At 35.7% G+C, this 576,716-nt stretch overlaps 2 protein-coding genes, 1 long non-coding RNA gene and 2 other non-coding genes across 6 annotated transcripts; 3 read left to right on the top strand and 2 right to left on the bottom strand.

The window, feature by feature from the left end:
- Positions 1–82,861: 82,861 nt before the first annotated feature.
- Positions 82,862–85,903, top strand: LOC133804962 (uncharacterized). Of its 2 annotated transcripts, XR_009878724.1 has the most exons (4): positions 82,862–83,023; positions 83,106–83,184; positions 84,616–84,681; positions 85,743–85,903. It is a non-coding gene; the product is annotated as an uncharacterized LOC133804962 (long non-coding RNA). The 2 variants fall into 2 exon arrangements; XR_009878723.1 differs by lacking the exon at positions 84,616–84,681.
- A 289,184-nt stretch (positions 85,904–375,087) lies between these two features.
- On the bottom strand, positions 375,088–375,807 carry LOC133806340 (uncharacterized). The gene has a single exon (XM_062244455.1). It carries the CDS (start codon positions 375,805–375,807, stop codon positions 375,088–375,090), a length of 720 nt encoding a protein of 239 aa, XP_062100439.1.
- An 86,414-nt stretch (positions 375,808–462,221) lies between these two features.
- LOC133807632 (small nucleolar RNA R71) lies at positions 462,222–462,328 on the top strand. Its single transcript, XR_009879533.1, has one exon. It is a non-coding gene; the product is annotated as a small nucleolar RNA R71 (small nucleolar RNA).
- A 49,357-nt stretch (positions 462,329–511,685) lies between these two features.
- Positions 511,686–511,792, top strand: LOC133807694 (small nucleolar RNA R71). Its single transcript, XR_009879594.1, has one exon. It is a non-coding gene; the product is annotated as a small nucleolar RNA R71 (small nucleolar RNA).
- Positions 511,793–528,146: 16,354 nt separating this feature from the next.
- Positions 528,147–531,261, bottom strand: LOC133806339 (uncharacterized). Its single transcript, XM_062244454.1, has 8 exons — positions 530,942–531,261; positions 530,600–530,839; positions 530,287–530,467; positions 529,767–529,844; positions 529,265–529,532; positions 529,085–529,207; positions 528,518–528,895; positions 528,147–528,301 (listed from the first exon to the last, which is right to left on the bottom strand). The coding sequence occupies exons 1-8, from the start codon at positions 531,259–531,261 to the stop codon at positions 528,147–528,149; spliced, it is 1,743 nt and encodes a 580-aa protein (XP_062100438.1).
- Between the last annotated feature and the right edge of the window lie 45,455 nt (positions 531,262–576,716).

The raw sequence follows: 576,716 nt of genomic DNA, 5'->3' as shown, positions 1-576,716 counted from the left end.
TCTCGCACCCATGCATGCCTCTCCATGCACTCGAGGGTATCACACCCATGCATGCCTCGCCATGCACCTGAGGGTCTCGCACTACATTGGGCCTCGCACCCTCGCATGCATAACCATCAGGTACAAAGCACCCGTACGTGTACGGGTGTAGGATGTACGACCATGAGGATGACAGAAGCATGACCATGACATCTGTATGACATAAGTAGTGGAGGTACGGATTTGTACAGAGAGTGGAAGCACTACATGCATGCCTCTGACTAGGCACCAGGCCGACACCATGACCTTATGCCCCACCACAACCTATGTCACTATCGTGACTATGTACCTATGTACAATCTTGTCCCCAGGGACCAATGTATGAGGAGCATTAGAGCTCCATTATAAATAGATCATCACCCCTCCAGAAAGGGGGTTGGAAAATTGATTGTATGCTAAGGTTGTCAAGTAATATACAATTTCGAGTCCATTGTAGTTCTGCATATTTACTCTTTCAAGTTTTCTCCATCTTCTTCTAAGATACCTTTGGCAATACAGTCTTATTTTTCTAACCTTATATTGTTGATGATATTTCACCGTCAACAATAATGATATACTATTTTTTTTTTTGGGAGGGGGGGGGGGGGGGGGGGGACATTTGATGATAGTAGAGGATGGATACAATTTATAAACCAACTTTATATCGTTAATTAAAGTTATAAACATATAGATCAGTAGAATATCAGTAAAACGACCACCAAATATAATGTATTGACCAAAATTTATCATTAATAATGATGATTATTACATCTCCCAACTTTCATTTTCCCTTGACTAGATAAACAAATGGAAAGAAATACTAAAACAAAACCATATAAATTATACATATCAATGCTATTTTATATATTTTTACAGTTTTTCTGATACAACCCAGAATCAATATCAACAAACCGACCCAAATAAAAGCTTTAATTTTCAATGAAAAGAAGAACAAAAAATAGGTATGACAAACCCACGTTTAACAGAGAATGTGTTTTAATATGTAAATGTATATGGTTTTATAAAAAAAGTGATTTTTTTAATTAGTACTCTTCACGTTTTTCTATTTGGAAATTTATCAAAATCAAGTTATAATACTAATAATTATTGAACTTGTCTTCCGTATTCAAAATGAAGTATTTGAAAGTCAAAACCTATCATGCATCATGTCTTAACTTAAAGATAAATGCAATATATTTTTTTTTTAAATGATTGATATAGAAAAGGTACTCATCCACTTAATTTGACTTCTCACATTCATATCAAACACTGCAACAATATATAAAAGTTTTTCTTCAGTAATAACCATTTTTCAAAAAATGTAAAGAGCAATAAATGATACAAAGACTTCAAAAAGGAGACCTTGTCATCTTATAATATACCAAATTTACAATAAGTTCAAAATCATATGATGTAGCCTATCAACAATTCTAAATATAAAGATAACATCATTAAGATATCCAAAATAAATACGAATCCAACTGAAACCCTCTTCCACCTTCGACTTTCTCTATTCCAACCGAAAGCTCATTTAAGAGCACAACCTCAGAATATACATCAATACTTAGCAAACTTAAGAAAGAGAACAGCACAAAGGATCATCAAGATTATATTCGAAATTTTTTAAATCAAGCAAATATCTCACAAAAAAAAAAGTTTAATCTCAAGATTTAAATGATACTAGGATCATCCTCCCTAAAATACAAATCCAAATGAAAATCAAACTCAGAAGAACTAGCAAACCCAACAACCAAACAATAATTGGAGTGAGGGAGAGAGATATGTTACCCCACAACTTGAGAGCCACGTCAACCATTGACCCAATTATTCACTATGCCACTGTACCTGCAAGCAGCAACAAGCAGAGAGTGAGGGTTAGAAGGAGTGAGAGATTGAGGGAGAACAACAGAGATGGATACCTGCAACTCCACGCTGCCTAGCTAGGTTTGAAATGGAGCAGCCCGCCTAGCCTCCTTCTTCTTTTCTTTATGTGTGCTAAGAAAAAAATGAAGCCCTAAGCCCTAATCTGAAAAAATGATATTATTTGACACTTTTAAAGCTCAAAGCCTCTAAAGTTGAAGAGAAGGAGAGAAGATTAATGGAAGAGACATGTAGGAGAAAGAGAAAGAGTAATAGAGGAGTTAGAGAATGGCCGCTCCAATATATTGATTATACAATATTTAATTGAGATTTAAATATATATATATAATTGATCACCGAAATAAATGGAGGCATAAGTACACTTGCTTTGATTCTTTCTTCTAGTCAGGGGAATAGATACACATAGAGGGAGCAGGACGACGACAATCATGAGGATCTAGTGTGTTTAGCGGCATCAGCTTACTGAAGTGAGGAAGAGTGAGAGAGGGTGAGAGATTACGGTGTGCGCCTGAGGGTGAGAGCAAAATCAACCAAAGTGGTGAGCAATAGAGGTGGAGCTTTCGGAGTAGCTCTTGCAGCGGAAGTAAAGGGGAATCAGAAGAGGAAATAATGCCTTTGCCTTTTACATTTGCTAAAAAAAAGCTTTTACATTAATTGAGTGGGTTACCCAAAAGTACCCAGCCATTTTTCTTGTTTACCTCCATTTTAAAATTTACTTTACTGCTTTCTAATTTTTAGCTTACCTATTATAATACTTTTCCAATTAGCATATAATTATGTATTATAGAAAGAGGCAGTCCCTCCCATTTTCACTGATGCAGGTGCTTCTTGTTCTGTGCTTGCTCCTTTATCTAAGCCACATCAGTTTGCTATACGGAACCTAAGCGCCCTCATGGACCGAGCATCGCTTCTGGAGAAAACAACAACAACCTTTAATGGGATCAAGAATGAGGACCTGAACACCATTCTCATGAAGTCACTCTTAGACATTTAGAGTGCGAGTCCTTTACAGTTCCCTTATCGTCTATTTAGCTTGTGTTCTGACATTTATCTAACACTTGTATGTTCTTTGCAGGCATTGATGCTGGTCTCTCATGTCCATGATAGGTTTGTAGAGTGTACTTCTACATTCTCCAACCTTCGTTATGAGTTTGAAGCTATCCGCCAAGAGGTACTAGACCTTAGGCGCGTTCTTGGCTCTAGGGATGCTGACATTTCCTCAAAGGAAGAAGATATCAACACCCTCCGTAATACCGTGGAGCTCAAACAGAAGGAAATGACCAAGTTGACACTCAGGATAACCCAGATGGAGGGGGAACTTGCCGATCAGCTCCAACAATCTGAAGTTGAGAAAGAGAAGCTGATTGCCGACATGGAGCAATTGCGGAAGGATTCTTTTGTCGAGAAGAAGCAAGAGGTCAAAGCTGCTCGGGACAAGGCTCGAGAGGAGTATTCAGAGACAACCTTCTCTTGCTTCTACTTCATCTAGAAGTCCAACAAACATCTGAACTTGGATTTCCTTCCCGAGAAGACGCGAGCAAAGGAGCTTAGGAAGTGTTTGGCTCGTGAGGCTACTGAGGCTCAGGGTAGTCTTTCAGACGATACTCCTCGCCCTAGTTAGTCTTCTTGTTCCTTTGTTATGTTTTTCCTCTCATGCCATTGGTGGGGCACCTTGTACTTGACAGTTTTTACATATGACATTTTATGCCTTTATGGTTTTTTGTTATGAGTACTCAGTGTATTAATTGAAATTTTTTATTTCCAATGCTTACTAAGTATATCAACTCACAACCCTCATTGGTTCAGGTATCAGTGTACTTTGAACACATGTATTTTACGTGCCATACTAACCTTACTCCTTTACATTTTTCATGCTAACAACCATGGTAATGTGAGTAGTTTGATACTTTACCAAGTACCATGAACAAAACGGTCAGGTCGACCACCCCACGGGTGATAGGCCGACTACCCTATAGGGTTGATGGACTAGCCGACCACCCTATAAGGGACATGGCTAGGAAACTCCCTACCAATGCCTTTTTTGTTTTTGATTTTTGCACTTTCAGAAGATATGTTGAACAAATGTCCTAGAAAAACTTGAGCTTGCTTAGTACTTAAGGTCACCACTCATTGCTCTCGTGTATACCCCGATCTGTATGTACTATATGCCCCCAAGTGATCATGGGTTTAAAAGCCTTGGTCACTTGTTACTTGACCATGCCTTGCTTCGAGGGTTAGACACATAGTACTATCCCTTTTCAGCCAATGATGCAAGCAGAAAATGCTTGTCCCTCATTGGTAGTCAGGAGATGGTTTAATACTCATTAGTAATGATACTTTTACACAGATGAAGATTGTGTAGCAAGTGTCAATCACGATCTACGTAATTGCTCGTGTACTTGTTATAATGATTGTAGACAGAAATGTCTAAGTTCAACCAACTGGGTCTAGATGGGATAATCGAGCCTGTAACGAGTCTTAGATCAAATTATCAATTGGTCCCTCAAGGACTAGATTTGATTATGATCCAATAATGGCGACTGATCCTTGGACCAGCCTCTTCTTTTTTGATCGTATGGGCCGATAGGTTCCTTAAGAACCAGGATCGAACGTGATCAAATAAGTTGGCGACAAAGTCCTTGGACCACTCTCTCATTTGGATCTTATGGGTCGATAGGCTCCTCAAGAACCAAGATCGAACATGATCCATTAATTTGGCGACAAGGTCCTACGACCTATCTCTTTTGTTGATCGTATGGGTCGATAAGTTCCTATAGAACTAGGATCGAACATGATAAAATAGTTGGCGACAAGGTCCTTGGACCAGTCTCTCATTTGGATCTCATGGGTCGATAGGCTCCTCAAGAACCAAGATCGAACATGATTCATTAATTTGGCAACAAGGTCCTAGGACCTATCTCTTTTGTTGATCGTGTTGGGCGATAGGTTCCTCAAGAACCAGGATCGAACATGATCAAATAGTTCGATGACAAAGGTTCTCGGACCAGTCTCTTGTTTGGATTGTATGGGTCAATAGGCTCTTCAAGAAGCAAGATCAAACATTATCCATAATATTGGCAACAAGGTCCTCAGAACTGTCTCTCTTTTGGATCATATGGGTCGATAGGTCCCTCAAGGACCAGAATCGAACATGATCCGATGGAGCTGACAGGTCTAAAGGACAAGTCCTTCGTTGAAAGAAATATAAAGAATTAAGTGACACTTCAGAAATTAAATTCATTCATTCATTGAAGCACACTGGTTGTTACATTAATTATTCGAAAATAATCCTTTTGCCTCCTGCTCGGCTATGATTCTTTCTGCCAAGAATTCGACGGGAACAACATTTAAGGTGTCTGCGTCTTTGGCACTGGCAAGGTTGGCTAAGGCATCAGCATTAGCGTTCTGTTCTCTCGGGACTTGTATAATTGAGTATTTCTTGAACTTTGCCAACAAGTCCTTCACATTGTTCAGGTACTGCACCATCCGAAGTCCCTTGGATTGATACTCCCCCAGTACCTAGTACACCACTAGCTGGGAATCACTGAATATCTCCAGGGATTGTGCATGTACATCCTGAGTCAAGCATAATCCAACTAATAATGCCTCGTACTCAGCCTCGTTGTTTGAAGCATTGAATCCAAATCTGAGAGTACAATGGATTCGATGATTCTCCGAAGTGATCAATATGATTCCTGCGCCTAAGTTATGTTCATTGGATGCTCCATTAACATATAGCTTCCAGACAAGAGTATCTCCTTCCTTCTCAATATGTCCACTCTCCGATTAGGGTCTTCAAGGTTGGTGCCTTCGACTATGAAGTCTGCCAATGCTTGTCCTTTTATCACCGTCCTCGAATGATAAGTGATATCAAACTGTCCTTGTTCCACTGCCCACTTGAGTAATCGTCCAAAGGCCTTTGGTTTATGAAGAATTTGTCTCAGTGGTTGATCGATCACGACTCGGATAGAGTGAGCTTGGAAATATGGACGCAACTTTCGAGAGGTGAATACTAAACAATAGGCTAGTTTTTCAAGAGGGGGATACCTAGACTCCACACCTACTAGCCTTTTACTGATATAGTATACAGGGTGTTGTACCATGTTCTCTTCCTTTATCAAAGCTGCACTGATTGCATGCTCGGTGATTGCCAAATAGATGAAAAGTACTTCTCCATATATTGGTTTTGCTAGGATGGGAGGTGGGGTGAGGTGTTCCTTTAGGGCTTGGAAAGCCTCCTCACACTCCTCAGTCCATTGGATCTTCTTGCCACCCCTTAGTAAGTTAAAGAAAGAGACACACTTGTCCGTAGATTTTGATATGAACCTACTGAGGGCAGCCACTCTCCTGGCTAAGCTTTGCACTTCTTTGATTGTGGTAGGTGACTTCATGTCGATCAATGCTTTGATCTTCTCTGGGTTAGCCTCGATTCCACATGAATTTACTATGTATCTGAGAAATTTACCAGAACCAACTCCAAACGAGCACTTGAGAGGGTTTAACTTCATGCTATACTTTCTAAGTATTACAAAGCATTCCTCCAAGTCTTGAACATGCCCTCCAGCTTCTTTGGACTTGATCAACATGTCATCGACGTATACCTCCATATTTTTGCCGATCAAGTCTCGGAAGATGCCATTCACTAAACGCTGGTAGGTGGCTCCTGCGTTCTTCAAGCCGAATGGCATCACCTTATATCAGTACAATCCCTTGTCTATCCAGAAGATAGTATGTTCCTCGTCGGGAGGGTGCATACTTATTTGATTATACCTAGAATACACATCCATGAATGAGAGTATTTCACGTCCTACCATTGCATCGACCAGTTGGTCTATTCTGTGTAGTGGGAAGCAGTCTTTCGGGTAGGCCTTGTTCACATCTGTGAAGTCCATGCATGTTCTCCACTTCTCGTTCGGTTTTGGGACCAACATGGGGTTTGATACCCAATTAGGGTAGTAGGCCTCCCTTATAAAACTATTTTCCTTAAGCTGCTCGACCTCTTCCTTTAGGGATTGAGATCGGTTTTTGTCAAGCAGTCTCATTTTTTGTTGCACTGGTGGGTATTTCTTGCCTATATTGAGGACATGAATTATTACAGATGGAGAAATTCCAAGCATGTCCTTATGTGACCAGGCAAAGATGTCCTGGATTTTCTTAAAAAATTCCACCAATCGTGCTTTAATTTCCACCTTTATCTCCTTCCCGAATTTGATTACTTTAGTCGGGTCCTCCTCATCTAGTAGGACTTCATCAAGATCTTCGACTGGTCCTACCGCCGTGACGTCATCCTCAAAGCAAGGATCGATGTCGTTTCCCTCACTTTGGGAAACTTGCTATAATAAAAAATCTCGTTAAAAGGAGCCCTCGACTCTAGTAGAATGTTTCTTTCGACGTCAACTTCAATGTTGACATCCTCATCAGTTCCTTTACTTTCTTCGAAACAGGTTACTATCATGTTGTTCACGCAAGGTCCTTTCTTTGCCTTGACCAGTGGCGTATTATAGAATCCTCGTGCTTCCTTTTGGTTACCCTGTACGCATCCTTGCCCTGCGCTGGTGGGGAACTTCAAAGATAGATGCCAGATAGATACTGTTGCATGTAATGCCATCAGGAGGGGTCTCTCGAGTACTACATTGTAAGCCGATGAGAAATCTACCACCAGGAACTCTGTCATCACAGTCTCATGCCTGGGGGCAGTCCCCGCATTGAAGAGTAGTTTGATAGTTCCTGCTGGTGCTAGGCATTCTCTCGAGAACCCATATATCACTTGGGAACATGGTATCAGGTCCTTGACCGTGAACTTCATCTTCTCGAGGGATGATTTGTAGATAATCTCTACCATGCTTCCCGTATCCACCAAGCATCTCTTCACTCGAGCATTGGCGATTTGAATGGTAAGGACTAGAGGGTCATTGTGGGGGTACCTCACGTGTTTGGCATCATCCTCTGTAAAAGTGAGTGTTTCACTTTCATACTTTTGATATTTTGGAGACAACTTCTCGACCGCCATACACTGGGAAGACTCCCCTACCCCATGCTTGAGGGTCCTTGCATATCGCTCGCGAGCATTGTTACTGTTGCCTGCTATATGGGGCCCACCACATATGGTATCCAGTGTGAAGTCTACAGCCGCCGGCTCTAGTGGTGGTCTCCTCTGCCTTCAGAATTCTAGATTCCTGCTTGGGGTCTCGGACTTACCTCGGTACCTTGAGAGTTTTCCTGATCAGAGAAAAAACTCTATCTCATCCTTCAATTATTTGCACTAGTTTGTGTCGTGCCCATAATCATTATAGAAACGACAAAACTTATTCTTGTCCTTCTTTCCTTCTGAATGCAAGGGTGGTGGCTTTCGGTATGGTACATCCTGGTATGTTGCCAAGTAAATCTCAGCCATCGATGTGGTCAGGATGGTATAATTGGTGAACCTAGGCTGATAAGGTTAATGCTTAGCTTGTTTGTCGGCGGGTGCTGACTTAGCTTTCTTTTCTCCACCCTGCTCGGCCCCTGAGGTATTCCTCTTCTTACCGTTGCCCCCGCTGCCAACTTAAGGGTTTGTAGCATTTTTATCCGCCTTGACAATGATCGGATGGTTTATGCCTTTTTCTTCCTCCACGATAGCGTCATCTAGCTTCATGTATTTGTCAGCTCGGTCTAGGAACTCTTGCAAGGTGTTGATAGGGTTCCTGTGTATATTATCCCACAAGGGACTACCATAAATTATTCCTGCAGAGATGGCAACGAACTTCCCTTCATCTTCTACCATGGCCACTTGGTTTCCCTCTCTCATGAATCTATTAATGTAGTCTTTCAAGGATTCATCTTTCCCATGCTTGATGTCAGCTAACTGATTGGCATAAACCAGTTGAATCCGCCCGGCACTAAAGACTTTGTAGAATTCCTTCGTGAACTGCTCCCAGGAAGTGATGGATCTTGGTTTGAACTTCAAATACCATTCCTGAGCTGAGTCAGAGAGAGTGGTAGGGAATACCCTGAACCTATAATCATGCTCCACACCAAGTAATTCCATCCGATCCTCAAATTTCCCAATGTGTCGTATCGAGTCCTCCTTCCTAGTGTATGTAGGAAGTTTAGGGGTCTTGTATTTCGTTGGAGGTTGGCACCTTGGATCTTTGCACTGAAAGGACTCTTATTTCTATGAGCCAGCTCGATATCTGAACAACCATAACGAGTGCATCTATTTGAGCCTGTACTGCTGGTAGGACCGCTGCTTCAGGTGGGGAGGATATCCCTGGTACCCCATCCTGAGCATTGGTCCTCCTATTGATGACCTTACTCAAATCATGAGATTGTGCATCTTTCCCCAGCCTATCAAACATAGTATTTGTGTTATTCATCGGTTCTTTTCCCTTGCGAGACTGACGGTGTAGGGGTGGTAGGTCTGCCTTGCCCCTGTCGGTGCGACCCTGCCCCCGAGCTTCTCCTCCTACATGACTTTGAGACTTTGAGCGGCCATTTCCATTCCTGTCATGCCTTTCAGATGTTTGACCCTCATCTCCTGCGTTGTTTCGTCGATCCCCCTGGGAGGGGGCCTTTGGGTTGGTAATACTCCTACTACGAGATGGAGTGTTATTCTTCTTAGTCATGGAGGAGGCAGTCTTGGACTGTGCCTCTTCATCCTGTCTCTGGGAAAGTGGTTCTGATAGTGTCCTTGGGGTCCTACTCCACCCCTTGGACTCTTGTTACTGTTGTCTTGCATTCCTGCTGCTTTGGCTTGAGCCTCCCTCACCGCCTGAGCAGCAGCTTCAGTGTTAGCTCGGGCTAACTGGGTAGCCGCCTCCAGGGCCACAACGGCCTCCTAATGCTTCCGGTCAGCCTCCTGCTCCCTCTAGATCATCCTCTGGACCTGCTCATCGATCTCCCATCGTTGCCGTTCCATAGTCGCACTCTGAAGGGAAATTTCTATAGCAAAGGCCTCCTGCCTCGCCAGAAATTGCGCCATCTCCTCCTGGTGAACGTCCTGTGGATCTTCTACATCAGGTTGATCTCCTACCTCCACCTAAGGTTCGTTAACGGGATCTCTGGGATCCTGGGTGGTGGCATACCTGGGAGAAGTCTTCTTGGTCTGACCAGATTTTGGAGGCATCGTAAAAATGATGAAAGTGTGTTTCTGGATTTCGTACTCTCAATGAAAGCACCAAAATGTTGACCTGTGAAATTGGCCAACAGTCATATGTCCAGTCTATGACACCTTTTGAACGAAATAAATGAAACAAATGACAGAGTATGATTATCTTAAATAAACACGTAGGAATTTTATAGTGGTTCAACCTTGTTCATTCTGATGAATAGGAATAACCTAATCCTCTTCGTCTTTAGTATTGAATTACTCAACAATTACAAGCACGAACTGATGAGTTCACTCGCCACTCAAAATTTTCTCCCAAAATTCCAGAAAAAGAGAAAAAAAATCCTCTTTTATAAAGCCCTCGGCCCTTTATTTACAGTACCCAGGGGCTGCTTCATGACCAGTAATACTGGGATCATGGTTTGGCTCACGATTATCAGGTAGTGGAGATACGTCTCCACCTTCCCATGATTATGAGGTCGTGGGTCTTCCCACTGTCTTCTCAGGATCATGGTTGATAATGCACGATAGAAACCTCTAGGAAGACGTTAAGTCTCTGTTGGTATATGAGACTTAGGTGTTAGGCCCGACGCCCAAAGCTTGGATGCTGGACCTGTGACCTTTTGGGTTCTGGGCCTGTTCATCTTAGGGGTGCTAGGCCTACTGATCTCAGTTTGAATGAGAGTGATTATTTCTCAGTGAAGTGTACTTGGGGGTTTAGGTCGACCACCCCATGAAAGACCAGGACATTGAAAAGCTGAACGTAGAGGAGAGAACTCCCAAAAAAGCTCGAACAGAGGAAGAATCGATAACTTTGTCTGAGTTTGACGCTCAACATGTTCGATTCCCCCATTCTGATCCTTTGGTTGTGGACATCCAGATTGCCAATATGATGGTCAAGCAGGTGTTAGTAGATACAGGAACCTTAGTCAACATTCTGTATAAATCTTCATTGGAGAGAATGAAATTATCAGTGCAATATTTGGAACCATGTAACTCGACCATTTATGGTTTTTCTGGCGAAGGGCTCGCCCCAACTGGGTCTATCAGGCTTCCAGTCACAGCTGGAGCTGCGCTTTCATAGTAGTTGATTTTCCTTCTGCATATAATGCTATGATCGGAAGGCCTATTCTAGTCGACCTGTGAGCCCTGACCTTAGTCTGGCACTTGGTCATGAAGTTTCAAATCGACGCAGGAGTGAGATGTGTGTTGGGAAACCAGCGAGAAGCGCGGGAATGTTATAATTCCTCAATCACTAAGGTAAAAAGAGGTGGATCGAGGGGAAAAGACAAGAAAAGGTTGCTGTTGGAAAATAAAGTACAAGCCCAATTAGGTGAACATGTCACCAAATAGGGTGATGCCCTTGGACCCATGGAGGACCTCGAGGAGGTCCAACTACAAGAAGCATATCTGACTAGGGTTGTGAAAATCGGTGAAAACTTAGAGACAACAACAAAAAAGAAACTGGTGAAATTTTTGAAGGAGAACCAGGAGGTGTTTTCCTGGTCGCATAAGGATATGGTTGGGATAGACCCAGCGGTGATCAACCATGTCTTAAATATAAACAAAAACTTTCCACCTGTACAACAAAAAAGACTTCTCGATAAAGACAAATCAAAGGCCTTAAAAGATGAAGTCGAGAAGCTGAAGGATAATGAATTCATCAGGGTAGCATTTTATCCATCTCGGGTCTCTAATCCCGTACTGGTTCCCAAGACAAATGGAAAGTGGAGGACATGCTTGGATTTCACAGACCTTAATAAAGCCTGCCTGAAGGAATGTTTCCCACTTCCAAGGATCGACTAGTTGGTCGATGCTACATCAGGGCATGAAATTTTATCATCCATGGATGCATACTCTGGGTACAATCAATTCATTATGCATCCACCTGATGAGGATCACACTTGCTTTCGAACGGATACAAGACTTTACTATTACAAAGTAATGCCCTTTGGTTTGAAAAACACTGGTGCGACTTACCAGCGACTGGTCAACCATATGTTCAAAGAGCTGATCGGCGTTAGCATGGAGTATATGTCGATGACATGCTGGTTAAGTCAAAGAAATCCAAAGAACACATCGAGGACCTTAAAAAATGCTTCAATATCTTGAACAAATATTAGATGAAGCTGAACCCCCTCAAGTATTCCTTTGGCGTTGGATCAGGAAATTTTTTGGGATTCATAGTAAACTTGAGAGGAATCGAAGCTAATCCCGAAACTATTCAGGCCTTGATTGAGATGCAGTCTCCTACTAAGATTAAAGACGTTCAAAGCCTAATTGGGAGGATCACCGCCCTGAGTAGATTCATATCCAAGTCAATGGACAAGTATGTCCCATTTTTCAATCTAGTCAGGGGAAACAAAAAGTTTGAATGGACAGAAGAGTGCAAGCAGGCTTTTTAGGCGTTAAAGTCCCACATGTCACAACAACCAATCTTGTCCAAATAAGTTGAAAAAGAAACTTTTTTCATCTATTTGGCAGTCACATAGTATGCTGATAGTCCTATTTTGATCAGAGAAGAAGACAACGTTCGGAAAGCAGTATATTATGTGAGCAAGAGGTTAGTGGGAGCAGAATTACGTTATCCACCCATTGAAAAGTTAGCCTATTGTTTGGTTCTGGCCTCAAGGAAGCTGCGACCTTACTTTCAAGCTCACCCCATCGTGGTGCTCACCGACCAACCATTATAGCAAGTCTTACAGAAACCAAAAGTCATTGGTCGGTTGTTAAAATGGGCAGTCGAACTAGGGTAGTTCGACATTTCTTATTCTCCACGAGTAGCTGTGAAAGGGATCTAACAGACTTTGCCGCAGAATTCACTGGGATCCCAATTAGCGAACCGATGGAAGAAATGGAAAGTCAAAATCAAACTCCTTCCTGGAAGTTGTTCGGAGATGGCTCTTCCAACGAGCATAATGCAGGAGTAGGTTTGATCTTAATCACACCTGAAGGACATCAGTTCCATTTTGCAATCAGGTTTGAATTTACAACGTCAAACAATGAAGCCATGTACGAAGCCCTACTCGTAGGATTAAGACTAGCTAAGGACGTGGATATAAAGTTACTGGAAATATATAGCGATTCCTAGCTAGTAGTTAATTAGATTACGGGGGAATTTCAGGCTAGGGGTCTCAAGATGGTTTCTTATTTCAACAAAGCAAAGGACTTATTGGCACAATTCGGAAAGTATACTCTCCAACAAGTGCCTCACGATCAGAATTCGAATGTTGATGCCTTGGCCTAGTTAGCAAGCGCTAAAGATGCTGACACCTTGAGCATAGTGCCAGTTGAACACTTATCAGCAACAAACATTCAAGTAGAGGAATCTTCACTAGTGATTCAAGCGACAGACACATGGATGATGCCCATCATAAAATATCTCGAGCAGGGATTGCTACCTACAGATAGAAATAAGGAGAGGATGCTTCATAGATAGTCGACTTGATTTATTCTGGTTGACAAAATTTTGTATAGAAGAGGATACTCGATGCCTTTGTTGAGATGTGTTTCTAAGGAGAAAGCCAAAGAACTGATGCAAGAGGTCCACGAAGGCTTCTGTGGAGATCATGCTGGGGGGCAGAGTTTGTAGAAGAAGATCTTAAGGCAAGGATATTTCTGGCCTACCATGAATGAGTACTCAATGGAGTTCGTTTGAAAGTGTGACAAGTGTCAAAGATTCTCCAAGATACTGCGAGTAGCCCCAAATGAGCTCAAACAGATGCAAAGCCCATGGCCATTCGCAGTATGGGGGATTGATTTAATCTTGTCTTTACCTACAGGAAAAGGAAATGTTAAATATGCAGTAGTTGCTGTTGACTACTTTACAAAGTGGGCCAAAGCTGAACCACTAGCAACAATAACGACCAAGAAAGTTTTGGACATTGTTGTCAAAAACATCGTGTGTCGATATGGGTTGCCAAGGAAAATTGTCTCGGATAATGGCACACAATTTGACAGTGACCTTTTCATTGATTTCTGTGAGAGGCATGGGATTATAAAAAGTTTTTCATCACTAGCTCAATCGCAAGCAAATGGACAAGTTGAGCCTGTCAATAAGACTCTGAAGGACATATTGAAGAAAAGGCTCGAAGAAGAAAAGGGCGCATGGCCAGAGCAATTACCAGAAGTACTTTAGTCGTACAGAACATCCCATCGAACAACAACAGGCCATACTCCATTTTCCTTGGCTTATGGGTAATGAAGCCATGTTTCCTGTTGAGCTAAACCCACCATTACATAGAAGGCTGACATACGATCAAAGCGCTAATGATCAATTATTGATGGAGTCCTTGGATTTGGTCGATGAAAGGCAAAAGTAAGGTCATATAAGAATATAATTTGAGTAGCAGCTTACTAACAAAAGGTCGCTCGATATTTTAACTCTAAAGGACATGAAAGAAAGTTTAACGTGGGAGATTTGGTACTTAGAAGAGTTTTTCTCAATACTCGCGACCAAGCTGCCAGAGTGCTCGGACCAATCTAGGAAGGTCTGTATCAGATTGAAGAAATTCTTCAACCAGGCACATATAAACTTGCTCTCTTAAACGGAGATCTCATTCCTCACTATTGGAATAGAGAACACTTGCGCAAGTATTGTCAATAAACAGTTCTTTTTACATAACTGGCTTGTATTGATTTCACTTTTTACAGGTTGTTGAACAAAGGCTAGTCAATTATATGACTAGTCGCTTACAAGTGTAAGATCAATTTTTTATCACTCGTACAGACATGATTTTGTTAATTTATTACGAGAAATAAAAGGAACTGTGCACAACCAGCTATTCTTGCCAAATTATTGTATTTATTACAAGTATTTGCTCATTACGTGTGTTTTTCTTGCTATATTACCATTTTTTATTATGAGTACGCGAGCAGTTGATAACTCTTGAATAAAGAGTTATTTCATGTGCTTTTGAGCTTATAATTGTGGAAAAACTATTGGTGATGTTAGTTTATTTTTAGCTTATGTAGCTAACTTTGGTGTTTTTATGATCGTAGTTTAGTTTAGTTATTCTTGTAGATGGGTTGAAGATAATAGTTTCATGAATAGATATTTGTACAAAGAATGAACTAACATGTTAAACTATCTAAATTGAATTTTTGATGGCTGAATTATCAGGTTTTGCTGCAGCAAAGTAGATTTTACTGAAGCATTTTGATCAAGAAGTTTTTGGACACCTAGGAACACGTGGAAACACTACACCAAATACCCATTTCCATAACACATGAATATAATATTAATAAAAAAGTATTATGCTAGAGTACTTATATTGGGGCCACTTTATGAAAAAAGGCGATAATAATAAAACCATCCCCTCACTTAGCTTTTTTTTTTTTTCATTTCATTTAGGGCCAATTCATTTCCTTCAATTCCTTCTCCTTTTTCCTCATCATTCTCTCTCCTCTCTCTCTCGGATCTCTTTCTCCCACCAGACCTCTCTCCTTCACTCTTTCTCTCTCACCTTTGTCTTTGTGGAGACCGACCGCTACCTTCCCCTACACGCGCCGGCTAGGGATCTTCAGAGGCCGTCGAAGCTTCGACCACGCGGGCCTAAGCCCTCACACGACACCAGAGGCGAACGACGACACCGGAGGCTAGCTCTTCTTCTCCTCTTCCCTGTGTGCGGCCAAGCCTTCTTCTTCCCTGCATGAGACACTTGATTTTTCTCAAGTTAGGTCAGAATAGGATGCTGCGCTTCTAGAAGATGCTAGACAAGCTACCAAGTTAGGAGAAAAGATGAACAGAGAACAGGTATAACACACATAATGATATCATCATATATGGTTCTAGTTTCCAACTTTCTTTGACTCTGTGTTTGGTCCTTTTGACATTTTTTTTCTTGACAAAGTTGGTTTGTCTTGTTTTGTTTCAATATGGAGCTCTCAGAAGGAAAATTGGATTCCAGTGTGGCGGACCTCGAGAAAGAACCTTACCCTGTTTTGGACGAACTGGGTAGGAATGTAAGTTCACAAAGTCGTTGCATTCAGCCTCTCGAAGCCGTCGCAGCCCAACCTTGATTTTTTCCCTTGCAACTCCCATTGCTACCGTCGTCACCTCCCAATAAACCCTTAGTCGGACCTCATTCTCTCTATATCAGGTAATATATATATAAATATATATAGGTGTTTTTTAATTTATTTTCTATTAGTTTTTGGGTTTTCTTTGTAGTCCTTGCAGAGGACGGGTTTCAATGTCTTCAAGGACGGTTCACATGAGAAGTATTTGGGCTGGGCTATTGTACATATTGGTCAGCGACATGTTTATTAAATTGAACTGATTTTTCATTGAGATTAAATGACAATTGTTCTTTGAGATTATTAGAGAATGGGGTGAAGAGTACCCAAGAATTCCTAGATCGAGCAGACCGATACATCAAGCTCGAAGAGGCGATTGCTAACGAAGGGAAGTCGCCTGTAGGAGACAAGGGGCAAGAGGAAGATCGTGCCAAAGTGGCCAATGGGTCAGATAAACCCAACGGGAATGACAAAAACAACGAGAAAATGGTGGGAAAAGGGAAAACAACGAGCCATCGACGTCTGAGAATAAGAGCCCTAAGGGTAACAGATACGAGCCAAGATTCACCAATTACATGACCCTAGTCGAAAGTAGGGCGAAGGTGTACTCGGAAACCAGCACCAATGTCCCTTACAAGCGACCATCACCGATAAGGAAAGATATCTCCAAGAGAGATACAACCATGTTTTGTCATTTTCACAACGACTATGGGCATGACACCAATGAGTGCAACCAGCTGAAAGATGAAATTGAGTTCCTTATCAGACAAGGATACCTGAGGAGATATGTATGAACTACTGGAGGTTCTCAGCGAGAGGCTCAAGGATGCAACAAGCAGGCACCCATACGCCAACGCTCGCTCCCTTTACAACCAGCTCTTGTGGCAGGTACGTTGCTAGCCATCTATGGCGGTCCACACCAAGCAGGAGATAGTGGGAAGGCATGGGAGCGATATGCCTGAACCTTACGCCACGACCAAGACATTGAAATGCTGATTGTGGAGGAGTGAACTCCCAAGAAAGCTCGAATAGAGGGAGAACTAATAACTTTCTCTGAGCTTGACGCTCAGCACGTCCAGTTCCCTCATTCGGACCCTTTGGTCGTGGATGTCCAAATCGCCAATAAGATGGTTAAGCAGGTGTTAGTGAACACAGGGAGCTCGGTAAATATTTTGTACAAGTCTTTGCTGGAAAGGATGAAGTTGTCAATGAAGGATTTGGAGCCATGCAACCAAACCATTTATGGTTTTTCTGGAGAAGGGCTCGCGCCAACAGGGTCAATTAGGCTTTCGGTCACACCAGGAACTGCACCTGCGAATAGGACATTACTCACTACTTTTATAGTAGTTGATTGTACTTCTCCATATAATGTTGTGATTGGAAGGCCTATTCTAGTAGACCTGCGAGTTGTAACCTCGGTCTGGCACCTCGCCATGAAGTTTCCAACTGACGCATGGATAGGATGCGTGTTGGGAAACCAGAGAGAAGTGAGGGAATGCTACAATTCCTTGATTACTAAAGTGAAAAAAGGTGGATAGAGGGAAGGAACCGAAAAAAATGTTGCAATTGGCCAATAAGATACAAGCCCAATCAGGTGAGCACGTCACCAAATAGGGTGTTGTCCAAAGTGAGGATAGAGATTTAGATCCTTGCTTTGGGGATTATGAGGAACATGAAGGACCAGTTGAGGACCTCGAGGAGGTCCAACTTGATGATTCAGATCCAACCATGGTTTTGAAAGTCAGTAAAAACTTAGAGACAACATAAAAAAAAAATTGGTGGAATTTTTGAAGAAGAACTAGGAGGTCTTTGCCTGGTTGCACAAAGATATGGTTGGGATTGACCCAGCAGTTATCAGCCATGTCCTGAACATAGATAAAAGTTTCCCACCAGTACAATAGAAAAGAAGGCTGCTCGACAAAGATAGATCGAAAGATTTAAAAGAAGAAGTCGATAGGCTAAAGGAGAACGGGTTCATCAGGGTAGCGTTTTATCCATCATGGGTCTCTAATCCTGTACTGGTTCCCAAGACAAATGGCAAGTAGAGAACATGCATGGATTTTACAGACCTTAATAAAGCCTGCCCGAAGGATTGTTTCCCACTCCCAAGGATCGACCAGCTGGTCGATGCCACTTCAGGGCAGGAGATCCTATCATTCATGGATGTATATTCTGGGTACAATCAGATCAATATGCACCCACCTGATGAGGATCACACTAGCTTTTAGACCGATACAGGGCTTTACTGTTACAAAGTAATGACTTTCAGTTTGAAAAACACTAGTGCAACGTACCAACGATTAGTCAATCACATGTTCAAAGAGCTAATCGGTGTAAACATGGAAGTATATGTTTATGACATGCTGGTCAAGTCAAAGAAGGCAGAAGAACACATCAGGGAATTGCAAGAGTGCTTCAATGTCTTAAACAAATATCAGAGGAAGCTGAATCCCCTTAAGTGTTCCTTCGGAGTTGGATCAGGGAAATTCTTGGGATTTATAGTGAACTCACGAGGCATTGAAGCTAATCCCGAAAAGATCAAGGCCCTGATCGAGATGAAGTCGCCAACAAAGATAAAAGATGTTCAAAGTTTAACCAGGAGGATTTCCGCTTTAATTAGATTTATCTCCAAATCTACGGACAAGTGAGTTCCATTTTTTAATCTACTTAGGGGCAATAAAAAATTTGAGTGGATGGAAGAATGCGAGCACGCCTTCCAGGCTCTAAAATCTCATATGTCGCAGCCACCGATTTTATCTAAGCCTGTTGAAAAGGAAACTTTGCTCATCAATTTAGCAGTCACAGAATACGCTGCTAGTGCTGTCCTGGTAAGAGAGGGGGAACATGTGCAAAAAGTTGTGTATTATATAAGACAAAGGCTAATAGGCGCAAAACTGCGATATCTGCCCTTTGAGAAGTTAGCCTACTGCTTGATCTTAGCCTCTAGAAAGCTGCAACCATACTTCCAAGCTCACCCCATTGTGGTACTCACCGACCAGCCACTACGACAATTCCTGCAGAAACCAGAAGCCGCTGGTCGATTATTGAAATGGGCAATTGAACTTGGACAGTTCAATCTTTCTTACTTGCCATGAGCAGTAGTGAAGGGACAAGCTCTAGTAGATTTTGTTGCAGAATTTACTGGGCTCTAGGGCATTGCACCGACAGAAGAGCCTGAACCTCAAAGCCAAACTCCCTCTTGGAAGTTGTTTGTAGATGGCTCTTCTAACTAGCATAATGTTGGATTAGGTGTGATTTTAGTCACGCCTAAAGGACATCGATTCCACTGCGCAATCATATTTGACTTCACAGTGTCCAATAACGTAGCCGAGTATGAAGCTTTGCTCGCAGGATTAAGATTAGCCAAGGACATGAACATAAAGTTGCTTGAAATCTATAGTGACTCCCAGTTAGTGGTTAATCAAATTACTGGAGAATATCAAGCCCGAGGTCTAAAGATGGCTGCTTATTTGAACAAGGCAAGGGAGTTATTGGCACAATTAAAAAATTATACTCTTCAGCAAGTACCTCGCGACCAAAACTCAAACGTGGATGCTTTGGCCAAGTTAGAATGTGCAAAGGATGCTGACACATTAAATATAGTGCATGTTGAACATTTATCTTGGTTGATGGAGTTTTATACAGAAGGGGTAATCCAGGCAACAGATACGTGGATGGCACCTTTCATTGAGTACTTAGAACGTGGAGTATTACCATCGGATAGAAACAAAGCAAGAGCCCTCCAGAGGCAGTCGACTCGGTTTATCTTGGTCGATGGAGTTTTATACAGAAGGGGTACTCAATGCCACTCCTAAGGCGTGTTTCAAAGGAAAAGGCCAAAGAATTAATGCGAGAAGTCCATGAAGGTTTCTGCGGGGATCATGCTGGGGGCAAAGTTTATCCAAAATAATCCTAAGGCAAGGATACTTCAGGCCAACAATGAATGAAGACTCTGTGGATTTTGTTCGAAAGTGCGACAAGTGCCAAAGATTTTCCAAGATACCATGAGCAGCCCCTAATGAGCTAAAACAGATGCAAAGCCCGTGGCCATTCGCAATGTGGGGAATATACTTGATTGGGTCATTGCCCACGGGAAAAGGCAACGTCAAGTATGTTGTAGTTGTTTTTGACTACTTCACGAAGTGGGATGAAGCTGAGCCACCTACAACAATAACGACCAAGAAAGTTCTCGATTTTGTGGTCAAGAACATTGTGTGCGCTATGGGTTGCCAATGAAGATTGTTTCAGATAATGACACACAATTCGATAGTGATCTATTCATCGATTTTTGCGAAAGGCATGGGATTATCAATAGTTTTTCTTCAGTAGCTCATTCACAGACATACGGACAGGTTGAAGCTTGAAGGATACTCTGAAGAAAAGGCTTGAAGAAGCGAAGGGGGCATGGCCAAAACAGTTACCTGAAGTCTTTTGGTCGTATAGAACATCCCATCGAACAAAAACAAGGCATACTCCATTTTCCTTGGCCTATGGGTATGAAGCTATTTTGCTTAGTGAATAAGATCTGCCATCACACCGAAGGTTGGCATACGATCAAGACGTTAATAGTCAGTTATTGATGGAATCTCTGGATTTGGTAGATGAAAGGTGCGAACAATCTCAACTCCGAGTAGCAGCTTACCAACAAAAGGTCGCTCGGTATTTCAACTCTAAAGTACACGAAAGAAAATTTAATGTGGGAGATTTGGTACTTAGAAGAGATTTCCTCAACACCCGCGATCAAGCTGCTAGAGTGCTTGGACCTAACTAGGAAGGGCCATACCAAATTGAAGATGTCCTAAATCCAGGAACATATAAACTTGCTCTCTTAAATGGAGATCTCGTTCCTAGTTATTGGAATGGAGAACACCTGCGCAAGTATTATCAATAAACAGTTCTTTTTAAATTATTGTCTTGTATTAATTTCACTTTTTACAAGTTTATGAACAAGGGTTAGTCAATCATATGATTGATCACTTATAATTGTAAGATCAAATTTTTGATCACTCTTACAGACACGATTGTCCATTTATTATGATAATTAAAAGGAACTGTGCGCAGCCAGTTATTCTTGCCAATTATTGTATTTATTACAAGTATTTGCTCATTACGTGTGTTGTATTGCTCTATTGTCATTTCTATAAGTATTTATTCCAAGTAGTAATGTTCGAACAGGTCTTGGTCAAGGCAAGTGACCGAGGACCTTAAGCTCCTCAATCACTTGGGGGGCATATAAGGTACCGAGTAAGCAAAGCATATCAATAAGTATATGTAAACATACGAGCAAAATTAGGGAAAGCATGCTATGGTACTTAGAGTATTTTTCAAAATTTTGTTAAATCAAAACAGAGTGCTATGCTAAGTTCGGTCCTGCGAACAGATGTTATAATAAAGTGCAAATATTATAATGTCAAAAGTAAAATCCTTTTCACCGCGTTCAGTTTCTGCTCGAATGAAATTGTTAATTAAAAGAAAAAGCTGCCCGTGCAGCAAAAAAATAAATTGTCTTGACATCACGAACCGAGGTTCGTGTGTCCCAAGTTACAAATTAAAATAAATACAGGTAAAAATTAATGAGGCAGCAGGCGAATCTTGCTGAGGCTCTTGTGGTTGCTGGTCGACTGTGGCCCCAGCATCTTCATTGACGCCCTCAATACCTATTGCCAAAGATATCTTAGGGGATCCCTGAGCCCTCTCCTCCTCTTCCAGGCGAGCGACACACTTTGCCAGCTCAGCCTCCCTTATAGGGTCTAGTAGATATGTAAAGTCCACCTTGGGGTTGCTTTTCTAGAACATATAGAAGCACTGGAACGCTGCTCCCTCATACTTCTCCAGGTTGCGGGCATTGGTCTCCTCGAGGTCGGCAATCTCTTTTCGGCTGATTTCCAACTCCGCTTGAAGTTTGTTGGCTTCTTGGTAGTTTATCAGCAAGGCCTCCTTATACCTTTCCTTGGAGGCAATAATTTTGACCATGGAGTCCTCCTTCTTCTTCATTTCCTCCTCGAGCTTGGCGATCTTAGCCTCAGCTGCTCGCAACTCCTCAGCATGCTTGGCCTCGACCACCTTGTGCTGCTCGGCGAGCCTTCTCTCGACCGCCTTGATTTCTTTAGCATGCTTGGTGGCCATCTCCTCCGAGCGGCACCAACCGATACTCACGTTCAGAATCCCCTGTGATAAAAATAAATAAATAAATAAAAAAGCTATTAGTATCAATAAGAGAGATAAGTAATCAAACGACAATGAGAGCAGCGACTCACAGTGAGTAGTTTGTTCAGCGCGCGACTGAAGAGTTGGTCGACTAACATGGGGAGGGCATTGTTGAAGGATTCCAAACTACGTCAGTGTCTGGACAGTTTCTTTAGCCTGTCGCTGGCCGAAGTGCAGGCAGAGTTCAGGATAGCCTCAACCAGAGTTTTATCTAGCTGAGCAACAGGATTCTGGTTGGTTGGAGCTGGAGGGGTCTGGTCGGCGGGACCTGGAGGGGGAGTCAGAGGGGGGGGGGGGTCATCTCCTTTGAAGGAGTTGGTGCAAGATGGTCCTCCATCTACAGCCTTCTCCGGGCTGGCGCCGGTTCGATTTCTTCCTACTCGTAGGAGTTGTGGTAGTGGGGATTTTGTATAAATCGAATGCCTTCTCGGCAGGCATGTCTATAGAAAAGAAGCATGCGATCAATTAGGACAAGTTGTCATATAAAAAAGACAAGGAAATGGAGAGAGAAGAAATTACAAGTAAAATACCTGAGCTACAACTACTGGGCATTACATTATCTATTGTAATACTGCTACAATCATTCTCTGCCATGAAGAAGCTTGAATCTAAACTAGTCGCGTATTTAAAGTTGTCGTCCTCGTCAAATAAATGATCAGGAATGGGCAAACTGTCTAATAGTGAGAAGTCAGTACCGTTCTCATCTGAGGACTTAAGTATAGGCTCAAGGTGTTCATAAAGCTTCCGCTTGCCTTTTCCCTGTTAAGCATGGGCAGCAGGTGCTCATGGACTGCTGGAGGGTTCCCTGATGGTCACTCCCATAGTCCTCCTCCTCGGGGGTTGTGACACATCCTGGTGCTTCTTGGGAACTTCTCCCCCGGTAGCAATTCTCGCTGTCGATTCCCTCACATCCTGGTGAGGTGCAAGAAGGCCGACCAACCTTAGGTAATTCTTTGTGACCAGTTCTTTGACACTCTTTTCGATGTTTGTCATGCTGGCTAGGGCTGCTGCCCGTATGTCCATGTCTGGAGTAGGGACTGATTGATGCCATGGACCTCAACGACACTGAAGTTCTAAAATGTGTATAGGAAAGCTAAAAGAAACCAAACTACCAATAAGTAAATGACTTACCTCCTTTAGTGAAGGCTAGGTTGTGGGCGACCAGGTGTGGTGTTAAAAATTACTCCTAGAAGTACTTCCTCACATTGGACTTGTAGGTAGTGTCACTCAAGAAGGCGCAAGCAGATTCCTGGTGGTAGAAATGGATGAACCCCGTGTTGTCGTGGTTGGGGCTGGATTTGAGATCAAACAAATAATTGATCTCATGTGGCATAGGAATGGGCCACTTCTTGTGATTGTAAAGGATATAGAGAGCGGAAAGTACTCTATATCCATTTCGGGTGATATGAAAAGGAGTGACCTCGAAATAATTGGCCACCCCCCTTGAAAAATGGATGTAGAGGCAAGGTTGCCCCTGCCTTGATGTGATACCTCGACCAAGCGTTGAAGGCGCCCCCAGGCAGGTTTGCCCGCTGGTCGATCGAAGGCTTGATGAGGGTTATCCCAGGAAGGCTGTCCTTCTTGAGATAATTGGCTACCATCCTAGCTGTAATAATACTAGGAGGCGCCACGTACCATTCGACCACTGCTCAGAGGACATCACGAGGTTGGGCTTTGGTTTGAATGTCTAGCGGGGAAGTGTTTACAGGTTGAGGGGTGGTCGGAGGAGTTTTAGCCCGAGGAGCAGGCTGAGTATTAGAAGGCTTGGTTGTATTCTTTTTTCTTTGAGCGATGTACTTCACGCGACCCAGATTTGTTGGGCTGGTCGGTGGTCTGTTTGCGGGGTTGTGTTGAGAAAAGGGAATTTTTTAGAATTATAGCGACGGTTATTCTTGATCTTTGAGCAGTAGCGCGAGCACGTCATCGTCAATCGACCTCTCACCTCCCCACGGGTCGTGCATGAAAAGCTGCGAACAGAGAAGGGGAGATGAGAATCTACAACCAATAGACTAAAGAAGTGGAACTGTTGGGATAATGTTGCTCGTGTATAAAAGTTAGGCTTTTATACAACCAGCAGCATTCTAACATAAACACTAAATAATATGCGAACAATTTGGAAAATGGATTAAAAAGCAGAAATGAAAAGTTTTCTTTATTTCTGAGAAAGGGAGGGGAAAATCCAGTTTTTTCCGAGTGCCTAAAAGTCGAATTTTTACTTCGATTTTGCGCCCAAAATCAGTAATCCCAATTCCTAAGTCAATTCCTAAGCCTCGTTTAGTATTTTTTTCTTTATCCTGTCACATTAATACCTACTTGCCCGATTATCCCAATCTTTTTTTCAAGAACATTCGGGAACTCAGAATCCAAAACAAGTCAGAAAACTCAAAAGATAACTATTGCATGGCATCTCAGTGACAAAGAAGTTCACGAAACTTGCTTGAATAAAAAGTTGAAGTGGAGATACGAACATTGATTTGAGTGGCTAGACAGATACTCCATAGATCTCCAAAGTTGTTTGAATTTTCTAGGTATTTCGGCTTCGTTCTTCAGTTCGTGCTTCATTCTTCAGTATACTTGAGGAAAAAAGGGAGAGTAAAAAGTAAAAAGTGAAACTGAGGGGTTATTTATATTGGTCGAGGTGCAGTTAATAAGGTAATGATGGGGGATGATTTTTTGATGCATGGAAAAATGTGATAGCCGTCAAATTTCCTTTTGGGAAACTGCAATGACATGATTGGTTACCCTTACCGAAAAGGCACTGGCGGCTCTGACAGGTCACGCAAAGGGTTGATCGTTTAAGTTTACTATATGCTGGTCACAGTAAAATAAACTTGGGGGGAAAATGTTTACACAAAAACGGACTACCTAATGATGTGGCAGGATTGATCTACACGTGGGAAACACGTGGCAGTTTTGAGTGAGCATATCCTCCTCGACCCTCGACTAGGAGATCATTGGCTTATCAAGTATCATAATCATGGGCGACCAGCCTGGTCACATTTATTCAGTTATTTCCTTCAAATATGCAATCTTGTAATTACATATTAATTGTAATTTTCATTACTATTTAGATTCACATGTATTAAGTGTAATTAAGGCCCATTGGCCCATGTAAACCTCCTTGAGCCTATAAATAAGAATCATAGGGCTCAAGAGGGGGTACTTTTTGCTTTTCCAACATTTGGCTTGAGAACGCTTGAGCTAAGAGATTCTAAGGGAGAAAAAGAGTGTTGTTATCCATCACAATTGCATTTATCTGAGATCTAGTGAAACTCGTGAACCTTAGTTCATTGATCACTATTCTTGGAATACTACATCAATAAGAACACTAAGTGGACATAGGTTGTTACCATTCTATTGGGGCCGAACCACTATAAATTGTTTGTGTCATTTATCTTTTTGTCTGGAGTTCTTCTCATTTTCATCTTACTTTATAGCATTTATCTGACTCCGTGTCGTTCACCAATTCGAGGGTCAACAATATGTATAGACAGCTCTGGTACCAATTGTTGGTATTAAATGATCAAATCAAAGGTGTGCAATAGAATATATGGACCAATTTTAAAAAATATTAACATCAATCAGAATCATATACATATATAAACATTAAATCACATACAAAACAGATCAGGGATTACCTCTTGTAGCATATCAAGTGTCCTTGAATCTTTTTGTTTAAAATCAACAATCTTCTTACCCAGTAATCTGAAAGCTCACACCTTGATCTTCCAGACCAATCATCAAACACATAAGGACGTGTGTGGGCACGTAGGATTCAAAAGGTTGATTTATGTTACTCTCTATATGTACTCAACACATGAGATCTAGAGAGGTTTGACTGAGAGAAGAGGTTTAGAATAGTTTTAAGGTTTAGAGAAAACTATCGCTTTAGAGAGAGAGTCTGAATTTTTAATCTCATAAAAATAATTAAAAAGTTTGTTCTGAAAGTCACGTACTATCTGACTTATATAAAAATAATTTAATCTAATTAAATAATCCTTATTTTATTAAAAATAAAATTCAAATTAAAAATGATGTGATATTTATATTTAATTACTTACTTAAGTCATATTTAAAAAGAATAATTAAATAACTGATTAAACAATGTGTGTCGCCCAACCCTATTAGGGTTTTGTTGACACAGTTTTTCGACCACAGTGTATTAAGAAATAGAAAGGTAGATTAGTGCTTAATAAACTGTAATGAAAAATAAATGATTTCACTCAAGAACACATAAATTTTACGTGTTTCAGTGGTTAAAATACACCTACTCCACGAGTTAGTATTATTGTTGTTTCTCTCTCTATTTTGGCAGAGTTTTAGTATTACCGAATAATGGTCCCCTTTCCTGTCCAATATTCCTAGTATTTATAAGGGAATTTCATGGACAGGTTTGGGTAACCACATGAATCAATCACGCATTTACATAATTATTACATTTAATACAAATAATTCTCATTTATATTGGGATATGATCTGATCACAATGTAAATGTACTCCTAATATCTGGGATATTAAATATGACAGCTTGGTCATAAATATACGCATAAAGGGATCTCGAGTCTCTGGGGATTTGCAAATATGCAATATACTAGAACAAGCACGAGCTGGATATCCCCTCCAAGCTCGTGCTTCAACAACTGTTTTAATATTCTGAGCTCGCGCTTCACAGCCTTCGTGTCTGTAGCTCGGGTTAAACCTAGGATACCTAACACCACGCGTGACCACATGAAACTGGAGTTGCCCACATGGATAATAAGAAAATATCGTTCCCTTGGTTATTTCTCCGTATATTTATTTGTCAGCTGTGCCCGAGCTGAGTGAACGAACTCAGGCTGAAATTAGGGTACAACAGGTTTCTTTAATTTTCTCATTTGTTTGTTTAATTTTTTTAATATATATCCCAACATATATATCAGTTAATTCTAAATTAACTTTATCTTAAATTATCAGTTTTAAATTAAATAAATTTCATATTCTAAATAAGATATTTATTATTCTCTCTCTATATTAATCCATACAAGATTAATATTAATTTTAACCTATAGTTTTTCAAAATAAAAAACTATATAGTTAAATAATTAATTAATTCACAATTAATCAATTACCCATAATTATCACATAATTATTTCCTTGCCCTGGAAAATTAATTCATTTGCAATTTAGTCCTTCTCTCTACAAATCTTTCTTTTGACATCCTTACCCTTGACACTGTAGGACAGAGGTGATCTGAGGAATATGAATCTATATACAAAGCTCCAATAAACCATATTATTAATCAAACTCTTTAATCTAAGAATATTATTTATTAATTCCATGATTACTCCACTATAAATATCAAATTGCACTTTAAGTATTTATAGAATTATATTTACAGAGTTTTCTCTTATAGTCCATTGATATAATCAATACATGTAGTCATGTCCTCCATTATTGATACGTTAATTAGAACTAGTCAAAATTACCATTTTACCCTTCTAATTACCTCTTGATCCTTAAGTACCATTAATTAACTAGCGAATAATTAATCTATAATCTAATTATAGATTTGAGCTCCATAACTATTAAGTTCCAGAATTAACACTCAATGGAACTAATATTCGATCTGTTAGGAAAACTTGGATTCCCATATTGTAATTCATGTTCCCATCCATCCATGATATTGAATCTCCAAAACAAAAGTCATTAGCCTCATTATTCTAAGAGACCTTAACGAGTGAATCAAAAGATCCAATAAACGCTAATAGGAGTTCATGAATACTTAGGATTTAGACTGATCTACAAATGATCATCTATTATGATAAGAATTAAATCTTTATGTCAAACAACAAGTTTATAAAGATAATTAATTATCATAATTCATGTCATATATAATCTCTATTATATACAACACCTTTACTAAGATGTCTATCCACATTAGTAATTCGAATCTAGATTACTCGCATCTTATAAGCTTAGCAAGTCGTACTAGTAACCATTCATTAAAGATTCCATATTTTAATATGTTACTGACTATTTTATTCATTATATATGCTCTTAATTCTCTCGTATTAATATAAGATCATATTCTCGTAAATAAATAGGGAATTTTCTTGATATTATCATATAATTAATTCATACAATAATTATAACATTCACATATAATAAAATGGTACTTTTATTTAAAACCAATAAAATGTTTTTACATGCTTTTAGGAAATTAATCCTAACAACCATCTTGTAGGACCAAAAACGATATAATGTAAGGCCAAAATTTGCAACTTTCAGAGTTTTTTCTGGGTTGTGAGGTTGAATGGATAGTAATTTAGGCCAAAAGTTTAAAGGTGTCAGGTCTGAAACTAGGTGGCTCAAGGGACACAATTCTCAGGTGGTTTTTGCATTAAAACTGCCTTTTAAAATCATTACTCTAATACATGATGTTCGAGGTGACAGTACTTCCCGAGATTAGGGTGCGTGAATTAGGAGCACGCGTGGATACACGTGTTACAGTTTTATATACGTTTTCAGCCCGTAGAAGCTTTTGTTCGATTACTGAAGCTTGAAACTAGGTTACATCCCTAGGTCAGATGGTTAACGTTACTTTATGCCATTTACGTATGAAAAGGGACAGGTCAATTCCACAGTTTACCACCTTTCATTCGAAAATTTTCCGATCTTTTATCTTCCGTGTTTTCAAATCTCCTTCCTTCTCAGAGAAATGAAAAACCTCAAAGCCCTTTGTTCCAAAATCTTATAGAGACCCAACTGTTCAGCTGCCCAGGAGTGAGTCTTCCAATCCTTACAGAAATACACCTCCTCTATTGACGATCATATTGTAAGTCCTATCACTTCTCATGGGCTCTTTCTTTATAGATTTCTGCATTTTATTTACCATGCTCTTTCATGCTTCGATGTAGTTAATATTAGGGTGTCTTCTTGATTTTTGGCACATAGGTTTCAACTTTAGGTTTATATAGAAGGTTTGGAACCTTTCATAAAATTATGATATTCACGACATAGGATATTTTCTGGGTAGATTTGGGTAACCTTTGGAAACTTTAGAAAATACGCATTCGGTATATAGAAGATGAAAGGTTAGGGTTCAAAAATCAGATTGCTTAGGAACACGACTTCTTGGGTGGTTTTTCTCTAAACCGCCCCTCGAGGACAGTAGTGGCCGGATTTTCTGACACACGGATCCCTGAATGCCAGGGGTCTGTTGGGAAACCTAGGCGTGTAGCGTAGGTAGCGCATGGAATCATGCAATGGGCTGAGATCAACTCAGCTCAGGCTTTAAAAACACCATTTCCCTTTGTGCTTCCTTGCCTTTACCTTTACAAAATATTAGGTTGCCTACTAAGTGACTCGTCGTACTTGTTCGCTAGGTGATCTAATGGCACCCAATAAGAGCGTACCCAAGAAGAGTGCAACCAGCTCCTCGTCTCGAAAAACCAACAAAGGAAAAGGGATCACCTCCGAATCTCCTATTCCTCACTTCGGCCCCATGGTGGAGAAGGAGGTCGTAGTTGGTCCTAATGTGTTCTTCGTAGTAGAGACAATTGTCTCCAAGATCACGACCCAAGGAAGGGTGGTCAACAATATAATGTTATCACATAACATCGAGGTCAGGTCCAGGGTCCTCATATCCCGACCTCCGTATGAAGGGGAAAGGAGTTGCGTGCCTCTCCAAGATGACTTCGCAGCCTGAAGCGATGAGCATTTGAAGGCGGGGGCCTTCCTTCCTCTGGACCAGTACTTCGCCGACTTCCTCAACTATGTGAAGTTGGTGCTGTTTCAACTTCCCCAGAACTCATACCGACTATTGGCGAGGTTGAAGTATCTCTTTCTAAAGCACGAGTGGGAGGTCCCCACTCTAGCAGACATCCTTTATTTTTTCTGCCTTAAGGCCAGCCCGGAACAACCATGGCAAGGTGATGGGTTCTATTACTTGACCTGATTCCCAAACTCGCCCTCGGTCATCGAGCTCCCCAGCCATCCCAACGACTATAAAGATCAATTCTTTATGTCGAATGGGTTCTGCAACTGTGAACACCGATACTACAACCGTCCTTGTAAGTCTCATTTCCTTTCTTAGCTCGTGAAATCATTCTATTTGTATCTAGATCTACTTCTCGTGCATATACTAATTGAGTAGTATTTTTGTGCAGCCATATTCGTGAGGACGGAAAAATCTGTGACCCTCGATGGTCTATATGATACACTATCTTGGCTTCCACCTAGTGAGAAAGACTACTGCCAGCTCGTGACCGACGACATGATGCTGCCATGCAAGCTAACCGCTGAAGGCCAGACTCTGGCATTGAGAACAACATGAGCTATCCTCTCGGTGGTACGCGAGCTCCCGCCTACCCATGAAGGGGATACCGAGGCCGCTGAAGGTGAGGAGCAAGAAGAAGACAAAGTACCTCTCGTGCGGAAGAGGATGGCTCCAGAGGCTGCTCAGGACCCTGAGTTAGAGTGAACTTCATCGGGGGCAGCAGTCGGCCCCTCCGGTCAAGGTAATTCATACCCCTATAGGGATTTAGATAGGGATGTCACTGACCTCAGGTTAGTTAGGTTTAATCCAAACTAGCTCGTCCATCTCCTCCCTAAATATCCAGACCGTAATATAACCCTGCTCCAGTGTGTGGACCACTTAGTGTTACGCCATGACATGGGCTACCCTAAAGGCACCATTGTCGTAGAAAATACCCTATCTTTTAGGTCGGGCTTTTTTGAAGAGTATGGGATCAATCTTAGGTTGTGGCCCTCTCTACTCCAGGGTACCCTTGCCCCTCGACTCAAGCAGTATGTAGCGGAGTCCAACCCCAAGATAGAACCTGAGCCTAAACCTCCCCTGATTCAGGAGATTGTAGACTTAAGTTCCCCATCCCCCCAAGTGGTCCTGAGGCCAGAGGTCATGATAATAGACTCCCCCAGCCTGGAGGGTAGGACTTTTTTATTATAATGTATATGTATGCACATTTTATGTAAACTGATGACTTTCCTTCTTTCCAGGCGAAGAAATGGCACAACCAGGAGTTCCCGATATCTACACGATTTTCCAGGTGGGAAAAACTAGCTCGGGGCCTGTCATGAAGAAACCCCAAATCACATTTATATTGCGTGGTTGACTTTACAAGGATTCAGGGGCGTCAGGCCTCTGATGCACTACAAGCTTAAGGTGGTGCTAGCTTGTGGCTCTCATCATGTCGACACAATGGCTCCAAGGAATAGCTAAATGATTAAGTAGGTCGGGCTGGTTAAATTAGGGGATGGTAACAAACAGCTCTGGATGGACGGTTAACACGTGGCAGATTGAGTTAGGCCCTTTTCTAGCTCGCTGAAGTGTTTGGATATTCAGGGCGTACATTTGCCCCCCAAGCCCCTCCTCATTACTTATGACGTCACCTCTGATCTTCACAGCGGGGTCTTTTAAACTTCCCTTTCGACTCTTCATGTCCTGCCCACTACATTGGTACCGGACACGTGGAACGCTGTGGTTGGCATCTGTTCGAATTTCGAGAATTGCATTAAATGGCCTAGCCACCTTTCTGCCGTTGTTTCGCCTCCCGAGTTATAACCCTCATATCTCGTATTAATTTGATCGGACGATCCTTGCTTCCTCATGCCTCTTACGTATATATAAGGTGGGAAATCTTCAGTACTAGTCACTCTTCACTTGAATCTTTTTCTTCTCATTTTCTGTTTTTGAGTTTCAGAAGTTCTTCTTCTTCCGGTCATAATCCCAAAGATCCCACGTTCTCTCCACAAGAGTATCTTAGAAGTCTAGATTTAAGGATTCAACCATGACTCCTACCCTTATGCTTTCTGCAACTTTCACTCAAAAAAATACACTGTAAGTTCCCTGTCCGTTTGCATGTTTTGATTTCCCTATTTCTTTGATAGGCAAATTTATTTCTTAGTCGTAAACAACAGGTTATTTCTGGCTAGTCTTTGGCGCGTAGGTTCCAATTCTAGGCATATTGATTACACTTAGAAACACGTCTAGGAATGTGATGTTCATAACTAGGGGACTTCTGGGTAACTTTCTGGGTTATTTGCTTGGTAAATTTAGGAAATGCCTATTTGGAATATGAAAGGTGATAGGTTTTTAGGGTGCAAAACCGGATAGCTTAGGGGTCACACTTCCTAGGTGGTGTTGCTCTCAAAACTTCCCTTCCAAGGCAAGCAATAATCTACCCCTCCTGACACAAAGATCCCTGAAGATTAGGGATCCATTGGAAACGTGGGCACGTGACTATTGCAACGCGTGGCTTCACACACCACGGGCTGAGATTACCTTAGCCCGTGTATGAAAATCGCTTCTTCTCGCGCTCTTTTTTTTTTCTTTTTAGGTCGCCTATTAAGCTTTGCCTCATTCTTGTTCGCTAGGCGATTCGATGGGACCCAGAAAGAACGTGTCCAAGAAAAGCACGGCCAATTTGTCATCCCTGCAGTCCAACAAAGGGAAGGAGATCGAGGTGGAGTCTCCCATCCCCCAATTTGGTCCCACAGTGGAGAAGGAGGTCGAGGTAGGACCTGACACTTTCTTTGTGGCGGAGAGGATAGCCTCGAAGATCACGACCTAAGGGAGGGTCAATAAGATTATGCTGTCCCATAACATCGAGATTGGGATTGGCGTTCTTGTTGCCCGACCTCCCTATGAGGGGGAGAGGAGCTACGTGTCGCTTGAGGAGGAATTCGTGGCCTGGAGTGACGAGCACATGAGGGCTGGGGCCTTCCTCTCCCTCGATCAATACTTCGCTGACTTCCTCAACTATGTGAAGCTGGCACCACTTCAACTCCCCCTGAACTCATACCGTCTGCTGGCTGGGCTGAGGTATCTTTTCCTGCAACAGATGTGGGAGGTCCCCACCCCTGCGGACATCCTTTACTTCTTCTGCCTCAAGGCTAGCCCGGATCAACGGGGACGAGGCGATGGGTTCTATTACCTGACCCGCTTCCCGAATTCTCCTCCAGTCATCGAGCTACCCAGCCATCCCAATGACTTCAAAGACCAATTCTTTATGTCGAATGGGTTTCGCAACTGTGAACATCATTATTTCAACCATCCTCGTAAGCTCTCTCTATTCTCAGATCATGAAATCACCATATTGTTTTATTTCTTTTCAGGCGTACAGACTTGAACATCATTGTGCAGCCATTTTTGCGAGGACGGCCAAATCAGTGACCCTTAGGGGTGAATACGATACTTTGGCAGGGCTTCCGTCAAGTGAGAAAGACTACCGCCAGCTCGTGTCTGATGAGATGATGTTGGCGTGTAAGTTAATTTATGCGGACCAGACTTTGGCAGGAGGACGCGGGCTAACCACCCAGTAGCTCGTGAGCTGGTGCCTATACCCGAGGGGGATGCCGCAGACGGTGACGGCGACGAGCAGGACGAAGAAGATGAGGTGCTTCTCGTGCGACAAAGGCGAGCTCCCGAGGCTGCTCGGGGCCTCGACGTGGACCAGGTTTAGTTGGGGGCAGTAACTGGCCCCTCCGGCCAAGGTAACCCATACCCATTTAGGGACCTAGACAGGGCTGTCGCAAACCTAAGGCTTGTTAGGTTTAACCCAAACCAGCTCGTACATCGTCATCGAGATGACCCACCCAAACCTTAACATAATCCTACTCTAGTGTGTAGATCAACTAGTGTTACACCATGATATGGGCCATCCTAGGGGCACCGTAGTAGTAGACAACACCTTGTCCTTTTGGTCAGCCTTCTTTGAGGAGTACGGGACCAAACTTAGGTCGTGGCCCTCCCTTCCGGAGGGTGTAGTTGCTCCAGGGCTTAGGCAATACGTAGAGGAGTCCAGTCCTGAGGCGGATCTGGACCCAGAGCCCCCTCTTATCCATGAAGTAATAAACTTAGACTCCCCTATAGAAGTTCCGAGGCCGGAGGTCGTGGCAATAGATTCCTCCTCTAGCTCGGAGGGTAGGACTTTTTCAATACACCTTTTGATCTCTCTTGTAATAAAATAACCTTACATGTATACTAACGTTCCTTTCTTTTTATTTCAGGCGAGGAGATGGCACAGCCCGGAGACAATGCCCTGCGATCCATCTTCCAGGGAGGAATCCTCCTTCCGGACCATCCGGGCCACTGGTCAAGAGACCCCGGCTGGCCAAGAAGACTCCTGTCTCTAGGACCACCTCCAAGTCTTCCGCCAAGGGGAGGAGCCAAGTCCCTGCAGCCACAGAGAACATGCCCCCTCCTCCCCCGCGACCTCTAGCCCCTACTCACGAATAGGAGGCTCAAGCTGGAACCCCTCCAGTCCCCCCTCCCATTGTGCGCATCCCGGTTAATGCCTAGGACCTGGAGAAAATCCCCGAGACCTACCGAGGGATGGTCTATGAGACCATGAGCTATACGGTGGAGCATTATTACAAGGCCACCCCGAGGGAGATCAAGGCGAGGAGCCCCGAGAATGTCATGGAGTCCACGCTGGGGATGAACCTCATGGTAAGTTTACTTAGTTAAATTTCGTTGTTTCTTCCCAGCACGTGCCTTACTATCTACGTCTTTGCAGGCAGCTTTGGCTCTACACCGCAGCATAGCTCGGTCCAGGGCTAGGATTGACGAGCTCAGGGTGAGCTCTAGACTGCTCAGGCCGCTCTCGCATCTGCCCAACAGCAAGAGCAAAGCACCAAGGTTGCCTTGACAGCTGCCAAAGAAAGAGAAAAGGCTGTACAGGCCGCCTTGGCCACTGCGAAGGCCGAGCTCAAGGAGGCCAAGGCTAAGCAGTTGGAGGCTGAGGTCGACACCGTTACAGAGAGAGCGACCTCCAGCTCCTCCATGGAGGCCATGCTCTACCATTGCTGGGCCTTCAACCAAGATGGCGACTTCTCCTTTCTAGCGCACGAGGTGTGGGAGCCATTCCTTGAGAAGTTCAAGGCCCATCTTCAACAGGAGCTGCCTTCTGATATTGGGGAGACTTCCGCTGCCGATGAGCAAGAGAATGAGGGGTGACCTCATTGGAGCGACCTGGGGGGGGGGGGGGGGGGGCTTAGTACTTTTGTATTTTTCTTTTTTTTTTCCCTGTAATAATCTACCACGAGGATTTTCCTCCATGAGACAATTGATTTCAGTTACCCTGAATTTTATTTCAATCTACTTTATTTATTATTACTCTTTTCTTTTATGTCTGGTAAAAGGTTAGTCCGTGTTAGCTTATTGACTGTTTTTCTTTGAGATTCCAAAGTATTGCAAGTCAATTCTAACCAACTTCTAAGTTTTAGGGACTGGTTGTGTCCAGGATATCAATTTAAAAACTTAGTTCGCGTTAGTATTATCGATACCTCGTGCTCTTAAGGAAAAACACTTGTTAATCAATTTAACTAACTTCTAAGTTTTAGGACCTGGTTGTGTCCAGGATATTATTTTAAAAAACTTAGTTCGTGTTACTTTTATCGACACCTCATGCTCATTAGGAAAAAAACTGGTTAATCAATTTAACTAACTTCTAAGTTATATAACCTGGTTGTGTCCAGGATATTAATTTAAAAACTTAGTTCGCGTTAGTTTTATTGACACCTCGTTCACTTTAGGAAAAACACTGGTTAACCAATTTAACTAACTTCTAAGTTTTAGGACCTGGCTGTGTCCAGGATATTAATTTAAAAACTTAGTTCGCGTTAGTTTTATTGACACCTTGTGCTCTTTGGAAAAACATTGGTTAATCAATTAAACTAACTTCTATGTTTTATGACATGGTTGTGTCCAGGATATTAATTTGAAAACTTAGTTGGCGTTAGTTTTATCGACACCTCGTGCTCTTTAGGAAAAACACTGGTTAATCAATTTAACTAACTTCTATGTTTTAGGACCTGGTTGTGTCCAGGATATTAATTAAAAAACTTCGTTTGCGTTAGTATTATTGACACCTCGTGCCCTTTAGGAAAAACACTGGTTAATCAATTTAACTAACTTCTAAGTTTTAGGACCTGGTTGTGTCCAGGATATTAATTTAAAAACTTAGTTCGTGTTAGTTTTTAACAACACCTCGTGCACTTTAGGAAAAACATTGGTTATTCAATTTTACTAACTTCTAAGTTTTAGGACCTGGTTGTGTCCAGGATATTAATTTAAAAACATAATTTGCGTTAGCTTTATCGACACCTCGTGCACTTTAGGAAAAACACGGGTTAATCAATTTAACTAACTTCTAAGTTTTAGGGCCTGGTTTTATCCAGGATATTAATTTAAAAAATTAGTTCGCGTTAGTCTTAGCGAAAACTCGTGCTCTTTAGGAAAAAATCAGGTTAATCAATTAAACAAACTTCTAAGTTATAGGACCTGGATGTGGCCAGGATATTAATTTAAAAATTTAGCCCGCGTTAGTTTTATCGACATCTCGTGCTCTTTAGGAAAAACACTGGTTAATCAATTTAACTGACTTCTAAGTTTTATGACCAAGTTGTGTTTAGGATATTAATTTAAAAACTTAGTTCGCGTTAGCTTTACTGAAACCTTGTGCTCCTTAGGAAAAACATTGGTTAATCAATTTAACTAACTTCTAAGTTTTATGACCTGGTTGTGTCCAGGATATTAATTTGAAAACTTAGTTCGCGTTAGTTTTATCGACACCTCGTGCTCTTTAGGAAAAACACTGGTTAATCAATTTAACTAACTTCTATGTTTTAGGACCTGGTAGTGTCCAGGATATTAATTTAAAAACTTCGTTTGCGTTAGTATTACTGACACCTCGTGCTCTTTAGGAAAAACACTGGTTAATCAATTTAACTAACTTCTAAGTTTTAGGACCTGGTTGTGTCAAGGATATTAATTTAAAAACTTAGTTCGTGTTAGTTTTTAACAACACCTCGTGCACTTTAGGAAAAACATTGGTTATTCAATTTTACTAACTTCTAAGTTTTAGGACCTGGTTGTGTCCAGGATATTAATTTAAAAACTTAGTTTGCGTTAGCTTTATCGACACCTCGTGCACTTTAGGAAAAACACGGGTTAATCAATTTAACTAACTTCTAAGTTTTAGGGCCTGGTTTTATCCAGGATATTAATTTAAAAAATTAGTTCGCGTTAGTCTTACCGAAAACTCGTGCTCTTTAGGAAAAAATCAGGTTAATCAATTTAACTAACTTCTAAGTTATAGGACCTGGATGTGGCCAGGATATTAATTTAAAAATTTAGCCCGCGTTAGTTTTATCGACATCTCGTGCTCTTTAGGAAAAACACTGGTTAATCAATTTAACTGACTTCTAAGTTTTATGACCTAGTTGTGTTTAGGATATTAATTTAAAAACTTAGTTCGCGTTAGTTTTACTGAAATCTTGTGCTCCTTAGGAAAACCATTGGTTAATCAATTTAACTAACTTCTAAGTTTTATGACCTGGTTGTGTCCAGGATATTAATTTGAAAACATAGTTCGCGTTAGTATTATCGACACCTCGTGCTCTTTAGGAAAAACACTGGTTAATCAATTTAACTAACTTCTAAGTTTTAGGACCTGGTTGTGTCCAGGATATTACTTTAAAAACTTGGTACGAGTTAGTTTTATCGACACCTCGCGCTCTTTAGGAAAAACACTAGTTAATCAATTTAACAAAATTCTAAGTTTTAGGACCTAGTTGTGTCCAGGATATTAATTTAAAAACTTAGTTCACGTTAGTTTTATCTACACCTCGTGCTCTTTAGGAAAAACACTGGTTAATCAATTTAATGAACTTCAAAGTTCTATGACCTGGTTGTGTCCAGGATATTAATTTAAAAACTTAGTTCGCGTTAGTATTATCGACACCTCGTGCTCTTGAGGAAAAACACTGGTTAATCAATTTAACTAACTTCAAACTTTTAGGACCTGGATGTGTCTAGGATATTAATTTAAAAGCATAGTTCGTGTTAGTTTTATCGACACCTCGTGCACTATGGGAAAAACACTCGTTAATAAATTTAACATACTTCTATGTTTTAGGACCTGGTTGTGTCCAGGATATTAATTTAAAAACTTAGATTGCGTTAGTTTTATCAACATCTCGTGCTCTTTTGGAAAAACAATGGTTAATCAATTTTACTAACTTCTAAGTTTTAGGACCTGGTTGTGTCCAGAATATTAATTTAAAAACTTAGTTTGTGTTAGTTTTTTTCGACACCTCTTACTCTTTAAGAAAAACATTGGTTAATCAATTTTACAAACTTCTATGTTTTAGGACCTAGTTGTTTCCAGGATATTAATTTAAAAACTTAGTTCGCGTTAGTTTTATCGACACCTCGTTCACTTTAGGAAAAACACGGGTTAATCAATTTAACTAACTTCTAAGTTTTAGGGCCTGGTTTTATCCAGGATATTAATTTAAAAAATTAGTTCGCGTTAGTCTTGCCGAAAACTCGTGCTCTTTAGGAAAAAATCAGGTTAATCAATTTAACTAACTTCTAAGTTATAGGACCCGGATGTGGCCAGGATATTAATTTAAAAATTTAGCCCGCGTTAGTTTTATCGACATCTCGTGCTCTTTAGGAAAAACACTGGTTAATCAATTTAACAGACTTCTAAGTTTTATGACCTAGTTGTGTTTAGGATATTAATTTAAAAACTTAGTTCGCGTTAGTTTTACTGAAATCTTGTGCTCCTTAGGAAAACCATTGGTTAATCAATTTAACTAACTTCTAAGTTTTATGACCTGGTTGTGTCCAGGATATTAATTTGAAAACTTAGTTCGCGTTAGTATTATCGACACCTCGTGCTCTTTAGGAAAAACACTGGTTAATCAATTTAACTAACTTCTAAGTTTTAGGACCTGGTTGTGTCCAAGATATTACTTTAAAAACTTGGTACGAGTTAGTTTTATCGACACCTCGCGCTCTTTAGGAAAAACACTAGTTAATCAATTTAACAAAATTCTAAGTTTTAGGACCTAGTTGTGTCCAGGATATTAATTTAAAAACTTAGTTCACGTTAGTTTTATCTACACCTCGTGCTCTTTAGGAAAAACACTGGTTAATCAATTTAATGAACTTCAAAGTTCTATAACCTGGTTGTGTCCAGGATATTAATTTAAAAACTTAGTTCGCGTTAGTATTATCGACACCTCGTGCTCTTGAGGAAAAACACTGGTTAATCAATTTAACTAACTTCAAACTTTTAGGACCTGGATGTGTCTAGGATATTAATTTAAAAGCATAGTTCGTGTTAGTTTTATCGACACCTCGTGCACTTTGGGAAAAACACTCGTTAATAAATTTAACATACTTCTATGTTTTAGGACCTGGTTGTGTCCAGGATATTAATTTAAAAACTTAGATTGCGTTAGTTTTATCAACACCTCGTGCTCTTTAGGAAAAACAATGGTTAATCAATTTTACTAACTTCTAAGTTTTAGGACCTGGTTGTGTCCAGAATATTAATTTAAAAACTTAGTTTGTGTTAGTTTTTTTCGACACCTCTTACTCTTTAGGAAAAACATTGGTTAATCAATTTTACAAACTTCTATGTTTTAGGACCTAGTTGTTTCCAGGATATTAATTTAAAAACTTAGTTCGCGTTAGTTTTATCGACACCTCGTTCACTTTAGGAAAAACACGGGTTAATCAATTTAACTAACATCTAAGTTTTAGGGCCTGGTTTTATCCAGGATCTTAATTTAAAAAATTAGTTCGCGTTAGTCTTACCGAAAACTCGTGCTCTTTAGGAAAAAATCAGGTTAATCAATTTAACTAACTTCTAAGTTATAGGACCTGGATGTGGCCAGGATATTAATTTAAAAATTTAGCCCGCGTTAGTTTTGTCGACATCTCGTGCTCTTTAGGAAAAACACTGGTTAATCAATTTAACTGACTTCTAAGTTTTATGACCTAGTTGTGTTTAGGATATTAATTTAAAAACTTAGTTCGCGTTAGTTTTACTGAAATCTTGTGCTCCTTCGGAAAACAATTGGTTAATCAATTTAACTAACTTCTAAGTTTAATGACCTGGTTGTGTCCAGGATATTAATTTGAAAACTTAGTTCGCGTTAGTATTATCGACACCTCGTGCTCTTTAGGAAAAACACTGGTTAATCAATTTAACTAACTTCTAAGTTTTAGGACCTGGTTGTGTCCAGGATATTACTTTAAAAACTTGGTACGAGTTAGTTTTATCAACACCTCGCGCTCTTTAGGAAAAACACTAGTTAATCAATTTAACTAAATTCTAAGTTTTAGGACCTAGTTGTGTCCAGGATATTAATTTGAAAACTTAGTTCACGTTAGTTTTATCTACACCTCGTGCTCTTTAGGAAAAACACTGGTTAATCAATTTAATGAACTTCAAAGTTCTATGACCTGGTTGTGTCCAGGATATTAATTTAAAAACTTAGTTCGCGTTAGTATTATCGACACCTCGTGCTCTTGAGGAAAAACACTGGTTAATCAATTTAACTAACTTCAAACTTTTAGGACCTGGATGTGTCTAGGATATTAATTTAAAAGCATAGTTCGTGTTAGTTTTATCGACACCTCGTGCACTTTGGGAAAAACACTGGTTAATAAATTTAACATACTTCTATGTTTTAGGACCTGGTTGTGTCCAGGATATTAATTTAAAAACTTAGATTGCGTTAGTTTTATCAACACCTCGTCCTCTTTAGGAAAAACAATGGTTAATCAATTTTACTAACTTCTAAGTTTTGGGACCTGGTTGTGTCCAGAATATTAATATAAAAACTTAGTTCGTGTTAGTTTTTTTCGACACCTCTTACTCTTTAGGAAAAACATTGGTTAATCAATTTTACAAACTTCTATGTTTTAGGACCTACTTGTTTCCAGGATATTAATTTAAAAACTTAGTTCGCGTTAGTTTTATCGACACCTCGTTCACTTTAGGAAAAACACGGGTTAATCAATTTAACTAACTTCTATGTTTTAGGGCCTGGTTTTATCCAGTATATAAATTTAAAAAATTAGTTCGCGTTAGTCTTATCGACAACCCGTGCTCTTTAGGAAAAAATCTCGATAATCAATTTATCTAACTTCTAAGTATTAGGACCTGGTTGTGTCTAGGATATTAATTTAAAAACTTAGCTCGCGTTAGTTTTATCGACCCCTCGTGCTCTATAGGAAAAACACTGATTAATCAATTTAACTCACTTCTATGTTTTAAAACCTAGTTGTGTCCAGGATTTTAATTTAAAAACTTAGTTCGCGTTAGTTTTAATGAATCCTTGTGCTCCTTAGGAAAAACATTGGTTAATCAATTTAACTAACTTCTAAGTTTTATGACCTGGTTGTGTCCAGGATATTAATTTGAAAACTTAGTTCGCGTTAGTATTATCGACACCTCGTGCTCTATAGGAAAAACACTGGTTAATCAATTTAACTAACTTCTAAGTTTTAGGACCTGGTTGTGTCCAGGATATTACTTTAAAAGCTTGGTACGCGTTAGTTTTATCGACACCTCGCGCTCTTTAGGAAAAACACTAGTTAATCAATTTAACTAAATTCTAAGTTTCAGGACCTAGTTGTGTCCAGGATATTAATTTAAAAACTTAGTTCACGTTAGTTTTATCTACACCTCGTGCTCTTTAGGAAAAACACTGGTTAATCAATTTAATGAACTTCAAAGTTCTATGACCTGGTTGTGTCCAGGATATTAATTTAAAAACTTAGTTCGCGTTAGTATTATCGACACCTCGTGCTCTTGAGGAAAAACACTAGTTAATCAATTTAACTAACTTCTAACTTTTACGACCTGGATGTGTCCAGGATATTAATTTAAAAACTTAGTTCGTGTTAGTTTTATCGACACCTCGTGCACTTTAGGAAAAACACTGGTTAACAAATTTAACATACTTCTAAGTTTTAGGACCTGGTTGTGTCAAGGATATTAATTTAAAAACTTAGTTCGTGTTAGTTTTTAACAACACCTCGTGCACTTTAGGAAAAACATTGGTTATTCAATTTTACTAACTTCTAACTTTTACGAACTGGTTGTGTCCAGGATATTAATTTACAAACTTAGTTTGTGTTTGCTTTATCGACACCACGTGCGTTTTAGGAAAAACACGGGTTAATCAATTTAACTAACTTCTAAGTTTTAGGGCCTGGTTTTATCCAGGATATTAATTTACAAAAATAGTTCGCGTTAGTCTTACCGAAAACTCGTGCTCTTTAGGAAAAAATCAGGTTAATCAATTTAACTAACTTCTAAGTTATAGGACCTGGATGTGGCCAGGATAATAATTTAAAAATTTTGCCCGCGTTAGTTTTATCGACATCTCGTGCTCTTTAGGAAAAACACTGGTTAATCAATTTAACTGACTTCTAAGTTTTATGACCTAGTTGTGTTTAGGATATTAATTTAAAAACTTAGTTCGCGTTAGTTTTACTGAAATCTTGTGCTCCTTAGGAAAAACATTGGTTAATCAATTTAACTAACTTCTAAGTTTTATGACCTGGTTGTGTCCAGGATATTAATTTGAAAACTTAGTTTGCGTTAGTATTATCGACACCTCGTGCTCTATAGGAAAAACACTGGTTAATCAATTTAACTAACTTCTATGTTTTAGGACCTGGTTGTGTCCAGGATATTACTTTAAAAGCTTGGTACGCGTTAGTTTTATCGACACCTCGCGCTCTTTAGGAAAAACACTAGTTAATCAATTTAACTAAATTCTAAGTTTTAGGACCTAGTTGTGTCCAGGATATTAATTTAAAAACTTAGTTCACGTTAGTTTTATCTACACCTCGTGCTCTTTAGGAAAAACATTGGTTAATCAATTTAACGAACTTCAAAGTTCTATGACCTGGTTGTGTCCAGGATATTAATTTAAAAACTTAGTTCGCGTTAGTATTATCGACACCTCGTGCTCTTGAGGAAAAACACTGGTTAATCAATTTAACTAACTTCAAACTTTTAGGACCTGGATGTGTCTAGGATATTAATTTAAAGGCATAGTTCGTGTTAGTTTTATCGACACCTCGTGCACTTTGGGAAAAACACTGGTTAATAAATTTAACATACTTCTATGTTTTAGGACCTGGTTGTGTCCAGGATATTAATTTAAAAACTTAGATTGCGTTAGTTTTATCAACACCTCGTGCTCTTTAGGAAAAACAATGGTTAATCAATTTAACTAACTTCTAAGTTTTAGGACCTGGTTGTGTCCAGAATTTTAATTTAAAAACTTAGTTCGTGTTAGTTTTTTTCGACACCTCTTACTCTTTAGGAAAAACATTGGTTAATCAATTTTACAAACTTCTATGTTTTAGGACCTACTTGTTTCCAGGATATTAATTTAAAAACTTAGTTCGCGTTAGTTTTATCGACACCTCGTTCACTTTAGGAAAAACACGGGTTAATCAATTTAACTAACTTCTATGTTTTAGGGCCTGGTTTTATCCAGCATATAAATTTAAAAAATTAGTTCGCGTTAGTCTTATCGACAACCCGTGCTCTTTAGGAAAAAATCTCGTTAATCAATTTAACTAACTTCTAAGTATTAGGACCTGGTTGTGTCTAGGATATTAATTTAAAAACTTAGCTCGCGTTAGTTTTATCGACACCTCGTGCTCTATAGGAAAAACACTGATTAATCAATTTAACTCACTTCTATGTTTTAGGACCTAGTTGTGTCCAGGATTTTAATTTAAAAACTTAGTTCGCGTTAGTTTTAATGAATCCTTGTGCTCCTTAGGAAAAACATTGGTTAATCAATTTAACTAACTTCTAAGTTTTATGACCTGGTTGTGTCCAGGATATTAATTTGAATACTTAGTTCGCGTTAGTATTATTGACTCCTCGTGCTCTTTAGGAAAAACACTGGTTAATCAATTTAACTAACTTCTAAGTTTTAGGACCTGGTTGTGTCCAGGATATTACTTTAAAAACTTAGTTCGCGTTAGTTTTATCGACACCTCGTGCCCTTTAAGAAATACACTGGTTAATCAATTTAACAAACTTCTATGTTTTAGGACCTGGTTGTGTCCATGATACTACTTTAAAAACTTAGTACGCGTTAGTTTTATCGACACTTCGTGCCCTTTAGGAAAAACACCAGTAAATCAATTTAACAAACTTCAATGTTTTATGACCTTGTTGTGTCCAGGATATTATTTTAAAAACTTAGTTCGCGTTAGTATTATCGACACCTCGTGCTCTTGAGGAAAAACACTAGTTAATCAATTTAACTAACTTCTAACTTTTACGACCTGGATGTGTCCAGGATATTAATTTAAAAACTTAGTTCGTGTTAGTTTTATCGACACCTCGTGCACTTTAGGAAAAACACTGGTTAATAAATTTAACATACTTCTAAGTTTTAGGACCTGGTTGTGTCAAGGATATTAATTTAAAAACTTAGTTCGTGTTAGTTTTTAACAACACCTCGTGCACTTTAGGAAAAACATTGGTTATTCAATTTTACTAACTTCTAACTTTTAGGACATGGTTGTGTCCAGGATATTAATTTAAAAACTTAGTTTGCGTTAGCTTTATCGACACCTCGTGCACTTTAGGAAAAACACGGGTTAATCAATTTAACTAACTTCTAAGTTTTAGGGCCTGGTTTTATCCAGGATATTAATTTAAAAAATTAGTTCGCGTTAGTCTTACCGAAAACTCGTGCTCTTTAGGAAAAAATCAGGTTAATCAATTTTACTAACTTCTAAATTATAGGACCTGGATGTTGCCAGGATATTAATTTAAAAATTTAGCCCGCGTTAGTTTTATCGACATCTCGTGCTCTTTAGGAAAAACACTGGTTAATCAATTTAACTGACTTCTAAGTTTTATGACCTAGTTGTGTTTAGGATATTAGTTTAAAAACTTAGTTCGCGTTAGTTTGACTGAAATCTTGTGCTCCTTAGGAAAAACATTGGTTAATCAATTTAACTAACTTCTAAGTTTTATGACCTGGTTGTGTCCAGGATATTAATTTGAAAACTTAGTTTGCGTTAGTATTATCGACACCTCGTGCTCTATAGGAAAAACACTGGTTAATCAATTTAACTAACTTCTATGTTTTAGGACCTGGTTGTGTCCAGGATATTACTTTAAAAGCTTGGTACGCGTTAGTTTTATCGACACCTCGCGCTCTTTAGGAAAAACACTAGTTAATCAATTTAACTAAATTCTAAGTTTTAGGACCTAGTTGTGTCCAGGATATTAATTTAAAAACTTAGTTCACGTTAGTTTTATCTACACCTCGTGCTCTTTAGGAAAAACACTGGTTAATCAATTTAACGAACTTCAAAGTTCTATGACCTGGTTGTGTCCAGGATATTAATTTAAAAACTTAGTTCGCGTTAGTATTATCGACACCTCGTGCTCTTGAGGAAAAACACTGGTTAATCAATTTAACTAACTTCAAACTTTTAGGACCTGGATGTGTCTAGGATATTAATTTAAAAGCATAGTTCGTGTTAGTTTTATCGACACCTCGTGCACTTTGGGAAAAACACTGGTTAATAAATTTAACATACTTCTATGTTTTAGGACCTGGTTGTGTCCAGGATATTAATTTAAAAACTTAGATTGCGTTAGTTTTATCAACACCTTGTGCTCTTTAGGAAAAACAATGGTTAATCAATTTAACTAACTTCTAAGTTTTAGGACCTGGTTGTGTCCAGAATATTAATTTAAAAACTTAGTTCGTGTTAGTTTTTTTCGACACCTCTTACTCTTTAGGAAAAACATTGGTTAATCAATCTTACAAACTTCTATGTTTTAGGAACTACTTGTTTCCAGGATATTAATTTAAAAACTTAGTTCGCGTTAGTTTTATCGACACCTCGTTCACTTTAGGAAAAACACGGGTTAATCAATTTAACTAACTTCTATGTTTTAGGGCCTGGTTTTATCCAGTATATAAATTTAAAAAATTAGTTCGCGTTAGTCTTATCGACAACCCGTGCTCTTTAGGAAAAAATCTCGTTAATCAATTTAACTAACTTCTAAGTATTAGGACCTGGTTGTGTCTAGGATATTAATTTAAAAACTTAGCTCGCGTTAGTTTTATCGACACCTCGTGCTCTATAGGAAAAACACTGATTAATCAATTTAACTCACTTCTATGTTTTAGGACCTAGTTGTGTCCAGGATTTTAATTTAAAAACTTAGTTCGCGTTAGTTTTAATGAATCCTTGTGCTCCTTAGGAAAAACATTGGTTAATCAATTTAACTAACTTCTAAGTTTTATGACCTGGTTGTGTCCAGGATATTAATTTGAATACTTAGTTCGCGTTAGTATTATTGACTCCTCGTGCTCTTTAGGAAAAACACTGGTTAATCAATTTAACTAACTTCTAAGTTTTAGGACCTGGTTGTGTCCAGGATATTACTTTAAAAACTTAGTTCGCGTTAGTTTTATCGACACCTCGTGCCCTTTAAGAAATACACTGGTTAATCAATTTAACAAACTTCTATGTTTTAGGACCTGGTTTTGTCCAGGATACTACTTTAAAAATTTAGTACGCGTTAGTTTTATCGACACCTCGTGCCCTTGAGGAAAAACACCAGTAAATCAATTTAACAAACTTCAATGTTTTATGACCTTGTTGTGTCCAGGATATTAATTTACAAACTTAGTTCGCGTTAGTATTATCGACACCTCGTGCTCTTGAGGAAAAACACTAGTTAATCAATTTAACTAACTTCTAACCTTTACGACCTGGATGTGTCCAGGATATTAATTTAAAAACTTAGTTCGTGTTAGTTTTATCGACACCTCGTGCACTTTAGGAAAAACACTGGTTAATAAATTTAACATACTTCTAAGTTTTAGGACCTGGTTGTGTCAAGGATATTAATTTTAAAACTTAGTTCGTGTTAGTTTTTAACAACACCTCGTGCACTTTAGGAAAAACATTGGTTATTCAATTTTACTAACTTCTAAGTTTTAGGACCTGGTTGTGTCCAGGATATTAATTTAAAAACTTAGTTTGCGTTAGCTTTATCGACACCTCGTGCACTTTAGGAAAAACACGGGTTAATCAATTTAACTAACTTCTAAGTTTTAAGGCCTGGTTTTATCCAGGATATTAATTTAAAAAATTAGTTCGCGTTAGTCTTACCGAAAACTCGTGCTCTTTAGGAAAAAATCAGGTTAATCAATTTAACTAACTTCTAAGTTATAGGACCTGGATGTGGCTCGGATATTAATTTAAAAATTTAGCCCGCGTTAGTTTTATCGACATCTCGTGCTCTTTAGGAAAAACACTGGTTAATCAATTTAACTGACTTCTAAGTTTTTTGACCTAGTTGTGTTTATGATATTAATTTAAAAACTTAGTTCGCGTTAGTTTTACTGAAATCTTGTGCTCCTTAGGAAAAACATTGGTTAATCAATTTAACTAACTTCTAAGTTTTATGACCTGGTTGTGTCCAGGATATTAATTTGAAAACTTAGTTCGCGTTAGTATTATCGACACCTCGTGCTCTTTAGGAAAAACATTGGTTAATCAATTTAACTAACTTCTAAGTTTTAGGACCTGGTTGTGTCCAGGATATTACTTTAAAAACTTGGTACGCGTTCGTTTTATCGACACCTCGCGCGCTTTAGGAAAAACACTAGTTAATCAATTTAACTAAATTCTAAGTTTTATGACCTAGTTGTGTCCAGGATATTAATTTAAAAACTTAGTTCACGTTAGTTTTATCTACACCTCGTGCTCTTTAGGAAAAACACTGGTTAATCAATTTATTGAACTTCAAAGTTCTAAGACCTGGTTGTGTCCAGGATATTAATTTAAAAACTTAGTTCGCGTTAGTATTATCGACACCTCGTGCTCTTGAGGAAAAACACTAGTTAATCAATTTAACTAACTTCTAACTTTTACGACCTGGATGTGTCCAGGATATTAATTTAAAAACTTAGTTCGTGTTAGTTTTATCGACACCTCGTGCACTTTAGGAAAAAATCTGGTTAATCAATTTAACTAACTTCTAAGTTTTAGGACCTGGTTATGTCTAGGATATTAATTTAAAAACTTAGTTCACGTTAGATTTATCGACACCTCGTGCTCTTTAGGAAAAACACTGGTAAATCAATTTAACAAACTACTAAGTTTTAGGACCTGGTTGTGACCAGGACATTACTTTAAAAACTTAGTACGTGTTAGTTTTATCGACACCTCGTGCTCTTTAGGAAAAACTCTAGTTAATCAATTTAACTAAATTCAAAGTTTTATTTCTTGGTTGTGTCCGGGAAATTAATTTAAAAACATAGTTTGCGTTAGTTCTATCGACACCTCGTGCCCTTTAGGAAAAACACTGTTTAATCAATTTAACTAACTTCTTAGTTTTAGGACCTAGTTGTGTCCAGGATATTAATTTAAAAACTTAGTTCGTGTTAGTTTTTTTCGACACCTCGTGCCCTTTAGGTAAAACACTGGTTAATCAATTTAACTAACTTCTAAGTTGTAGGATCTAGTTGTGTCCAGGATAATAATGTAAAAACCTAGTTCGTGTTAGTTTTTTTCGACACCTCGTGCTCTTTACGAAAAAGACTGGTTAATCAATTTAACTAACTTCTAAGTTTTAGGACTATGTTGTGTCGAGGATAATAATTTGAAAACTTAGTTCGCGTTAGTTTTATCGACACCTCGTGCTCTTTAGGAAAAACACTCGTTAATAAATTTAACTAAGATCTAAGTTTTAGGACCTGGTTGTGTCCAGTATATTAATTTAAAATCTTAGTTCGCGTTAGTTTTATCGACACCACGTGCTCTTGAGGAAAAACACTGGTTAATCAATTTTATAAACTTCTAAGTATTATGACCTGGATGTGTCCAGGATATTAATTTAAAAACTTAGTTCGTGTTAGTTTTATCGACACCTCGTGCACTTTAGAAAAACACTGGTTAATCAATTTAACTAACTTCTAAGTTTTAGGACCTGGTTGTGTCCAGGATATTACTTTAAAAACTTGGTACGCGTTAGTTTTATCGACACCTCGCGCTCTTTAGGAAAAACACTAGTTAATCAATTTAACTAAATTCTAAGTTTTAGGAGCTAGTTGTGTCCAGGATATTAATTTAAAAACTTCGTTCACGTTAGTTTTATCTACACCTCGTGCTCTTTAGGAAAAACACTGGTTAATCAATTTAATGAACTTCAAAGTTCTATGACCTGGTTGTGTCCAGGATATTAATTTAAAAACTTAGTTCGCGTTAGTATTATCGACACCTCGTTCTCTTGAGGAAAAACACTGGTTAATCAATTTAACTAACTTCAAATTTTTAGGACCTGGATGTGTCTAGGATATTAATTTGAAAACTTAGTTCGCGTTAGTTTTATCGACACCTCGTGCTCTTTAGGAAAAACACTCGTTAATAAATTTAACTAACATCTAAGTTTTAGGACCTGGTTGTGTCCAGTATATTAATTTAAAATCTTAGTTCGCGTTAGTTTTATCGACACCACGTGCTCTGGAGGAAAAACACTGGTTAATCAATTTAATAAACTTCTAAGTATTATGACCTGGATGTGTCCAGGATATTAATTTAAAAACTTAGTTCGTCTTAGTTTTATCGACACCTCGTGCACTTTAGGAAAAACACTGGTTAATCAATTTAACTAACTTCTAAGTTTTAGGACCTGGTTGTGTCCAGGATATTACTTTAAAAATTTGGTACGCGTTAGTTTTATCGACACCTCGCGCTCTTTAGGAAAAACACTAGTTAATCAATTTAACTAAATTCTAAGTTTTAGGACCTAGTTGTGTCCAGGATATTAATTTAAAAACTTAGTTCACGTTAGTTTTATCTACACCTCGTGCTCTTTAGGAAAAACACTGGTTAATCAATTTAATGAACTTCAAAGTTCTATGACCTGGTTGTGTCCAGGATATTAATTTAAAAACTTAGTTCGCGTTAGTATTATCGACACCTCGTGCTCTTGAGGAAAAACACTGGTTAATCAATTTAACTAACTTCAAATTTTTAGGACCTGGATGTGTCTAGGATATTAATTTGAAAACTTAGTTCGCGTTAGTTTTATCGACACCTCGTGCTCTTTAGGAAAAACACTCGTTAATAAATTTAACTAACATCTAAGTTTTAGGACCTGGTTGTGTCCAGTATATTAATTTAAAATCATAGTTCGCGTTAGTTTTATCGACACCACGTGCTCTTGAGGAAAAACACTGGTTAATCAATTTAATAAACTTCTAAGTATTATGACCTGGATGTGTCCAGGATATTAATTTAAAAACTTAGTTCATGTTAGTTTTATCGACACCTCGTGCACTTTAGGAAAAACACTGGTTAATCAATTTAACTAACTTCTAAGTTTTAGGACCTGGTTGTGTCCAGGATATTCCTTTAAAAACTTGGTACGCGTTAGTTTTATCGACACCTCGCGCTCTTTAGGAAAAACACTAGTAAATCAATTTAACTAAATTCTAAGTTTTAGGAACTAGTTGTGTCCAGGATATTAATTTAAAAACTTAGTTCACGTTAGTTTTATCTACACCTCGTGCTCTTTAGGAAAAACACTGGTTAATCAATTTAATGAACTTCAAAGTTCTATGACCTGGTTGTGTCCAGGATATTAATTTAAAAACTTAGGTCGCGTTAGTATTATCGACACCTCGTGCTCTTGAGGAAAAACACTGGTTAATCAATTTAACTAACTTCAAACTTTTAGGACCTGGATGTGTCTAGGATATTAATTTAATAGCATAGTTCGTGGTAGTTTTATCGACACCTCGTGCACTTTGGGAAAAACACTGGTTAATAAATTTAACATACTTCTATGTTTTAGGGCCTGGTTGTGTCCAGGATATTAATTTAAAAACTTAGATTGCGTTAGTTTTATCAACACCTCGTGCTCTTTAGGAAAAACAATGGTTAATCAATTTAACTAACTTCTAAGTTTTAGGACCTGGTTGTGTCCAGAATATTAATTTAAAAACTTAGTTCGTGTTAGTTTTTTTCGACACCTCTTACTCTTTAGGAAAAACATTGGTTAATCAATTTTACAAACTTCTATGTTTTAGGACCTAGTTGTTTCCAGGATATTAATTTAAAAACATAGTTTGCGTTAGTTCTATCGACACCTCGTGCCCTTTAGGAAAAACACTGTTTAATCAATTTAACTAACTACTTAGTTTTAGGACCTAGTTGTGTCCAGGATATTAATTTAAAAACTTAGTTCATGTTAGTTTTTTTCGACACCTCGTGCACTTTAGGTAAAACACTGGTTAATCAATTTAACTAACTTCTAAGTTTTAGGATTTAGTTGTGTCCAGGATAAAAATGTAAAAACCTAGTTCGTGTTAGTTTTTTTCGACACCTCGTGCTCTTTAGGAAAAAGACTGGTTAATCAATTTAACTAACTTCTAAGTTTTAGGACTATGTTGTGTCGAGGATATTAATTTGAAAACTTAGTTCGCGTTAGTTTTATCGACACCTCGTGCTCTTTAGGAAAAACACTCGTTAATAAATTTAACTAACATCTAAGTTTTAGGACCTGGTTGTGTCCAGTATATTAATTTAAAATCTTAGTTCGCGTTAGTGTTATCGACACCACGTGCTCTTGAGGAAAAACACTGGTTAATCAATTTAATAAACTTCTAAGTATTATGACCTGGATGTGTCCAGGATATTAATTTAAAAACTTAGTTCATGTTAGTTTTATCGACACCTCGTGCACTTTAGGAAAAACACTGGTTAATCAATTTAACTAACTTCTAAGTTTTAGGACCTGGTTGTGTCCAGGATATTACTTTAAAACCTTGGTACGCGTTAGTTTTATCGACACCTCGCGCTCTTTAGGAAAAACACTAGTTAATCAATTTAACTAAATTCTAAGTTTTAGGACCTAGTTGTGTCCAGGATATTAATTTAAAAACTTAGTTCACGTTAGTTTTATCTACACCTCGTGCCCTTTAGGAAAAACACTGGTTAATCAATTTAATGAACTTCAAAGTTCTATGACCTGGTTGTGTCCAGGATATTAATTTAAAAACTTAGTTCGCGTTAGTATTATCGACACCTCGTGCTCTTGTGGAAAAACACTGGTTAATCAATTTAACTAACTTCAAACTTTTAGGACCTGGATGTGTCTAGGATATTAATTTAAAAGCATAGTTCGTGTTAGTTTTATCGACACCTCGTGCACTTTGGGAAAAACACTGGTTAATAAATTTAACATACTTCTATGTTTTAGGACCTGGTTGTGTCCAGGATATTAATTTAAAAACTTAGATTGCGTTAGTTTTATCAACACCTCGTGCTCTTTAGGAAAAACAATGGTTAATCAATTTAACTAACTTCTATGTTTTAGGACTTGGTTGTGTCCAGAATATTAAATTAAAAACTTAGTTCGTGTTAGTTTTTTTCGACACCTCTTACTCTTTAGGAAAAACATTGGTTAATCAATTTTACAAACTTCTATGTTTTAGGACCTAGTTGTTTCCAGGATATTAATTTAAAAACATAGTTTGCGTTAGTTCTATCGACACCTCGTGCCCTTTAGGAAAAACACTGTTTAATCAATTAAACTAACTTCTTAGTTTTAGTCCCTAGTTGTGTCCAGGATATTAATTTAAAAACTTAGTTCGTGTTAGTTTTTTTCGACACCTCGTGCACTTTAGGTAAAACACTGGTTAATCAATTTAACTAACTTCTAAGTTTTAGGATCTAGTTGTGTCCAGGATAATAATGTAAAAACCTAGTTCGTGTTAGTTTTTTTCGACACCTCGTGCTCTTTAGGAAAAAGACTGGTTAATCAATTTAACTAACTTCTAAGTTTTAGGACTATGTTGTGTCGAGGATATTAATTTGAAAACTTAGTTCGCGTTAGTTTTATTGACACCTCGTGCTCTTTAGGAAAAACACTCGTTAATAAATTTAACTAACATCTAAGTTTTAGGACCTGGTTGTGTCCAGTATATTAATTTAAAATCTTAGTTCGCGTTAGTTTTATCGACACCACGTGCTCTTGAGGAAAAACACAGGTTAATCAATTTAATAAACTTCTAAGTATTATGACCTGGATGTGTCCAGGATATTAATTTGAAATCTTAGTTCGCGTTAGTAATATCGACACCTCGTGCACTTTAGGAAAAACACTGGTTAATCAATTTAATGAACTTCAAAGTTCTATGACCTGGTTGTGTCCAGGATATTAATTTAAAAACTTAGTTCGCGTTAGTATTATCGACACCTCGTGCTCTTGAGGAAAAACACTGGTTAATCAATTTAACTAACTTCAAACTTTTAGGACCTGGATGTGTCTAGGATATTAATTTAAAAGCATAGTTCGTGGTAGTTTTATCGACACCTCGTGCACTTTGGGAAAAACACTGGTTAATAAATTTAACATACTTCTATGTTTTAGGGCCTGGTTGTGTCCAGGATATTAATTTAAAAACTTAGATTGCGTTAGTTTTATCAACACCTCGTTCTCTTTAGGAAAAACAATGGTTAATCAATTTAACTAACTTCTAAGTTTTAGGACCTGGTTGTGTCCAGAATATTAATTTAAAAACTTAGTTCGTGTTAGTTTTTTTCGACACCTCTTACTCTTTAGGAAAAACATTGGTTAATCAATTTTACAAACTTCTATGTTTTAGGACCTAGTTGTTTCCAGGATATTAATTTAAAAACATAGTTTGCGTTAGTTCTATCGACACCTCGTGCCCTTTAGGAAAAACACTGTTTAATCAATTTAACTAACTTCTTAGTTTTAGGACCTAGTTGTGTCCAGGATATTAATTTAAAAAATAGTTCATGTTAGTTTTTTTCGACACCTCGTGCACTTTAGGTAAAACACTGGTTAATCAATTTAACTAACTTCTAAGTTTTAGGATTTAGTTGTGTCCAGGATAAAAATGTAAAAACCTAGTTCGTGTTAGTTTTTTTCGACACCTCGTGCTCTTTAGGAAAAAGACTGGTTAATCAATTTAACTAACTTCTAAGTTTTAGGACTATGTTGTGTCGAGGATATTAATTTGAAAACTTAGTTCGCGTTAGTATTATCGACACCTCGTGCTCTTTAGGAAAAACACTCGTTAATAAATTTAACTAACATCTAAGTTTTAGGACCTGGTTGTGTCCAGTATATTAATTTAAAATCTTAGTTCGCGTTAGTGTTATCGACACCACGTGCTCTTGAGGAAAAACACTGGTTAATCAATTTAATAAACTTCTAAGTATTATGACCTGGATGTGTCCAGGATATTAATTTAAAAACTTAGTTCATGTTAGTTTTATCGACACCTCGTGCACTTTAGGAAAAACACTGGTTAATCAATTTAACTAACTTCTAAGTTTTAGGACCTGGTTGTGTCCAGGATATTACTTTAAAACCTTGGTACGCGTTAGTTTTATCGACACCTCGCGCTCTTTAGGAAAAACACTAGTTAATCAATTTAACTAAATTCTAAGTTTTAGGACCTAGTTGTGTCCAGGATATTAATTTAAAAACTTAGTTCACGTTAGTTTTATCTACACCTCGTGCCCTTTAGGAAAAACACTGGTTAATCAATTTAATGAACTTCAAAGTTCTATGACCTGGTTGTGTCCAGGATATTAATTTAAAAACTTAGTTCGCGTTAGTATTATCGACACCTCGTGCTCTTGTGGAAAAACACTGGTTAATCAATTTAACTAACTTCAAACTTTTAGGACCTGGATGTGTCTAGGATATTAATTTAAAAGCATAGTTCGTGTTAGTTTTATCGACACCTCGTGCACTTTGGGAAAAACACTGGTTAATAAATTTAACATACTTCTATGTTTTAGGACCTGGTTGTGTCCAGGATATTAATTTAAAAACTTAGATTGCGTTAGTTTTATCAACACCTCGTGCTCTTTAGGAAAAACAATGGTTAATCAATTTAACTAACTTCTATGTTTTAGGACTTGGTTGTGTCCAGAATATTAAATTAAAAACTTAGTTCGTGTTAGTTTTTTTCGACACCTCTTACTCTTTAGGAAAAACATTGGTTAATCAATTTTACAAACTTCTATGTTTTAGGACCTAGTTGTTTCCAGGATATTAATTTAAAAACATAGTTTGCGTTAGTTCTATCGACACCTCGTGCCCTTTAGGAAAAACACTGTTTAATCAATTAAACTAACTTCTTAGTTTTAGTCCCTAGTTGTGTCCAGGATATTAATTTAAAAACTTAGTTCGTGTTAGTTTTTTTCGACACCTCGTGCACTTTAGGTAAAACACTGGTTAATCAATTTAACTAACTTCTAAGTTTTAGGATCTAGTTGTGTCCAGGATAATAATGTAAAAACCTAGTTCGTGTTAGTTTTTTTCGACACCTCGTGCTCTTTAGGAAAAAGACTGGTTAATCAATTTAACTAACTTCTAAGTTTTAGGACTATGTTGTGTCGAGGATATTAATTTGAAAACTTAGTTCGCGTTAGTTTTATTGACACCTCGTGCTCTTTAGGAAAAACACTCGTTAATAAATTTAACTAACATCTAAGTTTTAGGACCTGGTTGTGTCCAGTATATTAATTTAAAATCTTAGTTCGCGTTAGTTTTATCGACACCACGTGCTCTTGAGGAAAAACACTGGTTAATCAATTTAATAAACTTCTAAGTATTATGACCTGGATGTGTCCAGGATATTAATTTGAAATCTTAGTTCGCGTTAGTAATATCGACACCTCGTGCACTTTAGGAAAAACACTGGTTAATCAATTTAACTAACTTCTACGTTTTAGGACCTGGTTGTGTCCAGGATATTTATTTAAAAAATTAGTTCGCGTTAGTTTTAACGACACCTCGTGCTCTTTAGGAAAAACGCTGGTTAATCAATTTAACAAACTTCTATGTTTTAGGACTTGGTTGTGTCCAGGATATTAATTTAAAAACTTTTTTCGTGTTAGTATTTTTTGACACCTTGTGCACTTTAGGAAAAACAATGGTTAATCAATTTTACTAACTTCTAAGTTTTAGGACCAGGTTGTGTCCAGGATATTATTTTAAAAACTTAGTTTGCGATAGTTTTATCGACACCTTGTGCACTTTAGGAAAAACACGGGTTAATGAATTTAACTAAATTCTAAGTTTTAGGGCCTGGTTTTATCCAGGATATTAATTTAAAAAATTAGTTCGCGTTACTCCTATCGACAACCTGTGCTCTTTAGGAAAAAATCAGGTTAATCAATTTAACTAACTTCTAAGTTTTAGGACCTGGATGTGTCCAGGATATTAATTTAAAAGCTTACCTCGCGTTAGTTTTATCGACACCTCGTGCTCTTTAGGAAAAACACTGGTTAATCAATTTAACTCACTTCTAAGTTTAATGACCTAGTTGTGTCCAGGATTTTAATTTAAAAACTGAGTTCGCGTTAGTTTTACTGAATCCTTGTTCTCCTTAGGAAAAACATTGGTTAATCAATGTAACTAACTTCTAAGTTTTATGACCTGGTTGTGTCCAGGATATTAATTTGAAAACTTAGTTCGCGTTAGTATTATCGACACCTCGTGCTCTTTAGGAAAAACACTGGTTAATCAATTTAACTAACTTCTAAGTTTTAGGACTTGGTAGTGTCCAGGATATTTATTTAAAAACTTAGTTCGCGTTAGTTTTATCGACACCTCGTGCAATTTAAATAAAACACTGGTTAATCAATTTAACAAACTTCTATGTTTTAGACCTGGTTGTGTCCAGGATATTACTTTGAAAACTTAGTACGCGTTAGTTTTATCGACACCTCGTGCTCTTTAGGAAAAACACTAGTTAATCAATTTAACAAAATTCTAAGTTTTAGGACCTAGTAGTGTCCAGGATAATAATTTAAAAACTTAGTTCACGTTATTTTTATCAACACCTCGTGCTCTTTAGGAAAAACACTAGTTAATCAATTTAACAAACTTCAAAGTTTTATTTCCGGGTTGTGTCCAGGATATTAATTTAAAAAATTAGTTCGCGTTAGTATTATCGACACCTCGTGCTCTTGAGGAAAAACACTGGTTAATCAATTTAACTAACTTCTAACTTTTAGGACCTGGATGTGTCCAGGATATTAATTTAAAAACTTAGTTCGCGTTAGTTTTAACGACACCTCGTGCTCTTTAGGAAAAACACTGGTTAATCAATTTAACTAACTTCTAAGTTTTAGGACTTGGTAGTGTCCAGGATATTTATTTAAAAACTTAGTTCGCGTTAGTTTTATCGACACCTCGTGCAATTTAAATAAAACACTGGTTAATCAATTTAACAAACTTCTATGTTTTAGACCTGGTTGTGTCCAGGATATTACTTTGAAAACTTAGTACGCGTTAGTTTTATCGACACCTCGCGCTCTTTAGGAAAAACACTAGTTAATCAATTTAACAAAATTCTACGTTTTAGGACCTAGTAGTGTCCAGGATAATAATTTAAAAACTTAGTTCACGTTATTTTTATCAACACCTCGTGCTCTTTAGGAAAAACACTAGTTAATCAATTTAACAAACTTCAAAGTTTTATTTCCGGGTTGTGTCCAGGATATTAATTTAAAAAATTAGTTCGCGTTAGTATTATCGACACCTCGTGCTCTTGAGGAAAAACACTGGTTAATCAATTTAACTAACTTCTAACTTTTAGGACCTGGATGTGTCCAGGATATTAATTTAAAAACTTAGTTCGCGTTAGTTTTATCGACAACCCGTGCTCTGTAGGAAAAAATCTGGTTAATCAATTTAACTAACTTCTAAGTTTTAGGACCTGGTTGTGTCTAGGATATTAATTTAAAAACTTAGTTCGCGTTAGATTTATCGATACCTCGTGCTCTTTAGGAAAAACACTGGTTAATCAATTTAACAAACTACTAAGTTTTAAGACCTCGTTGTGACCAGGACATTTCTTTAAAAACTTAGTACGTGTTAGTTTTATCGACACCTCGTGCTCTTTAGGAAAAACTCTAGTTAATCAATTTAACTAAATTCTAAGTTTTATTTCCTGGTTGTGTCCGGGAAATTAATTTAAAAACATAGTTTGCGTTAGTTCTATCGACACCTCGTGCCCTTTAGGAAAAACACTGTTTAATCAATTTAACTAACTTCTAAGTTTTAGGACCTAGTAGTGTCCAGGATATTAATTTAAAAACTTAGTTCGTGTTAGTTTTTTTCGACACCTCGTGCACTTTAGGTAAAACACTGGTTAATCAATTTAACTAACTTCTAAGTTTTAGGATCTAGTTGTGTCCAGGATAATAATGTAAAAACCTAGTTCGTGTTAGTTTTTTTCGACACCTCGTGCTCTTTAGGAAAAAGACTGGTTAATCAATTTAACTAACTTCTAAGTTTTAGGACTATGTTGTGTCGAGGATATTAATTTGAAAACTTAGTTCGCGTTAGTTTTATTGACACCTCGTGCTCTTTAGGAAAAACACTCGTTAATAAATTTAACTAACATCTAAGTTTTAGGACCTGGTTGTGTCCAGTATATTAATTTAAAATCTTAGTTCGCGTTAGTTTTATCGACACCACGTGCTCTTGAGGAAAAACACTGGTTAATCAATTTAATAAACTTCTAAGTATTATGACCTGGATGTGTCCAGGATATTAATTTGAAATCTTAGTTCGCGTTAGTAATATCGACACCTCGTGCACTTTAGGAAAAACACTGGTTAATCAATTTAACTAACTTCTACGTTTTAGGACCTGGTTGTGTCCAGGATATTTATTTAAAAAATTAGTTCGCGTTAGTTTTAACGACACCTCGTGCTCTTTAGGAAAAACACTGGTTAATCAATTTAACAAACTTCTATGTTTTAGGACTTGGTTGTGTCCAGGATATTAATTTAAAAACTTTTTTCGTGTTAGTATTTTTTGACACCTCGTGCACTTTAGGAAAAACAATGGTTAATCAATTTTACTAACTTCTAAGTTTTAGGACCAGGTTGTGTCCAGGATATTATTTTAAAAACTTAGTTTGCGATAGTTTTATCGACACCTTGTGCACTTTAGGAAAAACACGGGTTAATGAATTTAACTAAATTCTATGTTTTAGGGCCTGGTTTTATCCAGGATATTAATTTAAAAAATTAGTTCGCGTTACTCCTATCGACAACCCGTGCTCTTTAGGAAAAAATCAGGTTAATCAATTTAACTAACTTCTAAGTTTTAGGACCTGGATGTGTCCAGGATATTAATTTAAAAGCTTACCTCGCGTTAGTTTTATCGACACCTCGTGCTCTTTAGGAAAAACACTGGTTAATCAATTTAACTCACTTCTAAGTTTAATGACCTAGTTGTGTCCAGGATTTTAATTTAAAAACTGAGTTCGCGTTAGTTTTACTGAATCCTTGTTCTCCTTAGGAAAAACATTGGTTAATCAATGTAACTAACTTCTAAGTTTTATGACCTGGTTGTGTCCAGGATATTAATTTGAAAACTTAGTTCGCGTTAGTATTATCGACACCTCGTGCTCTTTAGGAAAAACACTGGTTAATCAATTTAACTAACTTCTAAGTTTTAGGACTTGGTAGTGTCCAGGATATTTATTTAAAAACTTAGTTCGCGTTAGTTTTATCGACACCTCGTGCAATTTAAATAAAACACTGGTTAATCAATTTAACAAACTTCTATGTTTTAGACCTGGTTGTGTCCAGGATATTACTTTGAAAACTTAGTACGCGTTAGTTTTATCGACACCTCGCGCTCTTTAGGAAAAACACTAGTTAATCAATTTAACAAAATTCTAAGTTTTAGGACCTAGTAGTGTCCAGGATAATAATTTAAAAACTTAGTTCACGTTATTTTTATCAACACCTCGTGCTCTTTAGGAAAAACACTAGTTAATCAATTTAACAAACTTCAAAGTTTTATTTCCGGGTTGTGTCCAGGATATTAATTTAAAAAATTAGTTCGCGTTAGTATTATCGACACCTCGTGCTCTTGAGGAAAAACACTGGTTAATCAATTTAACTAACTTCTAACTTTTAGGACCTGGATGTGTCCAGGATATTAATTTAAAAACTTAGTTCGCGTTAGTTTTATCGACAACCCGTGCTCTGTAGGATAAAATCTGGTTAATCAATTTAACTAACTTCTAAGTTTTAGGACCTGGTTGTGTCTAGGATATTAATTTAAAAACTTAGTTCGCGTTAGATTTATCGATACCTCGTGCTCTTTAGGAAAAACACTGGTTAATCAATTTAACAAACTACTAAGTTTTAAGACCTCGTTGTGACCAGGACATTTCTTTAAAAACTTAGTACGTGTTAGTTTTATCGACACCTCGTGCTCTTTAGGAAAAACTCTAGTTAATCAATTTAACTAAATTCTAAGTTTTATTTCCTGGTTGTGTCCGGGAAATTAATTTAAAAACATAGTTTGCGTTAGTTCTATCGACACCTCGTGCCCTTTAGGAAAAACACTGTTTAATCAATTTAACTAACTTCTAAGTTTTAGGACCTAGTAGTGTCCAGGATATTAATTTAAAAACTTAGTTCGTGTTAGTTTTTTTCGACACCTCGTGCACTTTAGGTAAAACACTGGTTAATCAATTTAACTAACTTCCATGTTTTAGGACCTAGTTGTTTGCAGGATAATAATGTAAAAACCTAGTTCGTGTTAGTTTTTTTCGACACCTCGTGCTCTTTAGGAAAAAGACTGGTTAATCAATTTAACTAACTTCTAAGTTTTATGACTATGTTGTGTCCAGGATATGAATTTGAAAACTTAGTTCGCGTTAGTTTTATCGACACCACGTGCTCTTTAGGAAAAACACTGGTTAATCAATTTAATAAACTTCTTAGTATTATGACCTGGATGTGTCCAGGATATTAATTTGAAATCTTAGTTCGCGTTAGTATTATCGACACCTCGTGCTCTTTAGGAAATACACTGGTTAATCAATTTAACTAACTTCTAAGTTTTAGGACCTGGTTGTGTCCAGGATATTTATTTAATAAAATAGTTCGCGTTAGTTTTAACGACACCTCGTGCTCTTTAGGAAAAACACTGGTTAATGAACTTAACAAACTTCTATGATTTAGGACCTGGTTGTGTCCAGGATATTAATTTAAAAACTTTGTTCGTGTTAGTTTTTTTTGACACCTCGTGCACTTTAGCAAAAGCAATGTTTAATCAATTTTACTAACTTCTAAGTTTTAGGACCAGGTTGTGTCCAGGATATTATTTTAAAAACTTAGTTTGCGATAGTTTTATCGACACCTCGTGCACTTTAGGAAAAACACGGGTTAATGAATTTAACTAAATTCTAAGTTTTAGGGCCTGGTTTTATCCAGGATATTAATTTAAAAAATTAGATCGCGTTACTCCTATCGACAACCCGTGCTCTTTAGGAAAAAATCAGGTTAATCAATTTAACTAACTTCTAAGTTTTAGGACCTGGATGTGTCCAGGATATTAATTTAAAAACTTGTCTCGCGTTAGTTTTATCGACACCTCGTGCTCTTTAGGAAAAACACTGGTTAATCAATTTAACTCACTTCTAAGTTTTAGGACCTAGTTGTGTCCAGGATTTTAATTTAAAAACTGAGTTCGCGTTAGTTTTATTGAATCCTTGTTCTCCTTAGGAAAAACATTGGTTAATCAATGTAACTAACTTCTAAGTTTTATGACCTGGTTGTGTCCAGGATATTAATTTGAAAACTTAGTTCGCGTTAGTATTATCGACACCTGGTGCTCTTTAGGAAAAACACTGGTTAATCAATTTAGCTAACTTCTAAGTTTTAGGACTTGGTAGTGTCCAGGATATTTATTTAAAAACTTAGTTCGCGTTAGTTTTATCGACACCTCGTGCACTTTAAGAAAAACACTGGTTAATCAATTTAACAAACTTCTATGTTTTAGACCTGGTTGTGTCCAGGATATTACTTTAAAAAGTTAGTACGCGTTAGTTTTATCGACACCTCCCGCTCTTTAGGAAAAACACTAGTTAATAAATTTAACAAAATTCTAAGTTTTAGGACCTAGTTGTGTCCAGGATATTAATTTAAAAACTTAGTTCACGTTAGTTTTATCAACACCTCGTGCTCTTTAGGAAAAACACTGGTTAATCAATTTAACAAACTTCAAAGTATTATGACCGGGTTGTGTCCAGGATATTAATTTAAAAACTTAGTTCACGTTAGTATTATCGACACCCCGTGCTCTTGAGGAAAAACACTGGTTAATCAATTTAACTAACTTCTAACTTTTAGGACCTGGATGTGTCCAGGATATTAATTTAAAAACTTAGTTCGTGTTAGTATTATCGACACCTCGTGCACGTTAGGAAAAACACTGGTTAATAAATTTAACATACTTCAAAATTTTAGGACCTGGTTGTGTCTAGGATATTAATTTAAAAACTTAGATTGCGTTAGTTTTAACGACACCTCGTTCTCTTTAGGAAAGACAATGGTTAATCAATTTAACTAACTTCTTAGTTTTAGGACCTGGTTGTGGCCAGAATATTAATTTAAAAATTTAGTTCGTGTTAGTTTTTTTCGACACCTCTTGCTCTTTAGGAAAAACATTGGTTAATCTATTTTACTAACTTCTAAGTTTTAGTACCAAGTTATCTCCAGGATATTAATTTAAAAACTTAGTTCGTGTTAGTTTTATCGACACCTCGTGCACTTTAGGAAAAACACTGGTTAATCAATTTAACTAACTTGTAAGTTTTAGGACCTGGTTGTGTCCAGGATATTTATTTAAAAAATTAGTTCGCGTTAGTTTTAACAACACCTCGTGCTCTTTAGGAAAAACACTGGTTAATCAATTTAACAAACTTCTAAGTTTTAGGACCTGGTTGTGTCCAGGATATTAATTTAAAAACTTTTTCGTGTTAGTTTTTTTTGACACCTCGTGCACTATAGGAAAAACAATGGTTAATCAATTTTACTAACTTCTAAATTTTAGGACCAGGTTGTGTCCAGGATATTATTTTAAAAACTTAGTTTACAATAGTTTTATCGACACCTCGTGCACTTTAGGAAAAACACGGGTTGATGAATTTAACTAACTTCTATGTTTTAGGTCCTGGTTTTATCCAGGATACTAATTTAAAAAATTAGTTCGCGTTAATCCTATCAACAACCCGTGCACTTTAGGAAAAAATCAGGTTAATCAATTTAACTAACTTCTAACTTTTAGGACCTGGACGTGTCCAAGTTATTAATTTAAGAACTTAGTTCGTGTTAGTTTTATCGACACCTCGTGCACTTTAGGAAAAACACTGGTTTATAAATTTAACACACTTCTAAGTTTTAGGACCTGGTTGAGTCCAGTATATTAATTTAAAAACTTAGTTCGCGTTAGTTTTATCGACACCTCGTGCTCTTTAGGAAAAACACGGGTTAATGAATTTAACTAACTTCTATGTTTTAGGGCCTGGTTTTATCCAGGATATTAATTTAAAAAATTAGTTCGCGTTAATCCTATCAACAACCCGTGCTCTTTAGGAGAAAATCAGGTTAATCTATTTAACTAACTTCTAACTTTTAGGACCTGGACGTGTCCAAGTTATTAATTTAAGAACTTAGTTCGTGTTAGTTTTATCGACACCTCGTGCACTTTAGGAAAAACACTGGTTTATAAATTTAACAAACTTCTAAGTTTTAGGACCTGGTTGTGTCCAGTATATTAATTTAAAAACTTAGTTCGCGTTAGTTTTATCGACACCTCGTGCTCTTTAGGAAAAACACTGGTTAATCAATTTAACTAAGTTCTAAGTTTTATGACTTGGTTGTGTCCAGGATATTTATTTAAAAAATTAGTTCGCGTTAGTTTTAACGACACCTCGTGCTCTTTAGGAAAAACACTGGTTAATCAATTTAACAAACTTCTATGTCTTAGGACCTGGTTGTGTCCGGGATATTACTATAAAAACTAAGTACGCGGTTGTTTTATTGACACCTCGTGCTCTTTAGGACAAACACTACTTAATCAATTTAACTAAATTGTATGTTTTAGGACCTAGTAGTGTCCAGGATATTAATTTAAAAACTTAGATCACGTTAGTTTTATAGACACCTCGTGCTCTTTAGGAAAAACACTGGATAATCAGTTTAACAAACTTCAAAGTTCTAGGACCTGGTTGTGTCCAGGATATTAATTTGAAAACTTAGTTCGCGTTAGTATTATCGACACCTCGTGCTCTTTAGGAAAAACACTGGTTAATCAATTTAACTAACTTCTAAGTTTTAGGACCTGGTTGTGTCCAGGATATTTATTTAAAAACTTAGTTCGAGTTAGTTTTATCGACACCTCGTGCCCTTTAAGAAATACACTGGTTAATCAATTTAACAAACTTCTAAGTATTAGGACCAGGTTGTGTCCAGGATACTACTTTAAAAACGTAGTACGCGTTAGTTTTATCGACACCTCGTGCTCTTTAGGAAAAACACTAGTTAATCAATTTAACTAAATTCTATGTTTTAGGACCTAGTTGTGTCCAGTATATTAATTTAAAAACTTAGTTCGCGTTAGTATTATCGACACCTCGTGCTCTTGAGGAAAAACACTGGTTAATCAATTTAACTAACTTCTAAGTTTTAGGACCTGGATGTGTCCAGGATATTAATTTAAAAACTTAGTTCGCGTTAGATTTATCGATACCTCGTGCTCTTTAGGAAAAACACTGGTTAATCAATTTAACAAACTTCTAAGTTTTAAGACCTGGTTGTGACCAGGACATTACTTTAAAAACTTAGTACGTGTTAGTTTTATCGACACCTCGTGCTCTTTAGGAAAAACTCTAGTCCATCAATTTAACTAAATTCTAAGTTTTATTTCCTGGTTGTGTCAGGGAAATTAATTTAAAAACATAGTTTGCGTTAGTTCTATCGACACCTCGTGCCCTTTAGGAAACACACTGTTTAATCAATTTAACTAACTTCTAAGTTTTAGGACATAGTAGTGTCCAGGATATTAATTTAAAAACTTAGTTCGTGTTAGTTTTTTTCGACACCTCGTGCACTTTAGGTAAAACACTGGTTAATCAATTTAACTAACTTCCAAGTTTTAGGACCTAGTTGTGTCCAGGATAATAATGTAAAAACCTAGTTCGTGTTAGTTTTTTTCGACACCTCGTGCTCTTTAGGAAAAAGACTGGTTAATCAATTTAACTAACTTCTAAGTTTTATGACTACGTTGTGTCCAGGATATTAATTTGAAAACTGAGTTCGCGTTAGTTTTATCGACACCACGTGCTCTTGAGGAAAAACACTGGTTAATCAATTTAATAAACTTCTTAGTTTTATGACCTGGATGTGTCCAGGACATTAATTTGAAATCTTAGTTCGCGTTAGTAATATCGACACCTCGTGCACTTTTGGAAAAACACTGGTTAATCAATTTAACTAACTTCTACGTTTTAGGACCTGGTTGTGTCCAGGATATTTATTTAATAAATTAGTTCGCGTTAGTTTTAACGACACCTCGTGCTCTTTAGGAAAAACACTGGTTAATGAATTTAACAAACTTCTATGTTTGAGGACCTGGTTGTGTCCAGGATATTAATTTAAAAACTTAGTTCGCGTTAGTATTATCGACACCTCGTGCTCTTGAGGAAAAACACTGGTTAATCAATTTAACTAACTTCTAACTTTTAGGACCTGGATGTGTCCAGGATATTAATTTAAAAACTGAGTTCGCGTTAGTTTTATCGACAACCCGTGCTCTTTAGGAAAAAATCTGGTTAATCAATTTAACTAACTTCTAAGTTTTAGGACCTGGTTGTGTCTAGGATATTAATTTAAAAACTTAGTTCGCGTTAGATTTATCGATACCTCGTGCTCTTTAGGAAAAACACTGGTTAATCAATTTAACAAACTTCTAAGTTTTAAGACCTGGTTGTGACCAGGACATTACTTTAAAAACTTAGTACGTGTTAGTTATATCGACACCTCGTGCTCTTTAGGAAAAACTCTAGTCAATCAATTTAACTAAATTCTAAGTTTTATTTCCTGGTTGTGTCCGGGAAATTAATTTAAAAACATAGTTTGCGTTAGTTCTATCGACACCTCGTGCCCTTTAGGAAAAACACTGTTTAATCAATTTAACTAACTTCTAAGTTTTAGGACCTAGTAGGGTCCAGGATATTAATTTAAAAACTTAGTTCGTGTTAGTTTTTTTCGACACCTCGTGCACTTTAGGTAAAACACTGGTTAATCAATTTAACTAACTTCCAAGTATTAGGACCTAGTTGTGTCCAGGATAATAATGTAAAAACCTCGTTCGTGTTAGTTTTTTTCGACACCTCGTGCTCTCTAGGAAAAACACTGGTTAATCAATTTAACTAACTTCTAAGTTTTATGACTATGTTGTGTCCAGGATATTAATTTGAAAACTGAGTTCGCGTTAGTTTTATCGACACCACGTGCTCTTGAGGAAAAACACTGGTTAATCAATTTAATAAACTTCTTAGTATTATGACCTGGATGAGTCCAGGATATTAATTTGAAATCTTAGTTCGCGTTAGTATTATCGACACCTCTTGCTCTTTAGGAAAAACACTGGTTAATCAATTTAACTAACTTCTAAGTTTTAGGACCTGGTTGTGTCCAGGATATTTATTTAATAAATTAGTTCGCGTTACTTTTAACGACACCTCGTGCTCTTTAGGAAAAACACTGGTTAATCAACTTAACAAACTTCTATGTTTTAGGACCTGGTTGTGTCCAGGATATTAATTTAAAAACTTTGTTCGTGTTAGTTTTTTTCGACACCTCGTGCACTTTAGGTAAAACACTGGTTAATCAATTTAACTAACTTCCATGTTTTAGGACCTAGTTGTTTGCAGGATAATAATGTAAAAACCTAGTTCGTGTTAGTTTTTTTCGACACCTCGTGCTCTTTAGGAAAAAGACTGGTTAATCAATTTAACTAACTTCTAAGTTTTATGACTATGTTGTGTCCAGGATATGAATTTGAAAACTTAGTTCGCGTTAGTTTTATCGACACCACGTTCTCTTTAGGAAAAACACTGGTTAATCAATTTAATAAACTTCTTAGTATTATGACCTGGATGTGTCCAGGATATTAATTTGAAATCTTAGTTCGCGTTAGTATTATCGACACCTCGTGCTCTTTAGGAAATACACTGGTTAATCAATTTAACTAACTTCTAAGTTTTAGGACCTGGTTGTGTCCAGGATATTTATTTAATAAAATAGTTCGCGTTAGTTTTAACGACACCTCGTGCTCTTTAGGAAAAACACTGGTTAATGAACTTAACAAACTTCTATGATTTAGGACCTGGTTGTGTCCAGGATATTAATTTAAAAACTTTGTTCGTGTTAGTTTTTTTTGACACCTCGTGCACTTTAGCAAAAGCAATGATTAATCAATTTTACTAACTTCTAAGTTTTAGGACCAGGTTGTGTCCAGGATATTATTTTAAAAACTTTGTTTGCGATAGTTTTATCGACACCTCGTGCACTTTAGGAAAAACACGGGTTAATGAATTTAACTAAATTCTAAGTTTTAGGGCCTGGTTTTATCCAGGATATTAATTTAAAAAAATTAGATCGCGTTACTCCTATCGACAACCCGTGCTCTTTAGGAAAAAATCAGGTTAATCAATTTAACTAACTTCTAAGTTTTAGGACCTGGATGTGTCCAGGATATTAATTTAAAAACTTACCTCGCGTTAGTTTTATCGACACCTCGTGCTCTTTAGGAAAAACACTGGTTAATCAATTTAACTCACTTCTAAGTTTTAGGACCTAGTTGTGTCCAGGATTTTAATTTAAAAACTGAGTTCGCGTTAGTTTTATTGAATCCTTGTTCTCCTTAGGAAAAACATTGGTTAATCAATGTAACTAACTTCTAAGTTTTATGACCTGGTTGTGTCCAGGATATTAATTTGAAAACTTAGTTCGCGTTAGTATTATCGACACCTGGTGCTCTTTAGGAAAAACACTGGTTAATCAATTTAGCTAACTTCTAAGTTTTAGGACTTGGTAGTGTCCAGGATATTTATTTAAAAACTTAGTTCGTGTTAGTTTTATCGACACCTCGTGCACTTTAAGAAAAACACTGGTTAATCAATTTAACAAACTTCTATGTTTTAGACCTGGTTGTGTCCAGGATATTACTTTAAAAAGTTAGTACGCGTTAGTTTTATCGACACCTCCCGCTCTTTAGGAAAAACACTAGTTAATAAATTTAACAAAATTCTAAGTTGTAGGACCTAGTTGTGTCCAGGATATTAATTTAAAAACTTAGTTCACGTTAGTTTTATCAACACCTCGTGCTCTTTAGGAAACACACTGGTTAATCAATTTAACAAACTTCAAAGTATTATGACCGGGTTGTGTCCAGGATATTAATTTAAAAACTTAGTTCACGTTAGTATTATCGACACCCCGTGCTCTTGAGGAAAAACACTGGTTAATCAATTTAACTAACTTCTAACTTTTAGGACCTGGATGTGTCCAGGATATTAATTTAAAAACTTAGTTCGTGTTAGTATTATCGACACCTCGTGCACGTTAGGAAAAACACTGGTTAATAAATTTAACATACTTCAAAATTTTAGGACCTGGTTGTGTCTAGGATATTAATTTAAAAACTTAGATTGCGTTAGTTTTAACGACACCTCGTTCTCTTTAGGAAAGACAATGGTTAATCAATTTAACTAACTTCTTAGTTTTAGGACCTGGTTGTGGCCAGAATATTAATTTAAAAATTTAGTTCGTGTTAGTTTTTTTCGACACCTCTTGCTCTTTAGGAAAAACATTGGTTAATCTATTTTACTAACTTCTAAGTTTTAGGACCAAGTTATCTCCAGGATATTAATTTAAAAACTTAGTTCGTGTTAGTTTTATCGACACCTCGTGCACTTTAGGAAAAACACTGGTTAATCAATTTAACTAACTTGTAAGTTTTAGGACCTGGTTGTGTCCAGGATATTTATTTAAAAAATTAGTTCGCGTTAGTTTTAACAACACCTCGTTCTCTTTAGGAAAAACACTGGTTAATCAATTTAACAAACTTCTAAGTTTTAGGACCTGGTTGTGTCCAGGATATTAATTTAAAAACTTTTTCGTGTTAGTTTTTTTTGACACCTCGTGCACTTTAGGAAAAACAATGGTTAATCAATTTTACTAACTTCTAAATTTTAGGACCAGGTTGTGTCCAGGATATTATTTTAAAAACTTAGTTTACGATAGTTTTATCGACACCTCGTGCACTTTAGGAAAAACACGGGTTGATGAATTTAACTAACTTCTATGTTTTAGGTCCTGGTTTTATCCAGGATACTAATTTAAAAAATTAGTTCGCGTTAATCCTATCAACAACCCGTGCTCTTTAGGAAAAAATCAGGTTAATCAATTTAACTAACTTCTAACTTTTAGGACCTGGACGTGTCCAAATTATTAATTTAAGAACTTAGTTCGTGTTAGTTTTATCGACACCTCGTGCACTTTAGGAAAAACACTGGTTTATAAATTTAACACACTTGTAAGTTTTAGGACCTGGTTGTGTCCAGTATATTAATTTAAAAACTTAGTTCGCGTTAGTTTTATCGACACCTCGTGCTCTTTAGGAAAAACACGGGTTAATGAATTTAACTAACTTCTATGTTTTAGGGCCTGGTTTTATCCAGGATATTAATTTAAAAAATTAGTTCGCGTTAATCCTATCAACAACCCGTGCTCTTTAGGAGAAAATCAGGTTAATCTATTTAACTAACTTCTAACTTTTAGGACCTGGACGTGTCCAAGTTATTAATTTAAGAACTTAGTTCGTGTTAGTTTTATCGACACCTCGTGCACTTTAGGAAAAACACTGGTTTATAAATTTAACAAACTTCTAAGTTTTAGGACCTGGTTGTGTCCAGTATATTAATTTAAAAACTTAGTTCGCGTTAGTTTTATCGACACCTCGTGCTCTTTAGGAAAAACACTGGTTAATCAATTTAACTAACTTCTAAGTTTTATGACTTGGTTGTGTCCAGGATATTTATTTAAAAAATTAGTTCGCGTTAGTTTTAACGACACCTCGTGCTCTTTAGGAAAAACACTGGTTAATCAATTTAACAAACTTCTATGTCTTAGGACCTGGTTGTGTCCGGGATATTACTATAAAAACTAAGTACGCGGTAGTTTTATTGACACCTCGTGCTCTTTAGGACAAACACTACTTAATCAATTTAACTAAATTGTATGTTTTAGGACCTAGTAGTGTCCAGGATATTAATTTAAAAACTTAGATCACGTTAGTTTTATAGACACCTCGTGCTCTTTAGGAAAAACACTGGATAATCAGTTTAACAAACTTCAAAGTTCTAGGACCTGGTTGAGTCCAGGATATTAATTTGAAAACTTAGTTCGCGTTAGAATTATCGACACCTCGTGCTCTTTAGGAAAAACACTGGTTAATCAATTTAACTAACTTCTAAGTTTTAGGACCTGGTTGTGTCCAGGATATTTATTTAAAAACTTAGTTCGAGTTAGTTTTATCGACACCTCGTGCCCTTTAAGAAATACACTGGTTAATCAATTTAACAAACTTCTAAGTATTAGGACCAGGTTGTGTCCAGGATACTACATTAAAAACGTAGTACGCGTTAGTTTTATCGACACCTCGTGCTCTTTAGGAAAAACACTAGTTAATCAATTTAACTAAATTCTATGTTTTAGGACCTAGTTGTGTCCAGTATATTAATTTAAAAACTTAGTTCGCGTTAGTATTATCGACACCTCGTGCTCTTGTGGAAAAACACTGGTTAATCAATTTAACTAACTTCTAACTTTTAGGACCTGGATGTGTCCAGGATATTAATTTAAAAACTTAGTTCGCGTTAGATTTATCGATACCTCGTGCTCTTTAGGAAAAACACTGGTTAATCAATTTAACAAACTTCTAAGTTTTAAGACCTGGTTGTGACCAGGACATTACTTTAAAAACTTAGTACGTGTTAGTTTTATCGACACCTCGTGCTCTTTAGGAAAAACTCTAGTCCATCAATTTAACTAAATTCTAAGTTTTATTTCCTGGTTGTGTCAGGGAAATTAATTTAAAAACATAGTTTGCGTTAGTTCTATCGACACCTCGTGCCCTTTAGGAAACACACTGTTTAATCAATTTAACTAACTTCTAAGTTTTAGGACATAGTAGTGTCCAGGATATTAATTTAAAAACTTAGTTCGTGTTAGTTTTTTTCGACACCTCGTGCACTTTAGGTAAAACACTGGTTAATCAATTTTACTAACTTCCAAGTTTTAGGACCTAGTTGTGTCCAGGATAATAATGTAAAAACCTAGTTCGTGTTAGTTTTTTTCGACACCTCGTGCTCTTTAGGAAAAAGACTGGTTAATCAATTTAACTAACTTCTAAGTTTTATGACTACGTTGTGTCCAGGATATTAATTTGAAAACTGAGTTCGCGTTAGTTTTATCGACACCACGTGCTCTTGAGGAAAAACACTGGTTAATCAATTTAATAAACTTCTTAGTTTTATGACCTGGATGTGTCCAGGATATTAATTTGAAATCTTAGTTCGCGTTAGTAATATCGACACCTCGTGCACTTTAGGAAAAACACTGGTTAATCAATTTAACTAACTTCTACGTTTTAGGACCTGGTTGTGTCCAGGATATTTATTTAATAAATTAGTTCGCGTTAGTTTTAACGACACCTCGTGCTCTTTAGGAAAAACACTGGTTAATGAATTTAACAAACTTCTATGTTTGAGGACCTGGTTGTGTCCAGGATATTAATTTAAAAACTTAGTTCGCGTTAGTATTATCGACACCTCGTGCTCTTGAGGAAAAACACTGGTTAATCAATTTAACTAACTTCTAACTTTTAGGACCTGGATGTGTCCAGGATATTAATTTAAAAACTGAGTTCGCGTTAGTTTTATCGACAACCCGTGCTCTTTAGAAAAAAATCTGGTTAATCAATTTAACTAATTTCTAAGTTTTAGGACCTGGTTGTGTCTAGGATATTAATTTAAAAACTTAGTTCGCGTTAGATTTATCGATACCTCGTGCTCTTTAGGAAAAACACTGGTTAATCAATTTAACAAACTTCTAAGTTTTAAGACCTGGTTGTGACCAGGACATTACTTTAAAAACTTAGTACGTGTTAGTTATATCGACACCTCGTGCTCTTTAGGAAAAACTCTAGTCAATCAATTTAACTAAATTCTAAGTTTTATTTCCTGGTTGTGTCCGGGAAATTAATTTAAAAACATAGTTTGCGTTAGTTCTATCGACACCTCGTGCCCTTTAGGAAAAACACTGTTTAATCAATTTAACTAACTTCTAAGTTTTAGGACCTAGTAGGGTCCAGGATATTAATTTAAAAACTTAGTTCGTGTTAGTTTTTTTCGACACCTCGTGCACTTTAGGTAAAACACTGGTTAATCAATTTAACTAACTTCCAAGTATTAGGACCTAGTTGTGTCCAGGATAATAATGTAAAAACCTAGTTCGTGTTAGTTTTTTTCGACACCTCGTGCTCTCTAGGAAAAAGACTGGTTAATCAATTTAACTAACTTCTAAGTTTTATGACTATGTTGTGTCCAGGATATTAATTTGAAAACTGAGTTCGCGTTAGTTTTATCGACACCACGTGCTCTTGAGGAAAAACACTGGTTAATCAATTTAATAAACTTCTTAGTATTATGACCTGGATGAGTCCAGGATATTAATTTGAAATCTTAGTTCGCGTTAGTATTATCGACACCTCGTGCTCTTTAGGAAAAACACTGGTTAATCAATTTAACTAACTTCTAAGTTTTAGGACCTGGTTGTGTCCAGGATATTTATTTAATAAATTAGTTCGCGTTAGTTTTAACGACACCTCGTGCTCTTTAGGAAAAACACTGGTTAATCAACTTAACAAACTTCTATGTTTTAGGACCTGGTTGTGTCCAGGATATTAATTTAAAAACTTTGTTCGTGTTAGTTTTTTTTGACACCTCGTGCACTTTAGGAAAAGCAATGGTTAATCAATTTTACTAACTTCTAAGTTTTAGGACCAAGTTGTGTCCAGGATATTATTTTAAAACCTTAGTTTGCGATAGTTTTATCGACACCTCGTGCACTTTAGGAAAAACACGGGTGAATGAATTTAACTAAATTCTAAGTTTTAGGGCCTGGTTTTATCCAGGATATTAATTTAAAAAATTAGATCGCGTTAGTCCTATCGACAACCCGTGCTCTTTAGGAATAAATCAGGTTAATCAATTTAACTAACTTCTAAGTTTTAGGACCTGGATGTGTCCAGGATATTAATTTAAAAACTTACCTCGCTTTAGTTTTATCGACACCTCGTGCTCTTTAGGAAAAACACTGGTTAATCAATTTAACTCACTTCTAAGTTTTAGGACCTAGTTGTGTCCAGGATTTTAATTTTAAAAATGAGTTCGCGTTAGTTTTATTGAATCCTTGTTCTCCTTAGGAAAAACATTGGTTAATCAATGTAACTAACTTCTATGTTTTATGACCTGGTTGTGTCCAGGATATTAATTTGAAAACTTAGTTCGCGTTAGTATTATCGACACCTGGTGCTCTTTAGGAAAAACACTGGTTAATCAATTTAACTAACTTCTAAGTTTTAGGACTTGGTAGTGTCCAGGATATTTATTTAAAAACTTAGTTCGCGTTAGTTTTATCGACACCTCGTGCACTTTAAGAAAAACACTGGTTAATCAATTTAACAAACTTCTATGTTTTAGACCTGGTTGTGTCCAGGATATTACTTTAAAAAGTTAGTACGCGTTAGTTTTATCGACACCTCGCGCTCTTTAGGAAAAACACTAGTTAATCAATTTAACAAAATTCTAAGTTTTAGGCCCTAGTTGTGTCCAAGATATTAATTTAAAAACCTATTTCACGTTAGTTTTATCAACACCTCGTGCTCTTTAGGAAAAACACTGGTTAATCAATTTAACAAACTTCAAAGTTTTATGACCGGGTTGTGTCCAGGATATTAATTTAAAAACTTAGTTCACGTTAGTATTATCGACACCCCGTGCCCTTGAGGAAAAACACTGGTTAATCAATTTAACTAACTTCTAACTTTTAGGATCTGGATGTGTCCAGGATATTAATTTAAAAACTTAGTTCGTGTTAGTTTTATCGACACCTCGTGCACATTAGGAAAAACACTGGTTAATAAATTTAACATACTTCAAAATTTTAGGACCTGGTTGTGTCTAGGATATTAATTTAAAAACTTAGATTGCGTTAGTTTTAACGACACCTCGTTCTCTTTAGGAAAGACAATGGTTAATCAATTTAACTAACTTCTTAGTTTTAGGACCTGGTTGTGGCCAGAATATTAATTTAAAAACTTAGTTCGTGTTAGTTTTTTTCGACACCTCTTGCTATTTAGGAAAAACATTGGTTAATCTATTTTACTAACTTCTAAGTTTTAGGACCTAGTTATCTCCAGGATATTAATTTAAAAACTTAGTTCGTGTTAGTTTTATCGACACCTCGTGCACTTTAGGAAAAACACTGGTTAATCAATTTAACTAACTTGTAAGTTTTAGGACCTGGTTGTGTCCAGGATATTTATTTAAAAAATTAGTTCGCGTTAGTTTTAACAACACCTCGTGCTCTTTAGGAAAAACACTGGTTAATCAATTTAACAAACTTCTAAGTTTTTGGACCTGGTTGTGTCCAGGATATTAATTTAAAAACTTTTTCGTGTTAGTTTTTTTGACACCTCGTGGACTTTAGGAAAAACAATGGTTAATCAATTTTACTAACTTCTAAGTTTTAGGACCTGGTTGTGTCCAGGATATTAATTTAAATACTTAGTTTGCGTTTGTCTTATCGACACTTCGTGCACTTTAGGAAAAACACGGGTTAATGAATTTAACTAACTTCTATGTTTTAGGGCCTGGTTTTATCCAGGATATTAATTTAAAAAATTAGTTCGCGTTAATCCTATCAACAACCCGTGCTCTTTAGGAAAAAATCAGGTTAATCAATTTACCTAACTTCTAACTATTCGGACCTGGACGTGTCCAAGTTATTAATTTAAGAACTTAGTTCGTGTTAGTTTTATCGACACCTCGTGCACTTTAGGAAAAACAATGGTTTATCAATTTAACTAACTTCTATGTTTTAGGACCTGGTTGTGTCCAGGATATTTATATAAAAACTTAGTTCGAGTTAGTTTTATCGACACCTCGTGCCCTTTAAGAAATACACTGGTTAATCAATTTAACAAACTTCTAAGTATTAGGACCAGGTTGTGTCCAGGATACTACTTTAAAATCTTAGTACGCGTTAGTTTTATCGACACCTCGTGCTCTTTAGGAAAAACAATAGTTAATCAATTTAACTAAATTCTATGTTTTAGGACCTCGTTGTGTCCAGGATATTAATTTAAAAACTTAGTTCACGTTAGTTTTATCGACGCCTCGTGCTCTTTTGGAAAAACACTGGTTAATCAATTTAACAAACTTCAAAGTTTTATGACCGGGTTGTGTCCATGATATTAATTTAAAAACTTAGTTCGCGTTAGTATTATGGACACCTCGTGCTCTTGAGGAAAAACATTGGTTAATCAATTTAACTAACTTCTAACTTTTAGGACCTGGATGTGTCCAGGATATTAATTTAAAAACTTAGTTCGTGTTAGTTTTATCGACACCTCGTGCACGTTAGGAAAAACACTGGTTAATAAATTTAACATACTTCAAAATTTTAGGACCTGGTTGTGTCCAGGATATTAATTTAAAAACTTAGACTGCGTTAGTTTTAACGACACCTCGTGCTCTTTAGGAAACACAATGGTTAATCAATTTAACTAACTTCTAAGTTTTAGGAACTGGTTTTGTCCAGAATATTAATTTAAAAACTTAGTTCGTGTTAGTTTTTTTCGAAACCTCTTGCTCTTTAGGAAAAACATTGGTTAACCTATTTTACTAACTTCTAAGTTTTAGGACCTAGTTATCTCCAGGATATTAATTTAAAAACTTAGTTCGTGTTAGTTTTATCGACACCTCGTGCATTTTAGGAAAAACACTGGTTAATCAATTTAACTAACTTCTAAGTTTTAGGACCTGGTTGTGTCCAGGATATTTATTTAAAAAATTAGTTCGCGTTAGTTTTTACAACACCTCGTGCTCTTTAGGAAAAACACTGGTTAATCAATTTAACAAACTTCTAAGTTTTAGGACCTGGTTGTGGCCAGGATATTAATTAAAAACTTTGTTCGTGTTAGTTTTTTTTGACACCTCGTGCACTTTAGGAAAAACAATGGTTAATCAATTTTACTAACTTCTAAGTTTTGGGACCTGGTTGTGTCCAGGATATTAATTTAAAAACTTAGTTTGCGTTAGTCTTATCGACACCTCGTGCACGGGTTAATGAATTTAACTAACTTCTTTGTTTTAGGGCCTGGTTTTATCCAGGATATTAATTTAAAAAATTAGTTCGCGTTAATCCTATCGACAACCCGTGCTCTTTAGGAAAAAATCAGGTTAATCAATTTAACTAACTTCTAACTTTTAGGACCTGGTTGTGTCCAGTATATTAATTTAAAAACTTAGATTGCGTTAGTTTTAACGACACCTCGTGCTCTTTAGGAAACACAATGGTTAATCAATTTAACTAACTTCTAAGTTTTAGGACCTGGTTGTGTCTAGGATATTAATTTAAAAACTTAGTTCGCGTTAGATTTATCAACACCTCGTGCTCTATAGGAAAAACACTGGTTAATCTATTTAACAAACTTCTAAGTTTTAAGACCTGGTTGTGACCAGGACATTACTTTAAAAGCTTAGTACGTGTTAGTTTTATCGACACCTCGTGCTCTTTAGGAAAAACTCTAGTTAATCAATTTAACTAAATTCTAAGTTTTATTTCCTGGTTGTGTCCGGGAAATTAATTTAAAAACATAGTTTGCGTTAGTTCTATCGACACCTCGTGCCCTTTAGGAAAAACACTATTTAATCAATTTAACTAACTTCTAAGTTTTAGGACCTAGTTGTGTCCAGGATATTAATTTAAAAACTTAGTTCGTGTTAGTTTTTTTCGACACCTCGTGCAATTTAGGTAAAACATTGGTTAATCAATTTAACTAACTTCCAAGTTTTAGGACCTAGTTGTGTCCAGGATAATAATGTAAAAACCTAGTTCGTGTTAGTTTTTTTCGACACCTCGTGCTCTTTAGGAAAAAGACTGGTTAATCAATTTAACTAACTTCTAAGTTTTATGACTATGTTGTGTCCAGGATATTAATTTGAAAACTTAGTTCGCGTTAGTTTCATCGACACCACGTGCTCTTGAGGAAACACACTGGTTAAACAATTTAATAAAATTCTAAGTATTATGACCTGGATGTGTCCAGGATATTAATTTGAAATCTTAGTTCGCGTTAGTATTATCGACACCTCGTGCTCTTTAGGAAAAACACTGGTTAATCAATTTAACTAACTTCTAAGTTTTAGGACCTGGTTGTGTCCAGGATATTTATTTAAAAAATTAGTTCGCGTTAGTTTTAACGACACCTCGTGCTCTTTAGGAAAAACACTGGTTAATCAACTTAACAAACTTCTATTGTTTAGGACCTGGTTGTGTCCAGGATATTAATTTAAAAACTTTGTTCGTGTTAGTTTTTTTTGACACCTCGTGCACTTTAGGAAAAACAATGGTTAATCAATTTTACTAACTTCTAAGTTTTAGGACCAGGTTGTGTCCAGGATATTAATTTAAAAACTTAGTTTGCGATAGTTTTATCGAATCCTCGTGCACTTTAGGAAAAACACGGGTTAATGAATTTAACTAAATTCTAAGTTTTAGGGCCTGGTTTTTTCCAGGATATTAATTTAAAAAATTAGATCGCGTTAGTCCTATCGACAACCCGTGCTCTTTAGGAAAAAATCAGGTTAATCAATTAAACTAACTTCTAAGTTTTAGGACCTGGATGTGTCCAGGATATTAATTTAAAAACTTAGCTCGCGTTAGTTTTATCAACACCTCGTGCTCCTTAGGAAAAACACTGGTTAATCAATTTAACTCACTTCTAAGTTTTAGGACCTAGTTGTGTCCAGGATTTTAATTTAAAAACTGAGTTCGCGTTAGTTTTACTAAATCCTTGTTCTCCTTAGGAAAAACATTGGTTAATCAATGTAACTAACTTCTAAGTTTTATGACCTGGTTGTGTCCAGGATATTAATTTGAAAACTTAGTTCGCGTTAGTATTATCGACACCTCGTGCTCTTTCGGAAAAACACTGGTTAATCATTTTAACTAACTTCTAAGTTTTAGGACTTGGTAGTGTCCAGGATATTTATTTAAAAACTTAGTTCGCGTTAGTTTTATCGACACCTCGTGCACTTTAAGAAAAACACTGGTTCATCAATTTAACAAACTTCTATGTTTTAGACCTGGTTGTGTCCAGGATATTACTTTAAAAACTTAGTACGCGTTAGTTTTATCGACACCTTGCGCTCTTTAGGAAAAACACTAGTTAATCAATTGAACAAAATTCTAAGTTTTAGGACCTAGTTGTGTCCAGGATATTAATTTAAATACTTAGTTCGCGTTAGTATTATCGACACCTCGTGCTCTTGAGGAAAAACACTGGTTAATCAATTTAACTAACTTCTAACTTTTAGGACCTGGATGTGTCCAGGATATTAATTTAAAAACTTAGTTCGCGTTAGTTTTATCGACAACCCGTGCTCTTTAGGAAAAAATCTGGTTAATCAATTTAACTAACTTCTAAGTTTTAGGACCTGGTTGTGTCTAGGATATTAATTTAAAAACTTTGTTCGCGTTAGATTTATCGACACCTCGTGCTCTTTAGGAAAAACACTGGTTAATCAATTTAACAAACTTCTAAGTTTTAGGACCTGGTTGTGACCAGGACATTACTTTAAAAACTTAGTACGTGTTAGTTTTATCGACACCTCGTGCTCTTTAGGAAAAACTCTAGTTAATCAATTTAACTAAATTCTATGTTTTATTTCCTGGTTGTGTTCGGGAAATTAATTTAAAAACATAGTTTGCGTTAGTTCTATCGACACCTCGTGCCCTTTAGGAAAAACACTGTTTAATCAATTTAACTAACTTCTAAGTTTTAGGACCTAGTTGTGTCCAGGATATTAATTTAAAAACTTTGTTCGTGTTAGTTTTTTTCGACACCTCGTGCACTTTAGGTAAAACACTGGTTAATCAATTTAACTAACTTCCAAGTTTTAGGACCGGTTGTGTGCAAGTTTTCTGATGTATTTCCTGAAGATCGCCCAGGGATTCCACCAGACCGAGAGATTGTGTTTGAGATAGAGTTGATTCCGGGAACTGCGCCGATCTCAAAGACTCCTTACAGAATGGCACCAGCTGAACTCAAGGAGTTGCAGTCACAACTGCAAGAGTTACTGGACAAGAAGTTCATAAGGCCAAGCCATTCTCCATGGGGAGCCCCGATCTTATTCGTTAAGAAGAAAGACGGTACGATGAGAATGTGCATTGACTATCGGGAGTTGAATAAAGTGACGATCAAGAACCGATATCCATTACCGAGGATCGACGATCTTTTCGATCAACTACAAGGAGCGTCAGAATTTTCCAAAATAGACCTGCGATCAGGCTATCATCAGCTCAAGGTTAAGGAGACGGATATACCAAAGACGGCCTTCAGAACGCGCTACGGTCACTACGAGTTCTTAGTGATGTCCTTTGGACTAACCAATGCGCCTGCTGCATTCATGGATCTCATGAAACGAGTATTTCGCGAGTATTTGGATAAGTTTGTCGTCGTGTTCATTGACGATATTCTGATATACTCGAAAAGCCAGGAAGAGCATGCAACACATCTGGAACTGGTCCTCCAGTGTCTGCGAGATGAAAAGCTTTATGCTAAGTTTTCGAAGTGCGAATTCTGGCTAGAAAAAGTAAGTTTTCTGGGGCACATAGTGTCGGGAAATGGAATTTCAGTAGATCCCGCCAAGATAGAAGCTGTTAAGCAATGGAAACCTCCGAAAAATGCGCATGAGGTTAGAAGTTTTCTTGGGTTAGCGGGATACTACCGGCGATTTGTGGAAGGATTTTCCAAAATAGCTGCACCAATGACTGCCCTTACCCGCAAAAACATCAAATATGAATGGACTGACAAGTGTGAGGAGAGTTTTCAGGAGCTGAAAACAAGATTGACGACTGCCCCAGTGCTGACAATCCCCAATGGCACAGAGGGATATACTATTTATAGCGACGCCTCAGGCCGAGGGTTGGGAGCAGTGCTGATGCAGCACGGAAAAGTAATTTCTTATGCTTCTCGACAGCTAAAGAATTACGAGAAGAACTATCCCACTCATGACCTGGGGCTTGCAGCAGTGGTTTTCGCTCTAAAAATATGGAGGCACTACCTATACGGGATACAGTGCGACATATACACTGATCACAAAAGCCTGAAGTATTTCTTCACTCAGAAGGAATTGAATATGAGACAGCATTGATGGTTAGAACTATTTAACGACTATGACTGCGACATTATGTACCACCCGGGAAAAGCAAACAAGGTGGCAGATGCATTGAGTCGACAACCAGGTGCTTATGTGATGACAGTGAAGGAAATTTCGCCGCAGTTACAAGCCGACCTTGCTACCTTGGATTTAGAGATAGTAGTTGGTCAACTGGCTAATCTTTCAATCGAGCCTACCATTATGGAATCTATAAGAGGCGGGCAGTTAGTCGATCCTTGGGTTCAAGGATTGATGCACGAAGTGAGGAATGAGGGGCGACCAGGATTCCATATCTCCGAGGATGGAGTATTGGGGTTCAAGGGAAGAATATGTGTTCCTGATGATGACGAGATCAAGAAGCAAATCTTTTTCGAAGGACATAATGCTCCTTATGCGATGCATCCGGGTACCACACAAATGTACCAAGACTTGAAGAAGTACTTTTGGTGGCCTGGAATGAAAAAGGAGACGGCAGAATATGTGGCACACTGCTTGACTTGTCAGCAGACAAAGGCCGAGCATCAACGACCAGCCGGATTGTTACAACCCTTAGAAATTCCGGAATGGAAGTGGAAGATGGTCACTATGGACTTTGTCACAGGTCTACCAACCACTCCCAAGGGGCACGATGCCATCTGGGTTATCGTGGATAGGCTAACTAAGTCCGCTCATTTCTTGCCGATCAAGGTAACTTATGGCGCACATAAGTTAGCGGATATTTACATTGCAGAAATAATGAGACTGCATTGTGTACCCAACTCCATCGTATCAGATCGCGATGGGCGTTTTACCTCAACATTCTGGAATAGAATCCAAACGAGGTTGGGTACTAAACTGAAGTTTAGCACTTCTTTCCACCCGCAAACAGACGGTCAAAGTGAACGAACAATTCAGACACTGGAAGATATGCTAAGAGCCTGCGTGCTCGACTTTCAAGGGTCATGGAATGAGAAGCTTCCACTAATAGAGTTCGCTTACAATAATAGCTATCATGATTCCATCAAGATGGCTCCGTATGAGGCGTTGTATGGAAGGAAATGTCGATCACCGATTCATTGGCACGAGACTGGTGAAAGAAAGTATCTCGGATCGGATGAGGTTGATCAGATTACAGAGGACATCCGACGGATAAGGCAACGCTTGCAAACTTCGGTTGATCGACAACGCAAATATGCTGATAGACGCAGGAGACCCCTGGTGTTTGAGGTTGGCGATAATGTGCTGCTGAAGGTAGCTCCCCTACGAGGGGCTATGCAATTCGGGAAGAAAGGAAAGCTTAGCCCAAGGTTCGTTGGACCTTTCGAAATCATAGAGAGGATCGGGGAAGTAGCTTATCGTTTAGCACTTCCGCCCGCCCTGTCTAAGGTGCATGCCGTGTTTCATGTATCCTTATTGAGAAAATACATGCGTGATCCCTCGCATGTAATCAGCTATGAGCAGCTGAGCGTGGATCCTCAGCTCGTCTATGAGGAAAAACCGGTTATGATACTAGACCGAAAGGAAAAAGTGTTGAGGAACAAGACGGTGCCATTGGTAAAGGTGCAGTAGTGTAACCATGGCATTGAAGAGGCAACCTGGGAAACAGAAGACAAGATGAGGGAGCTGTATCCTCATTTGTTTTAAGTTTCGAGGACGAAACCTTTATAAATTGTAGGTATTGTAACGTCCTACATTTTCGGGTACCTTTAAACGACTCGGGTCGGTATTTTTCCCCCGGGTTAAGAATATTATTTTAAATAATATTATATTTTGTTTGTAAGTATTCCATGAGTTATTGCTAGCCAAAATATGAATTTTGTGATTTTAAAAGTCAAGATAAGACTTTCGGTCCTGGACCGACACAAAAACCCGGATCGGGTAAAAATCTCGGAAAATAAAATGAAAAATCATGCCAATTATATTTTAGGCATTAAATACATTCATAAAAGTTAAAGTTTGGTAAAAAATAATAAACCTAAAAGAAAATGGAAATTTTAGGACATTTTGTGTTAAATGCCTAATTTTACCGAAATGGGGAATTTTATTCCATGAATGGACCTTAGGTTAAATTTTATTATGTGATTAATTAAATTAAATGTGAGAGGCATTTAATTTAATTAATTAATGTTAAGTTTGGTGATTAAAACTTAATAAGAGTGAAAAAATGTGTCAAAAGTCAATTTGGACTTTTCTTCTTATAAACCTTTATTAACCTTTATAAAAAATAAAAAAAAAAAATAAAAAAATTAATGGTCACATATATGGAAAAGGGTGGCTGGCCATGTGCTATTTTAGAGTGGTGTGAACCCAATTTTATAAAATTCAAATTCCATTTAATTAAGAAGTCAAGTGGGCAAGTGGGTAGAAAATCACTCAAGTGTTTTGTGATATTTTGAAGAGTTGTGTGAGCCATTCTAACAACCAAATCCGACCACTCTCCCTCCCTCATTCACTCTCATCTGATTTTTGAAGACTCTCTCAAGTGTTCTCTCCATTTTCAACCCCAAGAACACCAAAGAAACTTGGAAGCTAAGTCTTGGTCTTGGAAGGGTTTTCCCTAAGGTAAAGTTTCATTAATCTAGACTTTTGTCAAGTTTTAATCATAGAGTTTCAAATAGCTAATTACCTATGTTGTTGGAGGAAGTTGGTTAGGGTTTTTGAAAGGTTTTGAAGGAGTCAAAGCTTATAGGAAGGTCCAAACCTTAAGCAAGAACACCAAAGAGGTAAAAAGTTTACTTTTGATGATTTTGTTGTAGGGTTTTTAGTTTTAAGCATTATTTTGTATATCTAATGCTTAGAGTTTCTTGTTGATGATGTAATAAGGTTATGGTAGTTGCTTAATAATTTTTATGATGCATGTGTATTGATTTTTGAAAATGGGAACCAAAACCCCCAAGGGTTTTGTAGGATACCCTAAAACAAAACATGTTTTGAGCTGTGACTTCCAAGGGGTCAAGCAGCCACTGTATATTGGTTTTGTAAAATTTAATTGTACTGTGATGTTGTTGAGATTGAGTACATAAAATTGAGCTTTTGAAACACAAAAAAATGTTTAGAAATGAGTAAGTTATGCTATTTCAAAGTTTAGGTAAAAAACTGTTTTTTCGTATTCTTATTTTCGGAACCAAGTTCGGACAGCCACTGTATAGGGAAAATGAACCCAGTTTTTTCTAAAATTTTGTGGACATATTTCTGGCATAACCTATTAGTCCACTGTAAAATTTGGTAAGAAAATATTGAACGGTTTGAAAGTTATAAACTGTCAAAGTTTAGAAAAAATAAGGACTTGAAAATAAGGTCATTTTTACCTCATTGTTGGAAAATGATTTCATCAATAAAAAATGCTCATTTTGGCCTAATATTTTACAAAGACCTAAATGGCATAACAAAAATGGAATTGGGAAATTTTCGTAACAATTGGGTAAGTAAATTTCAAGTTATGAACTAACGAAGTATGTAGTTAAAAATGTGAAAAATAGGTTTTTCACACTTAGTGTAAAAATGAGATTTTGGAACATAAGGTAAAAAGTAAAATTTTGTTTATTTCAAGATATAAATTGGTAAGTCTTGAAATCATATTTTCACTAAAATTACCCCTTTGAGTTTAAATGAATTATTTTTCTAGTAAGTAAAATTGATTAATTGCTTTTGGAAAAATTAATTAGTCAAGATGAGAATTTATAACGGTTTTCCTAATTAAGACAAATTAGGCAATTTTCTTAAAACGGTTTTTAGATATTAAAACCTTAAGAAAAATAAAAGGAAAATTTAAAGAGTTTATTTTCTTTAAAAATAATTAAGGAATTTATTTGTATTTTCTGGATATAATACCGGCTAAAATCTTACATATTTTAACCGACTAGTCGAAAGTGCGGGTTAATAGCGATACCTTGAAAGAATAAGATTTTTAGCGGATTGTGGGAAATACCATTGTGATACCCGAGCCTAGGTATCGAGACCTTAGGATAGGTCTCCCCGAGACTTAGGGTTTAGTCTCGAATATTTTGTATAACTTTCCTTAATAGGTTTAAAACCAAATAAGGATTGTAAATCCTTACAAATGACTTTTATTAAAATGACCAAACTGCCCAAAATAATAATAATGAATTATGAGTGCCATAATTAATCCGAGTATACTGTATGGATAACTACAGTATTTGCTAAGCGTAACTGGACTGAACGTTGGAGGGTGAAAACTTGCTGAGCGCTAAGGACTCCAAGTAAGTCAACTTATATTGTATGGCTGCAACATGAAATGATTATTGTCTTGTATGTTAGTATAGGGATACATGCATATTCATAGGCTGTCATAGAAAGTTGCTTAGAGACGTTAGTCTAGTGAGTGTTGATTTAGAAAATATGAACGGTAGAAGTCCGTCATATCCTAGACGGTTGATCCCCGTCACACTGCTTGATTTTATTTATGTCCGGTTCATTACCGAGACGAGTGGCCATGAGATGAGGATAAGCTGGTTAAACCTAGGGGCGCCAAGATAAATGGGACCTAGGGGCCCTCATGCTTACTTAATCATTGGACGGTTAGAATCCGAGCAAGTGCTCTGATAAGTTATTCCCGGATAGCAGCTGTGAATATTGGCCATTCCGTGAGAGTGCCTAGAGATACTAGGGGTTGCCAAGATAGAGTGAAGTTGAACACCCTAGGGGCAGCTGCTCACCAGCACCACTGATTAACATAGAAGTCTTCGTAAAATCGTGTAAATTGGATTACACTCTTGAATAAGTAGCGATGCCCTAGGTAACACGATAGTTACCCTTGATGAGAATATTTATTGGCTAGATCTTAGTGTGGGGACTCGGTTCTCTTTTACAGATTAGCAATTATGTTGGAGGGCGTGTTACGCATGAATTGTTGGAAATTGTCGAGCATTGGTCTCGAATTATGTTGTGATATAATATATCTGCTTGCTCTGGGATTTTCTGAGTGCAGGGATATAATTGTTGATAAGATATAGTTGTGATATAATATATCTGCTTGCTCTGGGATTTTCTGAGTGCAGGGATATAATTGTTGATAAGATATAGTTGTGATATAATATATCTGCTTGTTCTGGGATTTTTCTGAGTGCAGGATTTTTATCTAGTTACGAATTAATTTATCATTGGTTATCAGGCATGACCATAAGTTTGCCAGGACGCTTTAGCGTTCTTGAAATTGATTGTGTAGGGTCCGGATGGGTCCGAAACCCTAATTCTCTACATGCTTTGTTTGAAAGTTGATCTTACTAAGCGTTTTCGCTTACCTAGTTGTTTCATGTTGTAGGTAAGAGCAAGGGCAAGGCAGAGCAGTGAGCGCTGGAGTCTTCCTTGCAAATGTACATGTGGACCGACCTTTTGGGAAGCCTTTTTATTTTTGGAAATGTTGTGTAATTTTCCTAAACTAGGCTCTCTCTAATCTTTATAAAACATGTTTGTAACTAAATGTTAAGTATGGCCATCGACTTTTTAAAAAGTTTTTTTTTCTATGGGTTTTTGAGACATTTTGTTAAATGAAAACATTTATATTTCCGCATTATCGAGTCTTGAAAATCCGGGTCGTTACAGTGTTAGTTTTATCGACACCTCGTGCACGTTAGGAAAAACACTGGTTAATAAATTTAACATACTTCAAAATTTTAGGACCTGGTTGTGTCCAGGATATTAATTTAAAAACTTAGATTGCGTTAGTTTTAACGACACCTCGTGCTCTTTAGGAAAGACAATGGTTAATTAATTTAACTAACTTCTAAGTTTTAGGACCTGGTTGTGTCCAGAATATTAATTTAAAAACTTAGTTCGTGTTAGTTCCTTTCGACACCTATTGCTCTTTAGGAAAAACATTGGTTAATCTATTTTACTAACTTCTAAGTTTTAGGACCTAGTTATCTCCAGGATATTAATTTAAAAACTTAGTTCGTGTTAGTTTTATCGACACCTCGTGCACTTTAGGAAAAACACTGGTTAATCAATTTAACTAACTTCTAAGTTTTAGGACCTGGTTGTGTCCAGGATATTTATTTAAAAAATTAGTTCGCGTTAGTTTTAACAACACCTCGTGCTCTTTAGGAAAAACACTAATTAATCAATTTAACAAACTTCTAAGTTTTAGGACCTGGTTGTGTCCAGGATATTAATTTAAAAACTTTGTTCGTGTTAGTTTTTTTTGACACCTCGTGCACTTTAGGAAAAACAATGGTTAATCAATTTTACTAACTTCTATGTTTTAGGACCTGGTTGTGTCCAGGATATTAATTTAAAAACTTAGTTTGCGTTAGTCTTATCGACACCTCGTGCACTTTAGGAAAAACACGGGTTAATGAATTTAACTAACTTCTATGTTTTAGGGCCTGGTTTTATCCAGGATATTAATTTAAAAAATTAGTTCGCGTTAATCCTATCGACAACCCGTGCTCTTTAGGAAAAAATCAGGTTAATCAATTTAACTAACTTCTAACTTTTAGGACCTGGACGTGTCCAAGTTATTAATTTAAAAACTTAGTTCGTGTTAGTTTTATCGACACCTCGTGCACTTTAGGAAAAACACTGGTTTATAAATTTAACAAACTTCTAAGTTTTAGGACCTGGTTGTGTCCAGTATATTAATTTAAAAACTTAGTTCGCGTTAGTTTTATCGACACCTCGTGCTCTTTAGGAAAAACACTGGTTAATCAATTTAACTAACTTCTATGTTTTAGGACTTGGTTGTGTCCAGGATATTTATTTAAAAAATTAGTTCGCGTTAGTTTTAACGACACCTCGTGCTCTTTAGGAAAAACACTGGTTAATCAATTTAACAAACTTCTATGTTTTAGGACCTGGTTGTGTCCGGGATATTACTATAAAAACTAAGTACGCGGTAGTTTTATTGACACCTCGTGCTCTTTAGGACAAACACTACTTAATCAATTTATCTAAATTGTATGTTTTAGGACCTAGTAGTGTCCAGGATATTAATTTAAAAACTTAGATCACGTTAGTTTTATAGACACCTCGTGCTCTTTAGGAAAAACACTGGATAATCAATTTAACAAACTTCAAAGTTCTAGGACCTGGTTGTGTCCAGGATATTAATTTGAAAACTTAGTTCGCGTTAGTATTATCAATTTAGGACCTGGTTGTGTCCAGGATATTTATTTAAAAACTTAGTTCGAGTTAGTTTTATCGACACCTCGTGCCCTTTAAGAAATACACTGGTTAATCAATTTAACAAACTTCTAAGTATTAGGACCAGGTTGTGTCCAGGATACTACTTTAAAGACTTAGTACGCGTTAGTTTTATCGACACCTCGTGCTGTAACGCCCTGGATAGCCAAGACCGTTACACTGTGTGTTTATAAGGTGCCAGACTTGCTAATCAAGTTATTTAAGTAAAATCGTGTTACTGAAACAGTGGAGGAACTAGGGTTAAAAGTGTTTTGGTCTCAAAAGTTATATTTTCATTACTAGGCATTGTTTATTTACATGGGATCCCAAAAACGACAGTTTAAAAGCCATTTACAAAAGTTACAAAGTTTAAATACACTGACTGGCCATACTAAGGCAAAAACAAGCAGTTAGGTAGTCCTTGTCCTGGTCCACTCCTCGATCGTGGTGATCGAACAGCTAGTTATGTACATTTCACCTTGGAGCTCTCCACCTCGGGCTTGGTCCAGCCTGCCCTTGCCTTAACCTGCACCACGTAGCACCCGTGAGCCAAGGCCCAGCAAGAAAGCATGATAACATAGTAAGATCAGCAACACTTAGCAAATATTTCACAATGCTCAACCAAGAATTCAACATCTCATACATTTATCCAATCAGTAATAGCAGTTGTCATCCAGACAGTCAATCAACTATAATCATAGTGCAATATTCACGTTCATAACTAATAGATTGTCATACCCATCAAATAACATTCAGGGTTGGCGCCCTTAGTCGCACCCTCTAGTTGGCACACTGTCTTCGGCTCAATAGAGCCGCCCCCAGTGTAATACTCACTGACTCTGGCCAGCTTAACCAAGCTCATTGATAAACAAGCTGCCTCAGCTCCCAGTGGCTGAGCCGCGCCCCAGTGCGCAAATAATGATTCCGACACCCTTAGGCCGGTAATCGCATGTCCCATGGCGTAATAACACCATCTCACGACATGATAAACAAATATAGGGAACTCTTAGTCCCATCGTGTCCACATGATTATTCATATTCACATAATATTGCATACAAACATAGGGAACACTTAGTCCCAACCTAACCACATACTCAGGTGCAGCTTTCTTACCTTTCAATTTACTGGTTCCCGATGCCACGTAGCCACAAGCACGGTCCTCTACCCCGAGCCTCTCCAAAGTCCTAATCACAACACAAACATAATATTCTTTGTCATTAACCAATCCAAGACTACCTTCCCGGTACCTAACCCACACTCTCGGAACCCCCAAAACCTTAGAACAACACCCCGGAGACATCCCCCGAACCCCCGGAGCAAAGGCCAAAAATTGCAAAATATAACACCCTGAAATTTGCCTTGTGCCGCGGCACCACATTCCTTGTGCCGCGGCACCCAACACCAGAGACCCCTAGGCCGCGGCAAGCAAAAGCTGTGCCGCGGCACACCATCGCAGACCCAGATTTCTGGGTTTTCCTTCGCGTTTTTCCCGAGCCTAACTCACTCCAACTCACCCCAAACTCCATCCTAAGTCCCAAAATCAACTCTAAACCCTTAATAAACCTCACAACAACCCAAAAACATCATGCCCAAGCTCACTCACACCTTCAATCCTAAAATCCACTCTTGAATTTCACACTTAACAACTCAAACCAGAAAATTAAGAACAGCTTGAACTCAAACACAAACCACACTCCAAACTCCCTATACCTCAACAGAAACAAGCCTAATAATCACACAGAAACCTTACCTTGAGTGGTGAGTCCAACCTCCAGCTCTAAACCTCCTTCCCCCTTGATTTCCCAATTCTGAGTTCATACAAAACCAGTCACCAACTTGTTTCAATTCACACTTATCAACCAAAAATCAGACTTGAAACTTAGATATACCATAACCAAAATCTTACCTCTGAGTATTCTTGGTCTAAGCTTGCTTGACAACTTCAATCACTCCTTAATTCTCCTTCCAAGAGCTAAATTCAGCTTCTCCCTTCCATCTTAGTTTTGCTCCTCTAGGTCTCCAACATTCAGCATAAAGCCCCTTTCTCCAAGTGTTATACGTATTGTATTTTCCTTCAGCTCTTACTCATCTATTCCCTGCCAAAAGACTAATTTAACCCTCCATTTATATCCTTTACTAACTAGACCTCAAGGGCATACCTGTCCTTTCATCACCTTTGCAATTCTACCACTTTCCCATAAAACCTGTTACTCTCTATGGTTACTAACAGTTACGCAGGTTACCAAATCACCAGTTACCATTATCTAGTTTTCTAGGACCGTCCCGGCACGTGCATCACATTTGTATCACAGCACCCACACAGTACAATTCACATATCATAATTATCACATAATATAATTCACATATCATGTAGCATGCTTAAAATCATAATCATCACACATAATTCTCTTCATGCCCTCCCGGCACACTAATCAAAGCCCTTAAGCCTTATTAGTGAATTTGGGTCGTTACACGTGCTCTTTAGGAAAAACACTAGTTAATCAATTTAACTAAATTCTATGTTTTAGGACCTAGTTGTGTCCAGGATATTAATTTAAAAACTTAGTTTACGTTAGTTTTATCGACACCTCGTGCTCTTTAGGAAAAACACTGGTTAATCAATTTAACAAAATTCAAAGTTTTATGAACTGGTTGTGTCCAGGATATTAATTTAAAAACTTAGTTCGCGTTAGTATTATCGACACCTCGTGCTCTTGAGGAAAAACACTGGTTAATCAATTTAACTAACTTCTAACTATTAGGATCTGGATGTGTCCGAGATATTAATTCAAAAACTTAGTTCATGTTAGTTTTATCGACACCTCGTGCACTTTAGGAAAGACAATGGTTAATCAATTTAACTCATTACTAAGTTTTATTACCTAGTTGTGTCCAGGATTATAATTTAAAAACTTAGTTCGCGTTAGTTTTACTGAAACCTTGTGCTCGTTAGGAAAGACATTGGTTAATCAATTTAACTAACTTCTATGTTTTAGGACCTGTTTGTGTCCAGGATATTTATTTCAAAACTTAGTTCGAGTTAGTTTTATCGACACCTCGTCCCCTTTAAGAAATACACTGGTTAATCAGTTTAACAAACTTCTAAGTATTAGGACCAGGTTGTGTCCAGGATACTACTTTAAAAAATTTGAACGCGTTAGTTTTATCGACACCTCGTGCTCTTTAGGAAAAACACTAGTTAATCAATTTAACAAAATTCTATGTTTTAGGACCTAGTTGTGTCCGAGATATTAATTTAAAACTTAGTTCACGTTAGTTTTATCGACACCTCGTGCTCTTTAGGAAAAACACTGGTTAATCAATTTAACAAACTTCAAAGTTTTATGACCGGGTTGTGTCCAGGATATTAATTTAAAAACTTAGTTCGTGTTAGTTTTATCGACACCTCGTGCACTTTAGGAAAAACACTGGTTTATAAATTTAACAAACTTCTAAGTTTTAGGACCTGGTTGTGTCCAGTATATTAATTTAAAAACTTAGTTCGCGTTAGTTTTATCGACACCTCGTGCTCTTTAGGAAAAACACTGGTTAATCAATTTAACTAACTTCTATGTTTTAGGACTTGGTTGTGTCCAGGATATTTATTTAAAAAATTAGTTCGCGTTAGTTTTAACGACACCTCGTGCTCTTTAGGAAAAACACTGGTTAATCAATTTAACAAACTTCTATGTTTTAGGACCTGGTTGTGTCCGGGATATTACTATAAAAACTAAGTACGCGGTAGTTTTATTGACACCTCGTGCTCTTTAGGACAAACACTACTTAATCAATTTATCTAAATTGTATGTTTTAGGACCTAGTAGTGTCCAGGATATTAATTTAAAAACTTAGATCACGTTAGTTTTATAGACACCTCGTGCTCTTTAGGAAAAACACTGGATAATCAATTTAACAAACTTCAAAGTTCTAGGACCTGGTTGTGTCCAGGATATTAATTTGAAAACTTAGTTCGCGTTAGTATTATCGACACCTCGTGCTCTTTAGGAAAAACACTGGTTAATCAATTTAACTAACTTCTAAGTTTTAGGACCTGGTTGTGTCCAGGATATTTATTTAAAAACTTAGTTCGAGTTAGTTTTATCGACACCTCGTGCCCTTTAAGAAATACACTGGTTAATCAATTTAACAAACTTCTAAGTATTAGGACCAGGTTGTGTCCAGGATACTACTTTAAAAACTTAGTACGCGTTAGTTTTATCGACACCTCGTGCTCTTTAGGAAAAACACTAGTTAATCAATTTAACTAAATTCTATGTTTTAGGACCTAGTTGTGTCCAGGATATTAATTTAAAAACTTAGTTCACGTTAGTTTTATCGACACCTCGTGCTCTTTAGGAAAAACACTGGTTAATCAATTTAACAAAATTCAATGTTTTATGAACTGGTTGTGTCCAGGATATTAATTTAAAAACTTAGTTCGCGTTAGTATTATCGACACCTCGTGCTCTTGAGGAAAAACACTGGTTAATCAATTTAACTAACTTCTAACTATTAGGATCTGGATGTGTCCGAGATATTAATTCAAAAACTTAGTTCATGTTAGTTTTATCGACACCTCGTGCACTTTAGGAAAAACAATGGTTAATCAATTTAACTCATTACTAAGTTTTATTACCTAGTTGTGTCCAGGATTATAATTTAAAAACTTAGTTCGCGTTAGTTTTACTGAAACCTTGTGCTCGTTAGGAAAGACATTGGTTAATCAATTTAACTAACTTCTATGTTTTAGGACCTGTTTGTGTCCAGGATATTTATTTCAAAACTTAGTTCGAGTTAGTTTTATCGACACCTCGTCCCCTTTAAGAAATACACTGGTTAATCAGTTTAACAAACTTCTAAGTATTAGGACCAGGTTGTGTCCAGGATACTACTTTAAAAAATTTGAACGCGTTAGTTTTATCGACACCTCGTGCTCTTTAGGAAAAACCCTAGTTAATCAATTTAACAAAATTCTATGTTTTAGGACCTAGTTGTGTCCGAGATATTAATTTAAAACTTAGTTCACGTTAGTTTTATCGACACCTCGTGCTCTCTAGGAAAAACACTGGTTAATCAATTTAACAAACTTCAAAGTTTTATGACCGGATTGTGTCCAGGATATTAATTTAAAAACTTAGTTCATGTTAGTTTTATCGACACCTCGTGCACATTAGGAAAAACCCTGGTTAATAAACTTAACATACTTCAAAATTTTAGGACCTGGTTGTGTCCAGGATATTAATTTAAAAACTTAGATTGCGTTAGTTTTAACGACACCTCGTGCTCTTTAGGAAAGACAATGGTTAATCAATTTTACTAACTTCTATGTTTTAGGACCTGGTTGTGTCCAGAATATTAATTTAAAAACTTAGTTCGTGTTAGTTTTTTTTCGACACCTCTTGCTCTTTAGGAAAAACATTGGTTAATCTATTTTACTAACTTCTAAGTTTTAGGACCTAGTTATCTCCAGGATATTAATTTAAAATCTTAGTTCGTGTTAGTTTTATCGACACCTCGTGCACTTTAGGAAAAACACTGGTAAATCAATTTAACTAACTTCTAAGTTTTAGGACCTGGTTGTGTCCAGGATATTTATTTAAAAAATTAGTTCGCGTTAGTTTTAACAACACCTCGTGCTCTTTAGGAAAAACACTGGTTAATCAATTTAACAAACTTCTAAGTTTTAGGACCTGGTTGTGTCCAGGATATTAATTTAAAAACTTAGTTTGCGTTACTCTTATCAACACCTCGTGCACTTTAGGAAAAACACGGGTTAATGAATTTAACTAACTTCTATGTTTTAGGGCCTGTTTTTATCCAGGATATTAATCTAAAAAATTAGTTCGCGTTCATCCTATCGACAGCCTGTGCTCCTTAGGAAAAAATCAGGTTAATCAATTTAACTAACTTCTAACTTTTAGGACCTGGACGTGTCCAAGTTATTAATTTAAAAACTAAGTTCGTGTTAGTTTTATCGACACCTCGTGCACTTTAGGAAAAACACTGGTTTATAAATTTAACAAACTTCTAAGTTTTAGGACCTGGTTGTGTCCAGTATATGAATTTAAAAACTTAGTTCGCGTTAGTTTTATCGACACCTCGTGCTCTTTTGGAAAAACACTGGTTAATCAATTTAACTAACTTCTAAGTATTAGGACCTGGTTGTGTCCAGGATATTTATTTAAAAAATTAGTTCGCATTAGTTTTAACGACACCTAGTGCTCTTTAGGAAAAACACTGGTTAATCAATTTAAAAAACTTCTATGTTTTAGGACCTGGTTGTGTCCGGGATATTACTATAAAAACTAAGTACGCGGTAGTTTTATTGACACCTCGTGCTCTTTAGGACAAACACTACTTAATCAATTTAACTAAATTGTATGTTTTAGGACCTAGTAGTGTCCAGGATATTAATTTAAAAACTTAGATCACGTTAGTTTTATCGACACCTCGTGCTCTTTAGGAAAAACACTGGATAATCAATTTAACAAACTTCAAAGTTCTAGGACCTGGTTGTGTCACGGATATTAATTTGAAAACTTAGTTCGCGTTAGTATTATCGACACCTCGTGTTCTTTAGGAAAAACACTGGTTAATCAATTTAACTAACTTCTAAGTTTTAGGACCTGGTTGTGTCCAGGACATTTATTTAAAAACTTAGTTCGTGTTAGTTTTATCGACACCTCGTGCACGTTAGGAAAACCCTGGTTAATAAATTTAACATACTTCAAAATTTTAGGACCTGGTTGTGTCCAGGATATTAATTTAAAAACTTAGATTGCGTTAGTTTTAACGACACCTCGTGCTCTTTAGGAAAGACAATGGTTAATCAATTTTAGTAACTTCTATGTTTTAGGACCTGGTTGTGTCCAGAATATTAATTTAAAAACTTAGTTCGTGTTAGTTTTTTTTCGACACCTCTTGCTCTTTAGGAAAAACATTGGTTAATCTATTTTACTAACTTCTAAGTTTTAGGACCTAGTTATCTCCAGGATATTAATTTAAAATCTTAGTTCGTGTTAGTTTTATCGACACCTCGTGCACTTTAGGAAAAACACTGGTAAATCAATTTAACTAACTTCTAAGTTTTAGGACCTGGTTGTGTCCAGGATATTTATTTAAAAAATTAGTTCGCGTTAGTTTTAACAACACCTCGTGCTCTTTAGGAAAAACACTGGTTAATCAATTTAACAAACTTCTATGTTTTAGGACCTTGTTGTGTCCAGGATATTAATTTAAAAACTTAGTTTGCGTTACTCTTATCGACACCTCGTGCACTTTAGGAAAAACACGGGTTAATGAATTTAACTAACTTCTATGTTTTAGGGCCTGGTTTTATCCAGGATATTAATCTAAAAAATTAGTTCGCGTTCATCCTATCGACAACTCGTGCTCCTTAGGAAAAAATCAGGTTAATCAATTTAACTAACTTCTAACTTTTAGGACCTGGACGTGTCCAAGTTATTAATTTAAAAACTTAGTTCGTGTTAGTTTTATCGACACCTCGTGCACTTTAGGAAAAACACTGATTTATAAATTTAACAAACTTCTATGTTTTAGGACCTGGTTGTGTCCAGTATATGAATTTAAAAACTTAGTTCGCGTTAGTTTTATCGACACCTCGTGCTCTTTAGGAAATACACTGGTTAATCAATTTAACTAACTTCTAAGTATTAGGACCTGGTTGTGTCCACGATATTTATTTAAAAAATTAGTTCGCATTAGTTTTAACGACACCTAGTGCTCTTTAGGAAAAACACTGGTTAATCAATTTAACAAACTTCTATGTTTTAGGACCTGGTTGTGTCCGGGATATTACTATAAAAACTAAGTACGCGGTAGTTTTATTGACACCTCGTGCTCTTTAGGACAAACACTACTTAATCAATTTAACTAAATTGTATGTTTTAGGACCTAGTAGTGTCCAGGATATTAATTTAAAAACTTAGATCACGTTAGTTTTATCGACACCTCGTGCTCTTTAGGAAAAACACTGGATAATCAATTTAACAAACTTCAAAGTTCTAGGACCTGGTTGTGTCCAGGATATTAATTTGAAAACTTAGTTCGCGTTAGTATTATCGACACCTCGTGCTCTTTAGGAAAAACACTGGTTAATCAATTTAACTAACTTCTAAGTTTTAGGACCTGGTTGTGTCCAGGACATTTATTTAAAAACTTAGTTCGTGTTAGTTTTATCGACACCTCGTGCACGTTAGGAAAAACCCTGGTTAATAAATTTAACATACTTCAAAATTTTAGGACCTGGTTGTGTCCAGGATATTAATTTAAAAACTTAGATTGCGTTAGTTTTAACGACACCTCGTGCTCTTTAGGAAAGACAATGGTTAATCAATTTTAGTAACTTCTATGTTTTAGGACCTGGTTGTGTCCAGAATATTAATTTAAAAACTTAGTTCGTGTTAGTTTTTTTTCGACACCTCTTGCTCTTTAGGAAAAACATTGGTTAATCTATTTTACTAACTTCTAAGTTTTAGGACCTAGTTATCTCCAGGATATTAATTTAAAATCTTAGTTCGTGTTAGTATTATCGACACCTCGTGCACTTTAGGAAAAACACTGGTAAATCAATTTAACTAACTTCTAAGTTTTAGGACCTGGTTGTGTCCAGGATATTTATTTAAAAAATTAGTTCGCGTTAGTTTTAACAACACCTCGTGCTCTTTAGGAAAAACACTGGTTAATCAATTTAACAAACTTCTAAGTTTTAGGACCTGGTTGTGTCCAGGATATTAATTTAAAAACTTAGTTTGCGTTACTCTTATCGACACCTCGTGCACTTTAGGAAAAACACGGGTTAATGAATTTAACTAACTTCTATGTTTTAGGGCCTGGTTTTATCCAGGATATTAATCTAAAAAATTAGTTCGCGTTCATCCTATCGACAACCCGTGCTCCTTAGGAAAAAATCAGGTTAATCAATTTAACTAACTTCTAACTTTTAGGACCTGGACGTGTCCAAGTTATTAATTTAAAAACTTAGTTCGTGTTAGTTTTATCGACACCTCGTGCACTTTAGGAAAAACACTGGTTTATAAATTTAACAAACTTCTATGTTTTAGGACCTGGTTGTGTCCAGTATATGAATTTAAAAACTTAGTTCGCGTTAGTTTTATCGACACCTCGTGCTCTTTAGGAAATACACTGGTTAATCAATTTAACTAACTTCTAAGTATTAGGACCTGGTTGTGTCCAGGATATTTATTTAAAAAATTAGTTCGCATTAGTTTTAACGACACCTAGTGCTCTTTAGGAAAAACACTGGTTAATCAATTTAACATACTTCTATGTTTTAGGACCTGGTTGTGTCCGGGATATTACTATAAAAACTAAGTACGCGGTAGTTTTATTGACACCTCGTGCTCTTTAGGACAAACACTACTTAATCAATTTAACTAAATTGTATGTTTTAGGACCTAGTAGTGTCCAGGATATTAATTTAAAAACTTAGATCACGTTAGTTTTATCGACACCTCGTGCTCTTTAGGAAAAACACTGGATAATCAATTTAACAAACTTCAAAGTTCTAGGACCTGGTTGTGTCCAGGATATTAATTTGAAAACTTAGTTCGCGTTAGTATTATCGACACCTCGTGCTCTTTAGGAAAAACACTGGTTAATCAATTTAACTAACTTCTAAGTTTTAGGACCTGGTTGTGTCCAGGGCATTTATTTAAAAACTTAGTTCGAGTTAGTTTTATCGACACCTCGTGCCCTTTAAAAAATACACTGGTTAATCAATTTAACAAACTTCTAAGTATTAGGACCAGGTTGTTTCCAGGATACTACTTTAAAAACTTAGTACGCGTTAGTTTTATCGACACCTCGTGCTCTTTAGGAAAAACACTAGTTAATCAATTTAACTAAATTCTATGTTTTAGGACCTAGTTGTGTCCAGGATATTAATTTAAAAACTTAGTTCACGTTAGTTTTATCGGCACCTCGTGCTCTATAGGAAAAACACTGGTTAATCAATTTAACAAACTTCAAAGTTTTATGAACTGGTTGTGTCCAGGATTTTAATTTAAAAACTTAGTTCGCGTTAGTATTATCGACACCTCGTGCTCTTGAGGAAAAACACTGGTTAATCAATTTCACTAACTTCTAACTTTTAGGATCTGGATGTGTCCAAGATATTAATTCAAAAACTTAGTTCATGTTAGTTTTATCGACACCTCGTGCACTTTAGGAAAAACAATGGTTAATCAATTTAACTCACTACTAAGTTTTAGGACCTAGTTGTGTCCAGGATTTTAATTTAAAAACTTAGTTCGCGTTAGTTTTACTGAAACCTTGTGCTCCTTAGGAAAGACATTGGTTAATCAATTTAACTAACTTCTAAGTTTTATGACCTGGTTGTGTCCAGGATATTAATTTGAAATCTTAGTTCGCGTTAGTATTATCGACAACTCGTGCTCTTTAGGAAAAACACTGGTTAATCAATTTTACTAACTTCTAAGTTTTAGGACCTGGTTGTGTCCAGAATATTAATTTGAATACTTAGTTCGTGTTAGTTTTTTTCGACACCTCGTGCCCTTTAAGAAATGCACTGGTTAATCAATTTAACAAACTTCTAAGTTTTAGGACCAGGTTGTGTCCAGAATACTACTTTAAAAACTTAGTACGCGTTAGTTTTATCGACACCTCGTGCCCTTTAGGAAAAACACTAGTTAATCAATTTAACTAAATTCTAAGTTTTAGGACCTAGTTGTGTCCAGGATATTAAATTAAAAACTTAGTTCACGTTAGTTTTATCGACACGTCGTGCTCGTTAGGAAAAACACTGGTTAATCAATTTAACAAACTTCAAAGTTTTATGAACAGGTTGTGTCCATGATATTAATTTAAAAACTTAGTTCGCGTTAGTATTATCGACACCTCGTGCTCTTGAGGAAAAACACTGGTTAATCAATTTAAATAACTTCTAACTTTTAGGACCTGGATGTGTCCAAGATATTAATTCAAAAACTTAGTTCATGTTAGTTTTATCGACACCTCGTGCACTTTAGGAAAAACACTGGTTTATAAATTTAACAAACTTCTATGTTTTAGGACCTGGTTGTGTCCAGGGTATTAATTTAAAAACTTAGTTTGCGTTAGTTTTATCGACACCTCGTTCACTTTAGGAAAAACACGGGTTAATCAATATAACTAACTTCTAAGTTTAAGGGCCTGGTTTTATTCAGGATATTAATTTAAAAAATTAGTTCGCGTTATTCCTATTGACAACCCGTGCTCTTTTAGAAAAAATCAGGTTAATCAATTTAACTTACTTCTAAGTTTTAGGACCTGGATGTGTCCAGGATATTAATTTAAAAACTTAGCTCGCGTTATTTTTATCGACACCTCGTGCTCTTTAGGAAAAACAATGGTTAATCAATTTAACTCACTACTAAGTTTTAGGACCTAGTTGTGGAGGATTTTAATTTAAAAACTTCGTTAGCGTTAGTTTTACTGAAACCTTGTGCTCCTTAGGAAAAACATTGGTTAATCAATTTAATTGACTTCTAAGTTTTATGACCTGGTTGTGTCCAGGATATTAATTTGAAAACTTAGTTCACGTAGTATTATCGACACCTCGTTCTCTTTAGGAAAAACACTGGTTAATCAATTTAAATAACTTCTAAGTATTAGGACCTGGTTGTGTCCAGAATATTTATTTAAAAACTCAGTTCACGTTAATTTTATTGACTCCTCGTGCTCTTTAAGAAATACACTGGTTAATCAATTTAACAAACTTCTAAGTTTTAGATCCTGGTTGTGTCCAGGATATTAATTTAAAAACTTAGTTCGCGTTTGTATTATCGACACCTCGTGCTCTTGAGGAAAAACACTGGTTAATCAATTTAACTAACTTTTAACTTTTAGGACCTGGATTTGTCCAAGATATTATTTTGAAAACTTAGTTCGTGTTTGTTTTATCGATACCTCGTCCACTTTAGGAAAAACACTGGATAATAAATTTAACAAACTTCTAAGTTTTAGGACCTGGTTCTGTCCAGGATATTTATTTAAAATCTTAGTGTGCGTTACTTTTATCGACACCTCGTGCTCTTTAGGAAAAACAATGGTTAATCAATTTAACTAACTTCTAAGTTTTAGGACCTGGTTTTAGGACCTGGTTAGAGCTAAACGATAATGTGCTGCTGAAGGTAGCTCCGCTACGAGGGGCTATGCGATTCGGAAAGAAAGGAAATCTTAGCCCAAGGTTCGTTGGACCTTTCGAAATCATAGATAGGATCGGGGAAGTAGCTTATCGTTTAGCTCTTCCGCCCGCCCTGTCTAAGGTGCATGACGTGTTTCATGTATCCTCATTGAGAAAATACATGCGTGATCCCTCGCATGTAATCAATTATGAACAGCTGAGCGTGGATCCTCAACTCGTCTGTGAGGAAAAATCGGTTATGATACTAGACCGAAAGGAAAAAATGTTGAGGAACAAGACGGTGCCATTGGTAAAGGTGCAGTGGCGTAACCATGGCATTGAAGAGGCAACCTGGGAAACAAAAGACAAGATGAGGGTGCTGTATCCTCATTTGTTTTAAGTTTCGAGGACGAAACCTTTATAAATTGTAGGTATTGTAACGTCCTACGTTTTTGGGTACCTTTAAACGACTCGGGTCGGGATTTTTCCCCCGGGTTAAGAATATTATTTTAAATAATATTATATTTTGTTTGTAAGTATTCCATGAGTTATTGCTAGCCAAAATATGAATTTTGTGATTTTAAAAGTCAAGATAAGACTTTCGGTCCTGGACCGACACAAAAACCCTGATCGGGTAAAAATCTCGGAAAATAAAATGAAAAATCATGGCAATTATATTTTGGGCATAAAATACATTCATAAAAGTTAAAGTTTGGTCAAAAATAATAAACCTAAAAGAAAATGGAGATTTTAAGGCATTTTGTGGTAAATGCCTAATTTTGCCGAAATGGGAAATTTTATTCCATGAATGGACCTTAGGTTAAATTTTATTATGTGGTTAATTAAATTAAATTTGAGAGACATTTAATTTAATTAATTAATAGTAAGTTTGGTGATTAAAACTTAATGAGAGTGAAAAAGGTGTAAGAAGTCAAGTGGGCAAGTGGGTAGAAAAGCACTCAAGTGTTTTGTGATATTTTGAAGAGTTGTGTGAGCCATTCTAACCCCCAAATCCGACCACTCTCCCTCCCTCATTCACTCTAATCTGATTTTTGAAGACTCTCTCAAGTGTTCTCACCATTTGCAACCCCAAGAACACAAAAGAAACTTGGAAGCTAAGTCTTGGTCTAGGAAGGGTTTTCCCTAAGGTAAAGTTTCATTAATCTAGACTTTTGTAAAGTTTTAAGCATAGAGTTTCAACTAGCTAATTGACTATGTTGTTGGGGGAAGTTTGTTAGGGTTTTTGAAAGGTTTTGAAGGAGTCAAAGCTTATAGGAAGGTCCAAACCTTAAGCAAGAACACCAAAGAGGTAAAAAGTTTACTTTTGATGATTTTGTTGTAGGGTTTTTAGTTTTAAGCATTATTTTGTATATCTAATGCTTAGAGTTTATTGTTGATGATGTAATAAGGTTATGGTAGTTGTTTAATAATTTTTATGATGCATGAGTATTGATTTTTGAAAATGGGAACCAAAACCCCCAAGGGTTTTGTAGGATACCCTAAAACAAAACATGTTTTGAGCTGTGACTTCCAAGGGGTCAAGCAGCCACTGTATATTGTTTTTGTAAAATTTAATTGTACTGTGATGTTGTTGAGATTGAGTACATAAAATTGAGCTTTTGAAACACAAAAAAATGTTTAGAAATGAGTAAGTTATGCTATTTCAAAGATTAGGTAAAAAACTGTTTTTTCGTATTCTTATTTTTGGAACCAAGTTTGGACAGCCACTGTATAGGTCAAATGAACCCAGTTTTTTATAAAATTTTGTGGACATATTACTTGCATAACCTATTATTCCACTGTAAAATTTGGTAAGAAAATATTGAACGGTTTGAAAGTTATTAACTGTCAAATTTGAAAAAAATAAGGACTTGAAAATAATGTCATTTTTACCTCATTGTTGGAAAATGATTTCACCAATCAAAAATGCTCATTTTGACCTAAGATTTTTCAAAGACCTAAATGGCATAACAAAAATGGAATTGGGAAATTTTGGTAACAATTGGGTAAGTAAATTTCAAGTTATGAACTAACGAAGTATGTAGTTAAAAATGTGAAAAATAGGTTTTTCACACTTAGTGTAAAAATGAGATTTTGGAACATAAGGTAAAAAGTAAAATTTTGTTTATTTCAAGATATAAAATGGTAAGTCTTGAAATCATATTTTCACTAAAATTTACCCTTTGAGTTTAAATGAATTATTTTTATTAAAGAGTTTTTATTCTTTCTAAAAATAAGAGATTTAATTTATTAATAGTTAATAAATTAAAAGAGGGATTAAAACCCTATATTTTGAGAAAAATAATTAAATAAATTATTTTCCTAGTAAGTAAAATTGATTAATTGCTTTTGGAAAATTAATTAGTCAAGATGAGAAATTTATAACGGTTTTCCTAATTAAGACAAATTAGGCAATTTTCTTAAAACTGTTTTTAGATATTAAAACCTTAAGAAAAATAAAAGGAAAATTTAAAGAGTTTATTTTCTTTAAAAATAATTAAGGAATTTATTTGTATTTTCTGGATATAATACCGGCTAAAATCTTACATATTTTAACCGACTAGTCGAAAGTGCGGGTTAATAGCGATACCTGGAAAGAATAAGATTTTTAGCGGATTGTGGGAAATACCATTGTGATACCCGAGCCTAGGTATCGAGACCTTAGGATAGGTCTCCCCGAGACTTAAGGTTTAGTCTCGAATATTTTGTATAACTTTCCTTAATAAGTTTAAAACCAAATAAGGATTGTAAATCCTTACAAATGACTTTTATTAAAATGACCAAACTGCCCAAAATAATAATAATGAATTATGAGTGCCATAATTAATCCGAGTATACTGTATGGATAACTACAGTATTGGCTAAGCGTAACTGGACTGAACGTTGGAGGGTGAAAACTTGCTGAGCGCTAAGGACTCCAAGTAAGTCAACTTATATTGTATGGCTGCAACATGAAATGATTATTGTCTTGTATGTTAGTATAGGGATACATGCACATATATAGGCTGTCATAGAAAGTTGCTTAGAGACGTTAGTCTAGTGAGTGCTGATTTAGAAAATATGAACGGTAGAAGTCCGTCATATCCTAGACGGTTGATCCCCGTCACACTGCTTGATTTTATTTATGTCCAGTTCATTACCGCGACGAGTGGCCATGAGATGAGGATAAGCTGGTTAAACCTAGGGGCGCCAAGATAAATGGGACCTAGGGGCCCTCATGCTTACTTAATCATTGGACGGTTAGAATCCGAGCAAGTGCTCTGATAAGTTATTCTCGGACAGCAGCCGTGAATATTGGCCATTCCGTGAGAGTGCCTAGAGATACTTGGGGTTGCCTAGATTGAGTGAGGTTGAACACCCTAGGGGCAGCTGCTCACCAGCACCACTGATTAACATAGAAGTCTCTGAAAAATCGTGTAAATTGGATTACACTCTTGAATATGTAGCGATGCCCTAGGTAACACGATAGTTACCCTTGATGAGAATATTTATTGGCTAGATCTTAGTGTGGGGACTCAGTTCTCTTTTACAGATTAGCAATTATGTTGGAGGGCGCGTTACGCATGAATTGTTGGAAATTGTCGAGCGTTGGTCTCGAATTATTTGGTGATATAATATATCTGCTTGCTCTGGAATTTTCTGAGTGCAGGGATATAATTGTTGATAAGATATAGTTGTGATATAATATATCTGCTTGCTCTGGGATTTTCTGAGTGCAGGGATATAATTGTTGATAAGATATAGTTGTGATATAATATATCTGCTTGCTCTGGGATTTTCTGAGTGCAGGGATATAATTGTTGATAAGATATAGTTGTGATATAATATATCTGCTTGTTCTGGGATTTTTCTGAGTGCAGGATTTTTATCTAGTTACGAATTAATTTATCATTGGTTATCAGGCATGACCATAAGTTTGCCAGGACAATTTAGCGTTCTTGAAATTGATTGTTTAGGGTCCGGATGGGTCCGGAACCCTAATTCTCTACATGCTTTGTTTGAAAGTTGATCTTCCTAAGCGTTTTCGCTTACCTAGTTGTTTCATGTTGTAGGTAAGAGCAAGGGCAAGGCAGAGCAGTGAACGCTGGAGTCTTCCTTGCAAATGTACATTTGGACCGACCTTTTGGGAAGCCGTTTTATTTTTGGAAATGTTGTGTAATTTTCCTAAACTAGGCTCACTCTACTCTTTATAAAATATGTTGAAACTAAATGTTAAGTATGGCCATACGACTTTTTAAAATGTTTTTTTTTTATACGGGTTTTTGAGACATTTTGTTAAATGAAAACATTTATATTTCCGCATTATCGAGTCTTGAAAATCCGGGTCGTTACAATTAATTTGAAATCTTAGTTCGCGCTAGTATTACCGACACCTCGTGCTCTTTAGGAAAAACACTGGTTAATCAATTTAAATAACTTCTAAGTTTTAGGACCTGGTTGTGTCCAGGATATTTATTTAAAAACTTAGTTCGCGTTAGTTTTATCTACACCTCGTGCTCATTAAGAAAAACATTGGTTAATCAATTTAACAAACTTCTATGTTTTAGGACCTGGTTGTGTCCAGGATATTACTTTAAAAACTTAGTACGCGTTAATTTTAACGACACCTCGCGCTCTTTAGGAAAAACACTAGTTAATCAATTAAACTAAATTCTATGTTTTAGGACCTAGTTCTGTCCAGGATATTAATTTAAAAACTTAGTTCACGTTAGTTTTATCGACAACTCGTGCTCTTTAGGAAAAATACTGGTTATTCAATTTAACAAACTTCAAAGTTTTATGAGCTGGTTGTGTCCAGGATATTAATTTAAAAACTTAGTTCGCGTTAGTAATATCGACACCTCGTGCTCTTGAGGAAAAACATTGGTTAATCAATTTAACTAACTTCTAACTTTTAGGACCTGGATGTGTCCAGGATATTAATTTAAAAACTTAGTGCGTGTTAGTTTTATCGACACCTCGTGCACTTTAGGAAAAACACTGGTTAATAAATTTAACATACTTCTAAGTTTTAGGACCTGGTTGTGCCCAGGATATTAATTTAAAAACTTAGATTGCGTTAGTTTTATCGACACCTCGTGCACTTTAGGAAAAACACTGGTTAATCAATTTAACTAACTTATAAGTTTTCGGACCTGGTTGTGTCCAGAGTATTAATTTAAAAACTTAGTTCGTGTTATTTTTTTTCGACACCTCTTGCTCTTTAGGAAAAACATTGGTTAATCAATTTTACTAACTTCTAAGTTTTAGGAACTAGTTGTCTCCAGGATATTAATTTAAATACTTAGTTCGCGTTAGTTTTATTGACACCTCGTTCACTTTAGCAAAAACACGGGTTAATCAATTTAACTAAGTTCTAAGTTTTAGGGCCTGGTTTTATCCAGGATATTAATTTCCAAAATTAGTTCGCGTTAGTCTTATCGACAACCCGTGCTCTTTAGGAAAAAATCTGGTCAATCAATTTAACTAACTTCTAAGTTTTAGTACCTGGTTGTGTCCAGGATATTAATTTAAAAACTTTGCTCGCGTTAGTTTTATCCACACCTCGTGCCGTTTAGGAAAAATACTGGTTAATCAATTTAACTAACTTCTAAGATTTAGGACCTACTTGTGTCCAGGATATTTATTTAAAAACTTAGTTCCTGTTAGTATTGCTGAAACCTTGTGCTCCTTAGGAAAAACATTGGATAATCAATTTAACTAATTTCTAAGTATTATGACCTGGATGTGTCCAGCATATTAATTTGAAATCTTAGTTCGCGTTAGCATTACCAACACCTCGTGCTCTTTAGGAAAAACACTGGTTAATCAATTTAAAAAACTTCTAAGTTTTAGGACCTGGTTGTGTCCAGGATATTTATTTAAAAACTTAGTTCGCGTTAGTTTTATCGACACCTCGTGCTCTTTAAGAAAAACACTGGTTAATCAATTTAACAAACTTCTATGTTTTAGGACCTGGTTGTGTCCAGGATATTACTTTAAAAACTTAGTACGCGTTAGTTTTAACGACACCTCGCACTCTTTAGGAAAAACACTAGTTAATCAATTTAACTAAATTCTATGTTTTAGGACCTAGTTGTGTCCAAGATATTAATTTAAAAACTTAGTTCACGTTAGTTTTATCGACACCTCGTGCTCTTTAGGAAAAACACTGGTTAATCAATTTAACAAACTTCAAAGTTTTATGAACTGGTTGTGTCCAGGATATTAATTTAAAAACTTAGTTCGCGTTAGTATTATCGACACCTCGTGCTCTTGAGGAAAAACACTGGTTAATCAATTTAACTAACTTCTAACTTTTAGACCTGGATGTGTCCAGGATATTAATTTAAAAACTTAGTTCGTGTTAGTTTTTTTCGACACCTCGTGCACTTTAGGAAAAACACTGGTTAATAAATTTTGCATACTTCTAAGTTTTAAGACCTGGTTGTGCCCAGGATATTAATTTAAAAACTTAGATTGCGTTAGTTTTATCGACACCTCGTGCTCTTTAGGAAAAACACTGGTAAATCGATTTAACTAACTTCCAAGTTTTCGGACCTGGTTGTGTCCAGAGTATTAATTTAAAAACTTAGTTCGTGTTATTTTTTTTCGACACCTCTTGCTCTTTAGGAAAAACATTGGTTAATCAATTTTACTAACTTCTAAGTTTTAGGACCTAGTTGTCTACAGGATATTAATTTAAATACTTAGTTCGCGTTAGTTTTATCGACACCTTGTTCACTTTTGGAAAAACACGGGTTAATCAATTTAACTAACTTCAATGTTTTAGGGCCGGGTTTTATCCATGATATAAATTTAAAAAATTAGTTCGCGTTAGTCTTATCGACAACCCGTGCTCTTTAGGAAAAAATCTGGATAATCAATTTAACTAACTTCTAAGTTTTAGGACCTGGTTGTGTCTAGGATATTAATTTAAAAACTTAGTTCGCGTTAGATTTATCGACACCTCGTGCTCTTTAGGAAAAACACTGGTTAATAAATTTAACAAACTTCTAAGTTTTAGGACCTGGTTGTGACCAGGACATTACTTTAAAAGCCTAGTACGCGTTAGTTTTATCGACACCTCGTTCTCTTTACGAAAAACACTAGTTAATCAATTTTACTAAATTCTAAGTTTTATTTCCTGGTTGTGTCCGGAAAATTAATTTAAAAACATAGTTTGCGTTAGTTCTATCGACACCTCGTGCCCTTTAGGAAAAACACTGTTTAATCAATTTAACAAACTTCTAAGTTTTAGGACCAAGTTGTGTCCAGGATATTAATTTAAAAACTTAGTTCGTGTTAGTTTTTTTCGACACCTCGTGCACTTTAGGTAAAACACTGGTTAATCAATTTAACTAACTTCAAAAACTTAGTTCGTGTTAGTTTTTTTCGACACCTCGGGCTCTTTAGGAAAAACACTGGTTAATCAATTTAACTAACTTCTAAGTTTTAGGACTATGTTGTGTCCAGGATAATAATTTGAAAACTTTGTTCGCGTTAGTTTTATCGACACCTCGTGCTCTTTAGGAAAAACACTCGTTAATCAATTTTACTAACGTCTAAGTTTTAGGACCTGGTTGTGTCCAGTGTATTAATTTAAAAACTTAGTTCACGTTAGTTTTATCGACACCTCGTGCTCTTGAGGAAAAACACTGGTTAATCAATTTAATAAACATCTAAGTTTTATTACCTGGCTGTAACCAGGAAATTAATTTATAAACTTAGTTCGCGTTAGTTTTATTTACACCTTGTGCTCTTTAGGAAAAACATTGGTTCATCAATTTAACTAACTTCTATGTTTTATGACCTGGTTGTGTCCAGGATATTAATTTGAAAACTTAGTTCGCATTAGTTTTATCGACACCTCGTGCTCTTTAGGAAAAACACTGGTTAATCAATTTAACTAACTTCTATGTTTTAGGACCTGGTTGTGTCCAGGATAATAATTTAAAAACTTCATTTGTGTTAATTTTATTGACACCTCGTGCCCTTTAGGAAAAACATTGGTTAATCAATTTAACTAATTTCTAAGTTTTATGACCTGGTTGTGTCCAGGATATTAATTTAAAAACTTTGTTCGTGATAGTTTTTTTCGACACCTCGTGCACTTTAGGAAAAACATTGTTTAATAAATTTTAATAACTTCTAAGGTTTAGGCCTGGTTGTGTCCAGGATATTAATTTAAAAACTTAGTTTACGTTAGTTTTATCGACACCTCGTGCTCTTTAGGAAAAACACTGGTTAATCAATTTAACAAACTTCTAACTTTTAGGACCTGGATGTGTCCAGGATATTAATTTAAAAACTTAGTTCGTGTTAGTTTTATCGACACCTCGTGCACTTTAGGAAAAACACTGGTTAATAAATTTAGCATACTTCTAAGTTTTAAGACCTGGTTGTGCCAAGGATATTAATTTAAAAACATAGATTGCGTTAGTTTTATCGACACCTCGTGCACTTTAGGAAAAACATTGGTTAATCAATTTTTCTAACTTCTAAGTTTTAGGACCTGGTTGTGTCCAGGATATTAATTTAAAAACTTAGTTCGTGTTAGTTTTATCGACACCTCGTGCACTTTAGGAAAAACACTGGTTAATAAATTTAGCATACTTCTAAGTTTTAAGACCTGGTTGTGCCAAGGATATTAATTTAAAAAATTAGTTCGCGTTAGTCCTATCGACAACCCGTGCTCTTTAGGAAAAAATTAGGTTAATCAATTTAACTAACTGCTAAGTTTTAGGACCTGGATGTGTCCAGGATATTAATTTAAAAACTTAGCTCGCGTTAGTTTTATCGACACCTCGTGCTCTTTAAGAAAAACCCTGGTTAATCAATTTAACTCAATTCTAAGTTTTAGGACCTAGTTGTGTCCAGGATTTTAATTTAAAAACTTAGTTCGCGATAGTTTTACTGAAACCTTGTGCTCCTTTGGAAAAACATTGGTTAATCAATTTAACTAACTTCTAAGTTTTATGACCTGGTTGTGTCCAGGATATTAATTTGAAAACTTAGTTCGCGTTAGTATTTTCGACACTTCGTGCTCTTTAGGAGAAGCACTGGTAAATCAATTTAACTAACTTCTAAGTTTTAGGACCTGGTTGTGTCCAGGATATTTATTTAAAAACTTAGTTCGCGTTAGTTTTATCGACACCTCGTGCTCTTTAAGAAATACACTGGTTAATCAATTTAACAAACTTCTACGTTTTAGGTCCTGGTTGTGTCCATGATATTACTTTAAAAACTTAGTACGCGTTAGATTTATCGACACCTCGTGCTCTTTAGGAAAAACACTAGTTAATCAATTTAACTAAATTCTAAGTTTTAGGACCTAGTTGTGTCCAGGATATTAATTTAAAAACTTAGTTCAAGTTTGTTTTATCGACACCTCGTGCTCTTTAGGAAAAACACTGGTTAATCCATTTAACAAACTTCAAAGTTTTATGAAGTGGTTTTGTCCAGGATATTAATTTAAAAACTTAGTTCACGTTAGTATTATCGACACCTCGTGCTCTTGAGGAAAAATAATTGTTAATCAATTTAACTAACTTCTAACTTTTAGGACCTGGTTGCATCCTTTATATTAAATTAAAAACTTAGTTCGCGTTAGTTGTTTCGACACCTCGTGCTCTTTAGGAAAAACACTGGTTAATCAATTTAATAAACTTCTAAGTATTATGACCTGGATGTGTCCAGGATATTTCTTTAAAAATTTAGTACACGTTAGTTTTATCGACACCTCGTGCTCTTTAGGACAAACACTAGTTAATCAATTTAACTAAATTGTAAGTTTTAGGACCTAGTTTTGTCCAGGATATTAATTTAAAAACTTAGATCACGTTAGTTTTATCGACACCTCTTGCTCTTTAGGAAAAACTCTGGATAATCAATTTAACAAACTTCAAAGTTTTAGAACCTGGTTCTGTCCAGGATATTAATTTAAAAACTTTGTTCGCGTTAGTATTATCGACAACTCGTGCTCTTGAGGAAAAACACTGGTTAATCCATTTAACTAACTTCTAACTTTTAGGACCTGGATGTGTCCAGGATATTAATTTAAAAACTTAGTTCGTGTTAGTTTTATCGACACCTCGTGCACTTTAGGAAAAACAATGGTTAATAAATTTAACAAACTTCTATGTTTTAGGACCTGGTACTGTCCAGGATATTAATTTAAAAATTTTGTTCGTGTTAGTTTTTTGTGAGACCTCGTGCACTTTAGGAAAAACATTGGTTAATCAATTTTTCTAACTTCTAAGTTTTAGGACCAGGTTGTGTCCAGGATATTAATTTAAAAACATAGTCTGCGTTAGTTTTATCGACACCTCGTGCACTTTAGGAAAAACACGGGTTAATCAATTTAACTAACTTCTAAGTTTTAGGGCCTGGTTTTATCCAGGATATTAATTTAAAAAATTAGTTCGCGTTAGTCCTATCGAAAACCCGTGCTCTTTAGGAAAAAATCAGGTTAATCAATTTAACTAACTGCTAAGTTTTAGGACCTGGATGTGTCCAGGATATTATTTTAAAAACTTAGCTCGCGTTAGTTTTATCGACTCCTCCTGCTCTTTAGGAAAAACACTGGTTAATCAATTTAACTCACTTCTAAGTTTTAGGACCTAGTTGTGTCCAGGTTTTAATTTAAAAACTTAGTTCGCGATAGTTTTACTGAAACCTTGTGCTCCTTTGGAAAAACATTGGTTAATCAATTTAACTAACTTCTATGTTTTATGAACTAGTTGTGTCCACGATATTAATTTGAAAACTTAGTTCGCGTTAGTATTATCGACACTTCGTGCTCTTTCGGAAAAGCACTGGTTAATCTATTTAACTAACTTCCAAGTTTTAGGACCTGGTTATGTCCAGGATATTTATTTAAAAACTTAGTTCGCGTTAGTTTTATCGACACCTCGTGTTTTTATGAAAAACTCTGGTTAATCAATTTAATAAACTTCAAAGTTTTATGAACTGGTTGTGTCCAGGATAGTAATTTAAAAACATAGTTCGCGTTAGTATTATCGACACCTCGTGCTCTTGAGGAAAAACACTGGTTAATCAATTTAACTAACTTCTAACTTTTAGGACCTGGATGTGTCCAAGATATTAATTTAAAAACTTAGTTCGTGTTAGTTTTATCGACACCTCGTGCACTTTAGGAAAAACACTGGTTAATAAATTTAACAAACTTCTAAGTTTTAGGACCTGTTACTGTCCAGGATATTAATTTAAAAACATTGTTCGTGTTAGTTTTATCGACACCTCGTGCTCTTTAGGAAAAACAATGGTTAATAAATTTAACAAACTTCTATGTTTTAGGACCTGGTACTGTCCAGGATATAAACTTAAAAACTTTGTTCGTGTTAGTTTTTTTTGAGAGCTCGTGCACTTTAGGAAAAACATTGGTAAATCAATTTTTCTAACTTCTATCTTTTAGGACCTGGTTGTGTCCAGGATATTAATTTAAAAACTTAGGTTGCGTTAGTTTTATCGACACCTCGTGCACTTTGGGAAAAACACGGGTTAATCAATTAAACTAACTTCTAAGTTTTAGTTCGCGTTAGTCCTATCGACAACCCGTGCTCTTTAGGGAAAAATTAGGTTAATCCATTTAACTAACTGCTAAGTTTTAGGACCTGGATGTGTCCAGGATATTAATTTAAAAACTTAGCTCGCGTTAGTTTTATCGACACCTCGTGCTCTTTAAGAAAAACACTGGTTAATCAATTTAACTCACTTCTAAGTTTTAGGACCTAGTTGTGTCCAGGATTTTAATTTAAAAACTTAGTTCGCGATAGTTTTACAGAAACCTTGTGCTCCTTTGGAAAAACATTGGTTAATCAATTTAACAAACTTCTAAGTATTAGGACCTGGTTGTGTCCAGGATATTACTTTAAAAACTTTGTACGCGTTAGTTTTATCGACACCTCGTGCTCTTCAGGAAAAACACTAGTTAATCTATTTAACTATATTCTAAGTTTTAGGACCTAGTTATGTCCAGGATATTAATTCAAAAACTTAGTTCACGTTAGTTTTTTCGACACCTCGTGCACTTTATGAAAAACTCTGGTTAATCAATTTAACAAACTTCAAAGTTTTATGAACTGGTTGTGTCGAGGATATTAATTTAAAAACTTAGTTCGCGTTAGTATTATCGACACCTCGTGCTCTTTAGGAAACACACTGGTTAATCAATTTAACTAACTTCTAACTTTTAGGACCTGGATGTGTCCAAGATATTAATTTAAAAACTTAGTTCGTGTTAGTTTTATCGACACCTCGTGCACTTTAGGAAAAACACTGGTTAATAAATTTAACAAACTTCTAAGTTTTAGGACCTGGTACTGTCCAGGATATTAATTTAAAAACTTTGTTCGCGTTAGTTTTATCGACACCTCGTGCTCTTTAGGAAAAACAATGGTTAATCAATTTAACTAACTTCTATGTTTTAGGACCTGGTTGTATCCAGAATATTAATTTAAAAACTTAGTTCGTGTTAGTTTTTTTCGACACCTCTTGCTCTTTAGGAAAAACTCTGGATAATCAATTTAACAAACTTCAAAGTATTAGAACCAGGTTGTGTCCAGGATATTAATTTAAAAGCTTTGTTCGCGTTAGTATTATCGACACCTCGTCCTCTAGAGGAAAAACACTGGTTAATCAATTTAACTAACTTCTAACTTTTAGGACCTAGATGTGTCCAGGATATTAATTTAAAAACATAGTTCGTGTTAGTTTTATTGACACCTCGTGCTCTTTAGGAAAAACAATGGTTAATAAATTTAACAAACTTCTAAGTTTTAGGAACTGGTACTGTCCAGGATATTAATTTAAAAACTTTGTTCGTGTTAGTTTTTTTTGAGACCTCGTGCACTTTAGGAAAAACATTGGTAAATCAATTTTTCTAACTTCTATGTTTTAGGACCTGGTTGTGTCCAGGATATTAATTTAAAAACTTAGTTTGCGTTAGTTTTATCGACACCTCGTGCACTTTAGGAAAAATAGGGGTTAATCAATTTAACTAACTTCTATGTTTTAGGGCCTGGTTTTATCCAGGATATTAATTTAAAAAATTAGTTCGCGTTAGTCCTATCGACAACCCGTGCTCTTTAGGAAAAAATCTGGTTAATCCATTTAACTAACTGCTAAGTTTTAGAACCTGGATGTGTCCAGGATATTACTTTAAAAACTTAGCTCGCGTTAGTTTTATCGACACCTCGTGCTCTTTAAGAAAAACACTGGTTAATCAATTTAACTCACTTCTAAGTTTTAGGACCTAGTTGTGTCCAGGATTTTAATTTAAAAACTTAGTTCGCGATAGTTTTACAGAAACCTTGCGCTCCTTTGGAAAAACATTGGTTAATCAATTTAACTAACTTCTAAGTTTTATGACCTGGTTGTGTCCAGGATATTAATTTGAAAACTTAGTTCGCGTTAGTATTATCGACACTTCGTGCTCTTTAGGAAAAGCACTGGTTAATCAATTTAACTAACTTCTAAGTTTTAGGACCTGGTTGTGTCCAGGATATTAATTTAAAAACTTAGTTCGCGTTAGTTTTATCGACACCTCGTGGTCTTTAAGAAATACACTGGTTAATCAATTTAACAAACTTCTAAGTTTTAGGACCTGGTTGTGTCCAGGATATTACTTTAAAAACTTTGTACGCGTTAGTTTTATCGACACCTCGTGCCCTTCAGGAAAAACACTAGTTAATCAATTTAACTATATTCTAAGTTTTAGGACCTAGTTGTGAACATGATATTAATTCAAAAACATAGTTCACGTTAGTTTTATCGACACCTCGTGCTCTTTATAAAAAACTCTGGTTAATCAATTTAACAAACTTCAAAGTTTTATGAACCGGTTGTGTCGAGGATATTAATTTAAAAACTTAGTTCGCGTTAGTATTATCGACACCTCGTGCTCTTGAGGAAAAACACTGGTTAATCAATTTAACTAACTTCTAACTTTTAGGACCTGGATGTGTCCAAGATATTAATTTAAAAACTTAGTTCGTGTTAATTTTATCGACACCTCGTGCACTTTAGGAAAAACACTGGTTAATAAATTTAACAAACTTCTAAGTTTTAGGACCTGTTTGTGTCCAGGATATTAGTTGAAAAACTTAGTTTGCGTTAGTTTTATCGACACCTCGTGCTCTTTAGGAAAAACAATGGTTAATCAATTTAACTAACATCTAATTTTTAGGACCTGGTTGTGTCCAGAATATTAATTTAAAAACTTAGTTCGTGTTAGTTTTTTTCGACACCTCTTGCTCTTTAGGAAAAACTCTCGATAATCAATATAACAAACTTCAAAGTATTAGAACCTGGTTGTGTCCAGGATATTAATTTAAAAACTTTGTTCGCGTTAGTATTATCGACACCTCGTGCTCTTGAGGAAAAACACAGGTTAATCAATTTAACTAACTTCTCACTTTTAGGACCTGGATGTGTCAAGGATATTAATTTAAAAACTTAGTTCGTGTTAGTTTTATCGACACCTCGTGCAATTTAGGAAAAACAATGGTTAATAAATTTAACAAACTTCTAAGTTTTAGGACCTGGTACTGTCCAGGATATTAATTTAAAAACTTTGTTCGTGTTAGTTTTTTTTGAGACTTCGTGCACTTTAGGAAAAACATTGGCTAATCAAGTTTTCTAAATTCTATGTTTTAGGACCTGGTTGTGTCCAGGATATTAATTTAAAAACTTAGTTTGCGTTAGTTTTATCGACACCTCGTACACTTTAGGAAAAACACGGGTTAATCAATTTAACTAACTTCAAAGTTTTAGGGCCTGGTTTTATCCAGGATATTAATTTAAAAAATTAGTTCGCGTTAGTCCTATCGACAACCCGTGCTCTTTAGGAAAAAATTAGGTTAATCAATTTAACTAACTGCTAAGTATTAGGACCTGGATGTGTCCAGGATATTAATTTAAAAACTTAGCTCGCGTTAGTTTTATCGACACCTCGTGCTCTTTAAGAAAAACCCTGGTTAATCAATTTAACTCAATTCTAAGTTTTAGTACCTAGTTGTGTCCAGGATTTTAATTTAAAAACTTAGTTCGCGATAGTTTTACTGAAACCTTGTGCTCCCCTGGAAAAACATTGGTTAATCTATTTAACTAACTTCTAAGTTTTATGACCTGGTTGTGTCCAGGATATTAATTTGAAAACTTAGTTCGCGTTAGTATTTTCGACACTTCGTGCTCTTTAGGAGAAGTACTGGTAAATCAATTTAACTAACTTCTAAGTTTTAGGACCTGGTTGTGTCCAGGATATTTATTTAAAAATTTAGTTCGCGTTAGTTTTATCGACACCTCGTGCTCTTTAAGAAATACACTGGTTAATCAATTTAACAAACTTCTAAGTTTTAGGACCTGGTTGTGTCCAGGATATTACTTTAAAAGCTTTGTACGCGTTAGTTTTATCGACACCTCGTGCTCTTCAGGAAAAACACTAGTTAATCAATTTAACTATATTCTAAGTTTTAGGACCTAGTTGTGAACAGGATATTAATTCAAAAACATAGTTCACGTTAGTTTTATCGACACCTCGTGCTCTTTATGAAAAACTCTGGTTAATCAATTTAACAAACTTCAATGTTTTATGAACTGGTTGTGTCGAGGATATTAATTTAAAAACTTAGTTCGCGTTAGTATTATCGACACCTCATGCTCTTGAGGAAAAACACTGGTTAATCAATTTAACTAACTTCTAACTTTTAGGACCTGGATGTGTCCAAGATATTAATTTAAAAACTTAGTTCGTGTTAGTTTTATCGACACCTCGTGCACTTTAGGAGAAACACTGGTTAATAAATTTAACAAACTTCTAAGTTTTAGGACCTGGTTGTGTCCAGAATATTAATTTAAAAACTTAGTTTGCGTTAGTTTTATCGACACCTCGTGCTCTTTAGGAAAAACAATGGTTAATCAATTTAACTAACTTCTAATTTTTAGGAGCTGGTTGTGTCCAGAATATTAATTTAAAAACTTAGTTCGTGTTAGTATTTTTCGACCCCTCTTGCTCTTTAGGAAAAACTCTCGATAATTAATATAACAAACTTCAAAGTATTAGAACCTGGTTGTGTCCAGGATATTAATTTAAAAACTTTGTTCGCGTTAGTATTATCGACACCTCGTGCTCTTGAGGAAAAGCACTGGTTTATCAATTTAACTAAATTCTAACTTTTAGGACCTGGATGTGTCCAGGATATTAATTTAAATACTTAGTTCGTGTTAGTTTTATCGACACCTCGTGCACTTTAGGAAAAACAATGGTTAATAAATTTAACAAACTTCTAAGTTTTAGGACCTGGTACTGTCCAGGATATTAATTTAAAAACTTGGTTCGTGTTAGTTTTTTTTGAGACTTCGGGCACTTTAGGAAAAACATTGGTTAATCAATTTTTCTAACTTCTAAGTTTTAGGACCTGGTTGTGTCCAGGATATTAATTTAAAAACTTAGTTTGCGTTAGTTTTATCGACACCTCGTGCACTTTAGGAAAAACACGGGTTAATCAATTTAACTAACTTCAAAGTTTTAGGGCCTGGTTTTATCCAGGATATTAATTTAAAAAATTAGTTCGCGTTAGTCCTATCGACAACCCGTGCTCTTTAGGAAAAAATTAGGTTAATCAATTTAACTAACTGCTAAGTTTTAGGACCTGGATATGTCCAGGATATTAATTTAAAAACTTAGCTCGCGTTAGTTTTATCGACACCTCGTGCTCTTTAAGAAAAACAATGGTTAATCAATTTAACTCAATTCTATGTTTTAGGACCTAGTTATGTCTAGGATTTTAATTTAAAAACTTAGTTCGCGATAGTTTTACTGAAACCTTGTGCTCCTTTGGAAAAACATTGGTTAATCTATTTAACTAACTTCTAAGTTTTATGACCTGGTTGTGTCCAGGACATTAATTTGAAAACTTAGTTCGCGTTAGTATTATCGACACTTCGTGCTCTTTAGGAGAAGCACTGGTTAATCAATTTAACTAACTTCTAAGTTTTAGGACCTGGTTGTGTCCAGAATATTAATTTAAAAACTTAGTTCGCGTTAGTATTATCGACACCTCGTGCTCTTGAGGAAATACACTGGTTAATCAATTTAACTAACTTCTAACTTTTAGGACCTGGATGTGTCCAAGATATTAATTTAAAAACTTAGTTCGTGTTAGTTTTATCGACACCTCGTGCACTTTAGGAAAAACACTGGTTAATAAATTTAACAAACTTCTAAGTTTTAGGACCTGGTTGTGTCCAGAATATTAATTTAAAAACTTAGTTCGTGTTAGTTTTATCGACACCTCGTGCACTTTCGGAAAAACACTGGTTAATAAATTTAACAAACTCCTAAGTTTTAGGACATGGTTGTGTCCAGAATATTAATTTAAAAACTTAGTTCGTGTTAGTTTTTTTCGACACCTCTTGCTCTTTAGGAAAAGCATTGGTTAATCAATTTTACTAACTTCTAAGTATTAGGTCCTGGTTGTCTCCAGGATATTAATTTAAAAACTTAGTTCGCGTTAGTGTTATCGACCCCTTGTTCACTTTATGAAAAACACGGGTTAATCAATTTAACTAACTTCTAAGTATTAGGGCCTTGTTTAACTAGGATAGAAATTTTAAATACTAGTTCGCGTTAGTCTTATCGACAACCCGTGCTCTTTAGGAAAAAATCTGGTTAATCCATTTAACTAACTTCTAATCTTTAGGACCTGGTTGTGTCTAGGATATTAATTTAAAAACTTAGTTCGCGTTAGGTTTATCGACACCTCGTGCTCTTTTGGAAAAACACTGGTTAATCAATTTAACAAACTTCTAAGTTTTAGGGCCTGGTTGTGACAAGGACATTACTTTAAAAACTTAGTACGCGTTAGTTTTATCGACACCTCGTGCTCTTTAGGAAAAACACTAGTTAATCAATATAACTAAATTCTAAGTTTTATTTCCTGGTTGTGTCCGGGAAAATAATTTAAAAACATAGTTTGCGTTAGTTCTATCGACACCTCGTGCCCTTTAGGAAAAACACTGTTTAATCAATTTAACTAACTTCGAAGTTTTAGGACCTAGTTGTGTCCAGGATTTTAATTTAAAATCTTTTTTCGCGTTAGTTTTACCGAAACCTTGTGCTCCTTAGGAAAAACAAAGGATAATCAATTTAACTAACTTCTAAGTTTGATAACCTGGTTGTGTCCAGCATATTAATTTGAAAACTTAGTTCGCGTTAGTATTATCGACACCTCGTGCTCTTTAGGAAAAACACTGGTTAAACTATTTAACTAATTTCTAAGTTTTAGGACCTGGTTGTGTCCAGGATATTCATTTAAAAACTTAGTTCGCGTTACTTTTATTGACACCTCGTGCTCTTTAAAAATACACTGGTTAATCAACTTAACAAACTTCTAAGTCTTAGGACCTGGTTGTGTCCAGGATATTACTTTAAAAACTTAGTACGCGTTAGTTTTATCGACACCTTGTGCTCTTTAGGAAAAACACTAGTTAATCAATTTATCTAAATTCTAAGTTTTAGGACCTAGATGTGTCCAGGATATTAATTTAAAAACTTAGTTCATGTTAGTTTTATCGTCACCTCGTGCTCTTTAGGAAAAACACTGGTTAATCAATTTAACTAACTTCTAAGTTTTAGGACCTGGTTGTGTCCAGGATATTTATTTAAAAACTTAGTTCCCTTTAGTTTTATCGACACCTCGTGCTCTTTAAGAAATACACTGGTTAATCAATTTAACTAACTTCTATGTTTTTGGGCCTGGTTTTATCCAGGATATTAATTTAAAAAATTAGTTCGCGTTAGTCCTATCGACAACCCGTGCTCTTTAGGAAAAACACTGGTTAATCAATGTAACTAACTTCTAAGTTTTAGGACCTAGGTGTGTCAAGGATTTTAATTTAAAAACTTAGTTCGCGTTAGTTTTACTGAAACCTTGTGCTCCTTAGGAAAAACAATGGTTAATCAATTTAACTAACTTCTAAGTTTTACGACCTGGTTGTGTCCAGGATATTAATTTGAAAACTTAGTTCGCGTTAGTATTATAGACACCTCGTGCTCTTTAGGAAAAACACTGGTTAATCAATTTAACTAACTTCTAAGTATTAGGACCTGGTTGTGTCCAGGATATTTATTTAAAAACTTAGTTCGCGTTGCTTTTATCGACACCTCGTGCAGTTTAATAAATACACTGGTAAATCAATTTAACAAACTTCTAAGTTTTAGGACCTGGTAGTGTCCAGGATATTACTATAAAACTTAGTAGGCGTTAGTTTTATCGACACCTTGTGCTCTTTAGGAAAAACACTAGTAAATGAATTTAACTAAATTCTAAGTTTTCGGACCTAGTTGTGTCCAGGATATTAATTTAAAAACTTAGTTCACGTTAGTATTATCGTCACCTCGTGCTCTTTAGGAAAAACACTGGTTAATCTATTTAACTAACTTCTAAGTTTTAGGACCTGGTTGGGTCCAGGATATTTATTTAAAAACTTAGTTCGCGTTACTTTTATCGACACCTCGTGCTCTTTAAGAAATACACTGGTTAATCAATTTAACAAACTTCTAAGTTTTAGGACCTGGTTGTGTCCAGAATATTAATTTAAAAACTTAGTTCGTGTTAGTTTTATCCACACCTCGTGCACTTTAGGAAAAACACTGGTTAATAAATTTAACAAACTTCTAAGTTTTAGGACATGGTTGTGTCCAGAATATTAATTTAAAAACTTAGTTCGTGTTAGTTTTTTTCGACACCTCTTGCTCTTTAGGAAAAGCATTGGTTAATCAATTTTACTAACTTCTAAGTATTAGGACCTGGTTGTCTCCATGATATTAATTTAAAAACTTAGTTCGCGTTAGTTTTATAGACACCTCGTTCACTTTATGAAAAACACGGGTTATTCAATTTAACTAACTTCTAAGTATTAGGGCCTTGTTTTATCTAGGATAGAAATTTTAAATACTAGTTCGCGTTAGTCTTATCGACAACCCGTGCTCTTTAGGAAAAAATCTGGTTAATCAATTTAACTAACTTCTAAGCTTTAGGACCTGGTTGTGTCTAGGATATTAATTTAAAAACTTAGTTCGCGTTAGGTTTATCGACACCTCGTGCTCTTTTGGAAAAACACTGGTTAATCAATTTAACAAACTTCTAAGTTTTAGGGCCTGGTTGTGACAAGGACATTACTTTAAAAACTTAGTACGCGTTAGTTTTATCGACACCTCGTGCTCTTTAGGAAAAACACTAGTTAATCAATATAACTAAATTCTAAGTTTCATTTCCTGGTTGTGTCCGGGAAAATAATTTAAAAACATAGTTTGCGTTAGTTCTATCGACACCTCGTGCCCTTTAGGAAAAACACTGTTTAATCAATTTAACTAACTTCGAAGTTTTAGGACCTAGTTGTGTCCAGTATTTTAATTTAAAAACTTAGTTCGCGTTAGTTTTACTGAAACCTTGTGCTCCTTAGGAAAAACAAAGGATAATCAATTTAACTAACTTCTAAGTTTGATAACCTGGTTGTGTCCAGGATATTAATTTGAAAACTTAGTTCGCGTTAGTATTATCGACACCTCGTGCTCTTTAGGAATAACACGGGTTAATCTATTTAACTAATTTCTAAGTTTTAGGACCTGGTTGTGTCCAGGATATTCATTTAAAAACTTAGTTCGCGTTACTTTTATCGACACCTCGTGCTCTTTAAGAAATACACTGGTTAATCAATTTAACAAACGTCTAAGTTTTAGGACCTGGTTGTGTCCAGGATATTACTTTAAAAACATAGTACGCGCTAGTTTTATCGACACCTTGTGCTCTTTAGGAAAAACACTAGTTAATCAATTTATCTAAATTCTAAGTTTTAGGACCTAGATGTGTCCAGGATATTAATTTAAAAACTTAGTTCATGTTAGTTTTATCGTCACCTCGTGCTCTTTAGGAAAAACACTGGTTAATCAATTTAACTAACTTCTAAGTTTTAGGACCTGGTTGTGTCCAGGATATTTATTTAAAAACTTAGTTCCCGTTAGTTTTATCGACACCTCGTGCTCTTTAAGAAATACACTGGTTAAGCAATTTAACTAACTTCTAAGTTTTAGGACCAGGTTGTGTCCAGAATATTAATTTAAAAACATAGTTCGTGTTAGATTTTTTCGACACCTCTTGCTCTTTAGGAAAAACTTTGGTTAATCAATTTAACTAACTTCTAAGTTTTAGGACCTGGTTGTGTCAAGGATATTAATTTAAAAATTTTGTTCAGGTTAGTTTTTTATGACACCTCGTGCACTTTAGGAAAAACATTGGTTAATCAATTTTACTAACTTCTAAGTATTAGGACCTGGTTGTGTCCAGGATATTAATTTAAAAACTTAGTTTGCATTAGTTTTATCGACACCTCGTGCACTTAAGGAAAAACACGAGTTAATAAATTTAACTAACTTCTACGTTTTTGGGCCTGGTTTTATCCAGGATATTAATTTAAAAAAATTAGTTCGCGTTAGTCCTATCGACAACCCGTGCTCTTTAGGAAAAACACTGGTTAATCAATGTTACTAACTTCTAAGTTTTAGGACCTAGGTGTGTCAAGGATTTTAATTTAAAAACTTAGTTCGCGTTAGTTTTACTGAAACCTTGTGCTCCTTAGGAAAAACAATGGTTAATCAATTTAACTAACTTCTAAGTTTTACGACCTGGTTGTGTCCAGGATATTAATTTGAAAACTTAGTTCGCGTTAGTATTATAGACACCTCGTGCTCTTTAGGAAAAACACTGGTTAATCAATTTAACAAACTTCTAAGTATTAGGACCTGGTTGTGTCCAGGATATTTATTTAAAAACTTAGTTCGCGTTGCTTTTATCGACACCTCATGCAGTTTAAGAAATACACTGGTAAATCAATTTAACAAACTTCTAAGTTTTAGGACCTGGTAGTGTCCAGGATATTACTATAAAAACTTAGTACGCGTTAGTTTTATCGACACCTTGTGCTCTTTAGGAAAAACACTAGTAAATCAATTTAACTTAATTCTAAGTTTCAGGACCTAGTTGTGTCCAGGATATTAATTTAAAAACTTAGTTCACGTTAGTATTGTCGTCACCTCGTGCTCTTTAGGAAAAACACTGGTTAATCAATTTAACTAACTTCAAAGTTTTAGGACCTGGTTGTGTCCAGGATATTTATTAAAAAACTTAGTTCGCGTTACTTTTATCGACACCTCGTGCTCTTTAAGAAATACACTGGTTAATCAATTTAACAAACTTCGAAGTTTTAGGACCTGGTTGTGTCCAGGATATTACTTTAAAAACTTAGTACGCGTTAGTTTTATCGACACCTTGTCCTCTTTAGGAAAAACACTAGTTAATCAATTTATCTAAATTCTAAGTTTTAGGACCTAGTTGTGTCCAGGATATTAATTTAAAAACTTAGTTCGTGTTTGTATTATGGTCACCTCGTGCTCTTTAGGAAATACACTGGTTAACCAATTTAACTAACTTCTAAGTTTTATAACCTGGTTGTGTCCAGGATATTTATTTAAAAACTTAGTTCCCGTTAGTTTTATCGACACGTCGTGCTCTTTAAGAAATACACTGGTTAATCAATTTAACTAACTTCTAAGTGTTGGGACCAGGTTGTGTCCAGAATATTAATTTAAAAACATAGTTCGTGTTAGATTTTTTCGAAACCTCTTGCTCTTTAGGAAAAACTTTGGTTAATCAATTTTACTAACTTCTATGTTTTAGGACCTAGTTATGTCCAGGATATTAATTTAAAAACTTAGTTCGCGTTAGTATTATCGACACCTCGTGCTCTTTAGGAAAAACACTGGTTAATCAATTTAACTAACTTCTAAGTTTTAGGACCTAGTTGTGTCCAGGATATTAATTTAAAAACTTAGTTCGCGTTAGTATTATCGACACCTCGTGCTCTTTAGGAAAAACACTGGTTAATAAATTAAACAAACTTCTAAGTTTTAGGACCTGGTTGTGTCCAGGATATTAATTTAAAAATTTTGTTCAGGTTAGTTTTTTATGACACCTCGTGCACTTTAGGAAAAACATTGGTTAATCAATTTTACTAACTTCTAATTATTAGGACCTGGTTGTGTCCAGGATATTAATTTAAATACTTAGTTTGCGTTAGTTTTATCGACACCTCGTGCACTATAGGAAAAACACGGGTTAATCAATTTAACTAACTTCTAAGTTTTAGGGCCTGGTTTTATCCAAGATATTAATTTAAAAAATTAGTTCGCGTTAGTCCTATCGACAACCCGTGCTCTTTAGGAAAAACACTGGTTAATCAATTTAACTCACTTCTAAGTATTAGGACCTAGTTGTGTCAAGGAATTTAAGTTATAAACTTAGTTCGCTTTAGTTTTTCTGAAACCTTGTGCTCTTCAGGAAAAACAATGGATAATTAATTTAACTAACTTCTAAGTTTTATGACCTGGTTGTGTCCTGGATATTAATTTGAAAACTTAGTTTTCGTTAGTATTATCGAAACCTCGTGCTCTTTAGGAAAAACACTGGTTAATCAATTTAACTAACTTCTAAGTTTTAGGACCTGGTTGTGTCCAAGATATTTATTTAAAAACTTAGCTCCCGTTAGTTTTATCGATACCTCGTGCTCTTTAAGAAATACACTGGTTAATCAATTTAACTAACTTCTAAGTTTTAGGACCAGGTTGTGTCCAGAATATTAATTTAAAAACATAGTTCGTGTTAGTTTTTTTCGACACCTCTTGCTCTTTAGGAAAAACATTGGTTAATCAATTTTACAAACTTCTTAGTTTTAGGACCTAGTTGTGTCCAGGATATTAATTTAAAAACTTAGTTCGCGTTAGTATTATCGACACCTCGTGCTTTTTAGGAAATACACTGGTTAATCAATTTAAGAAACTTCTAAGTTTTAGGACCTGGTTGTGTCCAGGATATTACTTTAAAAACTTAGTACGCGTTAGTTTTTTCGACACCTTGTGCTCTTTAGGAAAAACACTGGTTAATCAATTTAACTAACTTCTATGTTTTATGTCCTGTTTGTGTCCAGGATATTAATTTGAAAACTTAGTTCGCGTTAGTTTTATCGACACCTCGTGCACTTTAGGAAAAACGCTGGTTAATCAATTTAATTAACTTCTCAGTTTTAGGACCTGGTGGTGTCCAGGATATTAATTTGAAAATTTACTTCGCGTTAGTTCTATCGACACCTAGTGCTCTTTATGAAAAACACTGGTTTATCAATTTAACTAACTTCTAAGTTTTAGGACCATGTTGTGTCCAGGATATTAATTTAAAAACTTATATCGTGTTAGTTTTATCAACACCCGTCCTCTTCAGGAAAAAATCTGGTTAATCAATTTAACTAACTTCAAAGTATTAGGACCTGGTTGTGTCCAGGATATTAATGTAAAAACTTCGTTTGCGTTAGTTTTATTGATACCTCGGGCCCTTTAGGAAAAACACTGGTTAATCAATTTAACTAACTTCTAAGTTTTAGGACCTGGTTGTGTACAGGATAATAATTTAAAATCCTAGTTCGTGTTAGTATTTTTCGACTCCTCGTGCTCATTAGAAAAAACATTGGTTAATCAATTTTACTAACTTCTAAGTATTAGGACCTAGTTGTGTCCAGGATATTAATTTAAAAACTTAGTTCGCGTTAGTATTATCGACACCTCGTGCTCTTTAGGAAAAACACTGGTTAATCAATTTAACTAACTTCTAAGTTTTAGGACCTAGTTGTGTCCAGGATATTAATTTAAAAACTTAGTTCGCGTTAGTATTATCGACACCTCGTGCTCTTTAGGAAAAACACTGGTTAATAAATTTAACAAACTTCTAAGTATTAGGACCTGGTTGTGTCCGGGATATTAATTTAAAGACTTTGTTCAGGTTAGTTTTTTATGACACCTCGTGCACTTTAGAAAAACATTGGTTAATCAATTTTACTAACTTCTAAGTATTAGGACCTGGTTGTGTCAAGGATATTAATTTAAAAACTTAGTTTGCGTTAGTTTTATCGACACCTCGTGCACTTTAGGAAAAACACGGGTTAATCAATTTAACTAACTTCTATGTTTTAGGGTCTGGTTTTATCCAGGATATTAATTTAGAAAATTAATTCGCGTTAGTCCTATCGACAACCCGTGCTCTTTAGGAAAAACACTGGTTAATCAATGTAACTAACTTCTAAGTTTTAGGACCTAGTTGTGTCAAGGATTTTAATTTAACAACTTAGTTCGCGTTAGTTTTACTGAAACCTTGTGCTCCTTAGGAAAAACAATGGTTAATCAATTTAACTAACTTCTAAGTTTTACGACCTGGTTGTGTCCAGGATATTAATTTGAAAACTTAGTTCGCGTTAGTATTATAGACACCTCGTGCTCTTTAGGAAAAACACTGGTTAATCAATTTAACTAACTTCTAAGTTTTAGGACCTGGTTGTGTCCAGGATATTTATTTAAAAACTTAGTTCGCATTACTTTTATCGACACCTCGTGCTCTTTAAGAAATACACTGGTAAATCAATTTTACAAACTTCTAAGTTTTAGGACCTGGTTGTGTCCAGGATATTACTATAAAAACTTAGTACGCGTTAGTTTTATCGACACCTTGTGCTCTTTAGGAAAAACACTAGTTAATCAATTTAACTAAATTCTAAGTTTTAGGACCTAGTTGTGTCCAGGATATTAATTTAAAAACTTAGTTCGCGTTAGTATTATCGACACCTCGTGCTCTTTAGGAAAAACACTGGTTAATAAATTAAACAAACTTCTAAGTTTTAGGACCTGGTTGTGTCCAGGATATTAATTTAAAAATTTTGTTCAGGTTAGGTTTTTATGACACCTCGTGCACTTTAGGAAAAACATTGGTTAATCAATTTTACTAACTTCTAAGTATTAGGACCTGGTTCTGTCCAGGATATTAATTTAAATACTTAGTTTGCGTTAGTTTTATCGACACCTCGTGCACTTTAGGAAAAACACGGGTTAATCAATTTAACTAACTTCTAAGTTTTAGGGCCTGGTTTTATCCAAGATATTAATTAAAAAAATTAGTTCGCGTTAGTCCTATCGACAACCCGTGCTCTTTAGGAAAAACACTGGTTAATCAATTTAACTCACTTCTAAGTTTTAGGACCTAGTTGTGTCAAGGAATTTAATTTATAAACTTAGTTCGCTTTAGTTTTACTGAAACCTTGTGCTCCTCAGGAAAAACAATGGATAATTAATTTAACTAACTTCTATGTTTTATGACCTGGTTGTGTCCAGGATATTAATTTGAAAACTTAGTTCTCGTTAGTATTATCGAAACCTCGTGCACTTTAGGAAAAACACTGGTTAATCAATTTAACTAACTTCTAAGTTTTAGGACCTGGTTGTCTCCAGGATATTTATTTAAAAACTTATTTCGCGATACTTTTATCGACACCTCGTGCTCTTTAAGAAATACACTGGTTAATCAATTTAACAAACTTCTAAGTTTTAGGACCTGGTTGTGTCCAGGATATTAATTTAAAAACTTAGTACGCGTTAGTTTTATCGACACCTTGTGCTCTTTAGGAAAAACACTAGTTAATCAATTTAACTAAATTCTATGTTTTAGGACCTGGTTGGGTCCAGTATATTAATTTAAATACTTATTTCCCGTTAGTTCTATCGCCACCTCGTGCTCTTTAGGAAAAACACTGGTTAATCAATTTAATTAATTTCAAAGTATTAGGACGATGTTGAGTCCACGAAATTAATTTAAAAAATTAGTTTGCGTTAGTTTATCGACACCTCGTGCCCTTTAGGAAAAACACAGGTTATCAATTTAACTAACTTCTATTTTTTATGACCTGGTTGTGTCCAGTATATTAATTTAATAACTTAGTTCGCGTTAGTTCTATCGCACCTCGTGCTCTTTAGGAAAAACACTGGTTAATCAATTTAGTTAACTTCAAAGTATAAGGTCCTGGTTGTGTCCATGAAATTAATTTAAAAACTTAGTTTGCGTTAGTTTTATCGACCACTCGTACCCTTTAGGAAAAACACTGGTTAATCTATTTAACTAACTTCTAAGTTTTAGGACCTAGTTGTGTCCAGGATATTAATTTAAAAACTTAGTACGTCTTAGTTTTTTTCGACACCTCATGCACTTTAGGTAGAACACTTGTAAATCAATTTAACTAACTTTTATGTTTTAGGTCCTAGTTGTGTCCAGGATAATAATGTAAATACTTAGTTAGTGTTAGTTTTTTTCAAAACCTCGTGCTCTTTAGGAAAAACACTGGTTAATCAATTAAACTAACTTCTAAGTTTTAGGACCATGTTGTGTCCAGGATATTAATTTAAAAACTTAGATCGTGTTAGTTTTATCGACACCCGTCCTCTTCAGGAAAAAATCTCGTTAATCAATTTAGCTAACTTCAAAGTATTAGGACCTGGTTGTGTCCAGGATATTAATTTAAAAAGTTCGTTTGCGTTAGTTTTATTGACACCTCGGGCCCTTTAGGAAAAACACTGGTTAATCAATTTAACTAACTTCTAAGTTTTAGGACCTGGTTGTGTACAGGATAATAATTTAAAAACCTAGTTCGTGTTAGTATTTTTCGACTCCTCGTGCTCATTAGGAAAAACACTGGTTAATCAATTTTACTAACTTCTAAGTATTAGGACCTAGTTGTGTCCAGGATATTAATTTAAAAACATAGTTCGTGTTAGTTTTTTTCGACACCTCTTGCTCTTTAGGAAAAACATTGGTTAATCAATTTTACTAACTTCTTAGTTTTAGGACCTAGTTGTGTCCAGGATATTTATTTGAAAATTTAGTTCGCGTTAGTTTTATCGACACCTCGTGCTCTTTAGGAAACACACTGGTTAATCAATTTATCTAACTTCTATGTTTTAGGACATGGTTGTGTCCAGTATATTAATTTAAAAACTTAGTTCGTGTTAGTTTTATCGACACATCGTGCTCTTTAGGAAAACATTGGTTAATCAATCTAATAAACTTCTATGTTTTAGGAACGGGTTGTGTCCTGGAAATTAATTTAAAAACTTAGTTCGCGTTAGTTCTATCGACACCTAGTGCTCTTTAGGAAAAACACTGGTTAATCAATTTAATTAACTTCAAATTTTTAGGACCTGGTTGTGTCCATGAAATTAATTTAAAAACTTAGTTTGCGTTAGTTTTATCGACCACTCGTACCCTTTAGGAAAAACACTGGTTAATCTATTTAACAAACTTCTAAGTTTTAGGACCTAGTTGTGTCCAGGATATTAATTTAAAAACTTAGTACGTCTTAGTTTTTTTCGACACCTCATGCTCTTTAGGTAGAACACTTGTTAATCAGTTTAACTAACTTTTATGTTTTAGGTCCTAGTTGTGTCCAGGATAATAATGTAAATACTTAGTTAGTGTTAGTTTTTTTCGAAACCTCGTGCTCTTAAGGAAAAACACTGGTTAATCAATTAAACTAACTTCTATGTTTTAGGACCATTTTGTGTCCTGGATATTAATTTGAACACTTAGTTCGCGTTAGATTTATCGACAACTCGTGCTCTTTAGGAAAAACACTGGTTAATCAATTTTACTAACTTCTATGTTTTATGACCTGTTTGTGTCGAGGATATTAATTTGAAAACTTAGTTCCCGTTAGTTTTATCGACACCTCGTGCTCTTTAGGAAAAACACTGGTTAACCAATTAAATTAACTTCTAAGTTTGAGGACCTGGTCGTGTCCAGTATATTAATTTAAAAACTTAGTTCGCGTTAGTTTTATTGACCCCTTGTGCTCTTTAGGAAAAAAACTAGTTAATCAATTTAACTAAATTCTAAGTTTTAGGACCTAGTTGTGTCCAGGATATTAATTTAAAAACTTAGTTCATGTTAGTTTTATCGTCACCTCGTGCTCTTTAGGAAAAACACTGGTTAATCAATTTAACTAACTTCTAAGTTTTAGGACCTGGTTGTGTCCAAGATATTTATTTAAAAACTTAGTTCCCGTTATTTTTATCGACTCCTCGTGCTCTTTATGAAATACACTGGTTAATCAATTTAACTAACTTCTAAGTTTTAGGACCAGGTTGTGTCCAGAATATTAATTTAAACACATAGTTCGTGTTTGTTTTTTTCGACACCTCTTGCTCTTTAGGAAAAACATTGGTAAATCAATTTTACTAACTTCTAAGTTTTAGGACCTAGTCGTGTCCAGGATATTAATTGAAAAACTTAGTTCGCGTTAGTATTATCGACACCTCGTGCTCTTTAGGAAAAACACTGGTTAATCAATTTAACTAACTTCTAAGTTTTAGGACCTAGTTGTGTCCAGGATATTAATTTAAAAACTTAGTTCGCGTTAGTATTATCGACACCTCGTGCTCTTTAGGAAAAATGCTGGTTAATAAATTTAACAAACTTTTAAGTTTTAGGACCTGGTTGTGTCCAGGATATTAATTTAAAAACTTTGTTCAGGTTTGTATTTTATGACACCTCGTGCACTTTAGGAAACACACTGGTTAATCAATTTAACTCACTTCTAAGTTTTAGGACCTAGTTGTGTCAAGGATTTTAATTTAAAAACTTAGTTCGCGTTAGTTTTACTGAAACCTTGTGCTCCTTAGGAAAAACAATGGTTAATCAATTTAACTAACTTCTAAGTTTTACGACCTGGTTGTGTCCAGGAGATTTATTTAAAAACTTAGTTCGCGTTACTTTTATCGACACCTCGTGTTCTTTAAGAAATACACTGGTTAATCAATTTAACAAACTTCTAAGTTTTAGGACCTGGTTGTGTCCAGGATATTACTTTAAAAACATAGTATGCGTTAGTTTTATCGACACCTTGTGCTCTTTAGGAAAAACACTAGTTAATCAATTTAACTAAATTCTATGTTTTAGGACCTGGTTGGGTCCAGTATATTAATTTAAAAACATAGTTCGTGTTAGCTTTTTTCGACACCTCTTGCTCTTTAGGAAAAACATTGGTTAATCAATTTTACTAGCTTCTTAGTTTTAGGACCTAGTTGTGTCCAGGATATTTATTTGAAAATTTAGTTCGCGTTAGTTTTATCGACACCTCGTGCTCTTTAGGAAACACACTGGTTAATCAATTTAACTAACTTCTATGTTTTAGGACCTGGTTGTGTCGAGTATATTTATTTAAAAACTTAGTTCGTGTTAGTTTTATCGACACCTAATGCTCTTTAGGAAAACATTGGTTAATCAATCTAATAAACTTCTATGTTTTTGGAACGGGTTGTGTCCTGGAAATTAATTTAAAAACTTAGTTCGCGTTAGTTCTATCGACCCCAAGTGCTCTTTAGGAAAAACACTGGTTAATCAATTTAATTAACTTCAAATTATTAGGACCTGGTTGTGTCCATGAAATTAATTTAAAAACATAGTCTGCGTTAGTTTTATCGACAACTCGTGTCCTTTAGGAAAAACACTGGTTAATCAATTTAACTAACTTCTAAGTTTTAGGACCTAGTTGTGTCCAGGATATTCATATAAAAACTTAGTTCGTGTTAGTTTTTTTCGACACCTCGTGCTCTAAAGGTAGAAGAATTGTTAATCAATTTAACTAACTTCTACGTTTTAGGACCTAGCTGTGTCCAGGATAATAATGTAAAAACTTAGTTCGTGTTAGTTTTTTTCGAAAGCTCGTGCTCTTTAGGAAAAACACTGGTTAATCCATTAAACTAACTTCTATGTTTTAGGACCATTTTCTGTCCTGGATATTAATTTCAAAACTTAGTTCGCGTTAGATTTATCGACACCTCGTGCTCTTTAGGAAAAACACTGGTTAATCAATTTTACTAACTTCTAAGTTTTAGGACCTGGTTGTGTCCAGTATATTAATTTAAATACTTAGTTCGCGTTGGTATTATCGACACCTCGTGCTCTTTAGGAAAAACACTGGTTAATCAATTTAACTAACTTCTATGTTTTAGGACCTAATTGTGTCCATGATATTAATTTAAAAACTTAGTTCGTGTTAGATTTTTACGAAACCTCGTGCTCTTTAGGAAAAACATTGGTTAATCAATTTTACAAACATCTAAGTTTATGACCTGGTTGTGTGCAGGATATTAATTTAAAAACTTAGTTCGCGTTCGATTTATCGATACCTCGTCCTCTTTGGGAAAAACACTGGTTAATCTATTTAACTAACTTTTATATTTAAGGACCTGGTTGTGTCTAGGGAATTAATTTAAAAACATAGTTCGCGTTAGTTTTATTGAACACTTGTGCTCTTTAGGAAAAACACTGGTTAATCAATTAAACTAACTTCTAAGTTTTAGGACCATTTTGTGTCCTGGATATTAATTTGAACACTTAGTTCGCGTTAGATTTATCGACACCTCGTGCTCTTTAGGAAAAACACTGGTTAATCAATTTTACTAACTTCTATGTTTTATGACCTGTTTGTGTCGAGGATATTAATTAGAAAACTTAGTTCCCGTTAGTTTTATCGACACCTCGTGCTCTTTAGGAAAAACACTGGTTAACCAATTAAATTAACTTCTAAGTTTGAGGACCTGGTTGTGTCCAGTATATTAATTTAAAAACTTAGTTCGCGTTAGTTTTATATACCCCTTGTGCTCTTTAGGAAAAACACTAGTTAATCAATTTAACTAAATTCTAAGTTTTAGGACCTAGTTGTGTCCAGGATATTAATTTAAAAACTTAGTTCATGTTAGTTTTATCGTCACCTCGTGCTCTTTAGGAAAAACACTGGTTAATCAATTTAACTAACTTCTAAGTTTTAGGACCTGGTTGTGTCCAGGATATTTATTTAAAAACTTAGTTCCCGTTAGTTTTATCGACACCTCGTGTTCTTTAAGAAATACACTGGTTAATCAATTTAACAAACTTCTAAGTTTTAGGACCTGGTTGTGTCCAGGATATTACTTTAAAAACATAGTATGCGTTAGTTTTATCGACACCTTGTGCTCTTTAGGAAAAACACTAGTTAATCAATTTAACTAAATTCTATGTTTTAGGACCTGGTTGGGTCCAGTATATTAATTTAAAAACATAGTTCGTGTTAGCTTTTTTCGACACCTCTTGCTCTTTAGGAAAAACATTGGTTAATCAATTTTACTAGCTTCTTAGTTTTAGGACCTAGTTGTGTCCAGGATATTTATTTGAAAATTTAGTTCGCGTTAGTTTTATCGACACCTCGTGCTCTTTAGGAAACACACTGGTTAATCAATTTAACTAACTTCTATGTTTTAGGACCTGGTTGTGTCGAGTATATTTATTTAAAAACTTAGTTCGTGTTAGTTTTATCGACACCTAATGCTCTTTAGGAAAACATTGGTTAATCAATCTAATAAACTTCTATGTTTTTGGAACGGGTTGTGTCCTGGAAATTAATTTAAAAACTTAGTTCGCGTTAGTTCTATCGACCCCAAGTGCTCTTTAGGAAAAACACTGGTTAATCAATTTAATTAACTTCAAATTATTAGGACCTGGTTGTGTCCATGAAATTAATTTAAAAACATAGTCTGCGTTAGTTTTATCGACAACTCGTGTCCTTTAGGAAAAACACTGGTTAATCAATTTAACTAACTTCTAAGTTTTAGGACCTAGTTGTGTCCAGGATATTCATATAAAAACTTAGTTCGTGTTAGTTTTTTTCGACACCTCGTGCTCTAAAGGTAGAAGAATTGTTAATCAATTTAACTAACTTCTACGTTTTAGGACCTAGCTGTGTCCAGGATAATAATGTAAAAACTTAGTTCGTGTTAGTTTTTTTCGAAAGCTCGTGCTCTTTAGGAAAAACACTGGTTAATCCATTAAACTAACTTCTATGTTTTAGGACCATTTTCTGTCCTGGATATTAATTTCAAAACTTAGTTCGCGTTAGATTTATCGACACCTCGTGCTCTTTAGGAAAAACACTGGTTAATCAATTTTACTAACTTCTAAGTTTTAGGACCTGGTTGTGTCCAGTATATTAATTTAAATACTTAGTTCGCGTTGGTATTATCGACACCTCGTGCTCTTTAGGAAAAACACTGGTTAATCAATTTAACTAACTTCTATGTTTTAGGACCTAATTGTGTCCATGATATTAATTTAAAAACTTAGTTCGTGTTAGATTTTTACGAAACCTCGTGCTCTTTAGGAAAAACATTGGTTAATCAATTTTACAAACATCTAAGTTTATGACCTGGTTGTGTGCAGGATATTAATTTAAAAACTTAGTTCGCGTTCGATTTATCGATACCTCGTCCTCTTTGGGAAAAACACTGGTTAATCTATTTAACTAACTTTTATATTTAAGGACCTGGTTGTGTCTAGGGAATTAATTTAAAAACATAGTTCGCGTTAGTTTTATTGAACACTTGTGCTCTTTAGGAAAAACACTGGTTAATCAATTAAACTAACTTCTAAGTTTTAGGACCATTTTGTGTCCTGGATATTAATTTGAACACTTAGTTCGCGTTAGATTTATCGACACCTCGTGCTCTTTAGGAAAAACACTGGTTAATCAATTTTACTAACTTCTATGTTTTATGACCTGTTTGTGTCGAGGATATTAATTAGAAAACTTAGTTCCCGTTAGTTTTATCGACACCTCGTGCTCTTTAGGAAAAACACTGGTTAACCAATTAAATTAACTTCTAAGTTTGAGGACCTGGTTGTGTCCAGTATATTAATTTAAAAACTTAGTTCGCGTTAGTTTTATATACCCCTTGTGCTCTTTAGGAAAAACACTAGTTAATCAATTTAACTAAATTCTAAGTTTTAGGACCTAGTTGTGTCCAGGATATTAATTTAAAAACTTAGTTCATGTTAGTTTTATCGTCACCTCGTGCTCTTTAGGAAAAACACTGGTTAATCAATTTAACTAACTTCTAAGTTTTAGGACCTGGTTGTGTCCAGGATATTTATTTAAAAACTTAGTTCCCGTTAGTTTTATCGACTCCTCGTGCTCTTTATGAAATACACTGGTTAATCAATTTAACTAACTTCTAAGTTTTAAGACCAGGTTGTGTCCAGAATATTAATTTAAAAACATAGTTCGTGTTAGTTTTTTTCGACACCTCTTGCTCCTTAGGAAAAACATTGGTTAATCAATTTTACTAACTTCTAAGTTTTAGGACCTCGTTGTGTCCAGGATATTAATTGAAAATCTTAGTTCGCGTTAGTATTATCGACACCTCGTGCTCTATAGGAAAAACACTGGTTAATCAATTTAACTAACTTCTATGTTTTAGGACCTAGTTGTGTCCAGGATATTAATTTAAAAACCTAGTTCGCGTTCGTATTATCGACACCTCGTGCTCTTTAGGAAAAACACTGGTTAATCAATTTAACTAACTTCTAAGTTTTAGGACCTAGTTGTGTCCAGGATATTAATTTTAAAACTTAGTTCGCGTTAGTATTATCGACACCTCGTGCTCTTTAGGAAAAACGCTGGTTAATAAATTTAACAAACTTTTAAGTTTTAGGACCTGGTTGTGTCCAGGATATTAATTTAAAAACTTTGTTCAGGTTAGTATTTTATGACACCTCGTGCACTTTAGGAAAAACACTGGTTAATCAATTTAACTCACTTCTAAGTTTTAGGACCTAGTTGTATCAAGGATTTTAATATAAAAACTTAGTTCGCGTTAGTTTTACTGAAACCTTGTGCTCCTTAGGAAAAACAATGGTTAATCAATTTAACTAACTTCTAAGTTTTACGACCTGGTTGTGTCCAAGATATTAATTTGAAAACTTTGTTCGCGTTAGTATTATCGACACCTCGTGCTCTTTAGGAAAAACACTGGTTAATCAATTTAACTAACTTCGAAGTTTTAGGACCTGGTTGTGTCCAGGATATTTATTTAAAAACTTAGTTCGCGTTACTTTTATCGACACCTCGTGTTCTTTAAGAAATACACTGGTTAATCAATTTAACAAACTTCTAAGTTTTAGGACCTGGTTGTGTCCAGGATATTACTTTAAAAACATAGTACGCGTTAGTTTTATCGACACCTTGTGCTCATTAGGAAAAACACTAGTTAATCAATTTAACTAAATCCTAAGTTTTAGGACCTAGTTGTATCCAGGATATTAATTTAAAAACTTAGTTCACGTTAGTATTACCGTCACCTCTTGCTCTTTAGGAGAAACACTCGTTAATCAATTTAACTAACTTCTAAGCTTTAGGACCTGGTTGTGTCCAGGATATTTATTTGAAAACTTAGTTCCCGTTAGTTTTATCGACACCTCGTGCTCTTTAAGAAATACACTGGTTAATCAATTTAACTAACTTCTATGTTTTAGGACCAGGTTGTGTCCAGAATATTAATTTAAAAACATAGTTCGTGTTAGTTTTTTTCGACACCTCTTGCTCTTTAGGAAAAACATTGGTCAATCAATTTTACTAACTTCTTAGTTTTAGGACCTAGTTGTGTCCAGGATATTTATTTGAAAATTTAGTTCGCGTTAGTTTTATCGACACCTCGTGCTCTTTAGGAAACACACTGGTTAATCAATTTCACTAACTTCTATGTTTTAGGACCTGGTTGTGTCCAGTATATTAATTTAAAAACTTAGTTCGTGTTAGTTTTATCGACACCTCATGCTCTTTAGGAAAACATTGGTTAATCAATCTAATAAACTTCTATGTTTTAGGAACGGGTTGTGTCCGGGAAATTAATTTAGAAACTTAGTTCGCGTTAGTTCTATCGACACCTAGTGCTCTTTAGGAAAAACACTGGTTAATCAACTAAATTAACTTCAAATTATTAGGACCTGGTTGTGTCCATGAAATTAATTTAAAAACTTAGTCTGCGTTAGTTTTATCGACAACTCGTGTCCTTTAGGAAAAACACTGGTTAATCAATTTAACTAACTTCTAAGTTTTAGGACCTAGTTGTGTCCAGGATATTCATTTAAAAACTTAGTTCGTGTTAGTTTTTTTCGACACCTCGTGCTCTTTAGGTAGAAGACTTGTTAATCAATTTAACTAACTTCTATGTTTTAGGACCTAGCTGTGTCCAGGATAATAATGTATAAACTTAGTTCGTGTTAGATTTTTTCGAAAGCTCGTGCTCTTTAGGAAAAACACTGGTTAATCAATTAAACTAACTTCTAAGTTTTAGGACCATTTTCTGTCCTGGATATTAATTTCCAAACTTAGTTCGCGTTAGATTTATCGACACCTCGTGCTCTTTAGGAAAAACACTGGTTAATCAATTTTACTAACTTCTAAGTTTTAGGACCTGGTTGTGTCCAGTATATTAATTTAAATACTTAGTTCCCGTTAGTTCTATCGACACCTCGTGCTCTTTAGGAAAAACACTGGTTAATCAATTTAACTAACTTCTATGTTTTAGGACCTAATTGTGTCCATGATATTAATTTAAAAACTTAGTTCGTGTTAGATTTTTACGAAACCTCGTGCTCTTTAGGAAAAACATTGGTTAATCAATTTTACAAACATCTGTGTTTATGACCTGGTTGTGTGCGGGATATTAATTTAAAAACTTAGTTCGCGTTAGATTTATCGATACCTCGTCCTCTTTGGGAAAAACACTGGTTAATCTATTTAACTAACTTTTATATTTAAGGACCTGGTTGTGTCTAGGGTATTAATTTAAAAATATAGTTCGCGTTAGTTATATTGACAACTTGTGCTCTTTAGGAAAAAACATTGGTTAATCAATTTAACTAACTTCTAAGTCTTATGACCTTGTTGTGCCCAGGATATTAATATGAAATCTTGGTTCGCGTTAGTTTTATCGACACCTCGTGCGCATTAGGAAAAACACTTGTTAATAATTTAACTAACTTCTAAGTTTTAGAACCTGGTTGTGTCCAGCATATTAATTTAAAAACTTAGTTCCCGTTAGTTTTATCGACACCTCGTGCTCTTTAGGAAAAACACTGGTTAACCAATTAAATTAACTTCTAAGTTTGTGGACCTGGTTGTGTCCAGTATATTAATTTAAAAACTTAGTTCGCGTTAGTTTTATTGACCCCTTGTGCTCTTTAGGAAAAACACTAGTTAATCAATTTAACTAAATTCTAAGTTTTAGGACCTAGTTGTGTCCAGGATATTAATTTAAAAACTTAGTTCATGTTTGTTTTATCGTCACCTCGTGCTCTTTAGGAAAAACACTGGTTAATCAATTTAACTAACTTCTAAGTTTTAGGACCTGGTTGTGTCCAGGATATTTATTTAAAAACTTAGTTCCCGTTAGTTTTATCGACTCCTCGTGCTCTTTATGAATTACACTGGTTAATCAATTTAACTAACTTCTAAGTTTTTGGACCAGGTTGTGTCCAGAATATTAATTTAAAAACATAGTTCGGGTTAGTTTTTTTCGACACCTCTTGCTCTTTAGGAAAAACATTGGTTAATCAATTTTACTAACTTCTAAGTTTTAGGACCTCGTTGTGTCCAGGATATTAATTGAAAAAGTTAGTTCGCGTTAGTATTATCGACACCTCGTGCTCTTTAGGAAAAACACTGGTTAATCAATTTAACTAACTTCTATGTTTTAGGACCTAGTCTTGTCCAGGATATTAATTTAAAAACCTAGTTCGCGTTCGTATTATTGACACCTCGTGCTCTTTAGGAAAAACACTGGTTAATAAATTTAACAAACTTCTAAGTTTTAGGACCTGGTTGTGTCCAGGATATTAATTTAAAAACTTTGTTCAGGTTAGTTTTTTATGAAACCTCGTGCACTTTAGGAAAAACACTGGTTAATCAATTTAACTCACTTCTAAGTTTTAGGACCTAGTTGTGTCAAGGATTTTAATTTAAAAACTTAGTTCGCGTTAGTTTTACTGAAACCTTGTGCTCCTTAGGAAAAACAATGGTTAATCAATTTAACTAACTTCTAAGTTTTACGATTTGGTTGTGTCCGGGATATTACTTTGAAAACACAGTTCGCGTTAGTATTATCGACACCTCGTGCTCTTTAGGAAAAACACTGGTTAATCAATTTAACTAACTTCGAAGTTTTAGGACCTGGTTGTGTCCAGGATATTTATTTAAAAACTTAGTTCGCGTTACTTTTATCGACACCTCGTGTTCTTTAAGAAATACACTGGTTAATCAATTTAACAAACTTCTAAGTTTTAGGACCTGGTTGTGTCCAGGATATTACTTTAAAAACATAGTACGCGTTAGTTTTATCGACACCTTGTGCTCTTTAGGAAAATACTAGTTAATCAATTTAACTAAATCCTATGTTTTAGGACCTAGTTGTGTCCAGGATATTATTTTAAAAACTTAGTTCACGTTAGTATTATCGTCACCTCGTGCTCTTTAGGAAAAACACTCGTTAATCAATTTAACTAACTTCTAAGCTTTAGGACCTGGTTGTGTCCAGGATATTTATTTAAAAACTTAGTTCCCGTTAGTTTTATCGACACCTCGTGCTCTTTAAGAAATACACTGGTTAATCAATTTAACTAACTTCTATGTTTTAGGACCAGGTTGTGTCCAGAATATTAATTTAAAAACATAGTTCGTGTTGGTTTTTTTCGACACCTCTTGCTCTTTAGGAAAAACATTGGATAATCAATTTTACTAACATCTTAGTTTTAGGACCTAGTTGTGTCCAGGATATTTATTTGAAAATTTAGTTCGCGTTAGTTTTATCGACACCTCGTGCTCTTTAGGAAACACACTGGTTAATCAATTTAACTAACTTCTATCTTTTAGGACCTGGTTGTGTCCAGTCTTTTAATTTAAAAACTTAGTTCGTGTTAGTTTTATCGACACCTCATGCTCTTTAGGAAATCATTGGTTAATCAATCTAATAAACTTCTATATTTTAGGAACGGGTTGTGTCCTGGAAATTAATTTAGAAACTTAGTTCGCGTTAGTTCTATCGACACCTAGTGCTCTTTAGGAAAAACACTGGTTAATCAATTTAATTAGCTTCAAATTATTATGACCTGGTTGTGTCCATGAAATTAAATTAAAAACTTAGTCTGCGTTAGTTTTATCGACAACTCGTGTCGTTTAAGATAAACACTGGTTAATCTATTTAACTAACTTCTAAGTTTTAGGACCTAGTTGTGTCCAGGATATTCATTTAAATACTTAGTTCGTGTTAGTTATTTTCGACACCTCGTGCTCTTTAGGTAGAAGACTTGTTAATCAATTTAACTAACTTCTATGTTTTAGGACCTAGCTGTGTCCAGGATAATAATGTAAAAACTTAGTTCGTGTTAGTTTTTTTCGAAAGCTCGTGCTCTTTAGGAAAAACACTGGTTAATCAATTAAACTAACTTCTAAGTTTTAGGACCATTTTCTGTCCTGGATATTAATTTCCAAACTTAGTTCGCGTTAGATTTATCGACACCTCGTGCTCTTTAGGAAAAACACTGGTTAATCAATTTTACTAACTTCTAAGTTTTAGGACTTGGTTGTGTCCAGTATATTAATTTAAATACTTAGTTCCCGTTAGTTCTATCGACACCTCGTGCTCTTTAGGAAAAACACTGGTTAATCAATTTTACTAACTTCTATGTTTTAGGATCTAATTGTGTCCATGATATTAATTTAAAAACTTAGTTCGTGTTAGATTTTTACGAAACCTCGTGCTCTTTAGGAAAAACATTGGTTAATCAATTTCACAAACATCTAAGTTTATGACCTGGTTGTGTGCGGGATATTAATTTAAAAACTTAGTTCGCGTTAGATTTATCGATACCTCGTCCTCTTTGGGAAAAACACTGGTTAATCTATTTAACTAACTTTTATATTTAAGGACCTGGTTGTGTCTAGGGTATTAATTTAAAAACATAGTTCGCGTTAGTATTATTGACAACTTGTGCTCTTTAGGAAAAACACTGGTTAATCAATTAAACTAACTTCTAAGTTTTAGGACCATTTTGTGTCCTGGATATTAATTTGAACACTTAGTTCGCGTTAGATTTATCGACACCTCGTGCTCTTTAGGAAAAACACTGGTTAATCAATTTTACTAACTTCTATGTTTTATGACCTGTTTGTGTCGAGGATATTAATTTGAAAACTTAGTTCCCGTTAGTTTTATCGACACCTCGTGCTCTTTAGGAAAAACACTGGTTAACCAATTAAATTAACTTATAAGTTTGAGGACCTGGTTGTGTCCAGTATATTAATTTAAAAACTTAGTTCGCGCTAGTTTTATTGACCCCTTGTGCTCTTTAGGAAAAACACTAGTTAATCAATTTAACTAAATTCTAAGTTTTAGGACCTAGTTGTGTCCAGGATATTAATTTAAAAACTAAGTTCATGTTAGTTTTATCGTCACCTCGTGCTCTTTAGGAAAAACACTGGTTAATCAATTTAACTAACTTCTAAGTTTTAGGACCTGGTTGTGTCCAGGATATTTATTTAAAAACTTAGTTCCCGTTAGTTTTATCGACTCCTCGTGCTCTTTATGAAATACACTGGTTAATCAATTTAACTAACTTCAAAGTTTTAGGACCAGGTTGTGTCCAGAATATTAATTTAAAAACATAGTTCGTGTTAGTTTTTTTCGACTCCTCTTGCTCTTTAGGAAAAACATTGGTTAATCAATTTTACTAACTTCTAAGTTTTAGGACCTAGTTGTGTCCAGGATATTAATTGAAAAACTTAGTTCCCGTTAGTATTATCGACACCTCGTGCTCTTTAGGAAAACCACTGGTTAATCAATTTAACTAACTTCTAAGTTTTAGGACCTAGTTGTGTCCAGGATATTAATTTAAAAACTTAGTTCGCGTTAGTAGTATCGACACCTCGTGCTCTTTAGGAAAAACACTGGTTAATAAATTTAACAAACTTCTAAGTTTTAGGACCTGGTTGTGTCCAGGATATTAATTTAAAAACTTTGTTCAGGTTAGTTTTTTATGACACCTCGTGCCCTTTAGGAAAAACACTGGTTAATCATTTTAACTCACTTCTAAGTTTTAGGACCTAGTTGTGTCAAGGATTTTAATTTAAAAACTTAGTTCGCGTTAGTTTTACTGAAACCTTGTGCTTCTTAGGAAAAACAATGGTTAATCAATTTAACTAACTTCTAAGTTTTACGACCTGGTTGTGTCCGGGATATTAATTTGAAAACTCAGTTCGCGTTAGTATAATCGACACCTCGTGCTCTTTAGGAAAAACACTGGTTAATCAATTTAACTAACTTCGAAGTTTTAGGACCTGGTTGTGTCCAGGATATTTATTTAAAAACTTAGTTCGCGTTACTTTTATCGACACCTCGTGTTCTTTAAGAAATACACTGGTTAATCAATTTAACAAACTTCTAAGTTTTAGGATCTGGTTGTGTCCAGGATATTACTTTAAAAACATAGTACGCGTTAGTTTTATCGACCCCTTGTGCTCTTTAGGAAAAACACTAGTTAATCAATTTAACTAAATCCTAAGTATTATGAACTGGTTGTGTCCAGGATATTAATTTAAAAACTTAGTTCACGTTAGTATTATCGTCACCTCGTGCTCTTTAGGAAAAACACTCGTTAATCAATTTAACTAACTTCTAAGCTTTAGGACCTGGTTGTGTCCAGGATATTAATTTAAGAACTTAGTTGCCGTTAGTTTTATCGACACCTCGTGCTCTTTAAGAAATACACTGGTTAATCAATTTAACTAACTTCTATGATTTAGGACTAGGTTGTGTCCAGAATATTAATTTAAAAACATAGTTCGTGTTAGTTTTTTTCGACACCTCTTGCTCTTTAGGAAAAACATTGGTTAATCAATTTTACTAACTTCTTAGATTTAGGACCTAGTTGTGTCCAGGATATTTATTTGAAAATTTAGTTCGCGTTAGTTTTATCGACACCTCGTGCTCTTTAGGAAACACACGGGTTTATCAATTTAACTAACTTCTATGTTTTAGGACCTGGTTGTGTCGAGTATATTAATTTAAAAACTTAGTTCGTGTTAGTTTTATCGACACCTCATGCTCTTTAGGAAAACATTGGTTAATCAATCTAATAAACTTCTATGTTTTAGGAATGGGTTGTGTCTTGGAAATTAATTTAAAAACTTAGTTCGCGTTAGTTCTATCGACACCTAGTGCTCTTTAGGAAAAACACTGGTTAATCAATTTAATTAACTTCAAATTATTAGGACCTGGTTGTGTCCATGAAATTAATTTAAAACCTTAGTCTGCGTTAGTTTTATGGACAACTCGTGTCCTTTAGGAAAAACACTGGTTAATCAATTTAACTAACTTCTAAGTTTTAGGACCTAGTTGTGTCCAGGATATTCATATAAAAACTTAGTTCGTGTTAGTTTTTTTCGACACCTCGTGCTCTTTAGGTAGAAGACTTGTTAATCAATTTAACTAACTTCTATGTTTTAGGACCTAGCTGTGTCCAGGATAATAATGTATAAACTTAGTTCGTGTTTGTTTTTTTCGAAAGCTCGTGCTCTTTAGGAAAAACACTGGTTAATCAATTAAACTAACTTCTAAGTTTTAGGACCATTTTCTGTCCTGGATATTAATTTCCAAACTTAGTTCGCGTTAGATTTATCGACACCTCGTGCTCTTTAGGAAAAACACTGGTTAATCAATTTTACTAACTTCTAAGTTTTAGGACCTGGTTGTGTCCAGTATATTAATTTAAATACTTAGTTCCCGTTAGTTCTATCGACACCTCGTGCTCTTTAGGAAAAACACTGGTTAATCAATTTAACTAACTTCTATGTTTTAGGACCTAATTGTGTCCATGATATTAATTTAAAAACTTAGTTCGTGTTAGATTTTTACGAAACCTCGTGCTCTTTAGGAAAAACATTGGTTAATCAATTTTACAAACATCTGTGTTTATGACCTGGTTGTGTGCGGGATATTAATTTAAAAACTTAGTTCGCGTTAGATTTATCGATACCTCGTCCTCTTTGGGAAAAACACTGGTTAATCTATTTAACTAACTTTTATATTTAAGGACCTGGTTGTGTCTAGGGTAATAATTTAAAAACATAGTTCGCGTTAGTTTTATTGACAACTTGTGCTCTTTAGGAAAAAACATTGGTTAATCAATTTAACTAACTTCTAAGTCTTATGACCTTGTTGTGCCCAGGATATTAATATGAAATCTTGGTTCGCGTTAGTTTTATCGACACCTCGTGCGCATTAGGAAAAACACTTGTTAATAATTTAACTAACTTCTAAGTTTTAGAACCTAGTTGTGTCCAGCATATTAATTTAAAAACTTAGTTCCCGTTAGTTTTATCGACACCTCGTGCTCTTTAGGAAAAACACTGGTTAACCAATTAAATTAACTTCTAAGTTTGTGGACCTGGTTGTGTCCAGTATATTAATTTAAAAACTTAGTTCGCGTTAGTTTTATTGACCCCTTGTGCTCTTTAGGAAAGACACTAGTTAATCAATTTAACTAAATTCTATGTTTTAGGACCTAGTTGTGTCCAGGATATTAATTTAAAAACTTAGTTCTTGTTAGTTTTATAGTCACCTCGTGCTCTTTAGGAAAAACACTGGTTAATCAATTTAACTAACTTCTAATTTTTAGGACCTGGTTGTGTCCAGGATATTTATTTAAAAACTTAGTTCCCGTTAGTTTTATAGACTCCTCGTGCTCTTTATGAAATACACTGGTTAATCAATTTAACTAACTTCTAAGTTTTAGGACCAGGTTGTGTCCAGAATATTAATTTAAAAACATAGTTCGGGTTAGTTTTTTTCGACACCTCTTGCTCTTTAGGAAAAACATTGGTTAATCAATTTTACTAACTTCTAAGTTTTAGGACCTAGTTGTGTCCAGGATATTAATTGAAAAACTTAGTTCGCGTTAGTATTATCGACACCTCGTGCTCTTTAGGAAAACCACTAGTTAATCAATTTAACTAACTTCTAAGTTTTAGGACCTGGTTGTGTCCAGGATATTAATTTAAAAACTTAGTTCGCGTTAGTAGTATCGACACCTCGTGCTCTTTAGGAAAAACACTGGTTAATAAATTTAACAAACTTCTAAGTTTTAGGACCTGGTTGTGTCCAGGATATTAATTTAAAAACTTTGTTCAGGTTAGTTTTTTATGAAACCTCGTGCACTTTAGGAAAAACACTGGTTAATCAATTTAACTCACTTCTAAGTTTTAGGACCTAGTTGTGTCAAGGATTTTAATTTAAATACTTAGTTCGCGTTAGTTTTACTGAAACCTTGTCCTCCTTAGGAAAAACAATGGTTAATCAATTTAACTAACTTCTAAGTTTTACGACCTGGTTGTGTCCGGGATATTAATTTGAAAACTCAGTTCGCGTTAGTATTATCGACACCTCGTGCTCTTTAGGAAAAACACTGGTTAATCAATTTAACTAACTTCGAAGTTTTAGGACCTGGTTGTGTCCAGGATATTTATTTAAAAACTTAGTTCGCGTTACTTTTATCGTCACCTCGTGCTCTTTAGGAAAAACACTCGTTAATCAATTTAACTAACTTCTAAGCTTGAGGACCTGGTTGTGTCCAGGATATTTATTTAAAAACTTAGTTCCCGTTAGTTTTATCGACACCTCGTGCTCTTTAAGAAATACACTGGTTAATCAATTTAACTAACTTCTATGTTTTAGGACTAGGTTGTGTCCAGAATATTAATTTAAAAACATAGTTCGTGTTAGTTTTTTTCGACACCTCTTGCTCTTTAGGAAAAGCATTGGTTAATCAATTTTACTAACTTCTTAGTTTTAGGACCTAGTTGTGTCCAGGATATTTATTTGAAAATTTAGTTCGCGTTAGTTTTATCGACACCTCGTGCTCTTTAGGAAACACACTGGTTTATCAATTTAACTAACTTCTATGTTTTAGGACCTGGTTGTGTCGAGTATATTAATTTAAAAACTTAGTTCGTGTTAGTTTTATTGATACCTCATGCTCTTTAGGAAAACATTGGTTAATCAATCTAATAAACTTCTATGTTTTAGGAACGGGTTGTGTCCTGGAAATTAATTTAAAAACTTAGTTCGCGTTAGTTCTATCGACACCTAGTGCTCTTTAGGAAAAACACTGGTTAATCAATTTAATTAACTTCAAATTATTAGGACCTGGTTGTGTCCATGAAATTAATTTAAAAACTTAGTCTGTGTTAGTTTTATTGACAACTCGTGTCCTTTAGGAAAAACACTGGTTAATCAATTTAACTAACTTCTAAGTTTTAGGACCTAGTTGTGTCCAGGATATTCATTTAAAAACTTAGTTCGTGTTAGTTTTTTTCGACACCTCGTGCTCGTTAGGTAGAAGACTTGTTAATCTATTTAACTAACTTCTACGTTTTAGGACCTAGCTGTGTCCAGGATAATAATGTAAAAACTTAGTTCGTGTTAGTTTTTTTCGAAAGCTCGTGCTCTTTAGGAAAAACACTAGTTAATCAATTAAACTATCTTCTATGTTTTAGGACCATTTTCTGTCCTGGATATTAATTTCAAAACTTAGTTCGCGTTAGTATTAACGACACCTCGTGCTCTTTAGGAAAAACACTGGTTAATCAATTTAACTAACTTCTAAGTTTTAGGACCTGGTTGTGTCCAGGATATTTATTTCAAAACTTTGTTCAGGTTAGTTTTTTATGAAACCTCGTGCACTTTAGGAAAAACACTGGTTAATCAATTTAACTCACTTCTAAGTTTTAGGACCTAGTTGTGTCAAGGATTTTAATTTAAAAACTTAGTTCGCGTTAGTTTTACTGAAACCTTGTCCTCCTTAGGAAAAACAATGGTTAATCAATTTAACTAACTTCTAAGTTTTACGACCTGGTTGTGTCCGGGATATTAATTTGAAAACTCAGTTCGCGTTAGTATTATCGACACCTCGTGCTCTTTAGGAAAAACACTGGTTAATCAATTTAACTAACTTCGAAGTTTTAGGACCTGGTTGTGTCCAGGATATTTATTTAAAAACTTAGTTCGCGTTACTTTTATCGTCACCTCGTGCTCTTTAGGAAAAACACTCGTTAATCAATTTAACTAACTTCTAAGCTTGAGGACCTGGTTGTGTCCAGGATATTTATTTAAAAACTTAGTTCCCGTTAGTTTTATCGACACCTCGTGCTCTTTAAGAAATACACTGGTTAATCAATTTAACTAACTTCTATGTTTTAGGACTAGGTTGTGTCCAGAATATTAATTTAAAAACATAGTTCGTGTTAGTTTTTTTCGACACCTCTTGCTCTTTAGGAAAAGCATTGGTTAATCAATTTTACTAACTTCTTAGTTTTAGGACCTAGTTGTGTCCAGGATATTTATTTGAAAATTTAGTTCGCGTTAGTTTTATCGACACCTCGTGCTCTTTAGGAAACACACTGGTTTATCAATTTAACTAACTTCTATGTTTTAGGACCTGGTTGTGTCGAGTATATTAATTTAAAAACTTAGTTCGTGTTAGTTTTATTGATACCTCATGCTCTTTAGGAAAACATTGGTTAATCAATCTAATAAACTTCTATGTTTTAGGAACGGGTTGTGTCCTGGAAATTAATTTAAAAACTTAGTTCGCGTTAGTTCTATCGACACCTAGTGCTCTTTAGGAAAAACACTGGTTAATCAATTTAATTAACTTCAAATTATTAGGACCTGGTTGTGTCCATGAAATTAATTTAAAAACTTAGTCTGTGTTAGTTTTATTGACAACTCGTGTCCTTTAGGAAAAACACTGGTTAATCAATTTAACTAACTTCTAAGTTTTAGGACCTAGTTGTGTCCAGGATATTCATTTAAAAACTTAGTTCGTGTTAGTTTTTTTCGACACCTCGTGCTCGTTAGGTAGAAGACTTGTTAATCTATTTAACTAACTTCTACGTTTTAGGACCTAGCTGTGTCCAGGATAATAATGTAAAAACTTAGTTCGTGTTAGTTTTTTTCGAAAGCTCGTGCTCTTTAGGAAAAACACTAGTTAATCAATTAAACTATCTTCTATGTTTTAGGACCATTTTCTGTCCTGGATATTAATTTCAAAACTTAGTTCGCGTTAGTATTAACGACACCTCGTGCTCTTTAGGAAAAACACTGGTTAATCAATTTAACTAACTTCTAAGTTTTAGGACCTGGTTGTGTCCAGGATATTTATTTCAAAACTTTGTTCAGGTTAGTTTTTTATGAAACCTCGTGCACTTTAGGAAAAACACTGGTTAATCAATTTAACTCACTTCTAAGTTTTAGGACCTAGTTGTGTCAAGGATTTTAATTTAAAAGCTTAGTTCGCGTTAGTTTTACTGAAACCTTGTCCTCCTTAGGAAAAACAATGGTTAATCAATTTAACTAACTTCTAAGTTTTACGACCTGGTTGTGTCCGGGATATTAATTTGAAAACTCAGTTCGCGTTAGTATTATCGACACCTCGTGCTCTTTAGGAAAAACACTGGTTAATCAATTTAACTAACTTCGAAGTTTTAGGACCTGGTTGTGTCCAGGATATTTATTTAAAAACTTAGTTCGCGTTACTTTTATCGTCACCTCGTGCTCTTTAGGAAAAACACTCGTTAATCAATTTAACTAACTTCTAAGCTTGAGGACCTGGTTGTGTCCAGGATATTTATTTAAAAACTTAGTTCCCGTTAGTTTTATCGACACCTCGTGCTCTTTAAGAAATACACTGGTTAATCAATTTAACTAACTTCTATGTTTTAGGACTAGGTTGTGTCCAGAATATTAATTTAAAAACATAGTTCGTGTTAGTTTTTTTCGACACCTCTTGCTCTTTAGGAAAAGCATTGGTTAATCAATTTTACTAACTTCTTAGTTTTAGGACCTAGTTGTGTCCAGGATATTTATTTGAAAATTTAGTTCGCGTTAGTTTTATCGACACCTCGTGCTCTTTAGGAAACACACTGGTTTATCAATTTAACTAACTTCTATGTTTTAGGACCTGGTTGTGTCGAGTATATTAATTTAAAAACTTAGTTCGTGTTAGTTTTATTGATACCTCATGCTCTTTAGGAAAACATTGGTTAATCAATCTAATAAACTTCTATGTTTTAGGAACGGGTTGTGTCCTGGAAATTAATTTAAAAACTTAGTTCGCGTTAGTTCTATCGACACCTAGTGCTCTTTAGGAAAAACACTGGTTAATCAATTTAATTAACTTCAAATTATTAGGACCTGGTTGTGTCCATGAAATTAATTTAAAAACTTAGTCTGTGTTAGTTTTATTGACAACTCGTGTCCTTTAGGAAAAACACTGGTTAATCAATTTAACTAACTTCTAAGTTTTAGGACCTAGTTGTGTCCAGGATATTCATTTAAAAACTTAGTTCGTGTTAGTTTTTTTCGACACCTCGTGCTCGTTAGGTAGAAGACTTGTTAATCTATTTAACTAACTTCTACGTTTTAGGACCTAGCTGTGTCCAGGATAATAATGTAAAAACTTAGTTCGTGTTAGTTTTTTTCGAAAGCTCGTGCTCTTTAGGAAAAACACTAGTTAATCAATTAAACTATCTTCTATGTTTTAGGACCATTTTCTGTCCTGGATATTAATTTCAAAACTTAGTTCGCGTTAGTATTAACGACACCTCGTGCTCTTTAGGAAAAACACTGGTTAATCAATTTAACTAACTTCTAAGTTTTAGGACCTGGTTGTGTCCAGGATATTTATTTCAAAACTTTGTTCAGGTTAGTTTTTTATGAAACCTCGTGCACTTTAGGAAAAACACTGGTTAATCAATTTAACTCACTTCTAAGTTTTAGGACCTAGTTGTGTCAAGGATTTTAATTGAAATACTTAGTTCGCGTTAGTTTTACTGAAACCTTGTCCTCCTTAGGAAAAACAATGGTTAATCAATTTAACTAACTTCTAAGTTTTACGACCTGGTTGTGTCCGGGATATTAATTTGAAAACTCAGTTCGCGTTAGTATTATCGACACCTCGTGCTCTTTAGGAAAAACACTGGTTAATCAATTTAACTAACTTCGAAGTTTTAGGACCTGGTTGTGTCCAGGATATTTATTTAAAAACTTAGTTCGCGTTACTTTTATCGTCACCTCGTGCTCTTTAGGAAAAACACTCGTTAATCAATTTAACTAACTTCTAAGCTTGAGGACCTGGTTGTGTCCAGGATATTTATTTAAAAACTTAGTTCCCGTTAGTTTTATCGACACCTCGTGCTCTTTAAGAAATACACTGGTTAATCAATTTAACTAACTTCTATGTTTTAGGACTAGGTTGTGTCCAGAATATTAATTTAAAAACATAGTTCGTGTTAGTTTTTTTCGACACCTCTTGCTCTTTAGGAAAAGCATTGGTTAATCAATTTTACTAACTTCTTAGTTTTAGGACCTAGTTGTGTCCAGGATATTTATTTGAAAATTTAGTTCGCGTTAGTTTTATCGACACCTCGTGCTCTTTAGGAAACACACTGGTTTATCAATTTAACTAACTTCTATGTTTTAGGACCTGGTTGTGTCGAGTATATTAATTTAAAAACTTAGTTCGTGTTAGTTTTATTGATACCTCATGCTCTTTAGGAAAACATTGGTTAATCAATCTAATAAACTTCTATGTTTTAGGAACGGGTTGTGTCCTGGAAATTAATTTAAAAACTTAGTTCGCGTTAGTTCTATCGACACCTAGTGCTCTTTCGGAAAAACACTGGTTAATCAATTTAATTAACTTCAAATTATTAGGACCTGGTTGTGTCAATGAAATTAATTTAAAAACTTAGTCTGTGTTAGTTTTATTGACAACTCGTGTCCTTTAGGAAAAACACTGGTTAATCAATTTAACTAACTTCTAAGTTTTAGGACCTAGTTGTGTCCAGGATATTCATTTAAAAACTTAGTTCGTGTTAGTTTTTTTCGACACCTCGTGCTCGTTAGGTAGAAGACTTGTTAATTTATTTAACTAACTTCTACGTTTTAGGACCTAGCTGTGTCCAGGATAATAATGTAAAAACTTAGTTCGTGTTAGTTTTTTTCGAAAGCTCGTGCTCTTTAGGAAAAACACTAGTTAATCAATTAAACTATCTTCTATGTTTTAGGACCATTTTCTGTCCTGGATATTAATTTCAAAACTTAGTTCGCGTTAGTATTAACGACACCTCGTGCTCTTTAGGAAAAACACTGGTTAATCAATTTAACTAACTTCTAAGTTTTAGGACCTGGTTGTGTCCAGGATATTTATTTCAAAACGTAGTTCGCGTTACTTTTATCGACACCTCGTGCCCTTTAAGAAATACACTGGTTAATCAATTTAACAAACTTCTATGTTTTAGGACCTGGTTGTGTCCAGGATATTACTTTATAAACTTAGAACGCGTTAGTTTTATCAACACCTTGTGCTCTTTAGGAAAAACACTAGTTAATCAATTTTACTAAATTCTAAGTTTTAGGACCTAGTTATGTCCAGGATATTAATTTAAAAACTTAGTTCACGTTATTATTATCGTCACCTCGTGCTCTTTAGGAAAAACACTGGTTAATCAATTTAACTAACTTCTAAATTTTAGGACCTGGTTGTGCCCAGGAAATTTATTTAAAAACTTAGTTCCCGTTAGTTTTATCGACACCTGGTGCTCTTTAAGAAATACACTGGTTAATCAATTTAACTAACTTCTAAGTTTTAGGACAAGGTTGTGTCCAGAATATTAATTTAAATACATAGTTCGTGTTAGTTTTTTTCTACACCTCTTGCTCTTTAGGAAAAACATTGGTTAATCAATTTAACTAACTTCTAAGTTTTAGGACCTGGTTGTGTCCAGGATATTAATTTAAAAACTTAGTTCGCGTTAGTTTTATCGACACCTCGTGCTTTTTATGAAAAACACTGGTTAATCAATTTAACTAACTTCTATGTTTTAGGACCTGGTTGTGTCCAGGGTATTAATTTAAAAACATAGTTCGCGTTAGTTTTATTGACACCTTGTGCTCTTTAGGAAAAAATATTGGTTAATCAATTTAACTAACTTCTAAGTCTTATGAACTTGTTGTGCCTAGGATATTAATATGAAAACTTGGTTCGTGTTTGTTTTATCCACACCTCGTGCGCTTTAGGAAAAACACTGGTCAATAAATTTAATAAACTTCTAAGTCTTAGGACCTGGTTGTGTCCAGTATACTAATTTAAAAAATTAGTTCGTGTTAGTATTATCGACAACCCGTCCTTTTTAGGAAAAAATCTGGTTAATCAATTTAACTAACTTCAAAGTATTAGGACCAGGTTGTGTCCAGGATATTAATTTAAAAACTTAGTTTTCGTTAGTTTTATCGACACCTCGTACCCTTTAGGAAAAATATTGGTTAATCAATTTAACAAATTTCTAAGTTTTAGGACCTGGTTGTGTCCAGGATATTAATTTAAAAACTTAGTTCGCGTTAGTTTTATCGACACCTCGTACTCTATAGGAAAAACACTGGTTAATCAATTTAACTAACATCTATGTTTTATGACCTGTTTGTGTAAAGGATATTAATTTGAAAACTTAGTTCGCGTTAGTTCTATCGACACCTCGTGCTCTTTAGGAAAAACATTGGATATTCAATTAAACTATCTTCTAAGTATTAGGACCTAGTTGTGTCTAGTATATTAATTTAAAAACTTAGCTCACGTTAGTTTTATCGACACCTCGTGCTCTTTAGGAAAAACATTGGTTAATCAATTTAATAAACTTCTTTGTTTTAGGACCTGGTGGTGTCTAGGATATTAATTTGAAACTTACTTCGCCTTAGTTCTATCGACACCTCGTGTTCTTTAGGAAAAACACTGGTTAATCAATTTAACCAACTTCTAAGTTTTAGGACCATGATGTGTCCAGGATATTAATTTAAAAACTTAGTTAGCGGGTGTTTTATCGACCCTTCGTGCTCTTTAAGAAAAACATTGGTTAATCAATTTAACAAACTCCTAAGTTTTAGGACCAGGTTGTGTCCAGGATATTAATTTAAAATTTTAGTTCGCGTTAGTTTTATCGACACCTCGTGCTCTTTAGATAAGACACTGGTTAATCTATTTAACTAACTTCTATGTTTTAGGACCTCGTTGTGTCCAGGGTATTTATTTAAAAACAGAGTCGCGTTAGTTTTATTGACACCTTGTGCTCTTTAGGAAAAACATTGGTTAATCAATTTAACTAACTTCTAAGTCTTATGAACTTGTTGTGCCCAGGATATTAATTCGAAAACTTAGTTCGCGTTAGTTTTATCGACACCTCGTGCTCTTTAGGAAAAACACTGGTTAATAAATTTAATTAACTTCTCAGTTTTAGGACCTTGTTGTGTCTAGTATAATAATTTAAAAACCTAGCTCGTGTTAGTTTTATCGACACCACATGCTCTTTAGGAAAAACACTGGTCAATCAATTTAATAAACTTCTAAGTTTTATGACCCGGTTGTGTCCAGTATATTAATTTAAAAACTTTGTTCACGTTAGTTTTATTGACACCTCGTGCTTTTTATGAAAAACACTGGTTAATCAATTTAACTAACTTCTATGTTTTAGGACCTGGTTGTGTCCAGGGTATTAATTTAAAAACATAGTTCGCGTTAGTTTTATTGACACCTTGTGCTCTTTAGGAAAAAATATTGGTTAATCAATTTAACTAACTTCTAAGTCTTATGAACTTGTTGTGCCTAAGATATTAATATGAAAACTTGGTTCGTGTTAGTTTTATCTACACCTCGTGCGCTTTAGGAAAAACACTGGTCAATAAATTTAATAAACTTCTAAGTCTTAGGACCTGGTTGTGTCCAGTATACTAATTTAAAAAATTAGTTCGCGTTAGTATTATCGACAACCCGTCCTCTTTAGGAAAAAATCTGGTTAATCAATTTAACTAACTTCAAAGTATTAGGACCTGGTTGTGTCCAGGATATTAATTTAAAAACTTAGTTTTCGTTAGTTTTATCGACACCTCGTACCCTTTAGGAAAAATATTGGTTAATCAATTTAACAAATTTCTAAGTTTTAGGACCTGGTTGTGTCTAGGATATTAATTTAAAAACTTAGTTCGTGTTAGTTTTATCGACACCTCGTACTCTATAGGAAAAACACTGGTTAATCAATTTAACTAACATCTATGTTTTATGATCTGTTTGTGTAAAGGATATTAATTTGAAAACTTAGTTCGCGTTAGTTCTATCGACACCTCGTGCTCTTTAGGAAAAACATTGGATATTCAATTAAACTAACTTCTAAGTATTAGGACCTGGTTGTGTCCAGTATATTAATTTAAAAACTTAGTTCACGTTAGTTTTATCGACACCTCGTGCTCTTTAGGAAAAACATTGGTTAATCAATTTAATAAACTTCTTTGTTTTAGGACCTGGTGGTGTCCAGGATATTAATTTGAAAACTTACTTCGCCTTAGTTCTATCGACACCTCGTGCTCTTTAGGAAAAACACTAGTTAATCAATTTAACTAACTTCTACGTTTTAGGACCATGATGTGTCCAGGATATTAATTTAAAAACTTAGTTAGCGGGTGTTTTATCGACCCTTCGTGCTCTTTACGGAAAACATTGGTTAATCAATTTAACAAACTCCTAAGTTTTAGGACCAGGTTGTGTCCAGGATATTAATTTAAAATTTTAGTTCGCGTTAGTTTTATCGACACCCCGTGCTCTTTAGATAAGACACTGGTTAATCTATTTAACTAACTTCTATGTTTTAGGACCTCGTTGTGTCCAGGGTATTTATTTAAAAACAGAGTCGCGTTAGTTTTATTGACACCTTGTGCTCTTTAGGAAAAACATTGGTTAATCAATTTAACTAACTTCTAAGTCTTATGAACTTGTTGTGCCCAGGATATTAATTTGAAAACTTAGATCGCGTTAGTTTTATCGACACCTCGTGCTCTTTAGGAAAAACACTGGTTAATCAATTTAATTAACTTCTCAGTTTTAGGACCTTGTTGTGTCCAGTATAATAATTTAAAAACCTAGCTCGTGTTAGTTTTATCGACACCTCATGCTCTTTAGGAAAAACACTGGTCAATCAATTTAATAAACTTCTAAGTTTTAGGACCTGGTTGTGTCCAGTATATTAATTTAAAAACTTTGTTCACGTTAGTTTTATCGACACCTCGTGCACTTTAGGAAAAACACGAGTTAGTCAATTTAACTAACTTCTAAGTTTTAGGGCAAGGTTGTGTCCAGGAAATTAATTTAAAAACTTAGATTGCGTTAGTTTTATCGACACCTTGTGCTCTTTAGGAAAAACATTGGTTATTCAATTTAACTAACTTCTAGGTTTTATGTCCTGGTTGTGTCCAGGATATTAATTTGAAAACTTAGTTCGCCTTAGTTTTATCGACAAGTCGTGCTCTTTAGGAAAAACACTGGTTAATCAATTTAATTAACTTCTCAGTTTTAGGACCTGGTGGTGTCCAGGATATTAATTTGAAAACTTACTTCGCGTTAGTTCTATCGACACCTAGGGCTCTTTATGAAAAATACAGGTTAATCAATTTAACTAACTTCTAAGTTTTAGGACCATGATGTGTCCAGGATATTAATTTAAAAACTTAGATCGTGTTAGTTTTATCGACACCCGTCCTCTTCAGGAAATAATCTGGTTAATCAATTTAGCTAACTTCAAAGTATTAGGACATGGTTGTGTCCAGGATATTAATTTCACAACTTCGTTTGCGTTAGTTTTATTGATACCTCGGGCCCTTTAGGAAAAACACTGGTTAATCAATTTAACTAATTTCTAAGTTTTAGGACCTGGTTGTGTACAGGATAATAATTTAAAAGCCTAGTTCGTGTTAGTATTTTTCGACTCCTCGTGCTCTTGTGGAAAAACATTGGTTAATAAATTTAACAAACTTCTAAGTTTAGGACCTGGTTGTGTCCAGGATATTAATTTAAAAACTTAGTTCGCGTTAGTAGTATCGACACCTCGTGCTCTTTAGGAAAAACACTGGTTAATCAATTTAACTAACTTCTAAGTTTTAGGACCTAGTTGTGTCCAGGATATAAATTTCAAAACTTAGTTCGCGTTAGAATTATCGACACCTCGTGCTCTTTAGGAAAAACACTGGTTAATCAATTTAACTAACTTTTAAATTTTAGGACCTAGTTGTGTCCAGGATATATATTTAAAAACTTAGTTCGCGTTAGAATTATCGACACCTCGTGCTCTTTAGGAAAAACACTGGTTAATAAATTTAACAAACTTCTAAGTTTTAGGACCTGGTTGTGTCCAGGATATTAATTTAAAAACTTTGTTCAGGTTAGTTTTTTATGACACCTCGTGCACTCTAGGAAAAACATTGGTTAATCAATTTTACTAACTTCTAAGTATTAGGACCTGGTTGTGTCCAGGATATTAATTTAAAAACTTAGTTTGCGTAAGTTTTATCGACACCTCGTGCACTTTAGGAAAAACACGGGTCCATCAATTTAACTAACTTATAAGTTTTAGGGCTTGGTTTTATCTAGGATATTATTTTAAAAACTTAGTTCGCGTTAGTCCTATCGACAACCCGTGCTCTTTAGGAAAAACACTGGTTAATCAATTTGACTAACTTCTAAGTTTTAGGACCTAGTTGTGTCAAAGATTTTAATTTAAAAACTTAGTTCGCGTTAGTTTTACTGAAACCTTGTGCTCCTTAGGAAAAACAATGGTTAATCAATTTAACTAACTTCTAAGTTTTACGACCTGGTTGTGTCCAGGATATTAATTTGAAAACTTAGTTCGCGTTAGTATTATCGACACCTCGTGCTCTTTAGGGAAAACACTGGTTAATCAATTTTACTAACTTCTAAGTTTTTGGACCTGGTTGTGTCCAGGATATTTATTTAAAAACTTAGTTCGCGTTTCTTTTACCGACACCTCGTGCTCTTTAAGAAATACACTGGTTAATCAATTTAACAAACTTCTAAGTTTTGGACCTGGTTGTGTCCAGGATATTACTATAAAAACTTAGTACGCGTTAGTTTTATCGACACCTTGTGCTCTTTAGGAAAAACACTAGTTAATCAATTTAACTAAATTCTAAGTTTTAGGACCTAGTTGTGTCCAGGATATTAATTTAAAAACTTAGTTCACGTTAGTATTATCGTCACCTCGTGCTCTTTAGGAAAAACACTGGTTAATCAATTTAACTAACTTCTAAGTTTTAGGACCTTGTTGTGTCCAGGATATTTATTTAAAAACTTAGTTCGCGTTGCTTTTATCGACACCTCGTGCTCTTTAAGAAATACACTGGTTCATCAATTTAACAAACTTCTAAGTATGAGGACATGATTGTGTCCAGGATATTACTTTGAAAACTTATTACGCGTTAGTTTTATCGACACCTTGTGCTCTTTAGGAGAAACACTGGTTAATCAATTTAACTAACTTCTATGTTTTATGACCTGTTTGTGTCCAGGATATTAATTTGAAAACTTAGTTCGCGTTAATTTTATCGACACCTCGTGCTCTTTAGGAAAAACACTGGTTAATCAATTTAATTAACTTCTCAGTTTTAGGACCTGGTGGTGTCCAGGATATTAATTTGAAAACTTACTTCGCGTTAGTTCTATCGACACCTAGTGCTCTTTATGAAAAACACTGGTTAATCAATTTAACTAACTTCTATGTTTTAGGACCATGATGTGTCCAGGATATTAATTTAAAAACATAGATCGTGTTAGTTTTATCGACACCCGTCCTCTTCAGGAAAAAATCTGGTTAATCAATTTAGCTAACTTCAAAGTATTAGGACCTGGTTGTGTCCAGGATATTAATTTAAAAACTTCGTTTGCATTAGTTTTATTGACACCTCGGGCCCTTTAGGAAAAACACTGGTTAATCAATTTTACTAACTTCTATGTTTTAGGACCTGGTTGTGTACAGGATAATAATTTAAATACCTAGTTCGTGTTAGTATTTTTCGACTCCTCGTGCTCTTTAGGAAAAACATTGGTTAATCAATTTTACTAACTTCTACGTTTTAGGACCTGGTTGTGTCCAGGATATTAATTTAAAAACTTAGTTCATGTTAGTTTATTTCGACACCTCGTGCTCTTTAGGTAAAACACTTGGTAATCAATTTAACTAACTTCTATGTTTTAGGACCGAGTTGTGTCCAGGATAATAATGTAAAAACCTAGTTCGTGTTAATTTTTTTCGACACCTCATGCTCTTTAGGAAAAACACTGGTTAATCAATTACACTAACTTCAAAGTTTTAGGACCATGTTGTGTCCGGGATATTAATTTGAAAATTTAATTCGCGTTATTTTTATCGACACCTCGTGCTCTTTAGGAAAAACACTGGTTAATCAATTTAACTAACTTCTATGTTTTATGTCCTGGTTGTGTCCAGTATATTAATTTAAAAGCTTAGTTCGTGCTAGTTTTATCAAAACCTCGTGCTCTTTAGGAAAAACAATGGTTAATCAATCTAATAAACTTCTAAGTTTTAGGACCTGGTTGTGTCCAGGATATTAATTTAAAAACTTAGTTTGCGTTAGTTTTATCGACACCTTGTGCTCTTTAGGAAAAACACTGGTTAATCAATTTAACTAACTTCTATGTTTTATGACCTTTTGTGTCCAGGATATTAATTTGAAAACTTAGTTCGCGTTAGTTTTACCGACACCTCGTGCTCTTTAGGAAAAACACTGGTTAATCCATTTAATTAACTTCTCAGTTTTAGGACCTGGTGGTGTCCAGGATATTAATTTGAAAACTTACTTCGCGTTAGTTCTATCGACACCTAGTGCTCTTTATGAAAAACACTGGTTAATCAATTTAACTAACTTCTACGTTTTAGGACCATGATGTGTCCAGGATATTAATTTAAAATCTTAGATCGTGTTAGTTTTATCGACACCCGTCCTCTTCAGGAATAAATCTGGTTAATCAATTTAGCTAACTGCAAAGTATTAGGACCTGGTTGTGCCCAGGATATTAATTTAAAAACTTCGTTTGCGTTAGTTTTATTGACTCCTCGGGCCCTTTAGGAAAAACACTGGTTAATCAATTTAACTAACTTTTATGTTTTAGGACCTGGTTGTGTACAGGATAATAATTTAAAAACCTAGTTCGTGTTAGTATTTTTCGACTCCTCGTGCTCTTTAGGAAAAACGCTGGTTAATCAATTTAACAAACTTCTAAGTTTTAGGACCTGGTTGTGTCCAGGATATTACTTTAAAAACTTAGTACGCGTTAGTTTTATCGACACCTTGTGCTCTTTAGGAAAAACACTGGTTAATCAATTTAACTAACTTCTATGTTTTAGGACCGAGTTGTGTCCAGGATAATAATGTAAAAACCTAGTTCGTGTTAATTTTTTTCGACACCTCATGCTCTTTAGGAAAAACATTGGTTAATCAATTAAACTAACTTCTAAGTTTTAGGACCATGTTGTGTCCGGGATATTAATTTGAAAATTTAGTTCGCGTTATTTTTATCGACACCTCGTGCTCTTTAGGAAAAACACTGGTTAATCAATTTAACTAACTTCTATGTTTTATGTCCTGGTTGTGTCCAGTATATTAATTTAAAAGCTTAGTTCGTGCTAGTTTTATCTACACCTCGTGCTCTTTAGGAAAAACACTGGTTAATCAATCTAATAAACTTCTAAGTTTTAGGACCTGGTTGTGTCCAGGATATTAATTTAAAAACTTAGTTTGCGTTAGTTCTATCGACACCTCGTGCTCTTTAGGAAAAACACTGGTTAATCAATTTAACAAACTTCTAAGTTTTAGGACCTGGTTGTGTCCAGGATATTACTTTAAAAACTTAGTACGCGTTAGTTTTATCGACACCTTGTGCTCTTTAGGAAAAACACTGGTTAATCAATTTAACTAACTTCTATGTTTTATGACCTGTTTGTGTCCAGGATATTAATTTGAAAACTTAGTTCGCGTTAGTTTTATCGACACCTCGTGCTCTTTAGGAAAAACACTGGTTAATCCATTTAATTAACTTCTCAGTTTTAGGACCTGGTGGTGTCCAGGATATTAATTTAAAAACTTACTTCGCGTTAGTTCTATCGACACCTAGTGCTCTTTATGAAAAACACTGGTTAATCAATTAAACTAACTTCTAAGTTTTAGGACCTGGTGGTGTCCAGGATATTAATTTAAAAACTTACTTCGCGTTAGTATTTTTCGACTCCTCGTGCTCTTTAGGAAAAACATTGGTTAATCAATTTTACTAACTTCTAAGTTTTAGGACCTGGTTGTGTCCAGGATATTAATTTAAAAACTTAGTTCATGTTAGTTTATTTCGACACCTCGTGCTCTTTAGGTAAAACACTTGGTAATCAATTTAACTAACTTCTATGTTTTAGGACCGAGTTGTGTCCAGGATAATAATGTAAAAACCTAGTTCGTGTTAATTTTTTTCGACACCTCATGCTCTTTAGGAAAAACACTGGTTAATCAATTAAACTAACTTCTAAGTTTTAGGACCATGTTGTATCCGGGATATTAATTTGAAAATTTAGTTCGCGTTATTTTTATCGACACCTCGTGCTCTTTAGGAAAAACACTGGTTAATCAATTTAACTAACTTCTATGTTTTATGTCCTGGTTGTGTCCAGTATATTAATTTAAAAGCTTAGTTCGTGCGAGTTTTATCTACACCTCGTGCTCTTTAGGAAAAACACTGGTTAATCAATCTAATAAACTTCTAAGTTTTAGGACCTGGTTGTGTCCAGGATATTAATTTAAAAACTTAGTTTGCGTTAGTTCTATCGACACCTCGTGCTCTTTAGGAAAAACGCTGGTTAATCAATTTAACAAACTTCTAAGTTTTAGGACCTGGTTGTGTCCAGGATATTACTTTAAAAACTTAGTACGCGTTAGTTTTATCGACACCTTGTGCTCTTTAGGAAAAACACTTGTTAATCAATTTAACTAACTTCTATGTTTTAGGACCGAGTTGTGTCCAGGATAATAATGTAAAAACCTAGTTCGTGTTAATTTTTTTCGACACCTCATGCTCTTTAGGAAAAACTCTGGTTAATCAATTAAACTAACTTCTAAGTTTTAGGACCATGTTGTGTCCGGGATATTAATTTGAAAATTTAGTTCGCGTTATTTTTATCGACACCTCGTGCTCTTTAGGAAAAACTCTGGTTAATCAATTTAACTAACTTCTATGTTTTATGTCCTGGTTGTGTCCAGTATATTAATTTAAAAGCTTAGTTCGTGCTAGTTTTATCTACACCTTGTGCTCTTTAGGAAAAACACTGGTTAATCAATCTAATAAACTTCTAAGTTTTAGGACCTGGTTGTGTCCAGGATATTAATTTAAAAACTTAGTTTGCGTTAGTTCTATCGACACCTCATGCTCTTTAGGAAAAACGCTGGTTAATCAATTTAACAAACTTCTAAGTTTTAGGACCTGGTTGTGTCCAGGATATTACTTTAAAAACTTAGTACGCGTTAGTTTTATCGACACCTTGTGCTCTTTAGGAAAAACACTGGTTAATCAATTTAACTAACTTCTATGTTTTATGACCTTTTGTGTCCAGGATATTAATTTGAAAACTTAGTTCGCGTTAGTTTTACCGACACCTCGTGCTCTTTAGGAAAAACACTGGTTAATCCATTTAATTAACTTCTCAGTTTTAGGACCTGGTGGTGTCCAGGATATTAATTTGAAAACTTACTTCGCGTTAGTACTATCGACACCTAGTGCCCTTTATGAAAAACACTGGTTAATCAATTTAACTAACTTCTAAGTTTTAGGACCATGATGTGTCCAGGATATTAATTTAAAATCTTAGATCGTGTTAGTTTTATCGACACCCGTCCTCTTCAGGAAAAAATCTGGTTAATCAATTTAGCTAACTTCAAAGTATTAGGACCTGGTTGTGCCCAGGATATTAATTTAAAAACTTCGTTTGCGTTAGTTTTATTGACTCCTCGGGCCCTTTAGGAAAAACACTGGTTAATCAATTTAACTAACTTCTAAGTTTTAGGACCTGGTTGTGTACAGGATAATAATTTAAAAACCTAGATCGTGTTAGTATTTTTCGACTCCTCGTGCTCTTTAGGAAAAATATTGTTTAATCAATTTTACTAACTTCTAAGTTTTAGGACCTGGTTGTGTCCAGGATATTAATTTAAAAACTTAGTTCATGTTAGTTTTTTTCGACACCTCGTGCTCTTTAGGTAAAACACTTGGTAATCAATTTAACTAACTTCTATGTTTTAGGGCCGAGTTGTGTCCAGGATAATAATGTAAAAACCTAGTTCGTGTTAATTTTTTTCGACACCTCGTGCTCTTTAGGAAAAACACTGGTTAATCAATTAAACTAACTTCTAAGTTTTAGGACCATGTTATGTCCGGGATATTAATTTGAAAATTTAGTTCGCGTTATTTTTATCGACACCTCGTGCACTTTAGGAAAAACACTGGTTAATCAATTTAACTAACTTCTATGTTTTATGACCAGGTTGTGTCCAGTATATTAATTTAAAAGCTTAGTTCGTGCTAGTTTTATCGACACCTCGTGCTCTTTAGGAAAAACACTGGTTAATCAATCTAATAAACTTCTAAGTTTTAGGACCTGGTTGTGTCCAGGATATTAATTTAAAAACTTAGTTTGCGTTAGTTCTATCGACACCTCGTGCTCTTTAGGAAAAACACTGGTTAATCAATTTAACAAACTTCTAAGTTTTAGGACCTGGTTGTGTCCTGGATATTACTTTAAAAACTTAGTACGCGTTAGTTTTATCGACACCTTGTTCTCTTTAGGAAAAACACTGGTTAATCAATTTAACTAACTTCTATGTTTTACGACCTGTTTGTGTCCAGGATATTAATTTGAAAACTTAGTTCGCGTTAGTTTTATCGACACCTCGTGCTCTTTAGGAAAAACACTGGTTAATCCATTTAATAAACTTCTCAGTTTTAGGACCTGGTGGTGTCCAGGATATTAATTTAAAAACTTACTTCGCGTTAGTTCTATCGACACCTAGTGCTCTTTATGAAAAACACTGGTTAATCAATTTAACTAACTTCTAAGATTTAGGACCATAATGTGTCCAGGATATTAATTTAAAAACTTAGATCGTGTTAGTTTTATCGACACCCGTCCTCTTCAGGAAAAAATCTGGTTAATCAATTTAGCTAACTTCAAAGTATTAGGACCTGGTTGTGCCCATGATATTAATTTAAAAACTTCGTTTGCGTTAGTTTTATTGACTCCTCGGGCCCTTTAGGAAAAACACTGGTTAATCAATTTAACTAACTTCTAAGTTTTAGGACCTGGTCGTTTACAGGATAATAATTTAAAAACCTAGTTCGTGTTAGTATTTTTCGATCCTCGTGCTCTTTAGGAAAAATATTTTTTAATCAATTTTACTAACTTCTAAGTTTTAGGACCTGGTTGTGTCCAGGATATTAATTTAAAAACTTAGTTCATGTTAGTTTTTTTCGACACCTCTTGCTCTTTAGGTAAAACACTTGGTAATCAATTTAACTAACTTCTATGTTTTAGGGCCGAGTTGTGTCCAGGATAATAATGTAAAAACCTAGTTCGTGTTAATTTTTTTCGACACCTCGTGCTCTTTAGGAAAAATACTGGTTAATCAATTAAACTAACTTCTAAGTTTTAGGACCTGGTTGTGTCCAGGATATTAATTTAAAAACTTAGTTTGCGTTAGTTCTATCGACACCTCGTGCTCTTTAGGAAAAACACTGGTCAATCAATTTAACAAACTTCTAAGTTTTAGGACCTGGTTGTGTCCAGGATATTACTTTAAAAACTTAGTACGCGTTAGTTTTATCGACACCTTGTGCTCTTTAGGAAAAACACTGGTTAATCAATTTAACTAACTTCTATGTTTTATGACCTGTTTGTGTCCAGGATATTAATTTGAATACTTAGTTCGCGTTAGTTTTATCGACACCTCGTGCTCTTTAGGAAAAACACTGGTTAATCCATTTAATTAACTTCTCAGTTTTAGGACCTGGTTGTGTCCAGGATATTAATTTAAAAACTTAGTTTGCGTTAGTTCTATCGACACCTCGTGCTCTTTAGGAAAAACACTGGTCAATCAATTTAACAAACTTCTAAGTTTTAGGACCTGGTTGTGTCCAGGATATTACTTTAAAAACTTAGTACGCGTTAGTTTTATCGACACCTTGTGCTCTTTAGGAAAAACACTGGTTAATCAATTTAACTAACTTCTATGTTTTATGACCTGGTTATGCCCAGGATATAAATTTAAAAACTTCGTTTGCGTTAGTTTTATTGACTCCTCGGGCCCTTTAGGAAAAACACTGGTTAATCAATTTAACTAACTTCTAAGTTTTAGGACCTGGTTGTGTACAGGATAATAATTTAAAAACCTAGTTCATGTTAGTATTTTTCGACTCCTCGTGCTCTTTAGGAAAAACACTGGTTAATCAATTTAACTAACTTCTAAGTTTTAGGACCTGGTTGTGTACAGGATAATAATTTAAATACCTAGTTCGTGTTAGTATTTTTCGACTCCTCGTGCTCTTTAGGAAAAACATTGGTTAATCAATTTTACTAACTTGTAAGTTTTAGGACCTGGTTGTGTCCAGGATATTAATTTAAAAACTTAGTTCATGTTAGTTTATTTCGACACCTCGTGCTCTTTAGGTAAAACACTTGGTAATCAATTTAACTAACTTCTATGTTTTAGGACCGAGTTGTGTCCAGGATAATAATGTAAAAACCTAGTTCGTGTTAATTTTTTTCGACACCTCATGCTCTTTAGGAAAAACACTGGTTAATCAATTAAACTAACTTCTAAGTTTTAGGACCATGTTGTGTCCGGGATATTAATTTGAAAATTTAGTTCGCGTTATTTTTATCGACACCTCGTGCTCTTTAGGAAAAACACTGGTTAATCAATTTAACTAACTTCTATGTTTTATGTCCTGGTTGTGTCCAGTATATTAATTTAAAAGCTTAGTTCGTGCTAGTTTTATCTACACCTCGTGCTCTTTAGGAAAAACACTGGTTAATCAATCTAATAAACTTCTAAGTTTTAGGACCTGGTTGTGTCCAGGATATTAATTTAAAAACTTAGTTTGCGTTAGTTCTATCGACACCTCGTGCTCTTTAGGAAAAACACTGGTTAATCAATTTAACAAACTTCTAAGTTTTAGGACCTGGTTGTGTCCAGGATATTACTTTAAAAACTTAGTACGCGTTAGTTTTATCGACACCTTGTGCTCTTTAGGAAAAACACTGGTTAATCAATTTAACTAACTTCTATGTTTTATGACCTGTTTGTGTCCAGGATATTAATTTAAAAACTTAGTTTGCGTTAGTTTTATCGACACCTCGTGCACTTTAGGAAAAACTCGGGTTAATCTATTTAACTAACTTCTAAGTTTCAGGGCCTGGTTTTATCCAGGATATTAATTTAAAAAATTAGTTCGCGTTAGTCCTATCGACAACCCGTGCTCTTTAAGAAATACACTGGTTAATCCATTTTACTAACTTCTAAGTTTTAGGTCCTGGTTGTGTCCAGGATATTTATTTAAAAACTTAGTTCGCGTTAGTTTTACTGAAACCTTGTGCTCTTTAGGAAATACAATGGTTAATCAATTTAACTAACTTCTAAGTTTTACGACCTGGTTGTGTCCAGGATATTAATTTAAAAACTAAGTTCGCGTTAGTATTATCAACACCTCGTGCTCTTTAGGAAAAACACTGGTTAATCAATTTAACTAACTTCTAAGTTTTAGGACCTGGTTGTGTCCAGGATATTTATTTAAAAACTTAGTTCATGTTAGTTTTTTTCGACACCTCGTGGTCATTAGGTAAAACACTTGGTAATCAATTTAACTAACTTCTATGTTTTAGGACTGAGTTGTGTCCAGGATAATAATGTAAAAACCTAGTTCGTGTTAATTTTTTTCGAAACCTCGTGCTCTTTTGGAAAAATACTGGTTAATCAATTAAACTAATTTCTAAGTTTTAGGTCCATGTTGTGTCCGGGATATTAATTTGAAAATTTAGTTCGCGTTATTTTTATCGACACCTCGTGCTCTTTAGGAAAAACACTGGTTAATCAATTTAACTAAGTTCTATGTTTTATGTCCTGGTTGTGTCCAGTATATTAATTTAAAAGCTTAGTTCGTGCTAGTTTTATCTACACCTCGTGCTCTTTAGGAAAAACACTGGTTAATCTATCTAATAAACTTCTAAGTTTTAGGACCTGGTTGTGTCCAGGATATTAATTTAAAAACTTAGTTTGCGTTAGTTCTATCGACACCTCGTGCTCTTTAGGAAAAACGCTGGTTAATCAATTTAACAAACTTCTAAGTTTTAGGACCTGGTTGTGTCCAGGATATTACTTTAAAAACTTAGTACGCGTTAGTTTTATCGACACCTTGTGCTCTTTAGGAAAAACACTGGTTAATCAATTTAACTAACTTCTATGTTTTATGACCTTTTGTGTCCAGGATATTAATTTGAAAACTTAGTTCGCGTTGGTTTTACCGACACCTCGTGCTCTTTAGGAAAAACACTGGTTAATCAATTTAACTAACTTCTATGTTTTATGTCCTGGTTGTGTCCAGTATATTAATTTAAAAGCTTAGTTCGTGCTAGTTTTATCTACACCTCGTGTTCTTTAGGAAAAACACTGGTTAATCAATTTAACTAACTTCTAAGTTTTAGGACCTGGTTGTGTACAGGATAATAATTTAAAAACCTAGTTCGTGTTAGTATTTTTCGACTCCTCGTGCTCTTTAGGAAAAACACTGGTTAATCAATTTTACTAGCTTCTAAGTTTTAGGACCTGGTTGTGTCCAGGATATTACTTTAAAAACTTAGTACGCGTTAGTTTTATCGACACCTTGTGCTCTTTAGGAAAAACACTGGTTAATCAATTTAACTAACTTCTATGTTTTAGGACCGAGTTGTGTCCAGGATAATAATGTAAAAACCTAGTTCGTGTTAATTTTTTTCGACACCTCATGCTCTTTAGGAAAAACACTGGTTAATCAATTAAACTAACTTCTAAGATTTAGGACCATGTTGTGTCCGGGATATTAATTTGAAAATTTAGTTCGCGTTATTTTTATCGACACCTCGTGCTCTTTAGGAAAAACACTGGTTAATCAATTTAACTAACTTCTATGTTTTATGTCCTGGTTGTGTCCAGTATATTAATTCAAAAGCTTAGTTCGTGCTAGTTTTATCTACACCTCGTGCTCTTTAGGAAAAACACTGGTTAATCAATCTAATAAACTTCTAAGTTTTAGGACCTGGTTGTGTCCAGGATATTAATTTAAAAACTTAGTTTGCGTTAGTTCTATCGACACCTCGTGCTCTTTAGGAAAAACGCTGGTTAATCAATTTAACAAACTTCTAAGTTTTAGGACCTGGTTGTGTCCAGGATATTACTATAAAAACTTAGTACGCGTTAGTTTTATCGACACCTTGTGCTCTTTAGGAAAAACACTGGTTAATCAATTTAACTAACTTCTAAGATTTAGGACCATAATGTGTCCAGGATATTAATTTAAAAACTTAGATCGTGTTAGTTTTATCGACACCCGTCCTCTTCAGGAAAAAATCTGGTTAATCAATTTAGCTAACTTCAAAGTATTAGGACCTGGTTGTGCCCAGGATATTAATTTAAAAACTTCGTTTGCGTTAGTTTTATTGACTCCTCGGGCCCTTTAGGAAAAACACTGGTTAATCAATTTAACTAACTTCTAAGTATTAGGACCTGGTCGTGTACAGGATAATAATTTAAAAACCTAGTTCGTGTTAGTATTTTTCGATCCTCGTGCTCTTTAGGAAAAATATTTTTTAATCAATTTTACTAACTTCTAAGTTTTAGGACCTGGTTGTGTCCAGGATATTAATTTAAAAACTTAGTTCATGTTAGTTTTTTTTGACACCTCTTGCTCTTTAGGTAAAACACTTGGTAATCAATTTAACTAACTTCTATGTTTTAGGGCCGAGTTGTGTCCAGGATAATAATGTAAAAACCTAGTTCGTGTTAATTTTTTTCGACACCTCGTGCTCTTTAGGAAAAATACTGGTTAATCAATTAAACTAACTTCTAAGTTTTAGGACCTGGTTGTGTCCAGGATATTAATTTAAAAACTTAGTTTGCGTTAGTTCTATCGACACCTCGTGCTCTTTAGGAAAAACACTGGTCAATCAATTTAACAAACTTCTAAGTTTTAGGACCTGGTTGTGTCCAGGATATTACTTTAAAAACTTAGTACGCGTTAGTTTTATCGACACCTTGTGCTCTTTAGGAAAAACACTGGTTAATCAATTTAACTAACTTCTATGTTTTATGACCTGTTTGTGTCCAGGATATTAATTTGAATACTTAGTTCGCGTTAGTTTTATCGACACCTCGTGCTCTTTAGGAAAAACACTGGTTAATCCATTTAATTAACTTCTCAGTTTTAGGACCTGGTGGTGTCCAGGATATTAATTTAAAAACTTACTTCGCGTTAGTTCTATCGACACCTAGTGCTCTTTATGAAAAACACTGGTTAATCAATTAAACTAACTTCTAAGTTTTAGGACCTGGTGGTGTCCAGGATATTAATTTAAAAACTTACTTCGCGTTAGTTTTATCGACACCCGTCCTCTTCAGGGAAAAATCTGGTTAATCAATTTAGCTAACTTCAAAGTATTAGGACCTGGTTATGCCCAGGATATAAATTTAAAAACTTCGTTTGCGTTAGTTTTATTGACTCCTCGGGCCCTTTAGGAAAAACACTGGTTAATCAATTTAACTAACTTCTAAGTTTTAGGACCTGGTTGTGTACAGGATAATAATTTAAAAACCTAGTTCATGTTAGTATTTTTCGACTCCTCGTGCTCTTTAGGAAAAACACTGGTTAATCAATTTAACTAACTTCTAAGTTTTAGGACCTGGTTGTGTACAGGATAATAATTTAAATACCTAGTTCGTGTTAGTATTTTTCGACTCCTCGTGCTCTTTAGGAAAAACATTGGTTAATCAATTTTACTAACTTGTAAGTTTTAGGACCTGGTTGTGTCCAGGATATTAATTTAAAAACTTAGTTCATGTTAGTTTATTTCGACACCTCGTGCTCTTTAGGTAAAACACTTGGTAATCAATTTAACTAACTTCTATGTTTTAGGACCGAGTTGTGTCCAGGATAATAATGTAAAAACCTAGTTCGTGTTAATTTTTTTCGACACCTCATGCTCTTTAGGAAAAACACTGGTTAATCAATTAAACTAACTTCTAAGTTTTAGGACCATGTTGTGTCCGGGATATTAATTTGAAAATTTAGTTCGCGTTATTTTTATCGACACCTCGTGCTCTTTAGGAAAAACACTGGTTAATCAATTTAACTAACTTCTATGTTTTATGTCCTGGTTGTGTCCAGTATATTAATTTAAAAGCTTAGTTCGTGCTAGTTTTATCTACACCTCGTGCTCTTTAGGAAAAACACTGGTTAATCAATCTAATAAACTTCTAAGTTTTAGGACCTGGTTGTGTCCAGGATATTAATTTAAAAACTTAGTTTGCGTTAGTTCTATCGACACCTCGTGCTCTTTAGGAAAAACACTGGTTAATCAATTTAACAAACTTCTAAGTTTTAGGACCTGGTTGTGTCCAGGATATTACTTTAAAAACTTAGTACGCGTTAGTTTTATCGACACCTTGTGCTCTTTAGGAAAAACACTGGTTAATCAATTTAACTAACTTCTATGTTTTATGACCTGTTTGTGTCCAGGATATTAATTTAAAAACTTAGTTTGCGTTAGTTTTATCGACACCTCGTGCACTTTAGGAAAAACTCGGGTTAATCTATTTAACTAACTTCTAAGTTTCAAGGCCTGGTTTTATCCAGGATATTAATTTAAAAAATTAGTTCGCGTTAGTCCTATCGACAACCCGTGCTCTTTAAGAAATACACTGGTTAATCCATTTTACTAACTTCTAAGTTTTAGGTCCTGGTTGTGTCCAGGATATTTATTTAAAAACTTAGTTCGCGTTAGTTTTACTGAAACCTTGTGCTCTTTAGGAAATACAATGGTTAATCAATTTAACTAACTTCTAAGTTTTACGACCTGGTTGTGTCCAGGATATTAATTTAAAAACTAAGTTCGCGTTAGTATTATCAACACCTCGTGCTCTTTAGGAAAAACACTGGTTAATCAATTTAACTAACTTCTAAGTTTTAGGACCTGGTTGTGTCCAGGATATTTATTTAAAAACTTAGTTCATGTTAGTTTTTTTCGACACCTCGTGGTCATTAGGTAAAACACTTGGTAATCAATTTAACTAACTTCTATGTTTTAGGACTGAGTTGTGTCCAGGATAATAATGTAAAAACCTAGTTCGTGTTAATTTTTTTCGAAACCTCGTGCTCTTTTGGAAAAATACTGGTTAATCAATTAAACTAATTTCTAAGTTTTAGGTCCATGTTGTGTCCGGGATATTAATTTGAAAATTTAGTTCGCGTTATTTTTATCGACACCTCGTGCTCTTTAGGAAAAACACTGGTTAATCAATTTAACTAACTTCTATGTTTTATGTCCTGGTTGTGTCCAGTATATTAATTTAAAAGCTTAGTTCGTGCTAGTTTTATCTACACCTCGTGCTCTTTAGGAAAAACACTGGTTAATCTATCTAATAAACTTCTAAGTTTAAGGACCTGGTTGTGTCCAGGATATTAATTTAAAAACTTAGTTTGCGTTAGTTCTATCGACACCTCGTGCTCTTTAGGAAAAACGCTGGTTAATCAATTTAACAAACTTCTAAGTTTTAGGACCTGGTTGTGTCCAGGATATTACTTTAAAAACTTAGTACGCGTTAGTTTTATCGACACCTTGTGCTCTTTAGGAAAAACACTGGTTAATCAATTTAACTAACTTCTATGTTTTATGACCTTTTGTGTCCAGGATATTAATTTGAAAACTTAGTTCGCGTTAGTTTTACCGACACCTCGTGCTCTTTAGGAAAAACACTGGTTAATCAATTTAACTAACTTCTATGTTTTATGTCCTGGTTGTGTCCAGTATATTAATTTAAAAGCTTAGTTCGTGCTAGTTTTATCTACACCTCGTGTTCTTTAGGAAAAACACTGGTTAATCAATTTAACTAACTTCTAAGTTTTAGGACCTGGTTGTGTACAGGATAATAATTTAAAAACCTAGTTCGTGTTTGTATTTTTCGACTCCTCGTGCTCTTTAGGAAAAACACTGGTTAATCAATTAAACTAACTTCTAAGATTTAGGACCATGTTGTGTCCGGGATATTAATTTGAAAATTTAGTTCGCGTTATTTTTATCGACACCTCGTGCTCTTTAGGAAAAACACTGGTTAATCAATTTAACTAACTTCTATGTTTTATGTCCTGGTTGTGTCCAGTATATTAATTCAAAAGCTTAGTTCGTGCTAGTTTTATCTACACCTCGTGCTCTTTAGGAAAAACACTGGTTAATCAATCTAATAAACTTCTAAGTTTTAGGACCTGGTTGTGTCCAGGATATTAATTTAAAAACTTAGTTTGCGTTAGTTCTATCGACACCTCGTGCTCTTTAGGAAAAACGCTGGTTAATCAATTTAACAAACTTCTAAGTTTTAGGACCTGGTTGTGTCCAGGATATTACTATAAAAACTTAGTACGCGTTAGTTTTATCGACACCTTGTGCTCTTTAGGAAAAACACTGGTTAATCAATTTAACTAACTTCTATGTTTTATGACCTTTTGTGTCCAGGATATTAATTTGAAAAATTAGTTCGCGTTAGTTTTACCGACACCTCGTGCTCTTTAGGAAAAACACTGGTTAATCCATTTAATTAACTTCTCAGTTTTAGGACCTGGTGGTGTCCAGGATATTAATTTGAAAACTTACTTCGCGTTAGTTATATCGACACCTAGTGCCCTTTATGAAAAACACTGGTTAATCAATTTAACTAACTTCTAAGTTTTAGGACCATGATGTGTCCAGGATATTAATTTAAAATCTTAGATCGTGTTAGTTTTATCGACACCCGTCCTCTTCAGGAAAAAATCTGGTTAATCAATTTAGCTAACTTCAAAGTATTAGGACCTGGTTGTGCCCAGGATATTAATTTAAAAACCTAGTTCGTGTTAGTATTTTTCGACTCCTCGTGCTCTTTAGGAAAAATATTGTTTAATCAATTTTACTAACTTCTAAGTTTTAGGACCTGGTTGTGTCCAGGATATTAATTTAAAAACATAGTTCATGTTAGTTTTTTTCGACACCTCGTGCTCTTTAGGTAAAACACTTGGTAATCAATTTAACTAACTTCTACGTTTTAGGGCCGAGTTGTGTCCAGGATAATAATGTAAAAACCTAGTTCGTGTTAATTTTTTTCGACACCTCGTGCTCTTTAGGAAAAATACTGGTTAATCAATTAAACTAACTTCTAAGTTTTAGGACCATGTTGTGTCCGAGATATTAATTTGAAAATTTAGTTCGCGTTATTTTTATCGACACCTCGTGCTCTTCAGGAAAAACACTGGTTAATCAATTTAACTAACTTCTATGTTTTATGACCTGGTTGTGTCCAGTATATTAATTTAAAAACTTAGTTCGTGCAAGTTTTATCGACACCTAGTTCTATTTAGGAAAAACACTGGTTAATCAATCTAATAAACTTCTAAGTTTTAGGACCTGGTTGTGTCCAGGATATTAATTTAAAAACTTAGTTTGCGTTAGTTCTATCGACACCTCGTGCTCTTTAGGAAAAACACTGGTTAATCAATTTAATTAACTTCAAAGTATTAGGACCTGGTTGTGTCCATGAAATTAATTTAAAAACTTAGTTTGCGTTACTTTTATCGACAACTCGTGCCCTTTAGGAAAAACACTGGTTAATCAATTTAACTAACTTCTAAGTTTTAGGACTTAGTTGTGTCCAGGATATTAATTTAAAAACTTAGTTCGTGTTAGTTTTTTTCGACACCTCGTGCTCTTTAGGTAGAATACTTGTTACTCAATTTAACTAACTTCTATGTTTTAGGCCCTAGACGTGTCCAGGATAATAATGTAAAAACTTAGTTCGTGTTAGTTTTTTTCGAAACCTCGTTCTCTTTAGGAAAAACACTGGTTAATCAATTAAACTAACTTCTAAGTTTTAGGAACTTTTTGTGTCCTGGATATTAATTTGAAAACTTAGTTCGCGTTAGATTTATCGACACCTCGTGCTCTTTAGGAAAAACACTGGTTAATCAATTTTACTAACTTCTAAGTTTTAGGACCTGGTTGTGTCCAGTATATTAATTTAAATACTTAGTTCCCGTTAGTTCTATCGCCACCTCGGGCTCTTTCGGAAAAACACTGGTTAATCAATTTAATTAACTTCAAAGTATTAGGACGATGTTGTGTCCACGACATTAATTTAAAAAATTAGTTTGCGTTAGTTTATCGACACCTCGTGCTCTTTAGGAAAAACACTGGTTAATAAATTTAACAAACTTCTAAGTTTTTGGACCTGGTTGTGTCCAGGATATTAATTTAAAAACTTTGTTCAGGTTAGTTTTTTATGACATCTCGTGCACTTTAGGAAAAACATTGGTTAATCAATTTTTCTAACTTTTAAGTATTAGGACCTGGTTATGTCCAGGATATTAATTTAAAAACTTAGTTTGCGTTAGTTTTATCGACACCTCGTGCACTTTAGGAAAAACACGGGTTAATCTATTTAACTAACTTCTAAGGTTCAGGGCCTGGTTTTATCCAGGATATTAATTTAAAAAATTAGTTCGCGTTAGTCCTATCGACAACCCGTGCTCTTTAAGAAATACACTGGTTAATCAATTTTACTAACTTCTAAGTTTTAGGTCCTGGTTGTGTCCAGGATATTTATTTAAAAACTTAGTTCGCGTTAGTTTTACTGAAACCTTGTGCTCTTTAGGAAATACAATGGTTAATCAATTTAACTAACTTCTAAGTTTTACGACCTGGTTGTGTCCAGGATATTAATTTAAAAACTAAGTTCGCGTTAGTATTATCAACACCTCGTGCTCTTTAGGAAAAACACTGGTTAATCAATTTAACTAACTTCTAAGTTTTAGGACCTGGTTGTGTCCAGGATATTTATTTAAAAACTTAGTTCATGTTAGTTTTTTTCGACACCTCGTGGTCATTAGGTAAAACACTTGGTAATCAATTTAACTAACTTCTATGTTTTAGGACTGAGTTGTGTCCAGGATAATAATGTAAAAACCTAGTTCGTGTTAATTTTTTTCGAAACCTCGTGCTCTTTTGGAAAAATACTGGTTAATCAATTAAACTAATTTCTAAGTTTTAGGACCATGTTGTGTCCGGGATATTAATTTGAAAATTTAGTTCGCGTTATTTTTATCGACACCTCGTGCTCTTTAGGAAAAACACTGGTTAATCAATTTAACTAACTTCTATGTTTTATGTCCTGGTTGTGTCCAGTATATTAATTTAAAAGCTTAGTTCGTGCTAGTTTTATCTACACCTCGTGCTCTTTAGGAAAAACACTGGTTAATCTATCTAATAAACTTCTAAGTTTTAGGACCTGGTTGTGTCCAGGATATTAATTTAAAAACTTAGTTTGCGTTAGTTCCATCGACACCTCGTGCTCTTTAGGAAAAACGCTGGTTAATCAATTTAACAAACTTCTAAGTTTTAGGACCTGGTTGTGTCCAGGATATTACTTTAAAAACTTAGTACGCGTTAGTTTTATCGACACCTTGTGCTCTTTAGGAAAACCACTGGTTAATCAATTTAACTAACTTCTATGTTTTATGACCTTTTGTGTCCAGGATATTAATTTGAAAACTTAGTTCGCGTTAGTTTTACCGACACCTCGTGCTCTTTAGGAAAAACACTGGTTAATCAATTTAACTAACTTCTATGTTTTATGTCCTGGTTGTGTCCAGTATATTAATTTAAAAGCTTAGTTCGTTCTAGTTTTATCTACACCTCGTGTTCTTTAGGAAAAACACTGGTTAATCAATTTAACTAACTTCTATGTTTTAGGACCTGGTTGTGTACAGGATAATAATTTAAAAACCTAGTTCGTGTTAGTATTTTTCGACTCCTCGTGCTCTTTAGGAAAAACACTGGTTAATCAATTTAACTAACTTCTAAGTTTTTGGACCTGGTTGTGTACAGGATAATAATTTAAATACCTAGTTCGTGTTAGTATTTTTCGACTCCTCGTGCTCTTTAGGAAAAACATTGGTTAATCAATTTTACTAACTTCTAAGTTTTAGGACCTGGTTGTGTCCAGGATATTAATTTAAAAACTTAGTTCATGTTAGTTTATTTCGACACCTCGTGCTCTTTAGGTAAAACACTTGGTAATCAATTTAACTAACTTCTATGTTTTAGGACCGAGTTGTGTCCAGGATAATAATGTAAAAACCTAGTTCGTGTTAATTTTTTTCGACACCTCATGCTCTTTAGGAAAAACACTGGTTAATCAATTAAACTAACTTCTAAGTTTTAGGACCATGTTGTGTCCGGGATATTAATTTGAAAATTTAGTTCGCGTTATTTTTATCGACACCTCGTGTTCTTTAGGAAAAACACTGGTTAATCAATTTAACTAACTTCTATGTTTTATGTCCTGGTTGTGTCCAGTATATTAATTTAAAAGCTTATTTCATGCTAGTTTTATCTACACCTCGTGCTCTTTAGGAAAAACACTGGTTAATCAATCTAATAAACTTCTAAGTTTTAGGACCTGGTTGTGTCCAGGATATTAATTTAAAAACTTAGTTTTCGTTAGTTCTATCGACACCTCGTGCTCTTTAGGAAAAACGCTCGTTAATCAATTTAACAAACTTCTAAGTTTTAGGACCTGGTTGTGTCCAGGATATTACTTTAAAAACTTAGTACGCGTTAGTTTTATCGACACCTTGTGCTCTTTAGGAAAAACACTGGTTAATCAATTTAACTAACTTCTATGTTTTAGGACCGAGTTGTGTCCAGGATAATAATGTAAAAACCTAGTTCGTGTTAATTTTTTTCGACACCTCATGCTCTTTAGGAAAAACACTGGTTAATCAATTAAACTAACTTCTAAGTTTTAGGACCATGTTGTGTCCGGGATATTAATTTGAAAATTTAGTTCGCGTTATTTTTATCGACACCTCGTGCTCTTTAGGAAAAACACAGGTTAATCTATTTAACTAACTTCTATGTTTTATGTCCTGGTTGTGTCCAGTATATTAATTTAAAAGCTTAGTTCGTGCTAGTTTTATCTACACCTCGTGCTCTTTAGGAAAAACACTGGTTAATCAATCTAATAAACTTCTAAGTTTTAGGACCTGGTTGTGTACAGGATAATAATTTAAATACCTAGTTCGTGTTAGTATTTTTCGACTCCTCGTGCTCTTTAGGAAAAACATTGGTTAATCAATTTTACTAACTTCTAAGTTTTAGGACCTGGTTGTGTCCAGGATATTAATTTAAAAACTTAGTTCATGTTAGTTTATTTCGACACCTCGTGCTCTTTAGGTAAAACACTTGGTAATCAATTTAACTAACTTCTATGTTTTAGGACCGAGTTGTGTCCAGGATAATAATGTAAAAACCTAGTTCGTGTTAATTTTTTTCGACACCTCATGATCTTTAGGAAAAACACTGGTTAATCAATTAAACTAACTTCTAAGTTTTAGGACCATGTTGTGTCCGGGATATTAATTTGAAAATTTAGTTCGCGTTATTTTTATCGACACCTCGTGCTCTTTAGGAAAAACACTGGTTAATCAATTTAACTAACTTCTATGTTTTATGTCCTGGTTGTGTCCAGTATATTAATTTAAAAGCTTAGTTCGTGCTAGTCTTATCTACACCTCGTGCTCTTTAGGAAAAACACTGGTTAATCAATCTAATAAACTTCTAAGTTTTAGGACCTGGTTGTGTCCAGGATATTAATTTAAAAACTTAGTTTGCGTTAGTTCTATCGACACCTCGTGCTCTTTAGGAAAAACACTGGTTAATCAATTTAACAAACTTCTAAGTTTTAGGACCTGGTTGTGTCCAGGATATTACTTTAAAAACTTAGTACGCGTTAGTTTTATCGACACCTTGTGCTCTTTAGGAAAAACACTGGTTAATCAATTTAACTAACTTCTAAGTTTTTGGACCTGGTTGTGTACAGGATAATAATTTAAATACCTAGTTCGTGTTAGTATTTTTCGACTCCTCGTGCTCTTTAGGAAAAACATTGGTTAATCAATTTTACTAACTTCTAAGTTTTAGGACCTGGTTGTGTCCAGGATATTACTTGAAAAACTTAGTTCATGTTAGTTTATTTCGACACCTCGTGCTCTTTAGGTAAAACACTTGGTAATCAATTTAACTAACTTCTATGTTTTAGGACCGAGTTGTGTCCAGGATAATAATGTAAAAACCTAGTTCGTGTTAATTTTTTTCGACACCTCATGCTCTTTAGGAAAAACACTGGTTAATCAATTAAACTAACTTCTAAGTTTTAGGACCATGTTGTGTCCGGGATATTAATTTGAAAATTTAGTTCGCGTTATTTTTATCGACACCTCGTGCTCTTTAGGAAAAACACTGGTTAATCAATTTAACTAACTTCTATGTTTTATGTCCTGGTTGTGTCCAGTATATTAATTTAAAAGCTTAGTTCGTGCTAGTTTTATCTACACCTCGTGCTCTTTAGGAAAAACACTGGTTAATCAATCTAATAAACTTCTAAGTTTTAGGACCTGGTTGTGTCCAGGATATTAATTTAAAAACTTAGTTTGCGTTAGTTCTATCGACACCTCGTGCTCTTTAGGAAAAACACTGGTTAATCAATTTAACAAACTTCTAAGTTTTAGGACCTGGTTGTGTCCAGGATATTACTTTAAAAACTTAGTACGCGTTAGTTTTATCGACACCTTGTGCTCTTTAGGAAAAACACTGGTTAATCAATTTAACTAACTTCTAAGTTTTTGGACCTGGTTGTGTACAGGATAATAATTTAAATACCTAGTTCGTGTTAGTATTTTTCGACTCCTCGTGCTCTTTAGGAAAAACATTGGTTAATCAATTTTACTAACTTCTAAGTTTTAGGACCTGGTTGTGTCCAGGATATTACTTGAAAAACTTAGTTCATGTTAGTTTATTTCGACACCTCGTGCTCTTTAGGTAAAACACTTGGTAATCAATTTAACTAACTTCTATGTTTTAGGACCGAGTTGTGTCCAGGATAATAATGTAAAAACCTAGTTCGTGTTAATTTTTTTCGACACCTCATGCTCTTTAGGAAAAACACTGGTTAATCAATTAAACTAACTTCTAAGTTTTAGGACCATGTTGTGTCCGGGATATTAATTTGAAAATTTAGTTCGCGTTATTTTTATCGACACCTCGTGCTCTTTAGGAAAAACACTGGTTAATCAATTTAACTAACTTCTATGTTTTATGTCCTGGTTGTGTCCAGTATATTAATTTAAAAGCTTAGTTCGTGCTAGTTTTATCTACACCTCGTGCTCTTTAGGAAAAACACTGGTTAATCAATCTAATAAACTTCTAAGTTTTAGGACCTGGTTGTGTCCAGGATATTAATTTAAAAACTTAGTTTTCGTTAGTTCTATCGACACCTCGTGCTCTTTAGGAAAAACGCTCGTTAATCAATTTAACAAACTTCTAAGTTTTAGGACCTGGTTGTGTCCAGGATATTACTTTAAAAACTTAGTACGCGTTAGTTTTATCGACACCTCGTGCTCTTTAGGTAAAACACTTGGTAATCAATTTAACTAACTTCTATGTTTTAGGATCGAGTTGTGTCCAGGATAATAATGTAAAAACCTAGTTCGTGTTAATTTTTTTCGACACCTCATGCTCTTTAGGAAAAACACTGGTTAATCAATTAAACTAACTTCTAAGTTTTAGGACCATGTTGTGTCCGGGATATTAATTTGAAAATTTAGTTCGCGTTATTTTTATCGACACCTCGTGCTCTTTAGGAAAAACACTGGTTAATCAATTTAACTAACTTCTATGTTTTATGTCCTGGTTGTGTCCAGTATATTAATTTAAAAGCTTAGTTCGTGCTAGTTTTATCTACACCTCGTGCTCTTTAGGAAAAACACTGGTTAATCAATCTAATAAACTTCTAAGTTTTAGGACCTGGTTGTGTCCAGGATATTAATTTAAAAACTTAGTTTGCGTTAGTTCTATCGACACCTCGTGCTCTTTAGGAAAAACACTGGTTAATCAATTTAACAAACTTCTAAGTTTTAGGACCTGGTTGTGTCCAGGATATTACTTTAAAAACTTAGTACGCGTTAGTTTTATCGACACCTTGTGCTCTTTAGGAAAAACACTGGTTAATCAATTTAACTAACTTCTAAGTTTTTGGACCTGGTTGTGTACAGGATAATAATTTAAATACCTAGTTCGTGTTAGTATTTTTCGACTCCTCGTGCTCTTTAGGAAAAACATTGGTTAATCAATTTTACTAACTTCTAAGTTTTAGGACCTGGTTGTGTCCAGGATATTACTTGAAAAACTTAGTTCATGTTAGTTTATTTCGACACCTCGTGCTCTTTAGGTAAAACACTTGGTAATCAATTTAACTAACTTCTATGTTTTAGGACCGAGTTGTGTCCAGGATAATAATGTAAAAACCTAGTTCGTGTTAATTTTTTTCGACACCTCATGCTCTTTAGGAAAAACACTGGTTAATCAATTAAACTAACTTCTAAGTTTTAGGACCATGTTGTGTCCGGGATATTAATTTGAAAATTTAGTTCGCGTTATTTTTATCGACACCTCGTGCTCTTTAGGAAAAACACTGGTTAATCAATTTAACTAACTTCTATGTTTTATGTCCTGGTTGTGTCCAGTATATTAATTTAAAAGCTTAGTTCGTGCTAGTTTTATCTACACCTCGTGCTCTTTAGGAAAAACACTGGTTAATCAATCTAATAAACTTCTAAGTTTTAGGACCTGGTTGTGTCCAGGATATTAATTTAAAAACTTAGTTTTCGTTAGTTCTATCGACACCTCGTGCTCTTTAGGAAAAACGCTCGTTAATCAATTTAACAAACTTCTAAGTTTTAGGACCTGGTTGTGTCCAGGATATTACTTTAAAAACTTAGTACGCGTTAGTTTTATCGACACCTTGTGCTCTTTAGGAAAAACACTGGTTAATCAATTTAACTAACTTCTATGTTTTAGGACCGAGTTGTGTCCAGGATAATAATGTAAAAACCTAGTTCGTGTTAATTTTTTTCGACACCTCATGCTCTTTAGGAAAAACACTGGTTAATCAATTAAACTAACTTCTAAGTTTTAGGACCATGTTGTGTCCGGGATATTAATTTGAAAATTTAGTTCGCGTTATTTTTATCGACACCTCGTGCTCTTTAGGAAAAACACAGGTTAATCTATTTAACTAACTTCTATGTTTTATGTCCTGGTTGTGTCCAGTATATTAATTTAAAAGCTTAGTTCGTGCTAGTTTTATCTACACCTCGTGCTCTTTAGGAAAAACACTGGTTAATCAATCTAATAAACTTCTAAGTTTTAGGACCTGGTTGTGTACAGGATAATAATTTAAATACCTAGTTCGTGTTAGTATTTTTCGACTCCTCGTGCTCTTTAGGAAAAACATTGGTTAATCAATTTTACTAACTTCTAAGTTTTAGGACCTGGTTGTGTCCAGGATATTAATTTAAAAACTTAGTTCATGTTAGTTTATTTCGACACCTCGTGCTCTTTAGGTAAAACACTTGGTAATCAATTTAACTAACTTCTATGTTTTAGGACCGAGTTGTGTCCAGGATAATAATGTAAAAACCTAGTTCGTGTTAATTTTTTTCGACACCTCATGATCTTTAGGAAAAACACTGGTTAATCAATTAAACTAACTTCTAAGTTTTAGGACCATGTTGTGTCCGGGATATTAATTTGAAAATTTAGTTCGCGTTATTTTTATCGACACCTCGTGCTCTTTAGGAAAAACACTGGTTAATCAATTTAACTAACTTCTATGTTTTATGTCCTGGTTGTGTCCAGTATATTAATTTAAAAGCTTAGTTCGTGCTAGTTTTATCTACACCTCGTGCTCTTTAGGAAAAACACTGGTTAATCAATCTAATAAACTTCTAAGTTTTAGGACCTGGTTGTGTCCAGGATATTAATTTAAAAACTTAGTTTGCGTTAGTTCTATCGACACCTCGTGCTCTTTAGGAAAAACACTGGTTAATCAATTTAACAAACTTCTAAGTTTTAGGACCTGGTTGTGTCCAGGATATTACTTTAAAAACTTAGTACGCGTTAGTTTTATCGACACCTTGTGCTCTTTAGGAAAAACACTGGTTAATCAATTTAACTAAATTCTATGTTTTATGACCTGTTTGTGTCCAGGATATTAATTTGAAAACTTAGTTCGCGTTAGTTTTATCGACACCTCGTGCTCTTTAGGAAAAACACTGGTTAATCCATTTTATTAACTTCTCAGTTTTAGGCCCTGGTGGTGTCCAGGATATTAATTTAAAAACTTACTTCGCGTTAGTTCTATCGACACCTAGTGCTCTTTCTGAAAAACACTGGTTAATCAATTAAACTAACTTCTAAGTTTTAGGACCTGGTGGTGTCCAGGATATTAATTTAAAAACTTACTTCGCGTTAGTTTTATCGACACCCGTCCTCTTCAGGGAAAAATCTGGTTAATCAATTTAGCTAACTTCAAAGTATTAGGACCTGGTTATGCCCAGGATATTAATTTAAAAACTTCGTTTGCGTTAGTTTTATTGACTCCTCGGGCCCTTTAGGAAAAACACTGGTTAATCAATTTAACTAACTTCTAAGTTTTAGGACCTGGTTGTGTACAGGATAATAATTTAAAAACCTAGTTCGTGTTAGTATTTTTCGACTCCTCGTGCTCTTTAGGAAAAACACTGGTTAATCAATTTAACTAACTTCTAAGTTTTAGGACCTGGTTGTGTACAGGATAATAATTTAAATACCTAGTTCGTGTTAGTATTTTTCGACTCCTCGTGCTCTTTAGGAAAAACATTGGTTAATCAATTTTACTAACTTCTAAGTTGTAGGACCTGGTTGTGTCCAGGATATTAATTTAAAAACTTAGTTCATGTTAGTTTATTTCGACACCTCGTGCTCTTTAGGTAAAACACTTGGTAATCAATTTAACTAACTTCTATGTTTTAGGACCGAGTTGTGTCCAGGATAATAATGTAAAAACCTAGTTCGTGTTAATTTTTTTCGACACCTCATGCTCTTTAGGAAAAACACTGGTTAATCAATTAAACTAACTTCTAAGTTTTAGGACCATGTTGTGTCCGGGATATTAATTTGAAAATTTAGTTCGCGTTATTTTTATCGACACCTCGTGCTCTTTAGGAAAAACACTGGTTAATCAATTTAACTAACTTCTATGTTTTATGTCCTGGTTGTGTCCAGTATATTAATTTAAAAGCTTAGTTCGTGCTAGTTTTATCTACACCTCGTGCTCTTTAGGAAAAACACTGGTTAATCAATCTAATAAACTTCTAAGTTTTAGGACCTGGTTGTGTCCAGGATATTAATTTAAAAACTTAGTTCATGTTAGTTTATTTCGACACCTCGTGCTCTTTAGGTAAAACACTTGGTAATCAATTTAACTAACTTCTATGTTTTAGGACCGAGTTGTGTCCAGGATAATAATGTAAAAACCTAGTTCGTGTTAATTTTTTTCGACACCTCATGCTCTTTAGGAAAAACACTGGTTAATCAATTAAACTAACTTCTAAGTTTTAGGACCATGTTGTGTCCGGGATATTAATTTGAAAATTTAGTTCGCGTTATTTTTATCGACACCTCGTGCTCTTTAGGAAAAATACTGGTTAATCAATTTAACTAACTTCTATGTTTTATGTCCTGGTTGTGTCCAGTATATTAATTTAAAAGCTTAGTTCGTGCTAGTTTTATCTACACCTCGTGCTCTTTAGGAAAAACACTGGTTAATCAATCTAATAAACTTCTAAGTTTTAGGACCTGGTTGTGTCCAGGATATTAATTTAAAAACTTAGTTTTCGTTAGTTCTATCGACACCTCGTGCTCTTTAGGAAAAACGCTCGTTAATCAATTTAACAAACTTCTAAGTTTTAGGACCTGGTTGTGTCCAGGATATTACTTTAAAAACTTAGTACGCGTTAGTTTTATCGACACCTTGTGCTCTTTAGGAAAAACACTGGTTAATCAATTTAACTAACTTCTATGTTTTAGGACCGAGTTGTGTCCAGGATAATAATGTAAAAACCTAGTTCGTGTTAATTTTTTTCGACACCTCATGCTCTTTAGGAAAAACACTGGTTAATCAATTAAACTAACTTCTAAGTTTTAGGACCATGTTGTGTCCGGGATATTAATTTGAAAATTTAGTTCGCGTTATTTTTATCGACACCTCGTGCTCTTTAGGAAAAACACAGGTTAATCAATTTAACTAACTTCTATGTTTTATGTCCTGGTTGTGTCCAGTATATTAATTTAAAAGCTTAGTTCGTGCTAGTTTTATCTACACCTCGTGCTCTTTAGGAAAAACACTGGTTAATCAATCTAATAAACTTCTAAGTTTTAGGACCTGGTTGTGTACAGGATAATAATTTAAATACCTAGTTCGTGTTAGTATTTTTCGACTCCTCGTGCTCTTTAGGAAAAACATTGGTTAATCAATTTTACTAACTTCTAAGTTGTAGGACCTGGTTGTGTCCAGGATATTAATTTAAAAACTTATTTCATGTTAGTTTATTTCGACACCTCGTGCTCTTTAGGTAAAACACTTGGTAATCAATTTAACTAACTTCTATGTTTTAGGACCGAGTTGTGTCCAGGATAATAATGTAAAAACCTAGTTCGTGTTAATTTTTTTCGACACCTCATGCTCTTTAGGAAAAACACTGGTTAATCAATTAAACTAACTTCTAAGTTTTAGGACCATGTTGTGTCCGGGATATTAATTTGAAAATTTAGTTCGCGTTATTTTTATCGACACCTCGTGCTCTTTAGGAAAAACACTGGTTAATCAATTTAACTAACTTCTATGTTTTATGTCCTGGTTGTGTCCAGTATATTAATTTAAAAGCTTAGTTCGTGCTAGTTTTATCTACACCTCGTGCTCTTTAGGAAAAACACTGGTTAATCAATCTAATAAACTTCTAAGTTTTAGGACCTGGTTGTGTCCAGGATATTAATTTAAAAACTTAGTTCATGTTAGTTTATTTCGACACCTCGTGCTCTTTAGGTAAAACACTTGGTAATCAATTTAACTAACTTCTATGTTTTAGGACCGAGTTGTGTCCAGGATAATAATGTAAAAACCTAGTTCGTGTTAATTTTTTTCGACACCTCATGCTCTTTAGGAAAAACACTGGTTAATCAATTAAACTAACTTCTAAGTTTTAGGACCATGTTGTGTCCGGGATATTAATTTGAAAATTTACTTCGCGTTATTTTTATCGACACCTCGTGCTCTTTAGGAAAAACACTGGTTAATCAATTTAACTAACTTCTATGTTTTATGTCCTGGTTGTGTCCAGTATATTAATTTAAAAGCTTAGTTCGTGCTAGTTTTATCTACACCTCGTGCTCTTTAGGAAAAACACTGGTTAATCAATCTAATAAACTTCTAAGTTTTAGGACCTGGTTGTGTCCAGGATATTAATTTAAAAACTTAGTTTTCGTTAGTTCTATCGACACCTCGTGCTCTTTAGGAAAAACGCTCGTTAATCAATTTAACAAACTTCTAAGTTTTAGGACCTGGTTGTGTCCAGGATATTACTTTAAAAACTTAGTACGCGTTAGTTTTATCGACACCTTGTGCTCTTTAGGAAAAACACTGGTTAATCAATTTAACTAACTTCTATGTTTTAGGACCGAGTTGTGTCCAGGATAATAATGTAAAAACCTAGTTCGTGTTAATTTTTTTCGACACCTCATGCTCTTTAGGAAAAACACTGGTTAATCAATTAAACTAACTTCTAAGTTTTAGGACCATGTTGTGTCCGGGATATTAATTTGAAAATTTAGTTCGCGTTATTTTTATCGACACCTCGTGCTCTTTAGGAAAAACACTGGTTAATCAATTTAACTAACTTCTATGTTTTATGTCCTGGTTGTGTCCAGTATATTAATTTAAAAGCTTAGTTCGTGCTAGTTTTGTCTACACCTCGTGCTCTTTAGGAAAAACACTGGTTAATCAATCTAATAAACTTCTAAGTTTTAGGACCTGGTTGTGTACAGGATAATAATTTAAATACCTAGTTCGTGTTAGTATTTTTCGACTCCTCGTGCTCTTTAGGAAAAACATTGGTTAATCAATTTTACTAACTTCTAAGTTTTAGGACCTGGTTGTGTCCAGGATATTAATTTAAAAACTTAGTTCATGTTAGTTTATTTCGACACCTCGTGCTCTTTAGGTAAAACACTTGGTAATCAATTTAACTAACTTCTATGTTTTAGGACCGAGTTGTGTCCAGGATAATAATGTAAAAACCTAGTTCGTGTTAATTTTTTTCGACACCTCATGCTCTTTAGGAAAAACACTGGTTAATCAATTAAACTAACTTCTAAGTTTTAGGACCATGTTGTGTCCGGGATATTAATTTGAAAATTTAGTTCGCGTTATTTTTATCGACACCTCGTGCTCTTTAGGAAAAACACTGGTTAATCAATTTAACTAACTTCTATGTTTTATGTCCTGGTTGTGTCCAGTATATTAATTTAAAAGCTTAGTTCGTGCTAGTTTTATCTACACCTCGTGCTCTTTAGGAAAAACACTGGTTAATCAATCTAATAAACTTCTAAGTTTTAGGACCTGGTTGTGTCCAGGATATTAATTTAAAAACTTAGTTTGCGTTAGTTCTATCGACACCTCGTGCTCTTTAGGAAAAACACTGGTTAATCAATTTAACAAACTTCTAAGTTTTAGGACCTGGTTGTGTCCAGGATATTACTTTAAAAACTTAGTACGCGTTAGTTTTATCGACACCTTGTGCTCTTTAGGAAAAACACTGGTTAATCAATTTAACTAAATTCTATGTTTTATGACCTGTTTGTGTCCAGGATATTAATTTGAAAACTTAGTTCGCGTTAGTTTTATCGACACCTCGTGCTCTTTAGGAAAAACACTGGTTAATCCATTTTATTACCTTCTCAGTTTTAGGACCTGGTGGTGTCCAGGATATTAATTTAAAAACTTACTTCGCGTTAGTTCTATCGACACCTAGTGCTCTTTATGAAAAACACTGGTTAATCAATTAAACTAACTTCTAAGTTTTAGGACCTGGTGGTGTCCAGGATATTAATTTAAAAACTTACTTCGCGTTAGTTTTATCGACACCCGTCCTCTTCAGGGAAAAATCTGGTTAATCAATTTAGCTAACTTCAAAGTATTAGGACCTGGTTATGCCCAGGATATTAATTTAAAAACTTCGTTTGCGTTAGTTTTATTGACTCCTTGGGCCCTTTAGGAAAAACACTGGTTAATCAATTTAACTAACTTCTAAGTATTAGGACCTGGTTGTGTACAGGATAATAATTTAAAAACCTAGTTCGTGTTAGTATTTTTCGACTCCTCGTGCTCTTTAGGAAAAACACTGGTTAATCAATTTAACTAACTTCTAAGTTTTAGGACCTGGTTGTGTACAGGATAATAATTTAAATACCTAGTTCGTGTTAGTATTTTTCGACTCCTCGTGCTCTTTAGGAAAAACATTGGTTAATCAATTTTACTAACTTCTAAGTTTTAGGACCTGGTTGTGTCCAGGATATTAATTTAAAAACTTAGTTCATGTTAGTTTATTTCGACACCTCGTGCTCTTTAGGTAAAACACTTGGTAATCAATTTAACTAACTTCTATGTTTTAGGACCGAGTTGTGTCCAGGATAATAATGTAAAAACCTAGTTCGTGTTAATTTTTTTCGACACCTCATGCTCTTTAGGAAAAACACTGGTTAATCAATTAAACTAACTTCTAAGTTTTAGGACCATGTTGTGTCCGGGATATTAATTTGAAAATTTAGTTCGCGTTATTTTTATCGACACCTCGTGCTCTTTAGGAAAAACACTGGTTAATCAATTTAACTAACTTCTATGTTTTATGTCCTGGTTGTGTCCAGTATATTAATTTAAAAGCTTAGTTCGTGCTAGTTTTATCTACACCTCGTGCTCTTTAGGAAAAACACTGGTTAATCAATCTAATAAACTTCTAAGTTTTAGGACCTGGTTGTGTACAGGATAATAATTTAAATACCTAGTTCGTGTTAATATTTTTCGACTCCTCGTGCTCTTTAGGAAAAACATTGGTTAATCAATTTTACTAACTTCTAAGTTTTAGGACCTGGTTGTGTCCAGGATATTAATTTAAAAACTTAGTTCATGTTAGTTTATTTCGACACCTCGTGCTCTTTAGGTAAAACACTTGGTAATCAATTTAACTAACTTCTATGTTTTAGGACCGAGTTGTGTCCAGGATAATAATGTAAAAACCTAGTTCGTGTTAATTTTTTTCGACACCTCATGCTCTTTAGGAAAAACACTGGTTAATCAATTAAACTAACTTCTAAGTTTTAGGACCATGTTGTGTCCGGGATATTAATTTGAAAATTTAGTTCGCGTTATTTTTATCGACACCTCGTGCTCTTTAGGAAAAACACTGGTTAATCAATTTAACTAACTTCTATGTTTTATGTCCTGGTTGTGTCCAGTATATTAATTTAAAAGCTTAGTTCGTGCTAGTTTTATCTACACCTCGTGCTCTTTAGGAAAAACACTGGTTAATCAATCTAATAAACTTCTAAGTTTTAGGACCTGGTTGTGTCCAGGATATTAATTTAAAAACTTAGTTTGCGTTAGTTCTATCGACACCTCGTGCTCTTTAGGAAAAACGCTGGTTAATCAATTTAACAAACTTCTAAGTTTTAGGGCCTGGTTGTGTCCAGGATATTACTTTAAAAACTTAGTACGCGTTAGTTTTATCGACACCTTGTGCTCTTTAGGAAAAACACTGGTTAATCAATTTAACTAACTTCTATGTTTTTGGACCGAGTTGTGTCCAGGATAATAATGTAAAAACCTAGTTCGTGTTAATTTTTTTCGACACCTCATGCTCTTTAGGAAAAACACTGGTTAATCAATTAAACTAACTTCTAAGTTTTAGGACCATGTTTTGTCCGGGATATTAATTTGAAAATTTAGTTCGCGTTATTTTTATCGACACCTCGTGCTCTTTAGGAAAAACACTGGTTAATCAATTTAACTAACTTCTATGTTTTATGTCCTGGTTGTGTCCAGTATATTAATTTAAAAGCTTAGTTCGTGCTAGTTTTATCTACACCTCGTGCTCTTTAGGAAAAACACTGGTTAATCAATCTAATAAACTTCTAAGTTTTAGGACCTGGTTGTGTCCAGGATATTAATTTAAAAACTTAGTTTGCGTTAGTTCTATCGACACCTCGTGCTCTTTAGGAAAAACGCTGGTTAATCAATTTAACAAACTTCTAAGTTTTAGGACCTGGTTGTGTCCAGGATATTACTTTAAAAACTTAGTACGCGTTAGTTTTACCGACACCTTGTGCTCTTTAGGAAAAACACTGGATAATCAATTTAACTAACTTCTATGTTTTAGGACCGAGTTGTGTCCAGGATAATAATGTAAAAACCTAGTTCGTGTTAATTTTTTTCGACACCTCATGCTCTTTAGGAAAAACACTGGTTAATCAATTAAACTAACTTCTAAGATTTAGGACCATGTTGTGTCCGGGATATTAATTTGAAAATTTAGTTCGCGTTATTTTTATCGACACCTCGTGCTCTTTAGGAAAAACTCTGGTTAATCAATTTAACTAACTTCTATGTTTTATGTCCTGGTTGTGTCCAGTATATTAATTTAAAAGCATAGTTCGTGCTAGTTTTATCTACACCTCGTGCTCTTTAGGAAAAACACTGGTTAATCAATCTAATAAACTTCTAAGTTTTAGGACCTGGTTGTGTCCAGGATATTAATTTAAAAACTTAGTTTGCGTTAGTTCTATCGACACCTCGTGCTCTTTAGGAAAAACGCTGGTTAATCAATTTAACAAACTTCTAAGTTTTAGGACCTGGTTGTGTCCAGGATATTACTATAAAAACTTAGTACGCGTTAGTTTTATCGACACCTTGTGCTCTTTAGGAAAAACACTGGTTAATCAATTTAACTAACTTCTATGTTTTATGACCTTTTGTGTCCAGGATATTAATTTGAAAACTTAGTTCGCGTTAGTTTTACCGACACCTCGTGCTCTTTAGGAAAAACACTGGTTAATCCATTTAATTAACTTCTCAGTTTTAGGACCTGGTGGTGTCCAGGAAATTAATTTGAAAACTTACTTCGCGTTAGTTATATCGACACCTAGTGCCCTTTATGAAAAACACTGGTTAATCAATTTAACTAACTTCTAAGTTTTAGGACCATGATGTGTCCAGGATATTAATTTAAAATCTTAGATCGTGTTAGTTTTATCGACACCCGTCCTCTTCAGGAAAAAATCTGGTTAATCAATTTAGCTAACTTCAAAGTATTAGGACCTGGTTGTGCCCAGGATATTAATTTAAAAACCTAGTTCGTGTTAGTATTTTTCGACTCCACGTGCTCTTTAGGAAAAATATTGTTTAATCAATTTTACTAACTTCTAAGTTTTAGGACCTGGTTGTGTCCAGGATATTAATTTAAAAACTTAGTTCATGTTAGTTTTTTTCGACACCTCGTGCTCTTTAGGTAAAACACTTGGTAATCAATTTAACTAACTTCTACGTTTTAGGGCCGAGTTGTGTCCAGGATAATAATGTAAAAACCTAGTTCGTGTTAATTTTTTTCGACACCTCGTGCTCTTTAGGAAAAATACTGGTTAATCAATTAAACTAACTTCTAAGTTTTAGGACCATGTTGTGTCCGAGATATTAATTTGAAAATTTAGTTCGCGTAATTTTTATCGACACCTCGTGCTCTTTAGGAAAAACACTGGTTAATCAATTTAACTAACTTCTATGTTTTATGACCTGGTTGTGTCCAGTATATTAATTTAAAAACTTAGTTCGTGCAAGTTTTATCGACACCTAGTTCTATTTAGGAAAAACACTGGTTAATCAATCTAATAAACTTCTAAGTTTTAGGACCTGGTTGTGTCCAGGATATTAATTTAAAAAATTAGTTTGCGTTAGTTCTATCGACACCTCGTGCTCTTTAGGAAAAACACTGGTTAATCAATTTAATTAACTTCAAAGTATTAGGACCTGGTTGTGTCCATGAAATTAATTTAAAAACTTAGTTTGCGTTACTTTTATCGACAACTCGTGCCCTTTAGGAAAAACACTGGTTAATCAATTTAACTAACTTCTAAGTTTTAGGACTTAGTTGTGTCCAGGATATTAATTTAAAAACTTAGTTCGTGTTAGTTTTTTTCGACACCTCGTGCTCTTTAGGTAGAACACTTGTTACTCAATTTAACTAACTTCTATGTTTTAGGACCTAGACGTGTCCAGGATAATAATGTAAAAACTTAGTTCGTGTTAGTTTTTTTCGAAACCTCGTTCTCTTTAGGAAAAACACTGGTTAATCAATTAAACTAACTTCTAAGTTTTAGGAACATTTTGTGTCCTGGATATTAATTTGAAAACTTAGTTCGCGTTAGATTTATCGACACCTCGTCCTCTTTAGGAAAAACACTGGTTAATCAATTTTACTAACTTCTAAGTTTTAGGACCTGGTTGTGTCCAGTATATTAATTTAAATACTTAGTTCCCGTTAGTTCTATCGCCACCTCGGGCTCTTTCGGAAAAACACTGGTTAATCAATTTAATTAACTTCAAAGTATTAGGACGATGTTGTGTCCACGAAATTAATTTAAAAAATTAGTTTGCGTTAGTATATCGACACCTCGTGCTCTTTAGGAAAAACACTGGTTAATAAATTTAACAAACTTCTAAGTTTTTGGACCTGGTTGTGTCCAGGATATTAATTTAAAAACTTTGTTCAGGTTAGTTTTTTATGACACCTCGTGCACTTTAGGAAAAACATTGGTTAATCAATTTTTCTAACTTTTAAGTATTAGGACCTGGTTATGTCCAGGATATTAATTTAAAAACTTAGTTTGCGTTAGTTTTATCGACACCTCGTGCACTTTAGGAAAAACACGGGTTAATCTATTTAACTAACTTCTATGTTTGAGGGCCTGGTTTTATCCAGGATATTAATTTAAAAAATTAGTTCGCGTTAGTCCTATCGACAACCCGTGCTCTTTAAGAAATACACTGGTTAATCAATTTTACTAACTTCTAAGTTTTAGGTCCTGGTTGTGTCCAGGATATTTATTTAAAAACTTAGTTCGCGTTAGTATTACTGAAACCTTGTGCTCTTTAGGAAATACAATGGTTAATCAATTTAACTAACTTCTAAGTTTTACGACCTGGTTGTGTCCAGGATATTAATTTAAAAACTAAGTTCGCGTTAGTATTATCAACTCCTCGTGCTCTTTAGGAAAAACATTGGTTAATCAATTTTACTAACTTCTAAGTTTTAGGACCTGGTTGTGTCCAGGATATTAATTTAAAAACTTAGTTCATGTTAGTTTATTTCGACACCTCGTGCTCTTTAGGTAAAACACTTGGTAATCAATTTAACTAACTTCTATGTTTTAGGGCCGAGTTGTGTCCAGGATAATAATGTAAAAACCTAGTTCGTGTTAATTTTTTTCGACACCTCGTGCTCTATAGGAAAAACACTGGTTAATCAATTAAACTAACTTCTAAGTTTTAGGACCATGTTGTGTCCGGGATATTAATTTGAAAATTTAGTTCGCGTAATTTTTATCGACACCTCGTGCTCTTTAGGAAAAACACTGGTTGATCAATTTAACTAACTTCTATGTTTTATGACCAGGTTGTGTCCAGTATATTAATTTAAAAGCTTAGTTCGTGCTAGTTTTATCGACACCTCGTGCTCTTTAGGAAAAACACTGGTTAATCAATCTAATAAACTTCTAAGTTTTAGGACCTGGTTGTGTCCAGGATATTAATTTAAAAACTTAGTTTGCGTTAGTTCTATCGACACCTCGTGCTCTTTAGGAAAAACACTGGTTAATCAATTTAACAAACTTCTAAGTTTTAGGACCTGGTTGTGTCTAGGATATTACTTTAAAAACTTAGTACGCGTTAGTTTTATCGACACCTCGTGCTCTTTAGGTAAAACACTTGGTAATCAATTTAACTAACTTCTATGTTTTAGGACCGAGTTGTGTCCAGGATAATAATGTAAAAACCTAGTTCGTGTTAATTTTTTTCGACATCTCATGCTCTTTAGGAAAAACACTGGTTAATCAATTAAACTAACTTCTAAGTTTTAGGACCATGTTGTGTCCGGGATATTAATTTGAAAATTTAGTTCGCGTAATTTTTATCGACACCTCGTGCTCTTTAGGAAAAACACTGGTTAATCAATTTAACTAACTTCTATGTTTTATGACCAGGTTGTGTCCAGTATATTAATTTAAAAGCTTAGTTCGTGCTAGTTTTATCGACACCTCGTGCTCTTTAGGAAAAACACTGGTTAATCAATCTAATAAACTTCTAAGTTTTAGGACCTGGTTGTGTCCAGGATATAAATTTAAAAACTTACTTCGCGTTAGTTCTATCGACACCTAGTGCTCTTTATGAAAAACACTGGTTAATCAATTAAACTAACTTCTATGTTTTAGGACCTGGTGGTGTCCAGGATATTAATTTAAAAACTTACTTCGCGTTAGTTTTATCGACACCCGTCCTCTTCAGGGAAAAATCTGGTTAATCAATTTAGCTAACTTCAAAGTATTAGGACCTGGTTATGCCCAGGATATTAATTTAAAAACTTCGTTTGCGTTAGTTTTATTGACTCCTCGGGCCCTTTAGGAAAAACACTGGTTAATCAATTTAACTAACTTCTAAGTTTTAGGACCTGGTTGTGTACAGGATAATAATTTAAAAACCTAGTTCGTGTTAGTATTTTTCGACTCCTCGTGCTCTTTAGGAAAAACACTGGTTAATCAATTTAACTAACTTCTAAGTTTTAGGACCTGGTTGTGTACAGGATAATAATTTAAATACCTAGTTCGTGTTAATATTTTTCGACTCCTCGTGCTCTTTAGGAAAAACATTGGTTAATCAATTTTACTAACTTCTATGTTTTAGGACCTGGTTGTGTCCAGGATATTAATTTAAAAACTTAGTTCATGTTAGTTTATTTCGACACCTCGTGCTCTTTAGGTAAAACACTTGGTAATCAATTTAACTAACTTCTATATTTTAGGACCAAGTTGTGTCCAGGATAATAATGTAAAAACCTAGTTCGTGTTAATTTTTTTCGACACCTCATGCTCTTTAGGAAAAACACTGGTTAATCAATTAAACTAACTTCTAAGTTTTAGGACCATGTTGTGTCCGGGATATTAATTTGAAAATTTAGTTCGCGTTATTTTTATCGACACCTCGTGCTCTTTAGGAAAAACACTGGTTAATCAATTTAACTAACTTCTATGTTTTATGTCCTGGTTGTGTCCAGTATATTAATTTAAAAGCTTTGTTCGTGCTAGTTTTATCTACACCTCGTGCTCTTTAGGAAAAACACTGGTTAATCAATCTAATAAACTTCTAAGTTTTAGGACCTGGTTGTGTCCAGGATATTAATTTAAAAACTTAGTTTTCGTTAGTTCTATCGACACCTCGTGCTCTTTAGGAAAAACGCTCGTTAATCAATTTAACAAACTTCTAAGTTTTAGGACCTGGTTGTGTCCAGGATATTACTTTAAAAACTTAGTACGCGTTAGTTTTATCGACACCTTGTGCTCTTTAGGAAAAACACTGGTTAATCAATTTAACTAACTTCTATGTTTTAGGACCGAGTTGTGTCCAGGATAATAATGTAAAAACCTAGTTCGTGTTAATTTTTTTCGACACCTCATGCTCTTTAGGAAAAACACTGGTTAATCAATTAAACTAACTTCTAAGTTTTAGGACCATGTTGTGTCCGGGATATTAATTTGAAAATTTAGTTCGCGTTATTTTTATCGACACCTCGTGCTCTTTAGGAAAAACACTGGTTAATCAATTTAACTAACTTCTATGTTTTATGTCCTGGTTGTGTCCAGTATATTAATTTAAAAGCTTAGTTCGTGCTAGTTTTATCTACACCTCGTGCTCTTTAGGAAAAACACTGGTTAATCAATCTAATAAACTTCTAAGTTTTAGGACCTGGTTGTGTACAGGATAATAATTTAAATACCTAGTTCGTGTTAATATTTTTCGACTCCTCGTGCTCTTTAGGAAAAACATTGGTTAATCAATATTACTAACTTCTAAGTTTTAGGACCTGGTTGTGTCCAGGATATTAATTTAAAAACTTAGTTCATGTTAGTTTATTTCGACACCTCGTGCTCTTTAGGTAAAACACTTGGTAATCAATTTACCTAACTTCTATGTTTTAGGTCCGAGTTGTGTCCAGGATAATAATGTAAAAACCTAGTTCGTGTTAATTTTTTTCGACACCTCATGCTCTTTAGGAAAAACACTGGTTAATCAATTAAACTAACTTCTAAGTTTTAGGACCATGTTGTGTCCAGGATATTAATTTAAAAACTTAGTTTGCGTTAGTTCTATCGACACCTCGTGCTCTTTAGGAAAAACACTGGTTAATCAATTTAACAAACTTCTAAGTTTTAGGACCTGGTTGTGTCCAGGATATTACTTTAAAAACTTAGTACGCGTTAGTTTTATCGACACCTTGTGCTCTTTAGGAAAAACACTGGTTAATCAATTTAACTAAATTCTATGTTTTTTGACCTGTTTGTGTCCAGGATATTAATTTGAAAACTTAGTTCGCGTTAGTTTTATCGACACCTCGTGCTCTTTAGGAAAAACACTGGTTAATCCATTTAATTAACTTCTCAGTTTTAGGACCTGGTGGTGTCCAGGATATTAATTTAAAAACTTACTTCGCGTTAGTTCTATCGACACCTAGTGCTCTTTATGAAAAACACTGGTTAATCAATTAAACTAACTTCTAAGTTTTAGGACCTGGTGGTGTCCAGGATATGAATTTAAACACTTACTTCGCGTTAGTTTTATCGACACCCGTCCTCTTCAGGGAAAAATCTGGTTAATCAATTTTGCTAACTTCAAAGTATTAGGACCTGGTTATGCCCAGGATATTAATTTAAAAACTTCGTTTGCGTTAGTTTTATTGACTCCTCGGGCCCTTTAGGAAAAACACTGGTTAATCAATTTAACTAACTTCTAAGTTTTAGGACCTGGTTGTGTACAGGATAATAATTTAAAAACCTAGTTCGTGTTAGTATTTTTCGACTCCTCGTGCTCTTTAGGAAAAACACTGGTTAATCAATTTAACTAACTTCTAAGTTTTAGGACCTGGTTGTGTACAGGATAATAATTTAAATACCTAGTTCGTGTTAGTATTTTTCGACTCCTCGTGCTCTTTAGGAAAAACATTGGTTAATCAATTTTACTAACTTCTAAGTTTTAGGACCTGGTTGTGTCCAGGATATTAATTTAAAAACTTAGTTCATGTTAGTTTATTTCGACACCTCGTGCTCTTTAGGTAATACACTTGGTAATCAATTTAACTAACTTCTATGTTTTAGGACCGAGTTGTGTCCAGGATAATAATGTAAAAACCTAGTTCGTGTTAATTTTTTTCGACACCTCATGCTCTTTAGGAAAAACACTGGTTAATCAATTAAACTAACTTCTAAGTTTTAGGACCATGTTGTGTCCGGGATATTAATTTGAAAATTTAGTTCGCGTTATTTTTATCGACACCTCGTGCTCTTTAGGAAAAACACTGGTTAATCAATTTAACTAACTTCTATGTTTTATGTCCTGGTTGTGTCCAGTATATTAATTTAAAAGCTTAGTTCGTGCTAGTTTTATCTACACCTCGTGCTCTTTAGGAAAAACACTGGTTAATCAATCTAATAAACTTCTAAGTTTTAGGACCTGGTTGTGTCCAGGATATTAATTTAAAAACTTAGTTTGCGTTAGTTCTATCGACACCTCGTGCTCTTTAGGAAAAACGCTGGTTAATCAATTTAACAAACTTCTATGTTTTAGGACCTGGTTGTGTCCAGGATATTACTTTAAAAACTTAGTACGCATTAGTTTTATCGACACCTTGTGCTCTTTAGGAAAAACACTGGTTAATCAATTTAACTAACTTCTATCTTTTATGACCTGTTTGTGTCCAGGATATTAATTTGAAAACTTAGTTCGCGTTAATTTTTTTCGACACCTCGTGCTCTTTAGGAAAAACACTGGTTAATCAATTAAACTAACTTCTAAGTTTTAGGACCATGTTGTGTCCGGGATATTAATTTGAAAATTTAGTTCGCGTAATTTTTATCGACACCTCGTGCTCTTTAGGAAAAACACTGGTTAATCAATTTAACTAACTTCTATGTTTTATGACCAGGTTGTGTCCAGTATATTAATTTAAAAGCTTAGTTCGTGCTAGTTTTATCGACACCTCGTGCTCTTTAGGAAAAACACTGGTTAATCAATCTAATAAACTTCTAAGTTTTAGGACCTGGTTGTGTCCAGGATATTAATTTAAAAACTTACTTCGCGTTAGTTCTATCGACACCTAGTGCTCTTTATGAAAAACACTGGTTAATCAATTTAACTAACTTCTTTGTTTTAGGACCGAGTGGTGTCCAGGATATTAATTTAAAAACTTACTTCGCGTTAGTTTTATCGACACCCGTCCTCTTCAGGGAAAAATCTGGTTAATCAATTTAGCTAACTTCAGAGTATTAGGACCTGGTTATGCCCAGGATATTAATTTAAAAACTTCGTTTGCGTTAGTTTTATTGACTCCTCGGGCCCTTTAGGAAAAACACTGGTTAATCAATTTAACTAACTTCTAAGTTTTAGGACCTGGTTGTGTACAGGATAATAATTTAAAAACCTAGTTCGTGTTAGTATTTTTCGACTCCTCGTGCTCTTTAGGAAAAACACTGGTTAATCAATTTAACTAACTTCTAAGTTTTAGGACCTGGTTGTGTACAGGATAATAATTTAAATACCTAGTTCGTGTTAATATTTTTCGACTCCTCGTGCTCTTTAGGAAAAACATTGGTTAATCAATTTTACTAACTTCTAAGTTTTAGGACCTGGTTGTGTCCAGGATATTAATTTAAAAACTTAGTTCATGTTAGTTTATTTCGACACCTCGTGCTCTTTAGGTAAAACACTTGGTAATCAATTTAACTAACTTCTATATTTTAGGACCGAGTTGTGTCCAGGATAATAATGTAAAAACCTAGTTCGTGTTAATTTTTTTCGACACCTCATGCTCTTTAGGAAAAACACTGGTTAATCAATTAAAGTAACTTCTAAGTTTTAGGACCATGTTGTGTCCGGGATATTAATTTGAAAATTTAGTTCGCGTTATTTTTATCGACACCTCGTGCTCTTTAGGAAAAACACTGGTTAATCAATTTAACTAACTTCTATGTTTCATGTCCTGGTTGTGTCCAGTATATTAATTTAAAAGCTTAGTTCGTGCTAGTTTTATCTACACCTCGTGCTCTTTAGGAAAAACACTGGTTAATCAATCTAATAAACTTCTAAGTTTTAGGACCTGGTTGTGTACAGGATAATAATTTAAATACCTAGTTCGTGTTAATATTTTTCGACTCCTCGTGCTCTTTAGGAAAAACATTGGTTAATCAATTTTACTAACTTCTAAGTTTTAGGACCTGGTTGTGTCCAGGATATTAATTTAAAAACTTAGTTCATGTTAGTTTATTTCGACACCTCGTGCTCTTTAGGTAAAACACTTGGTAATCAATTTAACTAACTTCTATGTTTTAGGACCGAGTTGTGTCCAGGATAATAATGTAAAAACCTAGTTCGTGTTAATTTTTTTCGACACCTCATGCTCTTTAGGAAAAACACTGGTTAATCAATTAAACTAACTTCTAAGTTTTAGGACCATGTTGGGTCCGGGATATTAATTTGAAAATTTAGTTCGCGTTATTTTTATCGACACCTCGTGCTCTTTAGGAAAAACACTGGTTAATCAATTTAACTAACTTCTATGTTTTATGTCCTGGTTGTGTCCAGTATATTAATTTAAAAGCTTAGTTCGTGCTAGTTTTATCTACACCTCGTGCTCTTTAGGAAAAACACTGGTTAATCAATCTAATAAACTTCTAAGTTTTAGGACCTGGTTGTGTCCAGGATATTAATTTAAAAACTTAGTTTGCGTTAGTTCTATCGACACCTCGTGCTCTTTAGGAAAAACGCTGGTTAATCAATTTAACAAACTTCTATGTTTTAGGACCTGGTTGTGTCCAGGATATTACTTTAAAAACTTAGTACGCATTAGTTTTATCGACACCTTGTGCTCTTTAGGAAAAACACTGGTTAATCAATTTAACTAACTTCTATCTTTTATGACCTGTTTGTGTCCAGGATATTAATTTGAAAACTTAGTTCGCGTTAATTTTTTTCGACACCTCGTGCTCTTTAGGAAAAACACTGGTTAATCAATTAAACTAACTTCTAAGTTTTAGGACCATGTTGTGTCCGGGATATTAATTTGAAAATTTAGTTCGCGTAATTTTTATCGACACCTCGTGCTCTTTAGGAAAAACACTGGTTAATCAATTTAACTAACTTCTATGTTTTATGACCAGGTTGTGTCCAGTATATTAATTTAAAAGCTTAGTTCGTGCTAGTTTTATCGACACCTCGTGCTCTTTAGGAAAAACACTGGTTAATCAATCTAATAAACTTCTAAGTTTTAGGACCTGGTTGTGTCCAGGATATTAATTTAAAAACTTACTTCGCGTTAGTTCTATCGACACCTAGTGCTCTTTATGAAAAACACTGGTTAATCAATTTAACTAACTTCTTTGTTTTAGGACCGAGTGGTGTCCAGGATATTAATTTAAAAACTTACTTCGCGTTAGTTTTATCGACACCCGTCCTCTTCAGGGAAAAATCTGGTTAATCAATTTAGCTAACTTCAGAGTATTAGGACCTGGTTATGCCCAGGATATTAATATAAAAACTTCGTTTGCGTTAGTTTTATTGACTCCTCGGGCCCTTTAGGAAAAACACTGGTTAATCAATTTAACTAACTTCTAAGTTTTAGGACCTGGTTGTGTACAGGATAATAATTTAAAAACCTAGTTCGTGTTAGTATTTTTCGACTCCTCGTGCTCTTTAGGAAAAACACTGGTTAATCAATTTAACTAACTTCTAAGTTTTAGGACCTGGTTGTGTACAGGATAATAATTTAAATACCTAGTTCGTGTTAATATTTTTCGACTCCTCGTGCTCTTTAGGAAAAACATTGGTTAATCAATTTTACTAACTTCTAAGTTTTAGGACCTGGTTGTGTCCAGGATATTAATTTAAAAACTTAGTTCATGTTAGTTTATTTCGACACCTCGTGCTCTTTAGGTAAAACACTTGGTAATCAATTTAACTAACTTCTATATTTTAGGACCGAGTTGTGTCCAGGATAATAATGTAAAAACCTAGTTCGTGTTAATTTTTTTCGACACCTCATGCTCTTTAGGAAAAACACTGGTTAATCAATTAAAGTAACTTCTAAGTTTTAGGACCATGTTGTGTCCGGGATATTAATTTGAAAATTTAGTTCGCGTTATTTTTATCGACACCTCGTGCTCTTTAGGAAAAACACTGGTTAATCAATTTAACTAACTTCTATGTTTCATGTCCTGGTTGTGTCCAGTATATTAATTTAAAAGCTTAGTTCGTGCTAGTTTTATCTACACCTCGTGCTCTTTAGGAAAAACACTGGTTAATCAATCTAATAAACTTCTAAGTTTTAGGACCTGGTTGTGTACAGGATAATAATTTAAATACCTAGTTCGTGTTAATATTTTTCGACTCCTCGTGCTCTTTAGGAAAAACATTGGTTAATCAATTTTACTAACTTCTAAGTTTTAGGACCTGGTTGTGTCCAGGATATTAATTTAAAAACTTAGTTCATGTTAGTTTATTTCGACACCTCGTGCTCTTTAGGTAAAACACTTGGTAATCAATTTAACTAACTTCTATGTTTTAGGACCGAGTTGTGTCCAGGATAATAATGTAAAAACCTAGTTCGTGTTAATTTTTTTCGACACCTCATGCTCTTTAGGAAAAACACTGGTTAATCAATTAAACTAACTTCTAAGTTTTAGGACCATGTTGGGTCCGGGATATTAATTTGAAAATTTAGTTCACGTTATTTTTATCGACACCTCGTGCTCTTTAGGAAAAACACTGGTTAATCAATTTAACTAACTTCTATGTTTTATGTCCTGGTTGTGTCCAGTATATTAATTTAAAAGCTTAGTTCGTGCTAGTTTTATCTACACCTCGTGCTCTTTAGGAAAAACACTGGTTAATCAATCTAATAAACTTCTAAGTTTTAGGACCTGGTTGTGTCCAGGATATTAATTTAAAAACTTAGTTTGCGTTAGTTCTATCGACACCTCGTGCTCTTTAGGAAAAACACTGGTTAATCAATTTAACAAACTTCTAAGTTTTAGGACCTGGTTGTGTCCAGGATATTACTTTAAAAACTTAGTACGCGTTAGTTTTATCGACACCTTGTGCTCTTTAGGAAAAACACTGGTTAATCAATTTAACTAAATTCTATGTTTTATGACCTGTTTGTGTCTAGGATATTAATTTGAAAACTTAGTTCGCGTTAGTTTTATCGACACCTCGTGCTCTTTAGGAAAAACACTGGTTAATCCATTTAATTAACTTCTCAGTTTTAGGACCTGGTTGTGTCCAGGATATTAATTTAAAAACTTACTTCGCGTTAGTTCTATCGACACCTAGTGCTCTTTATGAAAAACACTGGTTAATCAATTAAACTAACTTCTAAGTTTTAGGACCTGGTGTTGTCCAGGATATTAATTTAAAAACTTACTTCGCGTTAGTTTTATCGACACCCGTCCTCTTCAGGGAAAAATCTGGTTAATCAATTTAGCTAACTTCAAAGTATTAGGAACTGGTTATGCCCAGGATATTAATTTAAAAACTTCGTTTGCGTTAGTTTTATTGACTCCTCGGGCCCTTTAGGAGAAACACTGGTTAATCAATTTAACTAACTTCTAAGTTTTAGGACCTGGTTGTGTACAGGATAATAATTTAAAAACCTAGTTCGTGTTAGTATTTTTCGACTCCTCGTGCTCTTTAGGAAAAACACTGGTTAATCAATTTAACTAACTTCTAAGTTTTAGGACCTGGTTGTGTACAGGATAATAATTTAAATACCTAGTTCGTGTTAGTATTTTTCGACTCCTCGTGCTCTTTAGGAAAAACATTGGTTAATCAATTTTACTAACTTCTAAGTTTTAGGACCTGGTTGTGTCAAGGATATTAATTTAAAAACTTAGTTCATGTTAGTTTATTTCGACACCTCGTGCTCTTTAGGTAAAACACTTGGTAATCAATTTAACTAACTTCTATGTTTTAGGACCGAGTTGTGTCCAGGATAATAATGTAAAAACCTAGTTCGTGTTAATTTTTTTCGACATCTCATGCTCTTTAGGAAAAACACTGGTTAATCAATTAAACTAACTTCTAAGTTTTAGGACCATGTTGTGTCCGGGATATTAATTTGAAAATTTAGTTCGCGTTATTTTTATCGACACCTCGTGCTCTTTAGGAAAAACACTGGTTAATCAATTTAACTAACTTCTATGTTTTATGTCCTGGTTGTGTCCAGTATATTAATTTAAAAGCTTAGTTCGTGCTAGTTTTATCTACACCTCGTGCTCTTTAGGAAAAACACTGATTAATCAATCTAATAAACTTCTAAGTTTTAGGACCTGGTTGTGTCCAGGATATTAATTTAAAAACTTAGTTTGCGTTAGTTCTATCGACACCTCGTGCTCTTTAGGAAAAACGCTGGTTAATCAATTTAACAAACTTCTAAGTTTTAGGACCTGGTTGTGTCCAGGATATTACTTTAAAAACTTAGTACGCGTTAGTTTTATCGACACCTTGTGCTCTTTAGGAAAAACACTGGTTAATCAATTTAACTAACTTCTATGTTTTAGGACCGAGTTGTGTCCAGGATAATAATGTAAAAACCTAGTTCGTGTTAATTTTTTTCGACACCTCATGCTCTTTAGGAAAAACACTGGTTAATCAATTAAACTAACTTCTAAGTTTTAGGACCATGTTGTGTCCGGGATATTAATTTGAAAATTTAGTTCGCGTTATTTTTATCGACACCTCGTGCTCTTTAGGAAAAACACTGGTTAATCAATTTAACTAACTTCTATGTTTTATGTCCTGGTTGTGTCCAGTATATTAATTTAAAAGCTTAGTTCGTGCTAGTTTTATCTACACCTCGTGCTCTTTAGGAAAAACACTGATTAATCAATCTAATAAACTTCTAAGTTTTAGGACCTGGTTGTGTCCAGGATATTAATTTAAAAACTTAGTTTGCGTTAGTTCTATCGACACCTCGTGCTCTTTAGGAAAAACGCTGGTTAATCAATTTAACAAACTTCTAAGTTTTAGGACCTGGTTGTGTCCAGGATATTACTTTAAAAACTTAGTACGCGTTAGTTTTATCGACACCTTGTGCTCTTTAGGAAAAACACTGGTTAATCAATTTAACTAAATTCTATGTTTTATGACCTGTTTGTGTCCAGGATATTAATTTGAAAACTTAGTTCGCGTTAGTTTTATCGACACCTCGTGCTCTTTAGGAAAAACACTGGTTAATCCATTTAATTAACTTCTCAGTTTTAGTACCTGGTGGTGTCCAGGATATTAATTTAAAAACTTACTTCGCGTTAGTTCTATCGACACCTAGTGCTCTTTATGAAAAACACTGATTAATCAATTAAACTAACTTCTAAGTTTTAGGACCTGGTGGTGTCCAGGATATTAATTTAAAAACTTACTTCGCGTTAGTTTTATCGACACCCGTCCTCTTCAGGGAAAAATCTGGTTAATCAATTTAGCTAACTTCAAAGTATTAGGACCTGGTTATGCCCAGGATATTAATTTAAAAACTTCGTTTGCGTTAGTTTTATTGACTCCTCGGGCCCTTTAGGAAAAACACTGGTTAATCAATTTAACTAACTTCTAAGTTTTAGGACCTGGTTGTGTACAGGATAATAATTTAAAAACCTAGTTCGTGTTAGTATTTTTCGACTCCTCGTGCTCTTTAGCAAAAACCTTGGTTAATCAATTTAACTAACTTCTAAGTTTTAGGACCTGGTTGTGTACAGGATAATAATTTAAATACCTAGTTCGTGTTAGTATTTTTCGACTCCTCGTGCTCTTTAGGAAAAACATTGGTTAATCAATTTTACTAACTTCTAAGTTTTAGGACCTGGTTGTGTCAAGGATATTAATTTAAAAACTTAGTTCATGTTAGTTTATTTCGACACCTCGTGCTCTTTAGGTAAAACACTTGGTAATCAATTTAACTAACTTCTATGTTTTAGGACCGAGTATTGTCCAGGATAATAATGTAAAAACCTAGTTCGTGTTAATTTTTTTCGACACCTCATGCTCTTTAGGAAAAACACTGGTTAATCAATTAAACTAACTTCTAAGTTTTAGGACCATGTTGTGTCCGGGATATTAATTTAAAAATTTAGTTCGCGTTATTTTTATCGACACCTCGTGCTCTTTAGGAAAAACACTGGTTAATCAATTTAACTAACTTCTATGTTTTATGTCCTGGTTGTGTCCAGTATATTAATTTAAAAGCTTAGTTCGTGCTAGTTTTATCTACACCTCGTGCTCTTTAGGAAAAACACTGGTTAATCAATCTAATAAACTTCTAAGTTTTAGGACCTGGTTGTGTCCAGGATATTAATTTAAAAACTTAGTTTGCGTTAGTTCTATCGACACCTCGTGCTCTTTGGGAAAAACGCTGGTTAATCAATTTAACAAACTTCTAAGTTTTAGGACCTGGTTGTGTCCAGGATATTACTTTAAATACTTAGTACGCGTTAGTTTTATCGACACCTTGTGCTCTTTAGGAAAAACACTGGTTAATCAATTTAACTAACTTCTATGTTTTAGGACCGAGTTGTGTCCAGGATAATAATGTAAAAACCTAGTTCATGTTAATTTTTTTCGACACCTCATGCTCTTTAGGAAAAACACTGGTTAATCAATTAAACTAACTTCTAAGTTTTAGGACCATGTTGTGTCCGGGATATTAATTTGAAAATTTAGTTCGCGTTATTTTTATCGACACCTCGTGCTCTTTAGGAAAAACACTGGTTAATCAATTTAACTAACTTCTATGTTTTATGTCCTGGTTGTGTCCAGTATATTAATTTAAAAGCTTAGTTCGTGCTAGTTTTATCTACACCTCGTGCTCTTTAGGAAAAACACTGATTAATCAATCTAATAAACTTCTAAGTTTTAGGACCTGGTTGTGTCCAGGATATTAATTTAAAAACTTAGTTTGCGTTAGTTCTATCGACACCTCGTGCTCTTTAGGAAAAACGCTGGTTAATCAATTTAACAAACTTCTAAGTTTTAGGACCTGGTTGTGTCCAGGATATTACTTTAAAAACTTAGTACGCGTTAGTTTTATCGACACCTTGTGCTCTTTAGGAAAAACACTGGTTAATCAATTTAACTAACTTCTATGTTTTAGGACCGAGTTGTGTCCAGGATAATAATGTAAAAACCTAGTTCGTGTTAATTTTTTTCGACACCTCATGCTCTTTAGGAAAAACACTGGTTAATCAATTAAACTAACTTCTAAGATTTAGGACCATGTTGTGTCCGGGATATTAATTTGAAAATTTAGTTCGCGTTATTTTTATCGACACCTCGTGCTCTTTAGGAAAAACTCTGGTTAATCAATTTAACTAACTTCTATGTTTTATGTCCTGGTTGTGTCCAGTATATTAATTTAAAAGCTTAGTTCGTGCTAGTTTTATCTACACCTCGTGCTCTTTAGGAAAAACACTGGTTAATCAATCTAATAAACTTCTAAGTTTTAGGACCTGGTTGTGTCCAGGATATTAATTTAAAAACTTAGTTTGCGTTAGTTCTATCGACACCTCGTGCTCTTTAGGAAAAACGCTGGTTAATCAATTTAACAAACTTCTATGTTTTAGGACCTGGTTGTGTCCAGGATATTACTATAAAAACTTAGTACGCGTTAGTTTTATCGACACCTTGTGCTCTTTAGGAAAAACACTGGTTAATCAATTTAACTAACTTCTATGTTTTATGACCTTTTGTGTCCAGGATATTAATTTGAAAACTTAGTTCGCGTTAGTTTTACCGACACCTCGTGCTCTTTAGGAAAAACACTGGTTAATCCATTTAATTAACTTCTCAGTTTTAGGACCTGGTGGTGTCCAGGATATTAATTTGAAAACTTACTTCGCGTTAGTTATATCGACACCTAGTGCCCTTTATGAAAAACACTGGTTAATCAATTTAACTAACTTCTAAGTTTTAGGACCATGATGTGTCCAGGATATTAATTTAAAATCTTAGATCGTGTTAGTTTTATCGACACCCGTCCTCTTCAGGAAAAAATCTGGTTAATCAATTTAGCTAACTTCAAAGTATTAGGACCTGGTTGTGCCCAGGATATTAATTTAAAAACCTAGTTCGTGTTAGTATTTTTCGACTCCACGTGCTCTTTAGGAAAAATATTGTTTAATCAATTTTACTAACTTCTAAGTTTTAGGACCTGGTTGTGTCCAGGATATTAATTTAAAAACTTAGTTCATGTTAGTTTTTTTCGACACCTCGTGCTCTTTAGGTAAAACACTTGGTAATCAATTTAACTAACTTCTACGTTTTAGGGCCGAGTTGTGTCCAGGATAATAATGTAAAAACCTAGTTCGTGTTAATTTTTTTCGACACCTCATGCTCTTTAGGAAAAACACTGGTTAATCAATTAAACTAACTTCTAAGTTTTAGGACCATGTTGTGTCCGGGATATTAATTTGAAAATTTAGTTCGCGTTATTTTTATCGACACCTCGTGCTCTTTAGGAAAAACACTGGTTAATCAATTTAACTAACTTCTATGTTTTATGTCCTGGTTGTGTCCAGTATATTAATTTAAAAGCTTAGTTCGTGCTAGTTTTATCTACACCTCGTGCTCTTTAGGAAAAACACTGGTTAATCAATCTAATAAACTTCTAAGTTTTAGGACCTGGTTGTGTACAGGATAATAATTTAAATACCTAGTTCGTGTTAATATTTTTCGACTCCTCGTGCTCTTTAGGAAAAACATTGGTTAATCAATTTTACTAACTTCTAAGTTTTAGGACCTGGTTGTGTCCAGGATATTAATTTAAAAACTTAGTTCATGTTAGTTTATTTCGACACCTCGTGCTCTTTAGGTAAAACACTTGGTAATCAATTTAACTAACTTCTATGTTTTAGGACCGAGTTGTGTCCAGGATAATAATGTAAAAACCTAGTTCGTGTTAATTTTTTTCGACACCTCATGCTCTTTAGGAAAAACACTGGTTAATCAATTAAACTAACTTCTAAGTTTTAGGACCATGTTGTGTCCGGGATATTAATTTGAAAATTTAGTTCGCGTTATTTTTATCGACACCTCGTGCTCTTTAGGAAAAACACTGGTTAATCAATTTAACTAACTTCTATGTTTTATGTCCTGGTTGTGTCCAGTATATTAATTTAAAAGCTTAGTTCGTGCTAGTTTTATCTACACCTCGTGCTCTTTAGGAAAAACACTGGTTAATCAATCTAATAAACTTCTAAGTTTTAGGACCTGGTTGTGTACAGGATAATAATTTAAATACCTAGTTCGTGTTAATATTTTTCGACTCCTCGTGCTCTTTAGGAAAAACATTGGTTAATCAATTTTACTAACTTCTAAGTTTTAGGACCTGGTTGTGTCCAGGATATTAATTTAAAAACTTAGTTCATGTTAGTTTATTTCGACACCTCGTGCTCTTTAGGTAAAACACTTGGTAATCAATTTAACTAACTTCTATGTTTTAGGACCGAGTTGTGTCCAGGATAATAATGTAAAAACCTAGTTCGTGTTAATTTTTTTCGACACCTCATGCTCTTTAGGAAAAACACTGGTTAATCAATTAAACTAACTTCTAAGTTTTAGGACCATGTTGTGTCCGGGATATTAATTTGAAAATTTAGTTCGCGTTATTTTTATCGACACCTCGTGCTCTTTAGGAAAAACACTGGTTAATCAATTTAACTAACTTCTATGTTTTATGTCCTGGTTGTGTCCAGTATATTAATTTAAAAGCTTAGTTCGTGCTAGTTTTATCTACACCTCGTGCTCTTTAGGAAAAACACTGGTTAATCAATCTAATAAACTTCTAAGTTTTAGGACCTGGTTGTGTCCAGGATATTAATTTAAAAACTTAGTTTGCCTTAGTTCTATCGACACCTCGTGCTCTTTAGGAAAAACGCTGGTTAATCAATTTAACAAACTTCTAAGTTTTAGGACCTGGTTGTGTCCAGGATATTACTATAAAAACTTAGTACGCGTTAGTTTTATCGACACCTTGTGCTCTTTAGGAAAAACACTGGTTAATCAATTTAACTAACTTCTATGTTTTATGACCTTTTGTGTCCAGGATATTAATTTGAAAACTTAGTTCGCGTTAGTTTTACCGACACCTCGTGCTCTTTAGGAAAAACACTGGTTAATCCATTTAATTAACTTCTCAGTTTTAGGACCTGGTGGTGTCCAGGATATTAATTTGAAAACTTACTTCGCGTTAGTTATATCGACACCTAGTGCCCTTTATGAAAAACACTGGTTAATCAATTTAACTAACTTCTAAGTTTTAGGACCATGATGTGTCCAGGATATTAATTTAAAATCTTAGATCGTGTTAGTTTTATCGACACCCGTCCTCTTCAGGAAAAAATCTGGTTAATCAATTTAGCTAACTTCAAAGTATTAGGACCTGGTTGTGCCCAGGATATTAATTTAAAAACCTAGTTCGTGTTAGTATTTTTCGACTCCACGTGCTCTTTAGGAAAAATATTGTTTAATCAATTTTACTAACTTCTAAGTTTTAGGACCTGGTTGTGTCCAGGATATTAATTTAAAAACTTAGTTCATGTTAGTTTTTTTCGACACCTCGTGCTCTTTAGGTAAAACACTTGGTAATCAATTTAACTAACTTCTACGTTTTAGGGCCGAGTTGTGTCCAGGATAATAATGTAAAAACCTAGTTCGTGTTAATTTTTTTCGACACCTCGTGCTCTTTAGGAAAAATACTGGTTAATCAATTAAACTAACTTCTAAGTTTTAGGACCATGTTGTGTCCGAGATATTAATTTGAAAATTTAGTTCGCGTTATTTTTATCGACACCTCGTGCTCTTCAGGAAAAACACTGGTTAATCAATTTAACTAACTTCTATGTTTTATGACCTGGTTGTGTCCAGTATATTAATTTAAAAAATAGTTCGTGCAAGTTTTATCGACACCTAGTTCTATTTAGGAAAAACACTGGTTAATCAATCTAATAAACTTCTAAGTTTTAGGACCTGGTTGTGTCCAGGATATTAATTTAAAAACTTAGTTTGCGTTAGTTCTATCGACACCTCGTGCTCTTTAGGAAAAACACTGGTTAATCAATTTAATTAACTTCAAAGTATTAGGACCTGGTTGTGTCCATGAAATTAATTTAAAAACTTAGTTTGCGTTACTTTTATCGACAACTCGTGCCCTTTAGGAAAAACACTGGTTAATCAATTTAACTAACTTCTAAGTTTTAGGACTTAGTTGTGTCCAGGATATTAATTTAAAAACTTAGTTCGTGTTTGTTTTTTTCGACACCTCGTGCTCTTTAGGTAGAACACTTGTTACTCAATTTAACTAACTTCTATGTTTTAGGACCTAGACGTGTCCAGGATAATAATGTAAAAACTTAGTTCGTGTTAGTTTTTTTCGAAACCTCGTTCTCTTTAGGAAAAACACTGGTTAATCAATTAAACTAACTTCTAAGTTTTAGGAACATTTTGTGTCCTGGATATTAATTTGAAAACTTAGTTCGCGTTAGATTTATCGACACCTCGTGCTCTTTAGGAAAAACACTGGTTAATCAATTTTACTAACTTCTAAGTTTTAGGACCTGGTTGTGTCCAGTATATTAATTTAAATACTTAGTTCCCGTTAGTTCTATCGCCACCTCGGGCTCTTTCGGAAAAACACTGGTTAATCAATTTAATTAACTTCAAAGTATTAGGACGATGTTGTGTCCACGAAATTAATTTAAAAAATTAGTTTGCGTTAGTTTATCGACACCTCGTGCTCTTTAGGAAAAACACTGGTTAATAAATTTAACAAACTTCTAAGTTTTTGGACCTGGTTGTGTCCAGGATATTAATTTAAAAACTTTGTTCAGGTTAGTTTTTTATGACACCTCGTGCACTTTAGGAAAAACATTGGTTAATCAATTTTTCTAACTTTTAAGTATTAGGACCTGGTTATGTCCAGGATATTAATTTAAAAACTTAGTTTGCGTTAGTTTTATCGACACCTCGTGCACTTTAGGAAAAACACGGGTTAATCTATTTAACTAACTTCTATGTTTGAGGGACTGGTTTTATCCAGGATATTAATTTAAAAAATTAGTTCGCGTTAGTCCTATCGACAACCCGTGCTCTTTAAGAAATACACTGGTTAATCAATTTTACTAACTTCTAAGTTTTAGGTCCTGGTTGTGTCCAGGATATTTATTTAAAAACTTAGTTCGCGTTAGTTTTACTGAAACCTTGTGCTCTTTTGGAAATACAATGGTTAATCAATTTAACTAACTTCTAAGTTTTACGACCTGGTTGTGTCCAGGATATTAATTTAAAAACTAAGTTCGCGTTAGTATTATCAACACCTCGTGCTCTTTAGGAAAAACACTGGTTAATCAATTTAACTAACTTCTAAGTTTTAGGACCTGGTTGTGTCCAGGATATTTATTTAAAAACTTAGTTCATGTTAGTTTTTTTCGACACCTCGTGGTCATTAGGTAAAACACTTGGTAATCAATTTAACTAACTTCTATGTTTTAGGACTGAGTTGTGTCCAGGATAATAATGTAAAAACCTAGTTCGTGTTAATTTTTTTCGAAACCTCGTGCTCTTTAGGAAAAATACTGGTTAATCAATTAAACTAATTTCTAAGTTTTAGGACCATGTTGTGTCCGGGATATTAATTTGAAAATTTAGTTCGCGTTATTTTTATCGACACCTCGTGCTCTTTAGGAAAAACACTGGTTAATCGATTTAACTACCTTCTATGTGTTATGACCTGGTTGTGTCCAGTATATTAATTTAAAAACTTAGTTCGTGCAAGATTTATCGACACCTCGTTCTATTTAGGAGAAACACTGGTTAATCAATCTAATAAACTTCTAAGATTTAGGACCTGGTTGTGTCCAGGATATTAATTTAAAAACTTAGTTTGCGTTAGTTCTATCGACACCTCGTGCTCTTTAGGAAAAACACTGGTTAATCAATTTAATTAACTTCAAAGTATTAGGACCTGGTTGTGTCCATGAAATTAATTTAAAAACTTAGTTTGCGTTAGTTTTATCGACAACTCGTGCCCTTTAGGAAAAACACTGGTTAATCAATTTAACTAACTTCTAAGTTTTAGGACCTAGTTTCGTCCAGGATATTAATTTAAACTTAGTTCGTGTTAGTATTTTTCGACACCTCGTGCTCTTTAGGTCGAACACTTGTTAATCAATTTAACTAACTTCTATGTTTTAGGACGTAGACGTGTCCAGGATAATAATGTAAAAACTTAGTTCGTGTTAGTGTTTTTCGAAACCTCGTGCTCTTTAGGAAAAACACTGGTTAATCAATTAAACTAACTTCTAAGTTTTAGGAACATTTTGTGTCCTGGATATTAATTTGAAAACTTAGTTCGCGTTAGATTTATCGACACCTCGTGCTCTTTAGGAAAAACACTGGTTAATCAATTTTACCAACTTCTAAGTTTTAGGACCTGGTTGTGTCCAGTATATTAATTTAAATACATAGTTCCCGTTAGTTCTATCGCCACCTCGTGCTCTTTCGGAAAAACACTGGTTAATCAATTTAATTAACTTCAAAGTATTATGACGATGTTGTGTCCACGAAATTAATTTAAAAAATTAGTTTGCGTTAGTTTATCGACACCTCGTGCCCTTTAGGAAAAACACTGGTTAATAAATTAAACTAACTTCTAACTTTTAGGAACATTTTGTGGCCTGGATATTAATTTGAAAACTTAGTTCGCGTTAGATTTATCGACACCTCGTGCTCTTTAGGAAAAACACTGGTTAATCAATTTTACTAACTTCTAAGTTTTAGGACCTGGTTGTGTCCAGTATATTAATTTAAATACTTAGTTCCCGTTAGTTCTTTCGCCACCTCGTGCTCTTTCGGAAAAACACTGGTTAATCTATTTAATTAACTTCAAAGTATTTGGACGATGTTGTGTCCACGAAATTAATTTAATAAATTAGTTTGCGTTAGTTTATCGACACCTCGTGCCCTTTAGGAAAAACACTGGTTAATCAATTTAACTAACTTCTATGTTCTATGACCTGGTTGTGAACAGTATATTAATTTAAAAACTTAGTTCGTGTTAGTTTTATCGACACCTCGTGCTCTTTAGGAAAAACACTGGTTAATAAATTTAACAAACTTCTAAGTATTAGGACCTGGTTGTGTCCAGGATATTGATTTAAAAAATTAGTTCGCGTTAGTCCTATCGACAACCCGTGCTCTTTAAGAAATACACTGGTTAATCAATTTAACTAACTTCTAAGTTTTAGGACCTGGTTGTGTCCAGGATATTTATTTAAAAAGTTAGTTCGCGTTAGTTTTACTGAAACCTTGTGCTCTTTAGGAAAAACAATGGTTAATCAATTTAACTAACTTCTAAGTTTTACGACCTGGTTGTGTCCAGGATATTAATTTGAAAACTTAGTTCGCGTTAGTATTATCAACACCTCGTGCTCTTTAGGAAAAACACTGGTTAATCAATTTAACTAACTTCTAAGTATTAGGACCTGGTTGTGTCCAGGATATTTAATTAAAAACTTAGTTCGCGTTACTTTTATCCACACCTCGTGCTCTTTAAGAAATACACTGGTTAATCAATTTAACAAACTTCTAAGTTTTAGGACCTGGTTGTGTCCAGGATATTACTTTAAAAACTTAGTACACGTTAGTTTTATCGACACCTTGTGCTCTTTAGGAAAAACACTAGTTAATCAATTTAACTAAATTCTAAGTTTTAGGACCTAGTTGTGTCCAGGATATTAATTTAAATACTTAGTTCACGTTAGTTTTATCGACACCTCTTGCTCTTTAGGAAAAAGATTGGTTAGTCAATTTTACTAACTTCTTAGTTTTAGGACCTAGTTGTGTCCAGGATATTTATTTGAAAATTTAGTTCGCGTTAGTTTTATCGACACCTCGTGCTCTTTAGGAAAAACACTGGTTAATCAATTTAACTAACTTCTATGTTTTAGGACCTGGTTGTGTCCAGTATATTAATTTAAAAACTTAGTTCGTGTTAGTTTTATCGACACCTCGTGCTCTTTAGGAAAACACTGGTTAATCAATCTAATAAACTTCTACGTTTTAGGACCGGGTTGTGTCCTGGAAATTAATTTAAAAACTTAGTTCGCGTTAGTTCTATCGACACCTAGTGCTCTTTAGGAAAAACACTGGTTAATCAATTTAATTAACTTCCAATTATTAGGACCTGGTTGTGTCCATGAAATTAATTTAAAAACTTAGTCTGCGTTAGTTTTATCGACGACTCGTGCCCTTTAGGAAAAACACTGGTTAATCAATTTAACTAACTTCTAAGTTTTAGGACCTAGTTGTGTCCAGGATATTCATTTAAAAACTTAGTTCGTGTTCGTTTTTTTCGACACCTCGTGCTCTTTAGGTAGAAGACTTGTTAATCAATTTAACTAACTTCTATGTTTTAGGACCTAGCAGGGTCCAGGATAATAATGTAAAAACTTAGTTCGTGTTAGTTTTTTTCGAAACCTCGTGCTCTTTAGCAAAAACACTGGTTAATCAATTAAACTAACTTCTAAGTTTTAGGACCATTTTGTGTCCTGGACATTAATATCAAAACTTAGTTCGCGTTAGATTTATCGACACCTCGTTCTCTTTAGGAAAAACACTGGTTAATCAATTTTACTAACTTCTATGTTTTAGGACCTGGTTGTGTCCAGTATATTAATTTAAATACTTAGTTCCCGTTAGTTCTATAGACACCTCGTGCTCTTTAGGTAAAACACTGGTTAATCATGTTAACTAACTTCTATGTTTTAGGACCTAATTGTGTCCATGATATTAATTTAAAAACATAGTTCGTGTTAGTTTTTTACGAAACCTCGTTCTCTTTAGGAAAAACATTGGTTAATCAATTTTACAAACTTCTAAGTTTATGACCTGGTTGTGTGCAGGATATTAATTTAAAAACTTAGTTCGCGTTAGATTTATCGACACCTCGTGCTCTTTCGGAAAAACACTGGTTAATCTATTTAACTAACTTTTATATTTTAGGACCTGGTTGTGTCTAGGGTATTAATTTAAAAACATAGTTCGCGTTAGTTTTATTGACACCTTGTGCTCTTTAGGAAAAAATATTGGTTAATCAATTTAACTAACTTCAAAGTCTTATGACCTTGTTGTGCCCAGGATATTAATTTGAAATCTTGGTTCGCGTTAGTTTTATCGGCACCTCGTGCGCATTAGGAAAAACACTTGTTAATCAATTTAACTAACTTCTAAGTTTTAGGACCTGGTTGTGTACAGGATATTAATTTAAAAACTTAGTTCGCGTTAGTTTTTTTCGACTCGTCGTGCTCTTTAGGAAAAACATTGTATAATCAATTTCACTAACTTATAAGTTTAAGGACCTGGTTGTGTCCAGGATATCAATTTAAAAACTTAGTTCGCGTTAGTTTTATCGACACCTCGTGCACTTTAGGAAAAACACGAGTTAATAAATTTAACTAACTTCTAAGTTTTAGGGTCCGGTTGTATCAAGGATATTAATTAAAAAAATTAGTTCGTGTTAGTTTTATCGACATCCCGTCCACTTTAGGAAAATATCTGGTTAATCAATTTAACTAACTTCAAAGTTTTAGGACCTGGTTGTGTCCAGGAAATTAATTTAAAAACTTTGTTTGCGTTAGTTTTATCGACACCACGTGCCCTTTAGGAAAAACACTGATTAATATATTTAACTAACTTCTAAGTATTAGGAACTGGTTGTGTCCAGGATATTAATTTAAAAACTTAGTTCGCGTTAGTGTTTTTCGACACCTCGTGCTCTTTAGGAAAAACATTGGTTAATCAATTTAGCAAACTTCTAAGTTTTAGGACCTGGTTGTATCCAGGATATTAATTTAAAAACTTAGTTCGCGTTAGTTTTATCGACACCTCGTGCTTTTTATGAAAAACACTGGTTAATCAATTTAACTAACTTCTATGTTTTAGGACCTGGTTGTGTCCAGGGTATTAATTTAAAAACATAGTTCACGTTAGTTTTATTGACACCTTGTGCTCTTTAGGAAAAAATATTGGTTAATCAATTTAACTAACTTCTAAGTCTTATGAACTTGTTGTGTCCAGTATACTAATTTAAAAAATTAGTTCGCGTTAGTATTATCGACAACCCGTCCTCTTTAGGAAAAAATCTGGTTAATCAATTTAACTAACTTCAAAGTATTAGGACCTGGTTATGTCCAGGATATTAATTTAAAAACTTAGTTCGCGTTAGTTTTATCGACACCTCGTACTCTATAGGAAAAATACTGGTTAATCAATTTAACTAACATCTATGTTTTATGACCTGTTTGTGTAAAGGATATTAATTTGAAAACTTAGTTCGCGTTAGTTCTATCGACACCTCGTGCTCTTTAGGAAAAACATTGGATATTCAATTAAACTAACTTCTAAGTATTAGGACCTGGTTGTGTCCAGTATATTAATTTAAAAACTTAGTTCACGTTAGTTTTATCGACACCTCGTGCTCTTTAGGAAAAACATTGGTTAATCAATTTAATAAACTTCTTTGTTTTAGGACCTGGTGGTGTACAGGATATTAATTTGAAAACTTACTTCGCCTTAGTTCAATCGACACCTCGTGCTCTTTAGGAAAAACACTGGTTAATCAATTTAACTAACTTCTAAGTTTTAGGACCATGATGTGTCCAGGATATTAATTTAAAAACTTAGTTAGCGGGTGTTTTATCGACCCTTCGTGCTCTTTAGGAAAAACATTGGTTAATCAATTTAACAATCTCCTAAGTTATAGGACCAGGTTGTGTCCAGGATATTAATTTAAAATTTTAGTTCGCGTTAGTTTTATCGACACCTCGTGCTCTTTAGATAAGACACTGGTTAATCTATTTAACTAACTTCTATGTTTTAGGACCTCGTTGTGTCCAGGGTATTTATTTAAAAACATAGTCGCGTTAGTTTTATTGACACCTTGTGCTCTTTAGGAAAAACATTGGTTAATCAATTTAACTAACTTCTAAGGCTTATGAACTGGTTGTGCCCAGGATATTAATTTGAAAACTTAGTTCGCGTTAGTTTTATCGACACCTCGTGCTCTTTAGGAAAAACACTGGTTAATCAATTTAATTAACTTCTCAGTTTTAGGACCTGGTTGTGTCCAGTATAATAATTTAAAAACCTAGCTCGTGTTAGTTTTATCGACACCTCTCGCTCTTTAGGAAAAACACTAGTCAATCAATTTAATAAACTTCTAAGTTTTAGGACCTGGTTGTGTCCAGTATATTAATTTAAAAACTTTGTTCACGTTAGTTTTATCGACACCTCGTGCACTTTAGGAAAAACACGAGTTAGTCAATTTAACTAACTTCTAAGTTTTAGGGCAAGGTTGTATCCAGGATATTAATTTAAAAAATTAGTTTGCGTTAGTTTTATCGACAACCCGTCCTCTTTAGGAAAAAATCTGGTTAATCAATTTAACTAACTTCAAAGTATTAGGACCTGGTTGTGTCCAGGAAATTAATTTAAAAACTTAGTTCGCGTTAGTTTTATCGACACCTCGTGCACTTTAGGAAAAACACTGGTTAATCAATTTAATTAACTTCTCAGTTTTAGGACCTGGTTGTGTCCAGTATAATAATTTAAAAACCTAGCTCGTGTTAGTTTTATCGACACCTCGTGCTCTTTAGGAAAAACACTGGATAATCAATTAAACTAACTTCAAAGTTTTAGGACCTGGTTGTGTCCAGTATATTAATTTAAAAACTTTGTTCACGTTAGTTTTATCGACACCTCGTGCACTTTAGGAAAAACACGTGTTAGTCAATTTAACTAACTTCTATGTTTTAGGGCAAGGTTGTATTCAGGATATTAATTTAAAAAATTAGTTTGCGTTAGTTTTATCGACAACCCGTCCTCTTTAGGAAAAAATCTGGTCAATCAATTTAACTAACTTCAAAGTATTAGGACCTGGTTGTGTCCAGGAAATTAATTTAAAAACTTAGTTCGCGTTAGTTTTATCGACACCTCGTGCACTTTAGGAAAAACACTGGTTAATCAATTTAATTAACTTCTCAGTTTTAGGACCTGGTTGTGTCCAGTATAATAATTTAAAAACCTAGCTCGTGTTAGTTTTATCGACACCTCGTGCTCTTTAGGAAAAACACTGGATAATCAATTAAACTAACTTCAAAGTTTTAGGACCTGGTTGTGTCCAGTATATTAATTTAAAAACTTTGTTCACGTTAGTTTTATCGACACCTCGTGCACTTTAGGAAAAACACGTGTTAGTCAATTTAACTAACTTCTATGTTTTAGGGCAAGGTTGTATTCAGGATATTAATTTAAAAAATTAGTTTGCGTTAGTTTTATCGACAACCCGTCCTCTTTAGGAAAAAATCTGGTCAATCAATTTAACTAACTTCAAAGTATTAGGACCTGGTTGTGTCCAGGAAATTAATTTAAAAACTTAGATTGCGTTAGTTTTATCGACACCTCGTGCCGTTTAGGAAAAACACTGGTTATTCTATTTAACTAACTTCTAAGTATTAGGACCTGGTTGTGTCCAGGATCTTAATTTAAAAACTTAGTTCGCGTTAGTTTTTTTCGACTCCTCGTGCTCTTTAGGAAAAACACTGGTTATTCAATTTAATTAACTTCTCAGTTTTAGGACCTGGTTGTGTCCAGTATAATAATTTAAAAACCTAGTTCGCGTTAGTTTTATCGACACCTCGTTCTCTTTAGGAAAAATACTGGTCAATCAATTTAGTAAACTTCTAAGTTTTAGGACCTGGTTGTGTCCAGTATATTAATTTAAAAACTTAGTTCGCGTTAGTTTAATTAACACCATGTGCCCATTAGGAAAAACACTGGTTAATCAATTTAACAAACTTCTAAGTATTAGGACCTGGTTGTGTCCAGTATATTAATTTGAAAACCTAATTCGCGTTAGTATTATCGACACCTCGTGCTCTTTAGGAAAAATACTGGTTAATCAATTTAATAAACTTTTATGTTTTAGGACCTGGTGGTGTCCAGGATATTACTTTGAAAACTTACTTCACGTTAGTTCTATCGACACCTCGTGCTCTTTAGGAAAAACATGGGTTAATCAATTTAACTAACTTCTAAGTTTTAGGGCCCGGTTGTTTAGAGGATATGAATTTAAAAAATTAGTTCGCGTTAGTTTTATCAACTACCCGTCCTATTCAGGAAAAAATCTGGTTAATCATTTTAACTAACTTCAAAGTATTAGGACCTTGTTGTGTCCAGGATATTAATTTAAATAGTTTGTTCCTGTTTGTTTTTTTCGACACCTCGTGCTCTTTAGGTAAAACACTTGGTAATCAATTTAACTAACTTCTATGCTTTAGGACCTAGTTGTGTGAAGGATAATAACGTAAAAACTTTGTTCGTGTTAGTTTTTTTCGACACCTCGTGCTCTTTAGGAAAAACACTGGTTAATCAATTAAACTAACTTCTAAGTTTTAGGACCATGTTGTGTCCAGGATATTAATTTGAAAAATTAATTCGCGTTAGTTTTATCGACACCTCGTGCTATTTAGGAAAAACACTGGTTAATCAATTTAACTTACTTCTAAGTTTTAGGACCTGGTTGTGTCCATTATATTAATTTAAAAACTTAGTTCGTGTTAGTTTTATCGACACCTCGTTCTCTTTAGGAAAAACACTGGTTAATCAATTTAATAAACTTCTAAGTTTTAGGACCTGGTTGGGTCTAGGACATTAATTTAAAAACTTAGTTCGCGTTAGTTCAATCGACCCCTCGTGCTCTTTATGAAAAACACTGGTTAATCAATTTAATTAACTTCAAAGTATTAGGACCTGGTTGTGTCCATGAAATTAATTTAAAAACTTTGTTTGCGTTAGTTTTATCGACACCTCGTGCCCTTTAGGAAAAACACTGGTTAATCAATTTAACTTACTTCTAAGTATTAGGACCTAGTTGTGTCCAGGATATTAATTTAAAAACTTAGATCGTGTTAGTTTTTTTCGACACCTCGTGCTCTTTAGGTAGAACACTTGTTAATCAATTTAACTAACTCCTATGTTTTAGGATCTAGTTGTGTCCAGGATAATAATGTAAAAACTTAGTTCGTGTTAGATTTTTCGAAACCCCGTCCTCTTTAGGAAAAACCCTGGTTAATCAATTAAAGTAACTTCTAAGTTTTAGGACCATTTTGTGTCCTGGATATTTATTCGAAAACTTAGTTCGCGTTAGATTTATCGACACCTCGTGCTCTTTAGGAAAAACACTGGTTAATCAATTTTACTAACTTCTAAGTTTTAGGACCTGGTTGTGTCCAGTATATTAATTTTAATACTTAGTTCCCGTTAGTTCTATCAACACCTCGTGCTCTTTAGGAAAAACATTGGTTAATCAATTTAATTAACTTCAAATTATTTGGACGATGTTGTGTCCATGAAATTAATTTAAAAACTTAGTTTGCGTTAGTTTTATCGACCCCTCGTGCCCTTTAGGAAAAACACTGGTTAATCAATTTAACTAACTTCTATGTTTTAGGACCTAGTTGGGCCCAGGATATTAATTTAAATACTTAGTTCGTGTTAGTTTTTTACGAAACCTCATGCTCTTTAGGAAAAACATTGGTTAATCAATTTTACAAACTTCTAAGTTTATGACCTGGTTGTGTGCAGGATATTAATTTAAAAACTTAGTTCGTGTTAGTTTTTTTCGAAAGCTCGTGCTCTTTAGGAAAAACACTGGTTAATCAATTAAACTAACTTCTAAGTTTTAGGACCATTTTCTGTCCTGGATATTAATTTCCAAACTTAGTTCGCGTTAGATTTATCGACACCTCGTGCTCTTTAGGAAAAACACTGGTTAATCAATTTTACTAACTTCTAAGTTTTAGGACCTGATTGTGTCCAGTATATTAATTTAAATAATTAGTTCCCGTTAGTTCTATCGACACCTCGTGCTCTTTAGGAAAAACATTGGTTAATCAATATAATTAACTTCAAATTATTTGGACGATGTTGTGTCCTTGAAATTAATTTAAAAACTTAGTTTGCGTTAGTTTTATCGACACCTCGTGCTCTTTAAGAAATACACTGGTTAATCAATTTAACTAACTTCTATGTTTTAGGACCAGGTTGTGTCCAGAATATTAATTTAAAAACATAGTTCGTGTTAGTTTTTTTCGACACCTCTTGCTCTTTAGGAAAAACATTGGATAATCAATTTTACTAACATCATAGTTTTAGGACCTTGTTGTGTCCAGGATATTTATTTGAAAATTTAGTTCGCGTTAGTTTTATCGACACCTCGTGCTCTTTAGGAAACACACTGGTTAATCAATTTAACTAACTTCTATGTTTTAGGACCTGGTTGTGTCCAGTCTATTAATTTAAAAACTTAGTTCGTGTTAGTTTTATCGACACCCCATGCTCTTTAGGAAATCATTGGTTAATCAATCTAATAAACTTCTATGTTTTAGGAACGGGTTGTGTCCTGGAAATTAATTTAGAAACTTAGTTCGCGTTAGTTCTATCGACACCTAGTGCTCTTTAGGAAAAACACTGGTTAATCAATTTAATTAACTTCAAATTATTATGACCTGGTTGTGTCCATGAAATTAATTTAAAAACTTAGTCTGCGTTAGTTTTATCGACAACTCGTGTCCTTTAAGAAAAACACTGGTTAATCTATTTAACTAACTTCTAAGTTTTAGAACCTAGTTGTGTCCAGGAAATTCATTTAAAAACTTAGTTCGTGTTAGTTATTTTCGACACCTCGTGCTCTTTAGGTAGAACACTTGTTAATCAATTTAACTAACTTCTATGTTTTAGGACCTAGCTGTGTCCAGGATAATAATGTAAAGACTTAGTTCGTGTTAGTTTTTTTCGAAAGCTCGTGCTCTTTAGGAAAAACACTGGTTAATCAATTTTACTAACTTCTATGTTTTAGGACCTGGTTGTGTCCAGTATATTAATTTAAATACTTAGTTCCCGTTAGTTCTATAGACACCTCGTGCTCTTTAGGTAAAACACTGGTTAATCAAGTTAACTAACTTCTATGTTTTAGGACCTAATTGTGTCCATGATATTAATTTAAAAACATAGTTCGTGTTAGTTTTTTACGAAACCTCGTTCTCTTTAGGAAAAACATTGGTTAATCAATTTTACAAACTTCTAAGTTTATGACCTGGTTGTGTGCAGGATATTAATTTAAAAACTTAGTTCGCGTTAGATTTATCGACACCTCGTGCTCTTTCGGAAAAACACTGGTTAATCTATTTAACTAACTTTTATATTTTAGGACCTGGTTGTGTCTAGGGTATTAATTTAAAAACATAGTTCGCGTTAGTTTTATTGACACCTTGTGCTCTTTAGGAAAAAATATTGGTTAATCAATTTAACTAACTTCAAAGTCTTATGACCTTGTTGTGCCCAGGATATTAATTTGAAATCTTGGTTCGCGTTAGTTTTATCGGCACCTCGTGCGCATTAGGAAAAACACTTGTTAATCAATTTAACTAACTTCTAAGTTTTAGGACCTGGTTGTGTACAGGATATTAATTTAAAAACTTAGTTCGCGTTAGTTTTTTTCGACTCGTCGTGCTCTTTAGGAAAAACATTGTATAATCAATTTCACTAACTTATAAGTTTAAGGACCTGGTTGTGTCCAGGATATCAATTTAAAAACTTAGTTCGCGTTAGTTTTATCGACACCTCGTGCACTTTAGGAAAAACACGAGTTAATAAATTTAACTAACTTCTAAGTTTTAGGGTCCGGTTGTATCAAGGATATTAATTAAAAAAATTAGTTCGTGTTAGTTTTATCGACATCCCGTCCACTTTAGGAAAATATCTGGTTAATCAATTTAACTAACTTCAAAGTTTTAGGACCTGGTTGTGTCCAGGAAATTAATTTAAAAACTTTGTTTGCGTTAGTTTTATCGACACCACGTGCCCTTTAGGAAAAACACTGATTAATATATTTAACTAACTTCTAAGTATTAGGAACTGGTTGTGTCCAGGATATTAATTTAAAAACTTAGTTCGCGTTAGTGTTTTTCGACACCTCGTGCTCTTTAGGAAAAACATTGGTTAATCAATTTAGCAAACTTCTAAGTTTTAGGACCTGGTTGTATCCAGGATATTAATTTAAAAACTTAGTTCGCGTTAGTTTTATCGACACCTCGTGCTTTTTATGAAAAACACTGGTTAATCAATTTAACTAACTTCTATGTTTTAGGACCTGGTTGTGTCCAGGGTATTAATTTAAAAACATAGTTCGCGTTAGTTTTATTGACACCTTGTGCTCTTTAGGAAAAAATATTGGTTAATCAATTTAACTAACTTCTAAGTCTTATGAACTTGTTGTGTCCAGTATACTAATTTAAAAAATTAGTTCGCGTTAGTATTATCGACAACCCGTCCTCTTTAGGAAAAAATCTGGTTAATCAATTTAACTAACTTCAAAGTATTAGGACCTGGTTATGTCCAGGATATTAATTTAAAAACTTAGTTCGCGTTAGTTTTATCGACACCTCGTACTCTATAGGAAAAATACTGGTTAATCAATTTAACTAACATCTATGTTTTATGACCTGTTTGTGTAAAGGATATTTATTTGAAAACTTAGTTCGCGTTAGTTCTATCGACACCTCGTGCTCTTTAGGAAAAACATTGGATATTCAATTAAACTAACTTCTAAGTATTAGGACCTGGTTGTGTCCAGTATATTAATTTAAAAACTTAGTTCACGTTAGTTTTATCGACACCTCGTGCTCTTTAGGAAAAACATTGGTTAATCAATTTAATAAACTTCTTTGTTTTAGGACCTGGTGGTGTACAGGATATTAATTTGAAAACTTACTTCGCCTTAGTTCAATCGACACCTCGTGCTCTTTAGGAAAAACACTGGTTAATCAATTTAACTAACTTCTAAGTTTTAGGACCATGATGTGTCCAGGATATTAATTTAAAAACTTAGTTAGCGGGTGTTTTATCGACCCTTCGTGCTCTTTAGGAAAAACATTGGTTAATCAATTTAACAATCTCCTAAGTTATAGGACCAGGTTGTGTCCAGGATATTAATTTAAAATTTTAGTTCGCGTTAGTTTTATCGACACCTCGTGCTCTTTAGATAAGACACTGGTTAATCTATTTAACTAACTTCTATGTTTTAGGACCTCGTTGTGTCCAGGGTATTTATTTAAAAACATAGTCGCGTTAGTTTTATTGACACCTTGTGCTCTTTAGGAAAAACATTGGTTAATCAATTTAACTAACTTCTAAGGCTTATGAACTGGTTGTGCCCAGGATATTAATTTGAAAACTTAGTTCGCGTTAGTTTTATCGACACCTCGTGCTCTTTAGGAAAAACACTGGTTAATCAATTTAATTAACTTCTCAGTTTTAGGACCTGGTTGTGTCCAGTATAATAATTTAAAAACCTAGCTCGTGTTAGTTTTATCGACACCTCGTGCTCTTTAGGAAAAACACTAGTCAATCAATTTAATAAACTTCTAAGTTTTAGGACCTGGTTGTGTCCAGTATATTAATTTAAAAACTTTGTTCACGTTAGTTTTATCGACACCTCGTGCACTTTAGGAAAAACACGAGTTAGTCAATTTAACTAACTTCTAAGTTTTAGGGCAAGGTTGTATCCAGGATATTAATTTAAAAAATTAGTTTGCGTTAGTTTTATCGACAACCCGTCCTCTTTAGGAAAAAATCTGGTTAATCAATTTAACTAACTTCAAAGTATTAGGACCTGGTTGTGTCCAGGAAATTAATTTAAAAACTTAGTTCGCGTTAGTTTTATCGACACCTCGTGCACTTTAGGAAAAACACTGGTTAATCAATTTAATTAACTTCTCAGTTTTAGGACCTGGTTGTGTCCAGTATAATAATTTAAAAACCTAGCTCGTGTTAGTTTTATCGACACCTCGTGCTCTTTAGGAAAAACACTGGATAATCAATTAAACTAACTTCAAAGTTTTAGGACCTGGTTGTGTCCAGTATATTAATTTAAAAACTTTGTTCACGTTAGTTTTATCGACACCTCGTGCACTTTAGGAAAAACACGTGTTAGTCAATTTAACTAACTTCTATGTTTTAGGGCAAGGTTGTATTCAGGATATTAATTTAAAAAATTAGTTTGCGTTAGTTTTATCGACAACTCGTCCTCTTTAGGAAAAAATCTGGTTAATCAATTTAACTAACTTCAAAGTATTAGGACCTGGTTGTGTCCAGGAAATTAATTTAAAAACTTAGATTGCGTTAGTTTTATCGACACCTCGTGCCGTTTAGGAAAAACACTGGTTATTCTATTTAACTAACTTCTAAGTATTAGGACCTGGTTGTGTCCAGGATCTTAATTTAAAAACTTAGTTCGCGTTAGTTTTTTTCGACTCCTCGTGCTCTTTAGGAAAAACATTGGTTAATCAATTTAACAAACTTCTAAGTATTAGGACCTGGTTGTGTCCAGGATATTAATTTAAAAAATTTGTTCGCGTTAGTTTTATTGACACCTCGTGCTCTTTAGGAAAAACACTGTTTAACAAATTTAACTAACTTCTATGTTTTATGACCTGTTTGTGTCCAAGATATTAATTTGAAAACTTAGTTCGCGTTAGTTTTATCGACACCTCGTGCTCTTTAGGAAAAACACTGGTTATTCAATTTAATTAACTTCTCAGTTTTAGGACCTGGTTGTGTCCAGTATAATAATTTAAAAACCTAGTTCGCGTTAGTTTTATCGACACCTCGTGCTCTTTAGGAAAAATACTGGTCAATCAATTTAGTAAACTTCTAAGTTTTAGGACCTGGTTGTGTCCAGTATATTAATTTAAAAACTTAGTTCGCGTTAGTTTAATTAACACCATGTGCCCATTAGGAAAAACACTGGTTAATCAATTTAACAAACTTCTAAGTATTAGGACCTGGTTGTGTCCAGTATATTAATTTGAAAACCTAATTCGCGTTAGTATTATCGACACCTCGTGCTCTTTAGGAAAAATACTGGTTAATCAATTTAATAAACTTTTATGTTTTAGGACCTGGTGGTGTCCAGGATATTACTTTGAAAACTTACTTCACGTTAGTTCTATCGACACCTCGTGCTCTTTAGGAAAAACATGGGTTAATCAATTTAACTAACTTCTAAGTTTTAGGGCCCGGTTGTTTAGAGGATATGAATTTAAAAAATTAGTTCGCGTTAGTTTTATCAACTACCCGTCCTATTCAGGAAAAAATCTGGTTAATCATTTTAACTAACTTCAAAGTATTAGGACCTAGTTGTGTCCAGGATATTAATTTAAATAGTTTGTTCGTGTTTGTTTTTTTCGACACCTCGTGCTCTTTAGGTAAAACACTTGGTAATCAATTTAACTAACTTCTATGCTTTAGGACCTAGTTGTGTGAAGGATAATAACGTAAAAACTTTGTTCGTGTTAGTTTTTTTCGACACCTCGTGCTCTTTAGGAAAAACACTGGTTAATCAATTAAACTAACTTCTAAGTTTTAGGACCATGTTGTGTCCAGGATATTAATTTGAAAAATTAATTCGCGTTAGTTTTATCGACACCTCGTGCTATTTAGGAAAAACACTGGTTAATCAATTTAACTTACTTCTAAGTTTTAGGACCTGGTTGTGTCCATTATATTAATTTAAAAACTTAGTTCGTGTTAGTTTTATCGACACCTCGTTCTCTTTAGGAAAAACACTGGTTAATCAATTTAATAAACTTCTAAGTTTTAGGACCTGGTTGGGTCTAGGACATTAATTTAAAAACTTAGTTCGCGTTAGTTCAATCGACCCCTCGTGCTCTTTATGAAAAACACTGGTTAATCAATTTAATTAACTTCAAAGTATTAGGACCTGGTTGTGTCCATGAAATTAATTTAAAAACTTTGTTTGCGTTAGTTTTATCGACACCTCGTGCCCTTTAGGAAAAACACTGGTTAATCAATTTAACTTACTTCTAAGTATTAGGACCTAGTTGTGTCCAGGATATTAATTTAAAAACTTAGATCGTGTTAGTTTTTTTCGACACCTCGTGCTCTTTAGGTAGAACACTTGTTAATCAATTTAACTAAGTCCTATGTTTTAGGATCTAGTTGTGTCCAGGATAATAATGTAAAAACTTAGTTCGTGTTAGATTTTTCGAAACCCCGTCCTCTTTAGGAAAAACACTGGTTAATCATTTAAAGTAACTTCTAAGTTTTAGGACCATTTTGTGTCCTGGATATTTATTCGAAAACTTAGTTCGCGTTAGATTTATCGACACCTCGTGCTCTTTAGGAAAAACACTGGTTAATCAATTTTACTAACTTCTAAGTTTTAGGACCTGGTTGTGTCCAGTATATTAATTTAAATACTTAGTTCCCGTTAGTTCTATCAACACCTCGTGCTCTTTAGGAAAAACATTGGTTAATCAATTTAATTAACTTCAAATTATTTGGACGATGTTGTGTCCATGAAATTAATTTAAAAACTTAGTTTGCGTTAGTTTTATCGACCCCTCGTGCCCTTTAGGAAAAACACTGGTTAATCAATTTAACTAACTTCTATGTTTTAGGACCTAGTTGGGCCCAGGATATTAATTTAAAAACTTAGTTCGTGTTAGTTTTTTACGAAACCTCATGCTCTTTAGGAAAAACATTGGTTAATCAATTTTACAAACTTCTAAGTTTATGACCTGGTTGTGTGCAGGATATTAATTTAAAAACTTAGTTCGTGTTAGTTTTTTTCGAAAGCTCGTGCTCTTTAGGAAAAACACTGGTTAATCAATTAAACTAACTTCTATGTTTTAGGACCATTTTCTGTCCTGGATATTAATTTCCAAACTTAGTTCGCGTTAGATTTATCGACACCTCGTGCTCTTTAGGAAAAACACTGGTTAATCAATTTTACTAACTTCTAAGTTTTAGGACCTGATTGTGTCCAGTATATTAATTTAAATAATTAGTTCCCGTTAGTTCTATCGACACCTCGTGCTCTTTAGGAAAAACATTGGTTAATCAATATAATTAACTTCAAATTATTTGGACGATGTTGTGTCCATGAAATTAATTTAAAAACTTAGTTTGCGTTAGTTTTATCGACACCTCGTGCTCTTTAAGAAATACACTGGTTAATCAATTTAACTAACTTCTATGTTTTAGGACCAGGTTGTGTCCAGAATATTAATTTAAAAACATAGTTCGTGTTAGTTTTTTTCGACACCTCTTGCTCTTTAGGAAAAACATTGGATAATCAATTTTACTAACATCATAGTTTTAGGACCTTGTTGTGTCCAGGATATTTATTTGAAAATTTAGTTCGCGTTAGTTTTATCGACACCTCGTGCTCTTTAGGAAACACACTGGTTAATCAATTTAACTAACTTCTATGTTTTAGGACCTGGTTGTGTCCAGTCTATTAATTTAAAAACTTAGTTCGTGTTAGTTTTATCGACACCCCATGCTCTTTAGGAAATCATTGGTTAATCAATCTAATAAACTTCTATGTTTTAGGAACGGGTTGTGTCCTGGAAATTAATTTAGAAACTTAGTTCGCGTTAGTTCTATCGACACCTAGTGCTCTTTAGGAAAAACACTGGTTAATCAATTTAATTAACTTCAAATTATTATGACCTGGTTGTGTCCATGAAATTAATTTAAAAACTTAGTCTGCGTTAGTTTTATCGACAACTCGTGTCCTTTAAGAAAAACACTGGTTAATCTATTTAACTAACTTCTAAGTTTTAGGACCTAGTTGTGTCCAGGATATTCATTTAAAAACTTAGTTCGTGTTAGTTATTTTCGACACCTCGTGCTCTTTAGGTAGAAGACTTGTTAATCAATTTAACTAACTTCTATGTTTTAGGACCTAGCTGTGTCCAGGATAATAATGTAAAGACTTAGTTCGTGTTAGTTTTTTTCGAAAGCTCGTGCTCTTTAGGAAAAACACTGGTTAATCAATTAAACTAACTTCTAAGTTTTAGGACCATTTTCTGTCCTGGATATTAATTTCCAAACTTAGTTCGCGTTTGATTTATCGACACCTCGTGCTCTTTAGGAAATACACTGGTTAATCAATTTTACTAACTTCTATGTTTTAGGACCTGGTTGTGTCCAGTATATTAATTTAAATACTTAGTTCCCGTTAGTTCTATCGACACCTCGTGCTCTTTAGGAAAAACATTGGTTAATCAATATAATTAACTTCAAATTATTTGGACGATGTTGTGTCCATGAAATTAATTTAAAAACTTAGTTTGCGTTGGTTTTATCGACCCCTCGTGCCCTTTAGGAAAAACACTGGTTAATCAATTTAACTAAATTCTATGTTTTAGGACCTAGTTGGGCCCAGGATATTAATTTAAAAACTTAGTTCGTGTTAGTTTTTTACGAAACCTCATGCTCTTTAGGAAAAACATTGGTTAATCAATTTTACAAACTTCTAAGTTTATGACCTGGTTGTGTGCAGGATATTAATTTAAAAACTTAGTTCGCGTTAGATTTATCGACACCTCGTGCTCTTTGGGAAAAACACTGTTTAATCTATTTAACTAACTTCTATATTTTAGGACCTGGTTGTGTCTAGGGTATTAATTTAAAAACATAGTTCGCGTTAGTTTTATGGACACCTTGTGCTCTTTAGGAAAAAACATTGGTTAATCAATTTAACTAACTCCTAAGTCTTATGACCTTGTTGTGCCCAGGATATTAATTTGAAATCTTCGTTCGCGTTAGTTTTATCGGCACCTGGTGCGCATTAGGAAAAACACTTGTTAATCAATTTAACTAACTTCTAAGTTTTAGAACCTGGTTGTGTCCAGCATATTAATTTAAAAACTTAGTTCGCGTTAGTTTTCTTGAAACCTTGTGGTCTTTAGGAAAAACACTGGTTAATCTATTTAACTAACTTCTAAGTTTTAGGACCTGGTTGTGTACAGGATATTAATTTAAAAACATAGTTCGCGTTAGTTTTTTTCGACTCCTCGTGCTCTTTAGGAAATACATTGGTTAATCAATTTCATTAACTTCTAAGTTTAAGGACCTGGTTGTGTCCAGGATATCAATTTAAAAACTTAGTTCCCGTTAGTATTATCGACACCTAGTGCACTTTAGGAAAAACACGAGGTAATAAATTTTACTAACTTCAAAGCTTTAGGACCTGGTTGTGTCCAGGAAATTAATATAAAAACTTTGTTTGCGTTAGTTTTATCGACTCCACGTGCCCTTTAGGAAAAACACTGATTAATCTATTTAACTAACTTCTAAGTATTAGGACCTGGTTGTGTCCAGGATATTAATTTAAAAACTTAGTTCGCGTTAGTTTTTTTCGACCCCTCGTGCTCTTTAGGAAAAACATTGGTTAATCAATTTAACTAACTTCTAAGTTTTAAGACCTGGTTGTGTCCAGGATATTAATTTAAAAACTTAGTTCGCGTTAGTTTTATCGACACCTCGTGCTTTTTAGGAAAAACACTGGTTAATCAATTTAACTAACTTCTAAGTTTTAGGACCTGGTTGTGTCCTGGGTATTAATTTAAAAACATAGTTCGCGTTAGTTTTATTGACACCTTGTGCTCTTAAGGAAAAAATATTGGTTAATCAATTTAACTAACTTCTAAGTCTTATGAACTTGTTGTGCCTAGGATATTAATATGAAAACTTGGTTCGCGTTAGTTATATCCACACCTCGTGCGCTTTAGGAAAAACGCTGGTCAATCAATTTAATAAACTTCTATGTTTTAGGACCTGGTTGTGTCCAGTATACTAATTTAAAAAATTAGTTCGCGTTAGTATTATCGACAACCCGTCCTCTTTAGGAAAAAATCTGGTTAATCAATTTTACTAACTTCAAAGTATTAGGACCTGGTTGTGTCCAGGATATTAATTTAAAAACTTAGTTTTCGTTTGTTTTATCGACACCTCGTACCCTTTAGGAAAAACATTGGTTAATCAATTTAACAAACTTCTAAGTTTTAGGACCAGGTTGTGTCCAGGATATTAATTTAAAAACTTAGTTCGCGTTAGTTTTATCGACACCTCGTACTCTTTAGGAAAAACACTGGTTAATCAATTTAACTAACATCTACGTTTTATGACATGTTTGTGTAAAGGATATTAATTTGAAAACTTAGTTCACGTTAGTTCTATCGACACCTCGTGCTCTTTAGGAAAAACATTGGATATTCAATTAAACTAACTTCTAAGTATTAGGACCTGGTTGTGTCCAGTATATTAATTTAAGAACTTAGTTCACAGTAGTTTCATCGACACCTCGTGCTCTTTTGGAAAAACACTGGTTAATCAATTTAATAAACTTCTTTGTTTTAGGACCTGGTGGTGTCCAGGATATTAATATGAAAACTTACTTCGCCTTAGTTCTATCGACAACTCGTGCCCTTTAGGAAAAACACTGGTTAATCAATTTAACTAACTTCTAAGTTTTAGGACCAAGATGTGTCCAGGATATTAATTTAAAAACTTATTTCGCGGGTGTTTTATCGACCCTTCGTGCTCTTTAGGAAAAACATAGGTTAATCAATTTAACAAACTCCTAAGTTTTAGGACCAGGTTGTGTCCAGGATATTAATTTAAAAACTTAGTTCGCGTTAGTTTTATCGACACCTCGTGCTCTTTTGATAAGACAGTGGTTAATCTATTTAACTAACTTCTATGTTTTAGGACCTCGTTGTGTCCAAGGTATTTATTTAAAAACATAGTCGCGTTAGTTTTATTGACACCTTGTGCTCTTTAGGAAAAACATTGGTTAATCAATTTAACTAACTTCTAAGTCTTATGAACTTGTTGTGCCCAGGATATTAATTTGAAAACTTACTTCGCCTTAGTTCTATCGACACCTCGTGCCCTTTAGGAAAAACACTGGTTAATAAATTTAACTAACTTTTAAGTTTTAGGACCAAGATGTGTCCAGGATATTAATTTAAAAACTTTGTTCGCGGGTGTTTTATTGACCCTTCGTGCTCTTTAGGAAAAACATAGGTTAATCAATTTAACAAACTCCTATGTTTTAGGACCAGGTTGTGTCCAGGATATTAATTTAAAAACTTAGTTCGCGTTAGTTTTATCGACACCTCGTGCTCTTTTGATAAGACACTGGTTAATCTATTTAACTAACTTCTATGTTTTAGGACCTCGTTGTGTCCAGGGTATTTATTTAAAAACATAGTCGCGTTAGTTTTATTGACACCTTGTGCTCTTTAGGAAAAACATTGGTTAATAAATTTAACTAACTTCTAAGTCTTATGAACTGGTTGTGCCCAGGATATTAATTTGAAAACTTAGTTCGCGTTAGTTTTATCGACACCTCGTGCTCTTCAGGAAATACAATGGTTAATCAATTTAATTAACTTCTCAGTTTTAGGACCTGGTTGTGTCCAGCATAATAATTTAAAAACCTAGCTCGTGTTAGTTTTATCGACACCTCGTGCTCTTTAGGAAATACACTGGTCAATCAATTTCATAAACTTCTAAGTTTTCGTTCCTGGTTGTGTCCAGTATATTAATTTAAAAACTTAGTTCGCGTTAGTTTAATTGACACCTTGTGCTCTTTAGGAAAAACATTGGTTTTTCAATTTAACTAACTTCTAGGTTTTATGACCTGGTTGTGTCCAAGATATTAATTTGAAAACTTAGTTCGCGTTAGTTTAATCGACACCTCGTGCTCTTTAGGAAAAACACTGGATAATCGATTAAACTAACTTCAAAGTTTTAGGACCTGGTTGTGTCCAGCATATTAATTTAAAAACTTAGTACACGTTAGTTATATCGACACCTCGTGCACTTTAGGAAAAACACGAGTTAGTCAATTTAACTAACTTCTAAGTTTTAGGGCAAGGTTGTATCCAGGTTATTAATTTAAAAAATTAGTTCACGTTAGTTTTATCGACGATTCGTGCCCTTTAGGAAAAACACTGGTTAATCAATTTAACTAACTTCTAAGTTTTAGGACCTAGTTGTGTCCAGGATATTCATTTAAAAACTTAGTTCGTGTTCATTTTTTTCGACACCTCGTGCTCTTTAGGTAGAAGACTTGTTAATCAATTTAACTAACTTCTATGTTTTAGGACCTCGCAGGGTCCAGGATAATAATGTAAAAACTTAGTTCGTGTTAGTTTTTTTCGAAACCTCGTGCTCTTTAGGAAAAACACTGGTTAATCAATTAAACTAACTTCTAAGTTTTAGGACCATTTTGTGTCCTGGACATTAATTTCAAAACTTAGTTCGCGTTAGATTTATCGACACCTCGTTATCTTTAGGAAAAACACTGGTTAATCAATTTTACTAACTTCTATGTTTTAGGACCTGGTTGTGTCCAGTATATTAATTTAAATACTTAGTTCCCGTTAGTTCTATAGACACCTCGTGCTCTTTAGGAAAAACACTGGTTAATCAAGTTAACTAACTTCTATGTTTTAGGACCTAATTGTGTCCATGATATTAATTTAAAAACATAGTTCGTGTTAGTTTTTTATGAAACCTCGTTCTCTTTAGGAAAAACATTGGTTAATCAATTTTACAAACTTCTAAGTTTATGACCTGGTTGTGTGCAGGATATTAATTTAAAAACTTAGTTCGCGTTAGATTTATCGACACCTCGTGCTCTTTCGGAAAAACACTGGTTAATCTATTTAACTAACTTTTATATTTTAGGACCTGGTTGTGTCTAGGGTATTAATTTAAAAACATAGTTCGCGTTAGTTTTATTGACACCTTGTGCTCTTTAGGAAAAAATATTGGTTAATCAATTTAACTAACTTCAAAGTCTTATGACCTTGTTGTGCCCAGGATATTAATTTGAAATCTTGGTTCGCGTTAGTTTTATCGGCACCTCGTGCGCATTAGGAGAAACACTTGTTAATCAATTTAACTAACTTCTAAGTTTTAGGACCTGGTTGTGTACAGGATATTAATTTAAAAACTTAGTTCGTGTTAGTTTTTTTCGACTCGTCGGGCTCTTTAGGAAAAACATTGTATAATCAATTTCACTAACTTATAAGTTTAAGGACCTGGTTGTGTCCAGGATATCAATTTAAAAACTTAGTTCGCGTTAGTTTTATCGACACCTCGTGCACTTTAGGAAAAACACGAGTTAATAAATTTAACTAACTTCTAAGTTTTAGGGCCCGGTTGTATCAAGGATATTAATTAAAAAAATTAGTTCGTGTTAGTTTTATCGACATCCCGTCCTCTTTAGGAAAATATCTGGTTAATCAATTTAACTAACTTCAAAGTTTTAGGACCTGGTTGTGTCCAGGAAATTAATTTAAAAACTTTGTTTGCGTTAGTTTTATCGACACCACGTGCCCTTTAGGAAAAACACTGATTAATATATTTAACTAACTTCTAAGTATTAGGAACTGGTTGTGTCCAGGATATTAATTTAAAAACTTAGTTCGCGTTAGTGTTTTTCGACACCTCGTGCTCTTTAGGAAAAACATTGGTTAATCAATTTAGCAAACTTCTAAGTTTTAGGACCTGGTTGTATCCAGGATATTAATTTAAAAACTTAGTTCGCGTTAGTTTTATCGACACCTCGTGCTTTTTATGAAAAACACTGGTTAATCAATTTAACTAACTTCTATGTTTTAGGACCTGGTTGTGTCCAGGGTATTAATTTAAAAACATAGTTCGCGTTAGTTTTATTGACACCTTGTGCTCTTTAGGAAAAAATATTGGTTAATCAATTTAACTAACTTCTAAGTCTTATGAACTTGTTGTGTCCAGTATACTAATTTAAAAAATTAGTTCGCGTTAGTATTATCGACAACCCGTCCTCTTTAGGAAAAAATCTGGTTAATCAATTTAACTAACTTCAAAGTATTAGGACCTGGTTATGTCCAGGATATTAATTTAAAAACTTAGTTCGCGTTAGTTTTATCGACACCTCGTACTCTATAGGAAAAATACTGGTTAATCAATTTAACTAACATCTATGTTTTATGACCTGTTTGTGTAAAGGATATTAATTTGAAAACTTAGTTCGCGTTAGTTCTATCGACACCTCGTGCTCTTTAGGAAAAACATTGGATATTCAATTAAACTAACTTCTAAGTATTAGGACCTGGTTGTGTCCAGTATATTAATTTAAAAACTTAGTTCACGTTAGTTTTATCGACACCTCGTGCTCTTTAGGAAAAACATTGGTTAATCAATTTAATAAACTTCTTTGTTTTAGGACCTGGTGGTGTACAGGATATTAATTTGAAAACTTACTTCGCCTTAGTTCAATCGACACCTCGTGCTCTTTAGGAAAAACACTGGTTAATCAATTTAACTAACTTCTAAGTTTTAGGACCATGATGTGTCCGGGATATTAATTTAAAAACTTAGTTAGCGGGTGTTTTATCGACCCTTCGTGCTCTTTAGGAAAAACATTGGTTAATCAATTTAACAATCTCCTAAGTTATAGGACCAGGTTGTGTCCAGGATATTAATTTAAAATTTTAGTTCGCGTTAGTTTTATCGACACCTCGTGCTCTTTAGATAAGACACTGGTTAATCTATTTAACTAACTTCTATGTTTTAGGACCTCGTTGTGTCCAGGGTATTTATTTAAAAACATAGTCGCGTTAGTTTTATTGACACCTTGTGCTCTTTAGGAAAAACATTGGTTAATCAATTTAACTAACTTCTAAGGCTTATGAACTTGTTGTGCCCAGGATATTAATTTGAAAACTTAGTTCGCGTTAGTTTTATCGACACCTCGTGCTCTTTAGGAAAAACACTGGTTAATCAATTTAATTAACTTCTCAGTTTTAGGACCTGGTTGTGTCCAGTATAATAATTTAAAAACCTAGCTCGTGTTAGTTTTATCGACACCTCGTGCACTTTAGGAAAAACACGAGTTAATAAATTTAACTAACTTCTAAGTTTTAGGGCCCGGTTGTATCAAGGATATTAATTAAAAAAATTAGTTCGTGTTAGTTTTATCGACATCCCGTCCTCTTTAGGAAAATATCTGGTTAATCAATTTAACTAACTTCAAAGTTTTAGGACCTGGTTGTGTCCAGGAAATTAATTTAAAAACTTTGTTTGCGTTAGTTTTATCGACACCACGTGCCCTTTAGGAAAAACACTGATTAATATATTTAACTAACTTCTAAGTATTAGGAACTGGTTGTGTCCAGGATATTAATTTAAAAACTTAGTTCGCGTTAGTGTTTTTCGACACCTCGTGCTCTTTAGGAAAAACATTGGTTAATCAATTTAGCAAACTTCTAAGTTTTAGGACCTGGTTGTATCCAGGATATTAATTTAAAAACTTAGTTCGCGTTAGTTTTATCGACACCTCGTGCTTTTTATGAAAAACACTGGTTAATCAATTTAACTAACTTCTATGTTTTAGGACCTGGTTGTGTCCAGGGTATTAATTTAAAAACATAGTTCGCGTTAGTTTTATTGACACCTTGTGCTCTTTAGGAAAAAATATTGGTTAATCAATTTAACTAACTTCTAAGTCTTATGAACTTGTTGTGTCCAGTATACTAATTTAAAAAATTAGTTCGCGTTAGTATTATCGACAACCCGTCCTCTTTAGGAAAAAATCTGGTTAATCAATTTAACTAACTTCAAAGTATTAGGACCTGGTTATGTCCAGGATATTAATTTAAAAACTTAGTTCGCGTTAGTTTTATCGACACCTCGTACTCTATAGGAAAAATACTGGTTAATCAATTTAACTAACATCTATGTTTTATGACCTGTTTGTGTAAAGGATATTAATTTGAAAACTTAGTTCGCGTTAGTTCTATCGACACCTCGTGCTCTTTAGGAAAAACATTGGATATTCAATTAAACTAACTTCTAAGTATTAGGACCTGGTTGTGTCCAGTATATTAATTTAAAAACTTAGTTCACGTTAGTTTTATCGACACCTCGTGCTCTTTAGGAAAAACATTGGTTAATCAATTTAATAAACTTCTTTGTTTTAGGACCTGGTGGTGTACAGGATATTAATTTGAAAACTTACTTCGCCTTAGTTCAATCGACACCTCGTGCTCTTTAGGAAAAACACTGGTTAATCAATTTAACTAACTTCTAAGTTTTAGGACCATGATGTGTCCGGGATATTAATTTAAAAACTTAGTTAGCGGGTGTTTTATCGACCCTTCGTGCTCTTTAGGAAAAACATTGGTTAATCAATTTAACAATCTCCTAAGTTATAGGACCAGGTTGTGTCCAGGATATTAATTTAAAATTTTAGTTCGCGTTAGTTTTATCGACACCTCGTGCTCTTTAGATAAGACACTGGTTAATCTATTTAACTAACTTCTATGTTTTAGGACCTCGTTGTGTCCAGGGTATTTATTTAAAAACATAGTCGCGTTAGTTTTATTGACACCTTGTGCTCTTTAGGAAAAACATTGGTTAATCAATTTAACTAACTTCTAAGGCTTATGAACTTGTTGTGCCCAGGATATTAATTTGAAAACTTAGTTCGCGTTAGTTTTATCGACACCTCGTGCTCTTTAGGAAAAACACTGGTTAATCAATTTAATTAACTTCTCAGTTTTAGGACCTGGTTGTGTCCAGTATAATAATTTAAAAACCTAGCTCGTGTTAGTTTTATCGACACCTCGTGCTCTTTAGGAAAAACACTAGTCAATCAATTTAATAAACTTCTAAGTTTTAGGACCTGGTTGTGTCCAGTATATTAATTTAAAAACTTTGTTCACGTTAGTTTTATCGACACCTCGTGCACTTTAGGAAAAACACGAGTTAGTCAATTTAACTAACTTCTAAGTTTTAGGGCAAGGTTGTATCCAGGATATTAATTTAAAAAATTAGTTTGCGTTAGTTTTATCGACAACCCGTCCTCTTTAGGAAAAAATCTGGTTAATCAATTTAACTAACTTCAAAGTATTAGGACCTGGTTGTGTCCAGGAAATTAATTTAAAAACTTAGTCCGCGTTAGTTTTATCGACACCTCGTGCTCTTTAGGAAAAACACTGGTTAATCAATTTAATTAACTTCTCAGTTTTAGGACCTGGTTGTGTCCAGTATAATAATTTAAAAACCTAGCTCGTGTTAGTTTAATCGACACCTCGTGCTCTTTAGGAAAAACACTGGATAATCAATTAAACTAACTTCAAAGTTTTAGGACCTGGTTGTGTCCAGTATATTAATTTAAAAACTTTGTTCACGTTAGTTTTATCGACACCTCGTGCACTTTAGGAAAAACACGAGTTAGTCAATTTAACTAACTTCTATGTTTTAGGGCAAGGTTGTATTCAGGATATTAATTTAAAAAATTAGTTTGCGTTAGTTTTATCGACAACCCGTCCTCTTTAGGAAAAAATCTGGTTAATCAATTTAACTAACTTCAAAGTATTAGGACCTGGTTGTGTCCAGGAAATTAATTTAAAAACTTAGATTGCGTTAGTTTTATCGACACCTCGTGCCGTTTAGGAAAAACACTGGTTATTCTATTTAACTAACTTCTAAGTATTAGGACCTGGTTGTGTCCAGGATCTTAATTTAAAAACTTAGTTCGCGTTAGTTTTTTTCGACACCTCGTGCTCTTTAGGAAAAACATTGGTTAATCAATTTAACAAACTTCTAAGTATTAGGACCTGGTTGTGTCCAGGATATTAATTTAAAAAATTTGTTCGCGTTAGTTTTATTGACACCTCGTGCTCTTTAGGAAAAACACTGTTTAACAAATTTAACTAACTTCTATGTTTTATGACCTGTTTGTGTCCAAGATATTAATTTGAAAACTTAGTTCGCGTTAGTTTTATCGACACCTCGTGCTCTTTAGGAAAGACACTGGTTATTCAATTTAATTAACTTCTCAGTTTTAGGACCTGGTTGTGTCCAGTATAATAATTTAAAAACCTAGTTCGCGTTAGTTTTATCGACACCTCGTGCTCTTTAGGAAAAATACTGGTCAATCAATTTAGTAAACTTCTAAGTTTTAGGACCTGGTTGTGTCCAGTATATTAATTTAAAAACTTAGTTCGCGTTAGTTTAATTAACACCATGTGCCCATTAGGAAAAACACTGGTTAATCAATTTAACAAACTTCTAAGTTTTAGGACCTGGTTGTGTCCAGTATATTAATTTGAAAACCTAATTCGCGTTAGTATTATCGACACCTCGTGCTCTTTAGGAAAAATACTGGTTAATCAATTTAATAAACTTTTATGTTTTAGGACCTGGTGGTGTCCAGGATATTACTTTGAAAACTTACTTCACGTTAGTTCTATCGACACCTCGTGCTCTTTAGGAAAAACATGGGTTAATCAATTTAACTAACTTCTAAGTTTTAGGGCCCGGTTGTTTAGAGGATATGAATTTAAAAAATTAGTTCGCGTTAGTTTTATCAACTACCCGTCCTATTCAGGAAAAAATCTGGTTAATCATTTTAACTAACTTCAAAGTATTAGGACCTAGTTGTGTCCAGGATATTAATTTAAATAGTTTGTTCCTGTTTGTTTTTTTCGACACCTCGTGCTCTTTAGGTAAAACACTTGGTAATCAATTTAACTAACTTCTATGCTTTAGGACCTAGTTGTGTGAAGGATAATAACGTAAAAACTTTGTTCGTGTTAGTTTTTTTCGACACCTCGTGCTCTTTAGGAAAAACACTGGTTAATCAATTAAACTAACTTCTAAGTTTTAGGACCATGTTGTGTCCAGGATATTAATTTGAAAAATTAATTCGCGTTAGTTTTATCGACACCTCGTGCTATTTAGGAAAAACACTGGTTAATCAATTTAACTTACTTCTAAGTTTTAGGACCTGGTTGTGTCCATTATATTAATTTAAAAACTTAGTTCGTGTTAGTTTTATCGACACCTCGTTCTCTTTAGGAAAAACACTGGTTAATCAATTTAATAAACTTCTAAGTTTTAGGACCTGGTTGGGTCTAGGACATTAATTTAAAAACTTAGTTCGCGTTAGTTCAATCGACCCCTCGTGCTCTTTATGAAAAACACTGGTTAATCAATTTAATTAACTTCAAAGTATTAGGACCTGGTTGTGTCCATGAAATTAATTTAAAAACTTTGTTTGCGTTAGTTTTATCGACACCTCGTGCCCTTTAGGAAAAACACTGGTTAATCAATTTAACTTACTTCTAAGTATTAGGACCTAGTTGTGTCCAGGATATTAATTTAAAAACTTAGATCGTGTTAGTTTTTTTCGACACCTCGTGCTCTTTAGGTAGAACACTTGTTAATCAATTTAACTAAGTCCTATGTTTTAGGATCTAGTTGTGTCCAGGATAATAATGTAAAAACTTAGTTCGTGTTAGATTTTTCGAAACCCCGTCCTCTTTAGGAAAAACACTGGTTAATCAATTAAAGTAACTTCTAAGTTTTAGGACCATTTTGTGTCCTGGATATTTATTCGAAAACTTAGTTCGCGTTAGATTTATCGACACCTCGTGCTCTTTAGGAAAAACACTGGTTAATCAATTTTACTAACTTCTAAGTTTTAGGACCTGGTTGTGTCCAGTATATTAATTTAAATACTTAGTTCCCGTTAGTTCTATCAACACCTCGTGCTCTTTAGGAAAAACATTGGTTAATCAATTTAATTAACTTCAAATTATTTGGACGATGTTGTGTCCATGAAATTAATTTAAAAACTTAGTTTGCGTTAGTTTTATCGACCCCTCGTGCCCTTTAGGAAAAACACTGGTTAATCAATTTAACTAACTTCTATGTTTTAGGACCTAGTTGGGCCCAGGATATTAATTTAAAAACTTAGTTCGTGTTAGTTTTTTACGAAACCTCATGCTCTTTAGGAAAAACATTGGTTAATCAATTTTACAAACTTCTAAGTTTATGACCTGGTTGTGTGCAGGATATTAATTTAAAAACTTAGTTCGTGTTAGTTTTTTTCGAAAGCTCGTGCTCTTTAGGAAAAACACTGGTTAATCAATTAAACTAACTTCTAAGTTTTAGGACCATTTTCTGTCCTGGATATTAATTTCCAAACTTAGTTCGCGTTAGATTTATCGACACCTCGTGCTCTTTAGGAAAAACACTGGTTAATCAATTTTACTAACTTCTAAGTTTTAGGACCTGGTTGTGTCCAGTATATTAATTTAAATAATTAGTTCCCGTTAGTTCTATCGACACCTCGTGCTCTTTAGGAAAAACATTGGTTAATCAATATAATTAACTTCAAATTATTTGGACGATGTTGTGTCCATGAAATTAATTTAAAAACTTAGTTTGCGTTAGTTTTATCGACACCTCGTGCTCTTTAAGAAATACACTGGTTAATCAATTTAACTAACTTCTATGTTTTAGGACCAGGTTGTGTCCAGAATATTAATTTAAAAACATAGTTCGTGTTAGTTTTTTTCGACCCCTCTTGCTCTTTAGGAAAAACATTGGATAATCTATTTTACTAACATCTTAGTTTTAGGACCTTGTTGTGTCCAGGATATTTATTTGAAAATTTAGTTCGCGTTAGTTTTATCGACACCTCGTGCTCTTTAGGAAACACACTGGTTAATCAATTTAACTAACTTCTATGTTTTAGGACCTGGTTGTGTCCAGTCTATTAATTTAAAAACTTAGTTCGTGTTAGTTTTATCGACACCCCATGCTCTTTAGGAAATCATTGGTTAATCAATCTAATAAACTTCTATGTTTTAGGAACGGGTTGTGTCCTGGAAATTAATTTAGAAACTTAGTTCGCGTTAGTTCTATCGACACCTAGTGCTCTTTAGGAAAAACACTGGTTAATAAATTTAATTAACTTCAAATTATTATGACCTGGTTGTGTCCATGAAATTAATTTAAAAACTTAGTCTGCGTTAGTTTTATCGACAACTCGTGTCCTTTAAGAAAAACACTGGTTAATCTATTTAACTAACTTCTAAGTTTTAGGACCTAGTTGTGTCCAGGATATTCATTTAAAAACTTAGTTCGTGTTAGTTATTTTCGACACCTCGTGCTCTTTAGGTAGAAGACTTGTTAATCAATTTAACTAACTTCTATGTTTTAGGACCTAGCTGTGTCCAGGATAATAATGTAAAGACTTAGTTCGTGTTAGTTTTTTTCGAAAGCTCGTGCTCTTTAGGAAAAACACTGGTTAATCAATTAAACTAACTTCTAAGTTTTAGGACCATTTTCTGTCCTGGACATTAATTTCCAAACTTAGTTCGCGTTAGATTTATCGACACCTCGTGCTCTTTAGGAAAAACACTGGTTAATCAATTTTACTAACTTCTAAGTTTTAGGACCTGGTTGTGTCCAGTATATTAATTTAAATACTTAGTTCCCGTTAGTTCTATCGACACCTCGTGCTCTTTAGGAAAAACATTGGTTAATCAATATAATTAACTTCAAATTATTTGGACGATGTTGTGTCCATGAAATTAATTTAAAAACTTAGTTTGCGTTAGTTTTATCGACCCCTCGTGCCCTTTAGGAAAAACACTGGTTAATCAATTTAACTAAATTCTATGTTTTAGGACCTAGTTGGGCCCAGGATATTAATTTAAAAACTTAGTTCGTGTTAGTTTTTTACGAAACCTCATGCTCTTTAGGAAAAACATTGGTTAATCAATTTTACAAACTTCTAAGTTTATGACCTGGTTGTGTGCAGGATATTAATTTAAAAACTTAGTTCGCGTTAGATTTATCGACACCTCGTGCTCTTTGGGAAAAACACTGTTTAATCTATTTAACTAACTTCTATATTTTAGGACCTGGTTGTGTCTAGGGTATTAATTTAAAAACATAGTTCGCGTTAGTTTTATGGACACCTTGTGCTCTTTAGGAAAAAACATTGGTTAATCAATTTAAATAACTCCTAAGTCTTATGACCTTGTTGTGCCCAGGATATTAATTTGAAATCTTGGTTCGCGTTAGTTTTATCGGCACCTGGTGCGCATTAGGAAAAACACTTGTTAATCAATTTAACTAACTTCTAAGTTTTAGAACCTGGTTGTGTCCAGCATATTAATTTAAAAACTTAGTTCGCGTTAGTTTTCTTGAAACCTTGTGGTCTTTAGGAAAAACACTGGTTAATATATTTAACTAACTTCTAAGTTTTAGGACCTGGTTGTGTACAAGATATTAATATAAAAACATAGTTCGCGTTAGTTTTTTTCGACTCCTCGTGCTCTTTAGGAAATACATTGGTTAATCAATTTCATTAACTTCTAAGTTTAAGGACCTGGTTGTGTCCAGGATATCAATTTAAAATCTTAGTTCCCGTTAGTATTATCGACACCTAGTGCACTTTAGGAAAAACACGAGGTAATAAATTTTACTAACTTCAAAGCTTTAGGACCTGGTTGTGTCCAGGAAATTAATATAAAAACTTTGTTTGCGTTAGTTTTATCGACTCCACGTGCCCTTTAGGAAAAACACTGATTAATCTATTTAACTAACTTCTAAGTATTAGGACCTGGTTGTGTCCAGGATATTAATTTAAAAACTTAGTTCGCGTTAGTTTTTTTCGACACCTCGTGCTCTTTAGGAAAAACATTGGTTAATCAATTTAACTAACTTCTAAGTTTTATGACCTGGTTGTGTCCAGGATATTAATTTAAAAACTTAGTTCGCGTTAGTTTTATCGACACCTCGTACTCTTTAGGAAAAACACTGGTTAATCAATTTAACTAACATCTACGTTTTATGACATGTTTGTGTAAAGGATATTAATTTGAAAACATAGTTCGCGTTAGTTCTATCGACACCTCGTGCTCTTTAGTAAAAACATTGGATATTCAATTAAACTAACTTCTAAGTATTAGGACCTGGTTGTGTCCAGTATATTAATTTAAAAACTTAGTTCACAGTAGTTTCATCGACACCTCGTGCTCTTTAGGAAAAACACTGGTTAATCAATTTAATAAACTTCTTTGTTTTAGGACCTGGTGGTGTCCAGGATATTAATATGAAAACTTACTTCGCCTTAGTTCTATCGACAACTCGTGCCCTTTAGGAAAAACACTGGTTAATCAATTTAACTAACTTCTAAGTTTTAGGACCAAGATGTGTCCAGGATATTAATTTAAAAACTTATTTCGCGGGTGTTTTATCGACCCTTCGTGCTCTTTAGGAAAAACATAGGTTAATCAATTTAACAAACTCCTAAGTTTTAGGACCAGGTTGTGTCCAGGATATTAATTTAAAAACTTAGTTCGCGTTAGTTTTATCGACACCTCGTGCTCTTTTGATAAGACAGTGGTTAATCTATTTAACTAACTTCTATGTTTTAGGACATCGTTGTGTCCAGGGTATTTATTTAAAAACATAGTCGCGTTAGTTTTATTGACACCTTGTGCTCTTTAGGAAAAACATTGGTTAATCAATTTAACTAACTTCTAAGGCTTATGAACTTGTTGTGCCCAGGATATTAATTTGAAAACTTAGTTCGCGTTAGTTTTATCGACACCTCGTGCTCTTTAGGAAAAACACTGGTTAATCAATTTAATTAACTTCTCAGTTTTAGGACCTGGTTGTGTCCAGTATAATAATTTAAAAACCTAGCTCGTGTTAGTTTTATCGACACCTCGTGCTCTTTAGGAAAAACACTAGTCAATCAATTTAATAAACTTCTATGTTTTAGGACCTGGTTGTGTCCAGTATATTAATTTAAAAACTTTGTTCACGTTAGTTTTATCGACACCTCGTGCACTTTAGGAAAAACATGAGTTAGTCAATTTAACTAACTTCTAAGTTTTAGGGCAAGGTTGTATCCAGGATATTAATTTAAAAAATTAGTTTGCGTTAGTTTTATCGACAACCCGTCCTCTTTAGGAAAAAATCTGGTTAATCAATTTAACTAACTTCAAAGTATTAGGACCTGGTTGTGTCCAGGAAATTAATTTAAAAACTTAGTTCGCGTTAGTTTTATCGACACCTCGTGCTCTTTAGGAAAAACACTGGTTAATCAATTTAATTAACTTCTCAGTTTTAGGACCTGGTTGTGTCCAGTATAATAATTTAAAAACCTAGCTCGTGTTAGTTTAATCGACACCTCGTGCTCTTTAGGAAAAACACTGGATAATCAATTAAACTAACTTCAAAGTTTTAGGACCTGGTTGTGTCCAGTATATTAATTTAAAAACTTTGTTCACGTTAGTTTTATCGACACCTCGTGCACTTTAGGAAAAACACGAGTTAGTCAATTTAACTAACTTCTATGTTTTAGGGCAAGGTTGTATTCAGGATATTAATTTAAAAAATTAGTTTGCGTTAGTTTTATCGACAACCCGTCCTCTTTAGGAAAAAATCTGGTTAATCAATTTAACTAACTTCAAAGTATTAGGACCTGGTTGTGTCCAGGAAATTAATTTAAAAACTTAGATTGCGTTAGTTTTATCGACACCTCGTGCCGTTTAGGAAAAACACTGGTTATTCTATTTAACTAACTTCTAAGTATTAGGACCTGGTTGTGTCCAGGATCTTAATTTAAAAACTTAGTTCGCGTTAGTTTTTTTCGACATCTCGTGCTCTTTAGGAAAAACATTGCTTAATCAATTTAACAAACTTCTAAGTATTAGGACCTGGTTGTGTCCAGGATATTAATTTAAAAAATTTGTTCGCGTTAGTTTTATTGACACCTCGTGCTCTTTAGGAAAAACACTGTTTAACAAATTTAACTAACTTCTATGTTTTATGACCTATTTGTGTCCAAGATATTAATTTGAAAACTTAGTTCGCGTTAGTTTTATCGACACCTCGTGCTCTTTAGGAAAAACACTGGTTATTCAATTTAATTAACTTCTCAGTTTTAGGACCTGGTTGTGTCCATTATAATAATTTAAAAACCTAGTTCGCGTTAGTTTTATCGACACCTCGTGCTCTTTAGGAAAAATACTGGTCAATCAATTTAGTAAACTTCTAAGTTTTAGGACCTGGTTGTGTCCAGTATATTAATTTAAAAACTTAGTTCGCGTTAGTTTAATTAACACCATGTGCCCATTAGGAAAAACACTGGTTAATCAATTTAACAAACTTCTATGTTTTAGGACGTGGTTGTGTCCAGTATATTAATTTGAAAACCTAATTCGCGTTAGTATTATCGACACCTCGTGCTCTTTAGGAAAAATACTGGTTAATCAATTTAATAAACTTTTATGTTTTAGGACCTGGTGGTGTCCAGGATATTACTTTGAAAACTTACTTCACGTTAGTTCTATCGACACCTCGTGCTCTTTAGGAAAAACATGGGTTAATCAATTTAACTAACTTCTAAGTTTTAGGGCCCGGTTGTTTAGAGGATATGAATTTAAAAAATTAGTTCGCGTTAGTTTTATCAACTACCCGTCCTATTCAGGAAAAAATCTGGTTAATCATTTTAACTAACTTCAAAGTATTAGGACCTAGTTGTGTCCAGGATATTAATTTAAATAGTTTGTTCGTGTTTGTTTTTTTCGACACCTCGTGCTCTTTAGGTAAAACACTTGGTAATCAATTTAACTAACTTCTATGCTTTAGGACCTAGTTGTGTGAAGGATAATAACGTAAAAACTTTGTTCGTGTTAGTTTTTTTCGACACCTCGTGCTCTTTAGGAAAAACACTGGTTAATCAATTAAACTAACTTCTAAGTTTTAGGACCATGTTGTGTCCAGGATATTAATTTGAAAAATTAATTCGCGTTAGTTTTATCGACACCTCGTGCTATTTAGGAAAAACACTGGTTAATCAATTTAACTTACTTCTAAGTTTTAGGACCTGGTTGTGTCCATTATATTAATTTAAAAACTTAGTTCGTGTTAGTTTTATCGACACCTCGTTCTCTTTAGGAAAAACACTGGTTAATCAATTTAATAAACTTCTAAGTTTTAGGACCTGGTTGGGTCTAGGACATTAATTTAAAAACTTAGTTCGCGTTAGTTCAATCGACCCCTCGTGCTCTTTATGAAAAACACTGGTTAATCAATTTAATTAACTTCAAAGTATTAGGACCTGGTTGTGTCCATGAAATTAATTTAAAAACTTTGTTTGCGTTAGTTTTATCGACACCTCGTGCCCTTTAGGAAAAACACTCGTTAATCAATTTAACTTACTTCTAAGTATTAGGACCTAGTTGTGTCCAGGATATTAATTTAAAAACTTAGATCGTGTTAGTTTTTTTCGACACCTCGTGCTCTTTAGGTAGAACACTTGTTAATCAATTTAACTAACTCCTATGTTTTAGGATCTAGTTGTGTCCAGGATAATAATGTAAAAACTTAGTTCGTGTTAGATTTTTCGAAACCCCGTCCTCTTTAGGAAAAACACTGGTTAATCCATTAAAGTAACTTCTAAGTTTTAGGACCATTTTGTGTCCTGGATATTTATTCGAAAACTTAGTTCGCGTTAGATTTATCGACACCTCGTGCTCTTTAGGAAAAACACTGGTTAATCAATTTTACTAACTTCTAAGTTTTAGGACCTGGTTGTGTCCAGTATATTAATTTAAATACTTAGTTCCCGTTAGTTCTATCAACACCTCGTGCTCTTTAGGAAAAACATTGGTTAATCAATTTAATTAACTTCAAATTATTTGGACGATGTTGTGTCCATGAAATTAATTTAAAAACTTAGTTTGCGTTAGTTTTATCGACCCCTCGTGCCCTTTAGGAAAAACACTGGTTAATCAATTTAACTAACTTCTATGTTTTAGGACCTAGTTGGGCCCAGGATATTAATTTAAAAACTTAGTTCGTGTTAGTTTTTTACGAAACCTCAAGCTCTTTAGGAAAAACATTGGTTAATCAATTTTACAAACTTCTAAGTTTATGACCTGGTTGTGTGCAGGATATTAATTTAAAAACTTAGTTCGTGTTAGTTTTTTTCGAAAGCTTGTGCTCTTTAGGAAAAACACTGGTTAATCAATTAAACTAACTTCTAAGTTTTAGGACCATTTTCTGTCCTGGATATTAATTTCCAAACTTAGTTCGCGTTAGATTTATCGACACCTCGTGCTCTTTAGGAAAAACACTGGTTAATCAATTTTACTAACTTCTAAGTTTTAGGACCTGGTTGTGTCCAGTATATTAATTTAAATAATTAGTTCCCGTTAGTTCTATCGACACCTCGTGCTCTTTAGGAAAAACATTGGTTAATCAATATAATTAACTTCAAATTATTTGGACGATGTTGTGTCCATGAAATTAATATAAAAAATTAGTTTGCGTTAGTTTTATCGACACCTCGTGCTCTTTAAGAAATACACTGGTTAATCAATTTAACTAACTTCTATGTTTTAGGACCAGGTTGTGTCCAGAATATTAATTTAAAAATATAGTTCGTGTTAGTTTTTTTCGACACCTCTTGCTCTTTAGGAAAAACATTGGATAATCAATTTTACTAACATCTTAGTTTTAGGACCTTGTTGTGTCCAGGATATTTATTTGAAAATTTAGTTCGCGTTAGTTTTATCGACACCTCGTGCTCTTTAGGAAACACACTGGTTAATCAATTTAACTAACTTCTATGTTTAAGGACCTGGTTGTGTCCAGTCTATTAATTTAAAAACTTAGTTCGTGTTAGTTTTATCGACACCCCATGCTCTTTAGGAAATCATTGGTTAATCAATCTAATAAACTTCTATGTTTTAGGAACGGGTTGTGTCCTGGAAATTAATTTAGAAACTTAGTTCGCGTTAGTTCTATCGACACCTAGTGCTCTTTAGGAAAAACACTGGTTAATCAATTTAATTAACTTCAAATTATTATGACCTGGTTGTGTCCATGAAATTAATTTAAAAACTTAGTCTGCGTTAGTTTTATCGACAACTCGTGTCCTTTAAGAAAAACACTGGTTAATCTATTTAACTAACTTCTAAGTTTTAGGACCTAGTTGTGTCCAGGATATTCATTTAAAAACTTAGTTCGTGTTAGTTATTTTCGACACCTCGTGCTCTTTAGGTAGAAGACTTGTTAATCAATTTAACTAACTTCTATGTTTTAGGACCTAGCTGTGTCCAGGATAATAATGTAAAGACTTAGTTCGTGTTAGTTTTTTTCGAAAGCTCGTGCTCTTTAGGAAAAACACTGGTTAATCAATTAAACTAACTTCTAAGTTTTAGGACCATTTTCTGTCCTGGACATTAATTTCCAAACTTAGTTCGCGTTAGATTTATCGACACCTCGTGCTCTTTAGGAAAAACACTGGTTAATCAATTTTACTAACTTCTAAGTTTTAGGACCTGGTTGTGTCCAGTATATTAATTTAAATACTTAGTTCCCGTTAGTTCTATCGACACCTCGTGCTCTTTAGGAAAAACATTGGTTAATCAATATAATTAACTTCAAATTATTTGGACGATGTTGTGTCCATGAAATTAATTTAAAAACTTAGTTTGCGTTAGTTTTATCGACCCCTCGTGCCCTTTAGGAAAAACACTGGTTAATCAATTTAACTAAATTCTATGTTTTAGGACCTAGTTGGGCCCAGGATATTAATTTAAAAACTTAGTTCGTGTTAGTTTTTTACGAAACCTCATGCTCTTTAGGAAAAACATTGGTTAATCAATTTTTCAAACTTCTAAGTTTATGACCTGGTTGTGTGCAGGATATTAATTTAAAAACTTAGTTCGCGTTAGATTTATCGACACCTCGTGCTCTTTGGGAAAAACACTGTTTAATCTATTTAACTAACTTCTATATTTTAGGACCTGGTTGTGTCTAGGGTATTAATTTAAAAACATAGTTCGCGTTAGTTTTATGGACACCTTGTGCTCTTCAGGAAAAAACATTGGTTAATCAATTTAACTAACTCCTAAGTCTTATGACCTTGTTGTGCCCAGGATATTAATTTGAAATCTTGGTTCGCGTTAGTTTTATCGGCACCTGGTGCGCATTAGGAAAAACACTTGTTAATCAATTTAACTAACTTCTAAGTTTTAGAACCTGGTTGTGTCCAGCATATTAATTTAAAAACTTAGTTCGCGTTAGTTTTCTTGAAACCTTGTGGTCTTTAGGAAAAACACTGGTTAATCTATTTAACTAACTTCTAAGTTTTAGGACCTGGTTGTGTACAGGATATTAATTTAAAAACATAGTTCGCGTTAGTTTTTTTCGACTCCTCGTGCTCTTTAGGAAATACATTGGTTAATCAATTTCATTAACTTCTAAGTTTAAGGACCTGGTTGTGTCCAGGATATCAATTTAAAAACTTAGTTCCCGTTAGTATTATCGACACCTAGTGCACTTTAGGAAAAACACGAGGTAATAAATTTTACTAACTTCAAAGCTTTAGGACCTGGTTGTGTCCAGGAAATTAATATAAAAACTTTGTTTGCGTTAGTTTTATCGACTCCACGTGCCCTTTAGGAAAAACACTGATTAATCTATTTAACTAACTTCTAAGTATTAGGACCTGGTTGTGTCCAGGATATTAATTTAAAAACTTAGTTCGCGTTAGTTTTTTTCGACACCTCGTGCTCTTTAGGAAAAACATTGGTTAATCAATTTAACTAACTTCTAAGTTTTATGACCTGGTTGTGTCCAGGATATTAATTTAAAAACTTAGTTCGCGTTAGTTTTATCGACACCTCGTGCTTTTTAGGAAAAACACTGGTTAATCAATTTAACTAACTTCTAAGTTTTAGGACCTGGTTGTGTCCTGTGTATTAATTTAAAAACATAGTTCGCGTTAGTTTTATTGACACCTTGTGCTCTTAAGGAAAAAATATTGGTTAATCAATTTAACTAACTTCTAAGTCTTATGAACTTGTTGTGCCTAGGATATTAATATGAAAACTTGGTTCGCGTTAGTTATATCCACACCTCGTGCGCTTTAGGAAAAACGCTGGTCAATCAATTTAATAAACTTCTATGTTTTAGGACCTGGTTGTGTCCAGTATACTAATTTAAAAAATTAGTTCGCGTTAGTATTATCGACAACCCGTCCTCTTTAGGAAAAAATCTGGTTAATCAATTTAACTAACTTCAAAGTATTAGGACCTGGTTGTGTCCAGGAAACTAATTTAAAAACTTAGTTTTCGTTTGTTTTATCGACACCTCGTACCCTTTAGGAAAAACATTGGTTAATCAATTTAACAAACTTCTAAGTTTTAGGACCAGGTTGTGTCCAGGATATTAATTTAAAAACTTAGTTCGCGTTAGTTTTATCGACACCTCGTACTCTTTAGGAAAAACACTGGTTAATTAATTTAACTAACATCTACGTTTTATGACATGTTTGTGTAAAGGATATTAATTTGAAAACTTAGTTCGCGTTAGTTCTATCGACACCTCGTGCTCTTTAGTAAAAACATTGGATATTCAATTAAACTAACTTCTAAGTATTAGGACCTGGTTGTGTCCAGTATATTAATTTAAAAACTTAGTTCACAGTAGTTTCATCGACACCTCGTGCTCTTTAGGAAAAACACTGGTTAATCAATTTAATAAACTTCTTTGTTTTAGGACCTGGTGGTGTCCAGGATATTAATATGAAAACTTACTTCGCCTTAGTTCTATCGACAACTCGTGCCCTTTAGGAAAAACACTGGTTAATCAATTTAACTAACTTCTAAGTTTTAGGACCAAGATGTGTCCAGGATATTAATTTAAAAACTTATTTCGCGGGTGTTTTATCGACCCTTCGTGCTCTTTAGGAAAAACATAGGTTAATCAATTTAACAAACTCCTAAGTTTTAGGACCAGGTTGTGTCCAGGATATTAATTTAAAAACTTAGTTCGCGTTAGTTTTATCGACACCTCGTGCTCTTTTGATAAGACAGTGGTTAATCTATTTAACTAACTTCTATGTTTTAGGACCTCGTTGTGTCCAGGGTATTTATTTAAAAACATAGTCGCGTTAGTTTTATTGACACCTTGTGCTCTTTAGGAAAAACATTGGTTAATCAATTTAACTAACTTCTAAGTCTTATGAACTTGTTGTGCCCAGGATATTAATTTGAAAACTTACTTCGCCTTAGTTCTATCGACACCTCGTGCCCTTTAGGAAAAACACTGGTTAATAAATTTAACTAACTTTTAAGTTTTAGGACCAAGATGTGTCCAGGATATTAATTTAAAAACTTTGTTCGCGGGTGTTTTATTGACCCTTCGTGCTCTTTAGGAAAAACATAGGTTAATCAATTTAACAAACTCCTAAGTTTTAGGACCAGGTTGTGTCCAGGATATTAATTTAAAAACTTAGTTCGCGTTAGTTTTATCGACACCTCGTGCTCTTTTGATAAGACACTGGTTAATCTATTTAACTAACTTCTATGTTTTAGGACCTCGTTGTGTCCAGGGTATTTATTTAAAAACATAGTCGCGTTAGTTTTATTGACACCTTGTGCTCTTTAGGAAAAACATTGGTTAATAAATTTAACTAACTTATAAGTCTTATGAACTGGTTGTGCCCAGGATATTAATTTGAAAATTTAGTTCGCGTTAGTTTTATCGACACCTCGTGCTCTTTAGGAAATACAATGGTTAATCAATTTAATTAACTTCTCAGTTTTAGGACCTGGTTGTGTCCAGCATAATAATTTAAAAACCTAGCTCGTGTTAGTTTTATCGACACCTCGTGCTCTTTAGGAAATACACTGGTCAATCAATTTCATAAACTTCTAAGTTTTCGTTCCTGGTTGTGTCCAGTATATTAATTTAAAAACTTAGTTCGCGTTAGTTTAATTGACACCTTGTGCTCTTTAGGAAAAACATTGGTTATTCAATTTAACTAACTTCTAGGTTTTATGACCTGGTTGTGTCCAAGATATTAATTTGAAGACTTAGTTCGCGTTAGTTTAATCGACACCTCGTGCTCTTTAGGAAAAACACTGGATAATCGATTAAACTAACTTCAAAGTTTTAGGACCTGGTTGTGTCCAGCATATTAATTTAAAAACTTAGTACACGTTAGTTTTATCGACACCTCGTGCACTTTAGGAAAAACACGAGTTAGTCAATTTAACTAACTTCTAAGTTTTAGGGCAAGGTTGTATCCAGGTTATTAATTTAAAAAGTTAGTTCACGTTAGTTTTATCGACAACCCGTCCTCTTTAGGAAAAAATCTGGTAAATCAATTTAACTAACTTCTATATTTTAGGACCTGGTTGTGTCCAGGGTATTAATTTAAAAACATAGTTCACGTTAGTTTTATTGACACCTTGTGCTCTTTAGGAAAAAACATTGGTTAATCAATTTAACTAACTTCTAAGTCTTATGAACTTGTTGTGCCCAGGATACAAATTTGAAATCTTGGTTCGCGTTAGTTTTATCGGCACCTCGTGCGCTTTAGGAAAAACATTGTTTTATCAATTTAACTAACTTCTATGTTTTATGACCTGGTTGTGTCCAGGATATTAATTTGAAAACTTAGTTCGTGTTAGTTTTCTCGATAACTCGTGCAATTTAGGAAAAACACTGGTTAATAAATTAAACTAACTTCTAAGTTTTAGGACCTAGTTGTGTCCAGGATATTAATTTAAAAAATAAGTTCGCGTTAGTTTTACTGAAACCTTGTACTCCTTAGGAAAAACATTGGTTAATCAATTTAACTAACTTCTAAGTTTTATGAACTGGTTGTGTCCAGGATATTAATATGAAATCTTAGTTCGCGTTAGTATTACCGGCACCTCGCGCTCCTTAGGAAAAGCACTGGTTAATCAATTTAACAAACTTCTATGTTTTAGGACCTGGTTGTGTCCAGGAAATTAATTTAAAAGCTTCGTTTGCGTTAGTATTATTGACACCTCGGGCCCTTTTGGAAAAACACTGGTTAATCAATTTAACTAACTTCTAAGTTTTAGGACCTGGTTGTGTCCAGCATATTAATTTAAAAACTTACTTCGCGTTAGTTTTATTGACACCTTGAGCTCTTTAGGAAAAACATTGGTTAATCAATTTAACAAACTTCTAAGTTTTTGGACCTGGTTGTGTCCAGGATAATAATTTAAAAACTTAGTTCGCGTTAGTATTATCGACACCTCGTGCTCTTTAGGAAAAACACTGGTTAATCATTTTAAAAAAATTCTAAGTTTTAGGACCTGGTTGTGTCCAGGATATTAATTTAAAAACTTAGTTCGCGTTTGTTCTATCGACACCTCGTGCTCTTTAGGAAAAACACTGGTTAATCAATTTAATTAACTTCAAAGTATTAGGACCTGGTTGTGTCTAGAAAATTAATATAAAGACTTAGTTTGCGTTAGTTTTATCGACACCTCGTGCCCTTTAGTAAAAACACTGGTTAATCAATTTAACTAACATCTACGTTTTAGGACCTAGTTGTGTCTTGGATATTAATATACAAAGTTAGTTCGTGTTAGTTTTTTTCGAAACCTCGTTCTCTTTAGGAAAAACATTGGTTAATCAATTTTCAAACTTTTAAATTTTAAGACCTGGTTGTGTCCAGGATATTAATTTAAAAACTTAGTTCGCGTTAGTCTTATCGACACCTCGTGCTCTTTAGGAAAAACACTGGTTAATCTATTTTACTAACTTCTATATTTTAGGACCTGGTTGTGTCCAGGGTATTAATTTAAACACATAGTTCGCGTTAGTTTTATTGACACCTTGTGCTCTTTAGGAAAAAACATTGGTTAATCAATTTAACTAATTTCTAAGTCTTATGAACTTGTTGTGCCCAGGATATTAATTTGAAATCTTGTTTCGCGTTAGTTTTATCGACACCTCGTGCGCTTTAGGAAAAACACTGGTTAATCAATTTAACTAACTTCTAATTTTTAGGACCTGGCGGTGTCCAGTATATTAATTTAAAAACTTAGTTCGCGTTAGTTTTATTTACACCATGTGGTCTTTAGGAAAAACATTGGTTTATCAATTTAACTAACTTCTATGTTTTTTGACCTGGTCGTGTCCAGGATATTAATTTGAAAACTTAGTTCGCGTTAGTTTTATCGACCCCTCGTGCTCTTTAGGAAAAACACTGGTTAATCAATTTAACTAACTTCTAAGTTTTAGGTCCTAGTTGTGTCCAGGATATTAATTTAAAAAGTTAGGTCGTGTTAGTTTTTTTCGACACCGCGTGCTCTTTAGGAAAAACATTGGTTAATCAATTTAACAAACTTCTATGTTTTAGGACCTGGTTGTGTCCAGGATATTAATTTAAAAACTTAGTTCGCGTTAGTGTTTTTCGACACCTCGTGCTCTTTAGGAAAAACACGGGTTAATCAATTTAACAAAGTTCTAAGTTTTAGGACCTGGTTGTGTCCAGGATATTAATTTATAAACTTAGTTCGCGTTAGTTTTATCAACACCTCCTGCTCTTTAGGAAAAACACTGGTTAATCAATTTAACTAACTTCTATGATTTATAACCTGTTTGTGTCCAGGATATTAATTTGAAAACTTAGTTCGCGCTAGTTTTATCGACACCTCGTGCTCTTTAGGAAATACACTGGTTAACCAATTAAATTAACTTCTAAATTTGAGGACCTGGTTGTGTCCAGTATATTAATTTAAAAACTTAGTTCGCGTTAGTTTTATTGACCCCTTGTGCACTGTAGGAGAACATTGGTTATTCAATTTAACTAACTTCTATGTTTTATGACCTGGTTGTGTCCAGGATATTAATTTGAAAACTTAGTTCGCGTTAGCTTTATCGACACCTCGTGCTCTTTAGCAAAAACACTGGTTAATCAATTTAACTAACTTCTATGTTTTAGAACCTGGTTGTGTCCAGGATATTAATTTAAAAACTTCGTTTGCGTTAGTTTTATTGACACCTCGGGCCATTTAGGAAAAACACTGGTTAATCAATTTAACTAACTTCTAAGTTTTAGGTCCTAGTTGTGTCCAGGATATTAATTTAAAAAGTTAGGTCGTGTTAGTTTTTTTCGACACCGCGTGCTCTTTAGGAAAAACATTGGTTAATCAATTTAACAAACTTCTATGTTTTAGGACCTGGTTGTGTCCAGGATATTAATTTAAAAACTTAGTTCGCGTTAGTGTTTTTCGACACCTCGTGCTCTTTAGGAAAAACACGGGTTAATCAATTTAACAAAGTTCTAAGTTTTAGGACCTGGTTGTGTCCAGGATATTAATTTATAAACTTAGTTCGCGTTAGTTTTATCAACACCTCCTGCTCTTTAGGAAAAACACTGGTTAATCAATTTAACTAACTTCTATGATTTATAACCTGTTTGTGTCCAGGATATTAATTTGAAAACTTAGTTCGCGTTAGTTTTATCGACACCTCGTGCTCTTTAGGAAATACACTGGTTAACCAATTAAATTAACTTCTAAATTTGAGGACCTGGTTGTGTCCAGTATATTAATTTAAAAACTTAGTTCGCGTTAGTTTTATTGACCCCTTGTGCACTGTAGGAGAACATTGGTTATTCAATTTAACTAACTTCTATGTTTTATGACCTGGTTGTGTCCAGGATATTAATTTGAAAACTTAGTTCGCGTTAGCTTTATCGACACCTCGTGCTCTTAAGCAAAAACACTGGTTAATCAATTTAACTAACTTCTATGTTTTAGAACCTGGTTGTGTCCAGGATATTAATTTAAAAACTTCGTTTGCGTTAGTTTTATTGACACCTCGGGCCATTTAGGAAAAACACTGGTTAATCAATTTAACTAACTTCTAAGTTTTAGGTCCTAGTTGTGTCCAGGATATTAATTTAAAAAGTTAGGTCGTGTTAGTTTTTTTCGACACCGCGTGCTCTTTAGGAAAAACATTGGTTAATCAATTTAACAAAGTTCTATGTTTTAGGACCTGGTTGTGTCCAGGATATTAATTTAAAACTTAGTTCGCGTTAGTGTTTTTCGACACCTCGTGCTCTTTAGGAAAAACACTGGGTAATCAATTTAAAAAACTTCTAAGTTTTAGGACATGTTTGTGTCCAGGATATTAATTTAAAATTTTAGTTCGCGTTTGTTCTATCGACACCTCGTGCTCTTTAGGAAAAACACTGGTTAATCAATAATATTAACTTCAAAGAATTAGGACCTGGTTGTGTCCAGAAAATTAATTGAAAAACTTCGTTTGCGATAGTATTATCGACACCTCGTCCCCTTTAGGAAAAACACTGATTAATCAATTTTACTAACTTCTATGGTTTAGGACCTAGTTGTGTCCAGGATATTAATTTAAAAACTTAGTTCGCGTTAGTATTATCGACACCTCATGCTCTTTAGGAAAAACACTGGTTAATCACTTTAAAAAACATCTAAGTTTTAGGACCTGGTTGTGTCCAGGATATTAATTTAAAAACTTAGTTCGCGTTTGTTCTATCGACACCTCGTGCTCTTTAGGAAAAAACATTGGTTAATCAATTTAACTAACTTCTAAGTCTTATGAACTTGTTGTGCCCAGGATATTAATTTGAAAACTTGGTTCGCGTTAGTTTTATCGACACCTCGTGCGCTTTAGGAAAAACACTGGTTAATCAATTTAACTAACTTCTAAGTTTTAGGAACTGGTTGTGTCCAGGATATTAATTTAAAAACTTAGTTCGCGTTAGTTTTATTGACACCTTGTGGTCTTTAGGAAAAACATTGGTAAATCTATTTAACTAACTTCTATGTTTTATGACATGGTTGTGTCCAGGATATTAATTTGAAAACTTAGTTCGCGTTAGTATTATCGACACCTCGTGCTCTTTAGGAAAAAAACTGGTTAATCAATTTAACTAACTTCTATGTTTTAGGAACTGGTTGAGTCCATGATATTAATTTAAAAACTTCATTTGCGTTAGTTTTATTGACACCTCGGGCCCATTAGGAGAAACACGAGTTAATCAATTTAACTAACTTCTGTGTTTTAGGGACCGGTTGTATCCAGGATATTAATTCATAAAATTAGTTCGCGTTAGTTTTATCGACAACCCGTCCACTTCAGGAAAAAATCTGGTTAATCAATTTCACTAACTTCAAAGTATTAGGACCTAGTTCTGTCCAGGAAATTAATTAAAAAACTTAGTTTTCGTTAGTTTTATTGACACCTCGTGCCCTTCAGGAAAAACACTGGTTAATCAATTGAACTAACTTCTAAGTATTAGGTCCGGGTTCTGTCCTGGACATTAATTTAAAAACATAGTTCGCGTTAGTGTTTTTTGACACCTCGTGCTCTTCAGGAAAAACATTGGTTAATCAATTTAACAAACTTCTATGTTTTAGGACCTGGTTGTGTCCAGGATATTAATTTAAAAACTTAGTTCGCGTTAGTTTTATCAACACCTCGTGCTCTTTAGGAAAAACATTGGTTGATCAATTTAACTAACTTCTATGATTTATAACCTGTTTGTGTCCAGGATATTAATTTGAAAACTTAGTTCGCGTTAGTTTTATCGACACCTCGTGCTCTTTAGGAAAAACACTGGTTAACCAATTAAATTAACTTCTAAATTTGAGGACCTGGTTGTGTCCAGTATATTAATTTACAAACTTAGTTCGCGTTAGTTTTATTGACCCCTTGTGCACTTTAGGAGAACATTGGTTATTCAATTTAACTAACTTCTATGTTTTATGACCTGGTTGTGTCCAGGATATTAATTTGAAAACTTAGTTCGCGTTAGCTTTATCGACACCTCGTGCTCTTTAGCAAAAACACGGGTTAATCAATTTAACTAACTTCTATGTTTTAGAACCTGGTTGTGTCCAGGATATTAATTTAAAAACTTGGTTTGCGTTAGTTTTATTGACACCTCGGGCCCTTTAGGAAAAACACTAATTAATCAATATAATTAACTTCAAAGTATTAGAACCTGGTGGTGTCCAGAAAATTAATTTAAAAACTTAGTTTGCGTTAGTTTTATCGACACCTCGTCCCCTTTAGGAAAAACATTGGTTAATCAATTTAACTAACTTCTATGTTTTAGGACCTAGTTGTGTCCAGGATATTAATTAAAAAACTTAGTTCGCGTTAGTATTATCGACACCTCGTGCTCTTTAGGAAAAACACTGGTTAATCAATTTAAAAAACTTCTAAGTTTTAGGACATGTTTGTGTCCAGGATATTAATTTAAAATTTTAGTTCGCGTTTGTTCTATCGACACCTCGTGCTCTTTAGGAAAAACACTGGTTAATCAATAATATTAACTTCAAAGAATTAGGACCTGGTTGTGTCCAGAAAATTAATTGAAAAACTTCGTTTGCGATAGTATTATCGACACCTCGTCCCCTTTAGGAAAAACACTGATTAATCAATTTTACTAACTTCTATGGTTTAGGACCTAGTTGTGTCCAGGATATTAATTTAAAAACTTAGTTCGCGTTAGTATTATCGACACCTCATGCTCTTTAGGAAAAACACTGGTTAATCACTTTAAAAAACATCTAAGTTTTTGGACCTGGTTGTGTCCAGGATATTAATTTAAAAACTTAGTTCGCGTTTGTTCTATCGACACCTCGTGCTCTTTAGGAAAAAACATTGGTTAATCAATTTAACTAACTTCTAAGTCTTATGAACTTGTTGTGCCCAGGATATTAATTTGAAAACTTGGTTCGCGTTAGTTTTATCGACACCTCGTGCGCTTTAGGAAAAACACTGGTTAATCAATTTAACTAACTTCTAAGTTTTAGGAACTGGTTGTGTCCAGGATATTAATTTAAAAACTTAGTTCGCGTTAGTTTTATTGACACCTTGTGGTCTTTAGGAAAAACATTGGTAAATCTATTTAACTAACTTCTATGTTTTATGACATGGTTGTGTCCAGGATATTAATTTGAAAACTTAGTTCGCGTTAGTATTATCGACACCTCGTGCTCTTTAGGAAAAAAACTGGTTAATCAATTTAACTAACTTCTATGTTTTAGGAACTGGTTGAGTCCATGATATTAATTTAAAAACTTCATTTGCGTTAGTTTTATTGACACCTCGGGCCCATTAGGAGAAACACGAGTTAATCAATTTAACTAACTTCTGTGTTTTAGGGACCGGTTGTATCCAGGATATTAATTCATAAAATTAGTTCGCGTTAGTTTTATCGACAACCCGTCCACTTCAGGAAAAAATCTGGTTAATCAATTTAACTAACTTCAAAGTATTAGGACCTAGTTCTGTCCAGGAAATTAATTAAAAAACTTAGTTTTCGTTAGTTTTATTGACACCTCGTGCCCTTCAGGAAAAACACTGGTTAATCAATTGAACTAACTTCTAAGTATTAGGTCCGAGTTCTGTCCTGGATATTAATTTAAAAACTTAGTTCGCGTTAGTGTTTTTTGACACCTCGTGCTCTTCAGGAAAAACATTGGTTAATCAATTTAACAAACTTCTATGTTTTAGGACCTGGTTGTGTCCAGGATATTAATTTAAAAACTTAGTTCGCGTTAGTTTTATCAACACCCCGTGCTCTTTAGGAAAAACATTGGTTGATCAATTTAACTAACTTCTATGATTTATAACCTGTTTGTGTCCAGGATGTTAATTTTAAAACTTAGTTCGCGTTAGTTTTATCGACACCTCGTGCTCTTTAGGAAAAACACTGGTTAACCAATTAAATTAAGTTCTAAATTTGAGGACCTGGTTGTGTCCAGTATATTAATTTAAAAACTTAGTTCGCGTTAGTTTTATTGACCCCTTGTGTACTTTAGGAAAACATTGGTTATTCAATTTAACTAACTTCTATGTTTTATGACCTGGTTGTGTCCAGGATATTTATATGAAAACTTTGTTCGCGTTAGCTTTATCGACACCTCGTGCTCTTTAGCAAAAACACTGGTTAATCAATTTAACTAACTTCTATGTTTTAGAACCTGGTTGTGTCCAGGATATTAATATAAAAACTTCGTTTGCGTTAGTTTTATTGACACCTCGGGCCCTTTTGGAAAAACACTAATTAATCAATTTAACTAACTTTTATGTTTTAGGAGCTGGTTGTGTACAGGATATTAATTTAATAACTTAGTTCGCGTTAGTTTTATCGACACCTCGTGCACTTTAGGAAAAACACTAGTTAATCAATTTAACTAACTTCTAAGTTTTATGGCAAGGTTGTATCCAGGATATTAATTGAAAAAATTAGTTCGTGTTATTTTTATCGACAACCCGTCCTCTGTTGGAAAAAATCTGGTTAATCAATTTAACTAACTTCAAACTATTAAGACCTGGTTCTGTCCAGGAAATTAATTTAAAAACTTAGTTTGCGTTAGTTTTATCGACACCTCGTGCCCTTTAGGAAAAACACTGGTTAATCTTTTTTACTAACTTCTAAGTATTAGGTCCTGGTTGTGTCCAGGATATTAATTTAACAACTTAGTTCGCGTTAGTGTTTTTCGACACCTCGTGCTGTTTAGGAAAAACATTGGTTAATCAATTTAACAAACTTCTAAGTATTAGGACCTGGTTGTGTCCAGGATATAAATTTATAAACTTAGTTCGCGTTAGTTTTATCAACACCTCGTGCTCTTTAGGAAAAACATTGGTTAATCAATTTAATTAACTTCTCAGTTTTAGGACCTGGTTGTGTCCAGTATAATAATTTAAAATCCTAGTTCGCGTTAGTTTTATCGACACCTCGTGCTCTTTAGGAAAAACACTGGTCAATCAATTTTATTAACTTCTAAGTTTGAGGTCCTAGTTGTGTCCAGTATATTAATTTAAAAACTTAGTTCGCGTTAGTTTTATTGACCCCTTGTGCTCTTTAGGAAAACATTGGTTATTCAATTTAACTAACTTCTATGTTTTATGACCAGGTTGTGTCCAGGATATTAATTTGAAAACTTAGTTCGCATTAGTTTTATCGACACCTCGTGCTCTTTAGGAAAAACACTGGTTAATCAATATAACTAACTTCTAAGTATTAGGACCTAGTTGTGTCCAGGATATTAATATAAAAACTTAGTCCGTGTTAGTTTTTTTCGACACCTCGTGCTCTTTAGGTAGAACACTTGTTAATCAATTTAACTAACTCCTATGTTTTAGGATCTAGTTGTGTCCAGGATAATAATGTAAATACTTAGTTCGTGTTAGTATTTTTCGAAACCTCGTGCTCTTTAGGAAAAACACTGGTTAATCAATTAAAGTAACTTCTAAGTTTTAGGACCATTTTGTGTCTTGGATATTTATTTGAAAACTTAGTTCGCGTTAGATTTATCGACACCTCCTGCTCTTTAGGAAAAACACTGGTAAATCAATTTTACTAACTTCTAAATTTTAGGACCTGGTTGTGTCCACTATATTAATTTAAAAACTTAGTTCCCGTTAGTTCTATCGACACCTCGTGCTCTTTAGGATAAACACTCGTTAATCAATTTAATTAACTTCAAAGTATTAGGACCTTGTTGTGTCCATGAAATGAATTTAAAAACTTAGCTTCCGTTAGTTTTATCGACACCTCGTGCCCTTTAGGAAAAACACTGGTTAATTAATTTAACTAACTTCTATGTTTTAGGACCCAGTTGTGTCCAGGATATTAATTTAAAATCTTAGTTCGTGTTAGTTTTTTTCGACACCTCGTGCTCTATATAAAAAACATTGGTTACTCAATTTTACAAACTTCTAAGTTTTAAGACCTGGTTGTGTCCAGGATATTAATTTAAAAACTTAGTTCGCGTTAGTTTTATCGACACCTCGTGCTCTTTAGGAAAAACACTGGTTAATCTATTTAACGAACTTCTATGTTTTAGGACCTCGTTGTGTCCAGGGTATTAATTTAAAAACATAGTTCGCATTATTTTTATTGACACCTTTTGCTCTTTAGGAAAAACATTGGTTAATCAATTTAACTAACTTCTAAGTCTTATGAACTGTTATGTCCTGGATATTAATTTGACAACATAGTTCGCGTTAGTTTTATCGACACCTCGTGCTCTTTAGGAAAAACACTGGTCAATCTATATAACAAACTTCTATGTTTTAGGACCTGATTGTGTCCAGGATATTAATTTAAAAACTTAGTCGCGTTAGTGTTTTTCGACACCTCGTGCTCTTTAAGAAAAACATTGGTTAATCAATTTAACAAACTTCTAAGTATTAGGACCTGGTTGTGTCCAGGATATAAATTTATAAACTTAGTTCGCGTTAGTTTTATCAACACCTCGTGCTCTTTAGGAAAAACATTGGTTAATCAATTTAATTAACTTCTCAGTTTTAGGACCTGGTTGTGTCCAGTATAATAATTTAAAATCCTAGTTCGCGTTAGTTTTATCGACACCTCGTGCTCTTTAGGAAAAACACTGGTCAATCAATTTAATTAACTTCTAAGTCTGAGGTCCTAGTTGTGTCCAGTATATTAATTTAAAAACTTAGTTCGCGTTAGTTTTATTGACCCCTTGTGCCCTTTAGGAAAACATTGGTTATTCAATTTAACTAACTTCTATGTTTTATGACCAGGTTGTGTCCAGGATATTAATTTGAAAACTTAGTTCGCATTAGTTTTATCGACACCTCGTGCTCTTTAGGAAAAACACTGGTTAATCAATATGACTAACTTCTAAGTATTAGGACCTAGTTGTGTCCAGGATATTAATATAAAAACTTAGTCCGTGTTAGTTTTTTTCGACACCTCGTGCTCTTTAGGTAGAACACTTGTTAATCAATTTAACTAACTCCTATGTTTTAGGATCTAGTTGTGTCCAGGATAATAATGTAAATACTTAGTTCGTGTTAGTATTTTTCGAAACCTCGTGCTCTTTAGGAAAAACACTGGTTAATCAATTAAAGTAACTTCTAAGTTTTAGGACCATTTTGTGTCTTGGATATTTATTTGAAAACTTAGTTCGCGTTAGATTTATCGACACCTCCTGCTCTTTAGGAAAAACACTGGTAAATCAATTTTACTAACTTCTAAATTTTAGGACCTGGTTGTGTCCACTATATTAATTTAAAAACTTAGTTCCCGTTAGTTCTATCGACACCTCGTGCTCTTTAGGATAAACACTCGTTAATCAATTTAATTAACTTCAAAGTATTAGGACCTTGTTGTGTCCATGAAATGAATTTAAAAACTTAGCTTCCGTTAGTTTTATCGACACCTCGTGCCCTTTAGGAAAAACACTGGTTAATTAATTTAACTAACTTCTATGTTTTAGGACCCAGTTGTGTCCAGGATATTAATTTAAAATCTTAGTTCGTTTTAGTTTTTTTCGACACCTCGTGCTCTATATAAAAAACATTGGTTACTCAATTTTACAAACTTCTAAGTTTTAAGACCTGGTTGTGTCCAGGATATTAATTTAAAAACTTAGTTCGCGTTAGTTTTATCGACACCTCGTGCTCTTTAGGAAAAACACTGGTTAATCTATTTAACGAACTTCTATGTTTTAGGACCTCGTTGTGTCCAGGGTATTACTTTAAAAACATAGTTCGCGTTATTTTTATTGACACCTTTTGCTCTTTAGGAAAAACATTGGTTAATCAATTTAACTAACTTCTAAGTCTTATGAACTGTTGTGCCCAAGATATTAATTTGACAACATAGTTCGCGTTAGTTTTATCGACACCTCGTGCTCTTTAGGAAAAACACTGGTCAATCTATTTAACAAACTTCTATGTTTTAGGACCAGGTTGTGTCCAGGATATTAATTTAAAAACTTAGTCGCGTTAGTGTTTTTCGACACCTCGTGCTCTTTAGGAAAAACATTGGTTAATCAATTTAACAAAGTTCTAAGTTTAAGGACCTGGTTGTGTCCAGGATATTAATTTAAAAACTTAGTTCGCGTTAGTTTTATCAACACCTCGTGCTCTTTAGGAAAAACGCTGGTTAATCAATTTAACTAACTTCTATGATTTATAACCTGTTTGTGTCCAGGATATTAATTTGAAAACTTAGTTCGCGTTAGTTTTATCGACACCTCGTGCTCTTTAGGAAAAACACTGGTTAACCAATTAAATTAACTTCTAAATTTGAGGACCTGGTTGTGTCCAGTATATTAATTTAAAAACTTAGTTCGCGTTAGTTTTATTCACCCCTTGTGCACTTTAGGAAAACATTGGTTATTCAATTTAACTAACTTCTTTATTTTATGACCTGGTTGTGTCCAGGATATTAATTTGAAAACTTAGTTCGCGTTACCTTTATCGACACCTCGTGCTCTTTAGCAAAAACACTGGTTAATCAATTTAACTAACTTCTATGTTTTAGAACCTGGTTGTGTCCAGGATATTAATTTAAAAACTTCGTTTGCGTTAGTTTTATTGACACCTCGGGCCCTTTAGGAAAAACACTAATTAATCAATATAATTAACTTCAAAGTATTAGGACCTGGTGGTGTCCAGAAAATTAATTTAAAAACTTACTTTGCGTTAGTTTTATCGACACCTCGTCCCCTTTCGGAAAAACATTGGTTAATCAATTTAACTAACTTCTATGTTTTAGGACCTAGTTGTGTCCAGGATATTAATTAAAAAACTTAGTTCGCGTTAGTATTATCGACACCTCGTGCTCTTTAGGAAAAACACTGGTTAATCAATTTAAAAAACTTCTAAGTTTTAGGACCTGGTTGTGTCCAGGATATTAATTTAAAATTTTAGTTCGCGTTTGTTCTATCGACACCTCGTGCTCTTTAGGAAAAACACTGGTTAATCAATATTATTAACTTCAAAGTATTAGGACCTGGTTGTGTCCAGGATATTAATTTAAAAACTTAGTTCGCGTTAGTTTTATCAACACCTCGTGCTCTTTAGGAAAAACACTGGTTAATCAAATTAACTAACTTCTATGATTTATAACCTGTTTGTGTCCAGGATATTAATTTGAAAACTTAGTTCGCGTTAGTTTTATCGACACCTCGTGCTCTTTAGGAAAAACACTGGTTAACCAATTAAATTAACTTCTAAATTTGAGGACCTGGTTGTGTCCAGTTTATTAATTTAAAAACTTAGTTCGCGTTAGTTTTATTGACCCCTTGTGCACTTTAGGAAAACATTGGTTATTCAATTTAACTAACTTCTATGTTTTATGACCTGGTTGTGTCCAGGATATTAATTTGAAAACTTAGTTCGCGTTAGCTTTATCGACACCTCGTGCTCTTTAGCAAAAACACTGGTTAATCAATTTAACTAACTTCTATGTTTTAGAACCTGGTTGTGTCCAGGATATTAATTTAAAAACTTCGTTTGCGTTAGTTTTATTGACACCTCGGGCCCTTTAGGAAAAACACTAATTAATCAATATAATTAACTTCAAAGTATTAGGACCTGGTGGTGTCCAGAAAATTAATTTAAAAACATAGTTTGCGTTAGTTTTATCGGCATCTCGTCCCCTTTAGGAAAAACATTGGTTAATCAATTTAACTAACTTCGATGTTTTAGGACCTAGTTGTGTCCAGGATATTAATTAAAAAACTTAGTTCGCGTTAGTATTATCGACACCTCGTGCTCTTTAGGAAAAACACTGGTTAATCAATTTAAAAAACTTCTAAGTTTTAGGACCTGGTTGTGTCCAGGATATTAATTTAAAATTTTAGTTCGCGTTTGTTCTATCGACACCTCGTGCGCTTTAGGAAAAACACTGGTTATTCAATATTATTAACTTCAAAGTATTAGGACCTGGTTGTGTCCAGAAAATTGATTGAAAAACTTCGTTTGCGATAGTATTATCGACACCTCGTCCCCTTTAGGAAAAACACTGGTTAATCAATTTTACTAACTTCTATGTTTTAGGACCTAGTTGTGTCCAGGATATTAATTTAAAAACTTAGTTCGCGTTAGTATTATCGACACCTCATGCTCTTTAGGAAAAACACTGGTTAATCACTTTAAAAAACTTCAATGTTTTAGGACCTGGTTGTGTCCAAGATATTAATTTAAAAACTTAGTTCGCGTTTGTTCTATCGACACCTCGTGCTCTTTAGGAAAATCACTGGTTAATCAATATAATTAACTTCAAAGTATTAGGACCTGGTTGTGTCCAGGATATTAATTTAAAAACTTAGTTCGCGTTTGTTCTATCGACACCTCCTCCCCTTTAGGAAAAACACTGGTTAATCAATTTAAGTAACTTCTATGTTTTAGGACCTAGTTGTGTCCAGGATATTAATTTAAAAACATAGTTCGTGTTAGTTTTTTTCGACACCTCGTGCTCTTTAGGAAAAACACTGGTTAATCTATTTAACTAACTTGTAAGTTTTAGGACCTGGTTGTCTCCGGGGAATTAGTTTAAAAACATAGTTCGCGTTAGTTTTATTGACACCTTGTGCTCTTTAGGAAAAAACATTGGTTAATCAATTTAACTAACTTCTAAGTATTATGAACTTGTTGTGCCCAGGATATTAATTTGAAAACTTGGTTCGCGTTAGTTTTATCGACACCTCGTGCGCTTTAGGAAAAACACTGGTTAATCAATTTAACTAACTTCTAAGTTTTAGGAACTGGTTGTGTCCAGGATATTAATTTAAAAACTTAGTTCGCGTTAGTTTTATTGACTCCTTGTGGTCTTTAGGAAAAACATTGGTAAATCTATTTAACTAACTTCTATGTTTTATGTCCTGGTTGTGTCCAGGATATTAATTTGAAAACTTAGTTCGCGTTAGTATTATCGACACCTCGTGCTCTTTAGGAAAAAAACTGGTTAATCAATTTAACTAACTTCTATGTTTTAGGAACTGGTTGAGTCCATGATATTAATTTAAAAACTTCATTTGCGTTAGTTTTATTGACACCTCGGGCCCTTTAGGAGAAACACGAGTTAATCAATTTAACTAACTTCTGTGTTTTAGGGACCGGTTGTATCCAGGATATTAATTCATAAAATTAGTTCGCGTTAGTTTTATCGACAACCCGTCCACTTCAGGAAAAAATCTGGTTAATCAATTTAACTAACTTCAAAGTATTAGGACCTAGTTGTGTCCAGGAAATTAATTAAAAAACTTAGTTTTCGTTAGTTTTATTGACACCTCGTGCCCTTTAGGAAAAACACTAGTTAATCTATTTAACTAACTTCTAAGTATTAGGTCCGGGTTGTGTCCAGGATATTAATTTAAAAACTTAGTTCGCGTTAGTGTTTTTCGACACCTCGTGCTCTTTAGGAAAAACATTGGTTAATCAATTTAACATACTTCTAAGTTTTAGGACCTGGTTGTGTCCAGGATATTAATTTAAAAACTTAGTTCGCGTTAGTTTTATCAACACCTCGTGCTCTTTAGGAAAAACATTGGTTGATCAATTTAACTAACTTCTATGATTTATAACCTGTTTGTGTCCAGGATGTTAATTTGAAAACTTAGTTCGCGTTAGTTTTATCGACACCTCGTGCTCTTTAGGAAAAACACTGGTTAACCAATTAAATTAACTTCTAAATTTGAGGACCTGGTTGTGTCCAGTATATTAATTTAAAAACTTAGTTCGCGTTAGTTTTATTGACCCCTTGTGTACTTTAGGAAAACATTGGTTATTCAATTTAACTAACTTCTATGTTTTATGACCTGGTTGTGTCCAGGATATTTATTTGAAAACTTCGTTCGCGTTAGCTTTATCGACACCTCGTGCTCTTTAGCAAAAACACTGGTTAATCAATTTAACTAACTTCTATGTTTTAGAACCTGGTTGTGTCCAGGATATTAATTTAAAAACTTAGTTCGTGTTAGATTTTTTCGACACCTCGTGCTCTATAGGATAAACATTGGTTACTCTATTTTACAAACTTCTAAGTTTTAGGACCTGGTTGTGTCCAGGATATTAATTTAAAAACTTAGTTCGCGTTAGTTTTATCGACACCTCGTGCTCTTTAGGAAAAACACTGGTTAATCTATTTAACTAACTTCTATGTTTTAGGACCTCGTTGTATCCAGGGTATTAATTTAAAAACATAGTTCGCGTTATTTTTATTGACACCTTGTGCTCTTTAGGAAAAATATTGGTTAAACAATTTAACTAACTTCTAAGTCTTATGATCTGTTGTGCCCAGAATATTAATTTGAAAACATAGTTCGCGTTAGTTTTATCGACACCTCGTGTTCTTTAGGAAAAACACTGGTTAATCTATTTAATTAACTTCTCAGTTTTAGGACCTGGTAGTGTCCAGTATAATAATTTAAAAACCTAGTTCGCGTTAGTTTTATCGACACCTCGTGCTCTCTAGCAAAAAACACTGGTCAATCAATTTAATAAACTTCTATGTATTAGGACCAGGATGTGTCCAGTATATTAATTTAAAAACTTAGTTTGCGTTAGTTTAATTGACACCTTGTGCTCTTTAGGAAAAACATTGGTTATTCAATTTAACTAATTTCTATGTTTTATGACCTGGTTGTGTCCAGGATATTAATTTGAAAACTTAGTTCGCGTTAGTTTTATCGACACCTCGTGCACATTAGGAAAAACACTAGTTAATCAATTTAACTAACTTCTAAGTTTTATGGCAAGGTTGTATCCAGGATATTAATTGAAAAAATTAGTTCGTGTTAGTTTGATCGACAACCCGTCCTCTGTTGGAAAAAATCTGGTTAATCAATTTAACTAACTTCAAACTATTAAGACCTGGTTCTGTCCAGGAAATTAATTTAAAAACTTAGTTTGCGTTAGTTTTATCGACACCTCGTGCCCTTTAGGAAAAACACTGGTTAGTCTTTTTAACTAACTTCTAAGTATTAGGTCCTGGTTGTGTCCAGGATATTAATATAAAAACTTAGTTCGCGTTAGTGTTTTTCGACACCTCGTGCTGTTTAGGAAAAACATTGGTTAATCAATTTAACAAACTTCTAAGTATTAGGACCTGGTTGTGTCCAGGATATAAATTTATAAACTTAGTTCGCGTTAGTTTTATCAACACCTCGTGCTCTTTAGGAAAAACATTGGTTAATCAATTTAATTAACTTCTCAGTTTTAGGACCTGGTTGTGTCCAGTATAATAATTTAAAATCCTAGTTCGCGTTAGTTTTATCGACACCTCGTGCTCTTTAGGAAAAACACTGGTCAATCAATTTAATTAACTTCTAAGTTTGAGGACCTAGTTCTGTCCAGTATATTAATTTAAAAACTTAGTTCGCGTTAGTTTTATTGACCCCTTTTGCTCTTTAGGAGAACATTGGTTATTCAATTTAACTAACTTCTATGTTTTATGACCAGGTTGTGTCCAGGATATTAATTTGAAAACTTAGTTCGCATTAGTTTTATCGACACCTCGTGCTCTTTAGGAAAAACACTGGTTAATCAATTTCACTAACTTTTAAGTATTAGGACCTAGTTGTGTCAAGGATATTAATATAAAAACTTAGTCCGTGTTAGTTTTTTTCGACACCTCTTGCTCTTTAGGTAGAACACTTGCTAATCAATTTAACTAACTCCTATGTTTTAGGACCTAGTTGTGTCAAGGATAATAATGTAAATACTTAGTTCGTGTTAGTATTTTTCGAAACCTCGTGCTCTTTAGGAAAAACACTGGTTAATCAATTAAAGTAACTTCTAAGTTTTAGGACCATTTTGTGTCTTGGATATTTATTTGAAAACTTAGTTCGCGTTAGATTTATCGACACCTCCTGCTCTTTAGGAAAAACACTGGTAAATCAATTTTACTAACTTTTAAATTTTAGGACCTGGTTGTGTCCACTATATTAATTTAAAAACTTAGTTCCCGTTAGTTCTATCGACACCTCGTGCTCTTTAGGATAAACACTCGTTAATCAATTTAATTAACTTCAAAGTATTAGGACCTTGTTGTGTCCATGAAATGAATTTAAAAACACTGGTTAATTAATTTAACTAACTTCTATGTTTTAGGACCCAGTTGTGTCCAGGATATTAATTTAAAAACATAGTTCATGTTAGTTTTTTTCGACTCCTCGTGCTCTATATAAAAAACATTGGTTACCCAATTTTACAAACTTCTAAGTTTTAGGACCTGGTTGTGTCCAGGATATTAATTTAAAAACTTAGTTCGCGTTAGTTTTATCGACACCTCGTGCTCTTTAGGAAAAACACTGGTTAATCTATTTAACGAACTTCTATGTTTTAGGACCTCGTTGTGTCCAGGGTATTAATTTAAAAACATAGTTCGCGTTATTTTTATTGACACGTTTTGCTCTTTAGGAAAAACATTGGTTAATCAATTTAACTAACTTCTAAGTCTTATGAACTGTTGTGCCCAGGATATTAATTTGACAACATAGTTCGCGTTAGTTTTATCGACACCTCGTGCTCTTTAGGAAAAACCCTGGTTAATCTATTTAATTAACTTCTCAGTTTTTGGACCTGGTTGTGTCCAGTATAATAATTTAAAAACCTAGTTCGCGTTAGTTTTATCGACACCTCGTGCTCTTTAGGAAAAACACTGGTCAATCAATTTAATAAACTTCTAAGTTTTAGGACCTGGTTGTGTCCAGTATATTAATTTAAAAACTTTGTTCGCGTTAGTTTAATTCACACCTTGTGCTCTTTAGGAAAAACATTGGTTATTCAATTTAACTAACTTCTATGTTTTATGACCTTGTTGTGTCCAGGATATTAATTTGAAAACTTAGTTCGCGTTTGTTTTATCGACACCTCGTGCTCTTTAGGAAAAACACTGGATAATCAATTAAACTAACTTCTAACTTTTAGGACCTGGTTTTGTCCAGTATATTCATTTAAAAACTTAGTTCGCGTTAGTTTTATCGACACCTCGTGCACTTTAGGAAAGACACGAGTTAATCAATTTAACTAACTTCTAAGTTTTATGGCAAGGTTGTATCCAGGATATTAATTTAAAAAATTAGTTCGCTTTAGTTTTATCGACAACCCGTCCTCTTTAGGAAAAAATCTGGTTAATCAATTTAACTAACTTCAAAGTATTAAGACCTGGTTGTGCCCAGGAAATTAATTTAAAAACTTAGTTTGCGTTAGTTTTATCGACACCTCTTGCCCTATAGGAAAAACACTGGTTAATCTTTTTAACTAACTTCTAAGTATTAGGTCCTGGTTGTGTCTAGGATATTAATTTAAAAACTTAGTTCGCGTTAGGGTTTTTCGACACCTCGTGTTGTTGAGGAAAAACATTGGTTAATCAATTTAACAAACTTCTAAGTATTAGGACCTGGTTGTGTCCAGGATATAAATTTAAAAACTTAGTTCGCGTTAGTTTTATTGACACCTTGTGCTCTTTAGGAAAACATTGGTTATTCAATTTAACTAACTTCTATGTTTTATGACCAGGTTGTGTCCAGCATATTAATTTGAAAACTTAGTTCGCATTAGTTTTATCGACACCTCGTGCTCTTTAGGAAAAACACTGGTTAATCAATTTAACTAACTTCTATGTTTTAGGACCTGGTTGTGTCCAGGATATTAATTAAAAAACTTCGTTTGCGTTAGTTTTATTGACACCTCGGGCCCTTTAGGAAATACATTGCTTAATCAATTTAACTAACTTCTAAGTTTTAGGACCTGGTTGTGTACAGGATATTAATTTAAAAACTTAGTTCGCGTTAGTATTATCGACACCTCGTGCTAATTAGGAAAAACACTGGTTAATCAATTTAAAAAACTTCTAAGTTTTAGGACCTGGTTGTGTCCATGATATTAATTTAAAAACTTAGTTCGCGTTAGTAGTTTCGACACCTCGTGCTCTATAGGAAAAACACTGGGTAATCAATTTAAAAAACTTCTAACAATTAGGACCTGGTTGTGTCCAGGATATTAATTTGAAAACTTAGTTCGCGTTAGTTTTATCGACAACTCGTGCTCTTTAGGAAAAACACTGGTTTATCAATTTAACTAACTTCTATGTGTTTAGGACCTGGTTTTGTCCAGCATAATAATTTAAAAACCTAGTTTGCGTTAGTTTTATCGACACCTCGTGCTCTTTAGGAAAAACACTACTTAATCAATTTAACCAACTTCTATGTTTTAGGATCTGGTTGTGTCCAGTATAATAATTTAAAAACCTAGTTCGCGTTAGTTTTATCGACACCTCGTGCTCTTTAGGAAAAACACCGGTCAATCAATTTAACTAACTTCTAAGTTTGAGGACCTGGTTGTGTCCAGTATATTAATTTAAAAATTTAGTTCGCGTTAGTTTTATTGATCCCTTGTGCTCTTTAGGAAAAACATTGGTTAATCAATTTAACAAACTTCTATTTTTTAGGCCCTGGTTGTGTCCAGGATATTAATTTAAAAACTTAGTTCGCATTAGTTGTATCGACACCTTGCGCTCTTTAGGAAAAACACTGGTTAATCAATTTAACTAACTTCTAAGTCTTATGAACTTGTTGTGCCCAGGATATTAATTTGAAATCTTGGTTCGCGTTAGTTGTATCAACACCTGGTGCGCTTTAGGAAGAACACTGGTTAATCAATATAATTAACATCATAGTATTAGGACCTGGTTGTGTCCAGAAAATTAATTTAAAAACTTTGTTGGCGTTAGTTTTATGGACACCTCGTCCCCTTTAGGAAAAACACTGGTTAATCAATTTAACAAACTTCTATGTTTTAGGACCTAGTTGTGTCAAGGATATTAATTTAAAAACGTAGTTCGTGTTAGTTTTTTTCGACACCTTGTGCTATTTAGGAAAAACATTGGTTAATCTATTTAACAAACTTCTAAGTTTTAGGACCTGGTGATGTCCAGGATATTAATTTAAAAACTTAGTTCGCGTTAGTTTTATTGACACCTTGTGCTCTTTAGGAAAAAACATTGGTTAATCAATTTAACTAACTTCTAAGTCTTATGAACTTGTTGTGCCCAGGATATTAATTTGAAATCTTTGTTCGCGTTAGTTTTATCGACAAGTCGTGCGCTTTAGGAAAAACATTGGTTAATCAATTTAACTAACTTCTAAGTTTTAGGACCTGGTTGTGTACAGGATATTAATTTAAAACTTAGTCCGCGTTAGTTTTATTGACACATCGTGCTCTTTAGGAAAAACATTGGTAAATCAATTTAACAAACTTCTAAGTTTTAGGACCTGGTTGTGTCCAGGATATTAATTTAAAAACTTTGTTCGCGTTAGTATTATCGACACCTCGTGCTAATTAGGAAAAACACTGGTTAATCAATTTAAAAAACTTCTAAGTTTTAGGACCTGGTTGTGTCCATGATATTAATTTAAAAACTTAGTTCGCGTTTGTTCAATCGACACCTCGTGCTCTTTAGGAAAAACACTGGTTATTCAATTTAATTACCTTCAAAGTATTAGGACCTGGTTGTGTCTAGAAAATTAATTTAAAAACTTAGTTCACGTTTGTTTTATCGACACCTCGTGCTCTTTAGGAAAAACACTGCATAATCAATTAAACTAACTTCTAAGTTTTAGGACCTGGTTTTGTCCAGTATATTCATTTAAGAACTTAGTTCGCGTTAGTTTTATCGACACCTCGTGCACTTTAGGAAAGACACGAGTTAATCAATTTAACTAACTTCTAAGTTTTATGGCAAGGTTGTATCCAGGATATTAATTTAAAAAATTAGTTCGCTTTAGTTTTATCGACAACCCGTCCTCTTTAGGAAAAAATCTGGTTAATCAATTTAACTAACTTCAAAGTATTAAGACTTGGTTGTGCCTAGGAAATTAATTTAAAAACTTAGTTTGCGTTAGTTTTATCAACACCTCTTTCCCTATAGGAAAAACACTGGTTAATCTTTTTAACTAACTTCTAAGTATTAGGTCCTGGTTGTGTCCAGGATATTAATTTAAAAACTTAGTTCGCGTTAGGGTTTTTCGACACCTCGTGCTGTTGAGGAAAAACATTGGTTAATCAATTTAACAAACTTCTAAGTATTAGGACCTGGTTGTGTCCAGGATATAAATTTAAAAACTTAGTTCGCGTTAGTTTTATCGACACCTCGTGCTCTTTAGGAAAAACACTGGTCAATCAATTTAATTAACTTCTAAGTTTGAGGACCTGGTTGTGTCCAGTATATTAATTTAAAAACTTAGTTCGCGTTAGTTTTATTGATCCCTTGTGCTCTTTAGGAAAACATTGGTTATTCAATTTAACTAACTTCTATGATTTATGACCAGGTTGTGTCCAGCATATTAATTTGAAAACTTAGTTCGCATTAGTTTTATCGACACCTCGTGCTCTTTAGGAAAAACACTGGTTAATCAATTTAACTAACTTCTATGTTTTAGGACCTGGTTGTGTCTAGGATATTAATTTAAAAACTTCTTTTGCGTTAGTTTTATTGACACCTCGGGCCCTTTAGGAAATACATTGCTTAATCAATTTATCTAACTTCTAAGTTTTAGGACCTGGTTGTGTACAGGATATTAATTTAAAAACTTAGTTCGCGTTAGTTTTATTGACACCTGGTGCTCTTTTGGAAAAACATTGGTTAATCAATTGAACAAACTTGTAAGTTATAGGACGTGGATGTGTCCAGGATATTAATTTAAAAACTTAGTTCGCGTTAGTAGTATCGACAGCTCGTGCTCTATAGGAAAAACACTGGGTAATCAATTTAAAAAACTTCTAACAATTAGGACCTGGTTGTGTCCAGGATATTAATTTGAAAACTTAGTTCGCGTTAGTTTTATCGACACCTCGTGCTCTTTAGGAAAAACACTGGTTTATCAATTTAACTAACTTCTATTTTTTAGGCCCTGGTTGTGTCCAGGATATTTATTTAAAAACTTAGTTCGCATTAGTTGTATCGACACCTTGTGCTCTTTAGGAAAAACACTGGTTAATCAATTTAACTAACTTCTAAGTCTTATGAACTTGTTGTGCCCAGGATATTAATTTGAAATCTTGGTTCGCGTTAGTTGTATCAACACCTGGTGCGCTTTAGGAAGAACACTGGTTAATCAATATAATTAACATAATAGTATTAGGACCTGGTTGTGTCCAGAAAATTAATTTAAAAACTTTGTTTGCGTTAGTTTTATGGACACCTCGTCCCCTTTAGGAAAAACACTGGTTAATCAATTTAACAAACTTCTATGTTTTAGGACCTAGTTGTGTCAAGGATATTAATTTAAAAACGTAGTTCGTGTTAGTTTTTTTCGACACCTTGTGCTATTTAGGAAAAACATTGGTTAATCAATTTAACAAACTTCTATTTTTTAGGCCCTGGTTGTGTCCAGGATATTAATTTAAAAACTTAGTTCGCATTAGTTGTATCGACACCTTGTGCTCTTTAGGAAAAACACTGGTTAATCAATTTAACTAACTTCTAAGTCTTATGAACTTGTTGTGCCCAGGATATTAATTTGAAATCTTGGTTCGCGTTAGTTGTATCAACACCTGGTGCGCTTTAGGAAGAACACTGGTTAATCAATATAATTAACATCATAGTATTAGGACCTGGTTGTGTCTAGAAAATTAATTTAAAAACTTTGTTGGCGTTAGTTTTATGGACACCTCGTCCCCTTTAGGAAAAACACTGGTTAATCAATTTAACAAACTTCTATGTTTTAGGACCTAGTTGTGTCAAGGATATTAATTTAAAAACGTAGTTCGTGTTAGTTTTTTTCGACACCTTGTGCTATTTAGGAAAAACATTGGTTAATCTATTTAACAAACTTCTAAGTTTTAGGACCTGGTGGTGTCCAGGATATTAATTTAAAAACTTAGTTCGCGTTAGTTTTATTGACACCTTGTGCTCTTTAGGAAAAAACATTGGTTAATCAATTTAACTAACTTCTAAGTCTTATGAACTTGTTGTACCCAGGATATTAATTTGAAATCTTGGTTCGCGTTAGTTTTATCGACAAGTCGTGCGCTTTAGGAAAAACATTGGTTAATCAATTTAACTAACTTCTAAGTTTTAGGACCTGGTTGTGTACAGGATATTAATTTAAAACTTTGTCCGCGTTAGTTTTATTGACACATCGTGCTCTTTAGGAAAAACATTGGTAAATCAATTTAACAAACTTCAAAGTTTTAGGACCTGGTTGTGTCCAGGATATTAATTTAAAAACTTTGTTCGCGTTAGTATTATCGACACCTCGTGCTAATTAGGAAAAACACTGGTTAATCAATTTAAAAAACTTCTAAGTTTTAGGACCTGGTTGTGTCCAGGATATTAATTTAAAAACTTAGTTCGCGTTTGTTCAATCGACACCTCGTGCTCTTTAGGAAAAACACTGGTTATTCAATTTAATTACCTTCAAAGTATTAGGACCTGGTTGTGTCTAGAAAATTAATTTAAAAACTTAGTTCGCGTTTGTTTTATCGACACCTCGTGCTCTTTAGGAAAAACACTGCATAATCAATTAAACTAACTTCTAAGTTTTAGGACCTGGTTTTGTCCAGTATATTCATTTAAGAACTTAGTTCGCGTTAGTTTTATCGACACCTCGTGCACTTTAGGAAAGACACGAGTTAATCAATTTAACTAACTTCTAAGTTTTATGGCAAGGTTGTATCCAGGATATTAATTTAAAAAATTAGTTCGCTTTAGTTTTATCGACAACCCGTCCTCTTTAGGAAAAAATCTGGTTAATCAATTTAACTAACTTCAAAGTATTAAGACTTGGTTGTGCCCAGGAAATTAATTTAAAAACTTAGTTTGCGTTAGTTTATCAACACCTCTTTCCCTATAGGAAAAACACTGGTTAATCTTTTTAACTAACTTCTAAGTATTAGGTCCTGGTTGTGTCCAGGATATTAATTTAAAAACTTAGTTCGCGTTAGGGTTTTTCGACACCTCGTGCTGTTGAGGAAAAACATTGGTTAATCAATTTAACAAACTTCTAAGTATTAGGACCTGGTTGTGTCCAGGATATAAATTTAAGAACTTAGTTCGCGTTAGTTTTATCGACACCTCGTGCTCTTTAGGAAAAACACTGGTCAATCAATTTAATTAACTTCTAAGTTTGAGGACCTGGTTGTGTCCAGTATATTAATTTAAAAACTTAGTTCGCGTTAGTTTTATTGATCCCTTGTGCTCTTTAGGAAAACATTGGTTATTCAATTTAACTAACTTCTATGTTTTATGACCAGGTTGTGTCCAGCATATTAATTTGAAAACTTAGTTCGCATTAGTTTTATCGACACCTCGTGCTCTTTAGGAAAAACACTGGTTAATCAATTTAACTAACTTCTAAGTATTAGGACCTGGTTGTGTCTAGGATATTAATTTAAAAACTTCTTTTGCGTTAGTTTTATTGACACCTCGGGCCCTTTAGGAAATACATTGCTTAATCAATTTAACTAACTTCTAAGTTTTAGGACCTGGTTGTGTACAGGATATTAATTTAAAAACTTAGTTCGCGTTAGTTTTATTGACACCTGGTGCTCTTTTGGAAAAACATTGGTTAATCAATTGAACAAACTTCTAAGTTATAGGACGTGGATGTGTCCAGGATATTAATTTAAAAACTTAGTTCGCGTTAGTAGTATCGACAGCTCGTGCTCTATAGGAAAAACACTGGGTAATCAATTTAAAAAACTTCTAACAATTAGGACCTGGTTGTGTCCAGGATATTAATTTGAAAACTTAGTTCGCGTTAGTTTTATCGACACCTCGTGCTCTTTAGGAAAAACACTGGTTTATCAATTTAACTAACTTCTATTTTTTAGGCCCTGGTTGTGTCCAGGATATTAATTTAAAAACTTAGTTCGCATTAGTTGTATCGACACCTTGTGCTCTTTAGGAAAAACACTGGTTAATCAATTTAACTAACTTCTAAGTCTTATGAACTTGTTGTGCCCAGGATATTAATTTGAAATCTTGGTTCGCGTTAGTTGTATCAACACCTGGTGCGCTTTAGGAAGAACACTGGTTAATCAATATAATTAACATCATAGTATTAGGACCTGGTTGTGTCCAGAAAATTAATTTAAAAACTTTGTTTGCGTTAGTTTTATGGACACCTCGTCCCCTTTAGGAAAAACACTGGTTAATCAATTTAACAAACTTCTATGTTTTAGGACCTAGTTGTGTCAAGGATATTAATTTAAAAACGTAGTTCGTGTTAGTTTTTTTCGACACCTTGTGCTATTTAGGAAAAACATTGGTTAATCTATTTAACAAACTTCTAAGTTTTAGGACCTGGTGGTGTCCAGGATATTAATTTAAAAACTTAGTTCGCGTTAGTTTTATTGACACCTTGTGCTCTTTAGGAAAAAACATTGGTTAATCAATTTTACTAACTTCTAAGTCTTATGAACTTGTTGTGCCCAGGATATTAATTTGAAATCTTGGTTCGCGTTAGTTTTATCGACAAGTCGTGTGCTTTAGGAAAAACATTGGTTAATCAATTTAACTAACTTCTAACTTTTAGGACCTGGTTGTGTACAGGATATTAATTTAAAACTTAGTTCGCATTAGTTTTATTGACACATTGTGCTCTTTAGGAAAAACATTGGTAAATCAATTTAACAAACTTCTAAGTTTTAGGACCTGGTTGTGTCCAGGATATTAATTTAAAAACTTAGTTCGCGTTAGTATTATCGACACCTCGTGCTCTTTAGGAAAAACACTGGTTAATCAATTTAAAAAACTTCTAAGTTTTAGGAACTGGTTGTGTCCAGGATATTAATTTAAAAACTTAGTTCGCGTATGTTCAATCGACACCTCGTGCTCTTTAGGAAAAACACTGGTTATTCAATTTAATTGCCTTCAAAGTATTAGGACCTGCTTGTGTCTCGAAAATTAATTTAAAATTTTAGTTTGCGTTAGTTTTATCGACACCTCGTGCTCTTTAGGAAAAACACTGGTTAATCTATTTATATAACTTCTACATTTTAGGACCTGGTTGTTTCCAGGGTATTAATTTAAAAACATAGTTCACGTTAGTTTTATTGACACCATGTGCTCTTTAGGAAAAAACATTGCATAATCAATTTAACTAACTTCTAAGTCTTATGAACTTGTTGTGCCAAGGATATTAATTTGAAAACTTGGTTTGCGTTAGTTTTATCGGCACCTCGTGCGCTTTAGGAAAAACACTGGTTAATCAATTAAACAAACTTCTAAGTTTTACAACCTGGTTGTGTCCAGGATATTAATTTAATAACTTTGTTCGCGTAAGATTTATTGACACCTTGTGGTCTTTAGGAAAAACATTGGTTAATCAATTTAACTAACTTCTATGTTTTATGACTTGGTTGAGTCCAGGATATTAATTTAAAAACTTAGTTCACGTTAGTTTTATTGACTCCTCTTGCTCTTTAGGCAAAACAATGGTTAATCAATTTAACTAACTTCTATGTTTTAGGACCTGTTGTGTCCAGGATATTAATTTAAAAACTTCGTTTGCGTTAGTTTTATTGACACCTCGGGCCCTTTAGGAAAGACCCTGGTTAATCTATTTAACTAACTTCTAAGTTTTAGGACCTGGTTGTGTACAGGATATTAGTTTACAAACTTCGTTTGCGTTAGTTTTATTGACCCCTCGTGCCCTATAGGAAAAACATTGGTTAATAAATTTTTCTAACTTCAATATTTTAGGACCTGGTTGTGTCCAGGATATTAATTTAAAAAATTAGTTCACATTAGTTCTATCGACACCTCGTGAACTTTTGGAAAAACACGAGTTAATCAATTTAACTAACTTCTGTGTTTTAGGGCCCGGTTGTTTCCAGGATATTAATTTAAAAAATTAGTTCGCGTTAGTTTTATTGACACATTGTGCTCTTTAGGAAAAACATTGGTAAATCAATTTAACAAACTTCTAAGTTTTAGGACCTGGTTGTGTCCAGGATATTAATTTAAAAACTTAGTTCGCGTTAGTATTATCGACACCTCGTGCTCTTTAGGAAAAACACTGGTTAATCAATTTAAAAAACTTCTAAGTTTTAGGACCTGGTTGTGTCCAGGATATTAATTTAAAAACTTAGTTCGCGTTTGTTCAATCGACACCTCGTGCTCTTTAGGAAAAACACTGGTTATTCAATTTAATTGCCTTCAAAGTATTAGGACCTGCTTGTGTCTAGAAAATTAATTTAAAATTTTAGTTTGCGTTAGTTTTATCGACACCTCGTGCTCTTTAGGAAAAACACTGGTTAATCTATTTATCTAACTTCTACATTTTAGGACCTGGTTGTTTCCAGGGTATTAATTTAAAAACATAGTTCACGTTAGTTTTATTGACACCATGTGCTCTTTAGGAAAAAACATTGCATAATCAATTTAACTAACTTCTAATTCTTATGAACTTGTTGTGCCAAGGATATTAATTTGAAAACTTGGTTCGCGTTAGTTTTATCGGCACCTCGTGCGCTTTAGGAAAAACACTGGTTAATCAATTAAACAAACTTCTAAGTTTTACAACCTGGTTGTGTCCAGGATATTAATTTAAAAACTTTGTTCGCGTAAGATTTATTGACACCTTGTGGTCTTTAGGAAAAACATTGGTTAATCAATTTAACTAACTTCTATGTTTTATGACTTGGTTGAGTCCAGGATATTAATTTAAAAACTTAGTTCACGTTAGTTTTATTGACTCCTCTTGCTCTTTAGGCAAAACAATGGTTAATCAATTTAACTAACTTCTATGTTTTAGGACCTGTTGTGTCCAGGATATTAATTTAAAAACTTCGTTTGCGTTAGTTTTATTGACACCTCGGGCCCTTTAGGAAAGACCCTGGTTAATCTATTTAACTAACTTCTAAGTTTTAGGACCTGGTTGTGTACAGGATATTAGTTTAAAAACTTCGTTTGCGTTAGTTTTATTGACCCCTCGTGCCCTATAGGAAAAACATTGGTTAATAAATTTTTCTAACTTCAATGTTTTAGGACCTGGTTGTGTCCAGGATATTAATTTAAAAACTTAGTTCACATTAGTTCTATCGACACCTCGTGCACTTTTGGAAAAACACGAGTTAATCAATTTAACTAACTTCTGTGTTTTAGGGCCCGGTTGTTTCCAGGATATTAATTTAAAAAATTAGTTCGCGTTAGTTTTATTGACACATTGTGCTCTTTAGGAAAAACATTGGTAAATCAATTTAACAAACTTCTAAGTTTTAGGACCTGGTTGTGTCCAGGATATTAATTTAAAAACTTAGTTCGCGTTATTATTATCGACACCTCGTGCTCTTTAGGAAAAACACTGGTTAATCAATTTAAAAAACTTCTAAGTTTTAGGACCTGGTTGTGTCCAGGATATTAATTTAAAAACTTAGTTCGCGTTTGTTCAATCGACACCTCGTGCTCTTTAGGAAAAACACTGGTTATTCAATTTAATTTCCTTCAAAGTATTAGGACCTGCTTGTGTCTAGAAAATTAATTTAAAATTTTAGTTTGCGTTAGTTTTATCGACACCTCGTGCTCTTTAGGAAAAACACTGGTTAATCTATTTATCTAACTTCTACATTTTAGGACCTGGTTGTTTCCAGGGTATTAATTTAAAAACATAGTTCACGTTAGTTTTATTGACACCATGTGCTCTTTAGGAAAAAACATTGCATAATCAATTTAACTAACTTCTAAGTCTTATGAACTTGTTGTGCCAAGGATATTAATTTGAAAACTTGGTTCGCGTTAGTTTTATCGGCACCTCGTGCGCTTTAGGAAAAACACTGGTTAATCAATTAAACAAACTTCTAAGTTTTACAACCTGGTTGTGTCCAGGATATTAATTTAAAAACGTTGTTCGCGTAAGATTTATTGACACCTTGTGGTCTTTAGGAAAAACATTGGTTAATCAATTTAACTAACTTCTATGTTTTATGACTTGGTTGAGTCCAGGATATTAATTTAAAAACTTAGTTCACGTTAGTTTTATTGACTCCTCTTGCTCTTTAGGCAAAACAATGGTTAATCAATTTAACTAACTTCTATGTTTTAGGACCTGTTGTGTCCAGGATATTAATTTAAAAACTTCGTTTGCGTTAGTTTTATTGACACCTCGGGCCCTTTAGGAAAGACCCTGGTTAATCTATTTAACTAACTTCTAAGTTTTAGGACCTGGTTGTGTACAGGATATTAGTTTAAAAACTTCGTTTGCGTTAGTTTTATTGACCCCTCGTGCCCTATAGGAAAAACATTGGTTAATAAATTTTTCTAACTTCAATGTTTTAGGACCTGGTTGTGTCCAGGATATTAATTTAAAAACTTAGTTCACATTAGTTCTATCGACACCTCGTGCACTTTTGGAAAAACACGAGTTAATCAATTTAACTAACTTCTGTGTTTTAGGGCCCGGTTGTTTCCAGGATATTAATTTAAAAAATTAGTTCGCGTTAGTTTTATTGACACATTGTGCTCTTTAGGAAAAACATTGGTAAATCAATTTAACAAACTTCTATGTTTTAGGACCTGGTTGTGTCCAGGATATTAATTTAAAAACTTAGTTCGCGTTAGTATTATCGACACCTCGTGCTCTTTAGGAAAAACACTGGTTAATCAATTTAAAAAACTTCTAAGTTTTAGGACCTGGTTGTGTCCAGGATATTAATTTAAAAACTTAGTTCGCGTTTGTTCAATCGACACCTCGTGCTCTTTAGGAAAAACACTGGTTATTCAATTTAATTGCCTTCAAAGTATTAGGACCTGCTTGTGTCTAGAAAATTAATTTAAAATTTTAGTTTGCGTTAGTTTTATCGACACCTCGTGCTCTTTAGGAAAAACACTGGTTAATCTATTTATCTAACTTCTACATTTTAGGACCTGGTTTTTTCCAGGGTATTAATTTAAAAACATAGTTCACGTTAGTTTTATTGACACCATGTGCTCTTTAGGAAAAAACATTGCATAATCAATTTAACTAACTTCTAAGTCTTATGAACTTGTTGTGCCAAGGATATTAATTTGAAAACTTGGTTCGCGTTAGTTTTATCGGCACCTCGTGCGCTTTAGGAAAAACACTGATTAATCAATTAAACAAACTTCTAAGTTTTACAACCTGGTTGTGTCCAGGATATTAATTTAAAAACTTTGTTTGCGTAAGATTTATTGACACCTTGTGGTCTTTAGGAAAAACATTGGTTAATCAATTTAACTAACTTCTATGTTTTATGACTTGGTTGAGTCCAGGATATTAATTTAAAAACTTAGTCCACGTTAGTTTTATTGACTCCTCTTGCTCTTTAGGCAAAACAATGGTTACTCAATTTAACTAACTTCTATGTTTTAGGACCTGTTGTGTCCAGGATATTAATTTAAAAACTTCGTTTGCGTTAGTTTTATTGACACCTCGGGCCCTTTAGGAAAGACCCTGGTTAATCTATTTAACTAACTTCTAAGTTTTAGGACCTGGTTGTGTACAGGATATTAATTTAAAAACTTCGTTTGCGTTAGTTTTATTGACCCCTCGTGCCCTATAGGAAAAACATTGGTTAATAAATTTTTCTAACTTCAATGTTTTAGGACCTGGTTGTGTCCAGGATATTAATTTAAAAACTTAGTTCACATTAGTTCTATCGACACCTCGTGCACTTTTGGAAAAACATGAGTTAATCAATTTAACTAACTTCTGTGTTTTAGGGCCCGGTTGTTTCCAGGATATTAATTTAAAAAATTAGTTCGCGTTAGTCTTATCGACAACCCGTCCTCTTCAGGAAAAAATCTGGTTAATCAATTTAACTAACTTCAAAGTATTAGGACCTGGTTGTGTCCAGGAAATTAATTTAAAAACTTAGTTTGCTTTATTTTTATCGACACCTCGTGCCCTTTAGGAAAAACACTGTTTAATCTATTTAACTAACTTCTAAGTATTAGGTCCTGGTTGTGTCCAGGATATTAATTTAAAAACATAGTTCGCGTTAGTGTTTTTCGACACCTCGTGCACTTTCGGAAAAACATTGGCTAATCAATTTAAAAAACTTCTATATTTTAGGACCTGGTTGTGTCCAGGATATTAATTTAAAAACTTAGTTCGTGTTAGTTTTATCAACACCTCGTGCTCTCTAGGAAAAACACTGGTTAATCAATTTAACAAACTTCTATGTTTTATGACCTGTTTGTGTCGAGGATATTAATTTGAAAACTTAGTTCACGTTAGTTTTATTGACACCCGTGCTCTTTAGGAAAAACACTCGTTAACCAATTAAATTAACTTCTAAGTTTGAGGACCTGGTTCTGTCCAGTATATTAATTTAAAAACTTAGTTCGCGTTAGTTTTATTGACCCCTTGTGCTCTTTAGGAAAACATTGGTTATTCAATTTAACTAACTTCTATGTTTTATGACCTGGTTGTGTCCAGGATATTAATTTGAAAACTTAGTTCGCGTTAGTTTTATCGACACCTCGTGCTCTTTAGGAAAAACTTTGTTTAATCAATTTAACTAACTTATATGTTTTAGGACCTGGTTGTGTCCATGATATTAATTTATATACTTCGTTTGCGTTAGTTTTATTGACACCTTGTGCTCTTTAGGAAACACATTGGTTAATCAATTTAACAAACTTCTAAGTTGTAGGACCTGGTTGTGTCCAGGATATTAATTTAAAAACTTAGTTCGCGTTAGTATTATCGACACCTCGTGCTCTTTAGGAAAAGCACTGGTTAATCAATTTAAAAAACTTCTAATTTTTAGCACCTGGTTGTGCCCAGGATATTAATTTGAAAACTTGGTTCGCGTTAGTTTTATCGACACCTCGTGCGCTTTACGAAAAACACTGGTTAATCAATTAAACAAACTTCTAAGTTTTAGGACCTGGTTGTGTCCAGGATATTAATTTAAAAACTTCGTTCGCGTAAGTTTTATTGACACCTTGTGGTCTTTAGGAAAAAATTGGTTAATCAAGTTAACTAACTTCTATGTTTTATGACCTGGTTGTGTCCAGGATATTAATTTGAAAACTTAGTTTGCGTTAGTTTTATCGACACCTCGTGCTCTTTAGGAAAAACACTTGTTAATCAATTTAAAAAACTTCTAAGTTTTAGGACCTGGTTGTGTCCAGGATATTAATTTAAATACTTAGTTCGCGTTTGTTCTATCGACAACTCGTGCTCTTTTGGAAAAACACTAGTTAATCAATTTAATAAACTTCAAAGTATTAGGACCTGGTTGTGTCTAGAAAATTAATTTAAAAACTTAGTTTGCGTTAGTTTATCGACACCTCGTGCCCTTTAGTAAAAACACTGGTTAATCAATTTAACTAACTTCTACGTTTTAGGACCTAGTTGTGTCTAGGATATTAATATACAAAGTTAGGTCGTGTTAGTTTTTTTCGAAACCTCATGCTCTTTAGGAAAAACCTTGGTTAATCAATCTTACAAACTTCTAAATTTTAAGACCTGGTTGTGTCCAGGATATTAATTTAAAAACTTAGTTCACGTTAGTCTTATCGACACCTCGTGCTCTTTAGGAAAAACACTGGTTAATTTATTTTACTATCTTCTATATTTTAGGACCTGGTTGTGTCCAGGGTATTAATTTAAATACATAGTTCGCGTAAGTTTTATTGACACCTTGTGCCCTTTAGGAAAAAACATTGGTTAATCAATTTATCTAACTTCTAAGTCTTATGAACTTGTTGTGCCCAGTATATTAATTTGAAAACTTGGTTCGCGTTAGTTTTATCGACACCTCGTGCGCTTTACGAAAAACACTGGTTAATCAATTAAACAAACTTCTAAGTTTTAGGACCTGGTTGTGTCCAGGATATTAATTTAAAAACTTCGTTCGCGTAAGTTTTATTGACACCTTGTGGTCTTTAGGAAAAAATTGGTTAATCAAGTTAACTAACTTCTATGTTTTATGACCTGGTTGTGTCCAGGATATTAATTTGAAAACTTAGTTTGCGTTAGTTTTATCGACACCTCGTGCTCTTTTGGAAAAACACTTGTTAATCAATTTAAAAAACTTCTAAGTATTAGGACCTGGTTGTGTCCAGGATATTAATTTAAATACTTAGTTCGCGTTTGTTCTATCGACAACTCGTGCTCTTTTGGAAAATCACTAGTTAATCAATTTAATTAACTTCAAAGTATTAGGACCTGGTTGTGTCTAGAAAATTAATTTAAAAACTTAGTATGCGTTAGTTTATCGACACCACGTGCCCTTTAGTAAAAACACTGGTTAATCAATTTAACTAACTTCTACGTTTTAGGACCTAGTTGTGTCTAGGATATTAATATACAAAGTTAGGTCGTGTTAGTTTTTTTCGAAACCTCATGCTCTTTAGGAAAAACATTGGTTAATCAATCTTACAAACTTCTAAATTTTAAGACCTGGTTGTGTCCAGGATATTAATTTAAAAACTTAGTTCACGTTAGTCTTATCGACACCTCGTGCTCTTTAGGAAAAACACTGGTTAATTTATTTTACTAACTTCTATATTTTAGGACCTGGTTGTGTCCAGGGTATTAATTTAAATACATAGTTCGCGTTAGTTTTATTGACACCTTGTGCCCTTTAGGAAAAAACATTGGTTAATCAATTTATCTAACTTCTAAGTCTTATGAACTTGTTGTGCCCAGTATATTAATTTGAAAACTTGGTTCGCGTTAGTTTTATCGACACCTCGTGCGCTTTACGAAAAACACTGGTTAATCAATTAAACAAACTTCTAAGTTTTAGGACCTGGTTGTGTCCAGGATATTAATTTAAAAACTTCGTTCGCGTAAGTTTTATTGACACCTTGTGGTCTTTAGGAAAAAATTGGTTAATCAAGTTAACTAACTTCTATGTTTTATGACCTGGTTGTGTCCAGGATATTTATTTGAAAACTTAGTTTGCGTTAGTTTTATCGACACCTCGTGCTCTTTAGGAAAAACACTTGTTAATCAATTTAAAAAACTTCTAAGTATTAGGACCTGGTTGTGTCCAGGATATTAATTTAAATACTTAGTTCGCGTTTGTTCTATCGACAACTCGTGCTCTTTTGGAAAATCACTAGTTAATCAATTTAATTAACTTCAAAGTATTAGGACCTGGTTGTGTCTAGAAAATTAATTTAAAAACTTAGTATGCGTTAGTTTATCGACACCACGTGCCCTTTAGTAAAAACACTGGTTAATCAATTTAACTAACTTCTACGTTTTAGGACCTAGTTGTGTCTAGCATATTAATATACAATGTTAGGTCGTGTTAGTTTTTTTCGAAACCTCGTGCTCTTTAGGAAAAACATTGGTTAATCAATCTTACAAACTTCTAAATTTTAAGACCTGGTTGTGTCCAGGATATTAATTTCAAAACTTAGTTCACGTTAGTCTTATCGACACCTCGTGCTCTTTAGGAAAAACACTGGTTAATCTATTTTACTAACTTCTATATTTTAGGACCTGGTTGTGTCCAGGGTATTAATTTAAATACATAGTTCGCGTTAGTTTTATTGACACCTTGTGCCCTTTAGGAAAAAACATTGGTTAATCAATTTTACTAACTTCTAAGTCTTATGAACTTGTTGTGCCCAGTATATTAATTTGAAATCTTGGTTCGCGTTAGTTTTATCGACTCCTCGTGCGATTTAGGAAAAACACTGGTTAATCAATTTAACTAACTTCTAAGTTTTAGGACCTGGCTGCGTCCAGTATATTAATTTAAAAAATTAGTTCGCGTTAGTTTTATTGACACCTTGTGGTCTTTAGGAAAAACATTGGTTTATCAATTTAACTAACTTCTATGTTTTATGACCTGGTTGTGTCGAGGATATTAATTTGACAACTTAGTTCGCGTTAGTTTTATCGACACCTCGTGCTCTTTAGGCAAAACAATGGTTACTCAATTTAACTAACTTCTATGTTTTAGGACCTGTTGTGTCCAGGATATTAATTTAAAAACTTCGTTTGCGTTAGTTTTATTGACACCTCGGGCCCTTTAGGAAAGACCCTGGTTAATCTATTTAACTAACTTCTAAGTTTTAGGACCTGGTTGTGTACAGGATATTAATTTAAAAACTTCGTTTGCGTTAGTTTTATTGACCCCTCGTGCCCTATAGGAAAAACATTGGTTAATAAATTTTTCTAACTTCAATGTTTTAGGACCTGGTTGTGTCCAGGATATTAATTTAAAAACTTAGTTCACATTAGTTCTATCGACACCTCGTGCACTTTTGGAAAAACACGAGTTAATCAATTTAACTAACTTCTGTGTTTTAGGGCCCGGTTGTTTCCAGGATATTAATTTAAAAAATTAGTTCGCGTTAGTCTTATCGACAACCCGTCCTCTTCAGGAAAAAATCTGGTTAATCAATTTAACTAACTTCAAAGTATTAGGACCTGGTTGTGTCCAGGAAATTAATTTAAAAACTTAGTTTGCTTTATTTTTATCGACACCTCGTGCCCTTTAGGAAAAACACTGTTTAATCTATTTAACTAACATCTAAGTATTAGGTCCTGGTTGTGTCCAGGATATTAATTTAAAAACATAGTTCGCGTTAGTGTTTTTCGACTCCTCGTGCACTTTCGGAAAAACATTGGCTAATCAATTTAACAAACTTCTATATTTTAGGACCTGGTTGTGTCCAGGATATTAATTTAAAAACTTAGTTCGCGTTAGTTTTATCAACACCTCGTGCTCTCTAGGAAAAACACTGGTTAATCAATTTAACAAACTTCTATGTTTTATGACCTGTTTGTGTCGAGGATATTAATTTGAAAACTTAGTTCACGTTAGTTTTATTGACACCCGTGCTCTTTAGGAAAAACACTCGTTAACCAATTAAATTAACTTCTAAGTTTGAGGACCTGGTTCTGTCCAGTATATTAATTTAAAAACTTAGTTCGCGTTAGTTTTATTGACCCCTTGTGCTCTTTAGGAAAACATTGGTTATTCAATTTAACTAACTTCTATGTTTTATGACCTGGTTGTGTCCAGGATATTAATTTGAAAACTTAGTTCGCGTTAGTTTTATCGACACCTCGTGCTCTTTAGGAAAAACTTTGTTTAATCAATTTAACTAACTTATATGTTTTAGGACCTGGTTGTGTCCATGATATTAATTTATATACTTCGTTTGCGTTAGTTTTATTGACACCTTGTGCTCTTTAGGAAACACATTGGTTAATCAATTTAACAAACTTCTAAGTTGTAGGACCTGGTTGTGTCCAGGATATTAATTTAAAAACTTAGTTCGCGTTAGTATTATCGACACCTCGTGCTCTTTAGGAAAAGCACTGGTTAATCAATTTAAAAAACTTCTAAGTTTTAGCACCTGGTTGTGCCCAGGATATTAATTTGAAAACTTGGTTCGCGTTAGTTTTATCGACACCTCGTGCGCTTTACGAAAAACCCTGGTTAATCAATTAAACAAACTTCTAAGTTTTAGGACCTGGTTGTGTCCAGGATATTAATTTAAAAACTTCGTTCGCGTAAGTTTTATTGACACCTTGTGGTCTTTAGGAAAAAATTGGTTAATCAAGTTAACTAACTTCTATGTTTTATGACCTGGTTGTGTCCAGGATATTAATTTGAAAACTTAGTTTGCGTTAGTTTTATCGACACCTCGTGCTCTTTAGGAAAAACACTTGTTAATCAATTTAAAAAACTTCTAAGTTTTAGGACCTGGTTGTGTCCAGGATATTAATTTAAATACTTAGTTCGCGTTTGTTCTATCGACAACTCGTGCTCTTTTGGAAAAACACTAGTTAATCAATTTAATAAACTTCAAAGTATTAGGACCTGGTTGTGTCTAGAAAATTAATTTAAAAACTTAGTTTGCGTTAGTTTATCGACACCTCGTGCCCTTTTGTAAAAACACTGGTTAATCAATTTAACTAACTTCTACGTTTTAGGACCTAGTTGTGTCTAGGATATTAATATACAAAGTTAGGTCGTGTTAGTTTTTTTCCAAACCTCGTGCTCTTTAGGAAAAACATTGGTTAATCAATCTTACAAACTTCTAAATTTTAAGACCTGGTTGTGTCCAGGATATTAATTTAAAAACTTAGTTCACGTTAGTCTTATCGACACCTCGTGCTCTTTAGGAAAAACACTGGTTAATTTATTTTACTAACTTCTATATTTTAGGACCTGGTTGTGTCCAGGGTATTAATTTAAATACATAGTTCGCGTTAGTTTTATTGACACCTTGTGCCCTTTAGGAAAAAACATTGGTTAATCAATTTATCTAACTTCTAAGTCTTATGAACTTGTTGTGCCCAGTATATTAATTTGAAAACTTGGTTCGCGTTAGTTTTATCGACACCTCGTGCGCTTTACGAAAAACACTGGTTAATCAATTAAACAAACTTCTAAGTTTTAGGACCTGGTTGTGTCCAGGATATTAATTTAAAAACTTCGTTCGCGTAAGTTTTATTGACACCTTGTGGTCTTTAGGAAAAAATTGGTTAATCAAGTTAACTAACTTCTATGTTTTATGACCTGGTTGTGTCCAGGATATTAATTTGAAAACTTAGTTTGCGTTAGTTTTATCGACACCTCGTGCTCTTTAGGAAAAACACTTGTTAATCAATTTAAAAAACTTCTAAGTATTAGGACCTGGTTGTGTCCAGGATATTAATTTAAATACTTAGTTCGCGTTTGTTCTATCGACAACTCGTGCTCTTTTGGAAAAACACTAGTTAATCAATTTAATAAACTTCAAAGTATTAGGACCTGGTTGTGTCTAGAAAATTAATTTAAAAACTTAGTATGCGTTAGTTTATCGACACCTCGTGCCCTTTAGTAAAAACACTGGTTAATCAATTTAACTAACTTCTACGTTTTAGGACCTAGTTGTGTCTAGGATATTAATATACAAAGTTAGGTCGTGTTAGTTTTTTTCGAAACCTCGTGCTCTTTAGGAAAAACATTGGTTAATCAATCTTACAAACTTCTAAATTTTAAGACCTGGTTGTGTCCAGGATATTAATTTAAAAACTTAGTTCACGTTAGTCTTATCGACACCTCGTGCTCTTTAGGAAAAACACTGGTTAATCTATTTTACTAACTTCTATATTTTAGGACCTGGTTGTGTCCAGGGTAATAATTTAAATACATAGTTCGCGTTAGTTTTATTGACACCTTGTGCCCTTTAGGAAAAAACTTTGGTTAATCAATTTAACTAACTTCTAAGTCTTATGAACTTGTTGTGCCCAGTATATTAATTTGAAATCTTGGTTCGCGTTAGTTTTATCGACTCCTCGTGCGATTTAGGAAAAACACTGGTTAATCAATTTAACTAACTTCTAAGTTTTAGGACCTGGCTGCGTCCAGTATATTAATTTAAAAACTTAGTTCGCGTTAGTTTTATTGACACCTTGTGGTCTTTAAGAAAAACATTGGTTTATCAATTTAACTAACTTCTATGTTTTATGACCTGGTTGTGTCGAGGATATTAATTTGACAACTTAGTTCGCGTTAGTTTTATCGACACCTCGTGCTCTTTAGGAAAAACACTGGTTAATTAATTTAACCAACTTCTTTGTTTTAGGACCTGGTTGTGTCCAAGATATTAATTTAAAAACTTCGTTTGCGTTAGTTTTATTGACACCTCGGGCCCTTTAGGAAAAACACTGGTTAATTAATTTAACTAACTTCTAAGTTTCAGGACCTAGTTGTGTCAAGGATATTAATTTAAAAAGTTAGTTCGTGTTAGTTTTTTTCGACACCTCGTGCTCTTTAGGAAAAACCTTGGTTAATCAATTTAACAAACTTCAAAGTTTTAGGACCTGGTTGTGTCCAGGATATTAATTTAAAAACTTAGTTCGCGTTTGTATTATCGTCACCTCGTGCTCTTTAGGAAAAACACTGGTTAATCAATGTAAAAAACTTCTAATTATAGGACCTGGTTGTGTCCAGGATATTAATTTAAAAACTTAGTTCGCGTTTGTTCTATCGACACCTCGTGCTCTTTAGGAGAAACACTGGTTAATCAATATAATTAACTTCAAAGTATTAGGACCTGGTTGTGTCCAGAAAATTAATTTAAAAACTTATTTTGCATTAGTTTTATCGACACCTTGTCCCCTTTAGGAAAAACAATGGTTAATCAATTTAATTAACTTCTATGTTTTAGGACCTAGTTGTGTCCAGCATATTAATTTAAAAACTTAGTTCGTGTTAGTTTTTTTCGACACCTCGTGCTCTTTAGGAAAAACATTGGTTAATCTATTTAACAAACTTCTAAGTTTTAGGACATGGTGGTGTCCAGGATATTAATTTAAAAACTTAGTTCGCGTTAGTTTTATCGACACCTCATGACCTTTTGGAAAAACACTGGTTAATCAATTTAAAAAACTTCTAAGTTTTAGGACCTGGTTGTGACCAGGATATTAATTTAAAGACTTAGTACGCGTTTGTTCTATCGACACCTCGTGCTCTTTAGGAAAAACACTGGTTAGTCAATATAATCAACTTCAAAATATTAGGACCTGGATGTGTCCAGAAAATTAATTTAAAAACTTTGTTTGCGTTAGTTTTATCGACACCTCGTCCCCTTTAGGAAAAACACTGGTTAATCAATTTAACTAACTTCTATGTTTTAGGACCTAGTTGTGTCCAGGATATTAATTTAATAACATAGTTCATGTTAGTTTTTTTCGACACCTCGTGCTCTTTTGGAAAAACATGGGTTAATCTATTTAACAAACTTCTAAGTTTTAGGACCTGGTGGTGTCCAGGGTATTAATTTAAAAACATAGTTCGCGTTAGTTTTATTGACACCTTGTGCCCTTTAGGAAAAAACATTGGTTAATCAATTTAACTAACTTCTAAGTCTTATGAACTTGTTGTGCCCAGTATATTAATTTGAAATCTTGGTTCGCGTTAGTTTTATCGACTCGTCGTGCGATTTAGGAAAAACACTGGTTAATCAATTTAACTAACTTCTAAGTTTTAGGACCTGGCTGTGTCCAGTATATTAATTTAAAATGTTAGTTCGCGTTAGTTTTATTGACTTCTTCTGGTCTTTAGGAAAAACATTGGTTTATCAATTTAACTAATTTCTTTGTTTTATGACCTGGTTGTGTCGAGGATATTAATTTGACAACTTAGTTCGCGTTAGCTTTATCGACACCTCGTGCTCTTTTGGAAAAACACTAGTTAATCAATTTAACCAACTTCTATGTTTTGGATCTGGTTGTGTCCAGGATATTAATTTAAAAACTTCATTTGCGTTAGTTTTATTGACACCTCAGGCCCTTTAGGAAAAACACTGGTTAATCAATTTAACTAACTTCTAAGTTTCAAGACCTAGTTGTGTCCAGGATATTAATTTAAAAAGTTAGTTCGTGTTTGTTTTTTTTTACACCTTGTGCTCTTTAGGAAAAACATTGGTTAATCAATTTAACAAACTTCTATGTTTTAGGACCTGGTTGTGTCCAGGATATTAATTTAAAAACTTAGTTCGCGTTAGTATTATCGACACCTCGTGCTCTTTTGGAAAAACACTGGTTAATCAATTTAAAAAACATCTAATTATAGGACCTGGTTGTGTCCAGGATATTAATTTAAAAACTTAGTTCGCGTTTGTTCTATCGACACCTCGTGCACTTTAGGAAAAACACTGGTTAATCAATATAATTAACTTCAAAGTATTAGGACCTAGTTGTGTCCAGAAAATTAATTTAAAAACTTATTTTTCGTTAGTTTTATCGACACCTCGCACCCTTTAGGAAAAACACTGGTTAATCAATTTAACTAACTTCAAAGTATAAGGACCTGGTTGTGTCCAGGAAATTAATTTAAATACTTAGTTTGCGTTAGTTTTATCGACACCTCGTGCCCTTTAGGAAAAACACTGGTTAATCTATTTAACTAAGTTCTAAGTATTTGGACCTTGTTGTGTCCAGGATATTAATTTAAAAACTTTGTTCGCGTTAGTTTTTTTCGACATCTCGTGCTCTTTAGGAAAAACATTGGTTAATCAATTTAACAAACTTCTAAGTTTTAGGACCTGGTTGTGTCCAGGATATTAATTTAAAAACTTAGTTCGCGTTAGTTTTATCGACACCTCGTGCTCTTTTGGAAAAACACTGGTTAATCTATTTAACTAACTTCTATATTTTAGGACCTGGTTGTGTCCAAGGTATTAATTTAAAAACATAGTTCGCGTTAGTTTTATTGACACCTTGTGTTCTTGAGGAAAAAACATTGGTTAATCAATTTAACTAACTTCTAAGTCTTATGAACTTGTTGTGCCCAGGATATTAATTCGAAAACTTGGTTCGCGTTAGTTTTATCGACACCTCGTGCTCTTTTGGAAAAAGACTGGTTAATCAATTAAACAAACTTCTAAGTTTTAGGACATGGTTGTGTCCAAGATATTAATTTAAAAACTTCGTTCGCGTAAGTTTTATTGACACCTTGTGGTCTTTAGGAAAAACATTGGTTAATCAATTTAACTAACCTCTATGTTTTATGACCTGGTTGTGTCCAGGATATTAATGTGAAAACTTAGTTTGCGTTAGTTTTATCGACACCTCGTGCTCTTTAGGAAAAACACTGGTTAATCAATTTAACTAACTTCTATGTTTTAGGACCAGGTTGTGTCCAGGATATTAATTTAAAAACTTCGTTTGCGTTAGTTTTATTGACACCTCGGGCCCTTTAGGAAAAACACTGGTTAATCTATTTAACTAACTTCTAAGTTTTAGGACCTGGTTGTGTACAGGATATTAATTTAAAAACATAGTTCATGTTAGTTTTTTTCGACTCCTCGTGCTCTTTAGGATAAACATTGGTTAATCAATTTTTCTAACTTCTAATGTTTTAGGACCTGGTTGTGTCCAAGATTTTAATTTAAAAACTTAGTTCCCATTAGTTTTATCGACACCTCGTGCATTTTAGGAAAAACACCAGTAAATCAATTTAACTAACTTCTGTGTTTTAGGGCCCGGTTGTATCCAGGATATTAATTTAAAAAAGTAGTTCGCATTAGTTTTATCGACAACCCGTCCTCTTCAGGAAAAACACTGGTTAATCTATTTAAATAACTTCTAAGTATTAGGTCCTGGTTGTGTCCAGGATATTAATTTAAAAACTTAGTTCGCGTTAGTGTTTTTCGACACCTCCAGCTCTTTAGGAAAAACATTGGTTAATCAATTTAACAAACGTCTATGTTTTGGGATCTGGTTGTGTCGAGGATATTAATTTAAAAACTTAGTTCGCGTTAGTTTTATCAACACCTCGTCCTCTTTAGGAAAAACACATGTTATTCAATTTAACTAAATTCTATGTTTTATGACCTGTTTGTGTCCATGATATTAATTTGAAAACTTAGTTCGCGTTAGTTTTATCGACACCTCGTGCTCTTTAGGAAAAACACTGGTTAACCAATTAAATTAAATTCTAAGTTTGAGGACCTGGTTGTGTCCAGTATATTAATTTAAAAACTTAGTTCGCGTTAGTTTTATTGACCCCTTGTGCTCTTTAGGAAAACATTGGTTATTCAATTTAACTAACTTCTATGTTTTATGACCTGGTTGTGTCCAGGATATTAATTTGAATACTTAGTTCGCGTTAGTTTTATCGACTCCTCGTGCTCTTTATGAAAAACACTGGTTAATCAATTTAACTAACTTCTATCTTTTAGGACCTAGTTGTGTCCAGGATATTAATTTAAAAACTTCGTTTGCGTTAGTTCTATTGACACCTCGGGCCCTCTAGGAAAAACACTGGTTAATCAATTTAACTAACTTCTATGTTTTAGGACCTGGTTGTGTACAGGATATTAATTTAAAAACTTAGTTCACGTTAGTTTTAATGACACCTTGTGCACTTTAGGAAAAACATTGGTAAATCCATTTAACAAACTTCTAAGATCTAGGACCTGGTTGTGTCCGGGATATTAATTTAAAGACTTAGCTCACGTTAGTATTATCGACACCTCGTTCACTTTAAGAAAAACACTGGTTAGTCAATTTAAGAAACTTCTATGTTTTAGGACCCGGTTGTGTCCAGGATATTAATTTAAAAACTTAGTTTGCGTTAGTTTTTTCGACACCTCGTGCTCTTTAGGAAAAACACTGGTTAATCTGTTTAACTAACTTCTATATTTTAGGACCTGGTTGTGTCCAGGGTATTAATTTAAAAACATAGTTCTCGTTAGTTTTATTAACACCTTGTGGTCTTTAGGAAAAAACATTGGTTAATCAATTTAACTAACTTCTAAGTCTTATGAACTTGTTGTGCCCAGGAAATTAATTTGAAAACTTGGTTCGCGTAAAATTTATTGACACCTTGTGGTCTTTAGGAAAAACATTGGTTAATCAATTTAACTAACTACTATGTTTTATGACCTGGTTGTGTCCAGGATATTAATTTGAAAACTTAGTTCACGTTAGTTTTATCGACACCTCGTTCTCTTAAGGAAAAACACTGGTTAACCAATTAAATTAACTTCTAAGTTTGAGGACTTGGTTGTGTCCAGTATATTAATTTAAAAACTTAGTTCGCGTTAGTTTTATTGGCCCCTTGTGCTCTTTAGGAAAACATTGCTTATTCAATTTAACTAACTTCTATGTTTTTTGACCTGGTTGTGTCCAGGATATTAATTTGAAAACTTAGTTCGCATTAGTTTTATCGACACCTCGTGCTCTTTAGGAAAAACACTAGTTAATCAATTTAACTAACTTCTAAGTTTTAGGACCTAGTTGTGTCCAGGGTATTAATTTAAAAACATAGTTCGCGTTAGTTTTATTAACACCTTGTGCTCTTTAGGAAAAAACATTGGTTAATCAATTTAACTAACTTCTAAGTCTTATGAACTTGTTGTGCCCAGGATATTAATTTGAAAACTTGGTTCGCGTTAGTTTTATCGACACCTCGTGCGCTTCAGGAAAAACACTGGTTAATCAATTATACAAACTTCTAAGTTTTAGGACCTGGTTGTGTCCAGGATATTAATTTAAAAACTTAGTTCGCGTAAAATTTATTGACACCTTGTGGTCTTTAGGAAAAACATTGGTTAATCAATTTAACTAACTTCTATGTTTTATGACCTGGTTGTGTCCAGGATATTAATTTGAAAACTTAGTTCACGTTAGTTTTATCGACACCTCGTGCTCTTTAGGAAAAACACTGGTTAACCAATTAAATTAACTTCTAAGTTTGAGGATGTAACGACCCAAATTCACTAATAAGGCTTAAGGGCTTTGATTAGTGTGCCGGGAGGGCATGAAGAGAATTATGTGTGATGATTATGATTTTAAGCATGCTACATGATATGTGAATTATATTATGTGATAATTATGATATGTGAATTGTACTGTGTGGGTGCTGTGATACAAATGTGATGCACGTGCCGGGACGGTCCTAGAAAACTAGATAATGGTAACTGGTGATTTGGTAACCTGCGTAACTGTTAGTAACCATAGAGAGTAACAGGTTTTATGGGAAAGTGGTAGAATTGCAAAGGTGATGAAAGGACAGGTATGCCCTTGAGGTCTAGTTAGTAAAGGATATAAATGGAGGGTTAAATTAGTCTTTTGGCAGGGAATAGATGAGTAAGAGCTGAAGGAAAATACAATACGTATAACACTTGGAGAAAGGGGCTTTATGCTGAATGTTGGAGACCTAGAGGAGCAAAACTAAGATGGAAGGGAGAAGCTGAATTTAGCTCTTGGAAGGAGAATTAAGGAGTGATTGAAGTTGTCAAGCAAGCTTAGACCAAGAATACTCAGAGGTAAGATTTTGGTTATGGTATATCTAAGTTTCAAGTCTGATTTTTGGTTGATAAGTGTGAATTGAAACAAGTTGGTGACTGGTTTTGTATGAACTCAGAATTGGGAAATCAAGGGGGAAGGAGGTTTAGAGCTGGAGGTTGGACTCACCACTCAAGGTAAGGTTTCTGTGTGATTATTAGGCTTGTTTCTGTTGAGGTATAGGGAGTTTGGAGTGTGGTTTGTGTTTGAGTTCAAGCTGTTCTTAATTTTCTGGTTTGAGTTGTTAAGTGTGAAATTCAAGAGTGGATTTTAGGATTGAAGGTGTGAGTGAGCTTGGGCATGATGTTTTTGGGTTGTTGTGAGGTTTATTAAGGGTTTAGAGTTGATTTTGGGACTTAGGATGGAGTTTGGGGTGAGTTGGAGTGAGTTAGGCTCGGGAAAAACGCGAAGGAAAACCCAGAAATCTGGGTCTGCGATGGTGTGCCGCGGCACAGCTTTTGCTTGCCGCGGCCTAGGGGTCTCTGGTGTTGGGTGCCGCGGCACAAGGAATGTGGTGCCGCGGCACAAGGCAAATTTCAGGGTGTTATATTTTGCAATTTTTGGCCTTTGCTCCGGGGGTTCGGGGGATGTCTCCGGGGTGTTGTTCTAAGGTTTTGGGGGTTCCGAGAGTGTGGGTTAGGTACCGGGAAGGTAGTCTTGGATTGGTTAATGACAAAGAATATTATGTTTGTGTTGTGATTAGGACTTTGGAGAGGCTCGGGGTAGAGGACCGTGCTTGTGGCTACGTGGCATCGGGAACCAGTAAATTGAAAGGTAAGAAAGCTGCACCTGAGTATGTGGTTAGGTTGGGACTAAGTGTTCCCTATGTTTGTATGCAATATTATGTGAATATGAATAATCATGTGGACACGATGGGACTAAGAGTTCCCTATATTTGTTTATCATGTCGTGAGATGGTGTTATTACGCCATGGGACATGCGATTACCGGCCTAAGGGTGTCGGAATCATTATTTGCGCACTGGGGCGCGGCTCAGCCACTGGGAGCTGAGGCAGCTTGTTTATCAATGAGCTTGGTTAAGCTGGCCAGAGTCAGTGAGTATTACACTGGGGGCGGCTCTATTGAGCCGAAGACAGTGTGCCAACTAGAGGGTGCGACTAAGGGCGCCAACCCTGAATGTTATTTGATGGGTATGACAATCTATTAGTTATGAACGTGAATATTGCACTATGATTATAGTTGATTGACTGTCTGGATGACAACTGCTATTACTGATTGGATAAATGTATGAGATGTTGAATTCTTGGTTGAGCATTGTGAAATATTTGCTAAGTGTTGCTGATCTTACTATGTTATCATGCTTTCTTGCTGGGCCTTGGCTCACGGGTGCTACGTGGTGCAGGTTAAGGCAAGGGCAGGCTGGACCAAGCCCGAGGTGGAGAGCTCCAAGGTGAAATGTACATAACTAGCTGTTCGATCACCACGATCGAGGAGTGGACCAGGACAAGGACTACCTAACTGCTTGTTTTTGCCTTAGTATGGCCAGTCAGTGTATTTAAACTTTGTAACTTTTGTAAATGGCTTTTAAACTGTCGTTTTTGGGATCCCATGTAAATAAACAATGCCTAGTAATGAAAATATAACTTTTGAGACCAAAACACTTTTAACCCTAGTTCCTCCACTGTTTCAGTAACACGATTTTACTTAAATAACTTGATTAGCAAGTCTGGCACCTTATAAACACACAGTGTAACGGTCTTGGCTATCCAGGGCGTTACAACTTGGTATCAGAGCGTCCTAGGTTTATGGGTCCTGAAGACTAGCTGGATATGTACATTCGCCGCGGGAGACAAGCTCAACTCAGGGTTTGGTAATTGTGTATGTATGATGATGTGCTTAAATGATTTGAGTGAGATATGATTGTTGATATCTGTTTGATGAATAGGGAGCATGAGATACTGATGGGGCCTGGCCCTTGACTGCTGTGTGGTGCTATTTAGGCATGTTGATTAGTATTGCTCTTGCATGTGGTTGAATACATGAGTATTGGCGATATAGGGACTATAGGTTATTATATTGAACTTATATGATATACCCGTTTGTTGGCATGGAGGGCATAAAAGGTATGAACGCACCTAGTGATAAAGGGATTTGATAATTTATGCATAATATGGGTGCTTAATATGTTTTATGTGTGTTTGATTGTTATGATTGTTTGGATCTGCCCTTGAGTTGGTTTTGGGTATAAACGTCAGGGCTGAGAAGTTTAGTCGGTGAAGACAGATTAATTCAGGGTGTATGTATTGAGAATGGTCAATTGGATTCAGTTTTTGTTTTGGTAGGGATAGAAGATGATAGTTGGGGGTTGGAATCCTCCACCTTCCCTAGAGATTCGCAGCAGGTGTTTGTTGATATATGGGTCAGGCTGTAAGGTCTGATGGGATTTATTGGATGGATGAAAAAGGTAAATTACTGAGGAGGAACAGACAAGAATTATTGTACGGAAGTCTTATCCTCTAAGTTTCGAGGAAGGTTTGGGTTTGTTCAGGAATCAATTAGTGAATGGGTGTGGCTAACCCTGTTCTTAGTGATATGAGAAGGATAAATTGGGACAAGTAACCTTACTAGGTAATTGTGGTAAAAGATGTCGAAAGTGACAGGATAGCGATAGTACATATTGTTGAGTTTGGTGGGTTGGTTGGTCCACTTTGGATTATGGTGCAAATGGATGAAGCCGGGGATGATAAGTCATTTGTGAGTTAAACTCTGAGTTGGTTGTCTGTGCTTGGGCAGTAGAGAGAGAGGGCCTCATTATCTATGGTGAAGGGGATACATATGATGATATTTTCGTTCGTCGAAATATAGTAGGTGTGGCTACTCAGTGATTGGAAGAATGAGAACCGTTGGTGGTTTTATGGTTCCTGGGTTGGACAGGAAAGGGGTTCAGTACACAGGTTGGCCATTGAGGCAAGGAGGACTGGGATACTTTATTCATTTAAAGCCCAAGGTTAGTTTCTCAGAAGTGACTAGTGGATTGGATAGCCTTTGCTTTGGTTGGAAAGAGAGCTGAAAGGAGTTGGTGTTGTGCGTCTATTAGGAAGGATTCAGATGGGTATATGTTGAGGAAAGTTAATATGTTATATTAGGGACAACTTTGGACAGTCATGAGTATTTCTTGAAGTATATTGATTGGACTGAATGGGAATTAGATTAGTCAGTAGGAAAGTAGATGAAAATGCAGTTTTCGGCCACAGCTTGGAACTTGGGTATGGAAGGAGTTGATCATTGATCTGGTTATTACTAGATAAGAATCAAGGGAAGAGACATCTTAGGAAATTATCACTTGTACCGAGAGGGGTGTGATGCATTACTAGTAAGGATTTCTAGTCGTTTGTACTTTAACGACATGAGTAAGTTTAACGAGCAGAGAACAGAAAATGACATGGATGGTTTGCATTCAGGATTCACTAGTGATTAGTTGGATTACTCCCCAGTTAGAAGTGGAATGTGAACGACTACTATACTGATGATATCATGACTGAAGCAGTAGGGTCAGAGGTAAGGTTTCAGAGGGTAGTAACTTCATTCTTCAAAGATATTCCAGGTTAAGTACAGGAAGGGAGGAGATCAGGTACGGAAAGAGTTGATCAGAAGCACACTAAGGCCGATGAATGTATCAGCTACTACTTGAAGTATTCTCGAAGACAGTTACAACGTGAGGGTTTTGAACATGAAGAGTCGGTCAAGCAGGGGGAACGGTGATGGGTTGTAAGAAAGGAGCGGTAACTCTTGAGTTTAAAAAGGGGAAATCCTTGTAGTGGCTGGCGTTTATACTTGGAATGTGAGGTCTACTGCAAGGGAAATGATTAGAGCCTTAGTTGATGTGATGGACACTACTTGAGTTGTATCAGTGGGACAAGACAGACTGGGTTGGTTTATGGGTTTCCAGATAAGTTTCCAAGGAATTCGTCAGGGAGTTCGTCTGCGTAAAGAGATGGATTGGGGATAAGACTGGTGTCAGGGATGGAATTAGATCTAAAATGTTGTATTGAATGGTTTTAACAAAATGATGAGAGTTAAGGTCTTAATTGTTGAGTAGGATGACATACTTCAGGAAGGATCTTTGATCTGGTTATTACCAGCTAGAGATCAGGAATAGTTAGGATCTTTGATCTGGTTATTACCAGCTAGAGATCAGAAATAGTTAAGGATCTTTGATCTGGTTATTACCAGCTAGAGATCAGGTGCAGTTAGGGATCTTTGACCTGGTTATTACCAGTTGGAGAACAGGGAAGAGGATAGGTAGGAGGTTGTTATCATGTTGGATAAGGGCACTGAGGATGCTAGGTTATGTGTTGAGGGTTTGGTCAATGCCAAACTGTTTTTGTGAAATAGGTAAAAAGAGTATTCAAAGATTATCTGAATTGGACTTGTAATTGTCTTGATCGACGGCACAGTGATGTATTCTGGTTGGAACTTTGTTAAGGTTGAAGAATGCCTTGGAAGTAAGAGTTTCCCTAGGCAAGCATGATGGTACCGGTAGTTGGGTGAGATTCACGTCTTCTTACAGATTAGAATCAATTGTTGTGTTGCTATGATACCTCAAGACAGGAGGAAGTGATGATCTATGCATGGTGTTGGTTAGAGGATCCGACTAGAACTAGAGTGGTGTATCTAGTAGGCTTAATAGCCAGTGGATACCTGGAATTATTATTATCTTATACAGGAACAAGAATGACAGTTAAGGAAAACACAAATGAAAGGAATTAAAGGCAAGTCTTAATTGAATTAGCAAAGGATTCTACAGTGTTATGTGTAAGTTTATAGTGATATAAGGACCAAATTTGGACTCTGATGGACACCGAAATTATATGGAAATTCTGGATGAATCTTGTACTATTCTCTTGGTCCTTTCATCCAGACATTAGGAAAAAGGTACAATAATTTGAAGTTTTTTTATTGGAGGCCTAGATGGAGAAGAATATAATGAATGAGGAACAAAATTCTTATCCCGATAGCAGTTCGTGATTGGCATCGCAACCTTTGAGTATGTTATAATGGGAATAAGGAAATATGGTAATAGGTATCGCAGAGAGGTTGCCAAGATGGTGGGGTCATCATGGAGCAGCGTCTGGGGAGAACTTGCTTTTATCAGTAAGAATAATTTATACAGCTGACCAGTACTCAGAACTTTAAGCGAGATGGGTGGTAAGCCTCCATGGAATTTGGAGTTAATTTCATTGAACAAGGACTTTATCTTATTCTCAGGTCTTGGGAGGATTAATAAAGGTAATGAATAGATAGACAGAATCTGACGAGTTTTATTATTTTCAGACTGATGGTAAATCAGAGAGAAAGGGAGTTATTTAGTTATTTGAAGAACACTTGATAAAATGGAATATAAGAAGGATTGTATATCATCCCTTCGTTGGAGTGAGATAAGTGATAGGTTGTATTTGGATCTGGAGGTAGTTCAGGGGATCATTGGGATTATTAAAAGATTAGAGCATGAAACTCACTTTTCAAAGTAGATGGAAAAGCTTTATTGAATTGGGAAACAGGGGTATGGAGTTTCGAGTAGAAGATGGTAGCTTTCGTGGGATGTCGCCAGAGATAGAGAGGTGAAGAGCTAGATGGACCCCAGGGCATCAAGGCTGTTTGGATCCGGTAGGGGATCAGTGAGGTTGTTTTTAAGTTGACTACATCTTTGGGCACCGTTAGCTATACGCAGTGGATTTTGTATTCCATGTTAGGGACATGGATTGGAAAAAAACTCATGTGTTGATTGATAAGGATCTACAGATTAAAATGAAGATATTCCATGTGGGGTGACCGGTTTAAGCATAAAATTGAAAGACTGAGGTTTTGAGGAATAAGATTGTACCTTGAGTTAAGGTAACACACCAGAAATGGTAGGGTCAAGGAATGACCGGGATAGCTGGAATGAGTTGTGCGGAATTTGTGTCCTGAATTGCTCGGGTAAATTTCGAGGACGAAATTCTCATTAGGAGGGGATAGTTGTAACGACCCAAATTCACTAATAAGGCTTAAGGGCTTTGATTAGTGTGCCGGGAGGGCATGAAGAGAATTATGTGTGATGATTATGATTTTAAGCATGCTACATGATATGTGAATTATATTATGTGATAATTATGATATGTGAATTGTACTGTGTGGGTGCTGTGATACAAATGTGATGCACGTGCCGGGACGGTCCTAGAAAACTAGATAATGGTAACTGGTGATTTGGTAACCTGCGTAACTGTTAGTAACCATAGAGAGTAACAGGTTTTATGGGAAAGTGGTAGAATTGCAAAGGTGATGAAAGGACAGGTATGCCCTTGAGGTCTAGTTAGTAAAGGATATAAATGGAGGGTTAAATTAGTCTTTTGGCAGGGAATAGATGAGTAAGAGCTGAAGGAAAATACAATACGTATAACACTTGGAGAAAGGGGCTTTATGCTGAATGTTGGAGACCTAGAGGAGCAAAACTAAGATGGAAGGGAGAAGCTGAATTTAGCTCTTGGAAGGAGAATTAAGGAGTGATTGAAGTTGTCAAGCAAGCTTAGACCAAGAATACTCAGAGGTAAGATTTTGGTTATGGTATATCTAAGTTTCAAGTCTGATTTTTGGTTGATAAGTGTGAATTGAAACAAGTTGGTGACTGGTTTTGTATGAACTCAGAATTGGGAAATCAAGGGGGAAGGAGGTTTAGAGCTGGAGGTTGGACTCACCACTCAAGGTAAGGTTTCTGTGTGATTATTAGGCTTGTTTCTGTTGAGGTATAGGGAGTTTGGAGTGTGGTTTGTGTTTGAGTTCAAGCTGTTCTTAATTTTCTGGTTTGAGTTGTTAAGTGTGAAATTCAAGAGTGGATTTTAGGATTGAAGGTGTGAGTGAGCTTGGGCATGATGTTTTTGGGTTGTTGTGAGGTTTATTAAGGGTTTAGAGTTGATTTTGGGACTTAGGATGGAGTTTGGGGTGAGTTGGAGTGAGTTAGGCTCGGGAAAAACGCGAAGGAAAACCCAGAAATCTGGGTCTGCGATGGTGTGCCGCGGCACAGCTTTTGCTTGCCGCGGCCTAGGGGTCTCTGGTGTTGGGTGCCGCGGCACAAGGAATGTGGTGCCGCGGCACAAGGCAAATTTCAGGGTGTTATATTTTGCAATTTTTGGCCTTTGCTCCGGGGGTTCGGGGGATGTCTCCGGGGTGTTGTTCTAAGGTTTTGGGGGTTCCGAGAGTGTGGGTTAGGTACCGGGAAGGTAGTCTTGGATTGGTTAATGACAAAGAATATTATGTTTGTGTTGTGATTAGGACTTTGGAGAGGCTCGGGGTAGAGGACCGTGCTTGTGGCTACGTGGCATCGGGAACCAGTAAATTGAAAGGTAAGAAAGCTGCACCTGAGTATGTGGTTAGGTTGGGACTAAGTGTTCCCTATGTTTGTATGCAATATTATGTGAATATGAATAATCATGTGGACACGATGGGACTAAGAGTTCCCTATATTTGTTTATCATGTCGTGAGATGGTGTTATTACGCCATGGGACATGCGATTACCGGCCTAAGGGTGTCGGAATCATTATTTGCGCACTGGGGCGCGGCTCAGCCACTGGGAGCTGAGGCAGCTTGTTTATCAATGAGCTTGGTTAAGCTGGCCAGAGTCAGTGAGTATTACACTGGGGGCGGCTCTATTGAGCCGAAGACAGTGTGCCAACTAGAGGGTGCGACTAAGGGCGCCAACCCTGAATGTTATTTGATGGGTATGACAATCTATTAGTTATGAACGTGAATATTGCACTATGATTATAGTTGATTGACTGTCTGGATGACAACTGCTATTACTGATTGGATAAATGTATGAGATGTTGAATTCTTGGTTGAGCATTGTGAAATATTTGCTAAGTGTTGCTGATCTTACTATGTTATCATGCTTTCTTGCTGGGCCTTGGCTCACGGGTGCTACGTGGTGCAGGTTAAGGCAAGGGCAGGCTGGACCAAGCCCGAGGTGGAGAGCTCCAAGGTGAAATGTACATAACTAGCTGTTCGATCACCACGATCGAGGAGTGGACCAGGACAAGGACTACCTAACTGCTTGTTTTTGCCTTAGTATGGCCAGTCAGTGTATTTAAACTTTGTAACTTTTGTAAATGGCTTTTAAACTGTCGTTTTTGGGATCCCATGTAAATAAACAATGCCTAGTAATGAAAATATAACTTTTGAGACCAAAACACTTTTAACCCTAGTTCCTCCACTGTTTCAGTAACACGATTTTACTTAAATAACTTGATTAGCAAGTCTGGCACCTTATAAACACACAGTGTAACGGTCTTGGCTATCCAGGGCGTTACAGAGGACCTGGTTGTGTCCAGTATATTAATTTAAAAACTTAGTTCGCGTTAGTTTTATTGACCCCTTGTGCTCTTTAGGAAAACATTGCTTATTCAATTTAACTAACTTCTATGTTTTTTGACCTGGTTGTGTCCAGGATATTAATTTGAAAACTTAGTTCGCATTAGTTTTATCGACACCTCGTGCTCTTTAGGAAAAACACTGGTTAATCAATTTAACTAACTTCTATGTTTGAGGACCTGGTTGTGTCCAGGATATTAATTTAAAAACTTCATTTGCGTTAATTTTATTGACCCCTCGGGCCCTTTAGGAAAAACACTGGTTAATCAATTTAACTAACTTCTAACTTTTAGGAGCTGGTTGTGTCCAGGATATTAATTTAAAAACTTTGTTTGCGTTAGTTTTATTGACTCCTCGTGCCCTTTAGGAAAAACACTGGTTAATCAATTTAACTAACTTCTAAGTTTTAGGACCTAGTTGTGTCCAGGATATTAATTTAAAAAGATAGTTCGTGTTAGCTTTTTTCGACACCTCGTGCTCTTTAATAAATACATTGGTTAATCAATTTAACAAACTTCTAAGTTTTCGGACCTGGTTGTGTCCAGGATATTAATTTAAAGACTTAGTTCGCGTTAGTATTATCGACTCCTCGTGCTCTTTAGGAAAAACACTGGTTAATCAATTTAACTTACTTCTAAGTTTTAGGACCTGGTTGTGTCCAGGATATTAATTTAAAAACTTAGTTCACGTTTGTTCTATCGACACCTCGTGCTCTTTAAGAAAAACACTGGTTAATCAATATAATTAACTTCAAAGTATTAGGACCTGGTTGTGTCCAGAAATTTAATTTAAAAACTTTGTTTGCATTTGTTTTATCGACACCTCGTCCCCTTTAGGAAAAACAATGGTTAATCAATTTAACTAACTTCTACGTTTTAGGACCTAGTTGTGTCCAGGATATTAATTTAAAAACATAGTTCGTGTTAGTTTTTTTCGACACCTCGTGCTCTTTAGGAATAGCATTGGTTAATCTATTTAACGAACTTCTAAGTTTTAGGACCTGGTGGTGTCCAGGATATTAATTTAAATACTTAGTTCGCGTTAGTTTTCTTGACACCTTGTGCTCTTTAGGAAAAGACATTGGTTAATCAATTTAACTAACTTCAAAGTCTTATGAACTTGTTGTGCCCAGGATATTTATTTGAAATCTTGGTTCGCGTTAGTTTTATCGACACCTCGTGCGCTTTAGGAAAAACTCTGGTTAATCAATTTAACTAACGTCTAAGTTTTAGGATCTGGATGTGTCTATTATATTAATTTAAAAACTTAGATCGCATTAGTTTTATTGAAACCTTGTGGTCTTTAGGAAAAACATTGGTTTATCAATTTATCTAACTTCTATGTTTTATGACCTGTTTGTGTCCAGGATATTAATTTGAAAACTTAGTTCGGGTTAGTTTTATCGACACCTCGTGCTCTTTAGGAAAGACACTGGTTAATCAATTTAACTAACTTCTATGTTTTGGGACATGGTTGTGTCCAGGATATTAATTTAAAAACTTCGTTTGCGTTAGTTTTATTGACACCTCGGGCCCGTTAGGAAAAACACTAGTTAATCTATTTAACTAACTTCTATGTTTGAGGACCTGGTTCTGTACAGGATATTAATTTAAAAACTTAGTTCATGTTAGCTTTTGTCGTCTCCTCGTGCTCTTTAGGAAAAACAGTGGTTAATCAATTTTACCAACTTCTAAGTTTTAGGAACTGGTTGTGTCCAGGACATTAATTTAAAAACTTAGTTCGCGTTAGTTTTATCGACACCTCGTGCACTTAAGGAAAAACACGAGTTAATCTATTTAACTAACTTCTAAGTATTAGGGCCCGGTTGTATCCATGATATTAATCTAAAAAATTAGTTCGCGTTAGTGTTGTCGACAACCCGTCCTCTTTATGAAAAAATCTGGTTAATCAATTTAACTAACTTCAAAGTATAAGGACCTGGTTGTGTCCAGGAAATTAATTTATATCCTTAGTTTGCGTTAGTTATATCGACACCTCGTGCCCTTTACGAAAAACACTGGTTAATCTATTTTACTAAGTTCTAAGTATTAGGACCTTGTTGTGTCCAGGATATTAATTTAAAAGCTTAGTTCGCGTTAGTTTTTTTCGACCCCTCGTGCTCTTTAGGAAAAACATTGGTTAATCAATTTAACAAACTTCTAAGTTTTAGGACCTGGTTGTGTCCAAGATATTAATTTAAAAACTAAGTTCGCGTTAGTTTTATCGACACCTCGTGCTCTTTAGGAAAAGCACTGGTTAATCTATTTAAGTAACTTCTATATTTTAGGACCTGGTTGTGTCCAGGGTATTAATTTAAAAACATAGTTCGCGTTAGTTTTATTGACACCTTGTGCTCTTTTGGATTAAACAATGGTTAATCAATTTAACTAACTTCTAACTCTTTTGAACTTGTTGTGCCCAGGATATTAATTTGAAAACTTGGTTCGCGTTAGCTTTATCGACACCTGGTGCGCTTTAGGAAAAACACTGGTTAATCAATTAAACAAACTTCTATGTTTTAGGACCTGGTTGTGTCCAGGATATTAATTTAAAAACTTAGTTCGCGTAAATTTTATTGACACCTTGTGGTCTTTTGGAAAAACATTGGTTAATCAATTTAACTAACTTCTATGTTTTATGACCTGGTTGTGTCCAGGATATTAATTTGAAAACTTAGTTCGCGTTAGTTTTATCGACACCTCGTGCTCTTTAGGAAAAACACTGTTTATTCAATTTAACTAACTTCTACGTTTTAGGACCTAGTTGTGTCCAGTATATTAATTTAAAATAACTTCTAAGTTTTTGGACCTGGTTGTGTACGGCATATTAATTTAAAAACTTAGTTCATGTTAGTTTTTTTCGACTCCTCGTGCTCTTTAGGAAAAACATTGGTTAATCAATTTTACTAACTTCTATGATTTAGGACCTGGTTGTGTCCAGGATATTAATTTAAAAACATAGTTCACATTAGTTTTATCGACACCTCGTGCACTTTAGGAAAAACCCGAGTTAATCAATTTAACTAACTTCTGTGTTTTAGGGCCCGGTTGTATCCAGGATATTAATTTAAAAAATTAGTTCGCGTTAGTTTTATCGACAACCCGTCCTCCTCAGGAAAAAATCTGGTTAATCAATTTAACTAACTTCAAAGTATTATGACCTGGTTGTGTCCAGAAAATTAATTTAAAAACTTAGTTTGCGTTAGTTTTATCGACACCTCGTGCCCTTTAGGAAAAACACTGGTTAATCTATTTAACTAACTTCTAAGTATTAGGTCCTGGTTGTGTCCAGGATATTAATTTAAAAACTTAGTTCGCGTTAGTGTTTTTCGACACCTCGTGCTCTTTAGGAAAAACATTGGTTAATCAATTTAACAAACTTCTATGTTTTGGGATCTGCTTGTGTCGAGGATATAAATTTAAAAACTTAGTTCGCGTTAGTTTTTTCAACACCTCGTGCTCTTTAGGAAAAACACTGGTTAATCAATTTAACTAACTTCTATGTTTTATGACCTGTTTGTGTCCAGGATATTAATTTGAAAACTTAATTCGCGTTAGTTTTATCGACACCTCGTGCTCTTTAGGAAAAACACTGGTTAATCAATTTAACTAACTTCTATGTTTTAGGACCTGGTTGTGTCCAGGATATTAATTTAAAAACTTCGTTTGCGTTTGTTTTATTGACACCTCGGGCCCTATAGGAAAAACACTGGTTAATCAATTTAACTAACTTCTATGTTTTAGGTCCTGGTTGTGTACAGGATATTAATTTAAATACTTAGTTCGCTTTTGTTTTATTAACACCTTGTTCTCTTTAGGAAAAACATTGGCAAATCAATTTAACAAACTTCTAAGTTTTAGGACCTGGTTGTGTCCAGGACATTAATTTAAAAACTTAGTTCACGTTAGTTTTATCGACACCTCGTGCTCCTAAGGAAAAACACTGGTTAACCAATTAAATTAACTTCTAAGTTTGAGGACCTGGTTGTGTCCAGTATATTAATTTAAAAACTTAGTTCGCGTTTGTTTTATTGACCCCTTGTGGTCTTTAGGAAAACATTGCTTATTCAATTTAACTAACTTCTATGTTTTTTGACCTGGTTGTGTCCAGGATATTAATTTGAAAACTTAGTTCGCATTAGTTTTATCGACACCTCGTGCTCTTTAGGAAAAACACTAGTTAATCAATTTAACTAACTTCTATGTTTTAGGACCTGGTTGTGTCCAGGATATTAATTTAAAAACTTCGTTTGCGTTTGTTTTATTGACACCTCGGGCCCTATAGGAAAAACACTGGTTAATCAATTTAACTAACTTCTATGTTTTAGGACCTGGTTGTGTACAGGATATTAATTTAAATACTTAGTTCGCGTTTGTTTTATTAACACCTTGTTCTCTTTAGGAAAAACATTGGTAAATCAATTTAACAAACTTCTAAGTTTTAGGACCTGGTTGTGTCCAGGACATTAATTTAAAAACTTAGTTCACGCTAGTTTTATCGACACCTCGTGCTCCTAAGGAAAAACACTGGTTAACCAATTAAATTAACTTCTAAGTTTGAAGACCTGGTTGTGTCCAGTATATTAATTTAAAAACTTAGTTCGCGTTTGTTTTATTGACCCCTTGTGGTCTTTAGGAAAACATTGCTTATTCAATTTAACTAAGTTCTATGTTTTTTGACCTGGTTGTGTCCAGGATATTAATTTGAAAACTTAGTTCGCATTAGTTTTATCGACACCTCGTGCTCTTTAGGAAAAACACTGGTTAATCAATTTAACTAACTTCTATGTTTTAGGACCTGGTTGTGTCCAGGATATTAATTTAAAAACTTCGTTTGCGTTTGTTTTATTGACACCTCGGGCCCTATAGGAAAAACACTGGTTAATCAATTTAACTAACTTCTATGTTTTAGGTCCTGGTTGTGTACAGGATATTAACTTAAATACTTAGTTCGCGTTTGTTCTATTAACACCTTGTTCTCTTTAGGAAAAACATTGGCAAATCAATTTAACAAACTTCTAAGTTTTAGGACCTGGTTGTGTCCAGGACATTAATTTAAAAACTTTGTTCACGTTAGTTTTATCGACACCTCGTGCTCCTAAGGAAAAACACTGGTTAACCAATTAAATTAACTTCTAAGTTTGAGGACCTGGTTGTGTCCAGTATATTAATTTAAAAACTTAGTTCGCGTTTGTTTTATTGACCCCTTGTGGTCTTTAGGAAAACATTGCTTATTCAATTTAACTAACTTCTATGTTTTTTGACCTGGTTGTGTCCAGGATATTAATTTGAAAACTTAGTTCGCATTAGTTTTATCGACACCTCGTGCTCTTTAGGAAAAACACTGGTTAATCAATTTAACTAACTTCTATGTTTTAGGACCTGGTTGTGTCCAGGATATTAATTTAAAAACTTCGTTTGCGTTAGTTTTATTGACACCTCGGGCCCTTTAGGAAAAACACTGGTTAATCTATTTAACTAACTTCTAAGTTTTAGGACCTGGTTGTGTACAGGATATTAATTTAAAAACTTAGTTCATGTTAGTTTTTTTCGACTCCTCGTGCTCTTTAGGATAAACATTGGTTAATCAATTTTTCTAACTTCTATGTTTTAGGACCTGGTTGTGTCCAGGATTTTTATTTAAAAACTTAGTTCCCATTAGTTTTATCGACACCTCGTGCATTTTACGAAAAACACCAGTATATCAATTTAACTAACTTCTGTGTTTTAGGGCCCGGTTGTATCCAGAATATTAATTTAAAAAAGTAGTTCGCATTAGTTTTATCGACAACCCGTCCTCTTCAGGAAAAACACTGGTTAATCTATTTAAATAACTTCTAAGTATTAGGTCCTGGTTGTTTCCAGGATATTAATTTAAAAACTTAGTTCGCGTTAGTGTTTTTCGACACCTCCAGCTCTTTAGGAAAAACATTGGTTAATCAATTTAACAAACGTCTATGTTTTGGGATCTGGTTGTGTCGAGGATATTAATTTAAAAACTTAGTTCGCGTTAGTTTTATCAACACCTCGTCCTCTTTAGGAAAAACACATGTTATTCAATTTAACTAACTTCTATGTTTTATGACCTGTTTGTGTCCATGATATTAATTTGAAAACTTAGCTCGCGTTAGTTTTATCGACACCTCGTGCTCTTTAGGAAAAACACTGGTTAACCAATTAAATTAAATTCTATGTTTGAGGACCTGGTTGTGTCCAGTATATTAATTTAAAAACTTAGTTCGCGTTAGTTTTATTGACCCCTTGTGCTCTTTAGGAAAACATTGGTTATTCAATTTAACTAACTTCTATGTTTTATGACCTGGTTGTGTCCAGGATATTAATTTGAATACTTAGTTCGCGTTAGTATTATCGACTCCTCGTGCTCTTTATGAAAAACACTGGTTAATCAATTTAACTAACTTCTATCTTTTAGGACCTGGTTGTGTCCAGGATATTAATTTAAAAACTTAGTTCACGTTAGTTTTAATGACACCTTGTGCACTTTAGGAAAAACATTGGTAAATCAATTTAACAAACTTCTAAGTTTTAGGACCTGGTTGTGTCCGGGATATTAATTTAAAGACTTAGCTCGCGTTAGTATTATCGACACCTCGTTCACTTTAAGAAAAACACTGGTTAGTCAATTTAAGAAACTTCTAAGTTTTAGGACCCGGTTGTGTCCAGGATATTAATTTAAAAACTTAGTTTGCGTTAGTTTTATCGACACCTTGTGCTCTTTAGGAAAAACACTGGTTAATCTGTTTAACTAACTTCTATATTTTAGGACCTGGTTGTGTCCAGGGTATTTATTTAAAAACATAGTTCGCGTTAGTTTTATTAACACCTTGTGCTCTTTAGGAAAAAACATTGGTTAATCAATTTAACTAACTTCTAAGTCTTATGAACTTGTTGTGCCCAGGATATTAATTTGAAAACTTGGTTCGCGTTAGTTTTATCGACACCTCGTGCGCTTCAGGAAAAACACTGGTTAATCAATTATACAAACTTCTAAGTTTTAGGACCTGGTTGTGTCCAGGATACTAATTAAAAAACTTAGTTCGCGTAAAATTTATTGACACCTTGTGGTCTTTAGGAAAAACATTGGTTAATCAATTTAACTAACTACTATGTTTTATGACCTGGTTGTGTCCAGGATATTAATTTGAAAACTTAGTTCACGTTAGTTTTATCGACACCTCGTTCTCTTAAGGAAAAACACTGGTTAACCAATTAAATTAACTTCTAAGTTTGAGGACCTGGTTGTGTCCAGTATATTAATTTAAAAACTTAGTTCGCGTTAGTTTTATTGACCCCTTGTGCTCTTTAGGAAAACATTGCTTATTCAATTTAACTAACTTCTATGTTTTATGACCTGGTTGTGTCCAGGATATTAATTTGAAAACTTAGTTCGCATTAGTTTTATCGACACCTCGTGCTCTTTAGGAAAAACACTGGTTAATCAATTTAACTAACTTCTATGTTTTAGGACCTGGTTGTGTCCAGGATATTAATTTAAAAACTTCGTTTGCGTTAATTTTATTGACACCTCGGGCCCTTTTGGAAAAACACTGGTTAATCAATTTAACTAACTTCTAACTTTTAGGAGCTGGTTGTGTCCAGGATATTAATTTAAAAACTTCGTTTGCGTTAGTTTTATTGACACCTCGTGCCCTTTAGGAAAAACACTGGTTAATCAATTTAACTAACTTCTAAGTTTTAGGACCTAGTTGTGTCCAGGGTATTAATTTAAAAACATAGTTCGCGTTAGTTTTATTAACACCTTGTGCTCTTTAGGAAAAAACATTGGTTAATCAATTTAACTAACTTCTAAGTCTTATGAACTTGTTGTGCCCAGGATATTAATTTGAAAACTTGGTTCGCGTTAGTTTTATCGACACCTCGTGCGCTTCAGGAAAAACACTGCTTAATCAATTATACATACTTCTATGTTTTAGGACCTGGCTGTGTCCAGGATATTAATTTAAAAACTTAGTTCGCGTAAAATTTATTGACACCTTGTGGTCTTTAGGAAAAACATTGGTTAATCAATTTAACTAACTTCTAAGTCTTATGAACTTGTTGTGCCCAGGATATTAATTTGAAATCTTGGTTCGCGTTAGTTTTATCGACACCTCGTGCGCTTTAGGAAAAAGTCTGGTTAATCATTTTAACTATCGTCTAAGTTTTAGGATCTGGATGTGTCTATTATATTAATTTAAAAACTTAGATCGCATTAGTTTTATTGAAACCTTGTGGTCTTTAGGAAAAACATTGGTTTATCAATTTATCTAACTTCTATGTTTTATGACCTGTTTGTGTCCAGGATATTAATTTGAAAACTTAGTTCGGGTTAGTTTTATCGACACCTCGTGCTCTTTAGGAAAGACACTGGTTAATCAATTGAACTAACTTCTATGTTTTAGGACATGGTTGTGTCCAGGATATTAATTTAAAAACTTCGTTTGCGTTAGTTTTATTGACACCTCGGGCCCTTTAGGAAAAACACTGGTTAATCTATTTAACTAACTTCTAAGTTTTAGGACCTGGTTGTGTACAGGATATTAATTTTAAAACTTAGTTCATGTTAGTTTTTTTCGACTCCTCGTGCTCTTTAGGATAAACATTGGTTAATCAATTTTTCTAACTTCTATGTTTTAGGACCTGGTTGTGTCCAGGATTTTTATTTAAAAACTTAGTTCCCATTAGTTTTATCGACACCTCGTGCATTTTACGAAAAACACCAGTATATCAATTTAACTAACTTCTGTGTTTTAGGGCCCGGTTGTATCCAGGATATTAATTTAAAAAAGTAGTTCGCATTAGTTTTATCGACAACCCGTCCTCTTCAGGAAAAACACTGGTTAATCTATTTAAATAACTTCTAAGTATTAGGTCCTGGTTGTTTCCAGGATATTAATTTAAAAACTTAGTTCGCGTTAGTGTTTTTCGACACCTCCAGCTCTTTAGGAAAAACATTGGTTAATCAATTTAACAAACGTCTATGTTTTGGGATCTGGTTGTGTCGAGGATATTAATTTAAAAATTTAGTTCGCGTTAGTTTTATCAACACCTCGTCCTCTTTAGGAAAAACACATGTTATTCAATTTAACTAACTTCTATGTTTTATGACCTGTTTGTGTCCATGATATTAATTTGAAAACTTAGCTCGCGTTAGTTTTATCGACACCTCGTGCTCTTTAGGAAAAACACTGGTTAACCAATTAAATTAAATTCTATGTTTGAGGACCTGGTTGTGTCCAGTATATTAATTTAAAAACTTAGTTCGCGTTAGTTTTATTGACCCCTTGTGCTCTTTAGGAAAACATTGGTTATTCAATTTAACTAACTTCTATGTTTTATGACCTGGTTGTGTCCAGGATATTAATTTGAATACTTAGTTCGCGTTAGTATTATCGACTCCTCGTGCTCTTTATGAAAAACACTGGTTAATCAATTTAACTAACTTCTATCTTTTAGGACCTGGTTGTGTCCAGGATATTAATTTAAAAACTTAGTTCACGTTAGTTTTAATGACACCTTGTGCACTTTAGGAAAAACATTGGTAAATCAATTTAACAAACTTCTAAGTTTTAGGACCTGGTTGTGTCCGGGATATTAATTTAAAGACTTAGCTCGCGTTAGTATTATCGACACCTCGTTCACTTTAAGAAAAACACTGGTTAGTCAATTTAAGAAACTTCTAAGTTTTAGGACCCGGTTGTGTCCAGGATATTAATTTAAAAACTTAGTTTGCGTTAGTTTTATCGACACCTTGTGCTCTTTAGGAAAAACACTGGTTAATCTGTTTAACTAACTTCTATATTTTAGGACCTGGTTGTGTCCAGGGTATTTATTTAAAAACATAGTTCGCGTTAGTTTTATTAACACCTTGTGCTCTTTAGGAAAAAACATTGGTTAATCAATTTAACTAACTTCTAAGTCTTATGAACTTGTTGTGCCCAGGATATTAATTTGAAAACTTGGTTCGCGTTAGTTTTATCGACACCTCGTGCGCTTCAGGAAAAACACTGGTTAATCAATTATACAAACTTCTAAGTTTTAGGACCTGGTTGTGTCCAGGATATTAATTAAAAAACTTAGTTCGCGTAAAATTTATTGACACCTTGTGGTCTTTAGGAAAAACATTGGTTAATCAATTTAACTAACTACTATGTTTTATGACCTGGTTGTGTCCAGGATATTAATTTGAAAACTTAGTTCACGTTAGTTTTATCGACACCTCGTTCTCTTAAGGAAAAACACTGGTTAACCAATTAAATTAACTTCTAAGTTTGAGGACCTGGTTGTGTCCAGTATATTAATTTAAAAACTTAGTTCGCGTTAGTTTTATTCACCCCTTGTGCTCTTTAGGAAAACATTGCTTATTCAATTTAACTAACTTCTATGTTTTATGACCTGGTTGTGTCCAGGATATTAATTTGAAAACTTAGTTCGCATTAGTTTTATCGACACCTCGTGCTCTTTAGGAAAAACACTGGTTAATCAATTTAACTAACTTCTATGTTTTAGGACCTGGTTGTGTCCAGGATATTAATTTAAAAACTTCGTTTGCGTTAATTTTATTGACACCTCGGGCCCTTTTGGAAAAACACTGGTTAATCAATTTAACTAACTTCTAACTTTTAGGAGCTGGTTGTGTCCAGGATATTAATTTAAAAACTTCGTTTGCGTTAGTTTTATTGACACCTCGTGCCCTTTAGGAAAAACACTGGTTAATCAATTTAACTAACTTCTAAGTTTTAGGACCTAGTTGTGTCCAGGGTATTAATTTAAAAACATAGTTCGCGTTAGTTTTATTAACACCTTGTGCTCTTTAGGAAAAAACATTGGTTAATCAATTTAACTAACTTCTAAGTCTTATGAACTTGTTGTGCCCAGGATATTAATTTGAAAACTTGGTTCGCGTTAGTTTTATCGACACCTCGTGCGCTTCAGGAAAAACACTGGTTAATCAATTATACATACTTCTATGTTTTAGGACCTGGCTGTGTCCAGGATATTAATTTAAAAACTTAGTTCGCGTAAAATTTATTGACACCTTGTGGTCTTTAGGAAAAACATTGGTTAATCAATTTAACTAACTTCTAAGTCTTATGAACTTGTTGTGCCCAGGATATTAATTTGAAATCTTGGTTCGCGTTAGTTTTATCGACACCTCGTGCGCTTTAGGAAAAAGTCTGGTTAATCAATTTAACTATCGTCTAAGTTTTAGGATCTGGATGTGTCTATTATATTAATTTAAAAACTTAGATCGCATTAGTTTTATTGAAACCTTGTGGTCTTTAGGAAAAACATTGGTTTATCAATTTATCTAACTTCTATGTTTTATGACCTGTTTGTGTCCAGGATATTAATTTGAAAACTTAGTTCGGGTTAGTTTTATCGACACCTCGTGCTCTTTAGGAAAGACACTGGTTAATCAATTGAACTAACTTCTATGTTTTAGGACATGGTTGTGTCCAGGATATTAATTTAAAAACTTCGTTTGCGTTAGTTTTATTGACACCTCGGGCCCGTTAGGAAAAACACTAGTTAATCTATTTAACTAACTTCTATGTTTTAGGACCTGGTTGTGTACAGGATATTAATTTAAAAACTTAGTTCATGTTAGCTTTTGTCGTCTCCTCGTGCTCTTTAGGAAAAACAGTGGTTAATCAATTTTACCAACTTCTAAGTTTTAGGACCTGGTTGTGTCCAGGACATTAATTTAAAAACTTAGTTCGCGTTAGTTTTATCGACACCTCGTGCACTTAAGGAAAAACACGAGTTAATCAATTTAACTAACTTCTAAGTTTTAGGGCCCGGTTGTATCCATGATATTAATCTAAAAAATTAGTTCGCGTTAGTGTTGTCGACAACCCGTCCTCTTTATGAAAAAATCTGGTTAATCAATTTAACTAACTTCAAAGTATAAGGACCTGGTTTTGTCCAGGATATTAATTTATATCCTTAGTTTGCGTTAGTTATATCGACACCTCGTGCCCTTTACGAAAAACACTGGTTAATCTATTTTACTAAGTTCTAAGTATTAGGACCTTGTTGTGTCCAGGATATTAATTTAAAAGCTTAGTTCGCGTTAGTTTTTTTCGACCCCTCGTGCTCTTTAGGAAAAACATTGGTTAATCAATTTAACAAACTTCTAAGTTTTAGGACCTGGTTGTGTCCAAGATATTAATTTAAAAACTAAGTTCGCGTTAGTTTTATCGACACCTCGTGCTCTTTAGGAAAAGCACTGGTTAATCTATTTAAGTAACTTCTATATTTTAGGACCTGGTTGTGTCCAGGGTATTAATTTAAAAACATAGTTCGCGTTAGTTTTATTGACACCTTGTGCTCTTTTGGAATAAACAATGGTTAATCAATTTAACTAACTTCTAACTCTTTTGAACTTGTTGTGCCCAGGATATTAATTTGAAAACTTGGTTCGCGTTAGCTTTATCGACACCTGGTGCGCTTTAGGAAAAACACTGGTTAATCAATTAAACAAACTTCTATGTTTTAGGACCTGGTTGTGTCCAGGATATTAATTTAAAAACTTAGTTCGCGTAAAATTTATTGACACCTTGTGGTCTTTTGGAAAAACATTGGTTAATCAATTTAACTAACTTCTATGTTTTATGACCTGGTTGTGTCCAGGATATTAATTTGAAAACTTAGTTCGCGTTAGTTTTATCGACACCTCGTGCTCTTTAGGAAAAACACTGTTTATTCAATTTAACTAACTTCTACGTTTTAGGACCTAGTTGTGTCCAGGATATTAATTTAAAATAACTTCTAAGTTTTTGGACCTGGTTGTGTACGGCATATTAATTTAAAAACTTAGTTCATGTTAGTTTTTTTCGACTCCTCGTGCTCTTTAGGAAAAACATTGGTTAATCAATTTTACTAACTTCTATGATTTAGGACCTGGTTGTGTCCAGGATATTAATTTAAAAACTTAGTTCACATTAGTTTTATCTACACCCCGTGCACTTTAGGAAAAACCCGAGTTAATCAATTTAACTAACTTCTGTGTTTTAGGGCCCGGTTGTATCCAGGATATTAATTTAAAAAATTAGTTCGCGTTAGTTTTATCGACAACCCGTCCTCCTCAGGAAAAAATCTGGTTAATCAATTTAACTAACTTCAAAGTATTATGACCTGGTTGTGTCCAGAAAATTAATTTAAAAACTTAGTTTGCGTTAGTTTTATCGACACCTCGTGCCCTTTAGGAAAAACACTGGTTAATCTATTTAACTAACTTCTAAGTATTAGGTCCTGGTTGTGTCCAGGATATTAATTTAAAAACTTAGTTCGCGTTAGTGTTTTTCGACACCTCGTTCTCTTTAGGAAAAACATTGGTTAATCAATTTAAGAAACTTCTATGTTTTGGGATCTGCTTGTGTCGAGGATATAAATTTAAAAACTTAGTTCGCGTTAGTTTTTTAAACACCTCGTGCTCTTTAGGAAAAACACTGGTTAATCAATTTAACTAACTTCTATGTTTTATGACCTGTTTGTGTCCAGGATATTAATTTGAAAACTTAGTTCGCGTTAGTTTTATCGACACCTCGTGCTCTTTAGGAAAAACACTGGTTAATCAATTTAACTAACTTCTATGTTTTAGGACCTGGTTGTGTCCAGGATATTAATTTAAAAACTTCTTTTGCGTTTGTTTTATTGACACCTCGGGCCCTATAGGAAAAACACTGGTTAATCAATTTAACTAACTTCTATGTTTTATGACCAGTTTGTGTCCAGGATATTAATTTGAAAACTTAGTTCGCATTAGTTTTATCGACACCTCGTGCTCTTTAGGAAAAACACTGGTTAATCAATTTAACTAACTTCTATGTTTTAGGTCCTGGTTGTGTCCAGGATATTAATTTAAAAACTTCGTTTGCGTTTGTTTTATTGACACCTCGGGCCCTATAGGAAAAACACTGGTTAATCAATTTAACTAACTTCTATGTTTTAGGTCCTGGTTGTGTACAGGATATTAATTTAAATACTTAGTTCGCGTTTGTTTTATTAACACCTTGTTCTCTTTAGGAAAAACATTTGTAAATCAATTCAACAAACTTCTAAGTTTTAGGACCTGGTTGTGTCCAGGACATTAATTTAAAAACTTAGTTCACGTTAGTTTTATCGACACCTCGTGCTCCTAAGGAAAAACACTGGTTAACCAATTAAATTAACTTCTAAGTTTGAGGACCTGGTTGTGTCCAGTATATTAATTTAAAAACTTAGTTCGCGTTTATTTTATTGACCCCTTGTGGTCTTTAGGAAAACATTGCTTATTCAATTTAACTAACTTCTATGTTTTTTGACCTGGTTGTGTCCAGGATATTAATTTGAAAACTTAGTTCGCATTAGTTTTATCGACACCTCGTGCTCTTTAGGAAAAACACTGGTTAATCAATTTAACTAACTTCTATGTTTTAGGACCTGGTTCTGTCCAGGATATTAATTTAAAAACTTCGTTTGCGTTTGTTTTATTGACACCTCGGGCCCTATAGGAAAAACACTGGTTAATCAATTTAACTAACTTCTATGTTTTAGGTCCTGGTTGTGTACAGGATATTAATTTAAATACTTAGTTCGCGTTTGTTTTATTAACACCTTGTTCTCTGTAGGAAAAACATTGGTAAATCAATTTAACAAACTTCTAAGTTTTAGGACCTGGTTGTGTCCAGGACATTAATTTAAAAACTTAGTTCACGTTAGTTTTATCGACACCTCGTGCTCCTAAGGAAAAACACTGGTTAACCAATTAAATTAACTTCTAAGTTTGAGGACCTGGTTGTGTCCAGTATATTAATTTAAAAACTTAGTTCGCGTTTGTTTTATTGACCCCTTGTGGTCTTTAGGAAAACATTGCTTATTCAATTTAACTAACTTCTATGTTTTTTGACCTGGTTGTGTCCAGGATATTAATTTGAAAACTTAGTTCGCATTAGTTTTATCGACACCTCGTGCTCTTTAGGAAAAACACTGGTTAATCAATTTTTCTAACTTCTATGTTTTAGGACCTGGTTGTGTCCAGGATTTTTATTTAAAAACTTAGTTCCCATTAGTTTTATCGACACCTCGTGCATTTTAGGAAAAACACCAGTATATCAATTTAACTAACTTCTGTGTTTTAGGGCCCGGTTGTATCCAGGATATTAATTTAAAAAAGTAGTTCGCATTAGTTTTATCGACAACCCGTCCTCTTCAGGAAAAACACTGGTTAATCTATTTAAATAACTTCTAAGTATTAGGTCCTGGTTGTTTCCAGGATATTAATTTAAAAACTTAGTTCGCGTTAGTGTTTTTCGACACCTCCAGCTCTTTAGGAAAAACATTGGTTAATCAATTTAACAAACGTCTATGTTTTGGGATCTGGTTGTGTCGAGGATATTAATTTAAAAACTTAGTTCGCGTTAGTTTTATCAACACCTCGTCCTCTTTAGGAAAAACACATGTTATTCAATTTAACTAACTTCTATGTTTTATGACCTGTTTGTGTCCATGATATTAATTTGAAAACTTAGTTCGCGTTAGTTTTATCGACACCTCGTGCTCTTTAGGAAAAACACTGGTTAACCAATTAAATTAAATTCTATGTTTGAGGACCTGGTTGTGTCCAGTATATTAATTTAAAAACTTAGTTCGCGTTAGTTTTATTGACCCCTTGTGCTCTTTAGGAAAACATTGGTTATTCAATTTAACTAACTTCTATGTTTTATGACCTGGTTGTGTCCAGGATATTAATTTGAATACTTAGTTCGCGTTAGTATTATCGACTCCTCGTGCTCTTTATGAAAAACACTGGTTAATCAATTTAACTAACTTCTATCTTTTAGGACCTGGTTGTGTCCAGGATATTAATTTAAAAACTTAGTTCACGTTAGTTTTAATGACACCTTGTGCACTTTAGGAAAAACATTGGTAAATCAATTTAACAAACTTCTAAGTTTTAGGACCTGGTTGTGTCCGGGATATTAATTTAAAGACTTAGCTCGCGTTAGTATTATCGACACCTCGTTCACTTTAAGAAAAACACTGGTTAGTCAATTTAAAAACTTCTAAGTTTTAGGACCCGGTTGTGTCCAGGATATTAATTTAAAAACTTAGTTTGCGTTAGTTTTATCGACACCTCGTGCTCTTTAGGAAAAACACTGGTTAATCTGTTTAACTAACTTCTATATTTTAGGACCTGGTTGTGTCCAGGGTATTTATTTAAAAACATAGTTCGCGTTAGTTTTATTAACACCTTGTGCTCATTAGGAAAAAACATTGGTTAATCAATTTAACTAACTTCTAAGTCTTATGAACTTGTTGTGCCCAGGATATTAACTTGAAAACTTGGTTCGCGTTAGTTTTATCGACACCTCGTGCGCTTCAGGAAAAACACTGGTTAATCAATTATACAAACTTCTAAGTTTTAGGACCTGGTTGTGTCCAGGATATTAATTTAAAAACTTAGTTCGCGTAAAATTTATTGACACCTTGTGGTCTTTAGGAAAAACATTGGTTAATCAATTTAACTAACTACTATGTTTTATGACCTGGTTGTGTCCAGGATATTAATTTGAAAACTTAGTTCACGTTAGTTTTATCGACACCTCGTTCTCTTAAGGAAAAACACTGGTTAACCAATTAAATTAACTTCTAAGTTTGAGGACCTGGTTGTGTCCAGTATATTAATTTAAAAACTTAGTTCGCATTAGTTTTATTGACCCCTTGTGCTCTTTAGGAAAACATTGCTTATTCAATTTAACTAACTTCTATGTTTTATGACCTGGTTGTGTCCAGGATATTAATTTGAAAACTTAGTTCGCATTAGTTTTATAGACACCTCGTGCTCTTTAGGAAAAACACTGGTTAATCAATTTAACTAACTTCTATGTTTTAGGACCTGGTTGTGTCCAGGATATTAATTTAAAAACTTCGTTTGCGTTAATTTTATTGACACCTCGGGCCCTTTAGGAAAAACACTGGTTAATCAATTTAACTAACTTCTAACTTTTAGGAGCTGGTTGTGTCCAGGATATTAATTTAAAAACTTCGTTTGCGTTAGTTTTATTGACACCTCGTGCCCTTTAGGAAAAACACTGGTTAATCAATTTAACTAACTTCTAAGTTTTAGGACCTAGTTGTGTCCAGGGTATTAATTTAAAAACATAGTTCGCGTTAGTTTTATTAACACCTTGTGCTCTTTAGGAAAAAACATTGGTTAATCAATTTAACTAACTTCTAAGTCTTATGAACTTGTTGTGCCCAGGATATTAATTTGAAAACTTGGTTCGCGTTAGTTTTATCGACACCTCGTGCGCTTCAGGAAAAACACTGGTTAATCAATTATACAAACTTCTATGTTTTAGGACCTGGTTGTGTCCAGGATATTAATTTAAAAACTTAGTTCGCGTAAAATTTATTGACACCTTGTGGTCTTTAGGAAAAACTTTGGTTAATCAATTTAACTAACTTCTAAGTCTTATGAACTTGTTGTGCCCAGGATATTAATTTGAAATCTTGGTTCGCGTTAGTTTTAACGACACCTCGTGCGCTTTAGGAAAAACTCTGGTTAATCAATTTAACTAACGTCAAAGTTTTAGGATCTGGATGTGTCTATTATATTAATTTAAAAACTTAGATCGCATTAGTTTTATTGAAACCTTGTGGTCTTTAGGAAAAACATTGGTTTATCAATTTATCTAACTTCTATGTTTTATGACCTGTTTGAGTCCAGGATATTAATTTGAAAACTTAGTTCGGGTTAGTTTTATCGACACCTCGTGCTCTTTAGGAAAGACACTGGTTAATCAATTTAACTAACTTCTATGTTTTAGGACATGGTTGTGTCCAGGATATTAATTTAAAAACTTCGTTTGCGTTAGTTTTATTGACACCTCGGGCCCGTTAGGAAAAACACTAGTTAATCTATTTAACTAACTTCTATGTTTTAGGACCTGGTTGTGTACAGGATATTAATTTAAAAACTTAGTTCATGTTAGCTTTTGTCGTCTCCTCGTGCTCTTTAGGAAAAACAGTGGTTAATCAATTTTACCAACTTCTAAGTTTTAGGACCTGGTTGTGTCCAGGACATTAATTTAAAAACTTAGTTCGCGTTAGTTTTATCGACACCTCGTGCACTTAAGGAAAAACACGAGTTAATCAATTTAACTAACTTCTAAGTTTTAGGGCCCGGTTGTATCCATGATATTAATCTAAAAAATTAGTTCGCGTTAGTGTTGTCGACAACCCGTCCTCTTTATGAAAAAATCTGGTTAATCAATTTAACTAACTTCAAAGTATAAGGACCTGGTTGTGTCCAGGAAATTAATTTATATCCTTAGTTTGCGTTAGTTATATCGACACCTCGTGCCCTTTACGAAAAACACTGGTTAATCTATTTTACTAAGTTCTAAGTATTAGGACCTTGTTGTGTCCAGGATATTAATTTAAAAGCTTAGTTCGCGTTAGTTTTTTTCGACCCCTCGTGCTCTTTAGGAAAAACATTGGTTAATCAATTTAACAAACTTCTAAGTTTTAGGACCTGGTTGTGTCCAAGATATTAATTTAAAAACTAAGTTCGCGTTAGTTTTATCGACACCTCGTGCTCTTTAGGAAAAGCACTGGTTAATCTATTTAAGTAACTTCTATATTTTAGGACCTGGTTGTGTCCAGGGTATTAATTTAAAAACATAGTTCGCGTTAGTTTTATTGACACCTTGTGCTCTTTTGGAATAAACAATGGTTAATCAATTTAACTAACTTCTAACTCTTTTGAACTTGTTGTGCCCAGGATATTAATTTGAAAACTTGGTTCGCGTTAGCTTTATCGACACCTGGTGCGCTTTAGGAAAAACACTGGTTAATCAATTAAACAAACTTCTATGTTTTAGGACCTGGTTGTGTCCAGGATATTAATTTAAAAACTTAGTTCGCGTAAAATTTATTGACACCTTGTGGTCTTTTGGAAAAACATTGGTTAATCAATTTAACTAACTTCTATGTTTTATGACCTGGTTGTGTCCAGGATATTAATTTGAAAACTTAGTTCGCGTTAGTTTTATCGACACCTCGTGCTCTTTAGGAAAAACACTGTTTATTCAATTTAACTAACTTCTACGTTTTAGGACCTAGTTGTGTCCAGGATATTAATTTAAAATAACTTCTAAGTTTTTGGACCTGGTTGTGTACGGCATATTAATTTAAAAACTTAGTTCATGTTAGTTTTTTTCGACTCCTCGTGCTCTTTAGGAAAAACATTGGTTAATCAATTTTACTAACTTCTATGATTTAGGACCTGGTTGTGTCCAGGATATTAATTTAAAAACTTAGTTCACATTAGTTTTATCTACACCCCGTGCACTTTAGGAAAAACCCGAGTTAATCAATTTAACTAACTTCTGTGTTTTAGGGCCCGGTTGTATCCAGGATATTAATTTAAAAAATTAGTTCGCGTTAGTTTTATCGACAACCCGTCCTCCTCAGGAAAAAATCTGGTTAATCAATTTAACTAACTTCAAAGTATTATGACCTGGTTGTGTCCAGAAAATTAATTTAAAAACTTAGTTTGCGTTAGTTTTATCGACACCTCGTGCCCTTTAGGAAAAACACTGGTTAATCTATTTAACTAACTTCTAAGTATTAGGTCCTGGTTGTGTCCAGGATATTAATTTAAAAACTTAGTTCGCGTTAGTGTTTTTCGACACCTCGTGCTCTTTAGGAAAAACATTGGTTAATCAATTTAAGACACTTCTATGTTTTGGGATCTGCTTGTGTCGAGGATATAAATTTAAAAACTTAGTTCGCGTTAGTTTTTTCAACACCTCGTGCTCTTTAGGAAAAACACTGGTTAATCAATTTAACTAACTTCTATGTTTTATGACCTGTTTGTGTCCAGGATATTAATTTGAAAACTTAGTTCGCGTTAGTTTTATCGACACCTCGTGCTCTTTAGGAAAAACACTGGTTAATCAATTTAACTAACTTCTATGTTTTAGGACCTGGTTGTGTCCAGGATATTAATTTAAAAACTTCATTTGCGTTTGTTTTATTGACACCTCGGGCCCTATAGGAAAAACACTGGTTAATCAATTTAACTAACTTCTATGTTTTATGACCTGTTTGTGTCCAGGATATTAATTTGAAAACTTAGTTCGCATTAGTTTTATCGACACCTCGTGCTCTTTAGGAAAAACACTGGTTACTCAATTTAACTAACTTCTATGTTTTAGGACCTGGTTGTGTCCAGGATATTAATTTAAAAACTTCGTTTGCGTTTGTTTTATTGACACCTCGGGCCCTATAGGAAAAACACTGGTTAATCAATTTAACTAACTTCTATGTTTTAGGTCCTGGTTGTGTACAGGATATTAATTTAAATACTTAGTTCGCGTTTGTTTTATTAACACCTTGTTCTCTTTAGGAAAAACATTGGTAAATCAATTGAACAAACTTCTAAGTTTTAGGACCTGGTTGTGTCCAGGACATTAATTTAAAAACTTAGTTCCCGTTAGTTTTATCGACACCTCGTGCTCCTAAGGAAAAACACTGGTTAACCAATTAAATTAACTTCTAAGTTTGAGGACCTGGTTGTGTCCAGTATATTAATTTAAAAACTTAGTTCGCGTTTGTTTTATTGACCCCTTGTGGTCTTTAGGAAAACATTGCTTATTCAATTTAACTAACTTCTATGTTTTTTGACCTGGTTGTGTCCAGGATATTAATTTGAAAACTTAGTTCGCATTAGTTTTATCGACACCTCGTGCTCTTTAGGAAAAACACTGGTTAATCAATTTAACTAACTTCTATGTTTTAGGACCTGGTTGTGTCCAGGATATTAATTTAAAAACTTCGTTTGCGTTAGTTTTATTGACACCTCGGGCCCTTTAGGAAAAACACTGGTTAATCTATTTAACTAACTTCTAAGTTTTAGGACCTGGTTGTGTACAGGATATTAATTTAAAAACTTAGTTCATGTTAGTTTTTTTCGACTCCTCGTGCTCTTTAGGATAAACATTGGTTAATCAATTTTTCTAACTTCTATGTTTTAGGACCTGGTTGTGTCCAGGATTTTTATTTAAAAACTTAGTTCCCATTAGTTTTATCGACACCTCGTGCATTTTAGGAAAAACACCAGTATATCAATTTAACTAACTTCTGTGTTTTAGGGCCCGGTTGTATCCAGGATATTAATTTAAAAAAGTAGTTCGCATTAGTTTTATCGACAACCCGTCCTCTTCAGGAAAAACACTGGTTAATCTATTTAAATAACTTCTAAGTATTAGGTCCTGGTTGTTTCCAGGATATTAATTTAAAAACTTAGTTCGCGTTAGTGTTTTTCGACACCTCCAGCTCTTTAGGAAAAACATTGGTTAATCAATTTTTCTAACTTCTATGTTTTAGGACCTGGTTGTGTCCAGGATTTTTATTTAAAAACTTAGTTCCCATTAGTTTTATCGACACCTCGTGCATTTTAGGAAAAACACCAGTAAATCAATTTAACTAACTTCTGTGTTTTAGGGCCCGGTTGTATCCAGGATATTAATTTAAAAAAGTAGTTCGCATTATTTTTATCGACAACCCGTCCTCTTCAGGAAAAACACTGGTTAATCTATTTAAATAACTTCTAAGTATTAGGTCCTGGTTGTTTCCAGGATATTAATTTAAAAACTTAGTTCGCGTTAGTGTTTTTCGACACCTCCAGCTCTTTAGGAAAAACATTGGTTAATCAATTTTTCTAACTTCTATGTTTTAGGACCTGGTTGTGTCCAGGATTTTTATTTAAAAACTTAGTTCCCATTAGTTTTATCGACACCTCGTGCATTTTAGGAAAAACACCAGTAAATCAATTTAACTAACTTCTGTGTTTTAGGGCCCGGTTGTATCCAGGATATTAATTTAAAAAAGTAGTTCGCATTAGTTTTATCGACAACCTGTCCTCTTCAGGAAAAACACTGGTTAATCTATTTAAATAACTTCTAAGTATTAGGTCCTGGTTGTTTCCAGGATATTAATTTAAAAACTTAGTTCGCGTTAGTGTTTTTCGACACCTCCAGCTCTTTAGGAAAAACACGGGTTATTAAATTTAACTAACTTCTAAGTTTTAGGGCCCGGTTGTATCCAGGATATTAATTTAAAAAATTAGTTCGCGTTAGTTTTATCGACAACCCGTCCCCTTTAGGAAAAAATCTGGTTAATCAATATAACTAACTTCAAAGTATTAGGACCTGGTTGGGTCCAGGATATTAATTTAAAACTTCATTTGCGTTAGTTTTATCGACACCTCGTGCTCTTTAGGAAAAACACTGGTCAATCAATTTAATAAACTTCAAAGTTTTAGGACCTGGTTGTGTCCAGTACATAAATTTAAAAACTTAGTTCGCGTTAGATTTATTGACACCTTGTGCTCTTTAGGAAAAACATTGGTTAATCAATTTAACTAACTTCTATGTTTTTTGACCTAGTTGTGTCCAGGATATTAATTTGAAAACTTAGTTCGCGTTAGTTTTATCGACACCTCGTGCTCTTTAGGAAAAACACTGGTTAACAATTTAACTAACTTCTAAGTTTTAGGACCTGGTTGTGTACAGGATATTAATTTAAAAACATAGTTCGTGTCAGTTTTTTTCGATTCCTCGTGCTCTTTAGGAAAAACATTGGTTAATCAATTTTACTAACTTCTAAGTTTTAGGACCTGGTTGTGTCCAGGATATTAATTTAAAAACTTAGTTCGTGTTAGTTTTATCGACACCTCGTGCACTTTAGGAAAAACACAGGTTATTAAATTTAACTAACTTCTAAGTTTTAGGGCCTGGTTGTATCCAGGAGATAAATTTAAAAAATTAGTTCGCGTTAGTTTTGTCGACAACCCGTCCTCTTTAGGAAAAAATCTGGTTAATCAATTTAACTAACTTCAAAGTATTAAGACCTGGTTGTGTCCAGGATATTAATTTAAAACTTCGTTTACGTTAGTTTTATTGACTCCTGGGGCCCTTTATATAAAACACTGGTTAATCAATTTAACTAACTTCTATGTTTTAGGACCTGGTTGTGTACAGGATATTAATTTAAAAACATATTTCGTGTTAGCTTTTCTCGACTCCTCGTGCTCTATATGAAAAACATTGGTTAGTCAATTTTACTAACTTCTAAGTTTTAGGACCTGGTTGTGTCCAGGATATTAATTTAAATACTTAGTTGGTGTTAGTTTTTTTCGACACCTCGTGCTCTTTAGGTAAAACACTGGTTAATCAATTTAACTAACTTCTATGTTTTAGGACCTAGTAGTGTCCAGGATAATAATGTAAAATCTTAGTTCGTGTTTGTTTTTTTGACACCTCGTGCATTTTAGGAAAAACACTGGTTAATCTATTTAACTAACTTCTAAGTATTAGGTCCTGGTTGTGTCCAGGATATTAATTTAAAATCTTAGTTCGCGTTAGTGTTTTTCGACACCTCGTGCTCTTTAGGAAAAACATTGGTTAATCAATTTAACAAACTTCTAAGTTTTAGGACCTAGTTGTGTCCAGGATATTAATTTAAAAACTTAGTTCATGTTAGTTTTATCGACACCTCGTGCACTTTAGGAAAAACACGGGTTATTAAATTTAACTAACTTCTATGTTTTAGGGCCCGGTTGTATCCAGGATATTAATTTAAAAAATTAGTTCGCGTTAGTTTTATCGACAACCCGTCCTCTTTAGGAAAAAATCTGGTTAATCAATTTAACTAACTTCAAAGTATTAGGACCTGGTTGGGTCCAGGATATTAATTTAAAACTTCATTTGCGTTAGTTTTATCGACACCTCGTGCTCTTTAGGAAAAACACTGGTCAATCAATTTAATAAACTTCAAAGTTTTAGGACCTGGTTGTGTCCAGTATATAAATTTAAAATCTTAGTTCGCGTTAGATTTATTGACACCTTGTGCTCTTTAGGAAAAACATTGGTTAATCAATTTAACTAACTTCTATGTTTTTTGACCTAGTTGTGTCCAGGATATTAATTTGAAAACTTAGTTCGCGTTAGTTTTATCGACACCTCGTGCTCTTTAGGAAAAACACTGGTTAACAATTTAACTAACTTCTAAGTTTTAGGACCTAGTTGTGTACAGGATATTAATTTAAAAACATAGTTCGTGTCAGTTTTTTTCGATTCCTCGTGCTCTTTAGGAAAAACATTGGTTAATCAATTTTACTAACTTCTAAGTTTTAGGACCTGGTTGTGTCCAGGATATTAATTTAAAAACTTAGTTCGTGTTAGTTTTATCGACACCTCGTGCACTTTAGGAAAAACACAGGTTATTAAATTTAACTAACTTCTATGTTTTAGGGCCCGGTTGTATCCAGGATATAAATTTAAAAAATCAGTTCGCGTTAGTCTTGTCGACAACCCGTCCTCTTTAGGAAAAAATCTGGTTAATCAATTTAACTAACTTCAAAGTATTAAGACCTGGTTGTGTCCAGGATATTAATTTAAAACTTCGTTTACGTTAGTTTTATTGACTCCTGGGGCCCTTTATGTAAAACACTGGTTAATCAATTTAACTAACTTCTATGTTTTAGGACCTGGTTGTGTACAGGATATTAATTTAAAAACATATTTCGTGTTAGTTTTTCTCGACTCCTCGTGCTCTATATGAAAAACATTGGTTAGTCAATTTTACTAATTTCTAAGTTTTAGGACCTGGTTGTGTCCAGGATATTAATTTAAATACTTAGTTGGTGTTAGTTTTTTTCGACACCTCGTGCTCTTTAGGTAAAACACTGGTTAATCAATTTAACTAACTTCTATGTTTTAGGACCTAGTTGTGTCCAGGATAATAATGTAAAATCTTAGTTCGTGTTTGTTTTTTTCGACACCTCGTGCATTTTAGGAAAAACACTGGTTAATCAATTAACCTATCTTCTAAGTTTTAGGACCATGTTGTGTCCAGGATATTAATTTGAAAACTTAGTTTGCGTTAGTTTTATCGACACCTCGTGCTCTTTAGGAAAAACACTGTTTATTCAATTTAACTAACTTCTACGTTTTAGGACCTAGTTGTGTCCAGGATATTAATTTAAAATAACTTCTAAGTTTTTGGACCTGGTTGTGTACGGCATATTAATTTAAAAACTTAGTTCATGTTAGTTTTTTTCGACTCCTCGTGCTCTTTAGGAAAAACATTGGTTAATCAATTTTACTAACTTCTATGATTTAGGACCTGGTTGTGTCCAGGATATTAATTTAAAAACTTAGTTCACATTAGTTTTATCTACACCCCGTGCCCTTTAGGAAAAACCCGAGTTAATCAATTTAACTAACTTCTGTGTTTTAGGGCCCGGTTGTATCCAGGATATTAATTTAAAAAATTAGTTCGCGTTAGTTTTATCGACAACCCGTCCTCCTCAGGAAAAAATCTTGTTAATCAATTTAACTAACTTCAAAGTATTATGACCTGGTTGTGTCCAGAAAATTAATTTAAAAACTTAGTTTGCGTTAGTTTTATCGACACCTCGTGCCCTTTAGGAAAAACACTGGTTAATCTATTTAACTAACTTCTAAGTATTAGGTCCTGGTTGTGTCCAGGATATTAATTTAAAAACTTAGTTCGCGTTAGTGTTTTTCGACACCTCGTGCTCTTTAGGAAAAACATTGGTTAATCAATTTAAGAAACTTCTATGTTTTGGGATCTGCTTGTGTCGAGGATATAAATTTAAAAACTTAGTTCGCGTTAGTTTTTTCAACACCTCGTGCTCTTTAGGAAAAACACTGGTTAATCAATTTAACTAACTTCTATGTTTTATGACCTGTTTGTGTCCAGGATATTAATTTGAAAACTTAGTTCTCGTTAGTTTTATCGACACCTCGTGCACTTTAGGAAAAACACTGGTTAATCAATTTAACTAACTTCTATGTTTTAGGACCTGGTTTTGTCCAGGATATTAATTTAAAATTTTCATTTGCGTTTGTTTTCTTGACACCTCGGGCCCTTTAGGAAAAACACTGGTTAATCAATTTAACTAACTTCTATGTTTTATGACCTGTTTGTGTCCAGGATATTAATTTGAAAACTTAGTTCGCATTAGTTTTATCGACACCTCGTGCTCTTTAGGAAAAACACTGGTTACTCAATTTAACTAACTTCTATGTTTTAGGACCTGGTTGTGTCCAGGATATTAATTTAAAAACTTCGTTTGCGTTTGTTTTATTGACACCTCGGGCCCTATAGGAAAAACACTGGTTAATCAATTTAACTAACTTCTATGTTTTAGGTCCTGGTTGTGTACAGGATATTAATTTAAATACTTAGTTCGCGTTTGTTTTATTAACACCTTGTTCTCTTTAGGAAAAACATTGGTAAATCAATTTAACAAACTTCTAAGTTTTAGGACCTGGTTGTGTCCAGGACATTAATTTAAAAACTTAGTTCACGTTAGTTTTATCGACACCTCGTGCTCCTAAGGAAAAACACTGGTTAACCAATTAAATTAACTTCTAAGTTTGAGGACCTGGTTGTGTCCAGTATATTAATTTAAAAACTTAGTTCGCGTTTGTTTTATTGACCCCTTGTGGTCTTTAGGAAAACATTGCTTATTCAATTTAACTAACTTCTATGTTTTTTGACCTGGTTGTGTCCAGGATATTAATTTGAAAACTTAGTTCGCATTAGTTTTATCGACACCTCGTGCTCTTTAGGAAAAACACTGGTTAATCAATTTAACTAACTTCTATGTTTTAGGACCTGGTTGTGTCCAGGATATTAATTTAAAAACTTCGTTTGCGTTAGTTTTATTGACACCTCGGGCCCTTTAGGAAAAACACTGGTTAATCTATTTAACTAACTTCTAAGTTTTAGGACCTGGTTGTGTACAGGATATTAATTTAAAAACTTAGTTCATGTTAGTTTTTTTCGACTCCTCGTGCTCTTTAGGATAAACATTGGTTAATCAATTTTTCTATCTTCTATGTTTTAGGACCTGGTTGTGTCCAGGATTTTTATTTAAAAACTTAGTTCCCATTAGTTTTATCGACACCTCGTGCATTTTAGGAAAAACACCAGTATATCAATTTAACTAACTTCTGTGTTTTAGGGCCCGGTTGTATCCAGGATATTAATTTAAAAAAGTAGTTCGCATTAGTTTTATCGACAACCCGTCCTCTTCAGGAAAAACACTGGTTAATCTATTTAAATAACTTCTAAGTATTAGGTCCTGGTTGTTTCCAGGATATTAATTTAAAAACTTAGTTCGCGTTAGTGTTTTTCGACACCTCCAGCTCTTTAGGAAAAACATTGGTTAATCAATTTTTCTAACTTCTATGTTTTAGGACCTGGTTGTGTCCAGGATTTTTATTTAAAAACTTAGTTCCCATTAGTTTTATCGACACCTCGTGCATTTTAAGAAAAACACCAGTAAATCAATTTAACTAACTTCTGTGTTTTAGGGCCCGGTTGTATCCAGGATATTAATTTAAAAAAGTAGTTCGCATTAGTTTTATCGACAACCTGTCCTCTTCAGGAAAAACACTGGTTAATCTATTTAAATAACTTCTAAGTATTAGGTCCTGGTTGTTTCCAGGATATTAATTTAAAAACTTAGTTCGCGTTAGTGTTTTTCGACACCTCCAGCTCTTTAGGAAAAACACGGGTTATTAAATTTAACTAACTTCTAAGTTTTAGGGCCCGGTTGTATCCAGGATATTAATTTAAAAAATTAGTTCGCGTTAGTTTTATCGACAACCCGTCCCCTTTAGGAAAAAATCTGGTTAATCAATATAACTAACTTCAAAGTATTAGGACCTGGTTGGGTCCAGGATATTAATTTAAAACTTCATTTGCGTTAGTTTTATCGACACCTCGTGCTCTTTAGGAAAAACACTGGTCAATCAATTTAATAAACTTCAAAGTTTTAGGACCTGGTTGTGTCCAGTATATAAATTTAAAAACTTAGTTCGTGTTAGATTTATTGACACCTTGTGCTCTTTAGGAAAAACATTGGTTAATCAATTTAACTAACTTCTATGTTTTTTGACCTAGTTGTGTCCAGGATATTAATTTGAAAACTTAGTTCGCGTTAGTTTTATCGACACCTCGTGCTCTTTAGGAAAAACACTGGTTAACAATTTAACTAACTTCTAAGTTTTAGGACCTGGTTGTGTACAGGATATTAATTTAAAAACATAGTTCGTGTCAGTTTTTTTCGATTCCTCGTGCTCTTTAGGAAAAACATTGGTTAATCAATTTTACTAACTTCTAAGTTTTAGGACCTGGTTGTGTCCAGGATATTAATTTAAAAACTTAGTTCGTGTTAGTTTTATCGACACCTCGTGCACTTTAGGAAAAACACAGGTTATTAAATTTAACTAACTTCTAAGTTTTAGGGCCCGGTTGTATCCAGGATATAAATTTAAAAAATTAGTTCGCGTTAGTTTTGTCGACAACCCGTCCTCTTTAGGAAAAAATCTGGTTAATCAATTTAACTAACTTCAAAGTATTAAGACCTGGTTGTGTCCAGGATATTAATTTAAAACTTCGTTTACGTTAGTTTTATTGACTCCTGGGGCCCTTTATGTAAAACACTGGTTAATCAATTTAACTAACTTCTATGTTTTAGGACCTGGTTGTGTACAGGATATTAATTTAAAAACATATTTCGTGTTAGCTTTTCTCGACTCCTCGTGCTCTATATGAAAAACATTGGTTAGTCAATTTTACTAACTTCTAAGTTTTAGGACCTGGTTGTGTCCAGGATATTAATTTAAATACTTAGTTGGTGTTAGTTTTTTTCGACACCTCGTGCTCTTTAGGTAAAACACTGGTTAATCAATTTAACTAACTTCTATGTTTTAGGACCTAGTTGTGTCCAGGATAATAATGTAAAATCTTAGTTCGTGTTTGTTTTTTTCGACACCTCGTGCATTTTAGGAAAAACACTGGTTAATCTATTTAACTAACTTCTAAGTATTAGGTCCTGGTTGTGTCCAGGATATTAATTTAAAATCTTAGTTCGCGTTAGTGTTTTTCGACACCTCGTGCTCTTTAGGAAAAACATTGGTTAATCAATTTAACAAACTTCTAAGTTTTAGGACCTAGTTGTGTCCAGGATATTAATTTAAAAACTTAGTTCATGTTAGTTTTATCGACACCTCGTGCACTTTAGGAAAAACACGGGTTATTAAATTTAACTAACTTCTATGTTTTAGGGCCCGGTTGTATCCAGGATATTAATTTAAAAAATTAGTTCGCGTTAGTTTTATCGACGACCCGTCCTCTTTAGGAAAAAATCTGGTTAATCAATTTAACTAACTTCAAAGTATTAGGACCTGGTTGCGTCCAGGATATTAATTTAAAACTTCATTTGCGTTAGTTTTATCGACACCTCGTGCTCTTTAGGAAAAACACTGGTCAATCAATTTAATAAACTTCAAAGTTTTAGGACCTGGTTGTGTCCAGTATATAAATTTAAAATCTTAGTTCGCGTTAGATTTATTGACACCTTGTGCTCTTTAGGAAAAACATTGGTTAATCAATTTAACTAACTTCTATGTTTTTTGACCTAGTTGTGTCCAGGATATTAATTTGAAAACTTAGTTCGCGTTAGTTTTATCGACACCTCGTGCTCTTTAGGAAAAACACTGGTTAACAATTTAACTAACTTCTAAGTTTTAGGACCTAGTTGTGTACAGGATATTAATTTAAAAACATAGTTCGTGTCAGTTTTTTTCGATTCCTCGTGCTCTTTAGGAAAAACATTGGTTAATCAATTTTACTAACTTCTAAGTTTTAGGACCTGGTTGTGTCCAGGATATTAATTTAAAAACTTAGTTCGTGTTAGTTTTATCGACACCTCGTGCACTTTAGGAAAAACACAGGTTATTAAATTTAACTAACTTCTATGTTTTAGGGCCCGGTTGTATCCAGGATATAAATTTAAAAAATTAGTTCGCGTTAGTCTTGTCGACAACCCGTCCTCTTTAGGAAAAAATCTGGTTAATCAATTTAACTAACTTCAAAGTATTAAGACCTGGTTGTGTCCAGGATATTAATTTAAAACTTCGTTTACGTTAGTTTTATTGACTCCTGGGGCCCTTTATGTAAAACACTGGTTAATCAATTTAACTAACTTCTATGTTTTAGGACCTGGTTGTGTACAGGATATTAATTTAAAAACATATTTCGTGTTAGTTTTTCTCGACTCCTCGTGCTCTATATGAAAAACATTGGTTAGTCAATTTTACTAATTTCTAAGTTTTAGGACCTGGTTGTGTCCAGGATATTAATTTAAATACTTAGTTGGTGTTAGTTTTTTTCGACACCTCGTGCTCTTTAGGTAAAACACTGGTTAATCAATTTAACTAACTTCTATGTTTTAGGACCTAGTTGTGTCCAGGATAATAATGTAAAATCTTAGTTCGTGTTTGTTTTTTTCGACACCTCGTGCATTTTAGGAAAAACACTGGTTAATCAATTAACCTATCTTCTAAGTTTTAGGACCATGTTGTGTCCAGGATATTAATTTGAAAACTTAGTTCGTGTTAGTTTTATCGACACCTCGTGCTCTTTAGGAAAAACACTGGTTAATCAATTTAAAATACTTCTAAGCTTTAGGTCCTGGTTGTGTCCAAGATATTAATTTAAAAATTTAGTTCGCGTTTGTTCTATCGACACCTCGTGCTCTTTAGGAAAAACACTGGTTAATCAATTTTATTACCTTCAAAGTATTTGGACCTGGTTGTGTCCAGGAAATTAATTTAAAAGCTTAGTTTGCGTTAGTGTTATCGACACCTCGTGCCCTTTAGGAAAAACACTGGTTAATCAATTTAACTAACTTCTATGTTTTGGGACCTAGTTTTGTCCAGGATATTAATTTAAAAACTTAGTTCGTGTTTGTATTTTTCGACACCTCGTGCTCTTTAGGAAAAACACTGGTTAATCAATTTAACTAACTTCTAAGTTTTAGGACTATGTTGTGTCCAGGATATTAATTTGAATACTTAGTTCGCGTTAGTTTTATCGACACCTCGTGCTCTTTAGGAAAAACACTGGTTAATCAATTTAAGAAACTTCTAAGTTTTAGGACCTGGTTGTGTCCAGGATATTAATTTGAAAACTTAGTTCGCGTTAGTTCTATCGACACCTCGTGCTCTTTAGGAAAAACACTGGTTAATCAATTTAACAAACTTCTAAGTTTTAGAACCTGGTTGTGTTTAGGATATTAATTTAAATGCTGAGTTCGTGTTAGTTTTATCAACATCTCGTGCTCTTTAGGAAAAACACTGGTTAATCAATTTAAAAAACTTCTAAGTTTTAGGACCTAGTTGTGACCAGGATAATAATGTAAATACTTAGTTCGTGTTAGTATTTTTCGACACCTCGTGCTCTTTAGGAAAAACACTGGTTAATCAATTTAACTAACTTCTAAGTTTTAGGGCTATGTTGTGTTCAAGATATTAATTTGAAAAATTAGTTCGCGTTAGTTTTATCGACACCTCGTGCTCTTTTGGAAAAACACTGGTTAATCAATTTAACTAACATCTAACTTTTATGACCTGGTTGTGTCCAGTATATTAATTTAAAATCATAGTTCGCGTTACTTTTATCGACACCTCGTGCTCTTTAGGAAAAACCCTGGTTCATCAATTTAATTAACTTCAAAGTATTAGGACCTAGTCGTGTCCAGGATATTAATTTAAAAACTTAGTTCGTGTTAGTTTTTTTCGAAACCTCGTGCCCTTTTGGTAAACCACTGGTTAATCAATTTAACTAACTTCTAAGTTTTAAGACCTAGTTGTGTCCAGGATAATATTGTAAAACTTAGTTCGTGTTATTATTTTTCGACACCTCGTGCACTTTATGAAAAACACTGGTTAATCAATTTAACTAACTTCTAAGTTTTAGGGCCTAGTTGTGTCCAGTATATTAATTTAAAATCTTAGTTCGCGTTACTTTTATCGACACCTCGTGCTCTTTAGGAAATACCCTGGTTAATCAATTTAATAAACTTCTAAGTTTTAGGACCTGGTTGTGTCCAGGATATTAATATAAAAACTTAGTTCATGTTAGTTTTATCGACAACCCGTACTCTTTAGGAAAAAATCTGGTTAATCAATTTAACTATCTTCACAGTATTAGGAACTGGTTATGTCCACGAAATTAATTTAAAAACTTAGTCCGCGTTTGTTCTATCGACACCTCGTGCTCTTTAGGAAAAACACTGGTTCATCAATTTAATTAACTTCAAAGTATTAGGACCTGGTTGTGTCCAGGAAATTAATTTAAAAACTTAGTTTGCGTTAGTTTTATCGACACCTCGTGCCCTTTAGGAAAAACACTGGTTAATCAATTTAACAAACTTCTAAGTTTTAGGACGTAGTTGTGTCCAGGATATTAATTTAAATACTTAGTTCGTTTTAGATTTTTTCGACACCTCGTGCTCTTTAGGTAAAACACTGGTTAATCAATTTAACTAACTTCTAATTTTATGACCGAGTTGTGTCCAGGATAATAATGTAAAACTTAGTTCGTGTTATTATTTTTCGACACCTCGTGCTCTTTAGGAAAAACACTGGTTAATCAATTTAACTAACTTCTAAGTATTAGGACTATGTTGTGTCCAGGATATTAATTTAAAAACTTAGTTCGCGTTAGTTTTATCGACACCGCGTGCTCTTTAGGAAAAACAATGGTTAACCAGTTTAACTAACTTCTAACTTTTAGGACCTGGTTGCGTCCCGTATATTAATTTACAAACTTAGTTCGCGTTAGTTTTATCGACACCTCGTGCGATTTACGAAAAACGCTGGTTAATCAATTTAAAAAACTTCAAATTTTAGGACCTAGTTGTGTCCAAGATAATAATGTAAAAACTTAGTTCGTGTTATTATTTTTCGACACCTTGTGCTCTTCAGGAAAAACACTGGTTAATTAATTTAACCTACTTCTAAGTTTTTGGACTATGTTGTGTCCAGGATATTAATTTGAAAACTTAGTTCGCGTTAGTTTTATTGACACCTCGTGCTCTTTAGGAAAAACACTGGTTAATCAATTTAACTAACTTCTAAGTTTAAGGACCTGGTTGTGTCCAGTATCTTAATTTAAAATCTTAGTTCGCGATACTTTTATCGACACCTCGTGCTCTTTAGGAAAAACACAGGTTAATCAATTTAACTAACTTCTAAGTTTTAGGACCTGGTTGTATCCAGGATATTAATATAAGAACTTAGTTCATGTTAGTTTTATCGACAACCCGTACTCTTTAGGAAAAAATCTGGTTAATCAATTTAACTATCTTCAATGTATTAGGACCTGGTTGTGTCCATGATATTAATATAAAAACTTAGTTTGCGTTAGTTTTATCGACACCTTCTGCCCTTTAGGAAAAACACTGGTTAAACAATTTAACTAGCATCTAAGTTTTAGGACCAGGTTGTGTCCAGGATATTAATTTAAAAACTAAGTTCGTGTTAGTTTTTTTCGACACCTCGTGCGCTTTACGAAAAACACTGGTAAGTCAATTTAAAAAACTTCAAAGTTTTAGGACCTAGTTGTGTCCAGGATATTAATTTAAAAACTTAGTTCGTGTTAGTTTTTTTCGACACCTCGTGCTCTTTAGGTAAACCACTGGTTAATCAATTTAGCTAACTTCTACATTTTAAGACATAGTTGTGTCTAGGATAATAATGTAACACTTAGTTCGTGTTATTATTTTTCGACGCCTCGTGCTCTTTATGAAAAACACTGGTTAATCAATTTAACTAACTTCTATGTTTTAGGGCCTAGTTGTGTCCAGTATATTAATTTAAAATCTTAGTTCGCGTTACTTTTATCGACACCTCGTGCTCTTTAGGAAAAACCCTGGTTAATCAATTTAATAAACTTCTAAGTTTTAGGACCTGGTTGTGTCCAGGATATTAATATAAAAACTTAGTTCATGTTAGTTTTATCGACAACCCGTACTCTTTAGGAAAAAATCTGGTTAATCAATTTAACTATCTTCACAGTATTAGGAACTGGTTATGTCCACGAAATTAATTTAAAAACTTAGTCCGCGTTTGTTCTATCGACACCTCGTGCTCTTTAGGAAAAACACTGGTTCATCATTTTAATTAACTTCAAAGTATTAGGACCTGGTTGTGTCCAGGAAATTAATTTAAAAACTTAGTTTGCGTTAGTTTTATCGACACCTCGTGCCCTTTAGGAAAAACACTGGTTAATCAATTTAACAAACTTCTAAGTTTTAGGACGTAGTAGTGTCCAGGATATTAATTTAAATACTTAGTTCGTTTTAGATTTTTTCGACACCTCGTGCTCTTTAGGTAAAACACTGGTTAATCAATTTAACTAACTTCTAATTTTATGACCTAGTTGTGTCCAGGATAATAATGTAAAACTTAGTTCGTGTTATTATTTTTCGACACCTCGTAGCTCTTTAGGAAAAACACTGGTTAATCAATTTGACTAACTTCTAAGTATTAGGACTATGTTGTGTCCAGGATATTAATTTGAAAACTTAGTTCGCGTTAGTTTTATCGACACCGCGTGCTCTTTAGGAAAAACACTGGTTAACCAGTTTAACTAACTTCTAACTTTTAGGACCTGGTTGCGTCCCGTATATTAATTTACAAACTTAGTTCGCGTTAGTTTTATCGACACCTCGTGCGATTTACGAAAAACGCTGGTTAATCAATTTAAAAAACTTCAAATTTTAGGACCTAGTTGTGTCCAAGATAATAATGTAAAAACTTAGTTCGTGTTATTATTTTTCGACACCTTGTGCTCTTCAGGAAAAACACTGGTTAATTAATTTAACTAACTTCTAAGTTTATGGACTATGTTGTGTCCAGGATATTAATTTGAAAACTTAGTTCGCGTTAGTTTTATTGACACCTCGTGCTCTTTAGGAAAAACACTGGTTAATCAATTTAACTAACTTCTAAGTTTAAGGACCTGGTTGTGTCCAGTATCTTAATTTAAAATCTTAGTTCGCGATACTTTTATCGACACCTCGTGCTCTTTAGGAAAAACACAGGTTAATCAATTTAACTAACTTCTAAGTTTTAGGACCTGGTTGTATCCAGGATATTAATATAAAAACTTAGTTCATGTTAGTTTTATCGACAACCCGTACTCTTTAGGAAAAAATCTGGTTAATCAATTTAACTATCTTCAAAGTATTAGGACCTGGTTGTGTCCATGATATTAATATAAAAACTTAGTTTGCGTTAGTTTTATCGACACCTTCTGCCCTTTAGGAAAAACACTGGTTAATCAATTTAACTAGCATCTAAGTTTTAGGACCAGGTTGTGTCCAGGATATTAATTTAAAAACTAAGTTCGTGTTAGTTTTTTTCGACACCTCGTGCGCTTTACGAAAAACACTGGTAAATCAATTTAAAAAACTTAAAAGTTTTAGGACCTAGTTGTGTCCAGGATATTAATTTAAAAACTTAGTTCGTGTTAGTTTTTTTCGACACCTCGTGCTCTTTAGGTAAACCACTGGTTAATCAATTTAACTAACTTCTACATTTTAAGACATAGTTGTGTCTAGGATAATAATGTAACACTTAGTTCGTGTTATTATTTTTCGACGCCTCGTGCTCTTTATGAAAAACACTGGTTAATCAATTTAACTAACTTCTATGTTTTAGGGCCTAGTTGTGTCCAGTATATTAATTTAAAATCTTAGTTCGCGTTACTTTTATCGACACCTCGTGCTCTTTAGGAAAAACCCTGGTTAATCAATTTAACAAACTTCTAAGTTTTAGGACCTGGTTGTGTCCAGGATATTAATATAAACAATTAGTTCATGTTAGTTTTATCGACAACTCGTACTCTTTTGGAAAAAATCTGGTTAATCAATTTAACTATCTTCAAAGTATTTGGAACTGGTTATGTCCACGAAATTAATTTAAAAACTTAGTCCGCGTTTGTTCTATCGACACCTCGTGCTCTTTAGGAAAAACACTGGTTCATCAATTTAATTAACTTCAAAGTATTAGGACCTGGTTGTGTCCAGGAAATTAATTTAAAAACTTAGTTTGCGTTAGTTTTATCGACACCTAGTGCCCTTTAGGAAAAACACTGGTTAATCAATTTAATAAACCTCTAAGTTTTAGGACCTAGTTGTGTCCAAGATATTAATTTAAATACTTAGTTCGTGTTAGTTTTTTTCGACACCTCGTGCTCTTTAGGTAAAACACTGGTTAATCAATTTAACTAACTTCTAAGTTTTAAGACCTAGTTGTGTCCAGGATAATAATGTAAAACTTAGTTCGTGTTATTATATTTCGACACCTCGTGCTCTTTAGGAAAAACACTGGTTAATCAATTTAACTAACTTCTAAGTATTAGGACTATGTTGTGTCCAGGATATTAATTTGAAAACTTAGTTCGCGTTAGTTTTATCGACACCGCATGCTCTTTAGGAAAAACACTGGTTAACCAGTTTATATAACTTCTAACTTTTAGGACCTGGTTGTCTGCCGTATATTAATTTACAAACTTAGTTCGCGTTAGTTTTATCGACACCTCGTGCGATTTACGAAAAACACTGGTTAATCAATTTAAAAAACTTCAAAATTTAGGACCTAGTTGTGTCCAGGATAATAATGTAAAAACTTAGTTCGTGTTAGTATTTTTCGACACCTCGTGCTCTTTAGGAAAAACAATGGTTAATTAATTTAACTAACTTCTAAGTTTTAGGACTATGTTGTGTCCAGGATATTAATTTGAAAACTTAGTTCGCGTTAGTTTTATTGACACCTCGTGCTCTTTAGGAAAAACACTGGTTAATCAATTTTACTAACTTCTAAGTTTTAGGACCTGGTTGTGTCCAGTATATTAATTTAAAATCTTAGTTCGCGATACTTTTATCCACACCTCGTGCTCTTTAGGAAAAACGCTGGTTAATCAATTTAATAAACTTATAAGTTTTAGGACCTGGTTGTGTCCATGATATTAATATAAAAACTTAGTTCGCGTTAGTTCTATCGACTCCTCGTGCCCTTATGGAAAAACACTGGTTATTCAATTTAACTAACTTCTAAGTTTTAGGACCTGGTAGTGTCCAGGATATTAGTTTAAAAACTAAGTTCGTGTTTGTTTTTTACGACACCTCGTGATCTTCAGGTAAAACACTTGTAAATGAATTTAACTAACTTCTATGTTTTAGAACCTATTTTCGTCCAGGATATTAATTTAAAAACTTAGTTCGCGTTTGTTCTATCGACACCTCGTGCTCTTTAGGAAAAACACTGGTTCATCAATATAATTAACTTCAAAGTATTAGGACCTGGTTGTGTCCAGGAAATTAATTTAAAAAACTAGTTTGCGTTAGTTTTATCGAGACCTCGTGCCCTTTAGGAAGAACACTGGTTAATCAATTTAACTAACTTCTATGTTTTAGGACCTAGATTTGTCCAGGATATTAATTTAAACACTAAGTTCGTGTTAGTTTTTTTCGACACCTCGTGCGCTTTACGAAAAACACTGGTAAATCAATTTAAAAAACTTCAAAGTTTTAGGACCTAGTTGTGTCCAGGATATTAATTTAAAAACTTAGTTCGTGTTAGTTTTTTTCGACACCTCGTGCTCTTTAGGTAAACCACTGGTTAATCAATTTAACTAACTTCTAAGTTTTAGGGCCTAGTTGTGTCCAGTATATTAATTTAAAATCTTAGTTCGCGTTACTTTTATCGACACCTCGCGCTCTTTAGGAAAAACCCTGGTTAATCAATAATAAACTTCTAAGTTTAAGGACCTCGTTGTGTCCAGGATATTAATATAAAAACTTAGTTCATGTTAGTTTTATCGACAACCCGTACTCTTTAGGAAAAAATCTGGTTAATCAATTTAACTATCATCAAAGTATTAGGAACTGGTTATGTCCACGAAATTAATTTAAAAACTTAGTTTGCGTTAGTTTTATCGACACCTCGTGCCCTTTAGGAAAAACACTGGTTAATCAATTTAACTAACATCTAAGTTTTAGGACCAGGTTGTGTCCAGGATATTAATTTAAAAACTAAGTTCGTGTTAGTTTTTTTCGACACCTCGTGCTCTTTAGGTAAAACACTTGTTAATCAATTTAACTAACTTCTATGTTTTAGGAACTATTTGTGTCCAGGATAATAATGTAAAATCTTAGTTCGTGTTAGTTTTTTTCGACACCTTGTGCTCTTAAGGAAAAACACTGGTTAATCCATTAAACTAACTTCTAATTTTTAGGACCATGTTGTGTCCAGGATATTTATTTGAAAACTTAGTACGCGTTAGTTTTATCGTCACCTCGTGCTCTTTTGGAAATACACTGTTTAACCAATTTAACTAACTTCTAACTTTTAGGACCTGGTTGTGTCCCGTATATTAATTTACAAACTTAGTTCGCGTTAGATTTATCGACACCTCGTGCGCTTTACGAAAAACACTGGTAAATCAATTTAAAAAATTTCTAAGTTTTAGAACCATGTTGTGTCCAGGATAATAAGGTAAAAACTTAGTTCGTGTTATTATTTTTCGACACCTCGTGCCCTTTAGGAAAAACACTGGTTAATCTATTTAACAAACTTCTAAGTTTCAGGACCTGGTTATGTCCAGGAAATTAATTTAAAAACTTAGTTCGCGTTAGTTTTATCGACACCTCGTGCTCTTTAGGAAAAACACTGGTTAATCTGTTAAACAAACTTCTAAGATTTAGGACCTGGTTTTGTCCAGTATATTAATTTGAAGACTTAGTTCGCGTTAGTTTTCTCGACACCTCGTGCTCTTTAGGAAAAACACTGGTTAATCAATTTAACTAACTTCTATGTTTTAGGACCTGGTTGTGTACAGTATATTAATATAAAAATTTAGTTCGTGTTAACTTTTTTCGACTCCTCCTGCTCTATAGGAAAAACATTGGTTAATCAATTTTATTAACTTCTAAGTTTTAGGACCTGGTTTTGTACAGGATATTAATTTAAAAACTTAATTCGCGTTAGTTTTATCGACACCTCGTGCACTTTTTGAAAAACAGGGGTAAATCTATTTAACTAACTTCTAAGTTTTAGAGCCCGATTGTATCCAGGACATTAATTTCAAAAATTAGTTCGCGTTAGTTTTATCGACAACCCGTCCTCTTTAGGAAAAAATCTGGTTAATCAATTTGGCTATCTTCAAAGTATTAGGAACTGGTTATGTCCAGGAAACTAATTTAAAAAATTAGTTTGCGTTAGTTTTATCGACACCTCGTGCCCTTTCGGAAAAACACTGGTTAATCAATTTAACTTACATCTAAGTTTTAGGACCTGGTTGTGTCCAGGATATTAATTTAAAAACTAAGTTCTTGTTAGTTTTTTTCGACACCTCGTGCACTTTAGGAAAAACACTTGTTAATCAATTTAGATAACTTCTATGTTTTAGGACCTATTTGTGTCCAGGATAATAATGTAAAAGCTTAGTTCGTGTTAGTTTTATTCGACCCCTCGTGCACTTTAGGAAAAACACTGGTTAATCAATTAAACTAACTTCTAATTTTTAGGACCATGTTGTGTCGAGGATATTAATTTGAAAACTTAGTTCGCGTTAGTTTTATTGACACCTCGTGCTCTTTAGGAAAAACACTGGTTAACCAGATTAACTAACTTCTAACTTTTATGACCTGGTTGTGTCCCGTATATTAATTTACAAACTTAGTTCGCGTTAGTTTTATCGACACCTCGTGCGCTTTACGAAAAACACTTGTTAATTAACTTAAAAAACTTCAAATTTTAGGACCTAGTTGTGTCCAGGATAATAATGTAAATACTTAGTTCGTGTTAGTATTTTTCGACACCTCGTGCTCTTTAGGAAAAACAATGGTTAATCAATTTAACTAACTTCTAAGTTTTAGGACTATGTTGGGTCCAGGATATTAATTTGAAAACTTAGTTCGCGTTAGTTTTATCGACACCTCGTGCTCTTTAGGAAAAACACTGGTTAATCAATTTAACTAACTTCTACGTTTTAGGACCTGGTTGTGTCCAGTATATTAATTTAAAATCTTAGTTCGCGTTACTTTTATCGACACCTCGTGCTCTTTAGGAAATACCCTGGTTCATCAATTTAATAAACTTCTAAGTTTTAGGACCTGGTTGTGTCCGTGATATTAATATAAAAACTTAGTTCGCGTTAGTTCTATCGACACCTCGTGCCCTTTTGCAAAAACAATGGTTAATCAATTTAACTAACTTCTAAGTTTTTGGACCTGGTTGTGTCCAGGATATTAATTTAAAAACTAAGTTCGTGTTAGTTTTTTTCGACACCTCGTGCTCTTTAGGTAAAACACTTGTAATTCAATTTAACTAACTTCTATGTTTTAGGACCTATTCGTGGCCAGGATATTAATTTAAAAACTTAGTCCGCGTTCATTCTATCGAGACCTCGTGCCCTTTAAGAAAAACACTGGTTCATCAATATAATTAACTTCAAAGTATTAGGACCTGGTTGTGTCCAGGAAATTAATTTAAAATCTTAGTTTGCGTTAGTTTTATCGACACCTCGTGCCCTTTATGAAAAACACTGGTTAATCAATTTAACTAACTTCTAAGTTTTAGGACCTAGTTGTGTCCAGGATATTAATTTAAAAACTTAGTTCGTGTTAGTTATTTTCGACACCTCGTGCTCTTTAGGTAAAACACTGGTTAATCAATTTAACTAACTTCTATGTTTTAAGACCTGTGTCCAGGATAATAATGTAACACTTAGTTCGTTTTATTATTTTTCGACACCTCGTGCTCTTTTGGAAAAACACTGGTTAATCAATTTAACTAACTCCTAAGTTTTAGGACTATGTTGTGTCCAGGATATTGATTTGAAAACTTAGTTCGCGTTAGTATTATCGACACCGCGTGCTCTTTAGGAAAAACACTGGTTCATCAATTTATTTAACTTCAAAGTATTAGGACCTGGTTGTGTCCCGGAAATTAATTTAAAAACTTAGTTTGCGTTAGTTTTATCGACACCTCGTGCCCTATAGGAAAAACACTGGTTAATCAATTTAACTAACTTCTAAGTTTTAGGACCTAGTTGTGTCCAGGATATTAATTTAAAAACTTAGTTCGTGTTAGTTTTTTTCGACACCTCGTGCTCTTGACGTAAACCACTCGTTAATAAATTTAACTAACTTCTAATTTTAAGACCTAGTTGTGTCCAGGATAATAATGTAAAACTTAGTTCGTGTTATTATTTTTCGACACCTCGTGCTCTTTAGGAAAAACACTGGTTAATCAATTTAACTAACTTCTAAGTTTTATGACCTGGTTGTGTCCAGGATATTAATATAAAAACTTTGTTCGCGGTAGTTTTATCGACACCTCGTGCCCTTTTGGAAAAACTCTAGTCAATCAATTTAACAAACTTCTAAGTTTTAGGACCTGGTTGTGTCCAGGATATTAATTTAAAAACTTAGTTCATGTTAGTTTTATCGACACCTCGTGCTCTTTAGGAAAAACACTGCTTAATCAATTTAACTAAGTTCTAAGTTTTAGGACCTGGTTGTGTCCAGTATATTAATTTAAAAACTTAGTTCGTGTTAGTTTAATCGACACCTCATGCTCTTTATGAAAACCGCGGGTTAATCAATTTAATAAACTTCTACGTTTTAGGACCTGGTTGTGTCCAGGATATTAATATAAAAACTTAGTTCGTGTTAGTTTTATCGACAACCCGTCCTCTTTAGGAAAAAATCTGGTTAATCTATTTAACTAACTTAAAAGTATTAGGACTTGGTTGTGTCCAGGATATTAATTTAAAACTTCATTTGCGTTAGTTTTATTGACACCTGGGGCCCTTTAGGTAAAACACTGGTTAATCAATTAAACAAACTTCTAAGTTTTAGGACCTGGTTGTGTCCAGGATATTAATTTAAAAACTTAGTTCGCGTAAGTTTTATTGACACCTTGTGGTCTTTAGGAAAAACATTGGTTAATCAATTCAACTAACTTCTATGTTTTTTGTCCTGGTTGTGTCCAGGACATTAATTTAAAATCTTAGTTCGCGTTAGTTTTATCGACACCTCGTGCACTTTAGGAAAAACACTGGTTAATAAATTTAAGAAACATCAAAGTATTAGGTCCTGGTTGTGTCCAGGAAATTAATTTAAAGACATAGTTTGCGTTAGTTTTATCGACACCTCGGGCCCTTTAGGAAAAACACTGGTTAATCAATTTAATTATCTTCTAAGTTTTAGGACCTGGTTCTGTCCAGGATATTAATTTAAAAACTTAGTTCTCGTTAGTTTTTTTCGACACCTCGTGCTCTTTAGGTAAAACACTGGTTAATCAATTTAACAAACTTCAAAGTTTTATGACCTGGTTGTGTCCAGGATATTAATTTATAAACTTAGTTCGCGTTAGAATTATTGACACCTCGTGCTCTTGAGGAAAGACACTGGTAAATCAATTTAACTAACTTCTATGTTTTAGGACCTGGTTGTCTCCAAGATATTAATTTAAAAACTTAGTTCGTGTTAGTATTATCGACACCTCGTGCACTTTTGGAAAAACACTGTTTAATAAATTTAACAAACTTCTATGTTTTAGGACCTGGTTGTGTCCAGGATATTAATTTAAAAACTTAGTTCACGTTATTTTTATCGACACCTCGTGCTCTTTAGGAAAAACAATGGTGAATCAATTTAACTAACTTATAAGTTTTAGGACCAGGTTGTGTCCAGGATAATAATGTAAAACTTAGATCGAGTTAGTTTTTTTCGACACCTCGTGCTCTTTAGGAAAAACACTGGTTAATCAATTAAACTAACTTCTAAGTTTTAGGACCATGTTGTGTCCAGGATATTAATTTAAAATATTAGTTCGCATTAGCTTTATCGACACCTCGTGCTCTTTAGGAAAAACAGTGCTTAATCAATTTAACTAACTTCTAAGTTTTAGGACCTGGTTGTGTCCAGAATATTAATTTAAAGTCTTATTTTGCGTTAGTTTTATCGACACCTCGTGCCCTTTCGGAAAAACACTGGTTAATCAATTTAACTTACTTCTAAGTTTTAGGACCTGGTTGTGTCCAGGATATTAATTTAAAAACTAAGTTCTTGTTAGTTTTTTTCGACACCTCGTGCACTTTAGGTAAAACACTTGTTAATCAATTTAGATAACTTCTATGTTTTAGGACCTATTTGTGTCCAGGATAATAATGTAAAAGCTTAGTTCGTGTTAGTTTTATTCTACCCCTCGTGCACTTTAGGAAAAACACTGGTTAATCAATTAAACTAACTTCTAATTTTTAGGACCATGTTGTGTCGAGGATATTAATTTGAAAATTTAGTTCGCGTTAGTTTTATTGACACCTTGTGCTCTTTAGGAAAAACACTGGTTAACCAGTTTAACTAACTTCTAACTTTTATGACCTGGTTGTGTCTCGTATATTAATTTACAAACTTAGTTCGCGTTAGTTTTATCGACACCTCGTGCGCTTTACGAAAAACACTTGTTAATTAACTTAAAAAACTTCAAATTTTAGGACCTAGTTGTGTCCAGGATAATAATGTAAATACTTAGTTCGTGTTAGTATTTTTCGACACCTCGTGCTCTTTAGGAAAAACAATGGTTAATCAATTTAACTAACTTCTAAGTTTTAGGACTATGTTGGGTCCAGGATATTAATTTGAAAACTTAGTTCGCGTTAGTTTTATCGACACCTCGTGCTCTTTAGGAAAAACACTGGTTAATCAATTTAACTAACTTCTACGTTTTAGGACCTGGTTGTGTCCAGTATATTAATTTAAAATCTTAGTTCGCGTTACTTTTATCGACACCTCGTGCTCTTTAGGAAATACCCTGGTTCATCAATTTAATAAACTTCTAAGTTTTAGGACCTGGTTGTGTCCGTGATATTAATATAAAAACTTAGTTCGCGTTAGTTCTATCGACACCTCGTGCCCTTTTGCAAAAACAATGGTTAATCAATTTAACTAACTTCTAAGTTTTTGGACCTGGTTGTGTCCAGGATATTAATTTAAAAACTAAGTTCGTGTTAGTTTTTTTCGACACCTCGTGCTCTTTAGGTAAAACACTTGTAATTCAATTTAACTAACTTCTATGTTTTAGGACCTATTCGTGGCCAGGATATTAATTTAAAAACTTAGTCCGCGTTCATTCTATCGAGACCTCGTGCCCTTTAAGAAAAACACTGGTTCATCAATATAATTAACTTCAAAGTATTAGGACCTGGTTGTGTCCAGGAAATTAATTTAAAATCTTAGTTTGCGTTAGTTTTATCGACACCTCGTGCCCTTTATGAAAAACACTGGTTAATCAATTTAACTAACTTCTAAGTTTTAGGACCTAGTTGTGTCCAGGATATTAATTTAAAAACTTAGTTCGTGTTAGTTATTTTCGACACCTCGTGCTCTTTAGGTAAAACACTGGTTAATCAATTTAACTAACTTCTATGTTTTAAGACCTAGTTGTGTCCAGGATAATAATGTAAAACTTAGTTCGTTTTATTATTTTTCGACACCTCGTGCTCTTTTGGAAAAACACTGGTTAATCAATTTAACTAACTTCTATGTTTTAGGACTATGTTGTGTCCAGGATATTGATTTGAAAACTTAGTTCGCGTTAGTTTTATCGACACCGCGTGCTCTTTAGGAAAAACACTGGTTCATCAATTTATTTAACTTCAAAGTATTAGGACCTGGTTGTGTCCCGGAAATTAATTTAAAAACTTAGTTTGCGTTAGTTTTATCGACACCTCGTGCCCTATAGGAAAAACACTGGTTAATCAATTTAACTAACTTCTAAGTTTTAGGACCTAGTTGTGTCCAGGATATTAATTTAAAAACTTAGTTCGTGTTAGTTTTTTTCGACACCTCGTGCTCTTGACGTAAACCACTCGTTAATAAATTTAACTAACTTCTAATTTTAAGACCTAGTTGTGTCCAGGATAATAATGTAAAACTTAGTTCGTGTTATTATTTTTCGACACCTCGTGCTCTTTAGGAAAAACACTGGTTAATCAATTTAACTGACTTCTAAGTTTTATGACCTGGTTGTGTCCAGGATATTAATATAAAAACTTTGTTCGCGGTAGTTTTATCGACACCTCGTGCCCTTTTGGAAAATCTCTAGTCAATCAATTTAACAAACTTCTAAGTTTTAGGACCTGGTTGTGTCCAGGATATTAATTTAAAAACTTAGTTCATGTTAGTTTTATCGACACCTCGTGCTCTTTAGGAAAAACACTACTTAATCAATTTAACTAAGTTCTAAGTTTTAGGACCTGGTTGTGTCCAGTATATTAATATAAAAACTTAGTTCGCGTTAGTTTAATCGACACCTCATGCTCTTTATGAAAACCGCGGGTTAATCAATTTAATAAACTTCTACGTTTTAGGACCTGGTTGTGTCCAGGATATTAATATAAAAACTTAGTTCGTGTTAGTTTTATCGACAACCCGTCCTCTTTAGGAAAAAATCTGGTTAATCAATTTAACTAACTTATAAGTTTTAGGACCTGGTTGTGTCCAGGATAATAATGTAAAACTTAGTTCAAGTTAGTTCTTTTCGACACCTCGTGCTCTTTAGGAAAAACACTTGTTAATCAATTAAACCAACTTCTATGTTTTAGGACCATGTTGTGTCCAGGATATTAATTTAAAAACTTAGTTCGCATTAGTTTTATCGACACCTCGTGCTCTTTAGGAAAGACACTGGTTAATCAATTTAACAAACTTCTGAGTTTTAGGACCTAGTTGTGTCCAGGATATTAATTTAAAATCTTAGTTCGCGTTAGTTTTATCGACACCTCGTGCACTTTAGGAAAAACACTGGTTAATAAATTTAAGAAACATCAAAGTATTAGGTCCTGGTTGTGTCCAGGAAATTAATTTAAAGACATAGTTTGCGTTAGTTTTATCGACACCTCGTGCCCTTTAGGAAAAACACTGGTTAATCAATTTAATTAACTTCTAAGTTTTAGGACCTGGTTCTGTCCAGGATATTAATTTAAAAACTTAGTTCTTGTTAGTTTTTTTCGACACCTCGTGCTCTTTAGGTAAAACACTGGTTAATCAATTTAACAAACTTCAAAGTTTTATGACCTGGTTGTGTCCAGGATATTAATTTATAAACTTAGTTCGCGTTAGAATTATTGACACCTCGTGCTCTTGAGGAAAGACACTGGTAAATCAATTTAACTAACTTCTATGTTTTAGGACCTGGTTGTCTCCAAGATATTAATTTAAAAACTTAGTTCGGGTTAGTATTATCGACCCCTCGTGCACTTTAGGAAAAACACTGTTTAATAAATTTAACAAACTTCTATGTCTTAGGACCTGGTTGTGTCCAGGATATTAATTTAAAAACTTAGTTCACGTTATTTTTATCGACACCTCGTGCTCTTTAGGAAAAACAATGGTGAATCAATTTAACTAACTTATAAGTTTTAGGACCAGGTTGTGTCCAGGATAATAATGTAAAACTTAGATCGAGTTAGTTTTTTTCGACACCTCGTGCTCTTTAGGAAAAACACTGGTTAATCAATTAAACTAACTTCTAAGTTTTAGGACCATGTTGTGTCCAGGATATTAATTTAAAATATTAGTTCGCATTAGTTTTATCGACACCTCGTGCTCTTTAGGAAAAACAGTTCTTAATCAATTTAACTAACTTCTAAGTTTTAGGACCTGGTTGTGTCCAGAATATTAATTTAAAGTCTTATTTTGCGTTAGTTTTATCGACACCTCGTGCTCTATAGGAAAAACACTGGTTAATAAATTTAAGAAACATCAAAGTATTAGGTCCTGGTTGTGTCCAGGAAATAAATTTAAAGACTTAGTTTGCTTTAGTTTTATTGACACCTCGTGCTCTTGAGGAAAAACACTGGTAAATCAAGTTAAATAACTTCTAAGTTTTAGGACCTGGTTGTGTCCAGGATATTAATTTAAAATTTTAGTTCTTGTTAGTATTATCGACTCCTCGTGCACTTTAGGAAAAACACAGTTTAATAAATTTTAACAAACTTCTAAGTTTTAGGACCTGGTTGTGTCCAGGATATTAATATAAAAACTTAGTTTGCGTTAGTTTTATCGATAACCCGTCCTCATTAGGAAAAAATCTGGTTCATCAATTTAACAAACTTAAAAGTTTTAGGACCTGGTTGTGTCCAGGATAATAATGCAAAACTTAGTTCGAGTTAGTTTTTTTCGACACCTCGTGCTCTTTAGGAAAAACACTGGTTAATCAATAAAACTAACTTCTATGTTTTAGGACCATGTTTTGTCCAGGATATTAATTTAAAAACTTAGTTCACGTTAGTTTTATCGACACCTCTTGTTCTTTAGGAAAAACAATGGATAATCAATTTAACTAACTTCTAAGTTATAGGACCTGGTTGTGTCCAGGATAATAATGTAAAACTTAGTTCGTGTTAGTTTTTTTTGACACCTCGTGCTCTTTAGGAAAAACGTTGGTTATTCAATTAAACTAACTTCTGCGTTTTAGGACCTGGTTATGTCCAAGATAATAATTTAAAAACATAGTTCGCGTTAGTTTTATCGACACCTCGTGCACTTTAGGAAATACACTGGTTTATAAATTTCACAAGCTTCAAAGTATTAGGTCCTGGTTGTGTCCAGGATATTAATTTAAAAACTTAGTTTGCGTTAGTTTTATCGACACCTCGTGCCCTTTAGGAAATTCACTGGTTAAACAATTTAATTAACTTCTAAGTTTTAGGACCTGGTTCTGTCCAGGATACTAATTTAAAAACTTAGTTCGTGTTAGTTTTTTTCGACATCTCGTGCTCTTGAGGAAAAACACTGGTAAATGAATTTAACTAACTTCTAAGTTTTAGGACCTGGTTGTGTCCAGGATATTAATTTAAAAACTGAGTTCACGTTAGTTTTATCGACACCTCGTGCTCTTTAGGAAAAACAATGGTCAATCAATTTAACCAACTTATAAGTTTTAGGACCTGGTTGTGTCCAGGATAATAATGTAAAACTTAGTTCGCGTTAGTTTTATCGACCCCTCGTGCACTTTAGGAAAAACACTGGCTAATCAATCTAACTAACTTCTATGTTTTAGGACCTGGTTGTATCCAGGGTATTAATTCAAAAACTTAGCTCGAGTTAGTTTTATCGAGACCTCATGCTCTTTAGGAAAAACACTGTTTAATTAATTTAACTAACTTCTATGTTTTAAGACCTAGTTGTGTCCATGATATGAATTTAAAAACTTAGTTTGCGTTTGTTTTTACTGAAACCTTGTTCACTTCACGAATTACATTGGTTAATCAATTTAACTAACTTCTAAGTTTTATGTCCTGGTTGTGTCCAGGATAATAATTTGAAAACATAGTTCGCATTAGAATTATCGACACCTCGTGCTCTTTAGGGAAAACAATGGTTAATCAATTTAACTAACTTCTAAGCTTTAGGGCTCGGTTGTATCCAGGAAACTAATTTAAAAAATTTGTTCGCGTTAGATTTATCGACACCTCGTTCTCTTTAGGAAAAACACTGGTTAATCAATTAAACTAACTTCTAAGTTTTAGGACCATGTTTTGTCCAGGATATTAATTTAAAAACTTAGTTCACGTTAGTTTTATCGACACCTCATGTTCTTTAGGAAAAACAATGGATAATCAATTTAACTAACTTCTAAGTTTTAGGACCTGGTTGTGTCCAGGATAATAATGTAAAACTTAGTTCGTGTTAGTTTTTTTCGACACCTCGTGCTCTTTAGGAAAAACGCTTGTTAATCAATTAAACTAACTTCTACGTTTTAGGACCATGTTGTGTCCAGGATATTAATTTAAAAACTTAGTTCGCGTTAGTTTTATCGACACCTCATGCTCTTTAGGAAAAACACTGGTTGATCAATTTAACAAACTTCTACGTTTTAGGACCTGGTTGTGTCCAGGATATTAATTTAATATCTTAGTTCACGTTAGTTTTATCGACACCTCGTGCACTTTAGGAAAAACACTGGTTAATAAATTTAAGAAACATCAATGTATTAGGTCCTGGTTGTGTCCAGGAAATTAATTTAAAGACTTAGTTTGCGTAAGTTTTATCGACACCTCGTGCCCTTTATGAAAAACACTGGTTAATCAATTTAAATAATTTCTGAGTTTTAGGACCTGGTTATGTCCAGGATATTAATTTAAAAACTTAGTTCTGGTTAGTATTTTTCGACACCTCGTGCTCTTTAGGTAAAACACTGGTTAATCAATTTAACAAACTTCAATGTTTTAGGACCTGGTTGTGTCCAGGATATTAATTTAAAAACTTAGTTCGCGTTAGTAATATTGACACCTCGTGCTCTTGAGGAAAAACACTGGTAAATCAATTTAACTAACTTCTAACTTTTAGGACCTGGTTGTGTCCAGGATATTAATTTAAATACTTAGTTCGTGTTAGTATTATCGACACCTCGTGCACTTTAGGAAAAACACTGTTTAATAATTTTGACAAACTTCTATGTTTTAGGACCTGATTGTGTCCAGGATATTAATTTAAAAACTTAGTTCACGTTAGTTTTATCGACACCTCGTGCTCTTTAGGAAAAACAATGGTGAATCAATTTTACTAACTTATAAGTTTTAGGTCCTGGTTGTGTCCAGGATAATAATGTAAAACGTAGTTCGAGTTAGTTTTCTTCGACACCTCGTGCTCTTTAGGAAAAACACTGGTTAATCAATTAGACTAACTTCTAAGTTTTAGGACCATGTTGAGTCCAGGATATTAATTTATAAACTTAGTTCGCGTTAGTATTATTGACACCTCATGCTCTTTAGGAAAAACACTGCTTAATCAATTTAACTAACTTCTAAGTTTTAGGACCTGGTAGTGTCCAGGATATTAATTTAAGAACTTAGTTCGTGTTAGTATTATCGACACATCGTGCACTTTAGGAAAAACACTGTTTAATAAATTTAACAAACTTCTAAGTTTTAGGACCTGGTTGTGTCCAGGATATTAATATAAAAACTTAGTTCGCGTTAGTTTTATCGACAACCCGTCCTCTTTAGGAAAAAATCTGGTTAATCAATATAACTAACTTATAAGTTTTAGGACCTGGTTGTGTCCAGGATAATAATGTAAAACTTAGTTCGAGTTAGTTTTTTTCACACCTCGTGCTCTTTATGAAAAACCCTGGTTAATCAATTAAAATAACTTCTAAGTTTTAGGACCATGTTGTGTCCATGATATTAATTTAAAAACTTAGTTCACGTTAGTTTTATCGACACCTCGTGTTCTTTAGGAAAAACAATGGATAATCAATTTAACTAACTTCTAAGTTTTAGGACCTGGTTGTGTCCAGGATGATAATGTAAATCTTAGTTCGTGTTAGTTTTTTTCGACACCTCGTGCTCTTTAGGAAAAACGCTGGTAAATCAATTGAACTAACTTTTAAGTTTTAGGACCTGGTTGTGTCCAGGATAATAATTTAAAAACATAGTTCGTGTTAGTTTTATCGACACCTCTTGCACTTTAGGAAAAACACTGGTTTATAAATTTCACAAACTTCAAAGTATTAGGTCCTCGTTGTGTCCAGGATATTAATTTAAAAACTTAGTTTGCGTTAGTTTTATCGACACCTCGTGCCCTTTAGGAAAAACACTGGTTAATCAATTTAATTAACTTCTAAGTATTAGGACCTGGTTCTGTCCAGGATATTAATTTAAAAACTTAGTTCGTGTTAGTTTTTTTCGACACCTCGTGCTCTTTGGGTAAAACACTGGTTAATCAATTTCACAAACTTCAAAGTTTTAGGACCTGGTTGTGTCCAAGATATTAATTTAAAAACTTAGTTCGAGTTTGTATTATCGACACCTCGTGCTCTTGAGGAAAAACACTGGTAAATCAATTTAACTAACTTCTAAGTTTTAGGACCTGGTTGTGTCCAGGATATTAATTTAAAAACTTAGTTCGTGTTAGTATTATCGACACCTCGTGCACTTTAGGAAAAACACTGTTTAATAAATTTAACAAACTTCTATGTTTTAGGACCCGGTTGTGTCCAGGATATTAATTTAAAAACTTAGTTCACGTTAGTCTAATCGACACCTCGTGCTCTTTAGGAAAAACAATGGTCAATCAATTTAACCAACTTATAAGTTTTAGGACCTGGTTGTGTCCAGTATAATAATGTAAAACTTAGTTCGCGTTAGTTTTATCGACCCATCGTGCACTTTAGGAAAAACACTGGCTAATCAATCAAACTAACTTCCATATTTTAGGACCTGGTTGTGTCCAGGGTATTAATTTAAAAACTTAGCTCGCGTTAGTTTTATCGACACCTCATGCTCTTTAGGAAAAACACTGGTTAATTAATTTAACTAACTTCTATACTTTAAGACCTAGTTGTGTCCAGGATATTAATTTAAAAACTTAGTTTGCGTTTGTTTTTACTGAAACGTTGTTCTCTTCACGAATTACATTGGTTAATCAATTTTACTAACTTCTAAGTATTATGTCCTGGTTGTGTCCAGGATATTAATTTGAAAACATAGTTCGCATTAGTATTATCGACACCTCGTGCTCTTTAGGGAAAACAATGGTTAATCAATTTAACTAACTTCTATGTTTTAGGGCCCGGTTGTATCCAGGAAACTAATTTAAAAAATTTGTTCGCGTTAGTTTTATCGACACCTCGTGCTCTTTAGGAAAAACACTGGTTAATCAATTTAACAAACTTCTAAGTTTTAGGATCTGGTTGTGTCCAGGATATTAATTTAAAATCTTTGTTCACGTTAGTTTTATCGACACCTCGTGCACTTTAGGAAAAACACTGGTTAATAAATTTAAGAAACATCAAAGTATTAGGTCCAGGTTGTGTCCAGGAAATTAATTTAAAGACTTAGTTTGCGTTAGTTTTATCGACACCTCGTGCCCTTTAGGAAAAACACTGGTTAATCAATATAATTACCTTCTAAGTTTTAGGACCTGGTTCTGTCCAGGATATTAATTTAAAAACTTAGATCTTGTTAGTTTTTTTCGACACCTCGTGCCCTTTAGGTAAAACACTGGTTAATCAATTGAACAAACTTCAAAGTTTTAGGACCTGGTTGTGTCCAGGATATTAATTTAAAAACTTAGTTCGCGTTAGTATTATTGACACCTCGTGCTCTTGAGGAAAAACACTGGAAAATCAATTTAACTAACTTCTATGTTTTAGGACCTGGTAGTGTCCAGGATATTAATTTAAAAACTTAGTTCTTGTTAGTATTATCTACACCTCGTGCACTTTAGGAAAAAAACTGTTTAATTAATTTAACAAACTTCTAAGTTTTAGGACCTGGTTGTGTCCAAGATATTAATTTAAAAACTTAGTTCACGTTAGTTTTATCGACACCTCGTGCTCTTTAGTAAAAACACTGGTTAATCAATTAAACTTACTTCTATGTTTTAGGACCATGTTGTGTCCAGGATATTAATTTAAAATCTTAGTTCGCGTTAGTTTTATAGACACCTCGTGCTCTTTAGGAAAAACACTGCTTAATCAATTTAACTAATTTCTAAGTTTTAGGACCTGGTTGTGTCCAGTATATTAATTTAAAAACTTAGTTCGCGTTAGTTTAATCGACACCTCGTGCTCTTTATGAAAACCGCTGGTTAATCAATTTAATAAACTTCTACGTTTTAGGACCTGGTTGTGTCCTGGATATTATTATAAAAACTTAGTTCGCGTTAGTTTTATCGACAACCCGTCCTCTTTAGGAAAAAATATAGTTAATCAATTTAACTAACTTATAAGTTTTAGGACCTGGTTGTGTCCCGGATAATAATGTAAAACTTAGTTCGAGTTAGTTCTTTTCAACACCTCGTGCTCTTTAGGAAAAACACTGGTTAATCAATTAAACTAACTTCTAAGTTTTAGGACCTGGTTATGTCCTGTATATTAATTTATAAACTTAGCTCGCGTTAGTTTTATCGGCACCTCGTACTCTTTAGGAAAACCACTGGTTAATCAATTTAACAAACTTCTAAGTTTTAGGACCTGGTTTTGTCCTGGATATTAATTTTTTAAACTTAGTTCGCGTGAGTTTTATCGACACCTCGTGCTCTATAGGAAAAACAATGGTTAATCAATTTATTTAACTTCTAAATTTTAGGACCTGGTTGTGTCCAGGATAATAATGTAAAACTTAGTTCGTGTTAGTTTTTTTCGACACCTCGTGCTCTTTAGGAAAAACGCTGGTTAATCAATTAAACTAACTTCTATGTTTTAGGACCATGTTGTGTCCAGGATATTTATTTGAAAACTTAGTTCGCGTTAGTTTTATCGACCCCTCGTGCCCTTTAGGAAAAACACTGGTTAATCAATTTAACTAACTTCTAAGTTTTAGGACCTGGTTGTGTCCAGGATAATCATGTAAAAACTTAGTTCGTGTTAGTTTTTTTCGACACCTTGTGGTCTTTAGGAAAAACACTGGTTAATCAATTAAACTAACTTCTAAGTATTAGGAACATGTTGTGTCCAGGATATTAATTTGAAAACTTAGTCCGCGTTAGTTTAATCGACACCTCGTGCTCTTTAGGAAAACCACTGTTTAATCAATTTAACTAACTTCTAAGTTTTAGGACCTGGTTGTGTCCAGGATATTAATTTAAAAACTTAGTTCGTGTTAGTATTATCGACACCTCGTGCACTTTAGGAAATACACTGTTTAATAAATTTAACAAACTTCTATGTTTTAGGACCTGGTTGTGTCCAGGAAATTAATTTAAAAACTTAGTTTGCGTTAGTTATTTCGACACCTCGTGCCCTATAGGAAAAACACGGGTTAATCAATTTAATTAACTTCTAAGTTTTAGGACCTGGTTCTGTCCAGTATATTAATTTAAAAACTTAGTTCGTGTTAGTTTTTTTCGACACCTCGTGCTCTTTAGGTAAAACACTGGTTAATCAATTTAACAAACTTCAAAGTTTTAGGACCTGGTTGTGTCCAGGATATTAATTTAAAAACTTAGTTCGCGTTAGTATTATAGACACCTCGTGCTCTTGAGGAAAAACACTGGTAAATCAATTTAACTAACTTCTAAGTTTTAGGTCCTGGTTGTGTCCATGATATTAATTTAAAAACTTAGTTCGTTTTAGTATTATCGACACCTCGTGCACTTTAGGAAAAACACTATTTAATAAATTTAACAAACTTCTAAGTTTTAGGCCCTGGTTGTATCCAGGATATTAATTTAAAAACTTAGTTCACGTTAGTTTTATCGACACCTCGTGCTCTTTAGGAAAAACAATGGTTAATCAATTTAACTAACTTCTATGTTTTAGGACCTGGTTGTGTAACGCCCTGGATAACCAAGACCGTTACACTGTGTGTTTAAAATAGTGCAAGACTTGCTAATCAAGTCATTCAGACAACGTGTAAGCTCCATACCATTATCAGAGTAGGAATAAAAAGATTTTGTTTACAAACAGGCTATTTTCATTAAAAATGACGATTTAGTACATGGAGACTCGAAACAGGGTTTAGATGTCTTAGTTACAACAAATTCTAGAAGTTACAAATAGTTCAAGCCACTCTAATGGCAAAATATACATTTTAGGTTTCCATCCTGTACAATTTGTCGACCGTGGCGGCCGAGCAGCTGACAATGTACACCTCGCTCCCCAGAGCTCTCCAACTCATGGTTGATTCAGCCTACCCTTGCCTTTACCTGCACCACGTAGCACCCGTGATCCAGGGCCCAGCAAGAAAGCATAATAACATAGCAAGATTAAAATCAATAATAAAATATTCCACAGTGCATAATCAGAAATTCATCAGTTCATAACACCTATCCACGTAGTGATAACAATTGTCATCCAGACAGTCAATCAACTATATTCATAGCACATTATTCTCGTTCATAACTAATAGATTGTCATATCCATCAAATAACATTCAGGGTTGGCGCCCTTAGTCGCACCCTCTATTTAACACACTGTCTTCGGCTCAATAGGGCCGCCCCCAGTGTAATACTCATTGACTCCGGCCAGCTTAACCGAGCTCAGTGATAAATAAGCTGCCTCAGCTCCCAGTGGCTGAGCCGCGCCCCAGTGCGCAAATGATGATTCCTACACCCTTAGGCCGGTAATCGCATGTCCCATGGCGTAATAACACCATCTCATGACATGAGATACAAATATTGGGAACTCTTAGTCCCATCGTGACCACATGGTTAATCACATTCACATAATAATGCATACAAACATAGGGAACACTTAGTCCCAACCAAACCACATACTCAGGTGCAGCTTTCTTACCTGTATCCCAAGCTTCCGATGCCACAAAGCCGCGAGCACGGTCCTCTTTCCCGAGCCTCACCAAAGACCTAGTCACAACACAAGCGAAACATCCTTTATCACTAACCAATCCAAAACTACTTCCCAGAACCAATCCCACACTCTCGGAATCCCCAAGACCTTAAAATAATACCCCGGAGACATCCCCCGAACCCCCGGAGCGAAGGCCCAAAAATTGCCAAAAGTGACATCCTCAAATTAGCTTTGTGCCGCGGCACCCAACAGTCAGAGACTCCAAGCCGCGGCACACAAAACCCGTGCCGCGGCACGCCTTCGCAGCCCAGAATTCTGGGTTTTTCCTTCGCATTTTCCCGAGCTCCAACCTCTCCAAATCACCCCAAACTCCATCCTAAGTCCCAAAACCAACTCTAAACTCTTAATAAACCTCACAACAACTCAAAAACATCATGCCCAAGCTCACTCACACCTTCAATCCTAAAATTCACTCTTGAATTTCATACTTAACAACTCAAACCAGAAAATTAAGAACAACTTGAACTCAAACACAAACCACACTCCAAACTCCCTAAGCCTTAACAGAAACAAGCCTAATAATCACACAGAAACCTTACCTTGAATGATGAATCCAACCTCCAGCTCTAAACCTCCTTCCCCCGTGATTTCCCAACTCTGAAATTACATAAAACCAGCAACCAACTTGCCTCAAATCACATTCATTATCTAAAATTTCAGACTTAAAACTTGGATATATCATAATCAAGATCTTACCTCTGAATATCCTTGATCTAAGCTTGCTTGACAACTTCAATCACCCTTAAATTCTTCTTCCAAAAGCTAAATTAAGTTTCTCCCTTTCTTCTTCTTAGGTTTGCTCTTCCTCTAGGTCCCCAATTTCAGCATAAACCCATTTCTCCAAGTGTTATACGTATATCATATTTTCCCTTCAGCTAATGATCATTTATCCTACCAAATTACTGTTCTACCCTTCCACTAATACCCCTTCCTAACTAAACCTCAAGGCCATACTTTTCTTTTCACCAGCTTTGCAATTCTACCACTTCCTTTAACCAATCTTGTTACTCTCTATGGTTACTAACAGCTACACAAGTTACCAAACCACCGGTTACCAATATCTCACGAGAACTAAATTACAAAATCCCCAAAATACCCCTAGGCTCCTCCCGAGCCGGGTATGAAACCCCGTTGTGACTTTTGAGTTATCTAGCTCTCTAGGACCGTCTCGGCACGTGCATCGCATTAATATCACCACACCCACGTGGTACAAATCACATCACATAATTATCACACGTATGCCCTCAACGGCTAGAATTATCACATACCATAGTACACATAATCATGCATCTCAAATACTCAAATAGTCATATAACATGCTTAAAATCATAATCATGCGTCTTAATCATTAAATTCACGCATACTTCCCATTATGCCCTCCAGGCACGCTAATCAAGGCCCTTGAGCCTTATTAGCAAATTTGGGTCGTTACAACTATTCCCCCCATACAAAAATTTCGTCCTCGAAATTTTATCTGTACTACATTCTACATAACTGACTCCAACCACTCTGGTCATTCCTTGACCTTACCGTTCTAGAACGTTACCTTAACTCAAGGTACAATCCTGTTCCTTAAACCTTTTGTTTTCTATCTCATAACCGAACTGGTCGCTCCCCATGGAGTAACTCCACCTTAACTGCAAATTTCCTATCAATCAATGTATGAGTTTCCCAATTCTGTAAAGCATTTCCATTTACTTTAAAAAGTGAATTTCCACGTTCCAATCTTCTAATAATCCCAATGATTCTCTAAACTATCTCCGGATCTAAGTACAACATCTCACTTATCTCATTCCAGTGAACGGATGATATACAATCTTTATTACACCCCATCGTATCAAATGCTCTTCCAACATCTGGATAACTCCCTTTTTCTCTGATTTACCATCAGCCTGAAAGTAATAAAATTCATCAGATTCCGATTCTCTATACATCGCCTTCCCTAACCTTCCCAAGACCTGAGAATAAAGTAAAGTCCTCTCTCAATGAAATTAATCCCTAAATTCTATGGAGGCTTACCATCCATCTCCCTCAGAGTTCTGAGTACTGGTCAGTTGTATCAATTATCCTTACTGACAAAAGCAAATTCTCCAGACGCGGGTCCATGATGACCCAACCATCTTGGTAGTCTCTCCACGATACCTTTCACGACATTTCCTTATTCCCATTATAACATACTCAAAGACTGCAATGCCTATCACAAACTACTATCAAGTTACGAATATTTTTTTTTTTTTTTTTTTTTGTTCCTCATTCATTATACTCCTCTCCACCTAGGCCTCCAATACAAAACCTTCAAATTGTTGTACCTTTTTCCTAATATCCGGATGAAAAGACCAAAAGAGTAGTATGAGATTCATCCAGAATTTTCTTTGTAATTTCGATGTCCATCAGAGTCCAGATTTGGTCCTTATATCATGATAAACTTATACACAACATGGTAAAATCCTTAGCTAACTCAATGAAGAATCACCCTTAATTCCTTTCATTTGGGATCCGCTTAGCTGTCGCCCTTGTTCCCTTATACGATAATAATTCCAAGTATCCACTGGCTATTAAGCAAACTATAAATTCTACTCCAATTCTAGTCGAGTCCTTTAACCAACATCACACATAGACCATCACTTCCTCCTGTCTTGAGGTGTCGTAGCAACCCAACAATTGATTCTAATCTGTAAGAAGACATGGAATTTAACCCAACCACATGTACCATCTTGCTCGCCTAGGGAAACTCTCACTTTCCAGACATTCTTCAACCTTAATGATGTTCCAACCAGATCATATCATTGTGCCGTCAATCCAGACAATCACAAGTTCAATTCAGATATTCTTTGAATACTCCTTTCACCTATATCACGGAAATAATTTGGCATTGACCAAACCCTCAACACATAACTCAGCATCCTCAGTGCTCTCATCCATTATAACAGCTAGAGATCAGGAATAGTTATGAACTGATGAATTTCTGATTATGCACTGTGGAATATTTGATTATTGATGTTAATCTTGCTATGTTATTATGCTTTCTTGCTGGACCCTGGCTCACGGGTGCTACGTGGTGCAGGTAAAGGCAAGGGTAGGCTGAATCAACCATGAGTTGGAGAGCTCTGGGGGGCGAGGTGTACATTGTCAGCTGCTCGGCCGCCACGGTCGACAAATTGTACAGGATGGAAACCTAAAATGTATATTTTTCCATTAGAGTGGCTTGAACTATTTGTAACTTCTAGAATTTGTTGTAACTAAGACATCTAAACCCTGTTTCGAGTCTCCATGTACTAAATCGCCATTTTTAATGAAAATAGCCTGTTTGTAACCAAAATCTTTTTATTCCTACTCTGATAATGGTATGGAGCTTACACTTTGTCTGAATGACTTGATTAGCAAGTCTTGCACTATTTTAAACACACAGTGTAACGGTCTTGGTTATCCAGGGCGTTACAATATGGTATCAGAGCCGTCTGGGTTTATGGGTTCCTGAAGATTAGCTGGACATGTACACTCACCGCTAAAGACAAGCTCGACTCATGGGTTTGTAGTGGAATACATGAAATTGTATGTTTAAGTGCTTGAATAAAATATGAGTGTATTAATTGGTATGATTAATAGGGAGCATGAGATACTGATAGGGCCTGGCCCTTGACTGCTGTGTGATGATATTAAGGCATGCTAATTAGCATTGCCCTTGCATGTGGATGAGTACATGGATGATGATATATGGATTGTGGGTTATCATATGTTTAAATTGAACGTATATGCTATACCTGTTTATTGGCATGGAGGGCATAATGGGTATGAATGCATTTGGTGATAAAGAAATTTGATAATTTATGTATAATATGGGTGCTTGATATGCTTTATGTGTGTTTGATTGTTATGATTATTTGGATCTGCCATTGAGATGGTTTTGGGTATAAACGTCAGGGCTAAGAAGTTTAGTTGGCGAAGACAGATTAACTCAGGGTGTATGTATTGAGAATGGTCAATCGGATTCAGTTTTGGTTTTGGTAAGGATAGAAGATGACAGTTGGGGGTTGGAATCCTCCACCTGCCCTTGGGATTCGCAGCGGATGGTTGCTGATGTATGAGTCAGGCTGTGAGGTCTGATGGAATGGGTTGGATGGACGAAAAAGGCCAGTTATTGAGGAGGAACAGACAAGAATTATTGTGAGGAGGTATTATCCTCTAGTTTCGAGGAAGGTTTGGGTTTGCTCAGGAATCGGTTAATGAATGGGTGTGGTTAATTCCGTTCTTAGTGATATGAGAAGGATAAACTGGGACAAAGTAGTTGTACTAGGCATTTGTGGTAAGAGGATGTCGAAAGTGGTAAGATAGCGGTAGTATATATCGCTGAGTTTGGTAGGTCGGTCGATCCACTCTGGATTATGGTATAAATGGATGAAGCCGGAAATGATAAGTCATTTGTGAGTTAAAATCTGAGATGGTTGTTTGTGTTTGGGCAGTAGGGAAAGGGCCTCATTATCTAAGATGAAAGAAATACAGGTGATGATATTTTCGTTCGTGGAAATGTGGTAAGTATGGCTACTCGGTGATCGGAAGAATGGGAACCTTTGGTGGTATTATGGCTCCTGGTTTGGACAGGAAGGGAGTTCAGTTTTATAGGTTGGCCATCAGGACAGGGAAGACCAGGATATTTTACTCATCTAAAGCTCAAGGTTAGTTTCCCAGAGGTGACCAGTGAATTGGATAGCCTTTGCTTTGGTTGGAAAAGAAAAGAAAAGTTGAAAGGATTTGGTACCGTGCGTATATTAGGAAGGATTCGGATGAGTATTTGTTGAGGAAAGTTAATATGTTATATAAGGGGCAACCCTGGACAGTCATGAGTATCCCTTGAAGAATATTGATTGGACTGAATGGAAATTAAATTAGTCAACAGGGATGTAGATGAGAATGCAGCTTTCGGGCACAGTTTGGAACTTGGGTATGGAAGAAGTTGGTATCAGGGACGCAATGAGAGATGATATTAGGTTGGTTTAAGGAATTATCGAGTCACCTAGAAAAGTATGCGACTTGTGAGCGAATCGGGTAGAGTAGTATGTCGTGGGATTCGTGGATATTGCTGGCTAGGGATGAAGAGTTTAAATGCCTCGTTACAAGACAGGACGGTGTCTTTAGGAGTTGATTATCGGTCTGGTTATTACTAGATAAGGATCAAGGAAAGAGACATCTCAGGAAATTATTACTTGTACCGAGAGGGGTGTAATATGTTAACAGTAAGGGTTCCTAATTGCTTGGTACTTCAATAATATGGGCAAGTTTAACAGGCAGAGAATAGAGAAATGACATGGATGGGTTGTATTCAGATTCACTGGGATAGGGCTAAGCACTCCCCAGCTTGAGGTAGAACGTGAACGACTACCATACTGATGACATCGTGACTAAGTAGCAGGGTCAGAGGTAAGGTTTCAGAAGGTATTAATTTCATTCTTCAAAGGTATTTAAGGTTAAGCTACGGGAAGAAAAGAGATCAGATAAGAAAGAGATTTGATTGGAAGCACACTAAGACCAATGAACACATTAGCTACTACTTGAAGTATCCTCGAAGATAGTTATAACGTAAGAATTTTGAGTATGAAGAGTTGGATAAGTATAGGGAATAGTGATGGAATGTATGAAAAGAGTGGTAACTCTTAAGTTTAAAATGGGAGATCCTCGCAGCGTTTAGCAGTTGTAACTGGAGTGGAAAATCTGTTGTAGGGGAAAGGTCAGAACCCTAGCTAGTGTAACAGATACTACTTGGGTGGTATCAGTGGGACAAGATAGACTGGATTAGTTTGTGGGATTCCAGATGAGTATCCAAGAAGTTCGTCATGGAGTACGTCTGCGTAAAGAGGTGGAGTGGTGACAAGATTGGCTTCAGTGATAGAATCAGATCTAAAGACGTTGTATTGAATGGTTTTAACAAAACGGTGAGAGTTAAGGTCTTAATTGTTGAGTAGGATGACATACTTCAGGAAGGATCTTTGATCTGGTTATTACCAGCTAGAGATCAGGAATAGTTAGAGATCTTTGATCTGGTTATTACCAGCTAGAGGTCGGGTGTAGTTAGAGATCTTTGATCTGGTTATTACCAGCTAGAAGTCGGGTGCAGTTAGGGATCTTTGATCTGGTTATTACCAGTTGGAAATCAGGGAAGAGGATAGGCAAGGGGTTGCTGTTATATTGGATGAGAGCACTGAGGATGCTGAGTTATGTGTTGAGGGTTTGGTCAATGCCAAATTATTTCCGTGATATAGGTGAAAGGAGTATTCAAAGAATATCTGAATTGAACTTGTGATTGTCTGGATTGACGGCACAATGATATGATCTGGTTGGAACGTCATTAAGGTCGAAGAATGCCTGGAAAGTGAGAGTTTCCCTAGGCGAGCAAGATGGTACATGTGGTTGGGTTAAATTCCATGTCTTCTTACAGATTAGAATCAATTGTTGGGTTGCTACGACACCTCAAGACAGGAGGAAGTGATGGTCTATGTGTGATGTTGGTTAAAGGACTCGACTAGAATTGGAGTAGAATTTATAGTTTCCTTAATAGCCAGTGGATACTTGGAATTATTATCATATAAGGGAACAAGGGCGACAGCTAAGCGGATCCCAAATGAAAGGAATTAAGGGTGATTCTTAATTGAGTTAGCTAAGGATTTTACCATGTTGTGTATAAGTTTATCATGATATAAGGACCAAATCTGGACTCTGATGGACATCGAAATTACAAAGAAAATTCTGGATGAATCTCATACTACTCTTTTGGTCTTTTCATCCGGATATTAGGAAAAAGGTACAACAATTTGAAGGTTTTGTATTGGAGGCCTAGGTGGAGAGGAGTATAATGAATGAGGAACAAAAAAATAAATAAATAAATAAATAAATAAAAAATAATTCGTAACTTGATAGTAGTTTGTGATAGGCATTGCAGCCTTTGAGTATGTTATAATGGGAATAAGGAAATGTCGTGAAAGGTATCGTGGAGAGACTACCAAGATGGTTGGGTCATCATGGACCCGCGTCTGGGGAGAACTTGCTTTTGTCAGTAAGGATAATTGATACAACTGACCAGTACTCAGAACTCTGAGGGAGATGGATGGTAAGCCTCCATGGAATTTAGGGATTAATTTCATTGAGAGAGGACTTTACTTTATTCTCAGGTCTTGGGAAGGTTAGGGAAGGCGATGAATAGAGAATCGGAATCTGATGAATTTTATTACTTTCAGGCTGATGGTAAATCAGAGAAAAAGGGAGTTATCCAGATGTTGGAAGAGCATTTGATAAGATGGGGTGTAATAAAGATTGTATATCATCTGTTCACTGGAATGAGATAAGTGAGATGTTGTACTTAGATCCGGAGATAGTTTAGAGAATCATTGGGATTATTAGAAGATTGGAACGTGGAAATTCACTTTTAAAGTAAATGGAAACGCTTTACAGAATTGGGAAACTCATACATTGATTGATAGGAAATTTGCAGTTAAGGTGGAGTTACTCCATGGGGAGCGACCAGTTCGGTTATGAGATAGAAAGCAAAAGGTTTAAGGAACAGGATTGTACCTTGAGTTAAGGTAACGTTCTAGAACGGTAAGGTCAAGGAATGACCAGAGTGGTTGGAGTCAGTTATGTAGAATGTAGTACAGATAAAATTTCGAGGACGAAATTTTTGTATGGGGGGAATAGTTGTAACGACCCAAATTTGCTAATAAGGCTCAAGGGCCTTGATTAGCGTGCCTGGAGGGCATAATGGGAAGTATGCGTGAATTTAATGATTAAGACGCATGATTATGATTTTAAGCATGTTATATGACTATTTGAGTATTTGAGATGCATGATTATGTGTACTATGGTATGTGATAATTCTAGCCGTTGAGGGCATACGTGTGATAATTATGTGATGTGATTTGTACCACGTGGGTGTGGTGATATTAATGCGATGCACGTGCCGAGACGGTCCTAGAGAGCTAGATAACTCAAAAGTCACAACGGGGTATCATACCCGGCTCGGGAGGAGCCTAGGGGTATTTTGGGGATTTTTTAATTTAGTTCTCGTGAGATATTGGTAACCGGTGGTTTGGTAACTTGTGTAGCTGTTAGTAACCATAGAGAGTAACAAGATTGGTTAAAGGAAGTGGTAGAATTGCAAAGCTGGTGAAAAGACAAGTATGGCCTTGAGGTTTAGTTAGGAAGGGGTATTAGTGGAAGGGTAGAACAGTCATTTGGTAGGATAAAAGATCATTAGCTGAAGGGAAAATATGATATACGTATAACACTTGGAGAAATTGGTTTATGCTGAAATTGGGGACCTAGAGGAAGAGCAAACCTAAGAAGAAGAAAGGGAGAAACTGAATTTAGCTTTTGGAAGAAGAATTTAAGGGTGATTGAAGTTGTCAAGCAAGCTTAGATCAAGGATATTCAGAGGTAAGATCTTGATTATGATATATCCAAGTTTTAAGTCTGAAATTTTAGATTATGAATGTGATTTGAGGCAAGTTGGTTGCTGGTTTTATGTAATTTCAGAGTTGGGAAATCAAGGGGGAAGGAGGTTTAGAGCTGGAGGTTGGATTCATCATTCAAGGTAAGGTTTCTGTGTGATTATTAGGCTTGTTTCTGTTAAGGCTTAGGGAGTTTAGAGTGTGGTTTGTGTTTGAGTTCAAGTTGTTCTTAATTTTCTGGTTTGAGTTGTTAAGTATGAAATTCAAGAGTGAATTTTAGGATTGAAGGTGTGAGTGAGCTTGGGCATGATGTTTTTGAGTTGTTGTGAGGTTTATTAAGAGTTTAGAGTTGGTTTTGGGACTTAGGATGGAGTTTGGGGTGATTTGGAGAGGTTGGAGCTCGGGAAAATGCGAAGGAAAAACCTAGAATTCTGGGCTGCGAAGGCGTGCCGCGGCACGGGTTTTGTGTGCCGTGGCTTGGAGTCTCTGACTGTTGGGTGCCGCGGCACAAGGATGTGGTGCCGCGGCACAAAGCTAATTTCAGGATGTCACTTTTGGAAATATTTGGGCCTTCGCTCCGGGGGTTCGGGGGGTGTCTCCGGGATATTGTTTTAAGGTCTTGGGGATGCCGAGAGTGTGGGATTGGTTCTGGGAAGTAGTTTTGGATTGGTTAGTGATAAAGGATGTTTCGCTTGTGTTGTGACTAGGTCTTTGGTGAGGCTCGGGAAAGAGGACCGTGCTCGCGGCTTTGTGGCATCGTAAGCTCGGGATACAAGTAAGAAAGCTGCACCTGAGTATGTGGTTAGGTTGGGACTAAGTGTTCCCTATGTTTGTATGCATTATTATGTGAATGTGATTAACCATGTGGTCACGATGGGACTAAGAGTTCCCAATATTTGTATAGCATGTCATGAGATGGTGTTATTACGCCATGGGACATGCGATTACCGGCCTAAGGGTGTCGAAATCATCATTTGCGCACTGGGGCGCGGCTCAGCCACTGGGAGCTGAGGCAGCTTATTTATCACTGAGCTCGGTTAAGCTGGCTGGAGTCAGTGAGTATTACACTGGGGGCGGCCCTATTGAGCCGAAGACAGTGTGTTAAATAGAGGGTGCGACTAAGGGTGCCAACCCTGAATGTTATTTGATGGATATGACAATCTATTAGTTATGAACGTGAATATTGTGCTATGAATATAGTTGATTGACTGTCTGGATGACAATTGTTATCACTACGTGGATAGGTGTTATGAACTGATGAATTTCTGATTATGCACTGTGGAATATTTGATTATTGATGTTAATCTTGCTATGTTATTATGCTTTCTTGCTGGGCCCTGGCTCACGGGTGCTACGTGGTGCAGGTAAAGGCAAGGGTAGGCTGAATCAACCATGAGTTGGAGAGCTCTGGGGGCGAGGTGTACATTGTCAGCTGCTCGGCCGCCACGGTCGACAAATTGTACAGGATGGAAACCTAAAATGTATATTTTGCCATTAGAGTGGCTTGAACTATTTGTAACTTCTAGAATTTGTTGTAACTAAGACATCTAAACCCTGTTTCGAGTCTCCATGTACTAAATCGTCATTTTTAATGAAAATAGCCTGTTTGTAACCAAAATCTTTTTATTCCTACTCCGATAATGGTGTGGAGCTTACACTTTGTCTGAATGACTTGATTAGCAAGTCTTGCACTATTTTGAACACAAAGTGTAACGGTCTTGGTTATCCAGGGCGTTACACAAAGTGTTTGTTTTACAAGAATAAGCCAACCCCTTGCACTATCCACGGTTTCAGTATTTATTGGAGATTGTTCTCTGAGTAGGTATTGGGGTCATCCCGTGACCTCTTCATCCATCAAATCATTTATGTGACATCGATGATTAATTCCTAAACCTTGCAGTGAAGTGTGGTCTAATCAATAGGTAAGGATGGATATAGGGCCGCATGGCCCAAATCAAGCGTGGGACATCTGAACACGCATGTTTATATTGCGTGTCTGAGAATTCAGGAATAGAATAGACACATGACGTCTGGGATATGCACATTTATATTGCGTGGTTGACTTTACAAGGATTCGGGGGTGTCAGGCCTCTGATGCACTATGAGCTTAAGGTGGTGCTAGCTTGTGGCTCTCATCATGTCGACACAATGGCTCCAAGGAACAGCTAAATGATTAACCAGCTCAGGCTTGTTAAATTAGGGGATGGTAACAAACAGCTCTAGATGGACGGTTGACACGTGGCAGACTGAGTTAGGCCCTTTTCTAGCTCGCCAAAGTGTGCGGATATTCAAGGCGTACAGCTTCAATTAATGATATAGTGTTTGAATTCTGGGTTTTTCTGACTAGTTTTGGTGGTCTTGAGCTTGTGGGTTTCAAAGATTGAAAGGTTGTTTTGATGAGTTGAGTTTCTAGACTAGGTATCTGCAGGGTTATGTTGCTAAAATCATGTTAGAATGTTGGGATAATTAGATTATGTTATTGGGATGGTTATGGGTGGTTTTGAGTGAGGTTTGAGTGTAAAAAATGGTGGTTTTTCTGGGCTCGAATGGGTCGGGTCGCGGCTTAGTTCTTGGTGTGATTCAAGTTTCAGCAACACAGGCAAGTTCTGCAAGCAGAAAATATAGGAACAGTGTGGACAAGTCACCTTCAGGTTTATTAGCGATATTTTGGACTACTCTCTAGTTAGAAGTGGAATGCAGACGACTACTACGCTGATGATGTAGACACTAAGGAAGAAAGGTCACAGGTGAAGCTCCATGAAGTGTCAGTTTGGTCTTGCCAGGGGTATTCAGAATAATGCTACAAGAAGAAGATGGGGTAGGCATGAAGAGATTTGATCTGAAGCCACAAGAGAAGATACTGAAGAACATCTGAAGGATAGGGAGCACAACAAGACCGGTTAACACGTCATCTACTATGTAAGTATCTTCGCAGGCAGCTACACCAGAGATTAGAAGGACAGCAAAACTTGAAGTTAGACTGAATGGATAATGTCAAATCAAAATTTCAGAAGACAGAGTGAGAATTGATTAGTGCTTGGTGAGGTAAGAATATGCGTGTTATGGTTGAATACAGAAGGGTAGCATAAAGGACCTAACTTTTGATAAATATATGAAATTGTGAGGGGTACATCACAGGTTAGGGCACAACCAGACTCAGATTGACGAGAGGATGGATCGAGCCTCGCGGGAGGTAAAAGAATGGGAACATGACTGATATACATAGAATGATAAGTAGGCAGTATATGCATAGCGTAAGGTATTTGAGTGTTTGGTCATTTGTAGGAAAGATAACCTTGAGACCAAGATTTAGTGAAATGTAATGGATGGATGGTTGGTTTTAGAAATCCTCGACTGTACGAGGAGAAGATTCAATTGGAGGTAGGTCTCTTACTTAGGAGATGTGTGTTAATTAAAAGAACGCCATAGATTACAATGGAGTGGACAAGGTAACGATTGAGATTGGTATAGCATTAGTGTGTGGTGATGAACAGATACGTATTCTTTGGACAATGGAATCCAAAGTGTTGGTATTGGTGGAGACATGGAAGAACCCTATCAAGGTAATATGAGTTAGGGCACAAGGATCGGATGAGAGGTCCGATGGGAATTTGGTGTGGAGATGAGAATTCTAAGTAGATATCGTTTCACCTCCTAGGGTATGTTGTACCGAGAGGTTTGAACGGGTGATAGTATTTAGTATGCTTGGATATTGGATGGTAAATTGATATGGTGGCGGGTCATAGGAATGGACCATGTTAGACGATAAGTAAGGTAATTGGACAGGGCATTGATAATGCTAAGTTGAAACCCTATAGTTTTCCATGTTTTGGAAAGGAGCTAGAGAAGGATGAGAATAGAGTGGAAACCTTGAATTGTTGATTGATTGCAGATGGAATAGCAATTTGAGGACTTAACAGTTATGTTATGGGATTAGGCGTTGAGTGTGCAAATATTTGGGATATTGAGGAAAGTGTAATCCTTAATGAGATAGTCACAGTGATGAAAGTTGAAGTACAACCAAGGTGATACGGCTTTGGACTTGGTAAGATAAAAAGGAAGGAGTACTATGCAAAGTAAAGAAGTGGAAGATAGTGGATACTACGGTTCAGTATTGGTTCAGGGGAAAACCAAAGAGGTTGTTGGAATTCTTAGGGCAGGAGTGTCTGCCTATCTGAAAGGACATAAGAACTTGTAAATTGTTAACTTTGGAATACAAATTTCTGGGAAGAGGGATTTGTATCTCTCCAAGTAAGAGCAGATAAGGAAAAATGTGATATTCAAGGGAAGAAAGGGGAGTTCTGACTCCCGATTCAACAGGAATTCTGAAGTTGTACAAAGGGTTAGGTCGAGAGCCCATAAGTCGACTCACCCTAGAAGGGGTGGTAACTCATAAGTATTTCTGGTATTGATGATAAGTTAGTAAAGCGACCGTTGATGAAATAGGCAGACTCTGGAGTTTCTGCAGATTTGATGTGCAAGCAAAAGTTAATGAAAGTATAGTCATCAGACAAGATCTTGTGGAACAAGATTGTTGCTCACGTTTGAGTGTTATCGAAGATTAAGAGTAAAGGCATTGGACCTTGGGAATTATAGTCAGAGGTATGAGGTTTACTATCTGATGTGTTCGAGTAAATTTCGAGGACGAAATTATTATAAGGAGGGGATAGTTGTAATGACCCAAAATTACTAATAAGGCTTAAGGGCCTTGATTAGTGTGCCGGGAGGGCATAATTGGAAGTTATGTGAATTAATGGTGAAAATGCATAATTATGTGATATGCATGATCGTATGATTATATGGATATGTGGAATGCGTGTTTATGAGTATTAGATAAGCATGCGGGCCCTGTTTATCTTGTAAGGGAATAATTGTAATTTTGGCCGTTAGGGCATAAATGTGATAAACTGTTGAGACCACATTATTATGTGGATATAAATATATTTGCAGCATTCGGCACGAGGCGATCCTTGGGAGCAAGTAGCAGGAAAGTCACAATGGGACCCGGTACCTAACTCGGGGCGAGTCAAGGGGTATTTTGGGTAATGGACATTTATTTGGGCTATTGAATTATGAAAATAAATAATTGGAGATATATTTGAAGTTAGGAAGCCTAGGTGGGAATACCGGGAAATTTTACCATTTTTCCCTCGGGGACGTTTTTGGCACCCCGAGCTTTGAGATTAACTTAAGTGAAGTAAATAAGGTAAAACAAAACAAAGGAAGGCAGCAGAAACACCTAGAACCGACCCTCCTCTCTCTTCTCTCACTCTCTCAAGGGAAACTACAGAAAAGTTAAGGGAACTTGGCTGGAACTCAGTGAATTGAGTAGAGGTTTCGGAAGATTAACTCAGTAGAAGCTAAGGAATCTAACCAGGGCCTGAGGTAAGCATTGAATTATACTTTTGATCATTTGATTATGTAACTTTGGGGCTAAATTCTAAGAGTTCTTAGGTTCTGAATTTAAAGGTTGAATTAAGGCAGAAGGCTTGGGAGTTAGCTCAGTAATTCTTTGGAGGATTGAGTCTTCAGTGAAGGTAAGATTTAATTAATGATATAGTGTTTGAATTCTGGGTTTCTCTGACTGGTTTTGGTGTTTTTGAGCTTGTAGGTTTCAAAGATTGAAAGGTTGTTTTGATGAGTTTCTAGACTAGGTATCTGCTGGGTTATGTTGCTAAAATCATGTTAGAATGTTGGGATAATTAGATTATGTTATTGGGATGGTTATGGGTGGTTTTGAGTGTCAAAAATTATGGTTTTTCTGGGTTCGAAGGGGTCGGGTCGCGGCTTAGTTCTTGGTGTGTTGTGGCCCTTCGTAGCAGATGGAGGATGAGGAAGAAGGGCGGACCGCGACATGGGGTATGCTGAGTCGTGGCCTGTGTCTGTTTCTGGGCGAGGCTGGGCCTCTGGTTAGGGGCATGTCACGGCACGGGAAGCTTGAGCCGCGGCCCTTAAGGGCATTTTTGGCCTTTTGGAGTTTTTAAGCACGGGAATCTAACGTAGGGTGCTCAGGATCAATCCCACTACCGCATTTGGTGGAATTCGATGTCCCACAGGCTAGAACTTTATCTAGAAACCCGTATACAATTATTGATGGAATCCTTTGTTATGGTTGTGACTAGGTGTATGCTTGGGCTCGGGTCAGGATCGTGCTCGGGGTAATCTTTCCTAATCAAGCACTTGGAATTAAAGGTAAGAAAACTTCACCAGTTTATGTGGATAGGATGGGACTAAGTGTTCCCTATATTTGTATGCATTGTTATATGATTGTGATTAACCATGTGAATATGCTGGGACTAAGGGCTCCCTATAATTGTATGAATGTCATGAGGTGGTATCATACCATGGGGACATGTGATAAACGACCTAAGAGTGTCGGAATCAATACTTGCGCACAGGGTGTGACTCAACCACTAGTAGCTGAGGACAGCTTAATAATCACTGAGCTCGGTTTAAGCAGACCGGAGTCAGTGGGTTGAACACTGGGCTTGGCCTAAGTGAGCCAAAGATAGTGGATTATTACAAAGGGTGCGGCCTAAGGGCGTCGACCCTAGTTAATGCATGACATGTGTACTGCTGTTAGTTTGATGTAAATGATATGCTGAATATCTGGATGTTGGATCACTGGTTTTGTCAACTGATATTCTTGATTAAGTGAATGCTATGGCTTGCTGAATAATTGACTACTGCCTTGTAAATCATTTGGTTATGCTCTGTAATCTATTTGATTATTGATATTGATTGTGCTATGATGTTATAGCTTTCTTGTTGGGCCTTGGCTCACGGGTGCTACATGGTGCAGGTAAAGGCAAGGGTAAGATGAGTTGACCATGAGTTAGAGAGCTCTGGGGGCGAGGTGTACATTGTCAGCTGCTCAGCCGCCACGGTCAAGGGATTGTACACGGACGGAAACCTAAAACGTTAATTTTACCATTAGAGTCGCTTAATTATTTGTAAGACTTGGAAATTCTGTAACTACGTTATTTAAACCCTGATTCGGGATCCCATGTACCAAACATTTATTTTAATGAAAATTATTCGTTTATAACCAAAATCTTTTAAACCTAATCTGTTTGTGTCGTAGATTCATATTTTTATCTAAATGTCTTGATTAGCAAGTCTCGCACTATTTCAAACACACAGTGTAACAGTCTTGGTTATCCAAGGTGTTACATATCATGTAGGAGTTGTTTTGGTTAGTGAGGTATTACCATAGCCACGAATTGGAATTGTGCTGCCATTACCAACAATTATTGCATGATTTTTTCTCAAATTAAAATAAGGTGAGAGTGTAACTTGATTTGCTATCATGTGGGAGGTTGCCCTGGTATCCATGTACCAGTTATCATCCGTTTGATTGAGCGAGAGAGTATGCATTGCTGCCTCAACATATGTTAGTGCCACACTAGAAGGTGTTGTGGCAATATAGAGTGACTATTGGGGACGGGAACAGAAAACACCTTGCTGCCTTGCCGCAAGTGGACGCTACCACAGAGTGGTGGGATATGGGCAAGGTGGAGTTTCCCATGGCTGATGTGGGATCCGCGCACTCCATGGTGAGTAGGTCCATGGATGCTGCCCTTGTTGTGGACGTGGCTGGCCTTGCTGTAGCTGCTGATTGTCGCCTCTGCGACCGCTGCTGCAGTAATTGTTGTTATTCCCTCCTCGATCTCGTCCATGGAAATTGTTCCTTTTCCCACAGTTGTTATTTTTTCTTGTATTTTTATTATTATTATCCTGCTATCCATAAGAAACAGAATTATCAGTAGAAGAAGTCACAAGCAAAGATGAGGTCGAACCTGAGTCACGTTGGGCACGTTGTTGCATGTTTTTCTCCTCCAAACAAAGCATTGAACGAGCCTTGGAAAATGAAGGAAGAGGGTCACGTTGTTGAATAACAGTGACAAAGTCGTTGTAGGCTTCGGTGAGTCCAGCAATAAGTTTCACTACCAATTTTTTATCCGAGATGTTTGCCCCTACGTTCTCCAATTGATCCACCAATACCTTCAATCGGTTACAGTAGGCTGATACATTAGGGAAGTCACTAAGATGAGTATTAGTGAATTCAGTATCGAGAAATATGGCACGGGAATTTTGATTGTCTTGGAATATGTCCATCAAGCGATTCCAAGCATCTTTGGCCTTATCATCCAGTTCAATGATGGAGTTTAGGAGATCTAAAGATATTGTGCTATAAATCCATTGAATAACTATAGCATCTAGCCTATTTGGAAGAGCCTTTGCGGTTGCTTTTTCAGCATCAGTGGAGGAGGAGACTGTCGGCGTCTCCGTAGACTCCGGTGATGGAACGATGTGTTCATACACCAGATGAGCATGACAATGCAACTTGAATAGGGTAGACCAATTTATGTATTTGTCGTTTTCCATGTCAAGCACAATAGGGATGGATGTTTTGATGTTGGTGATGGTGGTAGCGGGGTAAATTTTGGAGTCTGCCATTGAAAGGGAGAAAAGAAGGAAAGAAAGAGGACGGTGATGATGGTGGCTAGAGTGGCGGAGTTTGGAGGTGTTTCCCTATGAGACTAATACCATGAAAGAATTGAATCCCGTGATTATTTTCATTCCATTGATTAGCTAATATACAAGAATAGCCTACATAACGTCAGGCTACGAACATGGGATTACAACAATAATTTAGCTATAATTAGGAGATTGCTACAAAGCTAACAAATATAATAGATTATAGTCAAAGATGATATACTTATGATACATATATTCTAACAATATTTTATTACTATGAAAATGTTATAACTTAATATAATTACATCTATAAAATGTTGGAAATATACACATTTAAATTTAAATTAAATAATGATTGATATAACATGTCAAATTCAATTTATAAACGTTGATAAATGAAAATGACATAAAAATATAGCTACAATGTATATATCTATATAATGTTCGAAATATACAAAATTTATTTATAAGTGTATATTGATAATTAATTTTATCATAAATTTTTAGTCTATATAAGATAGTATATATATACATATATATTTAATATTAACACAATTATTATTGGGTGGAGGCATATTTTCTAAAGGTGGGACCAAGAAATATTATAATTTATTATAATATAGAGTTTATTCTTATTTATAATTGGTCCCAAGTTGAGATTAAATTTTTTTATGACTATATGAGAGTTATTCCAATATAGAGTAATAATTTATGGAAGTTTTACTGTATTTTATTTTTGTTTTGTTCAGAAGTTACAAAAAATCATATATAAAAGACAAACAACATATAGTAATTTAATGTATAAAGTATTAGATAAAAAAACTGAAGGGAAATTTCCAGCATAAATATTCATGTTGTTCGATTTGTTGCACTTAAATGTTTAAGTAAAAGATTTGATAGTAAAAATACTTATCGTTACAAATTTTGGTGTTGTCGTAGGTCCCTAGTCATTAAGTCTGACTAGGGACCTACGTGGCAGCCACGTGGCCACAACTGATTGGTCAAATTTCTTTTAATTTATTAAATATTTTAAAAATCATTAAAAATTATTTTTGTAAATCTAATTAATTTTAAATAATAAAATAAATCAATTAAAATAAGAAAAAACTTAAAATTTAACTAACTAAAAATTTTAAACCTAAAATCTAAAATTTAACATCTAACAACTAAGAAAAAAAATATGATGAATCTCTAGGCAAGAACACGAACTCGAACCCAAGATACCACATTAAAATACAAAACTCATCATATTCGTGTATTTGCAAAGAACAAACCATAACCACATACAAAACTCATATTCATGTCTTTTTTCTCAGACTTGTGTTCATTGAAAATAAGAAAACAAATCATTGATAATAAAAAATATGAAGAACATTACCCAATATTCTCGCCCATAACCAAATATACTCACATCTCAAATCGAAAATCACTCATGCCCAAAAAAATCAGATTTGAAATCATCCATGCCATCTTCGTTGTCTTCAACCCAAATTTGTAAATGGTCATTCGTCCTCCAACTCACAAGCTAGTCACGACATTACTTAATCCGAAAATGTCATGCCTAGTCGAAGGAGACGTATACGCTCAATAGAAGACTTTGCCCATAAATTTGACCCAACGTCACTTCCCCATGCCAGCAACTTGATACCCAGACTCTATTGCCAACTTCTACCATCAATGTCGTCCCCGAACAATATTTTTAAAAATCATTAAAAAAATTAATGATTTTTAAAATATTTAATAAATTACAAAATAATTGATTCAACCAGGTGCAACCACGTGGCTGCCGCGTAGGTTCCAGGTCAGACTTAACGACCAAGAACCTACATCTGCACTGAATTTACAATGGTAGATATTTTTGCGGCCAAATTTTTTACTCACGCATTTAAGTTTAACAAATCAAATTATATAAGGATTTATGCTTCAAATTTCCCATTAACTCAACAGTGACTAAGAATTTAGCATGTTCCACGTTGTAGTTCTCATATATTCTATATATTTTATATATTAGTCAACTCTCTCGACTATAGATAATATTAGATACTATTTTAAAAGAGGTCAAGAATTTTATTTCATGTGTTGTGCTGTATTTATTACGTATCCTTTCTCTGATATGTTTTCATTACTTTAATTTTTTTAAAGCAGCAGCTCAACTCAGCTATCTTCGAGAAGGGTTCGTTTGGTTTATATAGGCAGTTAGGTACGTAATAGCTGAATACACAAGTGACAATTTTGAAATAATATTATTATTATTTTTTTAAAAAGTAGCTGGCAAAAATGCAAATCACACAATAAACAATATATTTTTTTTTAATTTTGAGAAGCACAATAAACAATTGTAAAGTGTTTCCAAGTATGTATGAGTATCGTATCGGCTTCGTTGCGCAAAGAGAATCATGATGGCCATCTTTTCTATCACTTTCGTATCACAATTAATTGGATCATCGAAGAGATACCTCAAACGTCTTGGTCTCTGCATTTTGTTAATGAAAGACCACCACATACCCTCTTTCCTCGAGATTGGCCGTCATTTACTCCTTTATATTTTACGCAAAATTTCTCTAGCATTTTTAATGTTATGTTGAATTTTAGACTATTGTTTTTATTATGAATTAGACTATTTTGTATAAAATTTAGAATTTCGAATACAAATAAATAATTATGATTATCTATTTGTAAACTCATACTTATATACACAAATATATCCCTTATCTATAGAGGGGTTTTTAGTGGTAATGTAACCACAGTGGTTACATTAAAAATGACTTGAGATATAGAAGGTTGCAACAGGTCATCAAAATAAAATTTTCCATTTTAGAATTAAATCTGTATTTTTTTAACGATAAATTAATTCTATATTGATATAATAAATATGTAATTATAATTTGTATTATTAATAATCATTAAATTTTTTTACAAAATCTTTTAATTATTTTATATTTTAGTCTTATTTAAATTTTTAATATTTAACTTAAAAGATAAATACTAAATTTTTTACTAAAAAATAAAATATTAATTTTATTTATTTATATTTTTGGCCACGTGGCTAAGTTAGTCAACTTAAACTAAAGCCTCAAAATTCAAGTATAATTAAAAATATATACAAATACAAAGTAGAGAGACTTTGTCAAATAAAAAGAGATATTATTCATCTCGCTTCATAAATTGTGTTGCACGATCCATGCAAAACTTTGTGCTCAGCTTCACTTCAAAATATAAGTTTGACAAATAAAGGTTAAACTCTTCAAAGCTTGTTAAAAGGATTGTTAAATTATTAAATGAGTTGTTAAAAGAGTTAGTGGGGGAAAAATAGAATGTATTTTCAAAGTCAACTAAAAGGAAAAAAAAAAGTAGTCACATTATAAATTCTCTTCAACTTGTCATTTGTCAACCACTATTTTAATTACTCTCCAACTCAATCATCAAATAAACAACCATATTAAGAAAACACAAAAAGATATCAGATTTGCTAACAAATTCCATTCAATGAAATTATTATATAGAATTTCATATCAAGCAAAAATCATATTGAAAAAAAATGAATACATTAAATGGTAACCACCCATATTGTGAAATAGGGATATTGGCGGCAAAAGTATCAATTCTTTTAAAAAAACTTGTGTTTAAGTACCCAGTCTTTTTTTTTTTGTGCCAAAAATACCCAATGTCCACTTCTGTTAGCACCCAACTCATTTCCGTGAAATAATGCACACGTGTCATGCGTAGGTTGATCCAGGTTAATAAAAAACTCTTTTTTAAAAAAAATAGAAATGTAAACAAGCAAAAATGAAATTAACTAAATTAAAAACAAAACAAATAGAAAAACCTTAAAAATTAAAAATCATTTGGAAATAGAATAGCGAAAAGGAGGAGAAGGAGAAGTGTGCTGAGGAAGACGAAGAATAGTGGTTGAAGAATGGAGGGCAAAGTAAAAAATAGAAAAACCATTTGAACTCGACAAGCAAAAAATAGAAGAAGGAACGTCTAGTATTGGAAGTTTTTTCGAAGAAGAAGATTGACAAAGGATGCACCCTGGTTAGCAGTGGAGGAGAGGGAGACGAATGACACTGTGATGGTTGTGGCTGTTTCGAAGACAAAGAAGAGCGAGGAGTGAGGTTGGTTACGCCCTAACCAATGTCGATTTGAAAGGCAGAAGAGGAGGCTCCAGCTTACAGTAAGTGTTTCTTCACTTTAAAATTCGAGTTTTTGAATGAATAGAATTGGATAAATGGGCATTGTTTGCTGGTTAGGTTGAATGGTTAATTGGGTAAGTTGAATTGTTTAATGTGTATAGTTATGTTTTACATTGTACTTTAAAACATTACAAATGGTTTTTTTTTTGCCAAAATTGATTCACTTGTACTGTAAAGTATGGGGTTTTGAATGAGCCAATTGAGGAATATTTGCATCGGATTGGGGTTTGTTTCGTTTTCATATGACACTTATTCAAAGGGGTTTTAGCTGATTCTTTGAATTTTTAATGGTCAGGATTGCATGGTAGATTTTTTACTATTAATATGCATCACAAGGGGAAGTGGGGCACTTCGTTTGGTAAGCTGAGTTATGATGGAGGAGAGGTGGTGTATGTGGATTCTTGTGACATGGATGAATTTTACAAATTTGATTTGGATGGGTTTGTGAAAGATCTTGGTTATGAGGCCACTGTTGGTTACTGGTTCAGACACTTGGATAAGCCACATAAGGATGGGAGGAGCATAAACACAGATAGAGATGTAAACTTTATGTTTGAAGATATAAAGAAGAAAAAAATACAAGTTTGTTGATATTTACCTAATCATTGCTGACTAAATGGCTCAAATTAAGCTTGGTGGCAGTAGTGATAACCAAGGAGAGAATGATGAAGCCCAAGCTCTACTTCGAAGATGTCATATTGAAGAGATTCTTGATGATGTAGAAGTGCAGGTAGATGCCAGGGTGTGAGTTAAATATTTTGATGATGTCATGAGCAAAACACAACTTAAGGAATTGGCGGCAAATGTAACGCCCTACTATCCAGGTACCGTTACGTTGTGCATTTTAAAGAGTGCTAAACTCGCTAACCGAGTCATTTGGCCATAATCGTGTAACTAAGTATGATTAACTGTTTAGGGTTAAAAATTTTGGTCAAAGATATAACATTTCACTAAAACGTTTACTGTATACATTGGGATCCCAAAATATATTTTAAAGGTTAATTACAATAAAAGATTTACAATCAACTGACCTAAGCGGCAAAATAGGGTTTAACCCTAGTTCCTGTTTAAACCCTCGGCCGTGGTGGTCAAGCAGCCGCATATGTACACATCGTCACCTAAGCTCTCTAGCTTTCTTTTGCCTTTACCTGCACCACATAGCACCCGTGAGCCGAGGCTCAGAAAGAAAACTTAAACATGCTCATAAACAGGCAATAACATGTTACTAAATAATAATAATAAGCATGCCTAGCAGTAATAATCTTATTCATGTATGCAGACAAGTCCAAATAAATGATTATGGGCCCCTACGCCCTATATAGATGACTGTCAAATCAATCTAGGGATATACTCCGTGAATAGATGACTAATGAGTCTATCTTTGGGGATCCACTCCCTGAATACACGAGTCTATCTCTGGGGATCCACTCTCTGAATAGATGACTAATAACTCCATCTCTAGGGATCCACTCCCTGAATAGATGACTAATGAGTCTATCTCTAAAAATCCACTCCCTGAATAGATGACTAATGAGTCTATCTCTGGGGATCCACTCCCTGAGCCATGTGATGTTTCAGTCACCTGAGACTTTTGGCCCTGGCTCTAAGTAACTAGCCTTTAGACCAGACAAGCCCTTTTAGTTTTCTTCGACCTTGGGGTCGGTCAAGCATTTAATGCTCATGTTGATTAAATCTAATCATTTTGGCTCTGCGTTCAATACACTAATACTGCTCTTGACTCGTAGGTCAATTCCATACAACCAGCGCTCAGTACTATCGTCGTTCATGACTAATAAGTCAAGACTTCACGACCAGTACTAACACCATTGTCGATTCTGACTAATGAGTCACTGCCACTCACAAGTAAGCAGTGCAACCAAGCATATATCATATGTCAAATATCCATATATAGGGCATTCATCATGCTTACTCAACAATCACTAGCATAATTATGATCATGCACATTTACAGAGAATCAAGCTCTGATCAATTCCATATTCAATATCCATGTCATGCCCTAATCACATGTATCGCATGCATCACATACTGGATGCACTTTTCTTACCTTTGGTCCAAGCACAAGTTACCAATAAACGACCCTCAAGCACAATCTTATTTTCAAGGCCCTGGCGATAACCTACTCACAACCATAATATAAAACCTCATAATAAATGAGTAAATAAATACTTCCAGACCCAAACCTAGCCTTTGGGGCATCGAATCCTACTCAACTGGGTAGTAGGATCGATCCCATGCCCTTAGAGTTAAGATCCCACAATTAAAAACCAAATATGGGCAAAAATGCACAAGCCAGTCGCGACTTGGCCCTGAGGGTCGCGACTTGCCCCTAAGTCAGAGAGCATTTTCCTGGGCTTCAGGTTGCAGGCCACGACTTGGCCCCTCTTGGGTCGTAGTGCACCCCCTAGGCAGAGCCTCCTTGGCTCCTGGTTCATCTCGGTCATGACTTGCTAGAACAAGGTTGCAACTTGACCACGAAACCATCCATTTTCTACGGTTTTTCCCACCTAAAATCCTTCAAAAACCTATCCAAACATATCCAAATCCCAAAATCAAAGTTCCAAAACATCCCAATTATCCAAAACCAATAAAAACCAAGTCTCAAACCATCCAAAAACTCATCAAAACATAAAATCCAATCAAAGCTTAAAAACTTTAAAAACATAGAACTTAAAACTTGGATTACTTCCGATTCGTTTCCCAACTAAATTGTCTGGCTAATAAGCTTCTAATCTTCTCTAGAATCGCTATGCCTCGGTCCTTGCTTGAATCTGAGTCCTAAAACTCGAGTTTCCTTCGAAAATGTGAAAGTGTCGAAAGGTAACGGGAGGGAGAGAGAACGTTCTGAACGTTCTTTTATAATTCTGACAGGTTACTTCAAGCTTAAGTAACCTCAAGAAAATCCTAATGCTCGGGGTACCAAAAACGCTCCCCAGTGTAAAATAGTCAAATTTCCCAGAATTTCCCCCTAACCTCACTAACTCTCAATTTATCATCAAATATTTATTCACATTACCCAATATCTCGGTAATGTGCTAAATACCCCTTGACTCACTCCGAGTAAAGTCTGGATCCCATTGTGACTTTCCCACTGGCTTGCCTCCTAGGATAATCTCGTGCTGAATAACCCAAGCATAACCAAATAATAATGAAGTACCACACACATACCACATAGATGCCAAATATACCCATAACGGGCCAAATTATGAAAATTACCCAATTAAACAGAAATGGGTCCACATGCATATTTAATACACCTAAACATGCATATCAAGTCATATTATGATATAACTCAAATAATTACATAATGATACATATAAATATCATATAATCATATAATTTCATAATTTTCCATCCTGGCCCCCTAATCAAGGCCCTAAGCCTTATTAGGAAATTTGGGTCGTTACAGCAAATGTCCGTGAAGTGGATGATGATGATGAATAACACTCTGAAAAGTTTTTGATGTATATGCCAGATGATTGGAATGGTGATTATGAGGGTGAGAGCTCATCTAGTGAAGAGGCAAGTGTAGAGGTGATAGATTTGGACAGTGAGGATGATGATGTGTTTGATTGTTTGGAGGAATTGAACAACTTCAATGAGGCCTGAGAAGAATCAGACAAAGCCCGAGATGGTGGGATATATGAGACCCATACTGTTGGGACAACTGAGGCCCAAACTACTAGGACATGTGAGCCACAACAGCAAAATGAAGAAGGCCAAACAGATGGGCATGTTGTGTCACAACAACAAACAGAAATTTCTGAAGAAGTGGACCCTGTTCAGTCACAAACACAGACATCAAATAGCACCACAACAATTTTGACTAAATATGATGGTAAAATATGACACATTTTAAGAAGTGTTATTAATGTTTTGTAAATAAAAAAAATGTGGACTAAAATTTGGAGCCAAATGAAATCAAAGGCGGCAAATGAAATCAAGGCCCGCTTTCTTATTTTATTTTTATTCTCATTATCTCTAACTGGAGAACAAAAAGAAAACAAAATATCCTATTACAGCCAACAACTATGAGGATCCATGCTCATCAGTGCACCTTGTCTTCCTCTTCCTGTTCTCCTTCGTTTCTCGATCCTTGCTCATTTTTTTGTCCTTGCCTAGTTTATGCCTCTTTTCTTTTCTGTCTCTCTGCTTCTCTTTCTATTCCCTCCATTTTTTTCTCCTTTCTGTTGTTATCAAATTTTTCTTTCTTTCTGCTTTGCAGGTGCACCGGTGGCTGTGGGGTTTGATGGTGGCAGGGCTTGGAAAGGCGAGGTGTAGGCTCAATTGTATGTATCTCTTGTAAATATCTTTCTCTCTCTCTCTCTCTCTCTCTCTCTCGCTCTCTCGCTCTCTCTCTTTCTCTTTTCTCTTCTAATTTTGTTTTCCCTCATAGAGAGGAAGGATCCTATGCCATTTGTTCTGATCAATTTCAGGTGATTCAATTGTATAAAGTTGTTTCTGTTGTTTTTCTGTTTTGGGAGAGCCTTGTTTTCTGTTATGTTATTGATCTCTAGTGTCGTGGTTTATCTTTGACCTATTTCTAAGTATGGTATTTTGATTGTTGTTTGATAATGGTATTTTGGATCATAAGACGTCTTGGCAAAAGTTTTATTATAGTTTTTTCATTAAAAAAAATTTGATTTTCTAAGTATTAATTTCAAGTCTATGTGTCTATGTCACAACGTGAAATTTTCTTTGTAGTTGATATTTTAGTTATTTGATTCTCTTTTAATGTGTGCAGATAGATTTTTTTGACCTCATATGGAATGTCCATCAATTTATTTGATTTTCATGCTTTTTTTGTTAAAGAGTCTTGATTGATTTTTTTTCTTTTTCTTTCTAAATATTATTTTCATGAAATTGTGACTATTTGATTGAGTTGACTTTTACATTTGTAGTTGTCCCGATGTCGATATTTTTACTTTAGCTTTAAATAGTTCATTGAGAGAAACTAACTTGGAAATTTTAAATTCGAATGAGTTCTGATAACTTGGGATATGTTGTTAGTTTTATTTGGATTTTAAATTTTAGTTGCATAAACTGAGATGGGGAATTGTGGTCTGAATATGAGCTGTGTGCAAATTGGTGTTTGTGTATATTGATTGTGTTCAAATTGGGTATTAATTATGATTTGCATAAATTGATTTGAATTAATGGTCCAACAGTATTTTATTTCTTTTACTCTGAGTTTTACTTTTTACTTTTTTATTTTATTTTGAGTTTTAAGGTTATTTGTGTTCAATTTGTTAGCATATAAATTGTGTCCATTTCTACATGTGCTGATGCTGATGTAGGTTTGGCTTTTGTTATCATTATGATTTGTATACTGATTCTAGAATTTTGTTTTATGTAAAGGTGCTTGGTTGGTAGACATGGTTTTCTAAGATATTAAGACCCGATTAGTTTCATTTGTCTATATAATTTCAAGTTTATGGTAACCATTTCATGTAGATAACATGAAAAGTTTATGTATTTGTGATATAGATAAACCTTATTTGTGGAAGAGTGGCTCATGTTTTTTGACAAGAGCATCTAAATAAGACTAGTTAACCAAAACCAGTACATATCAAGTAGATTGTAACGCCCTGGTTACCCTAGAACAGTTACGGTGAACAGTGAACCGAAAATTTGACCCGCTACCCGAGTCCTTTAGTTAAATACGTGCTCTAAGTGTAATTAACAAGTTAAGGTGTAAAACCAATAAAAAGGAAAGGATATATTTTATTATAAACGGCTCATGAGCTAATCAAAACATTTACAAGTTGTTTTCAGTACAAAATGGTCATTACTGTTTCTGAGAACTCCCGCAGACCTAAGCGGCAAAATAGGGTAAACCCCCTAGTTCCTCTGAGAACTCCTTCGCTGTGGTGGTCAAGCGGCTGCATATGTACACATCACCACCTAAGCTTTCAACTCAAGGCTGGGTGAGCTTTTCTTTCCCTTTACCTGCACCACATAGCACCCATGAGCCAAAGCCCAGCAAGAAAACACAATATAGCATGATATAATATCAACAATGATCATAATAATCATTCAGGACTATCAGTCCAAAATAGATAGGTGACAGTCGCAAAAGTCACAAAAGTGGGTACAGCCCCCCTCTAGCCATGTGACGATAGGGTCACTAGGGCTTAACAGATAAGTGAACCTTCCATAGCTTAAACAGGATAGGTGCATGGTGATTAGTCACCAACATAACCTTCCTCATGACCATAGAGTCATAACCTTGGAACATCGTTCCCTAGCCACATGACAAGCAGTCACCTGGGCCTTATGCCCTGGCTCCTAGTAACTAGTCTTAGGCTAGCCAAGCGATTATAAGTTCATCGACCTTAGGGTCGGTCCAGTGTTAATGCCTTAGAGCCATTCAACACTGATATTGATTATATCTAATCTTCATTCGGCCCTGCGTTCAAGACGCTTATGCCGGTTCTGACCTTTAGGTCAGTATCCCTGACTAGTCAGTGCCATATACATATACACAATATTCACTAGCATATAATATGCAATCCATGTCCACATTTATCAACTAACATGCCTCAATAGCAATCACGCATGTCATATACATATATAGGTTGTAGTTGTATTCTTACACTGTTTTCTTACCTCAGATTCGAGCTAGAACGATTAAAAGAACGACCCTTGAGAACGATCAACCTTTAGTCCTTTAGCGGTCACCTAATCAAAACCAAACACGAGACATCATTAATAATAATGATCAACATAGGTTTCCAAACCAATATTTAGCCTCCGGGGCATCAATCCAAACTAATCCAAGTAGTAGGAACACTCCCGAGGCCTATAACTAAGTTCCCACGGTAAAAACATGGAAATGGGGTGAAAACTGGGCAAGGGCTGCGACCCTAGCACCTTGGGCCGTGGCGCCCTTCATCAAGGGCCGCGGTGCCCAGCAGGCACAAAGAGCCCCACTTTCTTCTTCATGTCAAGGCCGCGGCACCCCAAGAACAGGGCTGCGGCCCCTAACTCTGGGCCATTCCAAAACACGTTTTTAACACTCCAAAGCCTCCAAAATCATACCTAAACATTCCCCATTCATCAAATCAAAGTTCCCAAGCTTCCCAATGCTCCAAAACCCTCAAAACCCAAGGTTCGAACGAACCGAAAACTCAACAATTTACAAAATCTAATTCAAAGCTTAGAAACTCGAAAAACTCAAAACTTAAACTTCAATTACCTTCGATTGAGTTATTTTCCGTCAAATCCTTCAGTTAAGAAGCTTCTAATATTTCCTAGGATCGCTATGCCTCGATCCTCGCTTGATTCTGACTCCTAGAACTCGAGATTTCTTCAAAAAGGCTCGAATGGTAAAACGAACTAACGAAAGGGAGAACGAGAGGTTTTCTAACGTACGTTCTATCTGATAAGCTACTTCAAGCTTAAGCAACCTCAAATAAAACCTAGTGCTTGGGGTCCCGAAAACACCCCCGAGGAAATTATAGTCAAAACCTCTAGAATTTCCTCCTGATCTCGAATATTCCCAATTTATCATCAAATAAACATTCCTATTGCACCATAATTGACCCCGTTATGATAAAACCGCTAATCCATTATATAGGACAATCTCATGCCGAATAGCTCGAATATATCTCCATAATAATGGGATCTCATTCACATATCACAATATGCACCCAAATATACAATTATACCCTTAACGGGCCAAGTTACTAGAATATCATAATACTCAAATGTGGACCCACATGCATGCATATAACATCATATTATAATATAATTCACATAAACATGCATATATTCATTTAATGGCATAATTAAACAAGTATGGCCCTCCCGGCCTGCTAATCCTGCTATTTAACCAAATCAGAGAATTCAGGCCATTACAACTATCCCCTCCTTACAGAAATTTCTTCCTCGACCTTGTTGTTCCTCCACAGTACCTTAACCAAAGGTATTGTCTTATTCCTGAGGACCTTATCTTTTCTGTCAAGTATCTGAACTGGCTTCTCCTCAAAGGAGAGATCTGGCTTAAGCTCTAGATCTTCATAACTCAAAATATGATTCACATCAGATACATACCTCCGAAGAGCTGAAACATGAAACACATTATGCACGGCCAACAATGCCGGAGGCAAAGCCAACCTGTAGGCCACCTGACCAATCCTCTCCAACATCTCAAATGGACCTACATATCTGGGGCTCAGCTTGCCCTTCTTCCCAAACCTTCTCACCCCTTTCCATGGTTAGACTCTAAGGAATACATAGTCTCTGTAACGCCCTGGATAGCCAAGACCGCTACACTGTGTGTTTATAAAGTGCCAGACTTGCTAATCAAGTCATTAAAGTAAAATCGTGTTCTGAAACAGTAGAGGTACTAGGGTTAAAAGTGTTTTGGTCTCAAGAGTTATGTTCTCATTACTAGACATTGTTTATGTACATGGGATCCCAAAATTGACAGTTTAAAAGCCATTTACAAAAGTTACAAAGTTTAAATACATTGACTAGCCATACTAAGGCAAAAACGAGCAGTTAGGTAATTCTCTGTCCTGACACACTCCTCGACCATGGTGATCGAACAGCTGGCTATGTACATTACACCTCGGAGCTCTCCACCTCAGGCTTGGTCCAGCTTGCTCTTGCCTTTACCTGCACCACGAAGCACCCGTGAGCCAAGGCCCAGCAAGAAAACACAGCAACAACAGAGCATGAACAACTAGTAGACAGGTCAATTACACATATAGCATCTCATAAACTCAAGTATATCATCAAACAAATATTTCATATACAAAGCATCTCAGCTCATAATACATAATGCACAGTTGATAACCAGGGCTAGCGCTCACAGGCTGCTCCCTCTGTTATCCTATTGTTTCTGGCTCCCAGTGGCCAATTCGCGCCCCGTGCGCTAAGATCATGTACGGTACTCATAGACCGTTAGTATGTGTCCCTTGGCATGATACCAACATTGACACAATGCAACTCTCGGGAACACTTAGTCCCATTACAATCATACATTCGGGTGCAGTTTTTTTTACCTTTCAATTTACTGGTTTTCGATGCCACGTAGCCGGAAGCACGGTCCTCTACCCCGAGCCTCTCCAAAGTCCTAATCACAACACAAATAAAACATTCTTTGTCACTAACCAATCCAAAACTACCTTCCCGGAACCTAATCCACACTCTCGGAACCCCCAAAACCTCAAAACAACACCCCGGAGACATCCCTCGAACCCCCGGAGCAAAGGCCTAAAATTGCCAAAAATGACCTCCTGAAATTGGCCTTGTGCCGCGGCACCACTTTCTTGTGCCGCGGCACCCATCAGTCAGGGACTCCACGCCGCGGCACACAAAACCCATGCCACGGCACGCCTTCGCAGCCCAGAATTCTGGGTTTTTCCTTCGCGTTTTCCCGAGCTTCAACCTCTCCAAATCACCCCAAACTCCACCCTAAGTCCCAAAACCAACTCTAAACCCTTAATAAACCTCACAACAACCCAAAAGCATCATGCCCAAGCTCACTCACACCTTCAATCCTAGAATTCACTCTTGATTTTCACACTTAACAACTCAAACCAGAAAATTAAGAACAGCTTGAACTCAAACACAAACCACACTCCAAACTCCCTATACCTTAACAGAAACAAGCCTAATAAACACACAGAGACCTTACCTTGAGTGATGAGTCCAACCTCCAGCTCTAAACCTCCTTCCCCCTTGATTTTCCCAATTCTGAAATCACATAAAACCAGCTACCAACTTGCCTCAATTCACATTCATTATCTAAAATTTCAGACTTAAAACTTGGATATATCATAATCAAGATCTTACCTCTGAATATTCTTGATCTAAGCTTGCTTGACAACTTCAATCATCCTTAATTCTTCTTCCAAAGGCTAAATTCAGCTTCTCCCTTCTTCTTCTTAGTTTTTCTCTTCCTCTAGGTCTCCAATTTTCAGCATAAACCCATTTCTCCAAGTGTGATACGTATATGATCCTTTCCCTTCAGCTAATGGTCATTTATCCTACCAAATGACTATTATACCCTTCCACTAATACTCCTTCCTAACTAAACCTCAAGGGCATTCTTGTCCTTTTACCAACTTTGCAATTCTACCACTTTCCCCATAAAACCTGTTACTCTCTATGGTTACTAATAGTTACGCAGGTTACCAAATCACCAGTTACCATTATCTAGTTTTCTAGGACCGTCTCGGCACGTGCATCACACTGGTATCACAACACCCACGTGGTACAATTCACACATCATAATTATCACATAATATAATTCACATAGTCATATAACATGCTTAACATCATAATCATGCATCTTAATCATAATAATCACACATAATTCCCATCGTGCCCTCCCGGCACACTAATCAAGGCCCTTAAGCCTTATTAGTGAATTTGGGTCGTTACAGTCTCCCACTTGGAACTCCACGTTCTTGCGCTTGGGATCTGCATAGCTCTTCTGTCTACTCTGAGAAGCGAGCATCCGAGCTCTAATCTTCTCAATGGCCTCACTGGTCCTCTGAACTGCCTCAGGACCTAAGTATCTCCTTTCACCTGTCTCATCCCAATGAATGGGAGATCTGCACTTCCTACAATACAGCATCTCATAAGGTGCAACTCCAATGGTAGACTGATAACTGTTGTTGTAGGAGAATTCTATCAAAGGCAGATACTTACTCCAAGATCCACCAAAGTCCAGCACACATGCTCGCAGCATGTCTTCCAATATCTGGATCGTCCTCTCAGATTGCACATCTGTCTGAGGATGATAAGCAGTACTGAATTTCAACTGTGTCCCCATGGCGTTTTACAAAATTCCCCAGAACTTGGAAGTAAAAGTAGGGTCCCGATTTGACACGATCGACCTAGGTGCACCATGGAGCCGCAAAATCTCTCTGACATAGAGATCTGCATACTGATCAACTGTGTATGTAGTCCTCACTGGCAGAAAGTAAGCTGACTTGGTGTAGCGATCCACTATCACCCAAATAGAATCATGCTGATCAACAGTCCTGGGTAAGCCCACCACAAAATCCATTGTGATGTCTTCCCACTTCCACTCTGGGATATCCAGAGGCTGCAATAACCCTGCCAGCCTCTGATGCTCAGCCTTGACTTGCTGACATGTCAAGCACTTAGCCACGTACTCAACTACATCTCTCTTCATCCTTGCCCACCAATACAACGATCTCACATCCTGATACATCTTCGTGGTGCCTGGATGCAAAGAGTAAGGTGTAGTATGAGATTAATCCTGAATCTCTCACCTCAAGGCAGTGTCTAACGGAACACATATCCGCCCCTTGTATCTCAACAACCCTAGCTCAGACACTGTATAATCTTTAGATGCTCTAGCCAGAACATCCTCTCTGATCTTGTTCAGCTGTGGATCACTCAACTGACCCTCCTTAATTCTCTCCAACAGCGTAGACTGCAGCGTAATATTAGCCAACTGGTCCACCAGCAACTCTATGCTAGCTCTGGTTATATCATTTGCTAACTCCCTGGCTATCAGCCTCATACCATAAATCTATCGCGGACCCTTCCGGCTTAAAGCATCAGCTACCACGTTGGCTTTTCCTAGATGATACAGAATCTCACAGTCATAATCTTTTACTAACTCCAGCCAACGCCTTTGCCTCATATTAAGATCTTTCTGGGTGAAGAAGTTTTTCAGGCTCTTGTGGTCTGTATAGATCTCACACTTCTCTCCGTAGAGATAGTGCCTCCATATCTTCAAAATAAAAACCACAGCTACCAACTCTAAATGATGAGTAGGATATCTCTTTTCATACTCGTTCCACTGACGAGAAGCATAGGCAATTACCTTCTCTGACTGCATCAGGACATAGCCCAAACCCTGATGAGAAGCATCACAGTAAATCACAAACTTCTCCTGATCTGTTGGAAGACTCAGAATCAGAGCTGTAATCAACCTCTGCTTCAGTTCCTGGAAGCTATTCTCACACTTATCTGACCACACAAATTTCTGGCTCTTGCGTGTCAGCTCAGTCAATGCACTAGCTATCTTTGAGAACCCTTCCACGAAACGCCTATAATAACCTGCCAATCCAAGGAAACTTCTAACCTCAGAAGTATTCTTTGGCCTTGGCCAATCTCTGACCGCTTCGATCTTCGCTGGATCTACCTTAATCCCCTCCTTACTGACAATATGCCCAAGAAAGGATACTTGAGATAACCAGAACTCACATTTCTTGAACTTAGCAAATAGTCTGTGTTCCCTCAGTCTCTCTAGAAACAATCTCAAGTGATACTCATGTTCTGACTCTGACTGAGAATATACCAAAATGTCATCAATAAAGACAATCACAAACTGGTCTAGATAATCCTTGAACACTCTGTTCATCAAATCCGTAAAAGCAGCAGGGGCATTAGTCAATCCAAAAGACATGACTAGGAACTCATAATGCCCATACCTGGTACGAAAAGCAGTCTTGGGTATATCTCCCTCCTTGACCCTCAACTGATGATAACTAGAACGAAGGTCGATCTTTGAGAATACCTTTTTACCTTGCAACTGATCAAACAGATCATCTATCCTTGGCAAAGGACACTTATTCTTAATTGTCAACTTATTCAGTTCTCTGTAATCAATACACATTCTCAGAGAACCATCCTTCTTTTTCACAAACAGAACTGGCGCACCCCAAGGTGAGAAGCTAGGTCTGATAAAACCTAAATCCAACAGTTCTTGCAACTACACTTTTAATTCTTTCAACTCAGCTGGGGATATTCTGTAAGGTGCTCTAGACACTGGCTCCGTCCCTGGTGCCAGTTCTATAACGAACTCAATTTCTTTGTGCGGTGGAAACCTTGGCAAATCTTCTGGAAACACATCCAGAAACTCACATACAAGTCTAGTATCCTCTGGTCTCACTGGCATGACCTGAGTGGTATCAACCACACTGGCCAAGAACCCAATGCAACCTCCTTGCAATAGATCCCTAGCCCTCAATACAGAAATCGTAGGTATGCGAGGTCCATGCACAGCACCAACAAACACAAAAGGAACCTCACCTTCAGGCTCAAAGGTGACCATCTTCCTTCTGCAATCAATAGTTGCCCCATACTTTTCCAACCAGTCCATAACCAATATCATATCGAAGTCAGTCATAACCAACTCTATTAAATCCACTGATAACTCTCTGCCCTCTACTGTCACTGGCAAAGATCTGACCCATCTCCTGGATACCACTAACTCTCTAGTGGGTAACAAGGTACCAAATCCCACAGCATAAAAATCACAAGGTCTACACAGTCTATCAATAACACTAGTAGCAATAAAAGAATGTGTAGCACCAGAATAAATCAACACATTATAAGGGGTTCCAGCACTAAGAAGCTGACCTATAACAACTGAGGGAGAAGCCTCAGCTTCTGCTTGAGTCAATGCGAACACTCGAGCTGGGGCCGAGCTGTCCGCTTTTCTGGGTTCTTCTTTTCTTGCCTTTGGGCAATCCTTTTTAAGATGACCCACCGCTCCACATGAGAAGCGGGCCTTTGCCCTACACTCTCCCAAGTGATGCCTCTTGCATCTAGGGCACTCGGGATAAGACTTATAGGCTTCACTACCACCTGGACGACCCATTGAAATACCACGGGGTCGCCTATCAGGACCTGGAACTAGGAAGGTGTCAGGAACCTTCCTCTTCTGATCACTGGGGCCTCCACCCCTACCTGAACCCACAAATGGAGGACCTGGCCTCCTAAATTCCTTTCTGGCTGCACTATCACACCAGATTCTGTTCTCTGCACTCTTAGTTATGAGTGCCTTCTCAACCACCTGTGCATAGGTAGTAACCCTAGCCACAGTGGTAATACTTACATCTTGGGCTAATCTGGGTTGTAGCCCCTGCAAGAATCTCTCTCTCCTGGTCCCATCAGTGGGCACCAGCTCCATGGCAAACTTTGCCAAACGTTCAAACTTCAAGGCATACTCAGTGACTGATAAGTTCCCCTGAAGTAGCCTAATAAACTCCTCAGCCTTCGCCGCCTTGATCGCATCATTATAATATTTTTCATTGAACAGAGTCTGAAACTCTTCCCAAGTTAGGGCATTCACATTCTTGGTCAGGGTAATCACCTCCCACCAAATCCGGGCATCCTCCCGAAACATATAAGTGGCACAGGCCACCCTCTCATTACCAGTCACCCTCATGAAATCAAGGATAGTGGTAATCATGCTCATCCATTGCTCAGCCTTGGCAGGATCTGCACTGCCATCAAATATTGGAGGTTGCTGCTTCCTGATCCTTTCATAGAGAGGCTCCCATTTATTTCCAACCTAAGGCAGCTGCCCAGCTGCTGGCACCGACACAGGAGGTGCCTCTGATACACTGGCCACTGCAAGTACTTGCTGCTGTTTCAGGAGACGAAGCTCTTCTCCCTGTTTTAATATTGTAGCCTGCAGATCACTCACTATCTACTGCCAGTTTACAGAAGCTGGCTGTGAAATCTGAGACTGGTCATTTTCCTGACCCTGACTGTTATTATTATTCTGACCCTGATCACTCTGGCCAGCTGAAGTATCTGTCTGCCCTGGATTCATTCTTATTTGATACCTTGTTGAAACAATGATCGATACGGCCAGTCAAGTAGTAATAACTAAACCTCTTGCCGCCTTACGGTCCAAGAACAAACTGACAATTATCATATTCCACAGTCATACAAATACACAAGCAGATACATGTCTATAGCATTTAGCACTCAGCATGTATCACATAATAGTTCATAATCAATCGTACTTATAAGTATGTTCCAACAATTTCAGTACTAATAATGGCACAGTTGCTGAGAATATAATATTTCAGGGCACGGGTTTAACATAGTGTCTCATGCATACAGGTAAAGCATATATACTATATTTAAGCAGTTATACATATAACTACATAAATAGTTACCAAACCATGAGTTGAGCTTGAATTCAGTGATGTGTGTACATGCCCAGCCAGTCTACAAGAACCCTAACCTTGGCATGCTCTGATAGCAAGTTGTAACGCCCTAGTTACCCCAGAACAGTTACGGTGAACGATGAACCGAAAATTTGACCCGCTACCTGAGTCCTTTGGTTAAATACATGCTCTAAGTGTAACTAACATGTTAAGATGTAAAACCAATAAAAAGGAAAGGATATATTTTATTATAAACTGCTCATGAGCTAATCAAAACATTTACAAGTTGTTTCCAGTACAAAATGGTCATTACTATTTCAAATTTACAATCCCGCCGACCTAAGCGGCAAAATAGGGTAAACCCCCTAGTTCCTCAGAGAACTCCTTGGTCGTGGTGGTCAAGCGGCCACATATGTACACATAACCACCTAAGCTCTCCACTCAAGGTTGGGTGAGCTTTTCTTTCCCTTTACCTGCACCACATAGCACCCATAATATCAACAATGATCATAATAATCATTCAGGACTATCAGTCCAAAACAGATAGGTGACAGACGAAAAAGTCACAAAAGTGGGTACAACCCCCCTCTAGCCATGTGACGATAGGGTCACCAGGGCTTAACAGATAAGTGAACCTTCCATAGCTTAAACAGGATAGGTGCATGGTGATTAGTCACCAACATAGCCTTCCTCATGACCATAGAGTCATAACCTTGGAACATTGTTCCCTAGCCATGTGACAAGCAGTCACCTGGGCCTTATGCCCTGGCTCCCAATAACTAGTCTTAGGCTAGCCAGGCGCTTATAAGTTCATCTACCTTAGGGTTGGTCCATTGCTAATGCCTTAGATCCATTCAACACTGATATCGATTAGATCTAATATTCATTCGGCCTTGCGATCAGGACGCTTATGCCGGTTCTGACCTTTAGGTTAGTATCTGTAACTAGTTAGTGCCATATACATAAACACAATATTCACTAGCATATTATATGCAATCCATGTCCACATTTACCAACCAACATGCCTCAATAGCAGTCACACATGTCATATACATATACAGGGTGCAGTTGTATTCTTACACTGTTTTCTTACCCCAGATTCGAGCTATAATGATTAAAAGAACGACCCTTAAGAACGATCAACCTTTAGTCCTTTAGCAGTCACCTAATCATAACAAAACACGGGACATATTTAATAATAATGATCGACATAGGTTTCCAAACCAATATCTAGCCTCCGGGACATCAATCCAAACTAATCCAAGTAGTAGGAACACTCTCGAGGCCTATAACTAAGTTCCCGGGGTGAAAACTGGGCAAGGGCTGCGGCCCTAACACCTTGGGCCGCGGCCCCCAGAACTTCCTAAAGCAAGGGCCGCAGCGCCCTTCATCAAGGGCTGCAGCGCCTAGCAGGCACAAAGAGCCCCACCTACATCTTCATGTCAGGGTCGCGGCACCCCAAGATCAGGGCCGCGGCCCCCAACTCTGGGCCATTCCATAACACATTTTTAACACTCCAAAGCCTCCAAAATCATACCTAAATATTCCCCAATCATCAAATCAAAGTTCCCAAGCTTCCCAATGCTCCAAAACCCTCAAAACCCAAGGTTCGAACGAACCAAAAACTCAACAATTTACAAAATCTAATTCAAAGCTTAGAAACTCGAAAAACTCAAAACTTAAACTTCGATTACCTTCGATTGAGTTATTTTCCATCAAATCCTTCGGTTAAGAAGCTTCTAATATTTCCTAGGATCGCTATGCCTCAACCCTCGCTTGATTCCAACTCCTAGACTCGAGATTTCTTCGAAAAGGCTCGAATGGTAAAACAAACTAACGAAAGGGAGAACGAGAGGTTTTCTAACGTACGTTCTATCTGATAAGCTTCTTCAAGCTTAAGTAACCTCAAATAAAACCTAGTGCTCGGGGTCCCGAAAACACCCCCGAGGAAATTATAGTCAAAACCTCCATAATTTCCTCCTGATCTCGAATATTCCCAATTTATCATCAAATAAACATTCCTATTACCCCATAATTGACCCCGTTATGATAAAACCGCTAATCCATTATATAGGACTATCTCATGCCGAATAGCTCGAATATATCTCCATAATAATGGGATCTCATTCACAAATCACAATATGCACTCAAATATACAATTATACCCTTAATGGGCCAAGTTACTAGAATATCATAATACTCAAATGTGGACCCACATGCATGCATATAACATCATATTATAATATAATTCACATAAACATGCATATATTCATTTAATGGCATAATTAAACAAGTATGGCCCTCCCGGCCTACTAATCCCACCATTAAACCGAATCAGAGTATTCGGGGCATTACATAGATCTTTAAACATGGTCTATGTCATATATTTATTTCTGAATAATATTGTAGTTACGTATTTATTTTTTCATTAATTTTTACAATGATTTTGTTAGACAGAGGGTCATTTAATGCATTCATTTCCAATCAAATATATCAAGAAATGAGTGTTGGGGTGGTTGATCCATGTCTAATAAAATTTAGAAGTAGAAGGTATTATAGTAATACTCATTTCAAATGAAATTGGAGATGCTTCTTAAGTATATATAGTAACTTCTAAATTTGGAGAAGCTTTTTCGATCATGCTTTCTTGAAGACTTAATGAAATTGACTACCACATCTTTTCAGGCTTTGTTATTTAGCTGCTATAGTTCAAAATAAGATAGTCAAGTTATACCTTATGCTCTTTGTTTGATATAGGATAAGAGAGAAAGAACAAAATTTAAACTTAAGTTAGAATTAAGATTTTATGAAATGGTGATAATTATGGTTTGAATAAGTTAATATTCAATGTTATAATACTTTATCATATCTATCTAATATTACATTTGGCTGATGATGTGGATTAGGCCGTTGAGCTGGCACATTTTGCCCTGTTCTTTAATCAAGTGTGACTTAAATTTTTTTTCTAAACAAAACTATTGATTCTGCAAAAGAAAAAAAAATCACTGTTGAAAACCAATCCCTTCCCTTTTGCAGGGACAATGATGTTGTGCTGGTTCAAGAACTTATCTCCATGAGCGTGTGTATGACGAGTTTGTTGAAAAAGCTAACGCATGTGCAATGAAACGTGTTGTTGGCGATCCATTCAAGGCAGGCTTTGAACAAGGCCCACATGTAAATCAGTAGTCGTTCTGCTTTATAGCGATCTTTCTGAGATTATCTGGTTTTTCACTAGCTTTTAGCTCTATGTTACTACTCATTTGAACACTATAGGAAGCCCAGGTTGCATTTTGATTTTTGGATTCAGAACGAATGTTCAATTGTCATGGACCACTTTTAAGGTTTTCCATTAATCAACTAGCTGTATGTTCTGTTATTGATTAATGCTCTATTAATGTTTCAGATTGACCAAGAACAATTTAACAAGGTACTGAGTTACATAAGATCTGGAAAAGAAAGTGGAGCTAAGCTGGAAACTAGAGGAGATAAAATTGGCTCAAGGGGTTACTATATTCCACAATTTTTTTTGTTAGGATCGAGTTGCTTTAAATTTATATTTTATTTAAGGAAGATTTTTGAGTGATAGTCTTTATAATGTGTTTATGATTTATAAATGCTTTAGTGATTCTTGTAAAGCATTGGATTGGTAGCTAATTGCAAGAGGTCTGTTGAATTTGATTTTTTTTTTAAATTTTCAATCTTTTATAATTTTGAATAGAATTTGTATAACTTTAGTGGAGTTTCAATATCTTAGATATTCATCTGTAGTGAAGTAGGTTCTCGGAATTCTGTGTTCTGCGGTGATGACGGAAGGTTGAAAACTTGCATGTCTTAGTGAAGTAGGTTCTGAGAATTCTGTGTGTTGCGATGATATATGGATGAAAACCTGTGTGTTGTTTAATTTGTTTGAATTGTTGGTGTTGATTGTGACAGATGGCTAGGCTAGTAAATTAGGGAATATGCTGTCTGAGTTTTAGTAGATTTTTTATACTTAGTTTTGTTTTGTATGCTTATTTTATTTTCATAATTTGTATCTTTTATTAAAACAAATAGGCACAATATGGAATAGGAATGGATGTCAACCGATAGGTTGTCAATGGAATTTATAAAATTGGTCAATGAGTTTCTTAAATTTAGTTTGGATCATGCCAAAGATTCAAACTATATTTGTTGTCATTGTAGTAAGTGTGGAAATATAAAAAAAGATGACCGCCACAATGATGTGGTGAGGGGTGATTTTATTTTTCAGGGTGAATTGCATCTCCTAGTGTGATTTAAAATTTGGATTGTAAGATTTCATTGTTTGGCTTTTATATACTAACAATTTATTTATGTTTCTTCTCAGTGCTGAAGTTATTGAACACCTTTGTAACGCCTTGGTTAGCCAAGACCGCTACACTGTGTGTTTATAAAGATGTTGGACTTGTTAATCAAGTCATTTAGTTAAAACGTGATACTGAAACCACTAATGAACTAGGGTTAAAAAAAGGTTTTGGTCTCAAAAGTGTACATTCTATATAACAAAATATTTTATACATGGGATCCCAAAAAGGAACAGTGTTTGAAAGTCAGTTTACAAAATTTCCAAGGTTTAAACAGCTATTAGCCATTCTAAGGAAAAACTGACATTTTTGGTTCCCCTGTTCCTGTAACGCCCTGGATAGCCAAGACCGTTACACTGTGTGTTTATAAAGTGCCAGACTTGCTAATCAAGTCATTAAAGTAAAAGCGTGTTACTGGAACAGTAGAGGAACTAGGGTTAAAAGAGTTTTGGTCTCAAAAGTTACGTTTTCATTACTAAACATTGTTTATGTACATGGGATCCCAAAAATGACAGTTTAAAAGCCATTTACAAAAGTTACAAAGTTTAAATACAGTGACTGGCCATACTAAGGCAAAAACGAGCTGTTAGGTAATATCTGTCCTGACACACTCCTCGACCGTGGTGATCGAACGGCTGGCTATGTACATTTCACCTCGGAGCTCTCCACCTCAGGCCTGGTCCAGCTTGCCCTTGCCCTTACCTGCACCACGAAGCACCCGTGAGCCAAGGCCCAGCAAGAAAACACAGCAACAACAGAGCATGAACAACTAGCAACAAATCAATTACACATATAGCATCTTATCAACTCAAGTATATCATCAATCAAGTATTTCATATATTAAGCATCTCAGCTCAAATACATAATGCACAGACGTAACCAGGGCTAGCGCTCACAGGCAGCTCCCTCTGTTATCCTATTAATTCTGGCGCCCAGTGGCCAATTCGCGCTCCGTGCGCTAAAATCATGAACGGTACTCTTAGACCGCTTATACGTGTCCCTTGGCATAAGACCAACGATGACACAATACAACTTTTGGGAACACTTAGTCCCATTCACAACCATACATTCGGGTGCAGTTTTCTTACCTTTCAATTCACTGGTTTCCGATGCCACGTAGCCACAAGCACGGTCCTCTACTCCGAGCCTCTCCAAAGTCCTAATCACAACACAAATATAATATTCTTTGTCATTAACCAATCCAAGACTACCTTCCCGGAACCTAACCCACACTCTCGGAACCCCCAAAACCTTAGAACAACACCTCGGAGACATCCCCCCGAACCCCCGGAGCAAAGGCTAAAAATTGCCAAAAGTGACACTCTGAAATTAGCCTTGTCCCGCGGCACCACTTTCTTGTGCCGCGGCACCCATCAGTCAGAGACTCCAGGCCGCGGCACACAAAACCCGTGCCGCGGCACGCCTTTGCAGCCCAGAATTCTGGGTTTTTCCTTCGTGTTTTCCCGAGCTTCAACCTCTCCAAATCACCCCAAACTCCATCCTAAGTCCCAAAACCAACTCTAAACCCTTAATAAACCTCACAACAACCCAAAAACATCATGCCCAAGCTCACTCACACCTTTAATCCTAGAATTCACTCTTGAATTTCACACTTAACAACTCAAACCAGAAAATTATGAACAGCTTGAACTCAAACACAAACCACACTCCAAACTCCCTATACCTTAACAGAAACAAGCCTAATATACCCACAGAGACCTTACCTTGAGTGATGAGTCCAACCTCCAGCTCTAAACCTCCTTCCCCCTTGTTTTTCCCAATTCTGAAATCACATAAAACCAGCCACCAACTTGCCCCAATTCACATTCATTACCTAAAATTCAAGACTTACAACTTGGATATATCATAATCAAAATCTTAGCTCTAAGTATCCTTGATCTAAGCTTGCTTGACAACTTCAATCACCCTTAAATTCTTCTTCCAGAAGGCTAAATTCAGTTTCTCCCTTCTTCTTCTTAGGTTTGCTCTTCCTCTAGGTCCCCAATTTCAGCATAAACCCATTTCTCCAAGTGTTATACGTATATCATATTTTCCCTTCAGCTAATGATCATTTATCCTACCAAATGACTATTCTACCCTTCCACTAATACCCCTTCCTAACTAAACCTCAAGGCCATACTTGTCTTTTCACCAGCTTTGCAATTCTACCACTTTCCCCATAAAACCTGTTACTCTCTATGGTTACTAACAGTTACGCAGGTTACCAAATCACCAGTTACCATTATCTAGTTTCCTAGGACCGTCTCGGCACGTGCATCTCGTTGGTATCACAGCACCCACGCGGTACAATTCACACATCATAATTATCACATAATATAATTCACATAGTCATATAACATGCTTAAAATCATAATCATGCATCTTAATCATAATAATCACACATAATTCCCATCATGCCCTCCCGGCACACTAATCAAGGCCCTTAAGCCTTATTAGTGAATTTGGGTCATTACAGTTCCTATCTTCCCCTCAACTGTGGTGGCTGAGCAGCTGGTCATGTACATTTAGCTCACAGAGCTCTCCAAGTCAGGGCTGATCAAGTTTGTTCTTGCCTTTACCTGCACCACGTAGCACCCGTGAGCCAAGGCCCAGCAAGAAAACATAATATGCATTACAAACAACAATAACAGATGAATAATCCTTTAAGCATGATCAAACACTTAACACTCATATTAATCACATAGCATGTATTCAGAATCAATGATGCAACTAAGCATTAACAACGATCAAGTTACATGATAATCAGGGCTGACAACTTAGGCCGCACCCTCTGTTTACCCCACTGACTCTGGCTCGCTTAAACCGAGCTCAGTGCATAATAAGTTGTCCTCGGCAACCAGTGGCCGAGCCACGCCCTGTGTGCTAGTGTAACCTTGGGCGCTCTTAGGTCGTGGTTTACTGTTTACATGGCCTAATACCATCATTTCAAAGCATACATAGGGAACCCTTAGTCCCATTACAAATACACAATTGGGTGCAGTTTTCTTACCTTTAATTCCCACGTTCACTGACTATGAGCGACGACTCCCGAGCACGATCCGCTTCCCAAGCCCTAGCTTAACACCTAGTCACAACCAAGGTAATGGATTCCATTAATATTCAAGTAAAGGTTTTCGGGTATAATTCTAACTTCCGGGACGTCGAGTTCCACCAAACACGGTGGTGGAATCGTTCCCGAGCACCCTAGGTTAGGTTCCCGTGCTTAAAATCCCCAAAAGATCATAAATTCACCTAAGAGATGCAACCCCTAAAACCTAGCCGCGACCCACCCCAGAAATAGAAACCAAGCCCCTCTTAAGGCAGACACGTGCCGCGGCCCTGCCATGTGGCGCCGTGACGCTCCCCTTCGACCGAGCCTCCCGGGCTCCTTTGCTTCGTAGGGTCACAGCGCTCTAGAACAGAGTCGCGACCCAACTCTTCGTGCCCAGAAAACCCACCATTTCCAACATCCTAACCTTATTTAAAACCACCCCAAAGCACCCTAATTCCAACACCCATTGATCTCAAGACTTTTAACACGATTCTAGCAACATAATCCAACAGAAAACCTAGCTTAAAACTCATTAAAATCCTATTTTGATTTCTGAAATCCAGGAACTAAAGAACACAAAAACTAGCAATGGAACACCAGAATTCAGTCATTAATTTATGGATTCAAGGTTACCTCCACAGCAGAATCACTTCTCTAAGCAAATTCCAAGCCAACTCCCAAGCTTTCCACCTTAATTCAACCTTGAGATTAAGAACCTAGGAACCCTTAGATTTCAACCCATGAACCTTATAATCAACAAGTCAAAATTAAATTCAGTGCATACCTTAGTTTATGGTTGAATTGCTTGGCTGAAACTGAGCTATTTCCTCAAAGCTCTATCCCCAAATCACTGAATTCCCAGCTCAATTCCCTTAGATTTCAGTAGCTTCCTTAAGAAAGAGAAGAGAAGGAAAAAAAGGAGTAAAATGGGTCGATTTGTGCTTTATTCTATCGGTTTCTATTTTGTTTAGTCTAACCTTAGTTAATTAAGTCAATCCCGAGGCTCGGGGTGCCAGAAACGTCCCCGAGGGCAAAATGGTAAAATTCCCCCAAAATTCCCGCCTAAGCTTCCTAACCTCAAATATATCTCCATATATTTATTTCCATAACCTGATAACCCAAATAATCATCTAATACCCAAATTACCCCAACTCAAATAATAAGCCCCATTGTGACTTCCCGCTAACTAGCTCCCTAGGATCGCCTCAAGTCGCTCGCTGCAGATCTACCCACATAATAATGTGGTTCTCACAGATATAACATTTAACCACACTTACATTCATATAATCATACAAGCATGCTTATCATATAATCACGCATTAAATCAATAAATTCGCACATAAACCAATTATGCCCTCCCGGCACACTAATCAAGGCCCTTAAGCCATATTAGTGATTTTGGGTCGTTACAACACCTTTGTGGATTTAAATTTCTCATTCTATGTAAATCTTTGCAGACTCACATTACTTTTTCAAAATTTTTTGTATATTTTTCTAACATTGTGCTGCCATGTTTGCTATATTCAGATTTAGCTTGTTGTATATATATATATTGATATTGTGTTTCCATGATGTTGATATTGGTATTATGATTGAGGATATAATTTGTTCTATGTTTACTGCATTAGTGAAGCTGATTCTTTGTTGTTGTAGTGAGGTTTAGATGTTTGCTTGCTTGAGTTTCTTATAAATGTTTCTTAGCCATGTGTAAAGAATCTATGCTTATTTGGATGAGAATCTTGTCAAGTCTCTTTCCTTTTCTTTTAAATACCATATTGTTAAATGCTTTTAATTTGTCTCATTCTTAGAAATACATTTATCTTTGACTTCTATCGTTGTGCTTAGTTTATGCTTTGTACTCTTTGTGGTGTTTCATATATAATCTCCACAGAACAATACCTTCACTCTATTGTGACATTTTAATTTAGTTGATTAGCTTATGGAAACTAGGTTTGCAAGATTTTGAGAAACCTTTAATTGTCCAGTAGTGAAATCTACAATAAAAATGGCAAATTCATTGCTCTTGTTATTTGATCTAATTTTAGTTCATGTGTCTATGTTATTGGGTTTTCTTTATAAATCAGTTGTTGTATTGTATATATATATTTATATGTTTGGTTGGTGTATCATTTGCATTTTCATTTCATAATCATAAAGTGTTTGAGCTAACTTTCCTAATGAGTATTTTACCAAGCATAAATCTTCAATCTTTCATGCCTATGTGCTGTAGTTAGTGTAATTCCATGGCCAGATTATAAAGTCGTAATGAGGTTATTAACTTTCTTTCTTTTTGTACTCTTTTAGTTTACTATTAACTCTAAGTTTAAGCATTAATTATTTAAACTCTTGTGTAGCTAAGCAAATCAACCTCACAACAAAGACAAGTGCACAATGGAATGGATGATGAATTGGAGAGTGGAGCAAGCTTCATGGTTTACTTTTTGTGTATCTTGTTATGTTTATGTTTTTTACTTTTGAACAAAATATGTGCAAGACTATAGAATTTTATTATGTATGCTTTCAAACTCAAGTTAGAACTAAGAACTTTTGAAGTGGATAGTGTCATGGTTTGAAGTAGTTCGTCTTCAAATGTAAAAATACTCATGGTTTATCATATATATTGAATATTTTAGATTTTTTTATCTATTTAATATTACACTTGTGATTTTTTTAATCAAAATACAATAATAAAAACTTTTTACAATAATTAAAAATGCATACTACAAAATAACAAAATGTTATTACTGGGAGAATTTACAATAATTATGGTTGTTTTGTATAATATATTATAATTGAGACAAAAAGTTATGATTTATATAATAGAATGAACTAAAAACGTTATAAAATGATCAAATATAACAATTTTCATAACAGTTGGAAAGTGTTATGCATAAAGTATAAGATTAAACTTCAAATTTATAACCAAATACTCTAACTAAATGTTATTATTTGAATATTATATCAACTAAAAATGTGTTATTGAATAGTTTAAGATAACATCGAACATAACATTCGAATACTGTTATAGAAAAGATAGGACTTTTAATAATAGGGGCTATGTTAGCATTTTCAGAAGAATTATCAATACTCCCGGTTAGCAGTTTTTAAGTGTTATGAATACTGCTTTTTCTTGTAGTGTAGATAAGTCGAATGCCCAAATGAACCCCAGACACAACCTAGAACACAGGGCCAAGATCCAGAGTTTGTTGAAGGGGTATCTGCCCTAGATGAGGAGGAGGAAAGACTGTTTGGGGAAAAGTGGGCACACCCTAGCACATGGTGGACTATAGTCACTAAGACTTGCAATGAAGAGGGCTCTGACAGTTATTATGTCTCAAATGATGATTTTCTGAGCTTAAACAATGATGATGAAGTAGGAGGGCTTCAAAAAAGAATGAAAGAGTTTACCCCTAGGTCTTATCTAGAAGGATTTCAAATTCACACTTGGTTTGGAGTTTGCAAGCAAAGAGCGGCTAAGAGAGGCTCTAACAGAACACTTCATTCACACTGACAAGGAGTTCACATATGTCACAAAAAATAGTGTGAAGATAAGGGCAGTTTGTAAAGCATCAAGATGTGGATGGTGTTTGTATGCCAGGGTGTAGACAAAGGACAACACTACTTTTAGAATCAATACCCTGGTGGATGTGCATAACTACGGTATTATTTTTGACAATAAGAAGGTCACTACTACTTGGTTGGCCAAGCACTTCATAGATGACTTCAGAATGAACCCGAACATGACATACAACAACCTCAACAATCTAACTACAAAAACAAAGTTCTCTAACACTAGTGAGTGGGTATCCTACAACACTAAGAAGAAAGCCAAAGCTATGCTGGAGGGCACAGTAAAGAAGCAATTCAGAGTGCTTGAGGATTATTGCAAGCAAATCCTGCACCACAACCTAGGGAGTACATCCATTATCAAAACAAGAATTGTAGATGATAATAGGCTATTTGAGAGAGTGTAAATATGCCTCAAAGCTTGCAAGGATGGGTTCAAGGCCGGCAGACCACTCATAGGATTGGACGGTTGCTTCCTAAAAGGGTATTGTAAAGGTATGCTACTTGCTGCTATTAGTATTGATGCAAACAATTCCTTTTTTCCAATTTCTTATGCTATGTGTGAGAAGGAGAATACCGACACATAGAATTGGTTTTTAAATTTATTGAAATAGGATTTGGAGATTACATACCCAAGAAAAGTTACTATGCTTAGTGATAGAAAGAAAGGATTAGAAAATGCTTTAGCTACATTATTTCATGGTGCGGAAATTAGATTCTGTATTAGACATTTACATGCCAACTTTAAGAAAAAATTCTCAACTCTTCTCCTAAAATAGAAGTTATGGGCTTGTACAAAAAGGCACAACACCGGAGGAATCTAAGAGAAAGATGGCTGAGTTGAAAGAAGTGAAAGAGAAAGTCTACGATTGGTTAATGAAGAAGTCACCAACTGAATAGAGCAAGTCGCATTTTAGAGTGTTTGTGAAATGTGACATGCTTTTGAACAACCTTTGTGAGAGCTTCAACGCTGCTATATTGGATGCAAGGGAGAAGCCCATTATAACTTTGTTAGAAAAATTCGATTCTAGCTGATGACTATACTATGCAAGAAAATGGAAAGTGTTTCTAAGTGGTTGCAACCTGTGGGAAAACGTATCGTGGATATAATAGAGAAGAGCAAGAAAGTGGCAAGACATTGTTCATGTATGAGAATATATGCACACATATTTTAGGTAACTTATCTTGATACTAAGAGCTTTTCATGCAACCTAAGTACCAGGTCATGCACTTGTAGATCTTTTGAACTCACTGAGGTACCATGTTCTCATGAATTGACATGTATATGGAGTTTGAACTTGAATGTGTATGATTTCATTGATGATGTCTACATAAAATAAGCATTTGCAGCTCAATATGCAAGGGTTATTGGCCCAATGCCTAGTCCTGACAAGTGGCCAGATCCTGGCATGAATCCAATTTACCCCCCACTGGAACAAACATACCTAGGAGACCAAAGAAAGCAATGAGAAAAGACCCTGATGAAGATGAACCAAATGCAACCAAAAAGAGGAGGTTTGGACAAAAGAACCAAATGTAAACAAAGTGTTCATTCAAGAGCAACTTGCAAGAATGCAACAATCACACATGTATTGTTTCTAATTTATTCTATAAAGGTTTTTTTGGTACTTGTGATTCAGTTTGTCGACATGTTTCTGCTTTTTGTTATGGGCAGCCTATAGTTGTAAAGAAAATGGGCAGACCACCTTTGAAGAATCCAAATCCTACAACCGTGAAAAGATAGAAGAGGATAGCAAGAAAGAATGCAAGAGATGCAGCAACAGCATCAGCTCAGCAGCCACCTGTAACGACCCGGATTTTCAAGACTCAATAATGCGAAAATATAAATGTTTTCATTTAACAAAATATCTCAAAAACCCATAGAAAAAAACTTTTTAAAAAGTCGTATGGCCATACTTAACATTTAGTTACAAACATGTTTTATAAAGATTAGAGTGAGCCTAGTTTAGGAAAATTACACAACATTTCCAAAAATAAAAAGGCTTCCCAAAAGGTCGGTCCACATGTACATTTGCAAGGAAGACTCCAGCGCTCACTGCTCTGCCTTGCCCTTGCTCTTACCTACAACATGAAACAACTAGGTAAGCGAAAATGCTTAGTAAGATCAACTTTCAAACAAAGCATGTAGAGAATTAGGGTTCCGGACCCATCCGGACCCTACACAATCAATTTCAAGAACGCCAAAGCGTCCTGGCAAACTTATGGTCATGCCTGATAACCAATGATAAATTAATTCATAACTAGATAAAAATCCTGCACTCAGAAAAATCCCAGAACAAGCAGATATATTATATCACAGCTAATTCTTATCAACAATTATATCCCTGCACTCAGAAAATCCCAGAACAAGCAGATATATTATATCACAACTATATCTTACCAACAATTATATCCCTGCACTCAGAAAATCCCAGAGCAAGCAGATATATTATATCACAATATAATTCGAGACCAACGCTTGAAAATTTCCAACAATTCAGGCGTAACGCGCCCTCCAACATAATTGCTAATCTGTAAAAGAGAACCGAGTCTCCACACTAAGATCTAGCCAATAAATATTCTCATCAAGGGTAACTATCGTGTTACCTAGGGCATCGCTACTTATCCAAGAGTGTAATCTAATTTACACGGTTTTACGGAGACATCTATGTTAATTAGTGGTGCTGGTGAGCAGTTGCCCCTAGGGTGTTCAGCCTCACTCTATCTTAGCAACCCCTAGTATCTCTAGGCACTCTCACTGAATGGCCAATATTCACGGCTGTTATCCGGGAATAACTTATCGGAGCACTTGCTCGGATTCTAACCGTCCAATGATTAAGTAAGCATGAGGGCCCCTAGGTCCCATTTATCTTGGCGCCCCTAGGTTTAACCAGCTTATCCTCATCTCATGGCCACTCATCGCAGTAATGAACCAGACATAAATAAAATCAAGCAGTGTGACGGGGATCAACCTTCTAGGATATGACGGACTTCTACCGTTCATATTTTCTAAATCAGCACTCACTAGACTAACGTCTCTAAGAAACTTTCTATGACAGCCTATATATATGCATGTATCCCTATACTAACATACAAGACAATAATCATTTCATGTTGCAGCCATACAATATAAGTTGACTTACTTGGAGTCCTTAGCGCTCAGCAGGTTTTCACCCTCCAATGCTCAGTCCAGTTACGCTTAGCCAATACTGTAGTTATCCATACAGTATACTCGGATTAATTATGGCACTCATAAATCATTATTATTATTATTTTGGGCAGTTTGGTCATTTTAATAAAAGTCATTTGTAAGGATTTAAAATCCTTATTTGGTTTTAAACCTATTAAGGAAAGTCAGAAAAAATATTCGAGACTAAACCCTAAGTCTCGGGGAGACCTATCCTAAGGTCTCGATACCTAGGCTCGGGTATCACAATGGTATTTCCCCACAACCCGCTAAAAATCTTATTCTTTCAAGGTATCGCTATTAACCCGCACTTTCGACTAGTCGGTTAAAATATGTAAGATTTTAGCTGGTATTATATCCAGAAAATACAAATAAATTCCTTAATTATTTTCTCAAAATATAGGGTTTTAAACCCTCTTTTAATTTATTAACTATTAATAAATTAAATCTCTTATTTTTAGAAAGAATAAAATCTCTTTAATAAAAATAATTCATTTAAACTCAAAGGGGTAATTTTAGTGAAAATATGATTTCAAGACTTACCAATTTATATCTTGAAATAAGAAAAATTTTACTTTTTACCTTATGTTCCAAAATCTCATTTTTACACTAAGTGTGAAAAACCTATTTTTCACATTTTTAACTACATACTTCGTTAGTTCATAACTTGAAATTTACTTACCCAATTGTTACCAAAATTTCCCAATTCCATTTTTGTTATGCCATTTAGGTCTTTGTAAAATCTTAGGTCAAAATGAGCATTTTTGATTGGTGAAATCATTTTCCAACAATGAGGTAAAAATGACCTTATTTTCAAGTCCTTATTTTTTCCAAACTTTGACAGTTAATAACTTTCAAACCGTTCAATATTTTCTTACCAAATTTTACAGTGGAATAATAGGTTATGTTAGCAATATGTCCACAAATGTTTAGAAAAAACTGGGTTCATTTGCCCTATACAGTGGCTGTCCAAACTTAGTTCCGAAAATAAGAATACGAAAAAACAGTTTTTTACCTAAACTTTGAAATAGCATAACTTACTCATTTCTAAACATTTTTTAGTGTTTCAAAAGCTCAATTTTATGTACTCAATCTCAACAACATCACAGTACAATTTAATTTTACAAAAAAAATATACAGTAGCTGCTTGACCCCTTGGAAGTCACAGCTTAAAACATGTTTTGTTTTAGGGTATCCTACAAAACCCTTGGGGGTTTTGGTTCCCATTTTCAAAAATCATTACACATGCATCATAAAAATTGTTAAACAACTACCATAACCTTATTACATCATCAACAAGAAACTCTAAGCATTAGATATACAAAAAAATGCTTAAAACTAAAAACCCTACAACAAAATCATCAAGAGTAAACTTTTTACCTCTTTGGTGATCTTGCTTAAGGTTTTGACCTTCCTATTAGCTTTGGCTCCTCCAAAACCTTTCAAAAACCCTAACCAACTTCCCCCAACAACATAGGTAATTAGCTATTTGAAACTCTATGATTAAAACTTGACAAAAGTCTAGATTAATAAAACTTTACCTTAGGGAAAACCCTTTCTAGACCAAGACTTAGCTTCCAAGTTTCTTTGGTGTTCTTGGGGTTGAAAATGGAGAGAACACTTGAGAGAGTCTCCAAAAATCAGATGAGAGTGAATGAGAGAGTGTGGGGATCGGTTTGGGGGTTAGAATAGCTCACAATACTCTTCAAAATATCACAAAACACTTGAGTGCTTTTCTACCCACTTGCCCACATGACTTCTTAATTAAATGGGATTTGAATTTTATAAAATTGGGTTCACACAACTCTAAGAGACCACATGGCCGGCCACCCTTTGCCATATATGTGATCATTAAATTTTTTTTTTTTTTTAATAAAGGTTTCATAAGAAGAAAAGTCAAAATTGGCTTTTGACACCTTTTTCACTCTTATTAAGTTTTAATCACCAAACTTAACATTAATTGATTAATTTAAATGTCTCTCACATTTAATTTAATTAATCACATAATAAAATTTAACCTAAGGTCCATTCATGGAATTAAATTCCCCATTTCGGCAAAATTAGGCATTTACCACAAAATGCCTTAAAATTTTCCATTTTCTTTTAGGTTTATTATTTTTGACCGAACTTTAACTTTTATGAATGTATTTTATGCCCAAAATATAATTGCCATGATTTTTCGTTTTATTTTCCGAGATTTTTACCCGATCAGGGTTTTTGTGTCGGTTCAGGACCGAAAGTCTTATCTTGACTTTTAAAATCACAAAATTCATATTTTGGCTAGCAATAACTCATGGAATACTTACAAACAAAATATAATATTATTTAAAATAATATTCTTAACCCGGGGGGAAAATCCCGACCCGAGTCGTTTAAAGGTACCCAAAAACGTAGGACGTTACACCACCTTCTCAACAAGCCACTGCATTAGCACAACAACCACCAACTCAATAAGTCATTGCATCTCCACAATAGCGTACACATAGGATAAGAGGAAGAAAGGGTGCAACAGATGCAACAACAATATCTTCCTCAACTCAATAGCAACAAAAATTCTAGAATTGTAGTTGTCAACTTTTGATTTTTTTTTTTGTGTCTAGTCCACTTTTTGTCTATAATGAATAGATATCAACAACAAAACTTTTTGGCCATATTTTGTGTACAAATGCAGAAGGTGTCAACGTTATATTGTGACTAGCTATTTTGACTAGAATTGTAGTAAGCTTATGAAAGCAAAATAGATGCTATGTTATAGTTATTTCTTTATCTTGCAATTTTGACTTTATAGATACATTATGCTAAATTTATGTTGTTGTGTTTTGGTTATGATTATGATGAATTAGGCAGTTTACATTTGTTTCAAAGTAAGCATAATTGCAATTTGTATTCCTTAGACCAAGATAACCAAAAATTATACCAAAATAAATAAAAAGTCTGCAACTTGTATTCTACCATAATTGTACAAGTCATTCATTAAGCTTTATAAGCTTTACATTAAAAAAAACACTTTCACAATTCCAATAAACTACTAATCCTTGTACACAAGTGATTTTGCATCCGAAATCACATAATGCCTAATATTTCATACACCAAACAATTACAATTACAGATACAGTAAAAACTAGTTCTCCCCAACATATATTCATCCAATTTTGTTAAGGAAATGTCAACAAACTCAGCAAACTTGACCCTATCTCACCATTTCGATGTTGATAGAACTTGGACTTTCAAATTTAGCCTCGAATACTTCAGCATTCCAGTTTTCCTCTCATTTCTTTTTCTCCAATGTGGCATCACAGCCCTACGACTTTCAACCATATCAGTATCCACCCATAAGAAAATATCACAACCTCCTTCTGATTGACATAAAGCAACAACAAAACCCAGATAAAGAACAACCCACATCTCATATTAACCAAACTAAAACAAAACTAAATTCAAACACACATACTTTCATTATGCAACAAGTTCAGAATCTCCTACCTGGATTGGCTTCGGTCCAAGAGGTTCTCATTACACTATCAAAGCCACAATCACAAATAGGCACTCGAATTCGATTCCCACTCCTAAATCGTCCAACCCTAGCTTTTGATCCAGTAGAAAATTATGAACTTCCCCCTTCATTTTTTTACCATTGTTCTTCGTCTTCCTCAACACGCTTCTCCTTCTCCTCCTTTTTGTTCTTCTGTTTGCAAATGGTCTTTAATTTTTAAGTTTATTCTATTTGTTTTGTTTTGTTTTAAATTTGGTTAACTTTGGTTTTGTTTATTTACATTTCAATTTTAAAAAAAAATAGGTTTTATAAACCTACGCATGACACATGTGCATTATTTCATCGAAATGAGTTGGGTACCAACGGATACCAACAGATGTGGACATTTGGTATTTTTCCCAAAAAAAACAGATTGGGTACTTAAACACAAGTTTTTCAAAAAAATTGGTACTTTTGCTGCCAATATCCCTATGAAATATATCACACTATCTTTTTCTCTTGATCTACCTATTATTGATGATAATGGGCAGCTCTCCTCCTCATCTACTTTTATGTTATCTATTATGGAGCAAGTTACTTTTGGTAAGTATACAAATAGTTAAAAAAAAAAAAAAAAGTAGTATCGTAGCACAAATGGTGTGTTTTAATGTTAATGATTTTTTAAAATAAAACTTTGTTAACAATTTTAAGTGGTAAAAAAATTATATTAGGGGCTTGATAGAAATAATTATAAATTTTAAATGCTAAAATAACTTTATCTTATACTTTGATAAAAAAAAATTAATTTTTTTTAACTAATTAGTAATTATAATTAAATTTATTTTCCAAATAAATTACATCTTAATTAGTATTTTATAAGAAAAAGAATATTTTAAATAAATAATATAGGATCAAATTAGTATAAGATTATAGTCCTTCTCATTAATTACTTTTGGCTAATTATTGAATTAACCACAACCATACAATAATGATAAAATGGCTAATATTTATGTAACATAAATGGTTACATATTTGATGTAACTACTAACTACTCACTCAGCTATCTATATATACAAATATATTACTCACACATAAATATTAGTGACCAATATAATTTTTTATAGTTTATACTTACACATATTTTTTTCCTTAACCACACACATATAGCATAGAACAAATAACAAGATATAAAGTAGTCATGTCACATGCAATGCAATAACATGCCATGCTAATGTCATATGCAATACCCACACATAGTATATTATTTATACATTCAATTATGTATGCACTACAAAAAAATATTAGTTTTAGTCACGATAAATTTTGTGATTACAAGTAAAAAAATTGTGACTAACGAAAAATCATCTTGTTAAAAGTATTAGTCACAAAAATCATAATTTGTTGTTACTAAATGTATTTTTAGTCACAATAAACTTTATCACTAAAAATAATAGGTCGTGATTAAAACTACAATAGTTACAACTTGTGATTAAGTATAACTTTTTAGTCACAAATAATTTTTTGTTGTGACTAAAAGTGGCATTTAGTCACACAAAATATATGTTGTGACGGAAAAGTTGTCAGTAAATAGTACCTTTATTTATAGTGGTGGATGAAGTTGCAACAAATAATTGTTAATTATATTTAATGACAATTTCAATAATTATATCATAAATTCTTTCAAATTTTAAAAGATAAAGTAATAATTTTTTTTTGAATTCACAATAAATAAATCATAAAGTTATGTCATTATTATTATTTTGATAATTTAAATTTTATTAAAAAATAATGCCAAAATCTAAAGTTGGGGACTTAAATACTAAAGGATGTATATGTTAGAGATTTTTACCACAAAATCTTATTTTTTTAACAAAAAAATGGACTGAAAAGTGAAAAGGATTAATTACACTTAAGAGGTTGGAGATTTAAATGCAAAATATTTGAGATTGGGATATTAAGTGCAAATGGTGGATTAGGTTGAGATTTTTTTTTCTACAAGCCTTTTTTTTTTAAGTTAGAGTTAGCCTATCCATTAGTTTTTGCTTAAGAATAAAGTAGAAGTGGGTTTGAAGCAACCCATTGGAGATGGCTTTATAGCATTTATCTTAAACTAAATAATCATCAGTCAATAATTAATATTTTTTAAATTTGGTTGGTCAACTATTAAATTAGTTATTACCATTTAATATAATAATACAATGACTAATGTCAATATATTCTGTTGATGCGATTTTTCGCAAACAGTAGACTAAGAAGTCTGAAATAGATAATTAAGCTTTTTATAAAACCATAAGTAAATATCACACAAGAACTTTTACGTGGTTGAGTGATTAAAAATTACTTAGTCTACGAGTCTATGTTATTCTATTTAGGATCTCTGGAAAAATTTCTTAAGACAATGTTGGCAGAGTTTTTGCAAACAAAATCCGGTCCCTTTATTAGTCCATTTCTTCTCTATTTATAGAGCTTCATTGGACATATTTAGGTGATGTTCAATATTGGGTAATTTACAAGAATGGGTAACTTCCCAAACGTACAAATAAATACCTTAAATACATTGATTGTCTGATATTACAAATCTATTAGGTAAGGGTTATAATATATTAATTACACATATAAAGTCTCTAAGTCCTCAAAAATTCAAGCCAGTGTATTCCATGCATCGACAATAAATTGAATACACACTGTAACGCCCTACTACCTTAGAGTTGTTACTTAGTGAGTTTAAAATAGAAATCGTGCTTTTGACTGACTCTAAGTGGTTTCTAAAACCAAATGTGTGGATAAATCAGAGTTTAAGGCTGTACTCTTTTAATATGTTTAACTTCATTGAAAACCTTAAGTATAAATCATCTGGGATCCCAAAATAAGGTTTACAAAATATTTACAACTCAAAAATAGATTTACACTTGATCAGTTATCAAAAGAATGGTTTAATACAGCCATATACAAAATGCCCCCAACCAAAGCAGTCGGGCAGGCCGAACATGTACGCGCCGCCCCCATGCTCTCCATACTCATGGCCGGTTGACTGAATCCTTGCTTTTACCTGCCACACGGAGCACCCGTGAGCCGAAGCCCAGCAAGAAAACCCAAATAGTACATAACATATGCAAATCATATAGCTGGCATAATTCACTGATAAATAGGAAAACCATCATAATAAACAAGTACGGCCATGCCGCCCCAAAGGCCTTACCAAAGCCTGGGGTTTCGGTTCTCACCGTGAGGATAACTCTTGTATCCCTTGGGTCCCACCCTGACTATAAGCATCCCATGTGCTGAGTGTTACTTTCGGCCCCACGGCCGTACCCGGCCCACGCCGCACTCGGCCCTTGCCGTTCATTTCATTATAATCACACATATAGTACATTCGAAATAATCATTCACACACATCATGATTCATGTAAGGTTAAACATTTGCACATAATACAATCTAGGGCCATGCCCTGCAATCACACAGTGGGGCCATGCCCTAGTCTCGGGTGTTCGGATTTTCTTACCTTTAGATTCGGTAGCCTTGATCAACCTGACTCCTTGAGCACGATCTTACCCGAGCCCTAGCGCTTACCTAAGCAAAATCCATAAGTCAAAGTCATCACCAAACCCCAAGACCAAAACCTAGCCTCGGGACTAATCCCGAGCCCCCGGGAAGTCCTAGATCCCCAAAACGAAGTGGCGGAATCAAGCCCCGAACCCTAGGTCAAAATCCCTTCACAAAAGCCCAAAAATCCCCTCTGTGAACAGTGCAGCGCTACAGCGCTCAAAAGAGGGCGCTGTAGCGCGACAAGCAGAACCACCCCACCAGAACAGGGGCTAGCGCTACAGCGCCCCCTGACTAGCGCTGTAGCGCTAGTTGCAGCCAGACCAAACCCAAAATCGCATTTTGCGATTTTCTTCTCCCATTTCAACTCCAATCTTGCCCAAACCTTTTCCAAACATAAAAACACACCTAACCACACCTCACACTCATCCCAAGCACCCCATAAACTCAACCCCAAGCTCAAGCAACCCACAACTCAAAAAATCTAACTCAATGAACCCAAAAAACAGAAAATCACTCAAACAACAAGGATAGGGTCATAGAAATCATACCGTGGGTGGAATTTCGACCTTGAATCGAACCCTAGACCTCCTTGGCTTGCACCTTCACAACCTTGACCTGTTTTCCCCAAAAAACCCCATCCATTTAGCTCAAAACACAACTCAAAACCAGTCAAGCCCTAAAACAGAAAATCCCCAAGAACTTACCTCAAATTCAAATGTGATCTTGCTAACCCCTTGCCAATCCTCAAGCCTAGCTTAGGATCCTTGATGCTCAGCCTACCCTAGCTCTCCACTGAGCTTGACTCCAAGAAAATGAAGGAATTAGGCTGGGAGAGCGACAAACCGTTCTTGGACAAAACCCTTCAGCTTTCCCTCTCTTTTCTTTTCTCTTCTTTCTTTCTTTCTTTTCAGCCTATAACTTTTCTCTACTAAATCCACTAAGTGTAAAGCCCTTCTTTAATTTATCTCTTACAAGCCTAATGACCAAAATTCCCTCCCTTACTAATTCTAAACCTTTATGTCCATAAAGGGGCATTTTAGTCATATTACCCAAATTCCCACTAATTCCTCAAGTGTTCCTAATAATTCCCGCTCGCTACCCAACCTGATTAATCATCAAATATATTCCCAAATTCTCAATTAAACTCCCCAGGCTTAACCCAAGCCGGGTACAGGTTCTCGCTTTGACTTTCCGCTAACCCGCTCATTCTAGGATTGTCTTGAGTCATAGATCACAGGTATCAACATAGTCATGCCCAACATGGCCAAATTACAAATATGCTCAATCAGGTCTACATGCATACTAATTCACATAGTCATGCATCACAATTAATCAAATAGTCATATAACGTGCATTAAATCATAATCATGCATTAAATTCATAAAAGTCACACACAGAATCCCATTATGCCCTCCAGGCACACTACTCCAGGCCCTTAAGCCTTAATAGCGAATTTGGGGTCGTTACACACATAATGTGAGCTAAAGGTTTCTAGACTAACCTGATCTAAGCGTTGAGATGCTCGAGCTATGCTTGTAGTACTTGAAGATATGACTAGACGATCTCCTTGATATCTTGTCGACCTGCGGTTGACCTGAACTACCGATTTTAGAAATATGGATAACCTTATTAAGTGCTTACCAGCTGTATTGCGAACCAAAACACGTCAGCTTGTGTTTTTTTTAGGTACAACATTTTCCCCCCAAGTCCCTGCTCGTGTATGATGTCATTCCTATACCTGACACACAGTGGGGGCTTTTCTACTTCTGCCATGGGGAACGTGCCCACCTACCCACTCGAGTACAAGACACGTGTTTTATTTTTACAAGTGTCTGTCCGGGTTTTGAGTATAGTGACAATTATCTTGTTAAATTTTTGCCACCGTTTTGTCTATTCAATTCTAGCCCTTAGATCTCAAACTACCTTGATCATACGACTCTAAGTCTTTCTCAGGTTTGGTCTATATATAGGGTCATGGAATTTGATCCTCACCACCTTTGCATTTTGAAAGTTTCCATTTTTCTCTTGTTCTCTGAAACCTTCAAGCTTTCTATAGATTTATTTTTCGAATCACTTTTATGCATTTCTTCAACCTTCGCGATCCTTCCAGCTTTCTTCGATCGAAAAATTGTATGTATTTTTTTTTCAAACTTCTTTTACATGTGTTTTATATGCTTGTGAAGTTTTTATGCCTTTTTCCATTGTGGTCCTACAAATGGCTTTGGTTGAGTCTGTACGCCCTCATTTTGTGAGGGAAGAATGGGTAATATACTTTCATTGAACCCAAAGTGCTTGAGTGAGTGATGAAGATGAGCAAATTGTTTGAGTTTTTTTATGGGTTCTTGAGGGTTGTATGAATAGCAGTTTAGGCCAAAATTGTAGGTTTCTGACCTTAAAACTAGATTTTTTACACGCTATTTCCGAGGTGACAACACTTTCCAATATTAGGGTGTGTGACTTGGGAGCATGCGTGGATCAACTTATGCGGGTCTTTACTCCTCTTTAGCTCATACAGCCTTTAGTTCGTGAAACGTAGCCTTTAAGCCTTTGGTCAGGTTCTCCCCAGACCTTCCTCTAATTTACTAACCATGACCAACTTTCCTGACTTCCATGATCCTTGTCCTAGGTTATTGACAGTTAGCCCTATTTCGTACCCAACCAAGCTTAACTATCTATAAAAATGAACAACCAAAAGAACAAGAGTATAGCAGGGCCGCCAGGTTCCAGGGCTGCCAGGTCGCGAAAACCTATATCACCCACTTTGGGCCAGTGATCGAGAGGGAGATTGAGGTTAATGCGAATAGATTTTGCGAGGCCGAGAGGATAGCTTCTCAAATAACTTCGATGCCCCAAGTAAATAAGATAATGAGGGGCCATGGGATCCAAACGGACTCAAAGTTCTATGTGTGGCCTGCGCTTGAAGGCGAGCTGAGTTGCACTCCCCTAGAGAACCACTTTGGGGCATGGAGCAACGAGCACCTGAAGGCAGGTGTTTTCCTCCCGTTGAGTTCGTATTTTACGAACTTCCTTAATTTTGTGAAGTTAGCTTCGTTTTAGCTCCCCCCCCAATATCTATCGGCTCCTTGTGGGGCTTAAACATTTGTTCCTTAAGAACGAGTGGGAGGACCCCACTCTTGAAGACATGTGGTACTTCTTTTGCCTTAAGGACAATAGAAGACATCGCTAGGACTCCTTTGTGTTTCTCATTTTATATAGTTTTAAGTGTGAAAACATCCCAAACTCACCATTACTCAGCATGTTCAATTTATACTCTCCATTAAGGGTGGGCATCCGATCCAATCCAACCTTTTTGTACTAATTAAATCAAATCAAATCCAATTAGCAATTGGATTGGTTCGATTTTTTAATTGGATTTCGAGTTGGTACCTAATTTTTTATATTAACTTAAAAACATACAAAAAATTACTTAAAAATTAAACAACACTATTCGTTTAGATTCAAACTACATAAATCTATCAACCTTACAAGTATAACAGTTATATACACATAATCATTCTTCAAATCTAATTCAAAAGCTCTATGTAATATGTGAATATTAATGTCAGATGACAAATCTTGTAACAATTAGTTACCAGATTTTGTAAATCCTGATTATATGTTACAACACTTTTGTAACATTAGTTTATTTAATCAAAACTGTATTGTTATATAAATAATATAACAAGGCATGCACAGAATTAACATACGTAGGCATGTATACAATTAAATTTTATATGTTGAGTTTTAGATTTCTCTTGAATTATTAATGTTATAAAATTGAAAGATAAAAAACATCTATATTTATATATATATATATATCTATTTATATTTATATATCTATATAAAAGAGAACTGGATATATATTTATATATCTATATAAAAGAGAGAACTTTGAAGAGGTGATGTGACACCCTATCATCTTAGGATTGTATTTTCTCTAATTTCTGATTATTTTGATTTTGATTTTATGTAATAATAAGATGGAATGACAGCATTAATATAACACTATTACATATTGTAACAATGTTTGGATGCATGGGCTCTGTTTAGTTAAGGATTAATTACATTTTTTCAGTTTATTTGTCATTGATTTAGTCTTACTTATTAATTTAATTTCAGTTTCTACTGTTTTTATATTATTTATAATAATGATAATAATTAAAACAATAATGATAACAATAACCTCCAACCCACCAACTGATTCAGACCACTTACATGCCCCAATTATTCTACAAAGTCTCTCACCCAAGCCCATTTGATACTCACTCCACCCAAGCCCATTTGTTATACTAACTCACTCATATCAACTACTTTTACACATTTCACTTGTTATAGCAAGGGTGCTAGGTTGATCTTTTAGATGCCAAAGCTTTGAAAAACAACAAATCATATATTTTTTATGTAAGCTCTTGAACTTTCTTTTTCTGTTTAAATATTGGTGCAATCGGGAGTGTTATTATTAAGTTATTATTTTTCCAGGCTCACTATTTGATTGTTTATGTTATTACTTTTAACATAACAATCTCTTCATGGCTCATGAAGAATTATCAATCAAGACTTAGAGTACTTAGAGTATGTGAGCCCATCATTTAGGACAACCGAGGAGAATGAGATTAGCCAGTAGTTATAAATTCAGGTATGCTTTTTCCTTGAACATATTATCAAATTATCATAATTTATTAAACTACAATCGATTTGTGAAAGTTATCTTGGATCATATTCAGCTTTTATAGGTAATGGCTTGTACTATAAATTAGATCCTTTTGCCAGCTTTTTATGTTTCCGTGTTTCAGTCATATTTTTTTTGAAGTAGTGTTTCAATCATGTTTCAAGTGGTAATTACCTTTTATATGGTTTTTTTAATCAAGTTTGCAAAAATAAAAAAACTTATTATATGGTTTTTTTATGAATTTTCACTTTTATGAATTTAGTTTCTCATATTTTTGTATAATAGTTGGTTTATGCCATACTTTTACTATTAATCAAATTTTATTAAATTGGAGGGATATTTTTGTAATTTAATTATTATTTTTTAGCTTAATTGATTTTATTTATATTGATATGATATAACTATTTTTATATTAAATTTACCATGCTTGTTTTGCAATGTTTTTTTTAATATGAATTGTGTTTATTAGTTTTTTTATTTATTATAAATATATATTTTTTTTTTAGATTGTATGTTTTTTACCAAGTCTAGATAAGGTAACCAGTTACTTAATTAATTACCATTTAACGGTTCCAAATATGAAAATAAAATTCCTAGATCTAGGTTAAATAATATGTTATAATGAGGGGCAACCAGTTAAATTGAGATGAATAACCTTCTGCCATAAGAGGGGTAATCAGTTACCATAAAATGGGTGGTATGTTATTTATATTAAATATAAAAAGAAACATCAAATTTGAAGGAAAAAAAACCTAATCTTATCTTATAAGCAATTATAAATTATTTAAAAAAATATTGAAGAAAAAGAAAAAGAACACTTCATTGAAAAAGGAAGAAGAAGAAGTAGTCATAGTTTTAGTAACATAGGTAACCGGTTATCATAAAGAACATAGAAATATACACACTTATCAGAACGTGAAGGTAACCGGTTATCATGAAAAATATAGAAATATACACACATATCAGAATGTGAAGGTAATTAGTTACCTATCGCAGATCTGAAGATAAAAAAAAAACAGCTCCAAAGAAATCAAACGAGATTTGCTCTGCAACACAAGAAGAAGAAATGATATTTGTAATAATATGAATAATTGTTTACCTAAATTTAAATTTTTTTACAAGTTAGTTCCAAATCTTAAAAAAAATGAAAAAGTTTAGACATAGAAAATGAAAAATAAAATCTAAAAATTGAAAGAGAAGAGTAAAAATAGTTGGTTGGAGCTTTAGGAGATTTTCATTGCCATTGTCGTTGCAGGTGGCCGGAGCCTTTATTATTTTCTTGAGGTGGAGATCAGCGTTGGTTTTCTTTGAATAGTTGTTGGATGTGCAGGTGGCCAGAGTCTTGATTATTTTCTTGAGGTGGAGATCGCCGAATAGTCCAAGCTTCAGGTTGTTGAAGCTTCTAGAACTTGTTACAGAGTTCATCACTACTTGGAGATGGAGATTGGTTACATCAATGGCTTTTTTTGGGAGATATTTTGTCAATATATGTTTTTGGGAGTGATGAGATCACTATTTCTCAATTTACCTTTGTGTTGTTTACCATGTTTTCCTCTTAAATTCAAGTTTCTTTTTTTTTTGTTTAGCTACTAATTTGATTCCCATATTCTCTAAACTTTTTTTTAAACTATTCCCATAAAATTTGGGAAAAGTAAATCCCCACATTTTTGCAAATAGTACGAGTAAATCTCATAAATTTGAAAAATTCCCTTGTTTCAATGCATATATCCTGTTATTTTGTCTTTATTAATTTAGATACTCTAATCGGGTTGCAAAGAATTTTATAATCTATAGTTCATGATAGAAATAAAAATGGAGCTACACTCTTATGCTCTTATTATGAACAACTAATTTCAATCTATACATATTTATATGAGCACATACACTATAATATTAGTTATTATTATTATTAATAATAATAAATAAAACTAATATTATCTATATAAAAATGGTTTACAAACCATTAATAATAATAATAATAATTTAACTTATGTTGCTAAAAAATTGTTTATATGCCATTAATAATAATAATAATAATTAAAAACAATTAATATTAGCTATCTATATAAAAACAATCTACAAATCCTTAATAATAATAATAATAATTACAAATCATTAATATTAATTATCTATGTAAAAATGATAATTCAAATAACTCACTAAAATTATTTTAAAAAAAAAGACTGTTTACAAACCATGAATAACAACCATCAATAATAATAATAATAAAAAAGGTAATAATTTAACTTTTCATATTACTAAACACGGTTTACAAACCATTAATAATAATAATAATTATTATTATTATAAACTATTAATATAACAAAAAATATTGTATATAAAGAAGTATTTCAAATTAAATATTCACTCATTAGCCCACAAAATCAAAATATCACTTTTTTAGATTATATTTAAAATTTAAAATCATACATTGCAAGCTCATCCTAGAATAATAATTTGGGATTTTTTTTAAATTTTTATGGACCTTTTTACTCACACTTTACAAAAATATTGGGAAATAACTTTTCCCAAATTTTATGGGAATTTGAGAGAGCTTGAGAGCTTTTAAAAAAGCTAAAAACATTTTTTTTTTGGAGAAGTTATGAATTAAAAAGTGTTTGGTAAAATTTAAAAAATAATTTTTTAAAGAATTTAAGTAAAAGTTTCAGTTTTTAGTTAAAATTGGCCCATCTCAATTTTGGGATTTTAGCTTTTATAAGAAGCTAATTTATTGGTTTAATTAATATTTTATTTGACCAAATTACCTTCAATCTAATCACAAAATTCTCATTTTACCCACTTTAATTTTAGGATTCTTTTCTATCTAAACATATTTCATCTCTCATAAAATAAAATCACTACTAGCCGACACTCCTTTCCAACTTCCATCTCTTCATAGTTATCACTGGTATGTATTTTCTATATATGTCGTTCTTTAATCTATTAAACTACTTTCTTTTTACCATAGTTTTTTAAATTGCTTTGTCTCTATTAGGCTATATGTATTTAGTTAATATACCTTTTTCTTTTTAATTTTTTTTTCTTGCCATGAATTTTCGAGCCTTACATATTGGTATTAGTTTGTATAACATATATTTGTATTGGTATATATATATTTGGTACAGGAATGCATTTGTTTCATTTGTTATATATATATATATCTATATATATTCATAATAATTTGGTGCTTAAACAATTTTGATCAAAGCTTTAACATTTAACAATTTTGTCATTAGTAGCAATGAGATAAGTTATATAATGAGACTTCAAAATCATAGTATATAGACAATATAAATTCTAACACATGAACAACAAGAATTATAAAGATGATAAATTAGTCTTTGGCCTAGGATTTGACAAAAAGATTTATAAAGATGATTTCTATTTTTCTTAGGATTAAAATGATTAATTAAGATAGTTTAGTACATGTATAGTGCCTCATTCTTTTTAGTTCAATATTGTTTTGAATAATACAATCTTTTATAAATGAAATTCGAATAAAACATAGGTAAGTACATGTACCATTACTTATTATTTTACTTTAATTAAATGGAGAATGAAAAAAATACATGTATTCAAAATGAGAGTGATATACCAAGATGTAAAGCAGTATGAGATCCTGAGGTAGTGAATCTATTCTTGGATTTTTGCATCAAAGAGGTTGACGATGGTCATCGCCCTACTACTTATTTAGATAAAATCAGCTATGTAAACTTGATAACAAATATGAAGAATGCCATTGGAAGAGTTTATACAAGAGCCCAACTAAAAAATAAGTGGGATGGGTTAAAAAATAATTGGAAGCTTTGGAAGCAACTCATTGACAAAGAAACTAGTTTATGATGGAATATAAAAAAGAAAACAATTGATGCATCTGAAGATTGGTGGAATAGTGAATTACAGGTACATGTAAATCTTGTTAAATACTTTTATTAAATTAAAATATTGTTTTATGAATTTTACATTTAATTAACAAATTCTTTTTGTAGAGTCATCCCAATGCTGCAAAGTTTCGCATTCGGGGAATTGAACTAGAGTTAGAGCAAAAGCTAGATAGGATTTTCATGAACATTGTTGCTACAAGAGAGCATGCTTGGACACCTTCGTCTGGAATAATTCTATCTGAGTCTGAAAAAACTTTTATTGATAACGGAATCTTATATGAACAACTTGAGAGTAGTGATGATGAGCCAGAGATAGATAATATTGATAGAATGCCTGAAGAGGGAAATAACAAGAGATCAACTGAGTTGCTTGAGAAAAAAAAATAAAAAAGTGAAAAAAGAAAACGGAAAAATGAAGAAGCGAAGGTCTACAATGATATTTGAACAAATTGGCTGTCTTGTTGATGCTGTGGAGACTAGAAGTAGAACTATTGAAATAGCTAGTGTGAGTAGTTTATCAGAAGTTATAAAAGTATTAGATTCTTTGCTTGGAATTGAGGTTGGGAGCGACTTGTATTTCTTTGCAACTCGCTTGTTTATAGTGAAAGAGAAGAGAGATCTTTGTTTCATTGAAAGAACCCGAACTCAAGCTTAAATGGCTCAAGTATGAACATGATGTTGCCACTCTAGTATAACTATGATGCTTAAATGGCTTACACTTTAAGTATTTACTTTCAAACTTTGTGTTATGACTATTTAATATATGTTTGTTGAATTATTTCTTTTACTTGTATTGTTCTCAAAACATTGTTATGACTATTTAATTTATGTTTGTTATATTATTTCTTTTACTTGCATCTGCTTTCTAGACTTTGTGTTATGGCTTTTTCATATGTATTAATAATTAAATTAATATTGGCAGGTTTGTTTTACATTACAAATAATGGTAGATACCGATGAGGAGATTGAGTTACAATCAGTATGGGTAACCACATGTCTTATTCAACATTATTATACAACATACATTGAAAAGACTCCTTGTATGAATTCTTCTCAAACTGGTCATATGTGGTTGATGGAAATATTACAAGGAAATGAAAGTAGATGTTGTAGGATGTTTAGGATGGAGAAAGATGATTTCATTAAATTATGCAATGAATTGGAAACTAATTATGGATTTAAAGGCTCAAAGAGAATGTGTGCTCTTGATATATTAGACATGTTTTTATTCACGGTAGGTCATGGTGCTGGAAATCGGTTAACACAAGAGCGATTTCAGCACTCAGGCAAGACAGTTAGTCGATATTTCAACAAGGTTTTAGATGTTTTATGTCATATGAGTGTAGCTGTATTAAAACCACCTGACCCGGAATTTAAATATGTTCCTGAAGAAATATTGAATAATTTAAGATATATGCCTCATTTTAAGGTAAGTGATACTTCAAAATTATGTTTTTTTTTCTTTTTTATTCAAAGTATAATGTTTATAATTTGATTTTTCTCCTAGAATTGTATTGGTGCAATAGACGGTGTGCATGTGAATGCCATAATTTCTCCTGAAGATCAAGTACCGTTTATTGGTAGAAAAGGGATACCGACTCAGAATATTATGGCAATATGTAATTTCGATATGCAGTTTATATATGCATATGCTGGGTGGGAAGGTTTTGCCCATGATACAAGAATATTTTTATCAACTTTATGTGATCCAACTTCAAATTTTCCAAATTCACCTCAAGGTTACAATTTACACACATATTTTAAAAAAAAAATTAAAATCTCTATAATTTCTTTAATTATATTTTTTATCTTGTATTTGATAGGAAAATATTATTTAGTGGATGCGGGATACCCACAAATAAAAGGATTTTTAGGACCGTATAAAGGCCAAAGATACCATCTTCCACAATTTCAACGAGGTAGCAAACCTATTGGTTATAAAGAGGTATTCAACCAGGCACATTCTTCTCTTCGAAGTGTTATTGAACGAACTTTTGGAGTATGGAAGAAAAGATGGAAAATATTAAGAGATATTCCTAGTTATCCATACACAAAGCAAGTGAAAATAGTAAGTGCATCAATGACCTTACATAATTACATTCGAAGGCATGCTAAACATGATCGTCATTTTGAAAAAATTAGAGATAATCCATAATACTGTGCAAATGATCAAACAACTAATGTTGAAGATGAAGATGAAACAGCTAGAACTTCAAATTCAAATGAAATGGACAACATCAGAGATATGATTGCTACAAGTTTAATGAGAGATACCTAGAAATAATATTTTCACATATTTTCCCTTATATATTATCTAAGTTATCATATTGTATTATACATATTTGATTAAACTTTAGATTATATGTTCAAAACTTATTTTATTTCATTCTTTTTATAAAAAAAAATATATCTTACTAATTCTTTCTTTGTATAATTTTTTTTTAAAAAAATTTTGTTGAAAGAAAACTAATAAATTTGATTTAATTTTCTAATAAAGTAAATAAATATGAATATATCAAGTATGTGTGAATTTATTTTAATAAAATAAAATGATGTCTATTTTTGTCTTTTTATATTTAATAGTTATCCAATCATTTAGTTTACCAAACACTCTCATACAACTTTTCCAACTCTCACATGCTTAAAATCTGTAATTTATCAAACACTTAGCAACTTTTTCACACAGTACAACTACAACTATTTTTCCCCACAGCACAGGTGCAGCTGCTTTCCTCCACAGAACAACTGTACCAAACTGGCCCTAAAACACCAAATTCTATAATACACCGTCCCATTTTTATAATAGAAACTCATTTGCTCTGACAAAGCTCCTTAGACTCTGACGACACCTTCTTCGACACCGACGATGCCTCCCTTGCTCCAGCAATGCCTCCAAACATCGATCATAGTGTACTTTCCCAAAGCCCAGTCCACAATCGCCGCTACACATAACTCTCCTCCTCTTTCTTCTCCACTTCCCCTCCACAACGGTTATGTGTCTACTATAAAACTTAAAAACTGGTTAGCTTTAGATTCTCTAATGGTTAATTCATGTTTTAACATTTGTTCCTTAACTAGAGACAACAGTTTGAAATTGCTTGACTATGTGAATTTGGGGATGAACCTAAGGTTTGATTTTTGTTTGGGTAGAAATCATGTAAAAATAACAGGTTTTTTTATCCTAATGTAGATTAGAAGAATTAGCCTTGTTTCAAACGATTACTTCATTTGATTATGATCGAGTCATATAGAATCATAAAACAAAAACTAGGTAATTGGTAGAATATAGATAGAGTTCTACTAAATAATTTGCTAATACAAACTACTGAAGAAAATGTGAAATAAGCTCAATTCACTACTTGTTAATCCTATAATTATTAGCAATTATTTAGCTTGTTGACCACGATTTTGGCCAATGACAAGTAGACGTCAAAAATAAAATAAACCTTTAAGAGAAAAATACGACACTCATAATTTTATAGTGGTTCAGCCCTAATTTATTGGTAATAGCCTAATCCACTCGGAGTTGTGATATATATATCCTACACTTCAGATCAGATGAACTTGAGTCAACTGAGTTTCTTATGTGTAAGTAGAAAAATAAAGAGTTTCTCTCTCTAAACTCTCTCAGAAAATTCCCCAGCTAACAGTCCCAAAGTCTCAAAACTAGAGAGTTTTTCTCAATCCAAAAAGATTAGATCCCCCCAAATGATGCCATGAGCCATTTATTTATAGACTCATGGATCGTACATCAGATATCTCCCTTTTACCGAGTCCTTCGTTCTTCCAATAGACTTTAATTAATAAAATACAAATAAATTTAAATAACAATAATATAGCTATTATTTCAGGATATCTGAGAGATTCCCGCGATAGTTGAGAATGATTCGGGTTGAAGCTGTCAGTGAGGACATAAGCAAGCTCCTCTCGTCGGCAAAGCACAACTCTAGTCTAGCACGACACATCTCTGGTCTAGCAAAACACTTTACTGGTAGGGCAAAACAAATGACTGGTTGGCCAAAATAGATGACTGGTCAGCCAAAACGACTTTGTACATGCAGAAATATTTGTTGAGGAGATGACTTCTGCTAATCCCCTGAGGACTTCTAGTTTGTCCAACAAAGTTCGAATTAAAGATTGCTCAAAGTACGGAACATTTATTAATAAGAGCATTGGGTCAATGGAGAAAGTCCATGAGTTCCCACGAAAAGAAACAAGTTTAACAGATGGGAACCTGATTTCATTTGGAACTAGTAATGCAACGTACATTATCTCCCTTGTTTTTTGCTCTTCTAAGTGTCGCTATTGTCAAAAGCAACAAGTAGGAAAGTGTTTTTGGATGGATTAAGTTGGAAAGTTTTTTGAGGAACTTGTGAGTTTATCAACATTATTGTCTCTTTGAATCCTAGTTGCCGCTAGATAGTCTAGATGTAGTAATATTTACTATTGTATTTTTAGCAGAATCAACAAGCAAAAAAATTTAATTACATGTGCATATTTCTTGTGTACAAATTGGCAGGTTTTCTTTTGTTCCACTCATTATTTGGGTCTACTCTTTGGAGCCCAACCAAGCGAATCAACCCCTTAAAGATAAACTTTCATCAATAGGTTAGTGAATAAATACTGCTAGCAACTTTTTTATACCAGGTACATTAGTTGCTAAAAGTTTCATCTTTGATTTTTTTTTCCTATAATAAATTTTGTTTCCCTTTGAAAGAAAATGTCCATATATTGCTGCTAATAAATTTATCGGTTGCTGGATATCAATGGTCTCTAAAGTATTATTGCCACTATAGATTATATTTTTAAACTAATAAGAGAAACCTAATGCTTAGTGCTTATAAAGAGAAATTAACAAATTCAACTAAAGATTGATAAAGTAGAAAGCCTCCAATACCTTAAAGAAAAACTTCATTATATGATCTTTCTTTAAATTAATAAAATAGTATGCACCTAAGTACCTCACCTCAACTCCTTTAACTTTACAAATCAAGTATTGACTCTGTAGTTGGTTCTGCTGTTGAATATTAACACAGTCGTGGGATTTGGGAGTTAGTATATACCTTATGCAGTAGCTTGGCATGTACTTTATGTTAAACCTGAATTTGGTTGGCATTTGAACTGAGTATTTGAATAGTATACTTCTTGACAATTATAATTCATACGCACAAAAAGAAGGGATGGAAAATCACCTAGAAAAAAAGGGCAAGAATGAATTACAGATAAATGGGTGGTTCGTTGGATGTTTTAGTCTTAAATTATTAAAGACTTGTGTTTTTCTGATTTAATTAGCTATTGGAGTACTTGGTTGTAAGCATTAAGATGGTACCTTATCATCTTAACTTTTTGTATTCTATTTTTATCATTACAAGTAAACTAAATAGGTTAGTCTAGTTTTACGCATTCTATTTTGGTCACTAGACTTCATCCAAAGTCAGTATGGATCCTGTCTTTAAGTAATTTTATTGATCTTTTACACGTGATTAAAAACATTAAAAACATTACATAATATTTCTTGATACCCCATTTGATTCCATCTACTTCTTGGCATTAGCACATAAAGTGAGAGTTACTTGGTATCTTCTGCTTTGATCCTAGGTGCCGATATTACTTACAATTTCCATCAAAAGTGCACCCATGTACTTGTTGATGAGCTGACTCCTCTTAGAGAAGAGTTACTAGATGCTATTGTGGCAAAGAAAGCTTGTGTTCGGATTAGTTGGGTTGAGGTAAACAAATATTCTTTTATATTCAGTTTAAAATGTTATTTGATTACATAAATTTATAAGTACATTAAAAAATGTTACTATAGTTTATTTAACTTTTTCTTATTTTTGTATTGATTTTTCTGTAGAGAGTTGCAGAAGAAAAGATTTGTAATGAAATCCCTAGCTGCAGCAAGTAAGTTTTTATTATAGATATTGACTATTCTGTGTAGATTTGCAATGATCACTCTAATTAAAGTATCACTTCGGGTCTTTATCAGCCATACTCCAACTCTCTCTACGGAAGGTGTATCAGTCAAACTTGCAGACCAGGGAACTCGTGAAAACTGTATGGAAGGATACATGTTTGTGTTGGACTCGATAAACAGTGTAAACTTTTGGCTCTCCCTTTATTCTCTAAGAAGACTATATATATATATATAATGTGCATACATTATAGCTTTTGTGTTGATAGTTGAGTATGCCTATTACAACAATCCACTCAAATCATACATGCAGGAGGGTCAACTACAATCATAATAATTTTTAAATTTTAGGGCTGGATGTGATTAAAAGCTTCAAGATGTATATTCTTGTGTAAACTACACAATCACTACAATCTAATTTCAATTGTTTGGTTTGTTCTTGCTTACAAATACAGTATAAATACCGGAATCAGTTGTGATCCCTCTTAGAACTAACTGGAGCAAAGATTCTTTCCATTGAAGGGTTTAGTTTAAGGCATCCTATTTTGCTTCATATGTTAATTGTTGTTGCTGATTATTTTTAAAAGTATTTTTATCCTATTTTTATTAAAATAAATAAAAACTTGTGGGAATTCTTTTATTTGGGGTCTGCTTTCTAGAAAGTAGGGTTGTATGCTTCGCATTGTTCAAACTTATCCCATCTTTCAGAAGTATCTGAAACATTTTGAATGAATTTTTTCAGGAATCGAAGCATGAAGAGAACAATTATGTTGTTTGTGTCATCCCTAGAGGGTCACCCTACAAATTTGATTGCTTCAATAAACTCAAAGTATCTAGTGTGAAGGAAATAGACTTGATGTGTGCCATTTTAACTGGGACGTTGGATCGATCCATTTTGATATCACCTTGCGGTGAGTTTGTTTTGCTTGTGTTTATATAAATTACAGCTTTGCATATTGTCTCTCTTTCCAACAATTTTCTGTTTCTTACAAAAAGTAAATTCTCTGCTCATTTGGTTAATTGTTGCTCAAATTATTGCTGTAGCTGATCAAATGCTTCCAAAAGTCAATGGCCTTGGGTTTCTGGTTGGTAGAGAGTAGAATGCTCTCAAACTAAGCTAAAGCTGATGTGTCTAATTTAATGCGGTATAGAAAGTGGTAAAATTAGAATAAACTGGTCTCTGATGTGTCTAATTTAATGGCTATGAAAAGGTTAGAATAAACTGGTAAAATTAGTATAATTGTAGTTACATATCCTGTTATTACTTTGTATACGATTTTCTCTTTTTATTAAAGAAACTCTCTTGCATCTCTTGTTTATAATCAACTTTTTTTTTATATCTCTTCCCTTAGAACACTAGGCAATATATATAATAATCACTTAATATGTATATGTCAGATTTTATCACTTCCATGGCAGTATTGTTTTGCTAAGCAAGTTTTTTCTGTGTAAAGATTTTATAAAACATTAGTTGTTTCCAATGTAGATTTCTCAAGGCTGACAGTATTTATAAGAAATTCATTTGTCTTTTAATGATAATTCTTGAGCTCTTCTTTATATCTGTACAAGAGAACACATACAGATAAATTCTTATCCGTCTCTATGCCTACACCAAATTTATCCTCTTTATAGATTTTACTTTTTTTTTTATATTGGTTTATATAACTATTCCCATTCATTAGTTGATTAAAGTTCTCATTTCTTAAAATATATATATATATATGTATAAATGTATATATTTATCGAGAGAGAGATGTGTACAGTGCGTAGTTTTCTACTTAGTACTCTCAGTGTCGACATTTATAATCTTGTCCTTGAAGATCAATGCATATTTGCATATCCATCTAATTTATTTTTGTTTTTTTCTTCTTGGTTTGTTCTACCAAACTTTTTCACTTGCATGCGTTTTTGGTTCCCATTATAAAAAAAAAAAAAAATTGACTATCGTCATTTACTTTTCTCTCCATATTATACATTTATGGTTTTTATTTCGTAAAGAATCTATATTATATCTTGTTATTAGCTTGTTGTTATTTCATCTCTTTAGGAGTATTTCAACCATTGTTTTCTTCTTCTTTGTGTTTGCTTTTAGTTTGGCTAGTAATTATTCCAAGCCAACTAATACTCATTTTTGGTGTATACATGACCTTTCTGCATCTTCTTTGCCATGCCACTTAGTCTCAAATTTGGGATTTGTTGAATTGGTTGTAGTGTCTTTTATAGGGTTATGTATATTCTTCCCCATGCCATATATGATATCATGGTTTGTTTGGATTGAGTCATGTTTCTTTCTTGTTCATTTTATTTGGTTGTTAGTTGTATTATTGTTTTGCATTAGTGACCCAGATTCACATTTCTTTCAAAAATAGCTTTGAAAATATATGTTATATCAACTCCAAAAATTAATGGGTTATATTTATATATATTTTCTTGTTTATCTATTTATCTTTTATGTATATTAAATAACATATAACAATTGCTCATGGTTGCCACAACTACTATATTGCATTATACTTTAACTTTCTGTTATGTAGCTAACCCTTGATTTCTCCTTTTATGTTCTGCATAATTTTCTGTTTTTTTTACTAATGTAATTTATACATTTGTTATGTGTGGAATTGTGGTAGCTGAACCACAATATTGGATCCAAGGGTTCTTTTTTGGGGTTTGGTTTCTTGGTTATTTATCTGATTGTCTTTGTTTTATGGTTATTATTTTTGTTCTATTATATGTTTTGCTCTTCTTTTTTTTTAGTTTGAGTTTCTATCAGCATTTTATATAGCATCATAAAAAAACCATTGCATTAGTATTATTGTTATTTACACAAAATAGCAAACCATGTTCTAGGGTCCTCTTTTTTCTCAATGACGTGTCAGTAGCACATATTGAGGTATCATACATTGTCAATGAAATTTTAGGATATTTATCATATCATGATTGTCATTTTTGTATGATGAATTGTTTGCAGTGGATCAATGGAGTTTGTTGTTCCCCCAACAGACTCATCTGTATTTTTCCCGATTTCTGTCTTATTAATTCTTGCGTTGTAATTTATATCACATAAAAATGGAGTTTTGATTAGTTTTCATTTCCTTCTGACAGTTCCAGCCTTGTAAGTGCAAGTAAAGTTGAGAAAAAGGGAAAATGTCAGTGACAGGTTTGAATTCTGAGTAGCCACAGTTCATTGCCAGCGCTGGAAATTGAAGCTTTTCATCTAATGCCCCACTGATTGAGAACTCTGATGCTCAGATTGTTGTTCCAGATATGAGTCTTTTTCCTTTTTTTTTTTTGCTGTGTATAAATGTAGTTTATTCATTAATTGGGTGCTTATCATGAATGGATACAAAATATTAGATTAAACCCTGAAACTGTTTGTAATAAGTCTTTAAAGCGAATTAGATGAACTAAATAATTGTCAAACTCAAGATCGCATGAATAATAATTTTACTCATTACATTAACCCCCACCCCACCCCCGGATTGTTACCATATATCTAATGTTTTCCACAGTTAATTTGTTATCACTATAGGCATCCATTAGGTGTACTTACCCATCAATCTTTAACTAGCTCTCATTCTTGTTATAGGTTGGTGATGGGATGGCTTAGATTCTCAGAATCTGAAAAGATACTTGATTGCATAAATAGGCCAAGCACTGTAAGAATGGAGGATAAAAATATATTTTATTTATAATATATACATATATATATATATATGTTTGCTCTGGAATGTATCTTCTTCCTTCCTCTGTATTTGCATTCTATCTCTACCTTTGGTTTACTTATAGGCTCACCCAATTCCTGTTCACGTTGAAGAAGTTAAAGGTATCCAGACCCTTGCGAAACATAATTTAGATAATAACTTAGCTTAATGCTTAGAAGCTCTATTTGACAATGTTTTCTTTGCCAGTGTAAACTCTTAATTCTTGGATGTATCTTATGATAAATTTGCTCAAATAGATAGAATTTTCCTTTACTCTATCTTGCAGATGTATTTAGTGTTGCCCAATACATTCTCGTTGTGGAGAAAGAATCAGGTACCTTTGGCCATTCATGTTGCTTGGATTACTAGATGCATTTCTATCAACTAAGCATGTATTGTTTGATTTTGGCCTAGTGTTCCAACGATTGGCAAATGTTTTCTTCCTTTGACAGCAGAAGGTGAGAATGCAATGGTCTTTCATGAATGCCTTTCTTCCAGTTGTGATCTTAACCGATGAGTTATGTCATTTTCAGACAAAAGGTAAACTGAAGCCGTGTTACACAGATGCTACCTACGAAGAGAGGTGCCGCAATGGAGGTAAAACTCTCTGTGCTTTCTGATGCGAACCTTTCTTAGCTGGCTATGATTGTTATAATGTACAATAGTTTCTTTTAACTTGAAAGACTGGAGCTAGAGGTGATGCTGCAAAGAGGAGTGAAGTTTGAGATAGAAGCATTATCTGTGCGTGCATTATCCTTCTTATTAGAGGAGTACATACCATCTAAAATTCAAGGTGGGTTCTACATCTAATCTTTTGAAAATTATATGTATTTGTCATGTAGGAGCCTAAATAGTTTAGTTGATGGGTTGTCTGCATAAGTGTTACATTAGCAAAATTAACGTTTTATGAATCAAATAACACTATTGGGAATCACTGTAATTTTCCTTCGAATTGAAAAATGAGAAAAAATCGGAAGTAAAACATTCTTAAATTTTATCTTCATTATTGCTAACATTTGATGAAATGGACTTATTTGAGTCTAGGACTCATCTCTGCCATTCATTGGAATAGTATTTAGAGGCTCTATTGTAAATCTCACCATATTTGACTCATCTCTGCCATTCATCAACCTTGTTTGACACTTCTAGCATTTTTTTTTTTGAAAAAATATTATACAATATTTGAAGGATCTAATATGTGTGGATATTATTATTTTTTTCTCTTCATGTTTTTATTTCATATTCCTCTATTGATATTAATTAGCTTTTCACTTTAGATGGAAAACACCAATAATTGGCTAAGAGAATAAACGAAATTTTGTGTTTATGTTCTACATGTAATTTAGTGATAGTATAGATAGATTTTCCCTAGCATAGTATAGATTCCAGAAATGTGGTAAAATTAGTACTGTACCTCTACTAATCTTGGTTCAAAGTAATCCCTTTTTTAAGTGTTTGCTTCCTAGACTGAATCAAGATTTATTTACATAGATAGATACTGTACATACTATTATTAAAACTTTATTGGAAATTGACTTATTCTCTTCATATCCTAAAGGTCAATTATAAGACAAGGAATTCTCATAATTATCATAAAAAAACTTTCTTTCTTTGATAAAGCATATATATGAAGCTATTAATAAAAAAAAAGCTAGTTTGATTTATAATTTAGCTTTATATGAAAAGGGTATGTGGAAAAAGTTACAAAATGAGGTGAAATTAATGTAGAGGCACATATCAAGGACTCAATAATGTATGACTATGAATTATCATTATCAATGCCCATGTAATATCTATCTTTTTTCACATAATGGTTAATCATTATAATAACAAGCAAGTTCTTAGAAAAAATCCACACTTGAATAGTCTTAATCAAACTCATGGTATAATTAATAAAAACACTAGTGATTATCTGGTAGTTATTGTTGTTTGTATTTTCTTGTTTAAATTGTATTGATTATTCATACATTGGTCATTCAAATCATATAGGCATGCACAAGCGTTCAGGAGTTTGTTCATTTGTTAGGCATGATTTACTTAGATTTGCAGTTATAACTGTTCATGACCTCTATCTTATTTCAGAGAAAGAAATTTAAGTAGTGGCTTTATTATTCAGGAACTTGTTGATATTGATTCTAATCATGACTAGCCAATGCACATTTATGGCTCCTAAAACAAAAAATAAATATCAGTTGTGACTTTGCCTCAATGTATTTTATAAGATGTTAATAGAGAGAGAACCATATCACCACCAAAAAATGTTTATAAAAAAGTGTAAGTAGTATGAACAAGGTCTATAGACTCTATACGTATTGTTCGCACAACATACCAAGAAATTCTGTTTAGCATCACAGGTTGTTACTACTCATTGAAAATATTTTGCTCTTGTTTTCTTTTAAAACCCTTGTTGGATTGGTGCCTTTTTTTTTAGGTGACAAATAATGAATTTGTGTCTAAAAAAATGATGGTTATGTTTCTTGAATTGCATGTCATACCATTCAGTATTTTGTTAAAGCAGCCAAGAACAGATGACACTGCATCTGTTTTTGTTTCGTTTTGGCAAAGTTAATCCCATTGCTTATTGGTCTAATTGGTATGAAGCCAAGAAGTTCCCAATCATTTCTTCCCATACTTTTGACTCAACTGGCCGTCCCTTCAACATTTCCAGGTTGTTATGGAGGGTTGTCCTGTTTTTTGATCTAGTACATGTTTGGTTTTCAGGTTGTACAATTATTTTAGTTAATGCTATGCTCTCAGACTACAGAATTTGTTTGCTTCCTGTTTTTTTATTTTGCTGGTTTGTTTTCTGATTATTGTCTTGAATAATGATTGTTCATAATGAAGATCATTTTTCAGTGTTCAGATTTCAAAAAAAAATATCAAGTATATGGTTGCTTAGTAATTTTTTTCTAATACTAAGAGTCTAAGACCTCTACTTTTTGTCTTCAGTACACTCCTGCAATAGATATTTGGATCATAGGATGTATTGTCTGCATAATGATTGTCTTTCAGGGTCATTTATTGATTATTTTGTTGATTTCTCTTTTTTGAAAGTGAAACAATGTAGGGGAAAAGATGTATTCAAGATTTTATCTTCTCCATTTTATTTTATTTTCCCTAAAGAATTTGTTAACTGTACTGGTTTATGCACATGCTCCTTTTGATGGTTTATGTATTTGGCATAAGTAAAATAATAATAGTTAGTGGTAGTTTATTTTTGGAAATTGGTGAGAAGATGTGTTTATTAAAAATCGATTAAGTCTTTGAGCTTTATTGGGTCAAAACATGATAGGTCTGTTTCCTATTCTATTACTAAGAATGGTAAAGCTGATATTGATTGATAGTAAGATTTTCTTCTGTGCTTTTTTGTCTCATATGCATTTTGATTTGGTTGGTTAATTGGTTATGGTCATTCTTATTTACTTTCAGGGATCAAAGAATCAGAAAGAAAAAAACATATAAAACTCAGCAGCAACAATCTACTGCAGTAATCTTGTTATTCACTTTAAAGTTAAGACTTCCGGCAACAACACCTCTAGCACTCTATAGATTCCCTAGGTATGGAGCTATGCCTTCTCTCATATTCATATCTCACACATAAGTTTATTAGTAGTGGCAATAGGAGTAACTAATTGTTGTTTTTGCCAGAGCATCAAGTGTCTTCCTCCTCTCTTCTAATTCTTTGACTTCTTTTAATTCTGCATTAACTCATATGCTCCCTATCATATAATATATATATATAATGTTATAGTTAGCTATGCAATTTCATATATATAATGGTCATTTTCATATTTTAAAGAAACAGAAGTTGTTTCTGGCACAGTTGAGCCTGAGAGCGATGATCATAGAGGAGAAAGATCCTATCTTCATATATTAAGTACTAGTTTATGCTTTATGAGGTATTGGCATCATCCGAAAAGTTGATTCCTTAAGGAGAAAACATAAAAAAATTAGGGTCGATAGAAGATTCAGATCCTGCAATTTCTCTTCTTCATGCTACTGGCTTTTAATATTTATCATTATAGGCAATAGCTTCCTAAGGAACCCTTAAAATAAATCAACACATGATTACATCAATACAGTGAAAGAAATTTAAGAGATGTGAAAGTAGAGGAACTGTTTTTCTCCAGTTTTTGCTTTGTTTCCTTTTGGAGTTGTATATGCATTAAAGGTTGTATGGCATATGATGAAGTTCGTGATGGTGCTTTTGAAAATCTTAATTAACATTCATCAGAAGCTTATGGTTGCTTTGCTAATGAATATACTGTGACAGTAACAATAGAACTATTGACTTTTAGCTATGTTAGTTAGAATTGTATAAATCTTTTGATCTTAGCTTTATTGGTAGATTTGACAATGGTGAAAAGAACTCAAATTTACCAAACTAGCAAATGCTAATCTATTCTGTGCGACTTCAGTTAATTGTTTCTTTTGCCCACCTGTCATAACCTGATGAAACCAAAAAAGAAAAAATTGCTAGTATTTCCGTTATATCTTATGTGGAGACTTGGAAATTATGGTTTTTGACACTCTTAAGTAAACGGCTCATTTCCGAGTAGTTTCGAAGTAGAATGGTTTTTGTTTGCTTTGGTGTAGTTGTGAATTCATTATTTTGTATGTGGTGTCCTTTCTTGGATATAATTTCCATAGCATTTTTCTTGAAGTAATTTGTGATGGTAGATAATAACCATAAAATATTTCTTTGTTTATTTTGCAGATGTGACAAGCGAAGTAGAAAATGATACTTAAGACTCCTTGAAAGTAGTAACTTTATTTATTTCTTTGTGTTGAAAGTAGTAACTTTTAACTATGTTGAATATTTAAGACTCTTTGAATACTTAAAGAACATTTTGTTATTGATGACAATGTTGAATGTTTTAAACTAATTTGTGGATTGTTAATACAATGTTGAATGTTCTTACTTTTTGTTATTTGAAAATCAAGTTCATTTGATGATACTAGTATATATTAGAAAGCTAATTTTAATTATATATAAAAAATTAAAATATAATAGAATAAATTATTGTTATATAAATAAAATATATAATGAGAATTTAAACATATCTAAATATAATAATAATTTGAAAATTGTGTTATAATTTCTATTATAATAACACTTTTTATGCAAAGAATTGTGTTATGCAAACTTCATTATATAACACAAATAATGTGTTATACTAAAGTGTAGTATAACACAAAAATTGTGTTATATTAAAGTATAGTATAACACAAAAACTGTGTTATACTAAAGTGTAGTATAACACAAAAAAAGTGTTATACTAAAGTGTAGTATAACACAAAAAAAGTGTTATACTAAAGTGTAGTATTGCACAAATTTATAAGTATTGAAATATGTTATATAATCGACTATAAATAACATAATTAAACACTTATCTATATATTAAAATAACATAGAAAGTGTGTTATCGTTGACAGTATAATAACACATCTGTATAACACTGGTAAAGTACTCTGACCTACGATAACATAGTCGGTCTTAACACATCAAAAAGTGTTATGGTATGTTTTGATAACACATTTTCGGTGTTATTAAAAGCATTTTTTCTTGTAGTGGACCACCTTCTGATCTAGCAGGATCTTTTGACGTGCCTGACTTTTTGGATGCCACATTGGTATTCTTGGGCGCCATCTTGGTATGATAGTCGTGTGTTTCTTCTCTTCAGGCTCTCAATGAAAGCACCAAAATGTTGACCACGATTTTGGCCAACGACGAGTAGACATCAAAACTACAATAAACCTTCAAGAGAAAAATACGACACTCATAATTTTATAGTTGTTCAGCCCCAATGTATTGGTAATAGCCTAATCCACTTGGAGTTGTGATATATATATCCTACACTTAAGATCAGATGAACTTGAGTCAACTGAGTTTCTTATGTGTAAGTAGAAAAATAAAGAGTTTCTCTCTCTAAACTCTCTCAGAAAATGCCCCAAGAATGCCCCAGCTAACAGTCCCAAAGTCTCAAAACTAGAGAGTTTTTCTCAGTTCAAAAAGATCAGATCCCCCTAAATGATGCCATGAGCCATTTATTTATACACTCATGGATCGTACATCATATATCTCCCTTTTACCGGGTCCTTCGTTCTTCCAACAGACTTTAATTAATAAAATATAAATAAATTTAAATAAAAATAATATAGCTATTATTCCGGGATATCTGAGAGATTCCCGCGACAGTTGAGAATGATTCGGGTTGAAGCTGTTACTAAGGACATAAGCAAGCAAATCTCTTGGGCAAAGCACACCTCTAGCACTCCTCTGGTCTAGCATGACACATCTCTGGTCTAGCAAAACACTTTACTGGTCAGGCAAAACAAATGACTGGTCAGCCAAAATAGATGACTGGTCGGCCAAAACGACTGACTGGTTTGCCAAAACAGATGACTGGTCAGTCAAAACGACTGACTAGTCGGCCAAACTCCTAACTGGTTAGTTAAAAATCTTTACCGGTCTGACATAAATTCTATCAAGTCGGTCAGATCACTTTATCACAACTCCGAAGATCCAATATATTTATTGACTATTAATGTGTCATTTACTGACCATGCATTGCCATTTGTCACTTATGATTGCCACGTCATCGAACTGAAATTTTGGGGATAACGTAGCTTTTAACAATGAACACTTTTTATTTGTTTGCTTAATTGTAAGTATACAAACTACTTGTTCAAAGAGTTGGACTTTTCTCTTGGAATTGGATTTGAGCTTTGCTTTGCTGTGATTTTTTTTGTCTAGAGTGAGAATGGGCTTTGAATTGTTTTGTTGTTTTCTTCAAGTATTGATCCATGGAAATAATTCCATCTCTTCTCTGTAACTGTTGCTTGAGTAGCTTACGGTAGTCAAATAGAATTAGAAGCTAGTATTTAATTTACAATCATTGTTTGCTATATACATTTTTCTTTTGATAGTGAGTTTCATTCTTTGGTTTTTTTTTTTCTGCTGGTTCTGTTGACAGTACTTTAGGCACTTGTTGTTGGACTTCTTGGTGTGTTACTTGCTCAAAAAAACTCTGTTCATCTTCTGTTCCATTTTATAACTTCTTTATATATATCGTAATTAGTTACTTGTTCTTTGTCCTACCACCTTCAGCCATCATACTACATGCAAGCTTTAAAAGGATGGAGAAACTGTCGTTTAAGGTAATACTTCCTTCCACCAAACTTAACTTTGAATCTTTGATAATGATATTGGTTCTTTGCCATTATTTATTTGGGGTTTTTTTGCCATTTTTTATTTGGTTTTTAATGTCTCAGTGATAATGATGAAGCATAGCCTTTAGTCTTTGATATGTCTTATAATGTAAACTTGTAGTTATGTTTGCTCATATACAATTGCAGGATCAAGTAGTACTCCCTCAAAACTCACTTGATTATTGACATGGTATTCCTTAACTTCTATAGTATAGTATCAAAAATTTGGGGTTTTATATTTATGATTTGATAAAGATTGTGCTTAAGGTTATTTCATTTTCTTGTCAAGTTTTAGGAGTTGGGCATGGTTTAGGAGCTGCGCTAAATGATTGTACTCATCAACTTGCTATATTGGCTTGTAATGCTAATATATATGGAGACTTATCCTTAGTTCACATTCAAGAAAATATTTTATGTAATCATGTTAACTTTTAGTGTAGTGGCCTTTCAACAAAGACGAGTTTTGATTTTTTTTTTCAAAAGAGTTCAAGTTTGCTTCAAGATGTCTAATTTTAGTACAATGTGTTGAATAAATTACACTCTAACATGATAAAAGTTGTTGTAACATTATTCCAATTACTCTTAATTTGAGTGCTTGATTCGATGTAATCACTGAGACTATTTGATTATGAAATTCTATTTTTACTAATTACTAAATTAATTAAAGCAGGTGAATTAATTAAGGTGCGAAATGGTAATTAAATGTTGAAACAGACTTCAGATCTGTTGGGACAGAATACGAACTTGTCACGACAGAAACTGAACACAATACAAAGACAGAGCAAAAAATAATAAAGAACACAATGAATTTTTACAAGGTTTAGAAATCCTTTTGGATAAGCTACTTCTTCGGGCCATGCACAGAGAATGAAACCAATTAATAAAGAATCACAAGTACAAAATATTGACTTAAACAAAACAAGACTCCCTCTTGAGATTTGCCGCAACTTTGTTGTACTTCTCTTCACTAATCTGATTCTGGTTGAAATGCTCAACCACTTGAACTCCCTTCAATAGTCAGTGAGTGCTTACATCCACTCAATGCAAGGCTTGTAAAAATCTTCTTTGGAAGACTATAAGAATTTTGTTCAAATTACAACCTGTATTCACTCATGAAAGTGGTATAAACTCACCACAAAAGTAAACAGTCATTTTTCTACAAGATCATGCGAATACAATGATCTTGAATACAAAATATGAACTCTCACAAATATTAAAATTCACTCACAAACTATGTACCAAAGAGTTCACTTTTTCTCAAGGCCCTAGAAGCCTATTTATGGAGACCATTTCATGCTCAGAAAGGCTAATAAAGAATCTCCTAATAAAAGCAAGAATACTTGAAGATATTCTTGATTAATGATGATTTGTCATTTTTAGATGATTCTGATCCGACAGACACGAATTTTGCAGGGAAAGCTAATACCTGCGTCAGATCAAATTTCTCAAGATAGAAATAACAATTAATTCCTTGAAAGATTGTATTTCCTGAAGTTTATTATCTTGAGTGGCACGAAAAATAATAGACAGCTATTCCATAAATGAATTCGAATAAGCACATAATATTTTATTTATAAAACTAAGATGCAATTTCTTTTATAAACATATTGTGAGAATATCAAACTAAATAAAGAATTATTTGCAAACCTTACAAATTAATCAAATATATTAATTCCGAAAATCACAATATAAAGGAATTTAAAATCATATTTTAAATAAAAAGGTATCTTTATAAATTTTTCCTTATTACACAAACTTTCCTTTTTTCAAAAAAGGAAACTGCATTTTTTGAATCTTTCTTTTCACAACCAACCATTACCATGAAATTTGTCAATAAAAAATATCATAAAATATTCTTTAATCAGTTGACAAAAAGTCTCAAAGTCAAAAAACGGAAAAGTATATTTTATTTAAAGAAAAATATTCTTATAAATAAAATAATATTTTCTCAGTAAATATCAACATATATGGACGAAATATCAACATATATGGATGAAATTTCATGTCGAAAAATTGCCATAAACATATATGATGATTTCTAGAAAAATAAGACTTAAGAAAATAAATTTGGAAAAAATAAGTTGTTGCAACAGATCATAAACCTGTCGGGACAACTGCTTCAAACTTGTTAAAAAATACTTTTGAGTTATAAAATATATTGTCTATTTAAGATAGCCAATTTAGGGTTTTACAATCTCCCCCTTTGGCATATTTTTAGACAAAAATCTCTTATTTTATCCTCACTCAAAAGTATGTGCAAAACACACATTAGTTGAAGCATAGAGTTCACTCAAAACTCCCCCTACGTAAGATATAACAAAAAAATAGGGCACAGAAAAAAAAAAGCATGTTCCAAACTCGATCAATTAGCACAAGAACATGAAACTTTTTATACTCTCCCAAAATAATTCTTCTCCCCTTTTTGTCTATCAAAAGAGCCACAGGAACACCATCAGGGGCAAAACACACATCCATCATGGTTCATCACCATGGTTGCTTGCACACATATTAAATGAAAAACGAAACAAAGAAACAAGAAGAATAAGAAGAAGAAGAAGAAGAGAAAATGAAGTGGAAGGGAAAAAAATGGTTACCAACTAAAACACCACAAAAATTGGGAAAATGTAAACTTTTTCTTGTGTAAGAATATTATCTTCAATGCACAAAAGAAATTGTCAATATTGTCACTATTCCCACAAACGATCAACCTTTTTTTTGTTTATTTTTTATAATAGCACAAATGTATATATATATAAATATAAAAATGCCAAAATATCTTTTTGTGCCCAAAAAATCTTTCATGACCTATCCATTAAGAAAAAACCAAACATTAGTACATTTTAACAAAATTTTACTATAATGTTTAGTAAATCTATTTAACATATCATGCTTTTATTTGTCTCAAGAAAAATAGTTAGTCTTATCACATGAAACATTTAAAGTGAATCAAATGGTGTATATGCATTTTAATATATTTGTTTTACCACTAAAATCGGTCTCAAGCATTTGTGTGTGCATGTGAAAGCATGGGACATTGCCCTTTGGTGGACAATTTTAGCCTTGTTCACAAGTTGCATGAAGTACCCATCTTAGACACTTTCATGCTACATCGATGGTAGCCCTTTTCACATGGTAGAGTATCTTCTACATAGTTTGTAGAGTTCCAAAACTTTACTTAGCTAGTTAGATAATAGTAATAGTAGTAATAGCTAGTAGTAGTTATAGTATGTTTATTATTGTGGATTTTGGTTCAAGCCGAGACTTAGTTGAACACTCGTAGCAACACTTATAGATTTTATAAGTTTAACCTATAGTTTAAGAATATTAATTATAACATAAGGTTTGATTAATATAGCTGATTAGAAAGATGTCATTTATTATACTATAAGGTTTAGATAGAACTAATAAGATCATGACACTTATCGTGCGCATGTTTATTAAGGAATTAAGTATTTTTGATGAATAGTTTTATAAGAGAAATATTTAAAAAACCTAGGACCTGCCAGCAGCTTTAAAAACGTATTATGACTCAGTCAAAGCTGTTTACCCAATTCAAATTAAGCTGAAAAAGTGCAAATACGTGTATAATATTTCAGCGTATGCTGATATATCGCAGCTATAGGGGCGATATATCACCCCATAGGGAATACAAAAACACGTTAACTTCACACAAACGCATGGACGAACACTCGGGGCATAAGCCCAGGTGATATATTGCCTACAATGGGCGATATATCGGCCCTAGGGCGAACTTTTCGAACTTTTTTGAAACTGAGCTCATTTTATTCCTTAACCTCTTAGCAAGCCTCTGAACATTTTGATAGAGTCTTAAGCCTCTGCTGAATGAATATTCAAATGTTTTTCAAGTAATATTCATTATTTTTATTCAAGCTAAAAGAAGATATTTTCACTCCTTGAACTCTATAAATAGGACCTAGTACCCCGCCATTTGTCTCATTCTTCATGCTGTGTTCAGAGCCTTCAAGCTGCTAGGTTTACTACTGAGTGATAAACACTTGGATTGGGTTATAAGCTTTATCAATTTAAGCTTTATAAACACTTGGGAAGTAAGATAAATAGTGTATTTTTCTATATCGAGGTGTAGTTCGGTTCTAGTACATCCAAAGGTATTCCTAATCTTATGTTCATTTTTGTATGACTCTTTAGTTTCCATTAGTTTTCTTTACTCAAATCCTAACTCGTTGTTTTCCACTCTTGGTTAGGTATTTAAGTTCTTTGAACTTAAGGTTTCTTTTCGGTAAGTTTCATCTTGGTGGTTTAGTTCATTTCTTGATCATCTCTTTCATTTGAAATACTCACATTTTTTAATGTTGGTTTTAGGAGTGTTCCAAATCCCGTCCTTGTTCTCACATCCCAGTTTTGGTAAGGACAATAGGATAGAATTTTATATTTTTATATGTTATGTTATGTTATGTTATGTTATGTAATGTTATATTATGTATGTTGATAGACCTTGGGAATATGACTTGTATAGCTAACAAGCCCCAATAATTTATGGGCATATGACTTGCTTAGCTAGCAAGCCCCACAAATCTATTGGGCATATGACTTGTTTAGTTAACAAGCCCCAAGTAGTATAATGGCCATTGTAGTAGTATATCACATATGTTATAGTATATGTTTATGTTTTATGTTATTAGTAGATTTTCCTTACTGGGAATTAGGCTTATTCCTTTATTTTTATGTATACAGGAAAATAGTTATGGCGACAGAAGGATTCTTGGCAGCTTGGGGTTGTGTATTGAGGAAGAATGGATTTGGTGGACTGCATGAACAATTCGAGGACGACGTTATTTTCAGTTTTTTTATTATGTTTCTATGTATTTTCCACACTTGGTTTTGTAAACAATTTTAATTATGTTAAAGTTATGTTTTGTTTTTCAAACAATGGCATCCCATACCCCGAGTATATGTATTTCAACATTTATCATAGAGTTTTTTTAATAAAGTTGTGAATGTTTTGTATGTATGTTTTCTTAATAATAGTGTCTATGTATAGTAGTTTTAATGGTCCAAAGTCTTAGAATTAATTGGGTCATTACATAATTTTAGTTACATAGTTCCAACTTACTCATGGATGGCTTTCACACACCAATGTAGGTAGTTCTATTATGAAGATGGAGCCTGAGACAAAATAAAAAATGTTATATTCTCACACACCACATACACATATTGATTCATAAAAATATTAAATGGATAGACCTATCTATTTTTCGAGACCACTAAGTAAGGTATATTAACTAGAAAAACTAACCAAATAGTAATATAATGTTAAAAACTAATTTTTGCAATTTTCTCAATTTGGACAAGAACAAGACAACTTTTGAGCAACACAATGTCAAGGATATGGCAAAAAAAAATAAAAACAATAATAATAAAATAAAATAAATTAATTAGTACAAACCCCCAAGGATTTCTTGAGGATATCGCATCTAGGGATTTTGTGAAAATATTTTCAATTTGTTTGGAAATCTCAACATATTCTAAGACCAAAGTTTTATTTTCAACAAGCTCCCTTGTGCGTTGCGACACATCATCAACACAAAAATATTTTTCATGGAATCTTTCCCAATCGACATGGTTCACATTTACCAAAAGAATATTTACTTAAATTCGATAAATCGTGAACATGACTCACACTTCCAATTTTTCTCAAATTTTCAAAATCCACATTACCATGTTTTTCACGACACAAATTAGTATCACTCCTTGTGTTTGTGTGACAACTATGTGATTGAGATAATGTGTAACAATTATCAATAGATTTATAACCCTTCAAAACACAATTTCCATCTTGGTCAAGCACAAAACAATTATCATGAGAAAAATTTACAAACAAGTCTTGGTCACAAATTTGACTTATACTAATTAGATTAGTTTTAAGTCCATCAACCAAAAGAACATTTTGCAACTTTTGTAGTCCTTCAGAATTTAGAGTGTCACTTCCAAGTACCTTACAAGACTTACCAACTCCAAATGTGACTTCCCAATTTTTCAAAGTCTTGAAGTCAGTGAGTATGCTTTTGTTACCTATCATATGCCTAGAACAACCACTATAAAAAAACCAAGAGTTAGAAGCACATGTTCTAAGACAAGTAAAGGCAACAAGACGTTTGGATTTATTTTTCTTCACCCAAACTTTCTTAGGTGGAATCCTTTTCTTCAAGGGCATTTGTCTTAAATTACCATGATAGTAATTTTTTTTCAAGAAAATTCATCAAGGTAAAACATTTAGGTCAAATATGACCTTTACTCCACTGAAATGGAAAATTGGTATAAAATGACCAGTTTTTTTATTATGGAAATTTCTGGTCTATTTCTCATGTGTTGTGACAGATTGAGAAGATGAGGCCACATGAGTCTAAATAGAACCTGTAGAAGGGTCAGTCGTCGAAACAACATGAAGATTTCTAGAAATAAAAATTGTTTTCCCTTTAGGTTTAGATCCATTTAATCCTAACCAAGAAAAATCACAAGCTTTTTGACCTGCAAGGAGAAATCATCCAAAACCATAAATCTATGATTAAGCATTTTGACACCTTTCACAATTTGATCAACCTCATTAGACAAACGTTTGATTTCAGAATCTTTTGCAACAATATCAATTTCATATTATTTTAACAAGAGAGTCAATTTCTTCATTTCTCTTCTTGAGAACTTTGTTATTGTTTGCCATCAAACGATTATCTGAACACACTTTCAACCATTGATCATACATGTCTTTGTATGATTCTTTCAGGGAATCCTCTTCAAAATCCGATTCATCTAAATCACCACGGGAACCCTCATCTATTGAAATAGTATTATATAAACAAACAAAGTTCTCATTCACCTGCACAAAAAGAGGTAAGCAAGAAAAAAAAATGTTAAGGCAAGATTAGAATTTTCTTCCTCATCACTACTTTTATGGATGCCTACTCAGGGTATAATCAAATTAGGATGCACCCTCCCGATGATGAGCACACCAGCTTCAGGACTGACATAGGTTTATAATGTAATAAAGTAATGCCTTTGGACTAAAAAAATGCTAGCGCGACAAACCAGCAATTAGTCAACATGATGTTCAAGGATCAGATAGGCAACAACATGGAATTCTATGTTGATGATATGCTGGTTAATTAAAATAAAGGTTGGGGAACACGTTCAAGACCTAGCATAATGCTTTAACATATCAAAGCATTACAACATGAAGCTTAACCCCCTAAAGTGCTCCTTTGGAGTTGGCTTTGGAAAATTTCTTGGGTTCATTGTTAATTCACGAGAAATAGAAGCAAACACTGAGAAAATCAAGGCATTAATTGAAATGAAGTTATCAACCAAGATCAAGGATGTATAAAGCCTCACTGGATGAATAGCAGCTCTTAGCAAATTCATATCAAAATCAACAGACAAAGGTGTTCCATTATTCAATCCGCTAAAGAGGAGCAACAAATTTGAGTGGAAATATGAGTGTGAGAAGGCCTTCCAGGCTCTTAAGAAGCATCTTTCATGACTACCAATTTTGTTAAAATCACTTGACGACCAAACTCTTTTTATTTATCCACCAGCCACCAAACACGTTGTTAGTCCAGCACTTATAAGAGAAGAAAGATCTCAAACTCAAGATCTCAAACATGAAACAGAAACAACATTGCTACTAGAAAATTCTCCATCTTGGATGACTCTAATTGCTACTTATCTAGAGCATGGGATTTTCCCCATGACAGAAATGAGGCACGAAGAATATCACAGCAAGCTGCTAGATATGTAATCATAGATGGATTGATGTACAGACAGGGATACTCAATGCCTCTACTTCGACGTGTTACAAAAATAGTGGCAACGTTACTATTGGTGGAAGTACATGAAGGATTTTGTGGAAATCACGCTCGGGGCAGAGCCTAGAAAATAAGATATTGAGGCAATGGTATTGTTGGCCTACAATAATAAAGATGCACTGGCATACGTGAAGAAGTGTGACAAGTGTCAGAGATTCTCCAAAACACCTTGAGCAGCTCCTAATGAGCTTAAAAAAATTCAATGTCCATGGCAGCTACCTACAAGAAAAGGAGGAGTCAAATTTGCAGTGGATTATTTTACTAAATGGATTGAAGCAGAGCCAATGGAAACTATCACTTCAAAGAAAGTACTCAACTTTGCAGTGAACAATATTATATACAGATATGGACTACCAAAAAGACTGTTTCAAATAATGGTACTCAATTTGATAGCAATTTAATTACAGTCTTTTGTGCAAGACATGGTATCACGAAGAGTTTCTCTGCAGTTGTTCATCCTCAATCTAATGGAAAAGTCGAAGATGTTAACAAAACATTAAAAGACACCATGAAAAAGTGATTCGAGCAAGCAAAAGGTAACTGGTTTGATATCTTTCCAGAAATACTATGGTTGATTAGTGCTCAAAAATGTCAATTTATTAGTTTTAAAGTTCAAAATAAATTAAGTTTTAATTAATATTTTCACAGAATTAATATGATTTATTTTATGATTGAAAATATTAATTTTAATTTATTTTGTGTTTAATTTTCAGGAAATAAAATGTAGTTTCGTAAAATCAAAAACAAGAAAAAAAATAAAGAAATAAATCTAAAAAAGAAAGAAGATTTGTTGGCATATATGAAAAGAAGGAGCCCAACCCAGCAAATCTGGCCCACCTCGCCAACCAGCCCCCAGCATGCCAAGTAGCAGTTTGTGCAACGTCCCAAATTAGCTAATAAGGCATATGGCCTTGATTAGGGGGCCAAGATGACAATTTATGGAGAGTTATGTGTTTATGTGATATATATGTTTGTTATTGTATGATTATGTGAGTTATATGATAAGATATGCATGTTTCGGTGTATTAAATATGTGTGTGTGCCCTTTTCTTATTATAAGGGAAATTTTAATAATTTGGCCCGTTATGGGTATATTTGGAATATATGTGTTAGACCAAATTATTTTGTGGATATATTTGGGTTACTTGGCATGAGGCAATCCTAGGAAACAAGTTAGCAGGAAAGCCACAACGGGACCTAATACCCGACTCGGGACGAGCAAAGGGTATTTTAGTTATCTAATACATTTCCGAGTTATCAGGTAACGGGAATAAATATTCGAGGATATATTTGGAGTTAGTGAGACTAGAAGGGAATTTTAGGGATTTTGACCATTTTCCCCTCAGGGACGTTTTTGGTACCCGGACCTCGGGATTCGCGCATGGATACTTCGAGTATAAGTAAACCACACAAACACAAAAACAGAGGAAAAAAACTCGTTCAATACTCTCTCTCTCTCTCTCTCTCTCTCTCTCTCTCTCTCGTTCACACACTCACCCAAATTCCTTTGGAATTCTTGCAATTTAGGAGGAATCGAGGCTAGCTTAGGCTCGGGATTGCTTGGGGAGAAGCTCAGCATCATTCGGGGCGACTATGGTAGCGATTTCCAGCCTTGAATCCCTTCATTTTTCTGGTTTTTAGCTAAGTTTTGGTGTTTAGGAACTTAAGTCTGAATTTTGGGATTTGATGCGGTTTTTGCCAAGTTTAGGCTTGGGTTTTGTGTGTTTTGAGGCGCTGAGTTGATTGGGAACTTTACCTAGGGGATTTAGCTATGTTTGGATAGGTTTATGGTGGGTTTTTTCTTGAAGAAAATGAGGGAATTTATGAGTTTTCATTGGGAGCCGCGTTCCTATTCTTGGGGTGTCGCGACTCTCATGAACATGAAGGAGAAAGAGGTGTCAAACCTCCATTTGAGCTGCGGTGCCAGTAGTGGCGCGCCATGACACATGTCGAAACATAGGAGAGCCTTGGGCTTTCTGACATGGGCTGAGTCGCGTCTCCTTTGTTTCGAGCTGTGGCACTGGAAGGGTTTTTGAGCCCCAGGAGGGTTTTTAGTGCGAGAACTCAAACCTAAGTGCTCAGGATCAATTCTACTACCCAGTTTAGTAGAATTTGACGTCTGGGAGGCTAGGACTCATTTTGGAAGAATTTATTCGCTCATTTTGTTGAGATTCTCCATTGGTTGTGATTAGGCTATCGCTAGGGGCTCGAAACTGGGATTGTGCTTGAGGGTCGTTCTCAATACATGTTGCACTCGGACCTAAGATAAGAAATTTGCACCCAATACGTGATATATGTGATTAGGGCTTGGCCCTGTAGTTGATTATACCTTTGAATATGGCTCGGCCCCTGAGAATGAACATGATTTAGGTTATTCTTGAATGCTCTGTGGCAGGATAATTACTAATGAATGCTTGGCTTGTTTGTGTAGGTAGGGCTCGACCCCATTAACGAACATGGTTATTACTGTGTTTGTGTTTGATTGGTTAAGATACCATGATTTATATGTATGCATGCTTGTATTGTCTAAAGTATGTTTATATGTATCTGTATCTGTTTGTCTGGTTATCTGAATGTCTGATTAATGCCTTGACTTATTAGTCAAGGGCGACAATAGCGCGCTGTGTGCTGATCGAGAGGCTTAGGCCCAATTAGGGATGTACTATTATGTTGACCGACCCTATAGACGTTGGAAAAAAAAGCGCTTGTCTAGCTCTATGGCTAGTTACTCAAAGCTAAGGGAAGGGCCCCAGGTGACTCTATGGTCACATAACTAGGGCATAGGGCCCCGGGTTGACCCTATGGTCATCTATTTAGGGCAGCGAGCCCCAAAATGATCCAATGATCATTTCTTTGTCATTGTATGCATTCATGAGTAGGTTATTACTGCTGGGCATGCGAGATATGTATTTGGAATCTGTATTTACTATTCATGCACATGTTTAAGTTTTCTTGATGAGCCTTGGCTCACGGGTTCTATGTGGTGCAGGTAAGGGGAAAGGAAAGCTAGACTAGCAATGAGTTGGAGAGCTTTGGTGGTGATGTGTATATATGCGACTAATCATCCACCGTGACCGAGGATATCTCAGAGGAACTAGGGTTGTATCCCTTATTTTATCGCTTAGGCCGGCTGGTTGTAACATTTGATTCATATATACCCTTTTAAACATATGCTTGTAACATTTTGGGATTCCATGTATGTAGTAAACTTTTGAATGAAAAGTCAACATGTCCTTTGACAAAAATTTTTAACTCTTGACATTAACCTTAGTTACATGTTTATAACCAAACGACTTGATTAACAAGTCTAACACTATTTAAAGTGCATCGTGTAACGGTCCTGGATTAGGAGGACGTTACAACTTGGTATCAGAGCTTCCAAGGTTTATGTAGCGTCTCAGAATTTTATGTAGCTAGAGAGTAGTAGCTAGTAGTAGCTTGTAGTATTTTAGTTTTCGTGATTATTAGCTCAAGCCGGGATTTAGTTGGAAACTCATAGAAATAATTATGGATTTTACAAGTTTAACCTATAGTTTAGAAATATTAATTTTAACATAAGGTTTGATTATATAGCTGGTCCTAGAAATATTATTTATTATAACTTAAGGTTTAGATAGAATAATTAAGAGAGTGACACTTGTCACATGCATGTTTATTAAGGATTTTAGATGAATAATTCAATAAAGGATAGATGTAGAAGCTCTAGAACTTTCCTGTAGCTGTTAGGATCATGTTTTACTCAGTCAAAATTGTTTTACCAAATTCAAATTATGCTGAAAGTGTGCAAAAATGTGTTTAAAATATCAGCATATGCTGATATATCGCAACTATAGGGGCCAATATGTCTCCTAAGGTTGATACAGAATGTCGACTTCGCACGAACGAAACCACGAAGGCTCGGGGCATAGGGGTTGGTGATATATTGCCTATAGGGGGCGATATATCGGCCCATTGTGATGTTTTTGAAATTTTGTGGAACCGAATTAGAAACAGCCCTCAACAACTTAGATTTGCTCCTGAATGTTTTTGACTGAGTTCTAGGCATCTGTTGAACCGAAAATTCAAATTTATTCAATTTATATTCATTTATTCTTTTTAAAATGGGTTAGTTTCACTCCTTGAACTCTATAAATAAGACCTAATACTCAGCCATTTCATTCATCATTCAAGCATTCTTCAGAGCCTCCAAGCTGCTAAGTTATTTTCGAGAGAAAACACCAGGGTTTCGAGATTTAAAAGCTTTCCAATCTAAGCTTTTCTAAATAATTGGGAACTAAGATAGAGTAATATTTCAGTATTGAGGTGTAGATCGAAGTTCTAGTCTATCAAGATATTCTTATCCTTAGGTTTAATCCATCATAGTTCTTTTATTTTCTTTTAGATCCTAACTTGATTTTATGGCTTCTGGGTTAAGTATTTAAGTTTCTTGAAACTTAAGGTTTTTCGCTAAGTTTCTATCTTGATGGTTTAGATCTCCTTTTCATCTCCATTTCTTTAGAAACTCATGATTCTTACTGTTGGTTTTAGGACTTTTCAGTCCCGTTCTTATCTCCAATATCCCGATTTTTGGTAAGGAAAATAGGTTAGATTATATGTGTTATGATATGTTATAGTGCTACGTTATATATCTATATGAATATGTTTTATGTTATGGTCACTTGGGTATTATAGTTGTTTATATAGCAAATCAAATCCCAAGATTTTTATCATTATCGTGGATTAGAGTTATGATTAAACCTACCTCGATTAGTAGACTGAGGACCTAGATGGTTTATCATACACTATTTTGTGATCTAACCTATCTCGATTAGTAGAATGAGGACCTAGATGGTTTTATCACATACTACGGTAATGAGTTAATGGCCATTAATATTGTAGTCCTATGTTTATATGATATACATTTTTACGTTGTATGTTTTATGGTATATGCTTATTTTAGTCTTATGATTTATGTTATGTTTTAGTAGATTTTCCTTGCTGGGCATTAGGCTCATTCCTTTTATTTTAGATGGTGCAGGAAAACAAGCTTGGAAGGCAGGACGAATTCATGGCAGCTTTGACATGTGTATTGAGGATGGATTGAATGGATGGACTGTTGGAAAATCGAGGATGAAGTTTATGTTTTTGAGTCTTTTCAATTTATGTATTTATTTTCCGCATTTGGTATTTGAGCAAATAATTAAAGGTTATGTTTTATTTATGTTTTTATGTATTAAATAATGGGATCCCGCGTCTTGGATTTTTAGAATAAAGTTTTATTATCCTATGTATGTATTCCAAATAGTAGTTATGTTTAGTAGTTTTTAATGGTTCGAGGTCTAGAATTAGTCGGGGCATTACAGTCGTTATCAGAGACCACAGTTCATATGCAAGAAGTTCTCCTTGATACACACCCAAAAGCTCCGGATCTAACCACCAATGTAAGTGTTTATATTATGATTAGTATGTTATGTTAATAGCTAATGTTTTATTGATTATCTTTTCAGTCAAAATGAATGGAGCTTTGGCCTATCATTATATCCGAGCCATTAAGGCATTGAAAAGGATTAGAGAACCAAGGAATACAATAGGAGTGCTAGAAAGAATCACTAGAAGATTGATCCTATTTCACAAGGGGATAGTTCACCTTCAAACCACTAAGCAAATTATGATGAGAGCCATGGAACAATATGTCTTAATAATTAGGCTTTTTAAGGATTTCCCTTTTTTAATTTCAAAATTAAAAGAGTTATGGGAGACTATGGATGATGAAGATGAGTTACCGGTAGCCAGGAGAAATTATTTTCTTATACTTAGGTTTACCTCTAAGTTTGAATTTCAATTCACTAATGAACAAAAGCATAATATCTTAATGAATATTCCCCGAGGTAGTTTCGAGGCTCATAGTAATGATGATTATGAAGAAATAGATGATGATATGTTAGATGAAGGGTCAGATGTAGAAGATCTTGATTTTTAGAGATTCACCTTAGTTATTATTAGTATAGTTTCATTATTTATTTTGAATTTATGATTGTAATTAGTGATTTTTTTTTTCAAATGAATAAAGTTGTTATTTTTTAATGACATGTATGAGTTTGATTTTTTTTTCTTCTACAATCATAATAAATTTAGAATAAATTCAATAAATAATGACTGAGTTCGGTGAGGGTGGATACAAATCAATGGACCGGGTTCTGTATTGAGAGTTTAGGGGGTCATAGTAGTGGGAACGATTTTACTGATCCCAACCCTCCCTCAATATTGTTAACTTTGGAACAACGACGAGTTTCGAGCTTGAGAATTAAGTCATATAGGATGGTTAGAAACAGACTTAGAAAATAATAAAGATGGCGATTGTTATAAGTATAGAAACACACCCTAATTTATAAAGACGACTTACATAATTTTTCATAAGAAACATAACTGATAGGTCCGAGTTATGTTTGCTTAGACTAAGTTTTTGCCTTAGAACCTATTAGGGTAAGTTCTAACGTGTTTTCTCAACTGTTATACTATGCTGAAGATGTTGATACGAAGGTCTGGACGCACGAATGCCAATGCCTCCAGTGTCGCCAACGAGACTAACGAAGCTCTTCCAGTTCGAAGAAGGGAAACGCGTGCTACCAATGCTGCTGCCAATAGAAATGCACCACCTCCTATTGACAACACTACATAAATTATCCGATTACAGCAACAAGTAGAAGAACTACTACAACAACAATGACAACAGTCGCTGTCTCAGCCCCAGCCTCAGCCGCAACCTTAGCCACAATCTCAGCTAGTGGCTCAAGCACCCCAGCAAGTAGGTCCATATGGGGGATGGACGATGGCAAACTACGCTCCTTATCTAGCTCAGTGCATAGAGCCAATCTATGAGCGTTTCCATAAGCATCATGCTCCAAGAAGGGACAACTAACCCCTTTGAGGCAAAAGAATGGTTCATGAATGTAGAGCCTATTCTAGCACACATGAACCTCGGCAATGTAGATCGCATATCCTGTGTTTCTTCTCTTCTGAAAAAGGATGCTAGAATCTGGTGGGATTTAGTGCAGGAATCTCATGATGTCACCACCGTGACTTGGACTAGATTTGTGGAGCTGTTTCACAATAATTATTACAACTCGGCTGTTATCGCTATGAGGGTGGAAGAGTTTGCCAGTCGGAAGTAGGGCAATTTGATGGTAGTCGAGTACACTCGATAATTTGATTGATTAGCCAAGTTTGCACCAGAGTTAGTTCCAACCAATTTCTTGAGGGTTACCAAGTTCACCAGGGGACTCAAACCCAAGATTGAGTTAGGAGTCAAGCTTACAAACCCTGGAACCACTTCTTACGCCGATACTCTAGAAACGACTATAGAGGTGAAAAGGCTCCAAGCCAATTTTAGTAAGGAAGAGGCCAGCAAGTCTGAACCCAAGCATCAGAGTTAGACTCAAAATGGTAGAATCAACAACAGCTACCAGCACAATAATAATGGGTAGAAAAGAAAGCATCCGATAATAAGCAAGCCTATCGTCACAAAAGAGCATGAACTAGCAACAGTAATAATATGTCGAGTTATGTGGAATACCCTCATTGCTCCAAGTTCCATAAAAGACATCCTAGGGAGTGTCTTGCAAATACCAAAGGTTGTTTCAATTGTGGCTAGGAAGGTCATAAAAAAAAAGGAGTGTCCATAGCTCAAGCAAGAAGAAAAGAGGGACAACAAGATGGTTCCATCTAGAGTCTTTGCCTTGAGCTAGGGAGAAGCCGAAGCTAGTAACAAAGTGGTCACAGGTCAGCTTCCTATCCTCAATAGTATATGTTCAGTAGTGTTTGATTCGGGAAAAACACACCCGTATATCTTGTTAGGAATTATAGAAAAATTAGACAAACCTTGTGAAAGATTTAGAACTAGGTTTGTTACGGAATTACCTTCAGGCGAAGTAGTTCTATTATCACGAATAGTACGAGGGGTACCGATCAAAATCAAGGAGACGATAGTGCTAGAGATCAAGGACTTCGATGTAATACTGGGCATGGATTGGCTAGCAAGGCATGGTGCAACCATCGGCAATAGACACAAGCAAGTGACATTCGAAACTCCTGATGATCATAAACTATGTTTTGTAGGAAAGGTTTCAGGACTACGGACACCGCTTATCTCATCTCTCAAAGCTCAAAGGATGATAGAGAAAGGATGTCACACATTCTTAACAAGCGTCACAGATGTGGCACAAGAAACCCCATAAAAGGTTGGAGATGTCTGCTGTTGCGATATTTTTGCTATGCAAGTGCACACAATCGCAATTTGTCATAAAATGGTAAAAACCAAGTATCGTCCTCAAGGACTGATTTATCAATTACCAATCAATCAATATTTTTAATTCTATTTGATTAAACAATTTCAAAGATTTCAAACAAAGAAGAATACTAACGAAGCACAATGAAAATTTAAACAAAATAACAGAGAGAATGAAATTAGGACAATTATGATCCTCTATTTTCCACCCTTTTATTTCCTAATGCAAGAATTATATCCCTTTCTCCCTATTCAAGAACAAGTTGCGAAAACAATTCATAATCTGGTTAAGATTTACAAAATTCAATCTAAATGACAACTTCCTATATTTCTATGGTAAAGTTGAATCATGAAGAAGGCATTAAACATGCAACTCAGAAAAATAGGCAAACAATTTAGATACTTTCGTTCTAAATTGAATTTGCATCCAAACAATCAAAGCATATCAAATTTCACTTTTCAGATTTGAATTTGATTCATGAAATAACAATTAGAGGTGATCAATCAAAAATTGCACAAGTAAAATAGATTGTAAGGAATTGAAAGAGGTAAAGAAGAACATAAATTCTGCATTAATCCATAAAAAAGGGTTCCCAAAAGATTCACATAATAGCCCTAAAGAAGAAATTAGCCCATAATATTCATTCTAGCAGTCATAAAATTTAATTACAAACATGAAAATATTAAAGATAGATGATGAAAACTAAAGAATGGATCCTCCTATGGTGTCCTCCGCTCTCCGTCGTCGTCACCCACTGTTCAGCACTCCAAAAATGCCTCCCTCTGTCTAATTAGTCGTCAATTTTAACCTAATTAGTGTTTCGTTAAGCTTGAAATGACTAAAAAGTCCTTAAATAAAAAATTTGCATTTTTATCATTTCTAGACACATCCTGCGGTTGCAGGATGTCATTCCTGCGGTCGCAGGAATGCTCTAGAATGTGAAACTCCTCTGAATCTGCGGCCGCAAGACACACTTCCTGCGGTCGCAGGAATGCTCTTCGTATTTTGATCATAACTCCTTCGATATAACTGGGAATTGAATGATTCAAAAAGCTATGGAAACTAAGAGAAATATATACAACTTCTATTTCTAGAAGTGTGTCCAGAAAGTGAATAAATCATGGTCAAAATGCGGCTTGAAGTCTCAGACTTGCGTTATAGAGCATAAACGACGTGTGTTGAGCATCTTCAATGTAGTATTTTCCACACATAATGTCTTGAAACTCCACAATCAACATGAAATCCATCTTATTTATCATATTTAACATGCTTCTTCTCATTTCACTCCATATTATGTACTTGACCATTAAAGCCTTAAACAAGACGAAAACAAGCATAAATCTGCGCTAAACAATCCAAAATAACTAAAAACATAACATAAAACAATCTCTAAAACAAAACTAAAATGAACCTAACAAATTCCCCCAAACTTAACCTTTACTCGCCCTCGAGTAAATAATCTAACTAGACTCAATCCTAACAAACCAAGTTGACATAACTAACCAATTCAAACACTCAAGACTGTTATGCATATATAATTCTTAGGAAAAACAATCATGCAATTTAAACTTTAATCTAGATTTTCAGTATTAACCACTTCATAATTCACAGCAATTTCTCAACATCAAAGATCATTTACTCATAACTTGCAAATAAGATAATTGAACCACTTTATTCACATCAAATTCTCACCAACTAACCACAAACTCATGTATTCCATATGCTTGCATTGCTTACTATTCTCCATTAATATAGACAAATGCACAAATAAGATTCAATAGGACTTTATGAGGGTTGTAATAGAAGGCTTAGGTATAGGTAGATAAGGAGACAATTTTAGGCTTAATCATACCACAAACATTCCACTAAACAAGCTTTCCCAACAATTTCACACCACTCATCCCTTGTTACCCCTTTTTCTGTGCCATGATTGAGAATATGCATATATATTTTCTTTTTCTTTTTCTTAATTTATTTATATATTTTTTTCAATAAACTCCCCCATACTTTGATTTTTCAATAAATAATTATTTGGGAGCATAATCACTTTTCACTTTCTTTTCTCTCTTTTTTTTTTTTATCTTTCTCAATCAAAAGTAATTTCCTGAAAAACACATCATACCAGCATCTCCTTACACATTCACTCCCCTCATATAATGATTTTCAAGCTCATGGTATGGGTCGAAAAGAGTAAATGGTATTTCGTTTTACAGTTAGGCTCAAAAGAGTGTGTTAATCAAGAAAATGGTCATAAGGCTCGAAAGGGTTGACTAAGGATAAACTTTAATAGGGTTAGCTTGAAAGGCACAACCAGTCCAAAAATTGCCTATATCATTTTCCTAAATGTGCACTGTTTCAAATTTCATCTCAAATAGTAAGCAAGCAAGTTCTAGAATTTTTCAAACTTTTCAATCCACAATCCAAATTTGACATGCATAAAATATCTCAAGTATAACATTTGCAATGTATGCAATAGATCTCTGATGTCAACAAATCACAGTGAAAAACAAAGTAATCTAACCAAGCACACAAATTAATTTAGAAGCACAACAATTTTTCCTTTGGATTATACTACAAAACAGTCAATCAGATTGAAATGGCCATTATTGTCAACTTAATTTATACTCTAAAACATGACTCCAAACGAACAACGGATTAAAATTAAAAACAAACAAACAAACAAATAAACCAAAAATGCAACAAAGAAAACCAGAAATAAATCTCTCCCCCAAACTTAAAAACCGAACATTGTCCCCAATGTGAAGTGAAGAGTAAGGAAAAAAGACTTACCTCAAAAAGCACGCCATGTTAGTATGGCGGAGGTGGAGGGGGCTTGAGTTCGGGATGGCGGAGGTGGTGGCCACCCCTTGCATCCTTGAGAGCCATCGTGTCATACGAGGAGAATTCCCTTCCACTATTAAGAATATTGAAATTATCCCCAATGTCATCGAAACCTTCAAACTTGCCACACAATAATCTTTTCATACGACGTCGAGCTGTTCGAAATCGTTCTTTGGTCTTCTTCTTCTTTTTACCAATTGATTCTTGACAATCATTCACCACATTAACTCGACAACATGTAGGAATTTCAGTTGCTGCAAAGACATTAAAACTTATTTCCTCATTTTGGACTCGCAACCTTAACTCCCCCTTTTGTACGTCGATTAAAGCTCGTCCTGTGGCTAAGAATGGTCTTCCAAGAATGATTGGGACGTTGACATCCTCCTCCATATCAAGTACAATAAAGTCTGCTGGGAAGATGAACTTGTCCACTTTTACCAAAACATCTTCAATAATACCCCGAGGATGTGCTATTGATCTGTCTGCCAACTGAAGAGTCACTGTTGTAGGTCTTGCTTCCCCAAGCTTCAATCTTCTGAACACAGAAAGCGGCATTAGATTAATGCTCGCCCCCAAATCACATAGAGCATTCATGCTCTCAAAATTCCCAATAGTGCAGGGTATTGTGAAACTCCCAGGATCTCTCAGTTTCTGAGGAAGCTTCCTTTGCAGAATGGCGCTTCACTCTTCAGTGAGTGCCACCGTCTCATAATCCTCCATCTTCCTCTTCTTGGACAATATTTCCTTCATAAACTTCACATAACTTGACATTTGTATAAGTGCCTCGGCAAAAGGTATGTTAATGTGAAGTTTTCAAAAAATATCTAGAAACTTTGAAAATTGTTTGTCAAGTGTGTTCTTTTGAAGTCGCTGAGGATATGGAATCTTGATGTGATGCTCATAACTCACTGGTGACTGATTCTTCTCAAGATTTTCAATAACCTATTCTTCTACCTTACCCTCATTCTCAACTTCAACTTTTGGTGCAGGTATAGACTTCTTGACTGGTTCTTCCAACTTCTTCCCACTCCTCAAAGAGATCGCATTGCACTGCTCTTTAGGATTCACCTCTGTATTACTTGGAAAATTTCCGTGAGGCCTACTTTGTAACATATTTTCCAATTGACCAACTTGCATTTCAAGATTCCTGATGGAAGAGCGAGTTTCTATCATAAACTGTGTTTGAGTGTTGGTGAGAGTCAATAATGCAGCTTGCAATTCATTAGGCCTTTCAGGTGGAGCTTGATTCATTGACTGTTGAGGCCTAGGCTGTTGTGATGAAGAGCCTTGATGCATTGGTGGCTGAGGCATATTATTCTAAAATTGCCCCTGAAACTGAGGTTGCAGGCCCTGATTATTCCTCCAACAAAAATTAGGATGATTTCGCCTCCCAGGATTGTAAGTATTGGCGAATGGATTATTTACTGGCCTCTGAAAGTTTCCCACCGCTTGAACCTGAGCTTGATCCATCGGAATGTTATTATTAATATTGGTAGTACACTGATCAAAAAAGTGAGGACCACCACAGATTTCACACCTGGCTGCCATTTGAATCGCATTAGCAAATACAGTGCTCTGTTGTAACTGTTTTGTCAAGGAGGCTACTTGTGCTGTTAGAGCAGTGATTGCATCCAGCTCATGCACCCCAGCCACCTTTCTGACTCCTGATGATTATTGGTGGCCATGTCCTCCAGCAGCTCATAAGCACCAGTTGCACTCTTGCTCATAAAAGTACCACCCGCTGCAGCATCAATAATGGTTCTGGTTGTAGGACATAAACCATTGTAAAAATTATGTACTAGCATCCATTGTTCAATGCCATGATGAGGACATCTTCTCAAGAGTTCCTTGAACCGTTCCCAAGCTTCATACAATAACTCTCCATCATTCTGGCAAAAGTTATTGATCTCTCCCCTCAATTTAGCAGCTTTTGACGGAGGGAAGAATTTTGACAGAAACTTCTGAGCTAGATCTTGCCAGGTGACAATAGAGTTTGGTTGCAGCGAGTTCAACCAACTTTTAGCTCTGTCCCTCAGAGAGAATGGGAAAAGCCTCAGTTTAATTGCATCATCACTCACCCCATTGTATCTAAAAGTTCCACACAGCTCCAAAAAATTAGACAAATGGGTGTGAGGATCTTCAAAAGGCAACCCATTAAATTGAACAGAGGATTGCACCATTTGTAGAATAGCTGGCTTGATTTCAAAATTGTTAGCCTCTACAGCTGGTGGGCGTATACTATTTTGTACTCCCGTCAGAGTGGGCAGTACATAATATCTCAGGCTCCTCTCAACATTGTTCTGAGCCTGACCCCCTTGTACGATTCCAGGAATTAAAGCATTCCTGCCATCCCCTTCATTCTGTGCCATCTTCACAGATTTATGGGCCTCCCTCTTGTTCTTTCTGTTTTGCTTGCAGGACTTTTCAATCTCAGGATTCAAAGGAACAAGATTGTCTGCTCCTCTTCTGCTACGCATATAACAAAATTCACCTGAGATAGACAAATTAAGCAACTAAACAAATTAGAAACAAGAGAAATTAAAATCAAATTAGAATAAAAATTAATTAGACTGATATTGATAATTATTTTCAGTCCCCGGCAACGGCACCAAAAACTTGTTGCGATATTTTTGCTATGCAAGTGCACACAATCGCAATTTGTAATAAAATGGTAAAAACCAAGTATTGTCCTCAAGGACTGATTTATCAATTACCAATCAATCAATCTTTTTAATTCTATTTGATTAAAAAAATTCAGAGATTTCAAACAAAGAAGAATACTAACGAAGCACAATGAAAATTTAAACAAAATAACAGAGAGAATGAAATTAGGACAATTATGATCCTCTATTTTCCACCCTTTTATTTCCTAATGCAAAAATTATATCCCCTTCTCCCTATTCAAGAACAAGTTGCAAAAACAATTCATAATCTGGTTAAGATTTACAAAATTCAATCTAAATGACAACTTCCTATATTTCTATGGTAAAGTTGAATCATGAAGAAGGCATTAAACACGCAACTCAGAAAAATAGGCAAACAATTTAGATACTTTTGTTCTAAATTGAATTTGCATCCAAACAATCAAAGCATATCAAATTTCACTTTTCAGATTTGAATTTGATTCATGAAATAACAATTAGAGGTGATCAATCAATAATTGCACAAGTAACATAGATTGTAAGGAATTGAAAGAGGTGAAGAAGAACATAAATTCAGCATTAATCCATAAAAAAGGGTTTCCAAAAGATTCAAATAATAGCCCTAAAGAAGAAATTAGCTCATAATATTCATTCTAGCAGTCATAGAATTTAATTACAAACATGAAAATATTAAAGATAGATCATGAAAACTCAAGAATGGATCCTCCAATGGTGTCCTCCGCTCTCCGCCGTCGTCACCCACTGTTCAGCACTCCAAAAATGCCTCCCTCTGTCTAATTAGTCGTCATTTTTAACCTAATTATTGTTTCGTTAAGCTTGAAATGACTAAAAAGTCCTTAAATAAAAAATCTGCGTTTTTCTCATTTCTAGACACATCCTGCGGTTGCAGGATGTCATTCCTGCGGTCGCAGGAATGCTCTAGAATGTGAAACTCCTCTAAAGCTGCGGCCGCAAGACACACTTCCTGCGGTCGCAGGAATGCTCTTCGTATGTTGATCATAACTCCTTCGATATAACTGCGAATTGAATGATTAAAAAAGATATGGAAAGCTAAGAGAAATATATACAACTTCTATTTCTAGAAGTGTTTCCAGAAAGTGAATCAATCATGGTCAAAATGCGGCTTGAAGTCTCAGACTTGCATTATAGAGCATAAATGACGTGTGTTGAGCATCTTCAATGTAGTATTTTCCACACATAATGTCTTGAAACTCCATAATCAACACGAAATCCATCTTATTTATCATATTTAACATGTTTCTTCTCATTTCACTCCATATTATGTACTTGACAATTAAAGCCTGAAACAAGAAGAAAACAAGCATAAATCTGCGCTAAACAATCCAAAATAACTAAAAACATAACATAAAACAATCTCTAAAACAAAACTAAAATGAACCTAACATCTGCATTATAAAGAAATTTCTAGAGATATTTTCTGATGACTTATGATTTATGTTATGTTTTTTTTAGTCTTATGATTTATGTTATATTTTAGTAGATTTTCCTTGCTGGGCATTAGGCCCATTCCTTTTATTTTAGATGGTGCATGAAAATGTGCTTGGAAGGCATGACGAATTCATGGTAACTTTGCCATGTGTTTTAGGGATGGACTGCTAGAAGATCAAGGATGAAGTTTATATTTTTGAGTCTTTTCAATTTATGTATTTATTTTACGCATTTAGTATTTGAACAAATAATTAAAGGTTATGTTTTCTTTATGTTTTTATGTATTAAACAATGAGATCCCGTTTCTTGGATTTTTATAATAAAGTTTTACTATCCTATGTATGTGTGGATGCCAAAAATCCACAAGGGAAAAAATCTCTAGTCTCTGGTTGTAACACAGGGATAAAGGTCACTTAGTCATGCTATTGGGCTCGAGACTGTAGGTCTTTCGAATACAGGAGTTTATCTCAAGGGAAACAACACGTTATGAACAATGAGGTTTGGCCCTGCTAAGCTAAGGGGCCAAAATAATAATTGCAAGAGGATGGGTATACAAGGTCCTCACATATTGAGGTATGGTGTGCCCGCGCGAGGTTGACATGCTCATGGGTCGAGATACACTCACATGCGTAAGAGTTCCCAAAGGCACCCAAGGCATACGCCTACCTATGTGCAAAGGGCACTTGAGCCATGTATGTCGAGGGCACCCGAGTCATATGCCTCGCTGCGTGCGTTTTGCGAGGTGGGGCATTGCCAAGGTGCCACGCGCAGCAAGGCACAACCCACCTTGCCTACGCGCGTCTCACGACCCAGCTGCGTGCCAGTGCCTCGCACAGTGAGATACAACTCGCCTCGCCCGCATGCGTCTCGTGAGATAAGGCCTCGCCAAGGAGCCTCGCACAGCAAGGCACAACCCACCTCGCTCGCGCGTATCTCGCAACCCAGCTGCACGCCAGTGCCTCGTACAACGAGACACACCTCGCCTTGCCCACGCGCGTCTCGCGAGGTACAGACACGTCAAGGAGCCTTGCACAGCGAGGTGCAACCCACCTTGCTCGTGCATGTCACACGACCCAGCTGCACTTTAGTGCCTCGCCCGCGTGCGTTTCTTGAGGTATGGCCACGTAAGGGAGCCTCGCACCACCACCATCTTGCGACCCTCATGCAACCCCATCACACCTAGGAACCAAGGGTCTCGCCTTGTGAGACCCATCCCCGAGCCTCGTGAATGCCCAGGTCACGCATGGGTACTCACTTAGGCACCAAGGGTCTCGCCTCGTAAAATCCATCCCCGAGCCTCGTGAATGCCTAGGTCACGCATGGGTACTCACTTAGGCACCAAGGGTCTCGCCTTGTGAGACCCATCCCCAAGCCTCGTACATGCCTATTTCAAGGCCTCATACTTGGAAATAAGACCAGGAGAAAAGGACTATGGTTCAACCAAAATATAAAAAATCCTAGGGAAGATACCTAGGTAAGGGGGACCACTATGCATGAAATACATGTATGAGCACGGAATGTACTACCCTGAAAGAGCAAAGGCATGACTCTGACATCTGTGTCCGACAGGTAGTGGTGGTACAAACCCGTACGAAGAGTGGAGGCACTACCTGAGGACCTTCGACCATGTACAAGAGTCGACACCACAATGTTCTGCACCACTACCCTGACAGTGTACCTATGTACGATTATGTCCCCCAGGACCACCTTGTATCAGGGGCCATTAGAGCTCATCTATAGATAGACCTTCTCCCCTCCAACAATGGGGTTGGAAAATGTAACGACCCGGATTTTCAAGACTCAATAATGCGGAAATATAAATGTTTTCATTTAACAAAATGTCTCAAAAACCCATAGAAAAAAAAACTTTTTAAAAAGTCGTATGGCCATACTTAACATTTAGTTACAAACATGTTTTATAAAGATTAGAGTGAGCCTAGTTTAGGAAAATTACACAACATTTCCAAAAATAAAAAGGCTTCCCAAAAGGTCGGTCCACATGTACATTTGCAAGGAAGACTCCAGCGCTCACTGCTCTGCCTTGCCCTTGCTCTTACCTACAACATGAAACAACTAGGTAAGTGAAAACGCTTAGTAAGATCAACTTTCAAACAAGCATATAGAGAATTAGGGTTCCGAACCCATCCGGACCCTACACAATCAATTTCAAGAATGCTAAAGCGTCCTGGCAAACTTATGGTCATGCCTGATAACCAATGATAAATTAATTCATATCTAGATAAAAATCCTGCACTCAGAAAAATCCCAGAACAAGCAGATATATTATATCACAGCTAATTCTTATCAACAATTATATCCCTGCACTCAGAAAAATCCCAGAGCAAGCAGATATATTATATCACAGCTAATTCTTATCAACAATTATATCCCTGCACTCAAAAAATCCCAGAGCAAGCAGATATATTATATCACAACTATAATTCGAGACCAATGCTCGACAATTTCCAACAATTCAGGCGTAACGCGCCCTCCAACATAATTGCTAATCTGTCAAAGAGAACCGAGTCTCCACACTAAGATTTAGCCAATAAATATTCTCATCAAGGGTAACTATCGTGTTACCTAGGGCATCGCTACTTATCCAAGAGTGTAATCCAATTTACATGGTTTTACGGAGACATCTATGTTAATCAGTGGTGCTGGTGAGCAGTTGCCCCTAGGGTGTTCAGCCTCACTCAATCTTGGCAACCCCTAATATCTCTAGGCACTCTCACTGAATGGCCAATATTCACGGCTGCTATCCGGGAATAACTTATCAGAGCACTTGCTCGGATTCTAATCGTCTAGTGATTAAGTAAGCATGAGGGCCCCTAGGTCCCATTTATCTTGGTGCCCCTAGGTTTAACCAGCTTATCCTCATCTCATGGCCACTCGCCGCGGTAATGAACCAGACATAAATAAAATCAAGCAGTGTGACGGGGATCAACCGTCTAGGATAAGATGAACATCTACCGTTCATATTTTCTAAATTAGCACTCACTAGACTAACGTCTCTAAGCAACTTTCTATGACAGCCTATATATGTGCATGTATCCCTATACTAACATACAAGACAATAATCATTTCATGTTGCAGCCATACAATATAAGTTGACTTACTTGGAGTCCTTAGCGCTCAGCAGGTTTTCACCCTCCAACGTTCAGTCCAGTTACGCTTAGCCAATACTGTAGTTATCCATACAGTATACTCAGATTAATTATGGCACTCATAATTCATTATTATTATTTTGGGCTGTTTGGTCATTTTAATAAAAGTCATTTGTAAGGATTTATAATCCTTATTTGGTTTTACACCTATTAAGGAAAGTCATACAAAATATTTGAGACTAAACCCTAAGTCTCGGGGAGACCTATCCTAAGGTCTCGATACCTAGGCTCGGGTATCACAATGGTATTTCCCCACAACCCACTAAAAATCTTATTCTTTCAAGGTATCGCTATTAACCCGCACTTTCGACTAGTCGGTTAAAATATGTAAGATTTTAGCCGGTATTATATCCAGAAAATACAAATAAATTATTTAATTATTTTTAAAGAAAATAAACTCTTTAAATTTTCCTTTTAGTTTTCTTAAGGTTGTAATATCTAAAAACCGATTTAAGAAAATTGCCTAATTTGTCTTAACTAGGAAAACAGTTATAAATTTCTCATCTTGACTAATTAATTTTCCAAAAGCAATTAATCAATTTTTACTTACTAGAAAAATAATTCATTTAATTATTTTCTCAAAATATAGGGTTTTAAACCCTCTTTTAATTTATTAACTATTAATAAATTAAATCTCTTATTTTTAGAAAGAATAAAAACTCTTTAATAAAAATAATTCATTTAAACTCAAAGGGGTAATTTGAGTGAAAATATGATTTCAAGACTTACCAATTTATATCTTGAAATAAGCAAAATTTTACTTTTGACCTTATGTTCCAAAATCTCATTTTTACACTAAGTGTGAAAATCCTATTTTTCACATTTTTAACTACATACTTCGTTAGTTCATATCTTGAAATTTACTTACCCAATTGTTACCAAAATTTCTCAATTCCATTTTTGTTATGCCATTTAGGTCTTTGTAAAGTCTTAGGTCAAAATGAGCATTTTTTATTGGTGAAATCATTTTCCAACAATGAGGTAAAAATGACCTTATTTTCAAGTCCTTATTTTTTCCAAACTTTGACAGTTAATAACTTTCAAACCGTTCAATATTTTCTTACCAAATTTTACAGTGGAATAATAGGTTATGCCAGAAATAATTCCACAAATTTTTAGAAAAAACTGGGTTCATTTGCCCTATACAGTGGCTGTCCAAACTTGGTTCCGAAAATAAGAATACGAAAAAACAGTTTTTTACCTAAACTTTGAAATAGCATAACTTACTCATTTCTAAACATTTTTTAGTGTTTCAAAAGCTCAATTTTATGTACTCAATCCCAAAAAAATCACAGTACAATTTAATTTTACAAAACCAATATACAGTGGATGCTTGACCCCTTGGAAGTCACAGCTCAAAACATGTTTTGTTTTAGGGTATCCTACAAAACCCTTGGGGGTTTTGGTTCCCATTTTCAAAAATCAATACACATGCATCATAAAAATTATTAAACAACTACCATAACCTTATTACATCATCAACAAGAAACTCTAAGCATTAGATATACAAAATAATGCTTAAAACTAAAAACCCTACAACAAAATCATCAAAAGTAAACTTTTTACCTCTTTGGTGTTCTTGCTTAAGGTTTGGACCTTCCTATTAGCTTTGGCTCCTCCAAAACCTTTCAAAAACCCTAACCAACTTCCCCCAACAACATAGGTAATTAGCTATTTGAAACTCTATGATTAAAACTTGACAAAAGTCTAGATTAATGAGACTTTACCTTAGGGAAAACCCTTCCTAGACCAAGACTTAGCTTCCAAGTTTCTTTGGTGTTCTTGGGGTTGAAAATGGAGAGAACACTTGAGAGAGTCTTCAAAAATCAGATGAGAGTGAATGAGAGAGTGTGGGGATCGGTTTGGGGGTTAGAATAGCTCACAATACTCTTCAAAATATCACAAAACACTTGAGTGCTTTTCTACCCACTTGCCCACTTGACTTCTTAATTAAATGGGATTTGAATTTTATAAAATTGGGTTCACACAACTCTAAAAGACCACATGGCCGGCCACCCTTTGCTATATATGTGATCATTAAATTTTTTTTTTTATAAAGGTTAATAAAGGTTTCATAAGAAGAAAAGTCCAAATTGGCGTTTGACACCTTTTTTCACTCTTATTATGTTTTAATCACCAAACTTAACATTAATTAATTAAATTAAATGTCTCTCACATTTAATTTAATTAATCACATAATAAAATTTAACCTAAGGTCTATTCATGGAATAAAATTCCCCATTTCGGCAAAATTTGGCATTTAACACAAAATGCCTTAAAATTTCCATTTTCTTTTAGGTTTATTATTTTTGACCAAACTTTAACTTTTATGGATGTATTTTATGCCCAAAATATAATTGCCATGATTTTTCATTTTATTTTCTGAGATTTTTACCCGATCAGGGTTTTTGTGTCGGTCTAGGACCGAAAGTCTTTTCTTGACTTTTAAAATCACAAAATTCATATTTTGACTAGCAATAACTCATGGAATACTTCCAAACAAAATATAATATTATTTAAAATAATATTCTGAACCCGGGGGAGAAATCCCGACCCAAGTCGTTTAAAGGTACCCGAAAACGTAGGACGTTATAGAAAATTCATTGTACACTCAAGCTATTAAGTAATATACAAAGGCTCACTCCATTGTTGATCTGTGTTTATCTTTTCACAAGTTCTTTCTAAGTTATGATCTAAATATCTCCATACTTACCTTTGAGTTTTTTGATCAAATTTTGTTGACGAGATTTCACCGTCAACAGTTTGGCGTCGTCTGTGTGAAGAACATGCATCAAGCAAACGTTCTTTCATCACTTCCATAAAAGAAAGATGCCAAGGCGTTCACAATGCTTGCGACAACTACAAGACATTTAGGTTCACCTGAACGAAGAACGAATGAGGGCTTCCAGGAAAGACCCTCCTCCACCTGGGCATGGAGATATGCCAAAGGAATGTCCTCCCCTGGGGGAGGTGAAGGAAGCATCATCCCCGGCTGCCCAGCCCGACGGAGGTCACTCAGAGCCACCATCGTACCCACATCCCCGGTCCCCAGTGGCACCATGCTTAGGCTACCAAGACCTAGGTCCCTCGACGCATAGGCCAGGCAAGAGTCCCCGAGTACACTCGGTAAGTTCCAGCTCAAGGACTCGCTTCTACAAGGATGGGATTCGCGAGTTACATAAAAAGACTCGAAGGCTGGAGACCACGATAGAGAACATGCAGGAGGTCTTAAACAACCTCCTGGAAGGAAAGTCGAGCATACCCCTTCCTAAGCATAAAGAGAAGGAGCGTGAAAAAGGGGAAAATATTGTCCCCGCACACGATGGGAGAACCCGACTTTCCACCAGTAAAACTCCCCAAACAAAGTACCATGAGGGACCTAGGCCGATGAAATGCCCCCAGGAGCAAAGGCGGAGGGAAGAAGATGGTCATAAGAATGAAGTAGAAGTCACCTCAAAAGAGGCGCCCCCTGGCCTAAGAGAAGGGCTCCATGGGAAGAGGTCAGAAGTAAGAAACGCACCCCCCACGGGTCCCCAGAGAAGCACAACCAAGGCAAGGGATCAGCCTGAGAACCCGCTAGACTCCTTATGCAAAAAGAGGAGGGAACTAGACATCAAAATATAGCACCCTCAAGGCAAGATTATCACCGCACCTGGGGGGCACAGAGATGATGAAGAATTTGACCATGATTTTCCCTTCACAAGGGAGATCCAGGCTGAGCAAATCCCCGCCAACCTTAGAGAGCCTCGCACGACTCCTTACGAGGGTACTGCGGACCCAAAGTATCACTTAGACTACTTCAATAACTTGATGAGGTTAAGAGGGGTCAGCAGCAAAGAAAAATGTCATTTCTTTGTTGTTACACTTAAAGGTGTTGCATACAAGTGGTTCAAGAGGTTAAGGCCAGGAATAATCAAATCATGGCAGCAATTCTCTGGCGAATTTCTTTAGCAGCACCATGCGGTCTTTGATTATGTTATGCCAATTACAAGCCTCGCTAACATAAAGCAAGGCGAAAATGAAAGTTGGAAGAACTATATCCATAGGTTCAATATGGAAGCAACAAAGGTGAGAAGTTTAACCAAAGCGGAGCTCAAGATGGCTATTAAAGCTGGAGTTCATCCAGGAAGCAAGTTATGGGGTAACATGCTCAAAAGAGAAGTTACAAATTTAGATGATTTCTTCGAAAGAGCATGGAAGTACATATGTGTGGAAGAGGGTCATAAGAACTCGCATGTTGAAGAAAGCGAACCTTCCTTCAGCTGCCCTACTACCAATACGTCTGAAGATTCCATATAGAAGGGGACGTCATGGTAGAGGGGTCGCTGACCAAGTTTAAAATTGGATGAGGACCATCTAGCCATAAAAGTCCCAACCTGAGGGGAGATCACCTCAAAAATCATAAAAGGGTCTCAAAGTAGACGCTTGCAAAAAGGGTCTCAAAGTAGATGCTTGTAAAAAGGGTCTCAAAGAAGACGCTTGCAAAAAGGGTCTCAAAGAAGACACTTGCAAAAATTGTACTATGCCTAATGACGAGAAGGACGCTTCTCGCAAGAAATAATAAGCGCACGCAAAAATATATAAAAGGATAACAAGGACCCAAAGGGTCAACATATCCTTACAAGTAATCAAGGTGCACCAAGAGACACGAATCACACGCAGTAGAAAGGTTCCCAAAGGGAATTCTTTCAAAATAAAGCTATAGACCATGAGGACTTACGAAAGTCCCTCACAAAAGGAGGCAAGCCCCACCGTGTGAGAGGGTTTCGCTATGCGAGACCACCTTGCATAGCAAGGTTTGCATTGACTAATAGTGCTGAATCACATCCTTCGCTGCTTTATACGCCTCCGAGAATAATGAAAGTATCGCACTCATGAAAATATAAGTATAAACATCATAATAAGTCTATAAGGACGTCTCAAGACCTCCTCATAGACTGGGGGGCAAGTGTGGATGCCAAAAATCCACCAAGGAAAAAATCTCTAGTCCCTGGTTGGAACACAAGGATAAAGGTCACTTAGTCATGCTATCTGGCTCAAGCCTATATGTCTTTTGAATACGGGAGATTGTCTCAAGGGAAACAACACGTTATGAGCCATGAGGTTTGGCCATGAGAATGGATGCACAAGGTCCTCAAATAGTGAGGTCCGGCGTGCCCGCACGAGGTTGACATGCACATGGGTCGAGAAACACTCACATGCGTAAGAGTTGCCAAAGGAACCCAAGGCATACGCCTACCTACGTGCAAAGGGAACCCGAGCCATGTATGTCGATGGCACCTGAGTCATATGCCTCGCTCACGCGTGTCTCACGAGGTAAGGCCTCGCCAAGGAACCTCGCACAACGAGGCACAACTCACCTCATTCGCGCATATCTCGCGACCCAGCTGTGCGCCAGTGCCTCGCACAGAGAGACACAACTCTCCTTGCCTGCGCATGACTAACGAGATAAGTCCTCGCCAAGGAACCTCGCATAGCGAGGCATAACCCACCTCGCCTGCACGCATCTCGCAACCCAGTTGCGCGCCAGTGCCTCGCACAGCAAGACACACCTCGCCTCACCCGCGTGCATCTCGCGAGGTACCACCACGTCAAGGAGCCTCGCACAGTGAGGCGCAACCCACCTCAGCCATGCGTGTCTTGCAACCCAGCTGTACGCCAATGCCTCGTACAGTGAGACATACATCGCCTTGCCTACGCGCGTCTCGCGAGGTACGACCACGTCAAGGAGCCTAGCGCCACCACCATCACGCGACCCTCATGAACCCCATCACGCCTAGGCACCAAGGGTCTTGCCTTGTGAGACCCATCCCCGAGCCTCATGAATGCCCAGGTCACGCATGGGTACTCACTTAGACACCAATGGTCTCGTCTTATGAGACCCATCCCAAGCCTCGAACATGCCTATTTCAAGGCCTCATACCTGGAAATAGGACTAGGAGAAAAGGACTATGGTTCAACACTTACCAAAATATAAAGAAACCTAGGGAAGATACTTAGGTAAAGGGGACCACTAGGCATGAAATACATGTATAAGCACGGGATGTACAACCCTGAAAAGAGCAAAGGCATGACTCTGACATCTGTGCCCGACAGGTAGTGGTGGTACGAACCCGTACGAAGAGTGGAGGCACTACTTGAGGACCCCCGACCATGTACCACAGTCGACACCACAATGTCCTGCACCACTACCCTGACAGTGTACCTATATACGATTATGTCCCCCAAGACCACCTTGTATCAGGGGCCATTAGAGCTCATCTATAAATAGACCTTCACCCCTCCAACAAAGGGGTTGGAAGATTCATTGTACACTCAAGCTATTAAGTAATATACAAAGGCTCACTCCATTGTTGATCTGTGTTTATCTTTTCACAAGTTCATTCTAAGTTCTGATCTAAATATCTCCATACTTACCTTTGACTTTTCCGATCAAATTTTGTTGACGAGATTTCACCATCAACAGTATGTATTCCAAATAGTAGTTATTTTTAGTAGTTTTTAATCATTCGAGGTCTAGAATTAGTCAATGCATTATAGTTTAAGGGTTCCTGAAGACTGATCGGGCATGTACACTAGCCACTAAAGACAAGCTCGACTCAGGGTTTGGTAACTACTTATGTGATTTAGTGTTTAATTATTTAAAACAAATGTTTATGCCTTACCTGCATGTCTTATTAGGGAGCATGAGATATTCTGATAGGGCTGGGCCCTTGACTATTGCATGAATGATAAGGAATGTGCTTATTAGTATTGTTATTGCTTGTGAATGTAAAAGAACTGCTTATTAGCATTGTTATTTGCAAATAGGCCAGGAAATACTTATTAGCATTGTTAATATTGGCAAGGATTAAATAACATGCTTATTTGTATCGTTAATTGCTTATGAATGTCATAAATGCTTATTAGCATTGTTATTTGCTTATGAATGTCAGGAAGTGCTTATTTGCAACATGATTGAATGTATTAGGAGTTGGCATGCTTATTAGCATTGTGTTTGTTTGTTTGTTCGGTCTTGGACCGAGAGGTAGCAAGAGGTATAGTTATTACTTACCTAATGACCGATTTGATCACTACAGAATGGGATAGTTATCAGTATGCTTCCTCGAAGATCAGAGAGGTTGGCTGGCCAAGAGATACATGCCAGGCAAGAAAATGACCAAGGCCAGGCCCCACCTCCAGCTCCAGAGAACTGGCAACAGGTGCTTTCTCATATACAAGCCAAAGGCAGTAAGATGAGATTCGCCTCTTGAGACAGCAACATGTATCAGCTGGGAACCTACAACCCACAGTACCGACATTGTTATAGCTAGAGGTACCTGCGGCAGTATAGCCCCAGGTAGGGGGAGATAGATGGGAACCCCTGTATGACAGGTTCAGAAAACAGCACCCTCCAGTTTTTTAGGGTAGCTCAGACCCACTAAAGGCGGAACAGTGGATGACAATGATAACCACCATCCTGGATTTTATGAGGGTAGGTGGTTATGAGAGAGTGCCCTTGTAACGCCTTGGATAGCCAAGACCGCTACACTGTGCGTTTACAAAGTGCTGGACTTGCTAATCAAGTCGTTAAAAGTAAAAACGCGCTCTGAAACAGTAGAGGTACTAGGGTTAAAAGCGTTTTGGTCTCAAAAGTTATGTTCTCATTACTAAACATTGTTTATGTACATGGGATCCCAAAAATGACAGTTTAAAAGCCATTTACAAAAGTTACAAAGTTTAAATACATTAACAGCCATACTAAGGCAAAATGAGCAGTTAGGTAATCTCTGTCCTGACACACTCCTCGACCATGGTGATCGAACGGCTGGCTATGTACATTTCACCTCGGAGCTCTCCACCTCAGGCCTGGTCCAGCTTGCCCTTGCCCTTACCTACACCACGTAGCACCCGTGAGCCAAGGCCCAGCAAGAAAACACAGCAATAACAAAGCATGAACCACTAGCAACAAATCAATTACACATATAGCATCTCATCAACTCAAGTATATCATCAATCAAGTATTTCATATACTAAGCATCTCAGCTCAAATACATAATGCACAGACGATAACCAGGGCTAGCGCTCACAGGCAGCTCCCTCTGTTATCCTATTGTTTCCGGCGCCCAATGGCCAATTCGCGCTCCGTGCGCTAAAATCATGAACGGTACTCTTAGACCGCTTATACGTGTCCCTTGGCATAATACCAACGATGACACAATACAACTCTCGGGAGCACTTATTCCCATTCACAACTATACATTCGGGTGCAGTTTTCTTACCTTTCAATTCACTGGTTTTCAATGCCACGTAGCCACAAGCACGGTCCTCTACTCCGAGCCTCTCCAAAGTCCTAATCACAACACAAATATAATATTCTTTGTCATTAACCAATCCAAGACTACCTTCCCGGAACCTAACCCACACTCTCGGGACCCCCAAAACCTTAGAACAACACCCCGGAGACAACCCCCGAACCCCCGGAGCAAAGGCCCAAAATTGTCAAAAGTAACATCCTGAAATTAGCCTTGTGCCGCGGCACCCAACATCAGAGACCCCCACGCCGCGGCACGAAAAAGCTGTGCCGTGGCACACCATCGCAGAGCCAGAATTCTGGGTTTTCCTTCGCGTTTTTCCCGAGCCTAACTCACTCCAAATCACCCCAACTTCATACCCAAGCCCCAAAACCTATTTAAAACCCCACATAGACCAACCAACAACTTATAAACACTATAACCCAGCTCAACTACACAATCACCCACATAATTCATACCTAAATTCAAACTCTAACACTTAAACTGAAACTTGAGAAAAGTACAAACCAGTCCCCTAAATCCTTAAACCATAACAGCTATGAAATTGCAAACATACTTAATACCCTTACCTTAATCAGAAATTCGACTTGAGCTTCCTCCAATCCAAGCTTGAGCTAAATTCCACCTTAACAAACCAGCTGAATTCCACACAAGAAAACCATGGCTATCTCTCAATTCTTTCAAAAACCAAATTCAGAACTTAACAAAACAGAGATCAATCCCTTACCTCAGTATAAACCTTGATATATGCTTGATTCCACACCCTTAAGTCCTTCACTAGCCTCAAAGAACTTAGTTCAGTTCCTCTCCCACTTTGCTTCTTAAGTTCTTGATTCCCCCTTTCCTTCTTGCCCTTTCTAGCCTTCCAAGACTTAACTTCAGTTATACTTAACTTAAATAAATCGTACATATCCTTTTCCCTCAGCCAAAGACTTCTATATCACTGCCAAAAGACCTTCTTAACCTTCCCCAAATATCCTTTTCTAACTAAACCTCAAGGGTACACTTGTCTTTTCACCAGCTTTGCAATTCTACCACTTTCCCCATAAAACTTGTTACTCTCTAAGGTTACTAATAGTTACACAGGTTACCAAGTTACTAGTTACCAATATCTAGCCTTCTAGGACCATCTCGACACGTGCATCACATTGGTATCACAGCACCCACGTGATACGATTCACACATCATAGTTATCACATAACATAATTCACACATTCATATAACATGCTTAAAATCATAATCATACATCTTAATCATAATAATCACACATAATTCCCATCATGCCCTCCCGGCACACTAATCAAGGCACTTAAGCCTTATTAGTGAATTTGGGTCGTTACAGCCCTGCGCCAGTTACATGTTTCAGGAGGATGCTCGAATATGGTGGGTGGTGGGAGGAGGTATCCCAAACCAGGGCAGTGAATATTATGGAATGGGAGGAATTCATAACTCTGTTCAATGAGAAATACTACAATGACGCAATGAAAGTTGCAAAGGCTGAAGAGTTCAGTAAGTTACTTCAGGGTAACATGACAGTGACTGATTATGCCCTGAAGTTTGACAGATTGGTAAAGTTTGCCAGGGATTTGGTGCCCACAAATAGGATCAGAAGAGAGAGGTTTCTCCAAGGGCTACAACCTCTAATAGCCCAGGATGTTCGTATTACTACTGTGTTAGGGTGACTACCTATGCACAGGCTGTGGAGAAGGGGCTTACAGCTGAGAGCGTAGAGAACAATATCTGGCACAAGAATGCGGCTAGAAGGGATTCTAAGAGGCCAGGACCTCCATTTGCAGACTTTGGTAGGGGCGGAGGCCCTAGTGACCAAAAGAGAAAGACTCCAGATATAGTTTCCACTCTAGGGTCAGATAGGAGGCCACGAGGCTTACAAATAGGCCACTAGTGTGGCGGTGAGACCTAGAAATCATTCCCAGAGTGTACTCGGTGTAGGAGGCCCTATATTGGGGAATGTCTGGCGAAGGCCTGCTTCATCTGCGGGAGTGTGGGACACCTGAAGAAGGACTGCTCGAAAGCCATAAAGGAATAGCCCAAGAAGGTGGACAACCTAAGCCAGCTCGGGTGTTCACCTTGATCCAAAGCAAAGGCCGAGGCTAGTCCCTTAGTTGTTACAAGTCATATTTCTAGTGTTCGGACCCTTTATACTATTTTGATTAATTCAGGTGCAACACACTCTTTTGTTGCTAGTAGGGTTCTTGATGGATTGTGTAGATCTTGTGACTTTTATCCTATGGGGTTTGGTACTATGCTGCCTATTGGGGAGGTAGTGGTTTCCAAGAGATGGGTCATATCACTACCAGTGACAGTGGATGGCAGGGAGTTGTTAGTTGACTTGATAGAGTTGGTCATGATTGACTTTGAAATAATTCTGGCTATGGACTAGTTAGAGAGGTATGGGGCAATGATAGATTGCAAGAAGAAGATGGTAACCTTTGAGCCTGAGGGTGACGATCCCTTTGTATTCGTTGGTACTGTGCATGGATCCCGTATACCTATGATATCTGTACTTAGAGCTAGAGACCTATTGGAGGGGGGATGCATAGGATTCCTAGCTAGTGTGGTGGATACCACTCAGGTCGCGCCAGTGGGACCAGAACAGACTAGATTGGTTTGTGAATTTCTGGATGTGTTTCCAGAGGATCTGCCATGGTTACCTCCACATAGGGAGATAGAGTTTGTGATTGAAACGGCACCAGGGACAGAGCCAGTGTCTAGGGCACCTTATAGGATGGCTCCAGCAGTGCTGAAGGAACTAAAGGTTCAATTACAGGAGTTACTAGACTTGGGTTTTATCAGGCCTAGTTTCTCACTATGTGGTGCACTAGTTTTCTTCGTGAAGAAGAAAGATGGTTCTCTGAGAATTTGTATCGATTATAGAGAACTGAACAAGTTGACTATCAAGAACAAGTATCCTTTGCCAAGGATTGATGATCTATTTGATTAGTTACAGGGTAGGATGGTATTCTCCAAGATAGATCTTCGATCTGGTTATTACCAGATGAGGATTAGGGATGAGGATATACCGAAGACAACTTTTCACACCAGGTATGGGCATTATAAGTTTTTGGTGATGTCATTTGGACTGACTAATGCCCCAGCAACATTTATGGATCTGATGAACATGGTGTTCAAAGATTACTTGGTTCAGTGTGTGATCCTCTTTATCAACGATATACTAATATACTCTCAGTCAGAGGAAGAACACGAGCAACATCTTAGATTGGTACTACGGAGGCTGAGAGAACACAGGCTATATGTGAAATTCAAGAAGTGTGAGTTTTGGTTGCCACAGGTGACTTTCTTAGGTCAGATAGTCAGTAAGGATGGAATTATGGTGGATCCAGCAAAGATTGAGGCAATAAGAGATTAGACAAGGCCGAAGAATGTTTCAGAGATCAAGAGTTTCTTGGGGTTGGTAGGTTACTAGAGACACTTTATGGAGGATTTTCCAAGATTGTATCACCACTAACAGAGTTGACATGCAAGAAGCAGAGGTTCATATGGTCAGAAAGGTGTGTGGAAAATTTCCAGAGACTGAACAAGAATTTGATTACCGGTCCAGTTATGAGTCTTCCTACAGATTAGGACAAATTGTGGTTTATTGTGATGCATTGAGGTAGGGCCTAGGTTGTATCCTTATGCAGACAAGGGAGGTGATTCCCTATGCATCACATCAGCTGAAGGAGTACGAGCACAGGTACCCCACACATGAACTGGAACTTGCAGCTGTGGTTTTTGCACTAAAGGTGTGGTGACACTATTTGTATGGTGAGAAGTGTGAGATATACACAGATCACAAGAGTTTGGAATACTTCTTCACCCAGAAGGATTTGAACATGAGGCAGAGACGTTGGTTAGAGCTGGTGAAGGGTTATGATTGTTAGATCCTCTATCACCTAGGGAAAGCCAATGTGGAAGCAGATGCCTTCGACCGGAGGGGTCTGAGATAATTGTATAGTGCTAGGCATATATCAAGGGAGTTGGCTGAGCAAGAATTGAGCTAGCCGAGAAAATTATATAGTGCTAGGTAGACATCACCATGAAGTCTACTCTGTTGGAGAGGATTAAGGAGAAGCAGTTGAGTGACCCACAGTTGGGAAAGATCAGAGGGGACGTCCTAGCTGGAGTAGCTAAGGACTATACAGTGTCAGACATGGGTTTATTGAGAAACAATGATTGGATCTGCGTTCTGATGGACATTGGTATCAGACAGGAGATTCTGGATGAATCTCATACTACCCCTTAATCTCTACATTCAGTCACCACAAAGATGTACCAAGATTTGAAAACCTTATTTTAGTGGCCTAGGATGAAGATGGATGTGACTAAGTATGTGGCGAAGTGCCTGACATATCAGCAGGTCATGGCAGAGCATCAGAGACCAGCAGGGTTGTTGCAGTCTCTGGATATCCCATAGTGGAAATGGGAGGACATCACGATGGATTTCATGGTAGGATTGCCCAGGACAGTGGGCCAACATGTTTCAATTTGGGTCATTATAGACCGGTATACGAAATCATCTCACTTTCTACAAGTGAGGAAGAATTACATGGTTGACTAGTATGCATACCTCTATGTGAGAGAGATAGTACACCTTCATGGGCTCTGAGTTCTATCATGTCGGATAGGGACCCTATGTTTACTTCCAAGTTTTAGGGAGGTTTACAGAAGGTGATGTGTACACAGCTGAAGTTTAGTACAACTTATCATCCTCAGATTGATGGTCAATCTGAGAGGACTATGCAGATACTGGAGGACAAGCTGAGAGCATGTGTATTGGAATTTGAAGGGTCATGGAGTAAATATTTGCCTCTGACAGAGTTTTCCTATAATAACTGCTACCAGTCAACTATTGGAGTGGCACCTTATGAGATGTTGTATGGTAGGAAGTGCAGATCGCCCATTCACTGGGATGAGATGGATGAGAGGAAATATTTGGGTCTTGAGGAAGTTCAAAGAACCACTGAGGCTATTTAAAAGATTAGAGCTCGGATGCTCGTATCTCAGAGTAGACGGAAGAGTTATTTAGATCCAAAACAGAGGAACATGGAGTTCCAAGTGCGAGACTATGTCTTCCTTAGGGTTTCATCACTGAGAGGAGTGAAGAGATTTGGGAAGAAGGGCAAGCTGAGCCCTAGGTTTTTTGGACCATTTGAGATCCTGGTGAGGATCAGTCAGGTGGCCTATAGGTTGGCCTTTTCTCCTGCACTTTCTAGTGTGCATAACATGTTTCATATTTCCATGATGAGGAAGTATGTATCAAATGGGACTCATTTGTTTAGTTATGAGGATCTGGAACTGGAGAGAGATTTATCCTATGAGGAGCAGCCAGTCCAGGTTGTAGATAGGGAGGACAAGGTCTTGAGGAACAAGACTATACCGTTAGTTAAGGTATTATGGAGGAACAACAAGGTCGAGGAAGCGATCTGGGAGTTGGAGGTAGATATGTAGAATCAGTATCCCAAGTTGTTCAGGTAAAATTTTGAGGACGAAAATTTCTATAAGGAGGGGATAGTTGTAACGTCCCAAATTACCTAATAAGGCTTAGGGCCTTGATTAGGGGACCAGGATGGAAGTTTATGGAGAGTTATTTGTTTATGTGATATATGTGTGTTATTATATGATTATGTAAGTTATATGATAATATGACTAGATATGCATGTTTAAGTATATTAAATATGTGTGTGGGCTCGTTTCTTATTAGAAGGGCAATTTTCACAATTTGGCCCATTATGGTTATATTGGGAATGTGTGAGACCACATTATTATGTGGATATATTTGGGTTAGTCGACACGAGGCGATCCTAGGGAGGAAGTTAGCGAAAGAGTCACAACAGGACCTAATACCTGACTCGTGGTGAGTCAAGAGGTATTTTGGGTATCTAGTACATTACTGGGTTATCGGGTAATAGGAATAAATATTCGAGGATATATTTGGAGTTAGTGAGATTAGGATGGAATTTTGGGGATTCTGACCATTTTTCCCTCGGGGACATTTTTGGTACCCCAAGCCTCGGGATTTGCTTAAGGTTACTTAGAGTCTAAGTAAACCACACAAACACAAAAGCAGAGGAAAAAACTCATTCAATACTCTCTCTCTCTCTCTCTCTTTCTCCCTCTCTCTCTCTCTCGTTCACACACTCACTCAAATTCCTTAGGATTTCTTGCGATTTAGGAGGAATCGAGGCTAGCATTGGATCAGAATTGCTTGGGGAGAAGCTCAGCATCATTCAAGGAAACTAAGGTAACGATTTCCAGCCTTTAATCCCTCTGTTTTTCTAGTTTTAAGCTAAGTTTTGGAGTTTAGGAACTCAGTTCTGAATTTTAGGATTTGATGGGGTTTGGGCCAAGTTTAGGCTTGGGTTTTGTGTGTTTTGAGGTGCTGAGTGGATTACAAACTTTACATTGGGGATTTAGCTATGTTTGAATAAGTTTTAGTGGGTTTTTGCTTGAAGAAAACAGGGAAATTTATGAGTTTTCATTGCAAGCCATGACCCTGTTCTTGGGGCGCCGCGACTCTCATGAATAGGAAGGAGAAGGAGGTGCTAAACCTCCATTTGAGTTGCGGCGCCAGTAGTGGCGCACTACGACGCGTGTCGAAATAGAGGAGAGACTTGGGCTCTCTAACATGGGGTAGGCTGTGACTCCTTTGTTTTGAGTTGTGGCGCTTGAAGTGTTTTTGAGCCCCGAGAGGGTTTTGAGTGCGGGAACTCAAACCTAAGGACTCAGAATCGATTCTACTACTTGGTTTAGTAGAACTCGACGTATCAGAAGCTAGGACTCGGTCCGAAAGCCTTTATTTGCCCGTTTTGACAAGATTCTCTATTGGTTGTGACTAGGTTATTGCTAGGGGCTTGGAACTGGGATCGTGCTCGAGGGTCGTTCTTAATACACGTTGCACTCGGACCTAAGGTAAGAAAACTACACCCAATATGTGATATATGTGATTAGGGCTTGGCCCGGTTGTTGATTATAACTATGAATAGAGCTCGGCTCTGAGAATGAACGTGATTTAGGTTATGCTTGAATGCTCTGTGTCTGGATAGTTATATAATGAATGTTTGCCTTGTTTCCACAGGTAGGGCTTGACCCCATTAAGAAACATGGTTATTACTGTGTTTGTGTTTGATTGGTTAAGATACCATGATTTATATGTAAGCATACTTGTAATGTCTAAAGTATGCTTATCTGTATCTATGTCTGTATCTATTTGTCTAGTTATCTGAATGTCTGATTAAAGCCTTGACTTATTAGTCAAGGGCGGCAATAGTGCGCAGCATTCTGGTCGAGAGGCTTAGGCCCAATTAGGGACGTACTATTACATTGACCAACCCTATGGTCGTTAGAAAACAAAGCAATTGGCTAGCTCTATGGCTAGTTACTCAGAGCTACGGGCAAGGGCCCCAGGTGACTCTATGGTCACATAGCTAGGACATAGGGCCTCGAGATGACCATATGTTCATCTATTCAGGGCAGCGGACCCCAGAATGATCCAATGATTGTTTATTTGTAATTGTATGCATGCATGAGTAGGTTATTACTGCTAGGCATGCTAGATATGTATTTGCAATATGTATTTACTGTTCATGCACATGTTTAAGTTTTCTTGTTGAGCCTTGGCTCACGGGTGCTATGTAGTGCAGGTAAGGGGAAAGAAAAGCTAGACTAGCCATGAGTTTGAGAGCTTCGTTGGCGGCGTGTACATATGTGACTGCTCGTCCACCACAGTCGAGGATATCTCAAAGGAACTAGGGTTGTATCCCTTGTTTTACCACGTAGGTCGGCTGGTTGTAATATTTGATTCGTATATACCCTTTTAAACATATGTTTGTAACCTTTTGGGATCCTATGTATGTATTAAACTGTTGAATGAAAAGTCAATGTTTCCTTTGACAAAATTTTTTAACCCTAACCCTTGACATTAACATTAGTTACACGTTTATAACCAAATGACTTGATTAGCAAGTCTGACACTATTTAAAGTACACAGTATAACAGTCTTGGATTAGGGAGACGTTACAGCCTGCCTGCTCGCCACGTGTCAGTCCATGGTAAAAAATCATGACATTTTCTGCCATTTTGACACCCTGCAGTCACCATTCCATCAGCCGCATTTTATCTACATACTCCAACTTCATGAAAATTAATATGACCAAAAATAGCCATGCTAACATTATAAATAATAATATTTATAATATAATTTGATTTTAAATAATTATATTTTATTATTGATAGTATATTTATTTGCAAACCAACAAATCTTCTTTATTTATTTATTTTTAGTCATTTTTAGGCTCTATAAATAAGAGCTACTTTTATGTATGAAAAGTGATGTTATTTATATTTTTGATTCAATATATGTGTATTTAAAATTTATACATTTGAGTAATTTATGTTCTCCTATCATCTTCTTCATCTTTATTTATTATTGTTAATATTATATATAGAATTAGTCATGTTTTTTCTATGTAATTAAAGTTAGTATAAATAATATTAATGCTTAATTTTATGTTCAATCTTCTATTGCACTATGTCCAAATGACATAATGTCATTCTTAGATTTTTCATAAGATTTACATATTGCTTCAAAAGTAAGAACAAATTTGCTCAAATATATTTTTGTGAAACATGTATGCACTTTAATGTTAAATCCTCCAAATAAATAGTTTGGATGTGGATTATTTGTTTGTGTAAATTTTATGAATAAAATATCTAAATTGCTAAACAATGCATATGGGTGACTCTTGATACATTTCTATTCTCTAATCGTGGATTACATTTTATTTTTATTTGCTTTATTTTACCATCAAATTTTCAAACCAAAACTTCATAAATCAATTTCCCTTTTATTATTTTTCACTAACCTTTTGTGTTTATTTTTCCACTAATATTTTTGTTCTTAATTACATTCTTGAGGAATCGATCGCCTGATCTTTGCTACAACCACTGCTAAGTGGATGTACGTTTTGGGCGTTAAACAAACTTTGGCGCCGTTGCCAGGGAAGTAGTTTTTCAAGAGTTTAGTGAAATGTTTACCATGATGTTAGTAATGTTATTTGTATTTTTGTTGATATTAATGTTGTGTCAGCATAGCATTCTTCATCTTTTGTGTGCTTTTGTGTGTTGTATTATTTTTTTTATTTTCTATTTGCTAATTTTTAGTTGATTGGAATCTTGTTTAAAAAAGGGGTTTAGTTATATATTTGAATTTTTTGTTTTTTTCGGTAAAACAAAAAGTATATATATAGTTTTTTTTTTTTTGTTGTTTTGGATCATATAAATATATATATAATTAACGTAAAAAAAACTTATATATATGTATACTTAAGTTTATTTTCTTTTTAATTAATTACAATTTTATTTTCCTTTTCTTAATTTTTTTATTTTCTTAGTTTAATAAATATTTGTAAAAAAAAAATACATCTTGATAAATAATTGTTAAGTAGTTTGATTCATCTTTTTACTTTATTTTTGTATTGATTATTTTGTTGCATTAAATTTTCTTAGACCTCTCTTTCTCTTTGCCTTAGCTTTCCTTAGAAATTTAGGTCTTCCTTGAAAAACAAAGAGCATAAAATTGTTCATAAAACTTCAAACATGAAACACTTAGTATTGAGAGCAATTGTGTAATATTACAAATGGTAAAAAATTTATATTGTTCTGTCTAGAAATATTGGTTGTTAAATAAGGTTTGTGATAGTGTTACCCTCCACAATTACCTGAGAACCTCGGGGAGTTTTTTCTAAGGCAAGTGTGGGTCTAAAGTGATACCTTGGCAACCTTCCCAATCGAGCTGGGAACATTTCATGCGTATACCTTTGCAATTTTACTATAAGAAAATCAAGCTTGTTCTGTCAAAATATGCAATTTTACTCTGCTTAAAGGTTATTTGGTCGAAAAGGTTTAACTTGTGATCTTCCATACTTACTCAGTAACCTTATGGAGTTCTAGTATGGCATTGGAGATCACCCCAAAACCTCCAAATCTACTTGGGAACAAGTTTAACAAAAAAAAAATTCTCAAAAAAAAAATATAAAAATAAAAATAAAATAAAATAAATTTAATTCTCATTTCCGAGAGTGGATGAATCATCACGAAACTTCTAGTGAAACTTCTTCCAATTCATCCAATACTCGTTTCAGAACTCCTTCCACCATTCCTACTTCTCCACACACCTTAGTTGGTAATAATCTGTTCATAATGGCTCACAATGATGAAGTCCAACCTAGAATTATCAATGACTACCTCCATCACTCGAACTTCCATGCCTCCATGCATTATATTCCCTCTTAATATGTCCACATTAGACTTTAAACCTAGCATGATTCAACTCTTGCCCACATTTTATGGAATGAAAAACAAAAGCCCATATGTGCATATTATAGAATTTGAGGAGGTAGTAGCCACATTCTATAACCGAGTTGAAAATGTTGATTTTGTGTGATTAAAGTTCTTCCCCTTCTCCTTGAAGGACAAAGCCAAAAGTTGGTTATACTCTTTGAGACCTAGGTCTATTAGAATATGGAAGGAAATGACCAAATCTTTCTTTTTGAAACACTTCCCTAGCCATAAGACTAACAGTCTAAAATGACAGATTTCCACATATTCCAAAAAAGACAATGAAATATTCTGTCAAGTTTGAGAAATATTCAAATATCTGTTAAATTAGTGCCCTCACCATGACTATGAGAACTAGTATTTGGTCAGTTACTTCTATGAAGGTCTGATCAGTGATGAACGCCAATTTGTAGAAATATTATGCAATGGTGAATTCCTCAGAAAAGAGCCAGACGATGTTCTTGAATATCTCGAAGAAACTGCAAAAAAATATCACACCTGGATTGGTCCAAGTGCTACTGATAGCACCAATCGACATAAACCATCTAGGATCTATCAACTTTGAGAAGAAGATAGTGTTAAGGCCCAACTCAAAGCTTTGAAAAAGCAGTTCGAGGTCTTAATGATAAAAAGTGCCAAAAAATCACACCTGATTGCTCAAGCAAAACCACAAGAATCTTGTTTTGCTTGTGGAGGGATGGAGCATTTAGCTAAGGACTACATAGCTTTAAATAAAATGAGGGGGGGTTTATGAGGAGCAATGCAATGCCTTAGGGGTATATAACAAGTCATTCAACCATATGTACAACCCTGGTTGGAGAAACCACCCAAACTTCACTTGGAGAGATTCCAACCACGCTTAATCGTCTAGAAATCAATGGAGAATCGAGCATCAAGCTCAACCACCAAAGTCGTATTTTGCGTCTCAATAGAATGGTTATCCACAAAGGAATTCTCTTGAGAATACCCTTCACGCATTCATAGAGGAACAAACCAAACTAAATCGCCAAATGATAGAAGAAATCAAGGAAATGAAAAGTCAATTTTCAAAACTAACTGGATCCTTGGCTATTTCTGAAAAAGGCGAAATTCCTTCACAACCTCTATTCAATGCACAAGGACAATATATGGCCCAATCCTCCTACTTCAACAATGAAAATGTTAAGGAGGGCAATGCATGTTATATTATTTCATATAATATAATGTTAGATTAAATAATGTGACAAAATGTGATTTGTCACACCTTGTAACATATTATTGAGAGTCACAAAATTAGACACATATGTGTGCCCAAAATGTGACATATTTTGGAGTTACAAAATCAGATACAAATTTGTAACTCCAAAATATTACCCAATAATGTGTATATTATATGTTACACATTTGAGATTGGATTTCACAAAGCCATGATGAAATATGGCTGTTTGAGACATGTTTTTAACTCCCAATAGATGTTTGGAGGTTACAAAATCATGTGGGAAAGGATTTGGGACGTTTTGGAACGTTTTGCAAAAATGACTTTTTTGTGCTGAAAATGGCCTGTGGCCGCGGCCTGGGGGATAGAAGCCAGTGGCTGCGGCCACTGAAAATTCCTGGCCACGACCAGTGAGGCTAACAACCAATATGATTTTTCAATTTTTTCCAAATTGAACGATTCTAACATCCCAAATAACTCCCAAATCTCCATTTTAATTCCATAAACATCCAATTAAACATTGGTAATAGCCATGGGAGTTGGTGGAATTTGAAATTCAAAGGGGTATCTCAAACTCTATAAATAGGAGCCTAATACTCACTTGTAAGACACACCATTTTCAATCCACAAAGCACTTGACTGGAAAATACACCATAGAGGCTTGATAATTCCAAAGAGCTATTTCCTTGAGAGATCCCTTAGTGCTTAGAGAATAGGGGAAATAAGTTTTAGGACAGAGGTTTTGAACCTTGTTCAAGTTGGTGATCCCCACTACTCTACACTTTGGTTGTGTGAGAGTTTGTTTTTTCATTGATCTTTTCATTATGTTGTTCTTCTTGTATTATTATTGTATTGAGTTTGTAATCCTCTTCCTCTATTTCTATTTACATATTTATTGGTGTCTTTTGTTTTGGGGTTTTAGTTCTTATAATTCTCTTCCTTCTCTTATTTCTATTTACTTGTATTTTGAGCAATTGAGTTGTAATATTTATTTAATCAATTACGTTGTCTATTGTATTCTTTGCATAGAGTTGTATTTTGGTTTTTCCATATTTCCATTGAGCAATAAAAACATATATTCTCTAACAATGCAATCACAACTAGAAGTGGTAAAACTTTAGAAGATCCATCCACCAAAACCACTACTTCAAGCACTTCTAATGCTATTCCTGTGAGTACACCACCCGATGCTTCTACAAAAGTTCCATTTCCCCAGGCTTTGAGACCTGGTGGGATAATTCCTGATAACCTAGCTGAAATCCTTGAGCACTTGACACAAGTGAAGATTAATTTTCCTTTGCTTCACATCATAAAACCAGTGCCGACTTATGCCAAAATCATCAAGGATCTATGCACTATTGTTTAACACCCAAACGTGACTTCCACTAAGCGATATTCGTAGTATAGATGGGCAGTCGATTCCACAAGGACGTAAAGAAACAAAGAGAGAAATAAAATGGTTAGAAGGTAAGCAATATAAGAACAGTGAAAAGAAACAATATTTTTGTGGATTTGTTTGTTTGAAGGATTAAAAATAAAAAAATAAATGATAAAAAGGGTTGTGAGACATCGGGGTTCCACAATATATTTTAGTCACCTATTCACTTTGATAGTTCGCAAATGTATTTGAGTAATAAAATTTCATACTTGAAGTACATGCACATGTTATTGTTATGAGAAACCTAGAATCAACGTAATACCACTGGAAATATGAAGTAAAAGACTACTCACAAAACAACAAATTAAGAACCCATGCTAATTGAAATTCCGTAATTTATTATTACACACTTTTTATTTAACCAAATTAATTAAATGCGGAACAAACAAGTTGGCACAACAAACCAGTATTCTGTAGCTACAGATCATGTTCCTGTCACTACAGAATATCAAACCAATGTGATAAAATAGAAATGACTGAATAATGAAATGACACACAGAGTTTTTTACATGGTGTCAATATCCTTTGTGATATTATTAGTCCACGGGGTCACGCCCAGAGATAAAATTCATTAGTCAAATTTCACAAGTACAAATTAATTGACTAAACAAAACTTAGACTCCCTCTAATGGTTTTGCCGCAAGCTTGATGTACTCTCTCTTTGCTGAATGAATCTCCTTAAGACACCAAGGTTCGAACTCCCTTAAAATTGCTTGATGAATGCTTGCTTCCTCCCGATGCAAGACTTTGATGAACCTTCTCCCAAAGGTTGTTCTTCACATTCTTCTCTTAGAGATTTTACTCAACACATAAGAAATTACAAAGACATAGAATAACCAAGGACTAGCAGAACAACTCTCCTTTACAAAAGAAAGACACTCTTCTAAAAGAATAAGAAATTAAGGAGAGGAAGAGGTACTTAGGGCTGATGCTTTGGTTTGTATTTATACAAAAAATACTTACCCAAAGTTAGCTTTACACAATTCTAGATGCACAACACACACTAGAAAGTTTCCAAAATAAACTTTCAATCACAATCAATGCAGCTGAAATCGTAGGAATAGACAGAGATTCTGTAGTTGCAAAACTGTATGAATCTGGACTTGTTCATGGTTAAGTTCATCATCTGACTAATTTTAGTAATTACTCATTCTTGGCTGATTGAGAGCTATCTAGAGATATATTTGGTTAGCTGTAAAACAAAGAATCAATTAGTTAAATTTGAAAAGAAAATAAAGTCTAAAAATATATTGAGAATACAGAGACTTTATTCATACCAAAAATACAAACCTAATAAATAAGAAATATCATAAATTAATAGCAATTAAAATCAATGATATTTCTCTTTATAAAACCGAAAATAAGCACACTAAATCAAAAATATTTGTCAAATCGTAAATTGCAAAATATGGATTTTATAATCTCCCCCTTTGGCATTTTGATGGACAAAAAAAATATTATTTATTTTCTATTTAAACACAAACAACCATGCAAAACGATTAAGTGTTAGCTAAAAGATTAGAGTATTTAAATACTCCCTCTGCAAGCAAAACATCACTAATACATAAAACAAAATTAAACAACCATATTAACTTTTCAAAAAGTTTAACACACAACTCCCCCGAAAACAACTCCCCCCTAAAAATAGGCTCCAGAGTTGTAACCATAAAAACAAAATAAAAAACAAGAAGACCAACATTTTCTCCCCCTTTTTGTCTATCAAATTTCCAAATGAAACAAAGAACAAAAGAAATGACCAAAAGAAAAACCAAACACAAAGTTCAACATGACAAAAAAAAATAAAAAGACTAATCATGCAGCAAGGAACTTCTGAATAGAACTAAGTTGCTGAAGAATAGAAGCTTGGTCTTCTTTCAATTTACCCAACCGAGTGGTAATCATCCAATCACACAACATTGTCAACACTCAACATTATCAACACTTATCAAATAACCAAACACACAACATTGTCAACACTTGGAGAAAAATTGGAGTTCAAGAATTAAAATTGAAACAAGATCAAAATGCAAATATTTTACTTAGCCTCTTTAAAAAACTTCGGTCCAATTTTTTTTATATATATTATATATATATATATAAATAAAGAAACCTTGTTACTTTACCAAACATCTTATCAAGTGTATCAACCAATCTTCTTGCTTTTGTCCTTGATGAGAAAATCAAAATCATGAGAAAAACATAAATTATAGTAACAAGTTAATCACCTATTGTATTTCTATCATAAATGTTATGCAGGGAAACAATTAACTCACAGCCAAATATTTTAAGAAGATCAATCAGTATGTAAAAGCTTTTAAAACCATTTTTTTAAAAAATATTTCAAGCATTTGTGTGTGAAAGTGAAGGCAGGGAACATTGCCCAATTTTTCAAAATGACTTTTTCTAAGAACTGTACCCAATGAAGATGCTGTCACACTACCTCAATGGTAGCCCTTTTCAATGGTAGTGTTTCTTCTACATAAGTGCTAATTACATAGTTCCAACTTACTCAGAGATGGCTTTCACACATTGAAGTAGGTAGCTCTATTCTTTCAAAGGAGCTGAAATACTTATTTTTCATTTTTTTAAATGGCCGCTTGAACATAACACATTGATGAACTCAAATATTTCTAGGAGAAATTAATTAATTTTCCTAAGACTATACATTTACAACAGAGATTCACTAGAGAGATTAACAAGAAACTATATTAACATGCTTTTCTTTTGAGTTTGACAGTTTCTTCTAGGACAACAACAAGACATGATTGATTTTAAACAAGACAAACTTGGCAAGAATAATAAGATGCACAATATACACAATTTAAATAGAAGAAACTCATAAGGACTTCCTTAGGGAATCAAAACGAACAGAATCAAGAGCTTTGGTAAAAATATCAACTAATTGCTTACTTGTTTCAACATCTTCTAGAACTAGAATTTTATTTTCAACAAGCTCTCTAATGAAGTGATGACAAATGTCAATGTGTTTAGTGCATGAATGTTGAACAAGATTTTTTGAAATGTTAATTGCACTTGTGTTATCACAGAAAATAGTTAAAGTGTCAAGAGAAAACCCATAATCAGTCATCATCTGTTTCATCCACAACAATTGAGTGCAACAACATCCTGCAACAATATATTCAGCTTCAGCAGTAGATAAAGAGATTGAATTCTTCTTTTTGCTATGCCATGAAACAAGATTGTTTCCTAGGTAGAAGCATCCTCCACTTGTACTTTTTCTATCATCTGCATTACCTGCCCAATTAGCATCACTAAAGCACACAAGGTTAGAATTAGTTTCATTAGAATACCAAAGACCATAATCAACAATCCCATGTACATAACGAATAATTCTTTTTACAACCGCTACATGAGATTCCATAGGATTCCCTTGATACCTAGCACAGGCTCCAACACTATAGCATATGTCAAGATGGCTAGCTGTAAGATATAGAAGACTACCAATCACACTTCTATATAGTGTAGGATCTACTTTGACACCATTTTCATCCCTGGTTAATTTGGTTGTGGTCCCCATTGGAGTATTAGCATGCTTTGCTGTTTCAAGACCAAAATTTTTAAACATATTTTTTGCATACTTACTTTGGGATACAAAAATACCCTCTTCAGTTTGTTTCACCTGCAATCCTAGAAAAACTGTCAATTCACCAACCATACTCATTCCAAATTCATCCTTCATTTGTTGGACAAACACCTGCACTTTAAAGTTAGAAGTAGATCCAAAAATAATGTCATCAATATATATTTGAGCGATAACTATATTAGTTTTGATGTTTTTGATGAACAAGGTCTTATCAACATGATGGACCCAAAACGGGTATGTTTTAAAAATTTATACTCGCAAGCGCACGAATCGTATATGGAATATAGTGTTCGTGTAAGCACGAGATTGAACCCAAAGGAGTTGTCTAAAAGAAAACTATTTTAAATCAAAATTAATAAATTCTAACCTAGCTCCAAAGATTGATGAGGTTTAATGTCATGAATATAAAATAAAAGATTTAAAATAAAGCTATTTAAGAGAGTGAAAATAACTCAATAAGGATTTTAAATAAGTGGTGAAAGGAAATATTATTAAGATACTAGAATCCACAAAATGTAAGTTTAATAATATTTATTAGTATATTGATTCCCAAGTTTTAGTGATAGTTAAAATAAATCAAACTATCACTTTCCAAATAGATTTATAATTTTAAGCACAAATTACTTCTAAAAAGATAGGATATTTCTTCACTTTTCAAAAATTATAATTTCAAAGTATTTAATTTGAATCAACCTAATGAAACAACAAAAAATCAAATAACATTATTTATAAGGCAAAACATAATATTTTTGTTCTAAGCATGTGTTATCCAAAAAACAGGCATGGATGACATGGCAAACATTTAATACACGTGGCTGACATCTGGCAGGAGTCTTGTTCGACCATCGACCAGAAAGATGTCTATGACGCAACGCTCAGTCTTTATATATGACCAACCTGGTCGTATACTCGCTATATTTGGAGAAAATCTTATCCAGTTATAATCATATCCCAAATTGCCTCCCATGATTTCCTGAGTATCCGATTATTTAGGAAAGAATATCTGTAACAAATTAATGTAATCTTCCTTGAGCCTATAAATAGAGAAAGATAGTTCAAGGGAAGGGACTTTTGCTTTCTAATTATTTGAGATTAGAGTTTTACAAGTGTATTAGAGCTATCACATTCGATATATTGTATTGTTCTTCAGAGGTTTGTGAAACTCATTGAACCCTAGTTCTTTGATCACTCCTTTGAATCTTATATCAATAACATCTAAAGTGGACGTAGGTTATTACCAGATTCTGGGGCCAAACCACTATAAATTCTTGTGTGTTTTATTATTTTTGTCATTATTCTCATCTCAACATTTCTGTCCACATCAAGAAATTTTGACTCCGTGTCAGTTGACCAAAATCAGGGTCAACATTCTGGTGCTTTCAGTGAGAGCTTGATATAATATTGTTGAAGTATTAATGACGAAAATAACTAGGAAGATTGGACAGGCGGCTAGCACTACACCATCTCAGCCGCCTCCTCCTCCTCCAAACATGAATGAAGATGAGCCACATTTGGAATTCGATGAGGAAGAACTGGAGGGTATTGCAGGACGAACTGGCCAATCTAAGGGCCAGCCAGGAAAGTGCTGCTGAGATTATGGCACGACAGCCACAAGAAATTGAGTGACAGCACTTGGAACTGAGTGAAAGGTAGGCGAAGATGGACCGCTGTTAGAGGGAGGCCATGGCAGCTCTCGAAGCAGCCCTACAGCTGGCTAGGAGTCAGGTTGCACCTGCATTGCAGCCTGATCAACCTACAAATGGGCGCCCCAAAGGGGCCCTAATCCTAGCCCGCCGATCCAGCCCTCGAGCCCCCAAAGGCCCGAGCAGCCACCAATGCCTCAGGACGATGTCCCCGTAAGGGATCTTGAAGCACAACCTCCATCCCAGGCTGGTCGTGGCAATCCGCCGCAACCAAGGCAGAATAGGGTCGGGTAGCCACCCCACAGTCCTAGACGCCATAGGGGCAAAGAACCAAACCCTCCGAGCAGAGGACAGCGTCCTTCTGGTAACAGAAGGAACTTAGAGACAGGCTCTGCGGTCTGGGGCCCCCCACGGCATGATAATGAACGAGGACCTACCGACCAACACAGGCCACCCTCTAACACTCGGGAGGTTCCAGCCCGGGAAGGCAACCGAGGGAACAGTCGATACCATCGTAGCCAATCAAGATTCAGAGACGGCCACAATTATAACGAGGCTGACTCAGGCAGAGGAAACGCCGGTTGGAGGAATGAAGAAAGAGGTGGGGGTAGAAGCCCACCACCGAGGGATGACCAACCCGAAAGACGTGACGCTGGGGGGTAGCCTAGACATAATAACGTCTTTAACCGACTCAGAACTAGCAAGCAACAGAGAAGAGACGAAGATTTAAGAGATGTACTCAATGATCGCAGAGAATGGCACGATGAGTACATTCCCCCAGCAGCAGCAGAGGCCCCGACGATTCCTAGCGCCATGCAAGCCCAGATAGATGCCCTCAACCAGGCAGTGCAATAGCTGGTCGGGGGAAGAACATCTTATATTGATCACGATAGGAGAAAGGGCACTCCTTTCGTTCAAAGGATAACTATGGCAGAAACTCCTAGCAAGTTTAAGATGCCTACGCTTCCGAACTTTGACGGGTATGGTGACCCGGTATCTCACGTCAACAAATTTGAGATACAAATGGACATTCAGAAAGTTTCCGAAGACGCTCGGTGCAGGATCTTCCCTGCAACACTTTTTGATGCAGCACAGGAGTGGTTTTTCAAATTCCCTCCTGCAAGTATTGTTTCTTGGGAGATGTTCGTAAAAGAATTTTACGGACAATTCTATGCGGGACGTGTGCACCCAACTGAGGCAAATCAGCTGGTCGAAATACGCCAGCAAGACGGAGAACCACTGAAGGATTACGTCCAGCGTTTTATGCGAGCAGCTGCTAGAGCCAAAACAGTGGGAGACGATGGCAAGATGATGGCCATAACTGGAGGAGTTAAGCGCCGCACGCCATGGCCACAACCTCAGAAAGCATGGGGTCAGGACTACCCAGGAATTCTTAGATCGAGCTGATCGATACATCAAGCTCGAAGATGCCATAGCCAGTGAAGGAAAGCCCCCAGGCAAGGATAAGGGGACTGCCGAGCCCGACAAAGCCGCCAATGGGTCAAAACCCAACGGCAACAGCAAAGGCAACGGGAATGGCAATGGTAATGGAAAGAATAGGGGGAACCGGCCGCATAATGAGCCTTCCACCTCTGATAATAAACGAGCCAAGGGTAATCGTTATGAACCTCAGTTCACTAACTACACTGCCCTTATTGAGTCTCGGGGAGAGGTGTATCAGGGAACGAGTTCCAGTGTGCCTTATAAAAAGACTGCTCCCATTCGAAAAGATATTTCGAAGAGAGACACTACCAAGTTCTATCGTTACCATAACGACTACGGACATGATACCAATGAATGCAACCAGCTGAAGGATGAAATCGAGTTCTTTATTAGACAAGGACACTTGAGAAGATATGTACGGGCCTCGGGTAATTCCCAACGAGAGGCTCCAGGTGGCAACAAGCATGCGCCCACACACCAACGCTCGCCACCTTTGCAGCCAGACCCCGTAGCTGGCACTTTACTCACCATCTGTGGAGGCTCGCACCTCGCAGGAAGCAGTGGAAAGGCGAGGGAACAATATGCTCGAACCCTACGCCACGACCAGGAAATCGAGATGATGACTGTGGAGGACAGGGCATCAAAGAAGGCTCGGTCAGAGGATGGTGAGATAACCTTCTCTGATGGCGACGCTCAGCATGTCCGGTTCCCACATTTCGATCCGCTGGTCATGGATGTTCAAATTGCCAATATGATGGTGAAAAGAGTACTAGTTGATACAGGAAGTTCAGTGAACATCCTGTACAAATATTCGCTGGAACACATGAAGTTGTCCGTTAAGGACTTGGAACCCTGCAACCATACAATTTACGGCTTCTCAGGCGAGGGACTCGCCCCAACAGGGTCAGTCAGACTTCCAGTGATAGCAGGTACAACACCCACTACCAGGACATTACTCGCTACTTTTATAGTAGTTGATTGTCCTTCGGCGTAAAATGCTGTCATTGGAAGGCCCATACTGGTTGAACTTCGGGTCATCACCTCAGTATGGCACTTGGCCATGAAATTCCCGATAGACGCAGGGGTAGGACGCGTGGTGGTAAATCAGAGGGAAGCTAGGGAGTGCTACAATGCCTCAGTCACAAAGGCAAAGAAGGGAACGCCAAAGAGCACTCCCCCAGATAGGTCGCAGATGGAAATTGATACACAAGCCCAATCCGGTGATGGAGTCAACAAATAGGTTGTTTCCCAAAGTGAGGATTGGGATTTAGATCCTCGCTTTGGGGATTTTGAGGAAAATGTTGGACCCGTCGAGGACCTGGAAGAGGTCCAAATTGAGGAAAAAGATCCAACCAGCGTTGTAAAGGTTCGAAAAAACTTAGAAGCAACCAGAAAGCACGCACTGGTGGAATTTTTGTGAAAGAACCAGGAAGTCTTTCCCTGGTCACACAAAGACATGGCTGGGATAGATCCTGCAGTTATCAGCCATGTCTTGAACGTAGACAAAAGTTTTCCACCCGTGCAACAAAAAAGAAGGCTACTCGATAAGGATAGATCGAAAGCCTTAAAAGAAGAAGTTGAAAGATTAAAGGAGAATGGGTTCATTAGAGTAGCTTTTTCCATCCATCGTGGGTCTCTAATCCAGTACTGGTTCCCAAGCCTAGTGGAAAATGGCAGACCTGTGTGGATTTCACAGACCTCAATAAAGCCTGCCCAAAGGATTGCTTCCCACTACCAAGGATCGACCAGCTGGTCGATGCAACTGCAGGACATGAGATCCTCTCCTTCATGGATGCACACTCAGGATATAATCAGATTAGTATGCATCCCCCTGACGAGGATCACACCAGCTTTCGGACCGATATAGGGTTATACTGTTATAAAGTAATGTCCTTTGGATTGAAAAACGCAGGTGCGACTTACCAGCGATTGGTTAACCACATGTTTAAGGAATTGATAGGAGTAAACATGGAGGTTTATGTGGACGACATGCTGGTAAAGTCGAAAAAAGCAGAAGGACATGTGAAGGATTTACAGGAGTGTTTCAACATTCTGAATAAGTACCAAATGAAATTAAATCCTCTCAAATGTCCCTTCGGAGTTGGATCAGGGAAATTCTTGGGGTTCATTATCAATTCAAGAGGAATCGAGGCCAACCCCGACAAGATAAGAGCCCTGATTGACATGAACTCACCAGAAAATATCAAGGATGTGCAAAGTTTAACTGGAAGAATTGCCGCACTAAGTAGATTCATTTCCAAGTCGACGGACAAATGCGTCCCTTTCTTCAATCTACTTAGAGGCAACAAGAAATTCGAATGGACCGGAGACTGCGAGCAGGCTTTCCAGGCCTTAAAGGCCCATATGGCACATCCTCCTATTTTATCAAAGCCTATCGAAGGAGAAACTTTGTTCATCTACCTGGCGATCACCGAAGTTGCTGCTAGTGCGGTACTAGTACGAGAAGAAGAAGGCGTACAAAAGGCGGTTTACTATGTAAGCAAGAGGCTAATCAGAGCAGATTTGAGGTATCCTCCCATCGAAAGGTTAGCCTATTGATTAATCTTGGCCTCGAGGAAGTTACGTCCTTACTTCCAAGCCCATCCCATTACAGTCTTAACTGACCAGTCCCTTCGGCAAGTCCTACAAAAACCAGAGGTGGCTGGGCGTTTATTAAAATCAGGAAGTTCGATATTACATATTCACCGCCAGCAGCAGTAAAAGGACAAGTCTTGGCTAATCTTATTGCGGAGTTCATTGAGCTCCCAGACAACGAACAGTGCGAAGAGTCTAGTGCGCTTGAGCCCCAGGGTGAAGCTCCTTCGTGGAAGTTATTCACGGATGAATCATCCAATGAATCTCACGTAGGAGCGGGAGTGATATTGATAACGCCAAAAGGGCATCGATTTCACTGCGCTATTAGGTTCGACTTCACTGCATCAAATAATGAATCCGAATATGAAGCACTCCTCGCTAGGTTAAGATTGGCAAAAGACATGAGTATAAAAGTGCTGGATATTTACAGTGATTCACAGCTGGTAGTGAATCAAGTCTTAGGGGAATATCAAGCACGAGGCCTCAAAATGGTGGCCTACTTAAATAAAACTAAAGATCTGTTGGCTCAGTTTGAGAAGTATACCCTCCAGCAAATACCTCAGGATCAGAATTCGAACGCAGATGCCTTAGCCAAACTCGCAAGCGCGAAAGACCCTGACACTTTGAATATTGTGCCAGTAGAAAGATTGTGCGAGCCGAGCATACGAGTAGATGAAACTAATATGGAAATCCGGATGGAGGATACATGGATGGCACAATACTTGGAGTATCTCGCAAATGGTGTACTACCAGCAGATAGAAATAAAGCTAGAACCCTCCAAAGGTAGGCTGCTAGGTACATACTGGTCGATGGTGTTCTTTATCGAAGAGGATATTCCATGCCACTTCTCAGATGTATTGCACCAGAAAAGGCTAAAGAGCTGATGAAGGAGGTACATGAAGGCTTCTGCGGGGATCACGTTGGGGGGCAAAGTTTTGCAAAAAAGATTCTAAGGCAAGGCTATTTCTGGCCTACTATGAACAAAGACTCAATGGAGTTTGTGCAAAGATGCGATAAGTGTCAGATATTTTCCATGATCCCACGCGCAGCTCCCAACGAATTAAAGCAGATGCAGAGTCCTTGGCCTTTCGCAGTATGGGGGATAGATTTGATTGGATCTCTGCCAACGGGAAAGGGTGGAGTAAAATTCGTAGTCGTAGTAGTCGAATACTTCAACAAATGGGTCGAAGCTGAGCCGTTCGCTACCATAACGACCAAGAAAGTTCTTGACTTCGTCATAAAGAACATTGTTTGCTGATATGGTTTTCCTCGAAAAATTATCTAAGACAACGACACCCAGTTTGATAGTGACTTATTCACAGACTTCTGCGAGAGGCACGAAATCGTCAATAGCTTTTCTTCAGTTACACATCCACAAGAAAATGGGCAAGTTGAAGCAGTGAACAAAACACTTAAGGACACCCTGAAGAAAAGACTTGAAGACGCAAAAGGAGCATGGCCAGAACAACTACCTGAAGTACTCTGGTCGTATAGAACATCTCACCGAACAGCGACAGGTCATACCCCGTTTTCCTTAGCATACGGGTATGAGGCTATGTTGCCCATCGAGTTAGATCCGCCCTCCCATCGACGAATTACATACGACCAGGGCTAGAATAGCCAACTGATGATGGAGTCCTTAGACTCACTTGTAGAGAAACAGGAAAGAGCCCAACTCCGAGTAGCTGCGTACCATGAAAAGGTCGCCCGGTATTTTAACTCAAAAGTGAAAGAAAGAAAATTCAACGTCGGAGACCTAGTACTACGACGAGTTTTCTTAAACACCCGCGACCCAACTGCTGGAGTGCTCGGACCAAACTGGGAAGGACCTTACCAGATTGAGGAAGTCCTTCATCCAAGCACTTACAAGCTTGCACGCTTAAATGGAGATCTCATTCCACGATATTGGAACGGAGAACACCTGCGCAAGTATTATCAATAAACAGTCCTTTTTAAAGGACTGGCTTGTATTAATTTTTACTTTTTACAAGTTTTGAAAAAGGGTTAGCCACGTTGTATGGCTAATCGCTTATAAGTGTAAGATCTTTTTAAGATCACTCGTAAAGACATGTTTAGTCCATTTTTTATACGAGATTATAAGGGACTGTGCATAGCCAGTCATTCTTGCCAACCTTTGTAAATTTATTTTTACAAGTATTTGTTCATTACGTGTGTTGTTTTGCTGTATTATAAGTGTTGCGTTTCTTAGCGAGCAGTAATGTTCGCACAGGTCGTGGTCAAGGCAAGTGACCAAGGACCTAAAGCTCCTCGATCACTTGGGGGGCATATAAGGTACATCGATAGCAAAGCATACCAAGAGGTATGTAAACACACGAACAAAATGAGTGAAAGCATGCTACGGTACTTAGAGTATTTTTCAAAATTTATATTTTGTTAAATCAAGCCAAAGTACTATGATAAGTTCGTTCATTCGAACAGATGTTATAATAGACAAAAATATTATAATATCAAAAGGAATTCTTTTACATCGCGAGCAGTACCGCTCGAATGTAATTGTTTAATTAAAAGAAAAGTTGCCCTTGCAGCAAAGTAAAAAGCTGCCCTCGCAGCAATAAAAGCAAATTGTCTTTACAATACGACCCATGGGCCATGAAAACGAAATAAATAAAAATATTTTCAAGGAGCAGGAGGGTCCTGAGGATTGGGAGGAGTGCCTTGGTCGGCCGAAGGACCAGCTTTAGGATCAGTGGTAGGCACTTTGGCCTTCTCTTCCTTTTCCAGCCGGATGGCGCACTGCGCCATCAGAGTCCTCTTCAACCGCTCGGACAGGTAGTTGAAGTTGGCCTCCCGGTTGTGCTTCTATAATTCATAGAAGCAGAGGTGAGTGGCCACCTTATACTTCTTCAAATTCTTGGCCCCGTCCTCCTCGAGCTCTTGCACTCACTTTTCAAGCTCCCTCGTCTCCTGCCTGCTGGCGATCAGATCGAGCTCAAGCTGCTTACATTCTTGAGTGATGAGCTTGGCACTCTCCCTGAATTTTTCTCTGGATTCGTTGGCTTTCTTCAGGGCATCTTGGGCATCCAGAAGCTCCTGGGTGAGAGTGGCTTGGTCCTCGCACAGTTGTTCATTCTGCTTGGACAACTCCTTGTTCTCCTCGAGCAGCTTGTTGTTGTCAGCCTCAAGTGCTTGCTTAGTCTGGGCAAGCCTGGAGTCGAAGTTCTTTCCCTGAGAAACCAACGCCCCAACACGGCGCCAGCCAACATTTAAAGTTATCAGCCCCTGAAGACAAAGAATGAGATAAAGTAAGGAAAAGAAATCAGACATAAATGATAAAGTAGCAGGAGATGACTTATGCTAACTATCTTGTTCAACCCTCTGTTGACGACTTGATCAGCCTCCATTGAGGCAGTTTCAGTAATGGCGGCCTAGCTGCGTCTGTGCTTCGAGAGTTTGTATATCCTCTCCCTGGCTGAGCCGACCACGAAGCTGGGCAGGGAGCCTTCGGGCAAGTTGTCCAATGCTTCCTTGTCAGCGGCCTTAGAAGAAGGCTATGGATTAACAGGAGTGGGAGTCATCTGCTCGGAAGGGGGTGGAGGTGGTGATTTCTCCTTGGAGGAGGCGGTGGCTGTAGCATTGTCTGTTCGAGCCTTCTTTGAGGGGGCTTGCTAATTTTCGCCCGAGCCCTCTTGTTATCCTTCTTCGGGATAGAAGAGGCAGCGACAGCCTGATAGTGCTCAAAGACATCCTCAGAGTCCATGCCTGCACCAAAGGAAGCAACACAAGCAGTAAGACTAAATGGTCATGCAGGATAAAAGAATAAAATTAAGAGGATTACAAGTAAAGTACCCGCGCTACAACTACTGGTCGTAACATTATTTACTGAACTACCTAGTTCCTGGAATAAATCTGAATTTAAGGAGGGAGCATTCCTAAATTTTCCATCCCCATCAAATAGATGAGAGGGAACTGGCAAATGATTTAAAAGCAAGATTATTATACCATTTTCATCCGACAAGTCATTAGAAAGTTCGGTAGGCTCAGCAGCCTTTTTTTTTCCCTTGCCCTCGGGTGCCAAGGGTTTCTCTACTTGACGAGGGATGGCAGGTTCCCTGATCATAACCCCAGTTAGTCTCCTCCGCAGAGGAGACGCTTGGGGTTGCTGCTCGGGTTCCACTTCGGCTTGGGCGTTCTCCGCCGAAGGTTCGCTTGTCGCTGGTGGAGGATTCCAAAGGCCGACCAGCCTAAGGTTAGCCTCATTAACTAAATTTTTGACACTCTTATCAGCATTCGGCATGCTGGCTAAGAGTGCCGCCCTTGACTCCATCCCTGGAGTTGGGATTGGACGTAACCATGGGCCTGAAACACAGTGGAATGTCAAGACATTGTGACAGAAAAACACTAAGTGAAGAAGCTAGTGACATAGAATTTTTACCTCCTCGGGTGAAGGCCAGGTTGTCTGCGGCTAAGTCGGGCGTAAGGAAGTATTCTTGGTGATACCTCCCCACATTGGAGATGTGAGTAGTGTCGGACAAGAAAGTGCGCTCGGTTTCTTGGTGGAAAAAATTGAAAAACCCCGTGCCTTCTTGGTTAGGGTTAGACTTAAGGTCAAAAAGAAAGTTGACCTCATGGGGAGTGGGCTCTGGCCATTTTCTGAGTTTGTAAAGGATATAGAGTGCGGCCAGCATTCTATATCCATTTGGGGTGATTTGAAAGGGGGAAACTCCAAAGTAATTTGCCACCCCCTGAAAGAACGGGTGAAGAGGCAAAGTGGCACCTGCCTCAATGTGAAGCCGCGACCAACTGCTGTAGGCCCCGCCTGGCAGGTTGGCCGTCTGGTCGATAGAAGGTCTGACCAGGGTCACCCCATTCAGTTTATACTTGTTTATGTAGTTGGCGATCATCCGCATCGTCACTCTACTCTGGGGAACAACATGCCACCCGACATCCGGCTGAGCAGCGTGTCGAGGACGGGCATGCCTTTGTACGTTGGCATCAGGAACATTTTCACCTCGACCACTGGTCGAGGGGCCATCAGCAGTAGACTGGCACGAGGAGTTAGGGATTTTCCTTTTTTGATCTTTTGTTTTTGTTGGAGACATTCTCGGGGTTGGGACTGGAGAAGGGTTTGGGCTAGGGCGAGAGAAAGGGATATCTGGTATCAGAATAGAGGGGTTTTCTTCACCTTCAAGCAACTGAGCTAGGAGGTCGTCTTCAATGGGTCTTTCTCCTCCCCAAGGGTCTTGCATATGAACTGCAAACAGAAAAAGGAGGAGATAAGACACATAGCCTGCGGAGTTACGTGGGAGATTGGGATAACGTTGCTCGCGTCTATTGACTAGCAGCGTCCTACCCATACACTAAGATTGGTGCTAACTGTTTGAAAAATGGATCAAAAAGGAAATAAAATGTTTTCTGAAAAGGAACTTTTTCAACTCCTAAAGGGCGGGAAAAAACCCAGTTTTTTCAACTAGCTTAAAGATTGAATTTTTACGTCGATCTTACGCCCTAAACCTATGATCCTTACTATCGAACTAGCTCCTAACTTATATAAAGCAGAAATACACTCTCTTACCAAGCATCAGATGGTTTATACAAAAATCCTCATAATTTCTACTCAAGAACACAGGAAATCGCAGAGCACAATAAACAGCATGCATGGCATAATGAAGAGTTTAAAAGATGAAGTGATTACCTGGGCAAAGGGTGGAGATTCAGAAAAGATAGAAATTTTGAGTCGGAAAGACCTTCGGCAGGACGTCTGAATAGTTTCGAAATCCTGGGTTCTGAAGCAAAGTTCTTGAGGTTCTTGATTGGAATGGTGAGTAAAAAATTATAAGAAAGATAAAGAGGTTACTTATAGAGGCTGAAGTATGGAAAAAAGTGGCAATCATGACTTTCCCATTTTCGAAACGTGGGGGAGTGTATAAGACGTCGAATTGATTTCTTGGAAACCGAAAGGGTTTGATTAGACATAATTATGTCACAGTTTTAAAAAACGCACGAGGATTCTGACAGATTTCGTGGGGCATATGAACGGTTGTTTCCCTAACAGTTTCTTTACTGCTGGTCGCACTAAACAAACTTGGGGGGCAAATGTTATCCAAAAAACAGGCATGGATGACATAGAAAATGTTTAATACACGTGGCTGACATCTGGCAGGAGCCTTGTTTGATCATCGACCAGAAAGATGTCTATGACGCAACGCTCAATCTTTATATACGACCAGCCTGGTCGTATACTCGCTATATTTGGAGAAAATATTATGCAGTTATAATCATATCTAAAATTGTCTCCCATGATTTCCTGAGTATCCGATTATTTAAGAAAGAATATCTGTAACAAATTAATGTAATCTTCCTTGAGCCTATAAATAGGGAAAGATAGTTCAAGGGAAGGGACTTTTTCTTTCTAATTATTTGAGATTAGAGTTTTACAAGTGTATTAGAGCTATCACATTCGATATATTGTATTATTCTTCAGAGGTTTGTGAAACTCATTGAACCCTAGTTCTTTGATCCTTCTTTGAATCTTATATCAATAACAGCTCAAGTGGACGTAGGTTATTACCAGATTCTGGGGCTGAACCACTATAAATTCCTGTGTGTTTTATTGTTTTTGTCATTATTCTCATCTCAACATTTCTGTCCACATCAAGCAATTTTGACTCTGTGTCAGTTGACCAAAATCAGGGTCAACAGCATGGATGTGTACAATTTAATGACACATCTTACACAAAGAATATTATATTTTTTGCAAAATGAAGAGCAAAGTGCATATTATCTAACAATCCAAAATATGAGATACTAAAAATGAAAGACATATATGAAGAAGAAAAATCCATAAACTTTGTTGTATTACAAGGGAAATCAACATACAACATAAATATTATCTAGTTACAAGTTGCTTCATCATAATCTTGATGACCTTACGAAAAAGATTAGAAGCACATAACTAGAATAGAAATTACAAAATAAACAAAATACATACTTGAAAATGCTCTTGAAAAACCCAAAATGGAAGAAAGAATGGTAGAGGGGAAATGGTAGAAAGAAGATGGTAACCAAAAATTAAGCACCTAAAATGGTCTTGAAATTCCATATTTATAGCCAAAATGAGATTATTAAAATAATCAACTTAAATTGATTAAATTAATTAAATAAAATAAATATGGTATGTAGAGGTAAATTATAGGGTGTAATGATGATGTTGTGGTGAAAATGTTTAGAAAAATGGGTAAAAAGTTGGCATTTTGGACATAGGGGACAAATGGTACACTTAGGCAATTTATGGGCTCAAGAAGGGAAATGACAGCTGTTTTGGCAGGCTGGAGCTTGGGCTGGGCTGGTGTGGCTCGTGGAGCTGCTGGGCAGGTGTGGGCTTCTGGCAAGTGGATCGTGTGGTGCTTGTTGGCTGAACGGGCGGATGGAGGCTTGTGAGGCCCGGTGTGGTGTTGCTGGGAGAGAGCAGGCGTGGGAGCAATTGGCTGATGGAGGGGCACGGGCAACTGTTAGGCCGAGAAGACTGGAGCTGCTGGTGGGCCTGGCTGGGCAGGCGGCCCAGGCTGAAGAAAATGCCAATTCCTTTTATTTTGTTTCACAAAAATGCCACCTTTCTTTCATCATTTTTATTGATTTTCAAGCGCAAATAAAATACAACAAATTTCCTATAAAACAAACATAAATTAAATTAAAACTAAATATTTTCAATAATAAAATATACAACAAAATTTCCATGAAAATATTAATTAAAACTTAAATTACTTAAACATTTAAGTTCAAAATTGCATCCTTTTACTCCTAACATAATAATATTAATTTCAAATAATTTTACTAGAACATATTATAATAAAATATTTATAAAACATATAAACATCTATAAAATCAAAATAAACTCAATAAATTCAAAATTACTTAAAAACTTAATAAATTAATTAAAAACTCAAGAATTAAGTAATAATTAGCACATAAAAAGTGGTAAAATAACTCTATTTTGTAGAGTTATCACACCCCCAAACTTAAAGTTTTGCTAGTCCTCAAGCAAAAGAAAAATTAAAACACACATTTTTTTTATTGGTGATATAAAAAGAATTTTCTCAAAAATTGCATGATAAAAATAATTCTAAAAAATTATTATGAATAAAAGTTAAGCTTATGTAATTAATTAAATTGCCAATTTTGCTTTAAAAAGAGGTTTTCATTAAAATTATTTTTCACTTAAACTTATAGGAAATAAGAGTATTCTTGTTATGAAAAATGTAATTTTTGTTATAAGCAAAATTGACCCTATAATTAAAAACAAAGCTTAAAAATTATTCATATTTTTAAGAGAACTAAACTCAAACTCAATCAAGATTTTTATCATTGAAAATGAAAAATATCACCAAATTTTTTTTATTTTTTCTTTTAACAAGACAACAATATATATATATTTACAAAACAACACAAAAATTAATAATTTTTTTTAAACAAACATAAATAAAAACAAAATTTAACACAAAACATAAATACAATAACTCATACTCTCCTTAATGATAATAACCATATAAACTCGATACCCCCAAACTTAATTTAAGCATTGTCCTCAATGTGTCAAAAGATAAATATAAATTAAAATTAACAAGAGTTTAAAGTTTAGAATGGTCGTACCTCAATATGATGCATCGCTAAGAGAGTAAAAGATACAACACGAAAAAATTAAATCACATATAAAACAAATAGAGAAAATAAAACACCAATTATCAAGATCAAGTAGGAATCAAAAAGCATGGTAAACAGGGTCCTTAAGGAGGATCTCATCCACTTCATGGGTTTTCAATTCTAAAAACGGTTTTAATTTTTGTCCATTAACTTTAAATATATCACCATTTTTAGGATTTTCAACTTCAATAGCTCCATGTGGAAAAACAATACGAACAATGTACGGGCCGGACCACCTAGAGCGTATTTACCAGGAAAAAATGCAAACGAGAGTTCTATAAAAGGACTTTCTGACCTGGAGAAAAATATTTTTGTCATGGTAAAATTTCATGCGATCCTTATACTTTTTTGAATAGTCATATGCATCATTCCTAATTTCGTCTAGTTCATTTATTTGAAGCTTTCGTTTCTCACCCGCCTTGTCTAAAGAAAAGTTTAACTACATAATTGCCACAAAGGCTCTATGTTCTAACTCAACAGGTAAGTGACACGCCTTCCCATACATAAGTCTGTAGGGTGACATGCCTATGGGTGTTTTGTACGCGGTACGATACGCCCATAATGCATCAATGAGTCTTAAGGACCAATCTTTCCTAGTTGGATTCACAGTTTTTTCTAAAATGTGCTTAACTTCCCTATTAGACACTTCGACTTGACCACTATTTTTGTGGGTGATATGGTGTTGAGACTTTATGTGTAATGCCATATTGTTTCATCAAATGTTCAAATGGCTTATTAAAAAAGTGTGTACCGTTATCACTAATGATAGCACGTGGTGAACCAAAATGTGAAAATATATTTTCTTTCAAAAACTGAAGCACAACTTTATGGTTATTAGTGTGGCATGCAATAGCTTCAACCCATTTAGACACATAATCAACTCCAAGAAGAATATAAAAGTTACCAAAAGAGTTAGGAAATGGTCCCATAAAATCAATGCCCCAAACGTCAAATATGTCAATAATAAGAATAGAATTTAAGGGCATCATGTTTCTTTTAGTTAAACTTCCTAACTTTTGGCAACGTTCACAAGCTTTACAATAAACATATGTATCATGAAAGATAGTAGGCCAATAGAAACATCATTGTAAAACTTTAGCAGCTCTTTTCTTACCACCAAAATGCCCTCCACATGCATGATCGTGACAAAAAGTTATGATTTTAGATTGGTCACAATTTGGAATGCATCTTCTAATTATTTGATCATGACAGTATTTAAACAAGTAAGGATCATCCCAAATAAATTTTTTCACCTCAGAATAAAATTTAGATTTATCATGCTTAGACCAATGAGATGGTATTTCTTTGGTGACCAAATAATTAACAATATAAGCATACCAAGGCAAGGAAGAAACATGCACCAATTGTTCATCAGGAAAAGTTTCAGTGATAGGAGTGGAATCATGTATAGTTTCAACAACTAGTCTAGATAAATGATTAGCAACAACATTTTCCGATCCTTTTTTATCACGTATTTCTAAGTCGAATTCTTGTAAAAGTAGGATCCAATGGATCAAACGAGACTTAGCAACTTTTATCGAAAAGAGATATTTTAATGTAGCATGAACAGAATAAACAATACTTTTAGACCCTAACAAATAAGATCTAAATTTCTCCAATACAAAAACAAACAGCAAGCAATTCTTTTTCGATTGTGGAATAATTTAATTGAGCATCATTTAAAGTTTTGCTAGCATAATAAATTACATGAGGTATTTTTTCAAGTCTTTGTCCAAAGACAGCACCTATAACATAATCAGAAGCATCACACATTATTTCAAAAGGTATTTTCCAATCAGGGGGTCAAATAATGGGTGCAGTAGTCAACAACTTTTTTAATTTTTCAAAGGCAACATGGCAATTATTATCAAAGACAAAAGCATTTTCTTTTCCAAGTAAACGGCATAAAGGCCGAGAAATTTTGCTAAAGTCTTTTATAAATCGTCTAAAGAATCCGGCATGGCCTAGGAATGATCTAATTTCTTTCATAGTTTTAGGTGGGGGAAGTTTTGAAATAAGATCAACTTTAGCTTTATCAACTTCTATTCCCTCAGATGAGATTACATGACCAGAATCAATTCCTTTTTTAACCATAAAATGACATTTTCCCCAGTTGAGCACAAGGTTTTTCTCTTTGCAACGAATTAAAACAAGTGACAGATGGTGCAAACATTCATCAAAGGAGGAACCAAACACAGAAAAATCATCCATAAACACTTCAAGAAATCTTTCAACCATGTTAGAAAAAATTGAAATCATACACCTTTGAAAAGTCGCAGGTGCATTGCATAATCCAAAAGGCATGCAACGATAAGCAAAAGTCCCAAAAGAGCATGTAAATGGGTCTTTTCTTGATCTTCTGGGGCAATGGGGATTTGGTTATATCCCGAATACCCATCAAGAAAACAATAATATGCATGGACAACTAAACCATCAAGCATTTGATCCATAAAGGGTAATGGAAAATGGTATTTTCTAGTAACATTATTCAGCTTTCTATAGTCTATGCACACTCTCTACCTCGTTTGTACTCTAGTAGAGATTAATAAATTTTTCTCATTTTCAACAACGGTGATCCTAGACTCCTTAGGCACAACTTGAACTGGACTAACCCATTGACCATCAGAAATATGGTAAATGATACACCTACGTCTAATAATTTTATGACCTCTTCTCTAACTACTTCTTTCATATTTGGATTTAGCCTTCTTTGAGATTCCCGAGAGGTTTTAGCATTCTCTTCTAGATGGATTCTATGCATACATATGGATGGGCTAATTCCTTTAATGTCTCCAATGGTCCAACCTATGGCCTCTTTATGTTTTCTAAGGACATATAACAATTTATCTTCTTTTTCTTTATCTAAAGCGGGTGCTATGATAACAGGTAAGGTTTCAGACTCTCCTAGAAAAGCATATTTTAAATTTTCTGGCAAAGGTTTAAGGTCTAACTTTGGAGACTCAGAAATTGATTGAACATGATCTAAGGGTAAACAAGGTTCAACTTTGGTTTCATTTAAGTGTATAGATTCTAGCAAAGAATTAACATCATCATTAGAGTCATCAGCATGCAAGTTCATACCAAAGTATTTTTCACAAAAGTCAAGTAAGTAATTTCCATCCTCTTCACAAATACTATCTATCATGTTAACTTCATGCACTTCATCACACTCAACAGATTTAGCAACATTAATGACATTCAACTCAACTGTCATATTTCCAAAAGATAATTTCAAAATACCATTACGACAATTAATGATTGCATTAGATGTAGCTAAGAATGGTCTACCTAAAATGATAGGAATTTGAGCATGCTTATTTTCCATAGGTTGAGTATCAAGAACAATGAAGTCAACAAGAAAATAAAATTTATCAACTTTGATTAAAACATCCTCTATAATGCCTCTAGGAATTTTCACGGGACGATCGACTAATAGAAGTAGGTTTTAGTTCACCAAGACCAAGTTGCTTATAAATAGAATAAGGCAATAAATTCACACTAGCAGCCAAATCAAGTAAAGCCTTGTTAATAAAATGATCACCAATAATGCATGAAATTGTGGGACACCCAGGATCTTTATATTTAAAAAGATTCTTATATTGAATAATGGAACTAGCTTGTTCAGTTAAAAATGCCTTTTTAGGAACATTAGTGTTTCTTTTAACAGTACAAAGATCCTTTGAAAATTTAGAGTGGGCAGGAATTTGTTTAATGGCATCTAAGAAAGGGATATTGATACTAACTTGTTTAAAAACTTCTAAGATGTCATTATATTGGCCGCCTTTTTTAATTGGAAGTAATATTTGTGGGAATGGGGCTTTTGGAATGAAAGGATGGATTGGAGTTTCCTTGCTTGAAGAGTCATTGGCATTAGAACTAGAAGGCTGACTCATTTCTTTTTCTTTTTCTTTTTCAACTTCGGGTATGTAATCGGGTTTGACAATGTTCTTTCCGGACCTAAGAGTTGAAATTGATTTGACTTCTCCAATATGACTAGATTTTCCTATCTCATATTGACCTTTTGGATTAGGGATAGGTTGACTAGGGAATGTTCCTTTTTCTCTATCAGCTAAAGCAGTGGCGAGTTGTCCTACTTGTGTCTCGAGTTTGGTAATTGATTGAGATTGATTTTGTAGGATTTGTTGAGTGGATTGCATAAACTTTTGTAAAGTATTTTCTAAGGTAGGTTTCCTTTGTTCAGGATATGGTTGATTTTTTGGGGCATGAGTTTGGTTTTGTGTGTTGTATTGGTGCCCTTGATTCATTTGGGGTTGGTTTTGTCCCCGTGAAAAGTTCGGATGGTTTCTCTAATTTAGATTGTAGGTGGATGAAAATGGGCTATCATTTGGTTTCCCATAAGAATGAAGAGCACTGGCCTCCTCAGAAAAGGCTTCTTGGTAGGAAGGACATGATTGGGCATTATGGCAAGGACTAGAACATATAGAAAAAACATCTTTTCTTGGTTGTATTGGAGAATTTATAGTTTGGCTTATGGCTAAAGCTTCTACTTTCCTCACTAATTTGTCTAAGGATGTTCTTAAGTCTAATTCATCTTTTACTTCATACCTTCCTCCTATTTTTGGTGAATTAGTTGACCTAGACCTAGGATCAAAACAATTCCATAGTTGTGAATTGACAGACAAATCTTCAAGGGCGTCCCAAGCCTCTTGTCCTTGAAATTTTAAAAAATTTCTGGTATGCATAGATTGAATCATTTGACGATTAGAGGGAGTCAAACCATCTTAAAAATATTTTACAAGTCTCTATTTTTCAAAACCATGATGAGGACATTTTAATAATAAATCTTTAAATCTTTCCCAACATTCATAAAACTCTTCATTATCTTTTTGAAAAAAATCGGAGATTTCTCTCCTTAAACTATCAGTTTTAGACATAGGAAAAAAATTCAGCAAGAATTTATTATAAAGTTGATCCCATGTAGTTATAGACGCCGTGGGAAGGGAATTTAACCAAGCTTTTGATTTGTCTTTTAATGAAAAAGGAAACAATCTTAGTTTGACCGACTCATCATAAATTTTTTAAAATTTAAATGTTGAGCAAATTTCTAAGAAATCTTTGACATGCATGTAAGGATCCTCTCTATCTAACCCTTAAAAAGCTGGCAACAATTGAATGATTGCTGGTTTAATCTCAAAATGAGTAGTAGAAGTTGTAGGAAAAACAATGCATGATGGAGCATTAGATGAAATGGGTGCAAAATATTCAAGCAAAGTTTTTTAAAGCACAACATTTTCATCAACATGATTAGCAATTGGTTCCATGATGCTCAAATTCTTACTAACACTTTCAATTTCAAACAAAGATAGATGTCTTTTTACTAATCGATTTTTAGAGTTACGTTCCCAATGATGCATACAATTTTCACAAACAAGGTAACAAAGATAATCTCAAACAAGCAATTTTCTGATGTGGAAGATCAGTTAAAACTGCAAGCACAGAGCATACTTATAATTTTTAGAGATTTCACAACAATATAATTTTTATGGTTCACTTATCCCCAGGCCTATTTCATTCCACTTACTCGCGCACTACTAACAACTCCCCGAGGTTAATTAATAGAGGCGGATTGGGAATTTTGTTCAAATTTCCTTTAAGTAAAAATTGTTTATAGTGAAAGGACAAGATTTAGGTTTCCTTTTTTAATTTTCAAGAGAAAATACGACACTGATAATTTTATAGTGGTTCAGCCCCAATATATTGGTAATAGCCTAATCCACTTAGAGTTTGAAATATAGATCTGCACTCAAGATCAGATGAACTTGTGTCAACTGAGTTTCTTAAGTGTAAATGCAAGAAAATACAAGATTTCTCTCAGAATACAAATGCTCTCTCAGAAAAATTAGAATTTGAATCCCTTCAATGATGCCATGAGCTATTTATTTATAGGAGGATTGTACAAATCGAAATCCCTCATAATCTGGATATTCCAGTTCCTCTCACCAATATTTAATTAATAATAAAATTTAAAATACAACAATATGCGATTTCTTTGGGATAATCTGAGAGATTCCCGTTTTGGGTACGACTAATTCTAGTTGAAGTCGTTACTGAAATTTCGCTGCATAATGATGATCTGTCTGGTCGACCAACTTCACTCCTTGAAGTGAAACTGGTTGGCCAAAGCACCCTTCCAGTTAGGCAAAACTTTTGACTGACCAGATACACTTGACTCCAAGATGACTGGTCAGCCAAAATGATTGCTGGTCGGCCAAAGTGACTAACTGGTCGGCCAAAATAGATGACTGATCGGCCAAAACGACTGACTGGTCGACCAAACACTTTACTGGTCAGTCAAAAATCTTTACCGGTCGGACAGAAATTCTACCAGGTCGATCAGATCACTTCCAAACTAGATAAATAATTTTCATGTCAGTAATATACAAGATTAATCTCAAACCTTTGACCCATCCATTTATTGCCACTTGTCACTTTTATTTCCACGTCATTATTTTTAAATTTTGGAGATAACATTTGCCCCCCAAATTTATTATATGATATACTCACATAATAAAAAAAATTTCTCCAACTGCTGACGGCATAAAAAGAGAAAACTGACTTTACACATTCTCCCGCCTTTGCAAACAAAGCACTACATCTTACCAGACCACGATCATTGTAGTTAACTGCTCCCAATCGTGGGGGAGAGAATAGCAAAAAGAATTTCAAGATTCTAAGGGTAAGTGAAAATTTCCACTCTCTTCCCTTTAAATAGACCCGTAGGTGCTCACAATTCATAAGCAAAAAAAAAAAAAAAGGCTCACAAACTACCCATTTTTCTCTTGGCCGAAACCATCAAGGCTTCCTCTCTTCTTGGCCGAAATCTTCCAAGAACTCCAAGAAGGGCTCCAATATTCTTCAAGCAAATCCAAGGATTCTTCAAGAAATCAACACCTCTTCAAGATATTTGGGTAAGTTCTTCTTCCTCATCTCCACTTGTAAGCTTTTTTAAACTCTAAAAGTCACATAAAAGCTTGTTAAACCCTTGTATGTGCCGAATCCCCTTTTAGAATACACTTTTGGATTTGTGTATGGATGATGCAATTTGTGGCTGTTTTGATGTATTTTAGGCTATGGGTAAATCAATTTTGTCTCCAATTTCACGAAAATTCGAAGAAAAAATGATTTTTCACTCCACATTGCATATTTGGGTTTATGGGTATTTGATGAGCATATGAAATCCCTAGAACCTCATGAACTTTTCAAATCCCACCTTTTGATCTTGATGTGGTGTCCCATAAATAGAAGAACATGTTTGCCTTAAACCTTTGAGATTTATGGTCTTTTTGGACCCTATTACTGTTTTCGGCCTTTAAATTCTTACACGATTAGTAGTAAAGTCTAGCTGCTCAGAACTATATATATTAGGGATGCTTGTGTATGGCCGATCGGCCATTCTCAGCTGTTTGAATCATTCATATATGCCCAAGAAGCTAGGATGTGCACACAAACACCTCAGACACGCCCAATCCAATCCAGCGGATTGGGACACCACACACTCAACCGATCGGATGCTTCATTCCGCTCAGGCATCACGCAATCTACTCGGACGCACCACACCATTCACTCGGACACCACAACAACCACTCGGGGTAGCTTGGCATCCGCTCAGACCATCACCAGCCGATCAGGTGCGCTAACACTCGGGGCAGCATGGCAGACTGCTCGGGTACCGAGCCAACCGCTCGGACGACATGCCCCAGCCGATCGGTCACCATGCCCATGCTCGGACACACCATGCCATCCGCTTGACACCACGCGAATCACTCGGAGGACACGCCCAGCCCGATCGGTCACCACGCTCGGCCATCAATGCTCCCAAGCCTTCGGGCTTGTAAAAATAATGCATTTTAGGCCTCAAAACATATTTTTTGATTATGACTCTTGCCCTCATACATGCTTATTCTGGGGAGTAAAAAATATTTTTACTACCTAGTAAAATATTTTCTAAGCAGTAAATAAATATTTTTCCTTTGCATTGATTGATTTATGTTTGTTTGGTTCACTCACCTCCCTATACTTTTTTTTTTGTAGATGAATCACTTCGACTATAGGGGAGGTGACAACCATAGAAACTCTGACTCTTCAATTCCCAAGTCAAGCGACACTCCTCAAAGTTGCGACTTTTCATCCAAATCTCGTAGCAGTCGTACTCCCGAAGATCGCCTTCGTCGCCTTAAAAAGATCCTTCCCCGATCGGCCTTATACTTCCTTCACGAAGAACAGGTTCTCAATCAACAGCTTCAACATCCACCAATGAGGGTGAAAAAATCCAATCGACTTCCTTAAGACCAAGATCCTCAACTGGCTCGTAGAGCGACATAGAAGGTAGTGGAAAGTGGTGAAGTCCAAACTGCAGCTTCTTTAAGACCGCCACGCCAGATACAAAAATCTAGCAAACCCCGGAGAAAGATTATCAAGAAATTTACAACTGAGATTCAACAATCAGCTATTCTAAAACCAAGAAAAGATGAAGACGAAACACCCCCTTGGTTCATAGCCAAACCTTCCAAACTTAACTCCAGCATGTTTGATAAACACATTCAAGCTTTGGGCCTGGAAGGGGTAAACATGATATGCCCGCGACCTCATCAGAGAGCTAACAAGCCTGGTGGACCTTATTTTTAGGGAACCCCTTCTAGAGGACCATCATAGACGTGACATTCCTACAAAGCCTGGGAAAGGAAAGACCATTGAGCTCCACAGAGATGCCAGCTCATCATCTGAAGAAGAGGACAACTTTCTTGGTCAAATTCTAAACTCAGGTTCAGTAACCATAGTATGGTATTTTGTTATAAGTAACTTCCTTCAAGAATGATTGTATGAAATCTGTAGAGTTATGTGGTAGTAGTAAAATTTTCATTTATTTACATATTGTCTCCCATTTTTGCTAACAAGTCTTGTGCTTCACTCTTTTTTGCAGATCCATATATGTTCAAGCAATTCAACACTTCCTCTGCCCAAAAGAGGAAACTTGAGGAGGGTAGTAGCTCAAACCCTCCAAGTAAAGTCGCGAAGACAATACCGACCAGTCAGGGGAGGTTACCTGACCAGCCTATCACCATCCTGCAGCTGACTCCTTCATTGATTCCTCCTTCTGCTAGTTTAACACCTACCCGCTCGACTGGCTTAAGTGAGCCCCTTTGCATTGCTGGTGATATTGGGAAGGAATTGCTTGACTAGACTCTACACCATGCTACAACAACTCAAACCTTTGAGTCTTTGCCTCGGCTCAGTGTTGAAGTTGTCCTGCAAAGGGGTCTTGCCCAACTGATGAGTGTAAGTAGTATTTTATCATCAAGACATCCCATTTTGTTATTAATTGTTTTTACTTTAAGTAACTCTCTGCTATCCATTTCAGTCACTTATCACTATTAGTCATGCTCAACACTGAGCAGTAGACTATAATTAGTTGATCAAAGTCTTAAATGAGGTGGAATCCCAAGCCAAGATTGAAGCTTTAACTACATCCGAAGGGAATCTTCGATCCAAGGTCGAGCAGGCGGAGAAGACCATTGCCGAGCGGTATGGATCTCTAATAGAGTTGGCCGATGAAAATAAGAAACACATTCAAACCAACAAGATGTTGACTGATCAGGTGGAGAAAATGACCCGCAAGAACGAGGAGCTAAAGCGAGAAAAGGAAGCCAACTTGCTCGCTATGAAGAGATTTGTTTGAAATACTTCTACCAGGTATGGAAGTTGAACAAGCCCCTCAACCTCGACTTTCTCTCAAAGGAGGCCAGGGTAGAAGAACTTGCCAAATGCTAGGGAAGGCCACTGAGGAGGCAGCCAATCCTGCTGGTGTTATGCCTTTTTCTCTTGCTTTATCATTTTGACCAGAGGAAGTCACCAATGTTGAGGATGGTGTTGATCAACCTGTTAATAGTTTACCAGACCATTGATCATACTTTAGACAACCAGAGAGTCCCTTATCCAACTAGTAGAACTTTAGCCGACCAGAGAGTCCCTTATTCGACTAGTAGACACTTATCTCAACTATCTTGTTATTATACTTTGCTTGTACGGCCGATCTGTTGACATGTATACTTTACTTTTTAGACTTAAATCATTTACAAGTTTTTTATGGAATAGTAAAGTCATTTTGATATATGCCTTATATTTTCACATGAGTACTTAGTTTTCTAACATAGAAATTCTAAACATTTAATAAGTCATTACTAAGTATACTTTCTCACACTCTTATTGCTCTAACATTTTATGAGCATAGTGTTTCGTTACACACGAATAATTGCTCTTAACTTAAAATTTTGAAAAAAATTCCAAGTTACTTAAGCTTTGTCAAACAAGTTAGCTTAATGGCCTTTTTTTACTTAAAAAATTTACAAGTCAGCCTAAAAACAAATATCTTTGCTCGTGTTCTTATTTCCTGTGTTGAATTACATACCAGTATACCCTATGTGCCCCCCAAGTGATTGAGGATTGAAAAATCCTTGGTCACTTGCTACTTGACCGAATCTATTCGAGCAGTTATTACTCGTGAAACACATCGAATATAAAGATAATATTTTAGCAGTTAAATGCTAGTAATTTATCTGATGGATACCGACCAGTTGAACACTGCCCGGTTTTTCCCTCTCAGAATTTTTTTTTTAAATGCACTGACAGTTGAACACTGCCAGAGTAAAAATTATCAACACATATGCAAAATTTGTAGCAAGATTCGACCGCGCTGCAAGTGATCTTTTTTATTACTCGTAAAAAAAATAAGGACAAAGCGTGTCTAATCATGAGTCTCAAAAAAAAAAAAAATTGTTTCAAAGGTAAAATGACTGGTCAACAAATAACCAGCTCACAAACAAACTTAATAACAAGTTAAACACTTGAAACTAAGCTACCACTTTGTAAGGAGTATTTATTGATAATACTTCCTCAAGTGCTCGCCATTCCAATAGTTGTTGATCAGCTCTCCATTTAGTCGAGAAAGTTTGTAAGTGCCAGGTGGCAGGACTTGCTCAATCTGATATGGTCCCTCCCAATTTGGTCCTGGCACTCTATCTGCTGGGTCTTTGACGAACACTTTTCTAAGGACCAAATCTTCGACCTGGAACTTCAAATCTCTAACTTTGGAATTAAAATAGCGGGCCACCTTTTGCTGATGGGCAGCAACCCTCAAGCTTGCTTTTTCTCGTTTTTCTTCAACAAAGTCCAAAGATTCAGCTAACAATTGGTGATTCTCCTCCTGGTCATACGTGGTTCTCCGATGGGATGGCGGGTCGACCTCGACAGGAAACATGGCTTCATATCCATAGGCCAAGGAAAAAGGAGTATGACTAGTTGCTGTCCGGGCAATAGTTCTGTACGACCAAAGAACCTCTGGCAATTCTTCTGCCCAAGCTCCCTTTGCTTGTTCTAGACGTTTTTTTAGAGTATCCTTCAAAGTTTTATTCATGACTTCAACTTTCCCATTGTCTTGTGGATGAGCTACCAAGGAGAAACTTTTATAATGCCATGTCTAGTGCAAAACTCAGTAAACAAGTCACTATCGAACTGAGTGTCGTTGTCAGAGACTATCTTCTTGGGCAGACCATAGCGACATATTATATTCTTAACCACAAAATCTAACACTTTCTTTGAGGTGATTGTTGCTAGTGGTTCAACTTTGGTCCACCTAGTGAAATAATCCACAACAACTACCGCGAACTGCACCCCTCCTTTTCCTTTGGGTAGTCTTCCGATCAGATCAATTCCCCACACTGCAAAAGGCCATGGACTCTACATCTGCTTCAAGACATTCGGAGGCACCCTGGGTATTTTAGAAAATCTTTGGCATTTATCACACTTCTTCACATACTCCATGGAATCTTCATTCATTGTAGGCCAGAAAAACCCATGCCGCAAAATCTTTTTGGAGAGACTTTGCCCCCCAGCATGATCTCCATAGAATCCCTCGTGCACTTTGGTCAATAAGTTTTTTGACTGATCGGGCGTTATGCATCTAAATAGTGGCATAGAGTACCCTCTTCTATACAATACCCCATCCATCATAATATACCTAGCAGCTTGCCTCATAATCTTCTTGACTTCATTGCGATCATCTGGTAAGACTCCTTGCTCAAGGTAAGTAATGATGGGTGTCATCCAAGTGTTAGCTAATGTGATGGGCATGGCTTCCTGTTCATTAATACTCGGCTCTGCCAAGTATTCTACTGGTACTATGTTCAAAGTTTCAACATCTTTTGCACTAGCCAATTTTGCTAAAGCGTCTGCATTGGAATTCTACTCACGTGGTACCAACTTAATAATATACTCCTCGAATTGTGCTAGCAAGTCCTTCATTTTATTCAAGTATGCCACCATGCGCAAACCTCTTGCCTGATATTCCCCTAAAACTTGGTAGACCACCAACTGGGAATCGTTATTTACTTTGACCGACCGGGCACGAACATCTCTAACCAGGCGCAATCCTGGTAGGAGGGCTTCATACTCTACCTCATTATTGGAAGCATTAAATTTGAACCTCAACGTACAATGAATTCAATGTTGCTCAGGTGTGACCAATATAATTCCCGCTCCTGAATGATGTTCATCTGACAACCCATCAACAAAAAGTTGCCAGGTAGGAAAATTCTCTCTCTGCCCAGTCGCATTCTCTTGCCGATCGGGAAGATCAGGAATCCTAGTGCATTCAGCAATAAAATCCACCAAAGCTTGTCCTTTAATGGAGGACCTTGGATGATATTTGATTTCAAATTGTCCAAATTCGACCACCCATTTAAGTAAACGACCAAAGGATTCTGGCTTCTGTACGACTTGGCGTAAGGGTTGGTCGGTAAGTACTTTAATGGGATGTGCCTGGAAGTACGGCCGCAATTTGCGAGATGCAAGTACTAAATAATAGGCCAACTTTTCGATCATAGGATACCTTGACTCCGCTCCTATCAACCACTTGCTAACATAATACACTGGATGCTGTACCTTATTTTCTTCTCACACCAGAGCAGCACTGACAACATGCTCTGTGATTGCCAAATAAATAAAAAGGTCTTCTCCATCTACTGGTTTTGAAAGAAGAGGAGGTTGAGCCAAATGTTTCTTTATGGCTTGAAAAGCTGGCTCACACGCCTCCGTCCATTCAAATTTTTTGCTTCCTCTAAGTAAGTTAAAAAATGGGCACATTTTTCTGTTGATTTTGAAATGAACCTACTTAGAGCAGCAATCTTCCCAGTCAAACTTTGCACATCCTTAATCCTAGCTGGAGACTTCATTTCTGCGAGTGCTTTTATCTTCTCAGGATTCGCTTCTATTCCTCGCGAGTTAACAATAAACCCAAGGAATTTTCTAGAAATTACAACGAATGAGCATTTGAGGGGATTCAGCTTCATGCTATACTTTCTCAGTACCGCAAAGCATTCCTCCAAATCTCGTACATGTCCTTCAGCTTCCTTTGACTTTACCAGTATATCGTCTACATATACCTCCATGTTTTTGCCGATTAAGTCACAAAACATGCCATTCACCAGACGTTGATAGGTGTCTCCTGTATTCTTCAAGCCGAATGGCATAACCTTATAACAATACAACCCTATGTCTGTTCGGAAGCTGGTATGCTCCTCGTCGGGAGGATGAATACTAATCGGATTATACCTTGAGTAAGCGTCCATGAAAGACAAAGTTTCATGACCAGAAGTTGCATCAACTAACTGGTCTATCCTTGACAAAGGAAAATAGTCCTTAGAACATGCTTTATTCAGATCGGTAAATCCATGCAAGTCCTCCACTTCCCATTGGACTTGGGCACTAACACTGGGTTTGAAACCTAGGCGGGGTAATAAGCCTCTCTTATGAGCCCATTTTCCTTCAGTCGTTCGACCTTCTCTTTGAGAGCCTTCGCTCGCTCCTTGTCAAGCAATCTTCTCTTCTGCTGCACTATTGGGTAGATTTCATCCATGTTGAGCATGTGGCTGATCACAGTTTGTGAGATACCCACCATGTCCTTGTGAGACCAGGCGAAGACATCTTGATTCCTTCACAAAAATTCTACCAACTATGCTATCACTTCCAACTTCAATTTTTTCCCAATTTTGACCCCTCTGGTCGGGTCACTTTCATCTATTGAGACCTCCTCTAATTCTTCCATGGTTCCCACTTCACTATCCGAATCCCCAAAGCGAGGATCAAAGTCCATTCCCTCACTTTGGGCAATGCCTTATTTGGTGACTTCATCACCGGATGGGGCTTGTTACTTATTGAAACCAAGAGTACTTTCTTGGTTGATAAATGCAAACTTTTTCTCTTGGTCAGCTACAACCATAATGCTTTGTTGGTCAGCATCCATCTCATCTACTTCTTCTCTATCTACACACACAATCATATTATTCTCCTTAGCTCCCTTTCGTGCTTTAGCTACCGAAGCATTGTAACCAGCTCTAGATTCTCTTTGGTCTCCTCGGACACAACCTATTCCTGCACTGGTCGGGAACTTCATAGAAATGTGCCATATAGAGACTGCCGCATGCAAGGCTCTGAGTAGTGGTCGACCAATCACCACATTATAAGCCGACGAACAATCGACTATCAAGAACTCCGTCATAACTATCTCGTGCCTAAGAACATCTCCTGCTGTGACCGATAACTTGATTGTTCCGGCCGGTGACAACCCTTCTCCAGTAAATTCGTAAATAACTTGAGAGCATGGCTTCAAGTCATTAATGGATAATTTCATCCTTTCAAAAGACGACTTGTAAATAATATTCACAGAACTTCCCATGTCGACCAGACATCTCTTCACCTTCATGTTCGGTATTTGGACTGTAATGACAAGGGGGTCATTATGAGGATATCTCACATGCCAAGCATGTTCTTCAGTAAAAGGGAGAGACTCACTTTCATACTGTGGGTTCTTTGGAGGTCGCTCCTCTACAGCCATGACCTCAGATGTCGATGCTGCATCCAACTCATGTCGAAGTGTTCGAGCATATCTCTCTCTTGCCTTGTTGCTATCCCCAGCCAGATTTGGACCTCCACATATAGTGTCTAAAGTGAAGTCCACAGGCTCGGGTTGCAAGGGTGGAGACCACTGTCGCTTAAACCAAGGATTATTGTTACTTCCTTCACCTAGAGTCTTTTCTGCTCGATACTTTTTTAACTTTCCCAACCGGAGGAGAAACTCTTTCTCGTCTTTGAGATGATAGCATTCATTTGTGTCGTGACCATAATCTCCATGGAAACGACAGAACTTATTCAAGTCTCTCTTACTCATCTCCTTCCTGATGGGTGGGGCTTTCCTGTAGGGAACCTCTTGATGACTCGCAAGATATATTTTTGCTCGGCTGGCCGAAAGAGTGGTGTAATTGGTGAACCGAGGTTCATACTTACTTGGCTTGTCGTTTGGTCCCGACTTAGCCTTCTTTTCATCGTGGCGGTCAGACCCGTTATTTCCACGTTTCTTCCCACCATTTTGTCCATTTCCACCATTCTTAGGAGGATCAGTTGATCCACCCGGATTGTTTAGGCCTTTCTCTCCTTTCTCAATCACGTCATCCAATTTCATATATTTGTTTGTTCGGTCAAGAAATTGTTGTAGTGTTGAAATTGGATTGCGATGTATACTGTCCCACAAAGGACTCGGATAGATTATACCAGAAGATATGGCAACCATCTTCCCCTCATCTCCAATAGCAGTTGCTCGGTTGGCTTCTCTCATGAACCTCTATATGTAATACTTAAGAGATTCATCTTTCCCTTGTTTGATATCTGCCAAGTGATTGGCATAAACTGGAGGAGTCCGAGCAGCGTTGAACTGTCTACAAAATTCTTTCCTGAAACTCTCCCAAGAGGTAATGGAGTTTGGCTTGAATTTCCAATACCACTCTTGGGCAGTATCGGAAAACGTAGTGGGGAAAACTCTTCAGCTATAGTCATCACTCACCCCGAGCAGCTCCATTTGGTCTTCAAACTTCCCAACATGCCTTATTGGGTCTGCCTTTTCTGTATAAAATGGTAGTACCAGTGCTTTATACTTTGCTAGCGGCTGGGCTGCTCTGATTCGGGCACAAAATGGGATGCCACTCCTGTGGTCTACTGGATCAATTGCAAAGGTCGTTTCGAAAAATCTTGAACTGCAGTCGTTAGCGCATCAAGCTGGGCTTGGATGCTTGGGGCGATCGTTGGGGGCTCAAGTTCTTGACCGCCTGGTCGGGCGTTACTATCTGGCGCATTGTCATCAAGTATTTCTACTTGACTAACAGGTCGGGTCAGATCTCGCCCTTCGACCGGGACGATTCATCTCTTGTCAGTGATGACATCTCTTAAATCCTTATGAGAAGTGTGTCTTCCCAACCGATCAAACACTGTGCTCCGATTTTTTTCAGAAGGCTTATCGCGCGGGACGTGCTCTCTCCCATTGGGCTACTGGCCGGGATGCAGTGGTGGCCTTCATTTTTGTGCCGGGCAGTCCTTTCCTCCTTGCTGGTCATTGCCATCTTTTTCCTTCGATCGGTCGGTGTGATGACTATCAGCCTCATCATGACCATGTCCATCTTTCAACTGTGAATTTCCTTTACCTCGAGGAGTCTTGGTTTTATCCTGCCTGGGTGGAGTCTTTTTACTGCCCGGTCGGTGACTCCATGATCTAGAAGTTTCTGATCGGTGGCTCCTAGAGGGGGTTCTAGAGTTCCCCCTTTGAGTCGAGGCAGTGCCAGATCAGACCCCATCATCTTCCCGACCAGGAGGGTCACTCCTGCTTCTGTCTGGTGCCCGAGAATTGGCTCTGTTAGTAGTTTTTTGACCAGCATCTATATTCCTTGCTCCCTGGGTAGCTGCTCCTCATGCTGCAATTTGGGCATTGGCCTGGGTCAGCTGCGTAGCCGCCTCCAGAGCAAGTGCAACCTCGCGGTGTCACTTATCAGCCTCCTCCTGCCGTCGCCTGATCTCCTCGCTCCTAGCGTCCATCTCCCATCTCCCATCTTTGTTGTTCAAACGCAGCTTTCTGTCTGGCCATATCTTCAGCAAATGACTCCTGTCGGGCGTTGAATTGCGCCATCTCCTCTTGGAAGGCCCCCATGGCCTCCTGGAGTTGTTCAACCTCTGGAGTCATTTCTTCGAGGAAGACCTTGGGTTCAATCTCGTGGTCTTGAGGGCCAGGACCTTCTGATCTAGTAGGCTCTTTAGATGTGCCTGGCTTATTGGAGGCCGCATTGGTATTCTTGGGCGCCATAAAAATGCGATAATAGTGTGTTTCTTCTCTTCAGGCTCTCAATGAAAGCACCAAAATGTTGACCACGATTTTGGCCAACAACGAGTAGACGTCAAAAATACAATAAACCTTCAAGAGAAAATACGACACTGATAATTTTATAGTGGTTCAGCCCCAATATGTTGGTAATAGCCTAATCCACTTAGAGTTTAATATATAGATCTGCACTCAAGATCAGATGAACTTGTGTCAACTGAGTTTCTTAAGTGTAAATGCAAGAAAATACAAGATTTCTCTCAGAATACAAATGCTCTCTCAGAAAAATCAGAATTCGAATCCCTTCAATGATGCGATGAGCTCTTTATTTATAGACTCAGGATCGTACAAATCGAAATCCCTCATAATCGGGATATTTCAGTTGCTCTCACCAATATTTAATTAATAATAAAATTTAAAATACAACAATATGCAATTTCTTTGGGATAATCTTAGAGATTCCCGCTGTGGGTACGACTAATACTAGCTAAAGTCGTTACTGAAATTTTGCTACGTTATGATGATCTGTCTGGTCAGCCAACTTCACTCCTTGAAGTGAAATTGGTCGGCCAAAGCACCCTTCCGGTTAGGAAAAAATTTTGACTGACCGGATACACATGTCTCCAAGATGACTGGTCGGCCAAAATGAATGACTGGTCGGCCAAAACGATTGACTGGTCGGCCAAAACAGATGGCTGATCGGCCAAAACGACTGACTGGTCGGCCAAACACTTTACTGGTCAGTCAAAATCTTTACCGGTCGGACAGAAATTCTACCAGGTCGGTCAGATCACTTCCAAACCAGATAAATAATTTTCATGTCAGTAATATACAAGATTAATCTCAAACCTTTGACCTAGCCATTTATTGCCACTTGTCACTTTTATTGCCACATCATCGTTTTCAAATTTTGGGGATAACACATAGCATGCCATCAACCATAACAAAAATAAGGTAAAAATTAGGAGGCACAAGTGCCATCAACTAAAACATAAGATAAAATGCTAGGAGGCAAAATTGCCATCAACTAGTAACTTGCAATAATTAAATAAAATAAAAACTACAACAAGACAAATAAAGAAAATTATAACTAAGGTTAGGAGGCACAAGTGCCGTCAGCTATAAAAATTAAAAAGATAGATAGGAGGCATAAGTACGGTCAACTATAAAAATAAAAATGATAGAAAAATTAGGAGGCACAAGTGTCGTCAACTAAAAAAAATGCAATAAATATAAATATATAAATAAGTTTTTTTATGGGTGGTAGAACCGTCCCAAATTTTCTTTTTATCTCTTTTTTTTTAGTTTTTATATTTTTAAATATATATATTTATTATATATTTTTTTAAATGCAAAAATTTAAATAACTAGTAGAAGAATTTACTAACCTTGAGAAAAAATTCGTTTCTTTTCTTGCAACTCCCCGGCAACGGCGCCAAAAACTTGATGGACCGGAAATCGGTATGTTTTAAAAATTTATACTCGCAAGCACACAAATCGTATATGGAATATAGTCTTCGTGTAAGCACGAGATCGAACCCAAAGGAGTTGTCTAAAATAAAAGAGAAAACTATTTTAAATCAAAATTAATAAATTCTAACCTAGGTCAAAATATTTATGAGGTTTAATGTCATGAATATAAAGTAAAAGATTTAAAATAAAGCTATTTAACATAATGAAAATAACTCAATAAGGATTTTAAAATAAGTGGTAAAAGGAAAGATTATTAAGATACTAGAATCCACAAAATGTAAGTTTAATAATATTTATTAGTATATTGATTCCTAAGTTTTAGTAATAGTTAAAATAAATCAAAATATCATTTTCCAAAGAGATTTATAATTTTAAGCACAAATTACTTCTAAAAAGATAGGATTTTTCTTCATTTTTCAAAAATTATAATTTCAAAGTATTTAATGTGAATCAACCTAATGAAATAACAAAAAATCAAATAACATTATTTATAAGGCAAAACATAATATTTTTGTTCTAAGCATGGATGTGTACAATTTAATGACACATCTTACACAAAGAATATTATGTCTTTTGCAAAATAAAGAACAAAGTGCATATTATCCAACAATCCAAAATATGAGATATTAAAGATGAAAGACATATATGAAGAAGAAACATCCATAAACTTTGTTGTATTACAAGGGAAATCAACAAACAACATAAATATTATCTAGTTACAAGTTGCTTGATCATGATCTTAATGATTTTATGAAAAGATTAGAAGACATAACTAGAATAGAAATTACAAAATAAACAAAATACATACTTGAAAATGCTCTTGAAAAACCCAAAATGAAGGAGAGAATGGTAGAGAGGAAATGGTAGAAAGAAGATGGTAACAAAAAATTAAGCACCCTAAAATGGTCTTGAAATTCCATATTTATAGCCAAAATGAGATTATTGAAATAATAAACTTAAATTAATTAAATTGATTAGATTAATAAAATAAAATAAATATGGTATGTGGAGGTAAATTATAGGGTGTAATGATGATGTTGTGGTGAAAATGTGTAGAAAAATGGGTAAAAAGTTGGCATTTTGGACATAGGGGACAAAGGGTACACTTGGGCAATTTATGGGCTCAAGAAGGGAAATGGCGGCTGTTTTGGCAGGCTGGAGCTTGGGCTAGGCTCGGGTTGGTGGTGGCTGGGCTGGTGTGGCCCATGGAGCTGCTGGGCAGGTGTGGGCTTCAGGCAGGTGGGCCGTGTGGCGCTTGTGGGCTGAACGGGCAGATGGAGGCTTGTGAGGCATGGTGTGGTGTTGCTGGGAGAGGGTAGGCGTGGGAGCAATTAGCTGATGGAGGGGCATGAGTAGCTATTGGGCCGAGAAGATTGGAGCTGCTGGTGGGCCTGGCTGGGCAGGCGACCCAGGATGAAGAAAATGCCAATTCCTTTTGTTTTGTTTCACAAAAATGCCACCTTTCTTTCATCATTTTTATTGCTTTTCAAAAGCAAATAAAATACAACAAATTTCCTATAAAACAAACATAAATTAAATTAAAACTAAATATTTTCAATAATAAAATATACAACAAAAGTTCCATGAAAATGTTAATTAAAACTTAATTTACTTAAACATTTAAGCTCAAAATTACATCTTTTTACTCCTAACATAACAATATTAGTTTCAAATAATTAAAATACAACATATTATAATAAAATATTTATAAAACATATAAACATCTATAAAATCAAAATAAACTCAATAAATTCAAAATTACTTAAAAACTTAATAAATTAATTAAAAACTCAAGAATTAAGCAACAATTAGCACATAAAAAGTGGTAAAATAACTCTATTTTGTAGAGTTATCACAGCACTTCCCCTATGATAACCATTAGTAACCAAAAATTGGGTTAGCCTTTCATCCCAAGCTCGTGGAGCTTGTTTTAACCCATACAATTCCTTTTTAAGCATAAAAACATGGTTAGGAAAATGAGTATCTTCAAACCCTTTAGGTTGTTCAACATATGCTTCCTCATTTAAGATCCCATTCAAAAAAGCAGATTTTACATCCATCTAATGTAATTTGAAACCAATAGTGCAAGCAACAAACAATAATCTTATAGATTCAAGCCTAGCTACAGGTGCAAAAGTTTCATCAAAATCGACACCTTCAATTTGCTTGTAACCTTGTGCAATTGGGCGTGCTTTATTTCTGATTATTGTTCAAAACTCATCACTTTTATTTTTGAAAATCCATTTAGTGCCAATTACATTAGTATGATTTGGTCTTTCCACAAGTGTCCAAACATCATTCCTAGAAAATTGTTCTACTTCCTCTTGAATAGCATTTATCCATGATTCTTCGGTCAAGGCCTTTTTCACATTTTTTCGCTCATTAGAAGAGGTAAAACAATTAAATTGCACAAGATTGACATGCCTTCTCCTTGTAACCATGCTTTCCTCGAGATCTCAAATTAGCAGATGTATTGGGTGATTTTTCTTGACCTTGGTGGAGGGTTCCCTTTGGATGGAATCAGTAATGATCTCTGCATGTTTTTCCTTTCACTGCTCATCTTCAACCTGAAGAGAATATGATTTTGTTTCTTCATTCTCTGCTTCTGTTTCTGCAGTTTCAGCTCTTGGTGTCACAACATCAGCATTTGTAGCAACAGAATGTTCCTCCAGATGGCTCCTAATTTCTTCTTCTGTTGAAAATTCTGAAAAATCTTTTGTATCATCAATTACAACATTAGCTTACTCTAAAAAAGTTTGAGTTCTCATGTTGTATACATGATAGGCTCTACTATTAGTTGTGTAACCAAGAAACACTCCAACATTACTCTTGGCATCGAATTTGCCAATGTTTTCACGATCCCTTAATATGTAGCACATGCAACCTAAAATGTGAAAATAACTTACATTTGGTTTCTTACCTTTCCAAATCCCATAGGAAGTATTGAATGTACCCGGTCTAGGAAAAACACGGTTAATGGTATAACAAGCAGTATTGATAGCTTCTGCCCACAAGTGTTTTGTCAACTTCTTGCTATTCAACATGACTCTAGCCATCTCATGCAGAGTACGATTCTTCCTTTCCACCACCCCATTTTGTTCTAGGGTTTTAGGAGCAGAAAATTCATGAGTGATACCATAAGATTTACAAAAATCATCATACACAGAATTTTCAAATGCTTTACCAAGATCACTGCGAATTCGATCAATCTTACCTATGTTGCAATCTTTTTCAACTCTGAATTTCAAACAAAGAGTCTTAAAAGCATCAAATGTATCAGATTTTTCTCTCAAAAAATCTACCCAAGTATAATGAGAAAAATCATCAACACAAACAAAAATGTGCATTTTTCCATTAATACTTTCTACTTGGATAGGACCCATAAGATCCATGTGTAGCAATTCAAGCACTCTAGTAGTATTAATATCATAAATACTTTTATGTTTTGTTTTCAATTGCTTACCAAGTTGGCAAGACTCACACTTACCCAGTGATTCTTTACCCAATCTAGGAAAACCACGAACAATACCCGTAGAAGACAATTTTTTCAAGGTTTTGAAATTTATGCGGCCCAACTTCTCATGCCACATGTCAGTATTGTTACCTATAGCTGTATAACACATAATAGATGTCATAAGTGTATAACAATTATCATTAGATCTAAAACCTTCAAGAATACAATCACCATCAAAATTTAAAACATAATAGTTTTCTCTATCAAAGTTAACAATGTAACCTTGATCACAAATCTGACTTATGCTAAGCAAGTTAGCTTTAAGTCCTTCTACAAGCATAATGTTCTTGAGATGTGGTAACCCTCGATAATTCAAGGTTCCCATACCAATCACATTACCAGACACACAATTTCCAAATGTCATAGTCCCACATTGCATCGGTCTGATGTTCGTGAGTATTGTTCTATCACCTGTCATGTGCTTGGAACAACCACTATAAAAGTACCACAGATTAGACACAGCATATCTTTCTTTAAAACCAGCAAAACACACATTCTTTTTTACCCAAACTTGTTTAACAGTGGATTGTCTCTTTTTAGGTCTTTTAAATTTCTCAAAATATTTGAAATTAAACATGTTTTGCAAGGTAAAGCATTTGGGACGTATATGACCTTTAATACCACAAAAATGACAAATAGGTATAAATTTTTTTACCTTTTCATAGGCCTGTAAATTTTTACCTGAAGGTCTTATTTCTGTTTGTCCAAGAGACATTTTTGTAGTATCAGACACCTGCAAAACACCAGCAGAACAACCAATAGAAAATTACCCAGCTTTAACAAACTGAGTTTTCTCATTCGTTTGAGATCCAGTGTATCCTAAACCAGCATGACTCCTCTGTCCAATGTTCTGAACATCCTCAAAAACTAAAGAACCTGGATTTAGCATTTTTACATTTCATTTTATGCTTTCAAGTTCTTTTTTCAATCGATTATTTTCTTCTTTTTCAAACACAAGACTAGACTCAAAATTTCTTTTACTAATTTCAAGCTCATTATTTTTTTAATTAAATTTTTTATAGTCTTGGTCATTGATCGATTTTCAGAACATACACCCAACCACTTACCATACATTTCCTTGTACATTTTAGCCAAGGAATCTTCATCCAATTCTAATTCATCATAATCATACTCTACTACAACAGAAGCTCCTTTTTTAGATCACTATTGCTTACTTCCTTACTTCCTTGCAAAAAGATTGGCATACTAGAAACAGTAGAAGTTAAAGCAACATTTGACAATTCATTATCACTACTATCTGAATCATCATCACTCCAAATCACATTCAAACCCTTTTTATTCTTTTTAAGAGTATTAGCACATTCAGATTGGATATGTCCAAAACCCTCACATTCCCTACATTGAATGCCTTGTTTATTGTTAGAAACAAATGGTTTTGAAGAAGTATTACCTCTAGGAAATTTTAAAAAAATCTTTTTATTTTTATCGCTCACTTTTTTCATGAATTTTTGAAAATTTCTAGTTAACAAAGCCATTTCATCTTCTTCTTCACTGTTAGAACATTCTTTTTCAGAAATCTTGAAAGCAGCACTTTTATTTTTACTAGTTGGTGGTTTTGGCTTGTCCTTTTGTTTGATTTGTTGATTTAATTCAAATGTTCTCAAAAAACTCATCAATTCTTCAACCTTCATCTTACCAAAGTCTTTTGCTTCTTCCACTGCCAAAAGCTTTGTATCAAACCTATCAGAAAGAACACGCACAATTTTCCTAACCAACACAGATTCATCAATTTTGTCTCCCAATGCAAAAAATTCATTAGCAACGTCAGAAAATTTTTCATAAAATTCTGAGAGAGCTTCGGATTCTTACATCCTAAGTTCATCAAATTTAGTTTGAAGCATTGTAAACCGAGTTCGCTTGACATCAGCAGTTCCTTCAAACTGAGTTTGAAGAATTAGCCAAGCTTCTTTTTCTGAATCACATGAAGAAATTAGTTTGATAAAACCTTCACCAACACCATTAAAAATAGCATGAAAAGCCTTATTATTATATCCAGATAACAACTTGGACCATTCAAGTTCAGGTTTTACCTTGGTATTACCTTCATCATCTTTTTCGACCAATGGAGACCAACCAGATAAAATAGATCTCCATGCTTTTTCATCTTGAGACTTGATAAAAGCCTTCATCCTCACTTTTCAATAAAGATAGTTAGAGTCATTGAGTAGGGGTGGTCGGGTTATGGAGCTTCCTTCTACAAAAAATGACATATCAAACGAAACAAATTAAACTGAAAAATAATCACAAGATCTCACTAAGATTTTAGTGATCCGCTCTGATACCAAATTGAAATTTCGTAATTTATGGTTACCAGCTTTTTATTTAATTAACCAAATTAATTAAATGCGGATCAAACAAGTTGGTACAACAAACCAGTATTTTGTAGCTACAGATCAAGTTCTTGTCACTACAGAATATCAAACCAGTGTGATAAAATAGAAATGACTGAATAATGAAATGACACACAGAGGTTTTGACGTGATGTCAATATCATTTCAGATATTACTAGTCCATGGGGCCACGGCCAGAGATAAGATTCATTGGACAAATTTCACAAGTACAAAGTAATTGACTTAAACAAAACTTAGACTCCCTCTAATGGTTTTGCCGCAAGCTTTATGTACTCTCTCTTTGCTGAATGAATCTCCTTAAGACACCAAGGTTCGAACTCCCTTCAAATTGCTTGATGAATGCTTGCTTCCTCCTGATGCAAGACTTTGATGAACCTTCTCCCTAAGGTTGTTCTTCACGTTCTTCTCTTTGAGACTTTACTCAACACATAAGCAATTACAAAGACATAGAATAACCAAGGACTAGCAGAACAACTATCCTTTACAAAAGAAAGACACTCTTCTAAAAGTATAAGAAATTAAGGAGAGGAATAGGTACTTAGGACTGATGCTTTGGTTTGTATTTATACAAAAAATACTTACCCAAAGTTAGCTTTACACAATTCTAGACGCACAACACACACTAGGAAAGTTTCCAAAATAAACTTTCAATCACAATCAATGTAGCTGAAAATCATAGGAACATACAGAGATTTTGTAGTTGCAAAAATGTACGAATCTGGACTTGTTCATGGTGAAGTTCATCATTTGACTAACTTTGATTAGTTACTCATTCTTGGCTGATTGAGAGCTGTCTACAGATATGTTTGATTAGCTATAAAATAGTGAATCAATTAGTTAAATTTGGAAAGAAAATAAAGTCTAAAAAGATATTGAGAATAAAGAGACTTTATTCTTACCAAAAATACAAACCTAATAAATAAGAAATATCATAAATTAATAGCAATAAAATCAATGATATTTTTCTTTATAAACCGAAAATAAACATACTAAATAAAAAATATTTGTCAAATCTTAAATTTCCAAATATGGATTTTACACTAATACTATTGTTATGAGAAATCCTAAATTGACACTATACAATTTTGGCGATAATGTAGTAAATGACTTTTCATAAAATAATAAAATTAATATAAATTTTGTAAAATTACATAGAAAAAGCTTGACTAAATCTATATAAAATTAATAATAACTATTAATTACATAAATAATGATAGAAATAATATAACTCAACTATTAAGCTTTGAAAAACAGTTATAAAAATAAATAAAGATTACAAAATACAAAGTTTCACTCCTAACCTCACAAAAATTACCCTAGCCTAGGTAAATAGTCATTCTTACAATTTTACTAGGTAATTGTGAGAAAACGATTTTTCTTAACTTAGAGAGAAATACTAAAAAAGATTACTAGAGGTGTGAGAGAAAATGTGTGTTTGAAATGATATTGAGTGGATGTATTTATAGGTGAGGAAGAGGGACTAAAATGCAAAAAGAACTAACTTGGGGATTACAAATAAAAGGATAATAATAATATAAATAGATTTTTTCCCTCTCTTTCTCTCTCGGTGTTCTCATCGGCACCATGGCAAAGGGAGCAAAAAATGGGGGGAAAGCTAAATCGAAGAACAAGATCAAGAAAGCTGGACCTCATCTATTGATAGGGTCATCAAAACTCGATCGATGGATTCCATTTTAGGGGTTCAAGAGTTGGAAGTGTTCGAGAATAAGCAAGAGGAAAATGCGAGGCGGGTTGTTGATGCATCAATACCAGAGCAACGGCAAGAAGTCTGCACGAATGTGGAGGAATGGTTATCGACTTCCAAACAAGCAATGCAGGATGTGGATGTGGGTAAGAATGTTACTTCTCCGATTTTACATTCTAACTCTTCTGGTTTGAATAGAGCTAGTTATAGTGGGAAGAATGTGGCTGGCAATGGTTCTTCTCTGAATCAGGAGCAGACACCAGGGATCAAAATAGAACTGGAGGATATCGTTGAGGAGGTGAATTATTGGCAATCTTCGATTGTGTGCTAGGTGCTTAGAGCTAATCCCCCAATTCGGGTTTTAGAGGGATTCGTGAGACGGTTATGGAAAGATCAGGTGGACAAAGTAGGAATCCTCTCTTCAGGTATTTTCATTATTCGATTTCTGGCCATGGAATTTCATGACCGCGTGTTGGATGGTGGTTACTTATTCTTTGGCAAGAAGCCTCTGATTATGAAGCCATGGAATCCCGTTGATGATTTCTCTAAAGAAGACATTTCTTCAGTTCCGACTTGGATTCAGTTGGGAGGTCTAGACATCAAGTATTGGGGAGACCGATCACTTTTCAAGATTGTGGGAAAGATTGGGAAGCCGATCCAAGTCGATAACATTACCAAAAACAGAGATCGATTAGCCTATCCCAGAATTCTTATTAAGGTTAGCATGGATCAGGATTTAACTTCTCAAATAAGTTTTCTGAATGAATTTGATCAGGAAGTAGAAATTCAGGTGGAGTATGAATGGAAACCCATTTCTTGTAAGACCTGTTCTGGTTTAGGACATGAGTCTCATTTATGTAGGAAGAGTAAACCAGCCAAGCAAGCATGGATTCCTAAAAAGAGTGAATCAATGCCGATTTCAGGTCAAGCAAATATAGATGCAGAAGGTTTTTAGACAGTGACAAAGGGGATTAAGATACAGGAACCAGTGGCAATCATAACTAATGTGACAAATCAGTTTCATATGCTGGAAGATGATTCTATTACAGACTTGCTTCAAAGGAAGAATACAGGAAGAGAGGGGGGAGTTCCCTCTATACTCAATGGATAGGATACTTTGTTGGAATGTACGAGGGATTAACAGCCAACATAAGCATCGAGAGATTAAGCATTTAATCCTTTCAAAGAATGTTGGGTTGGTTAGTCTTCTCGAAACAAAAGTGAAGAATAAAAATATGGGCTCCCTTTATACTAGTCTGTTTTCTGGCTGGTGTTTTACTAATAACAATCCTTGGATTGATAAAGGTAGAATAATAGTTGCTTGGAATCCGAAAGTGTACTCTCTTGATATTAGGTTATGCACTACTCAGTTGATTCATTGTTTGGTGCAAGTACCAAATCTGGCAGGAAGTTTTTTTATCACCTTTGTGTATGGTTTTAATGATGAATTATCAAGGGAACAGTTGTGGAAAGATATGCAGGAGTTGGCTTTATCTATAGCTGATCCTTGGATGGTGATATGGGACTTTAATGAGATTCTTTCTAATCATGAGAGAATAGGTAAAAAGGTTATTGCTAAACTTTCTAGCAACTTTCAAGATTGCCTATCATTCTGTCATTTGGAGGATTTAAAGTTCTCAGGTTGTTTCTATACTTGGAACAATAAACAGAAGGCAGAGGAGAAGATTTATTCAAAGATTGATCGTGCCTTGGTTAATTCACAATGGACAGATTATTTTCCAAACTCATCAGCTATTTTTCTTCCGAAAGGACTCTTTGATCATATTCTAGTCCTTGTTCACTTCTATTTGGAGTTAGCAATGGAGAAGAAACCATTTAGATACTTTCAGATGTGGAAAGAAGCTCCCTCTTATGCAGTCAAGATTTAGACCAGTTTGAATATTCCAGTTGTTGGTACTGAAATGTTTCAAGTGGATTCTAAATTGAAAAGGTTGAAACATGTATTATCGGGTATTAACAGAGAAGGTTTTTTTGATATACAACAGACATAATTTAAGGCAAAAATCTTATTGAGGGAGCTTCAGGAAAAACTGCATAAGGATCCACTTAATGACTGCATTATTAATCAAGAACAAGTGGCTAGAGAAAATTTCCTCCATTTCCATAAAGCTTACATGATGTTTTTGGCACAAAAAGCTAAAGTAATTTGGATGGTTAATGGAGATGAGAATGCTCATGTTTTCCATGCATCTCTGAAGGCTAGGCGGATACAGAACAGGATTCTCTCCATCAAGAATGAGGGTGGCATTTGGGTAGATACTCCAGCTGGTATTAAAGAGGCTTTTTTGGACTATTATCAATGATTGTTGGGGATAGTTATGATACAAAGGAAGCAAGTTTCTATGTCAATAATGAGATTAGGCCCAGTTCTCACTAAAGCTCATACTTAGATCCTTACAACAGACTTCTCAATTCAGGAAGTTAAAAATGCTATGTTTTCAATTCCAGGGATGAAAGCTCCAGGCCCAGATGGACATAGTAGCTACTTCTATCAAGATAACTGGAATTTGGTGGGGTTCGAGGTTAGTGCAGTTGTTCTATCCTTCCTCAAATCGAGTAAATTTCTCAAAGAGATTAGTGCCACAACTATTACTCTCATTCCTAAGACCATATGCCCGGATAATGTTTGTGATTTCAGACCCATTGCATGTTGTAATGTCATTTATAAAGTAGCGTCTAAGATGATTTGTTCAAGACTTCATCAAGTTCTTCCTTACTTAATAGCAGAAAATCAAGGGGGATTTGTTCATGGTAGATACATAGCATACAACATCATGATATGTCAAGACTTAGTTCGACATTACGGGAGGAAAAATTGCAAACCATGTTGTATGATCAAGTTGGATTTGAGGAAAGCTTATGACACCATAGAGTGGGATTTTATTGAAGAGATGCTCACAACCTTTCATTTTCCCCTAAAATTTATTCAGCTTATTATGATTTGTGTTCGAACACCAAGGTCTTCTTTGATGATCAATGGCTCAATGCATGGTTTCTTTGCGTCTAAGAGAGGATTGCGACAAGGGGATCCTATGTCTCCATTTCTATTTGTACTTGGTATGGAATATCTGTCTAGAATCATGCTTAAAGTTGGCTCATCTTCAGGTTACAAATTCCATGACAGGTGTTCTGGTTTAAAGTTGAATCACTTATGCTTTACGGATGATTTATTATTATTCTGTCATGGTGATTTTGTTTCTATCCTTTGGATGCTTAGGGGGCTCAAATTGTTTTCAAAGACATCGAGACTTATTCCAAATGAGACTAAATCTGCAATCTATTGTAGTGGCATGCCTGAGACTGAGATTGTTAGAGTGCTAGCTGTTTCAGGGTTCACTCGTAGTTCCCTTCCATTCCAGTACCTTGGTATCCCAATATGTTCCAAGCGTATTTCTTCTGCTGAATGTGGGGTGATTCTCGAAAAAATGGTATCTAGAATTAAGCAGTGGAGTTCTAGGAACATATCATATATGGGTAGGGTCACATGGATTAATGTACAGCCTGGAGTGATGAGCATCTGAAGGCTGGTGCCTTCCTTCCCCTGGACCAGTATTTCGTGGACTTCTTAAACTACGTGAAACTGGCTCCCTTCCAACTCCCCCCAAATTCATACAAACTTTTGGCGGGGCTGCAATATCTGTTCCTGAGGCATGAGTGGGAGGTCCCCTCTCCAGCAGATATTTTGTACTTTTTCTATCTCAAAGCAAGCCCCGACCAGAGAGGATGAGGTGATGGGTTTTATTACCTCTCGCATTTTCCAAACTCTGCCTCCATCATTGAGCTTCCCAGCCATCCAAAAGACTATAATGATTTATTCTTTATGTCGAATAGGTTCAAGAATTGCGAAAATCAATACTTCAACCAACCTCGTAAGTCTTTTACCATTGTAAATTCAGCTCGTGAATTTTTATTCCTTTTACATAATATATATATTCACATGTCTTGATTGAGTTTTTTTCTCGTGTAGCCGTATTCATCAGGATAGAAAAATCTGTGACTCTCGGGAGTGAGTATGAGAATTTTTCCGGCCTTCCCCCCAGGGAAAAGGATTATCGCCAGGTCATGAATGATGTCATGATGTTGGCCTATAAACTAATCGGCGAGGGTCAAACACTGGCTCTAAGGACCCGAGCTCCTCTTCCGGTGATCCTTGAGCTTCCCACCACTCAAGAGGCTTTGCTAATTGTTGAGGACACCAACGAGGAAGAGGTTGAGGTGCCTCTCGTGCGAAAAAGACGGGTTCCCGAAGCTGATCAAAGACCTGATCCTGACCGAACTGCTTCTGGAGCAGCAGCTGGCCCCTCCGGCCAAGGTAACCCATACCTTTTTAGGGAGTTAGATCGGGCTACTACTAGCTTTAGGTTAATAAGTTTAACCCCAATTAGCTAGTTAGTCACCACCCCACCAATCTGGACCAAAACGTAACTCTCCTCCAATGTGTGGATCACTTGGTGGTACGCTACGACCACATCTATCCCAAAGGCACCATTGTAGTTGACAACATGCTGAACTTTAGATCTTTTATCTTTGAAGAGTACGAAACCAACCATAGGACTTGGCCTTCTCTACTCTAGGGAGCATTTGCTCCTGGGTTTAGGCAATATGTAGACGAATCCAACCCCGAGGAGGCACCTGAACCCTCTAGGATCTTAGAGATTGTATCCTTAGATTCCCCCACCCCTCTGTTAATCCCAGAGCCGAAGGTCATGCTTAGCCCGATTCATACACCCGAGATGGTGATAATAGATTCCCCCCCCCCCCCAGCTCGGAGGGTAGGATCTTTATCTTCCCCCTTTTCTTTATATATCTTTGAAACATAAATTTTTGTGAATTAACTCCCTTGGTTCTTTTCAGGTGAAGTGATGGAATCGATAGGAGCCCCCGACCTAAGGACTGCCTTTCAGGCTAAAAAGTTCAGAACGAGCCCCATCGTGAAGAGGCCAAGGGTGACGAAGAAGGCCACCCCTAAAACGGGGGATACTAAAAAATCCCCCTCTAAGGGTAAAGACACGAGCTCCACTTGGGACCCAGCTCCAGTGACTACTGTCGTCGTTGGGCAAGTTCCTCCTCCTCACCCTCAACACATGCCTCCACCTCCCCAAGTAATTCAATCTGAGGCCCCCATCATCCGAATACCGATTGAGCCACATGACCTGGAAAAGATACCTGAGGCCTTTCGGGGTATAGTGTATGAGACAGCGACTCATATAGTGGGCCACACATATAAAGCCAGTGCGAGGGATCTAAGAGCCATAGACTAGCGCAGCCTGGAGAATGTCCTCGAATCTACCGTGGGGATGAACCTCACCGTGAGTCCTTCTCCCACACCTGATTCTTTTTTGTTTACTGTGTTCTTTCTCTTTTTTTTTTTTATTTGAACTTTTTTTTGTTATTCTGCAGTCCGTTCTGGCCCAATATCGAAGCATAGCTCGTGGTAAGGCCAGAAACGAAGAGATCCGAGTCGAGCTGGCCACTACCAAGGCCGCCTTGAATGTTGCTCAGGAAAATGAGCATGCTGCTAAGGCCGCTCTTATCTCTTCCCAAGAAAGCTAGCATGCTGCAAAGACCGCATTATCTACCTCCCAAGCTCAGGCCGCAGAGGCGAACCACCGTGCTAAACAGCTTTAGGCCGAGAATGGTGAGCTCAAAGCGAAACTACTCGAGGCCAAAGTTAAAGCAAAGGAGGAAGCAACAGTGTCAACATCAACCATGGAGGAAATGCTTTACCATTCCTGGCCTTTCAACCAGGATGGGATCTTCTCCTTCATGGAGCCCGGGCTATGGGATCTATGCCTTGCTAAATTCAAGGTTCATTTTTTGGAAGAACCCTCAGAGACTGGTGAGGCTTCCGGAGCAGCGAAGGGAGATGGTGAGGAAGTTACTTTGGTGGGGCGAGTTGACGAAGTCCAATGATCTCATTTATGTTTTTCTTTGTACTTGTCTAACAATCTTTTGGTATTAAACAATTGCCTTCAGGCTTAGCTCGAGGTTATTTCTCCTCGATGTGAGAATATACTTGTTTGTTTTTTTTCAATATATATCTAACTTGGGTCTATTTGTCTTTCCTTTATTATTTTTTCATGTTATATGAATCCTTAGACTCTTGTACATTCGAAATTTTAGGGATCGAGATAGATTTTACCAAACTTGGTTATGTCCAAGTTTTTTTTCGCTTATTTGCGTCGTACCTATTAAGAATCAGACCTCGAACCTGGTTATATCCAGGGTTTTTAATGATTTAAACTTAGTTCGTACTAGGTTTATTGAAAGTTCGAGCTTTAAAAAGCCGTTGAATAATCAATTTTCCAAACATCTAAGTTTCCGACCTAGTTATATGCAGGGTTTTAGATGATTTAAACTTAGTTCGTGCTAGGTTTACTGAAAATTCGAGCTTTAAAAAGCCGTTGAATAATAAATTTTTCCAAGCTTCTAAGTTTTGGACCTTATCCGAGTAGGCTTAATTTCTTAGTTTTAAAAGAATTTTTCACTAAAAATCTTGCCAACCTCGGTTATGTGCCCCCCAAGTAACCAAAATGTATAAACTTTCCTGGTTTCTTTTACACATATGATAACACGAACTCGCAATAATAAAACTAAGAAATGAATTTTTAATAATCCATCTATTGTTTAATTGAAATGGCTTTTATAAATAAGCCTTACATAGATAGTAGTACTATTGATAATACTTTTTCAAGTGAAGGGCATTCCAGGTCCGCGGGACTACTTCCCCATTCAGTCCAGCTATCTTAAAAGTTCCCTCATGCAAGACTTCTACGATCTGATATGGTCCTTCCTAATTCGGGCCCAATACACCATCCCTTGGGTCTTTATTTGCCAAAAGACCCTTTGGAGAACTAGGTTGCCTAATCCAAGTTTGCACCCCTTAACTTTAGAATTGAAATAGAGAGTGATTTGATAATGGGTAAGCTGTTACTGCAATTCCTCTCATTTTTTTCCGATCAGATCGAGAGATGAGTTAAGTAGGTCGTCATTCTGCTCTTAATCAAATGTCCTTTGCCTGTGAGTAGTTACCACGGCTTCGATTGGAAGCATGGCCTCGCTTCCAAAAGTTAAGGAAAAAGGAGTATGCCCCATGGAGGTCCTGTGAGAAGTTCGGTAGGCCCAAAGTACTTGCGGGAGCTGTTCGGGCCATAGTCCTTTGACTTCGTCCAACCTCTTCTTCAGGCTCGGCTTAAGGGTTTTGTTTACAGTCTTGACCTGCCCGTTGGTTTGTGGATATGCTACCGACGAGAAACTCTTCGTGATGCCATATTTTTCACAGAAGTTAGTGAAGAGATCACTGTCAAATTGTGTCCCATTGTCTGACACGATCTTCCTAGGAAGTCCAAATCGACATATAATACTCTTCACCACGAAGTCCAGCACACTTTTTGAGGTGATGGTTGCCAGAGGCTCAGCTTCTACCCACTTCGTGAAGTAATCAATCGCCACCACTGAATATCAAACTCCTCCCTTTCCCATAGGTAGGGAACCTATTAGGTCAATTCCCCATGCTGCAAATGGCCACGGGGATGAAATCATCGTTAGCTCGACTGGAGCAGCTCAAGAAACTATGGCGAAACACTGGCATTTGTCGCATTATTGAATGTATGAGATCGAATCTTTTGTTAAAGTGGGCCAAAAGTAGCTCTGCCTTAGTATCTTCAGTGCCAAGTTTTGCCCCCCATCGTGATCTCCACAAAAACCTTCGTGTATTTCTTATAAAATTGTTTTGGCTTCCTTGGGCAGAACACATCGCAGGAGGGGCAACGAATGACCTCGTTGATAAAGGGTTCCATCTAACATCACGTACCGTGGAGCTTGATAGAGTATCTTCCTCGCGTCTTTTCTGTCATCAGGTAATTTTCTAGTCATGAGATATTCCACTATAGGAGCCATCTAGGTCGGTCTTCTGTCAATCATTTTGACCTCCATTGTGCTCATGTGTGTCCGTTAGGTCGGTATACATGGTGTAGATAGGTTTGAACTTCTCTGTTGGCTTGGTTTTCTTCGTCTCATTCTGGTCAGCTTCACCATTCCCTTTCCTTTTGTTATTCCCCCTAGGTTATTTTGGGTAGCAGTTTGGGATGTAGCTGCCACATCCGTTACCGGTCCAACGGGTTGGATAGGGGTATGGCTGGTTCCTGCAATAGAAGCTCACGCCTCCTCAAGATTTATCCACTCTTGAGCCCTAGCTAAGAATTCATCTATGCTTTTAACTCCTTTTCTTTGGAGTTCCTTCCACAGGTCGCCCCCGACAAGGATTCCTGTCCTCATTACCATGAGTTTGGAGTTGTCATCAGCATCCCTAGCTCGTGCAGCAACATTGGAAAATTTGCTCAGATATGCCTTCAACATCTTGCCAGGTTGCTGCTTTACGCTGGCCAATGAATCAGGCTCAACCCGAGCTGCCTGTGAAGCTCGTAATGCTTTTTTGAAATCAGAAGAAAACTTCTTCCACAAGCTTATGGAATGCCTCTTGTATTGTTTAAACCAATGCCTGGCTAGCCCGACCAGAGTTGCAGGGAACAAAATACACCTTAGATCGAGCCTGACATTATGGGCCATCATCATGGTGTTAAACATTTTGAGGTGATCTGACGGATCCCCATCTCCATTAAATTTTGACAGGTGTGGCATTCTAAAGTCTACCGGATATGTGGTCGCCGCAATATTTGGAGTGAAAGGCTCGAGCTCCTCATCTGAGTCACAATCATCCTTTTCTTTTCTGGACAAAAGACTCTTCATTTTCTCTTCCATCAAATCTAGTCTTTCGAGGGTTTGGTTCCTAGTCCCTAGGTTAGCTGGGGGCTGTTCAACAGCTCCTGTTCTATCGTATGCGTGTGATTATTGTCCCCCCAAGCCCGAGCTTGATTTTGTGGGGCATTCTCATTATCGCGTACTATGGACGGACCTCCCTCTTGTCGAGTATAGCTAATATCTTCATCTTGAGCTGCCAAACTCCCAATGTTGCCTTGACCTGCCGGTTGTTTTCCCAAACGTTGCTGAATCTCAAGGCCACGTTTGTTCGGAATAGCGGTAAGATGGGCCTCCTGCCTACCAGGTTGTTTTGTCTCATTATCATGCATTGAGGGAGTGAGCACCATGATGGAAATCGACTGGGACTTTTGTGAAGCACTAATTTTCTCTCAATGAAAGCACCAAATTGTTGACGCGGTTTTTCGCCAACAGTGTATTAAGAAATAATAAGGGCATAATAGTGCTTAATGACAAACTGTAATGAAGAAATAACAAAAACCCACTCAATAACACATATCTTTTATGTGGTTCAGTGGTTAAATCTCCACCTAGTCCTCGAGTCAATATTATTATTATTTCTCTCTCTATTTTGGCAGAGTTTCGATATTACAGAATAATTGGCCCCTTTTCTGTCCAACATTCCCAGTATTTATAGGGGAATTCCATGGACAGGTTTGGGCTGCATGAGTCAATCACGTAATTACATAATGTCTATATTTAATACAAATCATATCCCATTTATGTTGGGATATGATTTGATAACAAAATAAATATGTTCCTGCTATCTCGAATAATAAATATGACAACCTGGTCATGAATAAGCGTGTAAACAAATCTCGAGTCTCTGGGGTTCCTTTAGTATGTGTTATATCTGAATCACCACGAGCTGCATATCTCTTACGAGCTTGTGCTTTGACAGCTATTTGACCCCGAGCTAGTGCTTTGAAAGCTATCTTATTCTTAGTTCATGGTAAGTCAGGACACCTAATCCTAGGTCTGACCATTATGAATCTCGAGCTGTCCACGTGGATAATAAGCAGATATTCTACTTGGTTATTTATCCACGTATTTACCTGCCAGTTGTACCCAAGTTGAGTGAATGAACTCATGCTAAAATTAGGATACAACAAGCTCGAAAGGACCGACTCTTGCCGAATATCTCAAATATATGCACATAATAATATGGTCTCAATCACATAATCATATAATTACAATTAGACCCTCAACGGGTCAAAATTACAAATATGTCCCTTTAAATAAAAGCAGGCCTGTTTCGCACATTTAATACACTTAAGCATGCATAATTAGCTATATAGTAATATAACCCATGCAATTCACATAATCACATAAATATTCACTTAATTAAGATAATATTCCGATATTGCCCTCTTGGGCCCCCTAATTAAGGTACTAAGCCTTATTAGGAATTTTAGGATGTTACAACTATCCCCTCCTTATAGAAATTTCACCCTTGAAATTTACCTGAACAACTCAGGATACTGATCCCGCATGTCTGACTCTAATTCCCAGGTCGCTTCTTCGACCTTGTTGTTCCTCCATAATACCTTAACCAAATGTATGGTTTTGTCCTCAATCCTTTGTCCTTTCTATCTAAGAGTTGAACTGGTCACTCCTCATAGGACAAATCTGTCTGTAACTCTAGATCCTCATAACTCAATATATGAGTTACATCTGACACATATTTTTGAAGCATTGAAATATGCAATATATTATGAACCCGTGACAGCGACAAGGGTAAAGCCAACCTGTAGGCTACCTGAAAAATCCTTTCAAGGATCTCAAGAGGTCCCACAAACCTAGGGCTCAGCTTGCCCTTCTTTCCAAACCACTTCACCCCTCTCAATGGTGAAACACGGAGGAAAACATAGTCCCCAACCTGGAACTCTATTTTTCTACGCTTAGGATCAACCTAGCTCTTCTGTCTACTCTAAGAAATGAGCATCTCAGCTCTAATCTTCTCAATTGCATCATTGGTCCTCTGAACTACTTCAAGACCTAGATATTTCATCTCACCCATTTCATCGTAATGGATGGGTGATCTGCATTTCCTACCATACAACTTTTTATAAGGAGCAACTCTTATAGTCGACTGGTTGTCGTTGTCATAGGAAAACTCAATCAATGGAAAATATTTAATCTAGGACCCTTCAAAGTCCAATACAAATGCTCCTAGCATGTCCTCTAATATTTGTATCTTCCTCTCAAATTTTCCATCTATCTGAGAATGATCGGTGGTTCTTAACTTCAATGGTGTACCCATAGCATTCTGCATACTTCCCCAAAAATTGGAAGTAAAAAGGGGACCCTGATTTGACACAATGGACCTAGGAGTCCTATGAAGGTGTACTACCTCTTTCACATAAAGATCAATATACTGATCTACTATACGGCATGGTATGAGATTGATCCAGAATCTCTTGTCTGATAGTAGAGTCCATTGGAACACAAATCCGCTCTAAGTATCTAAATAAACCCATATTTGAGATGGTATAAACCCTAGCCACTCCAGCTAGGATGTACTCTCTATGCCTCATCAATTGAGGATCATTCATCTTCCCTTCTCTAATTGTCTCCAACAGAGTAGTCTGTAAGGTTATGTTAGCTAATCGGCCCACCACCAACTCTATACTTGCTCTAGTCATCTCTTCTGCCAACTTCTTTGATATTTGTTTCAAGCTAAACAGTTGTCCCGGACCTCTCTGACCCAAGGCATCTACCACCACATTGGCTTTCCCTGGGTGGTAAAGAATCTCACAATCATAATCTTTCACCAACTCTAGCCAACGCCTCTGCCTCATATTAAGATCACTCTGGGTAAAGAAATACTTCAAGCTCTTATGGTCAGTGTATATCTCACAGTTCTCCCCATAAAGTTAGTGCTGCCATACCTTCAAGGAAGAAACCATCGATGCTAACTCCAAATCATGTCTAGGGCATCGCTGTTCATAATCCTTCATGCATAGGCAATCACCTTTCCAGCCTGCATAAGGAAACAACCTAACCCTTGCTTCGATGCATCGCAGTAAACCACAAACTTCACCTGATCTGGAGGAAGAATTATAACCGGAGCAGTGATCAACCGCCGCTTCAACTCTTGGAAGCTATTCTCACACCTATCTGACCACGCAAACTACATGTTCTTGCGTGTGAACTCCGTCAGCGATGTCGCAATCTTTGAAAACCCTTCCACAAAACATTGATAACATCCTACCAATCCAAGGAAGCTTCTAATCTCTAAAGCACTCCTTGGCCTTGGCCAATCCATGACTACCTCAATCTTGGTTGGATCCACCATAATTCCATCTCTACTGACTATGTGACTGAGGAACGTCACCTGAGACAACCAAAACTCACACTTTTGGAACTTTGCATACAATCTGTGTTCCCTCAACCTTTGTAATACCAACCAGAGGTGCTTCTCATGCTCTACCTCCGACTGAGAATAAACCAAAATGTCGTTGTTGAAGACTTTCACAAATTTGTCAAAGTAATCTTTGAACACCCTATTCATCAAATCCATAAAGGTTGTCGGGGCATTAGTCAATCCAAATAACATGACTAAGAACTCATAATGCCCATACCTTGTATGAAAAGCCATCTTCGGAATGTCCTTGTAACGCCCCACGTCACTATGGCTGCTTCCTGAAATGATGACTGGCCCTACAAACCAACACGAGTCCTTCCATTGTCCTTTGTTCTCACTTGCACACTTCTTGGGAAAACTTCCCATGAGGTCACCCATCTTGAGACTACTCCAGGTCAAGCACACTTAACTTTGGATTTCTCAATTGATGAGCTACCGAAAAGAAGATGCATCTTGTTGGCGTAGGTAGTACCCATCAATCCCTTTAACCTCTTCAATTATGTAGTCCCATACCTACACCATCTTAGAATCATCACACCGTACCTTCCCCAGAAGATGTGGGATTGCACAACTTTTACCCGATCTTTCCCTCTGCGGATCACGGGATTGACTGTCACAATCCTCATCCTTGATCCTTAGCTCCTCATCCTTGATCCTCAGCTGCTGATAACCAGATCGAAGATCAATCTTTGAAAATAGTCTTGCCCTGTAGCTGATCAAACAAATCAATGATCCTTGGAATTGGATACCTGTTCTTGATAGTCAGCTTGTTTAGCTCTCCATAATCAATACACATCCTCAGAAAGCCATCCTTCTTCTTCACGAATAATAATGGCGCACCCCATGGCAAAAAACTGGGCCTGATAAAACCCAACTCTAGTCATTCCTGTAACTAAACCTTCAATTCCTTCAATGCCCTAGACATTGGCTCTGTCCTCGGTGCTAGTTCAATAACAAATTCTCTCTCTCTGTGGGGCGGTAACCCTAGTAGCTGTTTTGGGAATACATCCTGAAACTAGCAAACTAACATGGCCTCCTCGAGTTCAACTGGCACAACCCTAGTGGTATCTACCACACTATCTAGGAATCTTATGCAACCATCTCACAATAGGTCTCTAGCTCTCAACGCTGATATCATAGGAATATGGGGTCTGTGCACAGTTCCCATAAATATAAACGGGTCCTCGCCCTCCGGTTGAAAGGTTACCATCTTTTTCTTACAATCTATGCTTGCCTTATACTTGGCTAGCCAATCCATACCCAAAATCATATCAAAGTCTTCCATGGCCAGCTCAATTAGATCTACTGATAGTCCTCTAGTATCCACCTCCATCGACAATGATTTGACTCATCTCCTAGAGACTACTAGATCCCTAGTAGGAAATAAAGTCCCAAATCCCATTGCATAACATTCACATGGTCTACATAATCTATCAAACACTCTACTAGATACAAAGGAATGTGTAGCCCCAGAGTCAATCAAAATGGAATAAAAAGTGTCTGCACTAGAAAGCTGACCTGGCACTACTGAGGGTCGAGCCTCAGCCTCTGACTATGTCAATGCGAACACTCGAGATGGAGCCAAGTTGTCTGCCTCCTTTGGTTTTTCCTTCTTCACCTTGGGAAATCCTTTTTAAGGTGCCCAACTGTACCACATAAAAATTAGGCCTTCACTCGATACTCTCCTAGATGACATCTCCTCCATCTGGCACATTCTGGATAAGTCATCCAGCTCTCATTGTCGCCCTGGTGGCCAACCTGTATACCTCATGGCCTCCTGTCTGGGCTTGGAACTGTAATAGTGTCTGGGGTCTTCCTCTTCTAGTCACTAGAGCCTCCGCCCCTACTAGATCCACTAAAGGGAGGTCCCACCCTCCTGGTTTCACTTTTAGCCGCATTCTCAAGGGAGATCTTGTTTTCAACCCCCTCGACAGTAAGAGCATTCTCCACTACCTGAGCATAAGTCGTCACTCTAGATACTGAAGTAATTTTAACATCCCTGACTATCATAACATTTAACCCTCGAACAAATCTCTCCTTTCTTATCACATCAGTTGGGACCAAGTCTACCGCGAACTTGGCCAACTTATCAAATTTCAGAGCGTACTCTATAATAGTCATGGTTCCCTGCACCAGATTACTATACTCATCCGCCTTTGCATCTCGGACTGCATCGTTATAGTATTTCTCATTGAACAGTTCTCTGAACCCTACCCAGCTCAGAGTCTTTACATTTCTTGTCTAGGATACCACTTCCCACCAGATTCGGGGATCCTCCTAAAACATAAATGTACCATGGGCCACTCTATCATTACCTTCCACCCCAATAAATTCCAGGACGGAGGTAGTCATACCCATCCACTACTTAGCTCGCAGAGGGTCTAGCCCTCCCTCAAAGGTAGGAGGGTGATGTTTCCTAAAGTGCTCATAAAAAGGCTCGCACTTGTTTTCAGCCCTTGGCTATTGCTGTAATATTGGTGTAACATCAAGTGGTACAATTGGTGTAGAGTTCCTTCCTGCAACCTACTGTTGTTTCTGTAACGACCCAAATTAATAGTAAGACTTAAGAGCCTTGATTAGTGCGACGGGAGAGCATAATTGGTAGTTATGTGAATTACTGATAAGATGCATGATTATGTGATATGCATGATCCTATGACTATATGGATATGTGAAATGCATGTTTATGAGTATTAGATAAGTATGTGGGCCCTGTTTAGCTTGTAAGGGCATAATTGTAATTTTGGTCCGTTAAGGGCATAAATGTAATTATTTGTGATAAACTGTTGAGACCACATTATTATGTGGATTTATTTGCAGCATACGACACGAGGCGATCCTAGGGAGCAAGTTAGCGGGAAAGTCACAATGGGAGTCGATACCCGACTCGGGGCGAGTCAAGGGGTATTTTGGGTAATTTATTTGGGTTATTGGGTTATGAAAATAAATAATCAGAGATATATTTGAAGTTAGAGAGTTTAGGAGGAAATATTTGGGAAATTTACCATTCTTCCCTCGGGGACGTTTTTGGTCCCCAGAGCTTTGCGATTAACTTAAGTAAGTTAAGTTAGATAAAACAAAACCAAGAAACAGATAGAATTTGGCCAGAACCGACTATTCTCTCTCTCACTCTTGCTTCCACTAGAAACACTCTCTCTCAAGCTAACCTTTGAAGCTAAGGTGGAATCTTGGGCTAGGAATCACTTGAATTGAGGCTAAGGACTTGGGGATTAGCTCAGAAACTACTAGGTGGATTTGTTCTTCAGTAAAGGTAAGCTTTTTAATTATGGTTTAACACTTGAATTCTATGAATTGTTGGTTGTTTTAGGAGGTTTATGAGCTTTTGAGTTTCAAGGATTGAAGTGTGATTTTGATGAGTCTTTAGCTAGTTTTCCTATGGGTTTTGTTGCTGGGAGTATATTAAAACTACTGTGATAATTAAAATATGTTATTGGGATGGTTTTGGGTTGAATTGAGTGAGGTTTGGTTGTTGAAAATGGGGATTTTTCTGGGTTCGAAGGGGTCGGGCCGCGACTTTGTTCTTGGTGTGTCGTGGCCCTTTAGAACAGATTTGTGCTAGGAAGGAGGGCGGGCTGCGGCATGGGAAGCTTAGGGTCGCAGCTCATGTGTGCTGTTTGGGGAGGCTGGGCCTTCGGAAGGAGGCGGGCTGCGGCATGGAGGGCCTAGGGCCGCGACTCTTAAAGGCATTTTTGGCCTTGAGGAGGTTAGGGATGCGGGAACTTAACCTAGGGTGCTCAGGATCGATTCCACTACCGTGCTTGGTGGAATGTGTTGTCCCTAAGGCTAGAACTTGGTCCGAGAACCTTTGATCACTTATTATTGATGGAATCCTTTATCATGGTTATGACTAGGTGTACGCTAGGGCTTGGGACATGATTCTGTTGAGGGTCGTCTTTCTTAGTCAAAGCACTCAGAATTAAAGGTAAGAAAACTACACCCGGTTGTGTGACTATGTTGGGACTAAGGGTTCCCTATATTTGTACGCAATATTGTATGATGGTATTATGCCATGTGAACATGAAATAAACAGCCTAAGAGTGCTATAATTAATATTGGCGCACAGGACGTGGCTCGGCCACTGGTAGCTGAGGACAGCTTAATAATCACTGAGCTCAGTTTAAGCGAACCAGAGTCAGTGGGTTGAACACTGGGCTTTGTCTAAGTGAGCCAAAGATAGTGGATTAAACAGAGGGTATGACCTAAGGGCGTTGACCCTAGTCTTGTATGATATGTGTACTGATGATAATCTGATGAATATGATATGCTGAATATCTGGATGTTAGATTTTTGATTTATCGACTGTTATCATTGATTAGGTGAATGCTATGGCTTACTAGATAATTGATTATTTTCTTGTAAATCATTTGGTTATGCTTTGTGAATTATTTGGTTATCGATATTGATTGTTCTATGATGTTATAGTTTTCTTGCTGGGCCTGGGCTCACGGGTGCTTCGTGGTTCAGGTAAAGGAAAGGGTAAGATGAATCAACCATGGGATGGAGAGCTCTGGGGGTAAGGTGTACATTGTCAGCTGCTCGGCCGCCACGGTTGAGGGATTGTACAGGGACGGAAATCTAAAATGTGTATTTTTCCATTAGAGTGGCCTTGATTATTAATAACTTTTGGAAATCTTGTAAACATGTCATTTAAACCTTGATTTGGGATCGCATGTAACAAACATTTATTTTAATGAAAATTATTTGTTTATGACAAAAATCTTTTAAACCTAACCTGTTTATGATTTAGATTAACATTTTTATTTAAATGACTTGATTAGCAAGTCTTGCAATATTTCAAACACACAGTGTAACGGTCTTGGTTATCCAAGGCGTTACAACTTTGTATCAGAGCGGTCTAGGTTTAAGGGATCCTGAGGATTGGCTGGACATGTACATTCGTCGCTAAAGACAAGTTCGACTCAGGGTTTTGTAATTGAATATATGAGATTATATGCTTAAGTGCTTGAGTGAAACATGAATGTATTAAGTTGTGTGATTAATAGGGAGCATGAGATACTGATAGGGCCTAGCCCTTGACTATTGTGTGATGAAATTGAGGCGTGCTGATCAACATTGCTATTGCATGTGAATGAATAATTGAATAATGGTTTGTATACTGATTGTATGTGGTAAATTGTTTAAATTAAATTTATATGTTATACTTGGTTATTGGTATATTGAAAGCATGGTAAAGTGTGAATGCATCTAGTAGCAATAAATTTTGATAACTAAATGTATAGTATTGAAGATTGGTGTTTATTATGCTTTATGTGTGCATGATTATTGTGATTGTTTGGACCTAACCATAGGATGGTTCAGAGTATGAACATCAAGGCTGAGAGGTTTAGTCAGCAATGGCGGATGAACTCAAATTGTTTGCGTCCAGAATGGTTAAGTGGACTTGGTATTGTTTTAGTGAGGGTTGCAGATGATAGTTGAGGTTGGAATCCTCCATCTTCCCCTGAAGGTCGTAGCAGATGTTCTCTAGTGTGTGAGAAAGTTGTGGGGTCTAGTAGTAGAGACTAGATGGGTGAATAACGGACTTTTCTGGGGAAATAGCTGCTTTGTCTATTTTGACAGTAGGGTTACCAGTATGGTTTAATATGAGGATATAGACAGATAAGAGTGCTATATGAAAGGCTTAAAAGACATTATCCTCTGGTTTTTAGGAAAGTTCGGATTTTCCTAGGAATTGGTCAGTGGATGGGCATAACTAACTCCATCCTTGATATTATGAGGATGAGAGATCGTGATTGAGGGATTGCGCTAAGTATTTGTGGCAGAAGGATGCCCGGAAATGATACTCAGACCTATATGTTGGTATGATGGGTTGGGAAGAACTCCGATAGTGATTTGATAAAAGATATTATAAAGACGTAGTTTGAGCTGCGGAGGCTAATAAGTTTATGAGCTTGGTTTGGAATGATAAAGCAACAACAATGTATGTCAATAATTTTTGCGAGTTGGATAATTCGTTTTGGAAGTTGATACAAGCGAATGTAGCCGAAAATGATGATCCATTTAAGGATTAAACTCTGGGATATTTCAGAGTATCAGGGTCGCTCCAGTGAATGAGATCTTCATTTGTACTTAGGCAGTAGAGAGGGCCATGTTATTGGAGATTTATGGAATGAGGTATGGAGTGTGAGTGCTGAAGAGCAAGAGATGCAAATGACAGTATTTCCATTGGTGGAATTTAGTAAGGGCAGATTCTCGGTAATTGGAATTGAAGACCCCGGACTGTTCTATGGCTCCTAGTTTTGACAAGAAGGGGTCTGGTTTACAAGATAGTCGTCAGGACAGTGATGGGATCTAGTAAGGTTATTTAGTATGCACGAGAGGCAAGAAATTCCATCTGGAAAGACGTCAAGTAAGGGCACGACTTCTACATGGAATGGTTCAATATGTTAGGGTGGATTGCCAGGATTAGATATTGGAAGATTGGAAGGCCTTATTGCATTCGAAGCTCGAGGCTAGTTCCTCGAAGATGACCAGTTGACTGGATAGTTCACGTTTTTTGTTATATAACGAGCTGGAAGAGTACGGTGTTGAGTATCTCCCAGGGAAGGTTCAGACATGGAGTATATGCCTGAAGGATAGTATATGAGGGGCTTGAGATATTAGTGCTTGTTGGGGAGGAATTAGAAACTTCTGAAAGAAGAATTGGAACACAAGTAATAAAGAGGTTCGTAGAGAAAGTAATTGAGCTCGTCATACAGGAGCCTTGACATGAGCCAGAGTGAGAGTTAATTTGTTAAGAGATAACCATAGGTTGTAGGGGATATCAGTTGAAGTATTTTAATTGGACTGAGTGGAAACTGAGCTGATCAGTAAGGATTCAGATGGGTATGCAAGGAGTGGTTGGGTACGCTTCAAGATTGGGCTATGGATAGATTCGGTATCCGGGACATTATGGAAGATGGTACCAGTTTGACAGAAAGAATTACTGGTGCAGTTGAAAAACTTTTAACTTTGGGATAGATCAAACGGAGCATCGTATCATGGGAATCATTGACATCATTTGTTAAGGATGAAGAGATTAAATGCCTAGCTACAAGACAGGACAATGTCTTTAGGAATTGGTCTTCGATCTGGTTATTACCAGCTGAGGATCAAGGAAAGAGACATTTCAGGAATTACTACTTGTACCAAGTAGGGTGTGAAGAATTATTAATAAAGGTTTTTAACTGACTTAAGCTTCAGCAACATAGGTGAGTTCTACAAGCATAAAGTATGGGAACAGTGTGAACGAGTCACCTTCAGGTTCATGGGCGATGTGTTGGACTATTCTCCAGATAGAAGCGAAATGCGAACGACTACTACACTGGTGATGTTAACACTAAAGAAGCAGGGTCACAGGTAAGGCTCTAGAAGGTGTCAGTTTCGATCTCGCCAAGGGTATTCAAGGATATGCTACAGGAAGGGAAGGGGTCAGGTATGAAAAGATTTAATCTAAAGCCACAGAGAAGCGACTGAATAACGTCTGAAGGATAGGGAGCACAGCGATACCAGTAAACACGTCTTCTACTACATAAGTATCTTCGAAGGCAGCTACACCAGAGATTGGAATGACAGAAAAACTTGAGGTTAGACTGAATGGAAAATTTTGTATCAGATGTTCAGAAGACAGAATGAGAATTGATTAGCACTTTGTTATATAGGTATCTACATGTATTGGACGGATACAGATGGGTAACATGAAGGACCTTATTTTTGTTAAGACATGGAACTGTGAGTGATACATCACAGGCTGAGACGCGCCCAGGCACAGACTGATGAGGGAATGGTTCGAGCCTCGCGGGAGGTGAAAGAAGAGGAACATGGCCAATATACATGGAACATTAAGTTAACGGTGAATGCATAGCGTAAAGGATTTGAGCATTTGGTCATTTGTAAGAAAGATAACCCTGAGACCAAGATTCAGTGAGACGTAATAGATGGTTGATGTTAGAAACACTCAATTGTACGAAGAGGAAATTTAATTGGAAGCAGATCTCTTACTTGGGAAGATGTGTGTCAGTTAGTTAGAATGCCACGGATTACAATAGGACGGACAAGGTAACGATTGAGATTGGTATAGTATCGGTGAATGGTGATAGACAGATACGTATCCCTTTGAACAATGGAGTCTAGAGTGATGATCTTGTAGAAATGGGGAAGAACCCTATTAGTGAAATATGAGTTAAGATACAGAGATCGGATGAGTGGTCTGATGGAAATTTGGTGTGGAGATGAAAGTTCTATACGGATATCGTTCTATCTCCTAAAGTATATTGTAACCAGAAGGTTTAAACAGGTGACAAAATTTAATATGTTCAGATATTAGAAGGTAAAAGGGTATAGTGGTGGATCATAGGAATGAACCACATTAGACTATAAGTAAGGTGATTGGACATGGAAGTTTGTAACTCAGCAGATTGAGTTAATATAATTTGGTTCACCTGAACTGGTAATGGGGCAGAGTAACTGATGATGCTGAGTTGAAACCTTTTTTTCTTTTCCAAGTTTTGGAAAGAAATTAGAGAATGAAGAGAATAGGGTTGGAACCTGGAATTATTGGTTGGTTACAGATAGAATGGCAATCTGAAGACTTAATGGTTATTCTAAGGGATTATGCATTGAATGTGCAGATGTTTGAGATATTAAGGAAAGTATAGCTCTTTGATGGAATAGTCACTATGATGAATGCTGGATTATAGCTAAGGTGACACGGCATAAGACATGGTAAGATAGAAAGCAAGAAGTAATGTTCTAAGTAAAGAAATGAAAGGCAGTGGGTACTACGATTTAGTATTGGTTCAGAGGAAAAAATCAATGAGGTTGTTGAAATTCTTAAAAACGGGAGTATCTGCCTATTTGAAAGGACATAAGGGTTCGTAAGTTGTCAACTTTGGGATACAAAGCTCCAGAATGAGAGATTTGGATTTCTCCAAGTAGTGCATGTTGAGGTTTTATGCCCTAATTAAAACCCAAATTCTTTGTAATCTCATTTTATTATCAATAAAAGAATAGAAATCATTTTTTGACTTGGTTAATCACTTTGCTCACATGTTTTATTTTCATGATTATTTGTTTAATATAAACTTCTATTAAATCCCGAGCATTTAGCTAATCTTATTTATAGTGACGTAATCACAATGGAATATAAATATGATTATATGTTCAAAATAAGTTAGTCCTAAGATTAGTCAGTGCACCAGATTTACACTGACTTGCCAATCTACGATATGATCTACTTACACATTACAGTGTTATGTTCTTTCCAAAACATTAGGAAAGTATTAGATGTATTTGTTACATCGGACAGGACCGATATTGACAGTTGATAAGATAAGTAAACATACCATTATTATCTATTCTAGTCATGTCATATAGTTGACCATAGGTCAATTCAATCTCAATTCTGAGTGGTTAGAATTCTAACTGATTGTATTATTTGAGTTCTTTGACCTGATTGTTACCAGCTTACCCTACGGACTAGCCCATACTTACATCTTGGGAACTCGATAGTATAATTGAGTGGGAGTGTTAATCATAGATATGAACATCTATAGCTTCTGATGAAGAAGTGAAAAGATTGTTTCCTTTTAGTTTGGTTCAAGGTGTTAAATGATAGAGATCTCATTTCAGTAATTAAATTAGTTTACTGAAATATCATTTATAAGGAACTAAGTGTTTTAATGATAAAATACAATGAGGGGTAAAACGGTATTTTAGTCCTATCTCATTGTAGACCGTCTATAGAGGATTGAGTGACAATTATGGTTGTAACAATGGATAATTAATAGCGTATCTATATTTGTTATAGAGCGTTCTATGAATTCAATAGTGCAATTCCGAGTCTATAGTGGAGTCACGAGGAATTAATAATATAGTAAATTTATTTGTTAGATTTATGATACCTTATTGGAGCTTGATTTCATAGGCCCATGGTCCCCATTGTACCTTGGATAAAATCATCTAGATAGTCTCAATTAATTGATTTAATTATCAATTAGAATTATCAAAGTTGACCAGGTCAATTTTGGATAGTTTCACAGAGTTATGTAATTTTGAGAAGAAAAGATAAATTAGGGTAAATTTATTAATTAAGATAAATTGGTATCTAAATTAATAAATAAGTTTAAATCAAGGTTCAAATTATAAATAATTAATTTTATAAAAGATTTAAATAATTATTTAATTAATTGAATCAATAGAAAATAATGCAGGTCTTTATTTTAAGTCCAATGGGCTTATAATCAAATGGGAAATTTCACGGGCCTAAAGCCTATGATAATTTCGACCTAGGGCTTTAAAATGGCTATATTTTATTGATTTTTAAATTAAATTAAATGGCCTAATTGAGTCAATAAAATGAGTGCTTAGAGAGAAGTCATCAGTTAAGATTTCTGAGATGACAGACAAGTTTGATAAGTTTAATCACTGGTTTTCTGATAGTTTTAGATTCTCTCTAAACACAAGTCCTTTTCTAAGCCTCTTTGTTATTTTCACTTCTTCTCTCTGTATCTGTCTCATGTGTTGGGAATTGCCCACACTAGTATAGGTGATTCTAAGGATACATTGAAAGGCTGTGAAGAAAATAGAAGAACGGTTCAGTTTCTTCATAATACTTTGCGACAGAGAGGATACAAGAGTTAGAGAAACTAAAGGAATGACTCTTTCATTCCTCTGCGGATACTGTATGTATTTTATTCATTGTTTCTCTTTGAATTCAATTTTAGAAACATGTGTTTAGGCTGTCTCGTATTAATTTTTTTAATATTAGATATACATGAAAATAAATAAAGATCCTGTATAAAGTTTTCCCAACAGTGCAGACAAGGAAGAGTATGTTATCCTGGGAAAGAAAGGGAAGTTCTGACTCCCGATTCGATAAGAATTTGGAGATTGTACCACGGTTTAAGTTGGAGGCCTATAAGCTAATCTCACCTTGGTAGGGGTGATCACTTTTGAGTATATCTGGTATCAATGATAAGATAGGAAAATCGACTGTTGATGAAATAAGCAGACCCTGGGGTTTCAGCAGATTTGATGTACAAGAAAGAGTTAGCGAAATTATAGTTATAAGACAAGATCCTGTTGATCAAGATTATTATTCTAGTAAGGGTGTTATTAAAGGGTAAAAGGTAAAGAAATTGGACCTTGGAATTATAGTCAGAGGTGTGAGATTCATTATGAAATGTGTTCAAATAAATTTCGAGGATGAAATTGTTATAAGGAGGGGATAGTTGTAACGACCCAAAATTACTAGTAAGGCTTAAGGGCCTTGATTAGTGTGCCGGGAGGGCATAATTGGTAGTTATGTGAATTACTGATAAGATGCATGATTATGTGATATGCATGATCCTATGACTATATGGATATGTGAAATGCATGTTTATGAGTATTAGATAAGCATGTAGGCCCTGTTTAGCTTGTAAGGGCATAATTGTAATTTTAGCCCGTTAAGGGCATAAATGTAATTATTTGTGATAAACTTTTGAGACCACATTATTACGCAGATATATTTGCAGCATATGGCATGAGGCGATCCTAGGGAGCACGTTAGCGGGAAAGTCACAATGGGACCCGATACCCGACTCGGGGCGAGTCAAGGGGTATTTTGGGTAATAGACATTTATTTGGGTTATCAAAATAAATAATCGGAGATATATTTGAAGTTAGAGAGTTTAGGAGGAAATATTGGGGAAATTTACCATTCTGCCCTCCGGGATGTTTTTGGTACCCCGAGCTTTTGGATTAACTTAAGTAAGTTAAGTTAGATAAAACAAAACCAAGAAACATATATAATTTGGCCAGAACCGACTATTCTCTCTCTCACTCTTGCTTCCTCTAGAAACAGTCTCTCTCAAGCTAACCTTTGAAGCTAAGGTGGAATCTTGGGCTAGGAATCACTTGAATTGAGGCTAAGGACTTGGGGATTAGCTCAGCAACTACTAGGTGAATTTGTTCTCCAGTAAAGGTAAGCTTTTTAATTATGGGTTAGCACATGAATTCTATGAATTGCTTGTTGTTTTAGGAGGTTTATGAGCTTTTGGGTTTCAAGGATTGAAGTGTGATTTTGATGAGTCTTTAGGCTAGTTTTCCTATGGGTTTTGCTGCTGGGAGTATATTAGAACTAATGTGATAATTAAAATATGTTATTGGGATGGTTTTGGGTTGAATTTAGTGAGGTTTGGTTGTTGAAAATGGGGATTTTTCTGGGTTCGAAGGGGTCGGGCCACGACTTTGTTCTTGGTGTGCCGCGGCCCTCTAGAACAGATTTGTGCCAGGAAGGAGGGCAGGCTACGACATGGGAAGCTTAGGGCCGCGGCCCGTGTGTGCTGTTTGGGGAGGCTGGGCCTCTAGAAGGAGGTGGGCTGAGGCATAGAGGGCCTCGGGCCGCGACTCTTAAAGGCATTTTTGGCCTTGAGGAGGTTTAAGGTGTGGAAACTTAACCTAGGGTGCTCAAGATCGATTCCACTACCGTGCTTGGTGGAATTTAATGTCTTGAAGACTAGATCTTGGTCTAGAAACCTTTGATCACTTATTATTGATGGAATCCTTTATCATGGTTGTGACTAGATGTACGCTAGGGCTCGGGGCAGGATCCTGCTTGAGGGTCATCTTTCTTAGTCAACGCACTCGGAATTAAAGGTATGAAAATTGCACCTGGTTGTGTGACTATGTTGGGACTAAGGGTTCCCTATATTTGTATGCAATATTGTATGATGGTATTATGCCATGTGAACATGAAATAAACGGCCTAAGAGTGTCGGTATTAATATTGGCGCATAGGACGTGGCTCGGCCACTGGTAGGTGAGGACAGCTTAATAATCACTGAGCTCAGTTTAAGCGAACCGAAGTCAGTGGGTTGAACACGTGGCTTGGCCTAAGTGAGCCAAAGACAGTGAATTAAACAGAGGGTATGACCTAAGGTGTAATGCCCCAAATTTCCTAATAAGGTTTAGGACCTTGATTAGGCGGCCGGGAGGGCCATAATTGCTTTATTATGTTATTAAATGATAATATGCATGTTTAGGTGTATTAAATATGCATGTGAACCCATTTCTGAGTAACTGGATGATTTTTATATTTTGTCCATTTCGCGCATATTTGGCATAAATGTGATATCTGTGTGGTGCTTTATTATTATTTGGTTATGCCAGGGTTACCCAGCACAAGACGATCTTAGGAGGTAAGCTAGTGGGAAAGTCACAACGGGATTTATTCTTAACTTGGAGTAAGTCAAGGGGTATTTAGAGCATTTCCGGGTTATTGGGTAATGGGAATAAACATTTGGTGATAAATTGGGAGTTAGTAAGATCAGGGGGAAATTCTGGTGGTTTTGACTATTTTTCCCCCGGGAGTGTTTTCGGGACGCCGAGTGTTAGGATATGGATGAGGCTACTTAAGCTTGAAGTAACATTTTAAAAGAATAAAAAGAACGTTCTGTACGTTCTCTCTCCCTTTAAGTTTCCTTTTCGTGTCCCGATCACATTTTCGAAGGTAACTTGAGTTCTAGGACTCGGATTTGAGCAAGGATCGAGGCATAGCGATCCTAGGAAAGATTAGAAGCTTATTAGCCGGAGGATTTAGTTGGAAACAACTCAATTGGAGGTAATTCAAGATTTAAGTTTTAAGTTTTTAAAAGTTTTTAAGCTTGAATTGGATTTTTGTGTTTTGATGTGTTTTTGGGTGATTTGAGACTTGGGTTTTATGGGTTTTGGATCATGGAGATGTTTGGATAGGTTTTTGGAAGGTTTTAAAAGTGGAAAAACGAGGAAAAATGGCTGGTGTGAGGTTGAGTCGCGGCCCTGTTCTTGGGCATCGCGGCCCTAGCTTAATGAAGGTGGAGGAGGCTCTGCCAGGGGGGTAGGCCGCGACATGGTCCTTGTAGGGCCGCGGCCCTTAAGGGAAAAAATGCCAAATGTGAGTATTTGTGATGGGAACTTAACTCTAAGGGTCTGGGATCGATCCTACTACCGAGTTGAGTGGGATTCGATGTCCCGGAGGCTTGGGTTGGGTTTGGAGGTATTTATTTACCCATTTTGATGAGGTTTTATATGATGGTGGTGACTAGGTTTTCACTAGGAGCTTGGAATTAGGATCGTGCTTGTGACTCATTTATTGGTAACTTGTGCTTGGACCAAAGGTAAGAAAACTGCACCCTGTGTATATGTGACATGCACGGCTATTTTTGATGCATGTTGAATGCTTAAATGTAATGCACGAGAAACATGTGATTAGGACATGCTTCGTATACTGAGTATGATATTGTTCAGAGCTTGAGCTTCTGTGTTTATGCATGATCCTAGTTGTGCTAGTAATTATCGAGTAAGCATGTTGAATGCCCTGTTTTTGGTTATTTGACATATGATATATGTTTGGTGGCATTACTTACTTGTGTATGGCACTAACTTATTAGTTAGAATCGGCAATGGTGTCAAATCCATCTGTGAAGTTGTGATTTACTAGTCAAGTTCAGAACGGGTTGAACACTGGTCGTGTTTTATTGACCTAAGAGTCAGAAACGGCTTAAGCGTCAAGGACGCAGGGCCAAATGAAGATTAGATCTAATCGATATCAGCGTTGAATGACTCATATGGGGTATTAATGCTGGACCGACCTGAAGGTCGATGAAAATTATAACGCTTGGCTAGTCTAGGACTAGTTACTCAGAGCCAGGGACTAAGGCCTAGGTGACTGCTTGTCACATGGCTAGGGACCAGTGTTCCATAGTTATGACTCTAGGGTCATGAGGAAGGTTATGTTGGTGACTAATCATCATGCACCTATCATGTTTAAGCTAGTGAAAGGATCACTTATTTATAAAGGGAGCGGAACCCACCTTAGTGACTTGTACCACTGTCACTCTTTTATTCAGGGCTATCAGCCCAGTATGGTTACCGGAACCACTAGTGTTAAATCACTTATCTGATTGAGATTGACTTGATAGTCATCCACTCAGGAGGGCAGGATTTCCTATCCTGGATACCCATCATTACGTGGATTTGTTGCTTGCTTGACTAAGGCTATATCTGCTAGGCGTGTGCCTTATGATTTGATGACATGTTATTACTGTACATCAGCATATTGAGTTTTCTTGCTGGGCTTCGGCTCACGGGTGCTATGTGGTCCAGGTAAAGGCAAAAGAAAGTTGGACCATCCTTGATTTGAAGAGCTTCGGTGGCGATGTGTACATATGCAGCTACTCGACCACCACGGCCGAGGTTTGAAGAGGAACTAGGGTTTAACCTTGTTTTTCCGCTTAGATCGGCTAGTTGTAAATATTTTTCTTGTAATAGACCTCTAAATTATATTTTTGGGATCCCAACGTATATAATAGACGTTCTAGTGAAACGTCATATCTTAACCAAAATTTTTAATCCCTAAACCGCTAATCATACTTAGTTCACGATTTTGGACAAATGACTCGATTAGCGAGTTTAGCACTGTTTACAAGGTGTTGACCCAGAATTTGGCCAACTGACACGGAGTCAAATTTGCTCGATGCGGACAAACACGCTAGAAAGAATGTGATGACGAAATAATAAAGAACACAAGAGTTTATAGTGGTTCGGCCCCAGAATCTGGTAATAACCTACGTCCACTTGAATTGTTATTGATATAGAATTCAAAGGAGTGATCAAAGAACTAGGGTTCAATGAGTTTCACCAACCTCTGAAGAACAAGACAATATGTCAAATGATCAGAAGCGAAAAAGAAGAAGAAGATCCCTTTCCCTTGAGCTATCTTTCTCTATTTATAGGCTCAAGGAGGATTTACATTAATTTGTTACAGATATTATTTCATAAATAATCGGATACTCAGGAAATCATGGGAGATAATTTCGGATACTATCATAACTGCATAAGATCTTCTCCGCGTATAGCATGCGTACGACCAGGCTGGTCATATGAAGAGATCGAACGTTGCGACAATAGATGTCTTCCTAGTCGATAGTCGAGCACGAATTCTACCAGATGTCAGCCATGTATATTAAATGTTTGCCATGTCATTCATGCCTGTTTTTTGGATAACATTTGCCCCCCAAGTTTGTTTAGTGCGACCAGCAATAAAGAAACTTTAAGGAAACAACCGTTCATATCCCCACGATGTCTGTCAGGATCCCCGTGCGTTTTTGAAAGCCGTGACATAATTATGTCTAATCAAGCTTTTCCAGTTCTCAAAAAGGCAATATGACGGCTTATACACTTCCCCACGTTTCGAGAATTAAAAGTAATGATTGCTACTTTTTGGCCATACCTTGGTCCCCATAAATAACTTCTTTTTCTTCTTAAATTTTTTTTTTCTTACCGTCTTTGTCAAGAGCTTCAAGAACTTTGCCTTCAGAACACAGAGCTTTGAAACCAGTCCGTCGTCCAGCCGACGATCTTTCCGACTCGAACTTTTTCATTCTCTTCCGTATCTCCATCTTCGCCCAGGTAATCACTCTGTCTTTTTAAACTTTTCATTATGCCATGCACGTCGTTTCTATGCTCTGTGATTTCTATGTTCTTGAGTAGGGTTTTATGAGGATCTTTTTGTATAAACCTTCCATTGCTTGATAAGAGGGCGTCTTTATGCCTTGTATAGGTTAGGACTTAGTTTGATAGTTAGGATCATAGGCTTAGGGCGTAAGACCGACGTAAGAATTCAATCTTTAAGCTAGGTGAAAAAGCTGGGTATTTTCCCGCCCTTTAGGAGTCGAAACAGTTCTCTTTCAGAAAACAGTTTTTTTCCTCTTTGATCCGCTTTTCAAACCATTAGTGTCGAATCGTAGTGCAGGAGTAGGATGTGGCTGGTTTTGTCGGCGCAAGCAACGTTATCCCAATCTTCCACACTACTTCGCAAACTGTGTCTTATCTCCTCCATTGTCTTTTTGCAGTTCATATCCAAGACCCTTGGGGAGGAGAAAGACCTATTGAAGACGACCTCTTGGCCCAACTACTTGAAGGTGAAGAGAACCCATCTAATTTGATACCGGAAATCCCTTTTTCTCGCCCTAGCTCGAACCGTCCTCCAGTCCCCAGTCAAAGAATGGCCCGAACAAATAGATACAATCTGATGGGTGTGATCTTAGTTAAACCATCAATCGACCAGCGAGCCAACCTGCCAGGCAGGGCTTACAGCGCCTGGTCGAGGTTCCACATTGAGGCAGGTGCCACCCTTCCTTTCCAATCATTTTTTCAGGGGGGGGCTAATTACTTCGGAGTAGCCCCCTTTCAGATCACCCTGAATGGATAAAGAATGCTGGCCGCACTCTATATCCTTTATAAGCTCAAAAAATGGCCCGTACCTTCCCCCCACGAGGTCAATTTTCTTTTTGACCTTAAGTCCAACCCCAACAAAGATGGTACGGGGTTTTTTCACTTCCGCCATCAGGAATCCGGACGCACTTTTCTGTTCGACACCACCCATATCTCTAATGTGGGGAAGTATCACCATGAATACTTCCTCACTCCTGACCTTGCTGCGGACAACCTGGCCTTCACCCGAGGAGGTAAAAAATTCTTACGCGAGTAGCTTCTTTACTTAGTGTTTTTCCGTCATAATATCTTGACGTCCATTGTGTTCCATGCCCTTGGTTACGTCCAGTCCCTACTCCAGGGATGGAGTCAAGGGCAACACTCTTAGCCAGCATGCTGAATGCTGATAAGAGTGTAAAGAACTTAGTCAACGAGGCTAACCTTAGGCAGGTCGGCCTTTGGGGCTCCCAATCTGCAACGAATGAACCCTCGGCGGGCCGTGTCCAAGCCGACGTGGAACCTGAGCAGCAACCTTAGGCGCCGCCTTCTCGAAGGCGGCCAACTGGGGTTACGATCAGGGAAACTGTCATCCCCCATTGAGCGGAGAAACCTTCAGTCCCCAAGGGCAAGGAAAAACAAAAGGCTGTTGAGCCTACCGAACTTTCTGACGATTCATCGGATGTAAACGGTACAATAATCTCACTTTTAAATAACTTGCCAATTCCCTCTCATCTATTTGATGGGGACGACAACTTTAGGAATGCCCCCTCTTTAAACTCAGATTTCTTCCAGGATCTAGGTTGTTCAGTAAATAATGCTACGACCAGTAGTTGTAGCCCAGGTACTTTACTTGTAATCCTTTTACTTTTATCCTTGTTCCCCCTATGACCATTTAATCTCACTGCTCGAGTTGTTTCCCTTTGTGCAGGTATGGACTCTGAGGATGTCCTTGATCATTACGAGGCTGCCGCTGCCTCTTCTGTCCCAAAGAAGGATCAAAGAAGGATAGCAAGAGGACTTGACGGGAAAGCAACAAGACCTCCTCGAAGAAGGCTCGAACAGACGATGCTCCAACCATCACACCTTCCAAGGAGAACACGACACCTCCGCCCCCCACCAAGCAGTCGACTCCCATGACTGTTAATCCACAACCCTCCTCTAGAGCCGCTGACAAGGAGGCATTGGACAACTTGCCCGAAGGCTCCCTGCCCAGCTTCGTGGTCGGGTCGGCCAGGGAGAGGATATATAAGCTCTCGAAGCACAGACGCAGCCAGGCCGCCATCACTGAAACTGCCTCAATGGAGGTCGACCAAATCATCAACATAGGGTTGAATGAGATAGTCAGCGTAAGTCATCTCCTGCTACTTCATCATTTATGTCTGACTCCTTTTCCTTAATTTATCCCATTCTTTGTCTTCAGGGGATGCTATCTTTAACTACTGGCTGGCACCGTGCTGGGGCGTTGGTTTCTTGGGGAAAGAACTTCGACTTCAGGCTTGCCCAGGCTAAGCAAGCACTTGAGGCTGAGAACAACAAGCTGCTCGAGGAGAACAAGGAGCTGTCCAAGCTGAATGAACAACTGTGCGAGGACCAAGCTACTCTCACCAAGGAGTTTCAGGACGCTCAAGATGCCTTGAAGAAAGCCAATGAGGAACGGGGGAAATGGAGGGAAAGTTCTGTACTTATCACCCAAGAGTGTAAGCAGCTTGGACTTGATCTGACCGCCAGTAGGGATGAGTCGAAGAAGCTCGAAGAGCGGGTGCAGGAGCTCGAGGAGGAAGGGGTCAAGAATTTGAAGAAGTACAGGGAAGCCACTCACCTCTGCTTCTGCGATTTCTGGAAGCACAACTGGGAGGCCAACTTCAACTACCTGTCAGAGCGGTTGAAGAGATCTCTGATGGTGCAGTGCGCCATCCGGTTGGAGGCAGAGGAGAAAGGCTAAGGCTAAGGCTAAGGCTAAGGCTCCTGCTGCTAATGCTGAAGCTGGTCCCCCGGCCGATCAAAGCGCTCCTCCTAAACCCAAAGACCCTCCTGCTCAGTAAAAAATTTTCTTTTGTTTTTATGGCCCACGGGTCTGCTTGTAAAGATAATTTATTTTTATTGCTGCAAGGGCAGCTTTTTACTTATAACTAAACAATAACATCCGAGCAATATTTCTCGCTGTGTAAGAGATTGCCTTATTGATATTATAATGTTTCTTTTTATTATAATATCTGTTCGCATGACCGAACTTAGCATAGTACTTTGGTTTGATTTAACAAAACATAAATTTTGAAAAATACTCTATGTACCATAGCATGCTTTCACTCATTTTGTTCATGTGTTTACATACCCTTTGGTATGCTTTGCTATCGATGTACCTTATGTGCCCCCCAAGTAATCGAGGAGCTTTAGGTCCTAGGTCACTTTCCTTGACCACAACCTGTGCGAACATTGCTGCTCGGTAGGGAACGTAGCACTTATAATACAGCAAAACAACACACGTAATGAACAAATACTTGTAAAAATAAATTTACAATGGTTGGCAAGAATGACTGGCTGCGCACAGTCCCTTATAATCTCGTATTAAAAATGGACTAATCATGTCATTATGAGTGATCTTAAAAAAAGATCTTACACTTATAAGCGATTAGCCATACAACGTGGCTAACCCTTTTTCGAAACTTGTAAAAAGTAAAAATTTATACAAGCCAGTCCTTTAAAAAGGATTGTTCATTGGTAGTACTTGCGCAGGTGTTCACCGTTCCAATAGCGTGGAACGAGATCTCCATTTAAGCGTGCAAGTTTGTAGGTGCCCGGATGAAGGACTTCTTCAATCTGGTAAGGTCCTTCCCAGTTTGGTCTGAGCACAACAGCAGTGGGGTCGCGGGTATTCAAGAAAACTCGTCGTAGCACTAGGTCACCGACATTGATTTTCCTTTCTTTTACTTTTGAGTTAAAATAACAGGCGACCTTTTGCTGGTACGCAACAACTCGGAGTTGGGCTTGTTCTCATATTTCTTCAATTGAGTCTAGGGACTCCATCATTAGTTTGCTATTCTGGCTCTGGTCGTATGTAATGCGTCGATGTGAGGGGGGATCTAATTTGACAGGTAAAATAGCTTCATACCCGTATGCCAATGAAAACGGGGTGTGACCCGTTGCTGTTCGATGAAAAGTTCTATACGACCAGAGGACTTCAGGCAGCTGTTTTGGCCATGCTCCTTTAGTGTCTTCAAGTCTTTTCTTCAGGGTGTCCTTAAGCGTTTTATTCACTGCTTCGACCTACCTGTTTGCTTGTGGATGCGCGACTAAAGAAAAGCTTTTGATAATCCCGTGCCTTTCGCAGAAGTCTGTGAATAAGTCACTGTCAAATTGGGTGCCGTTGTCTGAGACAATCTTTCGAGGCAAACCATATCGGCAAAAAATGTTCTTGATGACAAAGTCAAGAACTTTCTTGGTCGTTATGGTAGCGAGGGGCTCAGCTTCGGCCCATTTGCTGAAGTAGTCGACTGCTACAACTGCGTACTTCACTCTGCCTTTTCCCGTTGGCAGGGATCCAATCAAGTCTATACCCCATACTACAAAAGGCCAAGGACTCTACATCTGTTTTAACTCATTTGGAGCAGCGCATGGGATTTTGGAAAATCTCTAACACTTATCGCACTTTCGCACAAACTCCATTGAATCTTCGTTCATAGTCGGCCAGAAATAACCCTGCCTTATAATCTTTTTCGCCAAACTTTGCCCCCCAGCGTGATCCCTGCAGAAGCCTTCATGTACTTCCTTCATTAGCTCCTTATCTTTCTCTGGTGTAATACATCTGAGCAGTGGCATGGAATATCCCCTTCGGTATAGAACACCATCCACCAGTATATACCTAGAAACTTGCCTTTGAAGAGTTCTGGCCTTGTTCCTATCTGCCGGTAGTACTCCATTTGTAAGATACTCTAAGTAAGGCACCATCCATGTGTCTTCCATCCGGATTTCCATGCTGGTTTCATTTGCTCGTATGCTCGGCTAGCTCAATCTTTCTACTGGCACAATATTCAAAGTGTCAGCATCTTTCGCGCTCCCGAGTTTGGCTAAGGCATCTGCGTTCGAATTCTAATCCCGAGGTATTTGCTGGAGGGTATACTTGTTGAACTGGGCCAACAGATCTTTAGTTTTGTTCAAGTAGGCCACTATTTTCAAGCCTCGTGCTTGATATTCCCCTAGAACTTGATTCACTACCAGCTATGAATCACTATAAATATCTAGCACCTTTATACTCATGTCTTTTGTCATTCTTAATCCAGTGAGGAGTGCTTCGTATTCGGCTTCATTATTTGACGCGGTGAAGTCGAACCTAATAGCGCAATGAAATCAATGCCCTTCTGGCGTTATCAAGATCACCCCTGCTCCCACGTGAGATTCGTTGGATGAACCATCTGTGAATAACTTCCACGAAGGAGCTTCATCTTGAGGCTCAGGCGCACTAGGCTTATCGCACTACTCGTTGTCTGGGAGTTCGGTGAACTCTGCAATAAGATCGGCCAAGACTTGTCCCTTTACTACTGCTCGCGGTGAATATGTAATATCGAATTGCCCAAGTTCGACTGCCCATTTTAATAAATGCCCAGCCGTTTCCGGTTTTTGGAGGACTTGCCAAAGGGGCTGATCAGTTAAAACTATAATAGGATGGGCTTGGAAGTAAGGACGTAGCTTCCTTGAGGCCAAGATTAAACAATACGCTAACCTCTCGATGGGAGGATACCTCAGTTCTACTCCGATTAGCTTCTTGCTTACATAGTAAACTTCTTTTTGTACGCCTTCTTCCTCTCGTACTAGTACCGCACTAGCAGCAACTTCAGTGATCGCCAGGTATATGAACAAAGTTTATCCTTCGATAGGCTTTGATAAAATAGGAGGTTGTGCCATATGGGCTTTTAAGGCCTGAAAAGCTTGCGCGCAGTCTCCTGTTCATTCGAACTTCTTGTTGCCCCTAAGTAGATTGAAGAAAGGGACACATTTATCCGTTGATTTGGAAATAAATCTACTTAGGGCTGCAATTCTTCCAGTTAAACTTTGTACATCCTTGATCTTCTCTGGCGATTTCATGTCGATCAGGGCTTTTATCTTGTCGGGGTTACCCTCGATTCCTCTTGAATTGACAATAAACCCCAAGAACTTCCCTGATCCGACTCCGAAGGAACATTTGAGAGGATTTAATTTCATTTGGTATTTGTTCAATACATCGAAACACTCTTGTAAATCCTTCACATGTCCTTCTGCTTTTTTCGACTTTACCAGCATGTCGTCCACGTACACCTCCATGTTTACACCAATCAATTCTTTAAACATGTGGTTAACCATTCGCTGGTAAGTCCCACCTACATTTTTCAGTCCGAAGGGCATTACTTTATAACAGTATAGTCCCATATCGGTCCGAAAGCTGGTGTGATCCTTGTCAGGGGGATGCATGTTGATCTGATTGTAACTTAAGTATGCATCCATTAAGGAGAGGATCTCGTGTCCTGCAGTAGCATCGACCAACTAGTCGATCCTTGGGAGTGGGAAGCAATCCTTCAGGCAGGCTTTATTGAGGTCTGTAAAATCCACATAGGTTTGCCATTTGCCGTTAGGCTTGGGAACCAAAACTGGATTAGAGACCCACGATGGATAAAACGCCACCCTGATGAACCCATTCTCCTTTAATCTTTCAACTTCTTCTTTTAAGGCTCTCGACCGATCCTTATCGAGCAGCCTTCTCTTCTGTTGCACGGGTGGAAAACTCTTGTCTATGTTCAGGGCATGGCTGATAACTGCAGGATCTATCCCAGCCATGTCTTTGTGCGACCAGGCAAAGACTTCCTGGTTTTTCTACAAAAGACTCCACCAGTGCATGCTTCGTGGTTGGTTTTAAGTTTTTCCCGACCTTCACAACTTTGGTCGGGTCTTTTACGACAAGTTGGACCTCTTCTAGGTCCTCGACGGGTCCAACATTTTCTTCAAAATCCCCAAAGCGAGGATCTAAATCTCTATCCTCACTTTGGGCAACACCCTATTTGGTGACTTCATCACCGGATTGGGCTTGTATATCAATTGCCATCTGCAACCTATCAGGGGGAGTGCTTTTTGACGTTCCTTTCTTCGCCTTCGTGACTGAGGCATTGTAGCACTCCCTGGCCTCCCTCTGGTTTCCCAACACGCATCCTACCCCTGCATTGTTCCATATAGAGGTGAGGGCCCGTAGATCAACCAGTGTAGGCCTCCCAATGACGGCATTGTACGCCGAAGGACAATCAACTACTATGAAAGTATCGAGTAATGTCTTGGTAACAAGTGTTGTACCTGCTCTCACTGGTAGTCTGATTGACCCTGCTGGGGCGAGTCCCTCTCCAGAGAAGCCGTATATTTTTTGGTTGCAGGGCTCTAGGTCCTTAATGGACAACTTCATGCATTCCAGCGAAGACTTATATAGGATGTTCACCGAACTTCCTGTATCAACTAGCACTCTCTTCACTATCATATTGGCCATTTGGATGTCCACAACTAGCGGATCGGAATGTGGGAACCAGACATGTTGGGCGTCGCTATCAGAGAAGGTTATTTCGCCCTCTTCTGACCGAGCCTTTTTCGGTGCGCGGTCATCCACAGTCATCATCTCTATGTCCTGGTCATGGCATAGAGTCTGAGCATATCGTTCCCTGGCCTTTCCGCTGTTTCCCGCAAGGTGCAGGCCTCCGCAGATGGTTAACAATGTGCCAGTCACGGGATCAGGCTGCAAAGGTGGCGAGCGTTGGCGTGTGGGCGCTTGCTCGTTGCCACCTGGAGCTTCTCGTTGGGAATTTCCCGAGGCCCGTATATATCTTCTCAAGTGTCCTTGTCTAATAAGGAACTTGATCTCATCCTTCAGCTAGTTGCATTCGTTGGTATCATGTCCGTAGTCGTTATGATAACGACAGAACTTGGTAGTGTCTCTTCTCGAAATATCCTTTCGAATGGGAGCAGGTTTCTTATAAGGCACACTAGAACTCATGGCCTGATAAACCTCTCCCCGAGACTCAATAAGGGCAGTATAGTTAGTGAATCAAGGTTCATAACGATTACCCTTGGATCGTTTATTGCCAGAGGTGGAAGGCTCATTGTGTGGTCGTTTCCCCCCATTCTTTCCATTGCCGTTGCCGTTGGGCTTGGACCCATTGGCGGCTTTGGCGGGCTCGGCAGTCCCCTTGTCCTTGCCTGGGGGTTTTCCTTCGTTGGCGATGGCATCTTCGAGCTTGATGTATCGATCAGCTCGATCCAAGAATTCCTGGGTAGTTCTAACCCCATGTTTTCTGAGGCTGTCCCAGAGAGGCGTGCAGCACTTAACCCTCGCGGTTATGGCCATCATTTTACCTTCGTCCCCCACTGTTTTCGCTCCAGCAACTGCTCGCATAAAGCGCTGGACGTAGTCTTTCAGTGGCTCTCCGTCTTGCTGGCGTATTTCAACCAGCTGGTTTGCCTCAGTCTGGTGCACACGACCCGCGTAGAACTATCCGTAAAACTCCTTTACGAACATTTCCCATGAAACTATACTTGCAGGAGGGAATTTGAAAACCACTCATGTACGGCATCAGAAAGTGTTGCAGGGAAGATCCGGCACCGAGCATCTTCGGACACTTTCTGAATGTCCATTTGTATCTCGAACTTGTTGACGTGAGATACCGGGTCACCATACCCGTCAAAGTTCGGAAGCGTAGGCATTTTAAACTTGCCAGGAGTTTCTGCCATAGTTATCCTCTGGACGAAAGGAGTGCCTTTCCTCCTATCGTGGTCGATGTAAGATGTTCTTCCCCCAACCAGCTGCTGCACTACCTAGTTGAGGGCATCTATCTGGGCCTGCAAGGCGCCAGGAATTGTCGGGGCCTCTGGTGCTGGGGGGACGTACTCGTCATACCGTTCGCGGTGATCATTGAGTACATCTCTCAAATCCTCGTCTCTCCTCCGCTGCTCGCTAGCTCCGAGCCGGTTGAAGACGTTATTTTGCCTGGGCTGCCCCCCAGCGTCCCGTCTTTCGGGTTGGTCATCCCGAGGTGGCAGGCTTCTGCCTCCACCTCTTTCTTCATTCCTCCGACCGGCATTTCCTCTGCCTGAGTCGACCTCGTTATAACCATGGCCATCTCTGAATCTTGATTGGCTATGGTGGGATCGACTGTTCCCTCGGTTGCCTTCCCGGGTTGGAACCTCTTGAGTGTTAGAGGGTGGCCTGCGTTGGTCTGTAGGACCCCGTGCATTATCACACTGTGGGGGGCCTCGGACTGCAGAGCGTAACTTTGAGTTCCTCATGTTACCAGGTGAACGCTGTCCTCTGCTCGGAGGGTTTAGCTCGTCGCCCCTGTGGCGTCTAGGACTACGAGGCAGCTGCTCGGCCCTATTCTGCCTCTGCTACGGGGGATTGCCGCGACCAGCTTGGGATAGAGGCTATGCCTCAGGGTCCATCAGTGGGACATCGTCCTGAGGTGCCGGTGGCTGCTCAGGCCTTTGTGGGCTCGAGGGTTGGATAGGCGGGCTAGGATTGGGACCCTTATGGGGCGGCCCATTCGCAGGTTGATTAGGCTGCGAGGCAGGTGCAGCCTGGTTCCTAGCCAGTTGTAGGGCTGCCTCGAGGACTGCCATGGCCTCCCTCTGTCGACGGTCCATCTTCGCCTGTCTATCACTCTGCTCCAGGCACTGCCGTTAAATTTCTTGTTGCTGTCGCGTCATGATTTCGGCAGCACTTTCCTGGCTGGCCCTCAGATTGACCAATTCATCCTGCAATACACCTAGGGTATTCTTCAGCGTCTCGGAGTCCATTTTTTCCTCATCAAATTCCAAATATGGCTCATCCTCGCCACGTTTGGAGGAGGACGAGGCGGGTGAGATGGTGCAGCGCCGGCCGCCTGTCCAGTTTTCTTGGTAGTTTTCACCATTAATTTTTCAACGATAATGTATCAAGCTCTCAATGAAAGCACCAGAATGTTGATCCAGAATTTGGCCAACTGACACGGAGTCAAATTTGCTTGATGTGGACAAACACGTTGGAAAGAATGTGATGACGAAATAATAAAGAACACAAGAGTTTATAGTGGTTCGGCCCCAGAATCTGGTAATAACCTACGTCCACTTGAATTGTTATTGATATAGAATTCAAAGGAGTGATCAAAGAACTAGGGTTCAATGAGTTTCACCAACCTCTGAAGAACAAGACAATATGTCAAATGATTAGAAAGCGAAAAAGAAGAAGAAGATCCCTTTCCCTTAAGCTATCTTTCTCTGTTTATAGGCTCAAGGAGGATTTACATTAATTTGTTACAGATATTATTTCCTAAATAATCGGATACTCAGGAAATCATGGGAGATAATTTTGAATACTATCATAACTGCATAAGATCTTCTCCGCGTATAGCATGCGTACGACCAGGCTGGTCGTATGAAGAGATCGAACGTTGCGACAATAGATCTCTTCCTGGTCAATAGTCGAGCACGAATTCTGCCAGATGTCAGCCATGTATATTAAATGTTTGCCATGTCATTCATGCCTGTTTTTTGGATAACACAAGGGACACCGTAACGGTCCCTGGAGTTAGGGCGTTACATAAGGTCATTGACCCTAGTCATATATGATATGTGTACTGATGCTAATTTGATGAATATGATATGATATATATCTGGATGTTAGATTGTTGATTTATCGTTGTTATCACTGATTAGGTGAATGCTATGGCTTGCTAGATAATTGATTAATGTCCTGTAAATCATTTGGTTATGCTTTCTGAATTATTTGGTTATCGATATTGATTATTCTATGATGTTATAGTTTTCTTGCTGGGCCTCGACGCACGGGTGCTTGTGGTTCAGGTAAAGGCAAGGGTAAGATTAATCAAATATGGGTTGGAGAGCTCTGGGGGTGAGGTGTACATTGTCAGCTGCTTAGCCGCCACGGTCGAGGGATTGTATAAGGACATGAACCTAAAATGTGTATTCTGCCATTAGAGTGGCGTTGATTATTTATAACTTTTGGAAATCTTGTAAACATGTCATTTAAACCCTAATTTTGAATCCCATGTATAAAACATTTATTTTAATGAAAATTATTTTTTTATGACGAAAATCTTTTAAACCTAACCTATTTATGACTTAGATTCACATTTTATTTAAATGACTTGATTAGCAAGTCTTGCACTATTTTAAACTCACAGTGTAACAGTCTTGGTTATCCAGGGCGTTACAATTTCAGGAGCTTATATCAGCAAGCACCTATTGCCAGTTATCAGGAGTTGACGGAGGGTTCTGACCCTGGTCGTTGTCATTAACCTGACTTCCAAGTCTATTTGCAATCAATGACTCAAGACATCAGGCAACAATATTGGTGCCCAGCACCACTCTACGGTCCAAGACCGAACAATTAAGCATACACATGCAATAACAGTGCTAGTAAGCATTCTTCAATATTCATAGTAGTAATAGCGCTGATTAGCACATCCTTTAACATTGAAATAATAGTTAAGGGCTAGGACCTATTAGTATAACTCATGCTTCCTAATCAAGCATGCAAATAAAACATTCATATGTCAATAGGCAGGTAAACACAGATTAAGATCAATAGATACTGAACCCTGAGTGGAGCTTCTTTACAGCGACGAGTGTACATGCCCAACCAATCTTTAAGAACCTTTAAACCTAAACCACTCTGATACCAAGTTGTAACGACCTCATAATCCAGGATCGTTACACTATGTAATTAAATAGTGCTTAACTCGCTAAATGAGTCATTTGGACTTAAAACGTGTAATTGAAACTAACCACAGGTTTAGGTACTAAAAATTTTGGTCAAAAGTCAAAAATTTCATTAAAAGAGTTTTATATCAATACATGGGACCCCAACACAGTTTAAAACTGTTACAAACTCCAAAATGTATACAAAAGTCGAACTAGGCGGCAAAATCAGGGTCCAACCCTACTTCCAACTGATAACCTCAGTCGTGGCGGAAGAGCAGGCCACATATGTACACTCAGCCCCTGAAGATCTCCAACTCATGGCTGGTCCAGCTTATCTTTTCCTTTACCTGCACCATCTACCACCCGTGAGCCGAGGCTCAGTAAGAAAACATAATCATGCTTATAAGTAGTAAATCATTATATCACAGGATCATAAACAACATGCCTATCAGTAATAACCTTACTCGTGCATGTAATCGATAAAGATAATTGACTGTAGAGTCACACAGGGGTCCTTTTCCCTATTCTTTGAATAACCAGTCATAAAGCTGGCCAAGTGTACATGTCGCTTATTATTTCAGGCGGCCTTAGGGCCGTTCAAGAGTATATCGCGCTTCTGTTGGGAATATTTCCCTTAAAGCAATTGTAGTTGAAAAATATTTTTAATGAAATAAATAATTGAATTGAATTATTATATATATAGACTATGTCTGATATTATATGATAATATTAAGTGAATATTAGAAAATTTCAAAGTTTATCTATGTGGTCTTAATCTCATATTGGTATGGGAGGATCGAGATTAAGATAATAAACTTAAATAATTCGCAGTAAAATAAAGTTATGGAATATTTAGATTAATTACTGCATGTATGGTCCGCTAGTATTATGAATACATGTAACCTAGATTCAGGTTACAATTGTAGTAGGACACTTTAGTGGAGGTACTTTGCATCCTGAGAGTATGTAGAACTGGACCAGATGTGATTTGTTAATACTTGTTTAAACATTGTTTCATAGTATTAATCAAACACATCACAAGATGATCATATACATGATAATCTTAATCCTGAGGTTACTATGAACTCATATATATGTCATCTGATCCTTTGATTCATGCATTAAGGTTTGTCAGAATGATTAGGCTAAGAACAATTGTTTTGGGGACTCAATGATGTATATGGCTGGGGACGTAGTTTAACAGATATGGAATATATACCTTATTATAGATTGAATAAGGGCTCTTTATTGGGTTGACTTTTGGAAATGAAAAGGTTATGAGCGCTCACGTCGCAAACTTGCTGTGACACAACCTTCACTAGAAAAGTCAATGGTACTCTAGGAACACGATATAGCCAAAAGGGTAAAACATTAATTTTATTCCCTTTTAATTATGAACCATTAATAGAGGATTAACGTTGTATGTAATGATTATATAAATGGACATTTTATTCTTAATAAAGTACTCAGTAATTATATGTCTATAATTATCAAGAGTTCAATCTCATATTTTTAGTGGAGTAATCATGAAATTAATAAATATGATTATTTAATCAAAGAGCTTTGATTAATAATATAATATTTATTGGAGCTTGATATTATAGGTCCATAGGTCTCCTGGGTGGCTCTATCGACACCATATCAAGGTAAGAGTTGATACAAGGGTATAAATATAATTTGGGAATTGGAGAATAATTTTGTTCTTCTGGTCAAGTATGCAATTGTATGATAATTGAGGTTGAATAATTAATTTAGAATTAATTATTAATTTCGAAAATATATATATTTTTAAACATATAAAATTTCTAATTTCATATATATATAAATTAAATAATTAATTATTTTATTTGAGTGGGAAAAATAAAATTTGTAAGTCAAAAATAGTTTTTGATTTATGGAATATTAAAAGATGATGATAATGATGATCATCAATTTGAATTTAGAATTTAGAATTTAAATTCTTAAATATGTTTGTCATCTTTTCCATAAAAAGATTAACACCTTATTCTATGAGAGATTGATTTAGTTAAATAATTAAATAAAAGAAAAATACAAAATCCCTGAAAATGGAATAACAGTACACGCCTCCCACAGTCTAAGGACTGTGCCATGCGTGTACCACTATACAGATATTGTATCTGTGTAATTTTTTATTTTATTTATTTAATTATTTAATAATTTAAAAATAGTTTTTCAAATATGGTAAGTTAATTTTTTTACCTAAAATCTAATCCTATCATCATTATTAAAATAATTTATATTACTATTATTATTAAGAATAATAAGGTAACATAAATCTCTATATATATGATATAAAAGAAGAAGAAAAAACAAGAGACACACAACAATACAGAGGAAATTCAGAATAGTTCTTAGAGCTTTTGTCAAACAAAAACTATCTCTCTCTCTTCTTCTTTATTCTAGCCATTCTCAGACCATAATCGAAGTTCTCATGTGTTGAGAAATACTTGTGATTCCTAAAATACAAACCCATGTTCTCTATGTGGCCACACACATCTTGAGGTGTAGAGAACACTCTGGAAGATTGTGGTTTGAGTACTCAAAGCTTTGGATAGGAAGATCGATAAAAATACGAAAAGACTGAAGGACACTTGATAGGCTTCAAGAGGTAAAAGTTCATGTTCTTGATATTTTTTGTTTATATGTTGTATATATAAATATATTGTATATTTATATATATATATATATTTGTTGCATGATTAATGGTATTGTATGATAATGTTTCTGGATTGTTTTCTTGGTCATATAAATTGTTTATATGATTATTCAAATTTTTTGTATGTTGTTGTGTTGTTTCATAAAAATAAAACAACAACGAACCCACCACGCAAAGGTTTTGGTTGCGTGCTCTAATTGGTTTTCCAACAGCTTCCTGGTTAGCTTAACCACATCGGCTGGTGTTAGAACACTATTGCCGCCCTCGACTCATAAGTCGAGCCTTTAAACCTTCGACTTATATGTCGAGTTAATACTTCGACTTATAAGCTGAGTCTTTTAAACCTTCGACTTATAAGCTGAATATTTTAACCAGATATATCCTTGACTAATAAGCCAAGCTTTTCATCAAATATCATAGATGGATCCTTGACTTATAAGTCGAGCTTTAGTCAGATACCATAGATAAAGCCTCAACTTATAAGTCGAGCTTTTCAATCAAATATAATCAATAAGCTCTCAACTTATAAGCCTAGCCTTCCAATCAGATATAAAAGGTAACCCTCGACTTATAAGCCAAGCTTTTCAAACAGATATACAGATAAGCAGTAATTACTTAACACAAGTAAATACAGCGCAATTAACATGTTTAATAAAACATTCTCAGCATAGTGATAACCATCTACTATAACCAAGCCAAGCCCTAAACATAGACCAGGTGTAGTTTTCT

The sequence above is a fragment of the Humulus lupulus genome, chromosome X, assembly GCF_963169125.1.
Source record: "Humulus lupulus chromosome X, drHumLupu1.1, whole genome shotgun sequence".
Lineage (NCBI taxonomy): Eukaryota > Viridiplantae > Streptophyta > Magnoliopsida > Rosales > Cannabaceae > Humulus > Humulus lupulus.
Note: the sequence above shows the minus strand (reverse complement) of the source record. Positions and strands in the feature narration are given on the sequence as shown.

Excerpts from the sequence above, each read along its gene's own strand:
- LOC133806340 (XM_062244455.1), bottom strand. The coding sequence starts at position 375,807 with ATGGCAGACTCCAAAATTTACCCCGCTACCACCATCACCAACATCAAA.
- LOC133806339 (XM_062244454.1), bottom strand. The coding sequence starts at position 531,261 with ATGAAGGCTTTTATCAAGTCTCAAGATGAAAAAGCATGGAGATCTATT. Across the intron at positions 529,208-529,264 it reads TGGTGATTGTATTCTTGAAG|CTATAGGTAACAATACTGAC; the intron begins GTTTTAGATCTA and ends TGTGTTATACAG. Across the intron at positions 528,896-529,084 it reads ATTGGGTAAAGAATCACTGG|ATTTTTTGAGAGAAAAATCT; the intron begins GTAAGTGTGAGT and ends ATACTTGGGTAG.